This window comes from Trachinotus anak, unplaced genomic scaffold, assembly GCF_046630095.1.
Source record: "Trachinotus anak isolate AG129_WGS33_773 ecotype Australia unplaced genomic scaffold, CSIRO_AGI_Tana_v1 ptg000007l, whole genome shotgun sequence".
In the NCBI taxonomy this organism is placed as follows: Eukaryota; Metazoa; Chordata; class Actinopteri; order Carangiformes; family Carangidae; genus Trachinotus; species Trachinotus anak.
The window spans coordinates 2,958,978-3,535,027 of record NW_027273858.1 but is presented as its reverse complement, the minus strand read 5'-3'; the positions used below and the strand labels follow the sequence as shown (position 1 = coordinate 3,535,027).

The window sequence follows — 576,050 nt, the reverse complement described above, 5'->3', positions numbered from 1 at the left end:
TCTAATATTCAATACCATCACCCCATCATCTCCACATCCTTCTCCTCTTTGCTTTTTTCCTCCATTTCTCTTTTGAGGCCTTTTTTTTTCTTTTGAAAACACTACGTCGACATGTGGCAGAAGAGCAAACTGAAAAAGAAAGAAGTCTTTATGCTTTCGCTGCTAATCATTTCTCATTTCATTTGACACATGATTTTTTTTTTTTTTGTCGCACTCGTCCTTGATCTCTGTTAGTTTTCTCTTCCAGGCAATTTATCTTTTCCTTCAAAGCATAACCTCCTTTTTGAAAGGGTTAGGGGTTGTTTCACCTCATACACCACTTCTTTACTAATAACACCCAACTCAGTTCGATCACATTAAACAAGGACAGATATATCATTTTAGATGTATTTCTCATGCAGGAAAAAGGCTCAATCCTGTTCAGTATCAATTTAATATGTCACCAAGAGTCTTTACTCTGGATTCCAAATCAATGTTCTGTCTTCAGTCCTGTTGTGAGTTTAATAAGTAATCACTTCATCTAAAATAATCAGAACTCACTCAAGTTCTCAGCAGGAGAAGCAGCAGAAATAGACTTGTCACCAGATGAAAGTGTCTGCCTTGGATAACAGGTTTTTCAGGGTAACAACATGTGATATGTCGCAAAATACATAAAATGTGCATATTTATTAACTTCATATATTAAACATAAAGCTGCGAGAGAGTAATAATTCACTGTGTTGTTAATATAAAAATATTGTTCATAGCAACTTTAGAATAAAGCCCCTGCATTTGTAATTCCACCCCTCTGTGTTATTAACTATGAGAGAAAATCTGATAAAGACTTTTTCTGAAGGTCCAAACGCGAACACGAGAGGTTTTTTTTTTTTTTTTTTGTTGTGAGAAAGATGAATGTCAACCTCCGAAAGCATCACACATTTGTGACTAAAGAGAAACTGTTACAAAGAAGCAACATGGCCGGAGGGATACTGTCACCTTTAAAACTCTGTGGGGCATGGAGTTATCAATCTGACCAAATATACGACACCTTCACACACGTTGTGTTCTTCATCTACACAAACACTAAGCCTCCTTCCCTTTAGGTAAGTGCACTGATAACAATTATGTCCTTGTCTGTTTTTAGAATAGCCTCAATTAAGTGTGTGGAAAAACTTCTACTACTTCTACTTCATTCTACTGATGATGATGATGATGATGATGATGATGATGGCCTTATTATTAGAATAGCATTCAGATAATACATTGAGAGAATCACATTATGTTGCATGAAATATATACATGAATAATACACTGTGTATGCATTTTTTCAATGAAGAGCAAGACTGCTGTTCCAGCAACATTATCACTGACATACGTTATTCTCTAATTTAAATTTTATGCACTTCACTGCTCAGAAATACAGTAAACTCTGTGTAAGTTCCCTCCTATGTCCACTGGGTGGGGGTATTTCACTGCAACTTCCTCTGTTGTTTGAACATGTCCTCCCTGCTGTCTGTTTTGCACTGAACTGCATCCCCTGCTGATGTTGTATCTTTTTTTTTTTTTTTCCTCTACATTTCAGGGCTCAAAAGACACTCAGTTCTATCTGATGCCAGCAAGGTGTCTTTTCCATTACAAAGCAGGAGAATAAGAAGCTGGTCCTGTAAGGACAGGTCTCAGGAGTGGACACGCAGCCTTCCTGGAGAGCTGACAGATCATTTCGGTTCAACATTCCCACCGTGTAGCTGCCACTGACTTTGATGCTGTGTTTATGTCCCTACAAGAGAATAGATGGAGAAAAAAAACGGACTGAGTGTGCACATTTGTTGGGGAGAAACAGGCACAAAATGGCACAAGAGCGAGATTTTTCCTTTTTGTTGTCATGCATTGCATGCACTTTTTTTCATGACATTTAATCTGACATTTAATCACTAACCGTTAGCCTCAACCTACCATGAGCTAAATTCAAACATGAAGCAACAATCTGTATACCTATAAATGGCAACTGACCTAAAATGACTCTGAACTCTTACATTTTCATCCTTGTGAGGGTGTCACGCTTCCAAAAAGGCATTTTAAGAACACACACCAATAGATGTTTCATGCATGTGCAGTGACTGGCTGCCTAACGTGTGTTTATTTGTTTCATCAACCTTTGAGCTTCAGCTAACAGAGAGACAGAGAGGGGGGAAAGCAGGACATCGTACCGAGACACCAAATGCAGAAGGGAGAGGTTTTAAAATTCTGTGAGCAGGAGTCTCTGCTGAGCAGCATCTGCAAACAGCTGCGATGTGATGTAGTGCATTACTGACACCCAGCGGTGAAGAGTATGAATTGCAAGAGCACGTGAAACCATCCCCTCCACATGCCGAAAGTGATGCTGGCTGAAAATCCAGGCAGACAGCAAAGTTTCAGTGGCTGTACAACCCAAAGAGGAGACACTACTACAGGCAGTATCACTGACACTGGCTTTAATTTTCATGTCTTATGTCGAATACTTGGAACACAGTAACAAAACATTTCGCTTATAAGCACAAACAAAAGATTTTCCAAAAATATTTCTGTAAATTGTAGAAAAATAAATGTGCATGAGGTTAAATACATAGTTCCTAATCTTATTCTATTAGAAATGTCAGAAAACTCCATCCAGTGCTGCATTTCATGTCGGCCTCAGGTAAGGAAACCTTAGAAACCAATTAGTTCACCTCATAAACAAGCCTTAATTATCTTGGATAAAGAACCATTATTATTATTATCACTACTGTTATATACCTAAAGCATGTTGAACTTTATTTTGTATTCAGGTTTTAATTTGGTTTTTAAAAGAGCCTCGACTAAAGGGGTCTGTTGCGTCAGAGTTAGGTCAAAACTCATGGTATAGTGTGGTACTTTTATGGATTTTAAATTTAGTTTGAAAAAATGACTGAGGGATACTTAGATCTGTAGTTCTCTAAATATAAAAATAAATATAATGAGAGTTTAGGTGGATTTACCCAGGGCCAAATATCCCAGGTAGTGAGGAACAAACGGATAAATGCAAAGAAAAGTTCAGAAAGTGTTAAGAAGCTTAAGTCTTAATGTTTGTGACAAGATTCTTGTCATTTTGAGGATTAGTGTGTCCTCACATGCTGCCTGGAGGACTGATCAAAAGAGGACAACAGCAGGCTGCAAAAGGGATTATTAGAAAAGTCACTGCAACTATCGTGATTATTCTGTAGTCACTGAACCAGAATCATGACGAGCTTATGTCTTCATGGAGCACCACTTACTGATATGTCTCCCTTTACTAAGGGTTTAAAGATGAGAAACTACCGTGATAAGTGGTCAAACAGCCCGTTGGGGGGTCTTCTTAAAAAACAGAGGTGTGGTGCTGGAGGGGGAGTTTCCACAACCTGGAAACGCAAAAGTTATTCTCTTTTTTTAGCTTGTAAATGATCTGCATCAGGTGAACAGGAACAGTTGTTGGCTCACATGAAGTGGTAAAGCAAGGTTCTATATGATGTGTTTACATTTTTTGTTTCAGGAGGTTATGCAGTGAATACACAAGTAATACTGCTCTATCAAATATCAGTCAGTGGGTTTTACTTCCACCTCATATGACACAGCCTCGAACCTGCTCATGAATCAAGTGTTTTTTTCCATCATGAGTGTTCACACTGAGAGTAATTATAGTATATTTGGAGTTCTGATGAGAACATCAGCTGAGCATGATTGCTGTATTAATTTAGTCCACGTGTTGCCACTTTTATTACTTCATCTTTACCAGCCTGAACATGTTTCAAACTCAGTTAGACTTGCTGTAGAGAGTGCACTTTTTTTGTCTTGACATTCATAAAGGTTTCTGAGTCTGTCTGCAGACTCCTGCCTGCTTCGGGCTGAGCTTCCTGCAGTGGAGGAGCACAAATACATGGAAAAATGAAACAGTGGGATCGAATCCCACCTGGGGTAAAGGATGAAATCACAAGGGAGTGGCAAATAAAAAGCAAAATAAGGTTAAATTAAGAATTGAGAAATTTAAACCTCTTTAACCTCACACAAAATATCAATGATGCTAAATATGTAGTCCCTGCTGAAGTTCAGATCACTTAGAATCAGTCATCAGTTCCCCTTAGATCTTATTGTGTGCTACATGTGGTCAGCGTTGCTATCGATCAGTGTGTGTATTGCATCACTTTGGGTTTCAGCTCTGGGGGAATTCCCCACTACAGGATCAATAAAGTAATTATAAATGCTCATGCAGCTATTACAGCCAATGATAACCATGGTCACTGTGATTATCAAAGCAAGCGTGTGATGGGGTTTCCCTTGGCAGACAGCAGGGATTAGAGGATTATCATCTCTCCCTCCATCTCTGGCCATCTCGCTGTCTCTCTGTCTGCGTGGATTTGTTTTATCTACAAGGTAATCAGGGCTTTACTCCTGTCTGACAGGACTACAACTCCCACCGACGCACACACAGAATATATAAGCTCTACACAGCCTCACACACTCTATGCTCTATTATTGACATTAAGAATTAAAACGGACAACGAGGGAAGCGCGAGAGATAAAGCTGAAAAATCTGGGTTTCCACAGGAACATTTTTGCACAAATCATGCTCTTATCACTTGAAAAACAATATGAATGAGATTTTCTTCTCTGACCTTCTTTGCACTTGGCATTAACAAGGGCTCTGGGCATTTGGATTTCATTTGGAACAGTGGAGAAAGATATAAAAATCCAGGCTTACGTTATCTAACACATTTTGGAGATGGATAAAGATACAAAACACCTCAGGGCAAAGTCAAAATTACATTTGGCTACAGTGAAATAAATGATATTGGTAAAAGTGGCTTTTGTTGCTCCTCCTCTGACTATTTGAGCTTGCAAAGAAATAATAATAAAAGCAGGACTATAGCTGCAACTGAGGACACCAAGGTCATGGCTTTGGCATTATGGGAATTTGGAGGGTTACAGGAGTTTACTTTACTCACAGATACACATACATTTTACATGTTGGATTTTCTAAGACTAGAAAATATTAAAAATTTAATTCAAGTTTTCAGGCAAAAAAGAAGCAGCTACTTCAAATAAAAGACTTTTTGAAGTAACCTTTGGACCATGATGTAGGGAAATAAATGATGAATACAATGTGCAATTTTGTGCACATTTATCAGACTGTGGCAATTCAAGAATTTGCAAGATTTTGTGCAATGTGATTTTGACCTCATGAAATCAGAAGCTTATTTCTAAAATTGCAGGCTGAAAGAAATCACACATCATCATGATCGACACAGAGATGTTTTATAATATGAGCGCACTTTAGGCAAGTTAGGACATTCATTGTCCTCAAGTTTGGATGTATTTAAAAACGCTTTTCAACATATCATCTCCAGAAACGAAACAGTTAATGGAGTTGGACTCCATTGATAATTAACACTTTGCAATGGACCGTTTTTTCCATATCTTTTAAAAGTGTTGCAAGATTGAAATCTCTAGGATGTTTGAGCCAAATCTCACCTGTTGACTGGGATGTGACCAAAGATCAGAGTTCGAAGATCTTAATTTCAGGAAAAAAAAAAAAAGAGACAGTGTCCTGATGCTTAAGCATTAGACTACAGCAGCTTCCCCTGAGCTGCATGTGTTCTGCTCTCACAGGCTGAGTTATAAATGCAGCTGAGGGTTTATGAGAATTCATGTAGTGGAGAGTTGGAATATTCACAAAAATTTCAAATTTACATGTAAAACCCTGAAATAAACAAAGGGAGAAGACAGAGATTGGACCTAACATAATGTTAGATGACAATGACACCTGATTTCAGATCAGATCAATCTGGGGTTGTCTGTGTGCTTCTCCCGCAGCTGTACAGCTATGAGCCTCGCTAAACAGCTCACACACACACACACACGGCTCGTGAAAAATGTCATGTTTGTGTCATTTGTCGGCTCTATTAATATTTCCTCAGGGAGACTGTCATTTACTGTCGGCTGTGTGTGTGTGTGTGTGTGTGTCATTACGTCTCTCTCCATAAATGTGTCTATAAAGTTGAATTACTGGGTGATGCTATATTGTTAAACATTTCACTGCAGGGAAACCTACAACTGACTTGACCTTTCTATCTGTGTCATACTGAACAGAACACGTCCGATCATTTTGTGCTTTTCTCTACAATATAGTACAAAATCTGAAAGAGGACAGTAAGTTAAAGCCAGGGTGCTCGTTGGTCTGGACAGGACCTAAGTGTAAATGATAATGTGTGCATGTGGGGTGTACGATAAGTGGGCATGTGAATGTGTTAGGGCATTTTTGGGGGGCAATTAGATTGGTTGGTTTATTTCAATTTTTTCATTTTCATTTCATTTTCATTTTATGGTGCGTCTAGCCTGGCGGCCCTGGGGCAGATTGGACATATAATGTGACCCCCCCAGATATATGTGTGTACCATATAAACAATGTAATGTCTCAGTAAAAAAAGCATTTTTTGGCAGAAAAGCATTTTATTTTCTTTGACTTCAGAACATTTACATTTCATCCATTTAAGGCAAAGTTTCTTTACCCATGAAAAAATATAAAAATATTTATACAACTGAAGGCAGAGTGAAACAAAGCAAAATGAAGTTTTAATGGAGTTTTATCAAAAATAACAGCAATTACCCAGAATTTAGAAAGAGTGACGCATGATTATTGTTGCATTTAACCCAGCAGGCACACACGCACACACGCGCACACACACACACACACACAGCAGGGTTCCCCGGAATAATCTGAATAACTTTTAAGTTTTGAATCAGTTCTGTCTGAAAGCTTTGACAGGTTTTTGGCAAATTAGTGTTTAAGAGGAAACACGCACACACTCTTTCCCTTTCTCTCCCTCTCTCTCTTTTAACCCTTTCACCACTGCTGAACCTCTTTGTCAGACACAAATTTTCCATGAGGCTCTGTGGCTCCTGGCGGCAGCAGGGCCAGGTAGACCGGGGTGACAGCGCCCTCGTCAGGTGACTTGGGAGCTTTTTGACCGGCCATGTCGGTACGGACCCATCCTGGGCAGCAGGCATTCAGCAAGATCTGTAAAAATAATAACAATCAATGCATCAAAAATTTTATGTCAGCATTGACTCAAAGCCACAAAGTGACAAAGACTGAAAACTTACAAGGACCAAATCCTTCATTTATAACTTATTGTGACATCTTTGCACACAGTATTTCATAAACACATCTCACAGCATGTAAAGTCCCATTTAACATTATTTCTACATCTTTTTATTTGTTGAAACAGTGGTTTCTGTGTGTTGTGATTACCCCGTCATTCGGTCGCTCCTTGGACAGACGACGAGCCAGAATCATGGACAGGGTCTGAAAACACACACACAGGGACACATGGGTGCGTAATCAATGTGTCTATGAAAGGAAATTGTCTCGATCGGCTCCCTGGTTCAGACCAGTGAGCGCAGAGGTCGATGTGAATCTCCATTTCAAGGCCTCGACGGATGAGACAACCGATTAAAACTCTGCAGGCAGACTGATCAATCATACCGTGAGTCCGGTCTTAGACACTCCGTACGCCGTCTCAGGCCAGCCGCCCGCCTTGTGCTCGCCCTTCTTGGTCTTGTCTACGAATTGCTGCATCAGTCCCACCAGCTCGTCCTCTGTGATGTCCTCGCTGCGGAAACGCTGCTGCAGGGCCGGGCTGCACTGGTTTAGAGTACGGGAGCCGACGAAGCTGGAGACGTTCACCACACGACCTAAAACACACACACACGGCGGGTGTCTGAAGCTGGCTGGCTAACGTACTGCTCAACAAACCTCTTTGTGTGTCTCAGTCTCTCTCACACTCGTAAGCTTTTCAAATTATTGGTGAAGGTGACGCATACCTGCAGACATTAGTTTGTAATAATATTTTATGCCCAAACACCTAAAAAAAATCTATATTTCTGTTCACTCTTCACAGTCTCAGTCAGAAAACTAGGCTGTGCACTGAGCTGTTAGCTACGACCGCAGGTGGTCTGTGTCTTTACCTCCTGGTTTGATGAGCGGCAGGAAGTGAGTCAACATGTCTCTGGTGGCGAAGAAGTTCGTCTTCAGCGTCACCTCCGCCTGCACTGCAAAAGGAGTTTCGTCTGCCGCTGAGGAGAGAGAGCGTTAACATGATGTAATTGTCACCTCCTGAGTCCTGAGCACAAATTGAACTAATTAATCAAACTCAGATACAAAATATATAATTAACTGCACTGACTGGCTGCAGCACTGATTGATTGCTTTGCATTTCGAGTGGCGACTGAAATACATCAGGCTCTTGAGTGCTGTTTTTTTCAGAGTTTAACCAAACTTGCACACACGTTGTGGCTGCAGGTGAGAGCTTTTTCATTATTTGGTCAAATAATTTAAGCTATTAAGTAGGGCTAAATACTTTCTACCTAGTTGAATGGTCTGGTGGCATTTTCATATTACTACTGGGCATGTTTTTAGTTTTATTCCAATGAAAAACAACAGATTTTATATGAATAAATGATTGAAATAATTGTACATTTAAGGCAATAATTATTGGAACAATGTGGAAGTACAGGCATGTTTCTATCTGAATGCATGTTAATTTAAAAAACCATAATATACACAGTATATATAGATATCAAATGACGAATAATTTTAATAAATAAAACGCAAACATGATTGTATGATGATTGTAATTTTAGCCTAACTGTGCCACCAAACTAATAATACAACTAATACTAAGAGTAATTAAGGCTGAAATTATACAACTATGTTTTGAATGCTAATACTACAATACTGAAGAGTGGTGCTAATTTCATACCTGTATTCAATATGTCTGAGTCATAATATTCACACACTTGCACATTATTGTATATTATACAGCCATGCATCACTCTAATCCTACTTTTGAAAGCGATCCCAGCATTGTTGACGAGGACGTCCACTCCTCCGTACTTGTCCTTGAAGTAAGCAGCAGCAACAGTGATGCTGTTCAGGTCGTTGATGTCCAGTTGGTGAAACGTGGACTTCAGTCCCTCTGAGGCCAGAGACGCCACCGCCTCCTGACCACGGGCGCTGCAACAGGAGCAAAGACGTTTGAAGTTCATTTCACTTTCCATCTTTATTTTTTTAAATAATAATTACCCGTTGCCATGTTGAATTGTAGCATTAGAGCTTTATTGATGGTGTTTTTTTTTTTCATTCACCACACACACACACACACACACACTTCACTCACAGTCAGCACACTCAGAGCTTTTCATGTCAGGTTAGGTCAACTCAGAGTTCAGGGTTAACTTCATATGTTGTCAAACCTGCTGTCTGTTAAAACAGCCTCTGGTGTTACATCAGAGTCAAAGTGACATTTTGTTTAAACTGTGTAATGATCCTTGAATATGCTGAGGCCTGGTCCAGGTGTTTCCAGGTGAGTTACCTACACGTCTCTGGCTGTGAGGTAAACAACTCCTTGGAACTGCTTGCAGAGCGCTCGGACGATGGCCAGACCGATGCCCTTGTTACTGCCTGTTACCACGGCAACCTTGGTGGACATGTCTGTCAACAGAGAGACATTAGTGTAACACAAACAGTTAAGCCACAACTATGTCCAAACACACCCTGACTCAGTTATCAGCCATGTAGGAGAGCTGATTGAAAAGATATAAGATTTCCTGAGTCATGGTGACAGTTTCAGGGACAGAACAGTGAGAAATCCAAACACAACTGTATAATAACCTGAGAAAACTGGAATAAAGTAACTATAACTTTATTTTTTAACATAAAAAGTGGAAGTTTAATGTCTAAAAGTTTATAGATTTAATGTCAAAACAGATTTAAATGTTATCCTCGGTCGATGTAGAACCAACAGGATATCATTAAATCATTCAAAATCATTCAAAATCGTTAGAAATGACAATTTAGTTTAAAAAAAACAAGAAAAGGTGCATTGTCTCATTTTACTGTTATCATCCTCGGACAAACTTCTATGTAAACAGGTGAAAGAATTTATGCAGGATTATCAATGCGATTAGTAAAGTGAACTCCATTATATGTGGCAGCTGAAGACAGGAGGTAAAATCAAGAGTTGCCTGTTTGATCGCGCATTTTCGCTTTATGCAAAGGACCTTCCCCCTGATTTCAGTTGCGTAACGCTGACTGGCTGATCTGCGCGTTTCGCGGTGATCGGGCCTATTTTCAAACAGAAACTTCACACTTTTACATTTGCGGTGTGTGCAGTCTGATGAGTAAGTAACAGGGAGGAGGGACGGAGGGTTCTTACCGTGAGCCGGCGTCGTGGTGCTGGGTGAAGCTGCAGAGAAGAGCGAAGCGCTGCAGGTCGACGGCGGCACAGAAAGACGGAGAAAGCCTGGAGGGGGGTTTGCGCACAATCATTGCGCATACCCGGAAACAAAACACTCTGACCATGTGAGTGTGGAAAATAATCATGGTGCCGCCGTGCTGGATCAAGATCTAATATTGTACAGGTGTTGTGTTTGGATTTTTACTCTATTACATCCATAGTATCTACAACGATAAATAGACTTTGGCTGGGGCGGTGGTGCCGCTATCACCGCGGTGTATTATGGGTGTTTTTTATGCAGGGAGACCAGGGTTTGGATGATACAGTAGTGAATGTTTACTGTCTGATTGAAATGTTACAGTGGTTATTTTCCAGTTATTATATGCTGACTTACCAAGGATAAACATAAGAATAAAAGTTAAAAGATGAAAACATGTTGCAAATACATCTAAATTCTGTCATTATGTTAATTTACATAAATATTAAACTGAAAAGTTACAGTTTTTTATCAATATGTGATTAATGGTATATTGGTATTTTAACTATGTATAAGGGATGTTTAAGAAAAATGTTATCTTCTTATTTCAGAAGGTTCCATGTCATGTAACTCAGTGGTACAACACCTATTCTAGAAAAACAAAACAAACAAAAACTGTGTTCTTTTCCTACTTCTGTTTACAGTTTTATGTATGTTTCACTTCATGAACCAGTCAAATGCGTCAAAAAAAAAAATCATTATAGGGAGGATTCATTGCTGGACTGTTGTATTAGACTGCCCTGTATTCTAATGACTGCAAGCGAATGAGTGTAAGTAGATGGTAGGATCTTTTTAGTACAAGAGAGGATCTTTGCTTTGGCGGTTAATGGTTATATTACAGTTTGCTGACAGTGATCTTCTGTGGATAATTAAGTGAGAGTGTTAATCTCAGCTCTATAACTTCAGAAAGTCACCGAATGTTGTAGAGAAGTTGTGAATACATTTTGCCACGTGAAGGTGTTTTTATTGTGTGTGTCTGTGCTTGGGGGTCACAGGTTTAGGTTGGGTCATGAGGGGTCGCGGCCGCCGGGCTGGACGAGCTGCGAGGAAGAGGAGGCAGAAATGTGAAAGCACTGTCCACTCTGGTATGAACACCTTTCCCTCTACTTTCTAAAAAATGTTTCACCCCTGCACCGGTCTCACTGCTGGTCTGTCTCTCTCCGTTTCCTCAGTCTCTCTGTGTCACCAGCTGCAGTATGTGAGGCTGATGAAGTTTCTTCACCAGAGGGGATTCACCTCAACACTGCTGCAGCCAGCCCACTTCACTTGTACCACTCTGGGTTCTTACTCTGTCCTATATATATATATAAAAAAAATACTTAGTTTGTAGTCACTTAGCGGCTTTGTTACTGTTTTTTGTTTTTTTTTTAGGATCACTTTGCCTGCGTTTGTAGTCTTTTAACTGAGATCTGTGACGTTCATGACCTCCTGACCCCTTGGGCTCGTAGGCCTGTGCTCTATCAGCTTGTTCAGTAATCTATATATAACTCCAGGTTATATTAATTGATTAATTTTGTTACTAGGAATTATTCTTATTTCCAGCTAGTAGGTATTGATAAAAATGGGTCATAAATGAATATGAAAAAGGTATTGAATTTCATCCTTTGCTGTATTAAAAATGTCATTTTGATTTAAACTTAATTAAACACTGCAGAAACCCTGCTTAAGTTTGTGTGTACTGCTCTTCCCCATGCAGACACAGGCAGAGGACTGCAGACTCTCAGAGCCATAAAGGTAAGACAGTTAATACAGATCTATGTATTGGATTAAATAAACTACAGCAATAGCTTTTGAAGTAGCTACTGTACATCGGTAATGCAGATTACCCAGTAATTACTGTAATAAATGTCATAGAGAGCCAAGCAAGTGAACCAACCAACAAAAATATTTATGCTTTTTTGTATCAAAACTTAACCAAGACATATTTTTGCATTTACATCTCCTCACTGTCCTATCGCAGAATAAAGACATAAAATGGCCAAAAAAGTAACTTAAAAAAAAGAAGTAATCTTTGGCTAAATCTTCTAAGAAAGTCTCAGGTTTTATTTGTCATTTTTTCTGTTTTTCCTTTTGTTGTGTATTAATTATTGCTCCTTTTATGAGAACAAAATGTCACTAGTAAGAAAAAGTAAAGGGCCTCTCTTTTCCTGCTCATTTCAAGTCATAGATGCTGTGATTATGTTTTCATTCAGTTCATTTATCAAGTTATTTAACAATGAATGTTACTCAGGCTTACTGTACATTGTACCTTAGCATGTGACAAAACTTTGAACTGCTGGTTAGTGGTAACATCACTAATACCTGAAGCATAAAATTCAATAATATAATTATAGATTATAAAAAAACAAGAGAAACATAAAATACAACAATGTATTTATATTATAAACACCCCCACCTCTGTGATAATATTGTATATCAGGATATTTGGATTGTATCAAGATAGATATCGAGATTTTCGATATTGACCAAACTTAATTCAGTTGTGTAGAATCGTGGGAGCAGTTCTGTCTTAGTGTGAATAACTGTGGTAAAGTGTTTAAATCTCTTTGTCTGACTGTTCCTCTGTCAGCCCGGACAGCTGATCATTTCCCTGCCAGAGTCCTGTCTCCTCACAACCTCAACTGTCCTGAGCAGCTACCTGGGACAGCACATCAAGAGGTAAACACAGAAACACACCGTTACACATGAGTGACAACAATATCAAATATTGTGATGCACATATGATCTTTTCTGTTCCCCAGTGATAACTGTGCAATCAAATCCTTCGTTCTCCAACTTGTGGGAGATTATTTAGAGTTGGTGGAGTCTGGTTAGTCAGCACCTGTTCAGACTTGCTGTCAGAAGGTTTTTTAGTTCACTTCTACTTCCTACAGCTCCACACACAAGAGCACAGGTGGGGGTGAGAGGATAGGAGCCAGACTGAGCCTGAACCAAACTGTTACTATTTTTCCCTCCGCAGCTGGAAACCCCGCCTCTCTCCCCTGTTGGTGCTCTGCGTGTTCCTGGTGTGTGAGCGGCACCGAGGGGAGGTTTCTGATTGGTTCCCCTACATCAACGTGCTGCCCACCACTTACACCTGCCCCGCCTATTTCACCGACGACGTCATGACCGTTCTGCCTGCCGGTGTGCGGAGGCGGGCCTTAGAGCAAAGGGAGGCGGTACGAGAAATCCATTCCTCCAATCAGGACTTCTTCAGGTGAGTCCGGCGCACAGGTCACTGAAGCAGGTTGTTCAGGTTGTGCGTTGTGTGTGTGTCAGGGCGCGCTCAGACTAGAATGAATGAACCACAGTTTATCTGCACGCTGTATCTTTGCTGAAAGAATCCAAATCAAATCTAAACAGTGTTTGGTTAGTAGTGTCTTTGGTATTTAGATGATCATCCTCTATGTTCTTTGAAACTGTGTTTTGCATTTTATGTCAATATGCGAGTATGAACCTGCTGCTTGAAACAAGAGAGAGGACCCCAGGTCACACATAAGAAAAATGTCAAGGATAACACAATAAAGAGTGGTTCGCAGTGTAAAGAAGGGCAAATAGATACACGAAAAAGGTGTCATTTTGTATTTAACATTAACATCATCAACTTTAAAAATGTTGATGATGTGATTTTTGTTGGGTTAAAACCAAAATAAAAATGTCCCTTTATGTCTGGAGAATAGGATTTTGTAAGTCAGGGCATCTCTGTAGCACCACAATGTTTCATTTATGATATTATATTACATTATGTTATATACTATATATTACACATTTAACCTCAATTTTAAAAAATGCTGCTCCTGCAATTTGGATATTGCATGTGGCCATATTGCAATTCTGATCATATGTCAATGTATTGTTCAGCCCCAGTGTAAAGACGGTATTGATGCTGGGGTCCAGGTACCTAGGCGACATCATACTACCACCAAATCCATACAACAGATATAATGTGGCTGTACACATCTCAAAACGTGTCATTCTTCAGAAGAGAACACTTGTGAACACTCTTCCTTATTTGAACAAGGTCAAAAACGTACCAAGCTGTAAGTGATTTATTCTTGATCCAGATCCCTGCAGCCAATCCTGAGTCAGCCTGTGGAGGAGGTGTTGACATATGAAGCACTGAGGTATGCACAAGTGTACACACACACACACACACACACACACCCCCCAGTCTAACATTTCAATTTTTTAATGATCCATCTCTGAATGAACAATCCACCACAACAGTCTTTGTGACAATGATAATGTTTTATAACATCTTCCTCCAGGTGGGCATGGTGTAGTGTCAACACACGCTCTGTCTTCATGTCCCACCCACCCAACAACTTCCTGTCTGGACAGGATGTTTATGCTTTAGCCCCCTTCCTGGACCTGCTCAACCACCAGCCTGACGTGCAGGTAAATATACACTTACCTGTATGTCGGATGTTGTGTGTCTCATTATTGATTGTGTATTTCTGTCATATACAGAATATATTAGGTCTTCCACTTCCTGAGTTGAGTTTGAACTAATTGGACAGATTGGTCAGTGAGTAAAATGAGTTTTCACAAATACCATCAATAACATGTTTTTCCAGGTAAAAGCGAGTTTCAATGAGGTGACCAGATGTTATGAAATCAGGAGCGTTTCCGGGACGCTGCGCTACCAGCAGGCCTTCATAAACTACGGTTCCCATGATAACCAGCGCCTGTTGTTGGAGTACAGCTTTGTCTCCCCTGGCAACCCTCACAGTGTGGTTTATGTAGACACAGGTAAACTACAGCAGTGAAATATTGTTTGTGCATTTGTCTCTGAAGCAGCAACACAGATTAACGTTTGGGATATTTGTGGCAAAACATTTCTTTTGTTTGTTTTTGACATTCAAGTGGTTTTCTCATACATGTATAATATATCTTACACTGTATAAAAATACACTATGGCCATTGCAAACTGTCTGTCCTTTACTTTTAAATGTATACAAGTAATATATAAAGTAGGACAATGAAATAAAACTGCATTACCATCTACTTTTTCAATGTTGCATGCTATAGAAAAGTATATTCTATTTTTTTGTGTTATTTTTAGATTTTCATTCAAACATTCACATAAAAAATAAGATATTTTTAATTCACGTGTGTGGAAATGATCAGATAGTGTAACCGGTTAGTCAAAAAACGCTTGTTATCTGTAAAAACAACGTCGTCTCACGTCGTTTTTACTAGTGAGTAAATAATTAAAGATTCTGATGATTCAATCATTTTAATGTTTTTAAGTTTGTACCTGTTTATTTGACCTCAATCCCTCAGATCTGATTTGTGACGTTTTAAGAGGCGACAGGAGTTTGAACCAGAAGATCAAGTTCCTCAGGGAGAACAACCTCCTTCAGTGAGAACTTCTATATTGTTATTGTCCTTTTCATGTGGGTAGAAACACTTTTTATACACAAACCATGATAAGACATACTATCACTGCTGTTAAGTGTAAATACTACTGCTAATGTCGTGTTATAGAAGATAAAGGAACAATGTTTTCTCTCATGTGAAATCTCTTTGCTCAAAGGCTGTAAACTAAGTCAGTGTGTTTTTATTTATTGGCTGGCATGTTCTCCATCTCCTGGAACTTTCCCTGTGAATATTCACAAATGAATGTAAGATGTGACACTCTCCCTCTTTGTCAGTAATCTCACTGTATCCAGCGAAGGACCCAGCTGGAGGCTGATGACGGCTCTCAGACTGTTGTCCATGTCACAGACGCTGTAGTAAGTCTTCACACACACAGGGATTCATACATGTGCAGAATTGACCATATAAATATAAAGGTCTGCTTGTTTACTCTGCTCTGAGCGTGTGTGTGTGTGTGTGTGTGTGTCCTTCTAGTCACCAGTGGAAGGCAGTGTTGCTTGGCCAGGCGGTGTGTGAAGAGAGGGAGGAGTGGAGCATCCACACAGCTCAGACTCTCTGTCAGCGACTACTACGAGACACAGATACAGCTCTGGATAAGGTGTGTACATGTACACACACACTCCACTAACTACTTTCCAGTGATGCAGCACAACCTGATTTTTTTTAGTTTTTTTTTTTTGTTGTTGTTGTTTAGATCTCCAACCTCCTGCAGCAGTGTGAGCACTCAGTCAGGGAGCAGCTAGATGTGGTGAAGTCACTGCGACAGGAGGAGAGGTGCATCCTGGGAAACTGTCTTGAGGTGCTACAAGGCGTGATGAGACAACCTGACGAACTGTCACACCAACCCGATGTTGACACTGTGAGCTGACATCTGATTGGTGCTCTGGTCTCTGCCAGTTTTCATTTCATTGGCTGAACTGGTGACGCTGGTCAGTCTCCATGTTCTTGTTCTGCCTGTCGACCGGTATGTTTGACAGCAGCAGCAGGATCAGGTATGCTGACATCACTGGAGCCTGATACAGGTCACACATACAGTGCATTGAAACTCCTTCACCCTTCTGGACTCATGTAAGAGAGAATGAATGAGGAAACAGGGAAAAGAGGAGAAGAGGCAGATCTGTCAGAAAGGACTGAGATGTGTTTCTTAAAGAGAGACATTTTCAGCTGTCATGTTTTATTTATTTACTTTCTCATTAAATGGCACAGAAATTATATTTTAAAAAAAAAAGGATTCTCTTATCACCTCCATCCACAAGTTGGATTTTGTTCAAGTAATTACATAGTTCATTAGACAACACTTTTTATGATGGCAAAAAAACTGCAGTTCCAGTATATATTGCAATTTATGAGTTAAAAGCAAAACACAAAATTCTTGTTGTTTTACATTAAAGTCAACTCTTTCAAACAAGCGGTTCAAGGGGGTTCCTGGGGGCCCCCAAGCAAAAAGGGGAGTAGTTAATTTTCACTGTAATTCCATCCATAAGTAACTCAATGACAGAATGCATGACTGTGTTGGTCATGAATTCCAGACAGTTCTGTAATAAAACATTTAAAAGCAAAAATATTATCAGATCCTGGGACAAAATCTTATCAGATGGGGGTCAGTGGTCTAATTTGTGTCAATTTAGGGGTTGTTGGTGTGAAAAAGGTCGAGAACCACTGCATTAAACCACCAGAGTTATTGTCATTTTATTTCATAAAATCAGTATTTATTGGTTCAAATGAAGGTTTATTGATTCTCAGAGATGTACAAAGTGAACACAGAGGCTGTAGCCTCACATGAAATCACACATGTTCAGAGGCTAGATGTGGATTAAGAGTCTGATTGTGGCCACATGTGAGTGTGGCTCAGTGTTCACAGTGGTTTCTCTCTCTAGTTTAAAATTAAAACAGGTCCAGGTATTGATATGAGCATCTATTTCTCAGTGTTAGCCCAGTAATGGGAACACAGCAGGTTCATCTTCCTGTCTCCCATATGATGCAACTTAACGGGTAAAAACAATGACTGTAATTTTTCACTTGCGGCATTAAACAGTCAAACTGCAGTAAGAACTGATCCTATTAAACCGTGGGCTGAATGTGATTATTTTTGGTCAGAGTTGAACAACAGCTTTTTTCTTCTTGTGACGCTGGACGGTCTCCATGGCAACTGTGGCTTCGTAGAGAGGCACCGCCTCCTCGGGCTGAGGTCTGGAGAGACAGATTGGAACCAGACAGACAGATTGGATTTGATTAGGTTGGATTTTTAGTGAGTGCATCTTAGAAAAAAAGTGGGCAGTAAATCCTTGTATTGTGTGTGCAGTTTAGGTGGTAATAACAGTCTGCAGACATGTACACTGTGGCCTTAAAAGTGTAAACTCAACTCTGAACTGTGTTAGGTTTCACAACCCTAAGACAACCTGCAGATGGTAGAGAAAAGACAGTTTCTCCTGTCTGCATAATTAGATTAATATAACTTTATATGTTAAAAATGTATGAAGATAAGACTTTAATTTAATTTACATATATTAATTCACTCGCTGAACCCCTCCCCCTGACCTGGTATTCAGAATTATGAATCTACCCCATGGTCTACAGGAAATCTTTTTTTATTTAACGTGACCGACCTTCCAACCCCACAGAATGGTTGTGGTGTTCTTTGAGTTACCTGAGTACTCCAGTTGACATCTTCTCCACAATGTCCCTCAGAATATCTGTAAAAGGTTGTTAAAGACTCACAGAGACCTTAGAGGGGACCACGTATGTGCCCGATCATGTTGTATATGTTTTAGATTTCACACTGTGGGAACAGGATACGGAGGTACCTCCCCTGCTGAGCTGATGAAGCTGTCCAGACTTCAGGATTGAGGAAAGACACAGAGGCTGATTTTAAATGCAATAATCTGCAATCTGGAGGATCCAGCTGTAAAAATACAAAGACACAGAGTGTTGATAAAACTACTGTCTTCTTAACTTGAAAAATCACAGTAACGCTCATTTGTTCATTAAAATACTGTTCGGTTGGGCATAAATTTAAGATTTGTCAAGTACTATGACGTAATCAGCTGTTAAGTCTGACACTGACTCACCTGCAGGTCCTGGTGGGATGTGACCCAGTGGCCCCCGACTCCCAGCACACTGATGATGTCATGTTTGTGTGGGAGTAGTTTCGTCTCCTCTGTTTCCTCCTCTTCCTGCAGACGAACTACACACACACACACACACACACACACACACACACAGCACAGTGTCCTGCTGTTAGGGTGTATAGTTGAGGTTTTAAAGAACCCAAGGACACTGACAGATTTGATGTGTCTATTTTACAATCACACACGTGCTCATCAGTGTGAACAGTGAATACGTGTTTTTACCTCCAGAGTCTATGACTATATCCACTCCCAGGCCTCCTGTCTCCTCCAAAACCAGTGGCAGCAGGTCTGATGAGCCGTTATAGACTTGAATAACCCTGGCTTCATGCACAAAGACACAGTCACATGGTCTCAAGACTCAGTCTAGTTCATAATACATTTAAAACTGACAATTAAACTACACAAAATATCTCATCACAAGCTCATTTAAGTTGTGTGCATTTTTTAAAGTTCTCCACATGGTGGCAGCAGGTCTTAGTATTTTTCATCCCTCTTATATTATTTACTTAAAATACTGCACTAACTAATCATCCTGGCTTCAGACAGATGAGGGATACACATCCAGCTACAGCTAATACATACTGACCAAACAACAACTATTTACTGTGAGAATTAGAAATCGAGTGAAGAAGCAAGTCAGTCAGTAAGAAAGACAGAAAAGATCTCACCTACTAAAGGATCCTGAACACCTGAGGAAAATATGAAGGCGAGGAGAGAGAGAGAGAGAGAGAGAGAGAGAGAGAGGGAAAGGAAGCAAAGATGAAAAAGTTGAAAGAGGTAAAAGAGGATGAAATGATCAGACAAGAGCAGCTCTCCATCCCTTAGATAACCGCTGTGATTTTGTAGAAAATGCAGTTGAAACATTTCAGATGCTTGGTGGAGACTGGGCTTCAAGCTTTAAATTTCAGACGCTGATAAGCATCACAGCACTGGCCTGTACAGACCTACGCTGGGCCGCAGCTGCTCCAGGAATGTGTGTTTTTGCGGCGAGTGCGACGTCGTCAGAACCTTGACTCCGTGGTAAGAAGCCAGCTGGATGCACATCAGGCCGAAAGACTGAGGAGGGAGAGGAGATGGGCTCATTGTAAACGCATACACACTGAAACTCAGGCTGTTGTTGTTTAGTTTTTTTTGTTTTTTGTTTTTTTTTGGCATTTATTTAATAGTTTTAAAAGGACGCACATGGAGAAGAAGACATGCAGACATATCATGCAGCAAAGGTCCATTTACATTTCAGACATTAACAAGACGTCTGATTCTTTTGTGTTTTTTTTACGCACACTGGCTCCGTCCATGACCAGAAGTGTGTGTCCGGCTGCCATGCGAGCGTGTGTGTGTAGAGCAGTGTACGCACAGAGGCCATCGCGCAGTGCTGCCGCAACACACACCGAGCTGAGCTTCTCTGGCTTCTGAACTGGAGAGCAGAAACACACACACACACATTTATTGGATCAGTTTAACAGGATTTCATTACGTCTTGATGACATCATAATTTATGATTTTTTTAAACACCTAAATGACAGTGTGAAGAATTTCTCTCTTTTCTTGTTTGTGGCTTTAAAATGAACTCAGACAGAAACAGGAAGTGAAAGAGGTATTGATGTTTGCTCTTTTTACACTATTCTGCAGCTTTCAGACTCGCAGCAAGTACATGAGGTGCAGATGAAAGGTTCACTTCATGTTTTTCAGGGAGGAGTGGAGAAGCTGAAGAGTGAATTAGAAGCTGCCCTATGATGCAGAACATACAGATGATTTCGTAAAGTCGAGGCATCAGGATGAAAATAGAAAATAGAAAAGATGGTAAGTCTGATAACGTGTAAGAATTACAACAGGCCGGATCCTTACTCGAGGAACAAAAAAGATATTATAAAACCTGTATTTGTATTAGTGACCGTTTTCAGAGTGTGTGTGTGTGTGTGTGTGTGTGTGTGTACAGTATTCTACCTAAATAGTGTTCATCTATGTCAATGACATCACAGAGTCCAGAGCAGGGAGAGTCCAGGGGAAGAATACCTGGAAAGAGAAGACGTGATAGTGTAATGTACACTCGAGCACAACATTATTCAAAACCACAGAGATTAAACTCATGTTGATCCTATTTTTTTCAAGTCAAGTGTTTTTTTATGTTTCACTTCATTTTAATTTAGACAGGAAAGCCATGAATCACAAAATGTTTTCAACATACAATCATCTGAAGAGGTAATAAATAAATTATTGTAAATTATTAGTTGTCAGACTTTAGAAAAATGCGTTCCCTAAATGAGAACATCACATGCTCTGTCTGTCACAAACCAGGTCAGATGAATAAAATACATTTTTACCTACAACCTCGTCCTCAGGCTGGAAGAAGGAGACATCAGGGCCCACTGCAGAAAAAAAACAAAAAACAGACAAATACACCAGTTGCTGACCCAGGCCTGTGAGTAAAGACTCCATTAATCACGTTTCATTATTATTTTTATTATTTTGAACTATCATGCAGGTGTAAAAGTGTGTGTGTGTGTGTGTTTATGACCTTGCTGGACCACCCCGGCCACCTCTCTGCCAACAGGAAACAAATCTCTCTGGATCCCAACATCACCGAGTAACTGGAGCGCAGGACAGACGAGCAGAGGGGAGTCAGCAGTGATCACTACAGTCATACAAGAGCTGATGTATTTAACCTATTGATTAAAGTTCGATTCAGTGACATTCACTGGCACAAAGGTCCAAGAAACAATGACGTAATGATTTAATGATGCACTACAGAGTTGCATCGTGATTATTTTACTTTTTGGATTATTTAAAAAAACATACCTAGAACTAAACCTGTGACTGCAACAGTTATCTTTGAGTAGTTGTTGACCTCTTGCAGCTAATTTTATATTTAATTTTTTTTTTTTTGCTCGTTGAATGGCTCCTTTTATCAATTTTATTACATTTCAGTGGTTTATTTTGAATAAAGCTTTGTGTGAATTCCCACTAGCTTTGTTACCTTTTCATGATCTATTCATTATCTTATGTACAGACTGCAAACCTAAGAGAAGTTTAACAACTCTCATTAGACCATCCTGTATATTAATTGATTGATTGATTGATTAATAGATGGAACTTCAATATAAAAACAACAGACAGTGACATTTTCTCTATTTTGTCTTGGATTGCAGCTTTCTGTTCTATTGTCTGATTATTTTCTAACCAAGTGTGACCTGATTTGAGTACCTTGAGGTCCAGCGGGCTGAGTCCACAGGCCTTTACCTGAACTCTGACCTGATGGCTGCCTAACACCTCTGGGAGACTCTGGAGAGAAACACACACAAACTGTCACACATACAGAGAAGCAGTGCTTTAAACTATTAAAGCTGCACAGACAAAGTCAAACACAGTCTCTTTCATAACACAAGTTGAATGGTTTAAATAAAGAGAGAGATACATGAAAACATTATAGATGCCTTACAACCTTATCAAATAAAATAAATGCTCTTAACCTGCTGCACATTAATTTGGCACATAGACCAACTAATTAGTGACCGTTTCAGTTTGATCCGAGTCTTTCAAAGCATAAATGTAACAGATGTGAATAAGGTGCCACATTAACAGCTGTTTTCAGCCTCCCTATATGAGGAGGCTCTGCCAGCTGCTGTTCAGGTGAAGCCACAGTTTCTCAGGTGCACGTTAAATGTGGACACTTTGCTCGGATGGTTCGTAAAGCCACTGTCCAGCCAGCCTGGAAATAAAAACACCAACTCACCGTTTCCTGAATAACGAACTTGGGCTCAGCATCACTCGCAGCAGCTCGGCAGTATAAACCTTTCATGTTGTCACACCTCTGATTCATGCAGACAGACTGAGGATCTGAAGGGAATCTAATCTGATGATCAATACACCCAATTCATTTATTTTCTGCTGCTATTTCCCAGTTGCTGCTACACTGACTGGCTTGAAATCATCTGACCTCTTCTTCTTCTTTGGTTCCATTTCTGGTATTAACACATTATTACAACACCGCCTACTACTGGGTGTTATGGGTCACCACGGCTTAAAATTACCTTCCAACATCACAATATCAATACACCAAAATCTTATTGAACATTTCTATTAACAATTAGAGCATCAGCTCAGCTATGCAACTATTAGTATGCATCTATAAACTTTGAGCAATCAATCAATCAATCATGTGGAATCAATAATGTGTCACTCAGACAGTCTATATGCAACATCCTGTGTTCCCTGCTGTGCTCCTTTTACATGATGGTTGGGAGCTTCAGACACAAAGTCCACAAATGCTTCATTTAAAAATGTCTCAATAATCTTTACATAATATTTTCCTCATATTCTCTCCAAATCATCATCTGTGCTACTACTTTGTAAGTGTTGTCTTAAAGTGAATGTATGTTTCAAATCTTTCCCTCTATATTTGCCTAATTATTGCAAGTCAGTCTCATATTATCCGAATTCTATGCATGAATTTTGTTACTTGCAATTTTTTTTTATTGCTAAACCATGTGAATTTGCATATTAGTGCAAACAGCAGATTTTACATTTATTACTTTTAGATGGTGCTCTAAGTCCTGAACTATCAGCCTATATGTTCTGGATGTAAAATCTGATAAGTAACTAGTAACTGCGATTATCAGATAACTGTGATGAAGTAAAAGTATATTTTTCTCCAAAATAAGTAGAAGTATAAAGTATAAAGAAACAGAAAATGTAAAGCAGAAAGTGTATTTTAAGTATAGTGCTTAGTCTCCTGGAGCAAACACAGGAGGGTCTTTTATAGAACCAGGTTACTGTCACCACTGCTGATCTTCACATATTTTCTTTAGAGAAAGATTATTCCCACGTATGAATATAAACGTTGTTATAAATGTTCTGGTCCACATTCTTTCTGTTAACGTTTTATCTTTTCTGGGAGCAAACAGCACATTCATCTTGCTCACTCGTTTCTTACATGGTTGGTTTGGGATATATTTAAATAAAGAATCGGGGTTTTTCTCTGATAAACTGCAGTCAGCAGGAGCGCTCATAATCCTTTGACTTCACAGCGTCCCTGTGATCCAGGCAAGCCAACCACTCGTCAGATATCGCGGGAATACGCGTCGACTCGTAATGCTTACCGTGAAATCTCGCGATATGTCAATAGCGTTACCCCATTTTCCAGCTGTCCCTCAGTCGGTCGGGATTTCGGAGCCACAGGAGAATCACCGGAAAGGGTTTTGGTGATAAAACAGCTCACTTCATGAGAATATACCACATTATATGGCCACATAAACACGCAACGAGCTACTTTACCCAGTATTCCACCATGGAGGCTGAACTATGAGGTAAGGGTAGTGTAATATGAGTGATGTGAAAAAGACGTTAGCTTATCACTGGTTAGCCTGCTTGCTAGCTTGCGTTGATATATACGTTAGCGCGGCTAGTTGGTGGTTTTTACCCGGTATAGCTTACTAATGTGAGCTTCTAGCTGTCATATTAGCCTGTTTGAGAGCTGTCTAACATCGGTCTGTATAACAAGACCAGAGCGACAAGAAGTTGGAGGACGATGAATTCCAGCTACTATTAACGGCGAGTCAGTACGCTAGTGTTAAATCACTGCATCTGTGCTGCCTGTGACCTATGGTTAACGCTGGCTGGTGTTATCTGTGGTTAACCTTAGCCTCTCTAGTAGCCGGGGTTGAAAATAAAATGATGAATCGACAAGGTCGCTGACAGCGCTAGGGCAGACAGCGACTTTCAGGGTGGAGGTTTTCTCAGTAAGCCTAGCGTTTGCTAACATGAAACCCGATGATAGTCACAGCAGCCCATCTACCTGTCCAGTCAAAAATACCTGCAGAATACCGTAACATCGGTTTGAAACCGTGAGAAAAACTGCCAGTGGTTGTTGAGCGAAGCCCTCTTTGACAGTTGATTCCGATGAAATGATGCAGGAAGTGAGGGTGGATTGTCAAACAGACCTCTCCTGTAAGAGAAGTTAGCACACTCATCCTGCTTGAGGTCAGATCATCCTTTCAGCGTTTTTGGTTGACAAAAGTTACCGAGGACCGGTGAGGTTTCCATGGTAACGTGGATGCTTACACGTGCCTTTAAAGGTGGGAGGATTGCAGACGAAAACACAATGTCCGGTGAGTTAAAGTGCACACGGTGCTACGTGTTGTTTGACTACTATGTTGGTAAAAAAAAAAAAAAAAACTCAGCATGAATATTAACTCATTTCTGTATTGTTTGGAATACTTTGAAAACGCCAAGTTGGTTCTAAAGTGCAAAGGCATATTTGCATTCATTGCCTGTTTTACATGGGCATGTCCTGTAGATAACGCCAGTCCAAAAGTCCCACTTCGAAATTATACTTGATTATGTAAATATCATAAGGTACTCAAAGAATTAAAAGTAAAGGTGCTCAATGCAGAAAATAACTACATTAATGTAAAAGTTGTTGTTGTTTGAGGTGAAGATAATTTAAACTGTTCTTTTGTGAAAGTTAATATAATAGTGAGAAATGCTGTGATAATTCCCCATAGCCCCAATGCTTATTTTGTCCAAAATTCAAAATTATTACATTATAATTACCACAAATTTGTACTTAAGTACAGTACTTGATGTACAGTTACTTTCCACCACTTGATCACACATCCACAAACAAGTTTTGCAGTTTTGTATGGCACAGGCAAAATGCAGTGTTACTTATCAGATGTTCATTCTGCAAAAGGTTTATCTAGAATTGGAACAACTGATTTATCTTTAAGTCGATAAACAGTAAATTAATCTACAACAGCTTTGATGGATTAAACTTTACAGTTGTTTAATAAGACAAAAGTAGCAAATATTCTGTTTGGAGCATCGCAATTGTGAAGATTTACTGCTTTTTCTATGTGAGTGATTTTTCAAGCAAAAATGACAAACAGCTGGTTCTGTCTTGTTCAATTTCAGGAATTGCTTCTTGTTCTTTGATTTTGCGTTTTGGTTTGTTAGGTGGGCAGAAGTCACTTTGCAGTCTGGAAATCTGAGATTTTTTCAATGTTTTCTGTTATTTTATAGACCAGTAGATCATAAAAATAATTGTTCATTCTTGCTTCATCTAGATCTCTGTGTCTTCTGTCTCTTTGTTTTTCTCAGTGCACTACACTGTCATGTCAAGACTGGTGAAAAGTCAGTACAGTTTCAGTGAAATCTGTTGTTCTGAAGTCTGTGAGGAGTCTGGCATTGTCTGTAATATTGAGAAAAAAAGACAGAATTGGTCATAATAGGCTTGTGTGGGCTGCAGTGGCATTATTTCAGACATATGCCGGAGTAGGGCAGTATGTTTCACCCATGATTTGTACTTCGTCTTCTCTATTTACTTAGCTGCCACCATATAAAAAACTGTGTGGATAACCTTCTCCATCTGAATGTTACTTCATGGCTGAAACCGATGTGATCCCCCACAAAAACTTTTGCAGCATAGAGGTGTTACACCTCCTATGTATACAATTTTATTCACATAGTTAGAGTTAGAGGTACACATTTGGCATTATTGTTAAATTTCACACTAACAAGAATTGAATAAATTTAGCTCTCGTATCAATAATGTTTTATGTTTCAGAGACCCTGAAGTTACCAGTATAATCACACACGTACTTTGTTTTTTAAGAAAGTTCAAAAGTTCACTTGATAGCAGTAAACTAGGTTCAGTCAGGGTTCAGCGAGTGCAGCTGTGTTCAGGAAGGTGACTTTGTGTTCCTACTTCAAATGACCTGTGAATCAGGACAACATAATGCAGTCTGTTCTAACACATCCCAGTGCATTCTACACAGTGACTTGTTTATTTCATTCAAATCTGACAGTTCCAAAGGCCACAGTTCATAATCTTATCCGGCAGCAACAAAAGTGGCATGTGTTGTTACACAGGCTTAAGCTAGCCACATGGATCAGGCGGTTAACCCATTTGATAGACTTTTTTTTTTTATCCAAATTGCACAAATGATTTTGTGTCAAATCATAACAAAGAAACCTGACACTGGTCTCATATAAAGTCAGTCATATTATTTGAAAAGGATTTAGTAAACTAATATAAGGGTCGCTGATATGCTCTTGAAGGTTTTTAACTATTTTGCACAATTAGGCCAACTCTCAGTTTATGTGTTTATTCACAGAAATAGAAATAGAAAGGTAGTGCAGGATACACAATGGAATTAATCATCATTTAAATTATGTTTGTGCTGACTGTTAAAGTTTTCCTTCCCTACACTAATCAGGTATTAGTAGGACCAACAAAAAGCTTTTGGGATAATAAAGTAGTCAGCCTGCTTTTTTTTTTTTTAATTTTGGTACTTGAATACACCAATAACCAATTTTACGACTGTGAACATGTTCAGGGTTAAACAAGAAAGTCTGAGAATTTATGATGTACTGGCATTTTCCTTGTGGTATGAGCAAAAGGCTTGATGACTTCATGACCATAAAATTTCCCAGCGCTGTGCTTCAGTTGTGCTCGTTACCAGCCATGGCATTTCACATTGTGATAGTGCTAACATTAGCTAGCTGTGGAGGCTGGTGAGCATGTTGGTGAGGAGGGATGGGAGGAGGGAGCCTGAGGGAAGGATGGAGTGATGCAGGAGGAGCTCATGGAGAGACTGCAGTGGTAATCATCTGTGTGTGTGCGTGTGTGTGTGTGCGTTGGGTGGGTGGGGGTCCTGTCATCTCTCATGCCTCACCACTCGACAGCAGTGTGATAATAATGTCATGGTGTGTGTTGGAGAAAGAGAGACGCAGAGCTTAGGGTCAGTGTCAGAGGGTGTGTTGAGAGTGGGTGTGTCTTTTTAGTGTGTGAGTGAGAAAGAGGGAGGCCATGTAGAGAGAGAGTGTGTGTGTGTGTGCGTGTGTGTGTGAGTGAGTTAGAGGGTCTTGTGTTAACTGCAAATGCGTGTGTTACTGTTTGTGTGTGTGGGAGTATGTAGAGTGTGAGAATGCTGATGTGAAGAGGCTGCAGTTATTAGTACCAAAATCATCATGGTTTAACCAACCACACAAGATAAAGTCCAAGTTGGAAATAATGAGAAATTTCCTTATCAATTAATCTGTGGAATATTTTTTGATTAATCAGTGAATCATTTTGTCTAAAATATGACTGTAAATGAAAATACCCAACATAATTCCCCACACACCAAGGTACCATCTTCAGGTGTCTTGTTGTCTTTGACCAAGAGTCCAATATCCAGTCATGTGTAACAAAGAAAAGCAGTCCTCATATTTCAGAAGCTAGAAACAGCAAATATTTGACAATTTTGCTCAAAAAACTACATCACAAGTTGTGTTTTCAATAACTTCAAACTTTGAATAGTTTAATCGACTGTGATATTGAATGGGGGAAACCGAGCAAATCTTCACATTTTATTTGCTAAATCAGTCAACAATTAATTTTATGTCAGACATCTTGACTGATTAATTGACTCATAACTTCTGCTCTGCTTCATATAGAACAATGGGGGATCAGGTACATGAGGATTTATGGTGTTAGTCAGCACAGTGAGCTGAATAATTTTGTGGAGTATCTTGCATTTCTGGGCCCATTTATGTGTTTGGTGTTTTCTCATTTCTGAAGCTAACTTGCCTAACGCAACTGAGAGGATGTCGTGTTGATATAGTAAATACATAGAGGGACACAGTGGGATGAAACCAAAAAATACTGGAGGAGCCAATAATTCACTCTTACACAGATGGAGTCTAGCTAAGAGTGCTTGGAAGAAATTAGGATCACGAAAGGCATAAACTGCACCAATACAACACCTTTTTCTGAAATGCAACCCAGACTTAGGATCAGATATTGTAAGAATATTTAGAGTTTTTATGTTCATGTATCCAGCATCGTAATATCAGTTGGTGTTCAGTTTTCCCAAATTCATTCATGGAAGAAGGGAAAGAGGAATGCTTGAGGGGTCAGCAGGAAAATAAGAGGGAGGGACAAAGAGAAAAGAGAGTCTGACCCCTAATCTGTATCGTGTTTTGTGTGTGTGTGTGTGTGTGTGTGTGTGTGTGTGTGTGTGTGTGTGTGTGTGTGTGTGTGTGTTTATGCGAAGGGCTTAAACAGGCATCTGCCACAAGCCCTGATAACAGACCAACACTCCAGTTACATCCCAATGCTCTAATTATACAGACTAATCCTGTAGATACAATACATTAGAGAGGGAGAACAGAGCATTAAATCCTCAGTGACAAAGGAAATAGATGCATTATGGTTGCAACAAGAATCTTTAATTTTGAGACATGCAGATCGGCCAAGGGAAGGCGAGACTATGATAAATGCAGAAGATGTTACTGGTAAACATACAGAGCAACTCAGTGGATTCTGTCAGTGACATGGATCCAAAATCTCTTTTAATCTTAAAACTCCTGCATCTGGTTTTTTGGAGGTGTCACAAAGGGTTTGGTGATTCTTACCATGAGTTTGCTTTGGCCTGAGGTTCTGTGGTAAAGTGAGGTTCATAGATAAAAGTCATTTCCACAGCTTTTGAGTTTTGGCAACCTGATATCTCACTAGATTTTGGCATCATGAGAAGTAAAAGTGAGTCCTTAAAAGTCAGTTCCAATTCCTGTAACTTCAGATGAGGATAACAATATGCCCTCTGCTGCAGTGTCGCTGCTTTGTGTTCATTCTAGTTAAGAACCCATGAGGAAAAAAAAAAAAATCAAGCCAGGCTTTCCAACTACGAACAGCTGTTTAGTCTCTCCCATAAATTTATCATTTTTCTGAAGTCAGTTCAAATCGTCTTGGGACTAAACTAACATTCTGTAACATAGTTTACAAGCAGTTTGATCTCTTCCATTAATAGTTTAGTTTCACTAGTTGAAAAAAATGTACTGTAATTGTTCAACTGCTTCAGTATTCTCTAAGTGGCAGCTGTGAAAGTGTGTGTGTGTGTGTGTGTTTGCGTAGGGTGGGCTTTGTTCCTCTGACCTAGTTAAGCTGGTTACTTTGTCCTCCCACTCCAATGATAATGGGACACACATACACACACACACACACAATTTTCAACTCAAGAAATGGTCTTAGAAAATATCCACAGCATGTGTGCAGTAACTGTTTCTGGAAAGAGACGTTAAGTTTTGTTTTTGGATGGAGCAAACTAAATTCCATCCACCTACATTATATTGTGGTTGTGGCTTAAGTCTGAGAAGTGGATATCTTTGTACACAATCAAATAAAACCAGTGCTACATGGCTAGTTACCACTAGGGCTAAATGGGAAAAGAATTTTTGTGATTTGGGTGAACTGGCCCTTTAACCGGGTATCTCCTCATCTCATAGTAAGAAAGCTAAATGTTTGTTTACACTTGGAAAAAACTCAGCAACCCACACATACACTCACACACCCCGATTAAGTCCTTGTCTGTTGCAATGTGTGTCAAACTATTATTGTGGATCGTCCGCTGGTCGCAGGGATACAGGGGAGGGAGGCAGGTCTGGATCTGATTAACATACCTCTGCTAGGACAGAGGTATGTCACACGAACACGCACATAGATGGATGTGTTATTGTGAGGGTGTAGGGCGCTGCTTTATTTCATTTTTTTTTAACAGATTTAAAAAATATAATTAGGACATAAACCTTGAATATCACTTTTTCTGCTTCTGAAGGAATTTCCATAAACACTGTTAAAAGATTCTGTGAGGTTTTTGCAAATCAGTCATTGTTTTTGTCACTGACTATAATTTTGTCCATCACATCAGTAAATTCTACTGAAAATAACTAGAGTTTTTTGATTATTGCAGTTAAATTACTGAGTTTGCAATAACTTTTATGTATTTTTCTTTGGCAGGTGGGTTTTCTTACTGTATACGTGTACATGAACATCGCATGTTCTCAGAAAAATCCATCATCTTCAAAAATATAATTTCCCTGTTTTTTTTGGTGTCTTTTTAGTCTGTAACTTTCCAGTTTGTATCGCCTCTAAGAAATGCTGACTTAAAAAAGACTCCAGTAGAGCTTTTTACAGGCCAACAGTAGAAAACTGGTGTTCACTGTGGTCAGCTCCCAAGTGAGAATGTGTGTAAATGAGGGAGTGTGAAGCAGTGTGGGCTTGAAAACAAGCAAGTGTACTCAGGCAGCCTGCCCTGCATAAATAAAGGTTTGGTGCCCTGTTGACATGCACAAGCATGACTGACACACACGGTCCAGTCTCCAGTGGACTGGGCACTAGTCTGAATACTGGGTGACAACAGAAGATTGATGCAGATTTCTTCATGTTTTCTCCCCTTTTCATACAGACTAATCCAAAAAGTGGCATTTAAAAACTTGTGACTGTACGTACCTCACTGAGAACTACTGTCTTTATCGGGTTTGTGTTTTTGTGTGTGCATACATCTCTGCATCAAAACAGACATTTAAGATACAGCAACCATAATCCTAAGAGGCTCACTTGGCTGGAGACCAAATAGAAATTCACAACTTCAGCAGTGAAGGACAGCAGAGTGGAAAATTAACTCCAGATTTGTGCTGGAAAATCGTTTACTCTGACTGAGTTTGTCTACTATATCAGCACCTTTGGCACGAGACCAGCCATTATTCGGCCCCTTTAACGTGCTGTTAAGCATCCAGTTGGATTTCCGACCTTGCTGGCAAAAGATAGCCCCTGCACTATGAAAGCATTTTTGTGGTACACCAGTGAAATGCTGTTGGTGGTGATGGTGAAGTGGTTACGTTACTGCATTATTCAGCAGTTAAATGCTCAGTGAGGTGGGATGGTACTGATCTGATAAAGTCGTCTTCTCTTTTTCTAAATGTGCTCCAGGTGTTGTGTAGCTGCTGACGACTGAGTGAACCATGGCGCAGTTCCCCACCACATTCACAGGTCAGTATGAGTGTGTGTGTGACTGACATGAATGAGAGGTAGAATGAAAGGTGATGTTCATATTATCCTCTCATGGTTGTCAGCTAAGAGTCCATTAGAAGACAAACCACAGCTTCTCATAAGTCCACTCTGATTTTCATCATTTTAACACCCACATCTTAAAATCTCCATAAGATCATAATCTGTCTGCCAGGTAAATAAAAGCACTTCAGGAGAGAATAAAGGGTGCGAATAATATCACATGACGACAAGACAAATCAAAAATATAATGCCCCAGAATCAGTTTAACAATAAGTCCAAAAATGGCATACATGGAGACATGAGAGGCTCTGGCAACCGTCAGAGAAACAATTGCCAAAATTGGTATCAAAGAGAGCCTGGAGGCAGACTGACAGATCTCCCATCAGGACACGGACAAACAGATGGAGACAAAGAGAAACTGACTCCAAATTCTTGAAAATCACACAGTGTGAGATTTGTCAAGCTATAAACAGATTTTTAACTGTAAGATAGAACATATTGTGCACTTGTCTCTGGGCTGAATGAGGACTAGTCACCTGAAACATTGTTTATCTGTGGTCCATGATATAAGAGACACAACTGAGGCTGAAGTTGTAAATAGGGAGGTCATAATTAAAATTCCACATAATATCTAGTTTTATTTCAAAATATTGATATTATTGGACAGGTATCAATAAAATAGTCATTTGGACAATAACTGTTAATAGCTCATTGCCAATAGCGTATTTCTCTGCATTCTGTCTTTGAAAACATTGTGGTAGAAAAATCCACGGTATAAATGTAAAATCAACTGAATAAACATGCTTTCCCACAATTGTTCCCACAGTAGTTAACAAAAGGAAATTATTTCTGTCAGCAGTAATGAGTCACTGTGATTCACTAAACATGTTAATTGCCAGTAATGGTACAGGATGGAGCTGTCAGTTGGAACTAAAGGGAACCACAGCTCTGATTAGATAGGTTCCTAACTAACTCTGATCCGGCATTCAATTTATATGGTTAAGAAAAATGCAACAAAGTGGACAGTGGGCTATTAGCAGAGCAGACTAATAACTGAACAAAGCCACTGATGGAGCGGTAAAGCCGACTGCAGTCAGTGTTTTTCTCCTCACAAACCATAAACAGAGAATCGTAAAGGTCTTTATATTGTCTCAGGTACGATGGTAGTTAGACACTGGGTAACACCCATCACCGAGAGTCTGTTGTGTTGCAGTTATTGGCTACATTTTAGATGAAGTGACTCACCAAAAGACTCTGTGTCAGCAAATGACGAATCTGTTAATTCATGTCAGTGAATCGCTGAGTTCTAGGGTTTCTCTCCTCATCAGTCTCTGAGTTGACTCTCTTCTGAAGTGTAACTTAATGTGAAACCTCGAACAGGAACTGAAATTCATGACTTGCACATTCTTCTCAATCTTCTCCCTTTTCTGCCTCTGTCTGTGCTGAGCTTTGTCTTGGCCTTCAGGTTTGGTATCTAATCTGTAACTGTGTCGTGTTTTTTTTTTTCTTGTTTTTGTTTTTGGTGTGATAGGTCCAGATGTGTTTCTGATCTCAGTGGATGAGAGAGCCAAACATGATCAGCAGTTTCACAGCCTCTCTCCTACTGCCGGGGGTTACATCACAGGTAACAGTCTCTCTCTCTCTCTTTGTCTCTCTCTCTCTCTGTCCATCCCTCCCTTCCCCTCATCTGCACACCACACATAAAGTAAAGCAAGTCTTATATTTTCAGCATCCACCTGCACACTGGGGTCCATGTGATGTAAATTTCATTATCGCCCTCCAATTTGTTGTTTCTGTGTGGCCACCAATATAAGGGCACCAACTGGGCGTGTACTCCTCTAAGTGGACTCCAAGTGGAATAGAAAGAAGTGTAGTAACAACAACTATGTGTCCATGGTGTGTGCAGCTGTGCATGTGCATGTCTGTAAGGGAGTATAATTGGAGCCTAAGTGGGCCCTCTGGAAGTCCACAGTAAGTCTGTTTCAGGCCCCTTGTGGTCCTGATGAATTGTAGATCTGGACAGCCCTCAGCACTCGCGGACTTAATGGGCGCGTTTCCAGGAAGTCTGCAAATACAGTGAAGTCCAGACAATATGATTCAGCCATGGTCTGAAGAGGCTGTTGTTTTTAGATCTGCGATGTGATCTCACATCCTGTTCTGTTTGTCTGTCAGGTGACCAGGCCAAGAACTTCTTCCTTCAATCAGGACTGCCCCCTCCCATCCTGGCCCAAATCTGGTGAGTCCCACTGCCAGAAAGCTGCTCAAGCTCAGAGGCTAATACATATGAAGTAGCCAGTTCAATAATTTCTATATTTAGTGGGTTTTTGTCAAACAGTGCATCATTTATTTATTCTGTGTGTACCTGCAGGGCTCTGGCTGACATGAACAGTGATGGCCGCATGGATATCCACGAGTTCTCTATTGCCATGAAACTCATCAAGCTTAAACTCCAGGGTCACCCTCTGCCCCCTACACTTCCTCCTAGTATGAAACAACCCCCTCTGCCTTTACCCCCACAGGGCGGCTTTGGTAAGACGCATGTAAAATCACACTTTGTGCTATGAATGTAAGATTTTATGTTGACAGCTGTTGGCAACCCATATTGTTCTGTTTAGAAAAAGGGTGGTGCCCTGCTGCTTACAGTTAATACAGAGGAAACGCGGCATAGAGTTTAATGTCATAACATAGATGTAATCTATTGCGGCTTATGTGACAACTGCTGCATCAAAGTTTTCTGTCTTGTTGCCCTTGAAAAAAGGCTGTGATAAAATCATGATTTGATAAGAATGAGTCACTTTGTCTTTTTTAGATGTCATATTGAAAATGTTTGTTCTCACTCTCTCAGCTCCACCTCTTTTCTACTGTGCAAGTGCCGATCAGTAAAGTTTTGGTGCAAACACAGTATAATGTAGTAATAGTCTGTGGCTCTCACACCCCATTCAAAAGTATAAATATATAATGTCAAATTCAGCAGCAGAGAAGTATTGATTGTAGTTTTCACTAATGCTCAGTGCAGCGTTTGACAGCTAATGTGTACGTCTGATAATCACTTACTGTATATCTGTTTATCTTCAGGCATGCCCCCCATGCCTCCCCTCCCAACTCCCATCCCAGCTCCCCTGCCAGGCGTACCCCCGCTACCCCTGCCCCCTCTCCCTGTCGGGGTGTCTCCCCCTCTGGTCTCGTCTGCCCCACCGCCCCTCCCCCAGCCCATCGCCAATGGCGCTCCTCCCACAGGCATGATGCAGCCCATCTCAGGCTTCTCCCACCCAGGTAACATAAGAGCAGTGGGGATGGGAGTGTTGAAATGTTTGTGTTAGAGCTGTTGTAAGAGTGGGCAAAGGTCTCAGTTTTAAGCCTCTATTTACACATAATGTCCACATTCATATTTACATTGTAGACAGTCAGGTGATGGTTAATGTCTGTAGTGTTCTGTACTTATCTAAGTAAAAGCTCATTGTGTTTTAGTGAAGTAGAAGACACCATAAATCTTGATGCAGAGCCAGGTTTTAGTGTCACACTGTGAAAGAATTACATGAATGAAATAAAATGTACAAAATGTATAAGCTGCTTGTAAAGTGAAGAAGTTGAGTATTTTACTGCATTTTCAGACTAAAAATGTATTCTTTGCTGTCCCTCTCAGCTCCATCTGTCAACAAGTCCTCATCATTCAATCGCTCCAGTACCAAGTTGCAGAAAGGCTCATCCTTCGATGCTGCTAGGTAGGTCAAATAATCTGAAATGCTGACAACATTGTGCTTGATAACAATAATTGTTAGCTTGGTCATGGTCGATCTTTGTGTCTTTTATCTTACTGAATTTTGTCTTTTGGCCTTTTTGTATGAAGTTAGAGTAAATGTAGGCTGTAAACCTAAACCACTCAAGGAGCATTGGAACATTCTGATTGTGCAACCTACAGTACATATTACTTTTGGTTTTGCCTTGTTCTGTGGTAATTCCTGGGTGTGCCTTTTCATTGCTTCTCTTTTTGCTCTGAGTGAAGTCACTGTACTCTCTCCTCAGTAGTCAGCCCCCCTCTGATTGGGCTGTTCCTCAGTCCTCAAGGCTGAAGTACAGACAGCTTTTTAACTCCCATGACAAGATGATGAGTGGACACCTCACCGGTACATACACACACACACACACACACACAAACATCAATTGTGATAATGTCTTTCATTTTTGCTGAAGTATTTAAATGTGTGTGTGTGTGTGTGCGTGTGTGTGTGTGTGTACATTTCCCAGGTCCCCAGGCTCGCACAATCCTGATGCAGTCTAGTCTTCCTCAGACCCAGCTGGCCACAATATGGTCAGTACATTAAATACCCACCTGAAATTCAATCATTTAACAAAAACAGGAGATGCATTTAAAAGACAACAGTTCCAGAGTTTGTTCCATCTTTTTCTCCTCTAGGAGTCTATCAGATATCGACCAGGATGGAAAGCTAACAGCTGAGGAGTTTATCTTGGCCATGCACCTCATAGACATGGCTATGTCAGGGTTACCGCTGCCCCCTGTGTTACCACCAGAATACCTCCCACCCACATTCAGGTAAATACTGTAACCAAATACCACATTAACTCACTAACTGAGAGCATTATGCTGGGTATGTGCAGATTTATGCAATAGTTGCCATAAATACTCATGTATATTAATTTTAGCACCAGTTGATGTTTTGAGTGTCAGCTTAAATATGAAAACAGTTTTTACCTTTTCATGTTTTACAAATACAAAATATTTTTATATGTTTATATTGGACTAGTTATTTTAAACTGTGAACACAAACTGAAGTTAATACAACGTGTCTCACAGATGTGTGGAGTGACAATATCAAACAAGGGCAATTTGATTGTGTTGTTATCACTCTCTGTGTGTTAAAGGCGTGTGCGAAGCGACAGTGTTCAGTCAGACCAGAAGAGCGTCCAGGAAGAGACGGAGGAGGAGATTGAGAGCAGCCAGGAAAAGAAGCTACCAGGTTTGGTCCTTGTCAGCATTGGAAGTGGACACCATCATGTTACTGCTTAAACTGGGACTAGACCTTGTCTCAGCCTTCTTAATTAATGGGCTGTGATAGCTTGTTTAACTCCTTTTGTCTGCACACAGTGACATTCGAGGATAAGAAGAGGGAGAACTTTGAGCGAGGAAACTTGGAGTTGGAGAAGAGACGTCAGGCTCTGCAGGAGCAGCAGAGGAAAGAACAGGAGAGGCTGGCTGCACTGGAAAGAGAGGAACAGGAGAGAAAGGTGGACTACTGACTCTTCATTTCCACCCTGTGCATTCAGAATTTGAATCGATCATGGTTTATCACTTGTATGTAACATTTCTGCTGCATTAGTAGCCACAGTGCTGTCACTGTACCAGCCACAATCTTCCATGTCTTTAAGTGTTAGTAAGTTCATCTGAATTTATCAAAAGTGTCAAAACCATAAGGAACTGAAAATGAATTTGGGCAACCCATAACTAAATAATAGAACTGTTTGTTCTGCCAGCTCATGTTTGTGTGTTTGTGTTTCAGGAGCGTGAACGTCTAGAGCAGGAGAGGAAGCGACAACAGGAATTAGAAAAGCAGCTGGAGAAACAGAGAGAGCTGGAAAGGCAGAGAGAAGAGGAGAGACGCAAAGAGATAGAGAGAAGGGAGGTAAGAAGAGAGGCAACGAGGAGAAGAGCAAGTGATTACCCAGTGTCTGCATTTTAATTGAAGAGTTATGCTTGAGTTGACGTTCAGCTGCTGCAGATGTGTAATTACATCTGTTGCAGACAACTTAGAGGCCTTTCACTGCTCACCACCACCCTCTTTACATCTCAGCTCTTACAGTAACAGCCTAATTCGCACTCCTGCAGCAGATGGCTTGTTGTGTATAATGAAGTATGTCATCTGATGTGATATCTGACCTTGCAGTTCTTTGAAGTGTAATGTTGCATTGTGAAAGTAAACAGAACTCTTTGGTGTGTGTGTGTTTGTGTGTGTGTGTGTGTGTGTGTGCGTGTGTGCCCAGGCTGCTAAGCGTGAATTAGAGCGCCAGCGTCAGCTGGAGTGGGAGCGTCAACGTCGGCAGGAGCTTCTAACTCAAAGGAACCGGGAGCAGGAGAGTATAGTCCTGCTCAAAGCCAGGAAGAAGACCCTGGAGTTTGAACTGGAGGCTCTGGTAATCAAAACACAGACACCCACACCTAGTCATAGCATAATCAAACAGGCTAGTGCATGAGAGAATATAGTCCCTGTCAATCATGCGTGTCACATTGTGGAAAGCTGCACGGCAGTTGTTTATAGTCATAGCAGATTGATATAAGCTGCTGAGGAGATGTTGGGAAGAGAGATGCGCTCAGGATATCACCCAGCAGCAGCACTGCTATCTTGTATAAGCTTCTATGAGGTAACCAAGCTGACTGTGAGTACTTGTGCTCACTCCATTACAAAGAGTTACTCCTCAGACTGACAGAGGCCACAAATAAACCAAAGGCAATTAGATAGTGCCAACAGGAAGAACAGTACAGCTGACAACAAATTCTTTCTGTCACCTAATACTCTGTGCAGGCACCTGCAGAAACTTAATAGTATATTCCTTTCCATTTCTCTCTCCCATTCTCTAGAACGATAAGAAGACCCAGCTGGAGGGCAAACTGAAGGATGTTCGGTTTCGTCTGTCAGCTCAGCGGAAGGAGGTGGAGCAGACTAATCAGACAAGAGAAACACGCATTGCTGAAATCACCCTGCTACAACAACAGCTGCAGGTACACAAAACAAACATACACCATCAGCAAATAAACACAAATTGGTCAGACAGACAGGAGTGATTTCTCAGTCATATACTACGATTGTTATGTGGAATTTTGAATAGATTCAAATATAACAAAAAATGGAATGACGTATGAATATGTGATTATTATTTTAGTTGCTTTTCATGACATTACTGTTTAGGACTCCCAGCAGTGGCTCGGGAGGCTAATTCCTGATAAACAGAGTCTCAACGACCAGTTGAAACAAGTTCAACAGAACAGCCTGCACCGTGAGTACTACACACACTTAACACACACTCACATGTACTGCATATTGCATACTGTGCTTATTCCTGCCATGATGTCGGAGATCGTTCTTGCCTGTATTTTTTTGACATAAACAGAGGATGATTATGTCTGTGACTAATCAACCTGGGCTAATATCATGTTGTCTGTGTGTGTGTGTGTGTGTGTGTGTGTGTGTGTGTGTGTGTGTGTACGTACGTGTGTGTTTAGGTGACAGTCTGTCATCCCTACAGAAGGCTGTTGAGCAGAAGGAGACCAGCAGACAGCAGCTCAGAGAGCAGCTGGATGCTGTGGAGAGAGAGACGAGGGCCAAACTGTTGGAAATAGATGCGTTCAACACCCAGCTAAAGGTAAACAAATTTTAAAATGAACAAAGCTTTAATACAAGACAGGACAGAAGCCATTGCTACACCAGCTCGATATGATTTCTCTCAATGAACTCGATAGTTAATGAAATAACTTAAGAATGGATGCTGTGGATTGATCAGTTATTGTAGCCACTAGAGAGATACGCTGTCATGACACAGCAAATTGTGCTTTTAGTATTTAATCGAGCTATGAAGACTATCAGAAAAATATCAGATATGAATTAGGAGTCACCAAACATGTTGAAGAATGGCAATAAGCTTGTAAAATTTACCTGCTACATAGTTTAGTAATTTTTATTTGCTTGTGTGAGGAAAGCACGTGACAAGTGCATTCGTGGTATTTTCACAAAAGGCAGAAGGTATTAACTTGTTTCTTCCAAGTTTATATGGATGAACTCCTGTGTTAAAATTACATTCTTCTCTTCCACTCCACTAACTTCTTTTAACTGGGCCTGATGTTCTTTATTTGTTGGAAAAGCCTTAACATTTTAAACAATAACTCAAATACAATTTCTGACACTAAGGTTAAGAAAAACCATGATAACACCTCATCCAAAATATAACATGAAACACTAAGATCAAATCATTAAAAAACATTTAGTTATACTTTGATACATTGCTTGTTTTTTACTTTATTAAAGGTCCCATATTGTATACAGTGAGATGTCCACTTCTTTTGTGATTATAAAGCAGGTCTAGGTTCTCTATCAATACAGTGAAAGTATCAAAGCCTCAGTCTGCAGAGATATACACACAGCCTGTATTCAGAAACTGTGCCTTAAAACGAGCCATCAGGATTTCTGTAACTTTGTGATGTCACAACAAAGTAGTCACTGCTCTCAGCTATTTACCCAAGCCTAGCCCATCCAGACTCACCATCCAGCCTTGCAGGATTTGGTTTCTCTGAGTGTTTACCTGAAATATGATGTATTTTTAATGAATCACTCAGATTCACAGCAGTCAGCCAATCAGAAGACAGGCTCAGAGCCTTCTGATTGGCTGACCGACCTGTTGTTGCCAGAGCTCTAAAGAGAAGCCTGAGAGAGGCGATGTAAAACTACATTGAGAAGGTTGTTGGTACTTAAAACTACAAATAGATCTTCTTATGGAGATCAACACTTAGAATAAAACACAGGAGAAGTGTAAAATGTGGGACCTTTAATTCAAATGAATCTATTTAACCTAACAAGCTATTAACTGATTACCTAGCCCGTTAACACAGTAATTGTTTTTCTTAATGAAGCATTGTCCATGTTTAAAACATTGGTTTGGTGCTCTGACTGTAGCTTTAAATCATGTCCTGTTCCATCCCTCATAACCTCATCCTCAAACTAGTTTAATATAGTCACAGTGTTGGTGTTTTCTGACGTGTCAAAGGTTTGATATTTATATCTAACTAGTGTACCTGTGTTTGTGTTGATATTGATGTGTTATTGTGTGCATTAACGTTGATTGCTGTGTTTTTGGAGAGAGCCAGCTGTGCACTGGAAGACTGAGTGGTTTCAGTTAGCTGCTTCATGTAGCTTTCACCAATTTACTGATGAGAGAGGAGGATGGAGGGAATGTTTTTACTTTATTCATTAGGGTGGGAGCACAGCAGCCTGTTTATGTTTTTTTAGACCACCTTTTGTCCCTGTTTATTTTTATTTTCTTCTGATTTCCCCAGAACACAGAGTCAGGTCAGAGAGAGGAGAATTAGTCCTGTGGTCTGTGCCAGCGAGGAGGATAAGAAGAAAAAGGGGGAAGAGAGGAAAGCAGAGACAGTTGTAGCCACAATAAATTGATTTTCTAATGGCCAATCTGATGGAGATGGTTTTCAGTTTTATTCCGTGTAAAAAACAAAACACAGTGATTTGGGAAAGTGGTGCAAAGCCTTGGAGAACAAACAAAGCCAGCAGTGTTGGATACCAGTTTTCTCCAGAGTAAGGTGCAGCCATGTCTCAGTGGTGTAATTCTTTGCAAAACAGAGGCATAAACCACTGAGATGTGAACTTTGTTTGACTATACTACCCCTCCGCCTTCCTTTCTACACCACTTCCTCTCCCCAACATCTTCTCTTGTCACACTGCTGTGCCTCCTCTGTTCTTTGTGCCCACTCGGACTCTTCAACGCTCCTCCTGCCTATTCTGCTTCCACACACTGTCCTCTTCTGTGTTTCATTCCCGCTTTTTTCGACCTGTATTTCATCACTTCTTGCTTTCATTTTGTCCCTATTATATTCTTTGTTCAACCCACATAATAAACCCTTCCTTCTATATTTTCTACTCCTTTATTTATCTCCTACACTGGCGTTTTTGCTCCCTTGCCCATGCCAGTCTCTGTGTGAGTTCTATGCCAACCACTGTGCCAGGATAGAAGCCCTGCGACGCCAGCTTCAGGAGGAACAGAGAGGGAGACAGGTAGAGCACACTGCCACTGCTGGACTGGGGTGGTACTGCAGCTGGGATGCAATTTGTAAAATAAAATAATATCAAATTATATGATGACCATTCTGCCTTTGATTGCAGAGCTGGAGCATAGAGCAGTTTTTGCATTTGACTTGGACCTGCACGGTCTGATTTGGCAGAATATTACATAAAGGGTTACAAGTGAAACACTGTACACCCTCTTGTCAGACTACTAACCTGCAAGCTTCAAATACTTAAGTCACTTTAAAAGGCTTTGTTATCTTTAACGATACAAACCAGACTTTTTAAATGACTGGTTTGTGCAGACATTCCTGCTTAACATGTGTACTACAGCATGCTACCACCACCAGGCAGCTGGATGTACTGCAGCCAGTTAAAGCTTGACTGTAATAGTCAAGATGTGAGTGATGTGACAACTGACACTTAGACACTACTGATTCTGGTGTGCTGTTTTTTTCTAATCTCACAGGTCAGTGTCAGTAACAGTACAAAATAAACACTAATCCACAGCAAATAAATGCATTGTTAGCTATTCTCGACAAAATGTGATTTAAAAACAGTACAAACTGTAGAACTGTAAAAGAAGGAAATGACAAAGATAAAGAAGAAATATTCATTTATACCTCCAAATATATTTATTTACCAGATTTATTTTCCATGGACAAAGAAGATAAGCTCATGCACCTGGAGTCAGGAGCTAGAAACAAATAATGTATCAGCCTCATCACTGACCCAAAAACTAACAATAACTATAAAAACAACTCAAATGCATCTACAAAACATTTTCATTTCCAAGCTGTTACCTGCTATCCACTGTAGCAAGAGACAACTGGGCTGTAACACCAGCACATTACTCATCACAGTGAGTCACAAGAGCCTCTCCTTCTATGAGTCAGGGCACTTTAATCTCGACTGAAGAAAATCATCACACATGTGTCAGGGATTAAAATATTCATCCAGCTACCCTGAAAAACGGCTAGAAAAAAATTGGGAAAGCAAGAGGGTAATCTCTTAGATTTTTAAAAATATGTTACATCTACATGAAATTACATTTGAATGCATACGAAAAACATTTAAACTTACCCAGCAAAACCTAACTGACCTTACCTGTCTGAGTGTGTGTCTCTGTCTATAGAATGGTTGACTCTCTGTGTGTGTATGTGTATATGTATATGTGTGTTTCAGTGCCAGGAGCAGGGACAGCTTCAGGAGTGTGTGTCAGCCGTCAGGGTGTGTCTGGCTCGGCTAGACTACATTATAAAGGTCCACACAACAATCCAGCCTACACGCCCTGCCCCCCTCTCTATTTCTTTATCTCCTCTCCTTTTCTTCTTTCGTTTCTTCCTTTACTGCTCTTCCGTCAGTGACTCGTCGTCCTTTCTGTTATCTCTTCTCTCAAATCATCTCTTCTTTATTTCTTCCTCTTTTGACCTCTTCTCATTCCTCCTCTGTCCTCTCTATCTTCCCCCTCTTTTGCGCCCCATCTTTTCTTTGCCCCTGCTGGTGTTAGCTCACTACTTAGTCAGCTGGCTAACAGCGCTTTCATAGTTAATGCTAAGCTAGCAATCGTGCTAGGTTAGCAGGTGTACTAGATTAGGTGACTTTAAGGTAGTGCTATACAAGGCTATGTCACTAGATTACTACACTGTGTGCTACTACCTTTACGCTGCCAGAGGATGTTTCAGCCACACAAGCAGAAGCTAGCACTAGGCTAAACTCTATCTGAGAGTGTGTGTGTGTGTGTGTGTGTTTGTGTCTAGTCTGTGTGTGCAGGAGTGTATGTTAGGCATGCTGTGTTGTTTCTTTTACTTTTACTTTTTAAGTCCTTTTACTTCCTGTTTCAGGTGACTTGGAGTTCTTTCTCTCCAGAGTTGTAGTTTTACTTTTCCGTCAGTCTCTTCTCTCTGATTGGTCTGCTTGTTTCTGAAGGTTTCCTCACGTTGGTTGTTTGGCTGAAACACAACAGCTGCCTTGCGTTGTTATAGTAACAGAGTGTGTTCTAATGGCACAGCTGGTTGTCATGACTACACAGAACTGCCCCACTCGCCCACCACACACCCTCCCACTCCACACCCACCTTTTTTTTTTGTTTTTGTTTTGTTTTTTTGTTTACTTCTAACCCTTCCCTCAAACATAATGTGCCTCGTGCAAGCTCCGCCCCACCACCGTGTCCAGGGCGCTGTGTTTTCGGGTCTGTACCAATCTCCAGTAGTTATAAGCCCCCTCCCAGTGACGTCCCCTCCTTTGTATATGATTTAATTCTTTAAAAATCCCCAAACTTTACCAAAATAAGGCTCACTTTGGTCTGCTAAACATACCAAGATAAATTAACAGTTATATCTGCTACCCACCACTCGTGGCAAATTGGTAAGTGACAGTTTGTTTGCTAAATAGTTGCTGGGATCACACTGAGATGTTTTATTGCTAGATGACTTTAGAAGAAGGTGAAATAAGATAGAGCAGTGCTGAACACATCAGAGAAAGAGAGGGGGGAAGTAGGTGGGGATACAGACGGTTTTAATGGATCCCTTGTCACTCATTGGCTACCCATTCTTCGTTTCCTGAGAATACAGCAGCATATGAGTTCTTTATGACTCTGGCTGAATGTTTGGGGTCGTTCTCCTGCTGCAGAATGAATTTGGGACCGACCAGACACCTCCCTGACTGTTGATGGATGAGAATCTAAACATCTTCAGTGCCTGAAACATCCACAGTACTGCATGTGGAGATCAAAAACATTTCTCCTAAGCTGTGCGACCCTATCAAAGCGTTATCGTGGCAAATCTGCCAATGCGACACATTTGATTTTTGTATACTTTTCTTGCTTGTTCAAATCCTTTGCATAGAACCAATAATCCATCTTCAATGAGGAGATGTGAAACTGAAACACTGAAAAGCTTTATAGGAGAGCTATATATAAAGTTTATAAATAGCTTTACAATTCGAACAACACACACAGCACCCTCCACACTTCAGGACTGGTTTGGAGGATCTTAAGCAGTATCATCAGTGCATCAGTTTTGACGTCACCAAAAAGTTTTGACAAGCATTTGCCATGGTTACCGGTCGGGGTGTTACATCACCTCAGTGAAGGGGCGGAGCTTGCCTTGAACACCTGACTAATAATTACTTGCTGCTGCTGCTGCTGCTGTTGTTGTTCTTGTTTGTTGTCGATGGTAACCCATAGCAACCAGTCCCACTGATCCCACTTCCTCCTCACCGCTGTTCCTTCCTTTATCCCATGATGCTTTGCAGGAGCTGCGGGAGATCCACTGCCGGCAGCAGAGACAGAAACAGAAGGAGATGGAGGGAGACACACACACACTGACACACACACACTCTCACATACACACTCCAAGTGAGAGAAAGTCTGCCGAGCTGCAGGAGAGCAGGTGAGATTCAAACACACCTGAGAATAACAGAGGTCCTGGGTTTTATCCAGGCTGTTATATTAAAATGGAAAGTATTGTTTTTCAGTATTTGCCATTAAAAGTTTTGTGTGTACTTTAAGGAGGTTTATCTTTCCCTCTCACGCAGCAGGTTGTCATCTGAAGAAAGTGTGGCCTGGAGGGATGAAGCAGGAAGCTCTGCACCTAAGGCTCCTAGCCCGGTCTCCGTCTCAGCGCCTGACGCCTGGCTAAACAGAGTGACTCAGGAGGAGGAGGAGAGGAAGAGGAGAGGGATGGAGGAAGAAGAAGAGGGCCAGAAGAGAGCAGGATCAGTAGAAGAGAAGGAGGATGAGGGAAGAGGGAAGAAGGAAATGCAAGATAAACTAAACAAGCTGTTCAGCCAGCCGTCAGATCCCTGGGCTTCAGCAGGTGTGTTGTAGCTATTACAGTATATGCATCCATGAAAAAGAGCACAAGAGACACCAAAAGCGGGAACGGGTGTGTGGTGGTCACCTGAGTTTGATGCCATTAGTTGATGCACTCAGTGTGGCATCTTCACTTATTTCCCGGGTTTCTGCCGCTTTTTCCACAATTTGGAGAGAGCAGAGTTTAAGCAGGAATTCAAGCCCCTTGATTTAGGATATCAGCACATTTAGTTTCAAGGGTAGGATTCAGCTGCTGCACTCCTACTTTGGTTAGATGATTGGTGTGTGTGAAAATCTCTCACCCATAAAGGAAGAAAGTAACTCTTGCAAATCTCTAAACATTCTGAACTGAATTCTGTATTTAACCTCTCAGGAATAAGTAGAATTATGTCCTTCCATTAGGAGCTATGGAGTTTAAGACACAAATCCAAAGCCTGCTTCACCAAAAAGTAGATGTTGTCTTGGTGTTTGACAAACAATACATTGTGAAAGTGAAACCTAGAATCTAGGTGTTAAAAAGATTTTAAAAAGTGTTAAAGTTAACACATTGAACCCTGCAGAAACCCTGATCTCATATCGCTGACTCCCTGTTTAGCTGCAGTGGAGAAGGCTCCTGGACCCAGTCTGTTTGACCAGAAAGCAGCAGCCAGCGGCTTCGACCAGCAGCAGCAGCAGCAGCAGCAGCAGCAGCAGCAGCCAGTGAAGGTGGTCTACTACAGGGCTCTGTATCCGTTTGATGCTCGCAGCCATGATGAGATCAGTATCACTCCTGGGGATGTAATCATGGTAAGTAGTGTGTCCTCACAGTTGTAATCTTCATTGTTTCCTAAAGCCGTTAACCTTGCTACAAAAATGTGAGTGTGCAGCTGCCACCATGAAGGAAGTTCACCTGCAGTCACTGAAGGACTTACAGTAATGTGTTTTGTATTTATATGTGTGTGTTTGCATTAAAACCTCCTGTGTGTATCTGTCTTTCTCTCTTAAACTGTTTGAGATCTGTGAGATGTGTGTGTGTGTGTATGTGTGTATGTGTATGACAGCGTGGTGTGTGTATTAACTGTTTCCTCTCTCCTCTGCTGTGCGAACTGAAGGTGAAGGGGGAATGGGTAAGTTCTTGCCCCCCGCCCAGTGTTGTGCCTCCACCAACCATAAGCCAGCACTCATTTGAACTTTTGCTGTCATCTCATGTCGTCTCCATGTTCATTCATTTGCCAGTGGATGAATGTGTTTGGCTTTTTTAAAATTTATTTATTTAACCAAGTCATTCTAATCAGGTCTGTAAATGTTGTTTGTTGTTTTGTTTTCACGGTTGATGTGAAAAGTTATGATTGTTGCTTAACTGTGACCCAGAGAACCTTCACAGTCTGACCTCTGCAAAAAAAAAAAAAAATATATCATTAATGTCTCCATTGCTTAACATCGACATAAATAAGATACAACTGTCGTGCTGGCAGTTTTTCCATTTTTTAAACACACTTCATTATTCCAACCCACAGCCCAGTCACTCCCCTCACTTGGCAGGTTTACATTCAAAACCTGCCAAACATGCCTGTAAACAGGCTTACCAGTGTGTTGTGTTGCAACCTCTATTTCAACATCGGTGGAGCGAGATAAGGCTCATCCAGATTGGCTTTAAAAAGAATCCATCAGTAGTCCAACTCAAATATGTTTGTTATAAGCCTCAAGAAAGAAAATATATTTGCTAATTTGTAGTGAAGTTGGCAGCCACAGGTATTTTATAGTCATTTATAGTTGTAGACATATAATTGAAATGGTCTCTGTTCATTTTACGAGCCTTTCTGGCATGAAACATGACAGAACTGGAGCCATAGTTACCAGTTTATGTCATTTCTCCGACTTGATTATTTGATGATTTGGTAATTCTAAAACTTCCTGGAACTCAACTCTGAACAGCTGCTGCTGTTGCTGCTTACACATTATTATACCATGAATCTGAACACACACATCTCTGTGAATTTATGAATTAGTGTCTCTGTGTCAGTTTGTGTGCTTCAGTTTTATCTTCTGCTCTGACAGGTGGATGAGTCCCAAACAGGGGAGCCTGGCTGGCTGGGAGGAGAGCTCAGGGGGAGGACAGGCTGGTTTCCAGCCAATTATGCAGAAAGGATACCTGACAGTGAAGCACCGATCAGCTTGCGCGCCACAGCTTCAGCCACGCCTACTACCGCCCAGCAGCCAATAACCACGCCTCCTCCGGCGCCTGGACACACCTCCTCCTCTACATCCTCCGCCAACAGTAACTGGGCTGACTTCAGCACCACGTGAGTCCTGCTGATGTTGATATTATCAGTTCACAAATACATCAATATACAATTATACTTGCGTACAGCTACATTATAGTGTGTTATGAACAATTTATTAAATGTTTATTGACTGCTTATGAAAACTGGGGACTTACAGTAAAGTGTTACTACTTAAATTATTGTACTGACGTGTTTAGACATTGTAAATAAAGATGTTTATTAGTTTTTTTTACTGAGTCCCAGACACATTAAACACAAACCTTTTCAACCTGCAGTATTCCTAATGCATACACACTCACACACATATACATATGTTTATTTATTTATATTTGCATCCTGTGGGCGTTTATGTGCAGATGGCCCTCAAATACAGCCAGCCAATCAGACAGCGAGGGGTGGGACGCATGGCCGACCTCGTCAACCAGTCAGAATCCATCTCTCAGTGTTCCCTCGGCGCAACTACGGCAACGCTCTGCCTTCACACCTGCTACCATGACAACAGGCTCCTCCCCATCCCCTGTGCTGGGACAGGTAACAAGTCTCTTTTGATTTTTTTAGTCCTGGACCTAAATGCTCCTCAACCTGGGTCTCCAGTTTGGGTTTAGAGACAGAGGAAAGTCCTGTTCCCAGCTGACCCAGCTTGTTCTTGGTGGCAAAGATTCGCTGCTCTTCTGTTTCTACATGAACCTCTGAACTGAGTGGTACTTATGGCTGTAATTCTGTTTGTCAGGGGGAGAAGGTGGAGGGTCTTCAGGCTCAGGCCTTGTATCCCTGGAGAGCGAAGAAGGACAACCACCTCAACTTCAACAAGAATGAGGTAGGCGAGCATTGTCCCATCTTTCTTCTGTTTTCATTGTGTGTTTTTTGTTTTTATTAAATTATGATAAATGTCCATTTTTATTGTAATCATTTTGTGCTAACCAAATATTCTGGGTGGGAAAATGTGTTTAACTGAATAGAACTGATGGTGTTAATCTTATTGTTAATGTAGATAATAACAGTGCTGGAGCAGCAGGACATGTGGTGGTTAGGTGAACTGCAGAGCGGGCAAAGAGGCTGGTTCCCCAAAAGTTACGTCAAGCTCATCTCCGCCACCATGACGGCCCCTGCTGGTCCCACAGTGCGCAGCAAAAACACGAGGTAGGTTCAAATGTTGCATCAAGTCAGTCTGGGTATATTAATTGGGATCTTTCCACTTTCATTTCACACAGTTTTCTTACTCAAATTACTGAGCAGGCAGGAAGTTTTGTCCAACAAAAACTTCACAGGTCCATTCTGCTGCTTTGGCTTCACCACGTCAGTTGGGATTTAGATTTCACTCTCTACTTTCTGCGCTTTGTAGATCTCATTTCTTGCTACATCTCACATCATTTAATCCCTCATTAGTGGGAGTGTAGCTACATATCCACAGACATGACCTACTGGGCCATTTGAAGACTAAATACTAGTTTTGACTGAGCTGAAACCACCTGACTGAACGGTCTGAAGAGCACCAGCTGGAAAAATAAAAATCCTTGTAAATTGCTTTGTGAGTTATTTGTGGTGTGACAAAATCACCTTTTAAAGGAGCAGCCTGAAAGGATTTGTCCTTTGTGGCAGATTTGGCAGGTTATGGTTAATTGGGGTCTTCTTACTAAAAATGAGTTATTTTTATTTTATTTTTATATTGTAAATCTGACTACAAAGGCTCAGCTTATTTTAATTTTTTTGTCTTTTTTCTCCTCTAGTGAGTCTGGAGTGTCAGACAGCCCTCCCAATGGAAAACGACCCTCCCCCTCCCCGACGAAACCCTCTGAGTCTGGAGAAGGTGACACATGCGAACATGTACAGGTATTTTTTTAAAGTTTAGGTGGGTAATCGTCACTGACTCTGTCCACTTGTCCGTGTGCATCTGTACAGAGTACGTGGCCATGTACACGTATGAGAGCAGTGAACAAGGGGATCTGAGTTTCCAGCAAGGAGATATCGTCATGGTGACCAGGAAAGAAGGGGATTGGTGGACGGGCATGGTCGGGGGCAAGACTGGAGTCTTCCCGTCCAATTATGTCAAACCTCGAGACTCATCTACAGAGGTAAGAGCTCATTTAGAACAAATGAGGTTGGACTAGGACGGAAGGTGTGTGTTTCACATTAGAAATATTTGAAATGATTTTTACTCTAAACTCTATTTCTGTTTTTAGTCACTGGGACCAGCAGGGAAGACCGGCAGCCTGGGAAAGAAACCAGGTGAGCTTTCTCTTACTTACTCACAGACCAGGTTTAAGGTGCTACAGAATCAGAATTAACCACATTTTCTTCTTCTTCCTCCTCCTCCTCCTTTACTCCCTCAGAGATCGCTCAGGTGATCGCCCCCTACAGTGCTACAGGAGCAGAGCAGCTGACGTTAGCTCCTGGACAGCTCATCCTCATCAGGAAAAAGAACCCAGGGGGCTGGTGGGAGGGGGAGCTCCAGGTACACAAGCACAAACTCTAACATGTGCAAAGATCATCTTGACTGTACCTAAAAAGAAATAAATGGGATCAAAAAAGAAAATCTACCTAAACTCCATGGGGCCAGTAATGAAAATGTCAAGTCGCTTGATGATACTAAACATTGGCTTAATTTGAATTTTAAGGAATTACTGGCAGCATGTATTTACTTCTATATCATATTTTATATTTCTAGGAATATAATGTAAATGATAATACATTAATAACACAACATGCAGATGCTTCTTGTGATTCACGACTCATACTTTTCTGTGTTCTGGCTGTTTTAGGCTCGGGGGAAGAAACGCCAGATAGGTTGGTTTCCGGCAAACTATGTGAAGCTGCTCAGTCCCAGCACCAGCAAGACGACGCCCACCGAGCCCACGCCTCCTAAACTGGCTCCGGCCAGCACAGGTACACACATGTGATGAACTACAAATACAGCTCTACACAAAAAAAAGGGTATTTACGTATTTTGTGGGTTTTCTAAGTTAAGTTTTTGAAGTTACTGTTTAATTTTTTCGAAATCAACAGACTATGTAATTTTCCCAGGTGCAGAAACTTATACTTTTCAAGACAGTTTCAGTCTTTGTCTTTGCAGGTCCACACACAATTTCTAAATCATATACTGAACAAAAATATAAAGCAGCACTTTTGTTTTTGCTTTAATTTTTCATTATTCATTATTCAGAAATGTGAACTATGGATGGCTACTTATGTGCATGGGGAGTTTTGAGGATCAGAACCGTAACCCTAGAAATCAGTGCCCAATAAATGTCTGTTTTCAAAATAAAACTGCACATTTTAGAGTGGCCTTTTATTGTGGCCAGCCCAATAATAATGCTGTGTAGTCAGCATCTGGAAATGCCACATCTGTCAGGGGGAGGGATGATCTTGGCAATGTAGAAGATTGAAACACATTTATGAAACAGATCTTTGCTTAGACAGTCGTAAATCTCTTATTTTAACGATTTTAATGAAAAATTCAAAATTCTTTTTGAAAGTTTGAACTCTGACAAAACTTGACTTACAGGCTAAACTTGGTACATACGATGGGATTAAAATGTTGACATATAATGTTGCCTTTACCTCATGACTTGTATATTGGAAATCAATTTTTACATTTTAATGAGTTTGAAAAATTCTGACCAACATTAGTAAAAGCTTTATAGGTTCATAGGTGCATTAAAATGTTCATACTCGTTCTGTAAATCTGACAGGCATCTCAGGTGTGTAGGTTAAATGTCAGGAAGAGAATTCAAAGGTACCTGAACTCTGGGAAAGGAAAGAATCGAAAATATGAAAAAAAAGATGAACCTGTACTGAAAGAAAACATTAACAACATTAACATCTTTCCCATCATGTCTGTCTGTGGTCCTGAAGCTCTGTGTCAGGTGATCGGCATGTACGACTACGTGGCCCAGAACGATGACGAGTTGGCCTTCCAGAAGGGTCAGGTGATCACAGTGCTCAACAAGGACGACTGTGATTGGTGGAAAGGCGAGATCAACGGGAGGGAGGGTCTGTTTCCTAGCAACTACGTCAAACTTACCACCGACACTGACCCGAGCACGCAGTGTGAGTGCACACAAACACACACACAAATACACACACAACCTCACGTGAATCACAGAACACATACACAATATACTAAAATGAACATACTCTCAATGTAACACTTACACACTGAAACATGCTCTCTCTCCCTCACATACACACACACACACACACACACACACCCCAGAGCCAGGTGTGGAGATGCTGTCCCTCTCTCAGCCTTTGACCCCTGAGTTGGTTTGACCTTTGACCTTTCACCTTGACACTCCTTTGGGCCTCTTTGATAACCTCCCAGTCATGCACCATCTCTGGGTGGTGTTTGTGTGTGTTTGTATGGTGTGTATGTGCATGCATGTGTGTGTGTGTATATATGCACGCATTAGTGTAAAGGTGTTTCCCCTCCTCCTGCATGTGTTCCCTCAGCATGATCCACCATAGACTTAGAGTTTCTAGAGCAGAGCACTGAGACACCGACAGTAACTGATAGAAGTGTGGAGAACAGTCAGAGCCGACCAACAGACTTGTGGGTATTTTTAGGCACTACTGAGCCGCAGTGTGTTTCTGCACAATAATAAAATAATAATGTTCGTATGATGATCATATATCTAATGGTTAAACTAACTGAATAGGTTAATGAAATTTGATGAAAATATTCTTGTAAATTTTGTGATATTTGACCTGACCTTTGTGTATTTGAATCATATGTCAGATTAATACATTTGGGCTACAGCTAAAACATATCTTCATTTTGATTGATCTGTTAATTGATTTGATTATTTTTTAAATCAACTATTTAGCCTGTAAAATGTCAAAAATTGTGAAAAACCAACCTGTGACAATTTCCCAGAGCTCATCATTGCGTATTCAGATTCAGGTCATGTCTGCCCAACTATCTAAAATCCAAAGAGTTAATAATTAACTTTTTATGATATAAAACAAAGAAAAGCAATAAATATAATTTTGCTTGACAATTGACTTAATCAATCAGGTATCAGAAGTGTTACAGATTAAGTTCCTGACTATCTGAACAACCGACTAATTGTTTTGGCTATAAAATGAATAAACTGAGTGGACTGAAAAAAGTATTAATATCTTCATTCAGAAACGTCACTCTTGCTCTGCCTGTCACTCAAAACTTGGCTAAACGGAAATCAGATGATAAAACATAATAATCCTGCACAATTTACAGGCAGGACACTTGAATCATCGGTCCATTGTTGCATTATGGCAAAAAGCTGTAGTCTAACAGCAAATGCCAATAGTGTATAATGCAGAAACAACAACAGACTTAAAGTCTTACTGTTTTTATTAAAGAACATAGTTTGTGGTCAGAGCTGACTTGAGTGCACAGTGAGTTTACTGTAGCCTTTTTAAAACAACATTGGTGAACAAACAAGCGCTACATTTGGTCTTTTTCTGTTGGTGGTTCAGTTTTAAATATTATTGTCATTCACGTTTGACTGGTTTCAATTAAAAGCTGCATTCTAACATCACTTCACTGTGTCTAAACCATCACTGTTTACACAGCCCACTGTTGCTTACAAACCACAGCTGAGCTCAAACCATCTCTACAGACTCCAGCTCTGTCACTGCCTGCTGATCTGCCTGCTCTAGACCCTCTATTTCTATGCTAGGTTAGACCACACCTCCACACTCTCTGTCTTGCTGCACGCTCCACCCACCTAGCACCCGATTGGTTGTTGTTGTTGTTGTTGTTGTTGTTGTTTTGTTTAGTTGTTTTTGTTGATGTTGTTGTTGTCGTCCTCTCTCTAGGATCATATCATTACCCAGAACCCCCCTCTCCTCAAAGCCCTCAAAGAGACCCACTAGGCCACGCCCACTAGGCCACTCTACCAATGGGACAGCACCAAGAGGTCACATGACCCGGAAATGGCGACTCTCCACCAATAGAAGCCAGAGAGAGAGAGAGACAGACAGACAGACTGTAACGTTAGAACTCTGTCTATGCATGGCTCTGACTGGACTTGGCCAAACTCTGTTTATCTAAGGCTCTGGCTCCAAACAGCACTGTTCAACAGGAGGGAGATCAATAGTCAGGACTCCTCTCCAACTTTCCTCTTCTCCTCCTCTGTCTCTTCTCCTTTCCTCCCTCTTTTCTTGCTCCTCTTCTCTTTCAGTTAGAAGGTGTTTAGATAAGGGAAGGAGGGAAGGAGGAAAGGAGGGCAGGAGATTAAAAGGAGAGCAAAAGAGGAGACGAGGCTATTGAGCTCCTTTCTCCCAGATTGGACTGATTAACATGTTTTTGACTGGATCACAGTGACTGTATACACACACACAAACACACACACTCACACACACACACACACACGAACATATACACGCACACACACACTAACATATACGCACACACACACTAACATATACGCACACTCAGCCGTATCTTAGTGTGGTAAAGTGGATAGTGGGTCATTTTGTGGCTTCATGGGAGAATCTGTCATTAGAATCAGTAGCTCAGCTCATCCCCCTCCCTCCTCCTTTTTTTTAACCTCGCTCCCATTGGTTCAGCAGCTTCATTCACCTGTCAGTCACAAGCGCTGGCTCCAGCCCACCCACTCCCACCCTCACTAACCCCTCCCCTCCCACAGCTTCACAGAAAGACCCACTATCTGCTGGAGGACAAGTCTCAATGTTAAAGTCTTTTACTCTCCTCTCCTCACCTCTCCTCACCTCCTCTCTCCTCAATGCCAAAGACTCTTCTCCTCCTCCTACCTACTCCCCCCCTCCCCCCTCCCCCTCTACTCAAAAGGAGATGAAGGAAAGGAGAGGAGAGAAAATGAGGCAGTATTGAGACGCGTCCCACAGCAGTTAAAGGCTAACTTTCAGCCCACACTACTGCTGCCTTCCATGGTTTTCCAGTTAGTCTGTTAGTTCCTCCCCTGTCTTTCTGTGGTAGGAAAGGAGGCAAGGAGGCATAGAAGGGAGCAAGCAGCTGGAATGGGACTCAGCCCGTAGCTCAGGGCTGAAATGGAAAGCTACGCTGTAACTGCTGAGCATACGAGCTAACCAAATGTCACGCACACACAAAATACAACATGGTACAGAGTTTGGAGTCTGCACACACACACACACACACACACACACACACACTCAGACACAGTGACAATGTTTTTATCCGTAGTAGTTTAACATTCTGAATATGTATTAACTTCAAATGAACCGTTTTATGTTCTGTTGTTGTTTTCCTTTTGGTTTGTTTACATGTTTATTGTTTTGTCTGTTGCTATGATGATGAGACGCTGTCACACTGTTGAGGGCTGGACACTGACATGACGCAGACAGATTTGGTACTAAATACATTGGGGTGGAACGGTTTGATCATTCCAGTTACACAAAGAGTTTTGGGGAATTCACTTATTTTCTTAGAGTTAAATGAGAAGATTGACGCCAGTGTGAAGCGAATCGGCTCCTGGCTGCAGCTTCATATTTAACATCCAGACACGAGAGCGGTCTAGAGCTTCTCATCTCATCTAAATAACTCAGCTGTGACTTCATTTCACAAACCAGTGATACTTTTAGTGATAATTTTACCTCCTTGAATTTTCCACACTGTGATGCATATTTGAAAGTGTTTTTGGTCATTGTCACCAGACCTCATGCATAAAAGAGCTAATTTTCAGTCGGCTTTTGGCTTCCCCCTGCACTGCGAACCTACTGTATCAGAACATATCGAAATCATTTCACCCCAACGAAATATTAGGGAGGAAACCAGTGAAATGTTAAACATATACACTACAGCACAGGACTGAAAATATCCTGAACTGAATATCTAGACATATCCTTGTCTAAAGAAGGAGGTGAGAGGAAACCTCACTGACTGTCGCTGTTTTCCAAAACCCGCTCCGTTACTCTCAGTTCACAAATCCGATTTTTCAGCCTCAATTTTCTTGCGCCTCATATTGAACATTTTAGCAGTTTGTTCCCACCAAACAAGCAGCCACATCTTTTCAGAGCTGTACCAAGTCCTGAAAACATCACTTACCATATTCATGATGAACCAAGTCTGTGTTGAGGGACAGAGACAGACACATACACACAGCACAGCACAGTCTCACTTTCAAACAGTACATAAACTGTATGTTACCGGTTACCATGGTGACATACACCCCTGGTGTGTCTCTGCCACAGCAACAGAAACACACCTCTTGTTGTTCCCATAGCAACAGACTAGTATTATAGTGGTTGCCATATCAGATTTGTATTGTTTTGTTTTGTTTATCCAGATGACAGTATTGTGATTTTAATGTTTACCCTCAGAAACACAAACAACGAATGAAACAATTATGGAACTACGCAACTTTTTATACAACAAACAATAGAGTTATTATGATTATTCTGATTATTCTGATTAACTTGCTTGGATCCCATCGGCTCCTCAGTATGTCAGTATTGGAGGTGAAGTGCTCTGATTGGTTGATGAGTCAAAGACCATCTGTTTGACAAACTGAGGCTGGAGGCCCAGAGTGGGACGTTAGTTTTGGGAGCAGTTCTTTTCTCTTTAAATGAGATCCTGGTTTTCAGCGTCGGAGATGACGTTTGCCTCAGTTTGGTGACAGATGGTCGAGACTCCTCGCAGTCAGAGTCAGTATTTTAGATTAGAACAAAGAGCCACCTAAACCAGAGCCACGCTGATCATGTACCTCTGCCTGTTACTACATGCTAACGCTCACAGCTGCAGCCATTTTCGTCCTTGTTAGCATTAAGTTTAAATCATCTGGGGACTCAGAATGGTTCAGGTGTAAGCTGCAGAAATTTTTAACCTTTTTTTCCCCCCTCATTTTTAACAAAAACACACTTTACTCATCTGTGCTCTGAAGCATGGCTCTGGTCTAGTCTGGTTTGTTTAGAAAAATAAAAGCTATGTATGGTCTATGCTTAATCTGATGAATGGTAATGGTTGATGCTTCATATGGATATAAATAGCTACTCTGATGAATGGGTGAATGGATTAACAGCCAAGCCAAATGTAACCAGACTGCACTTGGTGTCAATGCGAGCATGAATGAACAGTGAGTGAGTGAGTGGATGAAAATAAAGCATGAATGAGCAATTTTATGGACATGAATGGTCAGATGGATAGACAAAGGAATAAAAAGGATATATGAATGAGTGAGTGAGTGAGTGAGTGAGTGAGTGAGTGAGTGAGTGAGTGAATAAAATGTACAGAATGTTAGCATAGCATTGATAGTAAAAATGTCCTGAGGTTTTATTGGTGGAGATTTGAATGAAGGGGTGAATCTGACTGGTCCTGATGATTAAACGCTCTGAGACAGATTGCAGTCGACTGGCCTCGTTACTCTCTCTCTCTCTCTCTCTCACACACACACACACACACACACACACACACACACACCCTGTTTCACTTCAGATGACCTTACATTGACTTACATTCATTTGCAAGAGACCTGCCTTAACCTAGGCATTTACCTGTCCTAAGGTTTCACCTTAAAATTGAAAGATTCACATTATGGGAACTTGTTTGGCAAGTCGCCACAATGTGACAGTGTAAACAGATTTATGTCCCACTAACATGAGTATACACACACACACACACACACACACACACACACACACACACACACACACACACACACAAATCATCTGCCTTAAAGCTTAGGAGGCTTCCTGTTAAATTGGCATTTATGTATAAAACTTTGAATTTTACACTTATGGACCTGTTTCTAAAGAAATATTTTTAAATCACTTAAAGTCATTCAGTTTATTAATAGTGAGCTAGATCACTTAAAGCTGCAGTAATCAATAATTTATATTAACACTTTAAATCAATAGATTGGAGAAAAGTGGATATGGTGGATTTTAGTAAAGAACTCCAGAAAAAACTGTTTAAATATGTAATTTTAATGCAGCAATAATAACATATAACTTTGTCTTGTTTTTTAGTTCTGCTGCTCCCTAGTGGCCAAAACCCTGTTGATGCAGCTTTAAAGTCAGCACAACCAAATTGTCTTTGAACACAACTTTTGTCCAAATTCAGGGCATCTGTAGATCTTTAAAAAAAAAAAGCACTGATTTCAGTTTCCTTGAAAAATGCTTTAAGAAAATTTTAAATGTATTTTACAGTCATCTTAAATAGTGTTTTGTCTGTGATTTTAGCTCGAACTAGCTCGTTTGTTTTTTATCTTTAATTAGATAATCTATCCAACCATTTCCTGCCGCTCATTCAAGTCGTGTTTAGAAATATTATTTTTATTGTTATATACAACTGAGAAGTGAATTCAGGCTTTATCCTTGTCTCTACTCGTGGTGTTAAAAACGTAGTCGCTCTGACATTTAGAAAATTAAACCAGCTTTCTTGATATTGCATGACAATATCCAAAAAGGCTTTTTCTTTTACCAGCAATCAAAAACAGAAGCCATCACAGGAAGCTTCACTTTTTCAGGAAAATTTAAAATAAACCAAATATTAACCTTTGATTGACGTCACTCTTTAATCTCCACACACTCACACATGCAGTCTGCTCATGTTTTGGAGATGTGAGTGAGAAATACATAATCACAGATACACACTGAGCACAACACAACACACTCTTGACTCAGTCACTCCTCCAGAGCAGACCACTGTTTGTTTGTCTCAGGTATGTATGTTGCTGGTAAAGTATTAATACAGGCATCATAGGATTTTCATCTTTTCTTTTTTCACTCCCTCCATGCTCGAGAATGTTTGATTGACAGCTGTGTGTGTCTGCGTATGTGTGATGTGTGTGTTTCAGGGTGTGCTGACCTCCACCTGCTGGACATGCTGAGTCCCATGGAGAGGAAGAGGCAGGGATACATCCACGAGCTGATCGTCACCGAGGAGAACTACGTCAACGACCTGCAGCTCGTCACAGAGGTAGGAAACACACACGCGCCTGTGATGCACCTGTGCTCAAACGCTGTGTGTTGGTAACCTGGGCAACACACAAAATATTGAAACATGTTTTTAAAGACATGTAAGGTTCTCTAGACAATCATCACCGCCACTGGATGTTCAGCATATCAGACCAAAATGAACGCTTCACCGGCTGCACCTCCGGCCACATTCAGCCACACACTCACACAAGAAGCTGAACTGAACGAGAGTGGGAGAAGAAACACTAGATCTGAGTCCAGCTACAGCCCTTTAGCAGCTCATAGGCTTTTCCTTTTGGTAAAGCCAGACCAGTATTGGCTCCACGGTCGGACTGGGAATAAATTCAGCCTTGGACTTTTCCACTGGGACCAGATGCACGAATGACATTGACAGAGCCTGTAAAGACACTGATGGAGCCTTAAAAAACTTTATGGATGTTTTGAGGGTCCACTGGCTGACTGGGATTGAGCCTGTAGTCTCTAGTCCACCTGTGCTCTGGTCTCATCTCTCTTTTTTTTTTTTTTTTTTTTTTTGTCGAAGGCTTCGTTTAGATGAAACGTGGTTTCTTCAATGGAGGAAATTCTGGATTCTCACTGTAACAGTAGAATATACAGCTCCTGTGCCACAAATCATCAAGATTTTAATTAGATTAAATATCAGAGAGAGTTTCATACTCTCAGAATTAAACTGAGCAGGAAAAAATAAATACTTTTAATTTTAGTAAAATGGTTAAAGTGAAGGTATAAATCATCTGTCACAATAAACTCGTCTTATACATTTACACCCAGACACACGTCCCACACGAAGAAGATGTAACATCCTTGGACAGTACAAGCAGTGACCAGCTGATTTCCCATAGTTTTTTTAGTTTTAGTTTATTCTAGTTTTCTATTATTTAATATGGAAAATGCAATTTAACATTGTTCCAATACAAAGCAGAGAGTTTATAGCTATTGCTAATTTTCAACTCTTGTCCCTAGTTGGGTTTTTACATGTACAATGTAATAAGTCAACTTTCAATATGAAACCACAGTAAACTACAGATGTGAAAATAGAGTAAAATACTACAATGAAATGCAGTTATTATGATTTATACAACAGCAAAAACAACACAAAACAAACAAAGAGATAAAGCAATTGATAATATCAAACTATTAGCTTGAAATATACAGATGTACAGTAAATTCAATACAAAAATTCAAATAAAGACAATTAACAATATAATTACCTAGAAATGGGTTTGGTTTGCTTTTAGCAGCACTTAACCTTTGTTGTAAATGAATTTACATCTGGAGCTAATTTGATTTCAGGCGGTAATGTGCAGCTCTTCATGGAGGAAGCTGATTGTGTGAATGCAGATCTACAGTGTGGTATTTTGCAGTAGTTACTCTGTTACTGTCTTGTCTTTGATGATATCTGGAAAGAGACTCCAGGACTAAACTGCTGATACATTTATGAAATAATTTTAGAAAGCAAACTAAGTAGATTGTATCTTTTCACTATGTGGGATAGTGAAAGTGGAAGAAGCAAACTCATTTTCAAGTAAAATACCAAATGTGAAAAATGTACTTTTCTGCGTGTGTGTGTGTGTGTTTAGATTTTCCACAAACCTCTGCTGGAGTGCGAGCTGCTGACGGAGAAGGAAGTGGCCATGATCTTCGTCAACTGGAAGGAGCTCATCATGTGCAACATCAAACTGCTCAAGTAAAGAGAAATATGCACCGAACACGAACACTGTCACACACCCGAGCCCACAGCAGATTGTAGTTATTCATTTCGTGCAGATATTTGCATCTGACGCGCAGCAGCGGCTTTCATTTGAATTTTAAAGATAACATCAGACCGAACTTTGCCTTGTGAAGCTCAGCTGCTTTGAATGAAGCTTGTAACTGGAAAATAGGCCCAGGTCCTGTTTTCTATCATCACTGCCCGACCTGGAGCAGAGCAGTGTGCCGTTTTTAAAATTTACATAAAACACAATGAGGTTTGGCTCTGATATGTATCTGGTACAACTGGAAACCAGGAAATCTTTTCTAAACTTTAAAATAATCTTTGGTTTTAAGCAGTGCTTATATCAAAATGTACGTAGACAGGTTTTTTTCTCACAGTAAATTTGTTTCAGGTGCATACGGTTAAACATACATACGATAGCATTTAAGAATTTACTGACACAGGAAACCAAACTTCCCATCACCCCCTGTTTTCCCCGGCAGGGCTCTGAGAGTGAGGAAGAAGATGTCTGGAGATCGGATGCCGGTGAAGATGATTGGTGACATCCTGACCAATCAGCTGCCTCACATGCAGCCCTACATCAGGTTCTGTCTCGCCTCCGATATAATGTTTCATCTTGACTTTAATCAGCCGGGAGCTGAACTGGTTATTTCTTTTAAAACGGTCCGAATTTGATAGAAACGTCACTAACATCTCCCGGTTCTCTGATCGACTTTGTGCTCAGATTCTGTTCGTGTCAGCTGAACGGAGCCACGCTCATTCAGCAGAAAACTGACGACAACCCAGAGATCAAAGATTTCCTCAAGGTACCAAACTCAAAGTTTAGCATTTTAGTTATGTAAGTAAGGATTTTAACTGTGGACTAATAAAAGGGGACTTTCACAGTAATTTCTCAAGAAATTGTGGTTAATCCATAACAATAATAACCATAATTGCTATATTATAATCTGATTTTATGATGTAAACAGATCTAATAATTAAACACTCTGGATTAAACTTTGCTCACCGTCTCTGTCAGAGGTTGGCCATGGACCCCAGGTGTAAGGGAATGCCTCTGTCCAGTTTCCTGCTCAAACCCATGCAGAGAGTCACACGCTACCCGCTCATCATCAAGAATGTATGTTTCTCTCTCACACACACACACACACACACACACACACACACACGCACACACACACATACACACACACAGAGTCACTTTAGTCATCAAACTACCAGTTTACTTCAAGTTCTCTCACATTTTTCTGTCGTTTATTTCAGACTTTAGAAAATACTCCAGAGTCACATCCAGACCACAGTCACCTGAAAGCTGCTCTGGAGAAAGCAGAAGAGCTGTGTTCACAGGTGAGCGCACACACACACACACACACACACAAGATGTCGAGTTGCATATTTGTTTTTAACCCCTAACTGCTGACAACACTGCAAAATACTCACATTGCTGCTGGAAACTGTTTTTTGGTTTCTGCACCTTTGTGTGTTTTTAGGTGAACGAGGGCGTCAGGGAGAAGGAAAACTCGGATCGTCTGGAGTGGATCCAGGCTCATGTTCAGTGTGAAGGCCTGTCTGAGGTGACTGCAGCACGCACCTGCATCATCTCCTATATGAAGACCAGCCACACACTGAAAAGCATAGAGTTAAATGATAATACACACATCTGCAGTGTGGATATTTATGAAGTATTTCACCTGAAGTCTGTCCGTCTGATCTCATCTGACCAACTGCAACAAAATAAAACATGAAAAATCAGTTTAACCAGCTAAAGATGAAAATATTGTTATTTATACATGTCAGGTTGTGTGAGTATACACACTGTTATAGTAGCTCCACGCGCCCACTTTAATGCAACAACAGCAACACAATAACACAAAGTCAGTTATTTAAACAGACAAAAATCCATTTGATGTCATTTTGGATTCCAGTAACTTGTGATTATGTTTCACATTTTATACACTAAATTATGAAATTCATCAGTAGAAGAAGAACTTTATCTTTCCCTCTCTGTCTCTTCAGCAACTGGTGTTCAACTCCGTCACCAACTGTCTGGGTCCCAGGAAGTTCCTCCACAGCGGGAAGCTGTTTAAAGCCAAGAGCAGCAAAGAGCTCTACGGCTTCCTGTTCAACGACTTCCTGCTGCTGACGCAGGTGAGCCTGGCATTACTCTGCCTCCTCTCAGTCTGTGTGTGCATGTGTGTGTGTGTGTGTGTGTGTGTGTGTGTGTGTGTGTGTGTCACTGGAAGCTGTTTCCCCCGTTTCTAAATCCATCTCTGTCTTTGTCCCTCTCACAGGTCACCAAACCTCTGGGCTCGTCGGGCTCGGACAAAGTCTTCTCCTCGAAAACACACCTGCAGTACCGCATGTACAAGACGGTGAGACAACACACACACACACACACACACACACACACACACACACACACACTGTCTTTAGAGCTGTATGAACAGGAGAGTTTTTTGTCCTTTATAATTTCCATAATCTCCATGTTTCGAAACTTGCAATAGCAGTATCCCATCAGAAATACTATATTCTTATATTGTTTTTCATAGTAATGCAGACAGCAGAATAGTGATCATGGTGTTAATCATAGTTGTTGTTATTGTGACTTTTCCTGCTTTAAATAACAACATTTTTATTTGTATATCAGCACAATTACGATGGCATACTTCAGACAGACACAGACACATAGCCCAGTCTGTCCTATCAGTACCACAATAATGTACCTCACACATCACCGCAGCAGTTTTCTCTTGATGTCAACATGTTCTCCTTCAGATCTTAATATTAATTTTACTATTAAAAATGTCTTTAAACATCTTGAATCTGGCTTTTTGAAACATGCAGATCTCGGTGAATCAGTGTGTTTTAAGTGAAATAGTTTTAAAAGGACATACAGTAAGACAATGTGTAACCTCTGACTCTGCATAACTAACTTTTCTCGTCTCTCTCAGCCAATCTTCTTAAATGAAGTGTTAGTGAAGCTGCCAACAGACCCGTCGGGAGATGAGCCTCTGTTCCACATCTCTCACATAGACAGAGTTTACACGCTCCGAGCTGAGAGCATCAATGAAAGGTGATACACACAAGTACAATCCAAAATCTGTCACTTAAAGATGCATTTTGCCTCAAAATGTCTGTGCTTACCTTTAAATATAAGAGCATATGAATTTTGTGTGTGTTCATGCAGGACAGCGTGGGTTCAGAAAATTAAGGCAGCTTCAGAGCTCTTCATTGAGACAGAGAAGAAGAAGAGAGAGAAGGCGTATCTAGGTATCTCTCCTTTTCTTTCCTCCATATTGAATCTTTGGTTAAAGCCATTTAATTGGTCAAACGGATTCCCCTGATCAGACTTTATGATGTTCAATAACAGCATCTCTTTGAATGTCTCAGTTCGCTCTCAGAGGGCCACAGGTATCGGTCGACTGATGGTCAACATTGTGGAGGGAATCGAGCTGAAACCCTGTCGCTCCCATGGTGCGTACAAACACTTTGAGTTTCAGTCATTTCATTTTCTCCTGCATCTTAAATTCAGTGCACATTGTTCATTTGTGTTGTTAGCTTCTCTCATGCAACGTGTGACACAGCTTCTGTGTGTCTGATCCTGCAGCTGAAGTACTCAGATCTCAGTAAAAGTAGCTATACTACTGAAGTAAAAGTACAAAAGTATAAGCATCAAAATATATTTAAAGGTCCCTTATAGTCTAAAGGCAGATGTCCATGTGTTTTTGATTATAAAGCAGGTCTAGGTTCTATATTAATACTGTGAAAGTTTCAAAGCCTCAGTCCACAGAGAAATGCTCACAGCCTGTATTCAGAAGCTGAGCCTTAAAATGAGCCGTCATCACTAACTTTGTGATGTCACAACAAATCAGTCACTGCTCTCAGCCACGCCCCAAGCCCCGCCCACCTGGACCCACCATCCATTCTTACAGGATTTTGGTTTCTCAGAGTGTTTACCTAAAATCTGCTGTATTCTTATTCAATCACTCAGAAAACAGTCAGCCAATCAGAAGAGAGGCTCAGATCCTCTCTCCTGATTGGCTCACCAACCTGTTGTTACTAGATCTCCAGAGAGAAGTCTGAGAGAGGAGATGTAAAACTACACTGAGATGGTTGTTGGTTCTTAAAACCACAAATATATCTTCTTACAGATATCAACACTTCAAATAAAACAACAGAAAAGTGTAAAATATGGGACCTTTAAAGTTCCAAAAGTGAAAGTGCTCATTATGCAGAGCAGCCCGTTTCATAATATTGCAAATTATATTATTGGACATTTTGTCACTTGAAAATGGCACCTGGTAAAGGTGGGGCTATTTTTTTATTAATTTATATACTTACACACAACCAACCAAGAATAGTCTAACTCATTTAGAGTCTCAACTGTTTGTTGTGTATCGGTAAAATAAAAAGAGACTTTTCTTATTTTTCAGAGAACAGTGTCTTCCTCGGTAGATAAATACCTGTTTGTCTTGTATTTCCAGGAAAAAGTAACCCGTACTGTGAGGTGACCATGGGATCCCAGTGCCATATCACAAAAACATTACAGGTATGACCACATGTATGGTTTTATTTTACACTGTTACATTATTGATTAGAGGTTAAGAGATGTGTGTATGGGTTTATCAATGTTTCTCCTCCATCACTTAGTCTGTGAACCTCCTTTAGAGACTAATGAGAGAACAATGGTGTGAAAATACAACGGACTTCCCCTTTATTTCCACTAACATTCAGCCATTTCTCAGCATTTCTTTGTTTTGACATTTTATTGTTTAAGGGTTTTGGATAGTATAGGTGTTAACTTATACTATGAAAGTAATGTTTTATTGTTTAGTAAGGATAAAGGTCACAGTGTACCGTAGGTTATATGAGTATTTAATTATTTGTACAATTTTAGAAACACTTGTTTTCCCTCTGTTGTCTCTCTGTAGGACACGTTGAATCCTAAGTGGAACTCCAACTGTCAGTTTTTTATAAAGGACCTGGAACAGGACGTCCTCTGTGTCACTGTGTTCGAACGAGACCAGTTCTCACCTGACGGTCAGTAATGATCAAACGCTGATCCTTCACATTACCTGCTCGACAAGAGGGAACGCATGGATTTATCGCACATTTTCATCTCACACTTTGTCTCTTTTACCCCTCCCCCTCAGACTTCTTGGGCAGGACAGAGATCCGGTTGGCCGAAATAAAGAAAGACCAGGGCTCTAAAGGACCAATCACAAAGCGGTTGCTGCTCCACGAGGTTCCCACAGGAGAGATTGTTGTCAGGCTGGACCTCCAGCTGTTTGAAGAACCATAAACCAGAACAGGACCAAACTGGACGAGACTGAAAAGGAGCTAAGAGATGCTATGATCTGAACCTGACTGCTGGGCTGGATTAGACTTGGTCTTGACAAGTCTTAAAAAGCATTGAATTTGAGAAAAAGATTAATTTAAAAAATTTAAATCTCAGGATTTAGGAGATTAATGTTGTACCTAAACCCACATGTCTGCAGGTTCTGAATCTTACACTCTCCAAATGTATATTCCAGGCCATAAAAGTCTCACACACAGCACATCTTTATGTCTTAAATATTGTTATACAGTTTCTTGAGGAGGTGAAATTGTCCCAGTTAAAACAGATCCAAACTGTGGTGGTAGATTTTAAAGATGAAGACACTGCTTGTGTTTACAGGTTAAGTAGCTCGGCATGAACTATGTTGTACTGCGAAGAAATGAAAAATCCAAGGTCTCTATTCCATTCCAGTCCAGTCCAGTCCAGTCCAGTCCAGTCCAGCTCTGACCTCCTTCAGTCTGTTCCAGTGCAGTATTTAGTCCAGTCCAGTCCTGTTGGAGATCAGCCAGGTCTTTACTGTTTTCTCTCCCTTTGCTTCATCAGACAGTTTCACAGACACTCCAGTGACAATCCCAGCCCTCCTTATTTGTCCCGACCAACCCTAACCCCTGTGTGTGTGTGTGTGTGTGTGTGTGTGTGTGAGTGAGTGTGTGTGAGACAGTCTGCTGGTTTGAATGACTGTGTGAGTGTCAAGGTGAACAGGCTAACTAATGGTACGGTTCAGTGTACATTTTCTTTCATTTTTTTATGTCGACTCTTACAACTCTCTCAGTCTTCAGATGAACTCTTCAGGCTTTCAGCTTTGAGGTACTGCATGTGAAGGGACCTTGACCTTTTGAACTTTGACATTCACTGAACACTTGCCACATTGTCGTAGAAAGTGCTAAATATGTACAGGTTTAATGAGAAAATGCTAACGATGCTAATAAGCTGAAGTTATAGAAAGATTTTACCCCGATATATGACAAGTGTCCGGTGTACATAAATTACACAAATGTCCCTTTTTCATGCGTCAGTTATAATAATGCTGATGATGATGTGGCTGAAACAGGGAACAGGTGCGACAGCTATTTTAAAATGAGGTACTGTAAAGAAGAATGTCTTAATTTTTTCAGATTTTTTGATGTTGAATGCACGCGGGGGTTCTAGTTTTAGGTGATTTTTGTCACACATCCAACCTCTGTTGTTATGTTGCTGCTGTGTGTAGCTGTCACAGTGGCGTCACTATGCAGGGGGGGGGGAAACCGGAAAGGATCAGAGGGCAGAACTGGATTGAGCGGGGGCCCTCGAACATGCTAGGTACTACAGAAATGCGTTTTATAAGAACAGCGTTTCTACACTCTAACCCTGAGAAAGCTCTCTGTAGAAACAATGCTACTGTGCATCAGCACTCCCAGCACTTTTAAAACAGACACTGTCGCTGATATCAGAACAGAGCAGGGTAGGACTTGACCGACATATGTCACACAGCCGCCATTTTGAACAGTCAAGGTAGGAAAGTCGACCTGGGAGACTAATAACAAGAAGACTGGTGTTGCTCTCATTGTCAGAAATTCCCATGACAGACCAAAACCAACACTGTGTTAGTTATCGCTCAGTGCTTTCCAGCCTCTCTGCCCTGCCTGTAGCTGTCAACACCAACCACATTGGTTCCTACTGAAGACATAAGTCTTTAAAAATGTCACACAAATACATCTTTTTTTTTTTTTCAAAAAGGATCTAATTTCCTAAGACATCTGGGCACTGTAGTTTTGAGCAAGCATAACTCAAGTTGGAGGAAACAGTGCAATTGTAGGGGACTATTTTCAGCGGCGGATTAATCCACATTTGGTGCACTATCTAGGGCAGCAGGACAGTGTGGCTCACTGATGTGCTTTTAACAGTTTTGGGGATAATTGGAGCTCTGTGGCTCAGAGGAATGAGATGTATCAGGCTCTGGATACACAGACAATACTTGGTAATAGGATACATTCACTGTTGGTTTTGGTCTTTTCATAAGAATTGAGTTGAGAATAAGAAAAATATAGAATATCACCAGACTTGTCCGTTAAACATACATATGAGTTTCTATGTGTTCTGGAAAACCTGAATAACCTGGAAACGTTTCCATGATGTTGTCTGGATGGAGGAAAAGCAGTGAAACAGCTTTTTTTTTTTCTTTCATGACTAAAATAAAAGTTTCACAAATCTAAAAGTGGGATTTTAACAGTGTAAGACTTTAACTAGTCTAACACCCTTTCTCAACAATCAGTTGAATCAAAAAAGAGATGATCAGCCATTCAGTATTTAAGTATCAGGCTTCTTGGAGTAACGGGCTTATAGTCATAAGTTTTTGTTGCCTATCAATTACAGAGCCATAGATTAACACATTTTAGCAATAGCCTGCCACAGTCTAGACTTTGGTGCCTGTCTATAGCTCCATATTTAACATAATTAAAATTCCTCCAGTTTTTGAGATCAGGTGGTTTCTTATTTGCTTAGAAAGAGGAACATTAAATTCTTTTAATATTAAAATGTTTGTAAAGCTGCGTATTTCCGGTGCCTTTGCGTGGGGGTTGTGTTAGCTTGTTCATGATGGTGCCAAACGTTCTTTGACATAGAAAAAAACAAGCTTTTGCTCTTTTTAAAAGGACAACAAAGATAAGGCATCGCTTTTTGTTTTCAGTACTTGTACCCGTTTGATTTTCTATGCATATCATTGACTCAATTTCTTTTGTCAAAAACACAAACTCAGGAGTTACTCTGAAGGCAGCCGAAACCTTCCGAGCTGATTTTCCCAACCTGAGTGTTCAAAATGGCCGCTGCGTTAGCCAGTTAGACAGATAAAACCCCAGTTTGTCATTGTATATATGTTAGTTAGCTTGGCCAGTTAGTAAATTTAGTCAATCACTTTTCATTTAATGCCACGGTTACTGATGTACTGAATTACCACTGAGACAACCAACAGTTACCTTAGTGACCAGCCACTGTCCAATCAGGAGTCAGCGAGGCTCAGCAAGTTGCAGCATCTTGACTGTGGAGGAAGGTGTGTATGAATGTGTCTCCCCAGACTGAAGCTGATGATGACGATGGTGATGAATGATGATGAATATGTCTTACATCCACCTCTGTACTGTTCTCCAGTACCCGCCCTCCCTCCTCTCACACTGTACTGAAACTAATCCAGTTTGAACCCGTTCTTACTGTCTATATTCCAGGTTGTGTATAATACTACTGCTATCTGAGAGTTAATATATGAGCGCTGTGGGGGCGATAGAGACAGCCTGCTGTTAATTATCACTGTAGAAGATGATGTACGTTGTTGTCTTTCAATGTTCAGAATAAACTCCAGTTGGACCAAGACTTAAGTTGTCTGCTTTGTCGGTTTCTGTGGCTAATAATTTGTTTTTAGTCAACATGCTTACACACATAAACACAGATATTCAGATGATATTCCATCGGTAGAGCTATACCAGGGTTTAGGCACAAGAAGGCAAAAAGGCCCAGGAAAGAAAACAAAACTTGTCATGTTTATTTTGTCTGACTTTTTTTTCTTTAATAGTAATTTTCGAGGGAAATCCTGGACACCTTTAGCCTCTCAGGCTTCTTGAAATCCTTCAAACTAAACAATTTTAGAAGGAAAATTATTTTCTGATTTAACTTCATGAAATCATGTCCAAAAGCCAAAAGGGTTGGGGACCATGGGTCACACAAAACAACATTCAGATTTTATAATGCTTTTTATTTTTGAGTATATTTTTGCTTTATCTGATAAATTTTGAGTTCGCATTTATTTTGAAATGCATAAAAAAAGAAAAAAAAAATCAATATCAAAGAAATTGTGCATAAAAGAAAAATGATTAATAGATGTAGTTCTGTTTTTTTTTTTTAATGTTCTGTGGGAATTTAAGGAGTTTCAAAATAAAGTTACCTGTTCAGTGAAGGGAAGTGTGGTGCACTCTCCAGTTCTGGGCTGTGCTGACACATGCAGTAAAGGGGGCGTTGTCCTCCTTTAAACGAGCTGCGTCAAAACAGAAAAAATATCCACCAAAAAGCCGGAATTCAACCAACTTTGCCTTCAAAATAAAATAATGTATACACGAACCAGCTTATTTAACTGTTTATACCTTTACTAGGATGTTATTTATTCATTGCATTAGATGTTTATTTCAAATCCAGCACATGAATTGCTGGATAATATCATTGTACTGGTTTTGTGCCCAGACACTTATGAAATTAAACTAATTGTGCAAATAGAAATAAGCAAGACATGGTCACAAATGATCAGTTCAGTGGGAAACAGTAACTGCTGCATTTAACTAAGTTCAACTTATTCATCTAAATTAAACTCTTCAAAAAAAAAAAAAAAAAAAAAAACCCAACTCTTTTTATTTGTCTCTCACTACAACGTAAGTGCACTGAACTTTTAATTGCTGTTTTATCTGTCTTATTCAATGCTAATGCTATTGGAATGTATAGTTTATATTGTCTTGAGTTTATTTTTTTGCTGGGTCAAGTAGATTAAAGAGATGTAACTGAGAGCATAAATTATTAATCTGTGAATTTATTATGCAATGATATAAAAAGTTACATTCAGTGAATTTTATGTTGAAGGTCAGTACATTCTGTTTGCTTTTGATGCTTTTATTTTGACAGTCGTGACCGGAAATACTAGTATTCTAGTGTTTGTCTTTACACCAGTGATTAAAGGCTGAAGCTTTATGTAATTGTAAAGCTACACAACGCAGGACAGATACGTTAGCTGGCTGGTAAACAAACAAACAAACAAACAAACAAACAGCAGACTGTTTGTTCCTTTACTCCTCGGTGAAGCGATAAACACAGGGAGACTCACATGGAGGAGGAGAGACAGGCTCAGGACATTTAGTTCCTTCCCACAGCGAATGGACAGTCCTCAAAGTTACATTCAAATAAAGAGATCATTTATCCTACAAACGATATTTCTGTAAAGATCATATTTTTTTATTAAGCAATCATGGCTGCTGCTTTGTTCAGAAGAGGAACTGGATTGTGTGTCAAAGTAAGTACTTTTGTTTTTCTGTCTGCAGTTAAAAGTAGGAATTTAATTTAAAGTACTCTGATCATTTACATAATTAAAACTATGTATACCACAGTTTGGAAGTACCACATTACAAGTAAAAGTCCTGCATTCAAAATCCCACTTGCATGCTTACATACAGATTCATGTAAAAACACTCTCTGTAGTAAATGGGCTAAAAATAGGCTTAATTATACTTAAATGATTATTACTCATGCAGCATTTTGTGGATAAGCAGCATTTCACTGTTGTAGCTTTTCATGGTGAAACTACTTTTAACTGTTTTACTTATATTTGGTAGTTAAGTTGTGTGCCCACGACTTTTTAATTAGATTTTAACCTTCACATACAACACAATCAAATATTTCATATGGCAAGTACTGTCATTGCATTTAAGGTTACTGCTGCATCTAGTTGTTGCATGTTTACTGTTTACTGTTATAAATTCTCTTTCTTTTAATGTAGTAGTCTGCAATAAAAACTATTCAGACTAGAAACAGATTTGTCATCTGGCTGCAGCAAAAGCTTGTGCATCCCATAATTAGATTTTGTGTGTATGCAGTGTTTTCACAGGGAGTTGTGTAGAGTCCTGTGGAGGCCACAGGCTGCTCTGTTCAGCTCCAAACCACCTGACAGGAAACCACCCCGAAGAACACACATCAGTAAGACAAAAACATTCTGTCTGATTTTCTGTCAGTCAGTGTCTGTGTATACAGCAGCCTCCACTTACATACACAAGGGGGACAGAGTTGTTAACAAATAAATTAATAAACACCTCCATCCTTGCAGCTTTTTTAATATTTATATACTGCTTATGAATGCTAACTTTTCAAAAACAGAAATCTGTGTTATAGTCGGGGTGCGAATGTAGATAACATCCTCTATCACAGTATATTTAATTTAAATAGTCTGATATTGGTATATGTTGTGATGATTTTCATGGAAACTCACTGTGCATTACTATCCTCGGTCCTATCACATCTACACATTTTTGTAATATTTCAAATATCAAATCACTGCATAGATTTTTTTACCCCTGACAGGAAATTCTCTTTGCATCTGTATCTTTACATTTAGTTATTGTCATGCACAGTGGGCTCTACTATAAGATATTTTATTCTCAATATTTATTGTCTTTTCCTGGCAGGGAAAGCCAAACCCCAGCCTGCTGTCGACGTAGCTAAACTCCTGGAACAGCTTTTCTCCCAAAGAAGGCCGAGCACAGCGCCCCCTGCTGCTAGTAAAGGTCAGTACATTGGGGATGTTAATGAAGTCTGGGCCATAGACAGTAACCTCCAGATGTGTTTTCTTACCTGACAACACAGCAGGTGACAGAAATGTCATCATTTCTTTCTGCAAATAATCTAGAAATCAAGATTAAGAAGTTTCAATTCTGGGCATTTGTGAGCTAAATGTATCAACTACACTACTGTGTTAGCACGCAGTAGAATATATTACAGAAATCACAGATAAGGTCTAAGCCATGTACATGTCTGTCACAACACTGACAACAACATATGGAAAACTATAACCTACATTATTACAATTAGGGCTGCAACTAATGATTGCTTTCTAATTGATTACGAGTTTAAGGGGACTGTGTCTTTTGTCCAAAAATCCACAAATATTCAGTTTACAATGATATATGACATGAAAAGCAGCAGATCTTCTCCTGTGAGAGGCTGAAATCTGCAAATATTAAACTTTTTCAATATTTCTGCTTGAAAAATGACTAAAATGATTGATTGTTACTTATTATTCTTCTTCCAACTGACTAACTGATTAATCATTTCAGCTCTACTTACAAATGAACACATTATAGAACATATTCTTGAGTTGCCTGAAGAACAGTTATTTCTACCAGCTGATTTGTTCTGCTTATTTCTGGTGACATGTCCTTTACCTTCCTCCTGCAGCTCAACCTGCCAAAGCCTCTGTCATGCCTCCTACCACCACCTCCTCAGGGAAGGTCTCCACCTCAAATGTTCCTCATTTGTCAAAGACAGAGCCAGCAGTTTCTGTCTTTCCTGCTGCTGCTAGTGTTTCCAAAAAGACTGCACCTACTTCTAACACCGCACCGCGTTCCTCTCAACCAAAATCAGCATCTTCCACAAACCCAAATACTTTATTTTCCTCTGAAACACCTCAGCAGTTTCCTCTTGGTATTATTCAGGACATTACTTCTGATGGTGTCTCCAGTGTGACTGTTCCTACAACTTCTTCTTCAACCAGCACAAGGCCTGCATCATCTGGATCAGAAGCAGCTACAGTAGAGCACCAAACCAAAGTGGAAGCTGCTACAGAGGCAGATGAACTCACAGCTCCTCCTGTACGGCCTTTATCAGCCCACACTGCAGAGAAGAATGTAAAGAAACCATCTGTTCCAGCTGCTACAGGAGAACCCTTCACGGAAACAGGGCCGTCTGTAGAGGCCAGCCTTCCTCCTGCAGGGCCGACAGAAACTAGAGCTTCTGTTGCTGAAGCTCCAGTAGATACAGCAGCTCAGAAGGTGCAAATCAAAAGCTCAGATTCAGGAGTGGTTGACGTGTCATTCACTACCACAGTAGAAGCCTCAACTGAAGCAACAGAACAATCAACAGACACCAGCATCACAGCTCTGGAAACATTAGATAGTATAGCTGCTGCTGCTGAAGGTACAGTAGAGCCCACAATAGAATCTGAAGAAAGAGTGGTGAACATGTCATACGGTGCCAAAGAAGCCTTAATAGAAACCACAGTTAAATCACCAACAGAGGTCAGTCTTCCTTTTGCAGACGCACTAGAAAATAGAGCTTCTGTTGAAGGACCAGTTGCGTCTAGAGTAGATGCCTCAACTGAAGAAGTGCAAGCTAAAAGCCTTGACTTGGGAGTGGTTAAAACCTTACACACTACAACAGTAGAACCCTTGTTAGAAACTACAATAGACCCTTCAGGCGAGGGCAGCCCTTCTCTTGTGGACACACTTGAAATGTCCGTTACAAACAGTGCAGTGGAAGCTACAATAGATGCTAAGGCAGATACAACACCTCAAGTGGTACAAACCAACAGCACGAATGCACATGAATCTGAAGTAGAATCTGCAACAGAATCTATAGTAGAATCATCCTCAGGGAATGTTACTGTGGAAAAGGCGGCAAACGAGTCTGAACAAATGACTTTAGAGTCTGTAACGTTACACTCAGTTAAGTCTTTGGTGGAGTCTTTGAAAACTGATGAGCTCCTCCAGACAAAATTTATTATTGATGAAAAAGCAGAAAAACAACTCCAGGAGTTGTTGTTGGTTCAGACAGAGGTCGGAGCCGAACGTAAAGCTGGAGCTGAAGCTGAGAATCCAAGTGAAGATGAGAGTGAAGTTTTAACTAAAGCTCTTTCAAAATGGGACTCTCTGTCTGAAGATCTTCAAGAGTTAGAAGGAGAAACTGGCTCGTTGGTGAAAGAGCTTCTCTGTCATGTTCCTGCTGCGCTTCCCACCACTCCTGGCGTGGTAAAAACAAGCTCAGCCTCTGATCAACCTGTGGGAGGAAATGGAGGCTCTTTGTGGGTGGAAGAGAAGGCAAGTGAAGAAGAAGCCATGACACTGGAATCAGTAACTCTGGCAGAAGTGAAGGCTGAGGTTGGAGGTCTTGAAACCGAAATTCTGCAAGAAACAAGTAATGCTCTTGAAAAAGAAGCTGGTGGATTAGCAAAAGAGGAGAAGATGGAAGTTAAGGCAACAGTAGAGGATGTTGTTTTTGAGGACACAACAGAGGTGGAGATTTTAACTCTAGATTCTATCTCTGAAGCAACCGATGCGATAGAAGCTGAGGCATCCATTATGTTAGAGGCCATGTTTGGCTCCGAGCAGGGGCCGAGGCAGCCACCTGACATACTGATAAGGCAGAATGAAATGATTGGTCAGGAAGCAGAAAAAGAGTCCGGAGAACAGGAGGGAAGTGTCCTGGAGGCCATGTCTCTTGAGTCTGTGACGTTGGCAGAAGTCGAGGCGTCCTTGGGAACTCTGGAGAACGAGTCCCTGAGTGAAACCATGGCTTATCTGGAGAATGAAGCTGAAATTCTTGCTGGAGGGAGGAAGATGGAAGTAGAGGAATTAACAGAGTCCCGTGACATGATTGAGGATCTGAATGTTGAGTCTCTATCTTTACCCGAAGCGGATGATCTGTCTGAAGATCTGCAAAGTGATGCACTGATGGAGGAGCTGCTCTTTACTGTTCCAGGGCATGTAGCAGGCGTAACAGAGGCACGGATCGGTCAGGAGGCTGTAAGAGCAAATATTTTGGATGGTAAGTTTAGTATTGTTATTGGTGAAGAGACATTAGGAGAAGCAACAGCAAAGAAGAGATAGTAGTAGACATAAGTCTTACTTCAAATATTGCACTCATACCTAAACACACAGACATGATAAACATATTTTTAGATTCAGTTTGTCTTACACTTTCTGAAACTGTCCATTGCAAATAAATGTCCATAAATCCACTTAAAAATGAAAGAAAAAAAAAGACTTAACTCCAGAAATTGCCTGACAGTCATCACATTTTAAAGTTTTCGTCTGTGTCAAAGAAATCCATTGATAATAGTCTGTACATACACGGATACATTGCAAACAGGAAGTGCTGAAAGCTAATTCGGCACCTTAAATGGTGCTAATTAGCCAAAATGCAAAAGAATCAAGCTCTAGCCCCGAGCTAATTCTCCAATGGACTTTGAAAACCCCTGTTATACTGTACAATATTTGTGCTAGAGCCTGGAAGCAATTAGCTCAGATTTTAGAGTTTTTAACTAAAACTAAGACTGGTGAAGCAGTAGATGCTTTAGAAGTGGAATCAGCTCTTCTGCAGACCTTCAGCTCTCCTGTTTCTGTTTCCTGGGTTGCTGCCACAGCAACAGTTGTCACAGGGTCAGTCGGCGTTGATACAGCGGCTGCAGAAACAGGTGATTTTCCAGCTTCTCATAGTCCGAAGGAGGTGCTGCTGGGACAGGAGATGCTGGAGGAGGGAGCACAGACTGAAGCCTTGGGGAATGAAGAAGATACAGGGACAAAGACAGGTAAATACATTTGCAGACATGCATTCGTACACAGTTATAGGTCACATCTTCAGCATGTTTATTTCAGCTGCCGTTCAGTGTCACTGCAAGAAGCAGTGTGATGTTCATGTAGGGAGACTTACAGTCAGGATGTAGAATATCCCACTTCCACACAAGAAAGTATTAATGTCCCATTTCAGATAATGTTGGCTTTTTTAACTATGACCATGATCTTTCTGTAACTAGGTCGACGGCACCTGCAGCCAAAAGTGATTATATCTGTTTCCAGTGGCTACACTTAGAGGCAGGATGAAACACCTGATATTGCAGCCTCCTGCTGGATGCATCACACTGCCTCCCTGATTGTTCTGTTAGAGCTCTGCAGCTTTGGCATGTTTTTGTAGTCTCATTGTGATGATTATTCAAAATTGGACACTTTCAGATGCCAGTTTTAAACGGAGATCACACTATATTGCCATCAAGAACACGTGTAACACAACAATGTCAGCGCTTGTTTCACCATGCTGGCTCTGCCTTTTACACAGACGTTGATCTGGTCCGGTGACTACCTCTGCTGTCGGCTTAAAGGCAGAACAACAATGCCCCCTGTACCATGGTTCATACCTTTTATATAGAACAGCGAAGTGAAATAAAGGCACAACATTCCCACCTTGAACAGGCTGTGTAATGGGCATGAAAGTATTTTCGGATGTGACTGATTAGGCGATACTGAGGCCTTAAATGTATCCGAGTGTTTTAGTTGCCTAACGTTAACTGTACCATATTCTCTACAACCACTATCTTTCTCTGACCTTTACTGTACTGTAGTTCCTCAGCATGGATATTTTAGAAATGTGTCATCGCTTAACGGGATCTAGACAACTGTCCAGAGTCAATGTTGTCTGTTGAAAGACGTGTTTTTGACAGTGTTGTTTTTCACGTGTGTTCTTAAGATTTGGATCCAGTCCAGAGACTCTTCCTGGAGAAGATCAGAGAATACAACAGCATGCGCAGGTAGACAGACAAAAGAGATTTCCTCTTATATTCAACAGAAAACTCCTTCAGAGGTCACACACTGCTGGGCTGCCTCTGAGCTACCAAACGCCAGGGAGTTTTAGCCCTGCGTGTCCTTAGCTGGGTTAGGGCCTGATTGATTTGATAGTTTTGGATGATACAAGCCTCTGAATGTGGTCAGTATCAGAAAAGGGTTTTAAATGTAGTTGCTGTTTACAAAATAAGATTCAGTTCAAAATTTGGAACGGCTGCCATGATATCAGACATTTTAAAATAAGAAACATCTTTTAGGTCAGGTTTTATTGTTTCACATGTCTCTGTGTTCCCATTTAACTTATCTCAAATATATTATGCTGCAATTTGGTAAGGTCTGTCTTGTAAAAGAGATAATATGGTCTGTAGATTTCCTGGCTATTAAAAGGTTAAATAAGATTGAATACTTAGGGTAAACTGTGATGTTGAGATATAATGTGAAGGACACAACAACAGAATGACAAACATTTACATTTCATTTTAACTTCCCCCGTCTAATATCTCCTCTCCTCTAAGGTTGAGTGAAGGACCAGTGGAGGCGGGGCCTGATTACGACAGATACCTCTCAGAGGAGACAGCCAAGCTCCAGAGACTTTATGGAGGAGGAGACCTGAGCAGCTTCCCTCAGTTCACCTTCACTGGTGAGAGAGACATGGAGGGAAGAGAGAGGTTCAGTCCCTGTGACTCAGTACATTTCATATTGTTTTGTTAATACATTAAGGGTGATAACCCAATTCCCTGTGGAGATTATGAAATGTCTTTTTACCTCTGGAACATGATGTTTCAGCTCCGTAACACTGCACAGATTCATTAAAATAAGTACAGTGTCAAACTAAAATAAAATAAATTCATTTTCTTGTGTACAGTTTCTTACTTCTGTTGTTTTCTTTCTAGAGCCTGAAATGGACCAGGACTGCAAATGACCCATGAAGGCTACCTCCTGCTCTGTATGCTCCATGTCAGCTGCTTCTTCTCTCCTCAGTCTTCTCACTTTTTGACTTACTATACACTGCCTCCATGCTTTCAATTGTACTCCGTTAAAGAAGTGAGAGAATTGGAGGAGAAGAAGCATATAAAGTTTGTTTGGTTGATCTGCTGGTTGAAAAAAGGGAAAATATATTCCTGGCTGTTTGTTTGTACTGTGCAATTATGATAGAAACAATTTTATTTTGTTAAAGCAGCACTTTACAACAAATCAGGTGTTTTCTGATGTTGAGGATGCATGTATTTGTGTGTGTGACCTGCAATTAAAGCATCATATAAAGCAGTCAAGGCCTCAATGAACAGCAGGTGGAGCTGTCACTTCAATATCTCTGTATTTGGATCCATTTATTTTTGTCTACCTCACTGTTTCTATGCCTCACACCATCCTTCTCCCTCTTTCTGTGATTTGTCTCTCTTCCCTGAGTTTGAAGGCTATATTTGTCTGTGTATGCACTCTGTCCCTCTCCGTCGCTGCTGGATGTGTTGTGTGGTGGTAGAGGCAGTCTTTGCCAAGTCAAATCCCCCCTCAGTCACGACTCTGTGATAAAGATGGTGTGAGTCACAACCACAGACGCACACATACACACACACAAAAAAATGAGCGCTGCACCAGACCTTATCCTCAAAAAAAAAAAAAAAAAATAAAAATAAACTGCAATTATCTTTTATTTTAGCAGGGGAAAACACATCTGAATAATGAATGAATATCATAGATTTTTTTATTTTTTTTAATAAACATTTCTCTATGTAAATAGAGTAGAACAGAAGTGTGGAAAAGCATAGAACAAAATAGAAAAATTGTCATTCAAATCCAGCTCTGTGTGTGTGTGTGTGTGTGTGTGTGTGCGCGATCAGGATGCGCCGCTCGCTGGCCCTGCGGTGACGTCATCCGGGTTTAGGCGGCCTCTCAGTTCGCCTGTGCAGAATAACCGGCGTGTGCGTGTGTTGCCCGTGCGTGTTTTTTCCCTCCGCCATTGTTGTAGTTGCGGACGCGGACACGGACGCGGACGGAGGGGGGGGCTCTCTCTTCCCCATCAACACCGCTCATCGCCCGTTACAACCGCCACACGCTCTCACGCCGCCATCCTGCCAGCGTCTAACGGCTGGTTAGCTAGCAAGCTAACTCACCTCGCTTCTCGCTAACCGGCGGCGCTGTCGTTCGTGTTTACATTTTTTTTTAGTTTTTTTTTTTCTCTCTCTCTCTCTCCCCGTACTGTTATGTGCAGACGTGATTTTTTTTTGTTGAAATAACGGATTATCTGCATCTTTCCTCGGCTGACCGGGAGCCGCCATGGAATGCCGTGTTCTGTCCATACAGAGCCATGTAGTCCGGGGATATGTGGGCAACAAGAGCGCCTCTTTCCCGTTACAGGTAAAAACAACTTGCATGCACCCATTATCGGACAGCCGACCCGCTCTGACACGCTTGGTTCCCCCTTTACCCCCCAAAATTTGACAGCGACTTTCAATCGACACAAAAAAAACCTGATATATCTGCAGAGTTTATTCATGATACGTTTTAATTAATCGCACAAAGTTCGCTAACGGTGATCGGTCATCCGCCTAACCCGTCGCTAGATGAGTTAATTTCCTGCCATTTCAGTGTAAAATGTAATAAATAATGATATTTCAATACATGCTATGAAAAGGCAAAAACAAAAAACATATTCAAGCAATAAACGCGAAGACAGGTGTCGTGTGAAAAACTGTCCCCCCACGAATCGTTTCCCTGAAGGAGGTGAAACATGGATGATGAATATGACAGAAACCGACGTCTCCTTGTTTATTTGACGATGTTTTACATCGAGGCTCCATGAAGGCGGGACTCATCATCTGAGGGATGAGTTGGAGCCCGTCACCTGTCATTGAGGGCGTCCGATAATGGAGCAAGGTGTTTTGTTTTGTGAGGCTTCATTGTGCATCAGAGAAAACATACATGCATGTGTTATTTTGACTGATGAGAAATGCAAACTTGGATGTTATCAATGACCGGTTTGCTTGCCAGAGGTGGCAGAGTTGTGTCTGATCATGGACCTCCTGGTGTTAATCAAATGACCCCTACCTGGGTGAGTGGAGGGAATGACAATAACTTTTACATGGGGAAAGGTTTTCACCCACGGCTGGCCTCTCAGTGACAGTATACATTGGCCAGCCGGGTTTGCAAAAGTGAGCTAATGATAAATTTGTGCCCATAACTCAGCCTATTAACCAGTCACCACATTCTAGGTCCCTCGGGTTTCCATCATTTGCTCTCACAGCAGCAGACAAGCAAGCAGACGGCTTTAAGGGTCTGGATGTGTATGGGAACATGCAGAAGGGCAAATCCAGCCTCCTGCGGCTGATAACCTGCAAGTCAGGACTGCGAGATAGGCAAATAATCAATACAGCTGTTTCCTGCTTTGAGTTTTCTGATACACCTGCACAGATATGGGGAAAAGGTCTATCATAGATGTGTTCTTCCTTCACGACAGACAGCAGCTGCGCTGGTTTCTGAAGGTTGAGCATTTTGTCAGATCAGAATACTTTTACACGTGTAGGTGTGTTACGAAGGTGATGACACCACAAACTTGCAGATGACTTTCTCATTTATCAAATTAGTTCAGTGGAGGTGAATCCCCTCTTTGTTTTTGTAGATTAATTGTGGTTACTGAGTGTCAGGTCATTAATCAAGACTATAATTTTAGAATTTAGCCAACATGATAAAGGAAATGCACGCTCTGTTACTGCTTATTTGTGTAAATCTGCTGCTTTATCTTCATATAGATTTGAGGGCACACCATCAAACTCTGCTGGGTGTTGTTATTACTGTATTATCATTATTACTGTATCATATCTTATTGTAATGATAGCTGTTTACTAGTGTCTGATAAAAATGAGAACACCTCAAAACTGGTTAGTTTATACTCTACCTACTTTACTCATCAGTAAGATGGAAAGTGACCATAGGATGCACCGATTGTTTACACTGTGTTAATGGTTAATCTCACGGTTAATCGTTAAACTGACCGACAGCTCTAAAAATGAATGATGAATTTCAGTTTTCCTGTAACTGTGACTTCGACCCCAATTCGAGGGTCGACCCTTCAAAGGAAAGGGAGGTTTTCAGGCATCAGGCAGTTAACCTGGGTTGTAAAGCACTTGCAGATGAAGAACTGTTGAGTACGCCTTTCAACATGTGTCTTGTTCTTTAGTTCAACAATAGGAGCAAATCCCTTTGGTGTTGTCTATTTCAGCAGTGGTAACAAAGCCCTTACCTAAAGGTATAGTTTACACAGTGCTTATAACTACCACAATAATGAGCCAAAAAGAGCAAGTGCTTTCAAAACAAGCCATTGATGTGATATTATGTGAAAGGACACAAGGGTTATTAGCGCCTCCAGGCCATGAAAGTGATAGGCATTTCCCTTTATGATCCCTGATGCTGACAGTAGGATGATACCAGTGATAGCTTTGGAGCTATAATTGCTGAATGACGACTACTATAGTTTAATATTTTTACACCAGCAGCCGTGTGTTAGTGAGTATTGATGGTGAGGCTATTGTAGGCCTAGAGTATACTGTATGATGTCCCATCATCCTGGAAGACAGTCACTTGTTGTAAGAAGTGCTGAGTCTATTTTTAGCCTGCAGCGCTCCAGGATGTATTTTGCAGTTATCCTAATGGCTGCTGGGCTTTGATGCATGTCACCAGGGTTCAGTGCCACCACTAATGTTCAGCTACTACGCCTGATTAAGGCCCGTTTGTACCAGGCTAATGTTAAAATAATGTTTACCAGCGCAGCATAATAAAGCTTATTTGAGACACTGATTATATCTGATAACATCAGTGTCTAGAATAAGCTTTAGTAAGCTAATATCAGATATTAACCAGTACGTTGTGCCAAGGTCAACATCAACATTATTGATGATGCATGTGGCTTTTTTAAAGACACCAGTATCCAATGTTTTTTCTCCATCTGTGCTAATATCAGTGTACATTACTGTAAGAGTGTTAGTAACACTTGATTGATCTTTGGGGAGGACACAGGTGTCAAAGCAGCAGAAGAAGCAAAGCAACTACAGTTAAGACACGTAAGATTAGGTGTTTGGTTTTTAATAGATAAGTGTTAGATTTATTATTGTTGCACTGCACACGACGTCATTTCAGCATCTTTTTTGCGATGTTAGCATGCACAATTGTCTCATCGCCATAAGGCAAATTAAGTCAAACATGTCAACTCACACGGTTCTCATTTTCCATCTACAATCTACATGAGAAGTCTGTCTGATAAAACATAATCCAGTCCAATTGAAGGGTTCTTGGATACACGGTTTGTTGCTAGTAAGTGACACTAGCGTCATAATTGTAAATGAATTACAGCTGATTTTGAAATGTTTTCAAAAACAAAACACTAAATCATAACGTGCATCAATTTTTTTAAGTCATTGTCACAGCTTTGAACGGCACCATATCCTTTACTAGAGTCACCCAAATCTATTAATTCAAATCTATTCAAAAGTATTAATGACTGTTTTGCGACAAAGTTTACAGATAACTTTGCTTTAAAAAAATATCCGACTGTGCATAGCCAAACCACTGCCATACTACTGACACGACGCTGCTAGTTCATGATGAATTGTTTTTCAAATACACATGAATGACCCTATGATAGAGACGTGATATAATTTGGCCACTCAGCACAGCCATCTAGTAGGTAATCATTCTGCTGGTTTGTGAATGTCGCGTTCACAATGTGAATCCTTGTTATTAAGCTAGACCCAGTACAGCTGGTACAATGGTAAAATCTCACAATCTCATTTTAAAAGGAGATCATGGACGTTAAACATCATCATGATTTAAAATCATCTGCTCGCCCACCCCTAAGAAAAGTTGTCATTTACTCTGTTTTGTTATGGTATAAAGCCTTTTTAGTCTTTTTACAGGATACTGTTATGTTACCTAAATAAATAAATAAATAACCTTAAATAGCCTTGCATGCAGCTGAATATAGCATTTTACCATTTAAATTAGCTATTATGAGTCTTGTAGATGCTGTGATATCTTTAGGCGCGGTTCCTCTGGTGAGAAATGAAACCAGTCATGCAGAATGTCTCTCACTTGTTTTCACTCCCAAATTATTACATCTGAAAATAGTGAAAATGCTCAAGGTGGTGTTTTCAAATAGTTTTTTTGTATTCAACTAATAGCCCAAAACCCAATGCTGTTCAGATTGCTATAATGTAAGGCTGTAAAAAATGGCAAATCCTCAAAATAGAGAAGCTGGAACCATCAGATGTTTTGTATTTTTTGCTTAAAAATTGACATAAATGATGAATCGATTATCAAAATGGTTGCAGATAAACATGAATGAGATGTTAAGAGGGATAATGATGTAAACACACAGGTGACGTTAGGTCCAGTCAGAGAGGTAGAGCATGAACAGATTAACTATAACCTTTGAGTGTAGTAAGTGTATTTGGATGGTGAGTGTTGCAGTCTGTTTGTGAATGAACCCTCACTGATGCTTGTGTCCATGAGCAAAAAAAAAAAAAAAAAACTGGCAGTGTTAAATATAGACTTAAAAACAGAAAGCCCACAGGTCAGCGAAGAGCTGCTCTCATTTTTCAGAGTAATAACCATAATGCAGTTGGAACTGAAGATAAGGGATGAGATGATGGTGATGATGCTGATGATGTCGTCAGCGAGCATGCAGGGTATCCCTCTGTCAGGAGGCAGCAGACGACAGTATGAAGAAGCAGGGCTCAGATTGGCTGCTGCAGGATTCCTCCTCATGACGTCACTGAAGACGGAGACAGGCTGCCTTAGAGCCACACTGGATACATTCAGCTTTCACATAGAAACTAAATCCAAGTGTGAGTGCTTCCTTCTGTTACAGTGAAAGCATTTTTTAAACTGAATGCGTGTTATCAGTTTCAGTCCGTTTGGTTTCCTTCCAAATGCAAACTGAAGCCAATCAATCAATCCCTCAAAAGCAAGGACATTTTATTAAGAACACACTGCTCAAAAGAAGAACTCAGTAGGTTGTTACTGTGGGTGTTTGCTTTTGTGAGAGAATGTAAATAATTCATTAATTAATAATGTGATCCCTTTAGAGAAGTTTTCTGTTTGTTTCTAAACCTTTGGTCACAATAGAGCTGCAGTGATTAGTGATTGATTAGTTGATCAACAGAAACATCATCTGCAGCTGTTTTGATAATCGAATAGCTGCCAAGATGGTGACAGCGGAGCAGCCCACTCCGAGCTTCAAAGCTGCTCTCAGAAACCTGTAGGCTACGTCCATCTTTATTTACAGTCTGTGCCAAATACCCACCTGCTGAACATCAGCACGTCAACATTATCATTGTGAGCATGTTAGCACGCTGACATTAGCGTCCAGCAGTACAACTGCAGAGAGCAGCTCTTATTTCTGTTAGTCAGACAAAAGAAGTAATTTGAAAACATCATGCACTGTAGTATGTGATATTGTCATTTTATAGACAAAATATATTAGAAATAAACAGGATTACAGAATTGTTGGTTCCAGTAAAAATACACTTATCCTAATAAACATAATGTAAGTTGATGCTGAACATAAAAGGTCTTATTTACAGACTGATCCAGGAACAAAAAGACTCAATCAAGTAAAAGGTGTTTTAAGTGGTACTTCAAAAAGGCCAAATCTTTACTTTTTCTAAATATGTTAATTTCCTCTTCTCAGTCTCTTGACGATGCTCGAGTGCTTTCAGTCGGCAGCATTGTAAACAGTCTATCTGTGTCAGTGACTTGAGGCTTATGAATAGAGCGATAAAAGATGTGACCTAAATAACATGTTCTTAGCCCCATCTACATCAGAAGGCCGTAAATACTGTTTTCCTTCAAGTCAATTTGCTTTCTACTCAGCCAAAGGAACATGCTGTAAGAGACAGGTTGTACTCGTCTTAACGAGTCCTGTCTCTAAAACTGTCAACCACATTTCATTCAAGTCTCTGGAATAGAAACATCTTTGATAATGAGTTTAATAGGCTGGCAACAGACATTAAAAATGAGCCTTTCTTCAAATGTTGATGCACTCTTACTTATTATTTCACGAAAAAAAAAAGATGTATTAATTTAATTTTCTGGTCATTTTGGAGGTTGTAGTTTGTGCTTTTAAGCCGAATGTGTTTCAGTTTTTTTGTCCAAACCATTTATATCAAAGCGCAGTACAACGCAACACAATTCAGTTAAACTGGCAGTTAAGTGTTCATATTATTATTAATTAATATTAAGTTATTCACCTTAATTGGGGGGTGGAGGAGGGGATTTGTTTCCCATCTCTTTTGCTGAAATGTCCCTGAGTAACACCTTTGACCTCCTAACAGAGGATTACTGAACTACAGTACTGAAGAAGTGGTGTCATGTTCTGTATCCCTGACACCACTGGGAGCTTAGCATGTTTCCTGCCTCATGCTGGTGATACAAATACAGTACATCAGCTTTCAGAGAACATATGTCTCATGTGAGAATAAAGCAGGAGCATTGACAAGTCATTCCAAGGTCAAAGTTAATATCTGCAGTCCTTCTCCCGTGGGGGAATCACTTCCTGTCCCCACTGAAAGCCCATTCTTGTATCTCAAAGTAACAGTCAATTGAAAAGAACAAAGAACTCATTCGCTCTGCCTCCTTCCTGCTTTAGCCCAATTAAATAAAGTCATTCAGATAAAAATTGACAGCACGTGGATGAGTCATGTGTCTTTTTTTTTTTTTAATATCTGTAAGAAAGACTGAGAAGGAGGAGGACACCAGGAGTTGTTGTTTTTGTAACTGTTCCAGCTCTGTGCAGATGAAGTTAAACAGAGGATGGTGTTTTAATCTCCACTCAGATCACAGCCGTGGTTCAGCAGAGTCAAATGGAGATTTTTTTTTCCCCCTTTATCAGTCCCAGGGTCCCAGATATATGTTTAAATGTTTGAATCATGACCGTGATCATATGGAAAAATAATCAATACACAGTACTATGTTTATACTACAACACATATTCATGTAATGTGATGATATTTTAGGGATGGCTCTTGGCTTGGATGGATTATTGCACAGGGCCACCGGGCACAGGTCCAGGGGCTGAGTTGTCAGGGGGCCTCTGGGCTCCTGTATGAATATGTCAAGTTTGAAAGTCATAGAGCTCAGTTAAGACGCATAATGTCCAGGAAGAGACACAAAACAACCAGAATGAGGTGGCAAACAACTAAAAAGAGATGCAAAATTACTAAAGAGATGCAAAACAACCACCAAGAGACAGAAACAATCAAAGAAGGATGCAAAACTGCTAAAAAAAAAAAGAGCACAAAACACAAAATGACCATAGAGACGCAATGCAACCAAAAACAGGGCATAAAATGACAAACAAGTGACTGAATCACAAAATGACACAACTGCCCAAGGTACATTTAGTATCCGCTTTTGAGCCGTTGTAATTTGGGCACCGTGTTAAAAGGGCTCCATCTCCCACACAGTTCTTTCAGCATTGATGTAAACCCACTCAAAGCTGAGACTTGGTACTTAAATGTGCTGAAGCAGAGAGCATGAAGAACAAAAAGCTGCCCTAATACAAGTTGTTATACACTTTGCATATTGTGTGTGCAGGAGTGTGATGCATTTGCACAACTACAGTTAAAATACAGTTGAGCTTTCAAATCTAAAGCAAGTGTGGCTGTTAATCCTAATCTCTCTTGACACCTAAACTCCCTTCTCTGTCTCCTGTTTCCAGGTTTTAGGGTTTGAGGTGGACTCCATTAACTCTGTCCAGTTCTCAAACCATACAGGTAAGGCTGATGAAATGGCTCATTTCTTCGTGACTGTAAAGTGTGTGCATGTTTCAGGGAGTGTGTGTGGGTGTGGATGAGTCAGTCAGTGCCTCTAGTGTCGTGATGAGGTGTCGGCCAGCTTTTAGAGAGTCGGTTGTCGTCGAGGCAGTGGTTGTGTTGAGGCTGACGAGTCAACAGCTGTGTGGGTCAGGTTTTGAGGAGGTCAGTAACCCCGCTGTCTGACACCAGAGCAGCTCTCAAACACAGAAATAGCTGTGGGGCACAAAGTCCATTCACCTTTTATACAGGCTTCCTCTCTCTGTCAGTCATGGGACATCACAGATGCTGCTGGTCTCATTTTAATGCAACTTGAAGCAATGATGCGATTTTATAAAATGACAAGAGGCCCTCCACCAGCAAGTTTTCCACAAGAGGAGAAAATACACTTGACCTTGTTTACATCCAAGTTGAGGCTTCTAATGTATGAGTGCTCATTCTTTCCCTGAAGACTGTACAGAGTTTTTACATGTTCATTTTTAGTTTACAGTTTTTTGTTTTATGCACCATTTTATTTTTTGCAATTATTGTCTTGCACTCATCCCCAAAGTTTCCCTTTAACTTGTTTTTAAAGGTCCCATATTTTACACTTTTCCAGTCTTTTATTTAAAGTGTTTATATCCATAAGAAGATGCATTTGTGGTTTTAAGAACCAAAAACCATCTCAGTGTTGTTTTAAATCACCTCTCTCAGTGTCTCTCAGTGACTTTGTTGTGACATCACAAAGTTACAGAAGTCCGGACAGCTTGTATTAAGGCTCAGTTTCTGAATAGAACTTAGACTTCCTTTATAATAAAAAAAAAAAGACATGAAATCTCACTTAATACAATATGGTCAAATGGCCAAAATGAATAGTGGTAAGATTAAAATGTAAAACAGTGTTAATGACCAAAGAAACTTCACTCGGATAGTTTTGGTCGATATTTTGTTATTTAGATCTATATCTGGAAATGAGTAGAACAAAGACACATTTTCCTCTGTTTTGTGTCACCACTGATAAACATATTTCTGTCACACTACTGTCTTGCTTGCAGAAATATGTGTATAGACCAGATGAAGGTTCTGTAATGCTGTACTTAAAGATCAGAGTGGCTGAATATATGACACAAAACCAGGGATTACTTGAAACTGTAATAATCTGATTTAGAAAAAAAAAAAATTATGATACAACTTGTGACTGATTGGCCCAGAGGGGTGCCTGCATCATCCCTGCGCGTCACATTTGCTCGTAATATTTTGATCTAATTGCCAGTCCCGTGAATGAGTGATTGTGCACTGTGTCTCCCCCCTGTCTCGCACTGATGGGTGGCTTCAGCTCGTGTTATTCACGCAAACTGAACTTGAAGAATGAATCAGCCGAACGCTGTGAAAACAAACACGTCTGCTCAGCTGTTGCTTGTTGCTCCACAGTGGATACAAGCAGTATCCAGATGCAGAAATCCTCTCAGGATCAGCACATTAAGACAAAGTTTAGATGAGGTTTTTTTTCTGGCTGGTAAGTAAAAGTGACACTGCAGCCAGTTCCCTGCTAACAACATAAAGACCCATTTCAAGCACTGAACCGTCTCATGTACACAGTATTCAGATGCTTCTCTGTTTGGGAAACCAGTAAACTGTGGTGTATCGAGATTTCTTTGATTTTGTTCTTTTCCCCATGTTTTTTTTAACACTGTTGTGTGGTACCGACTGGGTGACTTGACTAGTTTTTCATTTGGTCTAGTTTGAGTCAATCATAACGTACTCTATGTCGTGGCCCCAGACTCAGTTGCATTTAGCTTCAAGCTGGAAAAGGGCAGCAAGCTGATTAACGTCCGACTGATGACAGTGTTTGGTGACTACATTAATGAGCAGGCTGTTGAAACCTTTGGTTTTCTTCTGAAGAGAGGCGATTTGGATCCTACACTGCTTTCTAAATGTAATAAAGTACCTCATGGTCATGATTTCAAAAAAAAGTTCTTGAACACACCATAAAGTCTGAGTGAATAGTGCATAGGATCCAAAACTCTTGACTTAAAAAGAAAACTAGTCTTTCTAAATGTAACTAAGAAAAATGTTTTTTTAAAAACAGTATTTACGGTCATGTTCATTTTCTATTGACCATCGAAAACAGTAAAAGCACTGAAAAGTGAGGAGCTTGGTAAATGTGACGTTGTGCAGTGTCATAAATGTCATTTTTGATGCTTTGAGCACTGCAAGTGAAATGCAACCTGCCTCTTGTACAGTTAGAAGACAGCAAAGGTTTTCAATGATGAAAACCTCAAAACTGCTGCAAATAAGGTTAAACTACCTGCACAGGTGAACAGCTGACCCTTTAATTTAAAAAAAAAAAAAAGAACTTATGTTTAACTTTTTCTCCTTTGTTATAAGATGTTTTTTTTCCAGCCAATGAAGCAAAGTGCATGTGGTCCCTGTAAGAGTTGTTGCTTACTCTCTGTTTACCCTTCTTTTCATTGTGTTTGCCAAAGGTTGGATTCAGTCTCAGTACAGGATCTTCTTTATTTGGAGTTGATTCATGTCCCAGTGTTCAGTTAGGCTTGACTTTCCTGTCAGTGTTTTTGCCAGGCATTCAGAATCCAAGTAAACCATAAAAACATGGCTGTCTCGTTACAAACTACCAGGAATGTACATTTTGCATCAGTACCTCCACAGTCCCACTGAAATGAATTAAGATGATTTTTGTTGTTTTTTTTGCAGTATTTGTAATGTATATGTAAAAATCATTGGTTTTATGCTCAATGTTCTTTTTGCCCGATGTACAGAGTAGCTTGTGGGATCAGCTGATGACAATGGCAAAGAAATCCTCTCATCTTTGGTGCAAATTGTTTGTTTGTTTGAGTGACATTACCATCAAAATGCCAGAGCCTGTAGTGCAAGTTTAATCAGATCTTGTCTATTGGGAATTAACATTTGCAGTTCATTCGAGGAGAGTGTGTAATTTGGTGTGGCATGTTGAGGAAGACGTTTGCATCTCAGAGGGAGAGGGACAGAGAAGGTGAATAGAGAGACAGAGACAGGATAAAAAATGAATCGGAGAGACAGACAGCGGATGATGGAGAGAAAGACGGAGGGAGTGGAGAGAGAGCGACAGGACGCAGCAGTAAACAGCAGCAGGCGCTGCGTGAATTGCGACAGCAGCGAATGATGACGACAGAAGCAGCTCTTATCTGTAGGCCTGCCTTCATTCTCCCTCTCAGACACACATACACACACAGCGCTCTGACTGCTCATCTCTTTTTCTTAGCCCCTTTGGCTTTCTCCCGGCTTGTTGCTTAGCAACCAGAAACCCCCCCACCACCACCACCACGTGACCTGACTGTGACTCACCTGGAGCTGCGACATCATCGGCCTGCAGCAAACATGTCATACGCAGACAGACGTGCACTAACGCACGCTTACACTGGCATTCACGTCACAGACGTATACATCCACATCAGCACATACGGTACCAAACACACACCGCACATACAAATACACACAACACACTCGCTATACACCCCTCCACACACAATGTAGGTGTGTTTGCTAATAGAGGGGGTCTGTGTCCTCGTCCTCCCCCCCTCCCCCTGTCACTGGCCGACCAGATACTGTGGCTGCAGGCTGCACTAAGACCTGCTGCTCTGTGTGTGCGTGTGTGTGTGTGTAGTCCTTGCATCTTTTTGGTTCTTGGCCCTGTTCTTGAAATGTTGCTCAGCAGATCCAGGCTAACATGCTGTTAGTGGGCTCAGATGAGCCTGTGAATTCTCATCCAGTTGATTTGATTCTTTGAACTCAGTTTGAGGATTGATTTCTTGAGTCTGGATGAAGTTATCTCGAATAATATTGGCCTCTTATTTTAGAATAAAGGCAATAAAGTTGAAACCATGATCAATATACATCTGATTGGCTGAGTGCTGATCATGTTATTGCATTTACATGAGGTACTATAGGTGTGTTGAGAATCCTCCCAGCATGCACTGGGGCCATATATTCATGGACATACGGTTGATTTTACGTGTCTTTGTTCTACGTTGTGCTCCATGATGTTCCCACACTTCCATCAGGTATCACCAGTGAACGTGGTTAGACTTGAAGTGATGTTGGTGCATAATTGGTGAGGTTAGACCAACAGATCAAAATTCTCATCTTATATTATAATTATATAAACACCATTTCATTATAAATCTAAAAAAGCGAGCCATTGGTAAAACTGAAGAAGTGTTCATGCCTGGGATTCACCCTCAAATGTCTTGGCCATGAACTAGCTCATTGTCAATAAGCTGCACTTTTGTTCTCAAGATTAACTTGAAATCAGCTTTGAGGAGCCAAAAATTCCTGCCTCAGTCGTCAGGGTCATAATCTGGATAACTCAGTTATCCACGTACACAGTACAGGGCTCAGTCTTTTTTAGGTCTGAGCCATAGTGCCTAATGTTTTCTTTTTGCTGCATAGTTCATTGAAGTTCACTCTACTCAGTTACAGGCACAAGTCACATGGACAGAACAAGATGCTTTGAGTCCTGCTGGCAGAGAGGAGTCAAAACAAAAACGATTCCACTTTCTCCAACTGTAACAAGAGAGACAGAGTTTTTGGAGTTTGTTTTTGAGGTTTTTGTTGTAATTTATCTTTGTACCAATGAGAAACAGGTGGAACAGCTGGATATGAGTGTCAGTTCAGACCAGTGGTGGAAGAAGCACTCATCCTTTACTTCACTGTGCCAAAAATGGCCACTGAGAGTTGTGTTTTTTTATTTAATGTGTATAAACATGTTTTAGCTGCTGGAGCTGTTTTACAGTTCTTACTGCAGGGTACAGTGTTTCATATTTTATTACCCCGTCATATGTTCAGTATGTGAAATGGTTCCAGACATGCTCTGTGTAAACGGTTGGTGAAACAGTATCAGGAGTATAATGGTTGTTGTGTGTATGTTTAGCATCTATATGGGCTGTCAGTGTGCACCTATACAGTATGTATGTGTCTATTTTTGTTCATGTGTCTTTAGAATAGAAAAAGCATTGTGAAGTGTGAGAGTCAGCAACCTAGCAAACACAATAACTCCTCTCCTCTTCCTCTCCTCTCCTCTTCCTCTCCTCTCTGCAGGTTATTCCCATTGGAAAGGCCAGGTGTTGACAGCAGATGAGCTCCATGTTCTTTATGAGGGAATCAAACTGAACAACGTGCACCACTATGACTATGTTTTAACAGGTGAATATCCATCCTGTACCCGTCACTTCTACACTGCTTCAAACTTACAGCATCTGTAACTGAAGTAGTTGATCACGTTTCTGCAGTTAGATTTCATGTCGTGTTAATCGTGTTAATCTTAAGGATCTAATATAGATTTATAAGATAATTAGAGTATAATGACAGAATAATTTTGTATCTGTGTGTGTGTGTGTGTGTGTGTGTGTTGTTGTGTTGTATTCAGGGTATACCAGAGACACATCCTTCTTGGAGATGGTGGTGGACATTGTTCAGGAGCTAAAGAGAGCCAACCCCAACCTGGTGTATGGTAAGATTCAGCCCATAACCACATGATTTTATTTAATGTATTTGATATAGAATAAGTGTTTCCATGGAGACACTGGCAGGAGAACAGTATCACAAAAACATAAGAAGAGTGTTAATATTTTTCTGCAGACATAAGTTCCTTCTGGCCAAAGTTCAAATATCTGTTATATCACTCCAGCTTTTGATTAGAGGAGAGCTGAATCTTGCTTATTACTGTGGCCTGCAGCCAGCTTTTAGCACTTGTCTCTAAAGGTTAATTAATGCAGTTTGGGTAATGTGCAGTTTTTGGTGCATCAGTGGAAATGTAATGTGTGTGTGTGTGCCAACAGTGGGAACCTCACAAAGTCTAAAAACTTTTCTAAAAAGTTGGGTTATATTGAGTTTTTAACTCATTCAAGCCTCGCTCAGATTTTACTGCATCATTTGCTGTTGCCAGTAATTATTTAGAAAAATGTTTTTGCTGCAAAGTGCAGAATTTTCATGCTACTTGAGACTTGTAAACATCATATGACCTCTAGGTATCGAAGGCTCCAAAGGTCAAACAGTTAGCTCTTGATGCTGTTCTGGACCACCACCCAGTCACCCTCTTCAGCTTGTAGGCTGCTTTCATGTTTTTCTTTGGCCATTCGGGGGCAGAAGACCCTGCTGTATGTTAAAAACACCATGTCTGACATATTATCACCTCATAAAGTTGCCAAGTCACACATCTTCCTACACATAGAAACATGGCCATTCATTTCAGTCCTCAGTGTGGGGCCAGGTAGCACGATGACCGGGATGAAAACAGCTGTGTGGGGAGTGTCCTGATGGTCACATGATCACGGCATGTACCATGTGGGCACACTGAGCCCTGAGCAGCAGATCCCCAGTTTGATTCCCAGCTGCTTGGACCCCTTACTGCATGACCCCACTCTCTCTCTCCCCTGCATTTCCCATCTCTCTCCACTTTCTCTACCAAATAAAAGCATAAAATCTGCCCAAAAAATTACTTTAAAAAAGAGGCTTTGTTTTGGGTTTTTCACGTAGAGTGACCCCTCTGACACGGAGCATAGTCATATGACACATTATTAATATGCAGAGTAGTCAGTAGTGGAGCTTTAACGACATTCAGCGAGTTAAAGCCACGATGAAACATAAAATTATGTGAAACAGTGAAACAAAATCCTCAAAATCCTCAAGATTGAGTCAACACTTAACAATATCTGACACATTTGAAGTGATAACCCAGTAAAGAAACCCATCAGTTTAACCAGTTTTCTGTGTCTCGATGTTAATCTCCAGAGAGGATCCAGTTCTCACTGTGGACAACTCTCAGGACGTCTCTCTCTTTCTAGCCAGGAGGATTTTCATCTCATGTTTCACCAATCAGTTTCACTCAAGTCAAGGCCGGTGCAGCTTGGCCTGCAGACACTGTGGTAGTGGATATAGTGAAGACCTACTGCCACTGTTCAAAACAATAAGCAACCAGAGGGTGACATGCATAATGTGTTTGTTAAACACGTTTTTTTGTTGTGTGCAAAAAGTGCTGTGATGCATTATATAGTGTTGAGGGTCTGTAAGATGTTGCCAGATGTTCTTATACTGTTGAATATCTGTGATGTTACACACACACACACTGCGGCTGTCATGTGATAAAAGGATGTAACTTGCCTCCCTGTTGGCCGTACCTGCCCTCATATGCTTTTACATTCATAATGGAGAAAACAGCAGGGTGATGTTGACAGAGGGACAGAGCAGGAGCTTTAAAATAAGAGGCTCTGTCTGTGGCTGTGTTGTCCTCTGGGCCTCAGATCGACATTAATACTGAACTGTGTCTATAACAAGTATCACACCTGTCAAGTACTAAGACGACACCGTCTTATTCCCTAGGCTTGTTTACTTTATAGTATTTTCTGATTTAAGCCATAATTCTGTTCATTCTGTACTGAACTTTGTGTTTTGGTTTTGGACATGTCGTCTCTGATATTGAAACATTTTTAAATATATCACAGAGATTGATTTTTGTCTGTGTGATGGTGGAATTTGTTTAGAGGAGTTTTTGCTTTGATTGTTAGAGACTTGCAACAAAACTTGTTGCTTACCTTGACGTTTCAAAGATGCACCTGACCGTGCACTTGCTCCCTGGCCCTGCAGAGCATCGTAGCCTCGTTCGGGTCATTGCCCACAACATTACTGTTTGCAGGAGGCAGCTGTTTTCAGTGACAAAGCTGTGATGAACTAAATAAACTGATAAACTTGTGGTGTCTCTGGACAGTGCGTCCTACCTGCACAGCACCAAACAGCCAGCACACGGTTTGCAGAGTTAGTAGAGAGCAAAATGCTGAATGCTGATGTTGTTCTCTGTCTGCTTGATTAACACCTGTTCGTCACCATGTTCTTTTAACTTTATGAGGTGATAATAAGTCAGTGCTATGGCCGGAGCCACTCACAAGGCTGTTTTTTCTTCTTTTGAAAGAGAAAGTGGAGATGGAGGTTTTTTCTGTCTGTCTCTCTACATGCTGCCTTCAGTGTGTTTACATCTCCAAATCCAGTTTCATGCCTCCTATCACTGCAGTGTTTATGTAATGGGATGATTTTTGGAGCCGTACAGGTCTGCGCAGGGCGTCTGACTCTGATTGTGTTTTTGCCGTTTCAGTATGTGACCCCGTCCTCGGTGATCATGGATCTATGGTGAGGCCACTGGCAGTTTTTATGCTCTTTGTCCTGTGTGTGCAGTTGTGTGTCTCTGTTAATGTCTGTTGTTATTAGATAGATTTTCAGCAAGGTTTTTGTGCCTTTAATGTGTGTGGGAGGGTTTTTAGTGTTTATCCTTGTGTGTTTTTATCTGTATGTGTGTGTGTGTGTTTTAGTGTGTCAGTGTTGTGGGGGTGTGTTACCAGGCTCATTTCTCAGTGACAGATGGATTATTGTGATCTGAGTGAAGTACATATACACAGTGACTCAGTGTGAGTGTGTGTGCGTGTTGTGTATCTATTACATTGTGCAGACATGTGCATTCTCAGGGATTAAAATTATTTTCTGTCAGTCAGTGCTCATAATTCAAAACCATGAAAACAAAGATCAGAGAAAAGCTCTGAATTAACTGAGTGTGTAGTTCTTCCTGTCTGTGTGTTTTCATGATGTTGCGTGACTCTAACCTGTGTGTGTCCACAGTATGTTCCTCAGAATCTTTATCCGGTCTATAAGAACAAGGTGGTTCCTGTTGCTGACATTATTACTCCCAACCAGTTTGAGGCTGAGTGAGTACAAGTGTACAAGTGTTTTATATTTCATTCTTGACAATGTGTTTTTTTTTTTTTTAAATCAAACATGACATTTCTTTAAATTACCTACATCTCGCTGAGTTTTTAACTGTTGCAGAGTATCTTTACGTAATGCCACTCATATTGTTATCTAATACCTCCATTTTGTGGTTCCACAAACTTGGGACAGAATTAGGAGATAATGCGCCTCAGCTCCGCTCGCTTGAACCTTATTTAGCTCTTTTAAAGATGCAGTTTTTACTCCGTACTTTATGAGAATATCACTTGTGCAATCCTGTAGAAACAGTTTGACCACTCGCTCACACTGTGAAGCTGTATGAGCACTGTCTGAAAAGGAACAGTCAAATCTGAGATCCCAGTTACATCCATTGTGAATATAGCAGATGCATAAATACACAATTATACAGAACTTAGCCTCATATATTTGGTATCCATGGAAACGTTGGGATCTCAATTAACATTTTAGTTAAAGTTCTGAGGATTTCAGCAAAGCTTGACCACACTGCCTGTGTGGCTTTGTAAAGATGGATCTATTTGGCTGGGTTTTGTTTTTTTTGCCTGCATTGACTAAATGGCTGCATGTATGAAAAACAGAAACATTAAACCCCAGTCTAAGAGATGTCTGTGTCTCAGCTCAGCTCCAGCTTCACTGTCAAGCTGCTCCACCTAGTGGTGTTTCTGTCTCCTTCACAGTCAGAATAAAGGTTTTTTATTCTGGATTTCAAAGGCTCATTTGACTTTGTAGAGTTTTCCTGTTCTGATTGTCTGATTGATAACTTAATTCTCAGTGTTTGTTTCTGTGCTATTGACATATGCACATCTGTTTGCTTGTGTTTTAGATTATTGACAGGGAAAAACATCAGCACAGAGAAAGATGCTGTAGAGGTAACAGATTATATAATCCTCCTCTCTTTTCTGCATCATGTGTTCGTTTACAGAATAAGCTGTTGTTTGGTATCTTATACTGCTTTATTTATTGATTCTGGCTTTACACACTTCCTGCTGACCACAGTCGTGCCCCTGTATCTCACTCACTGACTGTCTGTAGGTCATGGACCTTCTCCATGCTATGGGCCCAGACACGGTGGTCATCACCTCCTCTGATCTGCCCTCCAGACTGGGAGACCGCTTCCTGGTGTCGCTGGGCAGCCAGCGTCATGGTAGGTGGTGTTTGAAAGAGTACACTGTGTGTGCATGTGTGTGTTGAGCTTGACATTAATTCCACGTGCATGTAGTGTTAAACTTGTGTCTCTGTTCTGCTGTTCAGTTCGTCCAGATGGCAGCAGGACAACACAGAGAGTTCGAATAGAAGTCCCCAAAGTGGACGCCGTCTTCGTAGGAACCGGAGATTTGTTTGCTGCTATGCTGCTAGCGTGGACACACCACTACCCTAATGACCTAAAGGTACAAACACACACACACACTAATACCCAAGTGGTCAAAAGACAAGGACACACATAACTCAATAATTATTCTATTTTCACTCTGCTCTCTCTCTCTCTCTTTCTCTTTCTCTTTCTCTCTCTCTCAGACGGCCTGTGAGAAGACTTTTTCAGTGATGCACCATGTTATCCAGAGGACCATATCTTATGCTCACGGTAAGAAAAGTAGTTCTTGTTTTCAAAGCCCAAAGCTTTGACTCAGCTCCAACATATCAAATGTATACAAGTTTTCATACAAGAGACAAAATCCTCCACATTATGTTTACATCAGGAAAAGAGTTGAGTAATTGAAAAAACTGTTGTTTTTTGTTGAAACGAGTCGTGGTTAAATGCTCAGAACGACATGTAAAGATTCAGTAGATTTGATGCAGTTTTCAGTATAATGCAGGTGAGTATATCTATAATGACTGATCAAGGACCCCTTTTTTCACTACGAGCTTTTCTAGTTTCACTATCAAATGCTGCCAGTGCCGACAAATATCAGAACTGCAGCAGCCTGTGAATGGTTTTCATCTGCAGGTCTCAAATGTTGCTGCTGGTACTTGTATTGTCTGTAGTTGTGTAGGTTTGGTTGATCCTGCAGCTCACAGGATCATAGCTGGCTGAGCCTAGTTTAGGGAGTTTTGCATCAATGGCGCGGTGGGTCCAAGCTTAAAAAATGCATAATACAGCTTTAAAATTAATGTTCATCTTTATTCATCTCTGCATTTTTATCTGCCCTCCCCCTGCCCACCCCTCTCTCCCTCAGAGTTAGCAGGTCCTGGTCGGAGGCCCAGTCCGCCCCAGCTGGAGCTGAGGATGGTTCAAAGTAAAGCTGACATAGAGGACCCTGCTATAGTTACGGAGGCCACAGTCATATCCTAACATTACCGACCCATGAGACTCATACTAACCTTGTCCTCCTCACCCATAAATCTCTCAAATCCTGTATCTCGGTAAATCTCTCATCACTGTAAACCTTGATTGTCATTTCTTGACTTCAACACCTCATCATCCAGACTCCACAAACCCCTTAATATTGTAACCCCTTTAGTCCTTTCACCCTTAACCCTCTACCCCTTTAACTCCTGTAACTCCTACGCCCCTTGACCCTCACCCTGTTTTGGAAACAGAGCCATAGATAGACACAAGGTTTGGTCTGGTTGGACTGTTCTCTAAAGCTGTAGGGTTTAAGTGTCTCAATAAGAGATTACTCTGATATCACTTCAATCCACTAATATGTTTGAAAAAAAGAATAAAACAGCTATGAGTGTTGTAGGGATGATTGAACAGTTTCTGTATAAGAAATCCGTGACAGCCCAGTCATCATCATGATAGAGAAATAGTGTTGGAGCTGTTAAATTCAGATTTGGGCAAAGGTGATGTCATAATTGTTACAGGAAGGGTGGAGTAGTCCTTGAAGTACTACTAGGACTATACCTATTGCTCAAAGGTGTTATTTAACTCTTTAGTGGGGAGTAAAAAGTTGGGAGTGAATACAGAAACTGAGCAGGGAGCAAGAATAAAGAATATTTTTTCCCCCACTGCGAATTCACATTTGAAAATATCTATTGACACTTGCTGTAATAATAATTCCTTGATTATTTAACCGTACTACACACATGGTTGTGTTAGGGCTGTGTTTCTAAAGAAAATTTGTCACAAGGTTCTAATGCAGTGGGATTTGTTGAAAATTCATCCAACATTTATCCAAAAGTGATAGAAAATCAAAAGTGAATTGATTCCAGCTTCTCCAAAAACTCTGCCTCCAAATGATTAAATAGAAACTTGCCTTCTTTATTGCTCTGTTACTGCCACTCCTCTCCATTCACATACTGTCTCTATTTTTGACAGTGTTGCACTGTGGCGATAGGTCCTCCACACCAGTTGCCAGGTAACCGTATTGCATTGGTGGTACTGTAAAACTCTGAGGAGCTAACACTGTTTATCTGTGGCTCTACCCACCACTATTTTGCCCCCTCCCCGTCTTACAGCAGTGATGTAATGGTGACCAAGTCTAACCCCCGAGACCCCTTGACAATAATAACAAAGGAAAAAAAAAACGCACAATGTATAGTTGATGTATAGATGTTGTACTATAACTGTATTGGACCATCTGTATGATATCTTCTATCTGATCTGTCTATTGGACCATTGTGTTGATGCTACTGTACTATAGACCACACGCACTACAATATCACCCAAACCAGAGACATCTGGGATGGTTCTGGCACTCTGGGAGGCTCCAGTGGCTCCAGTCGTCGTAACTTGTTAGTAATAGGTAACTGTCTAATAGTCATAGTATATAGTTGAACCTCTTTCATCTCAACATAAAGAAACATGGGCAACCTAAGCTGTGTGAGCTGTCCCTGGCCGATCAGAAATCGGCCACCTCGGTGCCAGAACCAACCCATACCATGCCGGGCGGTTCCCGGCCCAGCTCTGGCCCAGAACCCTATATCTGAGAGTTGTGCCACTGAATCTACTGGAGGCCTCAGGAGGTTGTAAAAGGAGACTCTCCTCGTCACAGCAGGAGACTTCCCCCACGTCCAGTAGCAGCTCTGCAAAAGTTTGTTGTAGAAAATGTATTTTTGGTTCACTTCACACTCCACTGCGGTCAGAGGGACAGAAACGAAGCCAGCAGGGCGAGTTTCAATACCAAGCGTTACATTTTTAAAATAAGTATAAGCACTGTCAGGGTGAAGTGATGCCTGTTTGGACTGTTAAAGCACGTGTTACTTGTGATCTACACTTTCCAGTCAGATCAGAACACGTTTTTTAAAACTGTAACTGAAGTTTTGATTTCAGAAAATCAAACCTCAGCACTCTGTTTGACAGTCAGGACCAACCTGATCAAATCCACAATCTGGTAACCTGATAGCTAACTAGCACTGAACTAGCTAACTTGCTGCCTTGAAACATTGACCCATTGTTGCCAGCAGATTTAAAGCTACACAGTCGATTATGCTGATAAGAAATGTTGCTGGTCATTATGTTTGAATTAATAATTAATGGTTGGTCTGTGTTTCACGGTGGAGTGTGACAGAAAAGAGGTGAAGAGAACATGACATGCGACAGTGGTAATGAGCCGGTTTCAAACCAATGATGTTGCAAGAACTTGGCATGTGCCTTAGCCCACTGAGCTACCAGGGCACCACATGAAATGAGATTTTAATGAGATTTTAACATTTTTACGTTTTTTTTTTCCCCCTTGTTGCTTCCTGATTTGAATGTTCAGTAATCTTTTAACAGCAGGAAACAGCAACGATCTTTGCTCGGCAACAACGTTCAGTTTTGGAAACCAAGTAACCAGAGGCTTATTAAAAAAAAACAAAAAAAAGAGAAAGAGAGAAAAAAAAAAAAGAAAAATCCAGATGCCGTCAGTGTCCCACCTGAGCTGGATGTAAGGTTCTGGGCAGGCCAGTGTAATTCTGTACTGCTGTTGTTTCTCTATGGACTGTACTGTGATACTGCCTTAGGAACTGAACATCATAACACCACAATACTGCTCACTGAGGGAGAGGTGGAGAGGGAGGAGGAGGGGGGCAGGAGGGAAACATGAGACGTCTTAAATGTCTTCTGACTGCACACTTCTGTTCTGCAGTGTAGCTGAAACGGGGAAGAAATGAGATTCGATTTTTTTTTTGGAAACTATGAAAACTAATTTCAGGGCTGCGAGTAAAGATTTTTTCATCGTCGACTTAAAATGATGTGATTATTCTTTCAATTAACCAATTAATCGCTTGGTTTATAAATTGAAAGAAACAATTTCCCTCAAAGAAACAATTGAAAAACCCAAAGATATTCGATTTGTGATGATAAGAAACACAAAACATTTCAATTAATCAAATTGCTTGCTGTTAGTTTCTGATTTTGTTTGATTTCTGCATTTTAACTTTACAGACTAGACACTCAAAGGTCATCTGAAAACACCTCTTCGACTAATGGTGGAGAAAATGCAGTTTGATTCTTAAAATTGTAATAGTAAATATAGATTTTTGTACAGTACAGGTATTTTGTGCCGCTGTAGCACTGATTGTCATATCAACAACAGACTGCTGCGTCTGTGCACTATCCAATCCTCTGCTTCCTGCTAACAAACCAGTCAGCCGTATTATTGGGTCAAAATGTCTCCACCTGTTGTGTCCGTGCGTGTTGTGTGTGAGTGAGTGTGTGTACATGTGTATATATAACTGTTTATGGTCACAGGGTTTTGTGTGTATGTGTGTGCATGTGAAATGAAAGAGGAAATCCCTGAAAAGTAAAGTTAACAGATGGAGGATGAGGGAGGAGGAAGGCTAAAAAAAAAAGACAGGTATAGTGTACGTGAGGAGGGGAGGTGAAGTGAGGTACGTTCAAGAGGACAATCATTCTGGGATGTTACGTAGTGCTGCACCACTCCCTTTTCCCCGATCTGCTAAACAAATAGAGGAGTGTTTTGGTTCTGGACTTGTTGAAAGGGGGACTTTCCTTGATGCCTCAAGTCTCCTCTTTCTCTTCCTCCCCCTCCACCCTTCCACATCCTGCAGTGCCAGCTGTGGTGTCCGTATCACTAGTTTTTAAACCTTAGCCTTCACTGTGGGTGTGTGTTTGTGTGTTAGATTGTTATACTGTGCCCCTCCTTAGCCCCTATCTCTCTGCTAGATCTGTTGCCATGCTGGTCACGATAACCTGCCTCATATCTCCTCCTGCTTGCTGTGATACAACTAAACTTCTCTGCATTCTTGTTGAAGAAAAAAAAAACCTGCTGTCCCCTATGCTGCTCACCTCTCCCTGCTTTCAGTAACTTCCTCCATCCAACCTGCTGCTGTTGGCTTGTTTAACTTCACTGCACCAAGTCCTTTAGCTTTGTCATTTAGCTGTAATTCTCCACTTAGTAAACCCTAACGATATCACTAGGTTAAGTCTGAATGGCTGGTGTAACCGGCCACTGGTTACTAATGGACTAATGAATATGGCTGCCTTTGGGCCCCGTCAAGAAGCACACAGTGTCAAGGCTGGCACATTGCACTGTCTCTATTACTACAAAAAACAGAGCAGGCAAAAATGTTTTACGTCTGTTGTCCTTGATGTGAAGTGATGACACAGAGTCGAAATTCCTGTATTGAATAAGCAGTACGGACATTTCAGCATATATCAGAGCAACAACTGCTGTTGTTAAGTGGGTTTGTTCCACCGTCTCCTGAGGAAATTATGTTGCTGCTAAATATTCCACCTTCTTCATCGGCCAGTTTTGGGCTTAGCAGGAGCTTTACAATTTAATGTAAACCGGCTCCGTGTGGTTCCTCAGCCTGGCAAGTTAAAACAATGAGCTGAAAGACGCACAAACAGGACTCTAACTGTTTCACTCACACTGTAAAGGCCGTGGTAAAGCCGGTCCTGTGCAGTCGGGCCCCTGACCTCTCTGTCTGTCTCTGTCTCTCGCTCTCCCATGTGGCTTTGCTTGATGCTCACCGCTGTCCACGCTCCCCCCTCCCTCATATTCTCCCTCCTCTGTGTACCTGTTGTGATAGAGCCCCCTCCCCGTTTGATTACAAAATGTCTGCTACTACGAACCGCAACGACCCAACCGTCTGTCTCCGACTGTGGTCCTCTCCTCTCCTCCTGGTCGACAGTTCCATCTCCGCCATCTTGTTTTTCTGTTCTTGGTGGCCAAAACAAAACAAAACAAAAACGAGGAAATGTAATAATCATTGTTTGGTAACTGTTTTTAGTGCTATGTTTTTGGAGCGTTACGAGTATTTTCTAACATGTTACAATAAAAGATTGTAGTGTACAAATTCACATTTATAAAATATATATATAGATATATATGAGAAATGTATGTTCTAATGCAATAAAGAGAGATTAAGAATTATGAAATTGGACTGATCTGATTATTTATTTATTTATTTTTTTGCCTCATTTCAGCTTCAGTTTTATACAATTTAATTTTTTGTCATTACTATAGACCTATTTATAAGTTATAGTATTCAGGTGGTGTAGCAAATTTTAATTCCATGATGCATGAAACCCTGTTTAGGAAACACTTGTGTTAGACCTCTAAGCTTTCAGGACAGGTGCAACCAGCTCCAGCAGCTGCATGTCTCCACATCCGGTGTGTGGTCCCCTGATAATGGCAAAACTTATCTTGCACATTAGCTGCAAAATGCTCAATACTATTCACGGCCTGAGATTAAATGAGACTGAACTAGAACAGGTGACCTACTGTGGGGTCCTAATGCCATAGGTTGAGAAACTGTTGAAGGTGTGTTGTCATTCAAACCGGTTCAGGCAGCTTGTTGCATTTTATTGTCAGTAAACAGCAATATTTACATCCAGTGTTTCTCACTGGAATGCACTGACTGTACCACACCTTGAAGAAGAGCTGCAGCTGTGGAGGATGGTCTGACCCTTGAACTGGACATGACTGATCACAGCTTCTTACTCCACTGGAGATCATTTATATTTGAATGTCATGAATCCTCAAAACTCTCGGGTCACATTTTATTCTTTATCACATTTTATTCTTTACGCCATCCTTTTTTTTTTTTTTTGAATGAACTGACGCTGCCTTGAAATGTCACAGCATTTGATAAAGTTATAACTTTATCAAAGGTTTTTATTTTGAAATGGCCTCAGCCGCCTTCCGTACAGACGCGTCTGCTTTGTTGACATTTTTCCTCCATCAGCTGACTGTCTCCAAGTTTAGCTGAACAGCTCAGCACTAACAAGCCCTCGCCATGTCACTAACCCTTCGACATAAACCACAATCGGTTGACACATTTTTAGAGAAGTAGCAGCTCGGGATGAAGGTTATTTCCTGAACGGCAGCTAGCTCGCTGCTACAGTTAGCCTGCCGAGCTACAGCGAAGCGCTAGCTAGCTAACAAGCTAACCGATGTGAAGTGACACAATGGAGGGGATTCTGTACAAATGGACGAATTATATGACAGGTGAGTCATCTCTCTGCGTGCCCGACACCTGTTTGAGCTTACTGCCTGTCTGTCCAGCCGTAGACACGGTTCCTGGATGATGAATGATGGGTTTATTTTTGCGTCAGTTAGCTAACATAGCTTGTGAAACAGTCCAGTTTAACCGTTATCACCGCAGCTAACAAGCTAATGTTGATATTAAAAAGGAGGTGACATGGCACATAGCCGCGAAACCAACGTAGGGATTTAATGTATTCATGTTATTAATATGACATTTATTTAGTCAGCAATTATTCTCCTCAGTCTTTGCTGCCAGTTCGACACCAGCACTTCGGGTTATTCCAAAATAAAAGTCATTTCCCTGCAGCTGCTGCTAATGATGTGGCATCAAACAGTGTTGGAATAAGGACTTCAGTAAAACTACATTACAAGTGAAAGTCCTTCATTAGAAATCCAGTATGAAAGTATTATTTGTAAGTTTACTCTGTGTGCAAAAGCTTTAATACTTTATAAGACGATTCTGGTTGTAATTTGTCCTGAAAACTATATTAAACCAGCCTGTGTTTAATGAACTGGAGTAAAACTGACTGTATCTTGAAAGAAGTTTGTACTAGTACTAATTTCAGTTATACTTGAAACTGAAGATTTCCACTTGGCTGAGCACAGGCTTGAGTATTTTCACTGCACTAGTGGATTTGTTTTTTTTTTTCTCAGTTTCAGAAAATAAAGGAAGTGAAATGATGTGATGAGGATAAATTATTGTATTTTACATGATCAGAGTTTTGATAGTGTTGTGTCAGTGTGATTTTTTAATTTTTAATTTTATGCTTTTTTACACTTTTTATCCCACTACATTTATTTGACAGCTTCTGTCACTGTGACTGTACCAATACAGATTTTAATGCCTATAACAAGCATATAAATCATGATCAGATAAAATAGGCTTTATTAGTCCCACAGTGGGGAAATTCACACATTGTTCTACAGTAATATATCACTGTGAAGCTCTGACGGTGCTGTAGTAATAATAATACTCGTTTTGTTTTGGTTTGTTTTTTTGCTGAAGCACAGTTGATGTAGGTGATGGTGATGTATTCAGATATTTTGTTTTATTTTTTCCAAAGATGCACAACCCAAAGATATTTCGTTTACTGTCATATCTGATTAAAATATATATGATTAAAACATAGCTGGTGATTAGTGTTTTGTTGATCAGTTAATCAAGTAACCGTCTAACCATTTCAGCTCTAAACCATTTGAGAAATTTAGTGTGGTGGTAAAAACTCAAGAGGCATTTCCCATAAAACACACTGCATTGTTGGTAACCACTGGTTTAATCTTTAAACTTTATTATATTTGATATAGAATCTTAATCTGAGAAGAGCTGCTGACAGAAAAAAGCACAAATGACTCCAAATTCTGCTGAACTGCAGTACCTGAACTAATGTACTTTCCTCTGCTAGAACCGAGACCTGACCCACAGAGCCACATGAGCAGCTGATGGGAATGAAAAGCAAACCCACAGCTCTAGAAACTAAAGTGGCATTTGACCTCAATGATGGCAGCATAGCGTGTCTATAAATAATAGTGGCAGAGGACAAATAGAGAGACACTCTACTTATGACTGTAATGGCTTCCACTGATGAGAGTCACATGACTGCTCTGCTTCAGATGAAGTGACAGTAACCCAACGTTTATTGCACTTGGCGAAGAAAGTTTAGTTGTTGCTTTTCTCTGCTGTACCACATGATGTCCTGCTGCAAAGATCTGTTGTATTCCTGCAAAACTTATGTGCATCCCCAGTGTTTGTTTTGTTAATTTTGTGTAGAAAATGTACCCTGTGATCATTCTTTTGAAGAAAACGTGCACCCAGTGACACCCAGTTGTTGACATTTTGAGTTTGCTGTCCGTCCTCAGGCTGGCAGCCCCGCTGGTTCGTCTTAGAGAATGGAGTCATCTCTTATTACGACAGCGAGGACGACGTCGGTAAAGGAAGCAAAGGATCCATCAAGATGTCCGTGTGTGACATCAAAGGTTGGACGGCTGTTTGAAATCCCTGCCAGATGATTTCCTTCCTATACCTTGGTACAAAAAGGTAAACACATCCATCAAACCGTGTTAATGTTTCTTTACGTTCCAGTTCATCCGACAGATGCGACGCGGCTGGAGTTGATAATCCCCGGCGAGCAGCATTTCTACGTGCGAGCTGTGAACGCTGCAGAGAGACAGAGGTGGCTGGTGGCTTTAGGCTCATCCAAAGCTGGAACACTGGACACTCACAATCACAGAGGTTTGTATAAGAACCTGTGTTTGTTCCTTTATGTGTAACTAAACAAGCACCTGTTGTTCGACAGTTTAGATTGTGATTTCTCTTTGAAATCACGCTCATAATAGTGTTATTATGTGATGTTATTTTGCTTTTCATCAAAAACCAAAAGGGAAATGTGTGTTTTTTACTCTGTGGTGAAATTATCTGGGGTTATGTGCCATGTGGTAAAGCAGAAGCATCTTTTTTATTTCTCACTTCTGCAATGAGCAAGTAACTTTAGTCTGCGGAACTAATTATAACAGTTAGAGAAAATGATGAGGATAAAGAAAGCAACAAGTACATCCATTCTAGCTGCTCTTTGTGGCTGCAGTTGGGCATGAACCCAATTAAAATTTTGACCTGATGATGGTGCTAAATGGAACGTAAACAAGGGCGTTATTAAAATTCGTCCATGGTATTTTTGACAATCTATCCCAGTTGTTTTCAACCATGCAGTGGAGTGTTAGTGAGAGTCAAACTGTGCTGCGCATGAGTTTCTGATTGAACACAAGCCGACACTTCAGATTCAAGATTCTGTATTTGTCCCGTACACAGTTATACAACACGTAGTGAAATGTGCCCTTAATCAACCATTAAGTATACAAATAAATTAAATAAAAAAAGAAAATTAGAAAAGGCAATAAAGGTAATAAAATATATATGGGAAAACATATATTCCAAATAAACATTACAATTATATATATATAAAAAGGAGCTGAACAGTGTGCAAATGTAAAAGAATAGAATAGAATATGGACTATGAACTGTAAAGTGCAGTGTGCTAGATTGAGAGATGGAGATTGTGCTAGATTCCAGCTAACATTAAGTGTCTCAAGGTGATCACCTGAAAGCCCGACAGCAGCACCTTCTACTGAGGAGGGCGAGGCGCCACCGCCGGTTCCAACAAGCAGAGCAAACACAGCAGCCAAAGCTGTAGCAAAAGCTTAAATTACCTTGTAGAGTAATTGAACTTGTGAAGCACCTTGTACTGTAGGTTTTATTGTCCGTTTGTTTTCGGTCATTCTTTAACCCATATGAATCCAAATTGCACTGTACATGGTTTTAAAAAGGTTGTAAAAAGTCTTAATTTTAATTTGGTGAACACTGACTGCAGAAACCTTGTGACATGCTGTTTGACACAGTGTGAAGTCCGATAAAAGTTTTATTCAACTTCATGTCCCAAAATGACCATTTCTCCACGCGTGTGCATCTCCAGGTCCAGACTGTCTAAAGACAAAGATGTCTGAACTTCGCCTGTACTGCGACCTCCTCGTCCAACAGGTCCAAACAATCCAATCACAACACGCCGCCGACACAGAGACCACGCCCACTTCTGAGGTAACAGCACATCTTCTGGTTTCACCAACATATTCCTGTTTCGTTTGATTGTTAGACACATTTTTTAAAAACAGAATTAACATTACAGAAGGGTCATGTATGTCTATATATGTCATTTATTGTATAACTGTAATCATTAGTTGATTAAATGATTAGTAAATTAGCAGAAGATTAATTCAGTTGTCATTCTAACAAATTGTACGTGTAAAGGAACGAAATTCATGTTACTCGAGTCCCAGTGCAATAAGACAAAAAACACACTTGGAATAGATTACCAAAAGAAATAACAGTACAAAATAATTGGCAGCTATTTTGATAATCAATTAATAATTTGATTAATTGTTTTCAACAAAAATGCCTGAATTTTAAATCATTGCAAATTGAATATTTTGGACTATTGATCATATAAAACAAGAGAATAATCAGCAAGCTAATCAATAATGAAAATAAGTATGTGATTCGTGGCCCTAATGTTATTTATCATCAGAGTTGTGTATAGTGTTTATGAAGGAGGAGTTTGAACCTTAGGTGACACTGAAACAAACCTTAGTACAGACTGAAAAGTTACATCAACAGCAGGATGAATGTTTTTATTTGTCTTGAAAAGCATCAGTTTTCCAGCTGCACTTTAATCTGTTGTTTCTTAGAACATTTGTAACACTTGTTCTTGTGACTGATGCAACTACAGATGATTTTTATTCTTGTTTCTCCAGGCCTCTCTCCTCAGTGCGACCTGTGCAACTTTCATCAGGACTTTGGAGGAGTGCATGACCCTGGCTAACCAGAGTTTGACCCCTGACCTCCGACCTCCTGAGAGGGTAATGACACTTTCTCCAGTTAAATCAAAGTACATTAAGTCTACAAGGAAATGTGTCTTGTTGACAGGAAAAAAAGAAACACAATGGTGTCTTCTCAGTCTAGTAAAATGAGCCAGAGAGGAGCCTGCAGTCTAATGTAGTTCATTCACTTCACTTTTATTTTGTACTTATACACACAGGCAACAGAAGTGAAACAAATGTACTCAACATTTGCCTGACTGATACAAAATTTTAAGGACAATCCTGACATTTGAGAGTATTTCCCACATACACATCAAATAAACAGACACAGATATTTAACATCCCTTAAATTTGAAAAAAAGACATCAATCAAATACCATGGCGAATACAGTGTACACACTCTCTTGTTAATCACTGGCTGAGATATACACCAATATGGGTAAGACAATATCAGATGAAATTAAAGACTAATAATTATTAATAAGTTAATAAATAAAGATACATTATACATTATAGGTCAGCTGTTTCTATTTTTTACTGCACATGTTTAAGGACAGTTACAGTCAATCCAGTTTAATAACGTCAATAAGACAAATCTGCATCTGTCCCGAGGAAACTGCAGTTCATTCCTTTCAATCCCACCTTCTGCTGCTGGCTTTGTATTTTTATAATTTGCACCGCTCATTCTAGTTGTCCCCCTTCTTTACATTATTCCTGGTGGTTTTGACACTATGAAAATCACCCAAACTTAATTTAGTTCTGGCTACATTTGTGTTGTGTTGTTATTTCTCTGTTGGCGTTTTCATGTTGCACATTGTTACGCTCTGCTATGCTCTCCATCAACTGCCTGATGCCCACAGGCGGAAATGAAGGACTCTGCAAGAAAACAAATCTAATTAAATAGATGTGCAATGCAAAATGATTAGAGGAAATAAATTAGATTTTAATAAATTGGCTGAAAATGTAAATGACACAGTATCCTCCTTTAAGAGCCTTGCTCAGTGGCAGTTGTCTAACACCCAGTGATTTAGGTTTAGGGCGTGTAGCTGTAGGCGACGTGTGTTGACATTACTTAGATTTTCTGCCCACAATCTTTTTTTATTACATGCACATCCTTTATTTAATTGCAATTGTGTCATAAAACAGACATTCAGGAACCTGCAGAACCATAAGAATCTGTTGACACTGTTGTACTAACATGTCTCCTCCTCTGTCCAGATGAAGAGGTCAATCAGTCACCCTGGGACATACAGCTTTGACAGGTGAGCTGAAACACACACACTTTGTTACCTAGTCTCTTTAGAATTAACTTTATTAATTAGTAAAATGTTTGATAAAAAATACCATTAAAAACAATATTACGGAGTGGAAAACTTATAATAAATGGAAAATATTTTTACAACAATTTAAGAGCTGACAAAGTAATATTATCCAAAATCAAAAAAGATAAAATAAAAGATAAAAAGATATTCCTGTTAATTCTCAGGTTCATGTAAACTTTGTCCAAATAAAGCAGGACAGAAAAAGCATCAACATTTTATGCCCTCAGACTTTGTGTGTTACTCAGGTTCACTGAATCCCTGAATTATTATTAACTGTGGCCTCCAGGAGGCAGCATTACTGCACCTTGAATAAACTGAAAAACTGGTCATTGAAAAAAAAAGCTACAGGACAGATTTGTTGTCATGGTGACTCAATACTACAGAATGATCAGATGTGTTTTTCATTGGTTTTGGTTTCAGTAAAAACCTCTTGTGTCACATGACCATTCTGTGTCAGTATCACATGATCAAACAGTCTCTGCAGAGAATGTCAGAGCTAATGTCACATGGTGTGAATGCCTCATAGATGACCTTTCCAGCCTGACAGCAGACATGTATACAAACTCTAATTATATATCAATTTAATTATACTAGTTTCAAACACATAACATGAGAAAATTAAAGAGTCACTGACCTTTACAACCAAACTGTAATAACTGCGCTGCAGCTGAGTTTTCATCAGCTGCAGATGAAAGAGAGCGAGTCAAGGTCAGGTGAATGAGAAACTCCTCCACCTCCAAATGTCTCAAAATGTGCTGATTAAAGGACTGGGAGCATCAAAGCTCCCTCATCCCACTTTGCAAAATAAAATGTTTCTGTCATATTTGGAGCAAAGGTCAGATGTGTTGAAGCCATGGACAGATTACAAGACAATAGGCCGGATAAGAAGATAAGAAAACTGGTCATTTCTGTGGTTATTTTGAGTCTCTGTGACCATTTCATGTCTTCAACCAATTTCTGAGACAACAAGGGCCCTGCTGACCCATCGGGCCCCTGGGCCTGTGCCCTGTAGATACATTCAGTAATCCATCAATGGCTTAAGCACTAACTGATAATCATCAAGTGATCACATGGCAGGATGTCTGTTTTATCCAAAACTAACATGGTTTTGCAAATATGTACGAAGTGCTATATTAAAGATGTCCAGGGAAATAAACTTGTACATAAAAGGGTTAGTGATTTATTTTTAGGACATACCTGGTAAGATGTTTCTTTCTCTGTTGTCTTTATGTATTTTGAAATTGACGTCTGTGTTCTTTATTTATTAATGTTTACAAGAAACTCTACTATGGTATAGTTTACTTCCTGACACTAACCACTAAGAGTGTTGACTTTGGTGAGAAAGTTTCCTGTTTGAGCTTTTTTCTTTTCTCAGGTCAGGTGTGTTGAAGGAGTACGTGAGTGGAGGTCAAAGGTCGACCCAGCGCAGGAACCGGACATGTTCAGACAGCTCTGTTTATGATACTGAACGTAAGACACACTGACATTTTTGTGTCCATACAGCAACACCTTAATTTATGGGTCCTATAAATTCTTACTAATTTCCTAGTGAGACTCCTGGAGAGAACTGTTGAATCTGGTGCTAAATAAAGAGACGTTGACAGTGTTCTGATAGCATAAGGACTCACATATTTATATAAGTTTAAAAGAAATACCAGCTCCTCCTGAACTTTAACTTGTGTTGGTACAAAGTGAACACTGTCTCCTTTCCCCTGTATTTAGAACCAAATTAGTACTAATCGTTTCCAGGAAGTATTTACAGACACACATCAGTTACTTTCTTGAAAATTACAGATAAAGTGCCAACTGTTCATACTCTCAGTTGCCAGTTTATTAGGTACACCTAAAGCTCATGCAGTCATGAAGGTTATAATCAACACCTCTCTATATAACCTTGGGATTTATTTACAATCTGCTTTTACTGCAGTAGCCACCCAGTCTATTTACACTGAGTAATTATCTCTATTTTAGGCCTAAATTGAAAATGTGCATAAAAACAGGTGGATGGAAAACCACCTGGCCATTGGGACAGCAAAGAAAATTACTTGAATCTGAACTTGAATGTCCTGCATAAAGACAACTCACCTGTGAAAGCTGGTGTGTGTTCCAGGTGTGCTGCCCAGTCTCAACGGTGACCCGTCCTCCATTCCTGAGGAGAGAGGAGGCAACGCGAGCCCCAAGACCACACCCACCGACACAGACACCGACCTGTCCATCTGAAGCTCTGACATCCACCAAACCCTGCTGAACTCTGGGCTCTGTGAGAGGTCAAGAACATGACAAGATCAATATCAGTAAGATATTGACGTCATCTTTATTAAAGCAAGAATGGGTTGGTTGACATTTGACTTCTTCAAAGAATGTCCTTCTTGTGCTTTTTCTCTGAAGTCAGCTGACTGCCAAACATGTGCACTTTGGAATCATAATTAACTTTTCCTTAAGGCTTTCTTTAAGTTGCACAGTACACACTGGAGACACAGAAAGGACGAGTGAGAGAGATTTGAAGGTTGTCCTAAGCTGGATATGAGAGTACAAAGTACACAATGCTTTAACTTACTCTAATCAACGAGTCGGACTCACTTCAGCATTAAAGAAAACTGTGATCAGATACTTTAATCCTGGAGAAATCTGTGAATGAAAATGTACTGTTACAGCAGTTAACCCCTGTTAATCTAGTGGACTTTGTTAGTAGGAACCAGATGATGACTGATGTTATAAGGCAGCACCCTGGCTAAGTATGAATATGAAAAAGTGAATTCCTGTTCACTGCTTTAAATGGACCTGAGAGAGTTTTCAATTGTCGGAACATCGAAATCCAGCAACCGTGTCACAAAAGCATTTTCTGCCTTTTCCACATATTCAAGAACTGAAACAGATTTTTCTTTCCCTGGAGCATCTTCTCCATTTTTCCTGCAGACTCCACTGTCATCCTTATCTGCAAAGGTATGAAGAAGAACTCTGTCCCTCTTCCTGTCAGCTCTGAAGTCGTCAGTTGTGAGGTCTGGTAGCTGAGGATGAACCGGACTGGTAAACAGTGTCTGCAGGTTCCTGAGGCCAGTTTCTCTCTGTTGAAGTGTACAGACACAGAGAGCCGAGGAGCGTGGGTCAAAGTTTGCACAAATGCAATGATCTACATAAAATGTGCCATTTTCTTTTTGTTTTGTCCCTCCCCCCTCAACAAACCTTCTTCTCCGTACTTCAGCCAGATCACAACTTTGGTCTTTTAAACTGGGGTGAGGAGGAAGACAGTTTGATCTGCAGCTCCTTGCTCAAGGTGTTTGCACCTTCTTCTTGTATTTGTTTCTGCTCTGTTGTTTTTCACTTGTGCTCCAAAAATCAGGTGACTGGAGTCTGGAAATGACAGACAGGTGTGAATGTGTTACTGCCTTTTAATGTTTGTATTTCCTGAGTATTTACTTGCCTTTTGGTGACGAATTCCATCCAAACATGACCCAGAAAAGAAACTAGTACGGTGGCCCTGGAAGCTCAGCACACTGCAACTGAAGAGAGCGCGTACAAATAAACAAAACTACTAGCAAAGTAAAGGAAGAAAATATCTGCACCAATTTGGCGACACATGAACAACACTGAGAAAAAGACACTGTAAAGAAATAAAGCAAACACATTCACCAGTTTGACAGAGTGTGATGGAAACAAGTTGCCAGTACAGATAACACAACCAAACACAGAAGAACTGAAGTTGACAATGAGCTAATGTTTTCAGTTTGTTTCAGTTTTAACATTCTTCCTCTCTGATTCAGATATATATGTGTAGTATCTGTACATGTGTCAGCGTCTGTGTGTGTTTTGGTTGGTTCGTTGTGTTGCATGTTTTGTTATGCTGTGCATGTGTATTGTCATTATGGTGGGAATTTTTTTTCTTTTTTGTGTGTCATCAATTGAAATGTATTCTCATTAGTTGCAGTGCACTGAGCTGTCGGGGCCAATGTTACTGAGAATGTAATGTGAATGAATGAATGACTGACGGGGTTCAGATGAAGTTTTTTGCTCACACGTCATTTGCAGATTGTTATTTTCCTCTGTCAGCTGCTGCCTGAGAGCTGCACCTGTCTCTGCCAAAGCTAACAACTTAGCATGTTTGTGCTATTTCTATGACTGGATGCAGAACCTCGTCCACAGCAGGCGGATCGGTGCTCACCGCTAATGATGCCACTTTCTGATAAAGCACCATTTATAAAGGGTTAGAAACTGTAATTAATAGGTCCATTCATTGTTAATAAATCATTTACTAATGCTTTATAGATCAATTATTAGCCATTGATGAGAAGAACTTTTGGGTTGCCAGGTTGAGAAAAGAGTCTTTTCTTTTCAGCTCTTTAATTCTTTAGAGAGACCTCATTCATTCTGGGAAAGTGCTGCAGGACACTAAACCAAAATCCAGCTTATTAACATTTAGAGCTGCAGACTCACAACTTATAACTTTTACAGTAGTTTTCCAGAAGAAAAATAAGTCAAACAGTTCATGGGAGAGGTCTCTCTAATGAATTGAAGAGCTAAAAAGACAAGCAAAGTTTTTTTCACAACCTGGCATCCCAAAAGTTGTTCCTATCAGTGGCTTATAACTGATCTATAAAGCATTAATAAATGATCCATTAACAATTAATAAAGCCATTAATAACAGCTTGTGAATCACGTCTGACGGCTTGTGACACACTTTACTGTTTAAACACACGCAAAAGACGTCACTGAGCACAGTCAAAGTAAACATACAGGCTGCACTTTGAGCTGATGAAGGATTACACTGATCATGGTTCTGTTTCTGGTTCTTGAGAGATGTGCTGGTGTTTGGATCAAGCTTCAGTTTTAATATAAAGCTGGGCCGTGAGCCTTCAACTACAAACCCAACATTTTTGGGGGACAGCTCACTCCTCACGCCGGCCTAGACCAAAAATATGTTTGTAGCTATAGTGCATTTCTATTTAGGTTAAAGACACACATGAAGACAAACCGACTGACCACAGCTGCATCTGTATCTTTAGTTTTTTTTAAGTCTCACTTCACTTGCAACAGTTATTAGAGAATAAAATTATTCAGCTGAATCTCACAGTAACGTGTCCCCAACGTTAGGTATGTTTTGCACTTTAGAGTTCAAACCAGTCCTTGTGGTGGATAACTGATGATGAGATTAATGTTTTTTTTAAATGAACAGTTTTTGTTACTAGTTGTGTCTTATTTTTGAAAGGATGTTTTGTTGAAGTAGCTGCAGCCTTATAACAGTATCATTATGTAAACGTACAGGACGTCCTTCTTGTATTACTTTTACCAAAATGTGTGTTTAGTATTTGCTATAAAACATGCTCAAAGTGTTGATCCCTCCACTTTCTCTAAGTACCGTGAGAAAAAGTTTCTCCAGAGGCCTCTTGTCGTTTCCACTAAACAACAAGAGTTCAGTGTGTAAACAGAAACAGTTTTAATTTTCCACACATGTTGGCTCCATGTTCTGCTGCTGATGTCAAATAACTTGTGATTTTATAATTACTTATAACAGCTTGGTATCTTTGTATATTTTATCTTTACAGGATCATTTGTATTCCTGCTGCCAATTACATTATTTTACTTACAAATTTAGTTTTGTTGTTAAAGCTCTTAGAGGAGCTGATAAAGCAGCTTAAAAACAGCTGCAAATGAATTGGCAAACAGCTGACTGAGAGTAAGACATGTGAAAAGAACTGCTCAAAATACAACAATGCATTAGTTGTGAAATCTCTCCCTTTGCAGAAAATATACATATGCCTATGTTGAATGTTTTCTTGCCAGTTTTGTCAACAGCAGCATCTTGGAAACTGTCTCTTTAAAAGTAACAGTTAAACATTTTGGTGAATGCACATATTCTCTTTCTGATGCCACTCTCATATTCATCCAGCACATAATTCATAATCTGTACGGTTTTTGTCAGGATTAAACAAACCAGATATCATGAGTTAATTAGTGAACTGAGGATGTTCTTGTAGGTGGATCTTGTTACCTCTAGACTCACCTGTTTCCAGTTTTTATGCTCAACTACTTCTCATCTGACTCTAGGCAAGAAAGCAAATTAAACTCATCTGTCAAAAACAAATATTCCTTTAAGGTTTTATGGAACCCAAACAGCTTGGCTTCTCGTTCACAGGAGGAACGGAGGACAAACACCTGAGTTAAACTGCTGGATTACAACTGAATCTTATTTTCTTCATCACAGATGTTTTCACTGACTCAGCCTGGTCAAACCAGTGAGAGAGATTTTCATGCCTTAAGTGTTTCTGCACGAAGCGATGTGTGCGGTTGTGTCTGACTTTTCATTGTCTAAATAAAAAACATATTTTAAACTGAAGTGAAGCTATGGTTATTTCTCATCATGTGTGTGTGTGTCTTTGTGTTTCAGTCCATTAACACAAGCAGACAAGTTTAACCTGTTAACAAATACATATAAATATAACTAATGACACAACAGTAGAATAAATCAAACATTGCAGTTAGGAATGTGAGTGTCGGGTCCAGAGAGGGTGGTGGTGTTGTTGCAGCTGGGGGAGTGTGTGGAGGGGCCTGGAGGATGATCCTGGAGTCTGTTTACAGAGGGAGTGTGTGTCTGTGTGTGTGTGTGTGTCCATTACGTCTTTGACATTGATGACTCCAGTGTGACACACTGTGTACACTCACCTGCGTGTGAACACTCCTTTACAAGAACAGGTGAGGGTATGTGAAGCGGCTGTCGACACGACCTGACAGTCTGCTGCATCCTGGACCTGAGGAGGAGACAGTGGAAGTATGGGTAAGTACTTTTTTTATATTTCAGTTAACAGTTGAGTCTGACAATTAGTCACATGATCTAAGGATTATTTACATCATGGTAGTTATCAGACATGAAGGGTTACAGTTTTTAGGCCTGCAACTGATGATTATTATCATCCTTGATTGATCTGATTATTTTTTAATTCATCAATTAATTGTTTAGGCTATGAAATCAAATGTCCCATTTTGTCTGACCAACAGTCCAGCACCCTGAAACAACCTAGAAAAATGACTAAAATGATTTATTCATCATCAGAATAGTTGCTGATTATTTTTGTTGATCAACTATTGATTTATCAACAACCTGAAAACTTAATATCACTTGAATGGAAGTTATTTAATAGTCTTTATTATATAAAAGTGGATATTATTTTCATTGTTAGTTTTGGTCTCTTTACTGTTTTTGCAGTAGGTTTTGGTAAGTTTTGTAATGTATTACTACACTTTTCTTTTTCTACAGTGTCTAAACCTATTATCTAGTTTCTCACAGCAGCTGGTGTTCAGGCTGGTAGTTTATCGGTTATTAAAGATCAGCCTCACAACAGTTTGTAATCCTTTGTTAATTTTCTTCAACAGTAAGATCATAATTTGAACTTTTTAATTAGCTTAACTACTCCACAATGTCTTTGTCTTTACATTTGTCATTTGCCTTGGGTCTTAATTAATTGAAATAAGTAGTGTTTTTGAAGCGTGCAGGGAACTGAAGGTGTGACTGAGACCATTGTAGTAGCTGGGAACTACACGTGACACATGTACTGCCAGCAGGTAAGTCTCTACTTTTTGCTCATTTCTTATCTTTGCACATTTTTGTCTTCACAAAACTTAAAACTTAGATTTCTGTTTTGTTCTTGGCAGCAGGTTTTACAGAGCAGTGATGGATGTGCTGAAACAGATGGAACAATGAGTGGATCAATCAGAAGTGGTGGTGAGTTTGTGAGGATTCATAAAACCTGACAGGGACTAACTGTGCCTGCTTCCTGCTGGAGAACTTAAACAGCCATTGTTGTGTCTGAACAGAGAAACCCAGACGACATATGACTAGCCTGACTGAGGACGAGTCTGAGGACAGTCCACAACAACCCAAGGTAGCTGTTTATATTTTTTATGTCAACACACTGTCGTATTGTTTCACATTTACAGAACTTAATGACTCTGAAACAACCAGCTGAATGAGCTGACTGTAGAAACTGTAGAATAAAATGGTTGTAGAATATGATACAAAGCCTATAGAAAAAGCCATAAAAACAGAATTGAATGAACAAAAGGAGCCGAATACTACAAGCTGTCTGTTTAAAGGTTTATCCAGAATTAAATAAACATTACTTTGACATGTTTTCTCAAATTAGAAGGCAAAGTTTTGTAGGCACTGATGAAGTTTGGTTGTGGTAAACACAGCAAACAACAACAACACAGTGTAAGGTCTAATTGCTGAAATCCAGTATTCCTACGCACAAGTGCACCTACAGCACACACTGTATTACGCTGTAGGTCAGCTGAGTGCATCAGAAAAAGCTAAACTTCACTTTGTTTTGACCGAACACATAACCTGTCTGTCTTACCTCCCTGCATGTCCAGTCCAGATCAGACTCTGAATTCCTCGGTCTGTCTCGCTGTGCCGGCTGCTACAACCAGAAGGCGAGCTCCATGCCTCGGCCAGGAGACGACGGGGAGTCCAGCTCTTCAGCCGAAGACTCTGGTACGGAGGTGGACTGTGAGTCAGAGTCAGAGTCCAGCTCCATCAGCAGCTGCTCTGAGCCTGTTGTAGCAGAAACACCTGAGAAGCCTGAAACACAGAGGCACTCACCTGTGTGTGGAGATGCTGCTGAGCCTGACTCTAGAGGAGAAGATGGTGACAGGCAGGAGGAGACGGGAGAGACGTTGGAGAGGCAGCAAGATGAAAACAAGACAAAGGGGACAATTCGAAGAGCTCCACTTGTCAAGTCTTTTTCGCTGCCTTCCTCCCCTGCTCCAAACCTCACCCCTCTCTCCCTCCTGCCCCGCTCTCCTAGGATCGTCTCCACCCTCCACCTGGAGGTGCTGCCCGAGAAACACGACGATGACACCTCCTTCACTATCCGCCACCTGTCTGAGAGAGAGGCCAACAAAACGGGAGGAGGAAGAGGAAGAGGAGGTGAAGGAGGAGGAGGAGGAGGAGGAGGAGGAGGGTTAGGGAGCATCAACAATCTACTGCTTCCACAACCACCTCAGGATCAGCAGATGGGGTTACCATGGCAACCGACACAACCAATATTACAGCAACACCACTATCAGCAACAACAACGACAACAACAGCAGATCACATATCAGTACCAACAACAACCACCTCAATATCTTCCTCCTCTCTCAGCTCAGGGTCAAGGGTTTCCATCACCCTCACACACGGTCCCTATGTCACACATCCCGACACCGCACGCACCCCTACGGGCACCACACGCACCGCAGACACATCTGCACACAATCACTCCACAGCCGTGTTGGTACTGTTACCGTACGCACCTTCCTTACACATACTGGAGTCATTACAGTGGTGGGCAATTACACAGATAATAAGGGTTAGTCAGTGCTGCAATGTTGTACACAGCCATTAAATATGTGAAACATCCAATAAAGATATCTGAAGCTTTAAAAGGTTCACCAAACTTTGGCCTACTGTAGAAAAGTCTTCTCCATTACACGGTCCCAGCATGAAACAACAGCCAGAGTCATTGAGAACCATCTTCAGAGACTAGAAGAACAAGGAGTCCTGCAACAGGCCCTCACACAGTCCTGATCTCAGCACCATGGGGTCAGTGTGGGATCACTTGCAGATATAGACGACACTGAGACTTCCTGAATCCACTGAAGAACTGTGGCAAGTTGTCCAAGATGCTGGAGCAACCTACCTGCCTAGTACCTTGAGAAACTGGAGAACTGGTGCTGTTTTAAATGGCAAAAGGTGGTCACAGCTACTACTGCACAGCACTTTGTATAATTAAAATGATTATTGATAAATAAAAACTACTCATGGCATCATTTTTTGAATTATCACTTTACTTTTACTGCCTAAAACCTTTGCACACATATATAATCTCTGGCCGTACGCTACTAGCACAAGTGCTTTGAGCTAAATGCTAACCTCAACATGCTAACATGCGCACAATGTTTACCGTGTTCACCATCTTAGTTTTATCAGCTTAGGATTTCAACATTTGATAATAAATTATAAATTCAATAAACAACAGCTCAACAAAAAACAAAAACAAACAAACAAAAAAAAAGTTTAAAACGATGGACGCTTCTCACCTCGACGGTCGCCATCTTGGCTCCGTAACGGAAGGGAACTGACCACCAACGTATTTTCAAACTTGTGACAACGACAGAGGAAGGAGGACACGTCGTCGGCGCTGATGGCGGATTCATTTCCATGTCGCATTTTTATTTAAAGTCTACGGTCGCATTACCACTGGGGGCACAGCGGGAAAGTCAAACCTTCACTTTCAAGCCGAGTGAGCAAAGTAGTCGACGGGCGGGCGACAAAGGCGGTCACCTGTTGATGTCGTCACTTCCGGTGAGCGCAGCAGCAGTGTTTGATTAGCAACAACATTAGCACCATGTTAGCACACACTACACTGTTGAAACAGCGTACGTTTTCCCATTACCATCATCAAAGTTTTTTTTTTTTTTTTTTCCAAATCAAGAATCTAAATTACAAAGTGACAGACACCTTTATACCAATGAAGCGATGCTAAACCTAAAAGTCCTGAACTCCAACCGTACCAATTATTCATCCTCTGTGGACCATGAATATCTTAAAATTACTTGTCAATCCATCCAAAAGTTGAGATATTTCAGTAATTTCTGTATTTTTTTGTGATTTTATTTCTTTCTGTTGCATCACTTTGATATATTACATTATATTACCATGAACTTACTGCAGAGCTGTTATGGAAATAGAAATAGAGCAACATGGACGTCCTGTCTTTCTCTGTGAGATCAGCCATACTCGACTGTGTCACAATCCTTAAAATCAGTTAATAATTAATATAAAAACATATTGCTGAATGCAGCTTTAACATCTGCAGCCAGAAGCTCACGTCATGTCCTCAAAGGGGGAAATCCGTGATTGCAGCCACTGATAATGGGAGAAAAGTGCAGGTGTTTGTCGGCCACAGACACAGAGCAGTGGTTTGTGTCTCACCTTCACACAGCAGAGATGAACAGTTTCCAAAAACACACAACAGGCTCTTTGTATGAGATGTGTGCGTGGTTTGTTCCACCTACAGTAGCCACTAAGTCTCTCCATATGTCTCCACTGAGACAAAGTGTTTCCACTACGACTGCCAGTGAACATGCAAACACACTCACACACACACACACACACACACACACACACACACACACACAGACACACACACTGATGTCATTGGTGGCAAATGATGCAGGTTTCTGAGTTGGGGGTAGAAAATGCAAATGGCCATAACAGAGACAGAGAGAGACAAAGAGGGATAGAGAGTACGAGGCGAGATGAGGAGGAGAACTCTTTCTTTACCTCCTCAGCCTCCTGTTCTCTGACTATTAACTCAGATGTAGTTTTGAAAAATGCAGGTCTCATTTATATATATGCTCCAATGTGTATGTATTTATATGTTTGTATTTAACATCCGATCAGAAGTGGTGAAAAGTGCATTTATTCAATTGCAGTAGTCAAGTACAAATTGGAGGCAACTGAGGTATTTGAGTGACTTTATATTTCTAGTCCACTAGATGTCAGAGGGAACATTGTACTTTTATCTCCATCACATTTATTTGACAGCTAAAGTTAAGTTACTTTAGAAATTGAGATTTGCATACAAAACATATGACCCGCTTTTAAAATTAAACTACATAAAATACCATGTACAATAGTTAGAATTGGCTCCACATCGACCAAGTAAAACAGTAAAATGCTGCTTGTACATCAATGAACATTTACTTATTTAATTATCTTACATTTTCAATGCAGGACTTTTATTTGTTACAGAGAACTTTTACACTGTGGTGTTACTTCATTTACTGAAGTAAATGATCTGAATGTTCATCTGATGTAATCTATTATACATTATTAAAACTGCTTCTTTGTCTCCAATGCTTCACTTTGAACAGGAAATACATGAACAGAGTACATTACTCTTCAAACACAGTTCTATTTATTAGTTTAACATAATTTGCAGTGATCAGTATCTTTTTGTGGCAGAGAAATTCGCTTGCAATGGGACATAAATCCATTTTGAAAGTACTTTTAACAGATATCAGGGTATCATCTGGGTAAAAAAGGAAACTGATAATATAGCTACGTATAATGTGGATCAAGACTGGTCCAAGCACTGAGCCTTGAGGGACGCCACAGGGCATATCTGTTACAGCTGACCTCAAGTCAGCAAAACCAGCAAAGAAATACCTGTTGTTTACATAGGAACTGTGCCACTGATAAGGACCCAGGGCTCAAGAAGGCCCTGAGGTCCAGAGGAACAAGAAATTTACTGATGGCCAACATAATGTAATTTGAACTGAAACCCAGATGTGTGTCAGAAAAAGTGAAAATAACATAATATGTGTCCTGCACTTGATAGCACGTTAGCTGTGGTACAATTTCTCTTTTCTCACTTTACAGTTTATTAATTGCTGCACATGGATTGCTTTATTTTTATATGACTCCAGGGAGGCTCATAAATCTGAGAACTTATGGCAAAATGTTAAGTATAAAGCTCAGAGGTGTGGCTACCATTATAGCCACTGACATCATCTCCTCTGTAACTTTTCTGGGAAACAGTTTTTATCAACCTCAGGGGACTTTACGTTTGTACATTCATTGCACTGGGTCAATAGAAAATACAGAAATAAAGGCTGTTTATTGCTGGTAGTACAGACGGAGCTTTCATACAGCATTTAGATCTTCTGAATAAATAAAATACGACAAATCCAAATAATTTTACCATTTCAAGACCTTTCTTTGATGCTCAAAATTTTATTTTCTGAGAGGGGTTTGGAGTGTTTTTCAAAAATCCCATGGCCTCGCATTTCCTAAAGACATGTGATGATCCAATGTAAAAATGCCAACTTATATTTCTTTGGCATAAATAAGGATCACACACTTTACAAATACAAATGATCTGCATTTATAGTAAAAATTGAAGTTGTGGTAACAAACAAAGCCAAACTCAAAACTAACCCTAACCTGCTGAGTCCTGATAATTTTATGAAAATTCATCATAAACTGAAAACCATTTGTGTTCTCTAGTTGTGGAACACAGGAAAACAAATTTCCAGAGCTGATTTCTTGTTTACTTTAGACTTTATATTCTCATTATCAATTACATTAAATCAACTTATCTTTTATTATCAAGAACAAATCTGTGTGATTAGATTCAATAAGTCTTTCAGTTTCAAGTCAAGTCCCATGGATGATTTGCTTAACTCATCAAATTGTGTACAAATATGTTTATTAGTTTATACTTCCCAGCTTTCATTGTATTTGTGTTGAAATTTTCAAGCATGGCCTCAGTACAGCTTCACAGAGCTGCATGTCTTTGATGCATGTGTTTTTAAAATGACTCACATTCTGCAGAATTATAACAGTGTGAAATATTATGACGACAGGAGTGCACTTCAAATACTGTTGATCCTGAGCTACTGTAAGTGTGACTGCTGTACTTGTGAGGAATCAGACTGTATACAACTGTGTGTACTTTTCCTTGTTTCTACAGAGCAGAACAATATTCAAATACTGAGATTATTTCACAACCTCATGCTACATCAGAGGGTTTGTTTTGGAAAATGCTGCAATGACTAGGCTACTATTCTTTCTCCCTCTCTCTAAGTCTGTCAATTAGTGATAATGGACCCCACCGGCCAAGAGAAGACCACTCCCTCCCTCTCTACTCCCTCCCTCCTTTACACACACACACACACACATACACACACACATATACATACACGCACTACTCTCTCTCTTTCTGTCTGTCTTTCTTTCTATCTCTCAGTCAGTAATAATGGAGCCCAGCAGTCCGAAGAAGATCCAGTTTGCTGTGCCTCCGCTGCAGGGGCAGCTGGACCCACAGGCCGCCGAACATGTGAGTGTATCTGAGCATGTGTGTGTGTCACAGAGTGGCGGGACGGTGTGGGTTCACGGGGCTGAATGTGGCTTCTATCTGTGATCTTGTGAGTCTTGTCTGGAATTTTCTGTGTGTGGGTGCAGAGCAGCATGTGTGCACAAGGACGGATCTTATGAAAACTGCTGTTTGTGCATCTGGTGTGTGTATTTAATGTGATATTTGAGATGAACTGCATGTGACACTTTTGTGTATTTTGCAGGCTGGTTTGTTTTCATGGCAAGAGTTTAACATTTTATGTGTTTGTGAGCCAATAATATGGAGAATTTTTATTCTATATTCCTGAAGTATTCAGTGCAGTTATCATTAAATCACCAAGAAACATGTTCCTTCTCTTCCAGTAAACACAAAGGTTTTTATTCATGTGCTTTTCAATGTTTAATCTACAAGAAGCTGATGGTGTGAATGTGACTATGCAGAAGTCAAATAATTTATTCATGTCACGGGTCTACAGCTGATTGCAATAAGTTCACGCCTGTTCTCTCAAGGGATGTAGAAAGGACTTCTGGGAAACACAGGATGTCCCAAACTGAGTGACCTTTCATAACTAAAGGTGGGAAAGTCAGGTAGAGCGATAAAATTTTAACATTACAGTCCTTTATAACATGTAATCTGTGATGTAGTTTTCTTGAATGACGTCAACAGTAATAACAAAGAGAAGCTGCTCTTTCAGACTAGATTTAATGTTGCATCAGGGAATTAAAACTGTTCCCTGTGAGATTTTAAGTGCTGATGTTTGACTTGCTGACGTCTTCATGAACTGTTTAGTCACTGGAAACCGGAAGTCATTCATTTCCAAAGAAAGTGCTAAATGAGCATTGACAGATTTGGACCCCTCAGTGGGTGTCTGGGGAGTCCCTGTGTTATGAATCAGCATTCACAAAAGTCAAAGATAAATTGTAGTAATGGTTTTATGAGATACCATCTTGTAAACCGAGTTGCTTCACCAGGACGTCGATGAATATTTACATTCCTGCTGTGTGACAGTGTTAGTCTCTGGATATGAGAGCTGTGAGCGGAGTAAACCTTTATTTTAAAGGTCCCATACTGTATAAAGAGTTTACCATGTCTTTTTCCATTATAAAGCAGGTCTAGGCTCTATATTAATACTGTGAAAGTATCAAAGTGCTCAGTCCACACAAAAATACACAAAGCTTGTATTCAGAAACTAAGCTTTAAAATAAGCCGTCAGGACTTCTGTAACTTTGTGATGTCACAGCAAAGTCACCACTCTCAGCCATGCCCCAAAGCCCCGCCCACCTGGATCTACCATCCAACTTTGCAGGATTTGGTTTCTCTGAGTGTTTACCTGAAATCTGTTATATTTTTACTGGATCGCTCAGAAAACAGTCAGCCAACCAGAAGAGCGGGTCGGAGTCTCTTTTCTGATTGGCTAATTGACCTGTTGCTACTAGAGCTCCAGAGAGAGGCCTGAGAGAGGAGTTGTAAAACTACACTGAGATGGTTTTTGGTTCTTAAAACCACAAATATATCTTCTTATGGAGATCAACACTTAAATAAAACTGTGGAAAAGTGTAAAATATGGGACCTTTAAAGAACAGTCGGTTAAATCCTTTATCTTTATCTTTTTTTTCACATTGGTTTCATTGGATTATGTAGTTATTATCCCTTTAAAATGGATCCATGTAATCAGTATTAGAACAGGCAGCAAATGTGTCTGTAAATCACTGGGACTATGGGTCACATTTTTCATTCGCAAGTTTGGAAAATTCATTTAAAAGGTAATGTTTAAAAACTTCAATATTTCAAAAGCACGAGTTAGTAAAATAACAATGAGAGCGTCATGAGTGTTTGTCATGTTATTCTTGCCATTTGCTACATGTGACAAAGTTTTGCTTTTAAAACTCTACATTAAGAAGGTAGAAAAACTAAATGGTACAATTAGATTCAATTAGATTTTGGATAATAAACTTAATTAATCTTTTAAAGTCTGATCTGTTCAGGCAGCTAATGAAATGCTCTCAGTTAAAAGTCTGCAAAGATACGCAAGAGCGTGTTTAATTGTGTGTTTTCACAGTGTAAGAACTGGGGCAATTAGTGCCAGCTGGTATGTTTAATTAACTTTTATTTGGACCGTGAGCTGAGTTTTGTTTTAAAGGCCTTTTGACTTGTTGTGGTTTTAAAGCCTCATTATTGGGACAGTGAAAATTGGTACTTTCAAACTCAAGTGTTGGATCAGGCTGAGGGAAGTCTAACCAAGTGGAGACATTTCTTAAAATAATATTTCAAAGAGGAAATGAAACAATGAAAATATCTTTGTGTGTTTACCTCAGATTCGTCGCAGAAGACCAACCCCTGCCACTCTGCAGATCTACAGACAACCTGGCACAGGTAAGACTGCAGAGAGAGAGAGAGAGAGAGAGAGAGAGAGAGAGAGAGAGAGAGAGAGAGAGAGAGAGAGAGAGTGGGAGAGTGTGGGGGTGGGGAGAACTGAAAAGCAGAAACTATAATGGAACCTTTATTAGATTTGTGCTGCAGCTTTTGGTAAAGTGATCTCAGTGTTCAGACTAGACTGATGGATGCCTAAAGAGAGAGAGAGAGAGAGAGAGAGAGAGAGAGGGAGAGAGAGAGAGAGGGAGAGGGAGAGAGAGAGAGAGAGAGAGAGAGAGAGTTTGTGTGTGTGTGTGTGTGTGTGTGTGTGTGTGTGTGTGTGCGTGTCGGCTCTCAGCTCTTATAAATCCCTCTATACAGGAACTGACTGATTGAATATTCGGCCTGATTCCATTCTGTGAGCTCAGCTCAGTGGGTCTGGTTCCAATACAGTTGTACAAAGCTCTGTAGGCGCCTGAGGTGTTTTCAAGAAGCCATTTTGTCTGTTTCTCAATGAAATCAGATTGTTAGACTCAAACACAACAGGAAGAACGGGAACATACACATGCACAGACCATAACACAACTTCAGTATCCTCAACTTAAAGAAAGAGATCTCTGCCCAAAATCTGGACATTTTCTCTCCGTTAATTTAATGATTAAGACCTAATGGAACACAGATCTGACCACAAAATAATATTCATTTGCTCCCTGGCCCAGGTTTGATCTGTGCACCAAATCTCAGGGATATTAGCTCTTAATTTTTAGGGAACAAACCACAGTCAGTCTGTACAATGGCAGCCAGCTGGCACCTGTAAAAACATAGAGTCAGTGTGCTCTTAGCCTTAAAACAAAGACAATCATCACAACAGAAGGTGCAGATGTTTTGTCTCAAGTTGTTGTTTCCTTTCACTATTTTACTGAAATAACTGCCGACATTTTGTCGTCAATAAATGCTGATATTTACAAGAAGTATCCCACTTTTGTGATGTAGCACTGACGTCTACTGTCAACCTCTTTCTTTAAAGATACATCCCCCGAGTTTTGTTTTATTTCCCTCAGAGACAAAAGTTTTCCTCCAGCTCACAGTCGATGTTTTGAAGTTCACGCTGAGATTCACAACATCAACACTGAGCCGGAGGGAAGTTTTGGAATTTCAAGTCAATCAAAAATCAGTTTATTTTTCATTTCATTTAGTTTTGTCATTTTACAGGATAAGTCTGGTGATATTCTACGTTTTTCTTTTTGTCAGTGAATCCAACGAAAAGAACAAAACCAATAAAAACAATGAATGTATCCCAGTAACAGGCAGTTTGTGTTTGTATATATATATATATATATATACAATATATATATATATAAAATATCTAATTCCTCTGAGCCACAGAGCTCCATTGTTTATAAAAACTATTAAAAACACATCACTGAGTCACACTGTTGCACTGGGTGACTTGTTCCTTCATTTCCATGAACACACACACTGTAGTTCATTTTGAGTCGAGCTAACACACATCATCCTGCTGCCCCAAATTCTCACCAGAGAACTGAATGTGGATTAATCTGCAGCTGAAAATAGTCCCCGTCAAATGCTGTTTAGCCAAAGCTGCAGAGCTCTGCTGTTTACTGCTGCTTAAAAATGAAACTTTATATTTATTAAATTAAAGATTCACATCTTCAGTATGAATATGGGCTTGTGGCCTGCAGCTGTAAAGATTGAGAGATACACAAAAAACATTTGTTGACAGTAAAAAAACACAGACTATCACCAGCCTTTATGTAACAGTAGCAAAAGAGTAAGTTGAGGGAAGTTAATAAAGTTTTTATATTCAGACAAAAATAAATGGCTTCTGAAAACCAGCAATTCCAGCTCCTGCCAAGTCACAGCTGAGTCACTGGTCAACAGCCCCTTTATTTAAAGAGACTATAATCACCTGCAGGTGTTAAAAAGCTTACTTCTCTGTACTGTTTACAGTTCCAGGAACTCCAGCACTGGGTCCTGGCAAACTTCATTTACAATTTACAAACTGCACTTGCTCTGTTCTGGTCACACAGAGTTTATCTAAGAGTTGGTTGTTTCCAACATGATCACAGCCGGGCTTCAAGCCACAGAGGAAACAAGACTATTAAGACCCGCTATCCAACCTGACCAGTGTGGTTTGAACCAGCAGACCAACAACAGACCCACTGACACTGTTAGATCCCCGAGCTCTTACTTCTGAGGCTGAAAACATCTGTCACGCAGATTTGAAAACGGCAGCATGTCAGAAATGGATCAACTTATAAAATGAGCTGCAGACAAATCAATCAAAACAGAAAGAGCTCACTGCTGCTGTCTCATCCCTCCTGCAGATGTTGGAGATCAACACAACGCCAGCGGAGACTCGCAGGTTCGTATAAATGGTTGTAAATACAAACAGATGCAGGGAAAAGTGGGGAAAACACACCAGTGGGTGAACACTCGTCTGCTATGGCCACCTTCAAACCACATGTTTGGATCGCTGGTGAGCCAGAAAACAGTCAACGTCAGAGAATAACCCCAGGATTTAATACTCATCAGTACTTATACTGAACTATATAGTACAATACTTATATTAAATATTATATTAGAATCAATATAGTTTAAAAACAAACTAGTCAAATACCAAAATCTATCTAAAATATTCCATCTGAATGGGAATAGTAATTCCAACTCTAACGTACATTCACTCCTGATTTATACCTGACATTAGACTCATTTCCTGCCATTAGACAGTTAAAAAAAAGTATATTCTTAGTATCTCACAAACTTCATAAGAGTGTTTGACATTAAAGGTTCACAGCAGACAGACACTGGAGAGAAGACAGCTTGTCTCGAGGGTCAATGTTGTCTGACCACAGTGAGATTAGGAAAGACAGCACACAACATGCTGCTCTTTCTCATTTTTAATCATGAGCAACAGAACTTCCATTGTTTTCACAGTATGTATTTAAGTACATTAATCAGCTTTGAATATTTTTAAACCATCATTTGTCTTCTTGTTTTAATGATGTGTGCGTTAACGTTTCATCTGTACAGTATTCTCTGATTTGTACTGATCTACTTGTATAACTGTGTTGAGTCAGGTTATAATACGATTTTTCTTCTTCTCTGCAGGCCTCAGATTCCTCTCAGAGGAAGCAGAGCACCTACGTCCCGCCCACCATGAAAGGTAAACACAGGACTATTTTCAGCCTGGTCTCGCATGATTCTGCAAAATGTGCACAATGTCTGTAAATGTATAGAAAGATACTACAAGCAAAGAAAGCAGAAGAAATCCTTTCCTCCATGAGGAGGTGCATCTCAGGTCCCTCTGCAATCTACTGCTTTAACAGGCACAGTTAATCACCATTAAAATGCTTTTAAAATGGGGAAACAAAGGAGTGACAAGGGGACAACAGAGATGAGAATCTCTGCAGCAGATAATGCCAGAAACAGCAAAGATGCCACATTATTCAGATACAAACTAAAAGCATTTGGCAGAATCAGCTGCAGAAGTGCCTGTTAATGTCCGTGAGAGGGCACAGAAACCGTAAAGAATCTGTCCACTGTCTGAAACTCATTACTCGTCTTTCACGCTGAAGACCTCGTAATTCTGGATTATTAGCAACAGACCCATCGTTTGTCCTTCAGGGATTAGGTGCCCTCAGAGCGGATTTAAGGCATGACCGAGCCAACAATCAGGATGTTGTTGGGAAATGTTTTTTAATGAGACACATACTAAATGAAGGTTTTTTTTAAATGAAAATAAGGACGTGAATGAGGGACTTGTTCATAAACAAATAGCGACTGCAGAGATGCATCAGTTCCTCTTTTCTCTATACAAATACCTTTTCATTCAGTACAAATATCTGTATCTGCGTCCCTCCATGAAGTTACAGCTCATCGCTGTGAGAGTTTCTCTGTACGGTCTGTTGCAGCTGTGTACACACCAGTCTCCTCCCTCCTCTCTCACTTCTTATGGTATCTGCATGTTTGCTTTCAATATGGAAGTTCTGTTTGTTTTGTTTTACTACACGACATTTGTCTTTGTCTGTGTATCTGTAGCTATATCTGGTTTCACCCCCACTTCTGTTTTCTTTTGGTCGTTCTTTAGTTCTTTAGTCTTGTTTTCGGGGTCAGATCTGTTGGACATCCGGGAGGGAGGGAGGGAGGTGGTTGTGGTCGGGGGGTTGGGGTTACTTTTGATGGTTTGGTTTCTGAAAATGAAATAGAAATGTAGTGTTGTGTCCCAGGATATCAATCAAATTGATCAGGAAACGTCATGTAAGACTTAGATTCAAAATATACGTCTGTAATTTCATTATTTCTTTGTTGATATTCTATACTTAAAGGTAGTTTGGTTCATCTGTGTATCCAATGCCTGATATCTTATTCCTCTCACGGCCAGATTAACCCTCTGAGGGCCCCATCTGACCTCCCCTATACATGGCAGTGTAATTATTTCCCCAGGCACCTGGAAAATGGCCAGTACTCTGGAGCTGAAATGTTGATTAACTGATTAGTTCAGCGACAGAAAAATTAATTGGCACCACTTTTCATTCATTCATTCATTGTTTAAGTCAGTTTTGAGGCAAAAATGCCAGAAGTTCACTAATTCCAGCTTCTCAGTGGTGAATATTTTCAAGTTTTCTATGATGTTTCTAGGAAAAACAACTATTACAATATATTAACTTCGGCTTTCGAGCATTATTCTCTTTTTTCTGACATTTTATTGACAGTACAATCACGCCACAGTCAATACCATCCTGCTATTTTATGTGCACATTAACTGAAACTCCTGACCTGGTTCTTTATGATTTAATGCACTGCACTGCTGCCACATGATTGGCTGATAAGACAATTGGATATTTGCATGGACAAGCAGGTATGCAGATGTTCTTAATACACTGGACGTCAATACAATGTCAGAAAGACGTTGAAGTCTAATGACTCTAACTTTGGCCAGAAGTTAGAGTCACATTACAATCTACATTTAACCATATATCAGCGTATAACAACGTCAGTGAGCAGCTGTGTGCCTTTAATCTGTTGACGCTTCAACACAAACTAAGAACTAACATATCTCTGACATGGCTAAAGAGATGCAACAGAAGCACTCCTCATACACAGCCCGTCTTTATGAACATTTATCATCACTGATCATTTATGCAGTGATGTTTGGAGCAGTCAATAGCTTCTGTATTTGGAAAAAGTTCTCAGCTTTCAGCCACAATACAAGCAGAGAGCACCTGTCTGATGGCTTTCATCTCTAAAAGACTTGTTGTTGTCATTTTTTTTTATCATCACTTGTGCTGAATAATTTATAAAACTGTTACTGAGATTCTCATTGGAAAACAGTGATGGACTCAAAGAAGCAGTGCAGCTACCGTACAGGCCTTTACGACAGCTTAAAGAGGCTGACTCAGCAAAGGCTTCATATTTTCTACAGCGTCTGTTTGAGCTGAAATATATGTACTCTAACAACGTGGTTCTAGTGAGTGTGTAGGGAAATGTGGATGTTTTGGGGAAAAAGGAAGGGAAGACAAAAAGGAAGAAAACCATAAGGCATATAAGTGTGTGTGCAGAGCTCTGAGTGCAGCAATGACTTAGTTCCAGGAAGTGGAGACCATAAAAGCTTTTCTTTTATTGATCCCGTCTGAGTGTGTGTGTGTGTGGATCTAGCCCAGTTAGATAATAGCCTTGTGAGTAACTGCCTATGCAACAAATGCATAGAAGGCATTTACCTTCTGTATGATCAAGTTTTTATTTATTAATCTGATTAGGTTTTAATCTCACACTGTGGTTTTACTCTACAAGAAAAATACCGTGGCTCGTTTTTGTTTGGGTCCGTATATGCTCTTGGATAACTGGAAATATTTGGAGTTTTATAGAAGAAGATTTCTCTACAGTAAATCAGTGCTTGTGTCCGAGCTGGATATTCATGGTTTTTACAAGATTCTTCTAGTTTTCTCCTTCAGTGTTAGAGCAGAAATGATCCCATTTTTTTAATTTCAGTTAAAATTTTTAAGTTACAAATGAATTTTATTTCAGTTATTTTGGTGTTTTTCCCGCTCTGTTGCGACGTGCCTGTAGTTGAAGCGTCTCTCCAGTAGAGGTGCTCTTCTCTCCTCAGAGTTTCAGCTGGGGGTGGAGCAGCATATTCTGGGGGCAGGGCTCTGTGAGACAGACGACCAGCTGAGCCCAATCACAGCGCAGCTCTATGCCAGTGCTTCTCTGTGGGCCAATCACAACGGGCCAGAAGAAGCCAACGGGAATGAGGCGGGTCAGCCGTTAGCCAATCAGGAGAGAGAAGTGGCAGAGAGCAACAGTTTCGGGGGTAAACACTTTTTTTTTAGACAGAAAAACAGACACACTTTGTACAGCAGTGTACTCCAACATAAATCTGATCATGTGTCATCAGATTTTTGTTGAATTTACCGAAGGTTCTCTAAAGGTTGTACTCACAGTGACCTGAAGGACCATTTGTTTACTGGCACACACACCATGGACTGTATGTAAAAATGGACATAGTCTGTGGGTCTGAAAAGTGAAGCCAGTGTGGAAGTTCCTTAAACCTTCATTCTATCTAATGACCGTCAGGGGGCAACTCCACTGGTTGCAAAAAGAAGTATGATTGTATTGAAGTCTATGGGAAAATGGCCAAACTTGTATATGTTTTCGTCTGGTTTCAAAAAACCAAGATGGCGACATCCAGACTGCAAACTCAAGGTTTCAAAACGGCAGTAAATGACACCAAAGACAGTGTCTCTGTTTGGCTATAAACCCAAAATATTGTGCAAATATGTTGCATTCAGATTTATTTGGAGTAGTCTGTTGGCCACAAACACACACACACACACACACACACACACACCTGAATAATAACAAACAGAAATCATATTATTTTGCGCAGCTACTTAGCCAAAAACAATTATTAATTACACAATTATGTATTTTATGATGATAAAATGTACTAAGAGACAATCTACCATTTAATTTGCTGACGTACAACTTATAACTGCATGAATCAATGTTTTTTATATCAACACTGAATCAAATGTAACATGAAAGGAGTGGATTTTAACACCGAAACCAGGATTCAATTAAACTTCTGCAGCTTTAAGGATTTTTTTAGTCTCTCTTAGCTCTTTGTTATGCCTGAGCTGCTCTTATCAACGCCTGCATGCAGCTGTTTTCAGCAAGTAAGCTCTGATAAGCCCACCGTGCACTACCTGCCCAGCAGTAAACAGCAAACAGACACAGATAGAGACTAGCTGGTGAAGAAGGTTGAACATCCAGCAGCTGAAGGGACAAATGTTTTCCTCTGTAGATGAAAACACGTCTTAAAGAAGAGTGAATGCAGGATTTATATTCAGCAGTTCTAAAGAAACACAACTCCAAATGTTGCACCATGTCTGCTTCATGGGTAAACAGGCAGCTTTCTGCTAACACACCAACCATAATAACTTTATTAGTCCGTCTGTTAGATTGATGACTGCAGCTTCAAGGTTGTGTACGTTAAAGCGTTGGCCCTCAACCATCCAGACTATGTAACAGCAAAAACACTGATGCACACATACTGTACACTCAGTCTGTCACTAATAATTCGCTCAGTGTTTATATTTCCATACTAACAACTCTGTCCTGTAAACCTGACCAACAGCACTAACTCCTCTGTCTCTCCCTGTTTCCTCCTCGTGTGGCTTTGCATGATCTTTCATTCTCTATTATCTACCACCCTCCCCCTCCTCTCTCCTCCTTTCTCAGATTTGTCATGTGACCACAAAAAGGAAGCGTCCAGTCCTGACTCCGTCTCCCGATAGCCACCTCTGCCCCCTTTCATCTCTCGATAACCAACTCCCCCTCCTCCGTCCTGCTGCTGTTCATCTGAACCCATTAACTCACTGCTTCACTCTTGTGCTACACCTAAATACTGTATGTTTATTTGGCTACAGCTCTCCCTCTCTTCCATTCACACATACAGACTCATGCAAATACTGACTCAGTGTAAATTCAAACTACTGTAGGCGAAGTTGGTGAGGTTTTGCTTGTGTAGAAATGGCTGTGAATAAAGATGTATTATATTGAAACATTTGCTGAATGTCTGACTATCCTTTATGCTTTAGTGAGTCTTTCTAGGTCGCTCTCAGCAGGGCTGATTACAAGTGAGATAGGTGGGCGGTTGGGGCTGGTGAACCACAAAATACATAAACATAAATATAGAAACAGCGGTTGTTAGCCTCTATCAATCAGTCAAATTACAGGAAATGATGTCATAATCTCCTCTTCTGCTCCTGATTGCTGTTTTTTGCAGAATAATGTTTTTGCAGAACATTATGACATCACAATGAAATCGACCTTTGACCGCTTGGATATAAAATTTCATCACTTCATCATATTATCCTACTAGACATGTGAGTCAAATTGTGTCATAATTATTGTATGAATTATTGAGTTATGGCTGAAAACATGTTTTTGTGAGGTCACAGTGACCTTGATCTTTGACCTCTGACCATCAAAAAATAATCGGTTCATCCAAGTGAATGTTTGAGCCAAATCTGAGAAATTCCCTCGAGGTTTTACTGAGATGCTGCAGAATTGGATGGATGTATGGACGGATAACATGAAAACATAATCCTCAGGCCTCAGCTGTCACCAGCACAGAGGCATAAAAACACAGGTTGGGAGTTTCAGTTAATTACCTGATATCGAGCAGCAGTGAATAATCAGGCAGAGCGGTTGTTTTATGCCTAGTTTGCTCTTTGTTTTGTTCATAATGAAGTTGAAGAGTTTAAATCCTGCAACACATCACACCGATAATCTCTCAGTATGAGTATTATAGTATTATAGAGGGTAATGATGTACACTATGAGAAATGATTGGGAACTATATATTATATTTTCTTGATGCTGATCTATTCAACTTTAAAACAAAACTGAACCTTTTTACCAATTTTAACACAGACCTAAAATGTTAGAGCTGTTAGTAGTAAAATATAAGGAACTAGAATTACTGCCTCATCTGCCTCCGCCAAGCAGCCATGTCACAGGACATATGGTAAAAGAGATCACATTCAAGAGGCCAAAACTGTGTTGTTTTTTTTTAAACTACCTTGACCTTTGACCTCCAAAATCTTATCAGTTCATCCTTGAGTTCTAGCGGACATTTGTGCCAAATTTGAAGACATTCCCTCATGGTATTACTGAGATAATGACTCTGACTGTGGCTGATAGATAATTAGATACAGGAACTAAAAGACAGACGATGCTGATAAAAATAAAATATCAGTCTCCTCAGGGGCAATTCGCCTCGTGAACCAGCACATCAAGAAACGGCCCTGGTTTTCAGAACAGTGTTTTTATTCCAAAACACCATTTTTTCTGTAATATTCACGGGAGTTTGAGGAACATTTTTACAGTATCATTACAACATTTCAGACAAAATATGTGACGTAAACCATGCAGGGAAAACCATTAAGAGATGAAAACATTCATTGTAGAAGAATGAAGAAAAAAAAGATTTTAGACCGGACATGATGTTTTGTTTGAATGCACCATTACTGCAGCAATAAATAGCATCAGAAGCCTGCCTTCCTCACATCTGTGCGACCCTGCTGTTTAGAGATCAACATCCCTTGTCACAGCATTAACAGCTGAAACGAATGTGTGTGTTTGTGAATGAGTGAGTGGTTTATGCAAGAGGCTAAATGTCCACAGATGGGATGTGCAGCAAGAAGAAAACAGGGAGGGAAAGAAACAAATGGGATCCACGGTAACGGGAAACTCTTATGGTTTATCTTCGAACCAAATTACGCTTTTTCCCAGTTTGTCAGTATCTTAGTTTGAATCATTTTACAGTTTAAATTTCTGGTTTTCTGTTATAGACAAATATAATTCAGTTTCTTTCCTGCGTCCTGCTCCTCCTCAAAGCTTTAGCAGGTATTTCCTGTTGATGCTGCGTCCAACGTGCAGCTGCACGATTTATTCAAGGGACTTTCTGTTCACCTTTCACTGCCAACAGTGACTGAGATTTATTTTGTTTTGTTTTTTTATGTCCAGAGCCATTTCAGTTAATGACTGTTTGTGTGCATGTTGTAAAAACAGGATATTATTTATCATGCATTTTATGGTTTTGTTTGTTTGGTATTTTAAAGCATATTAATGATTCAAATGGGGCTTTTAATGGCAGGTATTACACCAAAACAGTAAATTAAACCTGGATTTGTTATCACGTCATCATTTTCAAAATCAGGTGGTTTTGGTGAAGGTAAAATTACTATTTATATTGTCCCAGTCTGTTTGACATGACCAGTGGAAGCAGATCACTACAACATATGAGAGCATTGTGAGTTTAATCTGATATTATCTGATATAATATGTTGTGTCCATGTGGCCTGGGGACCTTTAGGTGGATCCCAACTTAATAATCACTCCTTCATTCATTCATTCATTCAATAGTGTAAAGTAAATGTAAGTCACATTTGTGTTTGTGCAGGTAAACTGGAAAGTTCAGTACCTGAGGAGGAAGAGGAGGAAGCCATGCCTCAGGAAGACTGATCCAGGAGAGACGTCTCAGCACAGAACATTTTATCTTCCGCACTCTGGACGACCCAACAGACGGACTCTGGTGTCCATCGCAGGTGTAGCACCTAAACCACAGGACATTGATTTGGGTGGGAGAGTTGACCTCTGAGCAGTTAAGCATTTTAATCAGAGCAGGTGGAGAAACATATTGAACCAGCTTCCTTCAGTCTTAACGAACTGGTCTGGAAACAGCCAACAGAGCCGACTCCCCTCACTTAGCACGTTCACCTCAATATAACATCACACAAGCAAAACCTTATCTTTGTTCGCCCTGTTTCAGTTCATAGTTCAACTGGAAATGGGATTTTTCCTTTAACAGAAGGAGCAAACTGATAACAAATAAATGCCATCACAACAGTTAACCTGAAACTGTTAGCACTGCAACACTTTTGGCGGGAATGTGCAACAAATGTGCATTTTTCTCACTAAGAGCTGTTTCCAGTGATGGATGTTTTGTTTATATGTCTATCATCCCTTTTCTTTTGCTAAAGTTAGCATGCTAACCAGCTAGCGCAGCCTGCTCAAACTGTCAGGTCACTTTCTGATGTCAGATCTCTGCGACGTCCAATCTGTGCCGAAGACGTAGCTCCGCTCAGAAGATCTGTTATAACCTCTTCTTCTGTACATAAAATGATGGCCGAAGCTTTTCCAAGCAAACAGCTGTTAATGCTAACGTTGGCTATGTTTCATTTTATTAATCGATTAGTTTATGAAACTTCAAGGATAGTGGAGAGTGATGCCTTTAAAGGTCTGGTTTCATCCTGCGAACTGCGATTATTCTTCTGTAAATTGATTAATTGACTTTCAGTTCTAACTTACTTCCTACATTTAAGTACTGGTTGTTTCATGATTTTTAAATAAAGGCTTGACTGTTACTCTGGTTTTAAACCACCTATAGTTAATTTAGCTAAGAGGCTAATTTCTTTTGGTCATTTCCTGCCTCAAGTTTTTAATAAAAATCCACCTTTTGATGAGAAATTTGCAGGTGCTTGACACAACACTTGCAAAATAAACAGTAATGCAATAAGTAATACCTATAACTTTCAGCACTGTAGGGATTTAAAAGCAGACATTTTGACATCCAGCAGGACAGGCACATGTGGAGGGGGCCATCTTTAATGTTTTTAGTCACACCTGTGCTGTTCCTGCTGACGTCAACATGTCTATTTTGAAAAAGGTGTTGTTGGACTATAAAGGCATTTTAGTTGTTTTTCTCAAGCCTGTAGACATGTTGCAACTATGCAGATATATACTTTACGGTTGACCAGCACAGGTTTGACTCATTTTGAAATAAACAAGATCAGGTGAGAAACCAGGTGATTTTTATTGTACTCTCTGGATCTGCTGACTGTCATTTTATTTTCTTTTGTTAATCTGTATATGCAATATGTAACCTTGTGACTTACACTATCAATAACAGCAATAAAATGTCAGCATTGATTTTGTACACAATAAACATAAGAATATGGACTACAGACTATTATTATGTCCAGGTTTAATGTCATGACTCCTTCCCTCCGGTACTGTTTTCTTGTGGAGCCTCCTGGTGGCCTTTGTATGACACAGCAGGACTGGATGTGAAACTTTCAGAACACTTTCAGCTGACTATACTTGGTTTTTAATTAATGTACAGGGGGAAACAAGTTTTTAATAAGGGTTTCTGCAGTGGTAAGACTTTTTTTAATACATAGAATGCAATTTAATACCTTTTTTTAGGGTCATAGGGGCCAAAATAAGTAACAAAATGAACAAACATCTACAGTTTTGTAGGTACAGTGTAGAACTAACATTACTGCCTACAGTCATGTCGTAGAACATGGCCTTAACTTTTGAACTTTTCAAGACCTGCAGATCCCTGTGATTCTTTGTCCTCAGAGAGACTGAGACAAGAGCCAGTCCTGCATCAGTTTCCCAAAAAAAGGCCGATCTAATGGCAGAAAGGTGATTGAGTCCTGGTTTCTTTTAAGAGCACAAGGTGCTTGATGTTGGAAACCAGTGCGACCATTTGTTTCCAAATGAAAACTTCTAAAGGCATTTCCCCATTTTTTTCTGGCATGACTAGCAATAAAACCCAATATTTATGGCACATAAATTACTGTTCACATATTAGTTTTTGGAGTAATTCAATTTACTTTTATCAACAGCAGCCTGTTGACACACAGTCACACAATCGAAACTTACTAGTTCAAATAGTTTCCCCACTTACCGGTCTTCACCTCACCTCGCCTCAGCCGAGGTCATTTGCAGAAACCAGCGTCACACACTCACAGCTCAGGTCTGACACAGCCCTAAAGTTTATTTTATTCATGTCATTTAAGTTACACGGTGGAATTAGAGACACAAAAAAGAGGTTAGAAAGAAAACAGCCACCATCCCACATCAAATGGCAGAATGCGTCCATGGATCTGTCCATACATGCTTATAATGCACACTACTGACTAGATACACAGTAGAAACCCACGTTATCTACTGTGAAGAGTAGAAACTTAATTTACTAGACTTTAGTGTATTCCTGCTACATACTGTAAATGTCACTTCACCTTGCAGCTGCTTCTGAATCTTAACTTTAAACTGTCCTGGGTAAAAGTACAGTCCTGAGTAGTATGCAGTATGAGCTCTCAGACAGAGCCCTGGTGTTAGTAATACATCAGCAGAGGGCTGGCATAAAGGGAGCATGGTTTGTGTATGTGTCTCCATATGTAGCCCTTGCCATGCCTCAACTGAAGAAAAAAAAAAAAAAAAAAAAGCAAATGAGACTGCACTTTGTAAAAGTCGTCCGTCTGTCTGGAAGCTGTCTGTCCTAAAAGGTCCCGAACAACCGTCGCAAAAATCTAAATGCTCATATGGAGAGTTCATTGGAGGATGGCCCATTGACCACAGTTTACAAATCCAGTGAAAACATCACCAAGAGTGCACATATACATATATATTTTTATATATTTATTTTTTTGTCTTATTGCAGCTCCAGGTTTTTGCAGACTTCCACAGGTCTGACATTAGGATTTAAATGTTTGTCGGCAGAGGAATTGATTAATTTCACGTTAAGTACTGACATTTAACCTCGGAGTGTAGATGGTGACCTCTCAACAGCTGCTTAGAAATTAGATGCAAAATTTCCCTCAATAAAAAAAAAGAAAAAAAAAAAAGGTGAAAACTGAAGATTTTTCAGAAGCCAGAAGTTATTTTGCAAGAGATGGTGTAAATTATAGAATTAATAAAAGAGTAGCACCTACTGGACCTTAACTTAATCAGGAGAGTTAACCAACAACAGCTGAGGGAAATACCTGCCGGTGCAGGGTGGCTGATAGCAGGACGGGGTGCACGCTCCACACGTTGTAAGGTGTATTGGGACCATGCTGCATGGTGATCCTGCACTTGAAATAAAACTGATTGGTTGATGCCTACACTGTAGTTTCACTGCAGTATTTTTTTTTTAGGTTTGTTCCCACTGTAAAAGTTCATGTGTAACCGCTTCTGTCAACCGAGCTGCCGCAGCGTCAGGCGGATTGTTCCAATAATCGTCCACACATTTAAAATGGCATTTCACCCATTAATACCCAAACACTCCACCACTTCCAAGCCCTGATACACAATGTTTAGTGTCAACACATTTGGCAAATCATCATTATCATTGTCGTCATCATAAAAATAACAAAACATGAACATTAAAAACAGACGAGTTCAGTTCACATCAAAGTAGAATACAGATATTATATCTTTACCCACAAAAAGTTTGTTTACGACTAGCTAGAAAAAAAGAAAGAAAACATCACCATGTTATACAAGTGTGTGTCTCAGGGTGTTTTCACTATGAACTCCTGAAAGATTAGTGTTTGTATTTTCATATCTGCTCAGGATGTCCGTTTGTGTGTGTGTGTGTGTGTATATAAGTGTAAACTTACATTAACAAGCAACATGTCTTTCATTATCAACACAGGAATCCTCACCCGCCCTCGTCAGTAAAAGCAAAATAACAAAAAAAAAAACCCACATCACATCAGAGCCATTTGCATTCCCAAAGTAAGCATCCAAATCCATCACCACATACAAGTTGTCAGCTGGCCACTAAAAATTCAAATCTTTCATCGAAAAAAGAAAAAAAAGGAGAGAAAAAAAAAGAATATTTTAGTGTCAACTATATATATACTATATATTTATATTTTTGTCCTTTTATACCAACCAAACATATGGTATATTATGTGTTGCTATGGTAATGGTCCCTGGCAACATCATAAAAAAAGTACAATGATTAAAATAAAGACACTGATCCCCCAACTTCATCCAGCTAGTGTGTATCTGTGTGTTCATGTTTCTGCTCATATTTGTCTAATTTCAGTGTTTTTTTTGTTGTTGTTTTCATCTTTGTGGAATGAATTGTGTGTTTTTTCATATTCTTTTGGCGTTTAGTTTAGTGTACAGCATTTGTTCTGGATTTCGAGTGGACTTGTTTAAATGCTACTCGTTTAGTGTTTTATGTGTGTCGACATTTTTGTGTGCATGTCGACACCGATGGTGTTTTTGTTGTCAGGATAGTACGTTGAGGCTTTGTAGGCATAGTTTAGTGTGTTTAGTTTGTCTTTAGTGTATGCTGTTAGTGTGTGTTTGTTGTCGTATGAGCGCTAATGGCAGACAGCATGGTGGGCCTTTTGCTGTGTGTTTACTGTGTTTTTCTATGCATTAGCGCTGATGCTCTGTTTGTAGACGGCGTGGTAGGCGTTTCGCAGCAGGACGTAGGGGAAACAGGACTCCAGCAGGTCCATGGTCAGGAAGGGAGACTCCTGCACGATCTGAAACACAACAGATGACACACACAGATTGTTACACAACAGAAATACATTAGACAGATTAATACGGTCCTCCTCCTCCTTTTGGTGCAAATGCAGAAGCACGCTGCTCTTTTCCATGTGTCAGCAAAATATTGTGTTACTGTTTTTTTTTTTCTCTCACCATGTCCAGCAGCAGGTAGACAGATTCTCTGTTACGTGTCGTCATCTTGTCCGTCTCCTGGCCGATCTTCAGCAGGCTGGATGAGGCCAGCTACACACACACACACACACACACACACACACACACACACACACACACACACACACACACACACACACACACACACACACACACACACACACACACACAGAGGAAAATGTGTTTCAGAGCTTAGTTTTTCAGTTTTGTGTATTTATTTCTTTAATAGGGACGATGCAATGAGCATGAAAGTGATGTGTTGCACAGAGAGTTTATAGTTATTGCCCTTGTTGGGCTTTCACATGCGCAGTGTAATTAAAATAATAGTTGTAGAACAGCTTATTGTGTCTCGCTCGTTATGCTTCCATTAATTTTTTCGCTGCAGTTTTAAGACAATTCATGAAATTTTAACAGGATAATGGAGCAGCAGGACCTCTCACACATCTTAATTCTAAATTGCTGCTTCCCAGTTAGGATACAATTAGGACTAGATTGTGTTGTTTTTTTTTTTTCACTGAGTAGGTTTCTCTGGTCTGATCCACGTGTATTCAGTGGTTTTATCAGCTGCAGCGGTGATAGAGACGGGCAGCAGGGACAAAAGAGCCGAAGTCCAGAGACAGAGCAGGGACGCTGCGACTGCGACGGCCGCTCTGCGACGGCCGCTCTGCTGTTTTCAGAAAAATGAAAGCATTGAAAATGAAGTTGTTCAATTTTGCACCTGTGGAGGCAAAGGGGCCAAACTGTGGGTGCTTCCAGGCCACGGCAGCCACGTGCAGCCGGGGCCAAACTTTCATTGATTTGATAACAAACTCCAGGTTGGTGCTAGGCTGGATCAGCCACAGAGACTAAGCTGAAGTGGTTGTTTCGTTGTCAGCCTCCTGCCCCAAACTGTAACCACCAATCACAGAGCACCCCCTCCCCGACTGATCCAATCTAGCATTTACCACACTCCACCTGAGCCAGCACACACTGTGCCTACACAGCGTAGCTTTATCCTTACGGTTCATCTTGTGTATCTTTAGTTAAACTTTTTATCTCCAGTCCCTCTGTGTGTGTATGTGTTTTGGTCGTCACTGTTAATTTCCTATGGTACTGATATACTTGCAATCGAATACAAATGATTTAGCAGAAGGTTGATCTCGGGTGTGGGGGTGGGACAGATTTGAGCACCCACCACACCAGCAGAAACAAACTGGTGCCTGCGTGTGGAGGCATGTGATGGTGAGTGGTGCCATGACATCACGCTTCATTTTAAAAACTCCACCGCAGCCAGAGGTGACGATGAATGACACACAAATAAAACATGTTTAATCACAAATGAAATAACTTCTGTGTGTCTTACAGCCAGGAACTCTTTCAGACGGTCCTCTATGCTTCCCTTGTGGATGGTGAAGAGAGCAGCAGCGATCTGGTTGATGGCTTTGGCCAGGCAGTGGATGTTGTTACAGTGACCTGCAGGGGGCAGCAAACACTCACTGTTACCATGAGAATAAGGGGACATCATCTGTATTTCAAAATCAATTAATTCTGGGCTAATTTCTGACATGTGGCTCTTTAACTCCCACAGCTGAGACATACAGAGGTGGAACTCCCAGTGCAGCGGAGACAATATGGATCCCATTTTTTTTTTTGTACTTCATGCAGATGACAGCCATTATGTGTGAATGTGACGTGCATAAAAAGTCAGAGCCTAAAATATGTACGTGCAATTCTTAGCTCACAAAATGGTTCGCATGACTGCACTGGCGCCTTGTATTGAGATGTGCTGTCAGAAAACCAATTGCTGGCCAATATGCAGTCTGCATACTAACAATGGTGGAGCCCATTACAACTCATTATCCTTTTCAAATGTCCCTTATTAACAATGGCGCCTTTCATTTCAAGGTTGTTAGGAGGCCATGTCTTGATAATTCATCCTTGAGACGAAACTCTCTGATACCTTATCAAAAGCCTCATTTAACTACAACACTGTGTCTCGATTACACTAAAAATCAGGTTTATTTAATCAAATAAATCTTTTTACTGACATTGTCCAACAAATAAAATTAAAACAGGCCATAATGAGTAAACTGACCTCTAAAAATGCATTCGTATTTTCATTATTTAAAAAAATATACATAATGAAGATGACAAAATGTGCTTGTTTGCACATAAATGAATCAATCTGGCGGCACGAGGTCCATCTCATCTGCACGCAGAACACTCTCGTGCCGTTCATGCAGTAAATTATGTTCTCTACAATGTGTAGTATTTTCTCCTGCACTGCTCTCAGGCTCGCCACAACGATTAGTCAATCGATTAGTTGAAGGACAGAACATTAAACAGCAACTACTGTGATAATCATTAACCCTTTGAATCTTTTTTTTTAAAGCAATAGGCTCACACCGCTTGCATGTGAGAATTTGCTGCTTTTCTGAGGCTCACATTACTGTGAATTGAAAGTTATGGGCTGTAGATCAGACAAAACAAAACAAGACAAGCAATAATCCTCAGTTATAGCCTATTAACTACATTTTTATTACTTTGACAGACTGAGGGACTCATTTACTATGTCTGTGGGAAAATCTGGGTGAGAATTACTTTAAATTTCCTTTCCTGACATGTTTTTAAGTTTTTTGGGTCATTTTTGGCTTTATTATGATGAAGGGACAGGAAAGTTAGGGATGAGAGACGGAGGACGACATGCATCAAAGGGCCTGAGTCAGATCGAATCCAGACTGCTGCGTAAGGACCGAGTCTGAATGGTATGCGCTCCTCCAGGTGAGCTGCTGAGGCGATATGTTTTCAAACTAGGTAAAAATCCTCTGCTAATATTTTGTTTAACATGGTTTTCCCACATAAGAAGTAACAGGTAACAGAGTAACAGAGCAGAGAGCATCAAGATGGTTAGAGGACCCGGACTCAGATTAGGAGTCTGTTGAGACCAGAATCAGAGACCAGCAGACGGATCATAACGGTTAGCATAGTTAGCATTGTTTATTTGTTCATGTTGTTTGTTAGCTTGTAACTGGCAGTGGCTGACACAGTGCTAGTGGCTGTGCTAATGCAAACTCTCGTTCTCTGTACTGACAAGGTTTTGGGTTTATCTTTAATCGAAGGGGGTCTTTAAACTTTACAGCAGCGGGGTGTCCTACCTTCGATGGCGGGACTGTACTGGGACATCACGTTGCTGGCCAGCGTTGGCAGTGAAACAGCCACAAACACCATGAGCAGGCAGGCGATCTTATACTCCTCCTCTGGACTGATGTTCTCTGCACAGATGCATAAAGATGGTAATCAAGAGATGGGATATGATGGAAGATGGATTCAGTTCTCATTTGTTTGGGCGTGTGTGTGTTTGAGTCTCACCACTTTTTTGTGAGGACAGAGCCACTACCAGAGCGGGGTCGATCTCGCAGGGTAAACCTGCTGCTGATGACAGCTCGTAGACATTCATGGCCACCTGGAAACAGACTCAATGTTTAGGAGAACAGAAGGAGAGGAAGACAACATCTGGACACTGACAACAGGTTCAGAGGTTGTTTTATTTTCACGTCTGTGAGTGTTTCACCTTCATGTCCGTCTCTCGGGGAATGTGGTCCTTGAAATCTTCCACTGAACTGACCAGGAAAGGGATATGACAGGATAACACCTGGAGAGAGTGAGAGAGTGTGATGCAGCATCAGTACTCAGCAAGAAAACAAACCTCACATTCAAGGTAATAGCATAGGATCATTTTCTGATTGGCTCCCGTATTTTTAATATTTTTCTTTCCAAATTCATCTATTTATTGCACTTTAATTAACGTGTGTGTGTGTGTGTGTGTGTGTGTGTGTGTGTGTGTGTGTGTCTTACATCTCTCAGAGCCTCCTGAGCAAGGGAGCGGAAGGACAAAATGACTCCGATGATGGTCATCCTCTTCAAAACACTGTCCACAGCTACAAACACACAGCAAAACAAACATCAGCCAACAAAGCCACAACTGTTGTTCCAGCACATTGATCAGTGAATAAATGACAATAAATATCTCGCTAATTAATCTTCAATCAAGTAATTCACAACTGAGAATGAGCTTTACTTTCTAAGGAGTGTTATTTTTCAGCTTTTGCTGTTTTGTGTTCTGCTGTCTTTGTGTTGACTTTTAACTGCCCTTCAGTCGCCTCATAATAGTTTCACAAATTTAAATCAAGTGTTAACACAACTTAAAAGATACAAGAAAATAAAGATGTGGCTTCTCAAAGCAACACTGAGGCTTTACACAGACATGAAACGAGTCAAGACAGCACACAGCAAAGGAATGTGACTCTTCTGAGTGTGATCGTGGTTTAACATTAGTTGTCAAACACATTATTTCCTGTGGAGATTCGTCTGTCAGGCACACAGAGGATATTTAGCACGTTAGAGCTGCCACATTATCAGGATTTTGCAGCCGTGTGAAATGCTACTAAACATGTATGTATATGTGTGTGTGTGTGTTTACAGGTGAGCTTCTTGAAGAGCGCGGCCATGTGGTCTGGTTTGTCAAAGCTCGTCCTCATCTGGGTCAGAACCTCCATGTTCTCCACCACCAGTTTCTACACAGAGACAAACACACAAACTGTGTTTAATTCTATGTTGACTTCATGTTTATACTTTTAAAAAGAAATAGATTTTCAAAACTTTGCGTCAAGGCCATTTTTCATCATATGTGCAAACAGAAACCAACTGTTTCCTACTCAGAGTTAAGAGTTATATATATATCAGTTATGATGCTTTTCAATTACATTGCATCATAGTTTATCAATGACAAACATATTGATACACTCATGATACAAAAGCTACTTAATTATCCATCATATAAACTTTTAACTAAATTATGAAAGTATTTACTTTCAAATGTGTTTATTTGATTAGGACAAGACAGTGTGTTGATACAAACATTGATATAATGTACATCATGTATTAATTAGATAATCAGTGCTGGTTTCTGGTTAGACCTTTAAATTCAAGCAGGTCCTGTGAGGTTAAAACTTTATTTTATGTGTATCGGCAGAGCTCTGCAGTTATGGGTGTGTGTGTGTGTGTGTGTGTGTGTGTGTGTACCTTCAACTCTGCAACTTGAGATGAGATGTGCCACATCAGACTCTCACTGAGGAACTTCATACCATACGGCCCCAACAGCTCCGACAGAGAACGCATCTCTGTGAAATAACACACACACACACACACACATAATTAAGTCTAATTATCCTCTAGTGTCCACACATTTTATATTTACTGTTAAAAGCAGGTGGAGAATCTCTAAATGTCTTAGTAAGGACATGTATCTGTTTGTTTGACTATAATGTGCTTATAAACTACATGAGTGCACATGTGTATTATTTTGGAATACAGGTGTCCAAACAAATATTTTGTTTTGGGGGAAAAAAGGAAACCATGATGCCAACACAATTTTGTATTGTGGATTTTGTGCGTTTGTGTTTGTACCGGAGATATCGGAGTACTCCTCAGCGTTGAAAGTCAGCTCGTTCTCGGTGGGCAGGTTGACGAAGGCCTTCATGGCGGGGAAGTAGGCGATGTGTCCGTTACTGACCTGACGGAGCAACGTCTCCAGGTACCTAAATACACAAACACACACAACACTTGCTGAGTATGGATTACACGTTTTAATGTATCCTTCATTAGTAGTAGGAATGTCACCTTTTCTGAATTTTAAAAACCACATTTATTTCAGAAATAACTGTGTAATCATGTTGCTAAATCTTTTATTCCATGTGTAGGAGGTTTCTCAGTCAGCAAGTGGCTCTTTAATACACCAATGTACCAGTTTCTATTGTTTTGGTCTTGTTTGTTTTTTTTTTTTATACATAAAGGCCATTTCACTTCCTCTCCTGAACTAAGCCCTCAATTTAAAGAGAGAAACAAACAATAGCCAAAAAACATACACTCATGAACTTTAATCCAACAACGCCATCCTGCTGGTTCTGTTCCCAAAATAGCAAAGTCTGACATTTAGTTGTTTGTGCTGTAACTGAATTTCCTGCAGGGACAAAATAAAACCCTGTAACTTTAAAAACCATTTCACTCTGCAGAGCAATACAAATCACACGTTTTATCAAAGGTTATAAAAAGAGTGTCTCACAACTGGAAATCTGTGAGCACAGACTGCATATTTGAGAGGTTCTACAGTATTAGATTAGATATTTTACGCTGCCAGAGTCTGTACAAACACAATCTAAATGCATCATCTCTTGTATATTTTTCTGAAATAGCACTCATTTCTTCCAGCTTGAAGAAAAGCTTCACCTTTTACTTTTCTGGTATTTAATCTTTATAGATCATAATAGTTTTTGGAGACACCTCTGCTCTAGTTTACTGCATATTTTTAAACTCACAGGTTTAAAGTGAACGTACCAGTTTGTGTACAGACTGGTGATGGTGGGTTCACCGTGGCTGTCCAGGTGCTGTGTCTGCTGCAGGAGGACGTTGTTGAAGACCCGGGTGATGTCGATGGTGACGTAGTTCTCTATGGACTGCAGCACCGTCATGTAGGCCCGGACGCTGGTCAGCAGCTCGCTGGGCTTGGCTATCTCCTGAGTAGCCTGGTTGTACATGGTCATCCCGACTATGGACCTGGAGACAGAGGGACAGACGGAGATTTAACAAAAAAGTATCGCCATGGAGGTCAGGTCAGCAAAAGCTCATGTAAAACCTCACAAATACACACAGACAAGCAACTGTTCAAGATCTACACAACCAACAACCTGCAGAGGCAAAATTTAAACATCTATCACTCTCTGGACGTTAACAAGAAAAACTGAACAGTCTCCTCTTCTGGATGTTTTTCCTTTTTGTTCCAATCACTTATATCTGAAGGGCTCATCTTCTGAAGATTAAAGCAGAGATGCTGACTTCTGCACTGCTCACTAATGCTGATGACTATAACAGTGATGGTCTAGGAATTGATGCGTTTTCTATTTGTTGATAGCTAACTGTGTAATATCTAATTAACTTAAAAAGGCAGATGCTGCATCTAAACTGAAACAAAGGGCTGAGGGGTATAGGTCTTCACTGCGTGTGTGTTTACTTGGTAAACCGGATCTCCAGGTGCGAGGTCAGGTACTCTCTTGGTGTGAAAGTGTGCTCCCAGACCACCAGGTTGGGAACGTAGTTGATGGAGAAGCAGAGTTCAGATAACGCTGTGTGGAGTTTATCCAGACTGGAAGAAAACAAAACAAGAAGGTCGAACCAGGCTCGGCTGGAAAACTTTTAATGATCTGTGTGGAGAAGGTGGGTTTTCACAGCAACAGGGTAAAGTCCAGAAATGTAAAAACTTTAAACAGAACCACTGACACTTGGGGACGTGAGGGTAACATTGTAGAGTGCGCACAATAACAACAGCGTGACTCAATATGTACAAACGACACGGCAACAATCTGAGCTGTTTACACGAGCATTAACAGCTGTTATCATTACTACTGCATGAACAAAGATGCATGTTTAATGGTGTTAATGGGAATTCAAACCAACAATAAAAACAAGGCTATTAATCTATTATTAATAACTATGACAGAAACAACAGTAATGACTAATTAATGAAGAGAGACAAAGAACAGAAAGAGACAAAAACAGATCAAGAATTCTTCTGTCTGTGGTTACTAACTTGGTGACCAGTAGCCTGTTCTTCCTCATGCTCTCCACTCCTGGTTTCTCTCTCTCCGGCTCGCCTTTCTTCCCCGTTGCCTTCTTGCTCTTCTTGTTCACGGCCTGGCTGATGGTTTTTGCACAGTGCTTGGGAAGCAGCTGGAGAAAGACAAGTGGAAGAAGAAGAAGAAGAAGAAGAAGAAGAAGAAGAGGAGAGAGACAGGTGAAAAGAGAAAGACAGAAACAAAGAGACAGATTATTGACGTCCTGGCTGATGTTCTTCTATATAAAGTAAGAAGTGAAACCAGTGGACTGATACAGATAAATTTAAGCAGCTTTTACTGACTTGCATCAACAAAGGAATCACAACATTAAAGTGACAGCTTGTAACGGGTGTATAAAAGTCCATTTGTTTCTCGCTTGCTGCTGTGTCAAATCTTGTGACATCAGAGAATTCATTTGTAGAACTTTGAATTTAAAAGGATACGTTAAGAAAACTTTAAGACTTTAGAAACTAGCTGCTTCAACCACAAACGTGACGCGTCCTGTGTGGCAGGACGCGTCGCGTTTGTGTGGCGGCTGCAGAACGTCTTGTTTTTCATCGTGGCGCACATGTTAACAGATTAGAGCGAGCACACTGCCTCACAGCTGCATCGCCTGATCTACAGATTCAGCGTCTCGCCTATTTTTCACATGACGTGCATCTTGCAGCAAAAACAAACAGAAAAAAGAGCCTACATTACATAAAACTGACACCTTCCACTATGGTTTTCTGTGTCTTGGCTAAATCTGAATATGACACAGACATAAAAAGATATATAAATATACTGTATTTTTAACCATTTTAGCAGCTGCATGTGGAGACAGTGGTGTTTTGGTGCCATTTCTGTCAAAATTAAATCTGAAATTAATTAAAAATGAAGAGAAATCCAACATTCAAGTATCCTGCAAACTCTCCGTAGACAGATAGTGCTGGCAGAGGCAGCAATGCAACAGACCTGCCAACTGGTCCAGAACATAACTCCATATAAAACAGTGATTTGCCAGTTTTACACTTTGGTTTTTGTATGGATTAAACAAACGAGATAATAATGTGTTAATTTGTGAGCTTTAGAGGAGCTAGCTGTTTCCTGTCTTTATGCAAAGCTAAGCTAACCAGCTGCTGGTTGTGGCCTTTTATTCACAGAATTGAGAGTGGTCTTGATCTTCTCCTCTCTCTCTCTGAAGAAAGCAAATAAGTGGATTTTCCAAAATATCTAACTGCTCCTTTAAATCAGCTGTGTGTGTGTGTGTGTGTGTGTGTGTGTGTGGTCCTACCTGGTCGCTGAGTGTACATTGCTCAGTGCAGATGTCAGTGATCAGGTTCCTGGCCTGCTTGGCCATCTCATCCAGAAACATGTTACACAACGACAGGCTTCGATCCCCTATGTGGTGACGCTGCGAAAAATAAACAAAGGGACATAAGTGAAGAATAAATATGACTGTCATCCTTATTATGCGTCTACATTTGTGTCTAAATGATGTTATATGTGGTAAACATTATAATGGATTGTGTGTCAGAAACCACAACTGTGTGTTATGTGTGTGTGTATTTACCTCCTCAGGACAGAGCTCGTGTGTACAGGACATGAAGTGTGTGCAGAGCAGAGGGAAGCAGATGGAGTGACGGCTCTGGGAGGGAAGCTCCAAGCACTGCTGGAACATCTTCTCAAACGCACGGCTGTAGAAGCTACACACACACACACACATGCACGCACGCACGCACGCACGCACACGCGCACACACACACACACACACACACACACACACACAGGAGGACATAAATAAAACAAGACATGCTTCAAATTATTTACCTCAAGTAGAATCATTGTATTAAAATATCCTAAAATCACTTCACGTCTCGCAGTTCATCCTGCTACTTGTGCCTTGTTTGAGTTTCTGTTTGCATGTATAGGTTAGCGTGTGTGTGTGTGTGTGTCTCACCAGAAAATGGAAAGGTCTGACGTCTCCACCAGCATCTCCACCAGAGAATCCACCATCTTTGTGTGGAAGATGATGGTGTTCATCATTTTACCGAGCTCCTTGTGATCAGCGATACCAAGACTGGCTTTAGAGACGCTTGTGTAGGCCTACAGAGACAACAACATGGAGGAGAGTGTGAAGAGATAGAAAGGAAGAGATGGAGGGTTTAGTTACACGTAGTAAAACTCTGTGACTGAACGCAACAATCTTTTAACTTGCTCTACCTTGAGTTACTGTATTTTAGTATAATTTTTCCATTAAATAGAGATACACAAGATGTGCGGTGAAAAATACAGACTGTGAAAAATGTGTTTCCGTTGTCCTGGAAACCATGTTGCACCGACAGAGCTTCTCTGACCTTTAGAAATGAGTTTCGAAAGGATTTAAACTCTAGATTTGTGTGCGCACCTGCAGCCTGAACCAGTCCAGCCTCATGCCTCTGAAGTCAAACACCTCTCCATCCTCCACTGCAAAAAAAAAAAAAAAAAAAAAAAAAAAAAAAAAATCACACACATCATTAAAGCATCCTGACTGAACACTACACAAGATTCCGGTAACTAAGACCCTCTATCACAAGTATGAATTATTGCCGCTGCCACCTTTTCTACTATCAGTGCTGCCACTATGTAGCTCTACTGCAATATTGCTATTGGTCCTGTTGTCACTGCTGCTCCTTCTCTAGGTTTTGACAGTACAAAGTAAAGGTTTACCTTGTTTGACACTGAGAGAGGTCATAGTGTTGACAAATGAAGACATGATTATAGACTCATCCTCTGGACACACAGACAGGTTCTAATAGACAGAGACAGGGTAAAAGATAAAAGGTTAGAAAGATGTGCACTGTCTTTTAGGTTCAGCTTTCAACCAGTGCCAAGAATGTTACTACAGCATCAAGGTAGTCAGTGACAATGATGGTTAATAAAGCAAAAAGAAAGTAAGTAGATAAAAAATGGCAGCAACTTGAACTTTTTTTTTTTCTTTTTCTTTTTTTTTTAAGGTCTCATATTGAATAAAGGTAGATGTCCATGTCTTTTTTATTATAAAGCAGGTCTAGGTTCTTTATTAATACTGTCAAAGTGTCAAAGCCTCAGTCCACAGAGAAATTAACACAGCCTGTATTCAGAAACTGAGCCTTAAAATGTGTCATCAGGACTTCTGTAACTTTGTGATGTCACAACAAAGCAGTCACTGCTCTCAGCCATGAACCAAGCCCCGCCCACCTGGACCCACCATCCAACCTTGCAGGATTTGGTTTCTCTGACTGTTTACCTGAAATCGGCTGTATTTTTATTCAAATCACTCAGAAAACAGTCAGCCAATCAGAAGAGAAGCTCAGAGCCTCTCTTCTGATTGGCTGACTGACCTGTTGTTAGTAGAGCTCCAGAGAGAAGCCTGAGAGAGGAGATGTAAAACTACACTGAGATGGTTTCTTAAAACCATAAATATTTCTTCTTATGGATATCAACACTTCAAATAAAACACAGTTAAAGTGTAAAACATTTATATATGTTTATATCAAAGTATGTGCGCATGTGTTCATACCTGTACCAGTTCGTTCAGCACCACAGCATCAAAACCAGACAGGTACTGCACGTAGTATCGCTGCATCACAGGGCCGTACTTCCTGACATGAGCTCTGAGCTCCTCCATGTAGAAGATCAACTCTGCTATGTGTCTGCAAAACGCACAAAAACAAACCTGAGACTGGAGCAACACAAGCAGCCGAGTAGAAAATAAGGATGCAGTAATTCCATTAATATAGGCGGTAAATGTGTATGTTCATGCAGGTGTGTGTGTGTGTGTGTGTGTGTGCGTACTTGTCTATGAAGTCATCTGTGCTTTTCTTCTGGATGTTGTCGGCGTGCCGAAGCAGCCAGATGATCTCGTCCCGGGCAAAGGACAACGCCATGAACACAAATAACGCCTAGCAGGACAGAGAAATAAGGAAGGAAGTGGAGAGAGAGAGAGAGAGAGAGAGAGAGAGAGAGACAGATTTAAAGTCAGGAAAAAAAAACTCCCACAAGACAAATAATTCCCAGATAAATTACCAAGAGCAGTTGGCACCAACTGCCTCCCTCACAGTCTCTGAACAACATATGCAAAATGTTTACAGAGTCAGTCTGGCTGTGCAGTGATATTCTGTTATAGATTTATCACGGCTCGAAGAATTTATTGGGCTTTTTAATGTGGTAAAATCTCTCTGTTTTAATAAGCTATGGAATTTATGTAGCATTATTTAAGATGGTATAGCAGTGTTTTAAAATGGCATTATATCTTATATTAGGCTCCAATAAACCACAGAAGAGAGCTGAGTCATACCATAGGGCCATTTAGGTGAGAGGGTTTAATTTTTTAAGGTAGTATTAAAGTGGATATTCTTCTGTAACATGTGCTAGTTGTCTTCATATGTTTATGCTGTTTATATTTATTGTTGTAACAATGTTTTATGAAGGAAAATTGATGTATTGCACAAGTGTTGGTCAGTTAAAACAGTAGCCTTTCTTAAGGTGGCATATGCTGGTGTTTTAAGGTGGATTTGTTTATATATTAGGTCACAATAATGAAAGCTTTTTTTAAGCCATAACAGCACCACTTCCTTTAGAGCTGAGCTGAAACACTTATGTGCTCTCATCTGATCATGTAAAATTTTGTTTGTGATATTTATGTCAATAAACACATTATTTAAGGTGGTATTTTACTATTACCTTAGGACCCAACAGTCCAGGCTGATCGGCTAAAACAGTAGCCAGCTCCTTCAGAGCCGATCTGAGGAACTTGCGTCGCTCTCTGTGCATGGAGCCCCTGCAGAGAGTCAGACAGAAAGAGGGAGTCAGAGCCCAGCATCAAAACACACAAGCTGAAAGATTAAATGGTATTTTGACACTTTCAGGACAATCAAGAGACAAGAGGACAAAACAGTGACAGCAGAAGCATGAGAGAGAAGATGAAAGGGGAAGATGGAATAAGTAATGAGGATAAAAGCAGAGATCAGACACAGGGGAGGCAAAGAAGGGAGGATAACACAGGGAAAAAACTGAATGAGGGATAAAGGGAGGGAGAAGGTGCATTGTCTGTGTGAGACTCCCTGAGAGAGAGAGAGAGACACACACAAGAGGCTAGACACAAATATAAAGTGATGGTTAAAGAAGGGAAGCAGGAAAAAGAAAAGATCAGGAAAATAAATTCAGAAAAACAGAAATGTGGAAACGCGAAATAAAGCAATAAAATGTGATTTTTTGGGTGTGTGTGAGGAACAAAAAGTAAAGATGGGATGAAAATTGCTGCTGGGATACAGTAGAGGGATTAATAACAAGATTATGTACGTACGCATGAGACAGGGCCTGCTCTTTGCACTCTCGGATGTCGTTGATGCGTTTGTTGTACCTGGAAAACACAACGAGAGAGGATGAGTCAAAATAGTAGAAGTGAAGTGAAGTGAAGTCTTGAGTAATGGCTAAAAAGTGTTTTGTCAGGTCACGCTGACCTTGACCCCACTGACCGCAAAAATCTAATCAGTTTATCCTCGAGTCCAAGTGAACGTTGTACGTACGTATGGACGGATGGATAATATAAAACAATACGGCTGTGGCTCTGGCTGTCACCAGCGCAGAGGCATAATAAAAATATGAAGCTCACAAGCCTGAAGCGACGTCTTCAAATTCCTCATTTTGTCCGACCAACGCTCAAGATGTTGAACTAACAAATATATGAAACTAAAAAAAGCTGCAAAAAGCTATAATCATCGAAACAATGTTTGAGCAGTGGTTTGTGTACACATGAGACGCTCCTACCCTCTGATGTTCACAAACAGATCCTCCGCGGCCTTGTGGATGTGGAAGACTTCGTCCCTGAACAGACAGAGGCAGGTGGAGCTTTGCAGAGCCAACTTCCACAGAGACAACGCTGCTGCGTCACTGTTCAGCACCGCGTGACACAGGATGAAACCGACTGGAGAGAGGGAACACACGGGGATGTGTGAATACGTGCAAGGCAAAAGCCAAATGATCAACTAGAAATCAGTTCAGATGAAGGACAAAAAGTTTCTGCAGCACTCACAAACGATCCACTTCTCCATTGCGTCCAGTGACAGATATTCACACGGCATCTGAACACAGAGACACAAGAGGTGAGTGAGAAACAGATCAGGGATCAGATCATGGAGACATGATGTTACAGCTGCTTTAAGCTTTTCCAGTTGAATTATTTGCATAGACAAGCAGAGCTATAGCATCAGAAACACACGTCATGCAGGTGCAGGTGAACAGATTGAAAATGTCTGGATAAAGCTAGAATGTTAACACACTTTGCTGAAGACTGGTTATGGAAATAAGATGTCAAACATTTTAAATGCCTGCTTAGATTATGGATGGGAAAACCTTACTTAATAATTGATGAATAATTTCAATGCAGTCGTCATACTAACAGTGTCTGACTGAGCAGGGTTGAGCATGGTGGAGGGGGCAGAGATGAGAGAGAGCAGCTGGGCGTTCCTCCATTGGTCAGCCGACAGATTCCTCCTGGGGTAGACCATCTGAAGGCTGATCAGTGCATCTGACAGGGACTGCAGGAGAGGAGAGACAGCAGGAGGGAGATGAAACAAGTCCAGCAGAAGAACACTTGAAAGCGGAATTAAAAAAAAACAAAAAAAAAAACAGAAGCATGCATCCAGAGGTTGCGTTAAGACTTTCTTGGTGTCCGTCATTTTGACTGACAGAGTCATAAAAATTCCATCATAATCTATTATTACCTGTCATTTTGATTTTCATTTCCTTTTTAATAGCATTCAGTTTTCTAAAACAACATGTATGAGGGCATGCAGTGAAAAGATGAACAGAGACGCAGACCGTGCATCATTTTTCATGTCAACACCACATGAAACAGGTGAATCAATTTTTTTTCTTTTTTCTGCAGTGACAGTGGAGGAACTAAAACGCAGTCGTTGTGCTTCAACAGGCAAATATGAACAATATAATTTTACAGAATTGGAGAATTACATTTAAAATATGAACAAACTATTGACAAGAAATTGAACTGAACTCTATTGACGTGTTGTAGCCTGAACTTTCCTCCACGGATTTAACTGGATGTAAGCATCAAGGCAGATCGCTGCAGAGGCGACCGTCATCAGGTTTTGCGTCTTTGCCTCGGACAGACGACTTCTCGTGGCTGTTTTCATTTTGTTCTGAAGGCTGAACCCGTGCTCTGCTGCCATTATTGAGACTTGAATTATCAGCACCACTTCAGCCAGAGTTTTGAACTCAGGGAAAATTTCTCCCAGGGAAGTGATCAGAAGTTGGCAGGACTCTCTCTGAATGTGGGATTTCCTGATCCTGCTAGAGCTCGATTTACCATGGAAATCCCTTTGTGCCCCCACCCCTTTGTGCAGTGGTCACACCCTCCAAGGCCTTCTGTCCATAATGTGCTGTCAGCACCCGGGAATGAAGTCGCCTCCACGATGCAGTCTATGTGCAGAATGGAAAAGATCTGTGTCTGCCTGCCGGAGCATGACACCAAAGAACCTGCCGTTTAACTCTGCTCTTATCTGTCAGAATGACGGACGGCCTTCAGATTTTTCCATCATTGCTATAAAATTCAGTAAATGGCTCACGCAACCCCTGCGTGCAGCACTGTTCTGTGTATTCATCCCTGTCATGTAACATGATGCAACTTCATTTGCGAACAAAGTTATCAAAGCAACAACTGCAGAGTTATTGTTTCAGTTTTCACCACATTACTTTCACTTTGTTTTTAATCCGAATGATATTTCAGATAACTGATTAAATGAAGAGGAAATAACTAAATGTGGCACTTGAACTGCTGTGCCTTGATTTTAACAAGATTACATCTGTTGCACACATGGGAGATCAAACTGTAAACATGCAGAGCTACTTTCTGAATTTACTCTGTGTTATTTTAAAGAGTCTGTATCATCAGATAAAAGGGTAATGTCAAAAAAAAATGTAAAAACACTGAGAAAGACCCAAAGCCAAAAAACAAACTAATATTTTGTTTTCTGATTATCATAACTGCTAAATGAACACAAGCACAGCTCTCCTACCTTTCCATGTGGAACAAACTCCTCCATCATCTTCTTCAAAGGGTTTTCATAATCAACAATCATCTGGCCCAACCTGGGGTACTCCCGGTCACTACAACACACACAGTGCAGTAGAGGGTTCAGAAGTTAATACTAATCCACACTTGTTATTGTTTGTGTGCACGCTGAGCAACACCTCTGCTTGGTCAGCTTTAACCTCCTGCTGTGTGTGTTCTCTCACCAGTGTGAGTGCGTTTGTGTGTTTTAGTCACCTGGCTCCATGTGTCATCTCGTGGGCGTAGTTGTACAGTCCAATGATGGCTTTCCTCTCCTCTATGCGTGACAGTATTATCATCAGAGTGGTGTAAGTCACCACCAGGTCCAGGTAGTTCCTGGTCAGGTCAAAGTTCACCGTCTGGCAGGAGACAAAAAAAGGACAAAATGACATTTTTATAAATGGTCCCAGAGTATTTACTTTTACAGCGTCTCTTCAGCAGAGAGTGTTCAAATGCTTTGCAGAAGTTTAATGAGCATTATATTAATGTGGTTTAACATTAAATGTGACCAAAATTAAGCATCGCAATGATGAGAATCACAAATTATATTAATATCATGTGAGAGGATGAGCTAGTGAAGAGATTAAGAGCTGAAAAGGTCTTCAAGAAAGGCAAGGAAGATTGAACATGAAGCTCTTTCTCTAAAGACAACAAAATAACTTAATACCATGACTTCATTTGCACATATACACTTAAGTTTGATTTGGATATTGCATGTGGTCATACTGCAATTTTGATTATATTTCAATTAATTGTGCAGTCCTGGTCAAAACTGAACATTATTGTCTTTGTAAAGGAGGGATTTGTGGCTGAGCTGTCTTATTGGATTGTATTAGATTTTACAGATGTACCTAATAATGTGGACTCTGAGAGTATGTGCCAACGTCTTGTCTGGGTAAAGCACTTACAATATCAAAGAAGACCTGGCAGGCGTCGATGGTGTTCAGCAGCTCACACACGTGGTCCTGTTGATAAAGAAGTCCACATCAAAAACCTTCATTTGATTCACTAGCATAAATTCCTTCAGGGTAAACTGTCAGTGTGTGTGTGTGTGTGTGTGTGTGTGTGTGTGTGTGTGCGCACGTGTTTTCTTACCTTGAATTCCATGACATCTACAAAGGTGAAGTAGTAGAGAGCCAGGTTCTTCAGAATCTCTGACTTCTCCTTCTGCAGCTGAGCCAGCTGTTGCTGTAAAACCACACGTCAGAGTGTAAGTGTGTGATAAACACAGTCTGTTACCATTTACTGCCTGTTTTTTGTTTTTTTGGGTTTTTTTTTTTTTTGCAGTTAAGTTTTTCTCCTGAAAATGAGGTTTCTCAGCTTGTGTTCCTCAGCCCAGTGACTGTCCTCCCTCAGTGTGGGTTGATTCTGTAGCACACAGGCTTGATATGTACATTACAACGACTAAATGAATATTTAACTATATGTGACTGCTGCTTTACTAATGCAAGTTGGTTTGACAGATGCTGGGATCTGTTCAAAGTCTCAGAGCAGCTCTGAAATAAACACACACCAGTTCTTCTCATAAAAATTCAGGCTGCGTTCAACCCAACACGTAAATTTCTTTCTACATTACATTTTTTTAAAAACTGGAGTGAGACATAACTGCAAATCTGTAATTCCAACCCTACTGTCTAAAAATATCCAATTACTAAGTTTCCCTTCAGGGATCAATAGAGTTTATCACGTCTTGTTCAAATTAATGACAGTTTCTCTTAATTTTGATTAAATTAGCACCATACTGACAAATTACAGACTGTTACTGAATAATTAATTGCTACTAAAGCTTGAAAAACTCATGCTTTTCTTTCATTAATGCAAACTGGGAGACTTACGGATCCCATTTTAAAATCCCAAATATACAGTTACTTTACTTTGGTGAAATATTTCTGTCATCTGAACAATTTTCCACTCACTCATGATGAATATTGTCCGTGTGCCATAAATGCAGTGACATTCTTCAGTTATGTTTAATTTGGATTTTTTTTTTTTTAAATTGCTTATGTGATTTTTTTTTTTTTCAGCTTCCAAGCAGCTCGTGTATAAAGTTTAATGTCCCAGCTGTAAAGATTGTGCAAAAGAATAACAATATTTGACCAAAGTAAAATCTGACTATCAAAGCAAAGCCAAACCATCCACCCACCAGTGTCCCGAATATGTTTTCAAGGTTAGAATTCAAAGACAAAAGTGAGATGAGAAACTCAGCCAAAGCACCAAAAGGCAAAACATCTCTCTGTGTTGATATATCGGGAAAAGTTCAGCTGTGGATTCTGTGTTTTCTTTCAAAACATGAAAATAAGTTCAGCTTTAAAAGACTGTCACATCAGCCTTTTAATGGGATACAATATGTAAAAAAGTCAGAAAAAGCAACGTGAAAGCTCTACTGTAGCTACTAAAAAGGAGATTCTGTTTACATGACAGAAGCCTGAAGCATATTGCATGTAAATCAAACCCAGCTCCGACGCAGAACTGCAGCCTGAACCAAAGCTGGTCTACCTGCTAAAGTGGGAAAAAGTGTAAGAAATGACATGTGTAGAAGAAGTGTGTGACGCTGCCGCTGCACCGAGGAGCTGAAACCTCTGTCACCAGGTGGTCAGAGGGTTTTCTGTCCTTTCTCTCCAATTTTCAGTGGCCAATTCTCCTGTATGGTGGTTTTTGTCCGTGATAACTGACAGATGCTGTGTCTCAGTTCACATAGTTCCATATTCACACTTGCTGTTTTCAGTGCATAAGTGTGTTCACATTGACAAATACTGCGACGTGCAAGTACCTGCATGGTGCACTCAAAATGGTCAAATCGTGGCTACTTAGCAGAAGGGGAGGGACCACGTTAATTTTTAAAGTCAAGTCAGCAAAGCAGCCGACAGGTGGGCGACAATCGCCATCACCTGCTGCTGTCGTCATTTCCAGTGAGCGCACAACTGCACTGTTTGATTTAGGACAACACGCACTACGCCAGTGAGTATACTGTGTAAACTGAAGTATGCAACTTGAGACACAGCAAGAGGCAGACATGTCTAGACAACAGTCAAAGACAGAGTCAACTGACAGACAGCAGATTAGCATGTCCACTCTTTAAAACACTCCTTAGTGCAGGCAGTCAGCTAGTTATTCAAACAGCCAGCCAGTTGGTCATCAAGCCAACTAACCAACCAGCAGTCAGTCAGTCAGTCAGCCGGCAAACCCGGTAGTTAACCAGCCACACAGTCACTCAGAGGATGAAGGAAAAGAAAAGTAAAAACGCTGCCAGCAGAGAGGAGAGAGAGGAGGAGGCAGAGCAAAGCAAAACACACTCCAAAAATCAGCTTAAAAAAATTACATTATTGCAAAACTTAGGTACATGAACTAAAATACAAAAGTTACAGAAACTTAGATACAAAAACTTACCAAAAAGCACAAGTCCGGAATAAGCCAAGTTTAGCATGCAGAACACAAACAAACACAGAAACAAAGCAGAAAACAACGTAAGAGACAATATCTGCACAGTTACACTGAATAAAGCAGTTAGCTACACATAGACACACAAACTTACACACATTCTCTGTCTCTCACACACACACACACACACACACACAGACACACACACACACACACACACACACACACACACAGAGCTGTTTGCTAAATGACAGTTCCACATTAACACAGAAGCTTTGAGCTAAGCTAACAAGTAAAGCTGAAAGAAACATTTGATGAACAATGACTCCGTTTAGTTCACTCAACAAACCTGGACACACTCTCTCTCTCTCTCACACACACACACACACACACACACACACACACACACACACACACACACACACACACACACACACACACACACACACACACACACACACACACAAAACAACAACCACAGTCTTGTTAAACACATTCACTCATATAAAGATGACAAACTGTCCAGGGACACCAAACAGTGGCGCAAATCTCTCTCTGTGTGCAGAAATAAAACTGAAGAGGAAACACAAATTCATCTAACTCTTAGTGCGCACAGATCTCGTGTTATGTTATGCGCTGATTTGATCAGTTAATGAACATTTCTGTCAAACAGAAAAAAATGACCTGATGTCACTTTTGATAATCCAGTCCCCAAACACCTGCAGGTGAAAGAGAGAGGCTGCTATAAATTCAGTATTTCAGTTACTGAGACTAATTAAATGTTAAGGCCTCACTGTTTAACCTGTGGTGGCTGTTGGTGATCATTTGTGACATTCAACATGATTGATCACTTAACTGAATAACACTAAACATTGTGACTGATTAGTAGCTGCTGTTATTTTTTACATATTCCACTGCCAACTCACGCAGCTGTTACAGAACATATTTTGTTAACTGAATTAGAGCTGCGATGGTTAATTGATTAATTGATCAGGAAGGAAATAATTGCAAATATTCGGGTTAATTTAGGTAATTCTTCAAGTAAAAATGCCCCAGAGTTTGATGGTTCCAGCTTCTCAACTGTAAAAACCTGTTTTTCTTGGTACTCAATTTCTTTGGGTTTTGATCAGACAAAACAAGGAACACAATGATGTCGTCCTGTGGTGTAGGATACAATAATGGACTTTTTTTTTAATTGTTTTGTGGTTTAATAGACTAAAAGATTAATGATCAATCAAAAAAAATATCTATAATTAAAATAATCATTAGTTACAGCCCTTAGTTCAATTATGTCAAAGTAATATAAACAGTAGTTGGCATTTCACAGTGATAAGATATTATTTACAGCCACTAACATCCTGATACATGAAACAGCAGCGCATCAAGTATTTATGATCATGTATATAGTACAGAATGTTTTTCTATGCATTTTCCATCATGCTCAGATAAACCTGTTAATTCTTTTAGTGTAGCTGAAGAACTCAAGTTCAAATGTGACAATTTTCCAAGTGCTTATTATTCACCTATGTTTAAAATTTGAAGACATCGCCGTGACATCATGCACCTGAAGAAAAGTCACCCACACCCAACACTCTTTCATTCTCATTCGCTCTGAGCTGTACAAACACTACCACATAGACATACATGCAGGCATACTTACATTATTATTGCGTGTCTCCACAGCAGGAAACTTCCTGACGATAAATTTAACCGCAGACTCCAGGTTCTTATCAACCAGATAGGAGGGCTTAGCCTTGGGATCGCCACATGCCTGGAAAGGAAGAGGAGAAGAAGAGGTGAGGAGAGTCAAAATAAAAGACATGGTCAAGTACACAACTAGGCTCTTTATTCTTTAATTCAGAATGATTTTATTTCTTTTAATCTAACATTTTCTTTCCTCATGGTCAGGCATGTTAGATGTGTGGTCATCGCCAGGGAAACATTTAGTGCTTACAGTGAAAACTGGTTTATCCCGGGCCAGGATATGGGGAGGGGCTTGAGGGGTGAGGGAAATCACTGACATTCAGTGAAATTTCCAGACCAGAGGCAATTTCAAGACATGAAAACAAACACACACACAAAACTTGATGACGTGTCCTGTGCAGTCTAATTTGACATTTAGATGCACATGTCAACAAGGAGATTTGAGAAGTTACACATGATCAATAGGAAGGTTTCCACTGTTTGGAAGACTGTGGGTTTCATGTTTGGATAAACCAGGTTCAACTGTGGTTAAAGACTCAGCAAGAACTGAAGTGATCAGTGGTTCTCAGCTGGTGAGCTGTGGAGAAACGTTAGAGTCGAGCCTAGATCAGAAAACGCTAATATCAAATACACATAGAATAGAACACCTTTATTTGATAACACCTATAATTGGATGACATGCTGTGTTTTCTGGTGCTGGTTGCACAAAACACCTTGAGTTTTCTGTGTACGTGTAATGCTTAAGGTTTAATATCTCCTTAGCTGAAGGAGTTACTTAAGGGTGTTGCACAGAATCTCTTAAAAGGTTTCCTTAGTTATGGAAAAAAAGTTATTTACAGCAGTAATACAGTTTTTACTGCGGCGAAATTCTAGTGTTTCCATAGAGACTGTTTGTTTGCTGTTTACTGTTAGCTTGTGATACTTGTTATCATTTTTAGGAAGCTGGCAACACTAAAGAAGAGTGCCGTCATCTCATCCTCCTGTTGTTTTGACCAGAACTTCACTCTGTTCAGCAGACGGTCAGAGAGTTAAACTCAGTGAGTGACCCGGCACCCTGCTGAGCTACCTCAACTATACCTGACCGGAAAAGATCTGTTGCATGAAAGTGTAGAGCAACCATTAATAACGAAGGAGCTGGAAGAGCACGGCAGCAGTAAGGAGTGATCCAACTCTAGACGGTCATAAACTGGTCAAATCTGTAATGTAGAATCAGTTTCTCATTGGGTTCTCCCACTCTTCTTGGGATAAGTTCATTTTCTTCATTTATCACCATAAAAATGTTGCGCTTAAGACAGAGTCAGACGTACCTTTTGTTTTTTTTCCTTAGTTTGGTTGCTAAGGTCTTTTGTGCAATGGTTTAACTAATTTAAGGTGATTCCTTAAGTGTAAGACCAAAATAAGGAGAAAACCTTAATACTTCAGTGAACATTTTAAGGAAACCTTACAGATAAGACTTAAGGGTGCTTTGTGCAACCACCTCAGACTTGAAGGAAAATCTTAACTTAAGGTGATTTGTGCAACTGGCCCCTGACCCTGACGGTCAGCTCAATTTTTTAAGCAACCAAAAACTTTTAACTATACAGACATGTCAACAAATGCAACTATTATTTATTATTAGTCAATTAATTGATTAGTGGATAGAGAAGGCAATTGGTTTATTGGTAGTTTATTGACTGCTTAATTGAAATACCAAACATTTAATGGTTCCAGCATCTCTTGTGATACTTCTGAGTTTTAGACTGCTTTGATGACAATACAGAGGGCTCTGTTCTGTGGTGTTTCATAAACCAAACAATGGATTAATTGAGAAAATAATAGTCAGATTGATCAACAATAAGAATAATCATGAATTGCAGCCATAATGTGAACCATCATAAGTTGAACCAACGGTTATCCACACCCAGAACGGCTGAGAACCACTGAGAGAGTCCCAGGTGATGAGAGGGTTTCAGTTTCAAACTGTGTGCCTGAGCCATCACTGGTTAGTGCCACTGCACAACAGCCAGCGTGATGGATGGTAGAGTGAGGAAGGGACTGAATGAAACAGAGCAGAGAGAGAGAGAAATGCACAGAGGAAGAAAAAGGGAAAGAGGGAGAACCTCAAATAAAGGGGGTACACAGGGGTCAACCGATAAATGATTCCAGAGAAATGGCAGAGTGAGGAAAGAGAGCGAAAGCTCTTTATCTGAGTGTGTCCTGTCGTCTGCGCCTACATGAGCTGAATTTTCTGAAGAACATCAACATTTTCATTATTTCACTGCCTCGTTCTTCTCATTATTATTCACATCTATTCCTCTACAGGTGTTGCAGTATCTGCCTGACTGCCCTGACTCTGGCAGGAAGCAACAGCGCTCATGCATTATGGGTAGTGTAGTAGTGAATGGTGAGGAAGATGTGGTCCATGCATGTGCCATAAACAGAGTGAATGTATAAAGTTTGTTGGCTGCAAACACAGGGGAACAATCCTAGAAGAGGTCAGTGCCGTTGACCGTTCTGAGGATTCAGTTCCTTGTGGTTCAGGTTTAAGTTTAGAAAGTGGAAGCACACATTTAGAAAGGCCATAAAAAGTAACAAGAAGTTACCAGAAGTGCTCCGTAGGACAGAGAACTATGCTATAAACGTAACGTTTCTACTCGCAATTACATACCACAGCTAATGAACCAGCAGGCTTTAAACAGCACCACAACCAAAAACCTGGATTTCAGTTTGCATGGTGCTGAAATGTTTCCAGCATCAGCCAGTGCAAAATGAAACCAGACAGCAACACATGCTAGTTCACACAAGCACAGTAGGTAACTGACTACCTGGTTATTACAACAGGATGAAACACAGGCTGCTAATTCTGCTTTTGTTGAGATGATCACTTTGCGTTAACACCCTGAAAACTTTGCACAGTAGTAGTCGCACTTTGCGTTGTGGTATCAAGTGCAATACACCACCCTGCTGACAATGGGTGTGGTCAGTGCAAGAGACCTGGAAACTTTCAAACCTCTGAAATCAGTGCAACAGCACTTTTCTGCTGTGGAGGAATTAAAGTTTCATCTTTAAATTTCCAGATTAGCTACAACAGGATCAAATCAGAGCCACTGTTGAGGAAGTTGCTGCTTTAACTGCAAGTTTGAGAAGAAACACTGATCAGCAGCTGCTCCCACTTTGCATCTGTTGTAATTCAACATGGGATGCAAAATGGTGCCAAGTGTAAAATAGGATCATTCTTCTAATGCATTAAACCTAACAGGAAAAAAAGGCCTACTCCACAAGCAAAATCAGCTAAATCAGCTAAACAATACATATGATGCTAACTACGTAGCCAACACCCAGTTCACTTTGTCTGATTAGTCTGTTGCTGCAGCCAGTTCACTCACAGAAACAGGCATGCTGAGCTCACATAGAGCCGGGTCTGAAACACACCCACTACTGCAGGATCTCAAACACAAAACACTGGGACACTTAGGGGGGATTTGACACAGAAAAAACACACAACACTGACATGATTTCAATATCCATCAATGACACAGACTGGACCTTGAGTCTCAGCTTGTTTCCTTGCAGCCACTTCTCTCACACCTGACCAGATTTCCAACTTCAACAGTTCTCATTGTCAAGGCCATTACGTGTTGACTCAACAGCCACTGGCCAAAGAAAATCTGTTTAGGTGTGTGAGAGGCAGCCTGAATATTAACTATGTTACATGAGAAACAAGGAATCAAGATGGGACTGTGAAATCCATGCAATTGCAAAAGCACAAGCCTTGATTTTTTGTTTTTTGTTTTTTTGCCAACACAATTCTCATCTAATGACAAACACTAGCCTTGTCCTACACAACAGACTAGTCTCTACATTGGCCACTAAAGTGTAGTTACCCTTTGACTCACGCCGGGGAACTGCGGAGTAAAAAACACTGTCCGGTTAACACTGGAATACTGACTGAAGGACTGTACAAGTGTTTTATCATGTTTTAGCCCAGACTCAAAACCTAAGGTGACAGTTTTTTTTGTTCTGTTGCGGTGCTTTTCTTCAGACATTAAAGTTGGTTTCTTGCATTATAAAGTGGACATTTTATAATGCAAGAAACTACCAGATTCACAGTATCCTCATCATCATCACTCCTGGTTTGATTTTCAGTTTGTGGATGTGATGCTGTGCAGCAGCTGACTCGTCAATGTTAGGTATCAGAAATTCCTACATGCGCTTGAAAGCAACAAAAAGGAATACCATCACTGTCTGTTCTGAGAACTGAATTACAGATGACAGTGACGTGACTGTGACAAAGATATAAAAACCTATGCTTTGAATCATGATTGGCAATAATCTAAAGTTATAGTTATATATGTATTATTATTGGGCTAAAACATACAAAACCTCTAAAAGGATACTTCAAAATTGTTTTTATTACACTAGAGACCTAGCTTAAACTTTCTAGATATAGCCACACCATTACAGCATCTCATCATCTGATTTAGCCACAGCTATGTTACTTTACAGTTATTATCTTACTTTGAGAAGAACCATTTTCTGTCATTTGTATGGCATGGCACTGTCCATTAGTGGTGGTGGTGGCTAGTGCAATAAGCTGGCTGGCTGGGTTTGGGTGGGGTGGGGGGCTGATGGAAGGATGGATGGAAGGAGGGGCGCAGTGGATGAAGGGACAGGGCATGGGAATAAGCTGAGATTCAGCAGCGGTCAGGGGGAGTAAGGGAGCTGTTGCCTGGATACCAGAACAGACCTTAGTCTCGCCTCCACCATCGTTTCTCCACTCTGGGCAGCAATTAACAGCTGAGCTTCTCAATGGGTCCCCACATTGACCAACATATGGCAGGGGACTCTGGAATAGATAGCACTGGGCCAGGGAAACCTACATCTGAAAACTAATTACGGCTGCTAATTACTGGATGAAATATTTAAACACCCTGTGGCACCTTTTCAGCGATTCTTCAAAGTCCCAGTGAACCACGCAAAAAAAAAACAAAAAAAAAAAACAAAAACAAAAAACTTGTCCTTGCTGTGATGAATTTGTTTTTGTCCCATCATTCCTCACCGTGTGAGCTCTCTCATTTTCACAAGGAGGGATTAACTGCTGCAAAAAGAAAAAAAAGAAGAAAAGAATGGACGGTCTCACGTGATTAGAAAGAGAACCACTCGAGACCCACTACAACCTGCTAAGAGCTGGCAGACTTCCTGGACCGCCTGCTGGCACTCCAATACTGTTAATCTTCACTCATCCTTTTGCATTTGTCAGCATTACTGCACTTGCTCTCTACCAGCGTATCTAAGTGCTTACTGGGATGATGCAACTGTGAATCTGCTGCCAAATCAGGTAATTAATGAGGTAGAGTTTCTTCACAAATCAAAGAGGTGTGATTAAATGGTGATTAACTGGTGGCTTCTAATTACCAGAAGAAAATATAGTCCAAGTGAACAATGTGGATATCAATTCATAATATTTCTATGGTTCATGAAAACAGATATTTTAATTAAAATATCAGGCTTGTGTGAGGTGCTGTGGATTTAAATATCGTCCTCTGGCATATTTATCAGTGAAAACTTAACCATGTGTCAACTGTTTGACTTATTTTTGGTATTCACAAAAAAAGAGCATCAAATCCAATTCTGATTCAAGCTTTGCAGACCAATAAACTATCCACTAATTTATCTGCACTAAAAAGGAAAAAAAAGCTTTCTTTTCCCAAATAGAGAACAGAAAAGCAATGTGCATGTGAATGCTGCATCATAAATTAAATGAATTACACTTAACTGTGGGTTGGGGGAAAAAAACTGACGGTGAATGAAGCCCAGCCTTGCTCTCAGCATTACAGATTCAAACATGAAGACGAGTGAGGCACAAAGGAGAGGACCAACAGATCAGTACAGGTAGCCAGGAACAGGAGGGGAGGGGAAGGAGGGAGGGAGGAAGAGGAGGGAGCTGAGGAAGGGTGAAGGAGGGAGGGGGTTTCATCAGTGGAAGGTGATAAACTTTGCAAACCTTCCAAACTTGTCCTTGCTGCATAGGAGAGGGGGGAAGCATTGGAACGGAGAGAAGAAGAGAAGAAATCAAAACAAAGAGCCCACCCAGACAAACTGCTGGATCACTGGTGCAAACACTCACAAACTCACACACACACAAACACACACACGTCTTAATCAGCTGCTTTCACACAGGTGTTTTGTTCATATCTGAGAGTTTAGTTAGGGACAGCCACTGTGGAATTTCTTGAACACAACACATCAGAAAACAACACATGCTGCGCCAACATGTGACAATATTAACACTTGTTTTAACGCAGGCTGTCTTGAATCTAATACAAGGTGTGGTATTCCTACCTACGCACATAGACACAATGAAAATAACACAACCATTTTAAGACTGTGGAAATGTGCTGAAATAATATGTCTGACACTCCGGCTGTCAGCAGCTCCACTGTCTTATACAGAACAGCGTCAAGACTAAGTTTGGTCCCTGCTGTTTTCACTGGCTGCGATATTTGCTCCACATTTCTGCTCCATGGCTGTTGCTTAGTAACTGACAATGCAGCGCTCCCTCATCGTTGAAGCGTTGGGGGCTTCATTGCTCCTGATGCATGTTTCATTTTATCATTTCATGTTTCCACTGATGTGTAGCAACACGATGCACTTATTTCTGGACACAGGAATCTATGTACCACTCAAGTGTGTTGTGTTTCAGGGAAATGGAGCAAAAGCAGTGTTCAAGTCTTAGAGGGTTAATTATGGGTCTCCTAATTCTATGTGCAGCTTGGCCAATAGATCATATTATCATATATTGATCAGTATCAGTGTTTATTGTAATTTGGTTGTTAAGAAACAAGAAACTGCTGCACAGCAAAACCAAACTAGGTTCAAAGAAAAAATGTCTCCTTTACATAGTTTGTCCACCAGAGGCGACTGACAAATACAGGGATCTGTTGGTTTACGTTACAAAAAACAATTTAGGCCAATACATCTTCATCTGTTTTTCTTAAACTCCCAAATATTCAGTATCAGTTGGACAAATTTTGTCATTTAGCTGGATATCTTTCAACTAATGCTTCAATGATTAGTCAATTAATCATTTAGTTGATCAACAGAAAAATAATCAGCAAAATTTTTTGTTTATCAACTAAATGTTTCAGTAATTTATCAAGCAAAAGTGCAAAATATTCTACGGTTTCAGTTTCTCAAATGTGAGGATTATTGTCACATGTGAGAGTAAATTAAAAATCTGTAGCTTTTGGACTGGTGGTTGTCACAAACAAGCAAATTGAGGATATCAATGTGAGCTCTAAGAACATTTAGAAAAAAATGTTTTAATGTGTTATGACTAAATAATCAATTATATCTGACAAATTGTTGGTTGCATCCTGCCTCTCAATTAAAACTTCACCAATCCAGTCCAATTCATCAGATCAGGATTGTGACCTGAACAAGCAGATCAGGTTTTGGCCAGATGTGACCGATCCAGGAATGTAGTGTGGATCGGGAAATACGTGGAACGCCAAACCAACGCAAACCTTATGGAACCACATGCGTGTCCAAAAAGCCTGCAGCTGTCCACAGTCATGGGAAGTATGTCTGTGCCTTCACAGAATCCCTGGGTGATTACAACCCACGATGAGGCAGTTCAAGCAACATAACATTGGACTTATTCATTTACACTATGTAGTGCAGAGTTTCTGCCTTATTGTTACAGAGAAATTATGTTATAATGACATAACATCTTAACAGGTGTTTAGAGCAGATTATAACCAGGTTGTTTTAACTTTCAACGATTGTGTGAACATTCTAATGAAGCATTAACACGATTAAATCCACATTGTTGACTGGTCGGTTTTCTTATCTGTTGACTGTCTTCTTGGGAAGTAGAAGAAAAAGCAGGAGCAAGTTAAGGAAAACAGACACAAAATGGGTGAGTTGTTAACTCTCCAGTCATTATACTTTACCCACATAATTTCCTCTCAACGTATTCAGAGGCAAATTTGGCAGAAAAAAACGTATTTAACATTGACTTTTCCAGTGAATAACTGGCTCTGCTTTAAACCAATGATGACAAATTGACTCCATTCAGTTTTTCTAATAGCACGTATTGCATAACAAAAACTACTCTGTATTTATGTGTATGCATTTATGTGTAGTAAGAGTACATTACTGAGCACTGAGGAGACACAGGTATCTCTCAGCAAAGATTTTGGGATAGCACAAACTTAGAAGTCTGCTACCAGTTAAACCACAGATGTGCAGTAATGCCATGGAGACAGTCTGCAGGTTTTCATCCAAAGCAAACACTACAAAGGGTGATTTCACTGATAGAGCACATCCAACCAGAAAGCAGAAACTAAGCATCTGGTGGAAACCTGCACACTCACAGCCCTCAGTGGCACGACTACCCATTTGTTACCCAAGTCACTGCAACCGAGTTAGGTCTCCTCAAATCAAATAGATTAAATAAAAAATATTAAATGTACTACATTTTCCCCAGAGGAACATGCCATGCAGACCATGAGAAATTAATGAGGGTATCAGGCAATTTGTCCTTAACAGCTCATAAAATGCCCTTAAAATTACAAATTAGGAGTAAAAAATGCCCCTAGTAATCAGGGGTGCCCTTCATTAAATGTCAACCTGTAATTATTCATATGTGACTGCAGCTACTGTTGCCTATGGGCTACCATAGGTAAACCAATGACCAGGCTACACTTCCCAGTGTATTCTGGGTAATCTAAAAAGACAAGAGCAGATTTTGTTCACCAGACAACAGCTCTAGTAAGTAAGCTGAATAAAGTGGTAGAGAAAGTTGGCACCACACAGTCAGTAAAAGAAGAAAAGGGAAATATCTTCTTCTGTTAGACCTACTGAGAGTGTCCAGCCACAGGTAAGAACAGTGGTATACTGCATTATGCCTACTATGCACTCATTGAGCACTTTATTAGGAACACCATATGAATACTGGGAAGGGCCTCCCTTTGCTTTGTTGGAAACAGTCCTGTGAGATTCTGCTCCATGTGGACAAGACAGCGTCACATCATTTCTGCAGATTCATCAGCTGCCAATCTCCTGTTCCACCACATCCCAAAGGTGTGCTACTGGATTCAGATCTGGAGACTGAGGAGGACTTTTGCCTTGTGGAGCATTATCCTGCTGGAAGCTGCCATAAGAAGATGGTGACTGTGGCCACAAAGGGAAGGACACGGTCAGCAACAATACTGTTGTATTCAAACCATGATTCCTTGGTATTAAGGGGCCTAAAGGGGCCAAGAAAACCTTCCCCTCACCATTACACCACCACCAGCCTGGACTGTTGACACAAGGCAGGTTGGGTTCATGGATTCATGGAGTTGATGCCAAATTCTGACCCCGACATCTGCTGCCTCAGCAGAAATCCAGACTCCAGACCAGTCTTTTAATTGTCCGGTTGTGGTGTGTCTGTGCCAACTGCACACTCAGATTTGTGTTCTTGGCTGACGTGGTCTACTGCCGTTGTAACTCATCCACCTCAAGGTTCAACATGATGTTCATTCTGAGATGCTTTTCTCTGGTTATCTGAGTTACTGTAACCTTTCTGTCAGCTCCAATCAGTCTGGTTATTCTCCTCTGACCTCCCATCAACAAGGTTTTTTTTGTTTCTAGCTCCATTTGGAGTGAAGTCTAGAGACTGTTGTGTCTGAAAATGGGAATCAGCAGTTTCACAAGTACTCCAACAAGCTCATCTGGCACCATCAATCATGCCATGGTCAGAGTCACTGAGATCACATTTTTCCTCCATTAACTGAAGCTCCTGACTCTATCAGCACGATTTCATTTACAGGTGTTCATAATAAAGTGCTCGGTGAGCGTGTAAGCAAATTTGTTTCTGGATCTCCCTCCTGAAACCTGTTTATCTGCATTAAGTAGATTAACTCCTGTGAAATATAATGCGCTCCCATGCAAAAACCCTTCAAGAAACACAACCTTTGAAGAGTTAGAACGCCCTGTTTTATCCAGGATTGTGTCAGGGAGGCGTTTGTTTTGTAGACATTTAAAACTGACATCTAAAAAAAAAAAAGGCAGAACAAGCTCCAGCCTAAAAATCAACATTGCATTCAATCAAATCTCAAGAAAAACTAAAACATATAACAAGCGTCTCAAGTGTGGTACCTATTGTGAGGCTGTAACACTAAACTGCCTCTTATTATACAGGTGTTCGGGTTGCTGCCCCCCCCCTCCCCCAAGCCTACTTGCTGGTATTTAGAGAACATCAGGTCTAGCTGCTGAACACATTTCACTGTCTTTACCCCTCACACACAGGGACTATTCTGCTTTTTAACTATAGTCATGATGAATTGGAAAAAGTGTAGTTTTACTAACTGTGTACTACCTTAGAAGACTATGGGGATTACCTGAGTTTAGGCAAAGTTAAGGAAAAAAATACATGTAAGCATTGTGTGCAAGACAAAATATGATGTTAGAAGGTCCACTGGCTGAAAGATAAGCACAGCAAACAAAAGCTTTAATGCCTCTCAGCCAAGATTAATAAAGGTGACTGTTACGGAAACAGGAACAGATTTTAGGGTTTACTGCAGCTAGTCAGTGGTTTGTAATGAATGAATATACTGAAAATGGAAAAGAACATTGTTGTGATCTTAGATGATTATATTATCATTAGTGAGCATGGGTCGCTCTATCCCAAAGGCAGAAACCAAACAACCAAGTCTGTCAACTGTGTTGTCATTATAATAAAGCTACTGCACTTATGATAACTTAGAGAAAGCTTTGTCAGCACTTGATCGGGGTTATTTCTTGGGGAGTTTCAGAAATAAAGTGATTAAACTAGTCTCCAAATTACGACCCAGGGTGCTGAAATCAGTCCAGAATGAACCCACTGATTGTATCACAGATTACGGTCCCAGTTCTTTCATTTCTACCTTTGGGATGCAGCTGTTACTGGATGCTGGAAAGTTTGCTTATATCATAAAGGTAAAGAAAGTATATATATAAAAAAAAAAAACTTATGAACAGCATTTCAGGGTGGATATGTTGAGAAGCCTTATGGTGAGGCAGATCAGGATAGATATGAAGATGATGGGACAGACAGAAAGAAAAAGGAAGGAAGGAAGGAGGAAAGGAAGGGCGTGTTAAGAAGAGAAATTAGCAGCAGAATCTCTGTGATTGTGTCTGACTGCTCATACTGTTGTGTAGCTTCTACAGAGAGTAAAAACAAATGTGCTGACAACAGCAGGTTAAAACTTTATATTATACTAGGTTTTAAGTTCTGCTGATAACTGGCAATTTTGATTGAGAATCAAATTAACTAACTGCTGAACACTATAGGACCTCTCACATAGCAATAAATAGGAAACAGTATGGGCGTTCAGAGAGTTTAACTTCTACTCTGTACTCTCTAAAACTCTGGTAGGATATGACTGACCTCTTTCACTCTCTCCCTCCTTTTTTTTTTATTCATCACACACACCCAAGCACAAAGGCTCGTCCCACACAAACAGACCCAGTACTCTTTTCCTCCCACACACAAATCATTAGTGTAACATTTGAGCAACACATTTAAGAGTCAGTAACATTAATAAATGTGTTATATTTTACATTACTATTTCACTGTTATAGTTTGTGGAAAAAAGGTCAACTTAAAATCAAACTTTTTCCAAGTATATGTGGTGAAATGATTAATTAATCAATCAATTCACTAATTAACTGATGAGTCCATCATGGGTTCCAAATTTTATCAGCTAAAATTAGTTATCACTTATCAATTTAAGTCATCAACCTCCTGCTAGATATAGATAGTGTTTGCAAATTACAACCTGCCATTCTAGGTTTTTATATTTTTACATAGTATATTGAATTCTTTAGGTTTTTTTGATTGTTGGTCAGTTTTTTGTCATCATATTATATTCTCATACCAGTGGTGGAAGAAGTATTCACATATTTTACTCAAGTAAAAGTACAAATACTAAAATGTAAGATAGTTAATTAAAAGTAAAAAAAAGTAAAAGTGCAGGAGTATTATCAGCTAAATGTACTTGATGTATCGATGTAAATGTATTCATTCTGCTGTAAAATGTCCCCTGTGGCCGTTATATCATTATGTATATATAGTGCTTCCCAAACTGGGGGTCAACCCTTCAAATGGTAATAAGATAAATCTGAGGGATGAGATGATTAATAAGAGATAAAAGATGAAGAAACAAAGTTCTGACACACAATTGTGTATTAATAATCTGGACTTTTCTCTCATGCTAAATTTTATTTATATAATAAATAAATTTACCTCTTCGGGTCCCTGATAATTAAATGAAACCATGTGAGAAGTTGAAAGATGACATGCCTTTTTGGTGCAACTGCTGATAATTCAGACATCAGAAAGGTGACACTGGTTTTCTTTTCGAAATGTCACAAGCTAAAATCTGGTTTTATCCTTGTATTTTATTAAGTTATCATATGATTTTAATGTAAAGCCTCCTGTGTAAATCCGAGTAGCAGAGCACTTGAGCAAATTTTTTAGTTACTTTCCACCACTGATTATAACTTGTTATGATGGATATTTAGTGGTATATTTCACCACTAGCTAAAGTTAGTGATTAATCGAAAAAGGACAAATTAATCGCCTCTGTTATCGCTTTATTTTGTAATAATTGAGCAGCAAGCTAAGTCTAGCTAGCTGCCAGTTCGGGCAAAAAGGAAAAGATGAAATTAGGTTACATATAACTGACTGTTTTGAGCTCATAACCCTGAGTATCAGCCTGCAGCTGAATGTGTGGGTTAGTGTTTTGGTGTGACGGTGTGTTCGTGAAGCAGAGACGACGCCCGACTGGTAGCTTAGCCAGCGGCCGCCGCCATTAACGGCAGCCGACGGTAGCTAGCAGCTACTGATGCTACTGCAGGCCTGACGGTTTCAGCGGCTTAATTTCACAGTTTCAGTTTCGGCTATGGTTTCTATTTAATTCCCACTCACCACAATGTTCATAACAAACGTCTGTGTTTGTCTATAATCCAACCGAAAATCAGTTAAATCGTAAAACCGATAGACAACTTTACCGCAAGCTAACCGACAGCTTGTGGCTAACAGTGGCCACATCCTGCTTCCAGGGGGAAATATTTAGGATAACTTAGATGTTTAATGACGCATATTTACCTGTTTAAATGACATTATTGACAGTGGGTAACACAGAAAATACCAGGATTAATTGATGTAGACATTGCAGAGCAGTCGGTGCTAGCTAATCAAGCATTCATACGGTCTCACTAACGTTCACACTGACACTCGTTTGGGATGCAGGTGCAGATATTATCTATTTATCTAATGGGTCTGTTAATAGTCACAGGTTGTTAACGGGGATATAACTGTGTTTATGTGTGTGTGTGCGAACCTTTTTGATATTGTAAACACGGGTCAACATCCCGATGCCTCTGTCGTTGAGGATGGTTAGCTTTTCTGCCAGTTTCTGCTGGCTGGGCTGGATCACTCCCCGAGACATCTTCTCGCTGTTCGGTTAAATCTCCAAATCAATCCAGGAAAAAAAAATAAATATCTCAGATCTCCTTAGCCTCTGGTTCCGTGAAAGGAAGGAGAAAAAAAAGAAGCAGTGATTGGTGTAGTTATTAGATTTCGCCCATGTTAAAATACTCAGGGACAGCGGTTTCCTGTACTCCACCCCTCCGTCTCCCTGCCTGTTTTTTCGGTCACAGGGAAGAGGAGTTGTCCTGGTTTTCACAACGAGGCTGGCTCCTGCTGCGTTCAGGTGTCCCCTGTTAATAGCAAAATCCTTGATTCTGATTCAAATCAGAATCTGATGCTGAATTCAGACTAAATCAGAATCTGCTTTATTGGCCAAGTATGTTTGATTCCGGTTTCTACACAGTACCAATAACAATGAATGGAGAAAAACAAAGATAAAGCAACATAAACACATCACTGTTATGTACAGGCCAGTAGGTGAAAAAATAAATGAATAATTAATAGACACATATCTCAGAAAAGATATCCTCCATCCTGTTGTGTGTTAAATAATTATCACACAGAAAACCTTGGGCAAGCTAGTGTTTCTCCCATCAAAGGGGAACAGTTAGGAGATCACTTATCAACAGGTCAGACAATTATTTTCTTTAATATTCGATTAATTGTTCAGTATATAAAATGACAAAGTATAGGGCAAAATGTCCCTCATTATTTCCTGACGCCCAAATTAACACATATATAGCTTTTGTTGTGTGACCAACAGTCAAAAATGTTGAGTTTACTATCATATAAATCTGGAAAACTAACATTCACATTTGAGAAGCTGGTACCGGTGAATTTTTGCCATTGTCTTAAAAATGATCAATTAATTGTCAGCCCTTAATTATTTCTCAATCGACAGATCAATTGATAATTTCTACCATTTCAGTCTTGACAGAAGTCCTTATGGTAATACGATTGTGAAAAAAATGACATACATACTACATTTTGAAATGATAGATAGATTTGGTTCAGTGTTCCCTAGTGAACCCGTATCATTTACTATCTTACTCGGGGTCACTGAACGCATCACGCTGTTGACGCAGCTTCCGATTCAGCTGTCGGGTCAGTGTTGTCGCTTTTGCTGCAGCTGTAGTGTGTGTTTTTGTTCCTCACACGTTTTAACCCTGTGACAAAGACTCTCACAGCAGTAATGTAAGCTCGGATGCTATGTGGGCGTAAAGCACCGACGGTCTAACGCCTTCCGGGATTTCACTTTTAAACCATTTAGGCCAGGTGGGTGCACTGAAATGACAGCTCCGTGGTTTGGTTCAGTTTCAGCCATTATCAGCAGTGGAAGACATGCTCAGATGTTCTGTTTAAGTAAAAGTTCAGCAGTCAAAATTTCACTTGTGTAAAATTACAAACGCAGAATGCAGAATGGACCGTTCAGAATAATTATTATAGTCTATACCAGTGGATTGGAATTAATGATGCATTAATGTGTGCATCACTTTAATGTAGTAGCTGGTAAAAGTGGAGCTAATTTTTTGTAACGACACACTGCTGGGTAAATGTAGTGCAATAGAAAAGTACAATATTTACTGCTGAAATAAAGTGAATTAAGGGTATAAAGTAATGCAAAAATACAAATACCTCAGAACGAGTAAACCTTCCTTCAGTGGCCAGTATCTACAGATGTTTAACACTTTAAAGGGCACTTTTCAATTCAATATTTCACTTTTTTTTTTTTTTTTTAAACATTGGTCAGCTGTTAAGAGTAAATGCCCCAAAAAGTTTAATGTACTCACTTATATTCACCGTTTAGGTTGCTATTCCACTGAAAAAGATAGAGGTTGTTTATTTTATTTACTTCCTCATCACTGGACATAAACAAATCCTCTTGGTTTTGGTGTGACTAACCTCATGCTGCCTTCTGTGTGCAGCTGTAAACCCTGCTGTGATGCATTCACTGGCCCAGGAGATCCAGGGATTCTCTAAAAACCGTCTGAAGAAACAGTGCACACACGTTACCACGGTGACGGGCAGGAGGCTGCTGGAGAGGAGGAGCGACGGAGGAGAGGGAGAGGTGGAGCAGGTGGAGGAGCTGGAGGAGGGGAGTGGATGTGGATTTGTAGAAGATAACAGTCTGGACCTTCAAGTTGGTGTCGTTAGACCCTTCCTACTGCTGGGTAATTTATAACTTCTTCTACTACTATTATTACTACTACTACCACTAATAGTGTATTAATGTACTAATACTGCCACCGACTGCTATTAGTACTACCACTGTTACAACTAGCAGTATGCACCTTACTACTGCTGCTACCTTTTGAGCACTACTACTACGACTGCTACTATAACTTCTCATGCATCCACAACTAGTACTTGCTGTAAATCAATTTCAGACCATTGCTATTACTACAACTACATCATATAATAATAATACCTCTGCTATTAGTACTTGCAGCACTGTCATTATTATGATTATCACTACTACTACTTGTGCCATTGTCTGCCACTATTAGTAATACCTCTACAGATATTACTTTTGTTAGTACCACGACACCTATGCACTAAGTACCACAAGGGTCACTATCACCCCTACTAACTGTTCAGCTGCTGATAGCATTAACTTTACTACTATCAGGGAAAGGAAGAGTACTTGAATATATTGTAATCATGATTTTAATATAATTTAAGTGACTGAGTAAGCATTTGTTACTTTACCATTTTAATAAAATAACCAGACTCCAAACTCCAAAGGAATCCCCCTGTAAAAAATAGACTTTTAAAGCCGTTAGGGCTGTTCTCTGTTTGCTTTTTCAATAGTAGCTGTGAGCAGTACATCAAAGATATATTGAGTTAGAAGCAGAAGGGCAAAGAAAGTATTTTAAAATATATTTAAAACTTAGAATCTTGATTAAAAACCTTTAGGTACAGCCACAGTTTCAGTAATTTGAGTCCTTGTAAGTCTCTGTGATAAAACACCTAAAACTCAAGGATCACTTATCAGCTTTTGATTATGTTTTATAGCCTTCTTCAGCTGAGGTGTCACCGCATAATCTAAGAAAGGAGCTTTGGTCTTGTGTTAATAATAATGATAACGAACCTTATTTGTACAGCACTTTCCAGAAAGCGAGTTTACAAAGTGCTTCACAGACATAAAAAAAAACCAACAACAAAAAAAAAACAGTGGTGTAGTCATGATATAGAGAATAGAAATAAAAGACAATGAAATAAAAACCTTCAAATGATTAAAAAAAGGCATAATAACAAACAGAAACTAAAGGTATTTTAGAAAAATTAGTTTTTCAAAGAGTTTTAAAAGAGGACTCTGATGTAGCTAAGTAGTTATATTCTTGTAATTAGTTATTTCCCACTCATGGCTACAACACTACTCTTAGCTATTACTAATTACTACTAATTACTAGTATTACTACACCTACCTCCATCATAACTACTACTACTACTGCTGCTACTACAACCATGACAACAGCTGCTACTATTCTGCTATGACTTCCAGCTAATAATAACAATGATATGTCTCCAATAGTGTTTTACACAGACAGATGTTACGACATGTTAACGGCCGCACAGTGTCAGTTTCAAGCCTCAGTGGAGCTTGTGATGTGTTCAGTGTCCCGACAATATTAGCTTCATTGTGTCTCAGTAACTCCAGTATTCCAGTCCACCAAGGCAGCGGGTCATGGTTTGGTCCTAATAATAAATAAATAAATTCTTAATAACGAATAACTGAATGTCATAGTTTAAATTCGACTCAGCGTGGTGATCTGCAGTGCAGCAGGAGGACACGGGCTCACCCCCCCCCCCACACATGTCAGCATGTGTCCATCCTGCTGAAGTGTCCTTGGGCATGACATTGAATCCCCTCCCAGCTCTGGGGTGCCGTTTACTTCTGCAGCTATCCCCGCGCTTTGACCTCACTGCTGGAGAGAATCAAAAGGAGAATTTCTCAGCAGAGATCAATGAAATATTACAGCTGTTAGGCTCAACAGAGGTGACTCCTTTCCATACAGTGCGCCAGTCCTTCTGTAATAACATCAAACTGCTATATGAGCAAATCATTCTCTGGGACAGCTCCACCTTTACTGTAGATATCTTGCACCACATCCATGGTGACATCAGCTTGTTATGACACCTTACGGGATCAGCTCTTTGAGAGGTTTGCAGTAAACTACCCTGTTCTGACAAGCTTCCCCAATACTGTCGGAAACGCCTCTTTGTCATTGTGAGTCTCTGACAGGCTGCCATTGGACATTGTTTTTTTTTTCCTTTGTCTGAGCCCATTTCAGGAAATCATTCAACTCGGCAAACAGCATTTTGTCTGATACTCCACACAGTTGTCATATAAATTATATATGCCCTGGGAGACTGGAGTGACAAGCAATATTCTATGATTTAAAGGTCCCATATGTTACACTTTTCCAGTGTTTTATTTGAAGTGTTGATCTCCATAAGAAGATATATTTATGGTTTTAAGAACCAAAAACCATCTCAGTGTAGTTTTACATCTCCTCTCTCAGGCTTCTCTCTGGAGCTGTAGCAACAACAGGTCGATGAGCCAATCAGAAGAGAGACTCTGAGCCTCTCCTCTGATTGGCTGACTGTTTTCTGAGTGATCAAATAAAAATATAGCAGATTGCAGGTAAACACACAGAGAAACCAAATCCTGCCATGTCCAGGTGGGCGGGGCTTGGGGCATGGCTGAGAGCGGTGGCTGCTTTGCTGTGACATCACAAAGTTACAGAAGTCCTGACAGCTCATTTTAAGGCTCAGTTTCTGAATACAGGCTGTGTGCATTTCTCTGTGGACTGAGAATTTGATACTTTCACAATATTAATGTAGAACCTAGACCTGCTTTATAATAAAAAAGACACGGACATCTACCTTTACACAATAAAAGGCCTTAAAGTATCTCTTGTATTTACAGTATAGTATTCTGCCATTCTTTGGTTAATTCTAGTGATGATTATTATTTTGACATGCACATAAATATGACCAGTACAGATGGGCTTACAGTGCAGACATCACAGAATTTATAAATTACGAATAAAGCATATTGTCATATTGTCATATTGTCCAATGAAAACCATTTCTCCAAAATATCAACTTGTTTTCAAGGAATAATTAGACGTTACCATGCCCGTGTCTGTACATTAACTATGACTCTACAGCCAGGAGACAGTTCACAGTCTTTATGCCAAGCTAAGCTAAGCAGCTGCAGCCTGTAGCTTCATATTTACCATGCAGACATGACAGTGGTAGCAATCTTTTCATATTGACAGGAAAGCTTTGTGACAAGTTAACCTTTACTGTTCTATTCTGTAGACATCAGTCAAAGAAAACAAGCATGGAATTTCATTGAACAGTGGAACTTGTTCTCTGTGTTTGTAACAATAAAGTTTTGAATCTTGGAGCAGATTTTTTTTTTTTTAGATAATTTAGTCAATTTTAGGAGGAGTTGTTTTTTAGTTTTAGTTTCTAGTTTTTATTTTTTTTTGAAAACCTGAAAATGACCAAATATAAATATTCTCACTTGAAAGCAGCAGTATGTACAGTACTTGTAAACCACAATCAGTCAAAAATCAAATCAAAGTCAATCAAAGCACTAAAAGGCTATTTAATTTGGGGTGAAGTTAGCTAACTTGAAGACATTCAGAAAAACCAGCAAATTAAGCCAAATGTTAACAAAAACATTGTTTTATTTCTAAAGATCAAATTTAAAGAATATTTTAAACACGTGTCACTAGGAAAAAAGATATGCCATCTCTGTTTAGCAGACTGAATTTGGTCCCATGTCACACTTGTATTTAAAAAATCCCGGCATCCTTGCATCATTTCACAGATGTGTCAGTTCAGATCTTTCCCTCAGACACTGATGAGGCGTGTGTGCTGGAGCTGGCTTATTTCCAAAGACGCTCTATCCTTTGGATTTAGATTTACGTCTCAACCCCATGAATTTGGCATTATGTGAAAGTGGCTTGGCTAAAGCAAAGAGTGCATATTTTCTACTTTTGAAGGCAGCAAGCTGCTGCAGAGTATCCACTGCGGAAATCTGGTCGAAGCCCCACGATCATACTCTGTTTCCTGCCCATATGTCTCTTTCACATAATTATCCAGCTCCTGCTCTTTAAGGACTACCACTGCTGTCTTCACGAGGAGTTATTTGACAAATTGAAAGAGACTGTTGCTCATTTTGTTTTAACTGTCTCCTTCAATGATTATCTGCTTTTCTCAGCTGACACAGTTGTCCAGGCTGGCTTCCTGTCCAATCCTCTCATTTTATTTCCTCCATTAGTCTTTGACCTGCTGCATTAGTCATTCAAACTCTTGCTGCTATGAAGCCTGTTGTCAAGAAAAATGCCTTCGCTCCCTCTTTTCATGAAAATCATAAGATTCCTCCTCTGCAGCTGTAGATAATATTGGATGTTTATTTCAGCAGTTTTCTAAGCCTTTACTCTTGTGCTGCTATACAAATCATTTGATTCCTCTCTCTGCTTTTTCTGTAGCTTTAAGCCATTTTACTTCTGGTTTCGCTGACTGATATCTTCTTGTGTGTGACAGCTGTTCAGAGAAGGGCTTCTTACTAAGTGATATAGGTGCTCATATCTTGCAGATTTTGCTTTCTTTTGCTTTTTGCTGTTGTGGGGGACTTTCTTTTTTGCCTTTATTGTGATCGATGCAGTGAGAAAGAGACAAGAAAGCTAGGGGAGAGAGAGAGAGAGGGTATGATATGCAGCTAAGGGATTCGATTTCAGCTACCAAGGCACCCCTGAATTGACTGATTTTTAACAACTCTGTATTTACAGTATGTGGGATCAGACTGCTCTCTTTTTAAGACACCGATTGTTCCCTGGGTCATTTTTAGTAAGAATAAGGCTGCAAGTAAGTGTTTTCATTGTCACTTGATCTATTGATTATTTCTACAGTGAAGCCATTAGTTGTCTAGTTTATAAAATGTCAGAAAAAGTAAAAAAAAAAAAAAAAAAGTAAATACCTGTACCCAGTCTTTAGATCACTTGTTTTGTTCAACTGAGTCTGAAATCCAAGGACATTCAACCATAAATGATCTAAAAAAAACAAAATAAATCCACAGATTTTAGAAGCTGGAGGAAAACAAATGTTTAGTATTTTGGTTTGATAAATAATTAAAAGTTTTTTTTAGTTTATTTACTTATTGAATAGGGACAATCTGGAGTTATGTGTTCCAGAGTTGGCAGCTCTTTATGGAGGAAAACTGATTATTATAAATTTAGACCTGCAATGTGGTGTGTGTGTTGCCTCTGATTATATCTGGTGAGAGACTCTGGGGCTAAACTGTTGATACATTTACAAACTAATGTAACAAAGCAAAGATTCAATGCCTCATAGTATAAGGATGTATAAGGATGAATTGATTCATAAAACTGATCAAAAATGCTGATTAACTTTGTGCCAATCAACACGCTAACTTTTCACTTCTGTTCTAATTACATTTTGGACAGTTTTCACAATGCCAGCACCATTGATATCATGGTTGTAACACTGATAATGCTGTACAGATGAATGAAGTAGTATAGTCTAGTAGTAGAATAACATTTTAAGTGGTAAATATCGTTTCTCTCATGTAAAGGAAGCATTTTTTAAATAGTAAAATTTCACCCAGCAGAGACTTGCCCTCCTGTCTGTCTTCTCATTGGGTCGTCTCTGTCTTCTCAGCTTCTCAGGATGCAGCCCACGACATTGACACCCTGCAGAGACATAAGGTCAGTACAGAGGGATCAATAGAGCGGGCATGCCCTTGCCTTGCTGTGATCGTATGTGTAGTGACATGAGATTAGAGGCAGCCGTGTGGGTGTGCCTTTCCTGGGGGTCAGCAACAACCAGCAAACAGCCAGAGGAGCTTCATGATTCATGCAGTGACGGTTTAGCTCAGCAGAGGGAGTAAATGATTACAGTAAGTCTCTGCGCTGCTTCTCCACATCAGAGAAATGTGACTACTCCTCTCTGCAGTGGCTGCTCCCGGCACGAGCATATTGCTGCCTGTGCAGTCTCAGGATGATGAATTGGAGAGATTACAAATACCTTTACTTCCTGTTTCTGGGATGAAACCTTGACTGCGTATTAACCAAACCAACCAGATGTTCCCAGGGAGCTGTTAAAGCTCAGGAGACTTGACAGCAGGCCCAAAGGACACTTAATAAAAACCTGCTCTTACTAGTAAAACATTTACAAAGATTTAATAGTATCAGACTGAAAAGGCTGCAGTAGTAAAGGTGTGCTTTGTGAGGAAATTAAATCTCCCATCAAGACAGTCAATGCACAATGAAGACATTTCCATGCACAGTCATATCCCAGTTTTAAGGTCTAATCTGGGTTTTATCATCTTCGGGATATGACGTTTACATGGAACAGAAGAAAGTTGGTTATCCGTCTCCCTGTTTGCATGATTCTTCTATTATCCAGGTTTCCGATCATCTGCATCAGTGCTACGTTTGACTCTTCCACGCGTTGAACACATCATATACACATTTCTGTGTCGGCTGACTTACCTCAGCAGCCGAGGATAAAACCCAGTTTGGTTTCTGGCTGTCTGAACTCTGCTGCATTTGCCACTCTGCTGGATTTAGCTTCTCCATCTAATCTTTAGTAATGGATGAAAAGAGCAACAAAAAAATGCATCATCTGCAATGCAGAAGTCAGAGATTCACTTTTTCCAAAAGGCTGATCATAACCAGGATACTGGTGCGCATGTAAACACGTTTAATTAGCGATGAAGTATGTTGTACAGCATCCTGTCCTCTTATTAAAGGGAGAGGCTGCTGTTATTCTATATTTTTATTGTTGTAAATCCTTAAAACCAGCTCACAAATATACATATATGCAGTGCAGTGATTTCCTAAAACAGCTGAGCAGTGAATTTGTTGGGGTCCATTTTCAGTGGTGGATTAATACACGTTTGGTTCTGTAGTGAGTAATTCCAGCAGAAGGGCCACACATGTGGGATCAACACATGATAATGAAGAAACCTGTCACCCGGTGCAACAGTCCGGCTGGAGCTCTGTGGCACAGAGGGACAAGATGTATCAGGCTTCGGATTCACGCGCAATACTTAGTACAACAGGATCAATTCGTTGTTGGTTAGGTGTTATAAGTCATCCACAGGCAGCACACATCAGTGCGAGGCTGAGATGTTGAGGAGGAGAGAACCTCGCCCTCTGAGGTAAGCTAAATTTAAGTGAGAGTCGACAGATACTGCATAATGAATCAGAGCCATCTGTCTTATTTCCCATTTCCCCCCCCTCTCCCTCTTTTTCTCCCTCTTACTCACTCTTTCCTCTTCACCCCCCCGCCTGTCAACCTTCATTTTCCTTTCTCACTCCATCTTTCTGTCCTCACGCTCAGCCGTGTTCGGATCGTGTCATCGATATGGCTGACAGACAGAGAGCATCTCTCTCTCCTGCCGAAGCCAAAACTGCCTTTAAAACAAAAAAGTCAATTCCCAAGGGTCATCTGCTCAAGGAGTTTCATGTCTCAACGCCCCCTCCTCTTCTTTGTATCTGTCAGGTGTCTCATGTGCTAAATGTGGCCTATGGAGTCAATAACCTGTTCCCAGATCAGCTGGTGTATAAGACACTCCAGATCCTGGACCTCCCAGACACCGACATCACTTCATATCTCGGGGAATGCAGCTCCTTCATAGATGAGGCTCGAGCGCAGGTACACACACACACACACACACACACACACACACACACACACACACACACACACACACACTCACACAGGATTAACGTGTAATCATCTCTTGTACACACTGGCAGCTGACAGAGGTGTAGAAAGCATTTAAATCATTAACATAAAGTAGTAATGAAATGTGAAATATTCCTTTACTTCAGATTTCTTTCTTGCTGCCGGTGACAGAGAAGACACCACTCAAACGTCCGTATGAAGCTACTAGCAGATTCTAAATTAGCTTGAAACTGGTCCCGGCCAAGAAATAGTTTATAAGCCCTTGTAAGACGACTAATTATCATTTTTACATATCCGTTTCTGCACAGACAAACAAACAAAGACACAGGGTATTATTTATTGAGCTTTAGAGGAGCAGGTAGGTGGATTTCGTTGAGAGAGCCAGGCCAGCTGCTTCCAGTCGTTCTGCTAAATTAAGCTGATCAGCTGCTCACACGACATAATTGACACGAGAGTCGTCAGTGTTGTCGACTAAGTCTCGAATGAATGTGTTTCCAAAAATTTTAAACTATTTCTTTAAGTCAGAATCATCAATATAATATCAAAACTGCTGTCAGTCTTATGTGTTTATGTAGGATATAATTGGATTAATACATAACTCTGATATAATAATATTAATATTAACATTAATATTAACAACAACAACAACAACAACAACAACAACAACAAAAATAATAATAGTTACACAGTGATTCACAAAACCAGAGAAGGCCAAAGAGCCTGAGCAGAATAAAAACAGTAAAACAACATCATTAAAAACATGATGTGTGTTTTAAGAAGAGATTTAAAAGAATTAATGAGTAAGAGTGTGGGGGCTCTAGAGCAAACCCCCGGTCACCCTGAGGCACAAACTATTGTGACTGCAAAATGAGTTTTGATTTCAGTTGTAAGGATAGTTCTCGCATTTCATATTCACAAAAAACCTTTTTAAATGATGACAATGTGATTTTTGTTGGGCCTTATACCAAACAGGCTTGTTCCTTTACATCTGGCGAATATGATTTGTAGGCCGGAGGATCTCTGTAGCACCACACTTATGGTGGTAACAATGCACAATATTGTGACACATTTTATCTTTATCAAAGAAACTGCAGCTCCTGCAATTTGGATATTGCACTTGGTCATATTGTGATTTTGATTATATTTGGTTGAATTGTGCATTTAAAAAAAAAAAAATCATTATCGGTTTTTCAAAATTCTAATTTGCCAATTAATTAGTAAAAACTCCATCAGATAAATGTTGTGGGGGAAAAAAGAACAATATTTCCCTCTGAAATGTGGTGAAGTAGGAATATAAAGTGGCGTGTGACGGATATATCCAAATCAAGTACAAATGCCTTCAAATTCTACTGTAGTAAATGTACTTAGGCATTTTCCATCCCTGACAGATGCAGACACACAAAAACAAGACACACACAACCACAGCTTTATGGTTTTACCTGGTAAAAAATGCATCATATCTATTTAAACATTTCTGGAACAACTTTCTCTCAGGAGGTTCCTGCAGCCTGAAAATGCCTCCTTTTATATCCGCCGGCTAATTTAACATGTCAGTGTGCACACACAGCTATTCGGCTACCTGACTGTGATGCATTTACACACATCTAGCAGTCAGTTATCTGTAACTCAGCACAAAGGCAAGGTGGGTGGTCGGAATACCTATTAAAAGACCATGCTGGGGTCATTTAACGTTGAAAGTCAAAATGTTCTCCGCTTACGCTTTAGTTTTCCCCCTCATGCTGGATGCAATAGTTTCTAAAGAGATTATTTCCTGGCATTTCTTCCTGTGTGTATGTGTATGTGTATGTGTGTGTATGCGTGTGTGTGTCTAGAGATTGACCGTAAGCAGAACATAATGTGATGTGAGCACTGATATGAAAACACTCAACTCGAGCGCAATGAAATAACAGCAAAACAAGAAACTCTGACAAAACCAAATTAAGTCTCCATGTTTGCTGTGATGGATTATCTAGCTCAGGCAATTTTCAGTCTGTAGAAGTTTTATGTTTTTGTTTTTTTTTTTTTCTAGAAGAAGGAAAACAAGACCTGATATGTAACTGCGCTGAGTGCAGACGCCAGCACAAATATAACAAAGCAGCAGAGATACCTTTTTGATTGATGGAAACTTATCAAAGACTCATATCATTCTCTGTACTTGATTAATTTATATCTCACATATCTTGAAAGACAAGCACAGATAACATGTCAACTACAGCATCTCAAGCGCTGTATGTGTGTTCAGCCAATTTGACTCTTCTGTCCCTCCGTGTGCACTGATTGACATGTAAAATATAAAAAATGTGCTTACAGTTTGTGCTGCGCTCCATTTCCAGCCTGAGAAGAGACTGTACTCTGTGATGGGGAGGCTCCATGTTGAATAAAAAAGACAAATGTGTCAATACGCCGGGCTTCAGTGCTGAGCCGTGGGCCTGCACGCATTGTCTAAAGATGTGGCTGGAATTTTAAAAGTTCATTTCCAGCCAGGCACTCTAGGCAGTAAAATAATTACATCAACATTAATATTAATCATATGACAAATTTTGACACACACAGACAGCCTCAGCCGCAGACACAGACAGATTTATTCTCGCGCTACACGCTCTGTCTAACGCTGCTGCTTTCAGGGATGTTGTAAAGTCAGAAATTGCAGACTTTCACGTGGAAAAAGGCAGTGAAATGACTCCTGAAGCTGTGATTTTTGCTGACCTGATGTGAACGCCACACTCATTAAAAAACATTAGCGTTATTTGGCCTTGTGGATAATTCATTGTTCAGAAATGCTCTGAAACTCATGCTACAACCTCAATACTGTGGAATTCAAGAGAATGCTGTTTGTGCTGGTGAAGTGTTGCACATTATATTCAAAAAGAAAAAAGTTTTCAAGTATTTCTGTCTGTGGAAAGTAGTCTCTATGACTACTGTTCACAGGGAGGTCTGTGAAATATCCACAGTAACCATGGCATTGCTTCTGGCAGGGACTTTTCAATGTTTGGAGCACAACAAATAAAAATCCTTTTACCTCCGTTTTATTGGAGTGGCAGCAGAAATCTCAGAAGATAAAATTGTACAACTGGGAGAAGAAATTTTTTTTGTAATTAGGGTGAACTCACCCTTTTAATCTGGCAAACTCCTGTAGCTGCATTCATAGCATACTGGTTATTTAAACTTTACCATATTATTAAGTTGCAAAATTGCAGGGGGAACATAATGTTAAGTTCAGACAAATCTACGTTTTTCCTAACATGACTACTTTATTCACTTCATATCATTTAAACTGTAATTATGTGCAGCCAAGTGGGAAAAATGTTCCTATCAGCTTCTGACTTGTAATTCCAAATTGATATCAAGAATTTCTGACACCAACAATATGTGAAAGGAATTGCAGATATGTCAACAAACTGCAAATGAACCCCACTGGCAGTTAAAGGTCCCATATTGTATTGGTTTTATATTAATACTGTGAAAGTATCAAAGCCTCAGTCCACAGAGAAATGCACACAGCCTGTATTCAGAAACTGAGCCTTAAAATGAGCCGTCAGTACCTTTGGAACTTTGTGATGTCACAACAAAGCAGTCACTGCCCTCAGCCACGCCCCAAGCCCCGCCCACTTGGACCTACCATCCATTGTTGCAGGATTTGGTTTCTCTGTGTGTTTACCTGACATCTGCTATATTTTTATTTGATTACTGAGAAAACAGTCAGCCAATCAGAAGAAAAGCTCAGAGCCTCTCTTTTGGTTCTTAAAACCACAAATATATCTTCTTATGGATGTCAAGACTTCAAATGAAACATAGTAAAAGTGTACAATATGCGACTTTTGAATCAAAATCCAATTTTAACACTAATACAATCAATCCAGGTCACTTTATAGGAGCTGTACACTCTTTGTTTGTATCTGGTTTCATTTTGGCAATAATTTCTCTTTCCATAGGATGGTGTGGTGTTGGTCCACTGTAATGCCGGTGTGTCTCGCTCTTCCTCCATTGTGATTGGCTACCTGATGTTGAAGGAGGGGCTGCCGTTTGATGATGCGTACAGCCAGGTGAAGGTGGCGAGGCCCTCCATTCGCCCCAACCCTGGCTTCTACCAGCAACTTCAGAGCTACAAACCATAAGGGACTACAAATCAAATTTTCAGCTTAAAAGCACAGCCTTAAAGGACTGTAACACCCAGATCTTAGTGTCCTGCCAAACGCTGGAGAGCCTTAGGGTGGCTTTTTGTCCTATATAAGATATTTTTCTAAAATTCTCTTTCATGTCTCGTTTCTTGGAGATTGATGGAAATGTAAATGGACGTTCTCATCGGAAAGAGTGTAGATTTTTTTTTCTTATTTTTTCTGTGAACTAATTTTCCTATAACAATGTAATTAGTTTTCTTTACTGTCAATAAAGACTTTACATTGTCTTATGCCAAATGCCCTCAAATGTGTTGAGTGTGTTATTTTTAACCTTCTGTATCTTTTCTCTAAATAGTGAAAAACTCAAATTAGAGCTGTTAAGAAACTGATTTCCTATTAGATTTGTTCATTTTGAGGGCACTTATTTTCTTAACAGTATAGATTGTTTTCTAATTTAAGATGTGTCAGTTTTCCTGAGGTTCAAAATTGCTTTCTTTCTCAACTATACGAACAGCTACACAATCAATTATAATGGCTGCCCCTCACCGCTGCATCATCTCTATCAATTTCACAACTTTGCAAAGTAGATGCACTAACCTGGCTCCCTTGAAATAATTAGTTTGTAATTAGCTCGTTAGATAATGAGGGAGAATCCAGTTGGCTCACATGCTAATCAACAAATGCCGCTGGGATGAGCTCCTAACACTCCAAACTCACAGCACACAAAGGTGTCGTGTCCTAATCTTCACTGTTTAAATGGAAATTAAGTCTGTAGGGCAGATGTGTGTTTGTTGTCCAACCAGCTGTGATTATTTACTGATGATTATTGTTGCTGATTAATGTCCAGGGTGTTGGAATTAACAGTGAAATGCATCTAGAAGATATTCTGCACACAAAGCTGCACGCCATTTAAATACACTAGTCCAAGCTTAGTAAGGCAGAAAATCAGGAAATGCATGTTCTGTGTTATATACTGTACTGTGGTGTAATCTGCAGTGATACACTGAAAAAACACAAGAATTACTGCCCCCATACACAAATGTTTTTGCACAAAAGACTTTTCCTGTAGTGCCACCATGACGTTGCAGTTTGTGGATTTAAGAAAAATGTTTCAACAACCATTGGATGGATGACCATGAAACACACAGATATCCACGTTGCTCTCATGATGAATGGTAGAAATTTCGGTGATCCTCTAACTTTTAATTTAGCGCCGTTATCCAGTCAAAATTTGAATTTTTGCTGGTTTTTGGCCAAATATGTGTAAAACCAATGACATCCTCATCGCCCTCTGCTGTGCTCTAGCTAATTAGCATATATCAGTATGCTAACATGCTAAGCTAATTTGGTGACCATGGTAAAAAAAAAAAAATTATAGCAGCTAAACATTAGCCTGTTAGCACTGTCATTGTTAGCCTCAGAGAGCAGCTAGCATATAGCTGCAGACTCTCCCCATGTCCGCACTACAAGCTAATGCTGAGCAGGGTTTTACTGTGCAGTGTGAATGGAGTATTTTCAAACTTGAGGCAGCATGCAGACTAAGCTGATTTCTGAATGCTGCTGATGGCTGATGACTATTTAGTTCATTCACTTTTTTCATGCTAATGATTGTATCTCGGTGTAAAGGTGTCTCATTGCAGGGCTGATTCTGATTTTACAGTCGTATGTTTAACCTGATACTAATATAAACAGTCAGTTATTCTGTCTTAAATTAGCCTGTAAGTGCTGCACATAAGGTTAATAGCAACACACAACGCAACCCGTTATTTATTAAATAACGGGTTGCTAAGGGGTTGCTTGTTTCTGTGGCTTTCATGGTCTTTTAATAAGCTTTTTAACGAGAAAGTAATGTACTGTGAATCACAACTGTGCTCTCATTCACCAGCGGGCCAAGCTCCACTGCCGAAAGCTACTGGTTCAGTGCAGTCTGGTCACTTTAAAGAATCTGTGTTCAAGATTTGTTTGTACTCAACACTTTGGGCTCACACCTGGGAAAAAAGAAATACATTTGGGGTTATAGTGAAACATCAGCTCCAGAAATATCTTAGAAATCAAACCCTAAACCCCAAAAAGAACAAGCAAACAACAAGAAAATCTTCCTTAAATCTTAGGAAAACATTTTGATCTCTGTTTGTGAAGTTTAATTGTAAGTGTCATTTCAAAGTCGCAGTTTGACTGACATCTGTTGCACATACAGCAAATATAATTTCTTGTTTAAATGATAAAGCGTGCCCACTTTTGTATACTAACTGTATGTAGTATATACAGTTTAGAACTTATAGACACAGCTACAGTTTTATTAAGCCCATATTTGTTTTCTTTGTTTATTGTCATGCCTCTGATTGTTTTTTCTATGTTGCCCAGTTGTACATTGCCTTTAATTAAACTGAAGTCAGTCAATATGTGTGTTTTCTGTTTTAGTTAATAGAATTTCTTTTAAGTGTTGCATATATGTGTCCTCATTTTCTCTCATATTATTGCACTTGTTTGTACACTTGTCTTATCGACTTTTCGAGGCACTCCCATAAAAGCCTCGAGGCTTTTTTGCCTCCACTTGCACATTGTATGTTTGTTTGAAATTGTTATTTTAAATTTGTATGTGCAAATAAAATAAACTGCTGAAGAAGAGGTGTCTACACTTTATATTAGTATTATTCCCATATCTTGCATCTGACGTATCACCTCTTTAAATGATGCATTTGTGCTGGATCTCTGCTCTCATCACAGACCATATTTGTCCCCTTTTTGAAAATGTGGCTTTGTAGTTTGTGTCAGTTGCAGGCTGCTGTCGCTCAGGGGAGGCAGAGGGGTGGAGGTTGGGTCTGTGCCAGAGACTTGGAGGAGGAGGCCAGTCCTGCCAAATTGGTTGCAATTCCTACCGGTCCTATAAAGGTCATAGATTATTTAACACCCCTTTAAAGCCATGGACTGATTGCAAAGAGCAGTCCTCTGTCAGTGTTAATATCTGAATATCTGGAGCCCATGGCTTTGTTTTTCACAATAAATGTACACTACTGTCCTATGAATACACGACTCTGCTTGTGAAAGACTTAAGTCTTGAAAAACAGGCAAATAAAATACTGCACCAGTGTCTGACTGATGGCCACAGAGCCAATATGCAGTCTGTGATAGCACTTGAGTATTGGGGAGTTTGGCCTTTTCTTTGGTGTTGTTCAATGGTGTATCACTGAGGAGTATCTGCTATGAAGCCAACTGGGTTTCCCCTGACATTTTTGTGACATTTTACCGTCTGGATGTGACGGCCCACAGTATGGCACAAGCTGTCCCATCTGCAGGGTCTCATAGGGTCCAACCACCATCTCAGTCTGTGCATGCCCGAATATGAGAATATTAAGAGACAGTAAGAGCCAGGTTGCATACAGGATGATGAATAATTTCCCCCCAAAGCGGTACAGTGTTATCTGGCCTGTTGGTTTTCATTACATTTGATGAACTGCAGAAGTGAGCAACGGAGAATCCTGGTTTTTTCTCTTTCCTCTGTTTTTTTTTTTTTTTTTTTTTTGTGTGTCTAAAAGCATCACACTCACCAGTGTGAAGGGAAACAAATCCAGTCACAAACAGGACTAAATGAGCAGTGATGATATTATTAATACAAACATTAATGAAGTGTTGTTTTTTTTTTGCTTCTGTCTGCTTCCAGTTTCTTATGAGTATTTCTCAACAGTATGAGCACATATGCATATAAGCATGGCAGCATGCATTCCATCTGCATTTATAAAAGAGCACATTATCATGTGTAATTATCACATGTAAATCAGATGTAAATGTTAGTGTCGTGTATGAATTTACATCTGTGAATTGAATTCGTTTAATTAGGTCAAGTGTTGATTTTACGGTGTATGATTTAGGTCTAAGATCTATCTATCTATGAAGATTGTTTATATCCATTTCAAATTATGCTTCTGTGATTAAACTGCCAGTGGAAAGTTGATGTTACTGTTTTCTTTCTTCTTAGCAAATACAGAATACAGATGGTTGACAAAGTAAAGGATAAAAATGAATAAATGAATAGAGAGACACTGAATGGTTTGATGAAGGAATGAAAATGATGTGAATCACATGAAATGACCTTTGTAGTCACCACTCATATCTTAAACAGCTAAGAATTTCATTTTTCACTTAAATGAATGACCTAAGAATAAATTTTCAGCATTTGTCTTTATAATACAAAATTCTATTTATGATGTGATTTCTCTGATGTACCTTGTAACCAGCTCAATTCCTCTCTGTTTCAGCCAATTTCCTATTATTTCATCTCTGTTCATCTATTCATATCCTATAAATATACAAAGTGTCTATTTGCACCTGGGTTAAAATAGTCACACTGCAGATATTTGGCTATTTACACCCAAACCCCTCCCCCTGCTCCCCCTGCAGGGTTGCATGCCACCTCGTGATGTAAGTCGATAGCTGCATGTCTCAGTGGCTGACGGTGCCATAGTGGGGTGCAAATCAAAGTTAGGGTGCATTACACACAAAATACACAAAACAGAGCCTTTCCAAACAGACTTTGTTTTCTTGTCGTTTGTATAATTCAAATTAATGTGCAGACTAGTTCTATGGTTAGCTAACACAGTTAGTTTAGCTAATGCTAGCAAGATGTTGAATATGCTACTTAATTTAGGGTTACGGTAATTTGGGTGCAAATAGCACTGTTGTCTACAAACACCTGGGTGCTGTCTGTCTATATATACCTGGGTGTAAATAGCCAAACTGACTATTAACACCCCAGGTGCAAATAGTATATAGTCCATAAATATTTTAGATTGTTTATTTCACACTGAAGATATTAAGGATTTCACACAATTTAAATCACCATCACCGAAACATCAAATGAGGGAACATCTTTTGAGAGAATGGTGTTTTCTCCCTCTCGCTCCAAGATCCAGACTTTATGAAATTTAAGAGAAGAAGCACTGAAGCTGTTCTGAAGGCTGGAGGTGGACCAGCACCTCACTAACACATACATGTATTTCTCTTAATTTGCCAGCCATCTGTATGTACTATGCACCTTCTACTAAAGACAGAACTACATCTGCTCACCAAGAAACTGCAACAAAGCACTTCTTCTTCCACCAAAATGTGCAGATAGTGAAAAGGAATTGCCCCACATTAGCATTAGTTTTATTTTACTTCTCCCTGTGGGTGCATGTGTGATATATTATTAAATAAGCCAGGCATCCATTTAACACACAATATTATTATTATAGTACATATTTTAATGATTTCCCTCTTATCTCCCCAACCACCAAACAGAAATCATAATCCACCAGCAGCCCCACATTATCTTGCCATTGCATTACAATAGATACATAAAACATTTCATAATGGGATACAAGGGGATAATAAATGTAAATAAATGCACACATTTATACAAATAAAAACAAACCATACAGTATGAAATAAGGAATAATCCACAAGAAGAATTGAACAGGGAGTAAAAAAGTTAGATTTGTTTTTGTGTAAAATTAATCTAGTGGAGCCGAGGGGAGGGCTTTAAGCTTATAGTATTGGATCATGGGGCCCAAAGTAGAGGGAAATTTATCAGATAAGCCTCTTACTGTGTATTTTATTTTCTCAAAGCTCAACAACAATATTCGGCCACTAAACCAGAGAGAGCGACTCTGGGGGGTCTTGACAATTTCCTGTCGCAAGAAAATCCTTCCATGAGCCAACACCGATGCAAATGTAGTAATTCAGAGTCATCCAGTGAGAAACAAGACAGGAATTGTTTTGTTTCTTACTGAATGAAAACTAAGTGGGGCACCAGAAAAAAAGCAATCTCAGCACTGGCTCAGGCTTTAGTTATACATGCAGTAAGTGTTTCAGATAAAAATAATATGTGTGTGGTTTCTGCTGGGATACCAAGACATCCTCAGTATCTCATCAGCGCTAAATAATGTAGTAATAATAAAAACTCCAGACACACTCGGGGGATGAGAAACGTAAAAAGCCAATGGTTCTGTACTTTTACAGAAAGTTGCAAACTGAGCTGCGGTGGAGCTTGTGCAGTGAAGCATCGCTTGTTGTTCGCTCACAAGAGTCTCAGAGTCAGAGTCTGTCCGAACTGCACAGAAATAAAGGTGGGATTGATAAGAGGAAGAAGAATATTTGATGAGGACAGAGCTAAAATAGATTATAAAATGAAAGAATTAGTTGTATCTGGAACTTTAACGTAGTAAACAGTACCTTACTGAATATATGCAGCCTGTAATTGTGAAGGGTAAACTTTTCTTTTCTGGGTTTATGGATACATTTGTCTCTTATACTTGTGTTTTTCCCTCCCTAAAGGAAGAAGAGCACAAGTTTAGATACAGACAGAAAGGATTAACTGGAGGGCAACAAAATAAATGCATTAACCAAGGTGAAATAACTCACTCTGCCGTCACAGACATGTGGATAGAGCCCAATCTTAAAAGCCTTTTGGATCAGAGGGTACTGTAGATTCTCTAAGTGAACTGTAATTTCTTATGGATGAAAAGAATGATCTATTTTAGCTTCTAAGCTGAAAATTAGGCTGTCTGGACTACTCAACTTACCTAAACAGTTTTCTCTTGTAACGCGTCTGGAGACTATTTCACATACTTTATTTCTTGCATCTTGATTTTTGAGATTCTGTGTGAGTCAGCTCCATCTCGCCTGCCTGCCCAGCTCCTCACTGGCATCATGCAGAGGTGCAGTATCTCCCCTTCACCGGCCTCCCATAGAGAACTGATTGTAAGGTTCTGTTTTTTGTTTTTGAACCTCTACTCCTATCCCACTTTTAGGCCTCCTAGATCTTCTGCCAAATTACTCCACGGCCTTTTTAATTTGCAGAGATACTTCAGATGATTGGCTTAACCTGGGGATTTGTTTTCTACCTTTCTGACCTCTTGGTTATGAAGCTGTGGGTGGTGATGTTGCCTCATCCTTAGATCTCATGAACTGGAAAGTTGAACTGTAAGAAAAGTAGAATAAGTAAAAGTATAAGTAAAAACCTTTCAGTAAAGAATCTTTTATATAGATATGATTTGATTCTGGTGAATTTTGTGGGCAACATTTGTGGTTTTAATCAACAAATCCTTCACCCTAAATATATCACTTGTCATTGACTTTTAAAGTGACCCAATGACCCAAATGACTGTTTTTAATCTGGTGCCCTGATTGGTTGGACACTGTTACAAAATAATTCAATAACTGCTCTGATCTGTGATCTGCTTCGGTTAAAGGTCCCATTTTGTCTAAAGGTAGATTTCTGTGTGTTTTTGATTATAGACCAGATCTAGGTTCTATATTAATACTGTGAAAGTATCAAAGCCTCAGTCCACAGAGGAATGCACACAGCCTGTATTCAGAATCTGAGCCTTAAAACGAGCTGTCAGGACTTCTGTAACTTTGTGATGTCATAACAAAAGCAGTCACCACCCTCTGCCACGCCCCACCATGACCCAATATCCAACTTTGCAGGATTTGGTTTCTCTGAGTGTTTACCTGAAATCTGCTGTATTTTATTTTTATATACACTCAGAAAACAGTGAGCCAATCAGAAGAGAGGCTCAGAGTCTCTCCTCTGATTGGCTCACTGACCTGTTGTTACTGGAGCTCCAGAGAGAAGCCTGAGAGAGGAGATGTGAAACTACATTGAGATTGTTTGTGGTTCTTAAAACCACAAATATTATTATTATATATATTATTATTATTATTATTATTATATAAATATTTTATGGATATAAACACTTCAAATAAGACACAGGAAAAGACCTTTAAAGTTTGGGTGGTGCAGACATTTAAAATTTTTGGTTGATTGGGATCTCCATCAATTTTACATATCAAAGTCTGTTTACAGGTGTTGAGGAGCACTACTGCATATGTGGAAAAAGCTGTATAAAGCCCTTTGTGGTTCCAGAGGGAGCTGTGTGAAGTCTGATAAAATATCGGTTGGGTCTGAATTCTTCTTACTTCTAAGTTTGAAAATAAAAAAAAAAAAAAAAAAACCTGGGGGTGTGCAGTAAGAACGAAGTGAGCATACCAGACCTCTGCAGCATGCTCCTTATCTCCACTTGGTTATGGTTGTGGTCATGGTTAAAAGAAATCAAGGTTGTTGTGTTGGGAGTGGACAGAAGTCAAACTCTCTCACCCATCCACCCCAACCTCCTCCCTAATGCTGCGCCACTACAACATCACGCTACCTCCACCTTTGTTAAGTTGCTATGATATAATCACAGAGTATTATCACCTGACCTTGCAGTTCTCCGAGATTTTTTACCTTTCAGCTTCATGTTTTTATTCTCCAGTCTACAGCTTAACTGTTTGGCAGCTGTTTTCAAAGAAGAATATCTAAAAACCCAGTGATTGCTACCTGCCCGGTGACAAATGGCAGACAGACAAAATAAATCACTATCTGGTGACCATAGTGGAGCATTTAGCTGCTAAAGATCCAGATACTGTCTCAGGAGATGGAGGAGAGTAAAATGGAGCTAAAAGGAGAGTGATCATTGGCTGGAAACACAACTCTAAATAAATGCTAACATTGCTTCTTGTGTGCTACATGTGCAAATAAGCATTAACAATAGATCACACGGCAGTGTTGTGTTTGCCTCCCAATGACCGAAAGAAATTCATTAATGCAGGTTTTCAATCAGACATGAGTCATAATCCACACGACTGCTGGAGGTTGCTGTCAGGTAAACTTCATTTCAACACGAGACGCAGGCTGTGATGTTCATCATGTATCTGTTTGCCTGAATGTAAATTTAACTACTCAACACTTAATCATGTTTTCTTCTTCTTATTTTTATTTGTTCATGCTCGTGTTTGTATTTAATCATGTGTTTCCATATAAGGATGAATAAAACGTAGTTTCTTTTCATGCCAGCTGTACAGAATAAACAGCTCCAGCTCTCTCTTCACCTTTATTCCTCTCTCTTTCCTCTCTGTATGTTTCCTGCTTGCCAGTAGGTGGAGCTTGTCTCCTTTGGCTTGAGAGAAAGAAAGAAGGAGGGAGAGAAGGAGATGATTAAAGAGAGAAGAAAGACAGCAAGAGGAGAGGCAGAGAGAGATGGAGGGAGGGAGAGAGAGGGAGGGATGGGGAGGAGAGAGCAAGCGTCAGCACTCCATGCGTTAAAAGGGCAGATGGTAACCGCGGGTAACTGAGGAGCAAACCACTCTGCTGGCCACAGAGCAAGAGATCAGCAGAGAGAGGGAGATAGAGGGAGGGAGGAGAGCGAACACATGCAGCGCAGCAGAGGAGAGGAGAGGAGCATCTGAGAGGAAGCTGCACGCCTGCTCTGACAGAGGGAGGAGAAGACTGAGTACTTCTTCTCAGCACTAACAAGGAGGCAGAGAGCTGAAAGAGACGGAGGGAGAGAAACAAAGACAGGGACAGGAGATGGGGAGATACTAAGAGGAGGGAAAAAGTATCCCTCCCCTCCACTTAGAGAGATACTGAGACAAAGAGGGAGGGAAAACAAAAGCGGGCTGGAGAGATTGTGAAGTGAGGAGAGGGAGGCAGCGGACGGGAGATAGTTAGACGAACTGCAAGACTGATCAATGAGCGGCTGAGATTTCGGGAAAGAAATTTAGACTCAGCAAGAAAGACAGAGAAGTGAGAGAGGGAGGGGAGTCAATGACAGGGAAAGATTGATGAATGAAAGATGGGGGCAAAACATCTGGAGAGAAAAGGACTTAAAGAGAAATATTTAAAGAGAGACAGAGGAACTAGCGGGAGGCAGATTTACGAAAAGAAAGGAGTAGAATAAAAAAAACATTTAGAGTGGATAAGAGTGGAAAGAAAGGAGGAGCAGAGGGTAAAATATTTAAAAAGAGACAGAAGCTGAGGGGAGAGGAGCAGAGAGTCAAAGAATCACCGGCAAAAACTTAGAGAAGAGAGAGAATAAATCAGAGCAGCAGGGGAAACCTGTGCTCCACGTTTTCTTTTTTCTTTCTTTTTTTTTTTGCTATTTCTTCCGCCTCTACTTTATAAAACAGAGGAAGAGGGGTGAAATGAGGAGAGCAGGAGAGAGTTGAGGAAGACAGAAGAAGAAGAAGGAGGAGGAGAAGAAGCAGTTTTCAAGACTTTTTCCAGATAGATGAAGAGATAAACAGATAGATATTTAAGCATATGAAACCCAACTATATCCAATGGCGTGCTACTACATTGTGATCAGTTCCACCCACCTGCGTGACGGACAGCTGAGGAGCATCAAGGGGGTGTTCAGAGGACCAATAGGAGCCAACGGCCAACGAAACACGGTAAGGCCTCAGGTTTTTTTTTTCCTAGCACTTCAGTTTGCTGTGAGACAGAAACAAAAGCCAAATTGGAGTGCTTTTATTTTGAAAAGTTTAAATGTGTTTGACATCCAGGCTGCTTTCAGAGAGTCGGTTCTGTCTGTTTCATCTTTGAGTCTACCTACGTCTCACCGACAGAAATCCGGTCTAATCCAGCGTGTGTGTCTTTGTGAGCGTGATTGTTTTTATTTTCTGCATCAAAGAGAAGGCAGGAAGTCATTACCTCTAAATCAGCATTACTTAAAGCACTGCCACTCACTTGATTGTCAGGTCCTTAATCATCATGTTTGCAGAGTTAATTAATTGCCACTTCCATTAGGTTAATTGACTCGGTATTGGAGGCAGAAAGAGGCAGATCGGGGGTGGGGAGGGTCCCCCCCCGTCTCTTACACTAAGAGCTCCTCTGGCTCCGTGTCTGTACTTAAACATGTTCGGCATCTTGCTTTTTACCTTGGTGTTTGATGTGGGAGGTCAGTAAAATGTCAAGAGGGTTTATTTTTCCCTCTCATTAAATACATTGCATTTACATTTATCCTTAGTTTGGCACAACACTTCTACTCAAAAACACGCAGAAGCCACATGTTCACACACTTTTCTGCACAGTTTCTGATTTCAACCTAATTTTCTAAATGTCAATAAGATGCTAAATAAAGATCCAGAGCTTATTTTGCCTGGTGTGATTGAGTGAAGTTGGATCATATTCTGATGTTTAAAAATAGAGCTGAGTGACAAATTAAAAACCAAACTGCATTTTATTGAAATCTGAATGAAAACGAGTTCAAGGGAATTATTTGTGTGCGGCGTCCTCAAGCTGTGTGGGAAGGTTTGAGTCGACCAGATGAGTCAGACGCTTCCTTACTTTCTTCCTCGTAATCTAAACTCCAACTAAACCTTGCTCCTCATTCTCCTTCATTCTTATTGAACGTTACAGGCGAACATAATTACGGCTAGTCCTAGTAGGCATGCACCAAAAAAAAATTCCTACAGGCTTCAAAAAAAAAAAAAAAAGAGACATGGGATAAGACGTTGAGAGGTTGTGTAAGGACAGTGCTACAATGGGCTCATTAAAGCACTTGCTCCTCCTTTTACAAGATATGAAATTAACTTTACTCATTTTCAGTGTAGCCTATTATTTCAAATTAAAACACTGGTTTTGGTTTTATCATCATTACAGTCTTTTTTTTTTGATCACTGAAGATAAATGTAAGAGAAGTGGTGGCTGATGACGTGATGATGTGAACGCAGGCGGGCGGCTCAGTATTTGTTCAGTCTGACCATTTTGCCTCGTGTGAATCGCTGTCAGATCATATTTCATTTCTACTTGTGTCAATAGTTTTAACAGCCGCCATAAATCAGAAATTATGATGACACGTCACAGTGAAATGATGGGGCCATAAGTCTTCAGGAGTGACTGGCCCACAGTAAATCAACAAGGCGTCTGACTTAGCCTGTAATTAACTAGAAGAGGACACAATAGAGTTGGCGGCAGCAGTTATCTGCTCTGTAACGGTTTTGTTTTATTAAACAAGCAGCAAAATGCAAAGAAAGAACTTCACACGTGATGTTGAATCTTTTCATTGTGACATGAATACTGCATCACACAGCTGGTTATGGATTAAAATGAAAACTAATGGTGAAAGTCTAGAATCTGGATTACACTGTTATCTTGATAAAAATGAAGTATTTTTAAGCCTTTGGCACGCTGCACCTTTCATGATCCCCATGAGGCAGTGAGTGAGTGTTAATAAAAGATTCGTGATCACCAGCACTTTATTTTTCTTCAGTTTAAACCCTAATTAAACGCCACTAGAGTGAAACATATAAGCTTTTTCTGCTGTGATCACAACATTGTCTGTTTTCAGAGGACGAAAACAGTAGAAAAATCACCTCAGGAGTAAATAAATTTCAAATCAATAGTTTTTATAGGAACTCAGCACCACAGCGTCTGAAACCATCACAAGTCACTGCTACAAAAATAAAAAGCATTGTCTGATCTGGCACAGCTGTGACACAGGTTTGGATGGGTTTTAGAAGATAAAGGGGTTGGGTTAAAATGACTGCTTTGTTAAAGTTATGGGACCGTCGTTGTCATGGTTACAATAACAAGCACTTGGTTAAGGTTAGGAAATGATTGTGGCCATGCCGAAAAAAAGACAGTGTGGACTGTCAATCACTTTGTCTGGGCAGTGAAGCGTTATTTAGTAATGCGTTATAGTAATGTTGGAAATGTAATGAATATAGAACAATTACCCACATTTACCTTTAAACATTTAATTTACCTTAAAGAAACCCCACCACATAACAAAGTGCTTTTGCATCCACAGACTCTGGATGTGAACCTCAGTCTCTGGTGTGACACTCGTGCTCTTTGTGCATCACCACCCGCCACCTCGGCTGCCGTTAATAAATGTAGCGCTTCATTCCTTCATTAAACAATAAGTTGCCTCTGAACGCAACACAGGCAGTGATTTTGTTGCCATCACAACGTCTTGTTTTCTATTCTACAGTGCTAAACCCAGAGGATGTGATGTTTAGGTGTGGACGCCTCAGAGTTGTTTAAAGTCTCCTGGGCTGAGTAATGAAACAGGGTCAGGTTGGGTAGTAAAGTAATGGAAGTATTTAGTAAGTGATGATATTTTCAAGTCCTTTACTCAACACTGATGGTAGAAGACAGGACGTTAACAGCTGTTTGCAGTGTCAAAGTCAGAGACTGTAAATAAAGATGGACGTAGCCACAGGTTTCTGAGGAGAGGTTTTGAAGCTCAGAGTGGGCTGCTCTGCTGTCGCCATCTTGGCAGTGCCTGACTCCGCCCCTAACTCCCAGCTAATCAAAAAATGGACAAAGAGGTGGAGCAGAGACTGCGGTAAATGCTCGTCTGTGGCGTGCATACACTCACCCACCTGTCACTCAAAGCTGCACACCTTCTATTATAGATACCTTTAAATGAATGTAAACAGGTGAGTTATATAAAAATTCACTGCACAGTTGTCATGAAGAAGGAAATTAGCTCTAGAGACCAAAACTTTTTTTCACCAGACTGTAAACATATTTATTTCTGCTGTAAAGTTGGACATTTTAACATGAGTCTATGGGGATTGACTCACTTTTGGAGCCAGACTTGAGTGGTCATTAGAGGAACTGCAGTTTTTAGCTCTTCAATGTTGACTTCATTTTTCAGCCCTGGAGGTTGCCGCTTGGTCAAAGTCCGACATTTTGCTGTTCCACCCATTCTCCCCCTGATCACACTGTTTCCTCCTTTGCTCCTGACAACCAAGAGTCCGAACTCTACATTCACTCGAGGTCTTTGTCACGTGATTGTAAACAAATGTATTTGTTGAAACACCTCATTCCGTTGCTTTTCTTGGTCTCAGATTCCCTCTCTCTTTTTTTGGGTTCTTTCCAACTCCTCTCTGACAAACTTCATGGCTGAGGCCACTTTTCTCATTAAAGACTGTCAAAGGAAGTCAAAAATAGACCCTCGCTTACTAACACATTAATTATTGTGCTTCATTAAAAAGATGACAAACTAATGAAGCCATTATAACACCTTTAACAAGGTAGAGCTTTCAGACTTGTTAAATGATACAAAACTCAGCAAACATAAGGTAAAGTTTCCACTGCTAACACAATACCATAAATAAATCTTCTTTAATTACCCACAAGAAAGTGGAGGCATTTCAAAGGCACGTATTCAATTCTGTTTGTCACCTAATCCAGGAATAGAAAGCTTTATCAAGAGATTTAATTGGCGAACAACCACACATGACTATCACCAGTCACCTTGGATCCTTACACCGAGCTAATTTTATCTCCAAGTTCTTTTAGCACAGGCAGGTCTGATGAAATTGCATGAAACAATCAAGTCTTAAAAATTCAAATAACATGCTCTGTGCACGGGAAATGAGAAAAGGATTGCATGAGAGAGACATGAGCAGAAATAGACGGCGGAGTCTGAAGCCAGAATAGTGTAAAGTGAGAGTGAGGAGATCAGTGGGATGGATGAGTGTCTGCAGTTTCCTTTTAACTCCAGTGACTCAAAATTCACTCCCATGTTTATGCTAAGATGTTTGCATTTTTTTCTTTCCCCTCAATCACCAAAGATTTTCACTGAAATAAACCGTTTGTGTCACTGGACTTAAAGGGACTCATCACATTTTAGCTCCTTAACTACAAATAAAATATTTTACATTTTTCTGAACGATTTTGAAATGAAGTGGGTGCAGTTTTGGATTTATTCAGACCTGTTTCCTGTAGAAAATCATTCAGCAGACTCTTAGCAGACTTGTTTGAGTTGTGTGCATAAATTATGGTCATTATCACAGTATGCTTGTGTGGTAACACAGTTTAAGAGCAAATTCAAACTCATCATTATTTGTATAGCACTTACAACACATACAATACAGTTGATACAAAATGCTTTAGAGCAAAGTCAGAAAAAAAGAGGAAATATACTTTATAATACAGCCTTACTCTGTAATTTTGAATCAGGTGATAATAACATGCTGGGGAAGAGAAGAGGACCACAGGGAACAAGGGAGAAACAACTGGGCAACAATTGATAACAGCAGGTTTTCTCAGTTGGATGCCAGATTTTCTGTTGGGGCAACATTAACCTAAAAACTGCCACAAGCAAAGGGGTAAAAGCTTTTTTTTTTTTTTTTTACTGCATTTCATCCATTACTATGAGGAGCAGCAGGCTCACTGTAGTCAAAAGCTGGTGGACTAAATCAGCTGCACAGTGGGCTAGTGTTAAATCTGTTAAGTCCACTACAAGTACGTCGCTGTAATCTGTAAATGGTTGATTATGAGTTGCTCATTATTCCAAGATTTGTGCCCTTTTTTTTTTTTTGAAGCTACAAAAAAACTACAAAGTCCTGGAAGATTTTCACACAGTTATGGTAGCACATTACAGCTGAAATACGTTCTATCATACTTTATGGGCTCTGCAGCATATCAGTGTTGTTTGCACCATTTCCTCCAAACTTTAGTTTAGCTTCCTGGTACTGCTCAGACAGTAGCACCCCAGGATTTACAAAAAACAGCTTCCTCTAAAATACCCAATTATTGCACCCTTGTTCCCCACAGGCTTGTTTTCTTCAGCTAAATAAATGTACAAAAAAAGAGACAAAGAAGTCTTACAGATACTTCAACAGAAATACAGGAGCAAGTTAAGACTGAGTAAAAGGAAGGAGTCAATTCCATAGTTTTTCCAGGACGCAGTGTTAGACAGGAGTCTTTGGTCAGAGGGTCTCAGGTCTCTGACTGTGTAATAAGAGGAGCTTTGATGTGTACAGTAGGTGGGAGCGGACAGGATAAAAGAAGTCTGAGTGATGCCAAGATATAAGCAGGTGGATGTGAAGACATGGATGACTCTCTTCAAGTCTTGCAAAATAAGATGCAGACTTGATGTTGGATGGATTACAAAGAGACAGGAAGTGTCAGTCTGCTAAAAGATTTCTATGTCTGCACAGATGCCTGAATCAGGCCAGCTGTGAGTGATTTGTGGCAAATTTGTGGCTAAAACACTTGGAATTGTCCCATAAATGACATTTGTGAAATGCCTGTCATGTCTGTACGGCAAACATGAAGCTAAAGCCGGCAGCTAGTTAGCTTAGCTTAGCATAAAGACTGGAAACAGGGGGAAACAGCTAGCCTGGTTCTGTCTGAAGGTAATAAAGCGATCCACCAAGGCCTTTCAAGATCAATAATTAATGCAATGTGTCTCCTTTGTTCACAAAACTGAAGTGTAAAAATGTCACGTTGAGGTTTTAAGGGGAGCGATGTGTCAGAGTATTCCTCGGCTGTGAGCAGCAGCTTCTTAAAGACTCTGCTGGTTTCCTGACAAGTTCAGGGCAACAACAAGACTCCACTTCATTCTTGACCATGGATTTTTTTTTTTTACTAAACACTTTAAGGACATTTTGATGTGCTGGCATAAAAGCTGAGATTCAGAGTTCCTTCATCACCTTGGAAACAACGACTGGAGAATACAATCTCACTACAAGGTCCGTCTAATATCTATTTTGGAGCTTTTGATCATGTGACCTTGTGTTGAGATTATTTGATCAAATCACTGGAATATTTTAAAACATTATATTGATGGATTACGGCACAATGGGCCCCTGGGACCAGACATGTGAAAGGCCCCCACCCTTTCCTGGACCCGGACTGAAAGAGACACACAGTGACCGAATGCGGCTGCTGTTTGCGGTTGTTGTGCATCTCTTTGTAGATGCTTTTTGTGTCTTTGCAGCCGTTGTCTCACTTACTGGAGAATTATAGAGGCCATGAAATAATGAAGGAAGTGAAGTACTCACCATCTGTATTTTCTTAATTAACATTTTTCATAATTCATTCTGATTCATTCCTAACAACCTTCCCTGGTCATTTAAGATTTGAGTGCAATGACCCTTTGAGCAAATGTATTTTGATTACCTACATCTTCAATGTGAGGAACACCTGAAAATATAAAGTCCAGCTGAAACCGCTGTAACACTATAGTCATCATATTAAACTGTATTTCAGCCTTACTTCTCATTTCCTGTGAATTTGCGACACGTTGCTGTTGGACAGGTGAGCGTGTTGCTGTGGCAGAGAGCAAACACATCTCATGGTGCCTGCTGATATCACCCTCCTCTCTCCTCTCAGAAGGAAAACAAATCATTCTAACACCCTGAATCAAATGTTTTTTTTGTTTTTGTTTTTTTCCTGTACCTTGATTGCTTGAATGTGCCAAAGATATTTGGGCACGTTGCCTGTGTCTCTCTGTGTGTTACTATTCATGCTGTCATCACAGCTCATCTCAAGTCCACACTGGGTGGTCCAACGTCTTCATTTATTCAAATCATCAACAAGTGTACATGCATCCCACTCCTATGTTCCTCACTGTGTGTGCTCGTGTTTAAATGTGCTTTTATACAGTAGATCAGGTAGTTCACAGCAACTCTGCGGCGACATTAATTCATGATAGCCCACCAGCTGTCAGGGAATTTTTCACACCTTTCCCAATATCAGCAAGGCCAGAGTTGTGTTGCTATAGAAACATTGATTCCACTAAGTTAAATAACGCTGATTTTCTACACCTTACTTGGTAAAAAAAAGTTGACATCAAATTCCTTCTGAGCATTTAATTTTCTCTCAGCAGAGATATTTTCGAGCAATTTTTTTGTTTTGGATGCTTCCTGTGCCGGGTGTGCAAAGTGCACACTTGCTCTCGAGGAAGCTCCAGACTAAAAACAACAGTAAAAGAAAGGACTAGTTAACTGTGGTCTGGGTTGTTTTCTTTATCAGAGGTCTGTATTTAGTGTTGAGTGTTTTCAATTAAACCCACAGGTGCTGCTGGCTGCCGGCTAAGAGCAATAATGTCCTTGAGCTGCTGGGTTTTAGTGAGATATTCTCACTTGGTGTTTTCAGCTATTTGACATCAGGCCTAACAGCACCCAGGACGCTACTGCACGATAACCCACCGCCTCTCAGCCCTTAATGCTGTAAACCTGCATGTGTGTGTGTCTGTGTGTGTGTGTGTGCGTGTGTGTCTGTTATGAGGTTTGAGCTAACTCGCCAACAACATGGCTCCTCACTCCATAAATTAGCACCGATGAGGACACTCTGTGCACGTGTGTGCATTTGTGCATGTGTGTGTGACTAAGTGACTGTGCATGTGTGTGTGTGTGTGTGTTTGGTTGTGAGGGAAACGGTCAGTCCGTCTGGGTTTGAGCAGTTACGCTTGTGTGCGTATGCAAGCATGTTTCTCTGTCTGAGTGTGTTCCATAGTGGTGACTTAAATGGCGTGTGTGTGTGTGTGTGTGTGTGAGTGACAGAGTGAGGGTGTGTATTCAGTAGTTGTGAGTACATGGTGTGCTTCACTGATGTGTGAAACATCAGCTATGACTATGGAGCCATCTGCTCCAAAGGGAGAGATAGAGTGCAAGTGTGTGTGTGTGTGTATTTCTGACACAGTTTGACTGCTTGGCTGAATGTTGATTTTTGTGCATGTGGGACATCATAGAGTTTCTGAGCCGGAGTCTGACTAAACTAAAATACCTCCTGAATATTTTCAAATCTGGATGAAACTGTTTGTGTCTTTTACGTGTTAAAATTTACGTCAGCTTCTTTATTCACGCAGATGCAAATACGTTTTGCAACCCGATTACGTTTCCTATTAACCGTAATGAGGAAATGTTTACGTACGTATGTATAGAAATGGTTACGTATTTGTCACAAATATGTTGATACCGAGCGTGTCAATAAAATGCTCACTGACAACCTGTTCATTTTCCACAATATCCACTTGTAGTGACTACAGCATCATGAAACTGTTCAGTTCACATGAGGCTGTAAAAAACGAGCCCAGAGGTCGTTTGTGCAGCAGCTTATTATCACCCATAGTAACATTTTGTTGCTAGGCGACATCTAGTGGCCATAGTAATTATGACAGGAGCAAAGGGAAAGTAGGTACACAGCTCTCAGTACAGTCTGTGTGTTTATTATTGTTACCATGACAACTAAGATCCGATATGCCTTCTACCGGTTGTATCAGAGCGTTGCTGGTTGTTCAGGGTTTAGAAACTTGCAGCAAGAGATGGAAGTGTTACGGTCCTGTGCCTTATACAACAGCCATCCACCCGAAGAGCCTCCTGGCAAACGTGTATATAATAAATGCAGCACTTCATTCATTCATTCATTCATTCATTCAAAAAAAAAAAAAAGAAAGAATCCATCAGCCTCAGCTGTGAATCAGTTGATTGACATGTGGAAATTTACCAGGAGGGTGTCCCCAGTCAGAGAGGTGTGTGTGGGGGTGGGGGGGGGGGGGTCTGAAGCTACCCAAGCATCCAACAAGCAGCTTGTTGTACTGGCCTATGGTAACAGTGGTGCAATGCTGGAAAAATGAAAAAAGCAACATCAATGATCTTAATTTGACTTTATCTCAGTGAAATCCTCTGTACACTTCTCCCTTCAAGGTGGTTTATGGTTTACTGTATGTTGTTGCTGAATTCTCACAAAGTAACTATCGTAATTTTAAATGTGACTACCCAGCACAGCAGTAGATATTCATTTGGCTAAAAATGCAGTCAGAAAACTCCAGGAACATTTTTCTGCTTTTCAGAAAAAGCTGTAACATGTTCAGTGGAAACCCACTGAGAGAAGCCAGGGGAGGGGGCAGGACTGTCAGCCACAATATGTCGAGCACTATTACCTTTCTGTAGGCAAGAAGTGAAAACTTTCAAGTGTTTTCATACATAAAGAAAGACAAGACACAACCATCACCTTTTAACCTGTGAGCACCACAAACAGTACATGATACAAACCATGGTTTACAGTTTCATTCTGTTGTATGAATCAAGCACTAATGAAACACTGGCTCTTACCGATGTGTAAAATGTAGGCACAGGGAAAGAAAACAAGACTGTAGAGAACAGGGAGTAACGATGTTTTAGACATGGGCGGATCATGAGAAAATGAACCCCTGGGCACCGACAGGTAAAAGGCCCCCTGCCCCTCTTATATAGTGACCCCCCCAAACTGAAAGAAAAACTAAATGACCACATTGTTTGCAATCATTTTTCACCTCATTGTGGTCATTTTGTATCTTCTAACTGAGCTCTATGACTTTTAAACGGCCCCCTGGCCCATAGACATATATGCAGATTGTGCATTGACCTTTTACTGCGATAAATCGCCGTTGCCACCATATTGGACCAGGCAAGACTGCCCTGTGATGAAACGGGAATAAATGGAGGAGTTTTGTGGATAAAAAGCACAACAATGTTTACATTTCTCAACCGATTCCAATGAGTCGTATTTATATTCAAGTGTTTATGATCTACGAGGAGTAAAAACTGAAGTTTTGGAGGCCAATGCTTCGTCTGCGATATATATATATATATATATATATATATATATATATTTCTATGTCCTGACCTCTTAGGCCATTGAGTATGTGCCAGTAGTCCTGTTTGGTAGTTGATCCACGACTTTGGAAATCATCAAATAAAATCAGTATTGTTGAAATATTTAGTACCTACAGGCTACAGCCCTGGGAAACCAAACTGAAGTTTGGGGAAAAAAGGTGTTAACAACCTTTTCTTATTGTGTAATTAAAGTATAAAAAGGGGAGAACATCCACATATTACATTCCAGCCCATTGTTGCTCTGTTACACTTGATTTTATGGGTTTGTACAATTTATTTCCAAATATTATCCGACAAAGTTTCTTAGAAAGAAACACAATTTAATATCAATTTGAGGTAAAAACAGGGAGTGATCATTTGGTACACTTCCAAGTACAATACAATACAACACAAATCAGCATAAATACAGGATGATTTCCAACGATAAGTGAACGAGTGCTAAATTTTTGCTGGGTTTAAAATGGAGCAATTTCTTTGAGGAAAATTCACCTGGAATAATAAACACAAGACTTTTCTTCCACTGTGGCACCACCTAGTTTAAGTACCAGCCGCAACCAGGAAGTATTTCATTGACAGTGTTTATAATACCGTTTACGTACATGTCAGGGGTACTTCACATGCAGCTGAGTGGAAGACCGACTTTGTTAAAACAATGCTTTTAAACCCAGATGAGCTTTGTTCTCTCTCATGAGTCGTGAACTAGGAAATGTTCTCATGTGCTCATAAAATCCCCCCGGGTCACATTTGCCACTGTGTCACGCTCCGCGGAGCAGCTCCCACTTTTACATCGTGACGAGCTCGCAGGTTGTCTGGCTCAAACACTCCCAGGAAGGGAATCAGGCGGCGTGGCCCTTTAAGAGGAACAACACCCTGAGAGATTTTTTTCTTTTCATGCAGAGATGTTCTTAATGAGTTGTGGGGTGCTGAATGTTAAAGTATATATTTATGTAGCACGGTCGCTACTCGATTGCCATGGAAACTGAGGTAGCATGCTGGAGGTGAGTGGGCGTCAACGCGACTTGGATGAACCCTGCAAATGTGGTGGGAGGGACGGAGAGAGAGAGAGAGAGCGAGAGAGAGAGAGAGAGAGAGAGAGAGAGACAGCGTGACAGAGGAAATAGAAGCAGATGGAGAAAAGTAAGAAAGAAACGCTGAGATGCTCAGAGAGAAAGTTTTGATTCTTTGAGGAGTTTGCACGTCTCGATTCTAACTCCACCTTTCCTTCCTTCCTTCCTTCCTTCCCCCCCTTCATCTCCTCTCCTCTCACTCTTCTCAACAATCTTTGTCCTTTCAATCACTCTCCTCCTCTTTTCCTTTCTTCTCCTCTTGACATTGACAATCTGGCTTTTTACACACTTTTTCTTTCTTGCATCACTTCTCTATTCTCCTCTGCTCGTTTGTCGTTTCCCTCCTCTCTTTCCTCTCCTCCCCCATGTTAATAACGCATTTCTACTCCTCTTTTTGTCCTTTAATTTTCTCCTCTCTTTCTGCTCCTCCGTTTCCATTTTGTATTTCCTCTTTGTTTCTCCTCCTTTCACCGACACATTGGCAGCCTTTCTTTCACCCCCCCCACCTTTCATCATTATCTGCTGCTCCTCTTATCTGCCTTTTCTCTCTTCTTTCACCTGTTTTCTCTCCTCCCGTCTTTGTCTTGTCTCCTTGTTTTAAAGACATCTGTGGCCTTTCTTGGCCTTTCTCATTTTTTTTGTCCTGTCTTCTCTTGTACTTTCCTCATTGTTTCTCTCCCTTTTCTTATCTTTTTTCCCCTTTCCTTCCTTCCTTCCTTCCTCTCCTCTCCACAAGACATTGGCAATATTGCTTTCCATGAATCTCCTTCCAACACCTTCCCTTTCTTCCTCATTTGTTGCCCCTATCCTCATCTTCTTCTGTCCTTTCTCTCCTGTTTATTCTCTCCTTATTTCTTTTGTCTTCTCTTTTCTACTTTGCTTTTCTTTTCCTCCTCTGATCACTCCTCTCTTCTCCCCCTCCTCTTCCTCTCCTCTCTTCATTCTCAGTTTAGTGAGCAGTAAAAACAACGATAAAATAATAATAAAAACAACAACTGTCCCGAGATTATAAACCCATCTCCATCTGGATCACTCACACACACCCTCACACTGAGAGACACACACACACAAACACACACTGAGCCGGATAGGAAGTCAAACAGAAGGCCAATAAGACACGCTCGACTGGAGGCGACTGCAGCGTGTGTGTGTGTGTGTGATGGAGAGAGAGATAGAGCGAGGCCGTGTGCTTGAACAGAGAGAGTATTCACCCCTGTCATTGTGTGAACCTCATGTCCTCACAGCCACCGGAAGATGAGATAAATCCTCAAACATTTCCGTCGATACTCCAGGGAACGTTTCAGACGAAAGACACCTGGAAGTTAGGGGGTGGGGGGTGGGGGTGGGGGTGGGGGTGGGGGGGGGGGGGGGGGGGGGGGAGTTCGGAGGAACCAGTGATCAAGCTGAAACCACTGCTGTAATTTTAAAGACTATTTGAAGATTAAAAGCAGCCTGTAATTTTTTTTTCCTGTTTGAGTCATAAGACACGTCCCGCTGTCACTTTCTTTCACATCCTGGGACAGTTTTTACAGCTACAGGTTTCAGCAAATGACTTTATGAAATTATTAACACAAACCTTGAGTATGTGTGTGTGTGTGTGTGTGTGTGTGTGTCTGCCTGATGAAGTTAAATAAGCAGTGGTGCAAAAAATGATGGCAAAAGGGACACATCTGGTCATAACAGCCCAAGGGACACACACACACACACACACACACACACACACACACACACACACACACACACACACACACACACACACACACACACACACACACATTTGTACATCTATACTTGTAAAGACTCCAACTGGCACGCAGTAAAAGTAAACCCAAGTCTGTAGGCCTACCTTAATGTAGTTCTAGCTCTAACCCTACAACCAAGTCTATAGGCCCTTTGAAGAAATGTGGAGCTCACAAATTGCTGCTTCTTCCCGAAGATGTCCTCAGACTAATTTTTACATCATCATCGTCATTATCAAATAATCACACAATGTCACTGGAGCTATTCTGTCGAGGAGCTGAAATCTGAAACCTCCTGCACCTTCACAGCAGCAGATGTAACGGAGAGACTGACGAGGACCCAGATTTACATTTGTGACTCCATTTATAACATCATGCAGATCTGTATCTGGATACCTTACCTCTTCACATCAGGCATTATTGTCATCACAGTTCTGCCTGAATTATTGAGATTGAATCTCAATCACACAATCTCAATATGCAAATCAGGTCGGCAGAGATGCTGGACTTGTCAACAAACATGATGCATCTTGGAAATCAATGCTGCTGTATGGCCTCTATTTATTTCTCCCTTGTCAAGGAAAGGATCGTCTGTAGCTGTTTGCGCAGTAGAAACACCTGCATTCAACCTGCATTAGCATGATTTTTTTTTTTTCTTACCTCATCCAGATAAATTATCCCGTGATGATAGTCTACATGTTAATAAGATGTGCAAATGGTGTCACTGTCTCGCCTTGCTGTTGTGTTAAAATGTTGTCGTGGGCCCGTGATGATAATTTACTGCTAAATATGAGAAATTACACACATCTATGATATTATGGAGATGTAAAAGCAATTCCACAGCTTTTTTCGACATATTTCCCAGAGGAATGAGATAAATAGCAGCACATATACAGTACATGTTCTCCCATATAATAACAAATTTACCATACACAGCACATAATATTCAAAATCAAGACAAGTTGCACATTTCAGCTTTAACGTTAGAGTCCGAGTGATTGACACTGTGACAGTGACACTGATTTACTTCACTCAGGACATGTAGAGTCAATGATGGAGACTTCAGGTTTTCAACCCCATCTCCTCTACATTATGTTTATACACAACTAATTAAACAGCAAATACACTGTGGAGAATAGAAATCTAATGCAGACTAGATTACATTTTCTAATTTCATAAGGAGGATGTGTTGTTATTTTACATATTGAAAGTGTCACACACAATATGTTTGTTTTCTGTCTAAATGTTTGAAAACACAATATCAAATTATAGTGATTTTCATGGCTATGTTTAGACTCTCACAGCGCTTGGTTAAGGTTAGAGGAAGTTCACAGTAGCCTTGTTTTCATGAACCTGCTTAAAGCACAATGTGAAATGGCGAGCTTAAAAATGAGTCATGGAAACACCTGAATTACATAAAACTCTCAAATGTCGCAAAGAAAATGTGCACGCTTGCATTAGATTGTTCATCAGACGATCTGGCAAAGCAATATTTGTTAAAATTGAAATGGAAATACTTCTTTAGCAAATCGTGGAGCCTGTAAATCAGGCCCCGAGAGGCAGACTGCTGAAAATCCATCGCAATGTTTAACTGGAACGATGTCGCAAGAGGAGAAAATACCGCAAGACCACAAGACCACTCACAACTGTGTTTTGTTTACTGTGTTTTTTTTAAATTTTTATTAGTATTTTTGGGCATTTTGCCTTTGTTTAGAGGACAGTGGAGACTGACAGGAAGCCGGACAGATAGCTGGGGAATAACATGCAGCCAAGAATCTGGCCGGTCGGACGTTGACCCTAAGCATTCTGCTATCGGCTCGCTGCTTTGCTGACTTGTCTAAAAAAAAATAAATAAATAAATCACTTTTATTTTGCACAAAACTGCAATGGAAACACAGCTTATGATTGTCACCACAACATAGTTGAGAAAATATTGATATTTCAGATACTAAATGCCACATTTTCACACGTGAATAAATGAATAAATGAATGAATGAATACTGTTATTCCAGTGTCATACAGTAAATGGTGTCTAATCCAAAAGCACGTAAACATATGGCACTGGATCCATATGTCATCCCTGAGTCAAACTCCTTAGTGAACACGTGTTTCAGTTTATTTTACCACATATTTAGATATACAGCTGACATTTTCAGGAACAGCAAATGTAAATCTTACTTACTAATCTGAGAAAGATGAGTCAGATCATTTTGGAAAAAAAAAAACAAAAAAAAAAAAAACCCACACACCAAACCAGGGCCAAAGCTGAAAGCAACAAGCTGCATCGTAGATTTAACTTCCACAGTGAAGCCTGGTCCCGCCCTCCTCCCTGCAGGGTCATGACCCGCTCTTATGTTTCGTGGATTCCTATACCCCGGTTATCTCTGTTCAGCGCCTGTAAGCACACGTTCACTACAAGGCCTCTGAGCGGAGCGGACAGCGTCAACACTGATGACCTACAGATGCCCTTGCTCCAGGGCACCTCGGCAGTGTCGGGCACTGTTGATACCCGAGATCAAACAAGTAATTCCTCCTCCCGCTCAGTGGGCTTTCTAAGAGGAAAGAAAGATAGTCAGATATTTTGGCACTCAGGCTCTGCTCTAATGACACAGCAGACGAGCAGATAGCATTGATCAGAGTGACCCCTCTTTCTAAATCAATAGAAATGATCCCATCTAGATAACATTACACACAATCAATAACGCTCTGTGTGTGTGTGTGTCTGTCTGTGTGTGGGTGTCTGCACTGATGACCTGACCTGTGTCTTGGTGAGGCTACCTGTGTGTGTATGTGTGTGTGTGTGTGTGCCTAATATAGTTTTGAGATTGCATTTGTCTGTGTGTATATGTGCATGGGTAAGTGTGTGTTCATGTGTGTGTGTGTGTTGGGGGTGGGGTGGGGTGGGGTGGGGCACCTTAAGGTCAGCCAAGGTGAGGCGTAATGGGACTCTGACCAGATCCAATCTGGGACCACTTGTGGCAAAATGAATTGGCCTCACAAGGAAGCTGAGTCTATCCCTGAGTGTGTGTGTGTGTGTGTGTGTGTGTGTGAGTGAGTCTGTCCTTCTGTGTGTGTGTGTGTGAATGTGCGCCCGGCTGTCTATGTGTTTCTTGGAGCGTGTTTGTATATGTGTAAAGGCCATGCTTGCTGTGGAAAACTAATCTAATTTTGACAAGTTCGCACAGACAAAAGGGCACATTTATTAAAAAAAATAAATAAATAAATCACGAGGCGCCACATTGGCTTTGTACCTCGGAGTGTGTAGACGCTCGCAGGCTGAACTCGTCGAGCCATTTCACACACCAGCCGCCTCTTTGTGACCATCAATGATAAGTGTAAAATGCCACATGATTGGTTGTGTCGCATTGTGGCGGAGCATCTCCGTCTCCAGCCCCCTGGTTCATCGCCTCCTGCTCGACCGCTGCGGATCAGATGCAGTTTTTAAATCCTCAGATTCTCTCAGCCGCCTGTTGACCGCCTTGTCACTGATAGTGGTTTTAGTGATGTCTAGACGTCAAGGTTAAAACTGGGCTAAATTTGGTTGGGAAGTGAGAGGACGTCTCGATTAAATATAACAGCATTTACAGACTATGTCTCAGTGTGTAGTTAGGACCAGTGGGTTTACTGTTTCCTCTTATATCCACAACGTTGAGGAAGTTACCTTAAACACACAGCTCTACAAACTCCCAATTACTTCACACTGCAAAGCAAAGCTACCATGAAGAGAAATCTAGTTTAGTTCACTAAAGCTACAACACACGGACTGTACCGAGAACAGTGTACCAACCTTTGTCACCATGGTTACTATGAACTGTCATGCCATAATTAGGTTTAGGAAAAGATGGTGATTTGGGTTAAAATAAGTGCTTTCTCAACATTAGACCATCTTTGTTGTCATAGTTACAATAACAACAACGAACGGTCATGGATAATACAAACAACATAAACTGCTACAGTCACATGGGAATCGAACCCATCCATCCACCCCAACCTCCTCCTGACTTGGACTTTGTCGCTCTATAAACTACGTCATCGCACTTTTCCCTTTGCTCCTGTCATCATTACAACGGCCGCTAGTTGTCGCCTAGCAACAAAACGTAACTATGGGTCATAATAACCTGCTGCACAGTCGACCTATGGGCTGGTTTGTTATAGAAAGACAGTCTCAAACTTCAAAAAGAATGATGAAATTGACAATATACATATAATATATATATATACATTATAACAAAATATGATACAAAAAGTCACATACCTACTTGTTCACAGGTCTTATATAAACCAGAAAAAAATAAAATAAATAAAAATTCCCCTGAGCATTATTCATGTGAAAGTGCTGGAACGTCAGCTTTGGTTTTGTAAACAATAACTGTTTAGGTATGGCTGCGGTGATTCCTCCTCAGGCGGAGGTTTATCCATGATGTTGTCACTGTGCGAGCACTGAGCAGCACATCCACTACACAGAGATCAAGTGTCTGGAGGTGACGGCCTGACAGATGCATCGTCTGGGCCGCCTCCACAGCGGTCTGGGCCGGTCAAAGGAGGTTCAATCACAAGAGAGAAGCAATGGAAAAATACAAATAAAAATCATTCTTTTCTTTTGATGGCCCAAAATTGTATGTGGTTTCAGTAGTTACCTGCACAAATAAGGCAAAAGAGTAATTGAATCAATATGCTGATATGAATATAGTTGAACTACCAGCAAACTAATGCAAAATTTAGTTAAACTACAAATTGAATTGCATGAAGTTCACTACAACACTGTTTATGTTTTCCTGCAGAGAGGACAGCGAATAAACAAATGATCAGGAATGAGAGTTTGCACACATTTGTATGCATGAGTTTAAGTGTGTGTCTTTTTCAGGTCAGTTTGACAACCTTGGTTCTGTCACAGAGCAGAAACAAACACATTCACATTTTAGGAACAATCCAGAGCCTCCTCCTCACCTGACCTGCCCAGGTGTTCTGGGTTTCAGACAGTAAGGTGCTTCATCCAGCCTAGACCTCCTTGTTGTGAGAGGACAATGCTCAAGCCGCACTCCATTGAAATGCTTTCTTTTGAGTGTCAAATATTCACCATGTGGTCGTGAAAGGTGGCTCTGCGGAGTCTGTGGCTTTTTTCTTTTATGGTGCACAACAGCTGTAGTCAGTTTGGAGCCGCAGCAGGTACAGCGGATTTCAATGGCAATCCAGATTCACGGCAGAAAAAAAGCTTCATAATGTCCACAGAAATTTCTCAAACCACTCCTGCAACAAAATCCACTTCCTCACCATTCGTCTATATGTTCATTATCAGTGCGGCCAGGATTAGCACTCCAGGATTAGTGTAGACATGTAAATTCAGTCTGCTGCAAACCCAGAGCTGAGTTTCTCATTCTATTATTCTGTGCCAGAGATCTGATCTTACATTCATGGGTTCAGCAAATTGACTGAAATAGGCTGCAACAACAGGCCAGCATTTGTTATTACACAATCTACAACACACACTGCACATCCCAGAAAATATGCAGATAGGCTACAGGTACGCACTACAACTCACACCAAACAGAACTTTTCAACCCCACCAAAATTGTCATGAAGAATTTGCAAGAGGCTCTGATCAGCAGCAGCCGCTGTCTCACAAGATCTCTGCAGAGATTTGATTGGATCATTTATGAAGGATTAAATAATACATTACAGACACAATTAACATATGAAGAATAATCAGGCTGGCTCCAAATCAGCTCCATACCACTTTGCTATCATGGGGGAAAAAAATGAAACTAGGATGTGTCAGAATAATTACTGTGCACCTGGCAACACTGTTCAGATGCTCTGTTTCTACACAACAGGGCAAAAATAGCATCACTTCCATGACTACTTCCATGTTATCACCGACGTACAACTCCTAATCTCGTGATATATCGGCACGTCTTCCAAAATAAAAGCTTTTTCTGATCTGATGCCTCCTATCAGCAGGAAAACATTATTGCAATGCCTCTCAAAACTAGGGTCAAGGTTCGATTTTATCAAATCTGAATCCACTTATCAAATTTAAATCCTTTCAAGTCCCTCATCAAATCTTGTTTACTTCAGCTATCTTCATTTACGGGCGACTGAACGTATAAATAACTATGAGTAAAACATTCAGTTTTGATTTATGATCACCTCTCTGTTAAGAGGAAACGCTGCAACCTCCTGATTCACAAGAATGAGGTTAATGAGCTCATGATCTGAATTAAACATTTAACTGGAACCCTCCAGGATGTAACATGAGGCAGTCAGCTGATCACAGAGAAGAGTCTTCAAGGTGTTGAGCTACGAAAACACTGGTTCACTGGTGGTCGAGCCCAGTCAGTGGTTGGGAGACAGCAAATTATCCAACAGGCTAAAGATTCAGATGATGGTGGTCATTTTAACCAGGGAGAGGAACGGTCAGTGCCGGGTATAAATGAGAAGCTGCTAATGTTGCCTGCATGTTTTCAACTTTGGTCTTGCTAATAAAAAGTAACGAGGAGCAGTGAAAGGTTCAAGAACAGACACATCAACATCTGAGCCTAACTAATCTGGGTACTTTGCCAACGAGAGGTTGTAAATCGCAGTTACATAAAGATTCATGTGACCGTTTTCTGGTCCCCCATTGCTACAGTTAAGGTTTGATTAGGTTTAGGTGCAAAACTGAAATGGTCATGGTTAAAATAAGTAATGGATGAAGTGGAGGGAAATTTCATTGTCATGGCTGACCCATCCACCCACCTCCAGCTTTTCTCTGTCAGTAGAGTAAAATGTAAACATACACCATTTTATGGAGTTTCACAAATGACTGATATGTTGTTTTTTTTGGGAGGACAGTCTCTGATGTATTGGTGAAGTGATGATTGTTGTAAACATGATTATGCAGATTAACTGTGGAGAAGTTTCTGTGGATGTTCTGTGACCGTTGTGAATCAAATCCGACTACAGACGCCAAAAGCTACAAACTTTCAGAGCTTCTTTCAGATTAGTATCTGATGCTGAATGGATAGTTTTTCAATGGAGTACTCCAGTAAACCGCAGGGTCACTGTACTGCCTGTCCATCTTGTGGTAGACTCACTAAATACGATGCTTTTGAAATATTTCAGTCATTCTTTCACCGCAGCTTGAACATCACCTGTCGCAGCTTCTCTGTCACTTCTATTTCCGGCTTCCCACGGTTTCCCTCTTTTCTCACCACGTGCCACCATGCAGCGTGGAATGTAAATAAACCAACACCAAGACGCCACAGCCAGCACACACACACACACACACACACACACACACAGATTTGTATGCGGCAGCGAGTTTGACCGTGTTTCTATTTCGGGACGTTCGACTTCTTTGTGAGTCTGCTGCGCCGCCTTTAGAGTGTTTCTTGGTTGTAAAATAAAGGCTGCGGATACATGTACTTCTCCACAAAGATTTGTTAGCTCTCTCTATTACAAGGTGTGCGTCTGAGTGTCTCTGTGTGTGTGTGTGTATCTGAGTGTGTGTGGAGAGAGAGGCAGAGATAACATTGTTCTCCCAGAAATCTATCAGCGCCAACAGGATTGCTTTTCCCCCAGCCTCGCTTTTTCCTGTGTTTCATTCCTGTTTCCATCTCCCCTGCTTCGTCTCTCTCTCTCTCTGTCTCTCTCTCTCTATCCACTGCCCCCCCACCCTCCCCCTTCTCGCCCCCACTTCCTTCACCACCTACTCCTCTCTTTCCATTGCTCACTCTTCCCGAGCTCTCCCCAAACAGAGCACCAGTTGCACTTTATAACATCTAGTTTAGCAGCTGCCCACCAAAAACAGAGACACACTGGGAGACAATGGATAGCCAGGCTAACTCGGGTATGTGTGTGTGCGTGTGTGTGTGTGTGTGTGTGTGTGTGTGTGCGCATCGGCATGTCTGCGAAAGCTATCTTCTCTAAATGATACTCTGCCTCCTCTACCCCTGACAGAGAGAGAGATAGATATGAGGACGGCAGAGAAATGGGAGTCGGGAGGGAAGTGGTGAGGCGGGAGACAGATGTGAAGATGAGAGAAAGGGAGAGGAAAGAGAGGGATGAGGGGGAAAGTGAGACGACGGAGGAAGATACTGAGGAGGGGAAAATGAGTGATAGAGGGCAAGAGAATAAAAAGAGATCTATAGGGATTAGGTGAGAGGGAAAAAAGATTAGTTATGGCTGGTGCAGATGGGAGACAAGAGAGATCGAGGTAGGGCGCAGCAAGGTTGTACTCTGCATTTGTCAGTTCAACTCAGAATGTATAATTTGCTCATGTGGGGGGCACCACATATGACAGGGGGAGTGAGCGGCCTGGGAGATTTGATGTATAAGTGCATAAATGTCTTTTATAAATACATGAACCAGTAGTGCGTCTGAAAGCTGCAGCATGAAGCAGTTCTAGCTGGACTGTGTCACAGGATAACGCTGGTGTTCTGGTTGTTAAGACCAAAACCAACCATGTGTTAGTCAGCTCAGTTTAGCATAGACTGTGTATAAAGATGGACGTGGCCTCCGTGTTGTCACCCACAGGTTTCTGAAGAGAGGTTTTGAAGCTCAGAGCGGGCTGCTCTGCCGTCGCCATCTTGGCAGAGCCTGACTCCACCTAACTCCTGAATAATCCAAAAAGAGGTGGGGCGTGTGTGGAGTAGAGACTTCTGTGCTTGCTGGTTTGTGGCACCCAACTGTCACTCAAAGCAGCCATGCCCTCAATTATAAATAACTTTAAGCCTTAATAAAATTCAAACAGGTGAGTTATATAAAAATTCACCCTCTGTTCTGTTGTCATGAAGGAGGATAGTAGCTAAAACCGCTTTTTGTACCAGGCTGTAAACATATTTACTTCTGCTGTAAAGTGAGCATTTTAACATGGGAGTCTATGGGGATTGACTCAGTTTTGGAGGCAGACTCTAGTGGTCATAAGAGGAACTGCAGTTTTTAGAACTTAGTACCAGCTTCATTTTTCAGCTCTGGAGGTTGCTGCTTGCTCTCAGCCCACTGGTTCATCATGTGTTTTGCTTATTGTTTGGATGTTTGTTCTTCACAGTGGAGAACGTGCAGTTTGACAACAGAAGGATGAAAGGTCTTTGATGATGTCACATGCACAAGCACGTGACATCATCAAAATTAACTTGCACAGATATTTTAGAAATTGACAGTCAGGATGGAGATGGATGACTGAGTATACATACATTAGACAACACAATAACCATTGGAGTTATGGTGGTAGACAATCCTGCAAAAAGAGCATCAATTGTCTCATGTTTTTGTACCAAAGCAAACACAGACAGCAACCAGCAGCAAGCACTGTTTATATGCAGTGACATTTGAAGTGAAAAGGCCAAAAAATGTGGAAAAGAGCTCAGAGTTTGGGTCAGATCCTGGATGGAGAGCTGTGGGCAGTGAGCACTGTATAGTCTACAGAGGGAATTGGATGAATCACTATTCTTCAATGTTCTTTTGTTTATTCACAGATGAGCAAGATACAAGTGATGTCTTCAGTTGCTGATGTCAGTCACAAATATCAAACAGAGACTGGAAATGAAGACTTAATTTTACAATCTCTACATATCGCACACTACATGAATTACCAGCTGATCCAGACCTGGTCCAACTTGGTCCAATCGGTTGTCACGCCCAAATCATATTCATAATCAGCTCAGCTGTGTGTGTCCTTGCTTTTACACAGGAGACTTCTATCCAGCAGTTACATTTTGAAATGAAATATTTAGCATAATCACAGATTCGGGATTTTTCTGCAAGTGATTTTAAGGTTTTATAATTAGATAATTGAACTTCTTTCTGATGAACAAAAAAAACAACAAATCACTATTGCTAGCATATTATATTATATGTCTGGAGAGGATTTTTAAAGGTCTATATTTTGGGTAATACATGAGTAATACCACCAAGCCTAAGATGAGAAGATCAATATACCGTTTGTACTTTTTTCCCTTAAGGCTACAAAAAAATACCACAATCATAAAGGAAACACATTCCTTTCAAATGTTAACTTTTATGTAACTAAGGAAAACATTGTTGTTCTCAGATTGACTGCCATGACTTGTTCATAGGCCCAAGGTTATTTTAACCTTTTTCTCTTCTCAACCACACAGGACCTGAATTTCAGACACAGCATAATCAAACTGATGTTCATCACATTGAGCTACATAAACAGATCAATTCAGGATTTCTTCTTTGGAAAGCCCTGCAACCGAGTTTCTGTTTTTCAAGTGTGCTCTATTAACGGAGTTGCTTTTTGTAACGTTTCAAAGCTTATATTGAGAAATTTAAAGCTGCATTGATTCACCAACAGCACATTGTTATGAATTACATGTTAGTAAGCAGTTAACAATTTACACATCCAGCAGACACAAACCAACATCTGGAGTTGTGTTTGTGTCCACGTTCTTCTTTTAGCTCTGTTTTGGTCTCTACCAGCTCTGCAGAGTGAAATCTGTCTAATAAGTTGCAAAATGTTCAGCTGTCTTTGCAGAGAGTAACATAATCTTTATGTAGTTTTATATCTCCTTTCTCAGGCTTCTGTCTAGCTCTGAGCCTCTCTTCTGATTGGCTGATTGTTTTCTGAGTGATCCAATAAAAATGTAGCAGATTTCAGGTGAAGACTCAGAGAAACCAAATCTTGCAAGGTTGGATGGTGGGTCCAGGTGGGTGGGGTTTGGGGCATGGCTGAGAGTATTGACTGCTTTGTTGTGACATCACAAAGTTACAGAAGTCCTGATGGCTCGTTTTAAGGCTCAGTTGCTGAAAACAGGCTGTGTGCATTTCTCTGTGGACTGAGGCTTTGATACTTCCACAGTATTAATACAGAACCTAGACCTGCTTTATGATGAAAAAAGACATGGACATCTCACTTTACACAATATGGGACCTTTAAAGTTGGTTTTATTGAAAGAAACAGTATTGATTTACTGTCCAGCCCAATGTGTAAATGTGAAAATGCACCATAGTATCTATCTTACATTTATCATTCACTATTCAATTGCTTGAATTTTACAACCTGAACTGGCTGAGCTGACAGCAATTTATTGGATTAACTATATTTATTCTACTCTGAAATTTATAAGCTAAATCTCTGATAGAAAAATAAAAATTGGTCCTGCCATTATAGGTTTAGGGTTTAAGTAATTATGTTGCAGGTATCTCCTGCTAGGAAGTTAGTAAACCTTTCTAATTGCAGTATTGGATTGCTCATGCCTTACTGCAAACCATTAACTAAATGTCTGAGGGGCCAGATATATGCTGTGAGGTAGTTAATTAGAATGGAGCAATGCCAGCGGTTAAGACATCCCATAATATAGCTATAATGCCGGAGAGATTTCGGATGAATAACCTCTCCGACTTGAGGAGAGCGGCTCTGGCTTCCAGCTGCATTTTCCGACGTCCGAGAAGCTGGATGTCGGATATTAAAAGTGTCGTGGTGAAGCTTTTTCACGGCTTCATTCATCAAGCTGTTCCAGAGCCTTTCGTCTCCGCTTCACTATTTGCTAAATAATTCCCAATCTGAGCTGAACTCTTCCTTCCCCCTTCCTCGCCTCAGTGTCTCTGCCTGTCTTTTCGTTATTTACCCACCTGCATTTTCTCTCTTTCATCCCCTTGTCTCCCTTCATCCCTCCCTCTATCTGTTTTAATCTCCATCCTCCTCCCTCATCTCTCTATCTATTCGTCTCCATCTCCTTCTGTCTCTTCATTTCTATCTGTTCCTCCCATTCTCTCTAGTTGCTTCTTAGAAATTCCTTAACGGCACTTTTTTTCTTTTTTTTCTGGGAGGAAAGACAGAGATTGATGGAGTGAATGGCAATAAAGAGACAGGAGGAGAGAGAGGGAGTAAGAGTGAGGAGGAGGAGGAGGAGGGGGGGGTAATAGACAGAAAGAGTGAAAGAGCAGGGAGGGAGAAAAAAAGAGGAGAAGTGAAAAATCTCTGAGCCATAATCTTCACTCAGCCTGGAGAAGCTCTGCCAAGCTGACCACACGCACACACACACACACACACACACACACACACACACACACGTACTGTGTGGGCTAAGTTTAAGACAGAGTGGAAATCAATGCAACCACTACCACTATGCATGATAATGAGAAACACTGTGCCTGTGTGTGTGTGTGTGTGTGTGTGTGTGTGTGTAGGAATGTGTGTGTGTGTGTGTGCTTGTGAGAGAGGCAGTATGACAGAGGATGTGTGCATAAAACGAGCATCTGTTTGTGTGCGTGTGTGTGGATGCAAGTGGATATCTGCAGAGTGTGTGTTTGTGTGTGGTCTAATCCTGACTAAGCCTGTGGATGTGTGTGTGACTCTGATACAGAGTCGTAGGCTGATTGGTGTGTCTGCCCTGTGAGTATGTGTGAGTGTGTGTGTGTGTGTGTGTGTGTGTGTGTTGTATATATGTGCACATGTCTATAGAAGTATGTGTGTTCATGTTGCGGCCCCTCTGGAGGTAAACCCGGCTGCCTGAATGCAGTGAGGGAGAGTTCAGGTTCAACAAGAAGTCACTATATTAAATGTGCAGGGAAGGGGCAGGGGGTAGGAAGTGAAACTAAGCCTCTTCCCAGTCATGCTAGCGTTGCTCGGGCAGTTCAGGCGGACATCGGCTCTGCCAGCCCGGGGAGGTGGGAATGGACGTGGAGGAGGCGGCGGTGGCGAAGCGAGGCAGGGGTGGTTGGAGGTTAAAGACAGGGCCTTGTAACTACAAGCAACACTAACCTGTCAAGATCCTGCGCTTGAAGCCGGGATCCAGAATCATTATTCCTGGTCATGCTGCAAGGCTCCAAGAAATCCATAACACCCCGGCCGAACCTTGACGTGTTGGGCAGTTCATCAGCAGTTTATTCCTCACATTAACTGCAGGAAGTCAGAGATATACGATGGTACAGCTAAGATGTCTGGCTGCCATAGGGTGGTACATTAAGGTGCTGCTGAATATGGGTGTGAGTTGTCCTATGAATCACTTTTCGCTTCAGCAAAATATGCTTTGTGTGAATTTTAATTTTGACAGAATTATATTTCCCTTTAGACAGATAAAAGATCAATAACTTAATAAAATAAAGTATTTGCATAAGTATGTTTTCTTACTGGTTATACCTACAATAAGCATGGGGTGACCAAACCATGGTGAAGTTACTGTCAAGGTTAACGCAACAAAAACCTAATGGAAAGGCTTCTATCATTTTTTCCTCATTAAATGTTTTTTTGGGAGGAGGGGAGTTTTCCTAAGGTCATGAGGTGTCGTATGATGAACCAACGGTAAAGCTAATTTCTGATCAGTTTTATTTTTTTGCTGCATAAATAAAATTGACTTCACTTGAAAGACTGAGGTTATAGCTAATACTACCTGCCTGCTGATATTAAATTGAATATTATCAATACAAAATGATATTGAGACATAAAAGACGATAACAATACAAGAAATCAAGTGTATCAAGGGATAATCACCATCTTGTTTTAAAATAAAAAAATAAATAGAAGAAACAGTCACCTAACATGTGAATTACATCAAATCTACATGTGTTGTGCAGCCAATGATTGATACTGATGTTAAAAGCTCTCTGGTAGTGGTGACATTACTATTTATACTAAAAGTTAACAATAATTAAAATAAAAGTAAACATTAAATAAAATAAAAAAATTTACATTCTTAATTTCTGTTATCACTGCAAATATTTAAAGATCATACAATTTTATCATTTTATCATGAGGTTATTTTAAGAATTTTTTATTTTAATAGTGCTACATCAATATTTTGGCAATTTTCTGAAACATATAATGAAACATGTTTGATAAAGACCAATTAAATTTTCTTTCTGTAGAACTGAGACCTGAGACCTGAGCTGGACATTTTACAGCTGAACCATCTACTAGTCAGCGTCATAGAGATGCTGCCTCTAAATGACCACCGATAATCTTTGTATTATTTCTGTGCCGCGGCTTTTGTTACTTAAAGATTGAAATACACAGACACCAATATATCTACAAGAAGATAATACTGGTTGATATATCAGCCTGATAATTTATCACTCTAACTATCTGACTGTGCTTCTCCTGTATATGGATGAATGAAATATTATTATAATTAAAGTTTGATTTAACTAATCCAGATATTGTACTGCCTACTGCAAGAAACAACACTTGTCACTGTGGCACTAAACATTTCTGCTGAACATAAATTATCTTAACATAAATGTAAATCATTGCATTCATACCGTGGTATCGCTCTGTCCAAGCCAGAAATCACTTTCTAAACTGAACCTCTGTCAAGACGTTTTTTTGACGGTAATTTGTTCCACATGAGTCTAAAATCCCAAAAGAAACCAGAAAAAAAAAAGATCCCTGAATCTCAAGCCTTGCTGCAGCACACATAGACAATTTCTACAATGTTTTAAAGTGAAAATATTAAAATAGCCAGCAAACAAAAAAGCATTTAGTCCGACTCAAACTCAGTGTCTTTATTAGAAAAGGATCTAAACCCAGAGTCAGCTGTGTGTATATGTGTCCCTATATATGTGTAAGTGTTTGTTTGTATATGGCTGATGTAGTTGTGTGAGTGTGTGTGCGTCGTATGATTGTGTGGATGTGGGGTGCGTGAGTGTGATTTGTGAGTGTGTCTGTGTGTTAATTGGAGGGCTGTTGTCTTGAAAGATCATCCATTTGTCTCCATCTGGCCCTCTGGCTGCAGATACCTCCCTGCTACATCACACACACACACACACACACACACACACACAAACACACACAATCACATCCACTCACAAGTGAACAGTACATCCACTCGGCACTGATGTTTCCACTGCGTGCCAAGGTCCTCGCCCCCTGCACTTGAACCATTTTTTATTTTTCCAGGACAACAAGACTGACAACATTTTATCAAAGCTGCCACTCAAACACATTTTTAAATCTTCATCTTCAATCAAATGTGCCACTGTCTGATCCCCGGGTTCTGTGGTCTGCAGGATAAAAGCCTCTAATATCAGCAGTGCGGTGGGGGTGGAGGGTGTTCAGCTCGCCCACTGGCTCGTTTTGGAGCAGCCTTGCCTCTCATTTATTTAGAGATGGAAAGGTGACGCTCAGACTCTCCATTAAAAACACAAACAATTGCCTCCTCCTTTCATCCAGCGTGAGCAATAAAGTCTCAGCCTCACATGAGGTAACTGCTAGAACTGTGAGATGAAATGAGTCCTGCGTTGAAGCCTTAGTGACGAGGGCTTTCCTGTAAACACTCAGGGCAAAATACAGTGTGTGTGTCTGCACGCATTTATGTGTGTGTGTGTGTGTGTCTTGTCTAATTTGAACAATGTTTATTCATAGGATGAGACTGTTTGGCTGGAATGTGGGTCGTGTTCACGAAACAACATGGCAAACACTCTCGAAAGTGATGCAATATTAATGTCAATATGCCCGTCTCATTTTCATCTCACTGTCTCAAATTTGGTGGGACGTCTTAAAGAGGCAGTGCTACGGTGGCCCTGAGAGCTCAACTTAAAAAAAAAAAAAACATGCAAAAAGACAAATTCAGAGAACATCTTCATCAATATGATGTGCAAAGACGCACAACACAACCACATATACAAAGGCACTACAAATACTCACAACACAACGGAAGTGTTTCCAGGGGACACAACAAACACACAAAAACTACATGTATTATAATATCTATATCATAAGGACTACAGTGGCCCTGAGAGCTCAAGACACTTCAACTTCAGAAAAGACATGCAAACAGTACATACAGAATATTATAACACATCCATGCACACTTGTAAAAAATCATTATTATAAATAATTGAACAACAAGGCATATAGATGTATATATGACATGTACATATAGTGTTTCCCCTGGAAACACTATATGTATCCCAGCTGATATTGGGCGAGGGTGGGGTAGACCCTGGACAGGTTGCCAGTCTATCACAGGGCTGACACATAGACAACCACACACACTCACATTCATACCTACGGGCAATTTAGAGTCACCAATTAACCTAGCGTGCATGTCTTTGGACTGTGGGAGGAAGCCGGAGAACCCAGAGGGAACCCACACAGACACGGGGAGAACATGCAAACTCCACACAGAAAGGCCCTTGGCGACAGCGCTGCCACTGTACAGTTCACTCAAAAAGTGATGATGGGATTACAACACAAATACAGATTCAAAAAAAAAAAAAAAAGTTCATCATGCATTAGAGATGAACTGGAGTGCACAAGTGCATCAAAGTCTTTTTGAAAATGAACCCACCACAACTTCTAAAGTGGAACTCTGACTTTGGTTTTTCATTACTCTCAGCACACTTAGACACAGTTCCAAGAACAATCCTCAGAAGACGGATAGAAATAGAAATTCAGCTGCAAACAAGGACAACAAAACTGGAAGAAGGTAGGCACACATAAACATAAGCATTATGTACATACAAATAGGTGAAAACATAGAAAACAATGTTTCTATCTGTTTCTGTAAATGGTAAAGGAGAATACAGTAGTGAAAGAATTCACAGTGCAAATAGTGCTGGAATAAATATTGAATGAATAATGTAATAGACTACTTTACATACATACTGTAGCCAGTTATGTGGGCTACAGTGTGTTTGTGTTTATCTCTTGATTTATGTGTGACAGTGATGTAGGATAGGCACGTGTTACTGCACGATGTGTGTATGTACTTAATCATGTGTAGGTACGGTGGATGTTTTAATGTTACTGGGTTGTTACACTGGGATTGATTTGTGGCATCATATGACTGACTTAACTGTTGCCAGAGTGATGGCAGGTGGAAAGACACTGTGTCTGGTTGTTTTAGTGTATAGTTGTTCTGTAGCACCTATGGAGGGGAGGTGCTGGAGCAAGGTGTATCAAGGGTGTAGAGATCACTTTAACAAGGTGCAGGTAATAAATACAACCTCAACTCTTGTCCAAGAGAAAATCCAGTCTGAGAAAATCTCAGCTTGGATCTGAAAGCTACAAATTTTTAAGCCTGTGTTACAAACAAGGGAGTAGAATATGAGAGACTTGGGTCTAACAAAAAAAAAAAAGAAGCCATCAAGAAATGTTAAATCCATTATATCATCCAGCAGCTTGACCCACTAAAAGTGAGGACATCTCAGCCTCTGCTGCCTTGAGTCTGACCTTTCTCTTTCAGATCTGTCCTTTATGAGCTCCAACGTTATGAGAGTGCAACACTAAACACTTGTAACAGCACAGAACCTCAAACAATCCTGTTCCACTAATTTTATCTGACACATCAACTCAATTTTAACCTAATAAGAACAAATCATTTTACAGCAGGTGTGACCGACTCGAGGTGCATGCTGCCTAACGTGTACACTAGCTTACTTAATAATACTGCTCAATGAAATGAAGACATGATTCATATTGTCAGTAATATTGTTATTTTCCTGCTATTACAATAAAAAAAATGCTTTGAATCTGTTGCAGAATGTCAAGGATTGCAAGAGAACCAATAACAGTGAAAATTAAAAAAAAATAAATCATACTTTTCTCTACATAAATCTTGTTTATTTTGGGGCATCTCTAATCTTCGCTGCTCATTGTTGAATACTGGATGGTTTTACTTCCTAAGGTTTGTTGTTTAAAACTTTGAAGCTCACAAGCATGTGGCAAGGGGTTGCAAGAAGGTACCTCTTTGCTTTAAAGAGCCACGAGCCAAAAGGTTCAGAGCTAGTGGTCTACTAGCAGTGAGGGATCAGCAGTGCCCGGACAGAGGGACGAAGATCATAGTCCTGCAGACAAATTAGGTCGTAAGTGGCAGGAAAGCACAGATGAGATATGAGATGTAATATGCAAATGTGGAAAGGTTCATTTGTACTATGTTCAATTCTTCAGTCAGTGACTGCAGAACAAAAAAGGAGGTAAACTTGAGCGCACAAACCACAAGATAGATGCAAAAAGCAGAGCAACAAAGTGTTACTTTTGTTTTCATTATTTGACTGGACGGATGCGCGAACATGCTTTGCCCTGTAATCAGAGTTCACACAGAGAACAAAATTCACTATTTAAAAGCAGCTGGCATTAAACACAACTTGGCAATCTTGCCGCTATCCGGCCTGCGTGGGAGCACGCTGAGGCACAACAACACATACACAATGGAGTTTAACCCATATGGTTTCTGAAGCTGAAACTAATATTTTAAGACCAAAGTCACCAGCAGCAGATACACACTGCTTGTAAAGGTGACTATTTTTATCAGAGCTGCGATTGTTTTCATTATCAAATAATCTCATGATTGTTTTCTCTATTAATCAATAAGTATATTTAGCCTATAAATAAATCCAATGATATTTCTGTTGTGTAAATGAATGTATTCAAGCTGCTTGTTTTGTTCAACAGAGACTGTAAAAAACAAGCTCTTAGGTCGTCTGTGCAGCAGGTTATTACAACCCATAGTTACGTTTTGTTGCTAGGCGACATCTAGTGGTCGTAGTGATGATGACAGGAGCAAAGAGAAAAGTGCGGTGACGTAGTTTATAGAGCGACAAAGTCCACGTCAGGAGGAGGTTGGGGTGGATGGATGAATATGATGCAGGAGAGCGGTGTTCGGTTCCCATGTGAAAGTAGCAGTTGATGTTGTTTCTATTATCCATGACCGTACAACAAATTTAACCACATTGTTATTATTGTAACCATGACAACAGATGTGTAATGTTGAGGAAGTACTTATCTTAACCCAAAATCACCATCTTTTCTTAAACCTAACCAAGCTGTGACCTTTATTTTAGTAACGACGGCGACAAAGGTAGGTACACCGCTCTCAGTACAGTCTGCGTGTTTATTATTAAAACCATGACAACCAAGGTCCAATACGCCTGCTGCTGTAGGGGCGCCATTTCAGGACACGCTCCTGGGGTTGGTATCAGAGGGTTGAAGGTTGTTCAGGTTGAAGGACTGGTTGGTTCAAAACGATTCAGTTCATAAATATAGAAAATAAAATTTAAAAAAAAAGCTAATTCAGTTACATGTTTAAAATTTTCACTTTAAAAATAAAACAGTTGATTACTAAAGCTGTAATTTTCTGTTGAACCGTAAATCAATGATCCAGCAGCTCAAACATGTAGTTGCAATTTGTCAGTTAAGACTTTTATTCTTGTTAGTCAGAAAAAAAAACTCTGAAACAACAATGGATGCTTTTAATTTAGCTTCTACATTATATTAAGCTTAAAAGTGAATTAACCAGCCTGAATAATGTAATTATTCAAAGTCAAAAGTTGGCAAAGTAAGCAAACTGGTACAAATGTAAAAGCTTTTTTTAAATTAAATTATGGTTGTTTCCAACACCCCTCCATCCACATCTCTTTTTTCTCTCACAAAAGAAAAAAATGAAAGTGAAGTGGGAGGGTAAGCCTGTGTAATTAACCCACAAAGTACACTGAAGACATCAAAAACCCTCTTTACTTCTTCCTTTATCTCTCTGTTTTTTCCTCCTCCACCCCTGTCTGTATCTCTCCATCTTCTCTCTCGCCGTCTCTCTGAAGTCCAGTTGCCATATCAGACGGGCTAATTAAAGCAGCACATAATGAGAGAGCAGGAGAGGAGGAGGAGGAGGAGGAGAAAAGGGGAGGGGAAGAGGGAGAGACGGAGAAGAAAGGAGTCATGATTCGGGGAAGTCACATTCCTATCAAAGGAACGTGCTTCTCAGACACACAGCTCATTTCCTCTTCCACTGATCCTCACTGTAATGCCGGGTTTTCTTCCTCTTTTGTATTTGATTTTTTTAGCGATTAAATAATTCAAACCAACAGAATTATTAAATGCACACATTTGGTAACGTTCTGATAATGAGAAGCAGATGTTGCCTGTGGGGTGTTAATTTAGACTAGTTTTAAAGTTAAAGGAATGTAACGCGCAGCCTAAGGACCTCCCTGGAGAGGGCAGGTCGGCATTTGAAACACACGAATCCAGTCATTTTAAATCAGCTGTGAGAGAAAGGTACCTGATGTGGGGGGGGGGGGGGGGGGGGGGGGGGGGGGGGTCCTTTTGCTGTGCTATATCTGAGTCATTATTAAATGGTAGGTGGAAGTGGAATGAGGCACAAGTCCTGCCTGGGATCTACCTGGATACAGTATGAGCTGCATGTTGATGGAAGGTATAAAAAAGGAGCTCAGCTGTAAAGAGTCAGACTCTGGTTCTTAAGACCCCCCCACTGCTCTTACACAGGAGCAGGACACCCAGACTGTGAGGGGCATGAAATGCACCTCTTCATCATTCTTTTGCATTTTTTGTAGATGTTTTGCATCCCTTTAAGTCTTTTGTGTCATTTGGAGTTTCTTAGTGGTCATTTTGCATCTCTGTGGTCCATTTGAGTCTCTGTGGTTGTTTTTGCATCTCTTATAATTGTTTTGTGTCTCTATTTCCGTTTCCATTTCTGTTCCTGTATTTCTTTGTGTTCATTTGGCATCCCTTTGTAATAATCTGCTATCTTCTTGTTTTACATTTTGTGGGTCTTAGTAGATGTTTTGCTTTCCATTTCCATTTTGGATTTCTGTGTAGCTGTTCTATATTTGTTTGTGTCAATTTTGCACTTTTGTATCCATTTTGCATCTTTTTGTGTTCATTTTGCATCCCCTTTGTAGTTGTTCCGCATCTTTTTGCATTCATTTTGTGTTTGTAGTTATTTTGCATCGCTTTATTTCCATTTTGGATTTTTTTGTAGTCATTCTATGGGTCCCTTGTGCATCTTCTTGTAGCCCTTTTGCATCCCTTTGAAGCCATTTTACATCCCTTTGTAGTCATTTAGCATCTTTTTGCATTCATTTGGGTCTCTTTGTAGTTATTATGCATCTCTATTCTCTTGGCTGTCATTATTCCATATCTTTGTGACTATTGTGAGCTTTTTTCATTTCTTCGTTATCGATTAGCATCTTTTTCGTGGCCATTTTGCATCACTTTGTGTTATTTTGCATCAGTTTGTGGTTGTTTTGCATCAGTTTGTGATGGTTTGTATCTCTTTTCATTTCTCATTGCAATGACATCTATGGTGGCCCTGTTCAGTAATCCATCCGTGGATGTAAACCACAAAGAGGTACTCTGCGGTCTCGGTTCAAGTGAAGAAAGAAGTACATAGTCTCTGAGTGATTTTTGACTCGGCCTTGTCTCTGCTGCGTGGATGATGATGAAATGACTTGAAAGATGAGAGACAGACAAAGAAAGACAGAGATATGGAGAGGCAAAGGGAAGAGACAGTAGGAGAACGAGACAAAGACTGGAGACACATACGGACCCAGAGACAATAAGGAGGATGTTATTCCTGCATCATTACTTCAACACCCATTCTCCCTCTACTGTCTCATCTTCTCGTTTTTATTATTCGCGCCCCTTCTCATCTTTTCTTTCTATTATTCATCCTTTCTCTTCTTGTCTCTATCATTAGTTTTTATCCCTCTGTCTCTCTCGCTATCTGTTGTTCAGACACTCAGACAAATGAGCCATGAAATATTCGCCATCAAGAAACAGAGAGAATTTTAGTGTGTATGTGAGAGTGTGTGTGTGTGTGTGGGTGGCAGGCTGTGCACATGCATGTACATGTGTGTGTGTGTATGTGCATGTGTGCTGATTTTGAAGCCTGTCAGGTTTACTAGCTGCTCTGGAAGGTAGCCCACCTGTGTTTGATCAGACTTTTGTAATCCAAAAAAATAATTTGGCAGATACAAAATCAAATTGGCAGCTAAAAATTGTGAATTCACTAGCTGCTGTACAGCTGACCAGCCAAGGAGAAAGGATGTTTCATGGCGATCTCATCCAGAAATCTCACTGGCAAATTTACCAATTTAAGGCACAGAGCTGAAAAATGGGCACTACTGTTTGTTACAGTCTGATGGTAAAGATTTAGATCATATCTGCTGAACTCTCAACAGTCACTTCACCAGGTGCTGAGACCTCTGGCTTACAGAACTCTCACTGTTTATTTAGTTTACTCAATTCTGTTGGTTCCACGTCTGATCTAATCTGGGTTTTTGCAGTCCAATATGACTGGGTAAAAGAAAAGAGAAAGTATGAGGAAATACAGTATCAGAGTGCATCTGATTGGTAGAGTATGGCGGCTAATGCTGGGATCAGACTTTAAAATATCAGCCTGATAACGGCCTGAAGCAACAGACGCTGCTGGTGTGAGAATTGCTCGATTTGTCCCGAGTGATGTGTCAAAATTAAAGATGAGAAAGATGCCTCGCAATGTCCTGACAAAATGAGTAGTACGTCCGAGGCCTTCTGTGACATCAACCAATGGGAGCAAAGCAATATGGAAATCTCAGTGTTGGTGCTGTCAGATGAAACAGTGAAACTGTCCCTCGATTAGGTTTGTATGTTGAGCAAGTTGTGACAGATGGCGAGCTTTGATTGGTCAGTCCCAACACGTAGTCTGCCATGTCTGTAGGCCAAGTCATGGCAAGAATTTATGACTCCGTGATCACCCAATCTGACTCAGTAACAAACCCGAAATCTCTCGCGTAGCCTGATCCTGACATTTATGAGCTGACGCACTGTCACCTCAAGGTAGTGGGTTCAAACCTGAGGCCTTGATTTTGTGTGTGTGTGTGTGTGTGTGGAGTTAACATGTTCTTCTCAAAAACCAACCCACCCACAGAGTTCAGGTCAGGTGAAAAGGAAACTCTAAATTGCCCATAAAGCATAAATGTGTTTGTCAGAGCAAAGAAAGGGTAGTGGAGATGACCTGACCTGAAAAAGAAGCACAGTTAAACTGACTGCTGCATACAAATGTGTCAACATAGTTTGTCTTGTACTGTTCCACTTTGTATGAGGCGGGGGGGGGGGGGGGTAGTCATCTTGGCTAACACTGGGCTTACTTTGGTTCAGAAGTAAGTTTGAAATGTTTGGATTTAATTGACCATATCTTAATTATTACTTACTCAACCAAACTTAGCCTAGTTTTAACCTCATTTGACCAGCAAATCATCAAGCTAATGCTAACTGTCTCTTGATGGCGGCTACAGACTTTGCCACAGACCTGTTGATGTTGTAGCAATTACCTGGTTCCTGTCAGAGGTCAGTCAAAGTTCTAAATGACGCCATATCCTCAAGATAATTAGGTTAAATTGTTCTAATTAACCAGGCACTGAGGGGACAAAAACACTGGACTGAACCAGAAGACAGCACACACACAAACAATCTAAGAAAAACTGCCTGAAAACTGTTGACTCATCAAGGACAAAAAATTGATTTTGGAAAATTACCTTTAGCAAAGGCGTAGTTGGCCGTTCATCCTCGATTTTGGGATGTACAAGCCTGTTGGCAAAGAGTTGGACTTTTAAACTTAAAATTCATCATTTGCATTATATATCCTGTTTGGATGCGCTATTGTCAAAGAGAGTAAGGACCATCAGTTTAAATTTTTTTGCAGCACAGCCCCGTTCCAAATGTTACTCATCCTCAACCTCTTTATACAATATGCATAAAATTCTGCATTAAGAACATTAAGCCAGAGGCTCTGCCATATGTTTGATCCCTCATGTCTTTAGGCTCCAGCCCACATTCACACACAACAGCTTCCCTTGTGTTGGAGACTCCACGTCCAGTGTCTGAAGATGTTCTGGTCCTTGACACATGCTTTAAAGTCATGAGCCATCCATCCTCACAGAGAGGAGAGAGACACAGATCTCTTCTTGACCTCTAACAGGCCTTGTTGCATGTATTACTACGCCCTGCGTTCACAGCTTTGATGCTGGACTTCAGCTCACTGTGGGACAAATTACACTGGATCAAAAGCATCTTTCCAGTTGCCATGAAAATTGACAGACTGGTATCATTTTCTCCCACCAGCTGTGAAACTTCGTTATAATTATATGAATGTCATGTCTGTGCTGGAAGAACGTAGCTTGTGGTTGATAACCACTTTAGCATCCCTCCTAAACTTGAGATCCCACCCCACAGTGCATTCCTGTACCAGTCTGTTTTATATGTGAACCAGAATCACCACCACAGTCCAGTTGTTTTCAAGATGGCTCCTGTTATTGCCAGATTCACTGTCATCAGATATAGATTCACAGAAATGTAGCCTAAGTTAGCTAGTTAGCTAGAGTTAACTCTTTTTATGAGACTGTCCTGTAAAAAAGGTTATTATGACCCACAATTACGTGTTGTTGCTAGGCGACATCTAGTGGTCATAGTAATTATGACAGGAGCAAAGAGAAAAGTGCGGTGACGTAGTTTATAGAGCAACAAAGTCCACGTCAGGAGGAGGTTGGGGTGGATGGATGAACATGACACAGCAGAGCGGTGTTTGATTCCCATTTGAAAGTAGCAGTTTATGTTGTTTCTATTATCCATGACCTATTTTAACCCAAATCACAATTTTTTCCTAAAGCTAACCAAGCGCTATTTTAGGAGACACTCCTATGGGTCAGATCAGAGGGTTGAAAAAAATGACCTGTGTGGTTGTTCAGGTTAGAGGACTGGTTGCTTTTTTTTTTTTTTTTTTTACACTGAACTGTCTGCAGTGTTTGCATCATTCTGGCAAAGATTTGTTCAGCAGGGAGAACTGGTATCCATCTGAAATTCCCTAAATCGATGAGGCTGACATGAATGTTTTCCCATTTGGCTGCCAGTTTTCAGGGTCTGCGCAATATTTCCCTGACTGTAACCTAAATCTTTCACATCTTTCACATCTAGCTGCAGAAAGCACATTGTTCCAGCAACTTATCAAATATACAAACACAATTCCATTTACAACAACCAAATACTGACTTCATGTAGTACAAATGGAAAGGTAATGAATGAATGAATACAGTACATAGTTATGATTATCTAGCATACACAAACCACATAGAGCAGTTAGAGTCATGGGAAATAATATAATCTCACAAAAGACAAGTGTCTCAGTTACAAAGGTTGACATTTTTTTTAAATGTCTACAATGCAAAGACTCATTGTTTCAACAACAGCCTGCAGAAACAGTTCATATTTTTCGGCCTGCATCTGAGGAACATCCAAGCCCCCTGCTGTCACACACACACACACACACACACACACACACACACACACACACACACACACACACACACACACACACACACACTCCTTAAGTGCTGGTGTCAGCAACAGAATCCAACAACAATAACAAAAATGATGTCCAGAGAAAACCTCACTGCAGCACAGTGGGCAGCTGGAGCACAGACACATCCAGTCAGCTCAGGGGGCTGCTCAGCCTTTATAGTCCCAGTTGGAGCTGCAGCTGCTGGGCCAGAGCAGCAGCAGCAGCAGCAGCAGCAGCAGTTTGGGCCTCTGCCTCTCTTTGTTGCAGTCCCTCAGTGGCACAACTCTAACCAACAGCTTTGACTCTGACAACATGTTAAAAAATGTGAAGTACTCAAGGGGGTCCCCTGAGCACCCAAATTGGGAAGGTGCTTTGGCTGAGTGAAAGGCAGCAGCTCCACCAGCTGAGGGAGCAGGAGTGTGCTCCTCAGAGGCACAGACGTGAAGAGCAGCCAAATTATCTCATGTAGCTCCTCCACCATCAGCTGACATCAGTGGACAGCGGAGGTAAACTAAGCTAACTTACCTATAGTGGTAAACAGGACTTTATTATCACAATCGACTGCAAACCCTTCATTTTCTTCTGCTGAGTCTTCATATCTTAATTAGTTCTTCACTATTCACTGCTGGCTATAAAGCCCTTATTGTCAACAGTAATAAAAACTGTTCAACTATCACGAGAATCTTAACATATTTTCAGTCGTTAAAATTCATGTGGTATCTCTAATGAATCCTATCCATGAGATAATGAATCTGAAATTCTTTTTGTGTGTTTGGTCATTAAGGTAACTATGGATTCAAAGAGAAGAAGGCCCTGTTTGTAATGTTATTAAATCCATGATGGGAGGTTTCAAATATCAAGTTTTGCTGTCGGGGGGGGAAAATCTTCTGATGAACTCTTTCATCAAATCAGTATTTTTTTGCTGTGAAATTACAAACAGTTTCTTCCATGGTCCCATATTTTACTCTTCTCCTGTGTTTTATTCGAAATATCCATAAGAAGATATATTTGTGGTTTTAAGAATCAAAATCCATCTAAATTTAGTTTTACATCTCCTCTCTCAGGCTTATCTCTGGAGCTCTAGTAACAACAGGTTGGTGAGCCAATCAGAAGAGGGAGTCTGAGGCGCTCGCTTCTGATTGGCTGACTGTTTTCTGAGTGATCAAATAAAAATATAGCAGATTTCAAGTAAACACTCAGAGAAACCAAATCCAAACCGAAACCAATCTCACTTTATACAATATGGGACCTTTAAATGTATCATCTTTGCACACTCTTTACTTTGGTCCCTTACATTATTTCTTTGTGTCATTAAATCTGACTCATTTGACACTTTTGTCCAAAGTAAATTCCAATAAATGGATTAAAATAGGATGAGAACAAGATCTAGATATTCAGAATAATTGGAAGTGCATCCCCCTTAAAAGCATGTCTGAAACCTGGGCTGTTCTGTCCATATTCTAAAACGGATTAAGACTGAATTAAGCATTTTCCTTTGCATTTGTGGTTATGTTACTGTCCTTGCTTGTAATCTGTTTGCCTCCCTTAAAAACTGTCTGGTTACTTTACATACATCTATGTGAGTCTGTTCGTTCAACTTAGAGGAGGAAGGTCATTCTGCTCTTTCATGACCCTCGTCCAATTTCTGGAAAATGAACAAGAGATATTTACTCAACTAACACACCTTGCAAGGTACTCATCAATTCAACCCACACAGAGAAAATTAAGGAAACAAAACTTTTCCTTTGTCTTCAAACAGAAGATTTTTACATCTGCTTTAGCTAAAGAGAGCTGCTGCCAGCTGGCGTCGGTGACACTTTCTAAAGTACAACAGCAGGTGGTTTGTTTATGTGTTTGCGGGTCTGCTATAATGTCTGGATGTCTTCAAAACAAATTAATAAACTCTTATTTCCCTCTAGAAGACCAGAACAGGCCACTTATAATATAATATAATATAATATAATATAATATAATATAATATAATATAATATAATATAATATAATATAATAGTTCCTTTTATCTGAGCTGAGTGGTGCATTTGCTAACATGGAAGACGGTGGTGGTGGGAAGGTTGACCACTTGTTTTCTCTTCCTTTCAATTACAAAAATGCACTTAATCTGATTGTTTGAAGATATTAAGCACACACATACACTCACATATATACATATATATATATATATATATATGTACACACACATATGCATGCACACACAAGCACACACTCATTTCATTTCACTTCATTTCCCTTTTAATTTAAACCTTTATTGTCCCAGAAGGATTATTTTTGATTGCTTCTGGACAGGATTTATGATCAAAAATATAATAGCTCACACATAATAATACAGCAGCAGGAACAGTATACAGACACAAAATACATGGATAAAATAAGAATAGCTGTGGAGTCAACAGCTCCACATAGGCCAATGAAAAGTTGATTATCTGTGGAAAATATGATGTTCCTGTGCTGATAAAAAGCTGCATCATTTTGTCTGCTTCAATTCAATTTAACTGCAGTAGGGGTAAAGTAATCCGATTTTTTAAATTTTTGATAAGGGACAAGGTACATTAAAGGTCCCATTATATATAAGATGAGATGTCCATGTCTTTTTTGATTATAAAGCAGGTCTAGGTTCCATATTAATACTGTGAAAGCATCAAAGTCTCAGTCCACAGAGAAATGCACACAGCCTGTATTCAGAAACTGAGCCTTAAAACCAGCCGTCAGAACTTCTGTAACTTTGTGATGTCACAACAAAGCAGTCACCGCTCTCAGCCATGCCCCAAGCCCCGCCCACCCGGACCCACCATCCAACCTTACAGGATTTGGCTTCTCTGAGTGTTTACCTGAAATTTGCTACATTTTTATTTGACCACTTGTCATGTGATCTCTGAACCTCTCTTCTGATTGGCCTGAAAGAGGAGATGTAAAACTACACTCTGATAGTTTTTGGTACTTTAAACCACAAATATATCTTCTTATGGATATCAACACTAAAATATTGGACCTTTAATCAACATTCAAATAACGTCTAATGTACCTGAGACAGCCAAGGGGCTACAGAGTAATACAATCTGAACATTAGTTAAAAACATTATTTTAAAAGCATATACAGCCTATATAATACAGTTAAATGATACAGGAGTATAGTCATGTTAAAGGTGGATAAGTACAGCAGCAGTGTTGGCATTGTTGGTTCTCAGTAAGCAGTTTCTTGAAGTTATACCTAAATGAATAATGGGATGGGGACTCTCTGACTGAATTCCATTGATGTGATGCTCTGAAGGGAAAGATGAAGCCTGGCTTGATGCAGTTTTTTTTTTGCGTGGGATTGTGCAGCCCCCCCCCCCAGCTATACCTCTAGTGGCTCTGTTTGCAGTAGATTTGAAGTTGATGAAGGCAGACAGAGTGGGAGGAGCTAAAGCGTACATAATCTTATAAACTCGGCAGACATTTTTGTATTTGATGAGGTTTTCCCAGCTAAGAAGATTATGCTTCTTTAGAATATGGTGACGATGAAAACTGAGTGGCTTCTTCGTTTCTAAAGTGCATGTGTGTATAGTGATTCCAGTTTGTGTTAGACCGACTTATCAGACCACAGGTGATGTGGGGGTGAACCACTGAATGGCTCTTAGCTGATTGAGTTGACAGGAAGTTTCTGGTAAACCGTCTGAATATTCTTTAACTCCCGAATGCTTTTACCCAGAGGGCTCACACTGCTCTCGCAGAGACAGGACAGTGTTCCTCGCCATGTGCTTATCAAGGGGTGAGTCAGGTTTTCCTACTGAAGACCAGTAACCTTGGCTACTTTTCAGCGAACTCTGTGATCTGTTTTTATTGCTAAATGCTGTTGAGCCAAGCTGCAATTCAAGACACTAAAAAGTATGTGGTGAACATTAAAAGAGCTCACTCGATGCAGAGCTTCCCTACAGATTATATGTCTGATTGTGTTCTTCTCAACACAAGGTTTGCAATCAACAAGACATTTGTCAAAAATTCAATTTTCTTGCATTTTATCAGAGCAGACTTCAGGAGAGAGTTGTGACCTTGTTTTTAGTTTTTATAGCAACACAATGGTGAATCGGCCACAACACAGGGGCACAAGGTGCTCGACATAAAGGCCGTATCCAGTCTCTCCCTTCTGAAAAAGATTAAAAATGACCTCACTTGACCCTCAAACTTGATAAAAACGTCTATCTACATACTGGCTGCAGTTAGTCATTAGTGTTAAGAAAGTACAAGCTTGGAGAAAGAACATAACCCTGAGGGAGACAGAGAAAAAGAGATCTCTCAGTAAGAAAGTCATTTACAGGAGCTGCTCATCGAGCATGCGAGGCTGGAAGAAAAAAAAAAGCTGCAGAGGAGCTTCACTTCACAAGTCTTCACACATCAGACTTATCAAGCCAGTTATAAGACATCGAAAATCAAATTAGTTACAGCCGACAGCTTTGTTTCACCAAAAGTAATACATTTCAAGATATTGAGTCGGGCGAGACATCCTGAAATGTAGATTATTTGATTTTTATTTATTTTTTTGCTTTTATCATATTTTTTTTCTCCACAGTCACAACTAAAAATATAAAGCTGAGTCCAAATGAAAAACCCAGCTCTGCTAATTGGATGTTAACAGTCAACAAAACATAACACCCAACTCTGAAGCCCTTAGCAGATTTTAGGCTCTTTGAGCTCATTGTTTTGGTTTACTGGTTGAACATGGATTGTAGCAGCTGGATCGAGTGAACAAAACCAAGAGTGTTCATTGACTGCCAACACAAGAACGACAGAGGCTCAAAATAAACAAGGCTGGTGAAGAAAGCAGATATTATTCTCGGTTTGGTAGCGACCAATCCAGGGCTAAAAGTTGAGCAAAACGCCACGTAGCTCTGTGTCTCACAAACGTGTTAATAGGGATTTGTTTGCCAACATATGAGCCATAAACATTTTATAAGACGATGGTGTCAGTTCTTCTGTCCTCTGGTGGTCAGTGAGTATGTTTGTCACGTTTTGAGTAATATGAAAGTGTTTTTACCTTTTATTTAAGATTTTCATTGTTTGGCATGGTCAGGTAATTTATGATTTCTGCAGCTGTGGTCTGACAAGGCTAAAAAAGGAGGCATCCTTAGACTGTGTGAGAACAATGACCAGTGTTAGTTTAGTGCATGTCCCACTATGTGAGATGGGTCTAATAAAATCCTGGTTTGCAGTCTTTGGCAGATTGTACAGTATCAGTTTCAGGCATGTCAGATTCTGCAGTGAGTGCCTGGTGAATTGTAGCACTGCTATGTAAATAGAAAAAATAATATTAGAGCATAGGTGAATCATCAGCTTGCATTTGAAACAGGGAGAGGAGAATGTAGGCTCAGTCACAGCGAGGGAAAATTTATTTATTTTTTTATCTTTTTCAAAAATTGAGCTTTTGAGATGTTGCACTGGTGAGCATATTTAGCCTCATTTCATGTCATATCCTGATTGGCTGGTCTGTAGACAGGGATTGTAGAAGAGGTCTTGTGAGAATTAGATTCTACTGTACGTTACTGACACTGTCAGAATGATGCTGTCTTTGGTTGCTGAAGCCACAGATCGATCGCTCAGTGGACGTGTCTCATAGTCTGATCTATTACTACTGTTTAGGACAAAGATTTTACCCCATTTCTGTCCTGATTGCCAACTTTCACCTCAGACGGCCCAACATGGCTCAGTGTAAAAGGAACTTTTCTCAGACAAAAGCTGACTGAACCTCTTGTGGAGGGACCGGATTTTCATGCTGGTAAATTATGGTAGCTGAACTGACAAATCTGTCAGTTTTTCTGACTAAACATTTATTTGTTTAGTCGAAGTTTCAGTTCACAAACTGTGAAAAATGCAAATCACAACTCCCCGACGCCATCCTAAAATTGCTTGTTTTCTTCAAATAATCAAAAACGCAAACATCAAAACCACAGAAATCTTCAATTTACAATATAAACATAATAAAACCAACAAATCCTCACATTTGAGAAACGGCAACCAATGAATGTTGGTGTTTTTATTTGGTAAATAACTAAATAACTTGATTATTGATGATCAAAATGTGGATTATTTTCTGTCAATTGACTAGTTTATTAACTGACTTATTGTCTCAACACTAAAATAGATTTTAAACAAGAACTTGATGATGTCATGTTTTATATCACCTACCTGTGTTTTAAATAGTTGTTTGCATGGTTTATGAATTAGAAAGACATGTTATCATCAACATATATTGAAGGTTGAGTTTTTTGACACATATCACGTCCAGCTCAGAAGTTTCTCAGCCGATGTTTCCCAGACTAAAATCATGTGGTAAAAACTGGGCTTGCAAGATGTGGTCTGGACTTGGGAGGTTTGGTTTTTTTTGCCTCACATCTGTGCATCTGAGTTTGTCCTGCAGGTTCTGAAAAATGCATTCACACTATGGGTCCCAAAATTTTTCACAAAACTCTCCCTCAGCTAAAGTTAACAAAAAAAGGAATGAGATTTTAACATGGCAACAGGACAATACGTTTTTTTTTTGTTTTTTTTTTGCAACGCAGTGCGCAGAAACCTTCCTAAATTGTTATGCGTTTTAATTTGAGTCTGCTGAACAGCAATTTCCAAGCTATCCAGCAAGCCATGTTTAATAGACATCAAAACCCATCTTCGGTGGGCTAATGCAACCCAACAACATCTTTAATGACATAATGCAAACCAATGCTGTCTTTGATTAAATAATGCAAATGTAATGTTTCGTTCTGTAATAGAATAATGTAACATAAATTCGTTACTTAATGGAATTATGGGAGCAGCAGTAATCACTTGTCTGATGAGCTAATGCTGAGTGAAGGAGGAGATCCCTGCGGTAATGGCCAGGGATGGTGGCTGTTCTGGGACTGCGAGGGCTTAAACAAGGTTGTCTGCATTTCCCTTCTGCTTTTGTCACTGTCTTTCTGTTTGTCTCCATCTGTCCTCTGTCACATTTTTAGTCTGGCTCGTTCACTGTTTGTCTTTCTGTCTCGGGCCCCTCCTCCCCCTCGGTCTGTCTCCTAATAGCCTCAGAGTTCGGGAAGCTTCTCCACTGCAATTTTTAGAGACATAAAGTTGGAAATTTCCAACTTATGCAAACTGTGACGCACACACAGACACACATAAAGAGTGCCCAGACCTCTGGTGAAGGTCGTGTCACAGATTGAATGTTCCCTACTTTTAAAGATAAATCAATCTTCCATTAATGGAGATTTTGTCTGTGTGTGTGTCTCTCTCTCTGTCTGTGTGTGTGTGTGTAAAAGCCTAAAAGTAAAATCCAGCATTTCTACATCTGTGAGTGAGAGTGTGGGCTTAAGACACACATTAAAAGATATGCATGTATATGGGTGTGCAGAAATGTGTGTTTGTGTGTGTATTCACATGTGTGTTTTTTTGTGTGTGTTGACTCAGACACTCAAATTGCTGATCAATAGTTGTGATTGAAGGGCCCATTAGCCATCGGAAGCAATAGAGACAGCATCACTCCACATGACAAACTCTATGATTACACACACACACACACACACACACACACACACACACACACACACACATATTCCTACCTTACCAACTGGGGACTGCCAAACCGCACCGACCAAAACTGCTTTTGTAATTTTCAGCAGGATTGTTTTTGGTACTAAAAACAGAATGTGAGACAGACTGGTGGCTTACAATCACAAACAAACACACCACACTACTGAAGGCACTGCAAGCTTCTGTCTGTTAGTTTTCATTTTTGGTGTTGAACCCACATCCTCAAGCATTCCTCTAACATTCAGAGATATTTGGTCAGAAACACTTGAGTCTTTCTTCTGAGTGTTGGACTTCAAAATTCACCAAGGACTGAACCCAACCACAAACGTTTCGGTCTTTGGTTGTTTGCCTAATAAAGATCAAAACCACATCCCCAACACTTCCAAGCACTCCTCTAACAGCCTGAGCCAATTTTAAAAAGACACTAGACCAATAGTTGTTGGAGCCTTTGGATGCACCTCAGGATTAAACCCAAAACTTCAAAACTTGAATGGTCCTATAATACAATGACCCACCTTACCCTCACTTCTTGAAGCTTTTGACCCTTAACTTTCGACGTCGGACTTGAGCAGGCCTCTGACACCTTGAGGCAGAGGCTTAGGACTGTTTGAGCAGTATTTCTTAAACCTTTTGTGCCAGTCTTTTCCTTCCTTCAAAATTGAATAAGTTACCTGAGGACTGAACCCACAACCTCAAAGTTTCACGAGTCCTCTAACACACCTGAAACATTTGGTCAAACAAATATGAGCCTACATACTTAGAGCCTCACTTTGGGTTTTGGACTTCAAAATTCATTGAGCCTCATAAAAACTGAACCTCAGAACTTCTGAGCAGTTCTCAAACATGCTGAGCTATTTAGTTGAGTTTTGTGTTTTTGACTCTTCCCTTTGGGTGCTGTCCAAACGCAGGTCATGGTGACCAAGCAGAAAGAGTAACAGGGCCATTCAGAAGTTTTGAGGTTGTGGGTTTAATCCTCAGGCACCTTGTTGCACTTTGAAGTCCTGCATCCAGAAGACAGACTCATAGTCTATGAGAAATAGAGTAAGTGCTGGTGGTGAGAAAGCTCAGGCAGTTAGTGGACCGGTTGACAGCTTTAGGGTTGTCAGTTTGATGTGATGCATTGAATCTTGAAGTCCAATAGCCAGAGTCAGACTCTCTGAAAAATCAGAAACTGGCCTCAAGTGTTCAAATATCTCAGGCTGTAAGACGACGACTCAGGAGTTTTGTGGTCTTGATTTTGATCTGTGGTGAATTTTGAAGTCCAGTGCCCAAACCATTCAAAGAGGGTCAAGGCCAGAGAGATAAAAAACAGAGGGCTATGTGAAGGTAAACAATGAGTGGCTAACATTTTGGTGCAATATGGAGAGTTTAGAGAGAAGAATGTGTGTAGACACACACATGCTTGCAAAGTACGATTTTACTTAATTACACTGCATTGGCCCTGTGCTGAGTCTCTGCACCCTGCTCATGCTGTTGTGGGTCTTTGTACTGTGGGCCTGAAACTTTTATCATCATGGTCCAATGACCAGGGGAGTGGAAGTGAGGATCCTTGTTCCTGTTACATGCATCAACAAATTGTTTTCCTATCAGTAGATACAAATACATTTTAACTTCTGGTCGGGGGAGTCTTGGTGAGACTGGAAAATTTTTAATTTCAAGTAGAAGTTTGATGTCAGATGTGTCACGAGTTTAAATGAAAAGAAATTAGCTTCTTTTACTTTTATTTCTTACATTATATTTTTATTCCCCCACCTTCTTCATTTAAACAGAGTGTGAAGCTTTAAACTTTAAGACAACAAAAAAAATAGTGTTTAAGGAGCCTGGTTCCCGCAGTATGCAGTTTGTTAAATAGTACCCCTGTAGTCTTGTGCCTGCTCAGAGCTGCAGGCCATTTGCACTGTGAAAGAGTGTGTGAATGAGTTGTTAAATTCCCAGCTCCAGCCTGCAGAGGTAGCGCTGAGTATGAACTTTAACACTCAAGCACCTGGAGGTCCCCTCTTGGCTAAAATTAAAATAAACTCAAAATAGAGGTTTAGAAATAATTACAGCATGATTTACGGCATGGCCAACGGTGGACCTTTAAAATGTCCCCTGTTGGTTCATTGGTCCACTGTTGGTGGTAGGACATACACACACACACACACACACACACACACACACACACACACACACACACACACACACACACACACACACACACACACACAAATTGTAAGACAGGCAACAAATTAAAAGCTCGAGTATGATGAATATATCCCCATAAACACATTTTATGACCTATACTGGCTCTTAATGTACTTCACCTTTCCCACCTACACTGGGATTTTTTTTTTCAAAACGTTTTGTTTTCAGTTCGTTTTTATGCCCAAGTCATAATTTATAATTACACAAACAAGATCTAAAAGGCACTTTTTTCCGTTTTTGTCTGATATGTCACATTTTTTATCTCTTGACCCAAAGGCTTGTGAACTTCATTCCTGAACATACTCTTACTGACATAATCAATACTGATTAATCTTGCATTTTTACTTGACATTGAAGGGTATCTTCCTTGTTTTCTATTAAGTGTAATAAGTTACGATAATAAGTTTACAGCTGTAATTAACAATTAGCCTGGTCCACCGCTCAGCTTGTTGTGCTCCTCCTTTACTGTGTACAACAGTGATCAGTATTTTTCTGAACAGCTTTCAGAAGTTCAGGACATACGACCTGAGTTAAAACAGAGCTGCTCCTTTAAAATAAATTCTGAATACTTTCTTTAGTTGAAATCATTATAAACTGAAACTGAGGAGCCATGTTTCTTTTAAATGCTACAAGACTACAACAAAGGCAAAATACAAGAAGTGAGACCTCTTTCTCCTCTTCTTTCTTTCTGTCCATCTCTCTCTCCTTCCAGGAGGACGGGGACTCCAGTTTCTACTGCGAGCTGTGCGATAAGCAGTACGTGAGACACCAACAGTACGACAACCACATCAACTCCTACGACCACCACCACAAGCAGGTGAGTCACACCACCCTAACAAGGCACCCAGGGGTCTGGTTTATCCTGCCACACAAAACCTTAAACCCCCTTGACCAAGGTCGTGGATTTGTTTCATCCCGGAGCCCCAGCGAGCGCCGGCTCCACTCTGGTTTCTCTTACACAACACAACACACTGTGGTCGGCAAAATCACACAAACACAATCTTCTCTCATGATCACTAGCGCTGGGAGCTGTAGCACTTCTGCTGACGGGTTCTGATACGTCAGCACTCAACAAGCAAAACTGAGTGTTGCATTTTGACAGCATATTTGTTTATATTTTTACTGAAGGGTCTGGTTTTCAGGCTTTAAAGCCTCCCTCCCTCCTCCCTCCTCCCTGCTGGGGGATACAGGAGCATTGAAGGGAGGTTGTGGAGGGAAAAACATGAAGCAGATATACTGTGTGAGGTGAGAGAGACAGGTGCCTGCAGGTAAAAACAACAGGACGTCAGCAGTTTATAACATTATCCCTTTAAAATGAGCAGAATTCCTTCTTGGAAATATTGAATTTTATGATTTTTGCGTCAGTGAGAATAAACATCATAACGTCAGACTTCAGTTTGCTGTATTTAGCAAAAAATTCGATAATGTTGTTTCTTTTATCCATGACCGTTAAAAACGAAGTTAACCATGTTGTTATTATTGTAACCATGACGACAAAGATCATGTAATGTTGAGGAAGTACTTACTTCAACCCAAATCACCATCTTTTCCCAAACCTAACCAAGTCAGGACCATTATTACAGTAACCATGGCGACAGAGGTAGGTACGCCCCTCTTGGTATAGTCTGCATGTTTATTACTGTACCCATGACAACCAAGCTCCGCTAGGCCTGCCGCCGTAGGGAGGGAGAGGGTTGATGAAAACGACCTGTGTGGTTGTTCAGGTTGAAGGACTTGTTGAAATTTTCATAATGTGTATAATCATAGAGAGTTTTTATGCATATTGTCCATCCCCATTTTTATCTGAAAAGAGCAAAAGAAATAATCAATGTTTCATCATGTTTTGCTCACTTTTGCTGAATCATAGCTGAAATCTCATTGATTTATTGTCTGTATTGTAACAGGCTGACGATTTAATCAATATGTACATTGACTGTTATGACTTGATTTTTTTCACCTAAGGCCTTTTTCCTTTAGATTCAATTAAATCTTACATTGGTAAATCTATAAAATGCCAGGAAAAAAGAATATTATAGCTCTATCAATACAGCAAAACAATAATGATGCCAGTTATCCAGGCATTTTTATAGGCTCAAATCAATAGTACATATTGCACTGATTACATAATAAACACAGGTTATCAATAATAAACTCTGCATATACATAAAAAAAGAATCAGGGGACTTGTCACATCTGATTCTGTCTTCTTCTCTTGTCATTTTCCTCTTTTCAATGTAATTTTAAGTGTTTGTTCTTCCATAGTTTGATGTGGAGGAGGGTGAGTCTGAGAACCTGCAGCTTTCAGGGTGTTTACTAAATTATAGGTGCTGCTGGGAGGAATGTACTTGCTGCAATTATCATTTGTTCACTTGCAAGCGATGAAAGAGGCCTAATATTTTTCACAGTTAGCCGTGTGTCAGACTTATTAGGTTTACCTGAGGATGCAGAGCATTTAGGGCATATTGTTTGAGACTGCAACACTTGCAGGAAATGGATTTTCTAGCAGTAATATTCTCCTGCCTGCACACGCACACACACCACACACACACACACACACAGAGCTCAGCTGCCCATCTTCTGGTTCACGGTCAGTCAAAGTCTCATCTTCTTTTGGAAATGAAGAGATTTGCAGTGAGGCTATGACAGAGTCCGACAGAGAGAAACAACTCTTCACAGTTTATCCTCAGTGATGCTGCTCACAGACGCTGTATGTTTTGTAATTGAATATATAATTTGTACAGTGACATCTGTAAGTAGGAGGAAGGTGACACATTATCTGCTGCGTTGTCGCTGTTTTCCAGTATCCTGGATCTAAAAGGAAACAATGACCAGGACGTTGAAGTGCCAACTCTCAGACAGTATTTTCATCCACATCAGATGAACTGTGGAAGAACTGTCAGCTTTTTCACACACACCGCACTGGACTCCTCGCTCATTGGCTACTTAACCTCAAAGACACTGCTCATTTCAAATTAAATGTGCTAAAGTACACAGCAGTCACTGTTCCTAAACTACACTACTAAACAAGGGTCACCATTCCTCACACACAAACTGGTTTTCGTAACAAATGAACCTCGCTGTACTTCAGACCTGCGTGCACACAGTTTTCTGGAGCAAGCTGAGGGCGATGTGATGAGACAGTGTTTCTCAAACTAAAGGACCTGACACAAATTAGACTACAGAGCCCTATTTATTAACATTTTCGCTTTTGGATGTTTTATTATAGAAAGTAGTTAGCGCTGTCGCCTCACAGCAAGATGGTTCTGGGGTTGAACCCCGGGCCAGGGGCCTTTCTGTGTGGTGTTTGCATGTTCTCACCACATCTCCGTGGGTTCCCTTTGGGTACTCTGTCCAAAGACACGCACGTTTGATTAATTGATGACTCTAAATTCCCCGTAGAGGGTTGCATCAGTAAGGGCATCCGGTATAAAACCAAAAAAAAAAAAAAGATAGAAAGTGTTAGAAACCCACAACCAAACACATTCTGCCATTGTGTTACTTATAGAGGGAATTATAGTGAAAATAAATTAGTCCCCCTTTTTGTTCATTTCACTGAATGTGATATCATTGCTGGGGTCCACACAGTGATCTGCAAAATGTCAATCAAAGCTGGATTTATAAACTAATAAACTTATATCATTTGATCATTATTTTCCTGATAATCTTTTCTCTTTGGCTCTGAGCTCTATAAATGAATGATGACACTGTGATGATGTTTACAGCTGCAAGTGATAAATTAATGGTTCAGGCGCTATAAATAAATAAATGAAGTAGGCATCTGTTGATATGCAAACAGATGTTCACATCCATTTATGGAAAGCTGTGGGAGTGGAAAAGAGGCTCGTGCATGTCCACCCGGGTCTACAATGACCCACAGGGGCCTTTAAACCAGACCCTGTGTCAGAAGGGCATCTTCCAATATTCATAGTTCACTATTTAATTGTCTATCAATTCCTTCATGGAACAGCTGCACAGTGAGCACCACACACATACAGTAGGACTATATTAAAATTAGCAAAAGCAATTTAATTTGCTACGTAGGAGGGAGGGTCTTTCAAGTGTTTGTGCCCGAGGGCCCATTGTCTCATAATCAACCCATGAGCTGGATATTTTACATTTGAAATATGCAGCATCTCAACAAACAAAATTATACACTGACGCAGCTCCCAACTGACACAACCTAGTGTCTAATATTCAAGGGAATATATTTGCGTTAATAACTGCATGGACTCAGTTTGCACTATGGATCTTTGTCTGCAATCTACTACTGTAAACTACTGTATAAATGTTCCTTAGTCTGGGAGAATAAAGTCTTTAAATAGAGACTTTTCATCTTTGTAATTTATATTATTTTACTGCTTCAACACTTGGGTAAACTGTGAATTAAAAACAACTGAAACCGTCAGACGTCTGAGTATGAATGTGATTGGCCGTGCGTCAGTTTAAAGTTTAGCTCACATGTGAATCTCCTCGACTGGCCGAGTCAATCACAAGATTTCAATCTGACTCTTCTTGCCGAAGACCAGGATAAAGACAGACATACCCCACGACGAGCAAGAGCTGCAGGCTGCTGCAGTGAAGGCCTGACAGAGCATCACCAGGGAAGATAGAAAGCATCTGCTCGCGTCTGTGGGTCGAAGACTGCAAAGGATTTTCCACAAAATAATAAACATGATGATTTTGTTTGACTTTATGTTAATCTGACAAATTACTTTTGAATCCCGAAACTACAGTTCACAGTTCTTTCTATATTGATGGAAAGCCACTCAAATTAAAGCTGAGACTTGGCACTTTGATGTAATATCCATTTATTTCAAACTCAGTGTGTAAACAAATTATCACACAAATATCAACTGTCTTCAGCCAGTTACACCATGAACTTTAATAAGCTCATAATATCCACTGTTTGCTGTGACTATCATTCGAGTATTGATTGAGCTTTGTGGTTATTTTTAAAGCCACAGTCTGAGCTGTTGTTGCACTGGTTTGCAGTCTATTGTGAGGTTTCTGTCACTTCGTCCACCCCACGCACTGTATGTACACTGTCTAAGAAATGCTGAGGCTACAGTGCAAGCTTAAAACACACACACACACACACACACTGCATCTGTCTCCCTGCCTGTCTCTTTGTCCCTCTGTGTTTTATCTGTCTGTCTATTTTGGTCTGTTTATCTATTTGTCGGTTTCTCTGCCCGCCTCACTGTCTGTCGGTTGTCATCTGTCTGTCTGTGATATGAGCCCACCGGTATATTGTTCTTATTATTATTTGTGACACACACACACACATAAACACACAGTATCAGTATCTCCGGCTTGCAGACAGCTTGCAGACAGAGCTCAGTAAGTGAATTAAGCTGGTCTGGCCTGTACTAAAGCTGACACAGGCTGACTTAGTAAGCACACATACTGTAAACACACACACACACATACACACACACACACACACACACACACACACACATAAACTTTATTCTCACACACAGAGCAGATAAAGAATAGCAGAGCGGAAAGATAAACTCCCACACACACACAAACTAAACATGACGATGAACTTATTCAGACATGATTTCAATGTTGTCGCCCCTCGACCTCTTATTTCTCCTTGTTAAAATACTACTACTACTACTACTAATACTTCTCATAATAATAATAATAATACTAATACTACTACTACTAATAACAATAATAATGATAAAACTGTGCTTGTCTCACAGCGGCTGAAGGAGCTGAAGCAGAGGGAGTTTTACAGAGCGCTGGCCTGCAGGAGGCAGAGGAGACGCAGGGAGGAGAGGAGAGAAGAGCGAGTGCTGAGGAGGCTCCATCAGCATGAGGAGAGGAGGACAGGAGAGTGGTGAGTGAGGACCAGTATCACTCTGTGTTACAGCTGTCATACCTGTGCTGGAACAAGCAGTGTTACAGTCCAGCTTAGATGTCATGTTACTCAATTGATATTTAAAGCAACTTGATATAAAAGTAATTGTTTAAACATGCGCTTTTTTTTAAGAATAAATTAAAGTAAATGTTATTAACTTACACTGCAGAAAAGAGAATGTTGAACATGATATTTTCCTCTTGATTAAAACAACAAAAGGCCAAATAAGCATCATCCTCTGTCCTGACTGACCTTTCACTGTGAGCAGCTCAGTATTTCAGAAAACCTACGTTAAGATTTCCAGTATTTAAAGTTTTAAAGCTGCAGAAATCAATATTTCATATCAACAGTGGATTAAATAACTGTGCATAATGTGAAGGTGACACAGAGAATTATCAGTTCCCATCAGCTCTGCAGAACATTTCAGCATCTTTTAACTCACTGGTTTTGTTTTATGGGTTTATTCCCATCACTACGGTGGCCCTGAGAGCCCAATACACGGCAACTTGAAACACTTAAACACAAAGAAATTCAGGAAACATCTTCATCCATCTGACAGCAAATACTCACAACACAACCAAATATAGAAACGCGGTGCAAGTAGCACAGACGACAACAGAAGTGTTTCCTGGGACAGACTTGTTCAGTGTTTTGTGTCCTTAAGTTGCAGCGTGTTGAGCTCTCAGGGCCACCGTACATCACTTTGATCAGCTGTTTCAGACTCACTGTCCACCACCTGCTCAGCACCAAACTACACAGACACAGGTGGTGACCGACTGGTGAACGTGGTGGAGCCGCTCAGGAGCCAGATATTTCCCTCAGGAGGTGGTGGAGACCAAACACAGAGCTAAACACAGGGTGAATGTTAGATTTACATTCAGCTAAGTCCAATATTCACCAGAAACATGTCTCAAAATTAATGCTAATATGTGCTGGAATTTAATATACGCATAGGCTATATATATGGTGCGAGTAGTCATAATGGCTTCTTCTGGCTTTTACCACAGCGCTCTATAAATAAATTCAAAACAACAACAACAAGAAAAATTATTTCTGAAGAGGTCAAAGGTCTAGTAACGCTTGTAGCATAAAGAACTTGCATTTCAGCTTGTGACCTTCATCAGGGTCATCCTCACAATGAAGTTGTCTTTTATAAATGGTAGGTAGACTGTGTTTTTCTAGGGTTAGCGACCACCCAAAGTGCTGTAATACTCACCACATTCACACATTCACACATCACATCCATACACTGATGGAGCAGTTGGGTTCAGGACTGGAGGACTGGAGGAGCCGGGGAATTAAACCACCAGCCTTCTAACCTTCTGATTAATGGACGACCAACTCTACCTCCTGAGCCACAGCCTCCTCCTTCTTTACACAAGTGCTCCTGTAGTTTTTACCTCCTCAGACTCATTCATGCAACCTGGAAGTAGGTGAATCAGTGCCAGAATATTTAGATCTGTCACAACGGAAGCGCCCATATTTCTGACTTTCAAGTGTTGCATTCAATTGCTGTTCATCTTTTTTTTTTTAAAGAAAGTTCAGCAAGTTCATCTGGCGAGCTACCAAACAGGATTTAGTTCCGATGGCACATGAATGCACAATTTCAGCTCAGAGCTGCAAGTCACAACTTGAAGATGCCCACGCAAAGAGAGCGTAGGTCTCCGCCAGAAAATAGTCCCTGAAGACACAATCAAACATCTCCGACTTCTAAATCCATGCATGAAAGTTTGAATTTTAATGTGGGTTTACTTTGGGAGTGTGGGCCTACGCATATTTAAAAACACTTGATGTGCTGACTGACATTTGGTTTCTCAGTGTTGTAAATGAGTAAGAAAGGACATGTCACTAACCAGCTCCCTGGTTACAATGAGCGTTGGCACAGCAACCAATAACATGCGTCTTGCTGTGCTTAATGGGGATTATTAGCATGGCTCTGTAAAGTGCTTCTGACCAATCACGTTGAGCGGCTGAACCCTGTCGCTCCACACAAAGTTGCGTGTCAGTGTCGGCTGTCGCTGCCATTTTCAGATTTGCAACAATGCAGTCTGGCTCCTGGCACAAAGGGAGGCCGAGGAGACGCATGGCCAAATTGATTTTCAGCTGGATTTCAGCTCTGCTCTCCTCTCGCCCCCCTCACCACTTGTCTCCTTGTTTCCTCTCCTTTGTTTTCTTCTTCTCATTTCATCCTCTCCTCTTGTTTTTATTTGATCTACTTTTCTTTTTATCATTCACTTCATCCTCACCTTTCCTCTTCTCTGCTCCATCATTCCCTTTGATTCATCCTTTCCTCTTTTACCTTGTTGTTCTCCTCATCTCTTGTCTCCTTGTTTCTTCTCCTCTTCTGTCCTCTTCATTTGTTTCCTTTTGTCCTTTTCTTTTTATTTATTGTTTCTTTCTCTCCTTCCCTCTCCCTTACTTTTGTCCCTTCCTCTCTTTTCCTCCCCTCTCATACTCCTCACCCTTTTCCTCCTAATCTTTTTGTTTCCTTGCATCCTCACCCTGACTCTTGTCTACCTGCCCTATTTACTTTTGTTCTTTCCTCCTCTTTCATTTCCTTTCCTTCTCCTCCTAATTTCCTTCCTTTTATCCTTTTATTCTCTCCACTTTTTGTCCTCCCCTCCTCCTTTATTTCCTTTCGTCCTTAATTCCTTTCCTTTTGTCTTGTCATCATCTCTCTCCCCTCCTCTCCTCATTCACTCCTTTCCTTTCTTTCATTCCTCCTCTATTCCTTTCTATTGTCCTGTCCTCTTCTTTTGACTCCTTTCCCTCTCCTCTCTTTCATTCTTCCTTTCATCCTCTCCCCTCCTCTCCTCTTTCCTTTCATCCTTTTTCCCTCTTTTTGTGTGTTCATCCTTTTCTCGCCTCCTTTTCTTTCATTCATCTTCTCCTCTCTCCCTATCCTCTTCATGTTTCCTTTCATCCTGTCATCCTCTCCTGTCCTCAGCGCTCCAGGTTCCGGTCCCATGTTCAGATCCACCACTGTGGCGGTTGATCCAGCGAACCAGTCCAGACCAGACTTTGTGCAGAACTGGGCCGACATCCACACGAGCGGCACCACACTGGGAACAAGTGAGAACTCTTACCAGCTTAAAAGCCATGTACTAGGCTGCTTAAATAGTTTATGAGCTTGTGTTTGGTTTGGTGATGAGGATATCACTCCTGATATTGAGGGATTAAACAGAGTGTGGTCTGCTGCAGTAATGCTGAAATATTTTTATCGACAGTCAACTTTAAAAAAGAAATGAACAGATGAAGATGTGCACAAAATAACAACAGGAACATGTTCTAGGCAATTATACACAATGTAAAAATTGCTCTAGGGGCTCAGAAGCATTTGTAACATCAGGATTTCAGACAGAAATCAATAGATTTTAAAAGGAAACTGCAGCAAACTGTGGATTTGCTGTAATAAATCAGCACAGCGCTCCTGTGTAGTGTAGTTCAACTTTAGGGAACTCTGACGCACAAGTTCCTGCTGTTGACCAATTGAAAACGATCTCGACAGCACTGACCTTTGAGTGGAGAATATAGGAATACTGTCGCACCACCCAATATTATATAACCCGGAGCGTAAACTGCTCCAGGAAAGAGCTGCAGCACACTTTGCAGTCATGACACAGGAGAAACAAACACTTTTCCTTACATTTAAGGTGGATTTACAGTTGTGTGTTAAGGGGTTTTGGGTGTAGCTACAAAGCCGACATGTAGCCTCTGCATGCTCCGGCATACAGCTGAGGTGCAAAGCTGAGGAAAGTCTCACTTATCCTTTTTTCAGTAACACATTTAGCAGATCAGAACATAAACACGGTGACGGCACAGCAGCAGCAATGTGACACAAGACGAACCTTCCCGTCATCTTTATATCACTGACGAAGAAAAGAGCATCAACACAGTTAGTGTCAGGAACATAATTAAAACAGGACACATCATCATCACCCATGATTCATCTCTGTAGGACTCAGGTGGCGCTATCAGCAGGTGAAATCTGTGTCGTTAGCATCTACTGTATGCACATTAACTTCATTAACTTATTATTATTCATTCATTTTTATTTTTATTTTTGTTTTAATTTAGTTTGTATTAGTTTCAGTTGTATTTTTTGTCTTTGTGTGAGATTCAAAAAGGTCAGAAGAAATTATATTGTGTAATAAAAACTCAACAAAACATCATTTTCACAGATGAACAACCATCGACAAAACACAACTATAAAAGATGTGTATGAGTCTGTGTGTTCGTGTCATTACCCAGAAAAATTCAACACAATAAAATGTAGATATGGACATACATATGTAAACAGACGACACACCTCAGATTGTGTTTGTGAGGTGAGACGCAGGTCGAGTCAATGTGAGAAAAAAATATATAAATACAACAGAAAAACCCAACAAACTTTGGTTGGTTTGATTTGGTTCATTGTAGTCGATTAACAACACAACACTTGACATCAATAATGTTGTTTTGGACACTTAAAGTGCACATGTACTGGTCGTACACTGAGAGCCAATCAGCTGCAAGATACTGCAGTTTCAGTCATTTCGTTAGTTTCAGTTAACGACAATAACCTTGATGTGCCACTGTGTCACTTTCTGATCCGACTGCATTAGAAGATTCACAGTTATTAGCACAGAGACCTTTATTATCTCCACTTTCTCTAGTCATACACTCAAACTATGTGCAAAAGAAAACTGCATTCAGTTGCCAGTTTTTTTTGCTACATGAAGCTTGAACTAAGCCTCAATGTTTGGTTGATCCCATTTATATCAAAGCGTGTAGAATAAGTATTAGCAACACCTCTCAGTATAACCGTGCAGCTCAACAGCACCACAACCACACAATAAACTGCAGACTCCAAAGTGACCATGAAGTTGAATGAACACCTCTCTAAAACAGGATTTAGTACAAGGCTGTTGTATTGGAATGACTTAGTTTGAGTTAGACGTTCTAATAAACTGGCAGCTGAGTGTATATAAAATATCAGCCTGTGTTGTAACAATGAGCCAGGAATAATATTTTTCAGTTAAATGTGTCTTTCAGAATTTGTTCTGAATCAGGAGGTGATATCAGCTCCCTTCAGTCCATCTCATGTGGATTTTATGGTGCAAGATGGATTCCTTTCTTAAAAATAAAGAAAGCATCACGTGAAATTTGGCAGCAGCCTCTGCGGTTTCAAGGAAACAATCAACTGTCAAAGTGTCTTTTCTGAAAACACATCAGTTACATATTCACTGAAGTTTTCTTTTCTCGTTTTAAACTTGAAACCAATGGAAAAGTTCGACAACTCCATTTAAAGTCAACTCTGTCCAACTGCTAAATGTATTTTCACATTTAGTATTGGAGGAGTAATAATTCATTTGCAGGGCTTCTTTCTAAAACTCTAATATTTAACAGAACAGAAGAGAGAGGCACATTATGGATTACTTTTAAAGTTATGAGTCATCCTCAAACCTTCACTCAAGAAATAATTGTCTGAATCATCTGCCTCCCTGACTTATAGGCAGATGAATGTCTGGCAGCATGTTGTGCTTCAAACTGGATATACAAAAATGGATATTACATGTTGGAATAAAACCCTTAATCTTAATTTTTTTTTTTTTTGCCATTTCTCAGTAAACCATATATTCATCTCTGTGCTTATGTTTTTCTTAAGTCCATCCTACACCCACGAATCATATTCAATGTGTTAAAAGCAACAAAGGAGTAATGGTGAAGAGCCAGAACACTGAATAAATGCATAAGCAGCTTACTGTATGGGAAGTCTTGAAAATGAAAGCTATTCTTCTACACGTATCCCCTCCCACTCCTTTCTTTAGAGTCAGGTTAGGCCGATAATCCTGTTATGTTTTTCATGTAAATGTAAGTGGTGTCAGCTGTTGTAATCCTTTCTGCTCTCCCCTCCATCTAGAGCCTCAAACCCCGCTGATCCAGCCCTTCCTTCCCCTGGACCCCGCACTGGAGACCAGACTCCTGAGCAACACACACTGGGTGTACAACCAAGTGGACGCCAACAACACAGCAACTGCTGCTGCTGCTGCTGCTGCTGCTGAATCCTACATCCTCAACAAGGCCCATCTGGACTACGGTGACCAGACAGCTGCCACCATTACGCCCACGACCACCACCAACAACAACAATAACAACAACATCATGAAGGCTGATAGCTCAAATGTCAACACTTCTACCAACACCAGCCACTTTAACAAGATCCCTTGGGCTCATAATCATTTAAAGAACCCTGTTACTCCCAATAACATCTCAACAACTGCCGGTAATGCCACCACTAATGCCTCCATTCTCAACAAAACCACTGTGACCAGCTTCAGCAAGAACGCCGCCGCCGCCCCCACCACCACCGTGACTAACACAACTAGCATCAGCAGTAGCAGAGCAGTGCCTGGAGCATCGGATGTCCAGTCCGTACCCAGCAGAGTCCGACCTGTGTCCTTCTCGCTGCCTAAAAGGAGCTGTGTCCTCCTCCACCAATCAGCAGCTGTTTTCATCCAAGCTGGGCAGAGCTCAGGGTTGTCAGGGAAGCATGAAGGGGTGACAGTGCAGGAAAGAACCAAAGATCTGGGGGTGAAAGTCGCAGATCAGCAGCTCAAATCTCCAGTATCTGCAGACGTGGATGTTGTAGCCATGGATCATTTTGACACTGGAAACCAGTGCAGTTTGGACAGTAAAACTGCAACCCAGCACTCTGAGGCTGGAGCCAGTGTGTCTACTGAGAGGGGAACTGGAGGACTCTCTGGGACTGGAGCCCAGGTTTCTTTATGTAATCGCAATGGGATCAGAGTTGAGGACTCTGCTGTCAGTGGGCATGGAGCCCAGCTCTCCTTATGTAATGACAATGGGACTGGAGCCCAAGTCAGCAGTGGAAGAGGGACTGGAGCTAATCTTTATTTAAATGATGGGATGACAGACAGTGTGAGCACAAATGTGGCTCAAGCTTCAGTAAGCAGAGACAGCGAGGCCGAAACTCACGGTGATGTGGACAATCGGAGAGAGTTAGACCCCACCCAAGAATTCAAAGACCTGCTTTGTCCCACTACAAATCAGCCTCAAAAATGTATTTCTGTTTTAAATGAGACCAAAGAGCTGAAAGAATCAAACTCCGCTGCATCAAACTTGGCTAAAGAATCAACTTCTCTGCCCCCGAGTCGCCCCAAAGAGCCGTTCTGTCGTGTCCTGAGCCGAGACGGCAGCAGGGTTCTTCTCTGGCCGTCGGAGATGGTCAGCTACACCAAAACTTCACCCTCCATCTCCTACAGTGTCAACCCGCTCCTGTACGACTTCAGAGCACATAACAGGGCCAAGGAGGAGGGTGAGGACAAAAAAGGAGGGCTGGAGGAAGGCAGGGAGAGAATAAAGCCATCTGTGATCAAACAACCCAACTGCCAACAGAGGCAGGATGATATGGAGGGAGGAAGGGAGGTAAAGATAGATGAAAGGGAAGAAGAGGATGAAGGAAGACAGGCAGGAAATCCTATGGAACTTGTAGCCCATTGTAGCGGCGCCGATGCAGCTCTGGATCGCTCCGGCTGCCGTGATGAAAGCGCTTTAAAATTCGTTCCCGTTTCCGCAGAGTGCCACCTTGCACCGACGCTGGGCCTTCAAAAAAGGGGGAAGAGGAGGAGGAGGAAGAGGAGGGGAGGGGTGAGGAGAGGAATGAGGAAGAGGGGGAGAAGGAAAAGAGGAGAGAAGACAAATAGAAAAGACTCAGACAGGGGAAGACGGATAATAAGTAGTCTTTCTGTGAATCAGGTATTTGAAGAGAGGTTGAAAAGAGAGGGCACCGAAAAAGAGGAGCGGAGAGAAAAAGGGCTATTAAGTAATCTTACAGCGCATCGGCTGGTAGGAGGGAAAGAAAAGAGGATGAGGAGGGAAGAGAGAAGGATAACAGGAGATCAGACAGAGCGAGAGAGGGCAGGTAGAAATGACGAGAAGAGAGGCGAGCTATTAAGTAATCTTCCTGTGAATCGGTGTAATCGGTGTAACCAGCTGTGTCTGCAGGTGAAAAGGGAGGCCAGCCAGCATCAATCCCAGCAATCAGCCTCCGGGTGGGGCCAGGGGCTCAGAAAGCTCCTCTGCAGGGGTGTAGCATGTAACTCAGTGATTAGCCCCGTCCCTGAGTCTGTTATAGACACGCCATGCTGTCCTGCAATTACACCCGACCCTGCTCCGAATGACAAAGAGACGGGGGAGATGCACAAAAATACACAAGCGAGGAGGGAGGAAGGGCAGCGGGAAGAAGAGCAAAGGTATCTGAGGAAGACAGGGACGAGAGCCGCTCAGGATGCCGAAGAAAACGTGTGTAACCTAGCGATTAGCGGTGTCTCTTTTCCCTGTCGAGACGCAGCACGCGAGCCAGAAATTTGTCTTGTTCCCGCGCCTCACAGGAAAGCAGCAGGTGATCCAGCGATTAGCCTTGTCTCTGCTCCCTTTAGAGAAACAGCGTGCAGTCAAAGACAAACAATACCTGCAGGACACAGTGATCCCGTTTTAGGCCCAGCCCCACGCTGCTCTGCACCACAGACAGAAACAGAACCGAGAATTAGATCGGCCTGTGCAGCTATGACCCTCCCTGGCGATGCGATTTCAAAGGAAGTGATGTCAAAGGGAGCAGCACCAGCCGGCAAGAGGAAGTGGGAATTGCCGGAGGCTGAGGCAACACCGAGGAAGAAACGGAAAAGGGGAAGGAGAAAAGCCAGGAGAGTCATCAGAGCCTGTGTGGGTTTGACCTCTGACCTGAGCGTAGATGAGGCATCTTGTACGCAGGACCTCACAGAGGCACTGAAACACGACGGCAACGAGACCAGGACACTTTCAGACGACGGCAGCGCAGCTGAGTGCAGCCCAGATGATGAAAACACAGGCTGCCACTTTCTCTGCAGGAAGAACCACTGTCTGTGTCACAACACAAATGACAGGGGGGGAACATTTAGCCGTAACACCACTGACAAACCGGATAACTGCTGCCGCTGTGATGACAGAAGAGGCGGCGCAGCTAATGACTGCAGTCAGTTCAGCTTCAGTCCGTCTGGGGAGAAATCGTTCAGTGACCGTCACACCTGTAACACACCACATGATCTCTGTCGGCGGAATGAAAAGGCTGATTCTAGCATCTGTCGTGCTGTGGATGAGAATCAAAATAACAGCTCTGACGATAACGGCACAAATTTCAAGAGCGACAAAGACAAGGACTCGTCTCCTGATCACGTGGATGAGCTTCCCTCGGCTAACGGGGGTGACACCATGGACACTCCTGTGAACCTACTGTCAACTGACTCACTCACCTGTAGCACTAATGACACACACATTGAGCACTGTCGATGTAAAAACAAGCACACAGAGGGTGAAAAAATGTCCACTGACTGTGATTCCAGCAAAGACACTGATGAAACAACTGGTTTTTGTGGGGAAACTACAACTCGGAGCGACGCTGGCAACGCTGCAGACGACTGTAACCGCTGCCGTATCTGTAAAACCAATGACGCATGTAATCACAGCTGCGGTTACAACCACACAAATAAGAAAAGTGGCCACAGCGAGGAGGATAAAACCCCACAGCAGGGTCACATTCAACACCCCTCTGATGCAGCAGTTGATTACAGTACCCGCAGTGGTGTCGAGCAAAGCAACGGAAATGTGGTCGACGTTATCAGTAATCACCTCGCTGACTGTAATGTTGTGGATGACAGTAGCGGCAGAAAGGAGAGGAAAGATGCCATACATACGAAGCAGAGGGGGGAGGAAAGAGATGAGGAGAAACAGACAGAGAGGATGATGAAGGTGAAGGAGAAGCGAGAGGAGTGGGAGAAGGAGTGGGTGAGAAGGAAGGAGAAAGAAAGGGAGGAGAAAGAGAGGGAGAGAAGGAAGGAGGTAGATTTCTACGCGGAGAAGAGGCCTTGTTTCCCCCACGCCCTCCCTCCTCCGCCGTGCATTCCCCTCCACGCTCCCCTCCTCCTCCCGCATTCCTTCACCTCCTCCTCCTCCTCCTCCTCCTTCTCCTTCCATCACACCATCATCCAGCATCACCTCTCCCTCCTCCCACCTCCGCCGCACCTCCCTGTTCCTTCATACCCTCAGCTCCTCCCCTCCTTCTCCCCACATCTCTGCCCCCTCACTCTTAATCCGCCTCCTGCTCCTCCACCACCTCCGCCGCCGGTCCCTCCCTCGTTCTACGCCTCGTCCCCCATCTCTCTCCTGGACGCCCCCGGTCCATATCCCATAGGGACGACGTTTCACCCGGTGCAGAGTCACCACCCGTCTCTGTATCCTCCACCACATCCTGCAGTCTTGCCCTTACAAGTGTTGTTCTGATTTTTTTTTTTTTTTTTTTTTTTGAAGAAGAAAGAAATAGACTCATGAAAGGTTCATTTTCCTATTTCCAAGGAAAAAGTTGTCAGCTGGGTGAAAGCAGCTTTTATGTGTCATTACCTGCGTACTCGAAGTGAGGATGAAACGCGAGGGGGAACAATTTCAGGACGACTTTAAGCAGAAAAACAAAACCGGTCTTTCTTAAAAACCAAACCAAAATCCTCCAAACACTCCAAGCGCTGATTCACACGTGTGAAAAAAATGACGGCTAATTATCTTCATCAGTCGCAATCCCGCTCAAAATGAGCCTCAGGTGTGCAGCCAGCGGGATCGTGGTGGGGATACACAGCTGGGCTCGTTTCCCTCAGCAGAAATCAGTGGATGCTCCTGTTTTGCATTTTAAACCAATGATTTGCTTGCAAGGCATGTTGGAAATTTTATGGTTTGTGACTTTAAAAGACAAATTCACCCTTGTACACTCTAAGATATCTTCAATCCGTGATAATAAATGCAGGATTTTTTTTTTCTTGTTGAGATTTACATTTTGTTTTTCCCCCCTGAGAGCTTCTACTACAGCTTTTCCTGTATTTCCCCAACTCATTTTTGAGACAGTTGTTGTTCTCAGCTAGTGGTCAACAAGAGCCGATGACCTGCGTGACTTTCTAAGCAAGCCTCTGTTTTTCTGCCAGAAATAGAAAAAAAAAAATCTAGGGTTTCCTCCATCAGTCTAAAAAGTTGAAACAAGATCCTGGAGTTTCCTGTCCACGACTAACATTAAAATAAAATGTATAAATCTGCTACTGTAACAAAGATAAAACAATCATCGGGTCCGTTTTCAGTAACAAAATGTGTCTTCTGCTGCATTTACTAGATACCATTTAAACTGTAATTATGAGTTGGAAGAAACACATCAGCGTCCTTGTTGCAATTCCAAGTCTGAGATATTGGGACTTTGTGATGGCTACGATATCTTACTTGGCAACTACTGAGCTGGTGGCAGCAGAGCCGCCATCACTGGGAGTTACATAAATAAAATGCAGAATTAAAGGGGAGCTCCGCTGATTTTACACATCAAAGTCCATTTACAAGTCATGAGGAGTGCTACTGCATATGTGAAATAAGTTTTGTGGCTCCACAGGGAGCCGAGTGAAGTCTGATGAACTGGGGCTGTGGCTGAAGTTTGAAAAGGAAAGAAAAAAAAAAAAGTGCGGGTATGGAGTTAGAAAGAGGACAGCTAACCAGACCTCTGCAGCCTGCTCCTCATCTGAGGCTAGCAAGCTCGCAGCTACATTAGCCACTACTACAGCACACCTGAATCTCTGACCGAACTGTCAGAGGTCAACTTGCATTGTGGGTAATGTAGGTGCCAGGATCTAATAAGGGTGAAGACTTAAGATGGTCTCTCTGGTTCTACTGCACTGATTTGGTCCTTTTCTTGAATAAAATGTGGAGTTCTGTTTAAGCTTATTTCACATCCCATAAGGAACCAATTCAAATATACAACATGATTATAATGGATAATTTAGACGTTATTTTCATTGATCTGGTTTAACAATGAGGCTGTAACCTCAGCTACAGAAGCTCTGTATGAGCCTCATTAGAGCTGTAGTCACCTGAACACTGACAAAATAATATTTCTCTCTTCTGTGTTGATGTTATTGTCCAGAACAGTAGTAAAAACCAATTTGTCTTAAAATGTGGACAGGAAAAACACAAGTATCTTGATTCAGCTTCTCAGAAACAGCAAATTAAAAAGCCCTCTATCAGAATTTACATGAAGTTGTGGTTTCTCCGCTTTATGCAGAGAGGGGTGTTATGGGTAACTGTGGGTCTGACACGAGCCTCACCTTGAGACACACCTCCAAAATCACAACAACGGGTCGTGGGGTCGTACACACTTGAGCTTCAAGCAGGCTAAATTGGTTGATGCAGCTCCTGTGGGGAGGCGAAAATACATGTAAATTTATAATCCATACGAGTATAAAAGAAATGTCTCCGAGCGGCAGCCATGCAAATTCAACCAAAAAGCAAACCTCTCAAACTGCAGAACAGCCGCGTCCTTATTTCTTTCTACACTGCTCAGTATTTAGTCTAAATCCATTTTTTTTAAATGGACACAGTTGCTGAACAACTCTTTGCATAAAGGCCATTGAGAGACGAATGAGAGAAAAGTGAATTGATGATAATAGTAAAAAAATAAAATTAAAAAAAAAAATAGCTACAGGAAACCAAAGAACATTTAGAAAAGAACTGAAATCTTTGGAAAAACATCTGGTTTTCTCTGTTAGGTTGAATTGACCGTGGCATTTTAAAGCTGCAGTTTGATTGATGTCTAATAGACCAAGGTTGAGTCTGTTCTATTAGCGTACAATAGAAAACTATGTTGATTTGTTGTATATGGACAGAAAATCAGCAAACTATGACAATTTCTATATAGTACAAACTGTGCCCTGTTAGTTTGCAGCATAGAAATGGGAGACACTGCTGCCTAGATGCTGTCATTAGTGTATTACTTGGTATCTCTGTATATTTCTCCCTGTGTGGGTGTTGAGTCAGAGCAGACTGTTAAGTTTAGAAATGAGCCTTTGCTCTTTGATTTTGAGGGACTGACTCCAGCGACTGACCTTTACTCTTGACGTTTTCCACTGTTGATTTTCTGCCATCTCTCTCCATTGCAGCGGCACTAAAAATATCCCCAGTGTGGTGGATAACTTTACATTTAGTGACTCACCCAAAGGAAACAAAGGCCAAAACACACACAGAGTGTGATTCAGCACGTCGTGTGACACGCTCGGCTTCAATAGCGCCGTGTCCCCCGGGAGAGGTGTTCGTGGGGAGAGATGAGTGGTGATGAAATGTAGGAGGATTTGATTGTCAGGCAATCATGAAACAACCGTTTTTTGATTAAAGCCCCACCACCCCCCCGTTGTTACTCGTGGGTTGCTTGTTGCAGCTTGACAGGTGAATTTCCGCTCTGGGTTCTGCGACGAAATAACACGACTGCTTTGTGTCTATTCATTCAAATGCAGGAAGTTTAAAGTGTCTCTTCGTACTGGCACTTTTCCATCTGAGCAGCCCCTCAGGGTGGGTTTTTTCCTTCAAAGCTAAGGGGTTAGTGTGAATCCGCCCCTTTCCTTTGTTCAAATCTTTTCTTTTCAGTCTTAATGCTCCCTACTTTGTGCCATCAAGTGCGGCAGAAATACCTCACAATTAACAAACCGTGACTGCCCTGTGTGTTCATAACTCCAGAGAGCCGCTCCTGTCGGCGTGACACTCGGCCTCTCAGAGGTGTGAAAGGCAGGAGTAACAATGAGGGAAGAGCAGAGTAACTCCCACACTTACTAACACATTTGTTTTTCTTCAACCTCTTCGCTCGCTCCTCTGAATTTGAACATCTGGCTGCGATGGCTTTGGGCCATAACTGACGGCGTCTATCCATCGCAGCAACTTTATTATTCTGGGGCGAGCAGCGAGAACAAACAAAATATAGCAAATACAAATATGCATGACGACTGAATGACAACAGGGGGAGTTTGTGGAGGGGTCACTGTCCTCATTCGCACTGTAAAATACTTTAGTGTATTGGTCCCAGAAGCCTGGACACACACACTTTCATCATTACAGTTCTCAGTTGCAGCTGCTGATTCCTCACCAGATGATCCCCAGTATGTTGGGCACGTCGCCATGGTGACACTACGGAGCCCACAGTGGCGTCTTTGCAGCTTTTGCTTCTTGAGGAGTTTATGAGCAGAGGTAGCCACATGAAACTCACAACTTCTTCTACTTACAGCTCCGAGTGCAAGAAAGCACCAGCATCATACTTATCTGGTGTAACGCTGCTCACTCGCTCTCTCTCTCTCTCTATCTGTAGCTCTGTACCATGAGGGGTTTGAAACTATATGCTCTATGTAAGCATATGGTTTTATGTATTATTGTGATAAAATGGTGTAAATTAGAAAAGAAAAAACCTGTTATTAAATGTATTTTTGTAGAGAAACCTCAGTTGAATGAGGCACAGTTTTTGTATATGTCCTCTGACGCTATATTAGCTAGTAAATGAACTCAGCGCCTTCTTAATTTGTCCTCTTGTTAAGCTGTTTGTACATATGTTCTTTAAAGACCTTGTAGTCATTTAATGGGTTTAAAAGGCCACATTTAAGTTACATCAGAACCGGTTTTGATTTTCCCAGTTTTGTCAAAGAAATGTCTTGAGATCCCGATAAATTAATATTTGGCTACATCCTTTGTGTAATCTAATTTCAGCAGACTCATATCCACAGATGTTATCCCTGCTAATATAATAGGTCTAGTAAATCCATGGAGAAAAACAAATTACTCTGGAAATTGAAATAAATCAGTAGACTTGATATCGGAGTGTTTTGTTGTCATTGTTTTTCTTTCTTATAAGGAAATATATATATATATATATATATATATAAATAAATCACCTGAAAATGACTTGCTTTCATTAAAAAAAAAGTCTATTATTAAGAAGACAAATCTGTGAATCGATACCTTTTACTGCCACGTTCGGCTGTAATTTCCCCTGTGTGTGAAATAATAAAAAGAAGAAACACCAAAAAAAAGACAAAAAGAGTATGGAGCGCATTCAGAGAATATTGTAATCACTTTTCAAGTTGAAAAAAGAAACGTCTGTGAACTAACACGCACTCCCGCAGTTGATCAGATGCTCTGGGACTGAGACCTGTGTGTGTGTGTGTGTGTGTGTGTGTGTGTGTGTGTGTGTGTGTGTGTGTGTGTGTGTGTGTGTGTGTGTGTGTGTGTGTGTGTGTGTGTGTGTGTGTGTGTGTGTGTGTCTCCAGTAAGCTCACAGACAGCTGGGACCATCATGTTCAATGACTAAAATAGCGTCAAAACTCAACATGTTCAACACCTGGGGCTGTTGTGAGTGTGTGTGTACAATATTAGATTAAATGTGCACAATATTTGTGTGTGTGTGTGTGTGTGTGTGTGTGTGTGTGTGTGTGTGTGTGTGTGTGTGTTAAGGGTGTGGAAGTAATAAACATTGAGTGTGACAAGTCAAGTTCACTGATTCAACGGTTCTCTATAATTTGTTCAGGTGACCTTTAAAAACCAACAGAAAGCCGTCTGACATTAAAACTTGACTGTATGGAATTAGTTTCAAAAAAAAAAAAAAAGTGTGTGCAATCTTTCTGCCCGGAGCTTGGCCTCTCATGTTCTTTGTGATTTCATTTCACTCCACACACACTTCCCAGCAAGTTTGATGGATGTCTCGACTCAGGCAGGCGCTCGGTGAATGAGTTAATAGACTCCTCTGTGCATCAGTGGCGGCGCATTATCGTCCACTTCCTTTGCTCCAACCACAGAAACTACTCAGACGACGTGTTAAGAAAACCTCGGAAGTGGCTGATTGTGCATTTCATCGGGAGCAAAGAGACAAAGCTCTTCAGAAACACATCCATTAATGAGCCATTGTGGCTGCTGTCACTCTCTTTGGGGTTAACGAGAAACAAAACGCTGAAAAATTGATGATATTTGTAAAACGTTGAAGTGATTTATGTGGCTGAGGATATTGAACAATATTGCTCATGGCTTTTAAGAATACTTCACAGGGAGAAGGAATAAATATCTAGTGTAGAGGAGTGAAATTATACTTCAACAAAAGAGAAGATACTTATAATTTAAAAAGGCAGAGAAACGAAAACCCACATTCATTCAAGTTATCTTGTGTACACAGCCTTGGACATGCAGTGGTGTAGAAATGCTTTTACTGAGCTCTGAAAGACAGAAACACTACATGGCCAAAAGTATGTGGACAATTTCTACTCTTCTTTGTTGCCATTCAGCCACAACAGCATTGGCGAGGTCCAACACAGATGCTGAGTGCAGATGAATCAGTTCTTCTCAGAGCTGTTGGATGGGGGTGAAGGTTCTGTTGAGGACCATTTCTTCATGGGCCTGGGCTTTGTGCAATGGTGAGGATGTCATGTTGGAACAGAAACACTGTGCTACAAGGCTGGAAGCACACTAGTGTCCAATATTACGTTTTCCTTCATTGGAACTAAGATGAAATAATGAAAAACAGCCCCAGGCCACGAGGGGATGTGGACTGTCAACATTTCAGTCAGACTGTAGTGTAAGTGTGTACTTTATGTAAAACATCCTATTCAAACATGGTAAATATACCTGAGACTGTCCTCGTGGAAGCTGCTCGATGTCACACACGAATATGAAGTGTTTTCTCAACTGAAGCTTCACACTCGGGTTGAGGTTTGGTTAGAATCAGGCACAGAAACAACTTGGGAACAGTTTGGGTTCAGATGACAACTCAGTTAAAGTTAGCAGAGCTTTGTTGTATTAACAAACGTTTTAAAGGTTAAGGTTAGTAGCTCTGTAATAAAGTCACCTGAGCTGGTACGTGTCTATCTAGGAAGGTAGAACCATGTTGTTTCTTTGGGGTTTAATCAGTTTTTAAAATGTCTGAATTCTTTTAAAGATCAATAAAAGAGAAAAACAAATAAATACGTACAGCAGGTAAGATGCGGAGGCGTTCAAGTGTCGATCTGTACAGTACAATACACAATACAATTAACCGTTTATTAAACCCCGTAAAAAGTGTTTGAGCTTTTCACATTGGCCAATACATTTTGTTTTGTTGTTTTTTTAAAATCACATCAGTAGGATTTAGTGGTGAAATCAACAGGCGAGTTTTTCATGTTGCTCTCAGTCTGTTAAACAAACTGCATAATGTAATCAGACACAGCAGCTGAGACATTAAAGTGCAGACACATCCAGACACTAAATCAGACGTGTTAAATGATGTTTGTTAAAATCACAGTGAAACTTTTTTTTTTTTTTTTTTTTTTTTTTTTTTAAAAGGACCCTAACTCGCTTCCTTAGGCTGATGCATCTCTTTCAGAGAAGAGGATTTGGGGGCAGACGATGACGGTGAGATTGAAGTCAGAGGATGAATTTAGGAATAAAACTAAAGAAAAGTGGTTTAGTTTGTTTTTTGCTTTGCCGGGCTGAAGAGCTCAGTGGCTCCAGGGAACATACAACTTCATAATCATTTTGTCTTGGACTTGGCGTTTCAGCATCCTCACATAGGGATGTCTGTGCGTTTTTGTGTGTGTGGGCTTACAAAGAGCCACAAAGACAGGCTGGGTGGGTGGTAAGTACATTTACTGAAGTACTGGACTTAATTCTGAGGTACTTTTGGGAGGGATTTTGGAATACTTTTTCTTTTACTTTTTGTTTCTCCACAGCATCTATCTGAGCATTTACATTTAGATTTTACAAGCAGCATCAGATAAGGTCTGGAAATGAGGTTGTCAAGTTAAAATGATAAACTTTTTTAATGAAACCTGAGTGGAAACACATCTATCTAATCTAAATATTACAAGGACATTTTTACACAAACAACAAAGTGCAGTGGAAACACATGACATACAAAAACACAAAAGCAAGTGTCTCTTGAAATAGCGCCCGTACAGCAGCAGGCGTGCTAGACCTTGGTTGTCATGGTTACAATAATAAACACATGGACTGTGCATAGAGTGGCGTACCCACCTTTGTCGCCATGGTTACTGTAATAATAGTCATGGCTTGGTTAGGTTTAGGAAAAGATGGTGATTTGGGTTAAAATAACTATTTCCTCAACATTAGACATCTGTTGTCATGGTTACAGTAATAAGAACGTAACGTAACACTGTCGAAAGGTCAAGGATAATAGAAACAAAACTGAGTGCTACATTCACAAACATACATTTTTATGTTTGCATGATGTTTTCTACATTATTTTTTGACCTGAGCTCCTTTAATGATGTCATCATCTGCCCTCTTCTTCTGCTCTGGATGGAAACCTGGCGAATGACTTTCAGAGACGATCTAAAGAGAATTTCCTCAGCCTGTAAAGGAGTGGTAATCCCTCTTTTGTTGAGTCTTAAACATTTTTATCTCAAGCTTTGGAGATTTTCATGCTTCAATATTTCATTTTCTTCACATCTGAGGATTTAAAACTGTGACAGAGACCAATTTTCACAACGAGCTCTTTAAATTGTGTCACCAAATTACTTTTTATTCCCAATTTTTGCCAAGTACAGTGTTGATGCAGGACTTTTATTTGTAATGCAGCATTATTCCATCGCGGCGTCACTAGATTAACTTCAGGGAAGTGGTTGATCTGTGCGATCCTCGAGGCGTTACCTCTGCGTGAGTGCACCGACACATGCTGGATGGCTGGTAATGGCTGTGCAGGATGGGCCAACTTTTCCTCTCACAGGAAGTCATGACTCAGAAAGCCCCAAAACCACAGGGAAGCAACAGAAAGCAATAACATTTGTTCTAACATTTTTGATCACTCCCGCTACTGTGCAGAAATGGGTCATGGCTGCCAGAGACGCATCAAACATCTTGTAGTCGTCTGAGTCAGTGGAATCTCTGATGAGCCTCTTTCACCACGCTGTCAACACCGCTCTCCGCTTTTCAAAGCTGACAATGTTTTAGTGCTGAGGAACTAAAAAGTTTTTTAGCCTTTCCACTTTTCTGCTCATTTATGATGACTGATTGCATCTCACTTCTCGCCTGGAGTCACTGCTCCTCTCTCATCGCCGCTGCTGTTTAGGTGAAACAAAAGGTTATTTCCGATTGAATACCTCTCCACTGCGCTTCCATCGCTCGCTATGTAAAGTGATTCATCATCTGTAATCAGCCCAACTACTGCGCCGTTGTCTGTGAGCTTAAACACTCACACTCATCCTGGGATACACAACCAACTGTGAGCAGAAAATACAACACAGGGAGACGGAAACAGCCTGCGCTAAATAACCAGAGTGGTTTGGGTTTTTTTTCCAGCTTCCCTGACCAACTATTTTCTTCCCTTTAAAAAGTCTAAAACCCAATTACACCAAGTTTGGCTCTGATTAAAATTCAGAGTTTCTTGGGGGTGCGATTGATCTGATATTGAGCTGCAGTCCAGAAAAAGGGAAATCACTAACAGGATCTTGATTTGGCCATGATCGACCAATACTGTTTGACTGAGGAAGTGTCTGAAACACGCTGAATGAGTGTCGGGGTGTTTTTCATCAAACTGTTGCATTTCCTTTGGAGAAAAGGATTCTGCGGGAAGAGAATCACATGAGGAGGCATCTTCAGATTAGTTCAGGGATTTTTCCTGTGCACAAATAGTCCAAGATTTTTTTTTTCCAGATATTACATTTGAAAAAGATTCATATTTGAAGACTAGATATAACTGTATCCACAACATTAGATATTCTAGACCAGAAATCCCCTCAAGGGTCCCTGGGGGTTCCCAGCAAAAAGAGGAATCATTTATTTTCACTGTATTTCCATCCATAAGTAACACAATGTAACCTATGACCAATACATTCTGTCAAACACTTTCTGTAATAAAGCAAAAATCTTGTCAGACACTGGGACACAATCTTATCAAATGGGGGTTTTTGATCTAATTTGTGTCCTTGATGTGAAAGAGTTTGAGAACCACTGCTGCAGAGTATCACTGACTTCTACAGAGTCTTATTGGACAAATGTGGCCCCAAGGCTGCGAGACTAAGATGCTGTCTTTTAGAGTTAGTCAAGTCTAAATAGGAAGTCCAGCCTAACCTTCGGGAGAGTCTAACACCTCACGTCAGAGGTAACAAATTCCTCCACGAAGCGAGATCCTGTCGGTCGCATCAGAAGTGCATCAACATTTGAACGACTGAAACAGACCAAATCAGGGAAGTCAAGGTTAGTAGCAGGGTCACTTCAAGTCTTCATGAGGTTTCCAAAAAGAGAAAAAGAAAACAGTGAAAAGTCAGATAAATGTGAGAACCTGAGAGAATGAGTATGTAACCGACAGACAAGCTGCAGCTTTAATAGAAGTGATTCATGTTTCACTTCACCGAGACAAAAAGCCTCAAGGATGAGGACTTTATTTTTATAGTTGATTAATTTGCCATGAGTAATTGATTAATTGTTTGATCAATATATTATTAAAATGATGCTTGTTATAATTTCCAGAGAGCTGTTTGAATGTCTTCTTTTATTTGACCAACAGACTAAAACCCAAAGATTCTTTATATCATATAAGACAAGGAAAAGCAACTGATTCTCACATATGAAAAGAAACCAGCAAATGTTTGGATTTTTTGCTTTAAACACAACTAAAATTATTAATTATCAAACTAACTGCAGAATCATTTTGTTTTCTGTATAGTCCTCGGTTCAAAATCATGTTTATAAGCAGTTCTTATACAATTTAATTAATTCATCATTGTAATCAAGTACTAAGCTGATAAAACATGTTTTGAGTTTTTAAAGAGGATCCGAGAAATAATAATTTCTCATATTTATCACATTTCAGATGTTACTGTAATTGTTAAAACTGTTTAAAACAGCGTTGGGCTTTGTCAACATCTGCCACGGTTCAAGTCTAACCTGCAGAACTCACACTTTATTGTTTGTGCAGGGATCTCGCAGCCATGAAATGAAGATCTCACAGACTGTCACACCATGAAACAAAGTGCAAAGCGAGTGTTTTAATCATAGCTCGGTGATGAAATGCCGATGTGCCTCCTGGCTGCGGTCGCTGAGCCGCTGCCAGCGCTGTCAGCACAGGTGGCGGTGGCGCCGGCCAGCAGCAGTGGAGTGATTACGGTTCAGGAGCTGAGTGGATGAACTGGCCCGAGCTGAGAGCTGCATGTCAGCTCAGTGAAGCTACAACTTCAGCAGCGGCCTGAAAGCTTTTGCCTGATGTGATGTTAATGTGCTGATTGTCAGTCTCTTAAACTGCAGAACAGGTAGGTGGACAGGTCTGATGTGCCTTGAGTATTTTAAAATATGGTTTTAAGAAATGTGGTCGCTGCGTTCATCAAGCAGTCAGAGTGTCTCAGTTACTGCTGTAGCTCTTAAGAGCTGGCTGTGTCATAAACACTTCACTCTTTATGCTGTCGCCGTCGGTTTCACTAAAACGCGGCCACAACTGTTTCTGCTGGGTTGGAAACTCGACAGATGAAGGAGCTGTGGCACCTGGACATTTTTATTTCAACATTATCCTTTTAAAGGATTTTTTTTTTCTTTAAACGTCCCATATTTACACTTTTCCTGTGTTTTATTTGAAACACAAATGTACAAACTTAATGTAGTTTTACATCTCCTCTCTCAGGCTTCTCTCTGGAGTTCTAGTAACAACACATCAGTCAGCCAATCAGAGGAGAGGCTCTGTGCCTCTCTTCTGATTGGCTGACTGTTTGATTGTCTGAGATATCAAACAAAAATGCAGCAGATTTCAGGTAAACACTCAGAAAAACCTAATCCTGCAAGGTTGTATGGTGGGTCCAGGTGGGCTGTGGGGGGTATAGCTGAGGGCTGTGGCTGCTTTGTTGTTACATCACAAAGTTGCAGAAATCCTGACGGCTCATTTTAACCATAGAATGTAAATAAAGATGGGCGCAGCCTCCATGACGTCACCCACAGAGCAGTATTAAAGCTCAATGAGCTGCTCTGCTGCCTCCATCTTGGCAGTGCCTGACTCCACCCAACTCCCGGCTAAGACTTCAGTTTGTAGCAAGCATCCCTTCGCCCACCTGTCACTCAAAGGCGGGCACGTCCTCGATTATACATAACTTTAAGCCTTAATAAAATTGAAACGGGTGAGTTATATAAAAATTCCCCCACCATACAGTTGAGATAGAGACTAAAACCGTTTTTGTACCGGGCTGTAAACATGTTTATTTCTGCTGTGAAGTCTTTGGGGATTGACTCACTTTTGGAGTCAGCCTCAAGTAGCCATTTGAAAAAATGCTTGGTTTTAAGGCTCAGTTTCTGAATACAGGCTGTGTGCATTTCTCTGTGGACTGAGGCTTTGATACTTTCACACCTGGAACTGCTTTATTATAAAAATTTTTAAAAAAGACATGAAAATCTCACTTAATACAATAAGAGAGCTTTAAACCTGGAATTTTGGTTTAAATTGCTGCTTTTCATAATCACATTTCATTGATAATACTTTTACTTTTCATTTACCTCTGCTGGTGAATAATTCGTGTGACCTAAACTCACCTAAACCTGACCAAATAAAAAACTTTCCATTTTCACAGTAACTGGTCTTCAGCTTCTTTTTCTCTCTTTGTGTTTTTCTGCTCTGCACTTTCAGACTTCTGCTCTCTGTCATTAAAAAATGATCTTCCATACTGGACTCAGTGGTTGGCTAAAGCTTCGGAAACACTTCATTAACTTATTATACATCAAACTGAATCTGTGTTTATATTGTTCGACATGTATTTTCTAAATAATAATATTTCTTTCCAGCTTTAAAAAGTCACTTAATGGTCCACGGGTTTAAGCATTAAAGTGTTTCACAAACCGTCTCTGTATATATAGAAAGATTTACACAGGATACACACACAAACACACACATCCACACAGAGGCTATTTTGGCAGTCAGCCCCTCTTAAAGCCGTAATCCATAGTGATTGAACTGTGACATCCGAGCTAAAGCTTTACAGATGACAGTGCTGAGCTTCGTCTCTCATTTAACTGCTGTTCATTCATCAGCTTTTCCCCTCCAGACCACCACAACAATAAATAAATAAAAATAAAAGATGGGGAAGTGGCTTCAGGCCTGCAGCTCTGGTGAAGCTGCTCCTGTTCTTAGGTGGGAAAATAGTAATTGAGATGAGCTCAGGAATAGATTTGTGAACGCTGATAATGCTCCCTAGAAACATCAGTGACATCTGCGCTGCTTCGCCATGTTAATGATGACTTATAAAACAGATACCCCTCATCCTCCGCTCTGATTGGCTGAGCTGAAACTATTGTTAAACACCCAATAAACGTGCACCTGTGGCCACATAAATGCTAATTTAAATGTTAATGCGCCAAAAGAAGAAGACCAGCACTTGCACGGTGATTGGAGCTTAAGTGCTTGATGGGAGGATTTGTTTATTACAGAGGAATAAGAAAAGTGTTGCATTTATTCAGCATTTCTGTTACAGCTTGTTCTGTAGGAGAAACAAGGCTTCACATCTCCGGCTCAGCCTCTCGAGCTTTCATCACTTAAAGCATCGTCACATTAACAGTGAAAAGAGCCACTGTGGTTGTATTAACAGCAGCTTTGGTATTTTTATAGTCCCTGTCTCTTTTTTTTTCCTTGCTGAAATGAATGTTATCTCAGTGTCTGTGGCTCAAACAATCATTACAAGAGTCTGCGAAGTCGGTCTGTCTCTGTCTGTGGTGCAGCGCTGCAAAGTGTCGGCTGTTGCCATTACTGATTAGAGGTTTCACTCTCTGGACTCTTGGCTGTGGGGGAGGACTGCGCACCAGCTCCTCCTCAATTACATCAAAACACAGAGCCGAGGAGGGGAGCTAGCAGAGAGATGAAGGGGGAGGAGAGGAGGGAGTGGGGAGAGAGGAGACCGGAGGAGCAGAAAATTAAAGAATAAGCCATGAGAGGCCGCAGTGATTTCAGTAGAAAAGTCTTTGTCTTTTTAAAATCCTGTTAGCTGATTTAACATCAGAGTAAAGCAAGCTGTCAAGTGGCTTATTGCTTCTTTTATTGCTTGTATAAAATTGTCTTACACCAGTGTAATAAAAAGCACTGCAGTAATATGAATCATAAAGCTCCAATATGAAATATTTGCATATAAATAAATATCAGTTTTGCTATTGTTTACGGATATAAGAGCGGTGAGAGACGGAGGTGAGGAGCCGCAGCGCTGTGTGAAAGTACTGACTGCATGAAAAATGAAAAAAGAGAAATATGTTCCCCCGACATGAAGTGTGTACAGCAGACAGCAGTACATACAGTCTGAGGTCTGACAGTGAAATTGCAAAGCACAGAGTCAGAGTGTGGAGGCTGAGCCGGTGGATCAAAGTGTGTATTTACCTTCAACTCCTGTGACCTGACTTACATCCCAACAGATGCCAGGAAGGTTTCCTCTGTCAAGGAAGTTTTCATTTCAAATCAAAGGTTAAACTCATACGACTCCATTATGTCAGTCTCCTCCTCCCCCTCAGCCGAGGATTTAGATGTCTGACTTTAACTGAGGATGTTTGACCTGCTCAAAGCTAAAAGTCAACTAAACTTGGATTGTTGCAAACACATGAAAAAACTGTGTCCACTTCTGCTCTGGTTGAAGAAAACAAGCAACAAGAAAGATGCCACTTTGGGTTTTTGGGAAATGCCATTTAAAAAAAAATCAAGAAATCAATCGAATGAAAATGACGTGATTCGTTTCAACATTTCTGAACTGCATTTCAGAGTTTGACTTCATTTCTTGAAACAGCCATGGTGCGAGATACAAAGAAAATAAAAGAGCACTACCGTGGTCGACCGATTACCCAAAGAAAAAGACGTCACACACTGACTTTCTAAATGATCTTTAGAAACTGCAGAGCAAAAATAGCAACAGAGGTGCTGCAGAAAATCCACGAGGAGAAGACAGAATGTTTCTATATGATGTAAGAAAAATGTTTTAAAAATTTACATAAACAAGTCTGTGAAAACTGTGCAAACTCCATCTGCTTATGAAGATTATATGATGTAATTGAAATCCACAAAACAGCTGCTAAATGGACCTTACAGTCAGGTTATTTAGTCAAATGTCAAACGCAGCCATTGGAGCTATTGTTGTCATGGTTACAGCATCACTACATTAACACTGTTTTAATTGAGGCTGGTTGATGAAATTTCAGATTACACACTGATGAAGGAAGAAAAGAAACAGTAAGATTCTCACATCATGACCAGATACTGTCAATAGTTTGAGTTTGGTGTCAGTCAATAATTTTTCTCCCATGAAAAGATTGAATGTTTGCTGCTAACGAGGACTGTGTGTCCAGAGCCTGACATGTCTTCCTCCTCTGTGCTGCAGAGCTCCATTGTTACCCAAAAACCATTAAATATACATCAATGAACCACACTGGGTGACATGTGCCTTCATTACCATGAACACACACATTTTCCTACTGCCCCAAATACCCACCACAGCACCAAATGTGGATTAATCCGCAGCTGAAAATAGTCCCAAACTATTTCCTCCTGTTTGAGTAACAACTGCTGTAAGCTACAGGGGTGGGTGGTTGGGGGTGGGGGGGTTGCACCCTGAGGAGGTCGTCCGTCTATCACAGGACTGACATGTAGAGACAAACAACCATTAACACTCACATTCACACCTACAGGCAATTTAGACTACATCCAATGACGTTTTCATTTTAAAACGGCGTAATGGGTAACTTGTAGCTTGTAACTTGTTACTCATGTTGCTTTCATCACTGGTGGTCGAGGCTGATAAGACCCAATCAGGGAGCAAACGGGTGTGACTATAACCTCATTTCCAAAGTTTCACCAGTTAACCTGCATGTCTTTGGATTGTGGGAAGAAGCCGGAGAAGCCAGAGGAAACCCACACAGGCACGAGGAGAACGTGCACATAACTCCACACAGAAGAGACTTTTTAAAAAAAAATGAAACTATATATGTGTTATTAAAGATTTAGATTTTCAGTAGGAAGCAATGAATGTGGGATTGAGAGCCACAGACAGAGTAGAGTGTGAGGAAGTATTAGGAAATGTACCAACACATTGTTGGTTTTGTTATATTAATGGGTTTTGTTCTCATCTCAGCAACAGTTAAACAGTTTAATTAATAAACTAGTGAACAATAAAAGAAGCAGAGCCGCACACATAGATTTTACTGTTGTTCACTGTGAAACTGAACTAAAACAAAATAAAAATTTGCTCATTAAAAAAAGCTGGACACTTTCAGCTCTGAACGTTTGGAGCATTTATGCTGCGTAACCACTTGGTCCAAGACTCCTGCATTATTTTTAGGGAAGCTGTGCACTCGCCTTTTCTACCAATGACAGCACTTCTAAACCCAGAGTCTGGACTGCTGTGTTTATTTCTGGTTTCATGGTGAAGTCTGTCAGGAAGAAAAAAAAAAAAAGATTTATCTGGTACTTTGCAAGAGCTTCTAACACGATTCAGCCAATCAGAGCCGAGAGCTGCAACTAACCACTACATCAGAGAGAGTTAATGGCACGAGGAAGATGGAAGGACAGAGTACCACGAGGCATGAAGAGGAGAAGACATTACTTTAAGTGGAAGGGGGGAGGAAGAGGAGGAGAGCGGCATGACACAGAGAAGAAGGAGCTGGAGAAATTTGAAAATGGTGGAGATGGAAGGAGGAAGCAGAAAGAGGAGGAGGAGGAAGAGGAGGAAGAGGAGGAGACGGAGCGTGAGATGTTCTGCTGTCTCCACCAGCAGATGCTGAAGGGTCCAGCAGCACACACAGCAAAACTCTCCCAGTCCACTGCCAGATAAATAGCTTTACACACACACACACACACACACACACACACACACACACACACACACACACACACTCAAAACTAAATAAATAGCTTTATACTCAGCAACAGCCAAAGTGGGTCAGACATCAAAGTAGCCACTCGAAAAGCTGCTGGAGCTGTCGACACACAAACACACACGTCGGGCACGCACACACTTGCTTACTCCAAATTGCTACTTGAACTGTCTACACGCTCGCTCGCTCACACACACACACACACACACACACACACACATTTGAAGACACACACTTGTGCTTACACCAAATTGCCACACTCTTCTCCTCTCTTTCACCCTCGCTCTTCCTCTTCTTCTGTCTCTTCTCGTCACACACACACACGCAGAACCTCTTGCGTCTTGTAAATTGCAGCGAGCCGGTGCCATGGCTGACCAAATAACAGCAATCAGGAAGTCTGAGTGCTGAGGGACAAAGGCTGCCGGCCACTTTGGTTAGATACACACACTCTGTCACACACCTTCAGCAGTAAGGACAGTGTCCTTTCACTGAGCGGAGGCTAATAGGAGGGTGGGGGTCAACGATGGGAGGAACGCTATCAAACAATATTTAGACATTTTTTTTATACCAGCCTTGAGTCAAACGGCTGTAAAATGTCAAAGAGGACGCTTGGAGTGAACATTTTTTTGGTGTTTCAAGGCAAATTTAACATGACATCTAAAAAAAAAAAAATGTGAAAAAGAAAAGTTTTATGAAGCACAACCAACAACCCAAAATCCAAACTCAAGCCTCATTAACAAGCTGGAACCAGGAAATGGTTTGCTTTTAGTTTGAAAAATTACTAACTGAATGATTAATGATTAATGATTAATTGACCAATCAGCTCCACTGTTCCACTGGTCATCAGTCCTGCTGACTGCTAATAAACTTGTATTTCAGGACTTTGTATTTCTCCTCCTTTAATTCTGAGAGGCAAATATTGCAATTTGTTCTCTGCTACATTTATGTGAGCGCTACAGTCACTCTTCAGATTATGATTTTACAAACAAAACATGTGACTAGTATATGAAATATGATGCTGTGTTATAATTCAACCTCCAAAAACATATAAAGCAGTGTAAACAGGCTTCATCTTAACAGCCTCAACACCAAAGAACTGTTTACACACCTTTATTTTTGGGGTCTTTCAGTACACCGTATTTTCTTAATACTTATGTACTTTTACTTTAAGAGAAGCTTTTATGCTTTTCTAGATTTTCTGTCATATATATGATGTGACAGTGTCACAGTGTCCGTAGTAAATGTAGCCAAGGTTTCAAACAATGAGGTAAACATATGTAAAAGTAAAGAGACAGAGGATCAGGTGTCAGTCAAACATCATGCAGCCATCTGCTCCAAGCACAGCACGTTCTCAAAGACCAGTCTACTTGAGCAGTATTAATGCAGTCCAGCATACAAATAACCAACGCAGGTTTATTTTACCAAAAAACATTTTCCTGAGAGCAGATGTTTTGTATGTCAGTCAGCATTTTAGCTCATTTCCCACACGTACAACTGTTAACAGGGGCATATAAAAAACGTATATACAGCTTGTGACTGAAAGATTAAAACCACCGTTATGTCACATAATGGCCACGTCCTGCTGTAATCTTTTGTTGCTGCAGATGCTGATGCTGTCCGACCTCATACTCCAGATCTGATTCTGGCTCAAACACGTTGATTGGAAGTTCATTTACGTTCTGTTACTTAGTTTTAGTTACTAGTTTTACACTGGTCAGAGGATGAGGCAGGTGAACTGCCCCTCGGCAGGCTTCTGGATGTTCAGCCCCTCAGAGGGGAGAGTGGGCTTTTAAGGAGGCCTCTCATTAAAGTGTTCATCCAATCAGCTTGAACAGCCATGAATGTTGAGAGTTTTGCTTTGTTTACACTATAGTGAGAAGACTTTGTTATTGAATTAATATTGCTATTAAAGTTCAGTCCATAACTACAGCAAGATTTCTGTCTTGGTTTTTGGGTTGTCAAAAACAGAAAGCACCATTAATGTGCTTGATCTATTACAAAGTTACTTTAAGGTCGATTAAAAATATGGCAAACACCTCATCACATTAATCTTGGAAACATAAAATCATAAATAAGCGTATATGATTAACTGTGCAGATCAAACCTGACTCAGACATAAATATCAACGTATCCTTAACTAACCCTCTGGAGTTTACTCCTCTCTCTTCTGCACATTTAAGAAGTTGTGTTTTCATTGAAGTCAAACTTTGTGTTGACTCTCTGAGCGCGATTATGATACGTTTCTGAATTTAGCTCTTGTGAGCACAGGCATCCCATAACACAAACAGGCGGTGATTTATTGCAGCAGACAGCCAGTGTTTTCATTGTCAGGAGGTTGGTAATAGGAGCCAGTTGAAGAGTGAAAGAAACATTGTGTTGCTTTGAGTGTAGGAACTATAGAGCGGAGCGCTGCAGGAATGTGTTGTTCTTTTCTGTCACCCTCCTCACACCGCCCAGCTTCCACTCCAGAGCTCAGCACACCTCCACAGGATCTGGACTCGGTCTTACCTCCCATACAACTGGCTGACAGCCCCACACGCACTGTAATGCAAAATCAAGAAGATGAAATTAATTGTTTCCTTTAGACTGATTTTGGGTGGGATGTTGAATCTCTGCATGGGTGGATTAGTAGGTGGGCAAAGTACAAAATAATAAAACTGAATGTTATAACATTCTCCAAGAATTTGTACGTCCAAGATTTGGCTAAACTTATTTTCTAAGAGGAAAAGTTGTGCTAATTTGTTCACAACTGGTTCAACTTCCAACCATTGATTCACTTTTTTTTGTGGTGTTGAAGGTTTGTATTTATTTATGTTGCAGGACCGGTTTGAGTGATCAGTCATTTCCTCTTCTGCTGGATGTGTGGTCTCAGAATTGCCCCTGTGCCTCAAGCGGTGCGCTGGCTTCTTATCAAAAAACCCTTCATTTTCCCTCACCCCGTTCACCTGGGAAAGAATCACCTCAGCCATAAGCCGAGGCACCCACAGTTCACCTGACGGCGGCCCACGGGGGCACAGGAGTCGCGCTCAGGCGTGAACACACTGTCTGACAACTCAATGAATAAAATGAATAAAATGGCTGCAGTAATGACTCGAGTGAGGAGGCTGCTCCACTCCACTAGCTGTAGAGTTTTATTACTGCAAGGAGAAGAAGATTTACCAAAACAGGTTAACCTGAAGTCAGGAAATATTTCAAGCTGAAACTTTTGATGATGGACAGACAGAGCTCTGTCAACTTCAGGCTTTCATTACTGTCATTTTGATTAAAGTCTAAGAGAAAAAGTCTCTCAAAGTCTGTTGCTTCTCTGACTCAGTCATTTTAAAGTGTGTTGAACAGTCCATATAGAAAAAATGCATTAAATCCTAATATCTGAAGCAGGAATCATCACATTTTTTTTTTTCTAAGAAAATGACTTAAACAGTAATATAGGAATAGTAAAATAGTTGCTGTTGCTCAACAAATCGATTAATCCACTAATTATTGTAACATTACATTGAATGTCAGGCAAAACAAGAAGTTCAGCCAGTGGTAAGTTACATTTTAAAAAGGTACCACACTGAGTGTTTTGATGCAACCTTGTCTCCTAAAAAGTATATTTAAATGTAAAATGACTAGTTTGCCACAGAAAATACATTTTGATGGAAATGCAATTGCAACCAACATGTTTATTAACAGCTCGTCCAGTTATGCTCGCCTCTCTCTCTCTCTCCTTTTTCTTGGACGCCCAGAGTGATGACAGTGAGATGACAAATACATTTTATGGTGATTGTGAAACAAAACTGTCAACACAAATAAAGCATTATTTACATTTAATAATCAGAGTATTTACTCAGAGCACATCTGTCTCTCTCGCTCTCTCTCTCTCTCTCTCTCTCTCTCTGATTTGATGAAACAAAAAAGACGTGCACGAACTGATGCATACTGAAATCATACTGGTCCGCAGACACACTTTTAAATAACATCGCATCATTTTAACAAATGAACATGTACATCATCACACAGAGCAGAGACAGAGCGGAAAGAAACAGCTCATCACAGCTGATGCACAAACATAAACAGGTATCTGCTGCTGCAGACCAGCAGCCTCTCTTTCACTGATGCCTTCAAGGTAATGAGTTGGGCATCTCCTTTAATGCAAAGGGCTATTTACTCCATTCGTCTGTGGCACCAGTATATACTCCTCCGTAAAACTCCAAAGGTTTCCAAACTTGTTCTTGGTTTATTGGAAGTTTATGTTTTCACATTGTGTGTCAGAGGATCACAAACCCTCACACAGCCTCCTGAGATTTGAGTCATCATCACCTCTGTGACACAGTCTCAGCCAAAACTGACATTATCCAGGCTTGTAGTTTCAGCCTTTGCTGCACAGCTGTTGTATTGTTGTATTATACATTAGACTGAACGGGTGTGTGTGTGTTATTGTGTCCAGCCCCTGTAGCAGTGCTCCCCTGCTGTTCCGTGCTATTGAGGCAATAATTGCATGATCTCACTTTGTTTTACACTGTGTGCACAGCCTTACATTACCCCGGTATTTGCTCACGGTGCCATTTTACAGCCTCAGGAATTATGCATACTGCTCTGTTACTCTTATAACTTACTTGAGAAGTTTATGCTTTCATCAGCAGGATTCAAAACTGGACGGAGCCTCACTCAGTCTGTTCAGAACTCCCTATACCCTAGACGCTCATATAGATCCCTGCTTGGTATGCTGCACACCCTGCTAAAATAATTACAGAGCAAATATATAATTCCTTTAATCTATTTAGGTGTAATGCTATTTATAGTTGATTATATCCTATACCTCCTGTTTCTGATTTCATCTGTTATTTAGCACTGTAGCAATTTCCTCAACACACATTCTTGTAATTTTACAATGAATTCGGACTCCATCTGTCTCCTCTACAACTCCCCTCTCCTACTTTGTTCTCTCCATCATCACCTTCTGTTTTTTGTGACTGCTTGAACCCTGACCGACATTGTCCCACTGTTGTCATGACGACAATATGCGGAAGTTTAAGTGTTGTAATTGTTGCACAGATGTATTTTTCATGCTGTTATGTGTCTTCTCCCGAGGTGCAGAGCCTCTCTGCCGGCTCTGCTGCAGCCCCTCCGCATCTCTCACCCGGACCACTTCCTTTCTCCCTCTCGTTCATGTCGCAGCGAGACAGGACTCGTGTCCGTGCTGATAGAAATCAGTGGCTAATGAGCCGTTATGTTCTTTTACTCCTTTTTGCTGTTTTGTAATTTTCCTTTGCCACTTGTCTTTACTATTTTTTTTAGACTTATGTTTTTATTTGCTTGTTTTCATGAAAGCTGTAATCACTACAGTTTAGCAGAGACTGGTGTGATGTCTGTGTTGTTCAGCTCTCAGCCTTATGCGTTTGGACTAAACGCCCATCACTATTATGGGAAGTTGTTTATGCAAAGATTAATTTTTACAGTGATGTGTGTTAACCAAAGGGAAAATTCAGCATGTAATATTTTAAGGGCTGTAACTAATGATTATTTTCATAACTAATCAATCTGCTAATTAGGGCTGACCTGAATGCTTTGAAGCTTCTGCTGTTGTCATGGTAATCAATGTCCAATTCAGTATCTGAATGTTGTTGTGTTTTTATTATTATCAATGCATTATCACAAAAATCCCGAATAGACCATGAAATAAGAAATAATAATAATTATTATTATTATAATATTCAATGTGCATCAAAATCAATTATTATTAATTATTCTCAGATAGGGACATTGTGGCACGTGACTTCATGACAGGCTCACAAGTTACAACAACGCTAAGATGCCAGAAGTCAAGCATCGGACATAACTTCCAAATTAACTAAGATGAAACAAGCAAATCACTACTCTGCAAAGAGTTTGGCAAATAACCTGAAAACTACAGCAAATTGTCTGGCTACGACTCAAATTTTCTTTTTTCTGTTATGGCTGATGTCAGTGTGACCTGCGTGCTAATAAAGTACAAGTCTGATTCTTGTCTTTGTCCTCTGAAAACATCTTTAAAATATGGAGCCAAAACATCCATCTTGAGGCTCAGAGTAGCTCCTCTGTTGCACAGACCGACATTGCCTGTTAATTCAAGAACAGCTAATTAATTAGTTTATCAGCAGCAATGCAAAACTGCCAATGTTACCTGTTTGCACCTTCTCAACTGTGAGGATTTGCTGCTTTTTTGAAATTCTATGTGAGTGGGATTTGGACTGTTGAATGATACACAATTACTCAATTAAAGTGCCACTGTAATTACATTGATAATGAAATTAAGCAATAATTAGTTGCTGCCTCATGACACATACAAGGAATATGGTTTTGGTAATAAGACAAACACCCAGCTAAATAAAGCTAAACACAAAGCTAGACACAAAGCCAAACAATTATGGTACGCATAAAAGTATTTTATGAGGCTGCAACTAAATATTATTCTCATAATCAGTTAATCTACTTATTATTTACCTCCTTAATGAATTCATTATTTAGTCTAAGGTATCAGAAAAAAAGTGAGACATGCCTAAACTAAGGACCAATGTGATGTCTTCAGATTGTGAGTTTTGTCTAACAGTCCAAAGCCAAAATATATTCAATATACTATCATATAAGCAGCAAATCCTCACATTAGAGAAGAAGAAACTAGCTACTGATTAGCATTTGTCCTTAAAAATAACTTATAGGATTAAATGAGCTTCAAAATATTTGCCAATTAATTTACTGTGAAATGATCATTTCAGTTCTACACATTATTATCTACAGGCAAGTGCATACGGACAACAGCTGGACAACAAACATACAGGTCACACTGTTGTTGTACACCGTATACACAGTGGTGTAGTTGTTTCCCTCTGCAGATCTGGCTCTCACTGGCATCATGGTTCATGCTGTGTGTGTTTTTTTTTTTTTACATCCAGACTGAAAATCCAGATAAGCTATAATTCTCCTTCACAATCCAAACATGAACCCACCAAACAGCTTCTGTTTTAACTCACTGTTTTAAACAAACACACAACAGCCATTCTGAAATCTATCAAAGAGCAAACAGGAGAGTAAACTCCTCCACTGACAGTTGCCTCAACAGGGTACAGTGCTGCCACATGACAAGTTGTGTGTTTTGAGTAAAGCGCACAAGTCTCACTTTTCTTGACAAGAAAAACAAAGATCAGAAAAGCTCTCATGTCCTGTTGTTATCCTGCCGCAAACCTAAAGCTAAAAGCAACAAGTTCACTCTGGAAGTTTGTCAAAGTATTCTGGAAATCGAAAAGTAGAAAAGGAAACTTGAGAAAATATTACACTTTTCTGATAAAAGTTCCTCTTGAGACATGTTGTAAAAATACTCTGCTATGATTATTTTTTTGTTTAACATATTTTTCCTACATAAAAAAAGTGGGGAAAAAAGGAAAACTGGGGCTGGAAACTCATCTCCTCTTACTTCCCCATTGAGAAATTCAGGATCAGGGCTTGTGCCCCGCCCACCGCTAGTTTGACAGGTGAAAGAGCAGAGAGTGTTAGAAGATGGTTAGAGGAGGAAACATCAGAGAGACTCAGCCAGACTCAGATGAGGAGTCTGTCATGCACCTAAATCAGAGACTAGTAGATGTATCAGAATGGTTAGCAAAGTAGGCTTGTAACTGGCAGTGGCTGACACAGTGTTAGTGGTTGTGCTAGTGCAAACGCTTGCTCTCTTGCCCCGCCCCCTCCCCCCAGAAGTTGACGGGATTGGTTCCTGGAACCTGCTTTTTAGGCAACTGTCATTGGTTCACTGCAGTTCAAGGTGGAAACACTCAGTCACAGCGTTGCCTTATTTCACTCATGTATTAAATACCATATGGTCATGATAACAACTTTTCGTCAGAGGGGGTGTTTAATAATGTCTCAAAGTCTGGCTTCTGTAGCGGTGTGAACATCAGCATCACTAAAATATGAACCCTAACGTTTCACAGATTAATACAGAATGACACAGCGAGTGAGATCTGATTATTTGCTTATCAGGATTCCAGCTACAGCACATATTTTTTTTACCATTTCCTGCTGTCAACTATACTGTAAAGAGACGGACAATGATAAGTTCGTAGTGCTGATACATGAAGAATAAGCTCCATTCTTTGCATGTGCTTGAATTTGCAGAATGAATCTCAAACAGAAAAATGAACCAGACCCAGAATGGCAGCACATCAGATTTCTGCCTCGCATGCACCAAACCAGTGCTCTTTCCATGGCAACCGTATCAGTGGCTGTTTGGCAGCCGCCCGCGGTGTACCAACCAAATGACAAATCAACAATGTTGATTCCATCACACTTCCACTGAGATGACTTTCATTCCTGTCTTTGTGTGTGTGTTTTTCTCTGTGTGTCTGTCCACCAAGATATGTCTACCACGGATCAAGATAGGGAGGCTCAAATAAAAGCATAATGCTAAAAGGGCCTGTGGGCTGTAAACGGAGAAAAGAAAATAAGAGTGTAGGTTTAAATTCAGCTTTGACAGGAAGAACACAGTCTGGATTACACAGAGTAAATGCATTTGTTCCTCCATCATGGTAGAAACAAATGATTCATACTTGGAAGATGAATTCACATCTTTTACCTAATCATAAGTGACAATCCTTAAGTAGAAGCTGCAGTGATTAGTCGATTAATCAATGAGTCAACTGAAAGAAAATTGACCTGCAATATTTGCATTCCCCAGCTCCTCAGACACGAGGATTTGGAGCGTGTTTGTATTAGATACGATAGCAAATGAAATCATTTTTGGTCACTGTCAGTTGGCTCAAACAAGGCTTGGGTGAAATCCCAAATTTAATATCTCAATACAGTCCAGCCCAAAAATCATGATACACAATTATATTTTGTATTTTTTGTTTTAGTTGTTGTTGTTTTGTTTTTTTTTACAACAAATCGTACTGTTGGATTTTATTCTTTACCAATTTTTAAAATAAAATATAATTCAAATTTAATATAAAACATATAATCAAATATTTCATCAACTTTTTGACTTTTCATACAAACAAATAACAAAATAAGTTGCAGATGAATCGATAAACATTGTTATTTTACATTTAGTGCATAATCATAGGAGAAAAGTGAACATGTGAGATACAAATGTTGATTATTTGTCAAACTGTAACACTTGGGATAAACTGACAGTTTGCACAAATATCGTTTTCTGGTTCCAGCTTCACAGATTTTGCGTCTTTGCTCTGATTCATATCTTTGTAAATGGATGAATGGATGAATCTCTGGGTTTTGTTGACCACAAAGGCAGTTTGAAGACATCACACTGAGCACTGGGAAGTTTTTTACACATTTTACAAACCAAATGATTGATGATGAAATGATCAAATAAATAAATAATTGTTGATTACAGCCCTTAGTTGACATCTGGGAAGAACATGAGTGGCTGTAACAGAGACACAGCCAAACAAATTTAACCCAGCCTCTCATCTCTGTAAGTGAAATATCTTTGGGTCTGAACAAGCAAACAAATGACGCCATTTAAAGAGTTCACCTCCTGTGATGTATGATTTTTGGTGATTTCAGCACTAAAAAGCTGATTCATCACACCGCTGCCATGTTCGCAACCCCTCTTGTCTAAGCATTTGTGATTTTGGTGCCAATGTCAGCGTCGACTCGCCTGAAATCGACCACTCAGCTCTGACTTCCTGTAACTCTTCACCCTCTGCTGTGGCTGACAATCACAGCAGCAGCTCATTAGCAGAGAAGCTGCTGATGTGAAACAACAGCCGGAGCGGCCTGTGGACTGGTAGGTGGGAGGCAAGCACTGAGAAGTGAATTGTTAAAACTACAGCAAATGGAGGAAAAAAGAAACTTCACAGACGTATTTCACTCATTGTTCACCAGGTAATTATACCTTATAAAACTGCAGGAGAGTGAAGGCTGTTACTCCTTTAATTAAACAGTAAAACATGTCATACATATGCTCCACAGTGTCCCACACAGCCAAATCTCTGGGTAAAATGGTTAGAAAAGCTTCAGCTTCAGAAAATTTAGGGAAAAGCATCACAGAGCTGTGTCAGCAACACCCAGGTTCATCCTAAACCAGCTGGCCCAATCAGAAGAGGATATATTTTTGATTGATTAACTGTTTATTTGAGTGTCCTGCAGCTTTCTGGTGCCCAGCTCATATGGGTTTACAAGACACTGAACCGTAACCTCTATGGCAACATGACAAATAATCATATACACTTCCAAAAATTAGTCCAGAGAACAAATCAAATCATTCAATTAGATTTCAAACAGTGTCCTCGGTCTCAGCTGCCAAGCATCTCCTATAAATCTCGCCAAAACAAAAGCCTCTACATTAAAATGCCAACACAACTTATCAACATCAGTCGACCAAAGCAGATCAGGAGTCTTCATTTGGATCCTGTCGAACAAATATTTTCTGATGTCTGCATAAGGAGGGTGATGGAATATAAAATGAAATTCATCCTCAACAACTCTGACATCACATAAAACACAAACGTTGCTCTTCAGAAATGCTTATATTTACCTCGCTCAACTGGCAGTGGTAAAGTACCAGGTCTTAACTGAGCACACAAAGACCTTTGCATTCTCTGCAAATGTAATTTAACAAAGAGCAACAGCCAAAGTGAAAAGTCCAACACTTGTAACGTCATCACTCACACCACTGTGTCACAGGCATTCGCAGATGTAGCACTGGCCCGTAGACACATGTAGATGAGTTTTTCTGATTAATTTCTGAAGCTGCTGTAAACTGCTGCTGTTTGGATAAATTACACCAACATCTGAAATCAGCTCTGTTATAGTTATACATGTTGATTCCTCGAGGGATCGTTGGCAGGCAGATAGAAACAGAGAAGTCACAGATGTTCAATAAAATCAGTAATTATCTCCGCCCCCCTGCACTCACAAATGACAGAGAGCACCGCCCTGTTTTACAACCTGACGCGCATCATTTACCGACCAACCAACCAAATTTTACCGTGAAATCAGAAAATGATCATATAACATAATTTATTTTGTCAGTACAGTATATACTGTGTTATAAATAATAAATGTGCTTTTTAAAGGCAAACTGTGGAACAGAGATGAGCTGTGATAATATCTCCAATTTATGCTGCACAGGCACTCAGCAGGTTTCTGTACAAAGGAATTACCTTCAAGCCACTGACAGTGATTTTCAATAATAACATAAATACATGGATAACAGTAAAAGTGACACTCGCACTCACAAAAATATGCAAGTATGTAAATATGCTGCTTTAATGTAAGTCACTAATGTTAGTGGGCTGCTTGTCCTCCAACATGAACAACCACAGGAATGTCTCCTGATATAGCGCCACTACAGCAGCAGGCGTACCGGACCTTGGTTGTCATGGTTACACGAATAAACACTGTATTGTATGTAAACTGCATGGGAATCGAACACCGCTCTCCTCATGTTCCTGTGTTTTGTTGACCCATCCATCCACCACAACCTCCTCCTGACGTGGACTTTGTCACTCTATAAACTACGTCACCGCACTTTTCCCTTTGCTCCTGTCATCATTACTACCACCACTAGGTGTCGCCTAGTAACAGAACATAGCTGTGGGTCACAGACGACCTATGGGCTCGTTTTTTACAGGAAGACACGAATGAATCTGCACAGGTTGAACTTAATGAATCTGTTTCATTAACGTGCAGAGAGGAGGGGAAAACGGAGAGAGGTGAGAGACTGAGCTGCTACACAATGTCACTCAGACGGTCAAACAACTCGGACTCCAGCGATCACTCAAGTAACACCAGGAGAAAATATGCTCCTTGTCTTTTAAGTTGTTCATGTGCACTATCACTGTAATCTGCCTATGTGCTGTGGTAGATCAGCAGTAACGGAGAATTTTGTCAATTTTGATTTTTTCTTAGTTTCCCCTTTTTAGACTTTATAATTTGAATCGTAAAATGGATTTCAAACGGTGACACCGATGCTGTATTATATTGATATTTCCACATTCTTAAATCATGGGAATAATTACTGTCTCCAGTTAACACCTGTGAACTCCCCGTTTGTATTCGCTTGATTACAATCCCTTGTGGGATTCAAACTCTTAATTTTCCGTCTTAATTCATCTTTTCAACCTGACAAACACGGCAGCACACAAATGCCCTAAAGTCCGTCTGTAGCACTCCACCTTTCAGGAGGCTCCTAACAAAGGCTAATTTAAAATTAAGAGAAGTTAATTATTTTGTCAATTAAAAAGGTCTATCCGTTTCTACGAGATTCTGGTTTCGCTGAGTTGCGGCGTCGCTGACAGCGATGCGACGAGAAGCTCTGCAGTGTTTCCTCATCTTACAGCCAAATGCTGCCATGGCAACAGTGAGGGTTCAAATCCCACCTCTTCCTCTCCTCCTCCCCTCCTTCTCTCCTCTCGATCCAATCTTCCCTCCCAGTGAAACCATTAAATTATCAATCCACAACCCCCTAAAGGTTCATATCTCCACCTCATCTCTCTCCCTCTCTCTCTGTCAATATTTACAGAGTTTCTCATAGACTCTCTCAGGTAATAGTGTCTTATTCCCAAAGCTCTGCACGGTGCACACACATGCAGGCACAAAACACACACACACACACACACACACACACACACACACACACACACAAGCACATGCAGAGGCAGGCAGTTGTAGCAGTCAGCAGGGGCAGTTAGTTGAATAGCTCTCATTTAGATCGAATGGCCATTCCACCCTGCCTGTGTGTGTGTGTGTGTGTGTGTGTGTGTGTGTGTGTGTGTGTGTGGTTTCGATCTTCATCCATGTACATGTACTTGTTCAAGTGGATGCATGGGATTCTTTGCACATGTGTGTGTGTGTGTGTGTGTTACACTGATAGCTCACTGTCCCTTCAGGTAATCTCATGGTTGAGAAGAGGGGGAGATACAGAAAAGGGAAAAAGAAATATTCTGAGAGAGAAATAAAGACAGACAGAAACATCCCTGCTGCAATAACGAGAAATATCTAAGCTGACAATAAATATGTATATGCTCCTGTGTGCAGGCAGCACACTGATTTACTCCTCCGTAATATTCACCTCTCTCTCTGTCTTTACTTCCTTTCACAGCTTAGTTTTACTGTTTTCCTGTTTGTTAGTGATTTACTACCAGTTCATTTCCTCCTTCTCTAGCAACAACATCATTTACCTTGTTTCACGGCCATTCATGAGACGTTCCTCAGCACGTCACACCAAAGGCCAAATGTCACCTTTTTTATTGACTTATTAAGAAAGGTTAGCTTTAGCAGCTCTTTACTTACCCGTCTTATCAAGAGCTTCAGACTCTGTTGTGTTTGCAATAAAAGAGGTTATAATACGTCCGCTGAGCAGCGCTACATCTGCAGACACGACACAGTCTGACTGGGCCAGGGCTAGCTGGTTAGCATGCTAACTTCAGTAGAAGAAGAGAAGTGATAGAAATAAAAAAAAAGGGGGTTGCTTTCCACCACTGGAGACAGCTGTTGGCGAGTAAAGGAACGAACCTTTGTCACGTTTCTTCTGGACTGGTGAGGAAACAGCTGACATTGGCTAAGTGGCAATAGCGAAAACTTACATATAGCAATGACAGCTCCAGCTCCATTATTAAATGTAACGAGTCATTCATTCAAAAACTACATTTGTCATCACAATATAAGAAAACAGCCTTGTACCACTGTATTATATAATATTTCTATTTAATTCGTAGGAGACAGAGTTGCCCGGAGAGCAGTCTTGACTTGCTGTACAGTCATAAAGTGGTTTTTCTTCATCATACAAATGATTTTCCTCTGTTTATCATTGTGTTTGCCATTTTCTAGTTTTCCTTTGTGCTCCTGCTTTTTTTTTTTTTCCTTTCTTTTTTTTTTTTATGTGCCCATCTGTTGATCTTGGCAAACCTATAACGTTTGATATATTTCTCTCTTCATATTGACAGACAACCCCACCTCAATCTAACTCTCAGCTCTCAATCAACTCTGAGCCACGTCTGAGCTCTTTTGTGCATGAAACTGATGCTGAATCAGCACAAAGCCGCCCAAGAAACGTCTGCTAGCCAAGTGTCCAATTACTCTCGAAACCCTGAACTTTGTGCACCATACTTTCAATATTGTTGCAAAGCTACACACTCCATTATTGTATTTCAAATTGAATGTGGTGAAGCAAAAAGCCAGAAGATTTAAAAAAAAAAAAAAAAAAAAGAAAAGAAGTGTAGCTATAAAAATACTTACAGTCTGGACTGGAGGTGTACATGCAAATGAACTCGCCGACGCATACGACAAACACTCCTACATATGCACGCGTTGTACGTATGGACACATAAACAAAAACCACATATGTTGAAATGCAGACACAGACCTACACATACAGCAGAGATTCAGCCACAGCGGTCACGTGTGGAGCAGAAATGGTGGAGAGAAGCAAGTGAAAATGATATCCCAAGATGTTAAATATTTAAATCCCCAATAGTTTCACAGCTGGTGCCAGCAGATAGCAAAATCAAACATGCAATATGGTGTGGGCTCACACACACACACAGACACACACACACACACACACACACACACACAGACACAGATATATTGTCAATATATACACTTTATAAACAAGAAGAAATTACAGAATGTTTTCATCAGCAGATTTTAATGAATATTTATGACTATTGGAAAAACACGGTGACCTATAGAAAAGAAAAACACTCTGAAAACAGCTGCTGAAAACTTAAGTTGACAAATAAACAATTTGCACACTTAGACTTATTAGGCAAATTTAAGAGAACTTAAAAACTTATCTCACCTGACCAGACTGTTAGAAATTTAGAAACTTCTGTTTCTCCTTTTTTTCACAGTCCCTTTTTCTTTATGTCTCCGTTATTCTCTCATCTTCTCCTTTTCAATTTTGCTATTTCATTTTCTATCAAGCCGTATTAATGTGATTCTGGAGTCACTGGTGCCTAAGCAAATGATTATACAGGCCAGTACCAAATGAAAGCAGACAGTTTGATGGGCAACAAGTCAGCCGTATTGAACACCAGCTCGTCAGCGCCCGTATTAAAACATGGCAGATGACAATTATCATACAAGGGGCTAAAGCCGAGGCAGCTGTCAAAAACGACAGGACAAAGGTAATTTCTAGACCGCAGGGGACATGACAAACCCTCCTGCCAGCTGCATGATGAGCCGTGTGATGGCCTCACTGAGAGAGGTCTGAGGTAATTACATAAGAAATTCCAAAATCTCTTTGATGTGGCGTTGTGACACGGCTGAAGGTTTTTTCTTTGGCAGCAGGGGCAGCAGGTAGCTGTGAGTCTGCAGCAGCAGCGTGACCAGTCAAATCCGCATTAATTAAATGAGCTGCTGCTCTGCTGCTGCCTGCCTTGCCAGCAACAAAACAGCTGATGAGCAGAACCTGATCATGGATCAATGCTCAGGCCTCTCTGTATCCAGGGAGGAGCAGGACTGAGACTCTAGTCTAAGCCGTGACTGACTTAATTCCAGTTACACGACTGATCAGTTTGACAGCCCCGCAATGACAAGAAAGAGAGAGTCAAGGGCAAGACCAAATATACCCACAGCTCCCAGATGAAAGAGTAACTCCACTATATCTTGTAAGGTAGAAAAGCTTTGCTGCACTGACCTCTATGGGTTGAACAGTATCAGTGTGTTGAACCTCTGATCACACATCCACATCCAGGTGTGATGATGTAGTATTGTACCGTAGTGCAACACCACATCACTGCAGCACAGGATGTGGACAGACAGTGATGCCAACGGCTCTTTGCAGATGGTTCCTACCAGCTAGCGTTATTTGTATCCTCAGGGGGAATATAAGACTACATTTCAACTTTGAACTATTTGTTGAAGAGGTTTCCGGTGTTTTATTTGAAATGTGGATATCTATCAGAAGATATATTTGTGGTTTTTAGTCTGAAAAACCATCTCAATATAGTTAAAGATCTGCTCTCTCGCGCTTCTCTGCAGCTCTAGTAACAACATGGCGTCTTGTGGCAGTCTCTGAGCCTCTCTTCTGATTGGCTGGCTGTTTTCAGGGTGAGCCATCCACAGGAAATAACTTCTAGCTTGGCAAAACTACAACCAGTCCTCCAATCTGAACAATTTACAGCTCGTTTTTTTTCAACCCTCCCATTCAACCCATAGGACCTTGGTTGCCACGGTTACAATAGTAAACACGTGGACTGTACCAAGAGCAGCGTAACTGGTCACTATAATAACAATCATGGCTTGGTGAGGTTTAGGTGAAGATGGTGATCTGGGCTAAAATCAACACTTCCTCAATATTAGACTGCTGCAGGGAAGCAACTGTTTTGATTTTTGTAACATTGGAAAAAGACGGGAACTAACTAACTAGCTGTCAAAGATCCTCAGACTGCGGCTTGTTGTGTTGTTTTTTCCTCTTCGGTGCTCCTACCACGTCATATAATACACAGATGGTTCATCCAATCACCTGCCAAGTTTTTTTTTTGTTTTTTTTTTTTGAAACATCTGCACTTTTCAACAAAGTGTTCCCAGATGGTTCCGTGTAACAAAACATCTGGCGCGTCAGATGTGACCATTAAGACACATTAATCCAGTGATTTACTCCAAATTACAGCAAAGTGTAAAAGTTACTCTTTAGAGCAGCTCTGAAGTGATCACATGATTGATCACATGTAAGCTCAGAGAAGGAGTAGCCAATCAGAAACAGACTGACCCTGCATCTGCAATAGTGTAAAGTCTTTAAAAACATTCTTGCAGTCTTTTCAGGGTTATGTTATTCTTCAAGAACACACAGAAATATCTTCTTTTTTGTGTGAAAGTATTTAATCTCTAGGAATAATTAAGATGGGAAATTAACAGTTAAATAAAGATGAAATAATAGGAAACAACATTATGCTCCAGAACATTCTGCTGTGCTGCAGTCAGATTTACTTTTACAGGTTTTGGTCTCTTTAGGGATTCACTGTATTATTGAATTGAATAACAAGTTATCAACATAAAGTGACATGGATGGACAGATGTGACAAGATTTACTGGACTAACATTTAGGGCTGCCACAGTAGTCGATGTTACACGTCGTTCAGGGACACACTAAATACTTGTCTACCGACCTAATTCTTTTTCATTTTTATTATAGGCATAAACCCATTTGGTTTATTTTCTTGATCCTATCGTGCCTACGTTCATTCAATAAAAAAAACTCTAATTTGGAAATAAAATACTAGTTATCAATACTTAGTCCGAAGCTACAATTATAAACTGAAAGTGTCTGCTCCATGCTGCAGCAGAGCAGAGTCACATCACAGAGTGGTGGAGTCTCATGTGACGAGAGGAGTGACAGTGGTGGAGGATTTGCTGCCAAAGCAAAAAGCAAAAGCACCTATTTGGCAGCATTTCAGATTTAACCCAGTGCCAGAAGGGAACCTGATAACATTAATGAGGCAATCTGCAAACACGTCTGCATCTGGAGGCAACACTTCTGATCTATAGATACCAAGCTGACAATGTCCGGTGTAATTGGTAACACCACTGTTGTCATGATTTTATTACTCACTGTGGGTTCCCTACTTATCAGTGACACGAGAGAAAAATAAAAAGTTTATTGTGTTTCTCTCTGAAAGTCAAAGCACAGAGCGCCTGTGCAAACATTTTGTACCTCAAACCTCTGATGAAAGTTATCACCAACATCTGCAATTATTCTGTAGACTTTTAGCAGCTTTTTATAAATGCTGCTTCCCGGCTGCTCAGTCATGAGCCTTAAACTGACACCAAGATACTGAAGAAATTTGGTTTTATACATATGAGTAAAACCTAAACCGCAATAGGTTCTTATGTTCCCAACATTTTGTCTTACAATGCAACTAAAAATCAGTGTTGTTCTGTGTCTATTTATGGAATGATAAAAAAAGGTGGTTTTAATATTTTTGGACAAGGATTTTAAATCCAAAAGTCAGTAAAACCCTCTCTAGCTGCTGGCAGTCCTGTCTAGTAACTGTAGGAAATGTCTAATTGAAGTGGGAGTCGATTATCCAGGTGGGTGGAAAATAAGCTGCTGAAAATAAAAAAGCCACAACATTTACAACATTTGCTAACAGTTTTAGTGGCTCACCCATAATTGTGATTGGTTCTGGCAAACTGCAACATAATGGTTTGTTGGTTTGTCTTTTGTAATCTACTGGAAATTATCACAACCATTCAATGCAGCCTGTACTGGAAACCATTAAAAACCACTGCTAAAAGATGTAGTGCAAACCATTAGATCATTGTCCAAAAACCCACGAGAAACCAGTGTGCAACAGATCTAATGGGTTATAGAGGCTTTTAACAGTTACAGTAATATTTCTATAACCATGGAAACAACAAAGGTTTATATAATGGTCTCTGATATTTTCTTTTTTCAAGGTAAGTACACAAAAAGTTAATTACAGCGCTACAGAATAACTCCTGGAACACAGTGAACATTACAGACTGACATTTAACCATCTAAGAGGTGCAGAGGTCGACTTTTTCATTTGTTTCGCTGGAGAATAGTTTTACTGTACATTCACCCACACGAGGAGATAAAAAAAGGTCATGGTTTCTGAGATCATTTACCTGAAATATTGAAAAAAAAAAAAAAGAAATAAAAGAAGGTTTTTCTATGTTCCTGCTATTTGGAAACTACTGGCTCTTGAGTAAATTTTTACTTCATATTAATTTGGCAAAGACATTTCTGACACATCATCCCAAGGTTGATTTACTTAGTAGATGACTGACTAAGACAGTTATTCATTTGGTTTATAAATGTTAGAAAATGTCTATCACAGTTTCATAAAACCCACATTGATGTATAGCCTGTTTTGTCTATGAAGAGGCCAAAATAAAAAAATAATAGGTGAAACATGGTGAAAACGTGTGTGAAACATCTCTGCTCTTTGTCCTTGAAAGTTAATTTTTTATTTCATTAAAATGTATAAAGTGCAGGAAACCGTGAGATGTAGAAAAGACGAGTCGCACTCGTGCTGCTGTTGAACATTAAACAACAGAAATCTCCCAGTCAAGTCCCTTTGTTCTGATCCAGGTCTTTTAACACTGGGAATCTGCTGATACATACTGTATATTTACTTAAAGGTGGACTGAACATGTATCAGACATGTTGAAGTAACAGTTTTATCTTCTTTAATCTGACAGACATGATTTTTCACAAGCTACCTGATCTGAATGAGAGGCCCTGGTTCCTGTTTATAGGTTTAAATTATGGATATTAAATGTAAGTTTAACTCAGATGTGAACATCTAGAGTGAAGAGGTATCACTCTGTTGGGAGTTGTTGGAACAACAGAGACACTCAATCCACTTGCAATTGCACAGTGGTGTGACAGAGTGGAGGTTCTTTCCACACAAACAACCTCTGGTTGGTTTACAGAGAGCACACAAACCTGACAACAAACAAGTTTATTTTTGGCTTGTTATAAAGAATTCATGGTGACAGCTGATGTAGGTTCAGCAAAGAAAGGATCAGATTTTAATCATCTTTAATTTACCTGATGTGATCCATTATAATATGACTGGCCCTGATAATAAAACTTTAGGATTGGCTTGGGACGTCCCGATTAAAGAGTGAAACCCACACTCGTAAATTACAAAACAGTAACTGAACAATGCTGCTACAAACAGAGCTGAAGATTTTAGGTAGTAAATTAACTTAATTTGCTCCCAACCATATATAATGTATACGCTGCACTGGACACATGTGCAGCAGCGTTTACAACTGTAAAGTGTGATTTTTATTAGGTGGCAACATTACTTTGTGTTTGACCTTCATGCTGTAATCTAGACAGATCAAACAAGCCCTCCCACAGGGTTCATCTGCAGAAAGTGGTCATGTTGATAATATCATCATTTCAATGAATAACTGTGCTCATGAACATCATTTAGCTCATTGTTCAGCAGAGGCAGTTTAACTGATCATTACCAATAAAGAGCCAGATGTTGCTACTCGTTGAAATCAAGTCAGTTTAAAAGAATCTAAAAGGCCTTCCTGATCGGTATTTATGCTTCTGATTATAGTTTATTCTGATCAATATCTGCATCTGCATTGTACGTGGTTGTTATGTGTTCCTGTCTTTGTACATGTAAGTATTGTATTTGCTGTTGTAAGGATGTTTTCATGCTGCTCTCTCGACCATGTCTCTCTTGAAAACGACATTTTGATCCCAGCGACACTTTTACGTTTGCAGGTTACAGAACATTTAAAAATAGAGACTTTCAAACACAATCAGGGCTTTGGCTGAAGAATCAAGGCAATTACCATCATCACACAACTGAGGAGAAGAAAAATCTAACATACAGAACTTCTTGCAGAACTATTGCAGACATGGGTACATCCAATATCATTAATTATTTTGCCAGGTATATAATCTCACTACTTCTCCTACTGAAACCAAAGCTTTCAGATTGACGCTTCATTCAGACTGGATTTATTTCTCTGTGGGAGGTGGGATGGTTTTAACATCCCTCGAGCTGGTCAGTGATTTTAATCGTATCTGGGGAACATATGTGGGTAATTTTTCACCCACACCCCAGCTGTAATTACAATTACCTCCTGTTGTTCAGTGGCCTCGCTGGTCCTCCTGTAATTTGAAGTGGATCTCTTGAGTTTATCCTGTGAGAACAGCTGCCTGTCCTTTTACTTTTTTTCTTTTTTTAAATCAGCTCAGTGTGAAGTTTGACTTTTGTTTAAGAGTGGAAGAAGTAAAAAATGACTTCACTAATCTGACAGATGGAGTGTGCCAACACCAATATATAGGCTTATTAGGGGACCAATATACAACCCAGCGTCACGCCACCGGGTTTCAACCCACGAGAACAGAAAAAATTAAAAGAAAAAAGCGAGAGCTCATTAAATGGGCTGTTGTGGTGTCGGCATTTATTTACACTCTGGCAAATTGGCACCATTAAAAGCACGACGAATTAGCTATTAGCAGTTGGTGTTTGCAGTGAACCCATGGATGTACAGACAACTATTGCTGGATTACTGTGATACTGAGGGAAACTTTAAAACCTGATAATTCTCTTCTTCTATTCTTCCTTTCTATGATTTCTAAGGGGATTTATGTTTATTATGTCTGTGTGCTTATGATATTTACGTAAGAATGACATGAAAGACAACTAATGGCATCAACATGTGTCAGATTTGAGGTATGACTCCCTCCATGTCTCCCCCCTCCACTCCCCCCCGGGAGGCTTTTGTCTCCCTCTTTTGGCTCTGTCCTGATGAATGTCCCTGTCTATTACAGACCATGTCCTGTAATTTTCTGATGGTCAAAATGCCAAGCAGAACAGTGCGTTAAATTACCAAGGAGCAGGGTGAATATTCATTCCCCGGCTCCTCCTGTAATGTTAATCCTGACTGAACGGGGCTTCGGAGATGGTTCCGGTTCAGTAATTTACGTCACCCAGATTCACCCTGAATCTGGGTGCAGGAGGTGACGCCATGACACATGAATCTATTACAGCAATATTCAAACTACTGTGGAGAAGTGTCTGTTAAACACACACACACACACATACATTGAATTAACACGCATAATTCACACGCACATACACACATACAGTATGAACACACGCTAAACACGCACACACAGCTAATCCCTTCCCCTCGTATACACACACACACACACACACACACACACACACACACACACAAAACTCATTCTCCATTCCAGTAGCTTGCCGTCTGGAACTTATCGATGGCTGATCAATACTTTCTGATCGATTGGCCCTATCACCATGGCAACCACCATTTAGCCCACTATCTGGGGCTATTCATTATAAAAGCCATTAAGCCGTGTGTGTGTGTGTGTGTGTATGTGTGTGAGTTATTGCTACCATTAGAGAAGCAATAGGCTCCTGCTGTCTGTAAACTATGCTTCCAGAATCACAACACCGAGTTCAGCAGCAGCCACTTCCTGCTTCACACACCACGGTTTCGTGTTTTATTGTTCATATGTGACATTAAAGGCCACGAACATTAGACTGATTTCAAAGAGAGATTTCTGTCTTTGTGTTTTTCCTGTGCTCATGAAGCAGGAGGATCCTCCTTGGAAAAGCATCAGTGTTATATTTCCACCTACCAATCACATTTTAAAAGCTCAAGGTACCAGTACACCCTGTCAGACCTGCTGGCCGGATGATTGGACAGCATTAGAAACTCCTCTCACACCCTTACTACGTCGGATTAGCGGGGATCTGTGTTCAACTTTCCAAAACCGACAATCCGACTATCACACCCACTTTATGCTGTGATTAGTCAGCTCTGCGGAGGTGAGTCAGGACACTGCATGTGAGCTTCTCCCTGAAGATTTGCACCATTACCCCATTTTTCAATGATACTACACTCTCTCCCCTCTCTGCCTTCAAGTATGGCCGTTCAGATCAGTTATAAACAATTAGGTTCTCTTTCTTTTTCTATACCCCAGCTCTAAGGAATGTGATTCTAATGATATTGTTCCCTACTGTTACCAGGTAAAAATAACTGTCAGTCAAATCTGATCAAACCAGATGTTCACAGTAGTTTTGGCCATCTAAATTCTTATTAAAGGTCCCATATTTTACACTATGTCGGCATTTTATTTAAGTGTTGATATCCATAAGAAGATGTATTTGTGGTTTTAAGTAAAAAAAATCTCCTCTCTCAGGCTTCTTTCTGGAGCTCTATTAGCAACAGGTCAGTGAGCCAATCAGAAGAGAGGATCTGAGTCTCTCTTCTGATTGGCTGACTGTTTTCTGAGTGAACAAATAAAAATATAGCAGATTTCAGGTAAACACTCAGAGAAAACACATCCTGTAAGGTTGGATGGTGGGTCCAGTTGGGTGGAGCTAAAAGTAGACTGCTTTGTTGTGACATCACAAAGTTACAGAAGTCCTGATGGCTCATTTTAAGGCTTGGTTTCTGAATACAGGCTGTGTGCATTTCTCTGTGGACTGAGGCTTTGATACTTTCACAGTATTAATATAGAAACTAGACCTGCTTTATACTCAAAAAACACATGGACATGTCACTTTATACAGTATGGGACCTTTAAGTTAGAGCTTAAGATGTTTTTTGTTACTTTAACTTGTTTATTTGGCCAGAAATTCTTGATGTTAAAACACTGGCTCCCAGCCTGGGAGTTGGGACCTAGTCTGATTCAAACAGCTCTAGTGATACGTCTCTTGATATCATGGATGAATTAGGAGAACTGGATACCATGTTCTAAGATGGCGCCTGCATTTTTGGCCCACAAACCAGGAGCATTAGTTCTTCCCCACTGCAGACATTACAGACTTTCTTTGGCTGAGCCAACTCCTTCCTGCTGACTCACTGCATGCATGAGTGGCACATAAATAATTTACTAATATGGCTCTTGAGGACTTTTCAAATTTTACTCAACATACGGGATCAAATTCTGAACATACGAGGAGTCATTTTGTGGCACATGTGATGCCCTGAAAAAATAATTCGTCATTTTACAGCCATATGTTTGTCTTTGGGCGTTTTGCATCATGTGACCTGCAACCCAGCTGTGGCCACTGCACCAGAATCACTCACATAGCTCAGCACTGCTGCTCAGAGGTTGACTGACAGGTGTGTCTTCCAGTTGGAGAGACAATCAAACCAGAGCTCTGAAGAAGGGATGACATGGAGGGATGCTTTCTCCGGGGCCAGACACACAAATAAATCTCCATCCATTAAAAACAGCTACAGAAAATGGGCCACAAATTAGTTACATGCATCAGTTCAACGTGGCTTTTTTTGTTTGATCAGTGTGAAAAATGCAAACAAACCGCAGGATGGAAGTGGATGTAACCCCCCACACAGAAATCAGATCGCATGAACATCATTTCACACTGAAACAAAATAACATTTCCCTGATTATCAGGCTAGCTGGGACCTCCTGGTGGGTCAAATCTGAGGGTTCACGGGGAGCTTGACAAGCAAATAAGAAACAATTCAAAAATGAGGTTTACTTTTAGATGTTTCTCTTTTTTGTTGTTTTAAATGTGAAATAATGGACAATTTTGTCTCTTGAGAGCTATAAAAATTTGAGATGGGAACACTTTTGCTGGTTGGGTTCACGTGCAGCCTGTGACAGGGGGCTACATATAGACATGGCCTTGTGTTGTGTCCTATTTCTATATCTATTTGTACAAATCTTCAGCTGCTGATCAGCTATATTTGAAAATACATCCTCTACAAGGACAGTTTGCTTTTTAACATCATTTCCACTGTGTTGTGTTTGAGCCCAAACCATCAAACTGACCAGAACATATCAAGCACACTGTACACACAGACTGAGATAGAAATAATGAGGTCCACATGCCGATACGCATTGATTCGCATTGTTAATGCATGTGATTGATTCATTTTACTGTCACTCATGTGTGGCTTGTGGTTGAACCTACAGTTTTTGTCAGTGCTTTCAGACCCGCAAAACAGGAATCCTATTGACACGATCAATACAGCACTCTGACATTTTCACTATACTTTGAGTGTACAGAGCTAATTGGCCTGCTAAACCCTTGTCAAATTCTGCCTGCCACAACTGATCAGTGGACATCAAACCGCAGAGACTTCAGGACGATCCAATAACTCACAATCCAATACAGTGAACGCTGAAGTGGAGGGTTAGAGGTTCGTGCTACTGCACAGTAAAGTACGGTGCCGTCGTCCCTTTTTTTTCATGTTTCTATTATTGCCAGCCCGGCATGTTTTTGCTGCTGCGAGCAGACGGGCCTACAGAGGTCACTCTCAGTTGTTGAGGTCCATCTGTCCAGTTTTGAGATGTCCCCAAAAAGCAGACTGTCCTCACATTTGCTCTGAATATTCACAGTCCCCAGCAGATGATTCCTAACGCCCGACCCTCTGGAACATCAGGCCTAAATTTCCACTTGTACACAAGAAAAATTTTAATCTAATGAACAGATTGGCATGAAATTTACTCAGCTTGTTCACGCTTCAGAGAGAACGACCTCTCTCCATTTTGGATGCACTACGAACTGTCCTGTAATGTTACCCTCAAGAAAAAAAAGGATAAAAAAAAAGAAAAATCATTATTATATATTATTCATTCAGCTTACAAATTTTGGAGTATGGCAAGTAAAGAGGGACTAGTTTCAACACTCAGGGACACTTTTTTATTTCTAAAGTGAATTAAATGTAAATGTTTTGCTCTGTGGAGCTTTTTAGCTTTGTTGAACACATTGTTTTGGTTTTTATTGCAGAGCTACTGTATGGTTCAGTCTTAGTGCTTCCAACCTCAGTTTCAGCAGCAACAGGCAGCTATTTTCTCTCGCTCTAATAAATCCAATGAACCCAATTGCTCAGCACCAAACAACAAACCAGAGCCGGAACGACTGGGCAATTCAACAGAGAATTAATTGGCCATGTGACAATTGATGGATAATTAATGTAATTTTTCAAGCAAAACTACCAATAAATTACAAATTATAGCCTCTGGAATGTAAATATTTGCTGGTTTTCTTTGTGATAAAAAACTGAATATCTCTTGAGCTGTTGCTCTGAACAAACCTTGACTTTTAGAAAACTCTGATAGATATATTTCACCTTTTTTGAATGGATTAACAACAACAGATTAATCCATAATGAAAATCATCATTAGCTGCACCTGTATGGCAGACAAAGGTAGCAACCAGCTGGTTGGTCTCAATTCAAGAGTTGCTGGAGACCAAAACAGAGCTAAAAGGACAGTGAATATTAGACTTAGATTCACCAGGTGGACAGAAACAAATGCTGCTCTGTGTCTTTTGGATGTGTAAACAGGCAACTGTTTGCTAACATATTAGCCATAAGAAAGATAATGTCAGGGCTGTCAGCTTCTAAACCTCAAACAACAAATTACTGCAAAGAGACAAACCTGATGCTCTCAAACTAAATAAATATTAGCAGCCTACAGGATCAATAACAACAGGTCAAAGGACAGTTTCATCTTAAGTCGGGCAACATGTTCAAACTGCGGTAGGAGGTTGTGTTAAATACTTTATTCTTTACAAATAGAATTAGTACAAAAAATATTTAAATTAAAATCTTTCAGTCCAGAACAAAGAGGGCTGCACCAGAACACGTGTTCAAACTTTGTTTGTTTAGGAACAACTGTCCTAAAACGCAAAATATTCAGTTTATTATCACAGAAGATTAATAAATCAGTGAAGTGAAAAACTGGAACTACAACTTAAACATGTAATTATCATTATTAAGTATTATTATGTTTAATTTATAATAATAATAATAATAATAATAATAATAATAATAATAATAATAATAATAAGGGATCATCTAACACTACATACAGTGACAGTTGATTCCTGCTCTGCCCAGAACATACCTGGTTCTGGTCTGGTTTGTATTGTATGGTGTTGTACTGTAGGTTTAGATGATCTGTGGCATTCATGAGTCACATGATGAGCAGGTGAAAAGACACACAGCGAAAATAAAAGCATATCTGTTTCATGAGACAGGCATGAGTCGGACAGGTTCAAATAAAAACATCTACACAAACCGTTTAGGTGCTGCTTCGCCTTTCAACATGAATAAAACGTTATAAGAGGAGTGAGGGCTGTAATTTGGTGAGAGCATGACATGTCCCAAAATTAGACACCAACTGGTGACAAACTACTCCTTCGACCCCAACACGATCCCGTAAAAACAGATTTTTAAATATCACTTCAAGGCAGGAGAGTGTGATTCAGAGGGGAGAGGGGGAGGTGAAGAACAGTTAAAAAAATAAAATAAAAACTGACTGGATTGGCTGTGTTTCTCTGACACACACAAACACACACACACACACACACAGTTTACTCCTCTTATTGCATGCTGAATAGTTTCACTGTGATGAAGACTTTCCGATACAAGGCAAGGTGTGTTTATGAAACCCTTGACATATGGGAAAAACCATTGCGTATGTGCGTGTGTGTGTGTGTAAGTGAGAGAGAGAAAGACAGAGAGAGAGAGAGAGAGAGAGAGAGAGAGAGAGAGAGAGAGAGAGAGAGAGAGAGAGAGAGAGAGAGAGAGAGAGAGAGATAGATGGTATTTAGTCTCACCAGCAGATAAGGCCAACTGGACAATTTGGCAGAGACAGAGGAGAGAAAGTATATTTGTATGTGTGTGTGTGTGTGTGTGTGTGTGTGTGTGTGTGTGTGTGTGTGTGTGTGTCTCTCACAGTAGGAGCTTGTCATGCCCAGTTGTCTATGTCCGGCAGATTTCTACTCCCCATGGGACACACACACACACTCATACACACACTCTCACTCCCCCTCTCTCTCTCTCAATCCCTCACACACACACACACACACACACACACACACACACACACGCAGTGCCCTTCTTGCTGACACTGCTTTTTAATATTTCACTACATGCAGGGCCAGCCATATGCTGCCCTGTCATACACCTACACAGAGAGAGAGAGAGAGAGAGAGAGAGAGAGAGAGAGAGAGAGAGAGAGAGAGAGAGAGAGAGAGAGAGAGAGAGAGAGAGAGAGAGAGAGAGAGAGAGAGAGAGAGAGAGAGAGATATGAACACTTGTACCAACACATTTTTGCATTGCTGTATCTGTGTGTCATTGAAAAACTTCAGTCCTAAACCAAAACCTGCTCAATTATCCTGAACTCAAACATCCACTGAAATCCCAGAATGTTCCCGTTTATAACGAGAACTACATCTTTACCGTCTCTGTGAGGACACTTGGCAGAGATGCAGGACCACTGACTCACACACACACACACACACACACACACACACACACACACACTCCTCTAACACCTACAGTTTGTTTTGTTGTCTGCAGAAAAGCCTTTCTGTTGCATTTTTGACTTTGGTTCTTACACATTCACTCTGCCCAATTACCAGCAAACCAGAGCTTGTAAACAACTGTGGAAATGACTCAGAAGCACCTCCTGTACCGGAGGAAAAAATATCTGGTAACCTGTCAGCTCATTTTGAGATTTTGGCAGTGGGGAGGAGGAAGGTTGTCTCTTCTTCTTGCCATAATTCGCTCTTGAGGAAACAGCTCAATATAAGCATCAAGTGTTCAGGCTGTTGAAGCTGCTGTCTGTCAGATGCCAACATCAATTTACTTACAGTCATAAACTCTGTGTTTCAGGCTGTTTTCTGTTGTAGGCTGGCATTACGTTGTCACTCTTAATATCTCAGTTTGAATGTCATCGTTCTCAGCTGCCCAACCAGACCTGACTGAAAGAATCTACACTGAGCCGCAAAAGGCAGAAAATGCTTTTTTCTCCCCGTTTTGCCCCAGATCCAAACTAAACTAGCATCACTCAGACGCCCAAACAAAGCTTCTGAAAAACATCTCATCAACACCAGCCTCATGTGATCATGTGGACAGCGAAAACCTGGGAAGAACTATAACTAGAACCTTGGCCACTGAGTGTTTTGAGGTTTTATTTTCTGACTACAGACAAACTTAAGACAACAATAAGACACTAAACCTTCACAGTTGTATCTGTATTTCTTTGCTTTAAATTCAGCCTGAATTAAAAAGAACTAATTTCCTGAGGTGTGGACACAGTTTTGCAGACGAGAAACTCAAATCCTGCCGCAGTCTTTGAGGAAGCGTGTTGTTATCTTTAAAACGTTCTTCACACGTCAGCGCCTCCCAGATTGTGCACACATTTTTCCTCTCGTTGTCACTCAGAGGCTTCTGGACTACCTCAAGTAACTTCATTTCTTTAGAAGCTTTCAAACCACTGTTCAAAGAGGGTTTATACAGTATCTACTAATAGCAAATGCTTCCTTGTGAAGCTTTGATCTACCTCCTCATGATAATGGTTTTTAAAGTAAAACCGAAAGCTTGAGAAAGAAAACATCATTTTTTAGAAAAAGTCAGAATTCCTGGTTTTTAAAGTTATGTTTCAGATTTTGAACAAACCACTCTGGACATGCTCGATAAACAGGTCCATTTAGCCACACATAGACCATTCAGTAAAGGGATAAAAAGAAAAGAAATCAAAGAAAAGAGTTAGAAAACAAGAGAGAGAAGCAAAGAGACAGAAAAAAAAGAAAAGAAGAAGAGGAGCTGAATTCCTGTGTCTGACGTCAGAGGGAAATATCACTCGTCCACAGTTTAAGTTTGGCCTCAGCAGAAGTGCTAACGCTGGAACTAAAAGTTTGAAGCTCATGAGAATCTTTCTGGGCTAAATGAATTATTGATATGAGGTCAAGTCAGTATGAGATCACACTAAGGGATGGTGGGGAATCTGTGAGCTTAAAACAGAATACCAAAGCTACAGAGTCTGCATCAGATGTATGTTTGTACTGGTGGAGGGGGGGGTCCACCTTTTCCTCCCCCTTTGCTTCACAAATTAAACACTAATAACATTTAAACACTGTTTGTTCTTCTGTTTTACCGAGATAAATCTGATCATTAGGGGGATTTAACAGTGAGGACATTCAGCCTGTGTCAGCGCGTGGTTGTTAGACAGCGATAACTTGACAAAGTCAGAGCGGTGTGTGGCATCAGTGAAGGAGGCTGACGGGGGTTTTGGATGTAGGATGCAGTCATCTGCTTGTGCCTACGGTTGTTGCTGTTGCTGTTATATTACACAGACGGAGCAAACTTCCTGATGAGCCGCAGCGATGACATGTTTTTGTAGGCTAACCTGGATGTTAGCATCATCCTGGTTCCCTCGATGCAATGGGATCTTTCAGCAGCATCACTGAATGATGTTTGAAGCCTAAATACAATCACCAGAAGAAGTAAAAACTAATGTTATTAAGGTTATAAACCAACTACACCACAGTCACATGACTTCAGTGTCACCAGCACTGAACTTTGACTTGTAGTTTGATTTAGCTCCGGCCTCTTCTACTAAACCCTTTCCTCTTACAAAGTTAGTAACAGTTTGTAAGAGCGCGAGTAGAAACACAACTGACTGTAAAGATGGACTGGTGAGGAGATCGGTTTTCATATTCAAAGTTTTGTTTTTAGAATAAAAAAAATCTCTTGAGCTTGTGTTAACACAGGCCTTAATTCAGCCATCTAACCAAAAACCCATTCAAAAAACCCACAGACTTCAGGATGATGGAGCAGAAAGTGCGAACATGTTAACTAATTTCCAGGTTTCAGGACTCATTCCTGCAGCACTTTATTTTAGCTACTTTCAAACCTTGATGTTTGGCATGATTGCTCGGTAGCTGACCGATGATTAATCAATCAAAATATTTGCCAGTTATTTTTCTGTCTAAACTAATTGGCTAAATGACTTTCCAGCTGTGATGCATTTATTTCCCTCATATAAAGCCCTTTCAGCTGTTTCTGTATTTGAAGATGACACAGAGACACAGTTACACTATTAATGTTTCTACTGTTGAATTTTGAAAAAGATAAAAATGTGAAAATACAGATGCTGCAGGTGTTCCAAACTCAAAAGGCATCTATGATGAGCCGAGTAGTGGTTTAAGTTGTTTGTGCCCCAATATTCAACCTGAAAACACATAAACAGCGTCATGGACCATCGTGGACTTAACTGAACCAGTGTCACCCTAAACTGTCAAATGAAACCAAAAACCAAACAACGGTAAAGAGATATATAGAAGAAAACAGGTAAATGGGTAAGTAGTGTTGGGTCTCTGAGGTGCAACCAAACGATAAAATCCCTCATTATCTGCTGAAATTAACAGACTTGTTCCCTGTGGTTTTGGAGATCCCAAACAAAATGTGCCACAGAAAGTTTGAATCCAGTGTCTTTGAAGAAACTTGTTGTTTTTGTAAATCTTTTCAAGTGTTCTTCAAATGTTCACACCTCCTGTATGTGTTTGTTCACCTGCTGGGATCTCCTAACAGGTGAGGACAGCTCTGCAGGCCCCTGCATCCTCAGAGAGATATGAAGTGATTTACAAGGTTAAGACAGTTTATCAACCTTTACATTCGTAGTAAACTCATTTTTCCAGTACAACTCATTTCTCTCCATTCATCCAGATTTACTGTAGAGCATGCAGCACTTAAGTCAATGTATTCAGAAGAATCTGTCTGCAGGGTTAGAAAATTAATTTTGTTTTTGGGGTTTTTTTCCTGTCTAGTACGCTTTGCTTTTTGTGAAGAACATTGAATTTCATGACCTCTAAGTGAGCACTTAAAGGCATCCCGCTCTATATTAAGACCAGCTGAACCAATATTACATCTGAGTCAGTCTTTAATAGATTCTTTGATTTAGATTTTTTTTAAAAACATCTTTCAATAGCTTTTGATTAAATGTCCAATAACCACAGTTTGAAGCTTTGAACAATAATCAGGCAAGGTTTTCAGCCCACATCTGAAAATGGAAGCACACCTGTGTTTTTCAAAAGAGAATCAGAAATACAATCGATCTGAAAGGTCATTTCAATGGTTCAAAAAATAGCTGCACTTACAGGATGCTAGTTCTAAGTTTAACTGGACTTGGAAATAATGGTTTGACTTACAATAAGAGGGTCCTGAGATTGAGTCCACTGTTTGGAGTGTTCATGTTCTCACCCAGCCATTTTCATCCCATAACCCTAAGAGATGAAGGTCAGGTGTACTGATGCAGCTCAGTTTGTATGTGAGTAAACCACTGGACAATTTACGTTGTGGTGACAAATTTGCTGGATTAGATTCAGAGGCAACATTTTTTTGAATGAATGCCCTGCAGAGTCAGTGGGAGGAGGTCAGGGTGGATGGCAGGTATACAAATCGCAGAAGTTTTGCATCTAACAGGCAACAAAAGAGATGAAACACTACCAAGGAGAAACAAAATGACCACAAAGAGACACAAAACATCCAAAACAGATACAAAATGATCACAAAAAGATATAAAATGACCACGAAAAAACACAAAACAACCTTAAAGGGACATAAAATGACCACAACGAGATCAAAACAACTACAAATGCACAAAAATTACCACACAGTGACACAAAACAACCAAAATAAGAGACAAAAGAGAGACAAAACGACCACAAAGAAACACAATGAAAGCACTCTGGTTGAGGTAAGGGAAAGCTTGTGGTTTTGGGTAAAGGTTAAGAAGACACTGAACTTTTCCAGTATTAAACTAAACCACTGTCTTAACCAAAGGCTGCCAATGTATAAGCTCAACCATACAGAGCTTAGTAATGCTGTAGAAGCTATTTGTCAGATATGTTCATTAACATTTCCTCATTGTGTTAACAGAAAACCGTTGGCATGACCTTACCCTGAAAACATATTTGCTTTTGCAGATTAGCTGCAAATAAACACTGCGTCTAGAAAACAAGATTCTTGAGTCCAAATTATCTCTGGGTGTCAGTGTGAGTGTTAACAGCTGTAAATCTGAGTCAATCATGCAACAAACTTTTCAGGGTGTACCCTGCCAAGCACATGCTGTATCCTGCACTGGATTAGCAGTGATGGCTGGACAGATGTGGTTGTTGTTTCCTTTAATTCTCATCACAGTCTGAACTGCTGACTAACCTGGCACAACCCAGCCCGTGATAAGCAGAGCTGTCAGTCTATTTACAGCTAAAAGAAGAATGAAGAAGTTCATAACGTAAGTCTCAAACTAGGCTTGAAATAACAAAGACTCCAAATGTAACTTGGCAGCAGTAACAACCCATTTATCGAGCGTTCACATTTAGCCCCTGCTCTCTGCAGCTTTGACTGACGGCTGTAGAAATGATGGAGAAAGGAATTAGAAAACTCCCAGCTTGCCTCCTCCGCTCCTAGCGAGGCCAAATAAATCATGCCGTCACGGTAAATGACACAAGCTTGTCATAAACTTGACTCCAGTTGGAGAGTTTGCCTCCTGTCATGAGGATTTAATCTGATTTTATTTTTATGTTGCTCTCTAATAGCAATGCAACCTTGTGAGCGAGTCACCACCAAGGGAGACAATAACAATAATGCCTCCCTCTGGCTCTTGCTGTCACAGTATTGCCTCCTGTCGAGTTGTGGCGTTTTCACCCTGTTTAAAATTCAAACACTCTGTCTTGACATACCAAACGCTTTTGTTGAAGTGTTAATAAAATTCTAATCAATTTTTTTGTCTCATATTTGTTATTAGAGGAGTCTCTGTCCTGAGGCTCTACGAGAGAGAGTATTTAAATATCTGTTCAACATTAACCAGAATGACAATACAACTTTGTAAGTTCTAATTAGCTGATTTGTTTTTAATAATATCATTAATTTTATAAGTAAGTCATTAAGTGCTGGCCAAAGCATTGATGGAAATAGTGTTATTATTTTGAAAAAAAAGTCCAGTTTTAACAACCTGGATTTTAGTATTTGTGGTTTTGATTCCTCTCAGTTATGAAAACATTTTATTTTCTACCTTAAGAGACAAAAAGACCAAAAGCAGATGTAAAACTACCATTACGAAACACAAAACAAACACTAGAAGGGCTCTCACAGAGCTCAGACCTCCACCAAGGCTAATTTCAAACAACATACACCAGACTCCAGAGAAAAAAATTCAAATTCATAGTAAATGAACTGGATCTGCCCCAAAATTTATCAAGTTCTTCCTCGAACAAAAACCCTTCTCTTCACCAAGTTCAGTGCAAATCAGTTCAGTACTTTTTGCGTAATCCTGCTGACAAACAAACAAACCAGCAGAGAAAACATAAGCTACTTGGTGGAGCAAATAAAGAGACACAGAAGACACAAAGTGATACAAAATGACCACAAAGAGACACAAAACAATGAAAGAGAGATGCAAAACTACCAAGGAGACACAAAATGACCACAACAAGACACACCAAGACCAGAGAGACAAAATACTTCAAAAAGAGACATAAGACAACTACAAACACCTCTTTCAGTGTGGGATCCTATATAAGAGTTTTTTTTACCTCTTTGTGCTCAGGGGCCTTTCTTCTCATAATCTGTCTATGGTGTGTGTGTGTGTGTGTTTGTTGACAGTGTCAGAGAGCCTTTAGGCCCTGTCCCCTCTCCATATGAGCTGAATTTATGGTCCATATTTTATCATATTTATCACACTCATAACACTAAAACTAACCTCGGCTGACTTTGATAACTCTGCGTGGTACTCATGACTAGGTGTGTGTGTGTGTGTGTGTGTGCGTGTGTGTGTGTGTGTGTGTGAGCGAGAGCGAGAGAGCGAGAGAGAGAGATTCTGGGTTTGACTTTCAGAGCATCTGCTGGGTGCAGACATGGCAGGGGGGCACAGGTGGTATATTGTTTGTACCCACACACACACACACACACACACACACACACACACTCACACACGCTGATGAAGCTCACAGATGCTGACCTTGTACGAGGCCAGGCTCCTGGACTGTCAGCACTTGTCACACACACACACACACACACACACACACACACACACACACACACACACACACACACACACACACACACACACACACAAAGATGAGATGCCCATTTACTTGGGGCTTGTCAGAGGCTGCCATCCTTCCCAGTGGGGGTATATGTGTGCTGTGTGCTGAGAGGGGGATCGAGGTGGGAGTATTGATGAATAATGCTGCAGGTAATGAGATGGGTGATGATGGGGACAGAAACGTGAGCAGCCAGGAACTTGTTTATATGTACTTTGCTGTCTTATAACTTCTTGAATAATTTGTGAAATTGGTGGAGAGAGAAAACCTCGCACACTCAGAGCCGCGACAACTATTCACATGGCCCAGCAGTTATCATCCTTAAGGTTTTCTAAGGTGCTCTCAGATAAGCACTGCATTGTGCACCAGCCCCGAGGCACAGTGCTGTCTGAATTGCTCCAGACCCTCTGACACAACAGATCAACAGGCCTACAGACGGATTACTACAGGACGCTGCTGCAGACTCAAAAAAAGCATGGGTCTATTATGGCAGGGACCAGGAGAGTGGATTGTAAAGCGTCAGTAAAATGATAATAAAATATAACTACACCTCAGCCACCTGAAAGGTGAGGTTGCTACAGTGTCCTCACCACCCCTGGCTGAGTGACACAGATCTCCCACAAAAGGAAACAAAAATGACCATAAAAATAAAAATACAGTTACAACTCAGCCACATGAAGGTGGGGTTGCTGCAGAGCCCTCACCACCTCTGATGTCTCAGTGTTTAATCTGCTCAGGACCAGCTGTGTTGATAAACATGTGATTAATCAGTAGAAGAAGCCATAAAGCAACAGCATCATCCATGAGAAAATTGACTATAAACTATCAAGCAAAATGTAAAACCCTCACTACATCTTCTCCCTTGATTCTGAAGCTTTACCACTTGTCTTCATCCTCAATGTTAATAATCATTAATTAATTGCTCAGGTGATTCCTTAAACAGCTAAATATTCTCAGTTGTGGGGATCTCCTGATTTTCCTTTGTGTTTTGTGATAACAAACTGAAACTATCTAAGTGTTGGTTGAATAAAACTGACACATAATCTTGTGTGCTAAAAACATAGCAATAGGCATTTTTCACTGTTTTCTTAATTTTTATAGCCCAAACCCACAGTAGGGCACACGTACAAGTTCTCCACCAGAGTGGGACATAAACCACTGTCACCCGCTGCAGTCCAAGACAGTGGACAGTCTCTCAGTCCATCTGCGGGACCAGAGACCTGCCTGCAGGCAGGGAAATATGAAGCAGGACGAGCAGAGGCAGCAAATAAACCTTCAAATCAAAACATTTCACACATAATAAATAAATAACACTGTTGTCTGAACGAATACTCCACATGAAAGCAAAAGGTGTGATTGGTTGTGACACAATTTGTAAACAAACAACAGCATTGTGGGTGAAGAATAGCAGTAAGCGTACAAATCTCCAAAAGACGAATTAAAATGGCGGAAATCACAAATCACAACTTCCAACCAGGACTTTCATAATAAAATCAGAGCAGAAACAGGATGCAGATCGTGGATTGTGATGATCTTTTGGCCATATTGCCCACCACGAAAACAACCTAGGTTTCCCAGGAAAAGAAATGATGTTTACCTTACAGAAAGTACTCAGATTAAAGCCCTTGTCTTATAACAGTCAATATAACAGGTGTATCTTGTGTGAATGTACTTGTCATGCACCTCAACCTTCGCACTTCTCTGTACCAACAGGCTCACATAGGCCAAGTGAAGTGTATTTAAAGTACAGCACACTTCGAGAGGAAATTACACTGACCACCAGCTGCAGACTGGAGGATTTAAAATATTTTTGTGTATATGTCTCACTACCTTATTAAAATTTCAAACATTAACTTCTGTAATGTGAGGGGTTACGTTCTCCTACCCTCTCCTTTGTATCTTGCTTTATTTAACTACATCTCAGTCTGACTGGACACTGCACCCTCTCTGAAAGCCCCTTTACTCCACAAGAGCAAATGACATTACTTTTATTATCCTCGATATAAACCAGACATGTTAATTACACTTGTGGTTACAGACTAGGTCCAAAATTACAGCCTGTCAAGAGGAAAATGGCAGTAAAGTTTGTCTTTGGCAGATAAATCAATCAGGGTCAGTGAAACACTGGCTGACTGTAAAAGATGTTAGTATCTGAAAGCCTCCATTATATTCAGTTATTGGTTATAGGTCAAACTTTGCTGTCTGAACTGTATATTCTCTGTTTGTAAACCAATCAAAACCAACGATGACTCTGCTTTAAACAAGCTTCTGAGACATCTTCCCATCTGCCTGCTGTGTGGATGTTAACTAATCTGATGTGGGTGATGTTGATACTGTTGCACCATAGATCTGTATTTCACAAATCTCTCAGTGGGCTTTACAATCCGTACAGCCAGCCCAACAAGTCTTACAAGCACCCATATCAGCAGGACGACATCAGAACTGCTACAGATCACTGCTGAATAATAGATCTGTTTTAAGATGTGAGGTTTAGATACAAAACTAACTTGGTTAGGTTCAATAAAATATCATAGTTTGGGTTAAAATACAGTCTGTACTTCATTTAAATTAGGGGAACATGTTAGTTAGGTTTTAAGTATTGAAAAAAAATGTGAATGAAAGCGAGACAGAACCTTAAACATCTCAAGAGAACCTTTCAATAAATGTATAGCACCTGTGCTGAAGCTATATTTTTCACAAAACTGTAACCATGTCCTCTGGTGTTAAAGAAGACACTCTTCATTTCAGGCAGGACAGTACATCTCCAATAAAGAAATCCACTGTAGAAAACCCTCCAGTAAGTTTACATGCAGGTTTCTACCAGCAGCAGCTCAGAGAAACTGTTCACCAGCAAAACGTTGCTGTAATAGATGCAAAGCAGCTGTTTTTAACCTAAACTGCTCTGTGTTTGCTGCCTGGTGAAGAACATAGTGCAGCTACTTCAATGATGATACAAGCTACTGTGTGTTTTGAGTTATTCTGCAGTTTACTTTACAGAGTACAATTAAGTGTTTTTTGACAGCTGGGGAACCTGGAGCACAATGGGTTACAACAACTGAAAAAGGATTTGGCAGGCTTTACTTAGCCAATAGCAATCATTTTAAAAAATGCAGTGATCGGTCCAGATATTGATCCTGCAGATCAGCTGTGGATATAAAGCTCTGAGAGCCTGCCCAGAACAACCCCTCTAGCTGATGGAGCTCTGCAGCTCTGATAGAAGCAGCTGGGGGTGAAATACCTCAGTCAAGGGCAGTGCGATTGTAGCTGCTGAGGGAGCTTTCAGAAGTGCAATCCAGAACAACTGGTTTTATGAAAAAAACATAAGCAAGAGGAGATAAAAAAAACAACATAATGGATTTAATGTTTTGTCTAGGTTTGGCAGGACATTTTAACGTTTCTCTGCAGGAGTGGAGGAATAATCAGCTGTTCTTGGGGCCCACAGTCACTTACATTTACTTCAAAAACATTGAAAAAACACTTCCAGGTTCGCAGCAGACACATGTAATATTATTTCACTCTGTGTCCAGGGTCATACTTTCTAAGACAAATGTTCCTGTGTCTGTACATATTGATACTGAAAAAGCCATTCGACCTACAGGGGGAAAAAAAAAACACTCAAAACAGGATGAAACTGATTGATAAAATTGATTTTACGTACCATTCCCCCCTCACTGTGCAATTTATGCCAGTGTCAAAACCTCATCTGGTGAATGTGAATGAGGATCAGAAACTACAAAGCAACAGTCAATGGTCAATTACTTAAGTGCAACTGGTGCAGCTCAGTTGGTGGGTGACCTGTATATTCACATATTCAAGGACTCTTAATGTGATTAATTATGATCAATAGACAATAAAAGGCCAAGTAAATAAATTGCATATCCTGTGATTTGTCATAAGTTTCATTTTGCTCCTAAAATAAATCAGAAATAACACAAATATCATGTTTTTCAACCTTTGTGCCTATGAACATATGAATATACTGAGGTTTATTATTCAAACCATTATATTGTTTCTTTACTATAAATTATTTCTGAAATAATTGATCGATTTACTGTTCAATAATTTACAGCTCATCTTTGTTTTATGTTACTGTAAATTAAAATGTACATTTCACTTATAATTTTTTAATTGTCATCTTTGGGTATGTGATAGTTTTGTTTTATTCTTTGACATTTTTTTTAGATTACATTATGAAATTAATCAGTTAATCATAAAAAATAAATGTGAAATAATAAATAATAAAAATAATAACAATTGTAAAAAGTGGTGCATTGACCAAAAGAAGAAAAAAAAACATACCAGCAATCATTTAATTTATGATTGGCTGACACGTGTCCATTAAAATCACCTCAAACAAATGAACCTTATCGTAAGTTAAATGGAAAAAATGTATTATGATTTCAACACAACCCTTTGCTGACATGGGATAAACACAATAACACGTTCTGATACAGAAAATAGAGAAAACACTGCCTCGTATCATGTGTTATTGTGTTCATCTCCTGTCTACATGTTGTGCCAGATTGATCAAATCTCATATTAATTATAGATAAACTATCATCATATATGGTTTTCTCATAGTTGGAACAGTGATTTTTATTTCAATAAGGTCAAATGCTGAAGCACATGTGATGTGATGGTCCCTGAGTGGCTCTTTGTGACAAAAGTAAACACCAGTGTCTGTGTGTTTGTTTAAATGGGGCTCCAGTGGAGTAAAGTTTTTTTTGTTTTAAAGATTTTGATCAGTACAAGAAATGATTGAATAAAACATCAATAAAGTAGATGTCATGTGTGAACAATACAAAGCGGGTATTACTGCTCTTTTGTTTGGTCCTTGTGGAGTTCCACTGAAGAAAAGCATTTCCAGTGTCTTCAGATATCAGCATCAAATTTTGACAACTCTTTCTTTTTGCATTGCACCTCTGATTACCCATGACAAGCGTGGCTGTCACACTGAGGCATTCAGTGACTGTGATCACTCAGCAGTCATTAGCAGCTGCAGCAGTCACATGTTGGGCACTCATGGAAGTGACTGCTCCTCTCCTTGTGGCTGTTCAATTAGCAGCATTTGCATTTTGCTCTTACACCTGAAACACTTATCCCGGCTGCTCACCATGCATTGCAAAAATTCAAAATGCTTCTGTATTTGTGTTGGTTTGTCTGTTCTTACTTACTTTGGAAACACGTATATTATGTCAGGTCTTAGTGTGTGTTAGAAAAACACATTAGCAATTTACATAGGTACCTTTACTAATGCAGTGAGTGTAAGTCGTTATGCTTTTAGAGAGGGCTTTCAATTCAAAGCAATATTTTACGATGACAATTTATCAAATGGCGATGTGATAATGTGAAAGGGATCATTCATACTGACATACTGTAGCAGCAAGGAATTATCAGCTCAATCTGCAGCTCCACTCGGCTTTACGGAGCTTTATTGACTTTTAGCTCATTATCTAGCTATCCAGCCTGCAACTTCACTGTTCTGGTTCACTATCACTGCTCTCATACTGATGTTTTTGGCTTCAGCAGGCAGCTGTTGTCAGTGGAAAAGCTTTAGAAACCCACTGTGCAGTACCTGCTCACTGCCAACCAGAAGACAGACACAGTCAAAGACTAGAAGGTGAACACAGTGAAGCATTTAGCAGCTTAAGAGCCGGATATTTCCCTCAGCTGCTAAAAGAGGATGAATATTAGTCTCACATTCATCAGGTGACCAGAAACTGACTCTGACATGAACAATGATGTTGACCGATGGTGCTACAACTGCAGGATGAGTAAATAATATGTCAATGCTTTGTTTACATTGTGTTTTTCCGGTGTCCCCAAGTGGAGTTATAAATTATGATTATTTTCTGTATTGCTCAGTACAAATAATTAATAAGAGGTCCAGTGTCAGCAACAGAGAATTTTGTGCAGGTGTATTTAATGCAACATTGTTTATTAATAAGGTAAATGTGGCAGTTAACTGGGATATTGATTTCAGGGTGAGTTGCTCTTTTCTACCACAAATCTATCCACAAAGTATCAGCACATGTATCGAACATATGACTGATACACTCTTCCTATCAATACACAAACAATAGACAAACAGACCAACAGTATCCACATCAGCTGAGACACAAAAGACAGTAACAAAAATTCTCCCAACCAACTACCAGGCCCATATTTGTCAAACGCGTTTAAAGTACCAACTTCAGAGTAAAAAGTTCTTGGCTGAGTTTGAGCCAGAAAACACATTTATTAAATTGTTGATCAAGTGAAGAAATAATAAATAAAATTACTCTATTCTTATTTGTATTGTTTCATTAGTACCATTATCATCATTATTATTATTATTATTATTATTATTATTATTATTATTAATATTATTAGACACAAAAAACATAAGAGTGACTGTCTCTGTAGTCGACTGTAGTCATCAGGATGTAGTCTTTACCTCTTTACACAAATAATTTTTATGAGTTGGATAAAAAGTGATGGATTTTTCTTTTTTTATCTTTCACTTGAGTCCAAAATTTTACCTTTAACAGTTTGATAAATATGGGCCCTGACCTTCTGCACAAGCCTTTAATTATTCTCAAATCACTCACAGTCAACAGGCGACTGAAGAACCAATGAATGCAAAACTGAGGAAAGTCAACATTCATCCAAAGCCCTGCAGGTCATGTGTCCCTGTTTATTCTGCAGCAGTAACATGTCACAGTAGGTCAACACAATATGACCTCTGTAAACCCAACAACGACACACAACACACATCCACGGCGGGACGTTTAAATATCAGCAAAGAGCAAAGAGACAGACTCACATCTGACGCTGGAGCTCGTCCTCTTTTCCTCAGGCGAAGGATGTCCCACGTGTTGAGTCTCCTGTGGACGGAAGTCCTCCTCTCCTCACTGTGGAACTAGCTCACCTCCAGTTCACCTCCTTCCTCCTGTCTCCCGGTCCCGCCTGCTCCTGTCTCTGAACATGTCTAATCAACGACCACCAACTTCACCTGGTGTCTTTGGCACAGCAGTACCACACCTGCCGTTAATCAGGGAGGGGCGCTGTTTCACAAGCCCAGAATATTCCATACTGTTCCACAAAAAAAATAATTATATATATATATATATATATATATATATATATATATATATATATATATATATATATATATAACTTAATTAAAATGTATAAGCAGCAATTTAAACATGAAAAGTGAATACCTACAGCCTCTATGGCAGGGGTCCACTAGTTTTAGTGTGGTTTATATTCAGGGTAATTGGGGTCTTGCTGTGGGTCTCAGGTCTACAGTGGTGGACTGTAACAAAGTGCATTTACTCAAGTGGAATTCTACTTTACTGCATTTCACAGGAAAATATCATCCACTATGTTTATTTGACACCAATAACTACCAGTTATTTTGGACATTTATAACAAAATAGATAGAACACTATAAAATATGATGTATAATTAAATATTAAACTATAAAACAGTGTAAAAAGGCAGACAGCTCGGCCCCCTCTTGGCCTGCAGACCTCTTCTGGCCTTTCTTCTGGCCCAGTATACACCCAGTTCCTTGGCCTGTATCTGGCCTATAGACAGCATGACTGTAAGATGCTACTTCCACATTTGGACCAAATCATCCGGCTGTCAGTCAATATCAGAGGATAACAGCTGGACTCTGCCCTGATGTGCAAGTATGTGGGCCCAGAAGCTTCTCTTTGCTACGTGGGTGTGGGTGTCTTGTTTTTATGGTGGGGCGGATGACGTCACTAGCTGTGTTGGTCTGGTGTTAGCCCAGTTAGCCATGTTCCTGCTACAGTCCCTGTAATGCCTCTAATGTTGGGTTAGTGTCTCCAGCTCGTCCTGATCCCTGGTGTAAACAACGGCTGCACGGCTGAACGCACACTGAGTCCAGGGTGTAAACAGTCCTGGGATCACAGAAAATGTATGATTGTGAACAGGCTGAATTAATCTGTAGAATTTCTTATGTTTGTGGCCTGTTTGAATAAAGTTTTTAAGGGAAAGTAAGAATGTGTAGAAAGAGACTGAATAAGACTGGATTTTCAGGAACAGGTGGAGCTAAACTACAATGATGGTTTTGTCTAATTACTCCTCGACTGACTCTTGTTTTTTCTGTTTTTTGTAGCCTACCTGTTGAGCCTGCACGACTTATGCCATTTTTGTTCATATAAGTATGTAGAGTTTGGTTAAATCACATAAATTTGGAAGGTAACTAGTAACTACAGCAGTTAAATAATATTTATAACAACACAAGTAAGTTGCATAAGATGGAAATACCTAAGTAAAGTGAACAAAATTGTACTTAAGTAGAGGATTTAAGTAAATGTGCTTGTGTTTCAAATTTTATTATAATATTAAATCCTTGGGCTCAGGAACGTTTATGTGATTCCATATTGTCCTGAAGTCGTCAAGCATTAAAGTCTTTTTTAGTTTTGTCATGTCATGTTCTGCTCATAGCCCATGGCAAATTAAATAATGAACTCAACCAATTTATCCAGAAAAACATAAATTAATTTGCAAAGGAGATTAGATTTGGAAGTCAGTGAGAGGATGTATGAGGATGTTGGTGTTTAAAATTAATAAAGAAATGGAGAGTCTCTCTGAGAGGGGTCTGTGGTAGCACCTTTAACAGTGGCTGGGAGTATCGGGCACAGGTGTTCCCAGTTGTACTGCAAGACCAGAAAAAAAAAGAATAAAGACCAGGTTCACCAAACTAGGCCAAGGGACCATGTAAGTCCAGACTGACTATAGCCCTGCATGAAAAACACAGCCCTGTTCTGCTGAGGCCTGTTCTGTGGCCTTGCAGAGGACAAAAAGTTTAACCTGGCCTGACTTTTTCTGGACCAAGGCACAGTGTCATCTGGCAACATACTGTAGTAGCCAGTCAGACGCTGATCTTTTAGTTATTTTTTATGGGTATAGTGTTGCCCGGCCCGAGCTGGATTTGAACCTGGGCCTCCACTGGGGCACCCCGGTCGGATATTGTTCATGCAAGCAGACGCTCCTGGTCCATGACTCTGCAGTGAGACCTCTCTGCTGATGATCAAACAGTCCTGATCTCCATTCAGATCGGCTCTGCTCTGACTGTTCTCAGGTCCCTTTTGGATGAACTTCTTCTTTTGAATTTTATCCATGCATGTTTGGTTCGTGTCGGTTTTCCACATGTTTGATGATACACATGTTGGCGTGCTGCAGTTACAGTAGACGGACGTTCAGCAAGTTCTTCAGTCAGCCTTTAATTTTCACCGTAGCAGGGAGCTCGCACAGGAAACATCTTTTATCACCTGCTTTAATGCAACATGTGACCTTACAGTTAAAAAGAAGCTGGTCATGCCAATAGAATAAAAGTGGTGGGGACACACACACACACACACACACACACACACACACACACACATCTGAATGCTCACACAGATGCAAACATGAGCACACAAAAAGAAATACATGTGCCTCAGATCCACTATACACACACAATCAATGGAGAAGCACACACACTCTCTCTCTCTCACTCTCTCTCTCACTCTCTCTCTCTCTCTCTCTCACACACACACACACACACACACACACACAGCATTTCATTGGGGGTTTGATCGCCTCTCTATGTCAAATCAGTGCATTCCTTATTAACAGCCTTTTTCTTCTCTTCCCTCCTGTTTTCTCTCTCTGATCTTTTTTCCTCTCTTTTTTCCTCCCGTCTTCACCTCCCCTCTCTCTCCCTCTCTCTCCCTCTCTCTCCTCTCTTTTCCTCTCCTCCCTCCCTCCCACTCCTCTGTCAGAGAGCAGATCTGCCTGAATAATTTCTTCCCCCTGGACCAGCTCTGCTCTTTAATTCATGAGCCAGAGTGTGAGAGAGTGTGTGTGTGTGTGTGTGTGTGTGTGTGTGTGTGTGTGTGTGTGTGTGTGTTTCTATGTGTGTGTCAATGAGGGAGTGGGATTGTGTCAGAGAACATGTGTGTGTGTATTTGTGTGTCAGCAAGTGAGAGAACAAAAAAGAGAGCTAGTGACAGAGAGTGTGACACTGACTGTGTGTGTGTGTAAGCGAGTTTTTTTTTTTTTTTGAAAATCCAGAAAATGTAATTGTGGTGTTTTGAGGTCTCTGTATCCTCATTTGTGTGTGTATATCTGCATATGTGTGTGTGCACGACAGTATGTGTACCAACATGCATGCAAGCTCTGTGCTCGTGTGTGTGTGTGTGTGTGTGTGTGTGTGTGTGTGTGTGTGTGTGTGTGTGTGTGTGCGTGTGTGATCTTCTTCAACCACAGAAAGTCTATTTTTAACTTCAGGATGAAACTGGCTCAGAGTCATTTAGAACTGACTCCTCTGAATGAATCACTTGCTTCCATTCAACATTAAGCTCCTTCCACTTCTGCTCAGATGAATCATTTACTTCTTTGCCACTCTCAAAATTAATCTTTTAGCGCTTTACAAACGCTCCCAAATTAATTATTTGGTTTATTTCAGTTGTTCTAAACTGAGCCATTTAGCTGATTGCAGATCTTAACTGAAACGCTCAGTTCATTAAAGCGGAGTTCATTTCAACTCTAATCAAAATAGTTTGAAGCACAGGACGTGACTGGACTTCACAAAGGGATGATTCCCTTTACTTACTCAAAGTTTCAACCAACAGTTTATGTGTGTAAATTATCTTCCATGTTGCTTTAATAAAAACAAAAGGACACTCAAACACAGGCATGCCTGCAGGGCCACGACAAGCTGTGAATGACAGCAGGTGAAATGTTCATCTGTATTCTTTTATTGGTAATAACACGAGCTCGAGTCATGGATCTGAAACTGATTTACAGGTTTCATTTCAAGCCGCAATAAATTTGCCTTTACTGTCTGAAATTCATCTGTTAATATTTCAGAAACACAGTTTATTAAATCCTTAAATCGTAACAATTTATCGAGCAAACGTGACATGACTCCTAACTCTAATCGTAGTGAGCTTTACCACCAGCAATCATCTGCTGGTATAGGCATAAAATATATATTTATATATCTTCTTCTTTTTTTTTAATAAGTGGTGGATGTCTAATTTTGGACTGAAAGTCTTTTTTTATTTAAGGGAAGGAGTCTAACTATCTTCGGCACTTTGTAATCTGTGAACACTCCTCTTTGATAATCTGGACTAAGAATTGAATCAAACAATTGGAGACTCATGCAGTATTTATTCTGTGTCGTCGTTTCTCCTTATTACTGCAGCCTTTTATGTGCACTTCCTTCTCCGAAATGCCTCTGCAAAGGAGGTGCAGAGTAGTTTTTGGTGCATGATTCTTAACTGTGTCTTTTGGTATCAATAATGAAGGAGGGCTGCATTCAACAGTGAGACAACGTATACATTTTTAATGTGAAGACATTTAGTTATCTGTCAAACATGATCTAATCTAGAAGAGATTCGCATATTCTTGACAAGTGCCTGATATGAGGAAATACCCACCTAATAAAAAGGAATCACGTGTTAATTACTCACGTGTATGCAATGTTTTGCATCATTTTGCATCAGTGAGTCTGACCTGACAGTTTTTGCCCTCTGCCTTATTATGTGGCTCTAACTCCCCTGACGATCCATTCAGTAGCTGTTCTGGTGATTTCGATTACATCACATGATCTTCCTCAGCAGATGGAGTTTGCACAGGAATTGTAAATGTTCAAATTTCTATTTTTTTCCTTAGCACTTTATGGACTTCTTGCCAAAGCTGGTTTATAAGATTAAGTTATATGTTCATTCTTGACCTTGTAAACAGCAGCTGAGGAAGCAGTCTCACCACGAGCTCCATTTAGTAGTCGTTCTGGAGCTTTCAGTCGTATCAGGTGATCTCCAAAAGTTGTCTTTTCTGCAAGCCAACTCACAACCACCTGCACAGCTGCATGGCACACTTGTCTCCATTTTCATGGCAATTTTTCTGTGGTTGTTTTTCTGGCTCTAGCACAGGGAAGGTAATGTCACAGTTTTTAATCCTGCAAAGCTCTGATTGGCTTGGCTGTTTTTTTTCCTAACCAGTGAAACGGCTTGTGTCCAAAATATGACTGGCGACTGGCACGGTGCTGGTTTGAGCCAAGAGGGTGCGGTTTCCTCTCCATTTCAATTCAGCACACAAACCTACACATCACTTATGCCAGCTTCAATCAACAGCTTGTGACAGGAAACAAAATGCTGCGTGTACCAGGGGCATCGTAAAGAAAACTAATAAACACATGTTTCATCACCAGGTTTGACATGGTTGAAACGAAGTGGAAAAGGTATTTTACTGTCAACACTTGAATAGAAAAGATGACATTAAAGGTTACTACAATATCTTCACTTCCTGTTGTTGTGTAGTCATCAGCTGATAGAGATTTAGCATTGTAAGCCACGCAGAAACAGCACAGGCATCAATGATTAGACAGATTAGTAAACTACATTTAAAATCACTGAAAAAACAGTGACTCCAGTTGCCACTGTTCATCTCCTACACTGACAGCTGTAACTCTCCTCTGGCCTGGCTGCCTGCATGGACAGCGAAACCTCTGCAAATGGTCCAAAATGCAGCAGCACATCTGCTCTTCGACCAGCCAAACACAAGCTGATGTCACCCCGCTTTTCATAACTCTCCACTGGCTCCCCTTTTTTTACATCTCCTCTCTCAGGCTTGTATTTGGAGCTCTAGTAACAACAGGTCAGTCAGCCAATCAGAAGAAAGACTCTGAGCAGTGACTGCTTTGCTGTGACATCACAAAGTTACAGAAGGCTCGATTTAAGGCTCAGTTTCTGAATATAGGCTGTGTGCATTTCTCTGTGGACTGAGGTTTTGATACTTTCACTGTATTAATATAGAGCATAGACCTGCTTTATAATCAGAAAAAACTGGGAGATCTTACTTTATACAAAATGGGACCTTTAATGCATCTGCAGCCCTTTTGCAGTTGTGTCAGGTAGAGCTGAGTGTTGAGGCACTAATCCTTGAAGACTTGTCCTTGATCTATTGTCACTTGATTGCACAAAGCGTCTGCCGCATGAATAAATGTAAATATGACTCAGATGTCTGTAGCCGAGTTTTGATTTAAACATTGTTAATGTCAAATTCAGCTTTTTGTAGCTTTTTATCTGAAGCCTATTCAACATTAGAAGAGCTGTCAAGTTGAGGTTCAAAGTTTATTCTTGAAAACAGCAGCTACGAAAACAATCTCAGCACAAGGTCCATTTAGTTCCTGTTCATATCACATGATCTCAGTTTGCCCAGTTGTCATGGAGATGTAAGTGTTAAAATTTCCATTTTTTTCTCTGCTCTCGCAGAACTTCTCATCCATGTTGACTCCATATGCTAATGAAGATCATGTGGTACGATCGAAAGCCCAAGGCAGCAACTAAATGGATCTTGCGGCAAGATTGTTTTCTGTTCTATTATGACCTTCCTCATTAACGTTCCCATTGTTTCCAGTTATCAGCCGGTAAACCACCACCCTCCATTCCTCCCTGAATGACTCAGTGCAGCTCAATTCCATCTTTATTGTCCCCTGAGAGGAATATGGTTTGCAGATGGAGTTAACAATAAAATGATGGAATAGAAATACAAACTAAAATAAATAAGTGCAGAAGGAATGCAATAAAATACATAGGTGCATGAGTAAAAACACAAAAACAGTTTTATGCCACAAAGAAGAGAATGAGCTGATAAAACCCTGCAGGGAGTCAATAGCTGAATATACTGCAATAAAAAAAACCTCAGTCATCAGTGCTGCCAGTGATTCCACCAAAATGAATTGGTGCTAGCACTTATGACTGACAGTAATAAGGTTTACAAACAGCTCTATTCAATTGTGAGAAGGAGTCTAGACATCTTTTTTTCTGAAGTGAGTGAATAATGGGACAGCTAGTTATGGGGGGGAAAAAATCCTCCTGAAAACACTTTAACATTGTCGGAAAACAGACAATGGAAAGTATCTCAGATTTCTTGGTCCATTTTGACTGTTTCTGTGGAGAACTGTGGATGTTATGAGATATTTCCAGAGCAGCTACAATGGGTTTTTTTTTTTTAAAAAAAGGGGAGAGGGGGCTACAAATGCACCACAGATTTTTTTTTCAGTTATCTAAAACATCAACAGTAGGCTAAACATCCTGTCAGTCCCTCAGGATTATCGAGCTCTTAGACTCTTCATTTTGTGCAGACTTTCAACTGTCACACACAGGGAGAAAGAAATCCACCAAGAGAGGAGGAATACACAACAATCTCTCCACCGACAGTAGCCTCAAGGGACCAGAGTACAATGCATCCAGCAGACGAGGTGTGTTATCAGTAAAAGGATACGATTCTCCCCTTTTCTCTCAAGGAAAAAAAAGTGTTCTCTCGCTGTCAGTATCACTGCTTCTCCTGCTTTTGCTCATTACCTGAACATAAAACTTAAAGCTAAATACAACAAGTTCACACATTCTCTTGGGATCGTGGAAAGTAGAGGAAATCATCTAAAGTAAATGCAGACATGAAGGCAGGTTAAGGGGAACATGGGATTTGTCAAAAAGAAAAAAAAAAAAGAAATTACTACAACTCCAACACAAAATAACTGCTGGATTGCCAGGACTATCACAGGCTGATGAGATCTCAGTGGTGTGCAGTGGGTGAGGTGTTGGGAGGTCTGGGTGTTTATGCAGCAGTTTTTCCATCTACAGCAAAGTTTTATTTTCTTTCTTAAAGAGCAGGTAGTTATCTGGGTGGGCCTGGTTGGAGACAATCTTTTCTGCCCTTTTCCTTGCCCCCGGTGTCGTGCAGCTCCTCGATGGGTAGCAGCTGACAGCCGATGACCCACTCAGCAGTCAGCAGCGCAGACAAGGTGCTGCAGTTTGTCCTTGGAAGCAGGAGGAGGGCGAGGCAGACTGACAAAAGGACACTTTCAATTATTGCCTCGGAAAGAAAAATTGGTCTGAGATAGGTTGTGTGGTGTCAGGTTTTCTCAGATGTCACAGGAAGGAGATCAACTGTTGTGCTTGGCTAATTAGGCAGATGTTTTCTTTCCAGCTGCAGGCGTTAGTTGATTCAAGTGCGTTTATGTGTGTGTTTGTGTGTTTGCAGGCTGCATGACATGCATGCCCTCTGCAGAGAGATCGATGCTTGTATGAATATGAAGAAGGCGGTTATAGGGAAAAATGGTCTTGCAGCAGATATAGTGATTTATTAGACCACTCACACACACACAAAGACTCTCACAGAAGGAGAGGAAGAGGGAGTGGGAGCAAGAGACAGAGAGAAACACAGAGAGGAAGTTTGCTCGAGGCAATATTACCCACTTCTGTTGTCTTAAAATCTAGCCCTCAGCCTTGTATTCAGGAGCTGTGTCAATATAGGTTATTACACACACACACACACACACACACACACACACACACACACACACACACACACACACACACACACACACGGTGGAAGGGCACCATGCATGACAAACATGTTATAAATAAATATCTCCACATCACATGAAATGAAATAAAGTCACAACAGAGGATGTGAGCAGGCGTACGGACAGCAGAGAGGATGCTAACACACAGTCTGATAACACGTGTGCAGCCAAGGATGCTGTCACTGGAGTAAATTCATTGTCTCACTCTGGGACTCATTAAAGCCCACTACTAGTACGGTCATTATGTGGGCACCCAAACTGAGTAACTGTTGTCCCCTACCCTCAAAAACCAAGGCTCATTAAAACACACAAGAGCAAATGAGAGCTCAAGAGGAGCAGGCGTGTGTGACCCATTTTGGCTCGTGACTGTGCTGTACAATAGTTTTCTATACAACACACACACACACATCCCGCACAGTGCACTGGCCGCCACACTGAGACAGGGTGTGGATGAAGGCCACACATGTCAAATGTGCCAACTGAAATCACATTAGTAACTTAAGTGAAATCTAATTAAATCAAGTTGAATCAGCAGCTGAAGCGGTAAAACCCCTGCTGGTTGGCTCTCTGCCCCGCAGCCACGACACGATCTCACGCTTCTGGTTACAAACGGGGTTTTTCTTCTTAGTAGGGGTCCAAACACAAAGGACTGCGGCAGCCCTGTTGTTGCTGTTGTTGTTGCTCTTATACTTTTTCTGCTTTTCCCTAATTTCCCCCCAAAGCACTTGGAGCTCACAGACCGTACAACCTACACAGCCAAGGATTCCAGATAGGACGGAATTTCATCCCCAACTCAGGCACTAAAAGTCATGCCAGGGGTGTCTTAATTGCAGCAGCTTATACAATCAACCTATTAAACAGAGGCAGTAAAATGGTCTTATATCCATCGACCAGATGCTGGCTCTGCAATAACCTTTGTTATGCTTAGGACAATTATTTGTAAAGCATTTACTGCAGAAACACGGTTCTTAGTTCTCATAATTTCTTGTAACATGCTGAATCAAGTACACGCTACAACTTTAGTTTATGCTGCAGAGCATTTTGCAGCATATTGAATTTACATAATTGTGTATTTGTGTAAACCCCTCCTCAGTCATTGATCCAATCATCTTTAACTATGGCATTTAGCATCTCTGGACCCCCATGATTCAAGTGACGATTTTTTTGACTCTTTAATCTTGGTCATTTGGTTTCTGCGGGTCAATCATTCTGAGGGTCTAACATGAATCTGACAAAATAAACTGTTAATTATTAGCACAATTATAACATAGTTAGAAGCCTAATTACAACATCTTACCTCTGCAGACAGCATTTCAATGAATTTTGCATGTGGGTGGCTCTCTAATAATCACATACTCGTAACTTGGAATTTGACATATTGAGAAAATTAGTCCCGTCATCAAGACTTTTCCAGTGTATATTCATGTCCATTCAGCTGCTTGAGGCCAGTTGCTTCAACAGACTACATCTCTCATGCAAGCTCTCACTCTGACATCAGCCACATGCTCTCTGAGGGTATATGCTGGAATTTTGGTTGTACTCCATCACTTCTGGAGAGTGCGTTACCTCTCGCCATCACTGACAGATGTTGCAACACTGACACCTGGCGGTTAAACAGTAAAACTGCAATGAAATTACACTGAACCCAAAGTAAAACACCCCATTACTCCCCTTTGCTTTGAAGTAGCCAAATAGTTATAAATAAGGATATGGAAGATCATTCTCTAATGTTGAGGATCCTTTTCTGGTGCTGTATACGTCTTTTTTTTTTTTTTTTTACTCTACTGCATGTTTTTCTATATCGTAAACATACTAGACTTTAAATCACGTATATTTCTTTTATTTGGCTGTATAATCTCTGTGATCATTTGTGCTCAGTGTTACAATATTATTGGCCTATTTATTTTGTCTATTTTGTCTGACTTGCTGTAGCAATAATTCTGTGCAGCCTTTTTGGTCAGGTCTCCCTTGAGTTCTACCCAGTGAACAAAGGTTTTATTCTTCTAAAGACAATTTGAAGAAATAAATATGTAAAATTAAAATATACATGAATGAATGAATGAATGAATGAAAGTAACAACAATGTCTTAATTCCCCAAGGCTCCACCCTCAACAAGATCCCTATTTTAGCCTTTCTTCACCAGTTAACAGGCAGTTTTACAATTGATTTTAACATTTTACTGATTACTTCAAACACTTCATGGTTTTGCTCCCAGTTATATTGCTGAGTTATTGCTCCCTTTCAAGCCAGAGCACAGTCTGTTATCCTCAGGCAGGGTTCTTCTGGCCGTTCCTAAGTCCCACCTCAAGAATTAAGGTGTCTGGGCTTTTGCAGTAAAGGCTTCTCCTCAGCTCTAAAACTCACTGATCTGAGATTTGTGGACTCATTATCTTTAAAAACACTTCTTAAAATTATAGCTATTTTTAAAAAAGGCCTTTCTGTAATTGTTTTTTTTTTTTTATTATTTTATATTTGGAGTATTTTACCCTCTTATTTTGCTTTATTTCATTTTAAATGTCCAGTTTTACTGATTTCTAGCTCTTAATGTTGCAATCCTGTTGAAAACCATGTAAAGCATATTGTAATTACTTTGTTTTTATTTAAAAAATAAATAACATATTAACAGCGTTAATAAAGATGTCATGGGGTCCACTTTAAGACGCAATTTTGGGTTATTCGCTTACTTTAATTTTTGTTTCTTTAGTTTTTATTTTTGTTTTAGCAGGTTTTAGTTGGCTGAACGACGTGGCTTCCCTAAGGACTACGGTACCCATCATGCCTCTCGGGCTGCGTGATGACGCCACAGAACATCAACAACTCACATGTGGCGTACGGGCGCCGTTGCTGTGCCGTGCTAGCAACAACTGGGTAATGTGGAGCCGACGTCCCAGCTGAAACACCACATTAAAATAAATACCACACAGCCAAGTCCACGCGTTTTGTACACAGCGATACCTGAGCCAACATGCCTCCGAAGAAACCCGCCCCGGCCGCGGGAAATAAAAAAACTCAAGAGAAGAAAAAGGAAAAGATAATTGAGGTAAAAAAAAAATAACACGAGTTAGCATGTCGGTGTTTAGCGGTAGCCGACCTGCTAGCGTACCGCACTCGCTCAGTGCTAACCGAAGCTAACACAAGTGCTGACGAGTTAACCTTAACTTAACACTGGTTTTTGGGCAGTTGTCACCGTTAACCAGTCACACACTCCTCAGTTTGATTAGTTTGTTTGCCTCCTAACGAAATCGCTAATCACTTCAGCTCAATATTAAGCGAGCTAGCCAGCTGTGAGGAGGCCGAGCTGCTAACAGGGCCGTGCCGCCGGAGAAAGTGTGTTTAGATGTTCTGTTGAGGTTTATTTGTGTCTCTAAAGTCCGCTGCTAAAATTAGAGGCTTTAACACGACGTGTTTGTGGTGTTTAAAATGATTAGCTTGACTGTTGTTGTACAAGAAATGGAAGCAAAGGGCGGTGCAGTGGGCCTGCTTCTGCTCGGCCTCCAGGGCAGACGAGGCAACAGATTCGAGGCTCTTTCGGCGCCGAGTTGAAACAGATGTAGAAGTTTTTAGTTATTAAACTTTATTTGTTTTTTTTCCCCACAAATGTGAGATTACTGATAGTATCTCTAAAAGCAGTCGCTAACCATTGTCATTGCCACATCCCTCTGTCAGTGCAACCATACCTGCTGGTCATCGTTGTTCCTGCTCAGGCACAGATTTTACTGGAACTTAAGTTTGTTATTGCAGATCTTTGAGAAAATTATCTATCAGCTGATTTCACAACAGGCATAGATACTGAGTCCACTGTGGTGATAACACTTCATATGTCATCTATGGTCTATGGCTTGAAAACATAAGGCTATAAATCCCATGAAAAGAATTGTATTGTCTGTTTATCCAAAGCCTGACATATCTCATTGCTCTATGACTTCCGCTGTAGCTCAAAAACCATTAACATCACATAAAATGGTAATCTGTGGCTGAATATAGTCCTTCGAGACATGCTAGTTACTTCTGTTTGAGTAATGTTTGTCTATAAACTACAGTGCCCAGCAAATGTAGGAAATTACTCAGCTTTTTATTAATGACTAAGCTACTTACAGCTTCAGTAGGAGTCAGTGGACTTGGGGCTGAGCACCACAGATAAGATAAGGCAAGTCAGAGAGATCTGGAAGATGGTCTAGCATGTTTTTAAAATCTAACTGAAGCAGATAGGAGTATGTTAATTTTGCTGAATTATAAACAGATTAAGAAATTACAGATAGCTGCGATCCAGTGGTTGCTAATAACTTAAAGTGTCATATTATAGCAATGTGACATAATGAATGTTGTTTCTTTCATTGTGCTCAGAAAAATGTGTGAGAGTCGTGTGGCTTAAATCTAATTATGGTTTCCCTGAAATCACTTAGTAACCACTATCCACATGTAGGTGATAATATGACCAAAGCAAACAGCTGTTTCAGCCTTAATTTAAGGCCCCTGTACACTGTGTGATAACAGCGACCTCACAGGTTCATTGTATGTCCCACTGTGCGAGATGAGTCTGTGTCCAGACTGAATGATCTCAGTTGTGAGGCATGTGAAATGTGTGATGAATGTAAGTCACAGCACTGCAGCACAAGAAAAAGATGCTGCAAAAAAACAGGCAAGTTTTTAAACTGTTTTCAAAAATGGTGTTTAAAGTGCTGCATCACTTCATGGTTGGTTTGTAGACGGGGTCGTCTGCAGCAGCGGTCACATCGTGGGTTTTGATACTGTCGGAAATTTGACACATGCTGTCACCAAATCTCTGAATCAGATGGTGGATCTGTGTCACAATGCGATGTAGTAGCACTGTTTTGGATTTAAAACCAAAGATTTCACTGTGCTTCTAATATGATTGTTAACTTTCTTCATAGATAGGTCAAAATTACACAGTGCATACAGGGCGCCTTGGAGCCCTGTGCTGGGTTCCCCCTTATCCTTTGTATTTTATTGGTTTGTAATTAAGGAAAATAAGTGCAGGAGCTTCTTATAAGATTGGAGCTTCTTGCTTAGGGGAAATTGTTGTAAGTTAATTATGAAACTGACAATTAATTGACCTGTTTTTGTTTTCCTTTTCTAGGACAAGACATTTGGCTTGAAGAACAAGAAAGGGGCCAAACAGCAGAAGTTCATCAAGAACGTTACTCAGCAAGTGAAATATGGCCAACAAAGTGCAAGACAGGTTGGAAGGAAATTCCTTCTTCTTAGTATGTTTCTTTCTCCATCCCTTCATACCTCTGACTCTCTCTTGCTTGAAGCGTTCCCAGAGCACATGTACTTAACCTCTCTGCTCCTTCTACCAAACAATTTGAAATGTCTGCTGTTGAACTGTCTCATTTATACCTGAGGTGGATATACTGCTCTGCGTACTCAGATATGTTTAATGAATCAAACAACTTAGCACTCACTTACATCTTTGTGAGCTGACTTGATTCAGAGAATCTTAAAATGTATTTACCATCTCTGTGTGTGTGTGTGTGTGTGTGTGTGTGTAGGTTGCACAGGCTGAGGCAGAAAAGACCGGTAAGAAAGCCGATAAGAAGAAAGAGTTGGACGAACTCAATGAGCTGTTTAAACCTGTAGTCGCTGCCCAGAAAGTCAGCAAAGGTAACGAACATGACTGAGTATTAACTTAGCTAATGTTACATTTTATTTGCTTTTTGCTGATTGTTCTTGTGTGTGTTCAATAAATTCTTCTCTCTTTTCTGCAGGCGTCGATCCAAAGTCAGTGCTGTGTGCGTTCTTTAAGCAGGGCCAGTGCACTAAAGGTGACAAGTGCAAGTTCAGCCATGATTTGTCAATGGAGAGGAAATGTGAGAAGAGAAGCGTCTACGTGGATGAAAGAGACGAAGACCTGGAGAAAGGTTAGTGTATAGTGTAGGTGACTTGTATAAGTTGTAATCATGTATATTATGTCATCGTGTTGAGCGACATCACATCATGATTTTTACTTCTTGTAATGTTGTTGATATTAAGCATTAAGCTGCCAGTTTAGAGAAGCAGAGCGATGTGCTGCTGTGGACAGGGTCAGCAGAAAAAACGTGATTTAGACACTTTTAAAAGACGCCAACCGAAAAGTTACATGAAAAACAAGGTCAATTTCTCAACATCTTTGCTTAAATAGCCTCTTGAAATTCAGACACTCTGTGAGCACCAGGAGTCTCAATGCAGCCCTGCTGCAAATCCCGCCCTCACTGCACACAGACGCTCACAAACACTGAATGTTAAGTGATAAATTAGTACAGGCACCAATAAAGTTTATTTAATAGCTGCATCTGCAACAAGCAGCACAGCTTAAGTATGAAATATACAGACTTCATAGGAGGAAACTGCAAACATGAAAGCGCTGCAAGTGACTCAAAAATAATCTTGTTACACAAAATGGCCACAAATGTCACTACTATGCAACAACAGCTTAATAACGTGTTGAATTACACTGTTGAACAGCTCACCTCTATGAATTATGTTTAATAATGTGTCTGCTGTGTTCAGACACGATGGAGAACTGGGATGAGAAGAAGCTGGAGGAGGTGGTCAACAAAAAACACGGAGAAGCTGAGAAGAAGAAAGCCAAAACACAAATTGTAAGTTTGCTCTGATGATGGATAAGATAGAGGTGGATATATGGAGGGAAGTGGAGATGTTTTTTGTTTTTTTTAGCGTGATTGATGCTGATCAAAAGTCCTGGATGCAGAGAAATGAAAACAGCCCTGTTAGTTTGTAATAATGGATTATATTGAACCAGATCTGACTTTTTTGAGTCAGAAAAAAAAACCTGTTTGTTTCAAATAGCAGAAAACACAAGGAGTCCTGTCAGTGGTGGATTCAGTAACTCAGTCATCTTGTGGCTGTTTGTCCTCAACCACGTGGAGCAGCAACAACACCAGACGTTGTCTGTTTTCCCTTTTCGCTCCATGTGACATTATCTACTCTGTTGTGTCGTCCCCAGGTGTGTAAGTACTTCTTGGAGGCCATAGAGAATAATAAGTACGGCTGGTTCTGGGTGTGTCCCGCGGGGGGCGATACCTGTATGTATCGGCACGCCCTGCCACCCGGCTTCGTGCTGAAGAAAGACAAGAAGAAGGAGGAGAAAGAGGAGGAAATTTCGTTGGAGGAACTGATAGAAAACGAGGTAAGGAGGGATGCAAAGTCTGCTCCTGGCAGTTTGCAAAGGAAAAGAAATAACTGTAATATAAGTCTTGTTATTGATGGACTGAAAGGAGGGAAAGTGAAGATACCTTCATCCATACTTGGGCTTTGCACTCGTGACCTGCATCTCAATAAGCACGGTTGCAGCCATCATGTTGGTCCATGTGTCCACAAATGATAAAGAAATTAATTTACTGAAATAGAAAATGAGAAATTGTTGATTTATGTGCAGAATAATTAAAGGCATGTAGCATTTAGCTCCAGCCTCTACTCCAAAACAGGAGATTAATAGTGAGCTCAGCTGATGTGAACAAACGGTCCTTCAGTTCGTCAGCTGGCAAAGCAGCTAGTAGGCTACTGAAGGGGAGTTTAAACATAAATACACAACTACTAACCACAGCTGGTGCTTAGCTTCTAGCAGAAATGTTGCTTTAAATCAGAACAGTTACCAGGATGATGCTGATTAACAGAGCATTCTGTAGGACGCTGCCTAACAAGTTGTCATTAGCACCAGTAAGTAAAGTGAGTAAACTTAATTTCTGTTGCACCTTTAAAAACAGTTGCACAGGGCTTTACACATACACATTAAAATGTACTACAGTAAAATACAGTAAAACAATTTTGAGATGGGCTGAATAATTTGAAGAAGAAAGAAGGATGAGCTTCATAAAACAGAATTAGATAAGTACCATACCCATCTGTACAGATAGACTGGAACCCAAAGAAAGATCATCGATCAATCAAAAACAGCACAGATCTGAGACAGTTTAGATACATAACCAGAAAAGGTGAGGACGTCCAACATGGCTACCACCCGGGGTTCTCAGGCGCCCTCCAAATACTCTGTGTGGTTGATTTTACCCTGGAGGGTCTCTTTACCGTCCACATCCTGACGTCTGTCTCTCCCCTGCAGCGAGCAGCTCTGGGTGCCAACGTGACTCGCATCACCCTGGAGACTTTCCTGGCCTGGAAGAAGAGGAAAAGGCAGGAGAAGGTTGGAACATGTTTCAACATTTTATTAATGTTGTTTGACACGTTTGTCATTGCAGCATCATAGATGTTTATTTTAAATCCTTTACATTTTCCAGTGGAATTTGTTTTCTTATGATACAGGAGTTTGTTGTTTGGTTGTTTTTTTTATTCCACAACCAAATCATAAGCTTAATAATCAGTAAGTGAAATACAAAAAAAGTAACTGGCTACTGTTGATTATCAGGTGGACAAAGCAAGGGAGGAGATGGAGAAGAAGAAGGCTGACTTCAAGGCTGGAAAATCGCTAGTAGTAAGTCTGGTTCCAAGTGTAGTGGGTGGTATTGGTTACAAGTATTCTGGACAACGGTTTGTGTTTCTGTTTATAGATGTGGCCACTTTATGAGTGTACATGTTGTCCCATGTTACTTTCACAGTGATACAGGATTTAATTAAGTATTTGTGTGTAGGTGAGCGGCCGTGAGGTGTTCGAGTTCCGTCCAGAGCTGGTCGATGACGACGACGCTGAAGCCGATGACACTCGCTACACCAGCGATGAAGATGAAGGCGATGGGGAAATGGTAATTCTGAAATTATCAACAGTTTTCTCATCTATTGTGTCCCACAGTCACAGAGTCTGCTCTGCTCCCCGGCACATGAGTCTTTGTATGACTTTAATATTGTCTGAACACAGTTTGCATTGTTGGTGCAAAATATTAATCAGTGCATATCAGTGTTGTGAGCAGTCAATCAGTCAGTCAGTCAGTGAGTGAGTGCTTCCACATTTGAGCAAATTAATTTTGGTTGCACTGTGAGGTCGCTGTTGTCAGGCAGGTCCTGAAATATAAGTAAAGTTTTAAGCACTTAAAACTGAAATATCCCAGTACTTCATTATGTACTTCACAGTGAACAGAGGCAACAAGTGTGTTCCTGTGGTGGCATAAAAATGGAGGGGATTGTGGAAATGATCCTCTAAATCAGAGGTTTTCAATTAGAATTTACTTTTTATTTAGTTTTTGAAAAATGTGTAGCTTGAGTTTCCCCTTTTTAGTTTTTTGTTAACTCACATCTGAACAGCCTCAACATTTTATTATAAATAAAGTCAGCACATCTTAACAGTTAAACAGCTTTAACTCCTCCCTTCCTCTTTCTTTCCCTCTTATATTCCACCACCCCACTTATTTCTGAGCAGCATCATGTGACCAGGCTCTGTGAAAATGTAATGATTCTCAATAATTTATAGGTAATAGGTCCAGTCTGGGCGTCGTGGGTCCGGACCCAGACCACAGTCCACCTATTAGTGACCTCAGCTCTGTACAAAAGTTACCACTCAGAAATATCTACATGCTTGAGATCATGGCTGCTGCTGAGTGAACCATAAAAAGTGCATCCTGTTAATTCTGGATAAATTGAAAATGACAGATGATGTAACTGAGTGTTCAAAGTTTCATCACAAATTTCCACAAGTGTAACAGCAACAAAAGTCACTGCACAAAGTGAAGTCGGAACAGAAACTGAGGCTGTAGGTGCTGTTCATAAGAAACCTGGACAGTTTCCACATCTGCAAGATGAGACTGACAGACGCCGTGGAGTCTCACCCATTAACAGTGTTAATTCAGCTGTGTCAGTGGTTTGGTTCAGTCCCCGGACTCAGACTGTTGCTGTAGTTAATTCCTGCTGAATTGCAGCTGCCCGTCTTTTCACACAGTAAATGATTTGCCGGTTAATTACTTGCACCTGTTGCACACTTGTTTGCTCCTTTAGTAGATTCGGGCCATAAATTAATCCATAACAAGCTTAATGAACAAGAAAACATGTTTTTTTTGCATTCATCCTGTTTTTATTCAAATTTCTTAATTAAGCACAGTTGGGCTTTTTGTCCCTTGATTAATTTCCTGGTTCTCTTTTTCTGGTAGTGAAATATTATTGTGTAAAAACTTCTGTCCAATTAAAAACTGTTTGGTTTTTGGCATCAAGTTCCAGATAGTGTAGAGAAGTTTGTCAGATAACCTGATACTGCTAACTACAAATGTATTCACTGGGTTTATAACTGTTCATCTTTATGATGAATTAAATGACCGGATTGCTGCATTTAAGGCAACACAAGCTCACTAACACACTCTTAGTACATGATACCGTTCAGTATTTGTTATTATGAAGTAAATAAGAAACAAATGGCAACATGTACAGGAAATCTAAAGAAATTATATCATATAACACATCAACAAAACGGAGGAGGATGAACAACTCAGAAGGAAAAAGGCTGTCAAAGGCACACAGGTCATTTCAAATGTCATTTACTAATAAGGCCTAAATAAATAACCTTTATTTTGAGAGTTTAATTCATTTAACACCATTTGGACAAAGATACATCTGCTTCCTGTGAAGTCAGGGTGCATGAAATTTCCTCAGTCGGATCTCTCCCTGAGGCTGATCCATCGTATGTTTTATCAAAGTCTCAGTACAGCCAAATGCAATAACCAAATTGCAGGAGGTGCAATTTTTTTTGATAACGCTACAGTGCATTACAACATATCGTACACAGACGCTCCGGCCTACAAATCATATTCTCCAGATATAAGAGAAGATCCTTGTTTGGTTCAAGACCCCAGAAAAAGTCACATCATTGTCATTTATTTATTTTCAGTGAAAATGAAATGCAAAAATTACCAATGCCGCTAAAATCATGACTGATTGCAACATCTGTCAAAATAATCGTTCAGCCCGAGGAGGTTAGAAAGTCTTGATTTCAAATTGTCTTGAACGCAGCATCGCACCAACTCCTGCTCATGTTTCTGTTGTAGTTTTACATCGATGCCAGTTCTCAAATCACAGACTTCTTGTGTGTTAGATTTCTTGTGTTTGACTCATCTAAACCTGCCGTCCATCTTTTTTCTCTCAGATTTCTACCACAGAGGTCCAGGACATAGACTTATCTCGTTTTGTTCCACAAGAGGTCGACAACACAGGCATTACCGTAGCATCCATGGACCGTTTCACCTCGAGGAATAAGAGTCAACCAACAGAGGAAGACGATGGTAAGAAAAACTCACCGATTACAAAATGCGGTTTCTGCCTAGTTACCATGGTAATGCTGTTTACATCTGTATGTAACCACTGGGAACATTTTATTCAAATTATAACTCAAGATGACTCAATCAGAGACAAATGAGCACAAGAAGTTCTTCTGATACACAAATTAACATGATTAAAAAATCCTTCTTTTTGTTCTTCCCTGCTTCCTCCTCTCCTCCTCCTCCTCCTCTCTACAGAGGAGCAGCTGAACGAAGCTTGCGGCGGCGCTGAGGCCAACGGGCTGTCAGGAGCAGAGGGAGGAGGGGAGGACGGAGGAGGGGAGGAGGAGCCGGAAGAGGAGGTACCGGTGGATGAGAACCTGTTCACGGGTGAGGATCTGGAGGAACTCGACGAGGAGCTCAACACACTGGCGCTGGAGGACTGAGAGGGAGCGCAGGAGGTGGAGGGCGGGACGGACTAAGTGACAAAGGGATGGACTGATGGATGCATGGAGCTAAACAACAAAGAGACCAGATGTTTGAATGATTTTAAATTTCAGAGACTCCAGTAATAAAGCCTGATTATATCATGACATCACTGCCTGTCTCTGCCCCCTCTGTTTTCTGTACCGCCCCTCTCACAGCCCACCGTCATCCCAGACTGTCTGTCCATCCGGTGTCTAAATTTCCACAGCTGGGCCAATTAGGGTTAACCAGGGCCAACTCCACATGAATGTTGCTTGTCACAGTTTCTCTTCGGCTGCAGCTGTTGTGCACTTTTTGTGGCTCAGCGCTGGCTTACGTTGAAACTGAAATAACTTTAGATGAATTAGGCTTCGAGTGCTTCTCTACCTGATCACTGTTAAATATTGAACATGGTGATTTGCTGAGTGAGACATTAACAGGGCGTAAGAATCAGAGCACTACACCTGTGAGAGTGCACTGCTGGAAACGGCTTCAATAAACTCAAGGTTATCGATGGATGTTTAAAAGAGCTTTTGTAAACTGAATTTATACAAAGGGGGAAATGAAGGGGAGCGCTTCTGCTGTAAGAAATCTGCTCGGAGCGTCACCTGCTCTTATACCAAATTAAAAGCTGTGTTTTGAGGATCTTAGCACTTTCATCATTCTAGTGGAGATTTGTTTTCCCTCAACAAATCCATCATTTCATTTAAGTGTAAGTTAAAACTGTTGAAAATTCTTGTGTTATGGAAAAATTTGTGTAACTTTCAGAAGGAAAAGTCCAGACCTAGCTTCTAAAATGTCAGCGGTGTTTCTGAGACCAGATTAGTGCTGTAACTCAGCCCCAGCAAGTAAACACAAAGATCCCATCGCCAGCCCAGTATTGTAAATAATGTTCTCATGAGTTGCCTCCTGAAAAAATAAAAGATTACTGTACATCCAGTGTGTGTCTCTTCTTGGATCAAGTCCCGGATAATTTCACTTAGCAGTTCAAAGTTTTCAATATACAATTTACTTTTGTAAAAACATACTGGCAGTTGCTGTTTTGTTTTGAAATCATAGATAAAAGTTGTTTCAACCTGCTACCCTCAGGTTCCCATCAAACAACACTACAGAGGACAGAGGACTTTACTCTTTACTGCACAGAAACCAACAGTACTGCAGCCACTGCAGATTTTTAAACAGGACAAGATCAACAAATGATTAAGCTTTATTTACATACACAGGTGTGTATGTAGCCGAACAGATACATGATTCAAATCTGATGAGATCGAAACAGGAAAGGAAGACTGAATCATAAAAGGATTTTAATCATCAGGGAGCGTCCAGGCCAGACAGTGCACCTCATACTTCTAACACTGAGGCTCATAACTGTGGTTTTGACATTTGACATCATGAAAATATTAAAACGTGAACTGTTGACAACAGCTAACTGTCCAGTCATTCATCAGGCAGCTTCAAAAGAAGAGATGAGACAAAATGAATAGTGGTTTGAACTGGTTTTTATTTTGACTGAGACAAAAAAGAAATTTACATTTAGTCTAATAAACACAGTTGTACTGAGATGAACATGGGATTACAGGGCACACCATTCTAGAAAAAAGGAAGGACCAGATCTGAACTACATAACTGTCTAGATCCAGCTTTACAAATCCTATTTATTTTTAGTTTATTAACAGATTGCAGCCTCCTGCCCAGTTTTTCCAGAAAGTGTTGCCAACCACCTAAACTACAGTTAAACCGAGATGTTTAAACTTGAAATAAAGTGTTCATTGTGTGCTACTGCTGTGGCTGTACAATGTTAGTCCAGCTGACAGAAGCCAAAAGGCGTCAAGGTTGAAACTACCTACTTAAAAAAAAAAAAAAAAGCATAAAAGCATCACAGTGACCACAAACTACACACACACTGTTTATGGTGCTGCTGTTCACAGACTGTGTTTGATTAAGACTCCCACTGTAGTAGTAGATACTACTGTGCCCTTCTTATATCACTGAGTCACAGCAAGGTCACTGACCACAAGTAAGGTCAGACAGGTGTCAAAGGTCGTGTCAGAGGTCGGAAGAAGGTCTTGATGTCGGTCGGTCTGTCAGGTCAGGTGTCATTGTGTCATGACAACAGTCGCCTAGGGAACAAGAAGCTGCAGTGTTATTCACAGGAAGAGAAACAACTCAACTGTCATCAGTTACTTGTTGACATCTTGTCAGACTACGGAGCGATTTCCCTACACAGGGTGAAAACAGGTTTACAGGAGAGTACAGGTGTGTGGAGGACTGAAGGGGCTCACACACAGACACACCTTCACTGGGAGATCAATATATTTTAGATATTATGTCTAAAGACAAAATATTTCATAACATACATCTAACACCTCCTAATGGAAGCAGAACAGTGGTGTTACACTTGAGTCTCATAATGTAGCACCACTGTTTCATCGTAGAGGGAAAGCTCTGCTAACATGCTCAACCGAAGACAAAGATATTATAGTACAGTGAAGTCTGTTATTGGAATGTAAAGCTGCAGACACCTGGTCCTCCACAGCTCATGACTTCCTGTTTTCCTCAGAAATTTTATTTCTGGTTAAACTAGGATTTTCTTTAAGCTCAGATGGACACTCCATTATGTACTTTCCTCTTCATTTCCATCACCGCTCAGCTGAGCTGCTCTGTGTGTGTGCAGCTTTCACAAACCATGTAATGTGCTAACAACACATTTACAGTCTATGTATAAAAATACTGTTACCAGAATAAAAAACACTGTGGTACCTGGCACTTACCGCTCATTTCTGTCACGTGCTCCTAGTAGGTACGGGGTCGTTTGTGAGACTCCTCTCTGGGAGGGTCAGCCAGCATCACCTTCATCTTTACTCCGTTGACGACCCGACCATGGAGCGCTGCCATGGCCTCATCTGCACACTGAGAGGTGAACAAACGGGGGGGGGGGGTTATTAAGAGAGACAAACTTGATTTGGTTTGACACAATCTGAAGAGTCCAAAGACAAAGACAATGACAGAATGATGAGGCACCTGGTTCTCTAAATAAATACCCTGCTTCTGTTTGTCAGTCACTCAGCTTTTCCCCTGTCTACCTCTCTTCATCCCTCCATCTTTCACTGCCCATTTATCCCCCCCTACAGACCGTCTCTCCAACCAGTCTACTAAACCTCCATCCCTGTTTCTACTCAAGTTTCTCTATCTGGTTTGTTTTCAGCTTCACTTCCATCAGTTCAGAATCTCACCTGTTTGTCAGCATACTTCATGTATCCAACTTTCCTCCCTGGAACCAAATGGACCTCGATGAGTGAACCAAAGCGACTGTGGAGACAAACAGAGGGAGACACAGTGGGAGGAAAAAACATTTAATTGTAATGCAGGAACATTTGTTAGTGCCGATTGTCTGGAGGACTATTTTAATAGCAGCATTACACTGTTATTTAAGAGCACTTAGCTTGATGCAATCATCTGGAGCAATTTGAAGCAACTGAGCTTATGAGGTGTGATCGATTGAACCTTTCACCTCCTGGTTAATGGACCATTATTCTTACCATTTGGCCATTTTGTGACATAAATATTCAAAACTCAAAACATTTTTACAATGTTAGAATTAAGTAAAATTATGAGCCAATCCATAGTACACTTACCAGAAAACATCCTCCAGCACATCCGGGGGCAGCGGGGAGGGGCTGAACACGACAAACAAGCGCTCCTTGCTTTTGCTGTCAGGTGGAGCGAGCTTCTTAAGCGGGGGCAGGTTGACATCTGTCTGAACCCGGGACATTGGAGAGACAGCAGAGAAACCCTGGAGGAAACGGAGAAAAATATTCAGGCTCAATGATACAACTTTAATACAGTGTTTTTATTTTTGTTTTGTTTTTTACACCTCACTGTATAAAACATATCAGCTCCAAGGTTAATCATGTTAAGTCTTGTGTAATAACCAACTTTTATTCTTATTAATTATTTAATCTGTAAAATGTCATTAGTGGCAGGAGGCCTGGAGGAATAATTACCCAGAACAGCTATTAACTTTGAGATGTTATTTACCGGGTGAGTTGTCTCCTAAAGTTTAAAGCAAGGAAAATGATGAAAATATAGAATAACTTCACTTCCACTTATTAAAAGGAAGCATGTGTGTAAATGCATAATTTGATGAAGAAAAAAAACCTACCTTCCTGTGCTGTAGGAATCAATAATATGCAAGAACCATACATTTTATTGCTACATTACAGGTTCAATAAATGTCTAAAATATATGAGCTGTCTGCAGAAATCTGCTTTTCTTCAACAGGCTTTAGACTTTAGAAGGAATTTGAGAGTGTTAATCTGATGCAAACAGATCATGTGACCATTGCAGAGGTGGCAAAATAACTCAATATGACGAGAAGGGTGATCCGATACAAGTTTTTTTAAACCAGGCAGTGATAGAATGCACTCACAGGAGGTTTCATCACTTGGCTGGTGGAGGGTCCGTTCCACACTGCAGACATCATCTGGGTTGCAACAAACTGCATGGCCATGCGACCTACAGGACTACACACAGAAACAAACACACAGGCTGTTTCAGGCTGTTCTTCAGTGGTTCAAACTGATGAAACTGATGAAGCTGTTGCTGTGTGATCAAATTACTTTAGGGGAGAAATAGAGACAGACATATTATGTCTAGTATGAAATACAGGTTAAACTATGTCCGTGTGGCTTCGTAAAAATGTTGAACACACGTTAGAAAGAAATTACAACACTGTGTACATTTGTCAATCTGTCCTTATTTTGTCTCTAACATTGTTTTTAATGATCATTTTCAACCTTTGGGAAACTTTTACTGAACATTTGTGCTGCATACTGACAAATAAAAACTTTACTGGTGACTGTGGTCAGTGATATTTGACTCTGACCTCCATCCACACTGCTTTTAAACAACCCTGGTTGTCAATCATTCACATGTGGTTTTCCTCTGTGTCTTTCCTGTGTGATGCCAACACCACAGCTTTTACTGCGTCAGACTACACACTCAGCTGTTTAGTATAGAAATCGAGCTCTCTCCTTGTCTTCTTCATCAGGGCACTCTCAGTAAGGACTCCCCAGTCACTGTGGCCCACAGGGGACGATTCACATTCACCCATAAATATTTGACAACAACTAGAACGTGACCATGAAGATGTGCACAGACTTTACTGTTAATTATCAGTGACATTTTATCACAATTTTTTAATTAATGGATTTAATTAATCAAAAGGGCTTTTCTGCTCCATGCCTCTATTAACTTCTGGCCCTGATGCAGAAACGCTGTAAGTGTATGCTGTTATGTAAATTCAGTATATACATGCATGTGTGTGTGTGTACCTGCTGCGGTCCTCTCCATCGTCAACAAAATTTACTACCAGTCTGTTGCCAGGTGGATATTCGAAGCCATTCAGCTTCTCCTTGGCGTAAACTGCTGATCCCAGGTTACTGTAACGAATCAGCGCATGACCTGAGGGCACATGACGGACAGTCATCAAAATGAACAGCTGGAACACATCAACATTCACAGATTACATGAATTACAAAGTACAGTAAACCAGTTCACTAACCTTTGCTCATTCCATAAGCATCTCTCTGCAGCTCGCAGTACTCCATACCAGGAATGATGTCAAACAGAGCAAAAATCTGCTCCTGGGTAAGTGCGGCACGCGTTGACATCATCAGGCACCGCGTGAAGTCACCGGAGCGGTAGTCCATGACCGGGTAGTTCCCAGGATCAGCTGCAGAGGGAAGAGGGACACCAGGGTCAGCAACAGGACTGAGACCATTTACAGACAAAGGTTTACCTTATTAACTCACTACACTAAAACATACGACTGCTGCTATGACTGCCCCACTGATCTGAATGAGGAACGTCAAATAAAAAAAATAAAAAAAACTGTTCTTTCTGTGCAAGCTTGAAGACATCTAATGTAACAACAGTATTCTTTCTTGTTACCCCCCACCCGACACCCTGTTATCTTTGTTGGTCTTTTTCTTCTTTAAATGACTGAGCAAGAATTCTAATTTGTTTGTATTCAGTCCCTGTATAAATGGTGCATAACTGATTACTGAATCATCTGCATCCTCTGTGGCTCATAAGGCCACAATGAGCTCCCTGAATAACACATAACTCATTCGAAGTTGGGCTCATCAGCTGCTTTAATTTGTGCTGTGGCAGAGAAGTCTTTCACTTTTTGTTGTTTATCTCAGCTGGCCAATCGTGGTGTGACATGGGTGTAATTGTCAGATTGTCAGTTTCGGAAAGTTAGAGAAACGGTCGGATGCAGCCCCCCCAATCCAATGTCAGGATGTGTGTGTGTGGGCAGGGGGGGCTTCTGAAGCTTTCTGACCATCAGACAAGCAGCTTGGACAGGGTATATTTTACAAACTAGCTCTGAAATAGAATAAAACAGCCCTAAAGGTCCAAACCTCTGCAGTGTATCTGTAAGTACTTGCCACTGGTTACTTATTCTGAGCAGGTAGTGCTGTAAAATATACAAGGTTAATTTATTATAATAATAATAATAATAATAATAATAATAATAAAAAAATGAAATACAAAAAATGTCTTCCCAATTGCCATCTGACTGAATAACACAGGAATCAGTGTTGCGTCTCATCAGTGATGGACTTAGCTGCTGGTCAAACTTAAATACAAACATAAAATACTGAATTAAGGTGTCAAACAACAGCGTACCCATTGGGAAGTTGTACTGGTTCATGGAGTCAGCACCACCCATATATTCACCTCTGGCGCCTCCCCCGCTGTAATCTTCTGTCACTGTAGCCTTGGTGCGAGGTTCAGCCAGGATGGCCCTGTAAGCTAATAACACCACCATCATCACCATCATCACCATCATCACCATCATCACCATCATCATCATCATCATCATCATCATTGCCACAGTACTGAGAGACAAAGGCCCTGTTCAGACCTGGTATTAACATGCGTCTTCAGGGATCCAATCACAAGTGGTCAGCTTTATGCAGGTCAGTTCACACCTGCCTTTAAAATGAGACTCGAGTGACCACTTGTGATTGGATCTCACTTTCCCTCTTCATATGCAAATAAACAGGTAGGTGTAGTTGTTATCAGCTGACAGACAGGTCTGTTGTCATTGTGTGTGTGTGTGTGTGTGTGTGTGTGTGTGTGTGTGTGTGTGTGTGTGTGTGTGTGTGTATGTGTGTGTGTGCGAGAGAGAGAGCGAGAGAGTGGGACAGAGGGGTTGAGCAAACATTCTGTTAACTGTAAAGTACAATTTCTGGAGTAAAAGTTAACATCTCTCAGTACAGTTTCTTGCTGCTACTTCTATTGCAAATAATGAAACCATTAAAAAAAAAATATGGCAGTCTTACTTTTGTCACAGTTCTCTATAGCGAGGGCAGCTTGCGAGGGTTTGTAGTATCTCACGTAACCCAAACCTTTACTTTCCCCTGTAAACTTATTCTTGATTATCACGCAATACTCAATATCACCATATTCCTGAAAGAGAGACAGACAGAAACAACAGACAGGGATTAAAAAACTGGTAACACGCTTTACACATTGTTTAATGTCTCTAGTCTCATAAAAACATGAAACAGCAGTTAAAGCCAATATACGGTATTTTAGGCTTTCAGCATTTATTTCATTTAAGGACATAAAGTCACAAATTTAAACAATTAAAGTTAACACCACACCACAAAGATCTAATGTCCCTAATATTTTGTATCTTGCGTTGTGGTCTTGCTTTTACTATAGATGTAGAGAAGGGTAAAAGCAGAAAGGACAGAAAGGACAGGCAGAAGCATAGAAAAGCATAGAAAAAGTATGTGGCAATGTGACAAGGAGGTGTAGTTACTTTGAATGTGTTTTTGAGGTCCTCCTCTGAGAAGGTTTTGGGGATCATGACAAATATCCTTGTCAGCTCTTCATCCTCAACATCCCTGTGCCTTGTTGAAGACCGTGATTGGGCAATAAACACCTACACAACCAAGCAGAGAGGGAACAAACAATTGGTTATAGTTTCAGGCTAACAAGACATTCAGAAATTTAGAAAAAAACACCCATAAATGATTGCTTTTAAATATTTTTTTTTCAATTAAAAAAGACTCCTGGTGCTATCAAGGAGGAGGAGAACTAGTTTTGCTCCTATAACAATGCAATGGAGATTAATGGAAATGAATCTGGTTAGGCAAGATAATCCACATTCCTTGCTATTTTTTCCTCAGCGGCTGTTTATTCTTTTCTGAGGTTGTGGAATATCCTGAATAACTGAGACATCTTGTTCTAGATTAACGACTTTCTGTTGAGTTTTGTGGCAGTTTTCTTTGGTTTGGGTTTCAGTCATGTTTTCCTTCACCCTAGATGCGCCTGGGTGGTCGCAGAGGTGCCACAGACTTTAATTTAAAAACCTCAGCAAGCCATACATGACCTGTCTGCATGTCCAGACGCTATTAGGAAGAGGTTAGGGTAAAAATATTGATTTTATAATACGGGTGAACTGACCCTTTTTAATATCGGTCCTCAGTGTTGCTAACGGTAGCACCCCTGTGTAGCATGCTAGCAGGCTACTGACCACACGTATATTGCGATTTGACTGTTTCGGCTGAAACTTAAAAGCGTTAAAGACAAACTGAGCCGATCCTGTCGACCAGCCCCAGCTGCCCGGCGGCAGCAGCCGTTACCTTCACAGGTTTGGTCCCTTCCATCAGCACTTTTCCGTGCATCTCCTCCATCGCAAGACAGGCCTGCGAAGACTTTGAGAACTTGACATAGCAGATCCCTTTGGACTCTTTTGTCTGTTTGTCTTTGACAACCCAAACCCCCTGAATGTCCCCAAACACGGAGAAAGCTTCCCGAAGCTCATCTTCAGTTATGGACCGACTTGTGACCACGAAAAGCCGGCTGTTGGGAGGGTCGTCGAGGTTTTCGGTGCTCTGTTTGGACGGGTACTCCTCCATGTTTGCTTCCCTCCGAAGAGAACGCTGGCTGTAGCCGTTGGTGCTGCCTTCAAATGCTCGTCGGAACTTCCTGTTTCAATCTGGAGATTAAAAACGCTAACCACCTAAATTTAGATAATCGTTTTCCACAGGTTGGCCATGAAATAACCCCCGATTATTAATATAATGTAAATAACTTGCTTCCAAATAAACCTTTTAAGATCTAGGAATAGTGGTTTTTAAACTAGATCTGGATCTTTATGGGCCTCAAACCTGGTCAAGATAGGAAAAAAAATATGTGAAATTGACTGATCTGCCAAATTACCAAAGATTCACCTTTAAATGACATTTATCTTGTGGCTTTTTATCATATATTTCTATTATAATTTATTTTACTTCTTGATTTAAGTTATTTATTTGCTTTGTTTTTTCAGAGTGTGGCAGTCATGTTCTCAGGTGCATTGGAATATATTAATGTCATGCTCTAATCTGCAGATACCTGTTTGAACTTTTCTATTCAACAAAGTGAAAAAAGCTACTGTTATCTTGGCAAAAGGGTTTTATTAGTTTAACGGCGTCAGTCAGTTCCCTCAGCTGTAAAGGTGCCAGAGGAGCTGATAGTAGTGGACAGTGAAGGTTTACTGCCATCTGCTGTGCAGGAGCAGCCCTGCACTCCCTGCTGCAGATTACATAGACTGTAAAAAATACAGGAACATGATGCAGAGAGCTTTTGTAACTCATGTTAAGAAAGAAAAAAGTTTCACCTCAATATCTGAACAGTGGGTTTCCCAGGCCTGTTGCATGCTATTTTACCCTAGGTTACAAGAAATCATATACTTCATGCTGTCAACGGTAACAGAGGCCTGTGGGCCTTTATGATCAATACAAACAATAACTTATTTATTTATTTATTTATTGAATAAAGCTTATTGCGTCACTGACCCACGTAACACACAGGCTACATAAAGCTGTCAGCTGACGATGTGGCGTCAGAGCCTTGTGACTTGTTTGTTGTGAGGGTGTCCAGAATGATCTGCATGTGTGTGTGTGTGTGTGTGTGTGTGTGTGTGTGTGTGTGTGTGTGTGTGTGTGTGTGTGTGTGAAACAGACATTGAATGACCCTCTTGAGGACAAACGTTTAGATTTTAATGGACAGCCTGCATCGCTATTGTGGCACAGATATTAATACTTTCACTATTAGACATTTCACAGAGTATCTTAAATAAACTTGTGTTTATCCATATACATTTTATTAGACAGAGATATGGAGTTCTGAAGACAAGTCCTACCAAGTCACCTTTGAGGGTGTGACCCATAAACTCGAACCGTCTCCCCTTGGAGACCATGGTTGGTCTGCTTCATGTCCTTTACATAAGTGAAAGCAGAAAATAATGTAAAAAAAAAAATACAATTAAAACTCATTGAATCAAATCCAAGTATTATCAGCAAAATGTGCATTAAATATAAAAGTAAATACTCATTCTGCAGCAGAATGTCCTCTGTAACCGATATATTATCACATATGACATTGTGAGATTGTAAATACTGGATCAAACAAACATTTTTATCTCTTTGGGCCTCAAACTGGTTTAATCTTGAACAATGTTCAGTCTGAAATGCACATGTATAATTTGTGCAATAAGTGTGGTGGAGTGAGGAAAATACTACTTCAAGTACCTTAAAACTATGCTGAAGTAAAAAATGTGTCATATGGAAACATACCTAAAACTGCACAGATAGTCCTGAACTCTATGAACTGAAATGTAATTGTCAAACTAAATGTTTTGTGTAGCTAAAATGATCAATACCTCGGTTTGCCCATAACAACAGTTACGAAATGTACATTTTAATGTATTCATGTATCTCCTTATTTGGTCACGTCAGCAGGTGCCTTCAGCTCCACTATGGAAACTGGGGAATGCGACAAGAGCCAGGAGCAGTGCCAAGACATTTTCGCTTCCTTCCATGGAGCCTTGTCTCCTCTCCTACGAGAATAACAATGAATAAGCAACATTATATTTAATGTTTTTTTTTATATGACCGTTTATAGTCAAACTGTCAGTGTATATCTGAGGCTTGTATTCCCGAAAGCCAGGCGATTTCCACTTGAAATGGAAGCGCTTTAATCGGTTGAGGAAACGTCTCGTCGTAGAAATGGGACGCGGAAGAAATCGCCCATCACGTGATTGCACGATGACGTCAAAAGCCGGTGCCGCTAAAGCGAAGTGACCTTCTTTACGACCGCCATAAACTGCTACCGGCCGAGAGGAGCATCCGGAATCCGCTAAGGAGCGATTTTAACCCGACGCATTTTAATCTAAAGGTAACGTTTGAACATTCATAATGAGCTTTTGTTGCCAAAAGAGGCTGGTTTCGCGATTTCAGTGTGAAATACTAACGCTTGAAATACAAGAGAAGAGGATGAGCCGTGACGGTAGCTAACGTTAGCGCCCATGTTGGTGAATAGCTCGGTTGCTCTCTCCGCGTTGAGTGAGGTAATGAGCCTGGTCCGTCATTAAAAAGCAATGGAGCAATTTAATGTTTAATTATTTCCCCAGACTCTTATGTTTAAGCTTCCTCTACGTACTCAGAGTCTTTATGGATGCGGTGAAGCTAATGTAGAAGCGTCGAGGGAAATATTCAGATCCCGACATTGAAGCATCCTTGACAGCCGGAGTGGGGGACACTTCCCCGGCTCATTTTAACCTTACCGGCAGGCTTGTCGGGCCTAGCTATTTCTCAGTCAGTGAGGCCGGTCAAACACAAATTTGTCCGTGAATACCACTTATATTAGCGATATGTAAATGAGAGCTGCGTCCAGTTTGTGGTGGGAAGTGCTGAGTGTCCTTGATGCTTCATGAGAAGGCAGCCGGCCATGTTACACAGGCTGACCGGGCTGCGGTGCCTTGGCTGATTTTACCTTTTTGTTTTCTTTCTGCAAATTGTATACTGCATAACACAGAATGAGAAAATGATATCTAACTCTAACCAACGTTAACCATCTGCTGCAGTCCTTGTAATCACGTTAGATGGCCTCTGGCTGCCTAAATCTAAACTAATTAAGCATCACCTTGTAGATACTTTCTCTATTCTCAATATTACTGTTGTAAGTGGCTTTTGGACGCAGGATTTTCTGAGCAATAGGTGTCTCATCTGACAGTCTTGGTCTTGGGTGCACACTGAGGTCATAATGGGACAGACAAAATTTGTAGCCCCTTTGAATTGTTCCCCTAGTGACATTTAAACCCTGTATAAAACATAAGACTAACAAATTAACTGTTGTAGTGATTGTTAAAGAAAGACAAGCTGATTTAGCATAAGTTAACTTGCTAGTTGTTCAGTTATAGTTATTTATTCGAGGACATGAGAAGCGAGGAAACACATTTCCCTGTAACACCACACTTTAAACCGGCTCGTTTCGACTCTGTATCGGCTTCCTTTGACAAGATCGACACATCGGAGCTAATCTGTTTATTAAATCCACCAGTTACTCAACACACACGGCTGCTTGTCTCGCAGAGAAAAGTGAGCTAAGGCCGCCGGTGCTCGAAAAGAGGAGAGGCTATTAAAAGTGATATAACGGAGGCGAGGTTGACGTGTTTTAAGGGTCATCCGGTTCTTCACTTCCTTGTACGATTTCCTTGAAACGACCTCGGCAGGCTGCCAGTGCACACGGGAATGTCACGACCTGTTTAAGGGCAGAGTGAGGAAAGCGGTGTTACAGGTACAGATAAAGCTGTCACCTTAAACGACCTTCACAATATGGCGCCGGCAGTGAAAGAGCTTCTTGCCATATCCAGAGTCTATGAATAGAAGTTACCATGAATAGAGGATGTGTATTTATGGATGCAAATTCACAGATGCATGTTTATCATTTTGGATTCTGCCATTTGTTCTTTTTTTTTAATGACTGAATTTCTGTGTTTTTCCTGTTTTTTCTTTCTGTTTGGCCTCACTGTGTTTCTCCAGCTGACTATGGGAGACGTTGGCAAAGGAAAGAAGGTTTTTGTCCAGAAGTGTGCTCAGTGCCACACAGTAGAGCAGGGGGGCAAGCACAAGGTGGGCCCCAACCTCTGGGGTCTGTTCGGACGCAAGACCGGGCAGGCAGATGGCTACTCTTACACAGATGCCAACAAGAGTAAAGGTCAGTTCACTGGAACTTAAAATAATTCTGTATCCTAGATATAGATCAGGTGAAGAAGAGGGCATCATTGTTTGAAGCTGTCGTCAAGATATTTTAAACTTTTCTATGTAGTAAGGACGATCAACTGCAAACTGCAACATCTCTAAAATGCGGCTAGAATGAAGCTAGTGCAAAGCAGAAGTGGTTAAATCAACATGGTCTTAATTAGACCTTTATTAATTATTTGATTAATCATTTAGTTGAAAGGTATCTATTTTCATAATTGAGTAATTGTTTCAGTCCTTCTTTTTTTATTTTTTTTAAAAGTCACAATGTCAACTTTTCTGTTTCTGTCTTGTCAAACTTGATGCACATTATAGTAAACTGAATATCTGGGTTTTGGACTGTTTGTCAGAGAAGACATTTGAAGATTCCACTTTGGTCTGTGGGTAAATTATAACAACTATTGTAGTGTCTCAATTTTTGAATCAAAGGTTTAAAAAAAAAAAAAAGGTTTAGTTAAGGTTACATCGTCAAAGGTTTCTTTTTCCTGAATCAACAATTCAAAGCCAAATCCTCTTATCCCTGCTTATCCCTCTTAGTTGCCTTAAGTACATCTATGCAGCTTTGATCACTGATCAACTGTCTTTCCTCAGGTATCGTGTGGGGTGACGACACCTTGATGGAGTACCTGGAGAACCCCAAGAAGTACATTCCTGGAACCAAAATGATCTTTGCCGGCATCAAAAAGAAGGGAGAGCGCCAGGACCTCATTGCATACCTTAAATCTGCAACATCATGAGCTAGTGATTAAAATCAGAATATTTAATGTCATTTTATGATGTTTTTTGTTTATTTTTAGGCTCGCACATGCTAAATATATGGTTTTATGTTTAGTCATTTGCACAGAAGGTTAATTTATGTTGTCTTGGCTTAGAAAAGTGACACTTCTTGTGAGCTGGTGAGTTCACAGTAAGCGTTACTTCCTCTTTAAGGACATGGTGTGAGCAAATCGTTCAAGTGACCAAACATAAAACTAGTGTTTTTTGTTCTTTTTTGGTGAATCTGTATTTTAACTCTAAAGAAAAAAAAAAAACTAATCACATTATTTGAAATTGCTGGCCCTGATAGGTTGTCTGACCTGTCACTCATTCTGTTCTCCTTGACAACATGTGTCTGGTACTTCCTGTTAGTAGAGCCATTGGCCATCAACCTCATTTTTAAAACTATAACACAAAAGTTATCTAATATCAGTTACATCAGAGTGATGCAGGGTGGAAATCTTGGGATGTTTTTGGTGGTTGACTGGTGCTGACACTCAATCTACTCCCACTTTTCATGCCAAGTGGAGTTTCTGACCTTTAACAAGGACAGACACTGAATTTTCTGTATTCTCTTGTCTGTCCTTATATATTGGCCCACAGAAACTACCACTTGCCATGAATGTTCTCTAGATTCTACAGACTGAACAATACCCCTTGTTGTGTTCTAGGACTCCTGACAGAGCCTGATCCTCCTAGGTCACTGAAGCAGCCCCTCCGAGCTCCTGTTTTTATTTCCTGTCTGTCATCAGACTCTGCACCTTTTTAAAAAAGAAAAAAACAACAGTGTGCTAATGGTGACACTGAATTTGCCTCGTTACAGCTAAGAACTGTGGGGTATAAATATATTAATGCCTTCAAAACCACTTCTACCACCACCATACTGAGGTCCCTACAGTGTGAAATCAGCTGGCATACAATCACCATGCCTAACAATGTTTGTTGCTACTGTGTCGTATAGAAAACTATGAAGGGCACCATCTGGAGTGAAGGAAGATTTTGTTATTTACCTGGTTTCACAGGCCTGAAGGAATATTTTAATGTTTTAACTTATTTTACTGTAAACTGACTGAATCTGTAAAGTATTTTGATGGGGTTGCTTGCTGTCAGTGTATACACAGCAATATACCATATGCACTTAGACCATATTACAATGTGGTAGCTATTTTTGTGTGGCTGTGAACAGGATGGTTGCAGGATCAATTAAAAGATAACGTCCAGAAATATAAACATCACTGGTTGTCTCTTCATTTATTTTTTTCAGTAAAATTCTTACGTATCTTAGACAGTAAAAAGTACTTTTTTTTTTTTTTTTGATGTCGACATCATTCGAGCAGAGCAGCTGTTAACAGATATTTATATTTATGTATTAGCAGATTCAAAATGCTGCACGTTGCTTTGTCTAATGGAACATAAGCTGAAAAGAACAAGTTTTGTGTAAGAATAAGCAAAAATTACAAAGCGTAATTCATTTGTTTAATTAAAGCATTAACGGGCAAATTTCCACAATTATCTGCAGCTGTGTGGATGTTTAACAGATTCATTGAAATGAGAATAGAGCCCTGTTGAATATCTTTATTAAATCTTGAGCAAAACCACTGAAGTCCATCATGAAGTGACAAGATGACCATTTGTCGTTCAGTGTATTTTTTTAAAATCAACTTAAGCCTGGCTGCTCCTGATTCTTTAAACAGGACAAACCGCTTGGGAGTCCTCACTGTTATCTGGTTAAAAAGCTTTGAGTAGATAAGATCTGGACTAAACCTGTGAAAGTGAGATTTTCTGCCCCTTTGTCCTGTAAATGCAATCAAAGCAGAGTTGATTTCATCACTCCTGGCTGAGCTGGACTTAGGTCTGAAAATCACACCTGGTTATAAAGTGACTATGTTATATAATCCTCCACTGCTCCAAGCACTGTCTTTCTAGGAAGTGAGCCACTGAGGGCAGCTCGGGCCCTTCCTGCTGTCACATTTCCCCTCGGTCAAAGCTCAGTTAACAGCAGAGACGTGACTGGATCTGTCTGGATCTGTCTTCAAACAACCTCCCTGGCTACGCAAAGCTGAGTAAATGTAGTGATGTGCGCTGTTAGGCTGTAAACTCATGAAATTATACGAGGATTTAGTTTGCGGAAAACAATAATTAAGATAAACAGCTGTTGAGGGTTATTCAGTTCTTTCAAACTGTAGTTATAGATATGCCTGCAGTTACTGTGCATGGTTTCTCATAAGGAGACAAATTTTATTGTCCATACATTATGTACTTATATTTAAATAGTTGAATGAACTAAAAATGGCTGTAGAATATGCACTAAATGTTTTTTTTTTTATGACAACATAACAAAAACACAAAACTACAACATGAGTTGCAGAGTTTTGCTGAACACAAAAATGTTTTGTTGTCTTAACATGAAACTGCCATAATTTTCTGCTTTTACCGACTTATTATTTTCTAGTGCACATACTTGCAGCCTTGGCTCAATGCAAAGCTTAATGTTGTCTCTTAAGCTGGTTTTGCATAATCCTGCACATTGTGGTTGTACTGTCATGACTGCAGCATCATTGAATGAGAGGATTTACTGCACATATACATGATTACTAACTCATAGACATACCATTCTCCAGCCAGCAGCTAATCCGCTGCTTTGTATGAACATTGTCCTGACTGAGAGAACTTCTTTTGTGATTTGACACTATAAATTAAATCGACTTCACTTGACAGCTCTGGGTTTGGTGGTAATAGTGAAACTATATCAGGTGTAATCAATGCAAACATATATGAGACTATGGAAAATGTTGACGGCTCTGGGTTTGGTGGCTGTTGTGTAGTACAGTGCCCCCTCCTGACAGATATAGGACCCTGCCTGTGTAGATTCACACCAGTGTTGGCATTTACAGTAAAACTACATCAGATGTAATCAATACATACACAAAGTCATTTCAGACCATAGAAGATAGATCATAGTGAGGAAATCGTGTCTACGCCAGAGTTTTATTTGATGTAATGTGTGATGGTGTGTGGATATTTTTTCTTCACATGTGGTTTTAATCCTCTTCTACCTTATAAACTAAGTAAAATATAATTGGTTGTGATACAATTTGTAAACAGCTTTGCAGTTGAGGAATAGCTATGAACTGACGCACACCCCCCAAAAAAAAGCGTCAAAGCCGCAGAAAGGCACGAATCACAACTTCCGGTCAGGACTTTCACAATTAAATCGGGGCGGAAACAGAATGTAGGTCGTGATTAAAGTCGTGGATTGCGATTCTAAGATTAGTTAAAGTGATATTCTGTTTATTACACTTATTTCAAGTCGTGGCCATCACTAATGCGTCAGAAAATGTGATATGATCATTTATATGTGGCTTGAATATTATGATTAAATACTTGTTGGGAAACTTGCTTTAATGTGAAGGTAATGTGATGTTATAATGAAGTAATCAGGGACAACTCAGCAAAAACTCTGACTGATTACTTTACTGACCAAAGCTCTACAAACTTTAAAATCCCACTTAGACCACAACCAAGCAATTTAAGGTTTAACACGATCTGTTTTTGCAGAGAAACGTGAACATATGTATGTTAGGTTACCAGCAGATTTTTTTAAAAACAAGCTGTTGTTAGCTGTAGCTAGGCTGCTATTAAATATCACCATTGCTGGTTGTGTTTGAAGTAGTAATTTTATATCAGTCAGTTGTACCTGCACTATATGCCAACTGAGGTTTAAATGGATGATTGATAAATCTTTTATGTCCTTAAGTCCTCAGAATACTTCAAAACATTTCATAGTGAAAAGAGGAACTGCTTAAAATGTCATTGTTCGCCCTGCAATGGAGAGTCATTTTATTAGTCATTTATTTATTTAGCTTATTTGAGAGTCATTTTGTTGACACTATAATAGAGTTACACTGTGTTTTCATAGGGCTGCCAGAATCCAAGTCAGGCCAGTACCTTATGCTCCTTCAAAATCAGCAAGAAACTATAACTCATGAGCATGACTATACCCCAGACCTGTGTGGGCCAAAATTAGGCTCCACATCATTTTGAGCTTGTAAAGTGATGTTCACAAACAATGCCATTGTTTGTAGCTGTAGATCGACCTTTGTAAACCTGTAAAGTAAATCTGCATGAGATTCAAGTTTCTCCATGTGAAAAAAATGTGCTTGTGTCAAAGTGAGAAAAAAAACAACAAAAAAACGCACACACTGTGAATCAAAACGATGAACACATGATCACTGAGGTTAAACAAAGATATTGTAAAAGAAAAAATGGTTTTGTCAACATCTGTGAACTGATACCGGTGCAGTCTTCATCTGCATTTCCAATCTGAACAGACCTGATCAACACGAGCTGCTCCATGGGCCAGTAAACAGCATTAGCCTGCGCCTCACTGTTAGCCTGTAGGAAACTGGTTTGACTTGTTATTATTCCTGCTGCTTGAGTTGAATCCTATTACAGAGAGTTTTTAACTTCCTTCCAAGGGCCAAAGTAGGAATATTGCTTGGCTTCCTCAAAGAGCCCACAGTGAGGAAAGTGAAAAAGCTAATACTGATTTATGCCAGTGTGTTTATAATTAAACTGTGGATTAACTACCTACCTACCTACCCCTGAGGGATGTGGATTGTGAGAATATGCAGGTCCATGCAGACATGCTGGTCGTCTTTTTCTTTGCGCTCACATCCACGTCTCTCACCGCCGGCTGTGTGGTGCTTAATAGAGCAGATTTGCCATAAAACACGTTAATTCTGCAAATTCTACATAATCGTGGCCATTTTTCTAAACAGGCAGAAAGAACACACATACAAACACACACAGACACAGTAAAACACACACCACTGCAGACTGAGAGCATAGAGTCGGTGGATGAGGAGAATTAAATGGGCCCTGGGAAAATGATTATACATTATGATTGATGTTTGGTGGCCCCTGCTGTTTAATAGCTGCTACTGCAACTGATACAGAAATATACTGTTAAGAAAAACCAGTTTCCTCTTTGAACAAGGAGATTCATAAAGTCCACATGGTGGGTTATTTTTCTGAGCTTTCATTCACATCACGTGTTCTTCACCAGTGAACGGACTCTCTCGTTGAGAATACACTCTGTGTTAGAACATTAGAAAAATACATAAAACAGAGGCTACACCTGCTGTGTGGGACTTCAGGGGAAATTTAATTTAAAGTGGTTGGTGAGTTGGTTGGGACCCTCCAAAAAATCACAATTAGATTATTAACAGGATATATAACCAGAGAAACTTCTGCAGAAAACTTGTGTGAATTTTTTCAGAATTCCTCTAATAATTTTATGCATCTCTCGCCTTTTCAAGACGACACAAATGAATATGGTTGGTCATATGTAGACACTGGTTTGGTTTAAGAGGTCATCAGTTGGGAATCAAAGATTTAGATTTAAAAGGTTAGGGCATATTGTGACCTCTCTGTAGTTTACTGAAGGCGACCATGAGGCGTTTGAAAAAATGAAGACTGGTGGAATAAGATTTAATGAGTCTGAAAATGAGACATAAAAGGAAGATTTCCCTCATTGAATTTCATTTTTCATGTAAAAGTATATATCAAGAAAATATTATTAACTAAATCTAAAGAAAACTAAACCTGATGAAAACAATTCCAACTAAAATGGTATGTGTTAAAAAGGGAGCATTAGGAAGGGTTGCCTTGTTTTATCAGTAAGAGTAAAAACAGGTAACTGTCCCTGTATCTATCTGGGAACAATAAACTGCCTCTTGTCTCTGCTTCCTCTTTGATTCAGAAAAAGAATTTTCCTTTTATTCCTGCAGCCCCTTAACGTGGGAAAATCTTCTTTCAATGCTTCTGAACAGTTATTTTCCTGCAACGGCGGGGGATGTTACTGTCCTGGTGTGACCATAGTTACAGTCGTGATGACAACTACAGGACGATCCCATCGGCCGCTGCCAAGCCGTGCTCATTTGATTTGAGGCGAGCTGAGTGTGAGGGGAGTACGCGCAGGATGTGGCCGGTGTCCAGGGGATTTCCTCGGCCTGTGACTGATTCCAATCTGCAGAGCTCAGAGACACATTGGCTGATCTGCTTAATGAGAAAACAAGTAGGAAAAATGAGAGACAGACGGATATTGTTGCTTTCAGATTATGGAGAAAGAGAGAGGAAGAGCATTGCTTCTGTCACTGTAGCCTAAGCAGACTTAAAGGAATATTAATTCTCTCACCAGCTGAAGAAACATTTTGGGCCCTTTGTACAAAAATGAAGCTTTCCATTCACCTTTTCTGCATCAGGAGGCAAAAACAAGCTTTTTGTGACTATAAAGTAGAGACTGAACTTCCACCAAGTTTACACTAGATGGTAGCAAATGCCAACAGCTTTCCCAGGCCGTTCTTTGTCATTTTGCTATTAAAACACTGTTTTCAACACTGATGTTTTTTGTTTTTCACACTGTAACTAATGCACACCCCCCCCCATTCATGTTGCACATTGCATTATATCTATATTTCTATGATATTTTTTCACTTTTATATTGTAAATGATGTGTTGTAATTTTTTTGGATTTATATTTTTTTAGCTGTCTGACCTGCAGCACTTGCTTTGCTCAATCTTTCTTTATATCATGATCGGGCTCATGCTGGAGGAGGAATGTGCAGAAAATGATTGAGCTGATCAGCTGCTCCTCTGAACTCTGTATTTCATGATCCACAGCACATTTAAGAAAGCTCGGAAAGCCGAGGTGGTTAAAGAAGCAGGTTTGCTATCTGAAAGGTTTTTTGGCCTGAATCCTGACTGGACAAAAATACATCGTGGCATTAAAGTCGCAACAGGGAAATTCCATGGTCTTGTGATGATGTTTTTACTGCAGCATTGTATGTGTAGTATTTTTAATGTCCCTGGAAAAATTTCAACAGTGTAACTGCTTTGTCATTTTTGCAGTGGGTACTAGTTGTTCTGCCCTGTAGTTTTACAATATCTCCAGGAGGGGTCAGCAGCGCTCAGGTTTCAAATGTGTTCAATTGTACAGTAGCTACTAGATGCTGTGGAGTGAAGTCTCATTCAGAACGTTTCAGCATTTCTTACTTTGTAGAGTTAGGCTGCACGCACAATATATTACTTCACTTCACTTTCATTTTTGATTTTATAATCTGCACATGTCAAAATCAGACTTGTTGATCTCATAATTGTTACAGTTCGTTATAAATTGGAGATATTTAAGACTCTTTAGCTGCAGATTTTAGATTTCTAGATTTCATCACAATTTAATTTAAAGTTTTCAAGGTAAAAACAGTTCCCATGTGCTGACAACAGGACCAGGAGGTTCATAGAAATCCAGACCTGGTAATACATTTTGTAATCGTAGAGTCAAGTTTTAAAGCAAAACCAGGAGAGATTTATATCAACTGAAAAACAGCCAAATGCTGTGGACACTTGACTAACAAATAAGTGATTGTATTTTCCTCTATGTTTTGCTTAAATGAGGCCTTAACAACCTGGCAAATCTAATAAAATGTTTTTTAAAGGATCAGAGTATGTTCAGTCACCGTGATGTGGGGTTGGATTGCCCGTCTGATATTTCCCCCCGCGTTGCACACCACTTGAAGTGAACGTAATGACTGAATGTTATCTGTGCAGATAAATGTGCTGCTCCTTTGTGTAAAATGTGAATAGCTGTCAGCCTTGTGCTGCATCTGCCAGCTACAGCGTGTTCCTGTACTTAATGATCTAATGCCACTAAGACACATTCCTGTGCACATGGTACACGATGTCTGAGTCCTTATTTGATATCATTTCAAGTTAATACATCCATTCAGGAAATCACATTTTTCCACTTGTGCCATTGATGAAGCACACACACACAGTCTCATGTATGCAATCCAGACATTTGTGCAGACAATGCAGAAAATCAGATTTCTCTCTGGTATCTGCCAGCTCACATGCTATGTTTGGCCCCTTGCATGCAGATTATACGGACTACAACACACACTCACACACCAGTGGGGAAGAGAACTCCTTCGCCTAATTAGGAATAACAACAAGACCAAACTCTAAATGATGCTTATGTTTCCCAAGTCTTCCTTTTTACAGTGGCAATTACAACTGTCTAACCTATTGTAATAATTCTAATAATTCAGATCACAAACTCAAAAAATGACCCACAAAATGAGTTATGTATGCACAATTTTAATGTTTTTTCCCCCCATTGTTGGTGCATAAACTGCACAGTGGTGCACACAGCATGGTCATGTGGCTAATGGGCTAATATGGCATGCAATCATCTCTTTGAAATTCCACACATGCCTCAGATATCTCTACATCCACCCCCTAAGGCATCATCTTTTATAGAGTTGGCAATTGGCCTTTATTGAGTGGATGAATGTTCATATTTCTGGGGGGGGGGGGCATGTAGCTGGCTCACATCCACATTTCAGTTGTTTTTTCAGCCTTCATTTTTCTGCACAAGAGGGCCTGCACACCTGTTTCGGTGCATTTTCAACAGTTTCACATGCACAACTGCAGCAGCTGCAGCAGTGTGCAACCCTGCTCCTTTCCAACTCCACCTGGGCGTGAGCGAAGAGCCTTGCTCAAGGGCACCTTGGCGGAATATACAGCGCTTTTATTCATCCACCCCCACCCCCACCACCGCTCACCCACACGGCCGTGCCCCCTCTCCTCTCTCCAGCCCCGCTGCTCCTAAACACCTCCCCAGTCTGTCACACCAGGCTCCGAGAAATCTGACGTGTTTTTCGCATTTCCTGCACCGAGAGAGAGACGGAGACAGAGAGCAGCGTCGGCGGAGGCGGCCAGAGGTCTGTCCACGGGAAGTTAAGCTCAACAGCGAGCGGCAGGAACCCCTCTTCACCTCCCTACCCTCCGCCGGAGTCTGCCCCTCCTCTCCCGCTCCTGCTGCGGTTGTCACCAGCCGCTGTCTGGTCGCGGCGGTCCGGCTCTCACATCCCCGTGGCGCCGCGGCGGCTCCCAGCAGGCGTCTGGAGCCTCCCACCCCGCCGCCTCACGGTGCCATGCAACACGGGCCGGTGTGTCCACGGCGCCCCGCTACAGCTAACGGAGCTCATTAAACCCACGCAGGTAAAAAAAACCAAAAAAAGCATGACAGCCGGACTCACATCTGGGGCCTGTGCTCATGTGTTTTACTAACTGTTCACATTTCTTCCTCCACTTCTGAAGGAGGCTCCCCGGGTTTTTTATTTTTTATTTATTTATTTATTTTTTATTTTAATTTTTTCAGGAAATGTGTAGACGTTTCAAGACAAGACAGTAATTCACACACATAAAATAAATAAATAAATAAATAAATAAAGGGTGAGCAGTTGGCGTCTCCTCCGTCATATTCCAGCGGAGGGGCCACGGGATCTGCCCGGAGGACCACCGGCTGAACGCGGCCGCCGCTCCGCCCGTCACAGCCGGGGAGGTTCGCTGTTGTGAAGCGGCCGAGGAGGAGAGTTGAGGCGGTTTCAGCGGAAACGACTTACGGTTCAACTGCCGAGTGTTTGGGGCCGGTTCACCGCCATGGTGGTCTTCAACGGGCAGCTGAAGATCAAGATCTGCGAGGCTCTGAACCTCAAGCCGACCGCCTGGTCCCTGCGCCACGCCGTCGGCCCCAAGACCCAGACCTTCCTCCTGGACACGTACATCGCCCTGAATGTGGACGACTCCCGTGTGGGTCAGACCTGCACCAAGCAGAAGACCAACAGCCCGGCGTGGAACGACGAGTTCACCACGGAGGTCCACGCCGGCCGCAGGATCGAGCTGTCCGTCTTCCACGACGCGCCCATCGGATACGACGACTTCGTGGCCAACTGCATCATCCAGTTCGAGGACATCCTGCACAACAACACCAGGCACTTCGAGGACTGGGTAAGGCTCCGGTGTGACCCCTGAAGCATGCACACACAGCCGGCACTCAAACCCCTCAGTGCAGACACAACAGTGGAAAAAAGCACTTTATCATAATCATCATTGTCATTATGGAGGTTCTTAAAAACACAGTTCCTCAGGGATCATCCTCATAGTGCTTGTTTATTTCACCAACAACCCAAAAACAATATTGATTTGATAAGAGTTAATAAGAGGACTGATGTGCTCAGAGTAGTGGGTTGTAATTATAACTTGTTTTGACCATTTCTTACTTTTCATGCTTTTTATTTTGGTCTGGCAGGAATGGGCCTCCATACTGAATTACCACATTTTACTGCTAGTCCAGTTTTACTTTTACTAAAATTCATCTGAAACAGCTGATTTATTGTTCACAGTCGATTGTCAGAAAAATATTATCATGAAATATCAAATATATTGATATTTCTCTGATTTAAACCTGAATATTTCTGCAAATCATAACATTTGAAAATGGCCAGAAAACGGAATATTTATCACCTTAGGGGCTTAAATCTTAAAACTAGTTTTTGACACTATTAGGCTACAAGAGTCAATAATGTAGAAACCATTTAACACTTAAACCATCACTTAATATTCAGAGAGCCCCGGCTCTCAGGACCCTCAAACTGGTTGGTAACTCAATATGTCCATGCAAGCTTTAACCAACAACTACTCTAGCCTGATAAATTACTTTAACCATGATAATATTTTCTGTAAAAGTAAAACTGTACTAGCAGTAAAATGTGGTAATTCAGTATGGAGGCCCATTCCTGCCAGACAAAAATAAAAAGCATGAAAAGTAAGAAATGGTCAAAACAAGTTCTGATTATGACCCACTACTCTGAGCACATCAGTCCTCTTATTAACTCTTAATTCTGGGGTAAATGTCCTGACATTGACTCAATATCTTACATCACTGACTGTGTATATGAAAGAAATGTTTTATCAACCTAATATTTTGAAATTTGATATTGTTTTGAAATGGCCACTGTCTCAAATTAGACGAGTATGGTCATAAATTCCTGCTTTGACACTACAAGTTGGACCCCACTCGAAGTTTGTAGACTTGCTCACAAGGGTCATAGTGGCTTGGAAAGGAGGTGCTAGCGACCAACCACTCACTGCTCCACCTGACAGCAGCATCATTCCTCTGTGCTCCTACTGAGCAGTGTCACTGAGCACATCTCTGAAGCTGTCAAACCCGGAGAGAGGAGGCAGATAAATCTGACTCGCGGGTCTTTGCCGGGACGTGGTGAGCCGTCCCAGATGCTGCATCGGTTGTCTCTGTCTATGACGCGCTAAAGTAAGTCGGAAGAATGAGCAACTGTTGCTCATTGCTGCTCCTGTCGCCCTATAGATCACATAAGTACAGCAATTTCTAATATATTATGTAAGGCTCTGACGATTAGTCTATTGATTGATCAGCAGTTTGGTAATCAGTTAATGGTTTAGGTCAAAATGCCAAATATTTACTCTCTCCATGGTTTCAAAATGTGAGGATTTGCAGCCTTTTTAAGTTCATGTCATTTTTAACTGAATTAAATTAACATGGCCTTTCATTTTACAGTGACGTGCACACTATCCCTGCCATGGCTGACACACAGGCTTACAGATGCACAACATGAGTTACCCCACACACACACACACACACACACACACACAAATATAGACAGTATATATCCTGTTACCTTTGTTGTGCTCTTGTTAGCCGAACTGGTGACCCACAGCAGAGCTACAAAAGAGGCAAGAGTGGGCGTGGGGCTGGCCACACACATGATACATGCAAACATACGCACGCAGCAGCATGAAGAATCTGTTCATTGTTGTCTGAACCCGCTGGAGCAGATGAATGTTTGAGTGTATTATTGATGAGGCCATCAGGTCCATTAGAGACGGAGGCAGAGAGAGTGAGAGAGAGAGAGAGAGAGAGCTGGGGAGAGAACAAGATGAAAGAGAGGCAGATGATGAAACATGAGGAGGACAGGACGGAGGAAAGAGGGTACAGCTCCCAGCGTATTCCTCACGGCGGAAATCTTAAAAGAGCAGCGACGGTCAGGGCTGCAGGAGCTGTGTGATGTTTCTCATGTTCCGACAGTAAAGGTTCAGTTCTTGACTTAAGATTTTGGAACAAGATGAAAGTGACTCTTAGTTGCCGCTGATGTTCTGGTGGCTTTAATTATCTGCTGTAGAGGTTACAGTCATATCTCAGCTCCGTTTTAGCAATCTATGAGAGATCCTGTTGAAACTCTGCACTCGTTCTTGTGAGAAAAAGACAGTGTGTTGATGTCAGATCCCTGAGTTGACACTTGTAATACTTCCAAGACATTACATTTTAAGCCTTAAGTAGTTACCTGGATTTTTCTAAAGGTCTGTAATTGATTTATAGTCAAAAGACCCTCAAACTGGTGTCGCTATCTAATCCGTTTTCATTCAGTGGAATAAAAGGAAGTTTTGATCTGTCTTCTCTGAGCTTTGCACCTTGTGCTAGTGCACATTTCAAGGCGTTCCCGTGGATATTCAACGTTAAACATGTCTTGACTTAAACTGTATCGTGCGTTATGTAATCTCAGACAAAGAAAGACTTGACAGCACATTGAAGGAACTTAACAGCCTATGCAGTTTCCCAGTGAGTAATGTTCGGTTGTGGAGTGGGTTGTCATCCTCTTCAAGAAAAAGCAGAGCCGTTGTGGAGGCTCCTGAAGCTAATGTCTCCTAGTTTTCTACAGAGCCTTAACAACTAGTGATTGTTTGACATTCCACGGACTCTGGCACTCATGAAATTTAGGGAAAATACAAACATGGCAGTTTTCTTCATGATGAATAAGGCCAGAAAAATTGAAGTCAGACTGGTTTAAAGTAGCGAAACACGATTTACTGTGATAGAGAGGAGGGACTTCCATTGAAGTCAATCCAAAAGATGCACTGTAACAGTCAAAGGAAGGTGTCTCACTCTTTCTGCCTGGTGCTGCCACTGGTGGCTGGAATCTGTACAAAACTTCAGACCGATTCAAACGGAGAAATAAAGGCGTGAATTTGCTGTTGAGACCGAACTAAACTCGTGTTAGTTCAGAATGAACAGCCTGCTGATCAACAGTCTGCCTGCAGGTCTGCTTTGCAGGGTGCAGACTCTGCTCTCAGGTCAGGACAGGATATGCATGCAAAAAATATAAAATAAAATGTGGTAGACACTTACAGTGGAAGCAATTAGCCTACTATTGTAGCTTGGTAAAAGGCAACGATTGTGCAGCTCTTCCTCAACGTTTTTGGCTGGTTGGTTAAAGACTGCTCGGTGTTGTGTCCTTAATTAATTTGAAACGACAAAAAACGGTTGGATGGTGGGTCCATGTGGGCTGTGCTGGCGTCACAAAACTTACAGAAGTCCTGACGGCTTGTTTTAAGGCTCGGTTTCTGAATATGGGCATTTCTCTCTGTTTCTCTGTAGATTGAGCATTTTGATATTTAACAAAGCACCAAGAGCAACAAGACATGGAAATCTCACTTTCCAGAATATGGAACCTTTAACTTTCTATGCTCACCTTCCTGAAAAGTCGGTGGACTGAGAGATGTTAGAGCAGGAATATAAGAATGAGAGAGAGAGAGAGAGAGAGAGAGTGTTTGGAAGTGGGCCACGTGGTTTAGCATGGATCCAGTCTATAGAGTCTAGCCTCTGTTTGTTCATCTGCCAAATTTTACTGGATTTGTAAGATGTGCTCAGAAACGTCTCTGACTCTGTCTGGTCCAGAGTCAACAAATAAAAAATGTTTTTTAAAAGTTATTCTTTCCAAATATAAAACTTATTCCACTTAAATGTACAGAGAGACCATTAATCTTCTCTTTAGTCCATTTGGGATGTTGGTCAATCACCAAAACTCATTTCTTAAATGAGAATATCTCCCTGTAATAAAGATCATCCATGATGATATTGTGAAGGGAGCTGACAGAATGCTTTTACTTTTACTTAACTTTACCATTAGGTTGATGGAGGATCACTTGGCCTCAAACCAGACTGGAAAACAGGCACTTCTGAATACAATTCCTGATTTATTTGTTATTTTTGGGCTCAGGCTAGGTCGCAGATTTTGTGTCTGTTCCCATACAAAAGTACAATTCTTGCTCCAGTGCTTCATAGCAATGTTGTGTACTAAAACATTGCTATGTTTGTAGATGTTTTACTGTTTAAATGAAAATGAGTGTGTTACTTCTATGAGCTGTACACAGGGTCACTTCCCACCTGTGTATGACAACACAGCAGGTACAGAGACTTCCCCACAGGGAAATAGTTACTCAGCACTTTGTCATTTATCATGTAGCACAAGCTCTCACTGTCTCTCTGTCACACACACCGTGGCGTATGCTTTAGTGTTATCATGGAGCAACACGGTTCTCGTCATTTATGTATGAATAAACAAAGGCGGATAAAGTCAGGGTTAGTGCTGAATCAGTCGATTACATTAAGATCATTTGGCTTAAGCACCTCTCAGTAAGCGCCTTTGAATATGGCCAGGGACAGGAAGTAGATGTCTTGGATGCGCCCTCTCAAACAAACAAACTCCCAAACACTGTAGCTTCTCCACTGTGAGGATTCAAACCCAACAGCTCGGTCTCTGGATGCTTGTGATTATTATGTTTTCACGCTTTATAGACTAAATAGTTGATTGATTAATTGAGAGAAAAATTCAGTGGAGTAGTAAGTGGCAGCTGTGTGTTAGACTGAAAGCACCTGAATGCTTTACCAGTACCTGTTGTTTCTGTCTTTCACACCCATTTTAATACTGCTTCTTATCTGATAACATTTTCCTCACTGCTGTAATCTTCTTATGTTTTTTCCTGTTAGTACAGACACACTGTGATGAGACGGTCCGGCCGACGGAGGATTTTTTCTTTGCGTCACTATCTGTGCTCACCCTTACTGTTCCTGGTGCCTAGTAACCTTGACAACACTTTTTTCTACAAAAAGTTAACGTTCAGTTGTACTGTTAGGTGTTGAATTGAGCTGAAACCCAATACTTAAATCTAAAAGTGTAATCCTCCGACTCTCTGTTGGTGTTGTTTGCTGCCATACCATTTTCATTACTGGTGCGCAATGCATCTTGGGATAGGTTGGGCCATGAACGGTCCACCTGTGGGAGCCTTCGTTGCCCAGGAAAATCATTTGAAGGGGCCTTGTATTCTCTGAATGATGTGGCCCCTGAATTGGGACACAGCTATAGACACAGGGGCCCAGCAACAGTGCATACAGTCGTCTTATTATACATTTTCAAGTGTATTTTATACTTTGCCAACTTATCTCTTGGTGTAAAATAGTCCTTTGGGTTCAAAGTTTAGGTGGAACTGAACTAATGCACAGTAGCATGGAAACAGAGGTGTCATGTGGTGTTTGTCAGAAGTGATCAGAGGCAGACATGTCTGTTGAGAGCGTGTGAACAGAAACCTTAAACCCAAGTTGTGACAAGTACCTGGTAATGAAAAAAAACAAAAACACGAAACTTAAGATGAAAGTCAAAATGTCACCGTTCTCCTGCAAGCCTGTACACGGTCTCTCAACAATCAACTTCAGCAAAATGATACCTGCTGAGCTGGTCACATTGTTAAACACACAGAGCACTGACACACACACACACACCACACACACTGTCATATTTGAGCTCATTATTCAAGTGGGCGTGAAGAACAATATGCTACGATATGAAAGTGTGTAATGGATTGTGGAAAATGCTCTGGAGGCTCAACATTGACTTGCTGAAATGACAGCATACGGGCTGTTACTATATATGGCTCCCACCATTTCACCCATTCACTGAAGTGCCCGAAGAATAAAACGTGTGCACACTTGTAAGATTTACAACTGTATGCAAGCAATTATCCCACTTGACAATGCGGAGAGCTTTAATTTTCTCAGTCATGTGGGAGAGGCGTACTGTTCCCTGACACTCCAGTGCATTTCCTGCCTGACGAGCAATTCCACAGGATCATGCGTTGGTTGTTCCTGTGGCTCTCACAATTCATTAGCAGGGCACTGTATCAAACCTCAGCCCTGCATTGAGACCAACTGTAGCAGCAAGTGTTAAAAACGTTCATGTACTGAAAGCTGGCATCAGATGTCTGGTGAGGTTTGAAATATTGTTTTTTTTTTTGTTTGTTTTTTGTTTTTTATTCAACTAGTCCCTGATTTAAATTTTTTTAAATGGTAATTTTAGCTTGTTTAATAAAGCCAAAGTTTTGCAGAAAAACTGTTAATGTTAATTAACATTAATTATAAAAAAAAAAAAACGTGTGTGTTGGAACTGGAGGGCAGATATTTTTTTTAATTGATACCTACTCACAGGAAGACATTATAAAATGCATGTTTTCATCTCCTACACCTAATAATTTTATCAATAAATACCTTAAACTGGGGATGTTGCATAGAATTGGGCCGATATTCGATAATATTGTGATATTTCCCTCCCTATGTTAGGTTTTTCATAATATTTCTTTTGCAGTTTTGCCGTGCTGCAGAGTCCAACCCTCATTTACTCTACATTGTACTTTGGCATGTGAAAAATAAATCTTTGAACTGCTGTTTAGTGGCAGCATTGCTTATACCTGAAACATAGATATACAAATATACAAAAATATATTAACTAAACTATATATTATAAATAAAACACCTTAAACATGAAATACAATAATAGAATTATATATTAAAAAAAGAACTGAAGATACTGAACTGAGAGATTACATTTTTGTTGTTTGTGTTGCACCACAAAATGTAAAGTGTAATATCTAAATCACAGAAGCTGCAATTTTTTTGATAAAGGTAAAATGTGTCACATTATACGTTACAATTATAGGCCCCGCCCTACAAATCGTATTGTCCAGATAGAGGAACATGCATGTTTGGTACAAGTCCCCACAAAAATCACATCATCATTATTTTTACATATTTTTCAGTGAAAATGAAATGCAAAACTGGCCACTCCACCTGAAACGGTGTCTTATATTACAATTGCAATATCGTTTAGCCCCAGTAAGGAACACAAAACACAGAAGCACCAAAGAAAATACCTATGGACAGTCCTGACGTTGTGATCCAATGAATCACAGAAAAAAAAGGAAAACCAACAAAACTTTCTCTTTGTCTTGCAGTGACCTGAGCTTTAAAGTAACAGGCCTCATTCCAGCTGGTGTCTGATAGGTAAAAGGACTTCTAATGAGCCTGTATTATTTCCAGTTAGACCAGTAAAATCCAGCAAATATCAGCCTGATTCTGGGCTTCTGGCTGAGACTGAGAGAAAAAGGAGGAGAAGGAGAAGAGAAATAAGAATGCAGTGACTGATGGTCATTAGACATGAAAGGGGGATCAGATTCCCTAAATCTGCCAGGAATCTTTGCTCTTCTCTGAACAGTGATTTCATGTGTAGGCAGCCGCCTTGTTAGAACTTGTCATTGAAGAAAGAGGCGAGAAGAGAGAGAGAGAGAGAGAGAAAACAAGTGTTTGATTTTACTACACAACAGGCAGCGAGAGAGGGGAGGGAGAGACGGACGGACGAGAACAAGACAGGGTGTTGAAGTAAGCTGTCTAGTTTTGAATGGCCGAATGAGGGGAGGGATGGAGGGGGGAGGAGGGAGGGTTGGACAGTGTTTGATCTTGCCATGATGATTTTACAAATTAATTTAATCAAAGCTCGTCCTACATCTGTTGAAATGTTCAAAAACATGTTTTTTCCAATCAACAACAGCAGTGAAAGGAATGCTGGGATCATAATTTTTTCAACTAAATGTTTTGTGGTTGCATAAAAGCATGAATCATAAGTTTGAAAGATTTTATTTGCAATCTTAGAAGGATCAGTCATGTAACCCTGATTTATACTGAAGTGCCAGTAGTTGCATTTAGCATGTTTCAGCTCGTAATTTATGTATAGTTAACATCACACGTAGTCAGTCAAACCTGCTAAATCTTTACATTTCACAAAACTGTTGAAACTTGTTTGAGTTGTGTAATCCATCCATTCAGTCAGTCTGAATTAATGCTGTCTGCAGATTTGATATGTTTTGAATCAGGTTTTGCAGAACAGACTCTCACTAAATCAAAATGTATTAAACAACTACAAAAGTGCTTTTTCAATAGATTTTTTGTTACCTTGACATTTACAGTATTCAGTCCTGAATTATACTTTCACACAGGCTTTCACACAGCCTTAAAGCCATGTGAACTGGAGCAAAGATATAAAGTAGGGCAAGTGTGTGTGTGTGTGTGTGTGTGTGTGTGTTTACGTGTGTGTATGTGTGTGTGTAGTCCAGGTATTACTCATGTTGTGGGGACCTGAAGCTGTTCACACAGTTGCATTATGGGAACCAAAAGCAAATCCCCTTAATGTGCATTTTTTTTAATGCAGCGTTCTTTTCGGTCTGAACCAATCATGCAGAGTAGGTAACTGTCTGGGGACTGTTTTTGTAATTTGATTTATTAAAGGTCCACAGAGAAATGCACACAGCCTGTATTCAGAACCTGAGCCATAAAACCAGCCATCAGGACTTCTGTAACTTTGTGATGTCACAACAAAGCAGTCACTGCTCTCAGCCATGCCCCAAGACCCGCCCACCTGGACCCACCATCCAACCTTACAGGATTTGGCTTCTCTGAGTGTTTGCCTGAAATCTGCTATATTTTTAATCAATCACTCAGAAAAAAGTCAGCCAATCAGAAGAGAGGCTCGGAGTCTCTCTTCTGATTGGCTCACTGACCTGTTGTTACTAGAGCTCCAGAGAGAGGCCTGAGAGAGGAGATGTAAAACAACACAGAGATGGTTTTTGTTTCTGAAAACCATAAATATATCTTCTTATGGATATTAACACTTCAAATAAAACTCAGGAAAAGTGTAACATATGGGACCTTTAAAGTGAGGCCACGTTTTAGTGTTGTGGTAAGGTTAGCTTTAGTTTAAGATTCGGTTAAACGTTAGGGTTCGGCAAGTAGTAGTTGTGGTTTAGTTTAGAGTAAGTCTCTATAATGTCCTCGGAAGTCATGGAGACATTACTGTGTGTGTGTGTGTGCATGTGCGTGTGTGTGAGAGAGAACCCCGAAACTGGTTTCGGTTAGCATTAATCTGACAACATGAAAATGCTGCTTCTTGAATCCACGGCAGTGTGACTCAGGCAAATATGACAGTGCCTGTTTTCCTCTGTCTGCTCGTTGTGCATAAACTGACATTTTTCAGATGTAACTAGCAGGTGCTCGACAGGGACAAGTGTTGGAAAGGAGATGTTGTGCAGACAGAGGAAGGACATGAACAGATATCATTTGCCCTGTGATGCTTTAGTCACAACTCTTCTAATGATTAATTTTTTTGAAGTGGTCTTCACATAAGTACTTCCCTGTCAACACACATCCCAATCAGGTCAGAAGAGATACAGTACTTCACATAATTGGTTGTTTCTTTAAAGAGCTAAACACAGGGAACAAAACAATACTTTCATTTCTGTCGCTTTTTCCTGTGCTTCTCTCTTTTGTTCCTTCTCTCTCACCGTATCTCTGGCTCTCCCTCCACTTGTACCATCCTCACATCGATTCTGAGTCACTGTGCCAAGTGGATTAAACCAGCAGCTTTTGCCACAACCAGTTGTCTTTTGCAAAACGTCTTCAAAGACATTACATTTGTACCCAAGAAGTGAGCGTCAAGCTTGTGCGCTCCACGGCTGTAAGAACAATGTAAATCATTCATGCCTGTTGGGATAGGCTGTTTGTGGTTAGAGCACAGGATCAGCAGTTGATTCACTTTTTCGTTTGATGATACTTTGGGCAGATTAGATGCTCTTCAAAGGCTGAGAGGTGGCTGAGGGAAGCTCTGTGTGTCTTAAATGCAGCACAAACAAACAAGCGATATGGGATCTAGAAATTGTTTTCAATCCAACATTAACTTTGCCCAGACGGCAACGATTTGGCCCACATCATCTTCGCTCAAGTGCCTCATTAAAGTTTTATTGTATTTTGTTTTTAATTGCATGCATTAAAGATATTGACATTCCTTTTTGTACCTGCATTAGGTCGTGAGTGTTATCCTAGTTCCTAGTTATCTGACGTATATTATTGGCACAGTGTCAGAACATGTAGCCAAAGTACAGTCTAACTCAGATTCTCTTAATTTCCAAGGTATAGCTATGTCTAATTATTTTAACTGGACATTACATTATTATCTTAACTTGTTCTGGTAGTAAAATGATTATTGATTTATTCTTGAAGTCATTTTTTAAAAGGTAAATGCAAAACCTTTACTGGTTCTAGCTCCACAAATGTGAGGATTTGCTGCTTCTCTCAGTTGCATGGAAGTGCAAATGAAAAGTATTTGGGTTTTGGGCTGTTTGTTGGACAAACAATATCAAGCCATCACATAAAGCTCAGGAGCTCATTTTATAGGCTGAACTACTTATCAAATCATATTGTAATTGATATATGAGTCAATAATGACAGTAATCATTAGGCTTGGGCCGATATTCACTAATATTGAATATCGCGATATTTCCCACCATATGTGATACATGTATGTTGTTTATTTATTTATTTTGCAGTTTTACAATTTGCACAGTCTGCCCTGCTGCCGAGTCTGACCCTCATTTCACTGAGCCAGGGATTCATCCGGGGGACGGGGTGCAGAGAGCCAGAGTTTGCATTAGCACAGCCACTAACACTGTGTCAGCCACTGAAAGTTACAAGCATAAACAAATAAAAGATGCTAACTATGCTAATCATTCTGATAGCCTACCTCTGCTAGTCTCTGATTCAGGCTCCTCATCTTAGTCTGGGCCTGACTGAGGCTCAAACATGTGGCTGAGTCTCTCTGATGTTTCCTCCTTTAACCATCTTTTTTTTTTTTTTTTTTTAAAGATATTTTTTTGGGCATTTTTTGCCTTTATTGACAAGACAGTAGAGAGTGACAGGAAAGGGGCAGAGAGAGAGAGAGAGAATGACACGCAGGAAAGAGTCGGGCCGGTCGGGAGTCGAACCGGCGCTCAGCTGCTAAGAGCATCCGCTCATGTGGTACGTGCCCTAACCACTCCGCCATCGGGCCACCCCTCCTTTAACAATCTTGATGCTCTCTGCTCTTTCATCTGTCAAACTAGCAGCGCTCACAAGGCCTGATCCAGATTTCTCTGAGAGTAGATGTGCTTCCTGCCCAAGTTTTTTTTTTTTTTTTTTTTTTTTACTTTTTTATGTGTGAAAACGATCAAAATATTATCATAGCAGAGTTATTTTACATAAGTTAAAACATGTCTGGAGGGAAACTTTAACATTTTGGATATTGCCTACGCCTGCTATTTATTAGTTGCAGCCAATATTTATTGCAAAATTATTATTGGTACACCTCCTATCATGTGTGTTGCTCAGTCTGATAATATATAAAGAGACAGAATTATAATACACTAAACAAACAGCTGAAATACACATCTAAGATAAATGCATCTCCGATTTTAAGTGTCAGTGCTCTGGTTGCCAGCTTTCTCGCTCCCAGCCGGGGCTGTAACACTGTCAGTGTGATGTTGCAACTGTGACAAAGCCAGATTGCTGTGCGGTTGCCCCGTGGTTAGAAGCGTCAACGATCGCGGTTCTGCTGCTGGAGCTGATGGCGGAGACGGAAAGGAAAAAGTCTGCTGAGACAGAGAAAACGCAAGCTCAGCTTTGACGGATGATGTAACAAGCGTGACACATTGAAAAGTTTCATGTTAATAAGGGACGTCCCCCTGTCGCTGGAGCAGTTACTGTATGTGTTCAGTCATCCGAGGAATGTGGAGCGCTCCACTGCTCCACTGCAGTTTGTAATTGAGCTTTTGTTCTAATGCAAAGACACTTGTGCACCAGAAAGGTCAAAGCACAAGAGCAGCGTTTTGGGCCTGGCAGTGGTTTCCTGTCTTGCTCAAAGGCACATCAACGAGACACAGCCATTCAGTGAAGCTACGTGCTTCATAGCTTTGATTAAAAACACTAGAAATTAAGAGTGGTATTTTCAAATTGTAAGAGCTGCGATTTTAAACATATGTAACTAAACTGATCGACCCCTTTGCGCAAAATTACTATATATAAATAGATGATATTAATCTCATAGCCAGTAGAGATTATACCAAGGTTTCCCTGTATTACAGTAAAACTGGATGTATTGTTGCCATTGTTGTAAAGTAATGAGCAGAACTATGTTGTGCCAGTTTTGGATTTTTGTGAGTTTTGTTTCAATGTAATGATGAATCTTAATTTGTCAGGTTTTTGATTGACTGGAAATTCTCCTCTGGTTTCTTTTACTCATGTTACACAGAATTTACTTCAAAGGGAAATATTTGCGATTTCCTGTTCATGACTTCACACACATTTCAGCCAACTGCTGTGTCAGTCAGGTTAAACAATGTCTTAACATTGTGAAGAAAGTTGATTTTTCTGGATTAAGTGACAACCTGTTGCCACATAAAATGTCAGCAGTATCCGGCTGTGGCTCAGGAGGCAGAGCGGGTAGTCCACTGGCCCCTACTGGCCTGGTGTAACTCTGTTGGGATAGATACTGAACACCAAATTGCCCCAGAAGGCTGTTCCGTCAGTGTGTGAATCTGATGTGTGGGTGGGTGAATGTGTGATGTATTGTAATGCGCTTTGAGTGGTCTCTAAGATTAGAAAAGTGCCATATAAATTCATCCTTACGGCTCATCAGTGACATATCAAAACCTTTAGTTACATGGTCAAATATCAGTGACCAGCAGTTTGTTATTATCAACAAACACAGCAGCACTGAACCTGTGGATTATCTTTGTCAATCTTGATTATCTTTATCAAAATGTTTGGTACAAGCTTAGTCGAGCTTGTTTAACACTGCGTACTGCTGACCATAAATACAGAACAGGAGCGACGAGCACCTGGATGTAACCTTACGTCCGACCTTAAAGTTGCACCACTTAGACTTAAGCCCTGTACATGTTGTGCCTGGGTGCAACTTCTACATCTAGTATGGAGCAGTTGTAAGTTGGAAAGTCAGACTGGTATCCATGGTAATAATAACAGGGAAAATATTAATCCCACCCAGGAGGAAAAACAATGACGGCAAAGCGTCTTGTTCACAGAATAAATAATTAAAGGGTATTAAGATGAGACAGGCCGATCTGTGATTGGACGAACCCACTGGACGTCTGTTTGGACAGTGAGATGACACAGAGGTTTCACTTCGCTCAGACAAGCTCTGAGCTAATGGAGGAGCTCTACGCTCAACTGCAGCATCAGACAGAAAGGCAGTGCTGTCCCCGCCCTGCAGCTGCTGACAAACGCAGCCTCTCAAAATACTGTGGGCGATATGACTGATGCACATCAGACAACTGCAGCAACAATGTCCGGCTATTAGAAAAGTGTCCTTGCATCTCCAGCTCCGCCTTAAGCATTATATCCACCCACCCACCCAGTGCATTCAACTCTTTATGTTTTCTTATTTCATTACAAGTAAAACTCATTTTCCTTTTCTTTATCCAGATCTCGCAGCTTGTTTGAAGGTAGAGGTTAGAGTGAAGTGTGTTGCTTAGCAACAATGACCACTTTGTGTGTGTTCATGTGAGTTAGTCAGGTTTGGTGCACTTTGGTGTAAATTCAGATCTCAGAGTCAGGTGTAGCTAAGACCGGCGTAACAGTTAAGACCTAGACCAGCTGGTGCACTCCTCTCCTGGAGTTTATCAAAAGTAATCACAGTTTTAAAAACAGTTTTTTCATTTGTTCAGTCATACCTTCCTGTTTGGTTTTGGAACTGAAAAGATCAGGTGGACCTTCACTCTCTTGTTTAAAGCACTTCACTGTTTTCCTTGCCGTCCAGTTTGGTTTCCTTCAGCCTCTGTAAACTCTCATGCAGATGGAGAAGAGGAAGAGCTCAGGCCTGCTCTCGTCCTGACCCTGTTTCCCTACGGGCTGTAGTAGAGGGGTGTCCTCCCTGCAGACTGAAGGAAACAGGGGCAGGACTGTGTGTGTACATGTGTGTGTTTATGTGAGTGCGTGAGTCTAAAAATAGAGGCAGTGTGTTTGAGTCACACGGTAGGCCCTACTTCCTGTTTTCACTGTCCAAGTTTACTTCCCAGAGAAAGAAGGGAAGAGGGAGAGAGATGTCTCCCCAGGTACTCCCCCCCACCCCCCCGTAGCCTCCGTTATCCTTCGTTTATCCGCCGTCCTGTCCGTGTACAGTGTGTGACTTACAGTACGGTACAGTAGGACACAGTTGCACAGATATGTGAGGAATTTGAGATGAAGAAATCCGCTGCGAGTGCTTTTCCTGCTGCCGCTGTCAGCACCACTTAGCATAAACACAACTTTTCACAGCGACAGAAATGAGATAAGACAAACTGTTGCGCAGCAGCTGTTATTGTTCACTCGGAGATGTGATTCATTAAGACATCACAAGTCAATTTTGGTGATTTGGTGAATCTCGTCTATTTCTAATGAAGACTCCTGCAGTTTTTGCCTCGTCTCTCATTGCTTCCTGTCTCTCTTGTCTATTGTAAACTGATGGATGGAAGTTTAGACCTGTGCTTTCAGGCTGAGGCACAAAACATTTAATATTTAAACCGGCATTCAGAGAGCATGACCCACACAGTAGTCAGCACACTCTTCCAAATCTTCTGAAATACAGTTTTTCTGACTAATTCAAAAATTGAATATGCAATGTTAAAACACACAGTGATCGAGCATCAAGTGTTTTATTGTATGTGTTTGATCATAGTTCATGAGACAAGATGGAAAATGTTCCACTCTTGCAGTTTGAATTAAACCTTTGAAACAGTTTTCATCTTTTCAGAGTTTCTCGTTGCTTTTGCAAAGTCTGTCAACAAAAGTATTTTAAAAAATGGACCAGAAGACATGAACTCCTGCTGTAGATATACTAACTGTTCATTCAAAAATGTCATGGGGTTGCGTACCCAGCGCTCATCTGTCGCTCTGAGGCTTTGGATGATGAATGGTGTCATCACATGCAGCAGTAATCCAATGTAATGGTGGTTTGGATTTTTGTCAACTAACAAAATTGAAGTGCGTTTGATTTCTTAGCCTGTGTCCAATCTTAAGGACTTATTGTTCTGACTTTAAATCCACTTTGGCTCGCAAAGTCAGGCCAGCAATCAGGGTCAAACTGAGAACCAAAATCCTGATCTTTCACCAGACTCATCTGAGACACAGAAATTATCTCATTTCATCTTCCGCAATGTGATGATTTGCTGTTTCTTGTTATGTTTGTAAAGTGAATATCTTTGGTTTTAGGCTGTTAGATAAAATAAAGACAAAATCATCTTGGACTCTGGGGAAAAAGCAATGAATATTTTCTATAATTTATTCTAAAATTTCTGCCATATTTCATAGGCAAAGCAATTAATCTATTAATTTTGAAAACACGATTAATTGCTGAATGAATAATCATTAATTTACAGCCCTAGAATTTAGCATCTCCAGGGAGAAATCCAGATAAATCACCTGGAAAACTCATAGTGGGATACGACCATGAGTGATGATAGCTTTACCAGTTACCTCCCCTGCTTAATTTATCAGGGAGACATTTGCAAGTTGTTAATGAGGAAGTGTCATGTCAGCCTAAACATATTCAAGAGAATAAAGGCGCTGATGTGATATTAGCTTTGACCAGAGAGTGTGTGAGAAAGCTACACACAGAGTCAGAGCCTCAGAAATGTTAACAATGAGCCTCAGCAATGCCCTGTGAGTACTGACATACTGTACAGCACAGAGGTATAAATACTTCACATCGCTTATGTAACAATTCTAAATACGTTTATAAATCATAATTTGGAGCAGGGAGGTGAAACATCTGTGGAATGTCTGTAACGTAAATCTCCGGTGAGCTCCACACGCCAGAATTAAACTTAGTAAGGAGCCGTCTTCATTTCCTCACAAACAGGATGAGAGGGGAGAAAACACCCTGTCATTCTACTCACCACACACACTCACACACACGCACACACACGCACACACCCACATTCATTACACACAAAAACAAAAACAGACATACAGCACCAGATGGATCATTTCATGATAATTGCTAATGGACAGCCACTTGGAAGCACATTTAATCCTGTCCCGTTTTTCCAGACTAAAGATTAGAGCTGCAACATTAAGATAATCAACCAACTAGTCAATCAGATGGAACTTATACGGACATTTTAAAATTTATTGATCAGTTGAGGAACTAACAAGCAGATTGATCAATGATGAAAGTAATTGGTGGATGCAGCCTTAATGAAAACACCTACATGCTGATGATGTAGAAAAATAGCAGGTTAACTGTTGTATGGGTGTGGATGAGCTAATGAGCACAGTGCATATTTTTCCTTTAGGTGTCATGAGGTTTAATACTGAATGCAACATGATCAACACTATACTGTCTGTTATTTACATAGACAGTTTGTCTTTTATCGTCTTTTATGTCGTATAAAGTGAGATTTTCATGTCTTTATTGATTATAAAGCAGGTCTAGGTTCTATATTAATACTGTGAAAGTATCAAAGCCTCAGTCCACAGAGAAATGCACACAGCCTGTATTCAGAAACTGAGCCTTAAAACAAGCCATCAGGACTTCTGTAACTTTGTGATGTCACAACTATGCCCCAAAGCCCAGCTCACCTGGACCCTCCATCCAAGTGTTTACCTGAAATCTGCTTTATTTTTATTTGATCACTCACAAAACAGTCAGCCAATCAGAAGAGAGGCTCAGTCTTTCTTCTGATTGGCTGACTGACCTGCTGGTGCTACAGCTTCAGAGAGAAGCCTGAGAGAGGAGACGTAAAACTACACTGAGATGGTTCTTGGTTCTTAAAACAGTATTTAGGTTCCATGATATGTTGGATATTCACTTTTACAGCCACACTACGTGCAAATATCACTCATACGAGCAGAATTTGTCTGTAAGTGGCTGGAGAGATGATTTCAAACATTCACTGGTTTCTACCTTCACTTCAGTTCCCCCACACGTCCTCCTGTCTGTCCCTGTGTGTGAGGATCAGTGGGTCTGTAGCTGTAGGTCTGTCTGAGGATACATGCAGCCACATGATTCCAGCTTGACTAAGGCTCATGTGATACTGTAAAAGCTTTGGGACAGCTCTGTGTGTGTGTGTGTGTGTGTGTGTGTGTGTCTCCCGGAGGAATGCGTCTCAGTGTGATTAGGTTAAAATGAAACTCATTAAGCTTCAGTTGACAACATGTGACGTGGATAATTGAATCTTTGAATTAACCTCAGTCAGAGATATGAAAGAGTAAAAATCCTGAAGGTGCCTGAACATGCTCGGAGGCCCTCCTTTTTCTGGGGCACCTGATGACCTTGTTGCTATGGCGACCATTCAAGCGGCAAAATAAACAACACAAACAAACAGAATATTCACACTACCTTGACTCGAGGAAGGTCGCCTGCTTCCCTTCACATCGGCTGGTAAACATGCAGCTGCAGTTGAACTGAGCTCACCGCAGAGCTTATGCTAATAAATTTAGCATCAGTCATTAACATCTGTACATCAGGTGGTCTGACATGAAGCATAGTGACAACTCTCCGTCAAACAGACTTGTCATGGAGGTCCTCCAATTTCCACCATAGTTGACAACCCAAACAGGACTGTGCTCACTTCTCTTCCTCTTTTAAAAAACTAAGAGATTTTCCTTGATGGTTCTAAAGTTCAGATCATGGCTGGATTCACCTTTTGGGGAACCCCTGGGAAAAATTTGCTACCAGGTCCTTTGCAAAATGAGGTAATAATTCAGGACTGACCTAAGTGGATATTGTACTTGAGTTGTGTGAATTCCTTGATAAAATGAATTAAAGGTCCCATATTTTACACTTTTCCAGTGTTTTATTTGAAGTGTTGATCTCCATAAGAAGATATATTTATGGTTTTAAGAACCAAAAACCATCTCAGTGTAGTTTTACATCTCCTCTCTCAGGCTTCTCTCTGGAGCTCTAGTAAAAACAGGACAGTCAGCCAATCAGAAGAGAGACTCAGAGAGACTCTGAGCCTCTCTTCTGATTGGCTGACTTTTTTCTGAGTGATCAAATAAAAATATGTCATTTCAGGTAAACACAGAAACAGAAACCAAGGTTGGATGGTGGGTCCAGGTGGGCGGGGCTTGGGGCACGGCTGAGAGTGGTGACAGCTTTGTTGTGACATCACAAAGTTCCAGAAGTCCTGACGGCTCGTGTTAAGGCTCAGTTTCTGAATACAGGCCGTGTGCATTTCTCTGTGGACTGAGGCTTTGATACTTTCCCAGTATAAATACAGAACATAAACCTGCTTTATAATCAAAAAATCAGCGTCATGTGGTGCGTTCAAGGCCTCGATGCAGGGCCACCTGTGTTCTGCAGTCTGGTGTGTACAAAGTCCAAACAGACCCAATATAAATCTTTAAGAAGAGCTAATGGTGGACTAATGCTTCTGGTATGTTTTGAGTGTGTGTGTGTGTGTGTGTGTGTGTGTGTGTGTGTGTGTGTGTGAGTGCAAAAACTAAATTGCACAGTATACAAGGGAACTGGCAAAAGATCAGGTTACAGTATCAGCTAGTGTGTGTAGTGTATGTGTGTGTGTGTGTGTGTGTGTGTGTGTGTGTGTGTGTGTGTGTGTGTAGTGTATGTGTGTGTGTGTATACACTTGTGCACAGGATGATGTGTTTATGTTGCTGTTTTATAGTAGATGAGGCCAAGTTATGGTGTAAATGTTAGCATCAATGTAACTTGTATGCCTTTGTGTTATCTTATAGGTGAGTTAGCGTGTGTGTGTGTGTGTGTGTGTGTATGTGTGTGCGTGGGTGTGTAGGTGGCTGTACGTAGTAGAAGCAGATGGGTGTGTGGGCGGTCTCTTCCACTCTCCTCCCCTCGTGCTGAGAGCGAAGGAGCAGTAAAGATGAATACTGTGACAGTGCTACAGAGGAGATGAACGTATTGAGAGCAGCTTTTCCTGCTCACTGCTGCCAGTGAAAGTGTTAGTGAACAACATTTCACTTCACTGTAGTCATTTTATTAGTTAGCATTTAGCACTTCTGGTTCCCTCGTCCTGAAGTCTGTGGTTTGTTTTTTTTTTGGCTGAAATAAGGTCTGTGGTTAACACAAGCTCTAGAGATTTTCATGTTTTATTCTACGACATAAAATATGTCAGTAAATACCCCCTTTGTGATTCTTTAAGCTTTTATGTCTCTTACAAAAGGCTGGTCACTTTTGTAAAAGAGGTCAGAGCTAAATCAAACTACAAGCTGAAGTTTAGTGGTGGTGATGTTGAAGTCATGTGACCGTGGTGTAGTTGGTTTATAGCAGAAGTAAAACATTAGTGTTTTACTTCTGCTGATTGTATTTAGGCTTCAAACATCATGAAGTGGTGTCATTAGTGAAGAGGATCCTGCTGAACAAAACATGTTTATCACAGAGTTTATTTTCCAAAAGCTGATGTAAAACTCCCAGTGGCTGTTAAACCAGTGTGAAGCCAACTTCGGGGTTGGTCTACAAAAATACGTCATCCCTGCAGCACTCTATTGGTTTGAGTGTGTGTGGTTTTGTTATAGTATACACATTGAGCTCTAATAAGCTGAAGCTGCGATCATAAACTTTATTTTATTTTATTACGTGTGTGTGCTCAATTTTTCTTTTGATGTTTTCAATTTGCCGTTTATGTTGTTTTCATCTTTCACTTTCATCCTTCATTGTGATCCGCTCTTTTTTCGCCTCAGTTAACTGGAGCCCATCCTTCAGCTTATCACATGTTTTACAGAAATGTCAGATTTGTCAGAACAAAATGTCCCTCAGAGCACATATCTTACTCTCAGTTTGATGACACAATTTCATGAATCCTATTATTAGGTATTATATACTCTTATATATCAACCACATTGGCCTCAAAACTTTGTAAACTTAACAAATATTCTTTCCTTTTTTTTTCTTTTTGTGGCTCCATAGTTGTGTCCATCTGGCCCCTGGTCTCTCTATCAATGTCTCTGACTCTCCCTTTCTGCAGCCCCCCCCCCCCCCCCCCACATGTATCATCAGCCCTGCCCTGAGTCAGTTAGAGGTTAATGTTCGTTTCTCCTCTCATCTCTGCTTCTGTCTTTTCTGTTATTACATGTGGCGATCTCTATCTCCACCTGTGTGCAACCACAAGGAAACACTAACTGCCGCATTTTGTGCAGATGCACATAAAGTACGTAGAGATATTGGTAGAGAGGACGTCAGTGTCATGCGTGTGTAAATGCTTAATACGAGTTATTATGAACCACATTTTTGGGATGATGTAATCATACGGACTGAGCTTTACTTCTGCCTTTGAAATTATAGACTAAAAAAAATGAAAATGAAATGGACCAAAAAGTAAAGAGGTTTAGGTCGTGGTGAGTCAGGGTCATAAGTAAACATAGTCTCACACAAACTGCGGTTGTGTAACATTGTGAATACATTGAGGATTGGCCACAAACTGAAATAGGCACCTTATATATTTCAGTGCAACAGAAAGGTCACTTTAAAGCTCGGTTTGAGCACAATCGCTAGCTGCAAGGGAGCTTTCAGTGTGTGTCTTCGTTCACTCACAGTCTGAGCTGCAATCCTGCACAAAGAAAAGCAGTTTTTCAACAGACACCATTTGGTTTTATGGTTGTTAAATCCAGCAGGTTTGTAGAGGTGAGATGCAGCGGGGCATGTATAGAGCTAACACCAGTGTTAAGTCAGCAGCTGTTGCTTGTATAAAAATTGTCTAAAAATCAATGTGCAGCAGAATAATGATTGTTTTTCTACCTAATTTTAAAGGTCCTATATTTTACACTTTTATTCAAAGTGTTGATATCCATAAGAAGATATATTTGGGGTTTAAAGAACCCAAAACCATCTCTCTCAGGCTTCTCTCTGGAGCTCTAGTAACAACAGGTCGGTGAGAGAGGATCTGAGTCTCTCTTCTGATTGGCTGACTGTTTTCTGAGTGATCAAATAAAAATATAGCAGATTTCAGATAAACACTCAGAGAAACCAAGTCCTGCAAGGTTGGATGGTGGGTCCAGGTGGGCCATGCTGGGGGCATGGGTGAGAGCCTTGACTGCTTTGTTGTGACATCACAAAGTTACAGAAGTCCTGACGGCTTGTTTTAAGGCTCAGGTTCTGAATACAGGCTGTGTGCATCTCTCTGTGGACTGAGGCTTTGATAACTTTACAGTATTAATATAGAACCTAGACCTGCTTTATGATCAGAAAAGACATGGTCATCTCACTTTATACAAAATTTCCTACATAGGGCATGTGGGACATGAATCATATAAAATTGTGGTGTTTTGTTTTTTGGTGTTTCTGTTTGGGGGAATTTTTAATGAAAACAGAATCTGAATCCATGTTCAGATGAATCCACTCAGCAGCACTTCCCCTAATAGGACTCTCTGTGCCAGGGACAGATCCATGTTCACAAATATTGACTGGACTCTCCCAGGTAACTGAGATGTTTCCTGCTTTAACTCAGTTCAGGCCACATTCAGGCTGTCAGCCAGAACAGTGTTCAGTTTTTGTAGTTAGAAACTGAACCTTCTCCTCACACTATGCTGTGTCGTCAGTTTTTGTTTTTTGTTTTTGAATGGAGGCTAATCGGCACAATCAAAAGCTGCTATGTTGTTTCCTTGTATTTTTTTCTCTTCACCTTCTACAAGAGGAGCCCCTGCTCACTGTGAACTGGATGAAGAGCATCAACTTGCAGCGGGAGGAAGAGGAAGTTTTTGATCTGTCATCTGGATAAAAATCATTTTAAGTTGACAAAATCTATATGAAACGAAAACAGGAAGCCGTAACCATCCTCATGACGGTTTTCCTCTTAGTATTGTGTCCATAAATTCTCATATTTTATTCATTTATAGTCAGAGAGTGTGTGCGTGCATGTGTGTGTCAGCATAGCTGGTGTGTTCACAACACTGCAGCCAGCATCAGTTATTCAACAGGGACAAATTAGGCATAGACAGACACGCGGCTAAACAGGAGGACAGGCATGAGTGGCTGCCGACAGGAGAGTGTGTGTGTGTGTGTGTGTGTGTGTGTGTGTGTGTGTGTGTGTGTGTGTGTGTGTGTGAGTGTGTGCGCGTGCGCGCGTATGCTGGTTTGTTTGAAGTAAATCTAGTGCATTAGCAGTAGGAGTGAGTCCAGCTGTATAAAGTTATACTCCATAGCCTGAATCTGTGTGTGTGTGTGTGTGTGTGTGTGTGTGTGTGTGCGCGCATCTCTCCCTGTTTTTATTAATTTATGATGAACAAATGGACACACTAAATAAACAGACTGTAGCACATCAACTGTAAAAGGTATTAATTTCATTGCAGCCATTACTGCTGGGCTCTGCGGGGTATTTCAGAGAACGCTCTGCAGCCTGCTTTGTTTGCAGCTTTCCCTTCAGCGTGCACATGGACCGTTCCGTCCTGTCGTTTTATCTTTGTGAGGACCAGTTTGACCTTTACACCTCCAGAGTGAGGACATTTGTGGACAGCCCTCCCTTCTTTAAAAGGCTGTTTAAGGGTTAAGATGTGGTTTTAAGGTTGAGGTTAAAGGGTCACTCCACTGATTTTACACATCAAACCCGGGTCATTAGTCACGGTTAGCACCACTCAGCCTGTGAACACAGTTGTGTAACACTGACTGTGGCTCTGGAGCAGCACCCCGATGATGTCATACTGATGTTTATCAGGGGTTATCTCATTATGAACTTGGAGACATCAGGTTTTTAACTCAAAACTTGTGTTGAGATGTGGAGTTTGAAAGATGTGATTGTTTACCAAGAAAGGGACCCGATCACGTTGCATTATGGGAAGTGTAGGGTCGAATGTTTTTAGATCTCGACCCATGATCAAATATCTCTGCTTCTGCTGCACCAGTTTTTGTTTGCTTTTCATCTGCCTCTTGCAAGGCTCCGGCTTTATGGAGGTGCAGTACTGCGTAGTGTGCATCAAACCACAGAAGGGTAAGACACCCCTGTTATCTTCTTTTAGAATATGTACATTTTGAATAACAATATAATATGTACACAAGAAGTATGTTTAAGATAACACATTTAGAGGCTAATTAAATCATTAGAGAATACAACTTTGTTATTATAAAACTAAATGTAAAATATTGTAAAGGGGCATCTTACCCCCCATACCGAGGAAAGAAGCCACTGGGGGGCATCATGCATCATTTTTATGTATACAAACTTAACATTTATGCATATGATTCACATTATTTTCAAATTTTGATGTTGCTTTTAACATCACATAACATATATTTTAATTTGCGCATTGTTTTTCGAACAATTTCATTTATGCTCATTAATTTTAAATTGATGGCCAGAGACAAAGAGAGATTTGTTTAAAAACATTTATTCATTGCTATTTAAATTACTGACATAAGAATCATGTTAGACACATAAGCAAGTGAATAATTAAAATGATATAACATCACTATAGATGCTAAGCCTACACCATTAATGCTAGCATGCTAGTGCTACATTAAGCTAATTTAGTTAGCTATGATGTTATCAGCTATTTAGCCTTTTAAACTGACAATAATACATCTTCTACTATTGGTTAGCTGTTATGTTATTGTGTTAGATGTGCATATTTTCTCAGAAATCTACCAAGGCTAGACTTTTCAAAATCAACTTTCTTTCACATTTTACAGAGGAGGGGGTTATCTGACCCTGGTTTACCTTCCTTTTTTTTGTAACTTAGAGCACAGAGCGTCAAATATTGTCTGAAAGTTGGCATCACATGTCAGGATACTCTGAATAAAGCCAGACATCACATTAGTGCTGGTATCAATCAGCTGGTGTTCATCATTTAATGAGGCACTATTTCAAGAAGGATCCTCACAAGCATAGCAGTTCTAACATGTATGTGTGTGTGTCTGTGAAGGGTCTGCAGTGTGTCAGTCCAGAGGCCGTGTGCGCTCTGTCACTGAGAACAGATAAAACACAATGTCCTCCCTGTTCTCTCTCTCTTGCTCTTTGTCCCAGTGTCTCTCGCTCATTCTTGTTTTGATTTTTCACTCTTGGCATTTTGATTCTCCACATCAATGCGACTGCTGCTAAATTTGAAATTGCTGTTTAAGTGTCAAACACGTTTCATCTCTTTCATCATTTTCACGTGAAGTGTCTTTGTCCACACTGAGGCACTAAAACTGCAGAAACACACACACACATCTTTCTCTCTTTAATCTTTTAGTTGAGGTCGGATGCACAGGTGGTTTTCACAGGAAAGTTTCCTGGATCTCAGGAGGTTAAAATGGACTCTTTCTGTTTCAGTTTGGCATCTTAAAGCTCAGTTTCAGTTTTCACCGATTTCCACAGAGAAATGTCTGGATTTTTCTGCCTCCCGAACCGGTGCCAGCCAGGACCAGAGGCTTATTGTTTTTGGGTTCTCTGTCCGTCCATCCTATTCTAGACATGTTACCTCAGTAAGGCCTTGATGGACTTTCTTCAAATTTGGCAAACTTGGCAAATTTAGCAAATTGGGACTCAATGACAAACTGATTAGACTTTGGTTGTCAAAGGTCAAAGTCACGGCGACTTCACAAAACGTGGTTTTGGCCTTGAACACAATATCTCCGTAATGCCTTGAAGGAAATTTGGTATAAACATTAACTTGGTCTCTCACAAACCACTTTTTAGTCATTACTGAAGACTTCACACAGCAATTATGACAGAATTTCACACAAATGGTTTTTATATGACTCTGGATAAACAGGGATGTAAACTGAAACCAGTCTGAGTGGCAGAGGAATACAACAATAATTTTTTTTTTTTTTTTTGATTGAAGCAGTTTTTTGCTCCCACTGAGGCCGTTCTCTGTCTGTTGTTGGATGTTTGATGCCAGTTTGAATGTGGACATATAGACAGATAGAGAAGCACCTGGAAGCACTGGCACAGAAGCTGAGTGATGTGCTGCTGCGGACGGGGCCGACCACAAAAACGTGTTTTAGCCACTTTAAAAAAATACCAGTTTAAGTGTTAAATGTAATGTGTGTGTGTGTAATGTCTTTTTTTGAATAGTTTCACCACTTTATGGTTCTGTCAAACAGCCCTTTTTTTTTGGGACTACATTTTGGGAACTGCTGAGCTATGATATTACTACGCACAAGTGCAACTGTGGTGTGCACTGTATTACTCCGCAGATCAGCTGTTTGAGTCAGCAGAGCTCAGTGTAGGTGAGCTTGTGCGTAGTTCAACGGTTGAAACAACATAGTTCTGAATCAGCTGACTGTAGATAACTAGCTCACACAACCCCACAGCAAATAACCACAACCATCACTTAATGTTTGTGACTTAAAGTAACTGTCTTTATTTTAAACTGGGCTTTGTCTTTGTCGGATACTGTAAGTGAGAAGTGGATCTAAAAACAGAGTGTGTGTGCGTGTGTGTGTGTGTGTGTGTGTGTGTGTGTGTGCGTGTGTGTGTGTGCCCAGTATGTCTAGAGTGAGTCTGAGCCATAAGTTCAACAGTGTCATGTGCTCTTACTTCAACCTTGAAAGGCTGTGGGTATGTTTGTTTGTGTCTGTGTGTGTAAAATGTGTGGCACTGTGTATATGTGTGTGTGTGTGTGTGTGTGTGTGTGTGTGTGTGTGTGTGTGTGTGTGTGTGTGTGTGTGTGTGTGTGTGTGTGTGTGTGGGGGGGGACAAAGCCAGCAGGTGTGAACAGGAGTCATCACTTGTTGAAGGACCTTTATTTTTGTACATGCACACACTAACACACTAACACACACAGTAAGGCTCCACAGTTAAGTCCAACAGACACAATCACGATGTAGTGTTTTTCAGCGATGCAACATGTTTTTACTACACAACTGCATGTTTGACTTCATGTGGAGAATAACACAATAAAATCTGAACATTTGAAGCTTTGTTTACTCGTCAGTTACATTCATTTATCGATTTATCCCCCAAAGTTTAATGTGTAACTGATAAATAATCACGACATGTCAGTATTGAACAGAATGACTAATCATCATACACACACACACACACACACACACACACAAAGAGACAAATGCATAACATGCTTAAGATGCATTAGGGCGGGGGAAGGGCAGGGGGGGTGTGGGGGCAGGATGGAGGGAAACCTGCTTTATTGAGTTAAAGCCTGCAATTTAATTTCCTTGTGTGTGTCTGTCTGTGTGTGTGTGTGTGTGTGTGTGTGTGTGTGTGGGTGTGTGTGTGTGTATGTGTGTGTGTGTGTGTGTGTGTGTGTGTGTGTGTGTGCATTGATGTGTGTACAGTTTGAAGATGTTCTCAAAAAACAGGATAAATGAATTAGATTTGACTCCATGTTAAATATGCAGCACAATATGCACACACTTTTACACACACACACACACACACACACACACACACACACACACACACACACACACACACACACACACACACACTTTTACACATGTACACAAACACACACTCTTGTTTGTCACATGATGAAGACCATGTGATGTTTGAAGTAGCTGAGCTACACCTTCAAATGAGATCAGTCGGAACAAAAGCAGCGTTTGTTTAGTTCAGTTATTAATGTTGTTATTATCGTCCTCATCTGGTTTAATGAGCAGGTAGGAATAAATAACCTGAGACACACTGTGTGATGCACTGTGGACCGCCTCAGCAGTAGTAATTTCAAGTTGCACATTAAGCAGGTTAATGGAAACGCAGCTTCTGTGAAGTGTAGACTAACAGAGGAGTGTTACCCTTTGCAGTATCTCTGTGTTCAGCATCAGTTTTTATGTTTGGTTTTAAAATCACAGATGTGTTAGACAGCTGGATGTGAGACTTACTCTTGTTTGGTGTCGTCTTCACTGAAGCCAAAATGTGTCCAATTGACGGACATGTTTTCTTTTTAGGTAGAAGCGTGAACACATGTATTAAAGGAACTGACAGACTAAATAACCTTCTAAATGTCGGTTTTAATACTTTGTTGGGCGATTGCCCAGCCCTGCCATTTTCCCACAGACCACCATTGTAAGAGAGAGGGATGTAAAACTGCTCGCTGGACATCTTGATCTGCACACAGGATAAAATTATTGTCCTTTTAAGGATGAACTTTTTATACATTGAGAATTTGATATTTTAAAGCTGATAGGATGAGTGGACCAGCTTGAAATAGAGAAAAAGCTTTCGGGCCTTTGCACTGGGTGAACAACAGTGGGTCATTCAAACAAATGGGCTTCATGTCAGGACAGTGTCCATGTGTTTAATCTTCCCAGAATCCCAGTGAATTATGTCCACGCTGGATGATTCTGCACTTCACGGTTTACATCTGACTCTCATGTAGGAGAGTAAAGTTTTTGTCCAGTCACAGACCTGCAGTTTTCTTTTTTATCAGCTATTACTGATCTTTCCCTAAACTTCACCATCCTGTAGTCACCATGCATAGATACTATAGAAAACATCTGGTGATGGAGTCAGAACAGCCCAACACATCTGGACAAAGGTGAGCTGGGCACTACAGATATGACAAAAGAACAAAACAATGACGAAAATAAGGAGTATGTTAGTTGGAACCTGTCGATTTGTTTGCAGTATAATGATCAATTATAATGATCAGTTGTTATCAAAACATGTTGCACACCTGGATTCACAACACCGCGTCCACACGCACTGTCCCTCTTCCTCCACTGATAAAGAGTGTATCTCTCTCTGCACACCCTCCTGTGACCTCTGACCTTTGTGTGCGTACGGCCGCCAGCAGGGAGGAGGAGTAAAACTAGTGCCGTGCATTGGACCATGTGTAAGAGGATGAACACGCGCCAACAACAGCGGTTGGACACACACACACCGAGGGGCCTTTTCCTTCCTCCGCCGGCTCTATATTTAGTGACATCTGCACCTGTGTGTCTGAGCACGCTCAGCAAGCAGCTGATGAATGGAGGGCTGTGACCTCAGAGGAAGGGAGGCGGTGTGTGTGTATTTGTTTGAGATGTTTGGGGTCCACACGGTCAGTTCGCTTTTTTCTCTTCTTGTCGGCCTCATAATCGTCATCATAGCTGGTTTATTGGTGACTGACAGTGTGGCACTGCTATGAATTATACATGAATTCTGTTTCATGTATTATCTCATTTCTCTTTTCATGGAATGGGGTCAAAGTGGGTGTACTGTGTAAATCAGCAGAGCTTTAGGAGGATGGAACTTATTACTTTCCTTTTTGGTAAATTAATTATTGTTTTTGATTGATTAAGTCTAGAAATTGTGCTGGATGCCCCTACACAAGATCCCAGTGCCCAGAGTCCCACCATGAAATGAACAAAGCCAGCTGGATTTGTTCACAATGAAAAAAAGCATCTGGGTTAATGTATTCTCGACTTTTTTGACGTGGCAGTTTGTGACTTCTTGTCCCTGGATTTTGCAAAAAAAAACAAACACAGCTTCACATTGCAGAAGTTCCCTTCCTGCTTTCCTGTCCTGATGTATTATCATAACCCAGGGGATCAGATGTGAAACGATGAATTGATTAATAGGTTTGGGCTAATATTCAATAATATCAAATACTGCAACATTTCCCATCATATGTGATATATTTCATAATATTTAATTTTTAATTTAAATTTTTTTGCTGTTGAGTCCGACCGTCATTTCTCTGCTTTCACTGCTTTCACCCACAAACCATAATGATATCATACATCATGATAACTGGGCTGGACTGTGTTCACATGATAAATTTTGAATATCCCCCAAGTTTATCAATAATCGATTTTCAATCTTCAGCTAATTTATTGTCAACACTTTCTCTGTTTCCTATCATAGTAAACTGAAATTTAAACACATGGTCTTGGATGTGTGACATTTTATAGACTAAATAAATAATCAAATTAGATCATTTGGTAATGAAAATAATAATTAGCTGAAGCCCTGTCTGGAAAAGTAGCTCTAACTAAAAAAAGAAGTGGTTATACTCAAATTAATAATTTACTTACATTGAAAAAATGCTTAGATATTTAAAAAGAAGTAGATCAGTGTAAAACAATAAAAAAACTTCTCAGTTTTATGTCCCCAGGCAGCCAAAAGATGTTGCTGCAAAATATCACTGATTACTGTAGAAGATGCAGATGAGATGTAGTTAATAGAAGCGTTTTAACTAATAAACTCTAACTAATAAAAAAATTAACATTGTTTTTTTTTTTCAGATTTTACATAGAAACCAAGAACAATGAGCCGTAGCCAGCTTCCACTCCTCCACTAATAAATCACAATGTCAGTTTTATTTAGTGTAATTTTAGTGTGTGTGTGGACGCAGAAACAAAACACTTCACTTGTACAGTTGTTGACACACCTACACGTCGCCTTCCAGGATCTGACAGAAAGACAACGCTGTCTCTTTGACTGACGCTAGCAACAAAAACAGCCCAAATTTCTTTATCTGGGCAGTGTTCAAGTCAGTCGTCCCCCCAACCCCCCCCCCCTTTGCCAGATTCATGGTGACGTCCTGCCACTCTCATATGTCCATCTGCCACAGCAACTTCCTTCCTTCCGTTCCTTCTTCGAGAAAATGCAGATAGATGAGAATAATTATCTTGTTAAACCTCAAAATGCTCGCAACGTACTGATTATACTGATGATGAAAATCCATTGGCGCCCCCCCACCCAAAAAAAGAAAACACTGGATATGGAAAGAAAATGTGTTAACCAAAAAAATCAGGCACCCCCAACCCCACCACCCCACCCCACCTCCCCTCACATTGGAACGATCCAACAAACTTTCTCTGTCCTCCCCCTCATCCGTCTCGCTCGCTCTGCTTTCCATCTCCCACTGTATACTTTACTGAACCCACGCCTGTTCGCCTTCACTGCACCAAGTCTTCACTTGGTGAGTGTGTGTGTGAATGTGTGTGCGTGCGTGTGTGTGTGTGTGTGTGTGTCTGCGTGCAAAGGGGGATTATGAACATTGTGGGTGGTACAAGCTGCTGGTAGAAGCTCAGTGAGCCCCTGCCCGATGCCCACTTGCTTTCATGAGATGAGCTCAAAAGCACTCAGGCCTGCACACAGATACACACACACACACACAAACATGTATTCACACACTTAATACACACTCAACACACACACACACACACACACACTTTGCTGTATACTTTCATACACGTGCAGACACTCAATAGATTGCAGAGCAGCAGTTTTCTTCGCTCCCCAGAGCTTCTCCCTGACCTGAACACATTCAGACTTCAGTGTGTCTGAGTGTGTGTGTGTGTGTGAAGCGTATGTACATCTATGATGTGTGGGTGTGTGACAGGATATGTGTCAACCTCTACTTCGCTGTAAGTCACACACCACAGTCTTTCTTTTTCCTCCAACTTTCTCTCTTCTACATGTTACAACATCATCGCTGTGTCGCAAGTGATGCTGTGAAATTTTGGCCAAACAGGATGTTATGATCAGTTTCCCACAGGTTGGCCACTTGTAGAATATTTTCCTCTGATACCAATGCATCACATCACAATATCATAGAAAATGTTTGCAAAACCTAAAGTTTATATGGAAGCAAATCAGTCCCATAACAATTTGAATTATATCGGCAACTGAATTCATCATTTTGAAATGTAAACACCACTGAATGCCTAGTATTTTAAGTCATTTTTAATTTTTCAAATTTAAAGTTTCCAGTAGATATTTATTTTCCAGTGGACATTTATTTTTGGTTTCTCAAATTCTGAATTCAATTTCAAATTCAAGTGCTCACTATTGAAACACTATATTCAAGTCAAATTTAAATCAAGTGAAAACTCCGGTTGCTTAAATACACTTGGTCAAATTCAGGATATAAAATTCAGGGACGCCAAGGAAAAGCAACTGAGCCTGGATGGAATCAGTCTGTGTCTTTATGCCCATTGGTTCCCTGCTCCCTGTGAACGGGTGTGCAGTGATGCCTGCAGTGACGGCCGAGGTAGTGGTGTTAGCATTGTGTGCTGCTGCTGCAAAACTTTCTTTGACAGAGGTGATTTTAGTCGTTTTGCCTGAAAAGAAAAGTCCAGTCCTTCTTCTCCACCACCTTCATTCATCCTTGTTTTTCTTTCTGTGGTCGATCTGAGGTTTTCTGCATATTATAAGTCAGAGGTTTTCCCCTTCAGATGAATGAAGGTTGCAGAGGGAGAGATGTCATGTGATGCAAAGATACTGCAGGAGGTGAAAGATAGTTAATGTATTTTTAAACTCTTAGCATCTGATCTCTGCAGTTTGCCTCAAAATCCATTCCTTGTTGGAGTCATAACAGATCTGAACAGACAGACATTATAACCTCATTTTTAGATTCAGTGTGACTTACACCCTTCAGAATAACATTATCTCTGATGTTCATTGTGGATAATCGTCCATAAATCTGCCAGAAATGAAAAAAGACACTGCTCATAACTCCAGAACTTCTTCTTTTCTTTAGTATCAAATTAAACCAGTGATAGTTAGATGGAGTTAGATACATCTGTAGGTACAAACAAAACAAAACAGCAACTGCTAATAGCTAATCAATATATTTTTTATATTAAGGCCAAATATTGGCTTAATTTGTAGCCCACAGAAAATATACCACACCAGCTAAGAAGAAATAAAGCTAGAGAGACCAGTTATACTCAATTACAGCTAATTTTATACTCATTTGTACAATAAACTCTCTCCACTTGTCTCTCTTTCTTTCTCCTTCCCCTCATCCCTCTTTACTCTCTTTCTGTCCTCCCTCCTCTTCATTTGTCTGCAGATCGACCTGGAGCCGGAGGGGAAGGTGTACGTTGTTATTGACCTGTTAGGATCTTCCAGTGAAGGTAAGAACTGATTTTTACATGAAGGTAATGGTCGACTCGGGGCCAAGGTCAGCTGACACATATGAGTCACAGCAGTTATCCTCGTCTGTCCTTTTGCTTAATGACACAAAAGAGCTGCTGTGTAATCATCGCAAAAGCTACAGGTCTAATCTCCCCTTTTTTGTGTGTCTATTTCTGTCATTTTATTTCTCTAGATTATCTGTTGATGAGGACAGCAGGTTTTTATTTTTTGTCTGAGTCATTGTGGCCGTCGCAGCTGATGCTACCTTCTGAGTTCCTCTTATTTCTACACTAGAAATATACAACCCACAATTTCCACGTGAATTTATCTGGAAGTGGTTTTTGTATGATTTGTTTGACAAGTGGTTGTAACACAGGATGTGTTCGTGTTGAACAAGCTTTGGATGAAGTTTCCCTCAAGATAACTACATGAATAGAAAATATTGAAAAGTCTCTCTGTGACCAGAAAGACCATGAAAAAGGTTTTAAATTGCATTATTGAAATTGGTGAACGCTGCAGAAATCCTGCAAAAGCTTTTGTAAGCTTGTTGGATTTAATCATTATGGCATCATATCAATGAGCAATTAAAGGAGGCATACCGTATCTTATATATACATAAATAACATTTTACATTTGTTTAGTTGAAATTGCAGTTAATTTCGGCAAAGAGTACAAGAAAAAAATCATAAATTCTCTAAAGATAATTGATAATAGATGGAAAAAACACACTTTATATAATGTAGTTTTATTTAAATATCCATAAATAACATTTCTATATATACTTAAGAATGAGGGTGGGCTTTTAATGCTCAGTTTAATATAATGATATATCTCTGTCGAGTTACACAGTTTCCCCTCCAGGGGGTAAAGATGCAGTATACTTAAAAACACGTGTCGCCTCACTGTCAAATAAAGAGCCTGTGTGTGTCGTACATGTCTGAACAGACTCGGAGAGCCTGAAGCTTCTGTTGCAGGCACATGAGCAGAGCTGTAAAGATGAATACAACCCACTGAGTTATAAACATCCATCTGGTTCAGGGAGCAGAGAAAATAGAATAAATAATAAATATAATAAATAAAAGCATTTTGTGCTTTTAACAGTGACGCCAACAAGTAAATGATTTGAATACACATGAGACGGAAGTATAAACCAGTTCTAATGAGTTTGTGTGGTGAATCAGCCTCATATCTACATTACAGTCATGCTTGTTTTATGAGCTTTATACACCACATTAATGTGTTGTTGAGCCTTTAGTGGGAATTTTCAGGAAGAGAAGATGGAACAATAATAATAAACATATTTGTGTTAAAGAAAACCAAACAAGATAAGAGAAACTGCCTCTGTAACTCTTGATCATTTATTTGCATTGATAAATCATCTTTTCCAAAAGCAAGTACAAAACACATCAGACACTTTATATGGAAAACAAGAAAATAGAAACTGCAGAACAAACAGAAACATGAGCAATAATATAAATGTGTTAAATCAAAAATTTATCGTTCATAAATGTATATTTGAATTTCCATAAGACAGCTGTTTTCTGTCTGAGGCTGACGTCTCCCTTTGATGTGCTGTGTGTGCGTGCGTGTGTGTGTGTGTGTTGTCTGAAGTGCTTGTGGTTTTGCAGTAAAAGTAAAAGCTGTGTGTGTGTTGAGTAACACTTCTCTGCAGCCTCTCTGTCTCTCCATCTGCCTTTCATTGCAGATGCACTTCAACATGGTCTCTCTCACTCTGATATACTGAGTAAAAGTAGCACCTTAAGAGCTTGTCATCTTTTGATAAAAACTTAGCTTTTGATTAGGACTTCTCTGTTTGTGTGTCTGCAGTCCTGATTCAGTCTGTCACTGTGTGTAATCAACACCATTACATCAGGAAATAGACACATTTCCTGTGCATTTGTATCAGTCCAATACAGTAATGATGCCATGCTGTAAATAATAATAAAATGATAAACTTTATTTACACAGCACATTTCATGCATGGAGTAGTGTAGCTCAAACTTTACAACAACGTGAAAAAATAAGAACAAAATCAGGAAAATTGAAACAAAATCTAAATCAAATGAAAAACAAAAGAAGCAGATCTGATAAGAATAAGAACAGAATATGTGAAAAATAGAAATAAAACGAGAAAGGCAGTTATGACAAAATATATAAAGGATAAGAATAAAAGAAAGAAAGTGCTTTTCATTAGCAGTTTATTGATGACACAGGGTTCAGTGTTTGACTCTTCGCTGTGAGATCACCTCATTGTTTATAATGTGAGACTTTGTGCTGAGAGACGACATCAGGCTGTGATATCTTCTCCTCCAGGAAGTGGCTTTATGCTCACATGTCACAGGCTGTGGATGAGAAGGACGTACAGTGAGGAACTGATCTGATACGTTGCATCGGTTCTGTATTACTCCTGATGCTAACATCTGTCCACACCACTAACAGTTTGGTTCTTGTCCAGATACGGATGATCAACGTTAAATATATTGTAACACTAAAAAGAAACAAAATGAATTACTGTAATTTTAAAAATGCAACTTTATAAACCTTCTAAAACCAAAGCCAAACTGTCCCTACTCAAGGCTGGTGAGGTATCAAACCTCACTACTTTTTTATACAAACCAAAACGGGACATTTTCTGATGTAAATCATACATTTTAAACCTAAGCTTGAGTTTCTTTAGGCAAAGTTGTGTGACAACAACCTTTGACATTTGACCAGTTTGGTTTTTATTATCAGGTTAATATTTTCCTCAAACTAAAGTATCTTACAAGTGTCATTTTGGGGTCAGTCCCAAGACTAAAAAGAGCCCTCATATCTTAAAGGTCCATATTTTACACCTCTCCTGTGTTTGATTTGAATTGTTTATATCCATAAGAAGATATATTTGTCCAGGTCCAGGTGGGTGGGGCTTTTGGGGCATGGCTGAGAGTGGTGACTGCTTTGTTGTGACATCACAAAGTTACAGAAGTCCTGACGGCTGGTTTTAAGGCTCAGTTTCTGAATACAGGCTGTGTGCATTTCTCTGTGGACTGAGGCTTTGATACTTTCACAGTATAAATATAGAACCTAGACCTGATTTATAATAAAAAAAGACATGGACATCTACCTTTATACAATATGGGACCTTTAAACATAAGGATAAAATATGACATTGCCTTCCAAAATGCCACCTAATTATCATGAGTCATGAAGTGTACTCTGTGGTTCAGGTTAGGGGAAGATGAAGAGATAGGATGTGAGCTCTTTTTTATTTCAGATGTCCTGTTGGCAGCAGGAAGACATCCAGTGTTATAAAACTAGCACAGCAATGACCAAGGACGAGAGCACACATTAGCTGTGTCTCTGAGTGACTAATCCTTTGAGCCTGCATAGGTGTGGAAATGTGAAGGAAGCATGAACACACACACACACACACACACACACACACACAAGCCCAGAGAGATCACCTGTGAAAGACTTCTAAGGAACATAGAAAGAGAGAAAGAGGCTGTTTATGCAGGAGGATCTGACAGACGTGTGAACAGGCTCCATGGCTTTTTGTAGTGTTTACAAATGGATAAATGTAGTTTGTTGAATCTTGTCACAGCTGTGGAGCATCTCCTTGGATAGTGATACTGCAGCAGAAACCTGCCAGTCTCTGGCCAACTAACCAGGGACAGCAGGGTTCAGGTCAGCTTGAGTCATTACCATATAAACTGAGTGTTGTTCAGCAGTCAAAACATTGTCTGCAGCAATGCACAACTGCTTTGTATGGATTTGAACTGGTTCTGATCCAACAAAAAGCACAGTACATGATCAGCCATTGTTATTGTTGTGCTGCCTCAATGCAGAGACTCTGTAGATACAACAAATCCCTCCGCAACTGTTTTCTTTCTCAAGAATATGACTGTGAAGATGAAATGGAGAAGAAAGCAGGAAGAAGCACTTCAGGACGTTCAGACCAAGAGCGGAGAGAGCGAAAAAAAGTTCATGGGTGCTCTGACAAAAAGATCACATGACAATCTTCTTGGGTGGAATCAATTATCTCATGATCTTAATCACGATCTGCATTTTGTTTCTACTCTGATTTTTCAAAGTCCTGACCAGAAATTGTGGTTTGTATCTTTCCACCTCTTTGACATTCTTTTGGATGTTAGCTCGCTGCTGTTCTTCACCCACAATGCTGTTTCCAAATGTGTCACGACCAATCACACTTCTTGCTTAGTTCATATGGAGTATTTGTTTGGACAGCGCCGTTTTATTTATGAGGTGCTATATGTAAGTGTTTTGATTTGGAAGTTCAGTCCCTGCTGCCCGGCTGCTCCAGCTTCTTGGCACAAGCCTCGGGTTGTCCTGCCTGCAGGCAGGTCTCTTGTCTTGTGGGCAGACTGTAACCTCACCGTCCCGTCCTGCAGCTGGTGACAGGGGTTTTTGTTCTGCTCAGGTGAACAGCTGGTACATGTGGTGCTAAACTAAACTCGTCAAGGCTGCAGAGCAGAGCAAGGACTGCAGTCGCCAGCTGCAGTCAGTGGGCTAGTAGCTGTTTAACAGCTGACGTTGGGCCTGGCTGGACACATTCTGTACGATTAATGTGAAAAGAAGATCAAATGTCGAAGTAAGATCATGCACGAACACACAAGATCATCATACAAGATCATCAGAGCGCCCACCTCTACTCTGATGCAGGTGATGTCGATGAAATGGACAGATAGCATCTTTCTTTAGAATGCTAGGTCTTGTAAACTGTATAAAGGCTCTGCAAAGCAAACCGACATGTCAGCTAGCATCTTTGTGCTAACTGAACACAAGTAGGATATAAGTTATCGACATTAATGTTACCGGCTGATTTGTGTGCTATGGTGCCAGTTAGCATGCACTTCCCTTCTATTATCACAAAATATATTATAGGCTACACTTCACTAACTCTCCTGGAACAACTACAATGTCAGCACCTTTGTTCATGCATCGTTTTTATGCCTCCACGTCAGCAACAGCCAGGGCCGGAGGCAATAAGTTTTCTGATTGTTCGTCTCACTCTTGTGAACACAATATCTCAGGAACGCCTCGAGGGAATTCCTTCAAATTTGGCACAAACTTTCATTTGGACTCAAGGATGAACTGAACAGATCTCCAACTTTAATGAGCAGAATCTTTATCAGAATCCAACAAATTTAAATACATCTCTGGGAGTTACAGTAACACAACAGTCAGCACAACAGCTCTTGTTTTAACACATTTATCAACCACAAGTAATGGATTCGTTTTGTGCCTTTGGCTCTGTGTCCGTCCTCTTCACCCTCAGCCAGAAACTTGATTTGATCCTTAAGAACCAAAATCTGAACCACTGCAACAACAAATCAGCCTCTCACTTCGCCAGATGTCTGCGACTTTCCCACCTTTTCTCAGGATATTACTCCACCGCCTCAGCGATGACAGAATCTACTTTTACGAGAAATGTTAGTGTTTGTGTGTGCGTGTGTGCGTGTGTGTGTGTGTGTGCGTGTGTGTGTGTGTGTGTGTGTGAGTGCGTGATTACGTGTTAGAGAGACATGACTGAATGGAAGAAGAGAAAGACAGAGGGAGTTAACCGGAGGTCGAGAGAGGGGGAGGGGGAGGGCGGGGGGTGATGAATTGATTAGTAAAGTGGAGTGTTCTCTAATGGACCAGTTACATCATCGACAGAGGGAGTGATAGAGAGAGAGAGAGAGAGAGAGAGAGAGAGAGAGAGATCAGAGAGTGACAAAGAGGTGTCATCAGGACGAGGACTCTGCAGGAAATATCACTTCTCTTTTTCTCTTTTATAAATTTATTAAATGATTTTTCTTTCTGTGTCTCTCTGCTGCTTTCTCCATCTGCAGTGACATACAATATATCTCTATATCGCTCTGTGTGTGTGTGTGTGTGTGTGTGTGTGTGTGTGTGTGTGTGTGTGTGAGCGAGCGAGCGAGCGAGCGAGTGGCTGAAATTGCAGTCATTACTTAAATGTGTTTGCATAGCAGAGAACACATGGACAAACTGTCAGGCCTGAGAGCTGCAATCAACCTATTAAGCTTTAATACACACACACACACACACACACACACACACACTCTCAGCCTTGCTGTCCCCAGGATGATAAGCCGCTGCCTGTTGCTAAAAGCGGGTGAAATATTTGTGGTTCTGTTATCCACGTTCTAACTTACAGAATAAAAATAAAATATGAACAAATAAATTCTTGCTTATTCTTAAATATGTCCCCCTCTTACAAGCACTAAGCTAAGTGCAGAGTCTGTAGAGCGTGGAGAAGAACCAGTAGGTTTCCATTTGCGTTATTAGCGCTGGATCAGCATTAGCATTAAGGTGCAAGAACTGAAATCACCTTCCTTTCATTTGAATGAACATGAAAGTGAGAATTGTTATGATTGTATCCCACAGTTTAAACATTATCACCACATGGACACATCTTCAGTTTAGACACCGTCAGCGTCAACGCGCCTTAAATCTCAAATAATTTGCTGGTTGTTAAGAACTCTGATGACTTTGGTGTCCAGTACCTTTTGGTTCATGTCTAAATACGAATAATATTCACATTTGTTTCAGTTGTGTGATAATCTACAGATGTTAGCATACTAACTCGTTAGCTTAGCACTACCGCCGCGTTTGTAACCATCATGCAAATATGTGTTTCTGTGGTGGACAAGTTAAAATGCTGCGACGAGTGAAGACGCCCAGAATAAAGTAACAATCTGACCCTAAGTCAAGTTAATGCTTGTTATTGGATATATATAAAAAAAGGAAGCAACACCACCAGCCTGCGTGAACCTTTAAATTATGGATGAAGACCACGAAGAGTACTGATGAGTACTGATACACATCACTGTCTGCCCACCAGCTCATCTGTCAGACATTTCAGTCCAGAACGGGGTTGGCTTTTGCATTAAATTCTCCCAAAATAGAGCTTTTTAAAATGAGCTGAATTATGTTTTTTAATTTTCTCGTTGTCTATGATGTCACTGATTGTAGTTTGTCACAGTGACGCTGTGAGAACGTCGATCTATTTAAAGTCTTAACTTTTGGGGTTGTGATGAAGACATCATGGAGGAGCAACATGCCCCCCCCAACCCAACCCTGAACCCTTCACAGTGGAAAACACTAAGTCTAACACTGTTGCTAGGCAGCAGTCATCAGTTGCTAGGTGATGGTGATGGCGTATAGTGTAGAAAAGACTGAGGACAGGCAGAACAGGACAGAGAAGAAGGAATGCACAAAAAAGTCCAAGAGGCTGAAGAGATGTGGAGCTGAAAATGTCGAGTTTGTCTCTGAGCGACAGCTGGAAGGGAAGGACACACGAGCCGAGTGAGAAGAAACGACCACTGTCTGTCGTCTGAGACTGAAGGCAGACGATGTTTGATGATCGATCATGTCCCTGCAGTTATGAGGAGCCTGATGCTCAGTTCAGGGAGTGGAGGATGGAAACATGGCTGCCACAGTGATGAGGCCTGATGTCCACTCAGTCAGTTATGTCACTGTCACTGAGGGAAGTGTTAGAGCACTCTGCAGAATATATTTAATATCTGATGGGCCGCCAAGGTAACGTGAGTAATGAGTGGGAAGACAAATCATTTGCAGTTTGATGAAAATGTGATTATTAAAAATACATGTTTTAATATGAAATGATCTTTGAAAACATCAAAAATGTTTAAAAACTCCTTTAACAGTTTTTTTTTTGTTAGTTTCTTTGTTTTAAGGCCTTTCACTGTAAATAAGCCAATGATAGAAACTTTTATTTTGTCACCAGCTGGACCACATATTAGCAACAGGAAGAATTAAAAGGAAAGAGTCAAGAGACAGATGGTGAATTGACAAGTCATCTCTCCCCTGTCAAACAAAAAAGAAAAATTGAGCCTCCCCTGCTTTCAGTTCAGTCCCGAACCTGCGATTATTACCATTAGAATAAAAACGGCTCTGAGAAGGTCTTATTTGGCCTCCATATTGTTTTGTGGTCGGATGTGGGCCAGCAACATTTTTTTTAATTTTCAAGTGGGCCATGAGTCGGAAAAGGTTGGACACCATTGATGTGAAGATGCTCTCCGTGACATCAGTGTGTCTGACAACAATAAGTTACCATCTGCGCTCCATGTTTCCTCTAAACAAGACGGTGTCTCCGTTTCATAGCGCAAGTGTAACAGTTGTATTTCTTGCATCAGATTTTTGTGAGCCACTTACTGTGTGTGTGTGTTTTTACCAATGGAAAAACTCTCAGAAACTTCAGGGACAATCAGGAATCTGGGAAACTGAGGCATCAGAACCTGTCATGTTTTTTTCCTTTACTCTGTGTCGGTGGATGTTTTTGTTTATTTGTCTTAAGACAAAATACAAAAGGAAATACAAAATACAGTGTAATCATCTGGAGCTGCAGCGATTCGCCTTTTGGTTTTAGAATTTATTATTCAAACTATTTGTTGTTTTACATTTTCTGTTATTTTATTCACAAAATGGTTTATCAATTAATTGGGGAGACAATCTGCAGATTGATTAATAGTGAAAATGATTATCAGTTACAGCCCAACGTTCATCCATCCCAGACTGTCTCTGTCCTCTCCGTATTTACATTACTGTAAAATAATCCGTCCCTCTCTTTCTTTCTCACACTTGCTCACCCCGTCGTGTGTGTGTGTGTGTGTGTGTGTGTGAGATTAACACAGCCAGAAAGTAATTGAAACCTGTGCGGTTCCACTGGGGGAACCGTCTGTGATTAATCAGAGAGAGCAGGAGAGACAAAGCCGACACTGTGACTGACTGACTGAAAAAGAAAATATCACCAATGTGTTTAAGTTATCACTGAAGGTGCAAACTCCTCATCCCTCACTGTAGCCACACAGTGTCTCCACCATCTAGTGGCTACATGGCGTAAGTGCAGCTTGTGCTTGTTTGTAGGGTCACACATTTTCAGTGCAGCTCATGCACAGAAGCTTGGTTCATTTTTATGAGGCTCTTTCAGACCCTCATACTTTTCTGTCACACTAATGTCTGTTATATCACATAACTGTTTTGTATATTTTGTGTGTGTGTGTGTGTGTGTGTGTGTGCAGTTGCAGCAGACTCCACCGAGAATGAGGAGCGTGTGTTTCGGCAGCGGATGCGTCCCAGGAAGCGTCAGGGCGCCGTCCGCCGGAGGGTCCACCAGGTCAACGGACACAAGTTCATGGCCACCTACCTGAGACAGCCCACATACTGCTCCCACTGCAGGGACTTCATCTGGTGAGGACACACACTCCTACCTCTACACACACACTGACTCAGTGAAGCTTTGTCCACTAATTCATGAAAAAATTGAGATTTGTTGCACACATACAACAGTGAAAACATCTATTCACACTCAGATGTATAGAGGAGATAACAAGTTTGTTTACATGCACTTTCAGCTTCCTGCAGGTACCACACTGATTTTTACAACTTAGAAGCTCTAAGAAACTCTACAAGCTAGAAAAGCGACTAGATTTCTGTCTGAGAAACCTGGTTTCTTCTTCATGTAACAGTTTCTAACCATGTTTTTAACTTTAAGTGCATTAAACATTACATACATACACAAAGGCACTCTTCGGTCTGCAATAACCTTAAAAAATACCAGGCATGTGTAAATTGGTGAATAAATAGTGTGGTAGCGAGTTAGAAAAAATCATTTTATTGACCAGCTGCATGTAAACAGACATTTTAAACCAGGTTTTAAACGTGTCCTCTGGTTTCCTGCCTGAGCACAAACCTTGTTTACATGTGAACACGGCGGATGCTGTGAAGTGTGGAGTAATAAACAAAGGCAGCCGCGTTTGTTTCCATCCCAACAAACTGCCTCAGCATCACTCACATGGAAGCCATGTGGCCCCCGATGCTTGTTTTTTTTTAATGAAAAAAAACTGTGTGTGCCTTTTCAAAGTAAAACATTAGATTTTTATGTAGAAGTTTGAGAAAAATATGGGGGTTTTTTTCTGGTAACTGTACGTTAGACTTATTTAACCAGACAGAAGAGCATCAAATTAAAGGCACAAAGGTTGTCAGTAACAACTGAAACACATCTGCTGTTTATCTCCTCTCTGTAGGGGCGTCTTAGGAAAGCAGGGCTACCAGTGTCAAGGTGGGACATTTTTTTATTTATTTTTTTTTAAATTGCTGTTGCTTCTTTACATTCCTGTAGTCCAGTATGATGTGAAGATAAATAATTGTCAAGATTATCAACAGGAGGCACTTACAACACATAAGGCTGCCCTGTTAATGTCTTTCTTCTGTATTTTTGTGTGTGTGTGTGTGTGTGTGTGTGTGTGTGTGTGTGTGTGTGTGTGTGTGTGTGTGTGTGTGTGTGTGTGTGTGTTTGTGTGTGTGTGTTCCTCCCGCAGTGTGTACCTGTGTGGTCCATAAGCGCTGCCATGAGCTGATCATTACCAAATGTGCAGGGATGAAGAAGCAGGAGGACACAGTTGGAGAGGTACTGATCTGCAACTACAGGCCGTTTCTAATAGATACAACATGTTTATTTTTAATGCTTCACCTGGAACAAACACCAGCTGCAGTTAAATGAATGTCTGAATGTAATTTGTCACATCAATGATTCCAGTTTGAAAGATTAAATATAAATTAAATAAATATGGGCAGATTTACATTATAAAACTATCAATTAAGATCTTTCCAGCAGGTTATCAGTAGGATGTTATGTAGAGTATCACCTTATTTCCCACCAGATGCAATATTTTTCATAATATGTAACAATAACAATGTATCACAACAGACCAGACGTAAAGGAACTTGCTTAAAAAAAATCTCATATTTTTTGACTTTTACACCCTTCCCACTGTAATTGTGACTCATATAATCACAATATCTACCAAAATAATCATTTATCAATTATCAATTTTTTTTGTACTTCAGCATGTGACAAATAAAACTTTGGACTGCTGTTTAGTGGCAGCATCACTTATACCTGATTATGCATTATTAAAGAAAGCACAACAATATAATTATATTATTAAAGAAACCCCCACCTCCACCCTGCGATAATATGATATGTATATTGTGATACTAGCAGTGTGTGGATGGTATCGATACATTAAATGTTGGATATCATCCAGGCCTATTAGTATTAACATGTGCTCACTTTCCAGTAGGACCTGATGGCCTGTGATCAGAACTCCCTGTACACTTGTGGGATTAAAAGCTTTGCTTAAAGGGGACTTTGATGGGCGTCTGGGTGGTGTAGTTGTTGCACAGCTTTTCCTTTTTGTTTCCACCAGAGGATCTTTGTTGCATATAATTCCCATTCTCTCCCCTCTGCCCCTCATTTCCTGTCATCCCTCAACTGTCATCTATTAATAAAAAGCATAAATTACCAAAGAGAATGATGAAGAAACTTCATCATTGTGCTCGAAGGAACAACATTCACATTTCCACCTCCATTCTCCTGTAGAAGTGTCTCACTGTCCTTTTCTGTCTCTAACAGCCAGTCGGTTCCCAGAGGTTCAGTGTTAACGTGCCGCACAAGTTCAGCATCCACAACTTTAAAGTTCTCACCTTCTGCGACCACTGTGGGTCTCTGCTGTGGGGTCTGCTGCGACAGGGACTGCAGTGTAAAGGTCTGGACAGACACAGGGCTTCAGTCCATGTGAAGCAAATGTAGACAAACATACTGAAGTCGTAATCACAGCTGTGGTTGAGCTCACTTTCCCCGGCCTGTGCACGCTGACTCTCGCTCTTCCTCTGTGTGTGTGTGTGTGTGTGTGTGTGTGTGTCTCAGTTTGTAAAGTGAATGTACACAGGCGCTGTGAGAGTAATGTAGCTCCCAACTGTGGCGTGGACGCCAGGGGAATCGCTAAAGTCCTCTCTGACCTCGGAGTCACACCAGACAAGATCTCCAACAGCGCTCAGAGACGGAAAAAGGTGACTCACCCTCAAGAATTTAAATAGATCGGTAGCTGTGGCAGTTTTTTCTCCAGCAAACACAGTGGAGAAGAAAAACAGTAGAATTAAAGCTTAAACATCATTTCTAACTTTTAAAGTTCCTCTAAAGTTTTAAACTATGTAAAAATCCCACATAAAAAGTGGAAAAAAGCAGGACAAAGAGGAAACACCAGCCACATGTTTGAGCCTCAGTCAGAACCAGACTCAGATGAGGAGCCTGTCATGCTCCTAAATCAGAGACTAGCAGACGGATCAGAACAGTTTGCATAGTTAGCATCTTTTATTTGTTTATGTTGTTTGTTAGCTTGTAACTGGCAGTGGCTGACACAGTGTTAGGGGTTGTGCTAATAACTATTTTGCTCATGATATGTCTTGTAATACGTTAAATAAAATGCCATATAGAAGGTTTAACACTTGATTTTCATCAGAGGGGGGGCTTTAAATAAATCCAAATGAAACTTATCCTCTACACAGAGAAATCAGTTGTAAAAACAGAAACAGAAAAAAACTGTTTACATTTGTTTATCATCTTGACTTTGATCAGGAAAGTCAGGAGGGTTGGTGAGAAAGTTTTACAGAACAAGATGCTGATGTGTGGACAGTACGCAGAGAATTGATGATGATGATTATAGTGAAAATGGTAAAATTATTGATGAAGATGACAGTGATGTGTTGTGTGTGAACAGCTTCCTCAGGGTCAGGACCCCCAGCAGCAGATATCAGGGACGCCTCAGACAGAAGACGATCGGTCCAAGTCCGCCCCCACCTCCCCATGTGACCAGGGTAGGAGGAATTCTGACCAATCACACGCAGACTTTAAATTTCAAACGCATCACGCTCACCTTATCCTTTGTCTGTGTCCAGATGTGAAGGAGCTGGAGAACATCAGGAAGGCTCTGTCATTTGACCACCGCGGAGAGGAGCACAAAACGCACCCCATGTCCTCGCCCTCCTCTGTTGCCACGGTAACTGGGGACAGCCATGGAGGGACAGGCCGAGGAGGTGATGGAGGCGGCGTTGAAGTGGAGGCAGAAGGGAGCCGTGCAAACGGAGAGGTCAAAGGTCACAGCGCTCCGGAGGCTAAGAGGATGAACCTGCACGACTTTTTGTTCATCAAAGTTCTGGGAAAAGGAAGCTTTGGAAAGGTGAGTGTATGACCTTTGACCTTGGGTGAATAAAAGAAATGATGCACGAGACAATGGAGGAACAAACTGATCAAATGAGACACAGACAGGGAGGAAGAGAAGAGACCTTTCTGACGGTTGTGTGTCATGTGACCAGGTGATGTTGGCGGAGCTCAAAGGCAGCGACGAGGTCTACGCCGTGAAAGTGCTGAAGAAAGACGTGATCCTGCAGGACGACGACGTGGACTGCACCCTGACCGAGAAACGCATCCTGGCCCTGGCCAGAAAACATCCGTACCTGACGCAGCTGTTCTGCTGCTTCCAGACTAAAGTAGGAACTCACACCCACGCACACACACACACACACACACACACACAAACACACATGCAGACATACTTTGCACCTCCAGAGGGCAGCATCAGGCTATGTTTAAATCTGCAGCCTCCAGTTGAGCAGCTCACAGGTCCCACACACAAAAACATCCACACAGCTGGAAAAATCTTAAAATGCACTTTTACAAAATTATATTTGGCAGCAAAGTGAAGCTCAAAGGATACATTTAAAACTTCTAAGTGATGCCCTCAGATCTATTTTTAGTGAAAAGAGATTAAAAAAAGACCAAAATGATTCCAATATGAACATATAATGACTATTGTATGTACTGCAGAACAGAGTCGTTCTTCACTTTATAGTTTTAACATGAGAAGAACAACAGCTTTAAACTGCAGCCACTACTACAGCAGCACCAACTGCTCATACACTCCTCCAGTCAGACTATAAAGAAATATAATAACAGCAGTGTCTTTGGTGTCTGCAGTTGTACATGTTCGTGTCCATAAGGAAGTATGATTGAGCCTATTTAAGTTTGAATTCATTCATTTTCAAGCCATCAGTTAGCATCAGGCATCTCTGTGCATCTGTTCTTTAGAAATTATGAGATCTTTCAGTTTTAAGCAACAATGAAGGTGTTTACCATTCCTTCAAAAAGGTTCATGTTCACTTTCATTTTATTTTAAACCTGTAGTTGCCTTGGGTCAAGTCACATGAAAAAACTAATGTTTTTTTTTTTCCAGTTTATTGGACACTTTCAGCTCCTCAGGCAGATAAAAAAAAACCTATAATGACACAGTCTGTGAAGGAAAAAACACTTTTAGGTTGAACTCTTCACATTTGATGTTTTAACTGAGGCTGTAAGCTGTAGACCTGTAAACATTTCTACCAGAGAACCGCTGGTTTAAAAAAGAATTATATAAAATAATAAATAATAGATTTGTGCTTTTTGAAGAGATACTTTAAGCCTCTGGCTGCGTGGTGTGTAGAATGTATTGGTTTTTATTTCGCCACCCATGTGAAGTACCTGCCTCGCGGCTGCGTCATGTGATCTAGAGATTCAGCGTCTCCTAGTGAGTGAAAACAGACTTGTTGATGTCATTTTGACATCATACCAACCACAAGACATAAACTGACACATTTCACTATAGTTTTCTGTGTCTAAGCTGAATCTGAATATGACACAGACATGAAAAGATATTAATATATTCTTTAAACATTTTAGCTGCATGTAGAGACAGTGGTGTTTTAGAGATAGTTTGTCAAAAATAAATCAGAAATGAATTTATAATGAAAAGAAAACCAACGTTCAAGTATCCTGCAAACTGTACGTAGAGAGATGGCGCTAGCAGCAGTGACGCAGCAGACACACAGATGGTGTGAACACACACACAACGCAGCAGGCAGCGTGTTCCTGGTGTCAGTCACTTGCAACATGAAATAAATTAAAAAAAAAACAACAGAACTAGAAGATGTAAGGTCAAAGGTGAAATATGCCCCCAGCCATTAGGCACATTAAAGGTTTAACATGTCAAACTTCCGAGACCTCCAGTATAATCTTCTACAGCTCTCTATAACTGTAACTCAAATAAGAGAACACATCACACCCTCTCTTTATGTTCAGCTTCACACTGTTGGTCTCCAGCCTCTCTCTTCTGTACCTGGTGGTTAAACGCTGTAAAGTGAAAATGCTTTTAAACAGACTCAGATATTTCAGCTGTGGCAGGAAACTGTCGTCAGCTCAGAGGTTTGATGTGTTGAACCTTGAGAAAACAACAACTTCTACACTGGAGTCATTAGTGAAGCTCTGCTCCCCTTCACTTCCTGCTCTCTCCTTCACACTCTTCACACGACAGCTCTCCCAGACCTCTGTGTGTTTTGTCTATTGTATGTTGCATAACTGTTCCTGGCGGGAAATGTAGAGAGGCACTATACATATACATGTGCGTGTGTGTGTGTGCTTCCTCCAGCTTGACAACTTGCTGAAGGAACGGGTCACATATTGTGTTGCTGTGCCGAGTCCTTTCAGTGCAACTTGAGCCTGACGGTGCTCTGAAGGCAGCACAGGTGTTAACTTTTATCAGCCAGACCTCAACAAAACACGAGCTGCACAAGTTGTCAGCAAGATTTAAGGAGACCGACTGAGTGAAGCCTTCTACTTTGTGATCACTTTTGTCTGGAATCAACTGATGCAACACTGAGGTTTAGAGTTTTTCACCTTTAGATAAAGAATTTAAAGAAGTTTCTGAATCTAGAAAAAACAGGTAGATTCAGAGAAATGTTTGAGTTGCTTCTGGCCTTCACCTGTCTGAGCGGTGGATAAATGAATCCTGTGAAGAAACAGCATTCATGCATAGAAACCACCTTAAAGGTCCCGTAATGTATAGGAGTAGATGTCCATGACTTATTTGATTATAAAGCAGGTCTAGGTTCTATATTAATACCATGAAAGTATCAAAGCCTCAGTCCACAGAGAAATACTCACTTCCTGTATTCAGAAAGTAAAACGGCTTAAAACGAGCCATCTGGACTTCTGTAACTTTGTGATGTCACAACAAAGCAGTCACCACTCTCAGACATGTCCCAAGCCCCGCCCACCTGGACCCACCTTCCAACCTTGCAGGATTTGGTTTCTCTGAGTGTTTGCCTGAAATCTGCTGTATTTGATCACTCAAAAAACAGTCAGCCAATCAGAAGAGAGACTCAGAATCTCTTTTTACCGATTAGCTCACCTAGCTGTTGTCATTGGAGAGAAGCCTGAGAGAGGAGATGTGAAACAAATATATCTTCTTATGGATATCAACACTTCAAATAAAGCACAATGTCCTTTAAAATGGTAACTCAATGTGTTCTATAGAAATCTGCATCAAACGATAAACAGTGCTGTCCCTGGTCCGTCCCATCAGAAAACACACATTCTGGAAGGAGGTTTGGCATTTGTTTTGGATGACCTAGGTTGAGTGGTTTTCATTGGTATTGGCAGGGTCCAGCTTTCCCATGTGGGGGTCAAATTACACACCTAGACCAAGAGTTTCATGGGAAATGATTTGAACACATACCGGACGTGATCTGGAAGAAAAACATTGTAATGCAGAAGCCAATATTTGACCATGAGCACAGTATTTAAGTGTTGTAGTGACACTGTTCAAAGTCTTTTGTGGTCTTCTTTATTAAAGCAATATGAAATGAAATATCTTGAAGAGAAGTGGAGGTGTCAGATTCAGCCCTAAAGTTTTATTTTGAAATGCAAAGAACTGCATGATCGGGGTCCAATCATATCCAGTCTTGTTTGAAGACACAAACCTTTTTGTGAGAAGTGATGAATTGTTTTGGGAGCAAACAGGACACAACAGGTAACTATTAGTGAAAAAGACATGCAAAGATTAAAGGTCTCCTCCTGTTTTCTGCAGTGGATCAGTGGGATTTAGACACGAGGAGGAGGAGGAGGAGTTAACTGTGGCTAAACAGGACATTTTGTGAGCTGCATCTTTTGTTTATTTTCTCATAATGCTCTGAGTCCAGTGGTGGCGTCTCCTGTTCCATTTATTTATTCCTGTTAGTTTCCTTCAAAGCAAACACAAACATGTGCAGGATGGGGAGAGAGAGAGAGAGAGAGAGAGAGAGAGAGAGAGAGAGAGAGAGAGAGAGAGAGAGAGAGAGAGAGAGAGAGAGAGAGAGAGAGAGAGAGAAACTGTGTCCTCAGATACAGTTTTATTTTGTGATCTTTTTAGCTTCATTATTTTTAGCTTCTTTTGTTTGTCTTATTTCTCTCCATAAGCCTGTCTGGTACACACACACACACACACACACAAACACACACACACACACACAGGCAGTCAGAGGTGATTGTGATCGTGTTCTTGGACAAAACAAAGGGACTGTGACTCTTACATAAATGCTTTGATCCTTATCAGAGACATGATGTGTATTCCATATGCTGTGTGACCCCGCCCTCACCCCCCGCCCCCCACCCTCACATCGGGGTGAGGGCAGTCCCGATGTGATCACAGTAAACAAACTGATATATATGTACTATGTACAGTATACATCACACACACAGAGGTCAACAGGGGTGTCACATTTCACCTCTTATATAGTGTTGATGTCATATTAGTCCAACAAATATTTGTCCAACGTGGACAGAGCTTCTTCAGCTCCTCACCCATTTTAACCAGGGGCAGTGAACACACCACCCTCCCTCCATCCTCACTCTAACAAACCTTAATCTGAGCCTGAGGTGACATCTTCACACGTCATGTTTCGTCCAACAGAACCGAAGGACATGCAGTTTACTTGTGTGTAAGAATCAAGAATGTTTGACTTTCAGCTTCACAATTGACTTAAATGATTAATCGATCATCAAACAGTTGTTAATGAGGGCAAGTTGACTGATTTCCATTAAAATTTATTGATTCATTTTCCGCAAATGTATTAACCGATTAACTGACGAACTATCGCAGCTCACTGTCAGCACCTCGTGCTCCAGGTCTCCTGTGAGGAATCACAGAGATGTACAGAAAAATAGATACAAAGGTGAAAGATGCATAATGTCACCAGGCTGTTTCTCTGTTTGGATCAGTTTCTGTCTAATCAGATTCTGCATTCAGTGCAGCTGCATTTTTACCTCCCTCCCGACTGGTTGTGCACTGAACAACCCTGACACCCATTTCATATTTTCATCTGTCGTCTCTCCTCCTTTTCTCTTTTTCTCTCATTCGTTCAGTCGCTCCTGTGAGTCTCCTCAGGGGTTAATGTACTGAACCTGCAGACGTCTGTGTCCAGACATGTTGTGTTGTCAGAGTACACCTTTGCATTGTACACACACATACACCCGCCTTCAGGTGGTTATGTCAGTGTTAACTTTTAAAACACAGCAGTTCTTAAAATATATTAAAAAATAAAAATGTTAAATTCTACTCAAGTAATAAAAGCAGCTACAGCTTTCCCCTCTTTATGACGTATTCTCTCATTTGTTGGGTATTATTTATTTTTTTACCATAAATGTTATTTAGGATTTTTTTGTTTCTTAATATTCTTATTATTATTTTTGTTGTTACTTTTTTTAGTATCCCTATCGTTGAAGAAGCCGTTTGTTGGACTGTGACATCATTATACTTACAAAAAAAGTTTTTGTACTTTTCGTGACCTATGTTCTACCTCACCTCCTCCCTCCCCTCCTCCCTCCTCCCTCCCGTTCTTCTTAATCGACTGTGGGATCGCAGCCGTGTTCCCTTATCGGCCTAATTACCGCCGAGAAATGTAAATAACATTATACAACAGTAGCGCCGGGGCCTCACTCCGCTCTGCACACAGAGGCTGAGCGGAGAAGTGTAAGGCAGGGGGAAGAAGTGAATGAGGAAATGGAGAAAGAGAGAGAAGAGATGCAGGAGGATGAGGAGAGGGTTAAGAAAAACAGGGAAAGCTGGTTCTGGGCTGTGGATTGTCCGTATTTGTGATAATGAGGCAGCTGGTACAAAGAAAGGAAAGATGATAAAAAAGAGGAGAAGTAGAGGGTGAAAGGGTTCGGTTGAAAAAAAAACAAAAAACGAGTGAGGTAAGGAACAGGACAGATTACAGCGAGGAGCGAGTGGTTTTTGTAATGAGCTGTAATTGGTGAAGATCAGAGGCAGCCAGAAACCAGCCAGGTACATTAATGAAGCTTTGTTCTCCTCCACTGAGGACAGAGAGACACATGGACCCACACAGGAAGATAGAAAGACAGATAGAGAGGAAGACAGACACAGGCAGTGGTGCTCAGAGTCAGGACGGTCATACAGATGTGGTGGATGACTGGAAGCAGAGGTGGAGAGCCAGCTGTTACTGTCATGGCTGCGTGTGGATGTAGATTTTGTAGGTGTCAGGGTTTTACCATGAACCCATAAACTTAATTAGACCGTCTTTTTTTTAAGAAGGAAGAGATAAATGCAAAAGTGAAATTCAGTAAAATGATGAGTCACATGAACATGGATTAAAAATTAAGATTTATACAAGATTTTTATCACATATTCTATAAACTGATGGGTTCAGGGGCCAGCTCTGGTCTCTGCCTCCCACAGATCATTTTCTAAAGTCGTCTGTGCCTTTAAAATCAACGAGCTCTGCTCATGAGCTGGAAATAATCCACACAACACACGTCATCTTTGTTACAGAGGAATCCGAACTTTCACACAGGAATAGAAGAATGAATGTCCTTCTTTTCCTCTAACTTAGGGTTGTGACATAATTTACTGGTATGTGTGTGTGGTAGTGTTTCCCTGTGCTGGTCCTGGATCAGGTGTGAAGCAGTGAAATTATGTAAGTTACATGCATGAATACATAATTTGTACTACTCTCACAGTGATGCTTTCTGCTGGAACATCTGGCGGTCGCCATCCTTGAGCCTTGGAGCATCGTTTGTCTGCACTGTGACGTACCTTTGGACCAGGTGCTGAGGCTCAGGTGTGTGTTCCCTGATCCTGATGCTCAGTCAACTACACTAGAAGAAAGTCAGACTGTGCGTGAGTCCAGTCAGAGTCAAAGAGGCAGCGAACAACACACAACGAAACCAGTGGTAACCAGTATTATTGACTGGTTACCACTGGTTTCTTTGTGTGTCCAGACCTCCATGAGCTACTCTCTCATCTTTTTAATGCTGAAAGCTCCTCAGCCTCCACTTTGTGCTTTTGTACTTTGGACAGGGAGGACATTTTTACAGCTCTTCACTCCTTCACTGGGCTGTTTGAGGGTGTTGGGGGTCAGGATCAAGTTAGATTGAGGTGACAGAGAGTTTAAAGGCATTGCCAACTGTTATCCTGACCTCCGCTTGAAGTGGTCCTGTGGCGCTGCTCTTTATTGACTCCACCACAAGAGGTCACTTGTCAGGAAAACAAACAGTAAATATAATTTAGGTGATAAGGGTTGAACAAACAAACAGTGCTGTGCCTCTGTTGACAGCCTCAAATAAAAGTGAAAGTCTCGGATTACGAAATTTCAGTAAGTGAACATGTTGACCTTTGTTAAGGGTGAATCCACCTTCAAAAAGCACAAAACTTTGTGCCTTCCATCCACCTGTCCTCCATGTTCCCAGCCAGCACACACAGTCACGATGTGTAGACAGCGCACACACACACACACACGCACACACACACACACACACACGCACACACACACGCACACACACACACACGTGCACTAACAGCATCATCACACATACCCTGCACAGGACAGAAACACACCAGGCATCATCCACCTTTATTCTTAAAATCACACAGACACTAGCTCTCTCCACTTGACCATGTCTTTATAAGGAGCTGTCTTTCCTGGAAGTCGACTTCTCATGAAACAAATCAAGACAAACTACTCACATCCACAGCTGCTTTTTTTTTTTTTGTTAATGCAGTGCTTTAGTGTTTTTATGGGAACCAGGAGTAAGAAGATATTCTGTGGGAGAACCAGCAGCCCACAGCTCGCACTGAACTCCTGTCAGCCTGAGTGAAGAACGACAGTGAGGGTTGAATTTTGCATGCAAGAACAATTAACACACACACACACACACACACACACACACACACACACACACACACACTGTAGGCACATGCAGGCTGCCCGGCCAAATATGTGTCAGTCTTTAGCAGTGGAGAGTTGGTTTTTTTTTAAAAACTACAGTCATTAGTGGAGATGTGTTTGCTGTTCTTGGGATGTGGTTCAGGCATGCACACACACTTTTGTAATGCTATACTTTGGAGGACCTTCATTGACATAATGCATTCCTTATCCCTCTAACCTTAACCAAGACCTGGACTTGCCTAAACCTGGCAGGTCAGGAAAAATTCCTAGAAATCACTTATATGGGTTGATCTGGAGGAGGTGATGATGTATTCTTTACTTTGATTGTATTGTTGTATTAGACTGTGTATGTTTAGCTAGGTTTACCTGAACATCCTGGACTGTAACTGGGGACATTAAAAATGCAGTAATCGCAGGAACTGGGACTTCCTCCTTGCAATAAAGTATTTTTGTGCACGATTACATTTCCCCATATCACTGCTTTATATGCATCATTTGTAAAGGAAGTTTTGAGCAGCTGCTTTGGTCCATTCTCCATGTAAACAAGTGCGTTGAAAGTGGTTCCAGTTGGGAGCAGGTTCTTGACTCCGCCCACTCATTCTGGACGACTTACACATACGTTTAGTTTGTACCTGTCGGACGGTGAGCGGCTGTTCGGCTTTACGAGACAAGCTCAACTTAACTGTAGGAGTTTTTTAAGGACAAACATTGTTGATCTGGCTCCAGGGCCACACACAGACACACACACACACAGACACACACACCGACTCGCACAATACACTCTGTCGTCCAATTACAATCATTTCCTGCTGCTATCACCAGTGAGGGGAAAAAAGAAAAAGAAAGACCCCTCCTCTTAAAGGCAAAGTCCACACACATTGAAATGAACTTGAAAAAACAGATTAATTAATTTCTGGAGATTGATTCTCACATTCACAAAGAAACAAATGTGATAAAGCCTCTATCAAACATGGTGAAACAATAATCACGCAGTGTGAAGATCTGAATCACCCGGGCTCCGGGTTGTGGTGAATGAAATCGCTGAGTGCATCTTTACTGGGTCGGCTCTGTGTGGTAATGACCAGCGGCCAAACGGTAATGGCTCATAATGTTCCGAGGAAAATAGGGCAGCAATTCACTTTTTTGTTTTTGTACACGGACAAAAGTTCAAACTCCTCCTGCTCTTGTGTGTTTTTTTTTGTTCCCAGTTTTTGACTGATTTTGATGAGTGTGTTCACTGAAAGGAGTTCAGATTGTAAAGGTGAGGAGCTGCAGTCTGTGACATCTCAAACCAAACACACAAATTATATGTTGTTAAAGATTCAAGGTTGCACAACTGCAGATGTGGAAAAGCACATTTATTCAAGTACATTAAAATAACCTTCATTTTATCTGATTGAGATCTTATTTTGAAAGGAGCGCAGAAAAATATTTTTCTTTCTTTCTTTCCTTTCCCTCCTTCCTTTACTTCCTTTCCTTTTTTCTCTTTGCTTCCTTTTTCTTTTTTTACTCCTTACTAATTTCCTTGTTGCTTTTTCTTCCATTTTCCCTTCTCTCATACTCTATATTTTCTTTCATCCTTATTTCCTCCTTCCTTTCCCTCTTTCCTATGTTCTTTCCTTTCTGCATCAATTTCTTTTTCATCATTACTTTCTTACCTTCTTATTTACCTTCTTTCCTTTCCCATCTTTGTATGAAAACTATGGAGTATTCGGAGAATGAAATATCCAAATGTCCAGTAACATAAACCAACAGTGAATCTGTGTCTCTTCAGTATCTGAGCACTTTGACTTTAGACGTCACATCACATTGTCCCGCTGATACTTGTTCACGTAGGCAAAATCCTGAAAACAGTATTTTACTTATTTGGGGGATTACTTCATTGGAGTGTGTGTGTGTGTGTGTGTGTGTGTGTGTGTGTGTGTGTGTGTGTGTGTTTTAGACAGTGAAGACAGAACATATGAGTTAATGGCTTCAAGTTTACATAAGGTGCAAGTTGGGACTTGTTTGACATACATTACAGCAGGGTGGCATGGAGAGGACACAGACACACACACACACACACACACACACACACAAGCTAGATGTATGCACACAATGCTAAGATAACCATCAAGACATTGTCTGTGTTGGATTGTGGGTCATCTGGGTGTGTGCCTATAGAACATGGAATGAATGCATGTACAGTGTGTGTGTGTGTGTGTGTGTGTGCGAGCAGTGGGAAGCCAGTATCTGTACATTTGTAATTACACTCAGGAAATGTTTATTCATGTTTGATTGGGTGGGACCAGCCGGGACTCTGGGTACATTTAAACAAACTATTTCGACATCCTGTTTAAAGTCGCTTTCAGGAGGAGCAGAGAGAGAGAAAAAACTGGCTGAGGTGGACCGCCCTCTACTTATGTAAGACTCAATCCTGAGGCCCCTTTAAACTGATACCAGAGTTGACAGAAGGAGCCTGAGGTCAGCTTTAAAAACACTGAGAGTGAAAGCAGTCAGATCAGATGCCTCCAGCTGCTGTGGGTGAACAGCTGAATGAACTTTCAGGTCAAACACATCAGTTAGAAGCAGTGTTGTTCTATATGCAAGTAGGATAAATGGAAATGGCCACTATAAGGTTTACTACACCAAAAATACATTTTTGAGTATCACACACTGGCCCCTGTCGGCTTTAAAGATTGTCCTCAGTGATGCACCAGTATGATTTGGATTGGAACCAGTACTGCAGTTTAACGGGTGGATTGGGTACGGACCAGACGTGAGCAGTTCACATTAAATACACTTTCCTCATCACTTACTGTATGTATCAGGTGCATTCACCTGGCCTCTGTGTGATGCCTCTGTCTCTGGTCAGGTTTGTGTTAACAGCAGATTTATTGCACATCTGCATTCGTGGCATTAGAATAAAACGATCACCACATGGAGAAATACTCTGTTCAGTTTTTAGATGACAGTTTTTTGTTCACATATATTAAAGGTCCATATTGTATAAATGTAGATGTCCGCTTCTTTTTTGATTATAAAGCAGGTCTAGGTTCTATATTAATACTGTGAAAGTATCAAAGCCTCAGTCCACAGAGAAATGCACACAGCCTGTATTCAGAAACTGAGCCTTAAAAACAAGCCGTCAGGACTTCTGTATCTTTGTGATGTCACAACAAAGCAGTCACCACTCTCAGCCATGCCCCAAGCCCCGCCCACCTGGACCCACCATCCAACCTTGAAGGATTTGGTTTCTCTGAGTGTTTACCTGAAATCTGCCGTATTTTTATTCGATCATTCAGAAAACAGTCAGCCAATCAGCAGAGGGGCTCAGAGCCTCTCTGCTGATTGGCTCACCTGCTACAGGTCCAGAGAGAAGCCTGAGAGAGGAGATGTAAAACTACACTTAGATGGTTTTTGGTTCTCAAAACCACAAATATAAATTCTTATGGATATAAAATTCAAATATGGATATTCAAATTCAACACTGGAAAAGTGTAAAATATGGGACCTTTAAAAATCTACACTGTACCTATCACATTTAATTGTGGTTAAATTTTGCACCTTAGATGAAACTTCTAACATATAATAATGCAAGAGACAAAAGGAAATCAGGGTTATGACTTCACCAATCCTGTGGTTTCTGTTTACCATGAGTCACCCTCTATTTAATTGTTTTAAACAGAGGAATACAGGAAGAATACGCAGGATAACAGGAATATTTCCCCATTGCTGGTAATGTGAAAAAAGGACTGTTTGACTCATTATCATCACAATGGTTTCATGTTATCTGGAACTGCAGCTCCCATTTCTGATGAAAACAGTAATTGTTTTAGTAAATTCTTTTAAGATCTACCTACTATCCCCGAATTTTCTAAAATTCTGTGACTGAAGTGCATTTAAAACAAAAATACTTGTAGAAAATTTTCACCTGTTCACTAAGAAAAAGGATCACACCATTAAAGGTTCTAATGACACCGGCTGTTGATGATGGATGGATTTGAGAAGGAGAAGCCATCAAGTCCCAGAAAGTGTGAAGGGAAAGATCGAGGGAACCATGAAGCAGGCAGGCGGAGAGTGGGTTGAACTGAGGCTGAAACTTTGGATTTTACCTTTTTAGTCTCAGCTCAGTCGAAGGATTATATTCACCTTTACACACTGAATGTAAAGCAAAGTTAAAAAAAAGGCTATTTTTAATATTTCTAAAAATGAAAAGCTGCCGTGATCAATGATTTTCTCACATGCTAAATGTAAAATCAGAATCTTGAAATGAACAGGTACAGCTATGAGACGCAGCCTTTTGAATCACTGTCCATTTCTTTGATTCGATCAACAATTTAGATTTGGTCACCAGACTGTGAGATGCAGTTAAAAGGACAAAGTGAAATGCACATATTCTCAGGTATTGTGTCGTTCAGTCTTTGTTTTACAAACCCTGTATACACCTCACAACAAGTGGGCTTCCCTTAAGGTGGTGTAAACACACTGAGGCCTCAGATCTGTGAACATACACACACATATGGTCCATACATACACACTGTTTGTCACCTTAACCTCGAACCCTGAGGGCTCACACAATGGCTCTGAGGGACTCCTCCTCATGGGTTCTTATATACAGAGCTATTTATATCACACTCCCCCAAACACACTCTCTCTCTCTCTCTCTCTCTCTCTCATTTCCTATATGAAGAGAGTGAGCTGGAATTCAGGAAGGGGTTCATTTTTCCTCTGAGCCCACTTCCAGTACCAAGAGAATAGAGCGAGGAAGGCGCGGGATAGAGTGTGTGTTGTTTGAGTGTATGTGTCACAGGAAGGGGTCCAGTGGGAATGGAGACAATCACTGTTGGTCACATGGTCATGATTTTTGTGTTTTTCTTACTGACTGTTTATGTTAAGTTATTAAATGTGGCTTAAATTTATACTTGAATTTATAGAGTCTTTAGTTTGTCTCAGTGGTAGTGATATGGACAAAATTAATACTGTACTCGAGTGTTAATAGTGTTTTACATGAACAAAATTTTACAGTTTTCAAAACCCACATACAAACAAGTGTGTAAGCTCTCAAAATAATTTTATTCTATGTAATTCATTAATAACTAACCCTGACCCATTCCAGGTGAGATCATTTACCACTATAATTATGTAGCTATGAAATTTATCTTTGAAATTAAGTAAGGTTTGAAAATGTTTTAGGTAATGAAAAATGCCCATCACAGTTTACCTGTAACATCTACTTGTGATAAATACACAACAAAGGGCTTTTGAAAAATGTGCAACGGAAAGGAGTCATTTGTAAGTTTTGCTATTGCTGCGTAGTCAACGTTAGCATGAACAGCTGTTTACTCACCAGTGTAGAAGAAAAATTGTGAGTTCAGCATAAAACTTCATTCCTTCTGAAGTTAGCATGCTAACCAGCTAGCTCTGGCCCTTCCCGGCCGTGTCATCACTTTCCAACACTGAGTCACTGTAGCGTCCGGTCTGCTCTGAAGAAGTAGCGGCTCAGAGGACGTATTACAACCTCTTGTCTTATGAACATAACAATGGCTGAAGCTCTTGGCAACACTGTTAAGGAAACAGCTGTTAATGCCAACGCTGGCTATGTAGCAATAGTGAAACTTACAAATAGCTCCTTTAAAATAAAGTGCTTCATTTGACAAAAATGAAATTGGCCTAAAAAGTGACGTACCTTGACTCTCGCTATTTCTTCTTCTTTTGTTTCCTCCAGTTAACATCTTAACAGTCTCAACCGTTATATATAATAAACTATCTCAACACATTGTACGACTGAACAGCTTTAACTCTTCCTTAATTCCTCCTCCAGTGCTGTAAAGGCGACAAAAGCTGTGCCAGTTAAAATAGAAACACTCAATAAACACACAGTCATTTGTAGATTTAGGTCCAGATAGACTGCATCTGGACATTTAAAGATTTCCCTGACAATCTTTCACTATAATTTGATCTTAAAAAAAAAAAAAAAAAAAAAAGCATGAAGGAAAATAATTGTTAGTTCCACCCTGTTCACATATCAATACTAGTCCAAATTCAATGATCCTTAAATCATCTGTGCAGCAGATGCTCAGATGCTGAGAGAAACTATGAGAAACTACCATTACTGAGCTCTGTGTGTTTGGGCTACAAAGGTGGAAAGCATACAGTCTTAATCAGGTGGTATTAGTTTGGCTTTCCCTGTGCATACTGTGTGGTCTCCCCTGAATTATGCACAGCTCCCCCATATGTCTATATTAAACACAGGCTGCAGGCCTGGGTGTTTGTTGCCATTAGATACCACTGCAGTTATACATCACATGCGGAGTGAGTGACTTTCTGTCTCCGTCTCTTCCTCCAGGACCGCTTGTTCTTCGTGATGGAGTACGTCAACGGGGGCGACTTGATGTTTCAGATCCAGCGATCGAGGAAGTTTGACGAGGCGAGGTCCCGGTTTTACGCTGCCGAGGTAACATCCGCCCTGATGTTCCTGCACCGGCACGGAGTCATCTACAGGTAACCACGCTAACAGTGTTAGCATCAAAACTTCAACGAGTCACCGTATATTATCCACTCAGGCCTCTATGGATGACATTATGTTCTTATTTTTACCAGATTTGTGTGAATATAATTTGGGTTATTACCACATGACAGTGGCTGTAATTCTTTTCCGCAGTTTTAACTCTGTGCCTTTAATCATTTGATTTGCTGTGAAGCATGAACGTGCTGCTTATTTGATTTAGTGCTTCCAGCTGAGACATGCGTCTCCACTACAGGACATATAAGAGAAATTCCAGGATAAAAGAAAACTCAGATTCCCAGAATTAATGAACAGAAATATTGTAAAATTAGATAACTGAAGGGCACTTCACAGGAATGTGTACTGTGCTTCATTATTCTTTGAAAAACTGGGCGGGGTATGACTGTGCTGCCTGTGTGGTCTAAATCTTCCAGCTGTGTCACAATTCTTCCACAGCATTAAATGAACTGCAGTGGGACGAGAAGCCTCCTCGGTGTTGTCACTGTGTTGACCAGCAGCATTCACCTCTCTCCTCCTCTTGTATGTGTGTGTTTTCACGTGCTCATCCTGTCAGTGGTGTGTTCGCACGTTTCACAGAATAACTGACCGTGTGATTTGTGATCTTTGCTGCTGAACTGCTGAACCGCAGGCTGGTCTGACAGCGTTTCAGTTGGCTTTGATGTGACAGTTGCAGCAGATGCACAGATGTTTGTGTCAAACTGAAAGCGAGGAAGCATCATCACTCATCATCACTGACCTCTTTAATTCTTAAATTTAATTTTGTGCAGACGTCTATATTCCCAGCAATCCTTTGCTTTTTGTGGTTTTTAGCAACATGTCTCAACATCTTTCAGATGGATTGAAATGTAATTTTGGTACACACATACATATCCCCTGCAGGATGAACTACCATAACTTTGGTGATCAGCTTAACTTTTCATCCAACGCCATGATCAGGTTGCCCAGAACTTCCAAACTAATGACATTCAGGTTTTCTGTCTGTTTCATCCTCTGGAAAGCAATATCTCAGTAACGCCTTGAGGGAACTTCTTTAAATTTGGCACACACATTCCACTTGGACTTAAGGATGAAACCATTAGAACTTGGTGGTCAGAGGTCAAAGGTCACAGTCACTTTGACCTCACAAAACACAGTTTTGTTCATAACTCACTAATTCACACACTAATTACGAGACAGTTTAACTCAAATTTCTGTAAGGATAAATTAAAGCGACAAAGGTCAAAGGTCAACTTCACTGTGACATCATAATGCTTTGCAAAAACACCTCTGGATAATGCTGTAACTCAGGAAGGGGAGATTGTGATCATATCTCCTGCAACTTCACTGACTGGTGGAGGCATTCAGGCATTCAACCATGAGTCGGTAATTATAGTTTATTAGTGTTTTGGTTTTTTTTTTAATTCATGCTACAGTCACAAAATCCTGTGGTAGGTCTGTTTGATTTCAGACCACTAACAAACTAAAGGGGGATCATAAGTAGATGAAATAACCAGTTCATCACCACCACCTTTCAGCATCCTGTCATGCAGTGAAATCTATGAGAGTTTCTTTTAAATGTAATGAGTAACTACACTCTCCCTGTCTGTCATTTTAACTGGTATCAAGCTGTAGTATTTATACAGTATCTGTGTATTGGGCTTGAAACGAAAACACTGAACATGCAGAACTGTTTTGCTGAGCTGTTGTTGGCTCTAAACCCTTCAGGAAATTGACAGAGGAAAAGCTGATTTGAACACAAAGAGATGTTTGTCATCAGGTATTTGTGGCGTGTCCAAGCACAACGAAGAGCAGTGGCTGAATAATAATAATTTTCTTTAGTCATGAAACTCAAACTTGTTGACCCTGGAAGTGCTCTGTGTTCATCTGCAGGTCCAGATTATCATCATCAGGTACTATTATCTGTCTGTGTGGACCCATCAGTCATAATATCATTGTCAACCCCTAGCAAACACAGCGGGTCCCACAAAAGCAGCACGCAGCTTGAATCATAACACTATTGTGACGGACGCAGACTCAGTGCAGGTTCAGGCTGTTTGCTCCCAGAAATAACTGCAATGGAACAAAAGTCAGTTTCTTCTTTCCGGTGTTTTCTCTCCATCAATCTGAGGTTTGTCCCTATGTTTGGATTCTCTCGTCATGCAACCTGTGTGTCTGTGTGTGTCTGTGTGTGTGTCTGTGATTTTGATTATGGCATTGTGTTTCCTGTGCACTGACAGTTTTAATCTCATGTCTTAACAGTATATACAAGGCACACTTAGGTTGTTCATAATTAATCGCTGAACCATTAACAGACAATAATAACTCTGACCGATAAATACTATAGGTTAAACAGTTATGATGGGGTGCCCTGGTGTGGCTCACCTGGTAGGGCGCGTATCACTAAGGCTCAGTCTTTACCGCAGTGGCCCAGGTCTGGCCCAAGACTCTTTGCTGCATGTCATCCTTTCCTGTCTCTCTCTCCCTGTAGCTATAATAACAGTAAAAATGCCCGAAAAAATAAATGCATAATAAATCCCACCTGAGGGTTATTCTCTGGTGCGAGTCTGGCATTTAACAGCCTGCACACCAGGCTAACCCCACAGCATGTTGCTATTTCTGAATAAAAACCAGTAGACAAGCTGAAGACTGAGGCTGCCTGGCCTGTTTATTTTATTTTGAGGTTTAATGCCAGTCTGACTCTGTGTTACGTGAACAGTAGCCTGGCTGTTCACACCAAGAGCGCATCCCCCCCACGCCGGACAAGAAGCAATTCTGCTCTTTTTCAATCATATGTACATCTGATCTTTATTATCACCAATTTATATCGTAGAGCTTTTTATATGTTCCTGAATAAGTGGGACATTGCTTCTTCTGCTAATGTTGTGTATTGGTATTTTTTTAACAAGGTACAAAAATATTTTCTATTTAAATTGTTTTAATCTTGTCTGTTAAGACAAATCCCTGCCTGGTGTGTTCAAGTTTGTCTTGACGTCACTCAGCTTTTTTTTTTTCAGCCGACTTAAAGTGACAACTGTCTCAAGCTAATGCTTTACTGAGTTTTGCTTCCTAAAATCAACCAACCCTGAATATTGGTGATTCAAGACGAAAAATTTTACCTCTGGACCCAAAATGAAATTTGACCCGCATTACACTGCCTGATAAAAGCTGCATGTTAACAAATAGGCAGGTACTCATGCAGGTTATAATGTCTCCCAGAGGTATGAGCCTTTAATAGTTAAGTTAACTGGTTCTATTGTTGCCATTAAACACTGGGTCCATTTTCTATTGACTTACAATGAAAGCAACTATTTATATAATAGACAAAAAAGTCAACTACTTTTGTTGGATTGTGTGTTTGTTGCTGCAAAACCTCATGTTTGTTTGACCAAAAGAAAACAAACTTGTTTAAATTATATATTACAAATTACAATAACCAAAACCACATTGACATTAGAGCTGGTTGTTTTGTTCCCAGTCTGTCCCAGTGCTTGATCCAACTATCTGTGTGTGTGTGTGTGTGTGTGTGTGTGTGTATCTATGTGTTTGCTCCACGTACCTGCCCTTAAAAGTCATGAGTTATACAAAATAATGCTGAGAAATCCTGACGAACAGACACACAGTCACCACAATGAGGAAACCTGCTGGGAAGTGATCAAAGATGAATGGTGTATTGTTATGTGTTAAATAATTAAAGGTCAGTGGAACGTGACAGAATATGCTAAATTCCTCCTCTGGCCTGTGTATTATTCCTTTAAACACTCTATTGTAATTCCGACTTTTGTTCCTCTTGTGTTTAAGCTTTATTTCCTAAAACCTAACAATGATGTGTTCGCTGGGTTTTCTCTGTTTGCTCCACTTTCCTCCCACAGTACAAACTCAAACCCCCACTGATCAAACTTGCCCAACATTTCAAACAGCTTTAAACATGTATACTTAATGTGAATCCTGTTATTTGGTTGCTACAGTGATTTATTTTGCCCAGAGGGCTTAATAAAGTCTAATTTTGTTTTATCTGATCAGAATAGTGCGAGGTATGTTTTCTTTGTTTTGGCATTCGGACAGCATGAAATATAACCAACATCAGCTGACTCAAAGGAACAATAACAACTTAGCCAACACTAATCAGGGGCTGTCAAACTGAATGCCCTGTCTTCAGGAGAACTGTTTACCTTCTGTAATTCAGCTATGGCCCCACTTTCAAGTGCCTCAAATGTTTTATGTTTATAACATTTGATTTGTGAGCAAACAAGCAACAATCAGCTTAAATCTGGAAACCTTAAATTACAAAATTAGAAAAAATATACAAAACCCCTTGTGCTGCATTAGGATTCTGATTGATGGAGGGAAAAACCCGGCATCCCCTTTTTTCAAACAACCAAATTCACGAACCAATTAACAGAGCACAGACAAAATACTGACAAATGTAGAAATCCTTAATGTGAAATAATGTACCTGAAGCAATTGGAAACAAAAAAAAGCTTTTTGAGAAAATTGAAGGATAAAAATGGTTAATTTATTAGTTCAATTAGTTCACAAGATTTGCTGATATTGACTTTTTCCCACCATGTGCGATATTTTTGATAATATTGAAACATCACTTATACCTGACACATAAAATACAACAATATCATTATATTATAAACCCCATGATATTTGGCCAGGACTTTATCAAGATATTAAATTTGGGATATTTCCCAATCCCAGACTGTGATCCTAACATATCTAGTGTTACTTTTTTGTGAATAAGAAAAGTAACAGTGTAGGTATAATATTTGAAATATTTTACATTAGTACATTTATAACCATAGATTTATGAGTAAATAAGAAACAATCAGCTTAAATATTTAAATTACAAAATTATAAAATGCTTTATGTATTATTAAAAAAAAAAGAAAAAAAAAGAAAACTGAAAAATAAAATACAACAATATTATTATATTATACCTGTACCCGGTAAGATGTTAATCATTTACAATACAATTAATTGTTTCATTCTTAGTCTCATAAAACAGAAATGTACACAATATATGCAGTAAAAAGCAAAGAAATCCAAAACACAGAGTAAATCCAGTCAAGGACTGAGGATGTGAATGTGGAAAAAAACTAAACCACTTTATAACAGGCACAACAAACAAGATGTTGCATAAATTTAAGCATGACACAAGATAACATCACAAAAGTTTCTATAACTAATTTCCAGAGGATGTGAAATATAAATCTACATTTTTTAGTTATTTTGGCTACATGATCTCAGAACAACAAATGTCCAGTCCAGCTGGTGCCAGCTGGACCAGGACTCATTGTTTCACACAGTTTGTGCCACAATGGTTTTATTAATGAAGAGTGGGGTTGTAATCATAAAATTTCAATGTTGTGAATATGTGTATGTGCTCCTGTGGTGTCGACACAATTAAATCCAAATCAGTCATCAAGGGTAAAGCCAAAAGCTTTCAGATTTATTGTTTTGTGTTTGGTTTTTATTGGTTTTGGCCTCATGATCAAGTTCGACGTGATACTCCACCCAGAGTCTGTCTGTCACTGCTGTACTGGAGGCTGATGTCCGCGTTGAGTCGTGTCAGTTGCAATTTTATTTTTTTAAAAGTATGCCCACAAGGATGAAAAACTATCCACAGATGTTTTCTTTTCTTTTTATGTCTTAACATCACAATGATTTTTTTTTGTTTGTTTTAGTTTTGCAAAGTCTGGTGTTCAACCTTCACTTCAGTGCTTTGCTTACAGAACATTGTACCTTGTGATGTGACAAATACAAATTTGAAGTGCTATTTAGTGTTAGCATCACATATACCTGAAAAATGAAACACATTATATATTATTTTAAAAAATGGCTGAAACATTAAATACAATAATATAGCCTAATTGATTATAACCCTGAACAATTCATTGTGTTGAATTTTTTATTTTTATTTTCAGCCTCTTTAGGTTCACTCGTCAGCCTGGCGAGCATCACAGTTTAGTTCTTATCTTTATTTAGCAGATTCTCAGAGTTTAGGAAGTACTGGGCTTGTGATAATATCAAATATCATTATATTTCCCACCATATGTGATATTTTTCCTAATATCCTACACATTGTACATTGTACTGGGGCATATGATGGTTGATGAGTGGCAGCATTGCTTATACCTGAAACATAAAATACAATAATTATATATTATTAAAAAAACAACAGAAACATAAACTAGAACAATATAAGTATATTATAATTGATAATGTATTTCACGACTTTATCAAGATATTCAATTTTGCTCAAGCCTGGTGTGTTCTGTATGTAACAGAAACACAAACTCTTAAAAATAAATCCTTCACCACTTTTCCTTTTCAACCACATAGGCTCATTTTTGAAGTTGTGAATAGTCCATTTCCAGTCAAATCATATCGCATAAATGTTGGAATGCCCAACTGGAGTATTTTATTTGAAGGTATTGTGATATGATATCCTTGGCTTTTTTCCTGAAGTGTAAAACACAGACTGACTCCAAACATTAAGATTAATGGTTCAGTCTTTCAACACTGTTTTCTCTGTGGTGCTGTTTTGATAGTGCATATTACTCTGTCAGAGGCTGGCAGGGACAGATCACACACTCTCTGCGTGTTAATTCATGAAGGCTGAGTTGACTCAGCCACCTGATTCTCTCTCTCTCTCTCTCTTCTCTTTCTATGTCTCTTGCTCTCTCTCGTCCCTGACCCACTTTGTTGAGCAGAAGAAGATGAACAACAAGTGTTTTGGGAACATTATGTTCTTACCCCCCCAACCCCCACCCACCTCTTCCTCTCCTCCCTCCCTCTCTGCCTCCCTCTCCTCGCCACCCCTCCCTCCTCCATCACTCCTCTGATGCTTGTCTTTTTTTTCCCATCAGCCCCTCATCTATGCTCCCACCACGTTACCTTTCTTTCAACATTACTGGAGTCTATGAGATCACATATAAGGTGATGTTTAGATGTGATTCTGTTGGCAGAGCAGGTTCGTACTGGTTGGAGGCCAGATATATGTCTGTGTGAACACATTCAAGAGTGTGTCTACAAGACTAAAGTAGAAGATCAACACAGTCTGTTGTACACTTGTTGTTACTGGGGCTGGGTATCTAACCTCAAGATAAGATTAGATTATGAATTTCATTTTTTAATGGCAGAGGGTTTTGTAGATGTTTTGTAATGTTTTTTTTTAAGTGTTGTAACAGCAGGGTTTATAAATTGACATGATGATTTGTTTTAAAGGTCCCATATTTTACCATATTTTACAGTGTTGATATCCATAAGAACCAAAAATCATCTCAATGTAGTTTTACATCTCTTTCAGGCTTCTCTCTGGAGCTCTAGTAACAACAGGTCGGTGAGCCAATCAGCTGCCTCTCCTCTGATTGGCTGAGTGTTTTCTGAGTGATCAAATAAAAATCTGGCAGATTTCAGGTAAACGCTCAGAGAAATCAAATCCTGCAAGGTTGGATGGTGGGTCCAGGTGGGGCCGTGCTGGGGGCATAGCTGAGGGCAGTGGCTGTATAGTTGTGACATCACAAGGTTACAGCAGTCCTGATGGCTCATTTTAAGTTCACAGTTTTTGAATACAGGCTGTGTGCATTTCCCTGTAGACTGAGGGCTGTGATGCTTTCACAACATAGAACCTAGACCTGCTTTATAATCAAAAGAGACATGGAGATCTCACTTTATACAAAACGGCATCTTTAAACAAAGATGCAGAACCGAAATGATATCAGGGAAACAACATGAACCAAAGAAAAGGGTTCAGTCACTGATAGTTTAATTATCCAGTGTTTAGATATTAATATCCTCCCCCCATGTTTTCATATAGATAAATATACCAGTGGCGACAGTTTGTGTATGTTTGTATGTCAGACCAGATGTGTATTTGGATCATGTAGTCACAGAGGAGGCAATGGAGGGATGGAGTTGAGAGAGAGAGAGAGAGAGAGAGAGAGAGAGAGAGAGAGAGAGAGAGAGAGAGAGAGAGAGAGAGAGAGAGAGAGAGAGAGAGAGAGAGAGAGAGAGAGAGAGAGAGAGAGAGAGAGAGAGAGAGAGGTTAGCTGTCACAGTGCACAAGGGTTGCCGCTGAGGACGTAATGGAAAAATCACTCAAGATTAACATGAAACACAGGAAATGCTCTCAATTGAGCCTGATTGCCTTATGTGTGTGTGTGTGTGTGTGTGTGTGTGTGTGTGTCCTGACAGGGCTGATAGAGCGGCTCCTGTTTATTGACAGGATTTCTTGAGTGATATTAAAGCTCCTCTAAAATAACATGAAGGTGATTTCCCCGAGCGTAGGAAAACAGTGACAGTGACTGGATCAAATCAGCTGCGGCTTAAAATCAAACAGTCCCACAAAATTCCCTCCCAGCAGCATCTGTCACTCAATTTTCAACCTTGCTAACATGAAATGGTGATGTTTGATCTGTCTGGTAGATGAAATCGACCAAATCAACAGTCAACAGTGTATTTTCAGGTCAAATTAGAGGAGCAGTTCAGCTGAAATCCTAAATGTTCTTATCTCTCCGACCCACCGAAGTGATAATATCCTGACATTTATGTTCGTGTTTCATTGTGCTGTCCTCACATGTTCCTGTTCAGGAGAAGAGGTTTAATTGGAGTCAACAAACCGTTTTTCTCTCCCCTCAACTATCCAGTTCCCTCATTTATTTAAGTAGATTTAAAGCTGCTTAGATCACACATTTACCACACTGTGATTATCAAATACAGTCAGGTTCTTAACAAGCTGAACCTTTTTTTTTTTTTTGCCAGTGAATTTTTGCAGAAGCCCGGAGCTTGTATGCAAACAAGCGTTAGGTGAGAGGCGACGGAAACGCTGTGTAGCCTTAAATGAAAACATCCTCTAAATGTCACTTTTTTTCTTTTTGAAAATCTTTATCCTAAATATTTATGACATATTTTGGTTTTGATTTCATTTTGGTTTTGATTTATATGTTCTTAAATACCAACAACAATATTAAAGCTTGACCAAAACAACATCACAACAAAATGAGAAAGGGATATCATGAGTTAATGAAATAGGAAATATTTTTTTAATCTTAAATTTGTGCTGTTTTTATTTTCAAAGAGAATTGTGCCAGGAAATGAAAAACTAATATAATCGCAGGCTTTACACAGTCATTTATCTGAATAAACCAGTCGTTGGTTGAGAGCACAGAAACTTTTAAATTCCAGTTTAAGTATGTTGTGTATTCATTAACATTTATAACACTAGAATAACAAATAATCATACCAATAAATAACACAAAGAATAAAACACATAAAATAATAGCGATACATCTTTATGCAGAGCAAAAAGAAAACTGAGAAAAATTCAGTATTTAGGCGATAAGTCATTTGAGGATGTAACAGAATTAAAGAAAGATTATATAATTTTTACCCATTTCCTTGTATGCAACATAGATGGTTTGCTTTACTTCTCATCCTACAAAAACCACAACAAACGTCTTCAAATAAATAAATATCATTCCATTAGTGCATTTGTACACCTGCAGCCACTTAATATTGAATTTTCCTGCAGCAAGGTGATGTGTAATACAAAGATTAATGTCCGTGGCCATTTAAATTCAATCGCAAATGCATTAAATTGATGTTATTTTCCTGCCTTGCTGCAGGCGTGCAATTCAGATTTAATGTGCTGGGAGTCGCCTGGAGGTAAGATATGCAAACAGGCAGCCAGGGGGTTGCCACTTTAATTTTTCGTCTGGGGAATTACAGAACAAGTCTTGCTCTTTCCCTCCTCAATATGAAGCTATCAATGTGCCTGTTAGCAAGGCACACTCTCAAGGTGCCCAACGGCACAAGACTTTGCTTGTTTTGGGGCTGCTAAGGGTGATGAAAGTTTTGGATTTCATGCAGAGTTTAGCTGCATTTGAGAACAGTAATCATCAACCTCTCATACTTAAATTTCATACGTCTTGAGTGATGTTCAGCCTTTTAAATTGAAGGTTTGGCCATTTGCGAGTGTAAAAACACTGAAAACTCAAGAATAGTTGATAATGTTTCGTATTTTTTGTCACCTGAGCCTGACCAACACTTGAACTATTTAGTAAAAACTTGGTTGAGAGCCAAATGTCAAGGTCCGCTGCATCTATCATGTCGTGTTATTTTTCCTTGAGACTCTAGGCACATTAGCATACCATTCATGGTTTAGCTTTGCACGCGATCCAGATAACCTGCCATAACCGCTGCAAATTGTTTGTCATCAATCAAATACTGAACATGACAGTAAATTACATATTATAATGATCGCATGTAGCTGACAAGTTATAACATTGTAGAAACAAGAATCAAGTAGAAGTATGTTCAGTTCAGTAGATTTAGAGGTAGAAATTGGTTTGATGAGTGGTACTAAAACTGTCAGGTTGTTCCAAAGTCTGAGAACCTGGGAATCTCCATTTGGGACAGGCATGTAAAAACATACCAGTCTCTCACACAGCTCAAAGCCAAACCACTTACTTTCAGCTTTGTAGCTGACGAATAAATTCTGATTTATTTCAGTTCATATTTTTTTTAAAGAAACAAACAGAAAACAGAACAAAACTAAGTATTGTGTATATTTTTAATCTTAACAAATGTTTAAATTTAAGATCAAGTTCAAATTTTGTGTTTATTATCTATGACATGCATAATCAGCAGGTCTTTCTTTCTCCTCTTTTTCTCACAACTTTCTATTGTGCAGTCAATAACTTGTCAGAGCCAGGCATGATGGGACAGAAAAGAAACAAGCTTTTCAACAACAAATCACTGCAGCTCTCAAACAAGCCTGTGAAGCTGCCTTTTTATTTTGGGGGATTACAAAAACAGAACAGTTGCATAAGATCTTGACTTGAGAAACACACACACACACACACACACGCTCCCTAGCTTGTCAGGGCGGCTGTATTTTTGAAAACTCTTCGGGCTGAATGGCTGCGGTGGCTGCATCAAGATGATGTTGACATTTTTGTAGCGATCAACCATCAAGCCCAGAGCGGCTGCATTCATGACCAACCCAGTCATCTCTCAACACTGCTGCTCTTATCGCTCAGACTCTCCCGCTCTCGCGCTCTCTCCCCTCCATCTCTTTCTCTCATTCAACCCTCAACTTTCTCTCTTTTCCCCTCCTCCTGCTTTTTTACCCACCCCTCCTTTGGTACAGATAAGAGGCCCAATTTGTTTTCGATGACAAAAACCCTGTGGGCCTGTGAACCTTGTGAATACTGATAATTGCAAATTCCATCTTTTTTTCAAATATGGGGTCTTTTATGAGAAGCATTCATCACACAAGAGCACATGCGAGGTCTTTAGATTAGAGCGAAACATTAAAAATGAAATACTACACTTACTTTCAAAGTCAGTGGAAAATTTTTTGTGATATTACTAATAATGAAAGTTTCCGTTGCTTGTATCATTATTTACCTGTACAACCTTCCCGCCCTGCAGAGACCTAAAGTTGGACAACATATTATTGGATGCGGAGGGTCACTGTAAACTGGCTGACTTCGGGATGTGCAAGGAGGGAATCCTCAATGGAGTCACCACCACCACCTTCTGTGGGACGCCAGATTACATCGCACCTGAGGTGAACCCAAAAACACACAAACAAAATCTTAACAGCTTTTTCACACATATGGACTCTCATTAGTGTGAGGTTTGTGGATGTGTTAACTCGTTAACATGTGATTTACATTCTCACCTCACAGTCATTTTCTCCCATTGGCACTATAGTGGCACACAGAGTAGTTCCTGTCTGGAAAATGTGTTTCTACGCATCATTTTAAATTCTTACAGATTGTTAAAGTTGTATCATATGGAGAAATAAAGGGGAAATTGTTGGCCATGACAAAAAGGATTGGCTCCAACACACCTCTGTGAAAGCAGAGGTGTGTTGGAGCTCAACTGCCAACAGCTGTGCTTCAGTTTCCCGAAGGCACGGAAACGAGCGTGACTGGTTGTCATGTTCGACTGTTTGCAGATAATACTGTGTTCTGTTTAAATGCTTCGAAGACGACTGCTGCTCCCAAAGTTTAGCCTGTTTGTGGGAAGTTTTGGATGTCACAGAGCATTTGGATGTTAAATATGATAAAACGTACATAAATTCAACCAGCTTACTCAAATCAAGTCCCCTCATGGAGTGCTGCCTCAAATCACCAGAGGAAACTATCCTGATTTTTATAAGAGTAACAGCAGTAGTCCAGCTTCATACCTCTCCATCTGCGTGATCAGATTTTACATAAGTTCTTCAAACTTTCTTTCATACAAATGCTTTTTTTCAAAAAAAAAATGTTTCTGTGTGTGTTTAGATCCTTCAAGAACTAGATTATGGCCCATCAGTGGACTGGTGGGCTCTGGGGGTGCTGATGTATGAGATGATGGCAGGCCAGCCGCCGTTTGAAGCCGATAACGAGGACGACCTGTTTGAGTCGATCCTCCATGATGATGTCCTCTACCCCGTCTGGCTCAGCAAGGAGGCTGTGTCCATCCTTAAAGCGGTCAGTTAGCAAGTGTTCATACTTCAGTGTTGTCGACAAAAATGAGCATGTACTGTAAATGTCATTTCACAGATGCCACCATTATTAGTTAATTTAGACAGGTCATCCTGCTTCAAGGCTTTCACACGGCCAGTTTGGTCTAAAGTAAGAAACAGTTTGTTAAAGAATATGGTAACATGAACACTTCTAAGGCCACTCAGATTTAAATTAAGAGTTAGTTTAACTGTGGTACACTGTGGGGAGTTGTATCCGACATGATAACATCACTGCTAACATTTTTTGAGTAAGGAACAGACCTGCAAACTGGTCTTGCTACTACAACTTTGAGCTCAAATTACTGCAAAGAACTCTTCCACATTCAACCATTAAAATCTACCCAGACTCTTGGACCCTTTTGCTTACGTATCTCGACTGGCAAATCCTGTTTTTATTGTATCACACGTTTTACTACCCTGTGTTAGTGGCACTGCAAGGCATTCAAAACCTTAAACCCCTCTTTGGCTTGATCTTCCAGAACCTAGATTTCCTCAGAACACTTGCAGTCTTTGTTTCTTTGCTTTTTCATTGTGTTTCCTACAGAAAACTGCAGTTAATACAAGCACTGAAGTTCTGTTTTTGCACATTATGAGCAATTTAAATGATATCCAGCCCTAATGGACCAACTGGCTGTTAGAGAAGGAATCATGGAGGTCCTGCCCATGTCTTTCCGTTTGCCTCTCTGCTCTTGTCTTGTGTTAGTTTTGTGTTTGTCTCTTTCTCACTGTCACATGTGAGAGAGGATGCAGCTTTTTTTCTCAGTGTCACATGTTGATCTGTGTTTCCTGTTCCTCCGCTGGAAGAACATTGGATAATTCCCTCTTTGTTTGATTCCATTACTTTTTTTGTGTGTGTGTGTGTTATTGTGTGTATATGTGTGTGTTTAATGCCACTTGTCCATTTGTATATTTGTTCATTCAGTTTTTCCATTACAAGCTTTGCGTTTACCTTGGCTGTTGGTACGGTTTGACTGCAAAGCCTTGTGGGAAAGCGTGTGTGTTTATGTTGGACAATGTCTTGGACTCTGACCGGTCACTTGACCAGCACCCTGGGCTCTGATTGGACATGTCATCCGGCCGAAGGGCATCAAGTCACATGACAGTAGAAGTCTTCCAGCTCAGTCTGATGCTCAGAAGCTTGTTCAACACTCATCTAGTTTTTAAGTATTTGAGGAAATCCTGAAGAAATTAAAAGTGAAGGAGCTGTTTTACAGTGGCTCCACTGTTTCCATATAATGTGACATTTCTGGAACTAGTTTGTATAACTTCAATGGGTTTTTATCTCAGACCCAGAATTTTCTTTTGTTACATCATCTAAAGTCTTTATTATAGTGTTTATTTCGATATTGAATCTTTTAAAATCCTTTTTCCTTTGCTTGTTTTTTTAGCAAAGAGCTGTGTACAAACATGTTGAGCTTCTCATTTTAGCAAGTGCTGACTGTAGCCATTTCATTGTAACTCCAGGCTGTTGTCTGATTACTATTATGGCTGCAAGCCAGTGTGTGCAGAGTTCTGCATGGGCCTAAAACTGAGACCTAAAACATGAGACCCAAACTAGATGTGTACCTGCTTCTGCAGCTTTACCTCACTGCCGAGTTTGAGACATGAGCCAGACCTGAGCCCTGAGGCCATATTTTTGCCTTATTTCATCCATTAATGACTGTTAGCTCATTAGCATCGCATATCTACTTGCAACAAATGAGTCATTTAGGAACCTGATGAGCCAGTGAAGAAGAAAAAGTACGACTTTCAAACATAATGGCTAACACACTTTTGTACTGGTTGCAGTAGAAGGGGAATGCTATGCTGCGTGTGCTTTGAAGGCAAATCTGAACTTGTTACTGGGTCAACACAGTTTTAGCTTAAAACTATGTAGATGCTGAAGTCTGCAAGGAGTGATGCATCATCTGAATCACTGAGCTCCTCCCCACTGCTGGAGAATATTTGCTCATCGAGGTCATTAAGTTCATCTTTGGCTAAATCACAGCGAAGGAGGAACTCCTGTTCACAAAATTCAGTCGGCAGATCACCGAGATTGTGCCTGTGAATCCAGCCTGTGCCAACGATTTGGCCTGTGCCCAGTTTATCGGAGTGATATCAGTCAACCTCCGGGAAGAGACTGGTGACAGAACTGCCCCGTCACCTACCTGTCACTTATGATAGATGGTGCCACCAACGTCTCCTCCAAACAATGTGAGATTGTCTCTGTCCATGTCGTTGATAATGGAAAGGAAAAAAAAACATGTGCCTGTGCGACCAAATGAGAAAGTTGGTAGTGCCAGTGCTACCAGTGGAGCCCTGCGATCAGGATCCACTCAAAACCACAGTCAGCCAACAGAAGCTGATTTGCAGATCTAATCTAATCTGATTTCCTAAAGAGTTAAGAGTTAAATCTAAACACGTTATATATTTGCCTGATTGCAGGCTTTCAGCCTGCAGCACATATCAAATACAATATCAGGACGTGTAGTAGGACAGAGATGCATCCTTACACACTGATGCTCCTCAAGATGATCAAGGCTTAGGTAGAAAAAATATGTAGGTATGTGTGTTTGGACAAGCGTCACGCTCCACTGGTGCTTTCCACTGAACTTGAAAGTGATTTTTTTTTTTTTTGTTTTTTTTTTCTTTGACGCTACAAAAGTTCCTTCTGAACAACCTGTGAACATTCGTCATCAAAAGTATTTTTGGTCTCTTGATGATTGCGTAAAATGTTCCCTGCTTTAGTGTCTGAGCTCTGCTGCTGTGAACAGGTAAAACAGACAGACAGAAAAGCCCGACGTCCTCTACAAAGGATGGATATGAAAATATGTATTTTTAACTAAACACTATGACACTCAGTAGACTTGGCAAATTACAGATTTATTTATTTTTTTAAAGATGTGATCTCAACATGTGATACATTAAATCTCAGTTGTTATTGCTGTTGCTATTAAAAGTGAATGTAATTTTTATAATTTAAATAGACAGTTCATCCAAATCATTAAATAACATTTTATTTCTTCTCTGTCTCCTCCTCTCAATCTCTGTCATTTTTTCTGTCACTTCTCAGTTCATGACTAAGAGCCCTAACAAGCGTCTGGGCTGTGTGGTGGCTCAGGGTTTGGAGGAGGCCATTAAGCTCCATCCGTTCTTCAGAGAGATCGACTGGACGCTGCTGGAGCAGAGGAAGATCAGACCACCGTTCAAACCACGCATCGTAAGTTCACACACACACCAAATGTGAAAAATAGTTTCTGTTTGCAGAGAAAGAGGCAAAAACACAAACATCATTACTGTTCTGTTGAGTTCATGTGTTTGCTATTGTTAGATTTTCTCACCAGTTTCTCCTCTACAGACAGAAATATTCTTATGATTAACAGTCATTTGTTTTTTTTTGTTTTTTTTGCTCTCAGTCTGTGGAAACCTTCTCTCTTCTTCATTGTCTTCCAGAAAACCAAAAGGGACGTGAACAACTTTGACCAGGACTTTACCCGCGAGGAGCCCGTCCTGACGCCAGTGGAGGACAGCATCATCAAGCAGATCAACCAAGATGAGTTCAAAGGATTCTCCTACTTCGGAGACGAGACTGTGGCCTAGACGCACACACACCGACACACATACACACGTGGTTAACCACATATACATACACACCACCACCACTACCACAGCACACCTAAAAAAAAAAAACAAAAAAAACAAGCAAAAACACAGTATTTAAAGAAACGTGGCCTCTGGAATGAGACCTCCTGAAACCCCCCCCAGTTCTGACCTCTCCAGGAATTATACTAGACCACCTGTATCTCTCATTATGGTTTTTGTGCTCTTGTTGTTTGTCCATTTGTGCATATGCCATCAAACTGTATGCTCAAGCAGCATGTGAGTGCAGCTCAAATACTGTAGGAAAAAGGCCCCAGCGCTCCTGTAGTTGGTCCCGATGTATTTCTGATGCAAGCAACAAAACCAAACGCTGTGTTTTCAGAGGAGTGTTTTGAAGACGTTACACGGGCAAAGTCATGGGCTGTTAGTGTATGTGCGTGTGAGAGAAAGATCATGTGTGTACATGAGTGCATGCATGCGTAGTGGAATACCTCTAGAAAGAGTAGGACTGTCATTCCTGTATACGGTGTGCTGTATCCTTTGTCTATCTGTGTTTAAAGAATGTTTTTTCTTCCCTAAACATGTATGTGAATGGAAAAAAAAAATCATTGAGCTAATGATTGTATTTAAAGAAAAAAAAAAGGTATTGAAAAGTACTTTACTCAGTATGAAAAAAAAAGATGTCAGGAGGAGATGCAAGGAATCAAAGATTCTTCTGATGAAATCATGATGAAGTTAGAATTTTAGTCTCAGTTTTTGTCAGTGCTTTATTTTAAATTTAGGAAAAAAACGGCAAATTAAATGTTAACTGAAGAAGATGCACCACAAAAGCAACACTTCAACATTTTGAATTTTACGTTAGTTTTATCTCAGCGGTTGCGCCGTTTTCTCTCTCCTTATTTTAGCTCTGATGTTCCCGTTCGTCATTCAAACCAAACGGTACCATTAGCCACAAGCTAACAGACCTACAGTAGCTCACCACTGGGAGTGTCCATTGTTTCAGTGAGGTATGTTTACAGTGTTAACACGCTGTTTTTCATACAACTTGACTCTTGACATAGAGACAATGGTCCAATGAAGCCAAATAATGAGCTGAAGCCTAAAACTTTAAAAAGACGAATCGTTGAAGAGCTTGTTGATGAAACTCTCACTGCAGCTTCTGGAGCAGAAAGTTTGTAGGTCAACTCCTTAAACCCCCTCATGACCACTTCATCCTTGAAATGCTTTGTGTGTATTTGTGTGTGTGTGTACAGTAACAGTGTACTGGACCTACAGTCTCTCCCATGACAAACCAAACCCCCATGATTCCACGTTAAAGTCGTGGATCATACACAGGTGAATGTGTTAGCACATGTGACTGAATGTGTGATAACTGAATGTATTTGCTCTGTGGTGTGTGTGTGTGTGTGTGTACATATGTGGAGAGTCGACTTTGTCTTTGTCATTGTCATCATATTTCTTTTTTTTATTTAAAGTCTTTTTTGTTGTGTTGTTTTTACTGGATCGTCTAGTTCTTGCTGACGCGTCAGAAACTGCACCTCTCTGCGCAGCCTGGACACCGAGGTAAAATGCGTTTCAAATAAGAAAACGGCCTCTGAGGTAACTTGAGAGGTGTCGCTCCATGTTGCAGGTCAGGTTTGTGACTTCATAGTGAACTGAAAAGAATCCAAACATCTACAAGAGAAATCCATGTGCAATACTCTGAAAGAGTTTTTTCATTGTTGTTTAGTTATTTTCTGTTTTCATCCTCTCTTTCTTATTTTTTTTTTATTTAGTTTTTCCTTCCTCTGTCTTTCTCTGTAGCCTCATTCACAGTCATATTCAGGTACAAAGAGACAACAAACACACTCACACACACTCACACACACACTGTCAACATTTCAGTCGATCAGCCTGTTTCCCAAACTCCTCTGAGATACAATCACATGCAGCCGTCATGCATTAGTGAAAACATTTCGACAGCTATAATAATGAGAGGAACATTCAGCGAGCAGAGTGACACTTATTAAAAACACTTTCTGCAGCAGCTGGAACGTGAATATTCTGAACAGGTGCAAACAGCACAGGTGAAGAAAAAATAAGTTTGTGGTTATTTATTCTTTTCTATTCTTGAATTTACCTTTATTTTGTATTTACCTTTATTTCAGCTCTGCAGAAATAGCAATACTGAAGGTTGTTAGATGGATGGTAACACCTGTGTTGGTAATTTAAATGGTAAATGCATTTGCACTTATATAGAGCTTTTCTAGTCTTACTGACCACTCGAAGCGCTTTACAATACTTCCCACATTCACCCACTCACTCACACATTCATGCACACAGCCACACACTGATGGGTCAGCCATCAGGGGCAGCGTGGGGTTCAGTATCTTACCCAAGGACACTTCAACATGTGGCCTGGAGGGATCCAATCACTGAGCTTCTAATTAGTGGACGACCTGTTCTCCCTCCTGAGCTACAGCCGCCCAACAATTTCCTAGAACTTTCCTGGAAATAGGCAAAAAAAAATGTTCCTTTTGGTTAATTCCAAGAAAGTGTTAGTGTTACTTGAATCATCTTTAATTGATGTGAAAATAAGAATTTGTGCGCAGGCAGTGATCAGTGAATAAAGAATGAAAATGTTCTCAGTTTTAATGGAGCTTTTTATCAGTATAATTATTACCAAGTGGTCCACATGGTTCTTTCTCCTCAGGAAGTTATTAGGAACTTACAAGCCCTTAAAATAAGGTTTTACAAAACAGGAAAAAAAAAATTCTCAGGAAGAGAATAAAGAGAAGAAGAAGTGAGCTGAACAAATCTGAACGAGTCAGTCCCAAGCACTGACTGTGTGTTGAGCTGCTGCGTTAACAAGTCACACATATGTAAAGATGAGCATACGGAGGTCGGCAGACGCCCGCTGTCAGGAAACCAGCCAAATCCTTAGGGCCAGAAGGAGACAAAGGGCCCCTGATGGCCCCGTAAACCTCCTGTAAAGACACTACACAGTGTACTGCTGTTTCCCCAAAACCCCCTGAACTGGGGCCCCTGATGATGTGTGCTGTAGGTGTACCCATTGCCTTCATGTGAAGCATTTAGGGAACATCTGTAAATTGTAGCATCACTGCTGGAGGTCAGGTCATCATGATGGACATTTTTTCATGTCCTTAAACAAGTGGGTTTAGTTTTCTGATGGGGAAACAAATGTACAGGAATAACCACAAGTGTCATTTGGCAGATGCTTTTATCCAAAAGCGATTTACAAGTGTTCTCCAGTCTGGATGTTAAGAGTGAAACTCAAATCATGATTTTACACCAAGAGTTACCACATCACCTGCCAGACGACCGACATCATGGCAGCGCTGTACATGTAGCAGTAAAAACACAACACATGTAGCAGCAGCAGAGTGGAAGATGTATTTCATACAGTAGCACAAACACAAATATGGCAGATTTAGGACATTATAAAGAGGCTTGCTGCCAACCAACTTCCACAGCGACATGTTTATGCTATCTGTCATTCCTCTCCTCTCCTCTCCTCTCCTGTTGCATCTTTGTTTAGTCTTAATTTAAAAATGTCAAACTGTTTGTCCCACTACGACCCAAAAAGGATGTCCTCTCCCAGAAGTCCTACATGTTAAATGCCAAATTCTATTTCCAAATTTTCCACTGAAAACTGCTTTAGTTGACTGTTTGTTGTAGAGGAAAAAAAATACACTCCATGTAGGAAGCTCATTTTTATTGTATTTCACAGCAGTGATGGACGGAGTTGGTATGTGGTTGATTTCAAACAATGGAGACAGTATTATGATTTCACTTACAGTATCAAACATTCATCTTCCTTGGGTCATATGCAGAATGTTACTGTATGTACATGTGTCTTTTTTTTTTGCAGTCCCTGTATTTGTGAAGCTTCGTATGTACATTTTGTCATCTGACCTGTGGTTTTGTTCCTTTATGAATTATTTCCATGCCTTACATGTGTGTTTATGTTATGATTTTTTTTTTTCTGTTGCGCTGCGTGCCAAATGTACTGTACTTTTAAAAGGATGTGAAGGTGTATTTTAATTTTTGAAATGAATTAAATATCATGATGTCAGAAAGAAATTTGGGTTTGTTTGGTGCATTATTTCTATGTCAGGATTTATATCTGAATTTCTTTTTTAATCCTCATTCCAGAGGCAAACCAGGCAAATGCTCAGGGCCCCCACGGGAAGAGAGGCCCCTGATGGCCCCTCATATTTTGTATTGACAACTAACTTAAACCTTCCATAAAGATGCAACACAGTGTGTTGCTTCTACCCCAGAAGTACTTCCTCTGATGATGTCTGGTGTAGCTAGCTTCCATATTGGCCACATGTGAGGTGTTTAGGGGACATCTGTAAATTGTACCCTCTATTGATAATCTGCAAGTGAGACTTTAGTGGACACCTGGAAATTGTAGCATCCACTGATAGTCTGTATGTGAGGCGTTTAGGGGACATCTGTTAATCAACTGATAATCTGTTTGTGAGGAGTTTAGGGGACACCTGGAAATTGTAGTGTATCCACTGCCTCATCTTGATGATTTCAAAGAGACCAGATTGTGTTTTCAGTGAAAGAGATTTTTATGTTATGTTATGATTTGTCCATTAAATGTCTTGAACATTGATGTTTACAAGATACATAAACTATTTAAGACACGAACATACAGTGTAGAAAACTGGAAAGTACCAAGGGAGTTGATGCCTTCACCAGTGCTGCAGACATGAGATGTGTGTGTATTAACCGGCCTCTTCAGTTCACATCTTTTCCATCTCAAATGTTTGAGAAGTTGACACGGGACAACGCGGTTAAATGCCAGGAGCCGTTATCTGTAGCTCAGCTTCTGAAAAATGTGGCGAGACCTGCTCTGAAACAGATTGTTGGTGGGAAACTGAAGCTGGAGTCCACAGAGGGAGAATCAGCAGCAGTTATGACACTGACCACATAAAGCCTCAGTCCCAGTCTCATGAACACAACATGTTTGTAAGACACTGAAGGTGTTTGTTCAAAGTGTCCACTTGGACTCAAGGATGAACTGATTCGAATTCAAAAATCAAGGATTCAGACGCTGATTATGACACAGTTTAACACAAATGTCTAAGAAGATAAAATTATGAAGGTCAAAGGTCAACTTCACTGTGACATTATAAGGATTTATAAAGACACTTGTGGCCATTATTCAATGCTGTAGCTCAGGAAGAGCAGGTTATGACAGTATTTCCTGCAACTTGATTGGTTGGCGGAGGAAAACAACCATGACACCCGTCTTCTGTGTCCTGTCAGTCAGGTGAGACCAAATGAATCTTAAGATGCTCTCATCAAAGTTTTAAACGCTGCTCTCTTTTCATGTTTTCATCTTTTATTATGTCACATGTGTAATGTGTCTAAATGTGTCCTGCGCCCTGACGAGCAGAGTTCAGTGTTTTGCTTCCGTGTAAGCTGAAATGTGCACCATGGTTGTGACAAATGAATCTGATCCTGATTTAAATGCAGCTTGTTCTTCTTCTCAACACTATGGATCGGTGCAGTTATATGACCTGCATGTTTTATTTTGCTGCTTTGTGTGAAGCACTTTGTGATGTGGGTTGAGAAAAGTGCTCTATAAATAAAGTTTATCATCATTATTATTATTATTATTATTATTATTTCAACATTTACAGTCAGTTGGTGACAGTCAGCTGCATCTTAAATTAAATCTAGTTTATGTTCTCAGTGGACAAAGGCAGAGAATCCGAACAGTGAAACTTTAATAATAAGAAAATCTGTATATGTGTGATGCTCACATCTACTGTCGTCTTTCATGAACTCCTAATGTTTGTGTTTCATTTTGCTCTGAAATAAAAATGAAATGAAAACGGAGCCTATAAGCAGCAGACACACACACAGAAAACGCCTCTGTGTTTCCATCAGGTGGATGTGTCGAGGTAAAACAGGCATTTTAATCTGCTCCATGAATTCAGCGGTTGTGGCTACACAGCTGGGATTCCTCCTCAGCAGCAGTTTCCTGATGAGTGTTGTCCTGCTCGATCATCCACTTGTTGAGTTTCTGGCTCCAGCCGCATATTTACTGTAAAATGATGAGAGTGGAGTCAGTGAACTCTCTGCGGGAAAACCAGCAGAGCTGCAAGGATTAGTCAGTTTATCCTTTTTTAAGAAAAAAAATGTCTGAGGTGTTTCTGGGATCTCAGATATGAGACATTTTCTTGGTCACATCATAGTAAATTAAATATGTTTGGACTCTGTTGGGCACCTGGGTGATTATAAAGGGCTCGTCTCACTATTTGCTGTCATTTTTTAAACAAATATATTTTAATTTGATTGTGTTGTGAGTATTACTGAATTGATGAAGATGTTTTCTAAACGTGTGTATTGTCTGTTTGCATGTGTTACCTGAAGCTGCAGTGCACTGAGCTCTCAGAGCCTCGGCACAAAACAATGAACTGATGCATCTGCAGGTCAATGGAAAATAAAACTGATCGTTAGCTGTGTTCCTAAAATCAAAAGAGAAAATATCCAAATATCAGAATCAGAATCAGTTTTATTACCATTATTATTATTCCTGTGGAGCCAGTGTGATCTTTTACAAACAGGTTTTCTGTGGAGTATTTCTCTAAAGCACAAAAAGGCTGGCTGAAGACATCATGTGGGTGAGGTTTGGAGGAGCTCTGTGCTCAGGTGGTGACTCTTCCCGCTGATTGCACCTGTTGCAGGCCGGGGACTCACAGGTAGGAGCGCAGGAGCCACCGGGGAGGGCGGGGCTGCTCAGGGGGGCGGCTCCCGGCGGCGTTTCCAGCCAATCGGCGGTGGGGGACTCGGACAGCGGCTGTCACGGTGCCAGCTGAGCTTCAGGTCAAAGACCGAGCAGCTTTGGGAGTTTTCAGATCAGCAAGTGAGGAAAAGTTGTGACAAGCGGGACCTGCGGGCGGCTTGTGTCGGCGGCAGCAGCGGTTCAGCGTCCGGCGTCAGCCTGTGCGGAGAGCTTCTTCTGCGGGTGAGAGGCTGTACAATCCTCGGCAGTGTTCTGAGACTGTACGGCCCCGACCCCCCCTCCAGCCTGGACGGTCTCCGTCTTCTGGACTAACTAACACTAACGCAGGTTTAATGACAGGATCTGTCAGAGAGCTCCCTCCCTTCGATGTAACACCCACTTCTGTTATTTTTTATTTTTTTTTACTACTTTTGACTCTAAACTTGGACTAAACTCAGACTGTCGGGGAATTACAGCGGTGATTTGCGCTTAGGAGAAAACATGACGGCCGATAAGGAGAAGAAGAGGTAAGACACTTCATTTATTCCTCCTTTTTTTTCCTGCCGCAGCTTTTAATTTCCCGTGTGTGGTGAGTTTATGGACCCGCGGCTCGTAAACGGAGCCTGACGCTGCGCTGCGGCGGCGCACAGGGAGCCGCGCTGCTGCAGCGCTGCATGGGGCCCGGGTCTCTGCTCTCATCGCGCCTCTTATAAACTACACTCACTTTTTTCTTTCTTTTTTTTTTTTTTAAATGAAAGCTTTGTGACAATGTTAATGTGTATTTAATGCATCAATTGCGGTCAGGTAAGTGGTTGATTTGGTTTTGGTCTGTAATTGACAGGAGGTTTGGTTTGTTTTCACCGGGTTCAACCAGACTTAATTCAAATTTTGGATGTTTTTAAATCTGATGCAACCTTAAAGATCTGTAGGAACAGTTTCTCATTAGTGAAAACCTGTTAAAAATCAGGTGGAGGATTTTTAAAAACTATGACTTATCTATTATTTAAGTAGCATTTAAACACATAAAGCTCCTCTTCACTGCTATAATCCCATGCTAAGTGGTTCATCTTACATTTGCAGATTATTATTATATCTGTGTCTATACAGTGCAGGTCATTGGGGGCTAAATATCAAAAGGTACAACACTCACCTGATTTTTAAAAAAAAATTTTTATATGATTTGTTGAAGCTGTGGTTTCTCAACATGAAGCTTCAGTTTCCTGAAAGTCTTCACAGAGCCTCAGAAGACATTTTGCCTCAGCAGAGAGGATGCAAAACAGACAGTTAAAATACTCAGGTAGCACACAAACAGAAGCCTTTAGTCTTTTAAATAATAATAGTTATATTAAAAAAAACAATAACAGATATGTCTACACTGAGTTTTGAGCAGGTCATAACAGGAAAATACAGATATATTTCCTGTTAAGTGGCGCTTTGAGGACAGAGTCTTGACCTCTAACCTCCTTTTTAAGAGAAGTCAGCTGTCTGTGTGAGACAATCACCAATCAAAGCCATTACAACAGGTATGAGAGAGATTTCTAGAAGTGCAGGTGTCTTGTTTTAGCTGTAAACTCTGCTGTCATCGTAGCAGAGATTACAGCTGTCCAATCACCACTTGGAGTTCTTCCAGATCGGAAAAAAAAACTGCTGCCACATATTTGGTGGATTAATTGGCAATGTTCGCACAGCAGCCATGAAATGTTCCTCTGCTTAGTCAGCTGACACACTTGCACTGTGTCCTGTAACCAGCTGGTCAAATGTGAAAGTATTCAGCAGCGTTCACCTGAGGATATTTATGTGATATCAGATCTGACAAGGCCCTGACGCTGTGTTCACTTAATAATTTAGCACCTCACCTGATTTTTTATAAATAAAAGTGTGTTTCCTCTTTTAAATCACTGACATCACACACAGGTGCCGCCCTTTCTCTTGGTTGTTAATTGTTGTCCCGTGGTGATGAGGTCATGGGCCTAATCTTTCATAATGATGTCTTACAGGTTTAGGTTTGTCCAACTTCTCCTAACAGCTAAAAAAACAACCTAAATGTAACTGTCCCTCTCTGCTCAGTCAGATCACAGACAGATGTTTCATTTGAGACATGGAAAAGACACTGAACCCTACAAAGGGGACATTTAATGAAGAGATTCAGAGGAAATATTTATGGGATGAGGGAGAAATAATCTTTACTTCTACTTTCACACCACTAGGAGGAGAAAATTGATTTCAGTCAGCAGAGATGGTTTTGCCTGACGCCTTCTTGTCTCTCCAGTGACCCCATTCTCTCATCTCACAAACGCTGTCAGATCAGGCCTAAACATGAACAGAGCAGGTATTAAGACAGACGACACACACACACACACACACACACACACACACACACACACACACACACACACACACACACACACACACACACACACACACACACACACCGGACCGTCTGTCGTCAGGGATGAAAGCAGGTGAAAGACAGGGAAAGATAGAAAACGACATTAGGCGACAGAAAGTGAGATGAGTCCAGGAGCATTTCCTCCGGCTCACTGATGCCTGTGTGAATCCACCCGAGAGCTATCGGCCATTTTAGGGAGGAAGACCTGCAGGTGTGTGTCTGTCAGGCTGCAGATGAAAAGCGTCTGTGTGTGTGTGTGTGTGTGTGTGTGTGTGTGTGTGTGAGTGTGAGAGTTCACTAGTTTTTGTCTCCTCGTTGATGTGTTGTGTATTTCCCTCTGTCAGTGTGTTTGTTTTACACAGTAGCGCGTTGTCGCTGCTGCTGCCTGGAAGTCATAATTCTGCTGATAAGTTGTGTGATTGATGACGGCTGCCCGACAAACACACACCGTGTTTATTTAGACTACAATATTTCAGATCGGTTTTATTAATGGGAAAACTCATCAGCTCCTGTTGACATGAGAGGATGAACTCGCTGGGATATTTTCATGTGAGCATCCGCTGACTGTCAAGCTGTTTAAAGGAAAACAAATGTATGACTTTGCTTTTCTTTTCTGTTTTAATTCCCGTCAGGACCACTTTGTCTCAGCAGGAATGTGTAATGCACAAAGTCCAAAGATGTGAAAGTCCCAAGAGCACAGCCAAAAAAAAAAAAAAAAAAAAGTTAAAACTTGGCACCTCAAAGACTCAGTAGAAATGACACATCCTGATAAATGGGAATAAAAGATGAATCATTGTGACATTTCCTCTGTTTAATCACTTGTTTTCTCTTTAAGGACACACTTAAGTGCATTATAGCTCTTTAACAGTGACAACCAAAAAGAGTAAATCATCATATTTATTTAGTGGCTGCTACAATATATTCAACTAATCACGTGACTGTTATTATGTCAGAAAATTGTGGAAAAATGCACAATTTCCTAAAACCCAAGTCGACACCTTTTCAAATGTCTTGTTTTGTGTAAAATTTGAAAATAAAACTTTTATTGAAGATGGAAAGCAGCAAATCCTCACATTGAAGTTGCTGAAACTCAAAGCATTTTGACTTTTTTTCTTTCTTAAAAAAATTCCATCTGAATGAATTAAATGCCCATAAACTGATGAGCGTGAAATTTTCAACCCGTGATATAATGATCAACTGAAAACCTGTTCATCATTTCAGCTCTGGTTTCAACTTTAACCAATGGTTAGGAGTGTGTGAACAGGCCGTTAATGCTAACCATAATGATAATAATAATACTAAATAATAACACAACAATTAACTAAAAAATGTATTATATAAAATCTTGTAAAATGGAATTTCTAACGCTAAGTGTGATTTAGTTGTGGTAATATTTTTCAAGTCATTTTATTTGTTGAGTCATGTTGATGTCACAGTAACACCTGTCGCTCAGGGCAACCAGACCAGCCGCACAAGAATAAAACCACACCTGAAACAGTCATGTATTTGCCTTTTCATGGACGGTTTAAAGATCTCAACTGTGCGTTTTGTTGCAGCCTCGATGGAGCTGAGAGATCTACTCTGCTGCACAGTGAATCTAGAACAAAGCAAACTGCTTCGCATCCGTGATATCAGAGGTTAAAACCACTGCCTGCCGGCTGACATGCACTTTCTGATGAGTAAACACACCAGTGCTCCAGTGGTTGTTGTGGTCTGCCGCAGCTAAATAGCTTTATTTTTTGCATCCTGACTGATACCAGAAATAAGTCAAAGGCTTGTGAGGAACCCCACTCACTTCTTTCAACATGTGATTCCACTGGAAACAATGTCCAAAGGTCAGAGTCCAGGGCAGCTGCCGGACAGATATACATTACATGACTGTGGAGAGATTGATCCATTTGGTTGTATTTTCAGTCTTTAGACCTGTCACCGTTATCGTGGCCGGTAGATGTGTAAGAGTCTGTCTGTGACTGTGTGAATCTGGGATCTAAATATATACCACGGTATAAAATGAAAGAGCTCTGCGTTCTCACGAGCCCTTTTTCCGATTCAGGTTTTATGTAAATAAGGATGTGTCTAAAAAAAAAACATGGTGGGTGTGTTAGATTGTGAACTTTGCATGTGACATCACATTTTACTCCAGTAATAATGAGTCAGTACAGGAAAGACATTGTTCCCGGTGTCATCAGCTTTATCATCTTCATCTTAACAAGACACCTTTTGTGTGTTGAGATTGCAAATACATCTCAAGTGATTGTTTTTGTTTAAAAAAAAAAAAAAAAAAAAAATCACAACTCAAGGTCCATTGAGTAGGATTTTCCAGAGCTTTCAACCACATCTGTGGTCTCTGCATCTCCATGACAGAACCTCATCACATCTGAGTAGAGTCTGTCTGCGGAGGAACAACAAAGGCTCAGCTTGTCAGTTTTTTTTTACCAGAGCTTTTAACTAGTCAGTGGACTTCAAGTGAAGATATTTCATGTCTTCAATTTCTATTCGAACAATTTCATTTTTAAAGAATATATCACATATTAAAGTAATTTAAGCCTGGTAAGTTCCACATCTGGCGCCTTGTTGAATGATGTCATCGGTTACACTTTGGTAAAGTGTTGGGGCTTTAAAGGTCCCATGTTTTAGTGTTGATATCAATCATTTGTTTTTTGTTTTTTTTGTACCAGAAACCATCTCAGTGTAGTTGTTCCTCTCTCAGGCTTGTCTCTGGAGCTCTAATAACAACAGGTCGGTGAACCAATTAGAAGAGAGGGTCTTAGCGGTGGCTGAAGGCAGTGACTGCTTTGTTGTGACATCACAAAGTTCCAGCAGTCCTGACGGCTGGTTTTAAGGCTCAGTTTCTGAATACAGGCTGTGTGTGTTTCTCTGTGGACTGAGGCTTTGATGCTTTCACAGTATTAATACAGAAAATGTTACAAAAATACACGGGAATCTCTCACAACCTAATTTTTAAAGCACTTACTATATAACAAAGTAATTTAAGCCTGTTTAGTTCATTTCTGGCGCCGTGTTGAAGTGATGTCTCTCAGTCTGACAGTTGTGGTGCTTTAAACAGCACAGCTCAGTGATTTCACAGTTTTCTTTACATCTTTTTTGTTGCACCTTTGTACCAACAGTTTGGACACATTGATCCTAATGAAGCTGATTATTGATGACGTGTTGCAAAATGTTGAAAGATGAGTTCAAAGCATTGATTGTTCGACCCACATTGGTTTTTTTCTCCTTATTCATTTGTGTGCTGCCGCTGATTGTGAGCAGCTGGTGCACCTTTTGTGACCAGATCTCTCGTGCTAACTCATGGGAGGAGGACAAGGTGCCAGAAACGAGACAGAGAGAGAAGAGAAGGGGAGGACAGAGAGGTGTAAAACAAGACAGGACAGATAATCAAACGGACATAGAGGTTATGCAGATGAACAAATCAGGAATGAGGAGTCTAAAGACGAGTGGAGGGCAGGAGAGGCGGCTCTGGCTCTGGCTCTGGCTCTGGCTCTGGCTCTGGCTCTGGCTCTGCGTCGGTCCGTACAGGCCTGTCAGCTCAGTGGCTCACATGGTTGCAGCGCTCTGCAGCCAGCCGAGCCCTGGTTGGCACAGCGCCGTCATGCCTCTTTTGTGTGCTAACCCCTGCCAGCCCGGCCTCCCAGCACTACCCAAACATCACGCCACTTATAGCAGTTGCTCAACCTGCCCTCTGAAAGACAGAGGAATGCAAGGAGCGATGGAGAGAGTCGGATTCAAAAGCCTCTCGCAGACAGAGAAAAAGTTATTTGTTGCTGTTTGTTTGCATCAGTCAGTTCTGAGGTTCTTGTTCTCAAGTCTCCAACACATTCAGTTAAAATACTGTACATGCACCTGATGTAGATTTAACTGTAGAGGCTGTTTCCTGATTCAGATTATCATAAAATATTATTCTTTTTTCACGCCGCGGTGTCCCCCCCCTGTCCTCTTGTTATGGGATTTCCCCAAACACATTTTACTGGATCATGACAGAGGTGGACTCTGAAACTTGGACCACACTGATGTTTTTGTTTGTGTTTGATAGCTTACAAGAACCAGCTCATCACTTCCTCTAATGATTCTTAGACCTGGACTTTGTCATATTTGTCAAGCGTAAGTCAGAATTTAGTGGTTTCTCTAAAACAAAAAAAAGCTTTTCTGCTTTTAAGAAAGTGAGTTTAACCATGTTCTTATTGACTTGCTTCTTTTTCTGGCCTTTCAGCTGAAACAGCAGCTCTGCTTGTCAGTTTTGAATGAGCCTCTGTGTGTTTCTGCTTTGAGATTCCACTTGTTTGTGTTTGGGGTTTAAAGCTCTAAGTCAGAGTTTTACTGAGAGGTTGATGAAGACAGAAACAGACAATACAGGCCGAACAAAGAGGAGATTAAAGGGTGTGGAGCAAGCAAAAGAGAGACGGGCTGCGGGTTATTAAGCAGAGAAGTGATAGAGATACAGATGCAGTGTGTTTCCCAGCTGTGCGACTCTTGTGGTTTATTGTGATTAGCTCTCTGAGGAGGAGCAGCGGGGGCCGTTACCGGGGTAAAAGAGCGACTTAAAGTTTTAACTGAGCCGGCCTGAGTGGACTTAATACTCGAGAGCTGTTTGTAGATTCAGAAAGAGCAGACCAACAGTTATTCAACACATCACTGCTGAGGGCTTGTGAGGGCTCGGAGCAGAGAATTGAGGGCTAATGAAGAGGCTTTCAGTGACTCTAACAACCTGCCGCACAGACGACCTGTGGGTTCGTTGTTTACAGGACAGTGCTGCTGTTTTTTTTGTAATCCGGCTTATAAATGAGAAAAACACGAACATAATATTATTACATGTAAATATGAAGAGTCAGTTCTACAAGGCTGTGTAAGAATTAGAGCAGTAGAGATGGTCTCTTCGGTCCTAATGTTGAACAAACTCGGGGTAAAACTGGGCCCCTGTGGACTCTTGAGGCCCCTGATGGACTGTACAGTAAAGTCCAGCGGCCCCTTTTTGCCCTTGGACCCCTGCACACTGAGGGGAAACAGCAGGGGAAGAGAGGAGGTGGTCTGGGAAACCTCTCTGCATCTTTCCATTGTTATTTTTATCTCATTCATTCTCAGCTGCCCACTCCCCCCCCCCCCCCCCCCTTCAGCCCTGTGCTTTCCGTCTGTTTTTATTCTTTTGTATCTTTTTGTTCGTATCACATTCTCTCATATTTATCCCAGACTCCCAGCAGTGCTGTTCGCCTCTCCCCCTTCTTCCACTCTCGGCCTCCCCCGTTCCTCCATGTTTGAGGTCATTTGATCAGACCTATATGTTCCCCTCTCTCCCCTCCTTCAGAACTCTGTCTCCTTGCCATTTCCTATTTCCCGTCCGCCAGCTCCCATTCTTCCTCTTCCTCTGCTACCAAAATGGCCGAGCTCCAGGATCCACTGTGTGTCACCTGGCTCAGCTCCAGGTCCCTCCAGACTCTCCTCATGACTTCGCCAGGTTGATCACGGAGGTCTGGACCCTGGTGAGACAGTCTTTAAACACAAACCATGAGGCGTCCCTAAACCTGAACTAAAGCTGTCGATGAACACATAGTCAAATAAAAAGTAAAACAGATATTTGTTTGTGACAATTAATATTTGATTGTGGAAAAAGGCACTACTGCCTGGGCCGCTGTCTCAACGCACAGCATGACGGACATGAGTCACACGACAGCGTCATTGATTCAAAATGAAATGTAGGTAAAAAAAAAACCCAAATCCCAGCTTAAAAACACCTCAGGTTTCAGTTAGCTTAGCATCACCACTCCAGCACTGAGGACACATCTCGCATACATGCAGCTAAACAGGTAGTTATGTCTCTTGTTGTATTGATTTGCCCTCTTATGGACAAAATATGTTATATAAAACAGTTATTTCAATGGTTTGAATCTTTAGAAGGAATAATCACATGTCATTTTTGGGCGGTTTTGATGGCACTGAACTCAAACCAGTTGTTTTTGTGTCTCAGTCTAACCAAACTTCAACCAGAGCCAACTTTCTTTCTGCAGGGCATCAAGAAACAACTTTGTCCTTTAATCTGCAGAACCTGTTGCCTGAGATGTTGAATGCTTTTCTTTGCTTTTGACGCGATGATCCACTTCAGCCGAATCACTTCACACTAACTGTAGATCAGTGAAATACAATGGCAGCAAGGGTGCGACAACAAAACGGTGAATCATAAAAGCAAAACTCTTTCCAGGATCGAGAATGAACTATGGCGACAAACATGTAGGTAACAGCTGTTTGAATATGATTTAAAACTACTTCGATTTAGATTTACTGTAACTATTTCTTTCATGTACATGATGATTATAAAAATTACTGACACTTTCCAGGAAAACTCGAGCATCTGAGCAGAACTGCACTTTTCACCACTTTCATTCTTGGTCATGTAAAAGTTTTTGAAGCCTTGAAAGGAAGTTTAAAGAGCTGATTGTCCCTCTGTCTGTGGTACCTGTGTGTTAAGAGCTTCCTCCTCCTGCCTTATTTTCAGCCATTTTAGATCATTTCTCTCTCCAAAGTGAATTTGTTGCCTCTGACAACAAGTGAAACCAGAGCAGAGCTGAGAGGAGCTGAGAGCCAGACGTAACTCTGCACGAGGGCTTGTTTTGGACCTTCAGATGAGCCATTTGCTGCCTTAAAAACAAGTTGGAAAATGCACAAAGATACAGTAGATAATCCATCAGGCCACCAGGACGTTAATATCATTCAAAGCTCTTTACTTTTTGCTGTGTGTTAGTTTAGTGCAGACGGTAATTAAAGCTGTTTCACAATGCAAAGCTCAGGATTGTAAAAAGATAATGTTAAAACAAACACGGGCTGTTTTGCAAAGTTAAAACTGGAGCGAGAGCAGTGACAAAGTGGAAAAAATTGACTTGCATTCCTCCCTCTTTAAGTCTCCATAATCCTTTTCTACAGATTACAGTGAGTCATTCCCGTTTTCACTTTGCATTTCAGGACATGAAAACTGATGAAAAGCTGCTTTCTCCTCCTCCTCTCCTCCTTCCCCTCTGTCATCACATTTCTGCAGCTTCATCCTAAAACACAAACACAGTTGGCGTTAAAAGAAACAACGCTCTTATTTGCTGGTAAGCATGAAGAGACTGGATGTCGGGTGCAACAAAAACAACAATTCCCAAAGAGGGGAAGAGGCTCATTTTTGACTCTTGTGACATGATTTTTAATTTGCACAGATGAACCTAACGTTTCCCCCAGATCAGAGCTGAGTAAGACACAGAACTGACATTAAACAGCCACAGCCCACCGGTGCTTTCTGCAGCTGCCCACGAAAACCCACTGTGCCATTTTCCACCAGCTCCTCACACCTTTGCTATGCATGGGCAACGCTTTCTCAGGTTATGTGCAATTCTTATAATGAATAAAAACAAAAATCTTTGACAGCTTGCATAACTGAGCATTTGCCCAAATGCCTGCACGAATATTATTACATACATTTCAATACATTCATTACATTTCCATATTGCTGATCATACATTCTTGTGTTTGATAACCTGATGGTAGTTTAAAAAAAATCATGTTGATTTATTTTAATCTATAATGTATAATTAATATTAATGCAGTATCCAATATTCATGGAAATCTGAAATAGAAAAAAAAAAAGCCTTAAAACGAGCCGTCAGGACTTCTGTAACTTTGTGATGTCACAACAAAGCAGTCACCACCCTCAGCCAAGCCCAGCCCACCTGGACCCACCATCCAATCAGAGCCTCTCTTCTGATCGGCTCACTGACCTGTTGTTGCTGCAGCTCCAGAGAGAAGCCTGAGAGAGGAGATGTAAAACTGAACTCAGATGTTTTTTGGTTCTTAAAACTACAAATGTATCTTCTGATGGAGACACTTCAAATAAAAAGATATATATGGGACCTTTAAAACCTCAGCAGATGCAGAGCGATTGGATGGATACACCTACAGCTGAAGCAGACTTTGCTGTAATTTGCTCGAACAGAAGTCCTCTATATTCAACACTGTAACACTGAACTCTGTATCAGATTTCATTTCCCACAGTTTGTCCCACTGCCTGTGTAAATCTCGGCCATGCGTCTTGTTTGGTATTCTGATGGAGGGTCCCAGTCTGTTCGACTCACACCACCTGTGGTCCCTCTCTCTCTCTCTCTCTCTACACTGACTGCAGCTCTCTCTCTGCCTCTCTCTCCCTCCCTCTCTGTCCCCTCTGTGCCTCTTTCAATCAGCCAGTCTATCCCGACCATCAGCGTGGCGTGGGCGGGTTTGTTTGTTTGTGCCAGAATGTGTGTGTGTGTGTGTGTGTGTGTGTGTGTGTGTGTGTGTGTGTGTGTGTGTGTGTGTTTGTGTGTACCTCTCTTTCATGGACTATCAGAATCATCAGCAATCTCCTGCATCGTTCTTCCCCTGATTGAGCTGAAGTCGGGGCCCCTGTCTGGGATAGCTGTTTGTTCGGCTGTGTGTGTGTGTGTGTGTGTGTGTGTTTGGCTGTGTTTCCAGAACTCTATGTTCCTCAGGATCACAGATTAGCCAGTGCTGTATTGTTGCTCTGTGTTTGTGTTCGGCCAGGCGCCACAACTACAGGAAGACCCACTGTAAGCAAGGAAAGGTGTGTGTATGTGTATATGTGTATGTCTGCTCAGTAGTGTGTGTGTGTGTGTATGTATTTTGGGTGTGGGCAGACTGTTTGGCCCTTTCTGACCCTAAACCATCTTTATAGTGGAAAATAACATCTTTTATTAGTGAAAATACACAAATAAGTGAAGGAGCGGTGCAACACTATTTAGATTCAGTCTTCAAGACGTTTTTTTAAAGGAAAGTTTTACAAGTTTTTATGTCTTAATTTGTATATATAAGCCTGAGGACTGTTGATTTTCTCTGTCTCTTCAGTTGCAGTCACATTACAAATGGATCTTTTAAAGGTCCCATATTTTACATTTTTACAATGTTTTTATTAAATTTTTAATCCATAAGATACATTTGTGGTTTTAAGAACCAAAAAACATCTCAATGTATTTTTAAATCTCCTCTCTCAGGCTTTTTTCTGGAGCTCTAGTAACAACAGGTTGTTGAGCCAATCAGAAGAGAGGCTCTTAGACTATGTTCTGATTGGCTGACTTGGCTAGTTTTCAGAATGATTGAATAAAAATATAGCAGATTTCAGGTAAACACTCAGAGAAACCAAATCCTGCAAGGCTGGATGCTGGGTCCAGGTGGGCGGGGCTTGGGGCCTGGCTGAGAGCAGTGACTACTTTGTTGTGACATCACAAAGTTACAGAAGTCCTGACGGCTAGTTTTAAGGCTCAGTGTCTGAATACAGGCTGTGTGCATTCCTCTGTGGACTGAGGCTTTGATACTTTCACAGTATTAATATAGAACCTAGACCTGCTTTATAATCACAAACACATAGACATCTCATCTTATACATACTTGGACCTTTAATTGCTAATATGAACAGGAGCAGTAATTGCGAAAACTGTTCAATGGCTCATGTGGGCAGTTGGCTCTTGTTTTAAGATGGACTAGAAAAATTGTGAACCTGCCCTTTAATTCCACTTGTACCCATGTTTCGGGGGTTTGAAAGACGTGTTGAGGAAAGTTTTGGAGTTGTCTGAAGAGGTATTTTTCCCCTTTGTTGGAGTCATAGGCTGGCTTTCCTCCCCCGCCCACCTTCCAGTTTTTGTGCTAAGGTAGGCTAAACATGTCCCAGACCTCTCCCTGAGACAACGTGATACTGATCTTCAAACAAGCGGACTGTTCCTTTAAGATCAGGTGAAGGTGCGGTCAGATGTTCAGGCTTCAGTCAACATCAATGAAATCTGTAAATCTGTCCTCGGCGAGAGTGATGGAAATGACAAGAGACTGATTGGAACGGTTTTAGTCGCTGAGAAAAAAAAAAGAGCAATAGATCCACAGCGAGCTGTTATGAATTTACAGTACCTGTGCTCTGGCCCACACACACACACACACACACACACGTACACAGCCTGACACCCGCTCTGGTTACAGGATCTGTTTCCTATAAGCACCTCTCGGCTTGTTATCACAACAATCACATGGACAACAGCAGTTAATGTCAGGGCCGTGTTATGTGGCGCATATGTGTGTGTTTCTGTGTGTATACATGCTGCATGAGCAAACCTGAAGATTCAGTCCCGACCTAAACCTACAGTTTGTGTATATGATGAGAAAAGTGTGGGTGTAGAGAGGACAAGTTGGTGTTGGATCAGTCTCCTCTGATTTATTGACACCTGCACTCTTTACGTTTGAGTTGTCAACATGCAAACTTTACTGAAAAAGTTCATACACAGTCAAATAATGATATTAAGACACGGTGCCATTTAAATATCTATGTTCAGTGATTTCAGTGCTGTGGTTTAAAGGAGCGATATAAGTTTTTGCTGTTGCTACATAGCAAATGTTAGCATCAACAGCTGTTTACTTAACATTAACTTATAAGAAATGTAGTTCAACATCAAACCTCATTCCTTCACTCAAAGCAACCCTCTTCTTTTGCTTCTATTTCCATCACTTCTTTTCTTCTACTGAAGTTAGCATGCTAACAAGCTAACTTTCCAATACCGAGTCACTGTGGCGTCCATGCTGCCCTGAAAAAGTAGCGCAGCTCAGAAGACGTATTACAACCTCTTGTACATTCAACAATGACTGAAGCTCATTCACCATCCGCTCCCGGCAAGAAACCACGTTCGGTGGCAGAGAAAGCTTGCATATAGCCACTTTAATCCTTTTTTGGATTTAACAAAATACTGAAATGTGCAAATAAATAAAGTCCTATTTAAAAAGTTTTCCAGAGTCTGATCAAGTGACGTCAGTTCAAAAATAATAAGTAAAAAGCCTTTCATACTTTATTTTGTGTAAATCATCCCTACTTTAATACACTAAAGAAGCTTTTTGCTTTGGATTTATTCTTGAAATAACTAAAACATCATTTTTTTAATACTTTCTCTATAATAACTGTAACTATAATCCTTCACAGTAAACATGTAGCCCTCATGTAGTTTTAACTGATTTACTCTGTTAAAACATGTTTGCTTTAATCAAATACTTCAAGCTGGGTTTTATACTTTTTAAGTGACAAAAGATAGACAGACTAACAGAAGCATATACAGTGTTTTTTATTTGCAGTTTCCATATATGAATGTACATAAAGCTAATTTTTTTTCATTACTACATGAGCCCTGATGCAGTCTCAGATAACCCTGAACAACACGCACCTCCCCTCATGTTTACATGCAGACCTGGACGTTTGAATCAGCGTGCAGCACAGACAGAGACCGCCGCAGGTGAAAACTGTATTAACAGTCTCATTACTGCCAGCAGAGACAGGAACAGACAGCACACATCCAACGGCAGCAGCTCTGTCCTCTCTTTATTGTTTTGGTGTGTTTCGTTAAGATTTGCAGCGACGGACGGACTGACTGGCTGCGTTTTCATGTGAGTAAATGTGCACATGTGTTGTCCTGTATCCCCTGAGGCTCCAGTCTGCAGACACTGACTGACAAGTTAATCACAGAGGGAGAGAGAAAAGTGGCTGAAAAAGCTGGAGGGTGTGTAGAGAAAGGAAAAAAACGAACTAGCGTTGAGGGCAGGGAGGACAGTTGCTGTCACACCACCTTCACTCTGAGACAAAAGGATTGTCAATTTGACTAATTAGAGATAACTGAAGAGAGCTTCAGGTGGAAAAATCACCTGGCTCTGCTGCATTGTTCTGAGCTCATGCAGTCTGGTGAACTCATGATGTTGACTGATGGTTGCATCAGCTGCAGCCTTCAGTCAAATGCTAATTTACATTCTTGAAAATGTGTGAAACTGTGGGTATTAAATGACAAATTATTACTAATGCTAATTAATTATCTCCCGTCCTTAAAATGACATTTTAGAGACTTTAGTTTAATTAAAGACTTGATTCCAAATGCTTCTACTGTGCCGTTCTTCTGATCAGTGTTAAGCTACTGTGAGTCCTAATGTAGGCATTTCAAATTAAAAGTCTGCTGGGAAAGAAGGATAATGCCATTTGAGCAGCTGGAATTTATTCACACAAACGTTAAATATGGAGGAACATTTTGAAAAATCAAATGAATAATGACTCAATTAATAAAAATTTGAAAATGAAAATTACACAATTTATGCAAAACTCAACAGAAACACAAACTTCTTCAGGCTTGTGCTGTGCAGACTGGACTGCCAGTGTGTTTACTTGGTTTTTCTGACTAATTCCACAGCTGCAGGTGGAGGCATTGACCTATATATTGACGGTGATTGGTAATCAATCAATCGGAGCATGCAGCACCAACATATTAACTGGTGCTGAAGGTAACTGACAGTTTGTTCAGCTCTTCAACCATTAAGCTGAGGTTAATACTGTTGTCACCACTGCTCCACATTCAGCGTGAGTCTGTGTGTGTGTGTGTGTGTGTGTGTGTGTGTGTGTGTGTGTGTTCTGCCTCATGTGTGTTTAACTGGCCATGTGACTAAACGGTGGTTTAGAGTGACAGCGTTACTTCTGTCACTGAGGTTTCAGAATGCCAGGTATGTATTTTCTAGCTGTCTGACTCTCTCTCTCTGTCCAGATCCTTTACTTGCACACAAAAAACAACAAAACACACAATACAACAATGTAAAAACAAATGTGAAACACACTGTGACAAGTCAAAGTCCTGCATTCAAAATCCTAATTGAGTAAAAGTGTAACAGAAAATGTAAATAGACCTGTAAAGTCGTGGTCGTACTTCGGTGCTTTGCTGGAGTTACTTCCCACCTCCTCTATCTGAGTCTCAGGCCACAACAATATCTTGGAAAGCTACAATAACGAAAGTAAATCCAGCATTATGAACACAAACACAACACAAACAGTCCTGGCATGCTGCAGGTCGACTGCAGACATCCTTTTAGGGCTACGCCATGCGATGCTTGCGTGAGTGCAGGGTGATGAAAATAGCTGGCAGCCTGCATCGGCCCGGCTTGGGTTGCTATTCTCACAGTCTAAAAGAGATGTGCCAGTGAATCGGAGCAGAACAAAGAATGTTATATCTGCCTTTACATCATTTTCTGGAGAGAAGAGAAATCAGAGCTATGAGTCATGAGACGGGTTTTGTTTTGGCAGCCTCAGGTTTCCCCGGTTTGATTCATATTTTGATTAAAGGTGGCAAAAAGTGGTGGTCAGGGAGTGTGCTTTGTGGATTCTATTTTAGGTAACGGTGTTCCCTCAGTATTCAGAATAAATCTGTTGCTGAGTGAAGGATCAGCTCTCACTCGAGGCGAGGTCACAGTTTTGTCGTGCAGAAGTTTAAGTGAAATATTTAATATGAATTTTACTTCAATAGCTTATGTTATGTGTCAGCTCCCACTGATGGTGGTCACGGTTGTCAGTGTGTGTCCAGTCCAACATTGGACATAAAAACGTCCCATATTTTACACTTTTCCTGTGTTTTATTTGAAGTGTTCATGTCTATAGGAAGATAGTCTCTCTTCTGATTGGCTGACTGTTTTCAGAATGATTGAATAAAAATAGAGCAGGTTTCAGGTAAACACTCCAAGAAACCAAATTCTGCAAGGTTGGATGGTGGGTCCAGGTGGGCGGGGCTTTGGGCATGGCTGACTGCTTTGTTGTGACATCACAAAGTTCCAGAAGTCCTGACGGCTCGTTTTAAGGCTCAGTTTCTGAATACAGGCTGTGTGCATTTCTCTGTGGACTGAGGCTTTGATACTTTCACAGTATTAATATAGAACCTAGACCTGATTTATAATCAAAAAAGACATGGACATCTCACTTATTACAATATGGGACCTTTAAACGAAGATGCAGAACTGAAATGATACCAGGGAATTTCCACACAACATGAACTAAAGTAGGTTCACTTCTAGAGTAGGGTTCAGTCACTGATAGTTTAATTATACAGTGTTTTAATATCAGTCTCCTCCCACCATCTTTCTTTTCTCAAGCTTGAAAATAAACTCACTGAATCCAGTCAGCCCTCAGATGATCACAGTTTGCTGTCCACTGGAGAACATTAGGATGGAGGTGAAACTGCTGTAGTGTTTCTGACACTCGCCTTCATTTTATCCCACAAGTCACAAATTTACACACAGAGTAAAGAGATGATACTTTAAACTGTATATTTCTGACAGGATATACATGTTATAAGTTCAGTCTCATTCTGTTTTGCAAAATGCCAATAATAGATTTTCTTGTAATATTAAAACTTAAACTTGAAATACTTAGATTTTCTGCTCTTTCTGCATTTTTTTTGTTTTTCTCTTATTATTATGACTTTTCTCAATATTTTAATATGACAACTTTAATCTCACATAACTTTATCTGATATACTCAGACTTATTTTCTCAAAATTTATAGTTTTTTGGGGTTTTTTTTCTATTCGTACATTTGTTAGTCTTGTGTAGTGAAGAAAAGACCATCATCTCATAAGGGCTGTAGTGACCTGAATACTGAGCACACAGCAGAGTAAGCTGATAAAGCGACTTGTGTCAGTGATGATAACATGATGCTTTGCTGATTCCTGCATCACTTCATGTCCCATCATCACCTGATTCTCTGCTTTTGGCTGAAAAATGAGAAAAGTCTTAAAAACACCTTGAAAAAAGAAAATAAATCTGGCCTAAAAAGCCTTTCAAGTGTTGTTGGGATGTTTGATATGTGTGCAGCTCTCACTGGGATGAGCTGAGTGACTGACTGGAGCAGTAATTGGCTGAACTCAGATAGTTACTGTATTTTCCACGTGACTTGGTTGCATGAACTCGTTGCCCTCTGCCGCCAGACTGTTGTGTCTTGTCAAATGTGAATCTGCGACGGGCAGAAACTCCCAAAGAGGCGGAGGTTTTATTTATACAGCACCTTTCAATCAGATGTGGCAAACTGTGTCACAATAAGACAAAACAGACACACAGCAAAAGAAAAGCAAGTGGAAACAGGCGCTGTGGGTCGACAGGCCCAGATCAGACGACCTCAGTGACCAGTAGGTGGGTGACGAGGCAGAGCTCTCACAGTGACCACACAAATACTGAAGTGGATTCTGGTTTTGATTCATTGTCCAGAAATGATTTTAAATGAGACCTTCAGAGGTTGCACCATTAATCAAACAAAGAGGAAAGTATCCAATAGTCTGGATTATTGCATTAGGTTAATTGTGTAGTACTTTATGTAAAAAATGCCAAAAAAGTCACATCACAGCTTATATAGCCAGGGTTTAGTTTATTTTGTCGTATCAGCAGATAAAAAAACTACAAAATCTGTAATTTACAGTTAAAATAAAACTGAAAAATCACAGTTACACAGTTATAAAAGCTGTTGTTTAGAGCTGAAATGATTATATGATCAATGGATGAGCTGATCCACGGAAAACTAACCTGCAACCACTGTATTTTTTTTGTCGATTAATCGTTTCAGTCATTTTGACACTGGAAGAAATTCTCTGCTTCCAGCTCCTCAGATACGTCATATGTCACTGTAAACTGAATCTCTTTGGGTTTCTGCTTGAACAAAAGAAAACAACCGAAGACTTGACCTTGGTCTCTGAGAGGTTGGGATTAGTATTTAGTTTGATGTTTTTCATACAGTTTTTTGTTCTTGTTGCTTGACCAATAGTAATTTCAGCACTAAAGTGGCGTCACAGTTTATTATCAGGATGAAATGAATGATCACCTGCAGCAGAGTCCGAGATACATCAGGCTTCACTTTTTACTTGAATCGATCGAGGTTATTGATATTTACAGTAATTTGTTGATGTTAAAGCTAATTTCTTACCTTTATTTTCTACAGGAACAACCTTTCATGCTGACTGTGTTAAGTCTGTTCAGACCAGAGCTGCTGCCTCCTCTCAGCCACTCATTTCAGCTAATAACTAATTATTAAGGACTCTCACTTCACTGAGATTCATGGGTGAAAACCTAGATTTTTAGGAAAGAAAAGAATAAGGTTAGATTATAGTGATAGAAAGTGGCATATTAAGAGGTGAAGGGAAGGAGAGAGGGAGCAATGAAAGGATGGAGTAAAGTAAAGCAGCTGTAACTCAAAAGCTGTACTCGGCTACATTACTTGAGTAAATGCACTTAGTTACCTCTGACCTCTGGCGTGTGTGTGTGTGTGTGTGTGTGTGTGAATATGACTGAGGGGTCAGTGAGTACATCACAGGGCTCGGTGCCCTGGTGAAGCGCTGTGACTCCCATTGTTTCGTATCCTGAAAAAGTCTGCAGGGACCTGCAGCAACAATGGCCCCAGACAATCAAAGAGTGGCACCGTACACACACACACGCACACATACTGTATACACACACACACACACACACACACACACACATCCAGTAGATAGTAGAAGTTAGCTGTTCCAGTTGACTTGAGTGGAGGCAGTCGGCGGCCTGCTCGGCCGTCCGCTGGCTCATCAGTAATGAGGGTTTAGGTCACTGTCAGTCGGGGTTAATGAGTTTAAACCTCAGGGAGACGAGCAGGGAGACACACTGATGGGACATACTCTTGATAAGATAAGATAATGGCGCTTCTGTGCTCTGCCTTTCCTGTTAATTGTGTGCTATCCTCTCCTTAATGTGTGTTTGCATGTTTGATTGTGCAGTTTGTGTTTCTGTGGGGTCTCGAACGAGGCCGAGGGGGAAACTGTGACTTTAAACTTTGAACCAATGTAACCACCAACACTGATGTTGTTGATGTGAAACAGATGATTTTCACCTGTTTTTTTCTTTGGACTGCAGCTTGATTTTGGTTTCAGCATCAAAACATATTGTGAACAAGCACGTAAGCAAGATTTGATATGAGATGTTTCATTAGACGACTACAAGGCAGGATTTCCATTTCTTATCCAGTTATTTTAGTCTGTGCAGTAACTGAGTCCCTGTCCCTTTATTATTATTATTATTATTATTATTATTATTATTATTATTATTATTGAGAGGTTAAATATGACAATGTGCAATAAAATGTTTCAGCTTGTGTCCAATGCATGTCAACATATTTTTTTAAACAAATACAAATACAGACATGACGCATATGTTGTATTGTTTTCCCTGTTTCTTTTGACTTGTTTGTTTTCTGATTTTATTATTATTATTATTATTATTATTATTATTATTATTTTCTCATTTTGTATGATTTACATTGAGGTGAGGTTTTAACATAAGCCCATGATGGGTAACTTTCCTACCTGCACATCCACTTCTTAAAAAAAATTATATACATATATTTGTAATGTTTTATGTGCAAATAAATCACTCAAATCAATCAAATAATTTCTATTTGAAACAGGTTTGTAGAAATTTTTTTTGTTTTTCTTTAAAAAAATGGTTTATAGGACTTGATGATGATGAATAATGAAGATTTGCAGTGTAAGAGTCATTTACTGGGTTTTACTCACAAAACTTTATTTATATGGCACTTTTTCAAAACATAAAGTAATAAAAGACACTTGGAAAAGAGACAAAGTGACATTTAGCAGGGAAAGTATAACACAAAACAGACAGACAAAAGAAAGTGTGTAAAAAAACAGAATTAAAAGCAGCTTTATACAAGTATGTTTTGAGCAGTGATTTAAACTGGGGCGGTGATTCAGCACACCTGAGCTCCCCAGGTCGAAACTCTGGGACAGATAACAGAGTTTTGACTGAAGATCTCAGGCAGCACGTCGGGCCACAAGAGGAGAGCAGCTCTGAGATAGAAGGAGGTGCCAGACCAGACAGTTTCAATGCTTATAAGATTGTATTTCTCGCCCATGGAGGACTGTGTTCTTCACAGTAAGCAGGCTTATCTGCTGGGGGCTCTGAGATGCCTCCACTAATCAGAACCAAACAGAAATAATGCAGGAAACCTACTGAGGATTAGGTTCAGGTTTTCAGGTGTCCCGGCTGAGGGTTGAGGAGGGAGAACAGGACAACATGTCGTCCTTTGTGGAACATGGCCTCCCGGGCTCTGTAGGAGAGCAGCAACTCCAGAGACAAACCAAAATAATACTTTGAGTGTGTTTTCTTATCTTTGTGTGTGTGTGTGTGTGTGTGTGTGTGTGTGTGTGTGTGTGTGTGTGTGTGTGGTTTTGTTAATGTTGGCAGTGATGAAGTGTATTGTTGGACTGAGTGAATAAAGTGCTGGTACATTGGCTCTAATTCAAATGGATTTAGACACAGCTGCTAATCAGAGTGGACACAACGTGCATCAAACTCTTTAGCCTGCTCTCCTGCAGCGTCTGTGGCATGATTCATATTTCAATGATTTTCAGTTCTGTCTCGTGCCCTTAAACATCAGTTTTTACTATATATTACACACATTTTTGCAAATTGGCATTTGTCTTGACAATTTGCTGTCGTGTTTTGTTGCACAGTTGGCTGCACAAAGTGTTGAGGGATTTCCGATAACAGAAAACTTGAAGATGCAAGTAACATTACTGAGCTCTTCTTCTCTTTGTGGTGCAGCTCAGTCATTTATCGAGTTATTAGTTTTGGCTTTTACTTATGTTCTTATCTTTGTGGGTTTTAGGTCTCAGCAGCAGAACTGATGCGTTTGTTGTAGCTACACACGTTTCACTTACTTTCTGTGTTTTATTGCAAAAATATTTGTCCTCTTGCACTGCTGTATTTATTTTTTGTGTGTGTGTTCCTGCATGTTGCAAGTCTAGCGCAGATGTGATCTGCCGTGATAAAGTGCATCGTGCCACTGCAGAGGGAGGGTATCTAAAGGTCAATGCGGCAGACACACACACCTTGTCTGTTGTGGTTTTTGAAGTTATCGTCGTCTCAGAGCCTGCAGACAGATCAGAGAAAACGTCCTCTGATGCTTTTGACCTTACGTCGTTAAAGTTTTCACGTTAACATGCTGAGCTCGTGTTAAAACACATCTTCCTCAGGGGACTTGTGGAGTCTTTATGAGGCCTGAACTGACTCTTAACTCTCAACTGTTCCTCCTTTAACACGTCCTTGGTTTTTATCTCTTGATGACAGAATAATAACCTTTTAGTTACTGTGGAGGTCCTTGGAAATAAAATGTGGCAAAAAGCATAAATGTTTCTGCTCTGGGTCTGATAGTGGTTATACATGTTGTGTGAGAACCTCATTCCAATTTAGCAAATTTAACTTTTGTTGCTTTTATTCCCCAATTAACTCCAGACTTATAGACGATTAGTTGTTGAGATTTAAAATGAGAAACTCTTTCACCTGTGGACATGTGAGGTTTTCACCTGACAGGGACAAAGTTATCTTGACTTTCATGTAGTAAATCTTGCAGGATTGTTGTGATAACCAGGTATTGACGATAACTGTGATATTTTAAAAAATGAAACATTCATATTGTGTTAATTACGATGGCAGATGTTCGACCTTGAGGATCTTTTGTTCATCAGCTCATGTTGTTGCCTTTTCATTGTCCATCAAGTGTAAATGTTATTTTTGTTCGCTTGTGTACAGTTATAGTCACAGACTCTCTCCACCTCCATACACTCGTATTTGAGTCTCATTCATTTCCCAAAAAAACAACAAAACGTACAAGAAACACAGTGAAATATGAACTTGACTGACAGCATTATTATTTTTCTCTTTTTTTCAAATTTTCTATACATACTGCGATAATAACGTTATCATGAATTCTTTTAGCCATGATAATCTGACATTGCATGTCCATGTACTAGCATGGTTATCCTGACTAAAATGTTCTAAATGACATATTGAAAGACATTAAATTTTTATTTTTTTTTACATCTATCACATCAATTTTTATTTATCACCAAATCACAACTGAAGTTATTTCATGGTTTCAAATAGAGCATACAGACCCAACAGTTCCCACCAGGACCAGCACTCGGTGACTTCAGGAACCTCGAGCAGAGCCACGTGTCCCATGTTGCCGATAGCGGCTAAAAAGAAACGGCCTCGGGACACATTGTGTCTGAAGAGGTGACTTGTTCAATAAGTGTTTTTTCTTTTGTGTTGTATAGAATAGATCTTAATGTATCTAGAATGGTAACATGTTAGGGGTTAAGACATTAGGATGAGTATGTCAATTACTGCCAAAGGCATATTTTCAGGAAGTGTTTGAAACTTACCAATACTCACCTTACATTATGGAAGAGATGATATGATCTTTAATTAGCAGCATTAATTACATTTTATCAGCTAAATAGAATTGAAGAAGTCTGAAGAGTGTGGTGTCCCAGCTGCTGCTCCACCTGACAGCAGCATCAAGCCCCAGATTCCTGCATTTATTCTGCATGAACATAAAATATTACTATTATTAGCAAAAATATCAGTGTTTTTCTGTACATATTAATTAAGTAGTGTCGGCCTTTACTATAATTAATATTCATTCACTGGCATGTTTCTGTGTTTGCAGCACAGACGTGTGTTAAAGATAAAAACTATACTTTTATCTACAGTGTGTTTATTTTGGTCACTGTCCATCCCGACATGCCCGTGTTGCATAATGGTGCTGCCATGCAACTTCCAGTGTATTGATGACCTCTCACCCCTCAGGCTCCACATCCTGCTGCTGCTGTTTTCAGTCTTTTCACGTTTTTGCAGACACCTCCAACAGACACACACAGTCCACACACAGCAGCACGGAGGCTGTGAATGAGTGTTAAAGTACGAGTGTGAGCGTAAGACAGAACCCAGATGAAGCCAAACTCCATGTGTGATGTCCTAATATGGTTTGTTGTGCTGCTCTGTTGGATCAGAGACATTAGAAACTGACTCATTTCATTTCAGCACATGAAGCCAGAAAAAGAAACAATATTCATGGAAAATTACCCAGAGTTCAGCTTGTTGACATGATCTGGGCACCTCTGCGGGTCTGATGTAGTGTTCGTGGACAGGATTTCGCTGTAGATTGAGCTCCTGAGACAACGTGGTGGGATGTTTGCAATTTGATTATTGGAATAAATATTTTCATCTTGCAACATTACTGGTTTTGGCCCATAGCTGTCTCCTCCAAACAACAACTGAATTAACCTGAGGAAATGAAAATAATCACCTGGCTCTGCGTCTTTAAGCTGTTGCCCACTTGACGGAGTCTTTTTTAAGACAAACTCTCATCTGTTCAAACCCATTAGCTTCACACAGACCGTCGACCACCCTTCACTTTTCATGGCTGGGCTCCAGACACGTAGCATCCTCCTGCGTTTCCAAAGTTCAAATAAAATTTTAATCAATAGGTCTTTCGCAATCTGAATCAAAATGAACACGTTGAACAAACAAACACATGAAACTGGGCTCAGTGTCACGAGTCACGTGTTGACGCTATATCTATTTTGGGTTTCACTGTTTTCTAGAATTATGATAATTTCTCTTTGCCTCATTTTATAAGTCACCAAATAGTGGCAGACAGACTTCATAGTGACTTCAGTATATGTGTGTGTGTTTGTGTGTGTGCCAGTGTCTCTGGACAACATCATGTTTGTGGTCCACTTCTGGACTTTAATGTTTTTTTATTGGGAACATTTATATTTAACAGGAGTTAAATGGTTTCAGTTCAGTTTTGGCGACAGTTCATGTTATATTGTATTTTTACGTATTAAGCTTGTGTTAGTTTAACATTTAACTCTGATACATCTACAAGTTTGTCCTGTTTTTAACATGTAACATTTGATCTAAAGACAAAGAAATAATATTATGCTGAGAAAAATAAGATTTTTTACCCTTTTCCATGGAAAATTTGAGTCATTTCAGAATTTCTTTAGGTGAAGACATTTTTAAAGTCTGTACTTTTTCAAAGAGCAGTTTGAGGGTTGAGACACGCTTTTAAGGTTAGAGTTGGAGGATTGTGGTTAGAGGGTTGAAGTACAGAAATATAATAGTGTATGTTTGTGAGTATTTCTGTCAGAGCTTTGTGGTCATTAACTTGACTGTGGTGATGGAAACGCTTCATACAGGAAATGAGGCAAATGTTGGTACATCTTAACAAGCTGCTCATCACTTATCTCTATATATATCTCACCTTTTTGTTGCTCTCTTCAGTGACAGTGATGTAAGATAGAACTTAAACCAAAAAACAAACACAAGTCCTGTGGTTGCACTGACTTCCTGTCACATCAGGGACAGGAAGGTCTGTTCTTCAGACAGACCCAAAGTTATCACAAGAACATGTCCTTTAATCTACGTACTCTGACTTTTTTCTTTTATTTGGTTTTGTGGTTCTTCCATCATTGACAGTGACTCATAAACTGAGGTACATGAGATCATGATTAAATGTTCATCATCAACCAAACCACAACATAAAAATAGTATGTAAATCCTTTAATCTCTGAAATACCTACAAGCATTTCCAGGTGTTTATGGTTTGTATGAATAACAAAGGGGAGTTTGTTCACATGTACAGTCGTGTTTGTACCAGGTGATTGGATCTGTGATATGCTGAGTGCTGTTTCTGTGGCTTGACACACCTGAGCAGTGTTAAAGGTCCCATACTGTATAAAGGTAGATGTCCATGTTTTTTTGATTATAAAGCAGGTCTAGGTTCTATATTAATACTGTGAAAGTATCAAAGCCTCAGTCCACAGAGAAATGCACACAGCCTGTATTCAGACACTGAGCCTTAAAAAGAGCCGTCAGGACTTCTGTATCTTTGTGAGGTCACAACAAAGCAGTCACCGCCCTCAGCCAAGCCCCAAGTCCAGCTTGACCATCCAACCTTGCAGGAATTAGTTTCTCTGAGTGTTTACCTGAAATCTGTTATATTTTTTTGGATCACTCGGAAAACAGATTGGCTCACCTAACTATTGAGGGAGATGTAAAACTATGGGATGGATGGTTTTTTTGGTACTTAAAACCAAAAATATATCTTCTCATGGATCCAAATTTCAAATAAAACAGAAAAGGTGTAAAATATGGGCCTTTTTAAATAGACAGTTAACATGCCTGCAAAAGATGAGACATTTTGCAAAATTGGGCTTTAAAACACACTGTGGTTCTGTGTGATGAGTCAGAGTCACTACAGCCATATTGTACATGATATGTTAAAAAAATGAGGTTTTCTTGTAACTGTCAGATATTTGGTGAAATTGTGTCTTAATTAACCAGCTAGCGCGACTAGTGTGACTTTGAGGCTTCCTGGAGAACAGAACTCGTCCCTGTGTTAGCAGTGAAGAGCGCTTGTGTTTGAACTTGTGAGTAAACCTCAGTGAAACTGGCTGTGACAAACTGTGGACAGTTTGTGCTCGTTGAATCACATGGGGAATTACGATATTGGGTTCTTTACACTGTTGTTTGCCAGCAGCAGTTTGCACAACCTTGAAGTCGGAAAGAGCCCAGACAGTGAGTGTATTCATACAGAAATTATGGCTGTCTGATACAGATAAATCTGTTAAGTATAATTATTAACAAATAACCACCAATAAACCAAAGGAGGTGTATCTGTAGACTTGATTTTCGCAAAAAACCTCAAACTCTTTGAAAGTATAAATCGCAACAATCTGTTTGTATATAAACAAATCAGCTGTTTTTCAGTGTGTCAGAAAAAACTGAAGGTGTAACCATCCTCCTCCTGTTGTTGTTTGTTGCAGGAGCAGCTCAGAGCGTCGTAAGGAGAAGTCTCGGGATGCAGCTCGCTGCAGGCGCAGCAAAGAGACGGAGGTTTTCTACGAGCTGGCTCACCAGCTGCCTCTCCCCCACAGTGTCAGCTCTCACCTGGACAAAGCCTCCATAATGAGGCTGGCTATCAGCTTCCTGCGCACACGCAAGCTGCTTGCCACAGGTGTGGAGCATGCAACACACACAAACACACACACACACACACACAAACGTGCACACGCGCACACACACACACACACACGATCACATGCAAGCTGCAGTGTAGTGTGTTAAAAATTTGTTACACAAAGGAAAGTATGCAAATCATGGCAGGTCACCTCTTGCGAGTTCCTTAACGTGATATCTCGCCAGATAAGTGTGCATGTGTTGATGTGTATGATTAATTGTCCCGTGAAGTAGGAAGGTATTTGTTGGACCTTTTCTTTGCACTTGTCCTCCTTCCTCTTGTCATGTTTTAAAATTAGAAGCTGAGGAAGCTCCACAAAGAGACAGACCTATTGTTCTGGAATTCCTCCACTACCTCGCGATGAGATCAGAGAACAACAAAATTAAACAACTACAGCAACGTCACCATTAACCGCGGTCATGGTTCAGTAAAAGTCAAACCTGTTCTTTATTTTATCAGCACATCTACATTAAACAAAACTTTACCATTAAGTTCATTAACATCCAGCTCTGTAGCTCTGGGCCAACCAGTGCTTCATTATACAACAGTGGCCGCTACGTTTGATTAGTAGAGTCATCAAACAGAAATTTAATCATTCATCATCACTCTCAATAAATCTTTTACTTATATAGCGCTTTGTATGAAGTAAGAGCAGCTCAAAGTGCTTCACAGTTGAAAGTAGTTGTTTAATAATTACACAAGTTACACAGCAAATATTTTTTTTAATCTAATTTACTTTGTAGAAATTACAAATTCATAGGATAATAATTTAAGTTTCTGTGTGAGCCAAACTGCTGTCCCACAACCAAAAACCAATGTAAAAAGCATTTTATTCTACATGACTTAGATGTTTACTAAGATCCTTCTGTTATCTAAAGAAACCCAAAATAATACTCATAGCAGTAAGATTAATATATACATATATATATATATATATATATATATATATATATATATATATATATACACATATACACACACACACACACATATATATATATATATATATATATATATATATATATATATATATATATAAAATAATTTACTGGGTACTTTCAATTGGGAGCTGAATGGGCTGAGATTGATTTCAGCCACAATCCTACATTTTAGATCAGGAAGTACACCTCGGTCCCTGTCTCCCATCATTTTGAAGTAAATGTGTGCAAAAGCTGTCACTACCAAACACCTATTTTTACACAATTTTTGGCGTTTTCAGTACATTTTGTTTTCATTTATGTACAGCTGTTCAGAACTGGGATAGCTAACCGTGCTCTGACTAGCATCTTTGAAATAGGCTAAAAAAAATATCTAAAATAGCAAAACAGTCACGACCAATACACAGCGTGGTTATGACAAATCATTCTGGTTTGAACTGGATTCAAAATACAATAAATCTCAGCAATTACACAAAAAACAATTGTAATAAGGGAGAAGACACATTTATTTCAAGATGTGTCCTGTTCTGGACCAATTCTGAACAATGGCTGGAATCTATAAAATGTACAGTATAAATCTACTATACATTTTTTTGTTATTGTAAATAATGATATTCTATAACATAATATGTTGCTTCAACTATAAATAATGTGATTTTAGCTGTGACTAAGTAACAGGAAATTCCTCACATATACAAACCTTTGTGGTAAAGTTAAAGGGTTAAAAAATGTTTTCTTTCTTATCCCCGGTGGTATCTAGTTATGCAGATAGTTTCAGTTTCATGTTCCAAGATTTCAGAGATATCGGCCTCTAAACCTGCAGCTGCCACCCTAACACAATGAAGGTAAATTAATCTGTTTTTTATTGTGCTAAAATTTTTGGTGAATTACATTTGAAAGACCCTTCTGGAAACAGTGCCCCCGTTACTCAAAACAATCCACAAACCTGTAAATGGTAAACATTTTTTATTTTCATTTGGGTGAACTGACTCTTTAAATTTAGCATTTAAAAAGTGCAACATCCCTGAAAACTCTGGTGCAGTTATGAAACAGGCACAAAGAGGAGGAAAGGTTTGGGGTGAGGAGGAGATGAAGAAGAATGGGGTGGGATGGGAGAAAGAGGAAGGCAGGAGGAAACAAGAAAGCATGTATGAGAAAGAGAGGAGGCATAAGGAGGAGGAGGAGAAGGAGTAAAGGTAATAAGGGTAGGAAAGCGGTGGGTGAGGGAGGAGGAGAGGACAGGGAGATCCGTGAGATGCAGCAGCAGATAGAGCGTTATCGGGCCGGTTTGATTGCTCCGTGATGGAAGGAGAGATTGGAGAGGAAGCAAAGAGCTCTGCCCATCGTTCGGCTGGTGCTGGCATTACCCCCGCTAGCCATAACACGCGACTGCCTTGGCGCCAAACATGCTGGCATGCACACCCACATACACAAACTCCTACACACACTGTATATGCACCCAAGGGCACATACTGTATGCAGACTGCTGTAGGGAACACCTCTGTTATATAACATAAGCTTGGTAGGAATCCAGAGAACACTGATGTACAGATTAGGAGCTACTCAACAAATGACTAGGCTGTATTTCTAACTCATTAGTGCAAGTTCAAAAATATTGTTGGACTCAGCTTGTGTTTGGATTCGGAAACATTTTGGGAAACAGGCTTGTTTGCTGTACTAGAGTTCAGAGTTATATTTGAAGATCAATATCAATCTACTCCATGAGTCCACAGATGTGTCCATGATGTAGTATTTAACTATCTTAGCTCAAAGACTGAGAATCACTCCTAGCTTAGCTTTGTTAAAGGTGTAAAAAAATGTAATACACCTTCTAGCAACTAATTACATTAGCAAACAAACACTGATATGGAAATTTAAAACAATTTAAAACAATAAAACCATTAAATTTAGAGTACATGTTGTCAGGCCTGGGGTGTGTTTAGCCAAGCCTGTCTTATTTTTATTAAAGCTAGTTTGTCAAAGCTGTCTAGTTTAGACAACTGATAGAAATAGAAATGAATTTCAACATTGTCAATGTAAAAGTAATTGAGTGTAGGAAATGTTTAACCTAATTTAATGTAGCATTAAGGCTGGACATTTAAATAAAATAAAAAAGGTAAAAACACAATAATGATTTTAGTAACACTTTGGTCTGGATTAGCCATTAGCCTGTCCTAGTTTAAAGAGTGTAAGCACGGCCATAGCTGCTGAAAATAAGAAAGCCTAAGGCTACGTGATGAGACAGGCCGGTTAGCAGGCTAGCAGGTTAGCATGCTAACTTTAGTAAAGGAAAAGAAGTGATAGAAATAGAAGCACAACAAGAGAGTTGCTTTCCACGACTGGAGAAAGCTCTGGGTGAGAAAAGGGATGAAGTTTGACGTTGAAATCGCAATGTTTCCTCAAGACGGGCAACTAAACAGCTGTTATCGCTAACGTGGCTATGTAGTAATAGGGAAAACTTAGAAATAGCTCGTTTATACCAATATTTAGTGTTACCAGGTTCAGTTTTCAACCTCCTACTTCAGCTCATAAGTAAAATTTAGAGGCTGACAGGTTGTTTCGCAACATCATGTAGTGACGTTGAAATCCTGCTTTATTTTCTTGCCCTTTGTCACGAAATTCCAAGAAGGAAAACATGAAATCTGAGTCTCAGTCTCTGTAGCTCAGATCAGAGGGTAGATGACGTTAACAAGGTTTCCTCTGATGGTTTTCTTAGGCGTTACACGCCCTAAATTTTGTCTTTTCAAGTTTTCTGTTTGAAACAGTTATGAGAGAAAGCACCGGAATAGCCGTCAAACGCAGAAGAAAATCAGTCACATACTGTCCCATGTCAGAAGCTGTGACAGTCTTGTGTGGCCCTGCTGTCATGTCACTTCATTCTGTTCAGAACAACAGAACAAATGTAAAATAACAGAGAGGAAATGATTATCAGAGCAGCAGCTGTCCCGAGCAGACACTCTTTTCTGCACCCTATTATTTTGAAACGAGGGCGGTTACGCAACCAAAGAACAAGAGAGAGAAGAAAAGTGCAACTCGGTCCAAATGGCTGGTAATCACAGCTAAGTATTTAGGCCAAAGGTGCCGCTGGTCTTTGGACCGGGCCCCAAGAGTCTCCACAGCTCCCTGGGGCCCATGAGAAAGCTCTAGGCTCCCCTGGGGGTTAACGCTAGCTGGGCCTGGCTCCAAACTCGAGCCCCAGGCCTCGCTGGGAGCCTTGAGAGCCTCTCTTATCTGAGGGAAGCACACTGGAGGAATTGCAAACTTCCCACCCTCCGCCCCCGATCGACTACTGGGCTTTGTTCAGCGTGAAGCCACCGCGCGCACGCACACACACACACACACACACACACACACACACACACACACACACACACACACACACACATTCCCTCTTGCGCCGGGCCTGTTAGGAGCTAGCTGTGTTTTTTCATATCAGTTAGCTCTGCAGTGAGACACACTGGAGTCTCTGTGTGTAAATGTTTGGATGCTGCGCTGTACATATTTGAACATAATTGCATAATATGTAAGTTATGTTCTAAAAGTGGGCAGCTATTATGAATGCTTGTGTAGTTTGGGTATAATTTGTCAGGGTTGGGGATCAGGAGTGGCCTGAGACACAGGAAGAAGCTGCGCTGGTTTGTTTTGGCCCCGAGCCAAAGCTTCAATAAGGAAAACAAGCCTGATGTGCACACACAAACTCAGAAACACACACACACACACACACATTCACAAAGATATTATTTTATAATCGGCATTGAATGACAGAAACAACCCTGCCTTGTTTTTCCTTCTTTCCCTCCAGGCTGCAGCAGCAGCAGCAGCAGCAGCAGCAGCAGCAGCAGCAGCAGCAGCAGCAGCAGCAGCAGCAGCAGGAGCGGTGATGATGATGAGGACGGACAGATGGACAGTCTGTACCTGAAGTCTCTGGAGGGCTTCATCACCGTGGTAACATCAGACGGCGACATGATATTCCTGTCTGAGAACATCAACAAATTCATGGGTCTCACGCAGGTACACAACCATTAAAGAGCATGGAAAAAGCGGTCATGTGCAGGCAGGTGTTAATTTTAAACTGCAACACAGACACTTTCCAATAAAAGTGACATGAGCAGACATGAGCCTCTGAATCTGAGTCAGTTCACTTTTAATGTCAACAACCATCACAAACCACAACCTCTCTTCTTTCTATTTCCCTCAGTGAAGAAGTGTTCACTCCTTTTATGAGATATAATTATTTGTATATATTTTGTAATTTATCTGAGGAAGGAAGGCAGATAGTGGATGGGGAGGCTGCACGGCAGACAACCATGGGCATGGATGTAAACTGTCACTCAGACAAGTGTCTGTTTGAAATACTTCTCATACCAGCAGAAGTCCACCTCTAAACACACTCAGCCATTTTTTTTATCCTCTTGCATTCACTTGAAAAGCAAATCGTTATGAAGATGATTGACCTGTCCTCTGACAGAGGTGGTGTTTCTGTGATTGATCACGCGAGAAACTGAGGAAGGTTTGGAAGAGAACATACAGCAAAGTTGTCTACAAACTGTGGAAAAGAGGATTTTTAGTTTTTTCTTGTTGTTGTTGTTGTGGATTTTGTTCAGCGCCTGCAGCGATGGGGTTCTGTTTGTTTTGTGTTGAAGCTCTGCTTCTGGAAGTGACACACTTTCTTTTATTTCTCCAGTCCTGCTGGCTGTCATTCCTCACTCTCACAACCCAGTTTTTTCTTCTGTTTATCCCAAACAATCCACAGTTGCTGCCAGAAGTGGAAAAACTAACCGTGTCTAACTTCAGTGTGGAGACCAGCAGCTGTAAAAGATGGAAAACACAGACATTTATAGTATTTGTGTGCAATGTTAAGGATGTTTTTTTTTATGTTTAATGATGGTATTTTTATCTTTCAGGTGGAGCTCACTGGTCACAGTATCTTTGACTTCACCCATCCATGTGACCATGAGGAGATCAGAGAAAACCTCAGCCTGAAGACCGCTGGTCAGCCCACAGTCACCCACACACCACTACCATCCTCATTTTTACTTCATTACAACAACATGTTTTCACTTTTTAAAACTATATATCATTGACATTGCTCTCTTTACTCAAAATCTATTTTTAGTCTTATTTTCTTTGGAAATTCAACTAGGTCATTAAAATCTAACTGGTCTGTGTCCATAAAAAGTCCATAAAAGCATAAATGTGCTCAACAGCTGACACAGTAATCTGCCTGTTAGATTATGTTGTTGTACGTTACGGCCTGAGAATTATTCTGTGCAAAACTTATGTAGAATCTAAAACAGACCAGGTAGATCCTCTGGAGAGTGGGAATAACCCACAGAACAAACAAAGAGCTTCATGTTTATTGTATGTGCATGCAGCCTCCTCTGTTATAGTTTGCACTCTTTATGAATTGGTGGGCTGGAAATTACTGACCACAGCATTGGTATATTTTTATATACAAGGGGAGACTTGGTGAACCTCCAGCTTTACCTCTGTACCCTCTTCTGCCTCAGCTTTGATTGGAAGGATTTAGTTTTTAATCTTACATTTATTAGAAATGTTGACCTGCTGAAGGCAGTGCAGGAAAGGTCTCTCCCGATCCTCAGGGGACCAGGATTCTCCTCGTCTGCAGCTGTCTTGTCTTACTCTAGAGGAAAACATGCGAGGGACCTGTGGATGTCCTTTAAGCCTCCTAAAGGGAGCTACTTGCTGTTCTCTAAAAACAGTAAATATCAATGATGCTTGGCATGGTCCACGGCAGATGTACAGCTTTGGGGCCCCTAAATCATCCTTTAGAGTCCCCCCTCCCTCCACCACTCTGCTCCTTCCCTCTTCCGCATTTTGGGTGGAAATTAATCCAAGAAAAACACAGCAAAAATAACATACATGTGGTGTTATGTAATATATTCTATCTCATGAACCAAGTGTCCAGAACAAACATGAGGGTCAGAGATTGTATAGAGAGGAACCTAAAGAGAGATACAGTGTGTGTGTGTGTGTGTGTGTGTGTGTGCGTGCGCGTGCGTGCGTGCGTGCGTGCGTGCGTGCGTGCGTGCGTGTGGGAGCTGCTGTGTACGTGTGCAGAGGCGAGGGAATCGCGATAAGAGCGGTGAGGCCGAGAAGACGAGAAAAGACAGAGAGAGGAACTGGGCATTATCTGCTGGAGATAGTGAACATGGTGTGCTACAGTGACTAAAGCAGAAAGTCGCACACAAGGAGTGAGAAGATGCATATGACACACACACACACACACAAAGACACACACATTTCCTGCTGACACACTGAACAATTTTACTTTAAAAATGAGGTTTACATTGGAAGGCAATGCTCCCTCTCAGTCACACAGACACACACTCACACTCACTTAACTGCAGTTAATGACTCTTATCAGCAGTGGCCGCAAAACACACAAGCGGGACAATATAGTATATTTTATTGTCCCTTTCCCCTTTAACACACTTTCACACACACACACTCGAATGTGAGCACACACACACATTTCCCTCTGTGAGGCCTGAAGGAGAAAAGTTTTGTATCGCTTGGTTTGTTTAAGCGCGACTATATAAAGATAAAGACACACTTGTAAGTGTGCAGCTTGACAAAAGACACACTTCACCACTTTGCTCTGTGGCTACAGCTCTGAGGCTAAACTCTGACCTTGTGATGTAACAGCTTGGCCCAGTTTTATGTCCTCTGCTCGTGTGTGTGTGTGTGTGTGTGTGTGTGTGTGTGTGTGTGTGTGTGTGTGTGTGTGTGTGTGACTAGACCTTGACCATTTTCCCAGTTACATTAGGGAAAGGCAGATAACAGGAGGGTTAACTTTGATTTATAAATTTTTGCCACAGAAAAAAGAAAATGGAATATAACTAGAACCATAAAATTAGAAGCTTCAAGTTGCAATCATGTGACTGGGCTTCAGTATAGTCAGTTCATCATATTGAAAAAAGTAAAATTAAAAGTATTAAACTATGAAAGTGGAAGTTTCAAAGAAAAGTGGAAGTTTATTCAAAAAAAAAAAGAAGAAAATCAGTGAGTTTATGAATTTATCACCAAAAACAATTAAACACAATGCAAATAACTTAATCACATGTCCTTTCATGCACCGTCAGATTCTTTTTGGTAACAACTAATGCATCTGTTCTTTGTTGTGCATGAGAAACTGGTTTGATTCGTCCCTTGTGTGTTTTTCAGGCAGCGGCTTTGGTAAAAAAGGCAAAGAGCTGAGCACCGAGCGAGATTTCTTCATGAGGATGAAATGCACGGTGACCAACAGGGGACGCACCGTCAACCTCAAGTCGGCCAGCTGGAAGGTAAGCGGGAGCTGCTGCAGCCACAGGCCAGCACATCTGCAACATCTGCAACGCCTCCTGTGTGCAGAGGGAAACACATCACACACATTCCTGTCCAGACGCTACCTCCAGGTGGCTGCAGAGCAGATCAGCGGTGTCCAACCTGTTTGGCTTGAAATGAAGCAATTAAATGATATGAGGCCTTGCACATTTTGAGAACAGTTAGCCAAAGAGTAATTTCTCCCTCTCAGGTTGATTTATGTGAATATTTAGAAGAAGGTGAAATGATCCAGAAATTTTGCCAAAAAAAAGGCAAAATTTAGATAAAAAACAGACGTAATTTTGTGGTATAGGATAAAATTTTCTGCTCTTCTGTCCTGTTAATGATCACATCAATATGCATGCATGTCTGAATCGAGTGAAAAACACAATTAAATATTAAAATATTGGATAAAAAAGATAAAGTGGTAAATATGGCTGTGCATGTAGTTGCGAAGAACAAAATAAATTCATAAAAATGAGGAAAGCGTGAGGTCAGGTCAGTAGAGATGTCGTCCTGTGACCTCCAGCTTCACCGTTTCACTGTGTACGTTTCATTTCTCCTCCTGCCGCTGCCTCCAGGTGCTGCACTGCACCGGACACCTGAAGATGTACAACAGCTGCCCTCCCAGAGTGCTGTGCGGCTTCAAAGAGCCTCCGCTCACCTGCGCCGTTCTGATGTGCGAACCCATCCCACACCCATCCAACATCGACACGCCGCTGGACAGCAGGACCTTCCTGAGCAGACACAGCATGGACATGAAGTTCACCTACTGTGACGAGAGGTGGGCGGAGACACTCGCGCAGTCGCACACAGTCGGGCGTTCACAAAGAGCGAAAGAGGAGAAAGGATAGAAATTTAAAAGGAAACTAAAGAACTTTAAATATTGTTTTATTGAGTTTACAAAAACTTTCTATTAAGTTTTTTTTTATTTTTATCATGGATCTGTGTTTAATAAAACAAAGTGATGAGTTTTAATTCATATAAATTAGACTGTTGAAAATACTGTCAAAGACTTAGACCCACCTTTAAAAAGTGACAACTCAGCTGCCATTAGTTTTATTTTTGTTTAGTTTTACCTCCGTCATGATCATAAGGCTAAAAAAACCACCAGCCTCAACATATTACAGTTCTTCTATAGATGAATATCCAGAGTTTTCTGGAGTTATTATCTTGTTTTTATAATATTTGAAGCTGTTTTGGGATCATACTCAGCTGAGAAAACCCCAGAGTATGTTGTTATTGGGTCAAGAGTTACTTCAGATTTAACTGTGCTGGAATAATACTAAGCAACAGATTTCCCAACTGCCAGTCGGATGACTGAAGATGTATTTCGTCATCATTAATTATGGATAATGTGAGCACTATATACTGTAAGTCACAGATCAGGGGCGCTACAGCTGCAACAAACTATGACTCATTAACCATTTCCTCTGTAAAATGTACAACACAGACCAGTCACAGCCTCAAATAATCCCTCACTTAGAATTAGTTATTATTCCTTATGAATGGTAAAAAGAAAAACAAGTAATCAAACAATTTATAGTCATAAGAAATAAAAGCAAGAAAAGAAGGAAATTTTAGAACCTGAAACCACGTCCTTCAAAATGAAATAGAAATGAAATAGAAAGCATCTTCACTCTGAGGACTGCTGCCAATTAAAACACAATTCACTGAAAGTATAGCACAAGTTACACACACACACACACACACACACACACACACACACACACACACACACACACACACACACACACACAGAGAGGGGGGGTTCTGACTGATTGCAGTGTGCTGACTGAATCAGTTTGACTTGGCATGGATCTCATGGGAAATGTAAGCCAGAGATGAAACATTAATACTTTAATACGACGCTGTCACGACATCGTCAGGCCGTGCCAAGTGTTTGTGATCACAGACACACGAGCAGACAAACCTACAAACACACACACGCACACAGAAAAAACACACTCGCATTCCAGTCTTTCAAAGCTGTCAATTACTCTGCTGTCTGACATCAGAACAGCCATGACACCGGGTTAGCCCGGAGCTGCTTCACGCTGTCATCTGTATGTTTGTGTGTGTGTGTCACCGTGGCGACAAACATTACATATGAAATGAGTTTTGCGGCCAAATCCATCACGGACACAGTGTCCATCTCGAAACCAAAGAACCGGCTTGTTGCACCAAAACTTTTTTCTCCAACTGGCACGAGGAGTTGATGACACACACACACACACACACACACACACACACATACACATAGATTTACACAAGCACAGTTACACAAGCACATGCACGCAGACCTGTAATCTTATCAAGCTGCTCATGCAGGAGACAAAGGTTTCTTTTGGAGGAAAGTGAGTGTGCGTTTGTGTGTGTTGTGTGCACAGGTCTGTGCGTCTCCGTGCTACAAACAAGGACCCATTTTCTTTTTCGCCTTTTTGGTGCAATTTAATAGCTGCCCAAATCTTCTCTCCAATTACGCAAATGAGTTTATTGTAGGTGGGTTGCCCTCCTGGCTCAGCAGGGACTTAGACTCATTAGGGAAGGGACAGAAAGTTTCTTTAGCTCATGTCTGGCAGTGTGAGCGGTCGAGCGAGGGAGCGAGAGACAAAGAAAGTGTGAGAGCAGGGAAGGAGGAGAGACGGAAAGACGCTTCTCATTCAGTGGAGAAGGATACAAAGGGACGAACCTTTCAGCGATAGGTTAGGCTTTCATGACTTGGCTGAAGCTGTTCCTGCAACTCTAGTTTATTGTTAGCGTACAGTAGTTACCATTGATAATACTGATTTTAGGCCTTTTTTATCAATTAAAGGACTTGATAGGTGACGAAGACGTTTACAAAACCTGCCACTAAGCCAAAACAGTCTAAGTTAAAGGCCCGATATATTAAGCGAGATTTTTTGATGGTAAAGCAGGTCTAGGTTCTATATTAATACTGTGAAAGTATCAAAGCCTCAGTCCACAGAGAAATGCACACAGCCTGTATTCAGACACTGAGCCTTAAAATGAGCCATCAGGACTTCTGTAACTTTGTGATGCCATAATAAAGAAGAGTTCTCTGAGTGTTTACCTGAAATCTGCTATATTGTTATTTGATTACTCAGAAAACAGTCAGCCAATCAAAGCAGAGGCTCTGATCCCCTCTTCTGATTGGCTCACCAACCTGTTGTTAATGGAGCTGTGTGCTGCCTTCAGGTGCCACTCAGAAATGTCAGGACTGAGTGTGCAACAGCGTTGCAGGAAAATATGACAGGGCTAAAGCTGCAGCTAATGAGTTTTATAGAATAATAATAATTTAGAAAACAAAATGTTTGTCCAACAAACAGACTGAAAACAAAATGTTATTTAATTTCCAATGACCCAAGTATTTACTACTTCTGCCTGGTTCTGGTTCTGTTGGACTGAGCTGGACCAGCTGGTTGTGATGAATCCCATGATGAGTATCAGCTGTTTATCAGTGTTTTTGTTATGAGTTCATGTTACAGATTAATGACCATAATGCAGTGATGTTGGGCCAAGTGACACAGGTAATAAGGCAGTGAGGACATCATGTAGTATAGTTTTCAGATAATCAGACTGACCATCATACAGACATCGTTTTTTTTTTTTTTTTAATATCGTTGTCATATGTGTGCGATTGTGTCTGAAAACACAGTTTAAACAACAGAGAAAAGCAACATCTGAGAAAATAGACAACAGGGAAGAGGAAGTCAGAGACCAAAAAGTTTTGTTGGAGAACAAAAAGAGAAGGGGGGTCACATGATGGTAGGAGTGTGTTTATCAATCATCATCATTATAATCATCATTATTATAATTTGATGCTATTCCATTTGTAACTGTTTCTGGATATGATTTTGTTTTCTTTTTCTCTCTCGTCTTTTCTATCTTCCATTTTTCTTTTCTCCCTGCCCTTAATCAACCTTTCTCTTTTTCTTTACTTTAAGATGTACCTCTCCTCCGCTCGCCTCTTTCATTTTCTCCCCCCTCCCTCCCTCTCTCCAGCCTGAGGCCTGCAGCTGTCAGAGTTATGTAATCTGAGGACAAGAGCCTCTGTACCACCTCCATCATCATCCACAGATTATTAATCTTCATCCTACTGTGACTTGATTACTCACTATTTATCTTCATATTTCACATTTTTAACAAAAAAATTCTGGGAATTCTGCTCTGGGAATGTGCAACCAGCCGTCAGTGACAGATGATGGAGATAAATGGGGAAATTGCTCCCAGTCATATTAGTCAGAACCACAGCTAATGAATGTGCTGATCTAATGCTGGATTCCCATCTGAACCTTGAGAGAAACGTAGGGTATGATACACAGAGCAGCAAATTAAAGGTCCCATATTGTATAAAGTGAGATTTCCATGAGTTTTTGTGATTACGAAGAAGGTCAGAGGGCTCAGAGCCTGTCTGCTGATTGGCTGATTGACCTGTTGTTACTAGAGCTCCAGAGAGAAGCCTGAGAGAGGAGACGTAAAACTACACTGAGATGGTTTTTGGTTCTTAAACCCACAAATATATCTTCTCACGGATATCAACACTTCAAAGAAAACCCAGGAAAAGTGTAAAATATGGGACCTTTTAAAATTTAGATTTAAAAATTTACATTTATATTCACTGAAAATTATTTTCTACAGCCAATATTTATATACATTAATGATATTTTCATAATTAAGAGAATACTAATGTGATGAAAAAAAAGAAAAAAAACAAAACATCAATAGGTATTAGCTGTTAGCTGTTAGCATTATTTTACTAATTGTTTGCAATCATGGGCTGAAATTTACAAGAAAAACAAGTTTACAATGTTGGTTTAGTGCAAAGGTCACACATTGTTATGATGTTTTTTTTATGTTCTCATGTAAAACCAAGCTCATAAACAACGGTCACCGCAATCACCTTATTTATTCAGGATAGGTTTGGTAAACTGTCTTCCTGCCAGACTGAAAGATTCTGGCGGCAGGTGGAGTTGAATAAAGGCACATTCCACCTACTTACTAAAACTAATTTAGGCTAAAACTCGTCTGCATTCTTCGTCACAGATTACTCTCGCTGCTCTCCTTTATACCCAGACCACCTTGAGTTCAGGGGTCATTTCCTGTTCTTGGTTTTGTAGTATGTTGGTCTAATTGTTTGATTTGCAGCACAAACTTAGTGTTAACTAAGTCTGTATTTATGCTCTACGCTCAAATATGCCCACGCAACTAAATGCGACTGCACCTGAGTTTTTGTCTTATGTGCTGATCAGATTACTGTGATCCTGTAACTTCCCCCCAAAACCTGCACATTAAAGTATTTACTGGGAAAAAAGGAGCTGGAGTGAAATGAAAGGGGAAGGAAAAAAAAAAAGGATTTTTAAATGAGTGAACTAAAGCCAGCAACAAAATCCTCATTAACAAAGTGAACTCGTGACGAGAGTGACAGAGAGAGATTAGCTGTTCCCAGAAACACAGGGAGTTAGTGATACAGAGAATGTGAACAATTCTTATTTTTGGACGACTGTCCACCTCTGTCTGATTTAAAAATCATGTGCGAAGCCTTTTGAAGTGCAGAGGTTCAGGATGGAGAGCAGGATCTGTCTTCTGTAAGAAGGTCGAATTAATAACTTAAAGTCCTGTGTGTTATTAAATGTATGTGTCTGTGTGTTGCAGAGTAACAGAGCTGATGGGTTACACTCCTGAGGATCTGCTGGGTCGCTCAGTCTACGACTTTTACCACGCCCTGGACTCCGACAGCGTCACCAAGAGCCACCACAACTGTAAGCACACTCAGCTCTCACACACACTCAGAGGCTTAAAGTGAACATGAATCCCAGCGGGCAGACACACTGCACAGTGATTTGATAACAGAGCGTGCCACATCCATTCAGAGAAGCTGAAAAACACAATTTGTATGTTTCTTTTTCCCTTTGACTAAACACCAGATTTAGAAAAGCAACAATTATTTGGGAGCACAAACAAAAACTGCACAAAACTCATCAAAATAAAAACACTCACTCACCGTCCTTGTTCTCACTGAGGCTGTTTGTATCAAACTGTTAGAACATAAACAAAGATGTGAACCATCATACAAATAAAAACAACCTCCAACCACAGAAATATAAATATATAAGTAATCGAAGTTGTCTATTTCTTCTGAAAAGAGTGAATATCTGTTGTTTTTTTTTTTGTCATCTTACATTTTCTTTTTTGTAGGTTCTACAAATATGTGTGCTAATATATTTGAATCTGTTTATATATATATATACATATATATATATATATATATATATATACATATATATATATATACACATATATATATATATACATATATATATACATATATATATATACATATATATATATATACATATATATATATATATATATATATATATATATATATATATATATATATATATATATATATATATATATATATATATATATATACACATATATATATACATGTATGTATGTATGTATGTGTGTGTGTGTTTCTCTGTGTGTTTGTATGTGTGTGTGTGTTTCTCTGTGTGTTTCTGTGTGTGTGTGTGTGTCTGTGCAGAGCAGGGGCATGGTATTAAGATGTCTTTTATTAAATTAAGCTTAGCCACTGATGGCCTGATGAGGTTTGCACATCTGCTGCCACAAACACAAACACAGTGGACAGAGGACCAGGTGGCCACTATTACAATCTAATGACACTGTGTGTGTGTGTGTGTGTGTGTGTGTGTGTGTGTGTGCTAAAAAGCCTCTGAAGTGTCATGGCTTTTCTCTCCATTGACAGTACTACATCATTAGAAGCTCTAAACAACAGTGACAGAACAAGAAGAAAAGTGGTAATTTACTTCCTAGAAAAAAGACCCTAGCAACATAATGGCACCATGTGTCTGTGTGTACACTTAGTGAGTGTGTGTGTGCGTGTGTGTGAACACTGCAAAAACACAGCTTTTACCTGCAGCATTGCTCAGGTTTTTCTGCAATGAGGCCAAAACATTTCCTGACTTTGAGAACAAAAGTTGTACCTTGTTTGTTTTCTTACTTTGCAGAGAATAGGATATTTTTCTCCTAAAACATTTTTGTTGAACAACAAAAGCCAAACTTCTCGAATGCATCGTTGCTACACACTTTTTTGCTACAAATAATCACACATTTATACAATATGGGACCTTTAAGTCATGTAACTTCAGATTTGGCCCTTGAGATTTGTAGAACGAGAAGTAGCTGCAGATTTTTCCAGAAGGTATGAGCGTCTGTATCTTACTGAAACAAAAAAAAAAAACAAGATCAAGGATCTGACTGGAAAATAAGATTTTAGGTGAGGAAGGATTTTATGAGTGTGCGTGTGTTTTATGTTCTCTTTCCTCTGGTCTCAGTCATCCGTGTCTACCGTCCTCAGTTGGCTCAAATCTGCTGAAATAAAGGGCTCTCTATCTCTCTATATGTAACACACACACACACACACACACACACACACACTCTCACACACACCCGCTCTCACGGCCAACGTGACCAGCCTGTCGATCAGCACATGCTAACAGCGTTCTCTGCTACATCATCTAATGTTGCCCTGAGCTTCCTCAGCACACACACACACACACACACACACACACACACACACACACACACACACACACACAGACACACACAGTCACTGGCCTTATGTACACTTGCTGACCACAGTCCTGGTTCTTTCCCACGCCAGAGCTGAACTTTGGACTGTTGCCAGCACATCTCCTTCTTAGCTTAAAGTCAAACATCCAACTTTTTCCTTCAAACTTAAAGTTGATTTCACAGCCTCATTCAAAATAAATACACTGATATTTAATCAGTGATTCAAAAAAACAAAACAGAACAACAAGTCAAGCAGTCACAGAACAGCTGCTCTGCAGGACGACTGGTGAAACAGTGTCTCTGTCGTTGACATTTATGGACTGAAAAAGTGGCTGTGCTGTAGCACGTGGGGCTTGTTTCCTTCCAAGAAGTTTGTTCTTTATGTGTTCCTGCACAGGTGAATAAAACGTGAGCATCTTATTACTTTGCTACCATGAGTCACTCGTGAGTCGGAAGTGTGTTGTCCAAACCTCAAAGGAACTGAAGATCTTGAATTGACTGTTTTTATCTGAATGACATTATGTTTGACATTATTCAAATGGGTTTCATGAGATCTTAAAGGAGCATGTGTTCCTGAACTGATTTTAATCCAACCAAAAATGACCAAACTCGATATTCGAAATGTAGAGTTTCCCGTCATTACTTGGCAACTTTTATAAGGAATGATAAGGTTTGGCGCTCAGTCGGTACCGCCGGTGACACATACACGTAAAAGAGGTGTGTCCCTCATTACAATCATAAAAGACTTGATCAGACAAGGAGCGAAACAACAGTTGTTTCTGCAACAATAAACCATAAAAGTAACTGTCTCTGCCTGTTATGGCTGCCTGTCAGCCTGAATATGATCATGGGCAAACGGATCAGTTCCATACTTCACATCCCTTGTGTGACCAAACATTGTGCACTCACAGCTCTCTCTCTCGCTCTCTCTCTCTCTCTCTCTCTCTGCAGTGTGCACCAAGGGTCAGGCAGTGAGCGGTCAGTATCGAATGCTGGCTAAGAACGGAGGCTACATCTGGGTTGAAACCCAAGGAACTGTTATATATAACAGCCGCAACTCACAGCCCCAGTGCATCGTGTGCATAAACTATGTCCTCAGGTAAGCACTGCAGTTCTGGTCAATTTCAGACACTCCCACAAGAGATTAGTTGTCAATTTATATCATGGTTGTAAGAACTGTTTAAAAATACCTCAGAGGAAGGTATAGAGAGACTGAAACGTTAGGATGATCAATAATTTGTGATGCTGAGCCACAGCAGTGAGCAGGATATTCTTCTTTTCAAGTCTGAAATTTCAAATGACAAAAGATTGAGACAAAATGAGGCTAAATCTGATAGACATTTTTTATATTCTGCTGGATTGTTACTACTGTTATTTCAACTGGATTTCAGTAGCCAGATTTTTTCAATTAGCATATTTTTGGAAAATGTGTGAAATTATCTTAAAAGTGTGACCTATATGTAAAAATATGTGTCCACTCAAAACCCGTCTCACGCTGCCTCGACTTCTCCAATCCTGCAGCGACATCGAGGAGAAGTCAATGATCTTCTCCCTGGAGCAGACAGAGTCCCTGTTCAAGCCACGCCACATGAGCAGCTTCTTCACTGCTGGAGGCGCAGGTGTGACCGGAGAGCCGGGAGACACCCTTTTCACCAAACTCAAGGAGGAGCCCGAGGACCTGGCCCAGCTGGCTCCCACACCTGGAGACACGATCATTTCCCTCGACTTCGGTCGGTATTGATTTCTGTCGTTATCTAACTGTGTTTTATTGGTGGTAATTTTATTAATATGTAAGAAATAATGTGCGTCAGTGTGTCCTGAGGAATCCCTTTGTACCGGGACACCATGGTCAGTTACTCAGTCACAAAAATATTCTAAATAATAATATTTACCTTTTAAATCAACCTGTCGTTTCACCAGTCAGGTGAGCGTAAGTGATGTTTCTATGGTTACCTGCAATTTAATATAGATTTATACATAGTTTGATGGTAATATTTAAGTTATTGATTTGTATTGATTTTGTGTAATGTCCCCTCTGTGGTGTTTTTGCTCTCTCTCTCTCTCGCAGGTCATCCTCAGTTCGAGGTGTCTGCCACAGCCATGCTCCCTCCTGGACCTCCGTCCTGGGCCACCGAGAGCCACAAGGCTGCCCCTCCGGCATCAGGCCAAACCCCGGCTCCGGTTCCAGGGGACATGGCTAACATGGCCGGTACATTCACAGTGCAGCAGAACCCGCCACCGGGCAGCGCCACCCCGAGCCTCAGCAGCTGCTCCACGGTGAGGACCGAGGAGGGAGGGCGCAACTGAGAGGCTGAGCATTAAATTGAAAGGAGTAATTAGTTAGTGAGCGAGCAACTGGTTGTGTTTGTTTCATAGTTTGTTCTTTCTGTGCTCAGTGAGGCCTGGGGGGTGGGGGGTTGAGGGGGGTTTAAGGACACCAACAGTGGGCAGTGTGCGTGAGAATAACGGGGGTGGATATTTGGAAGGAACAGGCTCTTAGCAGTGAATAGTGCCTTTGTCAAAACTCACTTCTCGCTCCTTGTTTCTGGATTTCTTTCTTTTTACTCTCTGTTCTCTCTGATTTCCTCTGTCCTCGTCACGTCATTCCTTTCTGCTTCTCCTCACCCCCATCTATCATTCTCCCTCCCTCCCTCCCTCCTCCTCCTCTTCCCTCCCTGCAGCCCAGCAGTCCAGGTGATTACTACAGCTCGGTGGAGAGTGACCTGAAGGTGGAGCTGACTGAGAAGCTGTTTGCTCTGGACACAGAGGGCAGTTCTGCAAACACTGAGGTGTGTGTCCTGTTTGTGCCATTGTGCGGTCAGTCTGTTAATCTGAAGGATGAGGCCTTGTTTATTGACTCTGATTGAAAACTTGGGAGTTTCTTGTCTCTCTTCCTTTTTGGGAAAAGCTTATTAACATCAAGATTTTCTCATGTTGACTTTGTATTAGATTATACAGATTATTTATGCACAACATTTTTTCTCTAAGCAGTGTTTAATCTCTGCAATCACCAAGTTTTAAAGGACAGCCAAAATAATTAAATAATCACACAAACAACTCTTTCAGAGGTGGTCTAAGGGCATCGATCTTTTACTGTCTGTTTCTCTTTGTGGGCTTGTCTGTACGATCTTGTCTGAAGTAGTTTTAGTTTCGTTTTTAACAAACCATGTCGTCTTTCACTTTTCCCAGACGGACTTAAGTGACTTGGACCTGGAGACTTTGGCTCCTTACATCCCCATGGACGGAGAGGACTTCCAGCTGAATCCCATCATCCCAGAGTCAGAGCCCCTGGAGGGGGGTCCAGCAGGATCCATGGGGAGCAGCAGCAGCCTGCCACAAACACGCCAGGCATCCCAGCAGAGCTTCAGCAACATCGCCAGCCTCTTCCAGCCCCTGTCCTCCCCTACTCAGCCCCAAGGCCACTACCAGCCCCAACCAGCTGCAGCCTGGGCCACAGGGGAGAAGAGAGGCACCAGCCAGGGGGCCGTGAACCCCCGCATGGGGTCATACATGATGGGGCACGTGCAGAATCCCCCATACCAGGCCCCTGCCAGCACCCCTCTGTCTTCCATGGGTGGCAGGCAGAATCTGCAGTGGCCACCAGACCCTCTGTTAACCTACCAACAACAACCACAAGCCACCAAGGCCTACCTGATGGACACTTTGTCAGGAGAGGCGCGCCCGTCCTGCCAACAGAACATGACACATCTCATGCATAAACAGAGGTGATGTAACGATGAACAAAGTCCTCACATTCACTTTAAACCAAGACGGTAAAAAACAATGAAATCCACATTTTTAAATCATTTGTCATTCATTTAAATTTTTAATTAGAGATGTATGTGCATGAAGCAGTGGATACACAACCATATATTACATAATCAAAGGCATGCAAACTTAAGGGAAGATTAAAATAATCAGAGCATATAAAAAAAAAAAAAAAAAAGAGTTCTGCTTTGAATTAAATGTTAACTGTGCTCATGTGTCTGTGCAGGTCCATTGACAATTTTGTACAAGCCTACAGAGACATGAGTCCAGCCAGAGTGGCCATGACCAACAGCATCAAGCGCTCCTTCACCCAGATGGCTGTGGTGAGTTTCTCTGATGACGACACTGTTGACCAAGTTTCATTTGAAAAGAGTCGTTATCGCATGAAAACAGTGACAGGTTTGAGACTAGAATTTCTCGTTTACTCATGGCCCTTTTCCATTTCACGGTACCAGCTCGACCCGAGTTGACTCTACTAGTCTTTTTGGTTTTTGCATCGGGCAAAACTTCTGGATGCTTCTATTTTTTTGATACATCGACTCCGACGATGATTCAAGTGAGCTGAGGCGACACCAAAGTACTGATTGGTCAGAGATGAATCGTCACTACTAAGTTATCGCTGTACGAGGCGGGACGCTGTGGACAAAACACGCCAAGCCACTGTACACCACTCACTGTTACATCTCTGTACTATACTTCTACTATGGTACTGCGAGGTACTATCTGCAGTGGAAAGAGAAGTATCTGGTATCGAAAGCGAGTGGAGTCGAGTTGAGTCGGTACCATGTGGTGGAAAAATTCTTTTATGCTTCTGCTTGTTTTAAAATAAGCAGCTAGTTAATCGAGAAACAATGGAAGAAGTGAGACTTGAAACTGAGACTGATGAAATAATGAGAGCAGTGGCTGCTTTGTTGTGACATCACAAAGTTACAGAAGTCCTGACGGCTGGTTTTAAGGCTCAGTTTCTGAATACAGGGTGTGTGCATTTCTCTGTGGACTGAGGCTTTGATACTTTCACAGTATTAATATAGAACCTAGACCTGCTTTATAATCAAAAAAGACATGAATCTACCTTTATACAATATGGGACCTTTAAGGCAGACAACTTTGTTTAGTATTTATTATCATGGCTTCATGACTAATAACAAGACCATGACTCTGAGGAGGTGAATGGTCGATACACAGTCTTGTCTTTTCAGTTGTGGAGCTGCGATTGTAAAAGTTTTGTCCTTTGAGTTTATCAGTTAATTCACTTGTTTGTGGACGAGCAGCTGATCAATTATCCATGTGACTGTGTTTCAGGGTGAAAGTAAGCCGTCAGAAATCACATGGAAGAAGATGAGGGGTGACGGCTGTGTCGCCATGGATCGCTCCCTCAGCGCAGGATCACTGACAGGTACGACCGCGTGAGCCTGTGTATGCGTTTTCTGAAAAATATTTTTTCTTTCTCACACCCCCACAACTGTACCCGTGACCTCCGGCTCTCTTCTTTCAGAGTCAGGGATGAGCAGGATGATGCCAGGCAGCATGTCTTCATGTCTCAGCTCCCTGCAGCAGCACAGGAAGTCTCAGTATCCTGGAAACGGGATCGGTGGTGCAAACGAGAAAGCTTTTCCCCAAAAGAGCTGCAACTACACCAATTATAACATGCTGCCTTCTAACAAGAGTGAGGGTGAGCTGAACTAACAGTAATGTTTACAATCCGTTTACAGTTAAACTACCTAGAAACTCATCTAACATCAGCTGTAGCACTGGAACTGCTTCGTTTTCTGATTTATTTACTAATGCGCTGCAAAAAAAAAACTTCTTATCAAGTCATTTTAGTCTGTAATTGAGTCATTAAAGTTATATAAAAGAACAAATCTGCCAGTTTCCAGTGCAAATCAACATTGTTCATACTTGTTTAAAGATTTTCTGTAATTTCTGGAGACAATTAAGTTTTAATGGAAACAGGCCAGAATGAAGCAGATTTTCCTTGCTTCTTTTAAGAAAATAAGGTTTTAGGTCTCTGCTACAGACCAAAATGACCTGTTAAAATTAAGATTGTGACTTGTGCCTGTTTGTGTTGAATCACTGACACAGTTCTTCTGTCATTTTCCAGGTATAGCTAGTCGTTTGCTGGGCCCCTCGTTTGAGCCCTCCTGTCTGCCGGAGTTGACCCGTTACGACTGCGAGGTCAATGTCCCGCTGCAGGGCAACCTGCACCTCCTCCAGGGCTGTGACCTGCTGAGAGCCCTGGACCAGGCCACCTAGAGCCCCAGAATTAAACCCCACCATAGACCCGGACTCAATCCCAGCCCTGAACCTCAACCTGCATCCCGAGACTTAAAGCCTAAATCTTTACCTTCATACCTCCGGGTTTTCCGAAAATCCTGAGGCTAAGCTACCTATAGGGAATGGTATTCATAACCACATCCTGCCTTATTTAGCTTATATGACTCAGCCCCACACTGGTTCTTTCTGTAGTTCTGTACCTTGACCATCTAAACAAGCTGAGATATCAGGGTCAAGCCACTTACGCCACTTTTCCCCCCCAAACGTTTGACTCAAATCAGATGCAGGTTGACCACAGATGTGCAAAAATTGCCCTGCATTGAGCTGACCACACAGAGGACCAACACATAAAAGGTAACATGGGTCACTTGGTGAAAAAAAAAAAAAAAGAAAAAAAGGCCACTGTGGGACAATTAACCAAGAGAGTACAAAATGATGCCTGAGCTGTGTCCTGTGTTAAAAAGTCTCAACACTGGGATATCTCTCGTCACCACCGGGTCTTTGGCATAAATGCGGTATTAGACACAAAGTCTGCCTTAAAGCCAACTCTGCCCAAACACCTACAGCCATACGCTGCGTCCTACCAGCTGTTTCCTGCCGTGACTTAAGTGGGAATCTATCGCCATGCTACTTATAGGCACGGGGGATTCAAACCTACAACCTGTCTCCTCTGCAGAAGCCCCCATATGAACTCTATGCAGCCCAGCCTTACCTTCTCTTGATCAGCTAACCTGTTAAGCTCAGAGGAGATGATATTATACTACCTACACATTAACAGAAACACTGTGTTCTTTCACTTAGTGCATTTGACCAGCAGTTAGACCCAGACCTCTTTTCTAGTTCCAGTCAAAGCCTCAAGCAAGAGTTGGGTATCGTGAATTAGTTCTGAATTGTTGCCATTTAAAATCAATTGAGAACCAAGGATTTTTAACAAAACATGCTCTTTGATTCTGCTCATTGATTCCCAAACTTTTTTATCGTTTTGGTGCAAAACTTTAAAGTGTGGCTAAATGTAATGTTTCAGGCTCTTTTGCTAGCGACAGCTTAAGCTTGTTTAAAAATGTACAGCTGTTTTCCTCTTGGATTTATTCATTTAATAACTGTTCGAGGCCGGAAACAAACAAAACATTTGACTGAAGCTAAACAATATTTGACTATATTTCTTCTTGTGACCACACATGAGAAATTATAATATATCAATATAGAATTTTTGATGAATGAAATTATACAGCTCCAAAATCTTTTCTGGATTACGAGTTTGTAAAAACAGCTTTTAATTTGTACATGGCAGTATAGAGAATATTTTTATGTCTTGAATTGTATCATTAAAAAAAAGACAGTTTACAGAAAGTCTGCGTAAGACTTTTTCTTTAACTGTATTTAGATTTCATTCTCAAAGGAACCAGGATCTGGAATCAATGAGCAGAATCAAAGCCTTTATCACACACAGAGACTGACGCAGTCGTCAAACCTGCTTCCTCTTATCCCAGCTCAGTGCCTGTAACACCATCACCTGTTTAAATAACCCACCAGTGCAGTGTGTTCATTCAGTCGGTCTCTGGCTCTCACAACATAAACTGGTTCACCTGGGTAGTACATCTGTTTGGGTCAACTTTAATTACATATGCATTATATTGTTATGTTAGTGATTATAATAAGTCTATACTTCTTTTATTGAATCGAGACACTTTAACTTTTATCAGATCTCCCCACGACACTTTACCATATCAATACTGCTTTGTTTCTCCTCTCTCATTTATTTTTTTTGTTCTTACTCTATCTACCAGATTCTTTTATTTTTTTTGTGTGTCTATCTCACAGACACACCAATAAACATATATTGCAATACATGTACTCTACTGTAAGTTGAATATTGTCAAGTTTTATTTTTATCTTTTCCTCTTAAAACTGTCTTTGGTTTATCTTAACATGTTTTTCTCACTCTTACCTGTCTGCCAGGTGAATAGCTCGTGTGACTACAGGGTTTGTTCTTATTGTGCAATTATTTCATTGTGTTAAAAGCTTATATAGTCAGCAACAAAGCTAGCTTGTACAAAGAAATCTGGCTTACACACTTCACACTGTAAGAGTTCACGTGATTATATATATCACAGGCTTACACACACACACACACACACACTTCACACAATACGGAAAAACCAGATGTGTGCACAGGTTATCAGGGGGGTGGGGGTCAAAGTTACATTGTCGTTACATTATCTTTGTAGTAAAGATATTTAATTGCAGCTTCATTTGAAAAGTTATCATTTGAATTTAATTCTTTAAAATACATTATAAAGCTATAAAGAAACCTTATTTTAATTTCAAATTTGATTATTTTCTCAAATAATTGATTGTTTTGTCTCTGCTCTTTGTTGAGCCTAAGGTGGTGTAGCAGGGGGCAGATCAGTTTTCAATCCACCATCTGTCTCTTGACTCTCTTCTTATCACAGTGATAAGCCATTGTTAGGCCTTTTAAAAAAAAATTAGGAGTTTTTCAACATTAAAATTTTAGAGGGCCAGATGAATAGGTAGGTTGGGTTGGCCATAAAAAGACGGAGGCTACTTTCAACCTCAATTGCTCCTTTGGTGTTTTATTAGGTCCACTTCAACTTTTAGATCGAGAAGGACAGGAGAGGTCACCCCCCCAACCCCCCCCCCACCCCCACCCCCACCCCCACCCCCAACATATGTGTGCACAACTACACAAACCAGACAGTGTGAGGTCAACCACATAATCACTTACTCATTCAGAGCATACACACAGTACATGTACATAGCAGAAGCAGCAGCCTGTGAAGTGACTTGAAGGTGGAGTGTATGTGTTATTCTTCATTATTAGGACACGGCCAGTTTTTCTTTTAATTCATGAGAGTGGCTGTCGATACCAGGAAGCATTGAAAGAGAATTATATCTGTCATCCTTATAGAATGATGATGGACTAAGAGCACGATCTAAATTTTTATCTTTAAATTTAAAAAAAAAAATGAAATTTTCACCCAAATGATGTCAGTAACATCATCCTCAGTTTGCCTCTACTGAAAAGACGTTTTCACCATTTCTCTCTGTTCTCTCCTTTCCTGTGCTCTCAAAGTATTTTTCTTAATCTCACTCTGTTTTTTCAAGGTAATTGTCTTTGTGTGGTGACCACTTTTGAGTATGAATTATAGAGCTTTGTACACATATACGTTACGTATTTAAAAAAAGACTAAACTAATGTTGAAGATAGTGTTTTTAGTGTTTATGTGTCCTGGTACTTTGTCCTTATCTACCCCTGTAGATCCCTCGCAGTGCTGTTTCCTCTCGTGCTGTTTTTCCGTGTTGTGGCATTTTTTTTTTTTTTTTTACGTTTTTTTTCCTCCAGAGTTTTATCCTAAAGTATCTATTGAATCTGTTGGCTGGCCAGTACTGTTTTTTTTTTTTTTTTTTTGTTCTCGCTTTAAGAAGATTAAAAAAAAATAACAACAGGAAAAAAAGTTCAGATTTAAAGATAAATATCAGTTTTCTAAGTTTCACTTTTCAGATATGTAGCATTTTGAATATTGTAAAGAAGGTGAAGTTGCCACATAATTAATCACATAGTTTTCCAGTTGCATATATAAAAGCAATGGTGCTTCATAGACCATGTATGTGTCATTTTTAGAACTTTTATTACATCTTTTGGATCCACTAACACTGTATTTGCTTTTTGTCATGCTGAAATGTTCTTTAAAGTTCATTTGAATCCATATAATGTGCCTTATCATGACCTCCTGGTTGTCTCAACACATACTGAGTTCACCCTTCAAGAGCACAGTTTGTTTCCTGCAACCTGTAGATGATGTCCTTCAGCTATAGGGGCTATTATTGAAGATGATCCTAACTTGACATTGCATCTTATCTCACAGTTTAACATATTAAAGTCCTGTTTTCTGACAGAATAGCATAGAATTTCCATTTTGTTTGCAGTTGTATTTTGACTGTGTCTCTTAATGATTGTTGCCAGATTTTAATGTGGAAACAGAAGAAGCTTTGCATTTGTTGGGTCCACTTACCTTCCGTCTTTGTTGGGGAATGCACTGTCACAGTTGGGATGATTTTCATAATAAACCCTCAGGTTTTGTAGTGCGCAGCTCCTCCGTAGCCTCCTCCTGTTGATGGAACATACAGTAGAAGCCCCATAAATTCAAGTAGAACCCCATTAAAACCAAATGTAGATCCCCTGGTGATGGCAAGTCAAATCTTGGTTGAAGGTTTTTAAGGAAATGGATTCCCCAGCTCATCAAAACGACCTAACAGTCTGTCTGTTGATGAAGCTGCTTGTGGGCTTTAGGGTTTAGTGGAATAAGAATTGACTGTACAGTAAAAGATCTCCGGGGGGGGGGGGGTCACATCAAAGTTAGTGTCTTGCGTGACACATTACTGTCAGTCTACAAACCAAATCTGCCTGATTTGATCGCTCATGACTTGATCATGTAAAGGCCTTAAAATGAATATTTTTTTACAAGCTGGGTCTTATTTTCAGGCTTTAGCTGTTCTACCAGTTACAGTCACATTTTTTGGACGAGCTGAGTCACAGGAATGGACTGCATTAGAGCGTGGAGCACGATCACTCAGATGTCTAGAAAGGTTTTAACCAAATTCAGTTAGGTATATGACAGTATCTAAAACTAAACCTTTTGGAGGCAAAAAACTAAGTGATAGTACCTGAATGGACTCCTGTAAGGCTGTCCAACAGGCGACTAAAATGTCATACTGATAATAATGAAGTCCACAGCTATGAAGATTAAACCCAGGTTGTAAAAAAACCCCCCAAAAAACATGCATGATATTTAGTGGGGTTGGAGATGAACATTATTCTGAGAGAGGGTGTGGGCAGAGAAACAGTCTGAAGAGTCATGAAGAGGAGTGATGTGGAGTTGAGTGAAACCTGAAGAGAGATACATCCTGCTCAGCCTGCCCACTGATGCATATCTCTCCACTCGACACCATCGCTCATCTTTTTCTCCTCTCACTCCCCCTCTCTCCACTTTCCTTTAACAACATCAATTCATTTGTTTTCTCTCCAGTATGTCAGCAATTACTTTTGACAAGACGGCACTTTTTTTTTTTTAAACACAACTGTTTAAATTGGAAGTTCTACATATTTTTAAGTAAAAAAGGAAAGAAAATGGAGCTATTCCTATTTGTAGGAACATCTACAGTATTTAAAGACTTTAATATTTTATATTTTAAAATCATTATGATTATTTTCATTGTAAATTTACCGTGCAATATAAAACTGTTCAAGTACTAAGGCAACTTTTGGAGACCAAAGAGGATTTAGGAATATACATTAAATGCTTTGAAACTTGCACATGGTAGAAGAACAGCCCCGCAGATGGGCTTTTTACCTGAAGAGATTTGACCTAAATTGTGTTAATGTACGTGTAATGAGTTGGCTAGATGGAAGTCGATTTAAAAACAAAAAGTTTTGACAGAGGTGAGGCCTCGCCCCTGTTTTATGCTAGCTTCAGCTGCACTAGCTTTGGCCAGACAATTTGAAATTTAATTTTAATAATCTTTTATTATCTTTTAATATATCTTTCTATTAAACTTTTAATATTAGTTTTAAAAAAATATAAAATTGTTACAAAATTGTTAAGAAATGTGAAAGAATATAGACAGAAAACAACAACATAAAGACAGCTATCTCTGAGAAAATCTCCAAGAAGTGGACGCTAGTGAAATACATGCTAGCTCAAAAATGGGCGGGGCTTCAGTTCTCTAACTCAAGAAGGTCTATCACCAGTCCTCATCATACTGTGCTGCTTGAAGGGGCTCCCCCCAAAAAAGTGACAAAAAGTTTCAGGATTTAATCAACACGCTCATCACACCTCCTCTTTAAAGACAATATCAGCATTTCGTCTTGTCTTGTGTTACAACAGCGTTTTTGTTTTTCCTTATGGGATCCATGTTCAGCTATTTCTGTTTTTGTCAAAGTAATACAGTACAGTTATGTTAGCTTATTCAGCATTTTTTTTTTTAAATATGCTTAAAAATTCATAGTGATCTTATTATTATCATATATTGTTATCATTGTTATTACTATATGGGGAATTTAACCCAATAAGAAGTTTGTGTTTCTGCACTGATATCTTATTATTAAAGCATACTGATCTTACCCTCTCTCATCGGAGTCGTGTGTGGTTTATTGTAGTTAATTTCATTTTATATGATGTTTTATGTTCTGACTGAAGCAACATTAAAATTTCTCCCTAGATAAGTAGCAAACAACTGGGGCACTATTACAGAGCCCTGTGGGATGCCACAGGGCTCCTTGCTAAATTTTAGCATTGTTCCTAGTTACTGTTGTTGGCTAAAAACCTTGCATCTCAATTGTGACAGAGCAGTTGAATTCTCTAAAACACAATGTTAAAATCTTAATGTTAAAAATGCTTTTGGCATCAAGTTAAAACTAGTTTCTCATGGTTCCTGAAAAGATGACATTTTGGAGATGCACTTTTTTTTACTTAGCAAAAGCTACATGATGAATCTAAAAAACTAACTTTCTACCTTTACTAAGTCTTTCAAAATGGAAATATACGGTCATTAGAGTACACTGTGCACCAAAAATTATGATTTTTTTTGCCCCTGTACCTTTTCACCCTGTACCTCATTTATCCACCTTCAAATATTCCTCTGACAGGCGAGTGTTTACCAGATGAATCATGTTTTCACATGCAAGCTCGTGTTCGTGTGTGTGTGTCTATTTTAGTGTTTGAGCTGTTCTTCAGCCAGTACAGTGTTCAGTTCAAGACCATTAACAGTTTCAAACATGCTAATTGAAGAACATTCTGTAACAGCCTGTTCTGTGGTTTTTGTCCCTCGCTCTTACAATCTCCATTTCACTTGTTTTGTTTAGCTCTTTCTGTGTGTCTATGTGTGTGTGTATGCCCACTTTCAGGTTTAGACATCGAGATTGAGAGCACTTTGATTCAGGTTCAAGACTTGAGGGTCCACACAGGTACAGAGATTAAATCATGTGTGTTACTGTTTTTCTCCATTTATATTCATTCCAAAGCCAACAACTACAGAACAGCCATAAAAACTGGAGTCATCACAATCAACTGAATCACTTTTAGTTACCAATAGCTCAGTGAAAAGTAAAATAAAGTAAAATAAACACATTTACTCACATGCACTTGAGTGCACTTGAGTACAGTTAAAAATACTGGCACTTTGAGTATTTCCATTTTATAAGACTTCATATTTTTCCTGTGCTACACTAAAGAGAAAAACATTTCTTCCCTCAGCCACTGAACTGTTATCTAGTTACTTGCAAAGCAACCACAACATATCTACAATCATGTCCAATTGCCCTTGATTCAACTGTTGGATGACCATGACCTGGACGACCAAGAATCTTTAGGCTTCATTTACCAAGGAATAAAAAATGCAATTCAGCTTTTATATGCAACCATTTGACCTGCAAATCATAGGCTAGCTGTTGACCTCTGACCCATTAGTAAACTTCATTATTTTATTATATTTTATTACATTTAAAAATGAACATTTTGGGAAAAAATGGACTTCAGAGGAGTCTGGGCCTGATGTTTGAGGTCAGGTTTCAACATGACAGAGCTTTTCAGGTGCTGCTATTGCTCTTCTCATGATACAGTATAACACGTAAAAGGTATTAAACTTCTCAGTATCTGACGTATGAATGGATCAAATCCTCTTTGCAACCTTCGGTAACACTGTATGAATCAGGGCATTGTTGTTTGCAAAGAAAAAAACCTACATTTTCCTCCACATTACAAATGTTTGCCAGTGACTGAAAAGCTTTTTGATGAGAGTCTGGTCGACTTCCCTGCTGTATGGAAAACACGTTTCAAAGCTTTAACTCCACCTTTGTTATTGTGCTTAATGTTTTTGTTTTGGATTGTGACGCACATCCTCATATTGATTTGAGCAGACATTTTGGCATAAATAGGTCAAAACTGGCACAGAAAGACAGAAACACACTCAGTGTCTCCTACCTTATGTCTCACACTCCGGTGCTGGTGATTCTGATGCTTTCAGGACATGACTTGGATTGAGGATGACCTACAAAAACAAGCAAAACACAAAGCTTTAACAAATTTGGATAATTTATAATCCATGTTTTAACAGGTTTAGAGGTATTTTCAAGTTTTAGCCATTTGTTAATGCCCCTGACACAAAAATGAGCTCAACTAACCTGCACAGACAGAAGCAGACTGGTCAAACTTCTGTTCAACTTTAACTCCAAGTTGCACTGGACAGACTACAGCTGATGGCTGAGGGCCAATGTGCACAAAGGTTCTGCTCTTACATTAGAATAAATCAGCAGTCTGTACATCTAATGCTTGTGTTATGTCTGAGAAAAAGGTTACGACTATAGACTCTGGCTTTGTGAGCCTCTGGTGTTTTGCAGGAGTAGGAGGGGGAAGAGGCAGAAGAAAGAAATCAGGATCAACTGCTACATTGGTGTATTCACTGATTTACTGGGCTGAACTAGCCAGTCTTCAACCCTCTGATACACAGTTATGGGTTGGTTGGGTTCAGCAAAAGATGGTGATTTGGGTTAAAATAAGTACTCCCTCAACATGAGACGATCTTTGTTGTCACGGTTACAATAATAACAACGTGGTTAACTTTGTCAAACAGTCATGGATAATAGAAACAACATAAACTGCTACTTCCACATGGGAATCGAACACCGCTCTGCTGTGTCATGTTCCTGTGTTTTGTTGACCCATCCATCCACCCCAACCTCCTCCTGACTTGGACTTTGTCGCTCTATAAACTACGTCACCACACTTTGCTCCCGTCATAATTCCTGCAACCACTAGATGTCGCCTAGCAACAAAACATAACTATGGGTCGTAATAACCTGCTGCACAGACGACCTATGGGCTCCTTTTTTACAGGACAGTGTCAGATAACACCTTAGGAATCAGTACAAAAAGGTGTGTGAAGAGATGCACATCTGATTTCCTTGAGCTGTTCATCAATCAAGCAATTAAAAGCTCCTTTTCTCCAACCATTTAAGAAGAAAGCCGCCAAACCACCAAAACAATGCACAGTCACCATTTATTCATAACATGACTTGGGGCAAAGATGTACTTGGCTGGAAAGTGAAAGTGTTTTCTCCAAATTATAATGGATTGAAAGATAAAGAATAATAATAGAATAAGGCCCTTCATCACTTCTGATGAAGCCAGATCTCAATACTGAAAGCAATGGGAGTTTTGGGAAATTGCTGGCACAGGGTGTTGTGAAGTGTTGTGCCAACAAAGGTCCTGCTAATCTGTCTGTTGGTCTGCCAAAATACAAAAACACACTCATCTTTTTTGTGGGTTTTTTGTGTGAAATTGTTTTCCTTCCTCTGCAGGAAGACAGGAACCCAAACTTCATGGGCACACAAACACATGAATGGGGGACGTTCAGAGAGAAATGCAGGTAAACAACACCCACACACACCCATACACACCCACACACACACACACACACACACACACTGCATCCCTTTGTTCCAGCTGATTCGGAGCCTTTTGTTTCCTTCAGGTGGGGAGTCAAATGGGAGGAACCGGCGACTCAGGCCAACCAGCTTCCTCTTGTTTCAGGTTTCCAAGACGAGCTTTCATCCAGTGTCTGCTGCAGAACAAGTCCTGCTGCACCAAAACCTTCTGAAATCTCACAGACTTCCAGCTTCTATGCCAGCACATACCTTATTACTTATCTTTAATTTTGACAGCTGATGCACACGTAGCGTGCAGACCTCTATACTGCAAACATTATGAAGCGACATTATACTCTGCGTGCTCTTGATTAAATTGAAATGTACCACACAAGACTGAACCTCTCAAGTCTTCCTGTACAGTACGCATCAACAGTAAATCTAATCATTTGGACTATTATTATAATTTATAACATGGACATTATGAGTCTCTGATCAGTTGGGATACATGATGTGAAACTGCTTCATCCACACACACACACACACACAGACACACAAACCTCATGCATGCAAGGAAGGAGACACTGTCTCAGACTCCACATATTTATCTATCTATCCTCATCAGCAACTGTATCCACACACATTCGACTGACAAAGAAGGGAGTTGACTCAGGGTCTTCTTGACTGATGATTCAAATCACTGATGTTTACGTGGAGGACCTACAGCATAACAACTTTTAGACAATAGTGTGCTTCCAAATTTGGCATGGTACTGAACTATAAAACACCTGCTATTTCCTCCTGAGAAATACCACACAGCCATCTGAGAGATAGGAGCACAAAAATACTCCTCTGCTGTGGTCCGCTGTCCAACCCTCTGCCTTGTCTGTCCACGCATATGTCTGCCTGTCCTCTGGGACCTGAGCATGCCTCAAGAAAATTGTCCAATAAGCTGATCCAGGGACAGTTTGTTTATATTCTGGTCCAATCCCAAGACACTGAGCTGGACCTACTGGGACTGACCCCCTGACGCAGCTCAGATCTCGCTGTAAACAAACATCCAGTTTCCCATGTTGGAATCAGAGACTACTTCTGTTTGGACTTCAGCATATGAGAGAGAAAGAAAGAGATATTTATCTTAATATACCTGTGGACAGCAGTTGGGATGACTACAGGTGACTATATTTATTCCAAACATGCGTGAAGAGTTGTTAATATGGCAGCTACACTGGATGTGTGTGTGGTCTGTGATATCTGTAACAGGAAATAATAATAATAATAATAATGATAATTTCATCACAATAGAATTTAACACTGGATATCAGTTCAGTATCAATATCGTCAGTTGAATGCAGTGCTACCCAACAACCACAAGGGGTCAGAGCTTGAACATGAACGAACACCAACATGGCGCCTGTGCCCACAGGTAGAAGGTCACATGACCGGCCTAGACTTCCGGTTTACCTCACCATGTTACGGTGTTCACTGATTTCTCGCGCTAGTCTTCGCAACACTCACACTACTCCAGGAGTTTCGAGCCTCGTTGGAGGTTTGAAAACTCCGGGTTGTGTTGTCGTCTCGACAGGTGAGGACGGAGACCTGCGGGAACGATGACGTGGCCACACCTGGTCGCTCCCTGATTGGCTCTTATCAGCCGCGACAACCAGCAGTGAAAACATGAATGACAAGTGACCGTGTTGTTAACGCGATAACTGCCTTCGTTTTCCTCGTCCGTGGTATTTTCTGCCACTAATCCGCTGAACACACCTGAGAGCAGACGATCTGCTTCCTGTTAACGCCGGTTCGCGCATGCTCAGTGCGCGTGAATGGTGACGTAAACTTTTCAGGTGTGTTAGCATTGACAAAAACAATTTTATATTTACAGTCTATGATGAAAACGTAGTAGTGTGGATGTAGACTAATTATCACATCAACTCCTGAGCTCTACATGTAACAACTAGTATCATGCATCGCCATGAAAACAGAGCATTAGATCTTATTTAACAGAACTTATACTGTCACTGACCCTCACTGCTGCAACAAAGAATATAACTTTCAAATTGTTTTAAAAAATGTTTAAAAGGTCTTTTAACTGCTGTTTTGTAATGTATTGTCTATGTTGGTATTTTATTGTTATTTTCACTATTATTGTTATTACTGCTAATGAGTTACTAATGGACACGAACACGTACACACATCTACACACACCCTTATATTTTCCGTTTTTTTTTTACATATATTATTGTTGTTAGTCATTATTATTTTTATTAATTTTTTCACGTTATTTTGTGTTTTTTTTTATTTAATTTTATTTTTTTATTAAACTGTAATATAAGGTGGAGGCCTAAAAAATAAGCCCATTGTGGCTTTTTGCCTCTCCCTGCACTGTCCTATTGTTACCTATCTTGTTTTATGTTGTATTCTTTTAACTTTGTGCAAATAAATAAAATGAAAATAGAAGAATAAAATAGACCAGCTGAGTTAATTAGGCAAAAAAGGCCTGGCGTGCTGTGATGTCATTTATCATCCAGTAGGGAATTTTATATGATACCTCATTTTTTATTTTTATGTGACTGGCGTGAAAGTGATTGAGCCGAGGAGGCAGTCTGAACGGACCACAGCCATCCATCCAACACAACGCAGGGAAACAGATTCACAGTCCCCAGAGGAGGAATCCTCATGATTTTTGTTGTTGGGCTGGTTCAGCAGCTGGTGGCACTAATTCTCATTGCAGAAGAGGGCACAACAAGAAGAAACAACTAAAAGAACATCAATAAAATGGAGAAAAACCAAGAAGTAGACACGATGAAAATAAGGTGTTTATGTTGGTTTCATGCATTAAGGAAAGTAACAGTTTCCTTAACTCCCACACAGATCTGATGTTGTTTTTCTGCTGCCTGTATTTTCTGTCTCTTCAGTAGACATTTAGGTCACATGCCTCATTAACATTATGATTTATTCACCAAATCTGTTTCCCTTGCTCTATGACATGTACGTGATTGACCAACTTTTCCACCTCTGCCAAGCACAAAAACATTTTTGCAATATTTAAAGATTTTTTGTTTTGTTTTGTTTTGTTTTGAAATTTATACGTTTTTTTTTTTAATGCGTATTGACAGTCTGTTTATATCAATGAGAGTAGACAAAATATTAAAACACCTCTTCGTATATATGAATATGGTGAGAGCATGACAAGCTATAAAAAGTTAAACCCAACACCTCACTACATCAGCTTCAAATGAAAAGGATCTGTGGGCACCATGGGAACAGGGGTTCAACAGGGCTTATTTCTGGGGCCCCTTCTCTTCTGCTTGGGTCTGTGACACTGGCAGAGCTAATATAGCTAGTCAGTGCATGTTAGTGACCATGGAAAGCTGCCATCTTTAGCCTGTGTCTGCTAATACTGTGGGACAGTCTCACTTCTTAATGGATAATGATTCTGAAAAGTGATTCTGTTCCCTTTCGTGCAGATGGAGAAGCATGTTTCACCTTTATGTCTGACAAAGCCTCTGATTGGTTTGGTTGTTTCTCTATTCATGAGAAAAACACCCGACGTTTATGAACCCCTCAACAAAATCTGAGATGTTGGCTACACTGGAACCAGGCTACACTGGCTCTGCTGCAATACAATAACACAATGGAAATCTTACATCATATAATTATTGACAAACTGATAGTCCCGTGTCTGTTTTCAGCCTTTGTTTTTCTGTGGGAAGTCATTCAGAAATACAGTGCTTGGCCAAATTGAGCCTTCCCTGCCCAGAATTGTGTTTTCAGCAATTGTTCTGCATGAAGACAAAGAGCTTATGCAATCATTACTCAATCATCTTCACTGTTTGACCCCTTCAGAGCTCAGTTTGGCTGATGAGGAAGGGGACCAAAAATAAGCCCTTTGACAGGACAAGGTGGAGAGAAGGTCAGTGATTACTCTCTATCAATAAACAAGAAACACTGCATATAAAGAGGATAGGACTTCCTCCACAGATTTCAAATATACAAATTCTCTCCAAATAATGAAATTACTGGTACGGAGACCGAGGGAAAAAGTTTATTTTTCTGTTCCTGTTCCTCAGTTATGTAAGTGCTGAATAAGTGTGGGACAGAAATGTTCTCAAACAAATGGTCCTAAATAGGAGACAATGACATGTACAATACGAAACATGCTCGTATTCATGCAGCTTATTTATGGTACTGCAGCCTGTAAAGGTTCGACATGGTGCTTGTGTCCCATAAAGGCAAGAATAGGTTGTAAAAAGTTATAGTAATTAGACATGGCTAAGATCCTTGAATAATAATTTCAGAGTTTGTAATTCACGTTTTCAGGATCATAACAGAGAAAAGGCAAATTACAAATTACATTTCATTAAATTATTTCACTCTGGCCTGTCTTTTAAATCCTATTTTATTCTTTTTTTAATTGCAATGTTTCCAGTCATTTAGCCTTTTCTCTTAAAATGTTTGAATGTGGCTCTTTTTCTCCTTTTACTTACTTTTAAAAGGTAAAATGACTTTACATATTGTTGTAAAAACCCTTTAATCTGCAGCAATTTGTGTAAAAGATGCAATGAGAATACTAGTGTGAAAACAAGAAATCAAAAATAATGATGTATTTTTGAAGATTTCGAGTTTCTGTTCACTTCAACCTGCAGCAACTGATGTGTTGGTCACATGGAAGCCGCAAAAAAACATGAAGCATGTTTCTCTGAAATGCCTTTTATTTCTAATGCAGAGCACCTTGAACATCCCTGTTGGTGAAAGGTGGTACATGAAGAAAACTTGTCTTGATATGATTAATTTCCAATAATCTGTTTTTCATTCTTTTAGATCTGTTTTGTTTTTTTCTTTTGGTCTCCACAAACTCCTGCGGGAAACGTTTGGCTTTTTTTGCTGTGAATTGTTGCAGCTAATAATCATTTTCATTATCAGTGGATTTGTTGTGTATTGAGTAATCTATGAATTATTTTACTTGATGAAATGTCAGAATATAATAAAAATAAAATGTCCAGAGTTCCCCAGGGCCCAAAGCTAAATAAATGACTAATCATCGTTGCTGAGAGCTGGTGTTGGCTTCTCTGTATCGACGAATTGTTTCAGACTTAAACTAATCAAAGTGAGTCATGAAGGCAGGATGAAATGTTTTATTGTATACATCAGGCTCGTCACTGTGCAGCTAAATCCTGTCAGACGCTCCTGACCCCTGGCAGCCGTCATTTTCTGATCTGAGCAGCGGTCCTTTGACCTTGTGTCTGTCTGCCTTTTCTAACCCCTCGACGACCCCGAGAGCACTTCCTGTGTGGAGGGGAAGCGCACAGACAGATGGCAGAGACGGCGTTTCATCCTTCAGTGTGAGTATAAGTGAAAGCCACAAACAGAGGAGGCTGTATAGCTTCCGGACGGTAAACATCAGCTTTCTCATGAGAATGTTTTCCCTCTTCTGTGTGCGTGTGTGTGTGTGTGTGGGAGCCCACTATACTTGTTGGGTCTGACAGCCAGATTGCTGGATGTCATGAGTTTAAAGGGCTGTTCAAAGGTTAAGACTTGGTTTTATGGTTAGGGCAAAGGCCTAGTGAATGCATTATGTCAATGAAGGATCCCCACTAATATAGTAAAACAAGCATGTGTGTGTGTGTGTGTGTGTGTGTGTGTGTTTGTGTATATGTCTATGTACATGTGTTATGGGTATGTACACAACACTGAGAGTTATGCAACAAAGAGAGATGGTTATCTAGAAGGTGCTGGCATGTGAATAAGGCCTTTCTTTTTTAATGTAAATAACTAACATGAACATTCAGTGACACCAGGACTGTAATTTAATTCACTAAATTGGTTTGCACTATTCACACCTTGAGGAATGTCTTAGCTAGAAAAGATTTTGTGTAGCGTTGTCCAATCACGCGAACAAGCAACAGTGTACCACAGCATCACAAGCTTTAATGTAGCAAATCTAAAATTAATAGTTTCAAGGTGGCAAACTATTCATCGTACCTGCCAGTCCGTTCTTAAGGTAATTTACTTTGTTATATTCACACATGTATATAGTTTAGAATCAAAAGACAATTACCCTCAGTCCAATAAGTCTAAGGTTTTTATTCGCATGATGTTGTGTAATTTGTGTAATTTAATGCCACTTCACACAAATCTTGCCTCTTGTTTGATTAACATTATAAATGTATTTAATCATCTTATGAACAGCTGATGCAGCTGGCAGCACATTACATCACAGGTCAGCGCACACCAACACTGGGCTGGTTGAGACTGGTTTACTGTGCACTTTACTACACAGTGGAGGTATTTACTTCAAAACCAAGGCACTAATGAAATGAACTGAAGATTAAAACCTATGTGTTTGTGTGGCTACTTTTCTTCATCTTGTTATGTCTTTTACAAAGTGACCCTACTCTCACTGTGACTTCCTGAATAAATGAGGTGTGAAACAGACTGAGGCTTGGGCCGTGTACACACTGACTGTTCCCTGAGGTTCATCTCACAGTTTAATTCTGTTCTTCAGAATGATGATCAATTATCCCTCTGATCGGACATCCTCCTTTATTACTGCGGCTCCAGTTTTTGTAGAAAGCATCAGCCTGTTGTATGTATTTGTTTAAATTTAATTGTCTTTATCTGAATACTTTCTCCTCTTGTGTCAAGTACTTTATTACAAATTTGTCTTGTTTTTAAAGCGTTACTATAATAAATCTAAACTGCCAGACAGCTTACGACAAACTAAAATATGTTTTCACAGCAGGTGAGCTCAGTGAAAGTTAAATAGTTTGTGTTTTCATTGACTTCTGTGCTTCAGCTCAGAGTGAAGTATGTGTCTGTTATGGTTTTAAAGTTCAGGTAAGGCTCCAGGGATTTAATGTCAGTGAAAGTTCAATAAAAAAAGCTTTTTCTTCTTTCACATTTCGTCTTGTGCTGGTGCCTTTATACTATTTCTCCCTCAATTTTCCTGTTGTGGAGCTTTACCTCAAATTTGCAAGCCTTTCTGCTGACTGACTTTGTTCTTGAAATAAACACATATCAATCTGAGATCATGAAATCATAATCATGACGTCCCCTTCAGTGTGGAAGAGAATCATTCTAACTGCTCCTCTGTTAGACCAGCTAGTCTCTGAATGCTCTCATTTAAAGCTGAGTTTATCTTCCTTCTTAAAGATGAAGCTACATCACCATCTTGTGGACATAAACATGTAGTGCAGTAGCTTTTCCTGATCACATCTGTGATGGATGAGCAATTGATGACTGAAAAAATGATAAATCAAGTTATACAGTGTCTGAATTTTATTCATTTATAAACTTTATTAAGTTAAGACTTAACCAGTCAATGCTGATATTTGTAAATTAACAGCTTTTTGAGGTTTTAGAGTTTGGGTTTTGAAGGTTCATAAACAACAGCTTCTCCTGAAGCAGTTTTATCTGAGGACACAGGAAAAAACAATTTAATAATTCAATAATATATTTTCAGAACTGGATTTGCTCTCGCACAGGGAATTATAATAAAAATAGATCTCAGAGGAGAACATGACTACCCACCGTCACCATAATTACCCGTGTCGTTTTAGTCTGCATGTTCTCATTTGTTCTCATGTTCTCATTAGCATTACCTACACAACCTTAGCTTATTTTGTCACCTGCTGTTTGCAAGAGCAAGAATTAACTTTCAATCAACATTTAAATTGAAACTGAAACTTAAAAACATAGAAAAAAAAAAAAAAACACACCTTCATTTTTATTTGTTTATCATGCAGCCATCTTTTTATTTGGGATTAGTCACAGTTGAGAAGCAGCTTCTCTGCCACACATTCCCCTTTGCAAAAGCAATGTCTTTCATTCAGTTAAATCTTCACAGTGTTTCAGTCACATATCAGAAGAGCAGTGTTGTCTTTTGGTTAATATTTTCCTTTTTTAGGGTTCAAAACTCAAGCAATCAGTTCTTTACGCTGCTGCCCTGGGCCCCTGCCCCGGGCCCCTGCCCCGGGCCCCTGTCCAAGCATCTTGCAGGAGACGTATGGAGAACCAAGGACTCTACTAATGTTTTCCTTCTTTAACACTTTAACTCTGAGCTGAAGCTGTTTAACAAAAGTCATCAGTGCTCTCATTGAAATGTGTAACTTTCTTTCCAGTGAAAATATAATAATGGTTAAAAAAAACCTTTATCATTATGACTCTGTGATGCTCATTGTTTTCCGTGTGGTTTGCAGTGTTTAACTGTTTAATAATTTTTAGACTTATCTTCTAATAGACTGAAATTTTCCATAGACAGCTCATTATTACAACTGGGAAACAGGTTAGATTGAAACTCTTAAATTGTGTGTTTAAATGTTTAGTCTGCTTGCTTTTGTTTTTAATGTAAAGTACTTTGAGCTGCATTCTATGTATGAAAAGTGCTTTATAAATAAACTTATTATTATTAACACTTGAAATATCTTAATTCCTTGGCTATGACCATCATAACATAAAACACATCAGCACAAAAAGATAAAAATGCACAAACTCCAAGGAGACAGCTGTTCTGTGATTGAGAAAACACATTGCCTACATCTCTGGGGTGGTGGCATCTGCAAAGCAGATGATATGTTTTGCAATTTTCCCAGAAAAAAAGGTTTCAGGGAAGAAACGTTTCGAATGAATTTCCTTTAAGACTGTCACTTTTAATAAGGTTTTTGTTTATTCCATACAAGTATTTTATTCCCTCAGTTTTGTAATGTTGGGGTTTTCTGAATTAGATGACACTGGGAGTATTTCAAGTCTTAATGATCCTGAAAACAAATATGTGCAAAAGAGGGTGAAGATGTTTGTCTTTGTGCGTTGAGGGGGCACTTTTCTACCTCAACAGCTGCTGCTGTGCCTGTTCAATATGTAGTAATGTGTAATCTTCTTAACTTGCAGCTTGTAATATTTTACAGCTTTACAATGTCCAAAGGTGATGTTGAGATTGGACGGGTGATGGGCTATAAGAGCCTATATTCAGCAACAGAAAACACAGAGAGAACTCTGCAGAGAGCAGTTTCTAATTGTGCAGCTACACAGGTGAGTTATTCAGCTTGTTTTAATGTCATTGATAATTGGTCCAAACTTGCTTTATTCCGTGTTTTATTTATGTCCACATAAAGCAAATTTAAATCTGCTCTTTAGGATGAAGTTCGAGAACATTCTGGAAGAAATCGACGGTTTTGGGCCTTTCCAAATCGTCATTCTCGTCCTGCTCTGCACCCCTCGGATAGTTCTCCCCTGTCACTTCTTACTGAACAACTTCATCGCCGCGGTGCCTCCTCACCACTGTGATGTCAGCACCTTGGATGACGGAGGACTCTTCAGTAATTTAACTTATCAACAAAGACTGACTGTCAGCGTTCCCCTACGAGAAGATGGGGACCCACAATCCTGTGAGATGTTTGCAGAGCCTCAGTTCCAGCTCTTATCCAACAGCTCTGACAGCAGCACTGAGCGGCCCACACTTCAGTGTCCCAGTGGATGGGTTTACGACAACTCCACCTTCACTTCCACCCTGGCAACAGAGGTACAGCCACTGACTTTTTAATATCAGGATTAAATGTTGTGTGTGGTTATAACATTTGTACATCTCACTGAAAAAAAAACATCTTCACATTAGATGAACTCTTCCGCCAGAACATTAACAGTTTTACTGCATTTATAATGTGATATATTGTTAAATAATTGTTAAGTTTAGGGGGTAAATGAATTTAAATCTCAGGGAGTAACAGGCCTTTACACAAGAATAACAAAGGCTTTATTCAATAAAAGTAAAAAAGATGTAGGGAAGGAAAGATGTAAGACAGAAGATGACAGAAAACCCAACTAAATTTATCATCAGTGCTTCATAACTGGACCTTAACTTAAAACTGAAATCATGGCTTCATCAAATGGTTTTCGCTAATATACCCCAAAACTATATTTACATACGGTATGCCCTCACAATCACACAATCCCACATGCAACATAATTTATTTTGTTTCAAATGTTTTTATTGAGTCCTCAGATTTGAAACCAGTAATGTGTAATGATCAGTTACTTGTTCTGTAACTTGATTCGGGTAAATCACATAAATATAAAATGATAAAATCTCTTCTGTTTTCTCAAAAGGAAGGTCATTTTTTTTTACACTGGGTTAATTTCCCGAACAAGATCAAACCATTGCTCCTTCAACACTGTTTGTGCTTCTGTGCTCGTTACAAGAAAATTCTTAGTGTGCCCCTCAAACTGTTCCCAAGATACATTAAAGCACAGAAGTTTGAATTGGCATAGCTCATACTTTTTTTTATAATTGTATTTATTTTGTCCCAAAAGGGCTTAAATCTTTGTCTTAGTTAAATACAGCTGGGTAAAAAAAGTATATCACGTGAACCGCAACTAATATGTTTTTTTCTGTTTATGAAATTTTGTGTTTGGCACCTTTTGGCCACCACAGGATTAATCTGGGACCTAAATCGATTATTGAGTTACCTTTTCTCTGTGATTTGTTTTTTTTCAGTGGGACCTTGTGTGTGGTAGAAAAAGCCTGACAAAAACCACAGGTACAATCTTCTTCTTTGGAGTGATGATGGGAGCCATAGCTTTTGGATTCCTCTGTGATAAGTACGTGAATCAAAACGTTCTTATTGTTTGTAAGATTTTCATTATGACATAAAAATCAAACGTCAATGGTCAAAACTTTGTATACATCACAGTTTTATGTGAATTTTGACATGTGTAATTTGAATTTTTTGAATATTTTTTTTATTTAGAATCACGTTTAGAATACTTTGCAGGAGTCAAATTTCATAGACAGACAAATTTCCATTCCTGTGTTTAAATTTTTTTTTTCAGGTATGGGAGGAAAAACACTCTCCTGGCCTCATACATCATGGCGATTGTGTTTGGCTTCTCCAGTGCTTTTGCAAACTCCTATGTTCTGTTCGCAGTGCTGAGATTTCTCACTGGCTTTGGACTGACGGGAATCAGCATCAATTCAATTGTTCTCAGTAAGCTAACAAATTCACCATATTATACTTAAAAGATGATGCAATGTCAGGTGGCGTGTTCACATCTTATTGCAGCTTTAAAGCTCAGACTTGCGCATCTGACATTTAAATCATTATTTTCCATTTATTTTGTCGTTTTCTCCACATTTCAGGCATCGAGTGGGTCGACACAGGTCATAGGTCATTTATCGGTGTGATTGGCAGCCTGGCTTGGTCTGTAGGTAACATGCTGCTGGCTGGGTTTGCCTTCCTGGTGAATGACTGGCGGACGCTGATCATGACTGTTACAGCCCCCCTGCTTTTGGCAGTTTTGACATGGAGGTAAGTGCACCCATACAGGGATGTAATATACGTCATACATGTCCCTATATCAAGAGTGATGTTGCTATATATATCGCCTATGATGGGATATTATTATCAGATATATACATCCTCTGGATATATGAAGATGTAAGTTTATATGAAATAACCACAGTAAAATTTGTATATGTACATATGTAATAAATATGTATAAACTTTAATAATATATCATATGTTTTGACCATATTTCTTTTTCATATATATATATTTAATTTATACATGTAAGTTTCTTAAAACAACATATGTATAAAAATTCTATGTTGTATTTTGCTTGTATATTCTCCCATTTAATTTTAATAAACATGTCTATCTTTTGTATTTACATATATAATATCAATATATATTGACGGGCTTTAGGCTGGATGTTTACAACATATTACAATATAAGAATATTTGTTTAAGGCAAGACATATATGTCAATATACAAAATTGTTCCAATTTCTAATGGTGTTCATACATTTTTTTACACATATGAACATATATATTTTTATTTGATATGTCCATATATTTCACATATGAAAATTCAATATATGTACATATATTACATTTGCATATGTTTTCCAGATAAGGAACTGTGAGCGAACATTTCATCATGTAGACCTCCCTTTTAAATATAATTTAATGTGAAAAGATTTGACTTCGTCCTTCAAAATGATTATGTATATGTGAATGTAATGTGTCCTAATGTTAATAAAAATGAGGCATGTCATAGGTTAAAAAATAGGTTAAAAGGTTAATAGTTGGTTAATAGTTAAATTGGATTTCTATTAAAGTAATTAGTGATTAAATTAAACATTAATTTCAATTATGTGCTAATTCATGTGTCCACTCATTATTAATTACTTGAATGTAATTGCAGGTGGATTCCTGAATCTGCTCGATGGCTTTTAGCGAACGGTAAAGTGGAAAGAGCTCAGTTTTACCTCGACAAATGTGCAAAGTTCAACAAAAGGCAAAAACTGTCAGATAAATTAAAACTGGAGGTAGGTGTCAGCTTAAAGGTAAATGACTTTGTTTAAAGCTGGTACAATTGAAACTTTTATGTGACTTTATTATCCTTTTTAAATGTATATCTTAACATTTCTTACTCTGCCTCTGTACAGACACTCTCCAACATAGAAATGCTGGAGAAGCAGGACAGAAACTACACGTACCTGGACCTGATCAAGACCCCGAGGATGAGACAGTTAACGCTGCTGACTGGGATTGTGTGGTGGGTGTCACCTCAGAAAATATCAATATCATAGAATTATGAATTACCATGGTTCATAACCCCAAAAGTAATGATTAAATCCTTTAGAATATCTGTGTTTTAAATGATTTGTTGTTCATTGTTCTCTGCAGGTACGGAGTTGCCTCCACGTATTATGGCATCAGCCTGAACATCAGCGGATTTGGTTTGAACATGTACCTCACACACTTCATCTACGCAGCCATTGAAGTACCTGCCAAGCTGATGATCTACTGCTTTCTCAACATCATTGGACGCAGGAAGTGTCAAGCAGGAACGCTGTTACTGACAGGAATCTGCATCGCCATAAACATCTTCATCCCTAAAGGTACCTTTCACAGAAAAGACTCAAGCACACACACACAAGGATTTCTGATATATCTGCGATACTGTGAATTATAAGTGGATGTTTTGTCAAGCGTGCATCGTTTTGTTCTTAATACCTCCTGTTGTAAATCACTTTGAGCTGCATATATATGGAGGACTCACTGCATGCTGTACTTGCCGTCTATAGGTCAGTGGCATGTGCGTGCTGTTGTTGCTATTCTTGGAAAAGGCCTATCAGAAGCGTCCTTCACGACTATCTTCCTCTACACAACAGAGCTTTACCCCACAGTCGTCAGGTCAGTCGCTGTCTGCATGTACAGAGCTACACCGACAGGACCTCATGTGATGATATTTCTCATCATTCACATCAGTTATGATTGTACTTTACACCTCCAGCTCGTCATGTTGTTTGCCTTACTGGACTTTTAGATGAAGTTAAAGGATCGACTCCCTCCCAAAGGGTCTGAGAGAGGTCCACTGATATGAGTCTTTGAATTCTCTAAAAAAGATGTTGATGATTGGTGCAGTAGAAGTCCTGAGCCTCTCCTACCTGCAGAACACTTAGAGTGAGGGTTAGCTAACACAATGTCTATACAGAACTAATTCACCAGGTTAAGCCCTATGATTTTCTTTCTCTCTCACCAGACAAAATGGTTTGGGCTACACCAGCTTCATGAGTCGACTGGGGGTGTCGGTGGCTCCTCTCATCCTGCTGCTGGAGGACGTGTGGATTCCTCTCCCTCAGATCATCATCTGCTCCGTGGCCACCGTATCCGGCCTGGTGGCTCTGCTGCTTCCTGAGACACAGAACGTGAGGCTGCCAGAGACGATTGACGACATTGAAAAGCCGAGGTTGGTAAACAAATGTGTAGACTTTGATAATGTCTTTGTCACTAGTTTGGCACCATCTGGTGGTAGTGTTGAGAACGACAGCGAGAAGCAGCATCGAACACTGTGACTGATCTTGGGCCTCTGATTTTCAAACTGAGAAACTCATCCTGACTTTTTCTAGTAAACATCATATAATACAATATATTAAAAAAAAACAAACAATGAAACACTGTCACCCCACAATTAACTTAATCTTCATGGGATTAGTGAATTGACTGGAATGAACACATGTGCCACCAAGTTGTTCTAATTTCTTTATTATTTTGTTTCATTCCAGAAAAAAGGACACCTCCTCTAACTCTGTGGAGACTTCAGGTGTTTTCCCTGAATCAAAGACCACAACAGACCCACAACAGCAGTGATGAGATGAGTAGAGCAAGGACTTTTATTGCTCATATGCATCATTCTAAACCACCACAACCTTACTACCTTTTGTCAGTGTAAACAGTTAAAGTGAGCCTTCTGTTATCATGTTTGTTAAAACATTTTATTTTTTATTTGTGTCATTTGTAAACATTTCATATACAAACTGAATAAATAGCATCTGTCACTGGCTCATTAACAATTTATTTGATTTGATCTGATAAAAACTACACTGTAATGGAATAATATGATTTAATATTGGTAAATTTTACATAAACTAGATTGACACTGTAAGCACATGTGTTATTTACTACCATTAATTTAATTAGATATAAGAGAAATTATCACTGTTAACCAATATGTCAGTCCTTCTGGATATTCAAAGCCTTGTGATTGAGAAAACTGATGCAAATTCAAAGACAAAAACACTGAACATTAAAGTCCAATGGGTCAATGAAAATCTGAATCTCAAGAAAACACATTTACAGTTCCTGAGAACCTCAGCTGATACAACAATGTTCACACTCAATGTACAGCTAACTTGCATTTTTAATTTCATTTTTTCTGAAAAATATGACAAAAATGATGCAAAGTTCATCACATTCTTTTTTTAGAAAAGTGCCTGCAAATTCAGGTTGTTATGGTTTAGTGAGATTCTGCAGGGACTGTTTTAGCCTTGGTTCAGGTGGAGCACTAGTTCATTTGTGCTTCACAGTCACTACAGGCTGTTTCTGCTACTGTTTGGCTGCCAGCTGACCTATAACATCCAATAAATATTTAAGAAGGTGTAACCTGAAACTTCTCATTATGACAATGCTGTCAAACAAAGCTCTCTCCCCAACTCATCCAACTACTTCCTCATATACTAAGCTTTTGTCTAAGTAATGATTGAATGTTCATGTATTTGTCTATTGGGGGGGGGGGGGGGGGTTAGTTCTCAGAGCAGAATCCTTTTTGCTGCTCAGATTCAGCGCCTTTTCTGCTAAATCCAACATTGGTGTAAATGTCTCATTCCTTGACGTTAAGTGTCTCTGATTGAACATTAGTTTTGTTATCTGCCCCCCAAAATCCAAAAGAAGAGTTGCCCCAAACTAGACCAATGGGGAATCTTGTAGTGTATGTCCTCCTCAGAGTCTTGTCTCCACAGTCTCAGCCACAGTATCCACAGTGGGTCTCATCTTCTCTTTCTGTTTTGAGTTTTGACAGCAGGGCAGTGCCTGCAGCACCTCTTTGAACCCTTTGGTCATGAATATATAGAGGAAAGGGTCCACCAGAGGGCCGAGGTAGAGCAGCAGGTGTGACACCAGCCCCAGGTAGCGCACCGCCTCCTTAAAGGACAGAGCTTCCAGGAGGACGCTGAGAATGAAGGGGACGTAAAGGAGGGTGTAATTAGCCCAGATAGCAGCTATCCCCCACACTGTCCTCCTCCTCTCTGGTGTTGCAGGGTTGGAGCGGGAGCACATCAGGGCTCTCCAGGAGTCAACGGCAAAGAAGAGTAGGAAGGGAAAAGGGCTGAGCAGAGCCACTGCAAACCAGAGGTTGTATTTAAGAACGGCCAGGGCCAGGATGCCGAATGGAGCAGCCCATGCCAACAAGGTAACTGCAGGAGACTGCCGGATACTGGTGCAGCAGCCAAGACACTGCGGGTAAGCCACCAAGAGGTGACGCTCCTGGGCTATGAACAGCATGAGGGTGACGTTTGAGACAATGCCAAAATAGAAGATGAAGTCAGTGGCGTTGGAGGAGAGGAAGGTCCCACTCGCCATGTCCTCGTCTACACGGGGACGACCAAAGAAACTGATGATGTCAGAAACCAGGAGAAACATGACGTGCATGGGAATTTTATTCTCACCTGGTCAGAGAACAGAAGACAAATTATTCATACTAATATTTATCACTTCCTGCACACTCATGTCTGATGTCATGCACCTGAGACTTGTGACATTTGTGTCAGAAATTGAAACTGAGCACAGTGGCACAAATACTGCCAGGGCAAGGACAACTACAAGTCAGCGGCTGATACTATACCATTGCTACCACTAACGCTACCATCTCAGATTTTTGTGAGGACACATTAACCTTGACCTTTGACCTTTCACCACCAAAATTGAATCAGTTCATCCCTGAGTGCAAGTGAATGTTTGTACCAAACTTGAAGAAATTCCCTCCGGGTGTTATGGTGCTATTGTGTTCACAAGGCCAAAACCATGTTTTGTTAGGTCACCATGACCTTGACCTTTGAGCTTCGACCACCAAAGTGTAATCAGTTTATTCTTGGGTCCAAGTGAACATTTGTGCCAAATTTGAAGAGAGTCCCTTGAGGAGTGTTTGAGATATTGCATTCACAAGGCCTAAGGCATGTGTGGTAAGGTTGCAGTGTCCTTGACCTTTGACCTTTTGCCACCAAAATCTAGTTAGTTCATCCCTGAGTTGAGGTGAACGTTTTTACCAAATTTGAAGAAATTCCCTCAATGTGTTATGGAGATATTTCGTTCACAACTGTGTTTTGTGACATTTGACCTTTGACCATCAAAGTGTAATCAGTTTATCCTTGAGTCCAAGTGAACATTTGTGCTAAATTAGAAGAACTGGAATTGCACTTATTTTGTTTGTTGTGGTTTCTCCTCAACTCTTATGACATAAATAAGTAACACACAGCTGCAAACACATTCATATAAACTGTCTATTGATAGTGTTGGCAAGCCAAAAGGGGATGCTACAGAGCTATCTTAGTAAAAATTGAGCCAAGCCCCCTGACCCCACATTGGTTGATTTTCACAAGTGTGAAGAGGTGTTTGTAAAATGACTGTTTACTGGTCACAGAAACAAACCTTTGGACAGATTCTTGAGGGCGTAAATGGCCAGTGCAATCGCGGGCAGCCCGAAGCTGAAGGTCAACCAGCTGATCACCTTGGCCACCTGCACAGAGGCGGGCGAGGAGATGTTGCTAGTGGCGTTGATGAGGAGGGGCACAGTTGTTGTCACTGTGTTACTGTCAGCCATAAGAGGCCACACCGTGGCTATTTATGTGTTCAGCTGTTTAGATTATCCTTCAGATCCTCAGAGTGAGCTGCTCAACTGGTGGTGTGGAAGCAGTAGGTTGTAATGAGGAGCACTTTAGCCTAGTTACTGTCAAAACAAAGACCAGAATCAGTAAAAATTCTATGTAAAATTCAACATGCTTGTATAAATACATTTACATATTTGAACTTGTTCCAATTTCTAATAGGTTTCTTTTTTTTTTTTTTACATATATGTTGTTATTTTAAATGTAGATATATTTCACAAAGGGAAATTCAATATATATAAATAGATGAAATTTGCGTATTTAATCTGACACCTGTGAACCGTCCTCATTGTCCTCTCACTTTTGACATCATACTGTAAGACATGCTGCGTTCCAAGTTCAGACAACACGACTGCCTCCAACTAACCCCACATCTCTCTCTTTTGGAACAATTTGATCAATTTTCCAATTAACTATTTGGTCTTTTCTCTACTATAAAGCTGTTTAGAGGTAGAAAACTTTACACATTTAAAAAAATATAAAATACACATGATTTGGAGTGATTGGTTTTAATAACACTGGGCTGCAGTGGGTGTCATTTATTTACACAAAAGGCCCCATCACTGTGTCATGAATAAATTCATGATAGAGTGACTGATGGCATATCATTACCCGTTGCCCAACATGCTCCCCCTCCTGATGTGTGCTAAGATAATGTGCAGCAGTTGCCCATGAAAGCTGAAAAACAGGCTGCTGCAGGCACTGCAAGGATGACTATACACCAACTGCATGCATCACATACATGCATCAAAAACTACTTCCATCAGTTTTACAAATAAGGAATCCAAATGAGGATGACCAGATAAAGAGTGCTCAGACATCATCTAGAATTCACAAAATCCTCCAAAAACCAACATTAATACTTGGATTTCAAAAGCTTAATTATCTTGAGCCATTATCTTACCTGTAATAAATGTTGAGTCAACCTTCATCCATGAAAAAGCCCTCAGTTGTCATTCCAACTTGTTTTTAAAGACTTAACTGCTGAAAAGTCCTGAAATAGTTTGAGATTACTGTTAACTCCTGTTGAAATATCTCAATACCCACTCAGAGAGCCGGAAAGTGTCTGTGCCTGAGTATCGGTCAAGATGCGAGTCCAGGTTTGCATGTTATTGCACGCAGATATTTGTGCAACATGTTGCTGTTTACTTTGCTGCAGTTCCCAGCCTCCTTATCTCCAAAGAATTCAGCCAGCTGCTTTGAATTAAGCTTTATGTACCTGATTATTCTCCATTGGTTTTCACTCTGTGTGTCCATGGAGGAATGCAGGAAGTGGAGCACCTGGACCTGCTTTATAATCAAAACAGACATGGAAATTTCACTTTATACAACATGGGACCTTTAAGATAAAGACTGTTCCAATATCTTGACATCAGTCTTTCATGCAAATCGCCACTGCCTGCATTACCAGGAACAGACAGAGAGATCTGTGTAATCCAATGGAGAATATTCAGGTGCATCCAGCTTCATTCAAAGCAGCCAGCTGAGCTCTTTAGAGATAAGGAGGCTCAGAACTGCAGCAATGACACACAAACCTGGACTTGCATCTTCACTGATACTCACACAGATACTTTCCAGCTCTCTAAGTGGGTATTGAGATATTTGAACAGGATTTTAAAATACTCTCAAACTAATTTTTGCAGAGTCTTTGAGTCTTTAAAAACAAGTTGGAATGACAACTGAGGATTTTTCGTCATGGACGAAAGTTGACTCAGCATTTATTACAGGTAAGATAATGGTTCAAGATAATTAATGTGATTTGGCAAATTTGAAAGAAGCTAAAAATAAATGAATGAAACACCATGAAAAGTGAACTAATTATGCTATATTATGCTAATAAAAAAAGACTGATGTCAATATATTGGAACAGTCTTTACCTTAAAGGTCCCATATTGTATAATGTGAAATTTCCATGTCTGTTTTGATTATAAAGCAGGTCTAGGTTCTATATTAATACTGTGAAAGTATCAAAGCCTCAGTCCACAGAGAAATGCACACAGCCTGTATTCAGAAACTGAGCCTTAAAATGAGCCGTCAGGACTTCTGTAACTTTGTGATGTCACAACAAAGCTGTCACCACTCTCAGCCATGCCCCAAGCCCCGCCCACCTGGACCCACCATCCAACCTTGCAGGATTTGTTTTGTCTGTGTTTACCTGAAATTTGCTATATCTTTATTAGATCACTCGGAAAACAGTCAGCCAATCAGAAGAGAGGCTCAGAGTCTCACGGGCCTGTTGCTGCTAGATCTCCTGAGAGAAGCCTGAGAGAGGAGATATAAAACTACACTGAGATGGTTTTTGGTTCTTAAAATCACAAATATATCTTCTTATGGATGTCAACACTTAGAATAAAACACCAGAAAAATGTCAAGTATAGGACCTTTAACTGTATTTCTGTATTTTTATATGGCTCTGCAGTCTAACACAAATATTCACACCCATGTTTTGACAAATTAAAACGTCTACAGGAAAAAAAAAAAGTTGTGAAACACTTCAGGCCGTCTGTGACACTGGGATGCTGGTCTGTAATCTTAAGTACTTTGTAATCTGAAGAATGTGACAGTGGACTGAGAGTGGCGTCTCACTGGGTAAGTACTGAGGGTGTCGCCTTCAGTGTCTGACAACTGAATCACAGAACACTGTTTCCTGTTGTGGAACAGTTACTAATAATTCAACCAAGGTGCTCTTGAGCAATGCCATTAACCCCAGTGGCCTGCAGGGTAGACTGTGGTTGTACTAGACAGCTCCCAGGTGTGCATATGTGTAACTGTGTGAGTGCGATCAAAAGACAGTTAGACCCTCTGTGAAACTTTCCTGAATAAACAGTTGTAAATTCACAGCTGTTTCTGTTGTTGACAGTGTGGCTCAGACACATGAACATTTCACTGCCATTAATGGAACGTCCTCCAAAACAGTGGAAAGAAAACATATGGTAGCCTACATACCAGACTATAAATACACTATAAATACACCTGCAGATACACATTCTGACGTTAATCATTATGGATGGCAAATTGGGATCATGTGGAAAATAAAAAATCGATTTGAATTATGAGATTAAAGGTAGAATTTAAAAAAATGTGTTACAATTCTGACACAGAAAAGGCCATTTCCTAATTGCTGCTTTGGCACAGACACAACCAAAAAGGTTTTTGAGCATTTAATTAACAAGGGATATATTTTATATGACATAAAATTACCTGAATGTTTATTTCTATGTTTATTAAACACAAACCAAATGATATGTCATAACTTATTTTATGTGCAAACAACATTATATATTGGAATTTTAAACTCAAATTAACATAAAGCTTTTCATTATTCAGGTGAGTCACACTCTATGAAAATGGCTTGCACACAAAATTTTTAGTTTAGCACAGAAACATGAAAGTTATGAGGATACCTGATGAGATTTCTGTCATTTTAGCCATTTTTTAACCAAATGAGTAAACTTTTTTTTTTTTAAAACAGTTTGTGAGTTGCTGATGTGCTGCCAGAAGTGAGACACCACAGTTGTATATATGAACTATTAAGTGAACTAAGTGTTGATATCCATAAGATAATTGTGGTTATAACATATTTGTGGTTATAAGAATCAAAACCATCTCAGTGTAGTTTTACATCTCCTCTCAGGCTTCTCTCTGGAGCTCCAGTAACAACAGGTGGGTGAGATTAGCTGACTGTTTTCTGAGTGATTGAATAAGAATACAGCACTCAGAGAAACCAAATCCTACAAGGTTGGATGGTGGGTCCAGGTGGGGCATGGCTGAGCGTGGTGACTGCTTTGTTATGGCATCACAAAGTTACAGAAGTCCTGACGGCTTGTTTTAAAGCTCAGTTTCTGAATACAGGCTGTGTGCATTTCTCTGTGGACTGAGGCTTTGATACTTTCACAGTATTGATATAGAACCTGGACCTGCTTTATAATCAGAAACACATGGACATCTACCTTTATACAATATGGGACCTTTAACTATTTAAAATAGACCAGCCATTCAACCTGTGTTCATAGTTTTAAAAGTTGAATTTGCTGAATTTCTTGTGAACATTTGACAAATGTGCACTGTGAAAAACAGACAACATAAAAAACAAAAGTGTAAAACAATAGTAATTTTCACAGATCCTCAATTATACCTGTGCAGGTCCTGGAAAATTATACTGTCAGAGTAAAAAAATTGATAGCCTGTAAAAAGGGTAAAAAAAGGATAATTATCTTTATGATAATGAACATTCCTCTGATTTTACAAGAGGTCACCAGCTGCTTTTGATTGAAAGAACTGATTTTTAAAATCACCAACCAGCCAAGTCGCAAGAAATATGATCACAACCCCCCACAACCTCCCTCCCGGTGTTACTGAGATGTTGCGTTCATGAGAATGGGGCAGATGGAAGGATGAACAACCTGAAAACATAGTGCCCATGGCCATGGCTGTCGCCGGCGTGGAGGCATAATGAAAGCTCAAGTTATATGTAATGAATATGAATCTGACAAGGCTGTAAAATTGCTCTGACAGCATTCATACTGGGGGTCATCAGTGTTCACTCGTCCTTTCAGCCGAGTACAAACACATCAGAGAATCGTCCATCATCGATCACTCGCTGTGAGTTTAAAATCCGTTGGGCTCCCCTCGGCTCTTTTCAGTCTGTCTTTACATATGATGTGATCAGATCTTGCTACAATTGACCTGAGACCAGCGGGACGCTGTGAACACAGCTATTGTTTCTGTGAGAGGGCCCGGGCGTGTTGCTTTGCATTATGGGAAAGACAGCATGATGTTGGTGGTGGTGTTTTCAGGATAATCTGCTAACAAAATAAATCCTGTATCCTGTTATGTTTTGCCTTTGGTCATGTTTCTTATGTTTGTATCTTGTTTGATCAGAGACAGTAAGATTATAACCAGGGAGACTGCCAGGACTGAAGAAACACTGAGGTCATATTACATACACACAGAGGGTATGATTACTATGCTACATGGCAAAAATAGCAATTATTTATTAACAGGCCCTGATAATGGGAGGCAGGAGGACTCGATCTTATTTTTCTTCATTTCCTCTCATTCCATTTATGTCTATTTTGAAAAATGTTTTTATTAACTTCTAAGCCTTTCATTTCTTTTCTTTCCCTTTATGTGTGGGTTTGTGTGTTTATCTTTTTTTATTATTAGTCCTTTGTGTTTTTTTTTCTTTATGACTCCATGTCCTCTCAGTGCAGTCCCCCTCTGAAAGATAAAATTATGGTTTTGACTAAATAAGTAATTTTTTTTTACAGGTTTTTCCGGAACGTTTAAACTGTATCTCAGTTGTTCTCATGTGATGTATTTAGACAACACACTTTGAACCACTTGATCACAGGTGGTTACACATAGGGAAAGAGCTTGTCTACCCTTTCTCTATTCAAAGATGGTGAAAGATTAAGACCATTACATGCAGTTGAAAGCTCTGGAAAAAGGTAGTAAGTGGACATTAAGACACTTTTAACATCCTTATTATTTCAAATTGTATTTCTCTAAGTAATTACTCCCTTGGAAAAAAAAACCCATTCTGCTGCCTCGTTTCTTTGATGCAATCTAACATGAATGATCAGTCAGCAAGAAAATCAGATTCCGCTTCCTGTGGCCTCTTCACAATAAAAGCCATCCCATGTGTCGCCACTTGAGTGCGTTTAATGTGAAGCAGCAGCAAATGCTGGGTGATGACAGAGGTTGATGCTACTGAGATATATTTAGAAACGTTGACACCGTACAACATGCAACGTGATTCCTGTGAATCCAGCGAGTGAAGGCAACTTGACCCCTGCAACACCAGTTTACTCTGCAGGCTATATTTATATACTACACAGCGGGCTTGTATTTATAGTAACGTATTTATAAATGAATTCAATGGCTCTTTCTAAAATGCTGTAGCCATATTGTGTCAAATCAGGGCCTGACTGTATGAAAATATTTAGGTGCATCTTCCCAAATATTTTTATATGTACCACAAACAACAAGCGCACCAATGAGTGCCTCAGACGCGGCCCGCTGTAGTTGCGTTATATGACATTATGCTGTGGCGCATGCATGTGTGCGTTTCACCTTGACGGCTGCGGGTTGTGTGCAGTTCCAGGCGCCACCACTGCGCTGGAGAGTATTTCTGCCATGACTGTGCCCGCTCAGCAGCGCGGAGGGATGTGCTGTATCATCCGCGCAGCCCGGCAGACGCTCCGTCCTTCAGCGGGAACCCTGCAGCTCCATCATGGCTCTCAACATCCCCGGCGTGACCGTGATGATGCTCTTCTACCTGCTGGTCCTCGGGATCGGCATCTGGGCTTCATTCAAGTCCAAAAAGGAAGCCAAGAAGGGCCAGGGGGATAAGACGGAGATGGCTCTGCTGGGAAACCGGGGCATCAACCTGGTGGTCGGCATCTTCACCATGACAGGCGAGTAACTGCGGCACAGCACCGAGCCACGCTGGAGCGCCTCCGGAACCGGCTGCGTGTGCTTTCTGTTTAACATCACCCGGTAGTTGGTCTGAGGTTTCCTCATTTTTTCCGGGCCTGCACTTTGTCTCTGTGTCCTGCTAAATTACATAACGCTAAATCGAGCTCCTCTGTTCAGCCTTACATTATGTTAGGCTGTTAGTAAAAATCTAAATTAGATTAGATTAAAGGAAATTAAACTGGATAAGATTAAATGAAATGAAATAAAATCCAGCGCAGTTTCAGCGATTTGATTGTAGCGTTAACTAACCTACATTATGAATCCTACCACGTTTAGAATCGACTACTGGAAATAACATCTTATTATTGGGCTGTTTTAATCGACCGATACCAACTGACGGTGAAACAGAAGAAAGGAGAAGAACAGAGCTGTTTTACACAGAGTGTGAATTATACAGGATCGTTGGGGTTAGAGATGAAGGGGGGGGGGCAGTATCAGCACCTAACATTAGTCAGCTCAACTATAACTTAAGGCTGGAGTTAGAAACTAGCTAATATTAGAGTTAATCTGTTGATACTTGACACTAAAGAAGAAAGTTTATTTAACAAACTATAGTCTATAGTGAGCTACTGCTACTTACACTGACCCACAGTGTCTCAATGTGCTGGATGGACCGGAGCAGAGACTTGAGGATGTGAGCCACCACGGATCCCATTAGGATTTATGAGGACGGGGAGATTTCTTGCCTTTTTACACCATCTAACCTCTTGGATCAAGTCAAGAAACAGCCCCCTTCACTAGTCTAGATTAGATAGATTGAGGTGCTATGAAAACCAAGAATGCATCAACAACAGTTTATGGTGGATCAGGACAGGAAATGATTATTAGAAGAATGGTTGTTTCATTTTTGAAATTATATTTATAAAAAAACAAATGCATCCTAGGTGTGAGGCTATGAGACCGACTCCAAGGTCAAACAATTTATATGGACCAGGGCTGGACTGGGACAAAAAATTGGCCCTGGTATTTTGGTCCAGACTGACCCACCACACACACCACATCTCTGTGCTCCCTTTAATATGTAAACCAGCTCCTGCTCCTTAAACCCACCGAAGCCATGTAATTAGTAAACAGGAATCAATGACAGTAGACACGTTAAATACTTCCAAACTTGACATTTATTTAAACAATAAAATTGTTGACTCGCCAGTGCTGAATCCTAAAACAAGCTATGTCTGCCATCCTGTGTGTGCCTGTGTGTTTGAGGGAGAAAAAAATGGACGTGATGAACGATTGATCAGATGATTGCTGTTTTCCAGACAAAGCAGGCCAGTGTTGAACAGCTTGTAACCTTACCCAGTCAAAAAGGATGAAGGTGAAATCCTGAGATTAATCATTAAAAAATCATCAGAGGGCATTCTGTGTGTGTGTGTGACAGAGAGAGAGAGAAACAAAGACGGATAAAAGTAGCAATATATAAACACACATGTATGAGGGAGAGAGAAAGAATAGACATGATGCATGATTGATCAGTGTTTTCCAGACAAAGTAGTTTTGAATAAATTCTGAACTCATGAAGTCAAAAGACGACCGGAGAGATCGTCCTCTGTGTCTGTGTGTGTGTGTGTGTGTGTGTGTGTGTGTGTGTGACAGTCTCTCCACTGTCATCAGCCACGGGAGCTGACGAAGGTCCTGCCGCTGCAGACATGTCTGTAAGTTTGGGACATTCTGCAGCGTCTTCTTCTCCATCTTTCACACCCTGTTTGTTTGGTCAGACACACACTGCACCCGGGTACAGAGCCCAAAGGGGGTGTGGGGTGTGGGGGTGGGGGGGGGGGGGGTTTGAAGATGTGACTGGGTGTCAATTTTAAAAAAGAACCAATTGGCTGTGTCACGTGGGTTTCAGACACTAAATGGTCTGGGCCCTTAATATATTTCTGACATGTTCGATGTATATGAACCTGACAGGTCTCTGAGTTCTGCAGGAGCTGGTCAGTTAGTGGAGCCTGGAGTTAAAACTAAAGAGGGTGAAATAGCTTTCAGCTGGAACCAGCTCCCACTGGATATCAAATCTGCCCGAACCATTACTGGCTTTAAGAAGAAGCTAAAAACTGCTCTGTCATCCACTGCTGTCATTTAATCTTTTAATCTTGCACTTTAATTAGATATTTATAATTATAATAACCTGTTTTTATGCGTCCTCTGTTAAGCACATTGAATGACCCCTATGTATGAAAATGTGCTATACAATTAAATGTACCTTGCCTAATTAAATTTACATTAAATACTTATTTAAATTTAATTGCTTATCAAAGTTACAGGAGACAGGCTGGTTTCTGTTATCAGGTTACAGGCAGGTGCAGGAGTATCGCAGCCTGTATGTGAATCTGTATGTGTGTGTGTGTGTATGTGTGTGTGTGTGTGTGTGTGTGTGTGTCATACAGCTACTTGGGTTGGAGGCGGATTCATCGTGGGCACAGCGGAGGCGGTGTACAACCCCTCCATGGGACTGATCTGGGCCGTCATGCCAATCACAGCAACCATGTGTTTCATCATTGGTAAGACTTCCTTTTAAAGTAACTGTAAACAGAAACAGTGGAGCGGGGCTCTTCAGGGTCAGTGGTTTTCATTTTCACCTGGATCTTGTCCTACTAAAGCAAATGAGACAGAAAACTCTGTTATTCTTAGATCCTGCAAAGGGCAAAGATGTAAAGTTTGAACCGAGGACAGACTGTTCTCACCAGGAAAACGACAGCGTCTCTGCAGATTGTTGAAATAATGATAATAATAATAATGATCTATACGTCCTCCTATGAGCACATCAGCAATAAGTGTCTTCTGTTTCAACATCGAGTTCACACTGGGTCTGAGTCAGAGTCAGAGATAGCTTTCCACACATTCTTGTATAAGACTGCGGATCCAAAACGAGGATGCTTAGTCATTACAGGGCAAAGACACGATGGGGCACAGTAGCAGCCAGCGATGTTTGGCTCAAGGCAAAAAAATGAAGACAAAAGACTGTGAAGGATGAGACCTGATGCAGAGACCCACTTGCTACAGCGTGGGGAGCAGTAGTTATATTTCTGTAGCACCACAAAACCTCTTAAGGTGGATGGTTGAGTGAACAGTGTCAGATTTTTTGACCCTTTACATCTCTCTCTCCTGCCAACAGTGACTCTTGCCTCTTAAAAACACGGACAAACCTTTCTCTGTCCTCAACCAAGGAGTTTCAGCTTTTTATCATTCAAACACAGAGGTGGACAGATCAGAAAACACTCGTGTTTTTGTTGTTTCAGAAAGCCCTGACAAACAGCCTCGCGTCGTGTAAATCAGACGGGTTTATCCTCTGCACTGTGGCTGAGTCAGGACATCTCAGACTCAGCCTACAGGATCACACTCGGCTGGGCTTTGTTTTAACGTGAAGTACAGGCTGACAGGATTTCATGCATTATGGCTTTATAAATAACCTGTTATTGGACTGTTTATTTCCATTATTGTATTTTCACCTTGAAAACTATTACAGACATATCATTTCTTTAACTTCACACATCCCCTTTCTCTGGATATGCCTCCTGAGAAAGGAGATTTATCTCCTGAATTGTACCAAACATCGCAAGATAGTGACGCTGAGAGCGTAGTAACACCTGACAGTGGATTTTTCTTTTATGAAAACACTGAAGAAACACAGAAGGTTACACGACTTCCCTTGTGTGTGGAGATTAGCAGAAAAAAAAAAAACAACATTCCTGCTCCACGTGAAAATCACATGAGAAAAGAAAGATTTATCCTCTTAAACCCTGATGATTGTACACAGACTAAATGTGGTTCATGGCAGTGACAGAACATTTGACTGTGGCTGTAGATTCAAAATGTTTATGCTACAGGCAGAGTGTTTTATACAGAAAGTATCTGTGGAGGTTTTTGTGCTTTATGAAATGAAACAATTAATATTAAGGGAGAAAGAGCAGCAGCACTATTTCACAGAACGAATCACATGTATTTAAGTTGTGTCTTTATTGTTTAGACTGTCATCTAAAAGGGGAAATGTAAGAGAAATTGAATATTTAAATAAGAAATCAATATAGAAATCTGGTAAAAAATGTTTTTTTTTTCACCATAGCAAACATGACGTACATTCAGCCAATAAGCCTAAATCCATCTGTTTCCCTGTTTCATCATTGAGGTGGCCTGTTCTTCGCCGAGCCGATGAGGAACAATAAATACGTGACCATGATGGATCCTTTCCAGATCAAATATGGAAAAGTGCCGACGGCTGCTCTGTCGCTGGCTTCGCTCATATCAGAGATTATGTGGGTGACAGGAACACTCATTGGATTAGGTAAGAATGTTTCTATATGTAAGAGCGAGCGTGTGCGGTGCATTTGATCCATGCATGTTGACCCTGGCAGCAGAGCAGCTGTTGATCGCAGCTCTTTACTGACGTGCTGAGTGAAACACAAGCCTTTGTCTAATTGTACAGTCGGTCTGAAATAACTCCATGGAGGGCACAGGCCTCACATCACACCAGTAACCACAGTGGTGATGAATTTGATGCAGCTACAGTATGTGGTGGTAGACAAACAAACTGTATTATAATTACCAACCACTGAGATTCTGTTGTCTGGAACAAATGAACTCTCTTGAGTCTCTCCTCTGATTGGCTGACTGTTTTCTGAACGGTCAAATAAAAATATATCACATTTCAGGTAAACACTCAGAGAAACCAAATCCTGCAAGGATGGATGGTGGGTCCAGGTGGGCGGGGCTTGGGGCATGTGCTGAGGCTCAGTCTCTGAATACAGGCTGTGTGCATTTCTCTGTGGACTGAGCTCTTTGATACTTTCACAGTATTAATATAGAACCTAGACCTGCTTTATAATCAAAAAAGACATTGAAATCTCACTGTATACAATATGGGACCTTTAAGGTCTCATTATGTTACACTAGCTGACTGTTATTATTGTGTTGTTTTCAACAGCCTGAGCTGAGATATAATGGCTGCAAAAATATCAAAGTCATGTTGGAGTTAATTTAGAAACATTTCCTCCATGACATGAATTAGTTTGCTCACCAGAGGACTGAAAAGTTTATTTTTAAACTGTAAGATCTACATCCTCTCAAGTATCTGAAATGCATGAGTGATTATATAAACATTATGCTTTAAGCATTAATGTGTGTATGTGTGTGTGTGTGTTTAACAGGTGTAACTATGAGTGTGATCCTGGATTTGTCCTACACTGTAAGCATCTGGATCTCTGCAGCTGTGGCCATCACCTACACGCTGCTGGGGGGTCTCTACTCTGTGGCCTACACAGATATCATACAGCTCATTCTCATCTTCCTGAGCTTGGTGAGTGGCTGCTGCTCTTCCTGCTGCCAATTTACCCCCTGACATCAGAAACAAGCTCATTCTTTACCGGAGTTACATGAGAGGATTAATACCACTCTCATATGTGTGTGTGTGTTTGTATGAAGACCATTAGCCTAGCATAAAGCCTAGCTGCCCTGTTTCCAGCCTTTATGTCAGGCTAAGCTAATCGTGGCTCTTGCTGCAGACTTACTGACAGACATGAGAGTGGTATCAATCCACATGCTAACATTATTACTTTGTTGTGTGTGTGAGGGGTTAGCAGTTAGCCTACTGTTGTTGTTTACTGAAGGTGATTGTCTCTTCTCAGTGGCTGTGTGTCCCTTTTGCCATGATAAGCCCCGCTGTGTTGGACATCACGGAGACGGCCTACAACAACACCTTCCAGTCTCCGTGGGTCGGCACTCTGGAGGCAGACAGAGTCTGGAGGTGGATCGACAACTTTCTACTGCTGGTAAGGATGGAAAACAGAAAACATGTATCACAACTAGAGTTAAGGTTTGAGACTTGTTTGATGCCCCCTGCATCCCTCATATCCAAATATGAGGTTACTGGAATCTCTATAAATACAAAGACTTGCAGCTGAGGTGAGCAGTTTCGGCTAAATCTGTTAATAAGCTTGGCCGGGGAATATAGAAGGATTATATCTCCCAGCATGCCTGAGAGACCTGAAGGATTCCTTAGAGGGTGGTAGAGTTTTAGGGTTGAAAGATGTTGCAGAATGCCCAAAGTCTCTTCTGTCCTTGTGGATTAAAAAATGTTTTATTTGTCGCAGTATAAAAAATTATGACTCCACACAGATATGTAACTGGAAGTAATGTAACTCTTTCAAAATAAAAAAGGAAAGAAAAAATCTGCAGACGAGGGGCTCAAGTTGGGGCTGCCTATGTTTGTCCTGTACTTGTTGTAACGCTGACTTCTGATTTACTTGTCCTCCAAGGGTTTGGGAAACTTGGGTCTTCAGAACTTCCACCAGAGGACGCTGTCCGCCGCCTCCTCGGCTACAGCCAAGATCACCTGCTTCGCCGCCGCGTTCATCGTTCCCACGTTAGGCATCCCTCCCATACTCCTCGGTGCAGTGGCTGCATCAACAAGTATGAAATAAATCCAAACTCTTTTTAAACTTATTTTTTAAATTCATTGATGCGTTTAAGAGCTGAAGCGATTTTAACTTGATAACTTCATGTTCCTCAGACTGGAACTTGACCTCTTATGGATCTCCGTCTCCGTTTGAACGTGGGGAGACGGGACTGGTCCTGCCCATCGTCCTGCAGCACCTCACCCCGACCTACATCTCCATTGTCGGTATTGGGGCGGTGGCCGCCGCTGTGATGTCATCCACTGACTCTGCCTTGCTGTCTGCAGCCTCCATCTTCACCTCCAACATTTATAAGAACATCCTGAGGACGCAGGTGAGGAAGAGGAGGAGGAGGAGGTGAGGGGAAGTCCTCCTCCACAATAAGAGACAGAAAACTTTACACGCTTTCACTTTAAAAATGAGACGTGACTGAATGAAAATGTAAAACGTTTTATATTTACAAAAGGATAATCGGAAATTAATAGAAAAGTCTCTGATTTTGATTCTTGATGTTTTGTTTTTTCCGTCCAGGCGTCAGAGCAGGAGATCCAGTGGGTGATCAAGGCCTCGGTGGTGGTGGTGGGCCTGGCCGGCACGTCTCTCACCTTCCTGGACAACAGCGTCCTGATGATCTGGTTGCTTCGCTCCGACCTCACCTACACCCTCATGCTGCCGCAGCTCGTCTGCGTCCTCTTCTTCAGCATCTCTAACGGTTACGGGGCCATTCTGGGCTGTGCGGTGGGCATGCTGTTGCGGGTGCTGTGCGGGGAGCCTCTGCTTGGCATACCACCTGTGATAAAATTCCCAGGATGCACTCTGGTGAATGGCGTCTACATCCAGCAGTCCCCAATCAGAACTATCTGCATGCTGTCCGCTCTGGCGGCCATCTTGCTGTTCTCCTACCTAGCATCTGTGCTCTTCAACAGAGGCCTGATTCCTGAGAAATGGGACGTGTTTAACGTGAAAGCTCAGTATTCATCACAACCGCAAGGTGGCGCCAAATTGAACCAGAAGTTGAAAGAACAAAATGAGAACAATGAAGCGTGTGAACCGATGTTAGAATCCACATGTTAAGTAAGGAAATTGATTTGAAATACATATTTCATCTGGTTTGACTGGTTTGAGAACAAATGTATGTTTTGTGTAATGGCGCACTTTTAATTATAGTACAGTATATTTTCGTTTTGTATACTTTTATATGCAGCATAAATGGAAAAAACATCACACCTATGCTCTTTGTTATAAGAGCTCAGAATGTTTTCTGCAATTTTATGCAGCATTGATACTTTCAAGCATTGATGGATTGCAAGACAATGGACCCCAGGGCACAGATGTGTAAACAATAGGTTAAAGTATCAGCTCGCACTACGTACAGAGTGTCGCAGGGATGACGCATTTTTGTAGGCCAACGTTGAAGTTAGCATTTCCCTGGTTCCCTCGACAAAAAGCCAGTAGGACCAACTACACCACAGTCACATGACTTCAGTGGCACCACCATTAAACTTCCAACTTGTATCTTGGTTTAGCTCTGAGCTCTTCTACTGGCCTTTTTTAAAAGACGTAAAAGCTTAAAGAAATAACAACTGGGGGATTTAAAGACGTATTTTATGTTGTAGAATAAAAGGCGAAAATGTCTTGAACTTGTGTTAACCACAGACCTAATTTCAGCCATCGAACCAAAAACCCACTCAAAAAACACATAAACTTTGGGAGGAGGGAACCAGAAGAGTTAAATGTAACTTATTTCTGGGTTTTAAGACTCATTCCTGTGGCACTCTGTTGGTAGATAGCAACATTAAAAGACATGGATTGGGATCAGGGGCAAAAGGACATGAATGAGACCTCCCTACTTTTGACTGAGCTCTTTGATTTCAATATCAATCACTGCCATTTATTACAGAGACTCTGGCTTAGGGGCCCCTGCCCCTGTGCCTGGTTGGCTCATTAGATGATCCATCCATGCTTCAAAAGCAATTTTATATTTGATTGCACAACATTCTTCTTGTGGTTCTTTTGGTCCTGATTTTATTGCACTTTCAGCATTTAAAAACAGTGGCTGTCAGCAGTAAAGTATTGCTAACCAGTGGTTTGGTTAATACTGCTGACATGCTGCACAACTGATCAGTGAATAAAAACCAGCTGGACTAATTTAACAACCCGGTGACAGGTTCTTTTATGCCTTCAAGGCCAACTGACTGAATTATGTTGTACTCAGAGCTGAGTTCAAGAGATGACATGAAAGCAAAAAGGGCAAAGTGACCCAGAAATGTATGTTTTAAACATGTTTTCTTGCACTGCTTTTAAGATACAGATACCTTATTTCCATCCACTAAAAGGTATCCACTCTTCTCTGTTGACTGTTGGCATAATTAAGCACTTAATGGGTTAATATTGAATTATTACATGATTTTAGATAGTTTCAAATAAAATAAATGTAGTGAGGACAGAGACCTTTCTGTTTTAAAAATATAAAAATCTGCATGGATATGTGGCTAAATGTGGATATAAGTGTTAGAATTGATTTGCTTAACGTCCATTGGACTTAACCTGACTTCATGTGTCCTATGAGCTTATGATGACACACAAAAATAACCACCCTCTGTTACATAATTCAGCATGGGACTGTGTGGTATGTCCGGTAGTGACAGATGTCTGGACAATCCTCCCCTCCTCCCCCATGTCTGTGTCAGTCTAAGTCAAGCAACAATATATCAGTGTGGTATTATATGAGGTGAGGTGGCATCTCGCTCCTGACTGTTGCAAAACAGCTCTAGTGGAACAATCGTCTCACAGGACACAGCTACGCAGACTGAGATAAAGGTCTTCTATAATAAGACCACACAAGAGGACGCTGCTCTGGCTGCTTCCTGTGTCCTTCGTTTGATATGATGATGAGATCCAGGATTCAAAGTCTAAGTACGCACTAAAGGGTAGTGAATGTGAAGTGTTGGATTAATAAATCATTTTGCCATTATTTGACTTGCAAAGCTCCAAAATGACGTGAGTTATATGATCTTGAAATTATTTTTCTGGTCTTTGTTTCTTTGCATGTTAAATTAAAGACCCCATGTTTTACTGGTGTTTTATTTTAAGTTTTATTATCCATAATAAGATGAACAGTATTTGAGGCTCTGGGCCTGGGTATGCAGATTTCAGATAAACACTCAGAGAAACCAAATCCCACAAGTCTGTTCTGTGGCCATAGCTGAGGGTGAGAGTTTTGTTGTGACATCGCAAAATTACAGAAGTCCTGACAACTGGTTTTAAGGCCCAGTGTCTGAATACAGGCCGTGTGCATTTCTCTGTGGACTGAGGCTTTGATACTTTCACAGTATTAACATAGAACCTAGACCTGCTTTATAATCAAAAAAGACATGCGGATCTAACTTTATACAATATGGGACCTTTAATTCATGTTTGTTTTGAAAAGGATTCTGGTAAAGGCTTAAGTTTCACTCTTGTTGCTCTGTCACAACATCAATCTGGATTTCAGGATGGTTTAAATACTGTTTCAGGGGATTTTATGCCTGAACATGAAGCCTGTGATCAAAGAGTTCGGGTCAGACAGAGATAGGAAATAAAAATTCACTCCTCTGCGTACTTTCCTGTTAAAACTTTGAGTTGATGTTGAAAACATTACAATAGTTTACATACAATAATTTCTAAAATAAATAAACTGTGACATTACAGCTACTAAATCCACAAATTCTGTGGCTACTGTTGTGTCTACATTAGATGCACCAACTAACAGGTGTAAAAGCTGTAAAAGTTTGTACTCCCCTTCGGTGAGGTGAACAAAGACAAGTCTGCAGAATTTCACCTAGAGAAATTTAAAAATAGTCAAATAGGAGTGATATGATTTGAGAGCTGAGCTGGTTTTTGTTCTAAAGCAGAGTCACAATTACATGCTGACGTCTGAATCTACCACGATGCACTTCTTCTGTAGGATTATGGCCCACTCCCCAGGTCCCCTTAAGGCCTCAGACCTGAGCCCTCACAGCCTTAACTAAAGTCAGTGATTGTGTGTGAGAGGCTGCAAAGGCTCAGACGGTATAAAGAGGAACGGGACAGGGTTTTGTAACTTTAACAAAGCAAAGACATGTTGCATATAACTGTTGGTTTGGGACTTTTGATTTTACATCCCCTCCCTGTTTGTAAAGAAGACAGTAATATTGGAAAAAGCATGTTTGGAATGTAACATCATGCCACTATAGGACTGATAACTACATCCAGTTCTGCCTCTTATTCACCACTTAGCTCTGACTTCCAGACCGACTGCGTCACAGCGGCCTGACTAAGCTGTCCCACTTCGAAGTGACCTTCATATGCGGCCGACAGACATGTCCTCTTTTTCCTGCGGCCCAGCCCATCCCATGATTCACCGCACGCCGATAATAAAACGAATATGGCCGCAAACAACAGCAACAGAGAGCCTGAGGATTACACCTTCAGATCTAAGTACTGGGTTTCAGCTCAGTTCAGCAGGTAACGGTGTAACTCTGAGAACTGTTAAAGGAGAAAGTGCCGTCCCACAATTCTTTGCCGCAGCAACATTTAAAACGACGCACCTGAGACCGCATTGAACGCACCACTGTAGTTCAACCCCGGCGGTCCCGCACAAACACAGAAACAAGAGCCTCTGTTTTATGTTTGTGACACGATTTAAAACTAATGGAAATCCTCGCCTGAGCTCCAAATCCGTAAATAAAGATTTATTCTCAAATTCAGTTCAAGTCTGTCCAGATTTCTAGTCACCATAACAAAATACTACACACATGTCATTTTATTAAATCCCCTCCCACTGCGTAAAGCACAAATAATTAATTTGCTCCTCTTAACAATTGTATAAAAGTGTCACCAGCGCCCATATCAGGAAACTCTATGTACTTATGTCTGAATATAATTTATTCTGACCTCTGGCTCAGTTCCTCATTTTTGATTAATTATTATTTTCGACTTTCTTGATCTTATTTCAATCCTGTTTGTTTCCGTGGTTAGGAAAGGAGCAATTATCGTCCATGTTTTATAAATGAAGTTGGTTTTTAAAAAAAGTCGCCGTCGTCTTTTCCTTCTTTATGAATTCTCCTTTACATCTTCAGGAAAGGAGATTATTTGGCTTCAAGACAGCAGTTCGCAAAGCCAGGACTGACGTCACGCTGGGTTGCCAGGTTGCTGCTTGGCCCGGAGTAATCACGGGATGTGGAAGTAGTGACATCTGCTGACCAACTGGCTGCACAACAGCATTTTCAACTGAGTGAATGTGTTCATCCAGTGATAGGAGCTCATAGTCCTGGATCTCTGTCATTACAGCAGAAAGCACACGAGTCACAGTTCTACACAAACACTACAAGTTCAGCGGGAAGAACAAATTGTCCACCATCACAGCCAACTTCTGCACAACCTACCTGGAGGTTGTAGCGATTTAGTGTCTCGCTCCAGAGTCAGAGGAGGGTCCTTTCCTGCGTGGGTCAAACTGTGCACTGACGCTCACTGCTCGGCTCTGCTTCATCCTCTAGAATGGGACAGTGCATGTTCAGTTAGGCTGCTGCTAGTGATCATTCTCACAGTCAACCTACTGTGATCTCTGGTTTGATTTACAAACATTATATTAAAATTATTGACACATAGAAACAAATAACCATTCACAGGAAATTTAGAGTCACCAATTAACTTAACCTGCATGTCTTTGGACTGTGGGAAGAAGCTGGAGCACCTGGAGAAAACCCACACAGGCACAGGGAGAACAAACTCTGCTCCAGCCGGCCGGCGGGTTCGAACCCACGACCAATTACAGACATACTGACTGATTAGCTGAGGGTGGGGCTGCAACAGTTTCTTGCAATTTATGCAAAAATGACGACACATCCAGGACTGCACACAGGACATTATTACAACGGCACACAATTTATTTTCCACACTTCAAGTTTTAAATATTAACATTCACATATTAACAGTTGAAGTTTGAGGTGAAGTTAAAGGTTGATTCAACAATGGATCACAGAGTGAGTTAAATCCCTGCAGTGTTCCAGGCGTTTTGATAGATGAACAAAAACATACCAATTACCCACAATGCCCCTGTTTGATTCCAGCTCGGGACCTCGTCCTCTCTTCCCCATTACTCTCATCAATCTATTGCATTATGGCTGTAACGATGAAAACACCTACTGTAACATCACTGACTGGCCTCTGAGTTGTTCCAACAACAGGTTACAAGTAACACAAGTGAAACACGAAAGAAGTTTATCACGATGATTCAAGGCTGATTTAACTTTTGAAGCCACATCGCTTCATAAATAAAGAAATAAAAAAAGCAGAGGTCTGGTTGTCACATGACAGTAAAATATATATGAGCACACTATTTGTTTGTCTTGTACATATTTTTTTTTTCAAAACATGCCATTTATGATGATTCCCAATAAAGACGATATCTCAGTTTTCATTCAGAAATTGCAGTTTGGAGCTCTGTGTGGTCTGACTTGCAGCTTTTTCTGGTGTGCAGCAGATACAGGTCAAAAGTTGCTAATGTATTGCTGCTTCCCATCACTCATGCAGCTGTGTGCTTGTTATTCACGCACAATTATTTCTTGTCTTGTTGTACTTTTTATGACATATTATCAGCACAGAGGCTTAGATGGTTTTGAATATCCAGATCATAATAATGCCAGTGAAGTGAGTCAGATGCAAAGCAGACTACACGTCACAGCAGGTAACAATATACAGCAACATTACAGACTGATGATAGCACAATGAGATTTTTTAAATTCATTTAGTGGTTGAAGTTTTAGACAGAAGAAAGAAGTGACTGAAATAACAGGAAGTCAGCCAACATAAGGTTTGAGAGAGCAGTAAATTTATTAATACTAAGTCTTTTATAAGTGGGAATTTGAAAAACTATGAAATTCAAATGAGTTTGTTAATGGATGAGTAGCTTTTCTTTTCATGTCAAAAGAGTCCAGATGTGCTGGAGCTTGAAAGTGAGTGGTCTATGTTTGGTGTTTCCATTCATCTCTCCCATCACTTGAATGACAGACCAGGCACTTTACAGACTGCAAACTTACTTGAGAAGTTGTTGGACCAAACCAAAAACTCGACAATAACCAAAAAGGCATCTGATGTAAAATAGTGGATTTACATCAGTTTACCCTGACAGTGTCCTCTCTTATCCAAGCCCTTATATAGGACGGGGAGGAGTTTCAGTGCTGGAGATCATGAGGGCCCTGATGGTGTTTCTGCTCCAGATTTGTTCGTGGGGTCTAGACCAGATCCTTCGTACACGACCTTGTTCTTGATGCCGTCCTGGATTATCCTCTGCTGCACACGAATCTTAGCGTTGTTCATCCTGCAGTAAAACCTGGAAGAGAGAGACACAGGAGGGTTTCTCTTACAGACACAGGTAACTGGAAACAGTGGTAGAATGTGACAGATAGACCAGACGGGGACAAAGTGTCCGTCAGCGTAAAGACCTACCAGGACCCGAGTGTGGTGAGCATGAAGCCTGCAAACCCAACATCAAAAGACCTCTTCACCCGACCTGCGGACAACAGGACAGACTGCTGCTGAGAGCTCAAGGGCTTCACATCAATTTCAGAGTTCAAACTAATTTTTCATGTCTTCTTTTCCTCCAAATCTACAAACTTTGGATTTCTCACTGAAGACACAAGGCTGATTTGTTCAAGGCATCAACATTAAACCTCGGGAATACAGAGCTAAGCAAGTCTGGACAGACCAAGAGTTTATTTTGCTCTGCAACAAAATTATGATCAAATTAAATTATATGACATTCCTTGAGAGCTACACATTGAATTCTATGCTAAATTGAAGTTAATAAAATCCCCAATGGCCAAAGTATGATGTTATCAGGCTTTATATGAGTCATTGAGGAATATTCTAGTTTATATTTAGGTTGTGGCAACAGGTTCTGAACATTAATTACCATTCAAATTGTAGTTATTCTGCTTTTTAGCCAACTGAGCACAGCAGTGGTCCAATTCATTTTACAGGTCATTCAAGATTCCATTAGAAAAACTAAATACAAGTAAAACAATCACTCAACGAGCAATGAAAAGACACACAAACAGACTCAGATTACAACTCACTGGTGGTCAGAAAGTGAAGCAGGCCAACAGCTAGTGAGCCTCCAGCTCCATGCAGGATGGCGTCTCTGGCACACGGAGTGTTCTTGACATCCAGAATCCCCAGCAGCCTGAAACCCTGAAGGAGGACAGAGGTTGACCTTACATGGGGCTTCTTTTCTCTTACATTAGGAGATATTAACACCCAGTGAAAATTCATACTTAATGTAGAAAATAACCATGAATAAAGATGATCTGCCTGAACTACCCTTTTAAGGCAGATCATCTTTATTCATGGTTATTTTACACATGTATCGTTTTCATGAGTATAGTGTATTTTGTCTGTTTTGCAGGCCCGATACATCACTGTGTGTTAGTAGAAGTGTATTGTGTAATCTTTTTCTTTGGCTGGAAATGCATTAATGGTATCTGATCTGTGACACTTCCTACTCAAATCCTAATGGTGGAATATTATCACTCATTATTAGCCAGTGATCATCAACACACCACTCCACGGCCACACCAAACAAAACCTCCGTTCAGTTAGCTGTAAACGTTTGCACCAGTTGGGTTGAGAGTGATTTATTAAAATCCAGTGTTATTTGGTGAATAATCTGTGAGCCGAAATTTTTCGTGGGATACAATATTTCTGAAAAGCTTTTCACGAACTTCCTGTGATGTAATTTTCGTTTCCGGGCACAATATAACCTTTAATGATCAAATATTTGAACGGGATTTGGTTTGACCCAACCGTTTCTGATAACAAATAGCTTTGAGCGTACTGCTTTTACTGAGATACGTTGCGTAGATGTAGTTAACTCATGTTAACCCGGGATTTCTGCTAAAGTTAACACTAACGCTGACTGTGTGGTTGCCATTTCAGAAAGTCAGCACAGCTCGGACACACCGTTTCTGAAAGTTACTAACGGCTGTTGACCTTCTGAAACCTGGACCCACGCAAACCTCTTCCGCGTAAAATACGTTTCCGGGCTGAATTGAATTCCATCTCTCACCTTGTTTTTGCTCTCCTGCTCTTCTCCTGCCATTGTATCACCGCGTCCCTCTACTTGTGCAACGTTTACAATCAATTTAGCTCGTAAAATCACATCATGTAACGACCATTTTCGTAATCACATTGGGTTCTGCGCTTGCGCGGTAGCTGCCGAACAGGTCCGTTCGCTTTTAATCGCCGACACGAAAAGAAGAAACGGTGTTTACTGCTGTTTAGTTCCGATCGATGCACATGACGATATTAGGTAAATACGATATATTGTGAATACATGTAAAGTTGTCAAGAATTTCCATCCTTTAAACAAATAAACCTAAAACAAATTAATAAAAAGTAAAAAATGCCATAGGATCATGTTTAATAGATAGAAATATAATATTGTCTGGCCTATTTTATTTTGTTTATACATTTGTTATATTTAATGACATGTTAACACCCATCATTAAAAAACAGAGTAAAACAGGATCATTTTATAATTTAATATTGTGTAATTTAGCATATTACAGAAAAGTTACATTTATTACATTTTATTTTATGTTTTTTTCTACCAAGTTTTACATTGTTATCCAGATGATATGTGGTAAAGAAAAAGCTCTTAATGACATTGAACTCCCAAGGTTGAATTTCGGAAATCTCAGTCACCCCAGACAGGTAAACTGAATTGAACAGTGTCCTTGTAGTCATGAAAAACTCGATCCTCTCAGGAACTGTGGCTGTAGACAAGGTAAAGGATTAAAATCTACAGTGCACCAAGTCAAACAGGAGGCCTGCGTGTCACAGTGATCCCACACTGACAAAACAGGATTATTTCACCGGCAGCAGCAGATTACTACCTAACAAACCTTCACCCTGTTTACATACAGGATGTCATTTCAACAACAGGCACTTCTGACAAATACAATAATAATACAATAATATGCCTAATCATGTTTTATGTGAGGGGTTGAGTGTTACACCGAAGTCAGACGCCACTTTATAGGTAAAAGACAGGGATTTAGGCTAGTGTATGAAAAAGAGACCAATAAAACCATTTATATAGGCTACTAGGAAATATAGTTGCTTATAACTAATGTCAAAGTTATTATAATAAGTAGTCTTAGTAGTGTGCTACTATAGCTTCTTAGAGTAGCCTAATATCCTATAAATTCTAATTGAATTTCGTTTCAGTTGGACACAGAATCAGTACTGACGCATTTGAGTTTCATATCTATGTGCATTTGCGGACTTAGTCCATGCATCTTATTCCAGGCGGCCAACATTTAGATAGAATTCAATCTTTACTCCGGAAAACTCTAGTTCCCATACCGGGAGTCGAACCCGGGCCGCCTGGGTGAAAACCAGGAATCCTAACCGCTAGATCATATGGGACCTGTTGAAGAGAAGAAGACGTTACCATCTACTCGTCCTCACAACATTGATGTTATTGGGTAAATGAAAATAAAGAATGTTATACTTACAATGAACAGGTATTGAGGACTGTGAAGGGGCGCAAACGCCACCTGGTGGTCACATCTGAGGAGAGCAGCTCACCCCAGCAGCCTCTAAACTGTCCCTCTGCACTGCTTTACAATGACTTTCTTTATTAACCCCTTAAGAGTTCAGCCCAGGTCACTCTGGAGGTTTAAACACTCCTCCTCAGTAACAGGATAAAAGTGGAACAGAGACAGATTAATCTCCCGGGTAAATAAAGGTTAAATTTGTTCCTCTTTAAACAAAAACAGGTAATCAGGGCTGCAGCAGCGTGACATCCAATATGAGCAAGTTCCATCCTGGATACCAGGCTCCTCTGTGCTGTATAAAGATGGAGCAGGGCCGCCTGCCTCAGCACACCTGCTGCAGACACCTGAGAGGTAAGTCAGGCTCCTTCACACCAACAGTCACCGGGCGATTTATTCGATCTATCTGAATGTTATTTATTCATTTTTATTTTTAATGTGTTGTAGAAGAATTTAGGTGTATTAACTGTATTGTGCTTTGTGGATGGGTTGCCAGGTCGTGTGTTTTTCTTGTTTACAGCAAACACTGAAGACTCCAGTTATCCATGTTAGGAAGTCATTATCTAATAGTAATTGGCCTGATCCCTCAGGGGTCACACACTCCATCAGAGGCTCTTCGTTGATTAATTAAAGCTGAAAAGTGAACATGACTGGAGGATATAGACCTGACATGTGACATTACCTTCTGTCATTAAACTAAATCAGTGAGACAAGCTCGGTACAAAAGGAATACAGAAATTTCTCATGTGAAATAACTAATGTAATGTGGATTTTTAGTTAATCTTTGTGGCTATTTTGTGGCTTCATTATCTGTAAATGATGTACAATGAATTGGTCCCAATGCAGAAAAATAATCAATATCCATACTTTTTTACTTTACATTTTTATTTATTTATCTTTTTATCATGATACCTAACTGTGCATTTTTGAACTTAGTGATCCATAACTAATGGAGCGCTACCTGGAAAAACCTGATTGTTGATAGAGCTCTCTTCATCTCCTGCAGGACTATGGCTGTACAGGTCAGCAGAGCGATAATCCCCCTGATGCTGAGCTTGTTTCTGGGAGCCCCATCTTCCATTTGGCCCCTGGTTCCTGCGGGTAAAATAAGACAATAAGACAGAAAATCATTCTGCAACCAATTCAGAATTTTCTTTTCCTGAATCTGAATGTTTTCACTGGAAATACATTCACCCAGACAATAAGTAATGACACCTTTCTGACCAATGGGCTGAGCTATAAATGTACACTATAATGGTAAATAATGCCAAATTTTCATTCCAAAGAAAAGGGAGCATAACCGATTAAAATAAACCTACACAACAGTATGCACTATTGTGCATCCCATCTGATGTAAGAAAGCTGATTCTTCCTATTTCCTAAATCATTAAGATCCATCTTTTTATTTCTCTTTATTAATTAATCAGACATTTTTAGCAAGTGATCAGAATTAGAATTCCTTCCTCCATACAATGAAAATAAATTGTGTAAAATAAATGTTAATAAATATAAAATTTAAAAGAGAATATGTGAATAATTATAAGACTTTTGAACCATTAAAGTCTAACAAAAAACAAACATAAAACTAACTTTTGTAAAACTCATTGAATCAGATCGTAGTGACACTTTTTCCCTGAACGTGAAATGAGTAGCTCTGCCTGAATTTCTTAGGACATAATACAGAACAGTAAATCATCACATCAAAGTGGTCGTGATGCTACATAACACAAAAAGTAGTAGTGTGTTACGTTCTGATTAAACAGGAAATCCACACATGTTAAAATGTCACCGACGACATACGTGATGGTAAGAATTCTACGTTAGTGTCTCCTCTGCCGAGAGGACACAAAGCGTTACAGTGTGTGACACATCTGAGGCAAACTGTAATGTTTTCTATCAGCAGCAGCCTTCCAGCTGCCGCTCTGCCAGCTCATCAACCAGACGGTGTCTCTGGAGAAGGAGGGCTGCCCCAAGTGTCACACAGTGCAAACAACCATCTGCAGTGGTCACTGCATCACTAAGGTATTCTGGGAATTGAAATGGATAATTCAGATAATAAATTATCTGATTAAATTAAATTACAAAACAGATAATAATTATAAAATATTAATAATTATGAAACAGGTTCATTTGGTATGTCTGATCATTTTGGTACCTATTATTTGGAGATAGCTGGAATCTGAAAGTGACTCACATGATGGGCTGAAGCTTAACTGTTTTATAAAGCAACATTTATTGAATAGTTTTTATCAAATGTGACTCAAACAAGATGAATTAGTACATTTGTTGTTTTTAATGGTTTTTGGAAACAATGATGGCGACTCAGAGAAATACGATATATCAGGCTGTGCATTCACAGACAATACTTGCTAACAAGACCCTTGTTATTTTTGCGTCCCCTCAGGACCCTGTCATCAAGGCACGGTTCAGTAATGTGTACCAGCACGTGTGCACGTACCGGGACTGGTATTACAAGACGTTTGAACTTCCTGACTGTCCTCCTGATGTGGACCCTACCGTCACCTACCCTGTGGCTTTGAGCTGCCACTGTGGCAGGTGTGCACTGGACACATCTGACTGCACCTTTGAGAGCCTGCAACCCGACTTCTGCATGAACGACATACCGTTCTACTACTAGTCTCACAAAATAGCAGAGTAGCATCAACTGTAGTGAATAAAGATTGTTACATTTACCAGTACAAAGAATCATGTTTCTATTTCTTCTGCAATTATATGTGGTGGAAAAGAATTAAAATTTAAACGTTATTATTCCTCTATTACGAAGTTCTGGGAAATGATATAAGATAATGTCATCTCTGAGAACTTAACAGGAAGAAGACACTCACTGGGGTTATAAACCATTTACTTGTGTGCTATAATGCAGTACAGATATGATCTGTTTTCTTATCTGTTTGATAGAATGGCTTGCATGTTCAAGGGCAACTCTTTGACCAACTTACTTAGTGTGATTAGAAATTGCATGTGCATGCCAGCACACTTCCTCCAACTGGTTTACTTCATTATGCATCACAATATTGCAGGGATGATTCATGAAACCTGCTTAGTGGTTCAAGTTTGAAAACAAATAAATATGAGTAAAAATACTATTTAGGTTCAAGTCAAAATGATCATCTATGTAATATTTTAATGATCAGTCTCGCAGCTCAGACTACTGAAAAAGAATAATTCTGCACTATTAGACCCCTGTGTTTTGTTTGCAGTATTTGTAATAAACATGCTAATGTAACATATAGGCTGTTGAATGCATTATACTCTTACACCTCTGATACCTATCAACTGGAGTATTGTGTTGGGAAAGAGTCATTTAAGGTATTTACTGGTTTTAAGTCCTGATAGTGGGAATTAGACAAATAGGTAAAGAAGATATTTAATATTAGAAAAAAAAAAATATATATATATCTTATTATAACTGATGCAAAACAGTGACATTTTAAAAATCAAATCAGTTTATTTATATAACAAATCCAAGTGTCAAGGTGTCAGAAATACAACACCAGTAACTAAAGTATCTTTTTACAGTGCAGCCAAACAATTTGTTGTAATATTCTTGTAATAAATACGTCAATCAATAAACCTTTACAATGTGTCCAAACTGAAACTGTTTTAATAAAGACTGTGAAAACAGTGGCCACATTTATACTACTATCTACCTCCATATATATAAATAGTAGTATGGTAGTAAAAATGTATATATAGCCTATAATTTTTATAAATAACATGATTGCATTGTAACAATGAATAAAGATAAACAGTGTGTTGTTAAATTTATTATTTGTACAAAAAATAAGACAAGAGCCACAAAAGTCCGAGTTATAGGTAGGAAAAAGTTAAACATGCAGAAACCAGTCAAAATAAAGAGAGAGCGGTGGATATGATGACAGAGTGATCATGGTGCTGGTTAGCTCAGATATAAAAAGGTTTGCTTTTGTGATTAAAGAGTAATAATGATATATACACACAGTTGCAGTTAATAAACAAAAACATTAAAAAACACTTTATCAGTAATCACTTGACAAATAATCAAACCTCTCCTCAAGAAATCAAATCTGGACTGCTCTGAGTTGACACACTGTTGGGCTGCTGATACCATTGCTGTCCTTCCTGCAACAACAAAGAAGCTTTTCTACAGCTCCTTTCCTCATGAAAACATACAGAAACAAGTCTGCAAGAGGACTGAACTTTAACAAAGTGAAAGATGCACAAGACAAAGTGACGTTATTCGTGGCTTCTTCCTGAAGGAACCGAATGATACTGGGCAGGAACAGCAGTATGTAAATAAGAATCACCACAACCAAAATTGCTACAATTCGTCGTTTTTCATCAAGAGGAACACGGCTGGCAGACAGGGCTTTAAGGGTCCCAATAAGGAAGAATATGAATAAGGGGAGAGGAAGGAGGAAGTACACAGCAAGGATGATTGCTAAGTTCTGAACAGCAACTTCAAAATAGACAGCGAGAAAAGAAAAGAGGAAAAAGACAAGAGGAAGGGCCCAGACCACGACAGAGACCACTACAGAGATCTTGATGTTTTGTTCGAAGTGGTACCACAGCGGCCACGCGATGACCAAATACCTGTAATACAACATGGACACACAGACAGTCTTTGTGGAGTATCTGAATTATATAGCAATAAAATGGTCAGGCACAGATAAGATACACACATACTGAATAGATTGATAGCTACCTTTCCAGGGCAACACACACCATGAAGCCAACACTCGCCAGCACACCGAAATGGTAAATATAATCGTAGACTATTTCCATTATCAAATACTTAGGTTTCACCACTTCAACGATCATGCAGCAGAGTTGAATGAGGTCAGAAATGAGAAGGTTGATGATGTAGATCGGAGTAACGTGATTGTTTCTCACCTGCAGAAAACATTGAAAAAAAAATGCAGTTGGAAACATGTTCTGAAGAGATGACATGTCATCCTGCTCTGCCCAACGACTGCAGTCAGAGCCAGTTTTTGATTTCTCATCAAACTCTCATTGGTGCTGTCAAAAATATCAGATATGACACACTGGCCAGTCGTGACAAGACTAAGGGCCAGATTTACTGAAGCATTTGAAGCTGTTTTTCTGGTATATGTGTAATGCTGGATTTACTATGGTCAGACAATTTTTCAGCTGTTAGTGGGAATATTCTCCACTTCTGAAGGACCTGAAGCGTAAGCTGTAACTAAAACAATATTTTTAGAAACAGTAAGGAAGCAACCAGGGTGTTACTAACGAGCGCAACGGGAATTCTGGTTTGTGTTTATCAAACCTGAAAAACTTGACCATGAATGAACTAATAAATCACTACACGCTGCAACGAACTTTACTTTTTTTTGCTGTCTAAATAAACCAAAATCTTCAAAATTGAAATTTTCTTTGTAAATGTGCCAAAAGTCTACACACTAGCAGCTTTGGGGGCTGCACTTAAAAAAAGGGCATTGAGCTAAATGTTAATATGCTCACAGTAACAGTGTTACCATGCTGGTGTTTAGCAGGCAATGCCAGAGCACCACCAAAGTTATTACAAATCATCTTCTGGGCAACATGAATGTCTTTATCATTTTTCATTGTATTCCATCCAATGTTTGTTAAGACCTTTAGGAGCTAATTGTTAGTTTTACTATTGCTACATAGCCAACATTAGCATTAACAGCTGTTTATTTATTTTATTATCTATTTATACAGCAACAGCGAAACATCAGCAACCACGTGGTGGCAACAAAGGAAAAACTGAGCTGAACAAAGTTCTTCGGCTTCTTCCTTTAAATATCATCTTCCTTTATAAATATCTACAGAATCAACATGTTCCTTGATTGTGTGTTTTTTTTGTTTTTTTGTTTTTTATCATAAATAAAAATCCTAAATAATCTGGTAAAATTAGGTGAAAAACTGTTTTACATTGCGCTGTAACCAAGGCTGAAGTGGAGCTACAAGTGTAAACCACTGGAAACTAAATCCAGTCCGGTCCAGACTTCAGAAGTCCTTTGACAGCTGTGATGACATTTAATTTGATTTATGGAGTAAATTATTCCTGTAGCTTTATAGGTCTTGACAACACATTGTCTCAGCCCCCTGACACCCAGTCCCCCTGCCAGATCAATATCTTTTTCAGACAGACAGTACAACAGACACAAGACATATAGTAAATAAATAAATCCCAGTCATAATGTACTCACCAGAGAAAAAACTCCACGGATAGCCACCAGGGTTAAAGGAATGCCGATGCAAATGATAATGCATGTAAACACATATTCGGTTAATTCAGCTCCTTTGTAGTCGTCGTCATTGTAGTAGATATCACTGTCATTGTAGCTTTTGTCCTGTAAAGTGTCATTAATGTTGAAATCTTCCATTCTTCACTGTGAAACCTGGAGTTTGAGAGATCAACAAGTTTTTAATAACTACCTCACATTGTTAAATGGTCACACTAAAGCTGTGAAGTGCTGTTCACACAAATACAGTACATCCATCTAAGAGTAATTTTAACAAGAATCTCAAGTTATTTGTACTTGAGGGGAAGAAACAGAAACTAAAAGCAGCAGGACTGTAGGATAACCTACAGTCCAGATTCCTTGTTATCTATCAATACCTTTATAGTTGCTCTTTGTGGGAACTGTTGAGTTTACTCTTTATAAAGTAAGGTCTTGACATTACCCTGTAAAGTGCCTCGAGATAATGTATATTATGATTTGGCACTATACAAATAAGATCGAATTGAAATTTACATAGATTGAAATAAATAATGCAACATAAACCTTACCTCTGAAAGCTGGTGAACCACAGCTTGGATGTGATGTGTTCTTCTCTGCGTCCACACAGTCTGGTAATGTCTAATGCAGTAATCTGGTGATAGATAACATGAAGGAGGTTCCTGATAAACTCTGCCTCTCAGGAAGACAGAATTTAAGATCACTTTAAGTTTCATTCTTGTTAAAAATTATGCAGGTGCATGACTTCTATGTGCTCTGTTATTTTTTATTGAAAATGCACATTATCTTGGTTTAATGAAATAACCAAAGCTTATGTTTTTAACGGTGCCCTGAATACAATCTGCAAATAAGATTTAACAAAGAGAAATTATGTCAGAAAGGTGTGGTTTATACACAGATATAAATCATAGAAAATGATTTACATCTGTGTAAACATATGCAAACAGTAATTTCCTGTCATATAAAGAGATGAAAAAAACATCTGAATCGTCCAGAGGCCTCGTAATGGGACTGGGATATGGATAAGAATCTAAGTACTTAGCGTCTAAAACATTTCTGTATCCCATTTGAGTCATCTTATACAGCAGAAATTGTTTCACCTTTATTTGTCAGGTTTTAATTCACACTTTGCTAAAGACAAACATTCCCACTTTTGTTTAGAAACAGATTTTTAATTGCATTTTCAGAAAATGTATATACAAGATATATGCTGAAAATGAGCATGCCTACCACTAAAACACTCTGCTTCTTTTATTTTTTCTCATTTTCACCTTCCTTCTCTGCCCATATTGAGCAACTGTTTATGAGTTATCATTCGTGCTGTTGATCTGCTGATATTATTGCGGTCCATCCTGCAGGCCAGAAGCTTGTCTACAGCCCCTTTCCTCATGAAAACATACAGAAACAAGTCTGCAAGAGGACTGAACTTTAACAAAGTGTAAGAAACATAACTGAGGGTATTATCTATAGCTTCTTCTGTAAAGCACCAAATGACACTGGGCAGGAACAGCAGTGTATAAAGAAATATGACCAAAACCAAAATTGCCACAATTCGTTGTTTCTCATCAAGAGGAACACGGCTGGCTGCAGACAGGGCTTTAAGGGTCCCAATAAGGAAGTATATGAACAAGGGGACGGGAAGGAGGATGAACACAGCAAAGATGATTATAAATATCTTTTTATGAACTCCGAAAAAGAAGCGAGAAAAGAAGAGAGGAGAAAGATAAGAGGAAGGGCCCAGACCACGACGGAGACCACTACAGAGATCTTGATGGTTTGTTTGAAGTGGTACCACAGCGGCCACGCGATGACCAAATACCTGTAATACAACACAGACATATGTGGTCTTTGAGGAGCATCTGAATTATGTTGTATATAATAGCTACACACGATAGCTACCTTTCCAGTGCGATACACAACATGAAGCCAACACTCGCCAGCTGACCAAAATAGTAAATACAACCGAAGATTGTTCTGGTTGTTCGATCCTTAGGTTTCACCACTTGAACGATCATGCAGCAGAGTTGAATGAGGTCAGAAATGAGAAGGTTGATGACGTAGATCGGAGTAACGTGATTGTTTCTCACCTGCAGAAAACATTGAAAAAAAAAGCAGTTGGGAACATGTTCTGAAGTGATGACATGTCATCTTGCTCTGTCCAACGACTGCAGTCAGAGCCAGTTTTTGATTTCTCCTCAAACTCTCATTGGTGCTGTCAAAAATATCAGATATGACACACTGGCCAGTCACTGGCCAGCTGTGACATGACTAAGGGCCAGATTTACTGAAGCATTTGCAACCATATTAGGTATTTTCAGATATGACTAACACAACACTTTACAAGGTCAAAATATTGTACCATGAAAAGTGCTCTATAAATAAAATGTATTATTGTTATTATCATCATTATTAATCCTTATTTGAACCGCTACTTTTTGGGCTGTTCTGCAACAGAGCAAAATGAGCAAATAATTTTAATCTTACAAAATGATGTGGTTTAGTTCCTACATCATCAGGGCATGTGGCTCATTTGGCCGCTCTGATACTGTAGTGTCATGTGTTTGTAGAGTTCTGCCTGCTTGCCGAGAACTGCATGGCCATCATGGGAACAGCACAACTAAAGTAGAATCTAACAGTGTTGTGCTGGGTTAACGCTGGCTAAAAACACTGTCAGCAGCCCATAAACAGAGACACTCCTAACTGAGCTATGATCAAAACTTCACCTTTATGCCTATGCGGAAAAAAAACCCCAGAAAGAATATTCAAATCTTCATATTGAACACCCAAATCTGATTTAACTGGTGAAAGTCTGATGAATTATCCTTGGGTTAGCCTTCAAGCAGGACATCCAGACGCTCAGCTGTGCTAACGATGCTAACAGGAGCGTGAGCTTGTTACAGTTATTAAACCATGTACCATGTACTGAAGTCTCAGCTTCACACATACCCCACTTCTATGGTATTTAGTCACAAACAAAAGTATTACACAAATTATAGTTTTTGACTTGCTGATTACGAGTCATCCTGTGGGCACCATCTGCATCACTTTTCATGGCATTCCATTCAATGTGTGTCAAGACCTTCAACAAAAAATGTCAACCACATGGTAATAGAGGAAAAATCGGATGAACAAGGTCACCTGACTTACTGGACACCATGAATATCTACAGCTTGAATTTTTTCATCAAGCAGTAACTAAATGATAACATTAACCTTTGGTTAATAACCTTTGGTATTAGAACAAGTCCTTGTCAGACAGACAGTACAACAGACACAAGACATATAGTAAATAAATAAATCCCAGTCATAATGTACTCACCAGAGAAAAAACTCCACGGATAGCCACTAGGGCTAAAGGAATGCCGATGCAAATGATAATGCATGTCAGTACATCTATGGTTAAATCAGTTTTTGCCCAATCAGTGTAGTCTTTAGTGACCTTCGTGTCAGAGTTGTAGTTGTGGTTGCTGACATTGTAGCTTTTGTCCTCTGAAGTGCTGTTAATGTTGAAATCTTCCATTCTTCACTGTGAAACCTGGAGTTTGGGAGATCAACAAGTTTTTAATAACTTCCTCACATTGTTAAATGGTCACACTAAAGTTGTGAAGTGCTGTTTGCACAAATACAGTACATAAATCTTAGAGTAATTTTAACAAGAATCTCAAGTTGAGGGGAAGAAACAGAAACTAAAAGCAACTGTAGGATACTGTAAACCTACAGTCCAGATTCCTTGTTATGTATCAAGACCTTCACAGTTTTTATGTATTAGGTTATGCATAGAGTAAGATAAATAATGCAACATAAACTTTACCTCTGAAAGCTGGTGGACCACAACCTGGATGTTTTTCTTTTACCAGATCTGATGTTTTCTTCTCTGCGTCTGCACGGTCTGGTAATGTCTAATGCAGTAATGTGGCAGGATAAGTCATGGAAGAGGTTCCTGATAATGTAAGCTCTGCCTCTGCCTCTGCTGTTCTTGCTATAAAAGGTGCATGACTTCTATGTGCTGTTTTTTTTTTTTTTTCTTTTAATATTCGGCCCTGAGTATACTGGCACAATCAGTTAGGACATAACAGATGAGAAATGACACAACACTAGGAATATCAGTTTGGAAAAACAAACTGATAATTTAAAAAAAAATCCTATGCTTATGTCTGGAACTAGTTTGAGTATTTTATGTTAAAACCTCAATCACCTCCATAATTCAAACCCTGACTAAAGCTACTGAATTCAACAAGGTGACAAGGTAACAGAACTGTCAGGCATAAGTCTGTTATTAGAATCGTATATGATGAATAGCATCACGGTAGCCTGACGTCAAACAATGTCAGAAAAATTCAACACTCACCATGAGTAAATGCCCAAGAGCTCCAAGTAAATAGCTACAAACTATTTATGTGTGGTATGATGCAATACTGATCTTATCTTCTGAGAAAATGGTTTACATGCTCACAGAAAACAGAAGTTTAATGAATAACTTCCTTATTGTGGCTAAAACAAAATGAAGCCAACACATAAGTGCCAATAACTGCAGTTTCTTGAATGAGACTGACTCCAAAGGTGAGTCAGTCCCCATAGACTTTCACACTTAAAATGTGCAACTGTCCAACAGCAGAAATAAAGATGTTTACAGCCATGTGTACATCGTACAAAAAATGGTTTGGTTCTCTTTAGCTACCCCGGTGTTCAGTTAAACCTGCTGATGTAACATTTAGACCGTTGAATGCATTACACTCTTACACCTGAAACATATCAGCTGGTGGATTATGTTGGGAAATTGTCCCTTTTGGTTCTGTTATGAATCGTTATGGCTCATTTAAGCCATAACAACCAAGGGAGGTCCACACAGCAAGTTTGAGTTAGAGTTATATCTCCTTTTAATTCCAACAAGTGATAACCACAATTATGGGATGTGACGTCGGTTGTCAGGGTGTGGTGGAGGTGTGGGATGCAGTGAAAGCCGTGTATGTGTAGTGAGTGTTGAAAACCAAAAAACAACCAACAGAAAGATGTCAGCTGTCCAGGGAGAGAGAGCAAGAGAGAGGGGGAGGCCTACCTTTTATGCCCTTCCTCACAGGTGCGGTCACTCAGCCCTCTAGAGTAGGCGGAATCTCCCAGGAACCCGGAAACCAGGCATTGCAAACCAAAACAGGAGACCAGGGCAAAGTAGAACAAGCAGGAACACACGCAGGAGGCGGGTCAAACACCTACAAGGAAAGACAGCCAGCCAGGAAAACACATACGGATCTGGGCTGTCACGGTTTTAAGTCCTGTTAATGGGAACAAACAGCCCACATCAATAAGGCACATAAAACTTTTCAAGATGAAGATGCTGAAAAGGTTTTTCATCTTATTATCGCTGACATTAAAAGAACTGATGCAAAACAGTGACATTATATTAAGTAAATCAGTTTATTAATATAGCACCTGTGAGTGCCACAATGTCAGATATACAACACAAGAGTAACTGGTGTATCTTTTTACAGCGCAGCCAAACAATTTGTTGTAATATTGTTTAAAAAAGAAAATCGGTCAATAAATCATTCCCTGAGCAGCTGCCATCTGACTTTATTCTGCACATCAGCAGTTTTTCCACACAACAGCAGGACACGGTAAAAGGAGTTGGGACAATCTGGGCCATCTGCAAGGGTTTCACTGTGCATGAAGTGAGGCCTGCCAGAACAGCATCGCAGTAGTCGAGGCAAGGGATAACCATTCCGCTAAAGGCCTGATTTTTCTGACGTTTCATGGAACAAAGCAGCACAACAGAGAGCCGGATGGATGGTCAGAGAAGGATAGCTGGTCTTCAAACATGACACCCATGTTTCTTGCACCCTTGGCTGGGGTAAGGCATGAAGAGGTGATTTTGATATTGGTGTCACGATGGAGAGACCGATTGGCCAGGATGCGCAGGAGTTCAGTGTTAGAGAGGTTTAGTTGAAGGTGGTGTTCCTTCATCCATGTGGATAACCCCAAAGATTTGTCAAGATTCTCTCTGTGTTAAATATGTTTATTATCTGGTGTCCTCTTGTGATTATAGGATGTACATTTTCATTTTCAGTATCCAATAGTCAACATCCTGACTGTCAGGTAAAAATCATCTGATAAGGATGGTGATTTTCTCACCTTTTTGTCTACTATTATCAGTCACACTGATGTTGTGCCACTATCATCTACTGCAGTGTTGTCCATCCTGCAGCAGCACAGGTGCACCAGCAGCCTGTCAATGGGCCCTCTCCGCATGAAAACACATAAAATGAAGTCCACAAAAAGACTGCACTCAATCAAGGACAGATAGATCGTTGGACAATCAAAGACACTCAAAGAGGTTATGAACGAAATGATTACAGGAAGGAGAAGAAAACAGTAATTAAGAAGCAACAGAACCAAAACTCCCACAGTTCTTCGTTTTTCCTCAACAGTCACAGAGGTGGCCGTAGGCAGGGCTTTGAGGGTCAAAGCCAGACAGGCGATGAACAGGGGTAAAGGTATGAGGGCAAGGTAGCTGAGAAAAAAATATCTTGTCAAGTGCACAGCAATGTAAGGAATGATGAAACAAAGGACCCAGACCGCGACACAGACCATCACAGAGCTTATGGTATCTCTGATGCAGTGTTGTTTTGGGAGGGTGATGACCATGTACCTGCAAGAAGACAAGACAGATATTCTGGATATCACAGTACAGTGCTGTATATGTTTCAGAATATGATACTGGGAATACAGATAGTTACCTTTCCAGAGAGACACACACCCTGAAGCCAAGACTGGCTGTCACACCATAGTAGAAAGCAACAAGAGAGACGAATGAGAATAAAATATTGGTTGTTGTGAAGAGGATCATGGACCACATTTGGATCAGATTGGAGATGAGGAGGTTTGTGACATAGATGATAGGGATATGATCCTTTCCAGCCTGCAGGAAACATTGATGAAAAAGAAAACGTTCATTACTTTGTTTTAGCACTCTATGTATTATGATTTTAAACATTTTTTGAAAGTGATTTCTTTATTTCTGTCTTTTTATTTCTGTGTTATGATTTTATTATAGTTGCATCTCATGAAGCACCTGGTGCATGTAATTTATTTGTTTTAACACACTTTAGACTGCATGTCTTGTGAGAAAGGTGCTATACAAGTTCATTACTATATGATTATAAAAATTACATCCCTAAAACTTTACTTATTAAATGGGTTAAACAAATCATATAAAAAGTGTATCTCCCATAATGTCAAACTATTCCTTTAATACTTTTGCAGGTCAGATGGATCAACAGAGTGTAACAGGAAATGTGTTTTACGGTCAAATTAGTGATTTTATCCAGGGGCCTCAAAGTAATGACTCGATTTTAACTCTTCAAATCATTCACAGAGAGACAGACACGTAAATATAAGTCATTTCATTTACGCACCAGGCACCACAGACAGCAGATGAACAGCACCGTCAAAGGAATACCAGCGCAGATGTTGATCCACCACAACACATTTAAGACATTGCTGTCTATCTCACACTGCATCTTACTGCTGGTTTCCTGTGTGGTGGGGAAACTTTGTGGAAAAAGTTCCTGTTGATAAAGTACAACCAACATGTAAAACATTACACACAGAGGAACATTTCTTTGGGACATCCTGTTCTAATGGAGCTTTGATGTAGAATTATTGATGAGCAAGACAAAGAGGAAGAAAATCTCTTGGGGGGTGAAAACTATCTAAAAGAGACCTAAATCTGTTGCACAAAGCATGAATTCCAGTGCATGTCGTAGCCTCTGCTTTTAATTATTTAAACTGTAGTGTTTATTATTATTATTCTTTTTCCGGAAAGTAAATTGCACATGGGTGTGGTAAATTGGCTCGACAGCGCCAGCCATCATTTCCCAGGTGAGGACAGCACCAAAATCCACTACAATCAGCTAAAACTGATGTAGTCTGATACAGTGTGGCCCTGCACTCAACTATCCTGCGTGAAGGTTATAGTAGGTTTGTAATGAAAGTGTTTCAGACAGTTTTTGAGTCGCAAGGGTGCGAGGGCCCGATCAACGCTGCATGCAGCTTTCATTTATAAAATAATGTTGGCATTAAATGACAGGAAAAAATAGAAAGATATGCCACTTTGTGATTTAAAGCCAATTCAGATGGATCCAGCTCATATTTAGTACTTGGAAGCAGGCAGGCTGAAACGGCACTCAAGTTTTTTTCTTTTTTGTTTTAAAGATTATAATTGTTTACTTTTTGAAAATGTAACTGCGCCGAATTAGATGTTAATAGCTGCCTTTGCTGTGGACCATTGGCTGTGCAGAGAGCTGTCAGTCAGTTCCCATGAAACGTAATAAATCCTAAAAACCCGATGATTCTCAGCCAAGTTCTGGAGCGTTATTACCAGATCTTTCGTCATGCAGCCTAAAACAGAGTTACAGCTCCTCTGTGAAACCTCAAACTGCTGTTAGACAGCCAGGGGTAAAGATTTACAGAGCATTTCTAGTTGTTTTCGATACATTCCGTTTTCTACTCGTTATAAAACCACCCCCGAAAGTGAAACTAATTTGACACAGAATGAAACAGAATTTGATCGAATTCAAAAACATTTAAAAAGATTATTATTCAAAAGACAATACCAACCTGAGCTTATGTCCTCCTATTTCAACCAAAACAGCTCCGTTATTACTGGAAATGAGGTCCTGTCAATGACGTGACCGAACACACACACACACACACAACATTTCTGTTATTCCGCTGAGTGACTTCCAGTTAATCACCGCACAACACACACACACACACACACACACACACACACACACACACACACACAACATTTCTGTTATTCCGCTGAGTGACTTCCAGCGTCACCGCACAACACACACACACACACACACACTACACTTTGTAGTTAGGGTTAACTATTTGGAAACATTTATATTAATATTACGTAAAAGACCTATTATAGTTTTGATAGTGATATATAAAATAGAAACAAATCTTATTTATGAGTAAAGTTCTAAGTGTATAGTTGTATAATGTTAGAATGCTAGCATCTCTGTAAAATGCTGCACTCACACACACACACACACACAGACATACACACACACACACACACACACACACATACACACACACACACATACACACACATACACACACACACACACACACACACAGACATACACACACATACACACACACACAGACATACACACACACACACACATACACAGACACAGACATACACACACAGACACAGACATACACACACACACACAGCCGTTCTTATCCTTATCCCGCAGTGACGTCATCATGCAATCGTCACACCCCTCTCTCTCTCTCTCTGTCTCGTCACACACACACACACACACACACACACACACACACACACACACACACACACACACAGACAGTGTGAGACTGTGAGACAATATAAGAAATGTCAAAGGTCAACCCTATTGATACCATGTGAAAAAGGAATAATAGGTTTCAAAAAATAAAGTTTAAAGCCTATTGTCTTTAGGTGTGAAAATTAAAGAGCCAAAGGCAGTGATTGGTTGTTCCTTACGGTATGATTCTCGCAAGCCGTTCTTATAAAATCTAAAAACGAGTTTTTAGTCAGACAAGAAATTGAAGCAAGTTCTGCTCACACCCTGAGGCTCTTGAACGCCTGCAGAAGATGGAGAACGGTACGTCTCTTAACCCTTATTTCTCCGTTAATGTTTCTGTTTTTAGAATTGTTTCTCATAGTGTTTTTAAAAAAAAAAAAAAAAAACTTAACTCAAGGTCACAAGATGGTCACCATCACCAAACACTATCTGGACATTAACAATTTGGTCAATAATGAATTGCAGCCATAAGCAAGCATGCATTTATGTCTTCAAACACTGGAAGCTTTTTATTTTATTTTACAATAACAGTGTAAAAGGTGATAACTTTTATTTATTTATATTTATGAGTCAACTTCAGTTTTTTATCTTAGAGAAACTTTTTGAGTAAGGCTCACTTTGACTTAGATTACACACGTGTGGATGACATACTGTAAAACACTGTAGGACACTACCACAGAATTCTCCTTTTAATTTTGTCAGCCATTGTATCCAGAGGTCAAACAACGAGACAAAAATGTACTGCAAATATCACACAGATATTTGCAACTGATGTCACAGAATGTCACAAAAATGAATACAAATATCAGTATTACAAAATAAAGATTTCCCTGTTTCTATGAAGGGCTGTAAAACTGTCTAAACTAGGAAAATACAACGCTGAAAAGGAAACGGAAAAGGAAAGATTCACATATGAGTAAAAAACTGTTTTCAGTCCAAATGTACATTTTTACAAAGAAAACAAGCAAATGAGTGACATTCACTGTCCAGGGTCTGTATGAGGAATGATGTACACTGTCAATTCTGCACCTTCTTCAGTCCTCTTTATACCGTACATGCTGCAGGATGGTACAGGGACAGCAGGGTACAGACGGGGGTCTTATAGCTGGAACATAAAAGGTTTGGTTCCTGTTACAGACCGTCATTGTTGAGGGACAACTAAATACTGCAAACAGTCGTTCTGTATCAGAGTCTCGAGTGTCCAGCAGCTGTGAATTTGTCTGTTAAAAGAAAGTCACTGAGGATATCGTCCTGTGGGAGGTCTGAAGACAGGTGATGTGCTCTGGAGCCCAGTCAACCAAACCAGATCCTCGCCTACATCCAAAAATCTATACAGATCTTCAGAGAGGTCGTGGTGCAGCAGGAGACAGCGGAGTGATGGCACTGTCTTTGACTACCTCTTGTCTCTTTTGTCTTTTTGTTTTTATCTTATTCTGCCTTGGTTCAGTCCCTGATTTCTTCCTCTATGATTGCGTCGTCGTTCAGCCTCATCCCGTCTTCTTCACCTCTGCTGCCCGTCTCTGGTCCTGGGCTAGGGGGCAGCAGCTCCATGTCTTTGGAGCTGCTCGTGCTGGCTGCTCTGGCGATCCTTGTGAGGGTCTGTTCATACGGCGAGGGCAGGTAGACCATGAGGAACACGCCGTCCGTCACATCCTGCTCGGACGAGGAGCTGGGGAGCTGGTGCTGACCCCTGCTGCGTCGGATGGAGGACAGCAGCTCGCAGTTCCTCTCTGGGTCCTGCAGGTCCTCCAGGGCGATCACGTTGGCCAACCCCAGCTTGCCGTCGAGGATGAAGCCCCTCCTGCGGCGCCAAACCAAGAAGCCAAGGATGCTTAGCAACAGCAGGAGGAAGGAGACAGTTGCTATGGTAATATAAGTGATGGATCCTGCACTGAGAATAGCCTCGCCTGAGCTCTGGCCCTGTAAGTCAGACACAAAAAGATTAGATCACATTTTCTGTGAATAGACTGATAGATGATCAATGCAGCACAATTTTCTCCTCTTGCACTAAACAGTTCCACATTTAACCTTAGAAAAAGTCATTTTAGACACAGGTTTTGTGTGTGAATATAAAATTGTTACAATGCTGAAGAATTAGTTGTGTTACTGGATGGTAAAATTTACCAGCTTCACTTTCTGGCATTAACCACAATCTCTAACACACAATAACAACAACAAGAACAAGATTTATTCACAACAACACACTGAGAAAACATCAAGACTGTCTCTCTTCTCAACATTACAAACCACACCGGTTCACCTGATGCATCACATCACACGTGCCGCAGGTGTAAATACTGCAGGTTATACCAAGCACATCAGCACATTTAATATTAAATATAACATTTGCCATTTTAGCATTTCCAAGTTAAATGTGTATGGTTTATTGTTTCAGCTACCTTTACGTTTTTTCATCTGATGGAAAAAAATGGCAGAACTCTTATGTCAAAGAGTAAAAAAAATCAGGAAGTGAGGAAAGTATTTTTCACTTAATCATCACACAGAATACATTAAATAAAATTAAATATAAATAATACAGACAAGCAAAGTCAACAGTCTATGTAGTGACTGAACTGTTCTGAAATACTGAAATGCTTATATTCTGATCAATTTAAGCTGCTTCATGTTTGACTTTATTTTGAATAGAAAATAGACTCTTTTGATGCACTACACAGATTAATACTGTGAGGTGATGAACTGATTGTTGGACTAAACTAAATGTGATCAGTGACTAAAACGGTAGAAGAAGAAGAAAAATAATCATGTTTTATAGTAAAGGTGTCACTGTCAGTTGGACAACATCTGGACACCAGGGGGTGGTGTCAGCCATAAACATCTGTGTGGTGTCTTTACATGAATTAATCTGTACCATCAAAACTGCTGAAGGTTATAGGGATGAGCACAAAGCCACTGGACATACTGAGCATATTTGCTGTTACTGTAAATACTTCCTAAATTTAAGCACTTGATGACACATTGAATCAACATCTGATAAAAATTTTAATCAAGCAAAATTAAGTAAATCTTGATGTAGACTTTTGAGCACAAGCATCAAAACGTCTGACACCACTGAAATAAAAACCAAAACTCTTTTTTTTTTAACTTCATACAGTAGGAATCTAACAAACTTCTAATCAAATCTAACTTGTTTGTTTTACTCTCCGTTAAGGACAGGGCTTTGGCTTTTGAGTTTTGCTTTCAACACATCTGGATCTCTTGGACTATATCTGAATACACAGATTTTAACTGTATATATGTAAAAGATTTCTTTTGCCATGACTGATCATTAGAGGTGAAGTTACAGTATGGAAAACCATGTTTCCATTTGGTACACGTCCTAGAGTCAGTCCAGATTTAATCATGTAGTTGCCAACTACAGTACAATGGAAAACAAATATAAGAAAAGACACATTTATTTGGGTGTTAAAATGTTAAACATGAAAACCTCAAAATAAGACTTCATCGGCATCGTTACCTACAACATTACACAGTCAGATCAGGACTTTATCAGAGGCTAAATACCAAAGTGTCATCATTTTGCTGATATATAGTATAAAGCCACACACATGGGCAAGCCCAGATTTTCATCTTGCAGATTTCTGTGTTTAATTCATCTTCCTTAGAAGTAAGGAACGCTTTTATTCTGCAATTTTTTTAAACTTTGTTTAGTAAAATGCTACAAAAACCTGTTTAATTGTAGTTCATAATGTAGGCTATAAAACTGGTTAAAAAAGTGACGAGTGAATTGCTTTTCTTCTGCATTTAATTGTTCACTAATTTTACAGATTAAATGATTTATGGATTACTTAAAAAAGATAAACATTGAATAATGTTATTCAATTAAAAATGAAAATAAGCATCAGTTCCAACACACCCTTCACGTTTGGATAAACTCACCGGTGCCTGTCTGTCTGTGGAGGGCAGAGCCGAGGGGCTAGGCGACCAGTCCAGAGAGTCCCGGCCGGCCGGTCCAAATTTCATCCAGCTGCTCTCTAGTAGAGACCGCATGGTGGACAGCAGATGGAGGATCTAAAGCCCAGCCGGAGCCAGGGGGCCACGGGGGCCAAGAGTGCTCAGTGGAGGTACGGTGAATGGACGAGGAAGATGAGTCCACTGACAGCTCAGAGGGACACTGAGTACAAGCGCCGAAGTGATCAGCCTGAAATAATAACTGAGAGGAGGAGGAGGAGGAGAAATGAGGGCAGCAGACAGTCCGTGTGTCCAGCTGAGAGGAGACGTCACTGGTCCTGATGGGAGGATTTACAGCTGCAGCGCAACACAACTCTGTGTCTGTATGTGTGCATGCATGTAAAAGGGACCAGAATGGAGAATATCAACATATATTCAATTTTGAGTTTGAGTAAAAAAAAAACTTTAAAAAAACCATAACTGATCATTTGTTCATCTTTCCTTATCAAGAACACTAATTTCCTTCCTTTCCTACTCTTATGTCCAAAGGCATTATGAATGAAGGGTAAATATTGACCACAGCTTGACTATGTGTGGAAATACCTGTTGATTCATTAGGACTAACTTATATATAAGAAACACATTAGTGACTGTATTTGCTGGATTTAATTAAAGGTCCCATATGTGACATTTTTCCTGTGTTTTATTTGAAGTGTTAATATCTATGAGAAGAAATATTTGTGGTTTTAACAAAAACCATCTCATAGTAGTTTTACACCTCCTCTCTTAGGCTGCTCTCTGGAGCTCTAGTAACAACAGGTCAGTGAGCAAATCAGAAGAAAGGCTCTGATCCTCTCTTCTGATTGGCTGACTGTTTTCTGAGTGATCAAGTAAAAATATAGAAGATTTAAGTTAAACACTCAGAGAAACCAAATCCTGCAAGGTTGGATGGTGGGTCCAGGTGGGCGGGGCTTGGGGCATGGCTGAGAGTGGTGACTGCTTTGTTGTGACATCACAAAGTTACAGAAGTTCTGACGGCTGGTTTTAAGGCTCAGTTTCTGAATACAGGCTGTGTGCATTTCTCTGTGAACTGAGGCTTTGATACTTTTACAGTATTAATATAGAACCTAGACCTGCTTTAAAATCAAAAAAAGACATGGACATCTACCTTTATACAATATGGGTACTTTAATTTCCGATGTATTAATTACTCAGATCAGTCTGGTTTATCCCTGCATATTGTGAATACAGCGTTGCATTTAAAGTCATTCTCTGACCTTAACCTCTTTTTGATGTTAACTGATTGACCATGGATTACCAAGGTGAGAAAGGAGGCGTTTAAACTGACTGTTGTCACACTGTAGATGAGACAGATGTAAACATGACGACAAACATATGAGACAAACTGCTTTTATTGTGCAGCACACACAGGCAGAGAGGCAGCGAGGCCTGCAGGAAAAGGACTTTGAAACATACAGCAGTGAACACACCTGTAAGACCGAGCTCAGGGGAAAGAGAGGGCATAGCCGAGAGCAGGTTAGAAACATCAGGAGGAAAGATTACAGAGCTTTTCTTTGATATCAAAAGCAGAAAAAGATTACACCTTTTAGAAATCACAGCCACAACTTTAGCTGACCTGCTCGTGTTGGTCCAACAGCGGAGCGTCTGAGGTCAGTGAAGGAAGCGAACCTGGATGAATCTGCAGAAAGCCTGTGATCCTTCTGCACATTCATCTGTCACACGTTTACATTTGTGCCATTTCAAAGACAAAGTCTCACAAAAACCATCCAGTTTCCTCCATTAGTGGGACACAAACCAGAGTGATTGCATTAAATACTCAGCTGCCACCTTGTCTGAGTAACAGTAAAAATGTACATGCAGGAGATTTAATGAACAAAAAGTCCTTAGTCCTGTTTTATACTCACTGTGCCAGCTACACAAAGGTACAACACCTTGTCTTTGGAACAAAATCTTATTGAATATTGATCAGGTTTTTTGGATCTTTGGACAGATTCAACAAAGTTCCCAAGAGAAAAACTTTGTTGTGATGCTCAGAAATCTGGAAATATCAGATTTTGTTAAATGTTTTCTAAACTACAGATGTTTGTGCACTTCAGGTTTAAAAAGGTTTTAACAGAGTAGCATCAAATATAACGTCCTATGATATAAATGGGGTTTAATGGGAGTTCTGATTAAAAGAGCACTCCTGTGATTTAGTATACCACTGCCATAAAGTTGAGGAACTTGCATAAGACAAATTTAGAAAAGAGATATCCTGACTTTGAGTCAAAACTACTCAATCCTACAGTCCCTACAGGCCCTTTGCAACTCAATCCCATCTTTTGTTAAGCCTGTCCACATCTGTCAAACTACATTCCCCCAGGTTGTATCGTAAGTTTCCTGTTATAAATTTCACATCTTCAAGCCGAGTTATTTTCTCAGGCTTCAGAAATCCCTTCCAGAGCCACTGATCTGCACATTGGCTTTCGATAACGACTGTCTGTCTGGATGTCATCGCAGCGTACACATCCAACCAGTGATGACAATATTAGGCAGGTCTGATAAAGATTGTGTCATGGACAAGTTCAGGAGCACCAGAGGATAAGCCAATACGCAAATATCCCAAAAACTTCTCAAAGCCAGAAAGCAATGAAGCTCCAAATGACACAGCAGACTTTTCAAATCTGATTATAGGCCTAGTCCCTGCTTCTAATGAGCGAAGTTGTTTTCCAGAAAGCTCTTTGGCTCCAACAAAGTTATTTCTGCCTTTTGAGCAGCTCCACCTGCTTTGTTTCGTCACAGCTGTCGGGATATTCAGGATTTTATCTTCTGATAATTAACAAATTCTGTGCACATGGATTACAAGTTTACACTTGTCTCCTTTGCACTGCATGAATTTCATCACCTACTTGGCCCCTGACACCTGTTAGAGCCTGACTTTGTGTTCCTAAAAATGCATTGACATCCATAATACAAATCTCTCCCCTTGAAAAGTGACCCTGATCAATCAGCGAGATCTTCAGCTGACTGGTTCTGCACCTTTCACATCACTGCCACTATAAGCTACTGTGTGTCTCCGTCGGGTGACCTGTCCCTTTAGAAACTGTGTCATATGTCTGGGTCATGTATATATGTTCTCTGTCAGTGTCAGACAACAGGAAATGCAGCCAAAGCTGCTTTGCTTTCCCTGCTACACTCTCAGACACTCACTTAGACTCCCTGCAAACTAAACTGCCAGAAACTCATTTATTGAGTCAACAAAGCGGCCAGTCAGTCAGTCAGTCAGTCAGACTCTCTGCCAACCAACCAGCCAAGTCGCTCACTTCTGAGTTGCTGCCTGAGCTCTGTACAGAGCAAGTATAGTAGGTCACTCAATCTGTTCAGATTCCCAATAATCCCTCAACAGCACAATAAGACAAACTGTAGATGATTTTACTTGTTGGAGAAATGCGATTACAGTTTCCCGGCACAATGACTGAGAAAGGAGCTGTCAGACTGGCAAATCAGAAAGCAATCAAAAGCTTAAAAAGACTTTCTCATAAAATCTTTCTGACAGCAGAATTCGTAACAATGGCCGGATTTGGAGACCCTCTGCAGTCCTCAGTTAGTGCATCAAATCTGCTTAGAGGGCAGATGAAGTTTGTGGTTGTGATGATCTTCAGCTTGATTCAGCATCTCTTAATCTCAGAGCTACTATCTCAAATGCACATTAGTAGTAATACTCAGAAGTGCACACAAAAGATTTATCTTTGGGGGGGGGGGGGGCGTGTAAGCATAAGAAACACGGACACACAGACAATATCTGAGAGCCTGGAAGAGCTGGATAATCATCAGTGCGAAGGACTGAAAAGCAGGCAAAGTTGAAATCGACACAAACTGTCAGAGGATCGTTGCATGTCACCGACACATTAGTCAACTGCTTTTTTTAGATGGTAAACGCCGTCACGGACTTAACACCAACTAAATCCTTCCCTTTGCTGCTGCTGATCACACTGATGGCTGACAACATCTGTCCACTCGCTGCTCGCCCTCAAACACCAGGGAATAAGGACAAATGGGGACGGGTCAGGGACACTGGGAGGGGCTGAGAGACAGCAGAGACAGGACAGGACCGGACGGGGAGGCGAGACGCTCTAATGCCGTTTGTCATTTAATGAAAAGTTGCAAATGATTAGTTCCTGGGAGCAGATGTGAAAAAGGAGCGACCTGACAGGATACAGTAGATTTCCAAGCAGGAATCGGGGTTGAGACTTTGCAACCCCAGACACAGTGATCTGATGTCATGTCACAGTGCCAGCATGTCTGCAGGCCAAGTGGGTTAAGTTAAAGTCTGGTCTGACTTGTTATTAAGCACTAATATATTAAACCTGTGAATGCCAGAAAGTGAGTGGAGATGACACAAATCCTCCAACCTGAACAATCACACGAGTCATTTTTTTCAACCATCTGACGCGACTCATAGGGGTATCTCCTGAAATAGCACCCCTACTGCAGCAAGCGTACCTACCTTCGTTGCCATGGTTACTGTAATAGTGGTCATGGCTTGGTTAGGTTTAGGAAAGAAAGGAAGATGGTGATTTGGCTTAAAATAAGTACTTCCACTACATTAGACAATCTTTGTTGTCATGGTGACAATGATAACAACGTGGTTAACTTTGTCGAACGGTCATGGATAATAGAAACAACATAAACTGCTACTTTCACACGGGAATCGAACACCGCTCTGCTGCATCATATTCATCCATCCACCACAACCTCCTCCTGACGTGGACTTTGTCGGTCTATAAACTACGTCACCGCACTTTTCCTTTTGTTCCTGTCATCATTACTATGACCACTAGATGTCACCTAGCAACAAAACCTAACTATGGGTCATAATAACCTGCTGCACAGACGACCTATGGGCTGGTTTTTTAACGGACAGTCTAAGATAACATATCACACAAGCAAGAATTACTTGAGCTCTTTAAAAATCTAAATGTCAAGATACAAAACCACATTTTTTTTTTTTTTTGCTGGATTTGACGGCATTAATTTTGGCCCCTCTAATGTGTGATTTGTGAGATTTTTACATTTCTTTGATTACAAATAAATGGAATCTCAAAAACGGGTTTATTTGGGAGCTTTTGCTTGTTGAATATTTTAGGTTCCTGAAACAGACAAAAATGATGGTGAAGCGTAAACTGCAAGCCCTGGCTTCAGGGCACCCCTTCAGTAATCAGTCGGTAATGTTTTTCCACAACGTGTCACAATTTATCTGCTGAAGAAAAATTTTATTTCCATTCTGGCCTCAGTTTGCCAACACCTTCTCTCTTCCTCCTTCAGGATCACCTCCTGTATGTTGCATGTTATAGGAGCCACTTGTGGTTTGAAGTTGCATATCCAGTTTGAGTCATGTTGACACAGAAAGAGAAAGGAGGAGAGGGAGAGAGAGAGAGAGAGAGAGAGACAAAGGAGTGAATGAAGAGAGGAAGCGAGGAGGCAGGTGGAGAGAGAGCAACAAGTGCAAATGAAAGGGACAAACTCAGCTGTTGATAAACGAAGAGTTAATCTTCTTAGGCGCTTCAGATGCCCCACCCTCCCCAAACCTGCCCTAAATGTGGTCTGAGCTGTGAAGTTAGCATCGCTCTCTTCTTTCATTCACTCATTCATTCAGTCATTCGTTCAGTCATAATCTGTCCTAAAGTGCACAGTAGCAGGAATGGAGGTCAGTCCAGACTCGGCTCACTCAGCTGGCTGAGTAACAACCAGCAGAATGAGCAGCGGGTTCAGGTTGGGATCAGTTGCGCCGATGATCTAAAAATACTGGATGACATTACTGTATTTTTACATCATCTAGGTGAGAGCAGTGGCAATATTCTTTAGAAAGACATATGCTAACAACTGACCGTCTTCAAATATCATGGTCAGTAAGTAAGAAGACTTTACTGGTGATGCTGCCATTCTTGCCAGAGCTTTACCACATTAAGAAAGCCAACAAATGTGACGTTTGTCCTTGGTTTGGTGCAAGAGAAAAGTTCACAAAGTCATTAAACTCACAAGGGTTCATCCTCTAGGGAGCAGGAATGTACTCAGTAAAACTTAGGGAAATCTGTCAGCCTTAAATCTTTTGAAATTGAATGTGTACACATGGAGGCCTGGTCTGGGTCTGTGGTCATTATTTCAGAAAAGATAAATAGGATTCATGCTCTGGGGACCAAGACTAACCACAGCCAGTTACACATAAATCCAACCAGCAGTCATTTATGAGGAAAAAATGCCAAACATCCTCTTCTTAAATGTTGTTTTCCTCTGTCTTATAACCAGAGGTGCAGTGCTATTTGCAGAACCGGAGCGAGCCTATGAGCAAAGTTAAGCTGCTGCTCGTTTCGAAGAGTAACCGCTGTTCCTACGGTGGCAAGTTTATATAGATCAACCAACTATGATCACGTGATCAAACGCGACTGACTTTATGGACACTTTCATCGTGTTGAGAATGTGACGCAGCATCACACGAAAATGCATCTCAGTGATATCAGACGATACCAGGATGTAGTAGGTTGTAGAAATGTGTCGAGCGAATGAAGCCACATTGGAAACATCTATTCAGAGGAGAAGCTGTAATGTAGGCAGAGATCAAGCTAAGCTAACAGGCTAGGCTATGGAAACGTAGCAAAGCTAGCTTTCATCTCCAGCAGCTCTGTGGAAGCAGCACAAGCCATGCAAGTGTAACAGGCTGACCTTGTCGTGTTTCTGTGTAAATGCATCACAAATAAAGAAACGTCAGAAGAGTAAATGACGAATGAAAGGATATTTTCTGCTTTCTCATCTAGTTAAGGATTTAATTCACTGTGAGTTAATTCACCAAGGCAACCGGCAGCTCCCGGCTACTTTTAAACAGTTTCTTGTGTGTTACTCAGTGCATGATTGAAAAAAAAATATATATATAAATTTAAACCCGATGATGCGAACTGCGGATATTTTATTTCATCACTGGGAGGAAAAAAAGGGGCGGAGCGTCATTTCGGTGTGCTCTGGCAGCACTGCACCTCTGCTTATAACATGTAAACTGAATATCTTTGGGGAAACCACGGTTGGCATTTTCACTATTTTCTGATATTCAATAGACTGAAAGATGATTCAATTGATCAAAAAAAGAGAAATGGATAATAATAAACCTAATGTTGTATTTGGTAAATGGATTACAGAATAAGACAAATATATATTAAGTGAATGACAATAATGAGTGGGTAAAACTGATGATGCTGTGAACACATGAAGCATTTCTTGACGTTTAACCAGCAGCTTTGACACCAACACACTGGTCTCTGTCGGGAACATCGCCATTGTTAGAGTAGTTGCATTTTTAGCATCAGCAGAAATCAAACCCCAAACACCGACAGTGTCAGTAGTACACACCAGCACAGTATCAGACCGCATAAACACATAAACACAAAATATGAAAAACAGCTCTCACAAAAAATAGAATATGCTCAAATCTGACACCTGAAATATTTAAAATAAGAAACCATTTACATAAATACATGTACACACATAAACAGCAAAGAATAACAAGTAGAGCTTATACAGTGGGGCGACATCAACATATGCATACTGTATATGGTATTTGGTCAAAATAAATACTGGATTGCCCCGTTTTGGTAAAAGCACTCTTTCCAGAAGGTTTAGGAGTGAATCAATGACAAAGACATTCAGTTGTAGGTATTTGATCGAAAAGACACTGCAACAGCATTTAAAGCTGGATATAGAAAATACAAAAAGAACATTCATATACAGTCTGATTAGACACAACACACAGATTCTCAATGGCCCCATGTCTCCATCGGCTGTAAAGTGGCCTCATTCTCTGATTCGGAAGAAATAAATATTGTATTTTAAGTTTGCATTTTCAACTTTAACCACAGTGTTAATTGGCTCCAACAAAGTTATTTCTGCCTTTTGAGCAGCTCCACCTGCTTTGTTTCGTCACAGCTGTCGGGATATTCAGGATTTTATCTTCTGATAATTAACAAATTCTGTGCACATGGATTACAAGTTTACACTTGTCTCCTTTGCACTGCATGAATTTCATCACCTACTTGGCCCCTGACACCTGTTAGAGCCTGACTTTGTGTTCCTAAAAATGCATTGACATCCATAATACAAATCTCTCCCCTTGAAAAGTGACCCTGATCAATCAGCGAGATCTTCAGCTGACTGGTTCTGCACCTTTCACATCACTGCCACTATAAGCTACTGTGTGTCTCCGTCGGGTGACCTGTCCCTTTAGAAACTGTGTCATATGTCTGGGTCATGTATATATGTTCTCTGTCAGTGTCAGACAACAGGAAATGCAGCCAAAGCTGCTTTGCTTTCCCTGCTACACTCTCAGACACTCACTTAGACTCCCTGCAAACTAAACTGCCAGAAACTCATTTATTGAGTCAACAAAGCGGCCAGTCAGTCAGTCAGTCAGTCAGACTCTCTGCCAACCAACCAGCCAAGTCGCTCACTTCTGAGTTGCTGCCTGAGCTCTGTACAGAGCAAGTATAGTAGGTCACTCAATCTGTTCAGATTCCCAATAATCCCTCAACAGCACAATAAGACAAACTGTAGATGATTTTACTTGTTGGAGAAATGCGATTACAGTTTCCCGGCACAATGACTGAGAAAGGAGCTGTCAGACTGGCAAATCAGAAAGCAATCAAAAGCTTAAAAAGACTTTCTCATAAAATCTTTCTGACAGCAGAATTCGTAACAATGGCCGGATTTGGAGACCCTCTGCAGTCCTCAGTTAGTGCATCAAATCTGCTTAGAGGGCAGATGAAGTTTGTGGTTGTGATGATCTTCAGCTTGATTCAGCATCTCTTAATCTCAGAGCTACTATCTCAAATGCACATTAGTAGTAATACTCAGAAGTGCACACAAAAGATTTATCTTTGGGGGGGGGGGGGCGTGTAAGCATAAGAAACACGGACACACAGACAATATCTGAGAGCCTGGAAGAGCTGGATAATCATCAGTGCGAAGGACTGAAAAGCAGGCAAAGTTGAAATCGACACAAACTGTCAGAGGATCGTTGCATGTCACCGACACATTAGTCAACTGCTTTTTTTAGATGGTAAACGCCGTCACGGACTTAACACCAACTAAATCCTTCCCTTTGCTGCTGCTGATCACACTGATGGCTGACAACATCTGTCCACTCGCTGCTCGCCCTCAAACACCAGGGAATAAGGACAAATGGGGACGGGTCAGGGACACTGGGAGGGGCTGAGAGACAGCAGAGACAGGACAGGACCGGACGGGGAGGCGAGACGCTCTAATGCCGTTTGTCATTTAATGAAAAGTTGCAAATGATTAGTTCCTGGGAGCAGATGTGAAAAAGGAGCGACCTGACAGGATACAGTAGATTTCCAAGCAGGAATCGGGGTTGAGACTTTGCAACCCCAGACACAGTGATCTGATGTCATGTCACAGTGCCAGCATGTCTGCAGGCCAAGTGGGTTAAGTTAAAGTCTGGTCTGACTTGTTATTAAGCACTAATATATTAAACCTGTGAATGCCAGAAAGTGAGTGGAGATGACACAAATCCTCCAACCTGAACAATCACACGAGTCATTTTTTTCAACCATCTGACGCGACTCATAGGGGTATCTCCTGAAATAGCACCCCTACTGCAGCAAGCGTACCTACCTTCGTTGCCATGGTTACTGTAATAGTGGTCATGGCTTGGTTAGGTTTAGGAAAGAAAGGAAGATGGTGATTTGGCTTAAAATAAGTACTTCCACTACATTAGACAATCTTTGTTGTCATGGTGACAATGATAACAACGTGGTTAACTTTGTCGAACGGTCATGGATAATAGAAACAACATAAACTGCTACTTTCACACGGGAATCGAACACCGCTCTGCTGCATCATATTCATCCATCCACCACAACCTCCTCCTGACGTGGACTTTGTCGGTCTATAAACTACGTCACCGCACTTTTCCTTTTGTTCCTGTCATCATTACTATGACCACTAGATGTCACCTAGCAACAAAACCTAACTATGGGTCATAATAACCTGCTGCACAGACGACCTATGGGCTGGTTTTTTAACGGACAGTCTAAGATAACATATCACACAAGCAAGAATTACTTGAGCTCTTTAAAAATCTAAATGTCAAGATACAAAACCACATTTTTTTTTTTTTTTGCTGGATTTGACGGCATTAATTTTGGCCCCTCTAATGTGTGATTTGTGAGATTTTTACATTTCTTTGATTACAAATAAATGGAATCTCAAAAACGGGTTTATTTGGGAGCTTTTGCTTGTTGAATATTTTAGGTTCCTGAAACAGACAAAAATGATGGTGAAGCGTAAACTGCAAGCCCTGGCTTCAGGGCACCCCTTCAGTAATCAGTCGGTAATGTTTTTCCACAACGTGTCACAATTTATCTGCTGAAGAAAAATTTTATTTCCATTCTGGCCTCAGTTTGCCAACACCTTCTCTCTTCCTCCTTCAGGATCACCTCCTGTATGTTGCATGTTATAGGAGCCACTTGTGGTTTGAAGTTGCATATCCAGTTTGAGTCATGTTGACACAGAAAGAGAAAGGAGGAGAGGGAGAGAGAGAGAGAGAGAGAGAGACAAAGGAGTGAATGAAGAGAGGAAGCGAGGAGGCAGGTGGAGAGAGAGCAACAAGTGCAAATGAAAGGGACAAACTCAGCTGTTGATAAACGAAGAGTTAATCTTCTTAGGCGCTTCAGATGCCCCACCCTCCCCAAACCTGCCCTAAATGTGGTCTGAGCTGTGAAGTTAGCATCGCTCTCTTCTTTCATTCACTCATTCATTCAGTCATTCGTTCAGTCATAATCTGTCCTAAAGTGCACAGTAGCAGGAATGGAGGTCAGTCCAGACTCGGCTCACTCAGCTGGCTGAGTAACAACCAGCAGAATGAGCAGCGGGTTCAGGTTGGGATCAGTTGCGCCGATGATCTAAAAATACTGGATGACATTACTGTATTTTTACATCATCTAGGTGAGAGCAGTGGCAATATTCTTTAGAAAGACATATGCTAACAACTGACCGTCTTCAAATATCATGGTCAGTAAGTAAGAAGACTTTACTGGTGATGCTGCCATTCTTGCCAGAGCTTTACCACATTAAGAAAGCCAACAAATGTGACGTTTGTCCTTGGTTTGGTGCAAGAGAAAAGTTCACAAAGTCATTAAACTCACAAGGGTTCATCCTCTAGGGAGCAGGAATGTACTCAGTAAAACTTAGGGAAATCTGTCAGCCTTAAATCTTTTGAAATTGAATGTGTACACATGGAGGCCTGGTCTGGGTCTGTGGTCATTATTTCAGAAAAGATAAATAGGATTCATGCTCTGGGGACCAAGACTAACCACAGCCAGTTACACATAAATCCAACCAGCAGTCATTTATGAGGAAAAAATGCCAAACATCCTCTTCTTAAATGTTGTTTTCCTCTGTCTTATAACCAGAGGTGCAGTGCTATTTGCAGAACCGGAGCGAGCCTATGAGCAAAGTTAAGCTGCTGCTCGTTTCGAAGAGTAACCGCTGTTCCTACGGTGGCAAGTTTATATAGATCAACCAACTATGATCACGTGATCAAACGCGACTGACTTTATGGACACTTTCATCGTGTTGAGAATGTGACGCAGCATCACACGAAAATGCATCTCAGTGATATCAGACGATACCAGGATGTAGTAGGTTGTAGAAATGTGTCGAGCGAATGAAGCCACATTGGAAACATCTATTCAGAGGAGAAGCTGTAATGTAGGCAGAGATCAAGCTAAGCTAACAGGCTAGGCTATGGAAACGTAGCAAAGCTAGCTTTCATCTCCAGCAGCTCTGTGGAAGCAGCACAAGCCATGCAAGTGTAACAGGCTGACCTTGTCGTGTTTCTGTGTAAATGCATCACAAATAAAGAAACGTCAGAAGAGTAAATGACGAATGAAAGGATATTTTCTGCTTTCTCATCTAGTTAAGGATTTAATTCACTGTGAGTTAATTCACCAAGGCAACCGGCAGCTCCCGGCTACTTTTAAACAGTTTCTTGTGTGTTACTCAGTG

General features: G+C 40.4%; 24 protein-coding genes, 2 long non-coding RNA genes and 1 other non-coding gene across 54 annotated transcripts; 15 read left to right on the top strand and 12 right to left on the bottom strand.

Moving 5' to 3' along the window:
• Positions 1-6,451: 6,451 nt before the first annotated feature.
• cbr1 (carbonyl reductase 1) lies at positions 6,452-10,350 on the bottom strand. Its single transcript, XM_071479986.1, has 7 exons — positions 10,224-10,350; positions 9,385-9,499; positions 8,853-9,022; positions 7,975-8,082; positions 7,493-7,701; positions 7,259-7,312; positions 6,452-7,024 (listed from the first exon to the last, which is right to left on the bottom strand). The coding sequence occupies exons 2-7, from the start codon at positions 9,495-9,497 to the stop codon at positions 6,851-6,853; spliced, it is 828 nt and encodes a 275-aa protein (XP_071336087.1). The 5' UTR covers positions 9,498-9,499; positions 10,224-10,350; the 3' UTR covers positions 6,452-6,850.
• On the top strand, positions 10,221-17,166 carry setd4 (SET domain containing 4). Of its 3 annotated transcripts, none has more exons than XM_071479981.1 (13): positions 10,221-10,369; positions 11,277-11,366; positions 11,454-11,549; positions 11,978-12,015; positions 12,851-12,939; positions 13,241-13,477; positions 14,325-14,384; positions 14,529-14,658; positions 14,838-15,012; positions 15,547-15,625; positions 15,918-15,998; positions 16,117-16,240; positions 16,337-17,166. In XM_071479981.1, exons 2-13 carry the CDS (start codon positions 11,291-11,293, stop codon positions 16,508-16,510), a joined length of 1,359 nt encoding a protein of 452 aa, XP_071336082.1. In that variant the 5' UTR covers positions 10,221-10,369; positions 11,277-11,290; the 3' UTR covers positions 16,511-17,166. The 3 variants fall into 3 exon arrangements, with proteins under 3 accessions (XP_071336082.1, XP_071336083.1, XP_071336081.1); XM_071479980.1 differs by having other exon boundaries at positions 10,288-10,428; XM_071479982.1 differs by lacking the exon at positions 11,454-11,549 and having other exon boundaries at positions 10,285-10,428.
• cryzl1 (crystallin, zeta (quinone reductase)-like 1) lies at positions 16,810-22,896 on the bottom strand. 2 transcript variants are annotated; one of them, XM_071479984.1, is made up of 13 exons: positions 22,501-22,896; positions 21,972-22,049; positions 21,286-21,358; positions 21,092-21,136; positions 20,715-20,783; positions 20,051-20,184; positions 19,715-19,826; positions 19,439-19,459; positions 18,993-19,091; positions 18,711-18,826; positions 18,439-18,544; positions 18,290-18,335; positions 16,810-17,832 (listed from the first exon to the last, which is right to left on the bottom strand). In XM_071479984.1, exons 1-13 carry the CDS (start codon positions 22,585-22,587, stop codon positions 17,736-17,738), a joined length of 1,083 nt encoding a protein of 360 aa, XP_071336085.1. In that variant the 5' UTR covers positions 22,588-22,896; the 3' UTR covers positions 16,810-17,735. The 2 variants fall into 2 exon arrangements, with proteins under 2 accessions (XP_071336085.1, XP_071336086.1); XM_071479985.1 differs by lacking the exon at positions 19,439-19,459.
• Positions 22,897-23,050: 154 nt separating this feature from the next.
• On the top strand, positions 23,051-68,779 carry itsn1 (intersectin 1 (SH3 domain protein)). Of its 5 annotated transcripts, XM_071479979.1 has the most exons (46): positions 23,051-24,073; positions 31,516-31,575; positions 33,128-33,220; positions 33,769-33,832; positions 33,965-34,125; positions 34,672-34,869; positions 35,240-35,318; positions 35,620-35,720; positions 35,842-35,905; positions 36,011-36,148; positions 36,478-36,572; positions 36,701-36,840; positions 37,113-37,235; positions 37,594-37,743; positions 38,189-38,329; positions 38,517-38,604; positions 38,831-38,970; positions 41,304-41,387; positions 44,652-44,788; positions 44,937-45,214; positions 45,812-45,996; positions 47,248-47,492; positions 47,831-48,005; positions 48,205-48,291; positions 48,466-48,614; positions 49,202-49,281; positions 49,374-49,546; positions 49,655-49,700; positions 49,805-49,926; positions 50,234-50,357; positions 51,327-51,521; positions 58,250-58,371; positions 59,969-60,075; positions 60,585-60,686; positions 60,827-60,908; positions 61,121-61,219; positions 61,363-61,446; positions 61,590-61,673; positions 62,116-62,247; positions 62,391-62,471; positions 63,051-63,172; positions 63,287-63,369; positions 63,490-63,573; positions 64,584-64,648; positions 65,031-65,139; positions 65,253-68,779. In XM_071479979.1, the coding sequence occupies exons 2-46, from the start codon at positions 31,548-31,550 to the stop codon at positions 65,399-65,401; spliced, it is 5,388 nt and encodes a 1,795-aa protein (XP_071336080.1). In that variant the 5' UTR covers positions 23,051-24,073; positions 31,516-31,547; the 3' UTR covers positions 65,402-68,779. The 5 variants fall into 5 exon arrangements, with proteins under 5 accessions (XP_071336080.1, XP_071336078.1, XP_071336077.1 ...); XM_071479977.1 differs by lacking the exon at positions 41,304-41,387 and having other exon boundaries at positions 23,148-24,073; positions 35,623-35,720; positions 44,934-45,214; positions 45,806-45,996; XM_071479976.1 differs by lacking the exon at positions 41,304-41,387 and having other exon boundaries at positions 23,148-24,073; positions 45,806-45,996.
• Positions 68,780-70,089: 1,310 nt separating this feature from the next.
• On the top strand, positions 70,090-77,852 carry LOC139622589 (uro-adherence factor A-like). Its single transcript, XM_071479973.1, has 8 exons — positions 70,090-70,457; positions 71,038-71,137; positions 71,623-71,721; positions 72,392-74,755; positions 75,354-75,518; positions 76,451-76,511; positions 77,061-77,185; positions 77,439-77,852. The coding sequence occupies exons 1-8, from the start codon at positions 70,413-70,415 to the stop codon at positions 77,465-77,467; spliced, it is 2,988 nt and encodes a 995-aa protein (XP_071336074.1). The 5' UTR covers positions 70,090-70,412; the 3' UTR covers positions 77,468-77,852.
• A 577-nt stretch (positions 77,853-78,429) lies between these two features.
• pdxkb (pyridoxal (pyridoxine, vitamin B6) kinase b) lies at positions 78,430-97,468 on the top strand. Its single transcript, XM_071479972.1, has 11 exons — positions 78,430-78,900; positions 86,255-86,309; positions 91,425-91,529; positions 91,753-91,836; positions 94,471-94,505; positions 94,989-95,074; positions 95,938-95,983; positions 96,147-96,258; positions 96,366-96,502; positions 96,630-96,696; positions 97,289-97,468. The coding sequence occupies exons 1-11, from the start codon at positions 78,820-78,822 to the stop codon at positions 97,402-97,404; spliced, it is 924 nt and encodes a 307-aa protein (XP_071336073.1). The 5' UTR covers positions 78,430-78,819; the 3' UTR covers positions 97,405-97,468.
• A 5,662-nt stretch (positions 97,469-103,130) lies between these two features.
• On the top strand, positions 103,131-115,510 carry plekha3 (pleckstrin homology domain containing, family A (phosphoinositide binding specific) member 3). The gene is made up of 8 exons (XM_071479967.1): positions 103,131-103,453; positions 105,350-105,466; positions 105,573-105,722; positions 106,957-107,078; positions 107,792-107,896; positions 109,076-109,119; positions 110,555-110,649; positions 111,290-115,510. Exons 1-8 carry the CDS (start codon positions 103,414-103,416, stop codon positions 111,397-111,399), a joined length of 783 nt encoding a protein of 260 aa, XP_071336068.1. The 5' UTR covers positions 103,131-103,413; the 3' UTR covers positions 111,400-115,510.
• Positions 108,034-119,386, bottom strand: LOC139622586 (uncharacterized). Of its 11 annotated transcripts, none has more exons than XR_011691321.1 (9): positions 119,251-119,373; positions 117,773-118,050; positions 117,528-117,677; positions 115,837-115,922; positions 112,363-112,530; positions 111,265-112,244; positions 109,814-109,861; positions 109,056-109,124; positions 108,034-108,733 (listed from the first exon to the last, which is right to left on the bottom strand). XR_011691321.1 is itself a non-coding variant. In XM_071479969.1 (5 exons), exons 1-5 carry the CDS (start codon positions 119,371-119,373, stop codon positions 112,666-112,668), a joined length of 651 nt encoding a protein of 216 aa, XP_071336070.1. In that variant the 3' UTR covers positions 112,516-112,665. The 11 variants fall into 11 exon arrangements, 1 of the variants encoding a protein (XP_071336070.1); XR_011691324.1 differs by lacking the exon at positions 109,056-109,124 and having other exon boundaries at positions 111,265-111,437; positions 111,737-112,244; XR_011691327.1 differs by lacking the exons at positions 109,056-109,124; positions 112,363-112,530 and adding an exon at positions 112,597-112,679 and having other exon boundaries at positions 111,265-112,240; positions 117,528-117,661; positions 117,773-118,054; positions 119,251-119,386.
• On the top strand, positions 119,372-137,476 carry ppp1r1c (protein phosphatase 1, regulatory (inhibitor) subunit 1C). Of its 2 annotated transcripts, XM_071479970.1 has the most exons (7): positions 119,372-119,515; positions 122,967-123,056; positions 125,390-125,447; positions 127,775-127,812; positions 128,559-128,613; positions 131,557-131,760; positions 133,191-133,489. In XM_071479970.1, the coding sequence occupies exons 1-7, from the start codon at positions 119,372-119,374 to the stop codon at positions 133,244-133,246; spliced, it is 645 nt and encodes a 214-aa protein (XP_071336071.1). In that variant the 3' UTR covers positions 133,247-133,489. The 2 variants fall into 2 exon arrangements, with proteins under 2 accessions (XP_071336071.1, XP_071336072.1); XM_071479971.1 differs by lacking the exons at positions 131,557-131,760; positions 133,191-133,489 and adding an exon at positions 135,918-137,476.
• A 2,103-nt stretch (positions 137,477-139,579) lies between these two features.
• nckap1 (NCK-associated protein 1) lies at positions 139,580-175,467 on the bottom strand. 2 transcript variants are annotated; one of them, XM_071479965.1, is made up of 31 exons: positions 175,123-175,467; positions 161,727-161,837; positions 157,784-157,870; positions 157,597-157,653; positions 156,905-157,047; positions 156,654-156,744; positions 155,019-155,156; positions 154,652-154,700; positions 154,387-154,543; positions 153,923-153,979; positions 153,301-153,397; positions 152,413-152,519; positions 152,138-152,270; positions 151,306-151,387; positions 151,004-151,062; positions 150,557-150,702; positions 150,170-150,302; positions 149,891-150,010; positions 148,593-148,732; positions 148,017-148,148; positions 147,344-147,562; positions 146,417-146,547; positions 146,033-146,130; positions 145,431-145,524; positions 144,806-144,888; positions 144,522-144,602; positions 144,320-144,413; positions 144,106-144,222; positions 142,314-142,423; positions 140,954-141,043; positions 139,580-140,793 (listed from the first exon to the last, which is right to left on the bottom strand). In XM_071479965.1, the coding sequence occupies exons 1-31, from the start codon at positions 175,228-175,230 to the stop codon at positions 140,677-140,679; spliced, it is 3,381 nt and encodes a 1,126-aa protein (XP_071336066.1). In that variant the 5' UTR covers positions 175,231-175,467; the 3' UTR covers positions 139,580-140,676. The 2 variants fall into 2 exon arrangements, with proteins under 2 accessions (XP_071336066.1, XP_071336065.1); XM_071479964.1 differs by having other exon boundaries at positions 157,784-157,876; positions 175,123-175,375.
• An 851-nt stretch (positions 175,468-176,318) lies between these two features.
• On the top strand, positions 176,319-189,365 carry LOC139622584 (dual specificity protein phosphatase 19-like). Its single transcript, XM_071479966.1, has 5 exons — positions 176,319-176,486; positions 177,137-177,382; positions 182,913-182,959; positions 184,761-184,913; positions 188,879-189,365. Exons 2-5 carry the CDS (start codon positions 177,154-177,156, stop codon positions 189,059-189,061), a joined length of 612 nt encoding a protein of 203 aa, XP_071336067.1. The 5' UTR covers positions 176,319-176,486; positions 177,137-177,153; the 3' UTR covers positions 189,062-189,365.
• Positions 189,366-197,407: 8,042 nt separating this feature from the next.
• LOC139622581 (G patch domain-containing protein 8-like) lies at positions 197,408-267,358 on the top strand. The gene is made up of 5 exons (XM_071479963.1): positions 197,408-199,315; positions 247,515-247,619; positions 252,517-252,653; positions 255,622-255,746; positions 258,580-267,358. Exons 1-5 carry the CDS (start codon positions 199,205-199,207, stop codon positions 262,992-262,994), a joined length of 4,893 nt encoding a protein of 1,630 aa, XP_071336064.1. The 5' UTR covers positions 197,408-199,204; the 3' UTR covers positions 262,995-267,358.
• On the bottom strand, positions 231,150-320,645 carry LOC139622582 (uncharacterized). Its single transcript, XR_011691319.1, has 3 exons — positions 320,478-320,645; positions 235,266-235,317; positions 231,150-231,573 (listed from the first exon to the last, which is right to left on the bottom strand). It is a non-coding gene; the product is annotated as an uncharacterized lncRNA (long non-coding RNA).
• Positions 320,646-331,877: 11,232 nt separating this feature from the next.
• zc3h15 (zinc finger CCCH-type containing 15) lies at positions 331,878-341,603 on the top strand. The gene is made up of 11 exons (XM_071479961.1): positions 331,878-332,089; positions 334,148-334,249; positions 334,563-334,674; positions 334,779-334,931; positions 335,560-335,651; positions 336,017-336,199; positions 337,130-337,210; positions 337,433-337,498; positions 337,656-337,766; positions 340,088-340,223; positions 340,458-341,603. The coding sequence occupies exons 1-11, from the start codon at positions 332,015-332,017 to the stop codon at positions 340,643-340,645; spliced, it is 1,299 nt and encodes a 432-aa protein (XP_071336062.1). The 5' UTR covers positions 331,878-332,014; the 3' UTR covers positions 340,646-341,603.
• Positions 335,993-349,637, bottom strand: rbm45 (RNA binding motif protein 45). 4 transcript variants are annotated; one of them, XR_011691318.1, is made up of 13 exons: positions 349,328-349,637; positions 348,502-348,624; positions 348,017-348,143; positions 347,358-347,483; positions 346,228-346,398; positions 345,998-346,127; positions 345,094-345,187; positions 344,300-344,457; positions 343,898-343,973; positions 343,436-343,574; positions 337,096-337,182; positions 336,306-336,410; positions 335,993-336,130 (listed from the first exon to the last, which is right to left on the bottom strand). XR_011691318.1 is itself a non-coding variant. In XM_071479959.1 (11 exons), exons 1-10 carry the CDS (start codon positions 349,601-349,603, stop codon positions 343,458-343,460), a joined length of 1,398 nt encoding a protein of 465 aa, XP_071336060.1. In that variant the 5' UTR covers positions 349,604-349,637; the 3' UTR covers positions 336,735-337,182; positions 343,436-343,457. The 4 variants fall into 4 exon arrangements, 3 of the variants coding, with proteins under 3 accessions (XP_071336060.1, XP_071336059.1, XP_071336061.1); XM_071479959.1 differs by lacking the exons at positions 335,993-336,130; positions 336,306-336,410 and having other exon boundaries at positions 336,735-337,182; XM_071479958.1 differs by lacking the exons at positions 335,993-336,130; positions 336,306-336,410; positions 337,096-337,182 and adding an exon at positions 342,146-342,784.
• Positions 349,638-351,786: 2,149 nt separating this feature from the next.
• Positions 351,787-355,761, top strand: LOC139622578 (cytochrome c). Its single transcript, XM_071479957.1, has 3 exons — positions 351,787-351,905; positions 353,552-353,726; positions 354,362-355,761. The coding sequence occupies exons 2-3, from the start codon at positions 353,558-353,560 to the stop codon at positions 354,505-354,507; spliced, it is 315 nt and encodes a 104-aa protein (XP_071336058.1). The 5' UTR covers positions 351,787-351,905; positions 353,552-353,557; the 3' UTR covers positions 354,508-355,761.
• A 7,498-nt stretch (positions 355,762-363,259) lies between these two features.
• Positions 363,260-439,771, top strand: LOC139622577 (protein kinase C epsilon type-like). Its single transcript, XM_071479956.1, has 16 exons — positions 363,260-363,589; positions 363,858-364,378; positions 396,066-396,129; positions 405,178-405,346; positions 406,183-406,217; positions 406,477-406,565; positions 407,574-407,706; positions 407,868-408,010; positions 408,718-408,814; positions 408,896-409,176; positions 409,313-409,486; positions 423,360-423,514; positions 434,961-435,099; positions 435,821-436,009; positions 439,097-439,243; positions 439,477-439,771. The coding sequence occupies exons 2-16, from the start codon at positions 364,031-364,033 to the stop codon at positions 439,621-439,623; spliced, it is 2,310 nt and encodes a 769-aa protein (XP_071336057.1). The 5' UTR covers positions 363,260-363,589; positions 363,858-364,030; the 3' UTR covers positions 439,624-439,771.
• A 5,195-nt stretch (positions 439,772-444,966) lies between these two features.
• LOC139622576 (uncharacterized) lies at positions 444,967-446,366 on the bottom strand. Its single transcript, XR_011691317.1, has 3 exons — positions 446,169-446,366; positions 446,014-446,072; positions 444,967-445,690 (listed from the first exon to the last, which is right to left on the bottom strand). It is a non-coding gene; the product is annotated as an uncharacterized lncRNA (long non-coding RNA).
• Positions 446,367-446,498: 132 nt separating this feature from the next.
• epas1b (endothelial PAS domain protein 1b) lies at positions 446,499-499,579 on the top strand. The gene is made up of 16 exons (XM_071479955.1): positions 446,499-446,898; positions 472,274-472,464; positions 477,208-477,416; positions 478,310-478,397; positions 480,594-480,712; positions 481,313-481,515; positions 486,387-486,493; positions 489,285-489,432; positions 489,855-490,063; positions 490,402-490,610; positions 491,015-491,122; positions 491,523-492,058; positions 492,328-492,424; positions 493,404-493,497; positions 493,597-493,773; positions 494,203-499,579. The coding sequence occupies exons 1-16, from the start codon at positions 446,873-446,875 to the stop codon at positions 494,352-494,354; spliced, it is 2,673 nt and encodes an 890-aa protein (XP_071336056.1). The 5' UTR covers positions 446,499-446,872; the 3' UTR covers positions 494,355-499,579.
• A 13,178-nt stretch (positions 499,580-512,757) lies between these two features.
• LOC139622570 (solute carrier family 22 member 7-like) lies at positions 512,758-518,162 on the top strand. Of its 3 annotated transcripts, none has more exons than XM_071479945.1 (11): positions 512,758-512,847; positions 512,953-513,337; positions 514,310-514,413; positions 514,645-514,799; positions 514,952-515,120; positions 516,019-516,142; positions 516,263-516,372; positions 516,504-516,718; positions 516,905-517,013; positions 517,363-517,569; positions 517,886-518,162. In XM_071479945.1, the coding sequence occupies exons 2-11, from the start codon at positions 512,954-512,956 to the stop codon at positions 517,968-517,970; spliced, it is 1,662 nt and encodes a 553-aa protein (XP_071336046.1). In that variant the 5' UTR covers positions 512,758-512,847; position 512,953; the 3' UTR covers positions 517,971-518,162. The 3 variants fall into 3 exon arrangements, with proteins under 3 accessions (XP_071336046.1, XP_071336044.1, XP_071336045.1); XM_071479943.1 differs by having other exon boundaries at positions 512,781-512,847; positions 512,931-513,337; XM_071479944.1 differs by having other exon boundaries at positions 512,800-513,337.
• A 284-nt stretch (positions 518,163-518,446) lies between these two features.
• LOC139622571 (platelet-activating factor receptor) lies at positions 518,447-527,241 on the bottom strand. Of its 3 annotated transcripts, none has more exons than XM_071479948.1 (3): positions 527,114-527,241; positions 520,803-521,100; positions 518,447-519,823 (listed from the first exon to the last, which is right to left on the bottom strand). In XM_071479948.1, exons 2-3 carry the CDS (start codon positions 520,972-520,974, stop codon positions 519,099-519,101), a joined length of 897 nt encoding a protein of 298 aa, XP_071336049.1. In that variant the 5' UTR covers positions 520,975-521,100; positions 527,114-527,241; the 3' UTR covers positions 518,447-519,098. The 3 variants fall into 3 exon arrangements, with proteins under 3 accessions (XP_071336049.1, XP_071336048.1, XP_071336050.1); XM_071479947.1 differs by lacking the exon at positions 527,114-527,241 and adding an exon at positions 521,943-524,894; XM_071479949.1 differs by lacking the exon at positions 527,114-527,241 and having other exon boundaries at positions 518,447-519,745; positions 520,803-524,894.
• On the top strand, positions 527,133-536,979 carry LOC139622569 (high-affinity choline transporter 1-like). Its single transcript, XM_071479942.1, has 8 exons — positions 527,133-527,457; positions 529,903-530,016; positions 531,642-531,797; positions 532,660-532,808; positions 533,137-533,280; positions 533,767-533,920; positions 534,021-534,238; positions 534,436-536,979. The coding sequence occupies exons 1-8, from the start codon at positions 527,274-527,276 to the stop codon at positions 534,976-534,978; spliced, it is 1,662 nt and encodes a 553-aa protein (XP_071336043.1). The 5' UTR covers positions 527,133-527,273; the 3' UTR covers positions 534,979-536,979.
• A 2,808-nt stretch (positions 536,980-539,787) lies between these two features.
• On the bottom strand, positions 539,788-543,160 carry cox20 (cytochrome c oxidase assembly factor COX20). The gene is made up of 4 exons (XM_071479953.1): positions 542,990-543,160; positions 542,001-542,115; positions 541,372-541,435; positions 539,788-541,255 (listed from the first exon to the last, which is right to left on the bottom strand). Exons 1-4 carry the CDS (start codon positions 543,020-543,022, stop codon positions 541,111-541,113), a joined length of 357 nt encoding a protein of 118 aa, XP_071336054.1. The 5' UTR covers positions 543,023-543,160; the 3' UTR covers positions 539,788-541,110.
• A 1,121-nt stretch (positions 543,161-544,281) lies between these two features.
• trnae-uuc (transfer RNA glutamic acid (anticodon UUC)) lies at positions 544,282-544,353 on the bottom strand. Its single transcript has one exon. It is a non-coding gene; the product is annotated as a tRNA-Glu (tRNA).
• Positions 544,354-544,700: 347 nt separating this feature from the next.
• On the top strand, positions 544,701-547,732 carry lhb (luteinizing hormone subunit beta). 2 transcript variants are annotated; one of them, XM_071479951.1, is made up of 4 exons: positions 544,701-544,835; positions 545,488-545,582; positions 546,382-546,503; positions 546,886-547,732. In XM_071479951.1, exons 2-4 carry the CDS (start codon positions 545,492-545,494, stop codon positions 547,117-547,119), a joined length of 447 nt encoding a protein of 148 aa, XP_071336052.1. In that variant the 5' UTR covers positions 544,701-544,835; positions 545,488-545,491; the 3' UTR covers positions 547,120-547,732. The 2 variants fall into 2 exon arrangements, with proteins under 2 accessions (XP_071336052.1, XP_071336053.1); XM_071479952.1 differs by having other exon boundaries at positions 544,707-544,835; positions 546,385-546,503.
• Positions 547,733-548,182: 450 nt separating this feature from the next.
• On the bottom strand, positions 548,183-551,713 carry LOC139622572 (G-protein coupled receptor 4-like). Its single transcript, XM_071479950.1, has 4 exons — positions 551,263-551,713; positions 550,679-550,870; positions 549,187-549,374; positions 548,183-549,074 (listed from the first exon to the last, which is right to left on the bottom strand). Exons 2-4 carry the CDS (start codon positions 550,853-550,855, stop codon positions 548,543-548,545), a joined length of 897 nt encoding a protein of 298 aa, XP_071336051.1. The 5' UTR covers positions 550,856-550,870; positions 551,263-551,713; the 3' UTR covers positions 548,183-548,542.
• A 156-nt stretch (positions 551,714-551,869) lies between these two features.
• LOC139623435 (G-protein coupled receptor 183-like) lies at positions 551,870-559,553 on the bottom strand. Its single transcript, XM_071481679.1, has 7 exons — positions 559,324-559,553; positions 558,120-558,272; positions 557,442-557,623; positions 554,522-557,353; positions 554,030-554,245; positions 552,610-552,798; positions 551,870-552,575 (listed from the first exon to the last, which is right to left on the bottom strand). Exons 5-7 carry the CDS (start codon positions 554,228-554,230, stop codon positions 551,979-551,981), a joined length of 987 nt encoding a protein of 328 aa, XP_071337780.1. The 5' UTR covers positions 554,231-554,245; positions 554,522-557,353; positions 557,442-557,623; positions 558,120-558,272; positions 559,324-559,553; the 3' UTR covers positions 551,870-551,978.
• Positions 559,554-576,050: the final 16,497 nt, after the last annotated feature.

Coding starts and splice junctions, on each gene's coding strand:
- cbr1 (XM_071479986.1), bottom strand. CDS start 9,497: ATGTCCACCAAGGTTGCCGTGGTAACAGGCAGTAACAAGGGCATCGGT. Junction 7,702..7,974: donor GCCGCTCATCAAACCAGGAG/GTAAAGACACAG, acceptor TGTGTGTTTTAG/GTCGTGTGGTGAACGTCTCC. Junction 7,025..7,258: donor AGGAGCGACCGAATGACGGG/GTAATCACAACA, acceptor TTATTTTTACAG/ATCTTGCTGAATGCCTGCTG.
- setd4 (XM_071479981.1), top strand. CDS start 11,291: ATGAGGGGTCGCGGCCGCCGGGCTGGACGAGCTGCGAGGAAGAGGAGG. Junction 11,367..11,453: donor TGAAAGCACTGTCCACTCTG/GTATGAACACCT, acceptor CCGTTTCCTCAG/TCTCTCTGTGTCACCAGCTG. Junction 15,626..15,917: donor AGGGAGAACAACCTCCTTCA/GTGAGAACTTCT, acceptor CCTCTTTGTCAG/TAATCTCACTGTATCCAGCG.
- cryzl1 (XM_071479984.1), bottom strand. CDS start 22,587: ATGAATCAGAGGTGTGACAACATGAAAGGTTTATACTGCCGAGCTGCT. Junction 21,359..21,971: donor TCAGCCCGCTGGACCTCAAG/GTACTCAAATCA, acceptor CCTGCGCTCCAG/TTACTCGGTGATGTTGGGAT. Junction 19,827..20,050: donor TGGTCATGGACGGAGCCAGT/GTGCGTAAAAAA, acceptor CTCCCTCCTCAG/TCTTTCGGCCTGATGTGCAT.
- itsn1 (XM_071479979.1), top strand. CDS start 31,548: ATGGCGCAGTTCCCCACCACATTCACAG. Junction 49,927..50,233: donor GGTGGGAGGGGGAGCTCCAG/GTACACAAGCAC, acceptor TGGCTGTTTTAG/GCTCGGGGGAAGAAACGCCA. Junction 61,447..61,589: donor CAGAAGAGCTGTGTTCACAG/GTGAGCGCACAC, acceptor GTGTGTTTTTAG/GTGAACGAGGGCGTCAGGGA.
- LOC139622589 (XM_071479973.1), top strand. CDS start 70,413: ATGGCTGCTGCTTTGTTCAGAAGAGGAACTGGATTGTGTGTCAAA. Junction 76,512..77,060: donor GAATACAACAGCATGCGCAG/GTAGACAGACAA, acceptor CTCTCCTCTAAG/GTTGAGTGAAGGACCAGTGG. Junction 77,186..77,438: donor CCCTCAGTTCACCTTCACTG/GTGAGAGAGACA, acceptor TTTTCTTTCTAG/AGCCTGAAATGGACCAGGAC.
- pdxkb (XM_071479972.1), top strand. CDS start 78,820: ATGGAATGCCGTGTTCTGTCCATACAGAGCCATGTAGTCCGGGGATAT. Junction 86,310..91,424: donor CCAGTTCTCAAACCATACAG/GTAAGGCTGATG, acceptor TCCTCTCTGCAG/GTTATTCCCATTGGAAAGGC. Junction 96,259..96,365: donor GCTGGGCAGCCAGCGTCATG/GTAGGTGGTGTT, acceptor TCTGCTGTTCAG/TTCGTCCAGATGGCAGCAGG.
- plekha3 (XM_071479967.1), top strand. CDS start 103,414: ATGGAGGGGATTCTGTACAAATGGACGAATTATATGACAG. Junction 107,079..107,791: donor AGACCACGCCCACTTCTGAG/GTAACAGCACAT, acceptor TTGTTTCTCCAG/GCCTCTCTCCTCAGTGCGAC. Junction 109,120..110,554: donor GGGACATACAGCTTTGACAG/GTGAGCTGAAAC, acceptor TTCTTTTCTCAG/GTCAGGTGTGTTGAAGGAGT.
- ppp1r1c (XM_071479970.1), top strand. CDS start 119,372: ATGTCGCATTTTTATTTAAAGTCTACGGTCGCATTACCACTGGGGGCA. Junction 127,813..128,558: donor ACGCCAGCGGAGACTCGCAG/GTTCGTATAAAT, acceptor TCTTCTCTGCAG/GCCTCAGATTCCTCTCAGAG. Junction 128,614..131,556: donor CGTCCCGCCCACCATGAAAG/GTAAACACAGGA, acceptor TTCTCTCCTCAG/AGTTTCAGCTGGGGGTGGAG.
- LOC139622586 (XM_071479969.1), bottom strand. CDS start 119,373: ATGGAAATGAATCCGCCATCAGCGCCGACGACGTGTCCTCCTTCCTCT. Junction 118,051..119,250: donor CCAAGATGGCGACCGTCGAG/GTGAGAAGCGTC, acceptor TCTCTCAGACAG/GTGGCGGATAGTGAAGGAGG. Junction 117,678..117,772: donor AGCAGCATCTCCACACACAG/GTGAGTGCCTCT, acceptor TCTGACTCACAG/TCCACCTCCGTACCAGAGTC.
- nckap1 (XM_071479964.1), bottom strand. CDS start 175,230: ATGTCTCGGGGAGTGATCCAGCCCAGCCAGCAGAAACTGGCAGAAAAG. Junction 152,271..152,412: donor ACAGATGACTTCATAGACAA/GTACGCACACAC, acceptor TGCGTTTTGCAG/ACACATAGCAGAGTTGATCT. Junction 144,603..144,805: donor CTCAGGAGGCTCTGAGAGAT/GTAAGACACACA, acceptor CACTCTCTCCAG/GTGTTATCCTGTCATATCCC.
- LOC139622584 (XM_071479966.1), top strand. CDS start 177,154: ATGCATTCACTGGCCCAGGAGATCCAGGGATTCTCTAAAAACCGTCTG. Junction 177,383..182,912: donor TAGACCCTTCCTACTGCTGG/GTAATTTATAAC, acceptor CTGTCTTCTCAG/CTTCTCAGGATGCAGCCCAC. Junction 182,960..184,760: donor ACACCCTGCAGAGACATAAG/GTCAGTACAGAG, acceptor TGTATCTGTCAG/GTGTCTCATGTGCTAAATGT.
- LOC139622581 (XM_071479963.1), top strand. CDS start 199,205: ATGGCGTGCTACTACATTGTGATCAGTTCCACCCACCTGCGTGACGGA. Junction 199,316..247,514: donor CCAACGGCCAACGAAACACG/GTAAGGCCTCAG, acceptor CTCTCCTTCCAG/GAGGACGGGGACTCCAGTTT. Junction 247,620..252,516: donor ACGACCACCACCACAAGCAG/GTGAGTCACACC, acceptor CTTGTCTCACAG/CGGCTGAAGGAGCTGAAGCA.
- zc3h15 (XM_071479961.1), top strand. CDS start 332,015: ATGCCTCCGAAGAAACCCGCCCCGGCCGCGGGAAATAAAAAAACTCAA. Junction 334,932..335,559: donor AGACGAAGACCTGGAGAAAG/GTTAGTGTATAG, acceptor TGCTGTGTTCAG/ACACGATGGAGAACTGGGAT. Junction 336,200..337,129: donor AGGAACTGATAGAAAACGAG/GTAAGGAGGGAT, acceptor TCTCCCCTGCAG/CGAGCAGCTCTGGGTGCCAA.
- rbm45 (XM_071479959.1), bottom strand. CDS start 349,603: ATGGAGGAGTACCCGTCCAAACAGAGCACCGAAAACCTCGACGACCCT. Junction 347,484..348,016: donor TATAGAGAACTGTGACAAAA/GTAAGACTGCCA, acceptor TGGTGTTATTAG/CTTACAGGGCCATCCTGGCT. Junction 344,458..345,093: donor GCCAAGTGATGAAACCTCCT/GTGAGTGCATTC, acceptor CGTTTCCTCCAG/GGTTTCTCTGCTGTCTCTCC.
- LOC139622578 (XM_071479957.1), top strand. CDS start 353,558: ATGGGAGACGTTGGCAAAGGAAAGAAGGTTTTTGTCCAGAAGTGTGCT. Junction 353,727..354,361: donor AGATGCCAACAAGAGTAAAG/GTCAGTTCACTG, acceptor GTCTTTCCTCAG/GTATCGTGTGGGGTGACGAC.
- LOC139622577 (XM_071479956.1), top strand. CDS start 364,031: ATGGTGGTCTTCAACGGGCAGCTGAAGATCAAGATCTGCGAGGCTCTG. Junction 396,130..405,177: donor GTTAGGATCTTCCAGTGAAG/GTAAGAACTGAT, acceptor GTGTGTGTGCAG/TTGCAGCAGACTCCACCGAG. Junction 439,244..439,476: donor CACCGTTCAAACCACGCATC/GTAAGTTCACAC, acceptor ATTGTCTTCCAG/AAAACCAAAAGGGACGTGAA.
- epas1b (XM_071479955.1), top strand. CDS start 446,873: ATGACGGCCGATAAGGAGAAGAAGAG. Junction 446,899..472,273: donor GCCGATAAGGAGAAGAAGAG/GTAAGACACTTC, acceptor TGTTTGTTGCAG/GAGCAGCTCAGAGCGTCGTA. Junction 480,713..481,312: donor TCAAGTCGGCCAGCTGGAAG/GTAAGCGGGAGC, acceptor CGCTGCCTCCAG/GTGCTGCACTGCACCGGACA.
- LOC139622570 (XM_071479944.1), top strand. CDS start 512,870: ATGTCATTGATAATTGGTCCAAACTTGCTTTATTCCGTGTTTTATTTA. Junction 516,719..516,904: donor AAACATCTTCATCCCTAAAG/GTACCTTTCACA, acceptor TGCCGTCTATAG/GTCAGTGGCATGTGCGTGCT. Junction 517,570..517,885: donor GACGACATTGAAAAGCCGAG/GTTGGTAAACAA, acceptor GTTTCATTCCAG/AAAAAAGGACACCTCCTCTA.
- LOC139622571 (XM_071479948.1), bottom strand. CDS start 520,974: ATGGCTGACAGTAACACAGTGACAACAACTGTGCCCCTCCTCATCAAC. Junction 519,824..520,802: donor CCTCAAGAATCTGTCCAAAG/GTTTGTTTCTGT, acceptor TTCTCTGACCAG/GTGAGAATAAAATTCCCATG.
- LOC139622569 (XM_071479942.1), top strand. CDS start 527,274: ATGGCTCTCAACATCCCCGGCGTGACCGTGATGATGCTCTTCTACCTG. Junction 530,017..531,641: donor AACCATGTGTTTCATCATTG/GTAAGACTTCCT, acceptor TTCATCATTGAG/GTGGCCTGTTCTTCGCCGAG. Junction 533,281..533,766: donor TCGACAACTTTCTACTGCTG/GTAAGGATGGAA, acceptor TTGTCCTCCAAG/GGTTTGGGAAACTTGGGTCT.
- cox20 (XM_071479953.1), bottom strand. CDS start 543,022: ATGGCAGGAGAAGAGCAGGAGAGCAAAAACAAG. Junction 542,116..542,989: donor AGCAGGAGAGCAAAAACAAG/GTGAGAGATGGA, acceptor GTCCTCCTTCAG/GGTTTCAGGCTGCTGGGGAT. Junction 541,256..541,371: donor CTCACCACACTCGGGTCCTG/GTAGGTCTTTAC, acceptor TCTCTCTTCCAG/GTTTTACTGCAGGATGAACA.
- lhb (XM_071479951.1), top strand. CDS start 545,492: ATGGCTGTACAGGTCAGCAGAGCGATAATCCCCCTGATGCTGAGCTTG. Junction 545,583..546,381: donor TTGGCCCCTGGTTCCTGCGG/GTAAAATAAGAC, acceptor GTTTTCTATCAG/CAGCAGCCTTCCAGCTGCCG. Junction 546,504..546,885: donor GTGGTCACTGCATCACTAAG/GTATTCTGGGAA, acceptor GCGTCCCCTCAG/GACCCTGTCATCAAGGCACG.
- LOC139622572 (XM_071479950.1), bottom strand. CDS start 550,855: ATGGAAGATTTCAACATTAATGACACTTTACAGGACAAAAGCTACAAT. Junction 549,375..550,678: donor TCCGTGGAGTTTTTTCTCTG/GTGAGTACATTA, acceptor TGTTTTCTGCAG/GTGAGAAACAATCACGTTAC. Junction 549,075..549,186: donor GTGTGTGTTGCCCTGGAAAG/GTAGCTATCAAT, acceptor GTTGTATTACAG/GTATTTGGTCATCGCGTGGC.
- LOC139623435 (XM_071481679.1), bottom strand. CDS start 554,230: ATGGAAGATTTCAACATTAACAGCACTTCAGAGGACAAAAGCTACAAT. Junction 552,799..554,029: donor TCCGTGGAGTTTTTTCTCTG/GTGAGTACATTA, acceptor TGTTTTCTGCAG/GTGAGAAACAATCACGTTAC. Junction 552,576..552,609: donor TGTGTATCGCACTGGAAAGG/TAGCTATCGTGT, acceptor TATACAACATAA/TTCAGATGCTCCTCAAAGAC.